The sequence below is a fragment of the Crocodylus siamensis genome, chromosome 12 (genome assembly GCF_052110815.1).
Source record: "Crocodylus siamensis isolate JL-2025a chromosome 12, ASM5211081v1, whole genome shotgun sequence".
NCBI classification, from domain to species: Eukaryota; Metazoa; Chordata; order Crocodylia; family Crocodylidae; genus Crocodylus; species Crocodylus siamensis.
Window position 1 is genome coordinate 35,159,029 of NC_143406.1, and position 535,720 is coordinate 35,694,748.

The 535,720-nt window shown below is 43.4% G+C and overlaps 1 protein-coding gene and 1 long non-coding RNA gene across 3 annotated transcripts; both read left to right on the plus strand.

The window, feature by feature from the left end:
* Window positions 1-43,320: 43,320 nt before the first annotated feature.
* On the plus strand, window positions 43,321-49,382 carry LOC149854893 (uncharacterized). Its single transcript, XR_016438680.1, has 3 exons — window positions 43,321-44,419; window positions 45,650-45,774; window positions 47,387-49,382. It is a non-coding gene; the product is annotated as an uncharacterized LOC149854893 (long non-coding RNA).
* Window positions 49,383-63,157: 13,775 nt separating this feature from the next.
* XYLT1 (xylosyltransferase 1) lies at window positions 63,158-396,931 on the plus strand. 2 transcript variants are annotated; one of them, XM_090023581.1, is made up of 12 exons: window positions 63,158-63,538; window positions 139,620-139,658; window positions 230,044-230,569; window positions 283,633-283,805; window positions 284,614-284,816; window positions 324,732-324,812; window positions 348,537-348,753; window positions 352,611-352,787; window positions 361,352-361,614; window positions 366,062-366,257; window positions 371,619-371,952; window positions 388,168-396,931. In XM_090023581.1, exons 1-12 carry the CDS (start codon window positions 63,287-63,289, stop codon window positions 388,488-388,490), a joined length of 2,784 nt encoding a protein of 927 aa, XP_089879707.1. In that variant the 5' UTR covers window positions 63,158-63,286; the 3' UTR covers window positions 388,491-396,931. The 2 variants fall into 2 exon arrangements, with proteins under 2 accessions (XP_089879707.1, XP_089879708.1); XM_090023582.1 differs by having other exon boundaries at window positions 361,355-361,614.
* Window positions 396,932-535,720: the final 138,789 nt, after the last annotated feature.

Sequence of the window (535,720 nt, forward strand, 5' to 3'; positions counted from 1 at the left end):
AAGCACACATAATTACTCTAAAATAAAAAAGGGGCCACAACTACTGGATTTCTTTTCAGACCCTAACCGCATGGTATGCATTTTGTTATCCATTACTTTTGTTCTTCTGTTTCTTTGTCTTGCATATGTATGGGCAATCTAATCAGATTCTGGAAATCCTACTGTACTTGGGAGCTATCAGTATTCAGCCAGGGGTCATCACCAGATTATCCTACCAGCAATATCCATTACTGACCAAAACATATAGGACAAAAGGGAATCTTGAGTGTACATAAACCCCATCTGGAGGCCAAAGATACATGAAATTGAGGGTCAGGTTCTGCCACATTTACTCAGACTGAAGTCAATGCACTCCTTGTAGAGCCGGCTGCTACTCCTTGTGAATTTGGAAAGTTCTAGCCCTAGGAGAAAATGGCTATAAATATAGCTCCTGTGTTCATTACGTGCATTGGAATGCATTAAGGTAACTACAGAATTAATACAAAACTCTTATTCCTCATCACTCCCAGAAAGTCAGATTTCTATTTTGTCATTAAGCAGGATCTCTAAAGATTTGTTGCACCTTGCACACAGTTGAACGAATGACTGGCTTACATGGAAATGGCTGTGAATTAATGTGTAGCTGTGGCATTAATAGATCTGAAACATAAGCATCAGGATCTTGTAGCCAGTTCAATTCATTCTTTGGTTTTTAGATTAAGATGGTGTAACTGGAAGAACATACTGTAGGCTGGCAATTGTTTGTGTGTGTGTGTGTATTTGTGTTACTTGAGAGAAACGTTGGGCACTTTTACACATGCTCCAAGGAGCTGGGGGCGGGGGTGGCTTTATTTGGAGCTGCTCTAATTAAAACATCACTGCGTCTCCTGTATCATCACCCCGGACTTAAAAATGGCAGCGGGGGCACTTGAACTGAAGTTCATTCAACAAGCTTTAGTTCAAACACCCCTGCTGCCATTTTTAAGTGCAAGGATGCTGATACACAAGATGCAGGAAGCTGCTGGAGCACGGCAATTGCTCTGGCAAATGCACTGAAATTCCAGCTCTTTGGAGCAGCCTCAGTGCTTGTGCATAGGCACTCATTATGATTAAAACCATAGGCTTCATGCCAGAAATCATCTCTAACGTTTTAAAGGTTGATCACCTAGGAATCGTATATATCTGTATGAGCGGTACTCTACATGAGCATAAGATACAACTACAATGAATAAATCTAAAATTATGTATTTGGCTATCCCTGTATACTGAATAATGCCTGGTAAAATAAAATAGCACAACAGAAATCTTTGGATAATTTTCTAAATCTGTGTTATTAAATTATGATGATCTAAAATCACCTCTCCACCAAAGAAATGACCAGCAATTACCAGTAAGCCTGTGTTCTTAATCACTGTTACATTGAAATATAGTCTAATATTCAAGCAAGCTTTTGCATATTGTTTAGTAATCATTCCCTTCTTCCATGCTCTAGATCCAGCTTTTCCAATGCTGAAAAAAGGTTTTAATTCATGTGGGTTACAGAGGTTCTTCAGTTTTCTGGCAATTTAATTATCTAGGGAAGCCATATTTATCTCTTTTCTAACTCTACTAAAGGTACTTTAGCAACATCATGAATGAATGTGGCCATAATATCTAACTGCTCTCTTGATTACTGAATTATATGCTCATGAACACCATGGATGAGATTATACCAAATAGAACAGGCCATAAGTAAGTGAGTAGGCCCACCCACAAAGCTATTAGCATGCCTGGAGACATCAGTGGCTAGAAAACCACAACAGTGTTGGACCCAGGATCTCTAATAAGTCTGGTCCATGGAAAATGTCATGTGCTGAAGGAAATTCATATGTGTACATCAGGAATTAAATTGTTGACTGTGAATCATGTGCCATCTCAGACAATGGGAGAAGTAAAACCTCAGACTGAACTTGGGGTCTCTGAATACTAAATGGACTTTTGGTTTGGTGATCGGTATTTCTAGTGCTGTTGTATTGGGACTGGATTTTATCTGAGGATAATGCAGGAATTCCTAGGGTGTTATTTAAAAAAGGAGGCATCCTCCTCCTCCTCCTCCTCTATGTCCTGTTCCATCCTAGGGAAAAATTCTATTGGATCCTTTGACACCTGGTCATTGATTTTTTGATCTCAGTACATCTTTCAGTTATTCCTTAAAGGTATTAGGTTAGAGTTCCCTCTTTGGTCATGAGTTAGCATGTGGCAGTGGCCAGTTATGGTGAAAGAAGAGTAATTGCAATATGGCTGTGGGGTGAACCAGACCACCACTCAGGTACCATAATGCTTCTAATGTTTGTTTTCACCCTTGCCTGTTAAAAAGTTAATATGAGCCAAACTTGGGAGCCTTCCAGTGTCAGCAAATAGAAGCTATTGACAGAGATAGACAAAGGGAAACAACAGATATTCAGTCTTGGGCCCAGGGTAGGGTGTCTAGCATTGCATTGTATCCAAATCCAAACTGATCTTTAAATACTGCCACTAACGCGGTGTCATTATGACAACGCTTGACTCCCTGGTATGGAGCAGCAAGCGAAGGAGGTGGATAGGTGGGTCTATGGAAAAGTGGTGATCCTCTGTCTCCATCTCTGGCCTTTTCTGGATAGATACTTTCCCCTACAGATCCAGCTCTCCATTGCCTCCTGTGCTCCATGGATATGTGCCTGGAGTGGAAAGTGTGACATGGCCAACTCTAGTAACTTCTAGCCGAGACCTTCAAAGTGCTTTTCAGCACAAATGGCTTAGCCTCATTGGCACTCCTGTGAGGCAGAAAGCAAATTGTTCTTCCTGTTTTATAGATGGAGAAGCCAAGATATTGGGAAGTCACTTTAATCTGTGTGAAGCCTACTGGGAAGACAATGACGATACTCAAAATAAACTTCCATTTGCATTACACTAAGAATCTATTCTGTCCTAACTGGCAGCCCCTTTAAAATCATTAACCTTCCCTTGGATTTTGTCAGTACATTTAATTTATATACACAAGTTTCATGAAGTTTTGTAAGATTTAATGGTGGTAACACATCTGTTCTAATCATTACAGTTGACTAACTAAAGAAAAGCTTGTGACTTTGTCTTATACCAAAATAAAATCCTTCAAGCATTTAGAGTTCTTTATACAGTATGTGTATATGTATGTCTAATGAATGAGTTTTGATGTGTTTCTAATTAAAAGTTCTACATACAGAAACAGTTTTGATGGTCAGTGGTTGAGGATTCTATTTCTGGGTTTAACATAAATCATCCTTCTTGTCAGATTTAAAACTTGAATATTTTCCTGCAAACACTTTGTGTCATTTCTTCCACAGTTACAGGGATGAAATAAAATAATTTCATGCATGGGAAAGAAATCACTGGTAAGTTCTGTTCTGTGAGAGACCATTGTAGAGAAGCTTACGAATGAGATGCGTAGCACGAAGGCATGTACTTTTCACCACTTATTTCAAAGGCTTTTTCTTCTGCTAATCTTCAAAAGATTTTTTCCCTTGTTACAGTTGACATAGTTGCAATCAGTAAATTCACTCATAATGTTTTATATTTATATGCACATTATATGCATTATACCCATATATATATATATATGGATTTATGTACAGTGGTATCTGGTTTTTATGATCGTGCTTGGATGGGCCACTCATCAATAGGGATAATTATGTATGTTCCAAAGATTGCAGTAGGTCTCCCTCATCCCTACTGAGCAAATCCCAGACAGCCAAAATCAATCGGAGTTCTGATGTTAAATTAAACAGCATCAGGATGGCATCCTGATTAAACAATCGAGCATTGACTTGCATGGATCAGTTAGTGAGTTGATTTCTATGATGCTTTTAAAAGCTGAAAAGAATTTCACACTTTTGAGTGTTACTTGGATACAGATGAAAAATACTGTGATCAATGTGGATACTTGTTAGATCCAATTTTAACCTGACAAACGTGCCTTAGCGGTCAGCCCTCTCCATGGAATTGGCTTTGTTCTTGCAAGATGGACTTTTTTTGCTCTGCATGCATCCAATCTAGGAGAGTCACTGCTCAAAGGATGTTGGTGGAATCATATTTGAACAGAATGATCTAACCGCAGGGTGCTAGAATTCATCTGTAACAGAGAACCCAAGCCCTGTTACTCAGGCACAATGGCAGGGGAGGAGATGGGACTCTAACAGGGAGCCAGGGGACTCCTGTTATTTTAAGAGGACACAGAAGGCTAAGCTGGCTGTATGGGGCCACAGCAGCAGGAGGGCAGGCTGGTCTTTAATTAAGAGGATACAACTGCTGAGTATGGCTGGGAATGGCACATGACAAAAAAGGGGTGCAGCTTCCAGGTGTATAAACCCAGAGCCTGAGCCTGTGCCTGAGCAGGCAGTCAGACCCTGCAGGTTGCAGGGAGAGGAGCTCCCCCAGGGAAGCTGACTGTGGGAAGCAGTGCCCAGGGATATCCAAGCTACCCACAAGGGTGAGAGCAGGCCTAGCCCTGAGAATCATAGTTTGTGGCAGGATGTTGACAAACAGTGGGGATGAATGTCGTGTAAGCAATTTGCTTACATTTTAGTTGTGCTGATGTATGTTTGTTAATGCTTGATGAATAACCAGAGGACTGGGAGTGGCTGTAGGGGTGGACAGGGCTATGAGCAGGGCACCTGGCAGACACCCTCCAGTGTGAGGATAAGGTAGCAATCTTGCACTGGGTGAGCAAAGATTAATCCAAGTGTACAACCTGTCAAAAGCAAAGTCAGAATCAATGCCATGGTAGAACGTAGGGTAGAGTAGCTCCTTAAAGACTATTTCAGAGCAGCATGAGCTTTTGTAGGCAACAACCTATTCTGTCAGCAACGGGTGCAATGTTGGAAACACTGTTGAAGTGCTCCATTTGAAACTAGCACTCATTCACCCACCATGTAGAAAAGATACTTTTTAATGAAACGATTAAAGAAAAAAGAGTAGGAAACAAGAAAGTGCTGTATTGTAAAAAACAGGAACAGACAAAATATTACACTGGGCAGGTCTACATGTGCACTGATGTGCTTTAGATAATGTGTATAAAATCTAGGACATCCATTGTGAGGTACTAGGAAAATATTCATTAGCCTGTCTTAATGCACATTAACTAAAGAGCATGGGGTGCCTATAGACATGCAGCAAGGCTGCTCCAACATGCTGTAATTACAGCATGTTGGAGCAGACTTGATTAATTGAGTCTGCTCAAGCGTGGTAATTACTGTGCTCCACCAGATTCCAGTGTCATGTGTATCAGCATCCCCATGCTAAAAAATAGCAGCAGGGGTGCTTTAATTAAAGCTCCCCCCTGCCCTCGATTTCCAGAGCCCATGGTTCTTAAGTGATGCTTAACGTGTGTTAGCCTATTTTAATGTGCATTAACCAAACAGCATGGGCTTTTTAGTGACAGTTTAATGCACATTAAAATAGGCTAATACGCATCTACATGTGTACTTTAATGTGTATTGTTTCTAATGGGAAGAGCAGGAAGAGATTTAGCAGGGTTCTGCTGAATCCCTTGTAACTGTTTCACCTGTCTGTTCCTATCTTGTGGTAAACAGAAGTTAAACCAGGGTGAGCTGTGCTTGAATAACAAAGGTCTACGTTAACGTATTTTAGCTTCACTTACTGTGGGACAGGAGTGGACACATGAAAAAAATTAAAACAGATTAGCAGACAAGCCCATACAAGCAGTAACACCCCCCCCCCTTTTAATTCAATAATATAATTATTCAGTTGCCCAAAAGGTATCTTTTTCTGATGAGTGGGTACTCAGTCTGACATCGGATCATCTTGCTCGCTTCCTGTTGGAAGCACTGAGGCTGTGGTTCCTTGTCATAGAGACCAAGGACAGAACCCCCTGTTCCCCCCCACACTGAAAACCAGTATTGTCTTGATTTAGAAAAATGTTATTTAGCATCTGTGCATCACTCTTCTAGATCAACTGCTGCACTGAAGGTGTAAGTGCCCTTCAAACTAAATATTCCCTACAGCAACTACACATCCTTCAATTAATACATGTCTGCTTGTTTCCAAATCAATACCTTACATAGCCACATTACTCTGCATATGTACTGCTTCAATCAACATGCCACATGTTCCCTTGGCAAGAAATAATTTGTAGATCATTCACACTTGATTCAAAAACAGGGTGCTAATCAACTCTTCCCAGCCCATCTTCTATTATTTGAGACAAAAGATGGTCCTTCCCCACAGGGCTGTGTCTGAAATGCATCAGACATGAGCTGCATCATATGCCATCAGACATAAGCATTAGAGAGCATTTTCATCCTTTCATCTGGACATCATTAGTTTTAGATTATGTATACGCCCTAGAAGGCATATATTTCTGCACATGATATTTTTCAAATGAAAGTAGACTAGCCAGATGTGTGTGATTAATGCACAACATATATTAAGAAATGTGCATTTGGGGGAAGGGAATCAGAATTACTCATAGATCTAGGATAGTGATTTTCAACCAAGATGCTGCAGCATCCTGGGGTGCTGTGAAATACATTGAAGGGTGTCATGGGTGCCACACAATATTAGCGCTGTTAGGGATGCAAATGCCTACATGTGATTCACAAGATAAACACAGAGACTTGAAATAGGAACCTATAGGGTCAGAAACATTTTGACCTGCTGTGGACTTTCTGAGGTCTTTGCAACAGAAGAAGTGCTCTGTTACTTTTCTGCAGTCACAAAACAAGTGAAAGCTATGAGCTGGCTTTCTGTGAGTGGTGCCTTGAGACTACCAAGGGATACCTCAAGTCTAAAAAGGTTGAGAACCACAATCTAGGACAATGGTTGTGACTACCCTTGCATCCCTGGCCTCTCATGGAAGATCTTCACTTCCCACACCCTGGAATCCTATCAGCTGTAATGTAGAGACTAACAACTTGATTTAGATCTCCTATCAGCTTTATGCACGTGGAACTGTATTGATTCCACAATGAAGTAAGACCAGAGCTGTGATCACAAAAAAAAATAAGCATTAGTCATCAATTATTAGGGATTTGAGAAATAAAGAGGAAAGGATTGAGGCGGAGGGGCAAGTTCCTTAACCAGTAAAACATCACAGTGACTTAATGTCACACTACGATTGCTGTCAAATCAAGAACCATTTAATAATGGATCAAGTCAACAAAGACATACCACCTTGTTTTCAAAATTGTTCTGTGATGTTAAAGGTTCATCACACAATAGTTCTTTTCATACTATCCCAAAACCTTCATCGTGTTTTGTTGTCAGCTTTGTGCCATTCCATTAGAGGTTGACAGAAAAATTTCAACGTGATCAATTCTCTTTTAGAAAGTTTCCTGTCCTGTGTTTATTACTGTAGTAATAGTATTCTAATCTTCAGTATTGACAGGAGGGTTTGAAATCATGCACTGTGCATGAAACTCTCTAAGTAAGTCTACAGCTGACAAATGGACCTTGTGCTGGCCCTCCAAGAGAGGCAATTTCACCCTTAGTATTGTTCTGTTATCTGCAGCTCTACCCACCTTCCTGTAGTACAGAAATAGGCTCAGTACACTTTAAATTCCATTGTACTTTGAAAAAGCAATCAGAGCTCATGGTAGAGGTGGTATCTTTTATTAGACCAGCAAGATTTTTGCAAAAACAAAAAGGTTTAATTGCAAGCTTTTGGACATAAACACCCTTCTGACTTTTTTAGCAAAAATGTTGTTGGCCTAATAAAAGATATCACTACCATGAGCCCTAATTGCTTTTTCCTCTAGACCAGTAGGGCTACAACCTGGATACCTGACACCATTGTACTTGGAACACATTAACAAGTTGTATATAGCTCAAATCAATGAATGGCACAATTTGTAATTTATCCTGTCAATAAGTGGGTGTGTTAATCAAGGGGAAAATCTGTGCAATTGACTGATCTTGATTCCAATTAATTTCCCATTAGAAGATTTACAAAATCATTAACAGAATGCCTAGTTACAGATTATGTCAATAAGTCTTTGGCATGCATCGTCATCTGGCAATATTAGAGGGGGTGTGTGTCTACACCACCTCAGAAAAGATGTTTGAGAGACATGCACAGCCCTCTTCAAAGTAAGAAGGAAATTCTGAAAAGGATTCTACCCGTGCATTCTACGCTGAGGAAGCCATATGTTTGCAAAGGCATCTTATTAATTAAGACTGATTCCTTTTGAGTGTTTTGTGTGTCAGAACTGTGAAGCTGATCACCCTTGGCATTGACAATGGAAACTAAGAAAGCAGAAGTGTTTTGCAACCCTACCTCTGAAGTTGCTGCAGTCCTTTGTATGGCAGGGACATGTCACGTTCCTTCTTCATCCTTTCTTTGTTTTCTGTCTTTTCAAGTGATTAAGATTTTCTCCCTCCCTTTATGTTCCAGTGCCAGATATACAAACCTGGGAGCCAGAATTGCCCACTTCCAAACAATCTTTGGAGTGAGGTGAATGAGGCTTCTTTACACAGGTAGTGGAAGTTTCCTAGTCACAGGCCCTGGTTCTCATGGGGGACTTAAATCACCCTGATATCTCCTGGGAGAGCAATACAGCAGTTAACAGGCAATCCAGTCATTTTCCCTGTGCTCTCCATAATTCAGAATGCTTAAAACAAGCTCCTGCTTTCATACATTAAATATGTTTTATTAAAAATAATGAAAGATCATGGCGTTTGTGATTTGCACAAAACTAGGGCATTGTTAACATTCCTGAGCTATATTGAAGGGCCTAATGTAAGGTAATCTTGGCCTGTAGCATTGTCCTGGAAAACTGAATAACAGTGCTAGAACTGAAAATTACCTAACAATGACCACAGGAGAGCAATGGTATGTCCTTATTGTGGATATTAATTTAAAGTGTCTGTATCAAAGGGGCCTGACCTCATTCCCATCTCTGTGGGTTTTCCTGATTTCCAGTGAAGGCAAGAGACTGTCTCTAGTTCAGAATTGGTTCTGATTCTGTATACAGCATATCCAATATCAATATCAAATATCAAATAAAAGTATTGTTTTATATATTGCTGCATTTTGGACTTCTAACACAGTATCTCAGTGAAGAAAAAAATGGAGCAAACATTCTCACTGACGACAGAAAAGGGAATTTAATTCTATAATTAAGCTATGCAGAAGGATAACAAACTTTGTAAAATGAGTCCTAGCCCCCACGGCAAGGCAGTTAATGTGTGTGGCTTGGAATGATATGTGTTTTAACAAGCAGCACAAAAAATAATTCATTTCAAGAGGAAAGTCTCATTTAAAGGCTTTCAACATGCATAGTCAGCTAGACACAAAACAAAAACAAATCTATCCTAACATGCTTTTAAAATACATTGGAAGCAATGAGGGCAATGTATAGGGGTGCTTATGAACACACAGGGAAGTCATTTCAGCAGTTATGTATTGCATAGTATAGTGAAAGCATTTTATTTATGAAATAGCAGCAATGCAGGTTACATAATTATATGTAATTTTATTGCACAATGTTTTAGATGTTGCTTTTTGGCAAACTGATCCAGTGATTTTTGGAGTCACTTGGAAGACTCCCATTCATCCCACTGAGTTGAGCCCTTCAGCATTTAGGGGCACATCTTCACATGCAGGGATATGCATTTGCCACAGCATAAATAGTAGTGGCACAAATTTGTGCCACTGCTTTTTGACACTGCACATACCTCTCTGCACATGGGGTTTGCAGTGGGACAAAATGCCCCACTTCAGGGAAACTGCCATTTCCCCGCTCCTCCCAGCTCCCAGCCTGCTGGAGTAGCCAGGGGACATCTAAAACAGTGAAGATGCTCTGGCAAGCAGCCAAAGCATCTTCTGGGAGGACCCAGCCTCTAGTTGTTCCTGGAGTGTGAACTGTGCCCCTTTTTTTGCTGAGGTTTTTTTTATAATGGGAGTTCCCAGTATCACATTTGCAGCACAGCAAACAGTTACATATGCAACGTCTGCAATTTGCAGCACCTCAGTTTTGAGGTGCCGCAAACTTCATGTGCGTACTTAGCTGAATGCACTCTAGGGGTGTGTCCAGACAAGCGCAATCCCGTGGTATGCGGCGCCACAAACATGTTTGCAGTGCCACGTACTGCACAGTCTGGTGTTCTCCGCACTGCAAGGGTGTGCTGCCCAATCTTGTGCTGCTCAAATAAAACTGCAGAAAAAAACCGAGAAGCACACACTTGGGCAGCGTGCGCTGCTGAAAAGTGGAGCCAGGCTGCCTGGAGCCACACTGCGGCTGTTGACCACGTGCACCACCACTACTTGTCCCTGGAGAACCAAACATTCACGCACATCTGGATGTGCCCTAGGAGTGTATTTTAACAACCCTTAGAGTGGGGGGACATTGGCTATGCCCTTGCCTCTCTGCTTTACTTGTAACAGGTTGGGGTATTCTTGGTGTTTCCAGGCAACATACCTTGTGGTTGTGCAACACGGTTGTTTGAGTAGTTTTAGAAATTGGTTAGTTAAGCACTAGGATGGGATGGATTGGTTAGGGATGTACCTACGCTGAGCAGGGGGCTAGACTGGATGGCCTCCTGAGGCCCCCTTCCAGCCCAACTTCGCTTTGATTCTATACGAAGAAATTTTTGATTCTATAAGAAATTTTGTTTTGTCCAGATGGGAGTATCAAAACTATTTATCAAAACTCTGTGGGGCAGAGATGGTGGCTTTCTGTAGAGCTGTGTAGGGAGGCACCGGGTGATAAAGTTAGCTGAACCTCAGCTCACATAAGGCATCTAGATGGAAAGTATATTCATTCCATTCATTGAATAACCTCTACCAGAGAGCCACCGCCGTGTCCCCTGAGATGGGGAATGCTGGGTTCTGTCCCTGACATTGGAAGGGAAGTATCGTTGGTAAGAGCAGTGGTTAGAGCTGAGGCTCCCAAACTTTTATTCTTGTGACCTCACTTTCAGGCTTACAACTCACTTCCAATTGTATATTTGGGCCTGTGGCCCTATTTCCAGTTGCATGTCCCATTTTTGCAGTTCAATTTCTGTTAGGCTCATGAATGCATATGTACTATGACCCCACTTGAGGATGCAACCCTGGTCTGGGAACTGCTGGGAGAGGAGAAAGAATGAGCTCAACTGGGCTGAAAAATTATATGGAAAAGTAGATGAGATTTAGGTCTGCCATTAATTTATTGGTAAAATGGCAGACGAAACGTAATACTTGCTTGTCTTCTAGGATTTGCACAAGGCATGGCTTAGTAATAAGGGCTGTGAAGGACGTAGAAATATAAGTGGATAATCAGTACATGTGAGACTAAAATTGTGATCTGTTACCTCAGAGCTCAGTCCTCCTTCCTTTGGGGAAATGGTATTTGGATGGTATATTTTCTTTCCCCCGAAAAATCATCATTTTGATGATGCAGGGGACCTGGCAGCCTGATATTCAAGGTATGATGTTCAAGCACAATGTTCTGCAGAATTCACTACCCGTGGGAACTGTGTGTGCTCTGTATAACACAATATTAATTAAAAGAAATAAAGACTTAAAATCAAATATTTAAAATAACAGAATATTTACTCCTTCAGCCCTGATGCAATGGGAAATGGAGTTGTTAAGTGTTTTTGCTGAGACTAGAGGACGTGCTGTGATGCCAGTCTCATTCTGCCACTCATTAGGAATTTCAATGCTGCATATAGCTCTGCTGTGGTTTAATAAAAACCCATTAGAGCTTCAGCTGGTGGCTGAGTTTCCTTCCTTTGGCTTCATGCAGGATCCTGTGAATCAGTGGTGCTTTGGGTTAGTTCCATCCTTTTCTGCTTGCCAGATGGAAGTGGAGGAGCACCACCCTTTTTTAGGAATAAGCCTTTACCCACAGATTCTTGGTATATGGAAGTGACTGACTGCCCCTCCCTGACTGCATAAATAAAGCCAGTTTCCAAAGACCAAGTATCCAAGTTGGATGGTACATCTGGTTTTTTTATTATATACAGCTGATGGCTTTATTTTTCCATATCTGTTATATATACTAATGCAACACAGCTGGATTATAAAACGTTACAAAAAGTTCTTGAAAAAAGTGAGAGACTGGGGAAAAAATCATATATTTTAATATTTGCTATTTCACACCAAAACAAGTGGTGCTGGCTTTCATCTTGCTGTTGCACTAGAACGATTAAGCTTCTGCTGTAGCTGTAAAATTGCCAAGTATCCTTCAAGATACACTTTGCAGTGCTAGTTGTTGCCTAGGACCAACCACTGTTTTGGATGGGCCAGAAGAGGGCCTTGGGGGAAAAACGATCTAGTAAGAAAGAAATTAGTCTGTCTACTCAGGCTCAGCCGGGTGTCTATGCCCTCAGTGTACCCTGCAGTGCCATGTACTCTCACAGAAATACAGGAGCCAGCTGCAGAGATTGAGAAGAAGAATTCAGGCAAGTTACACCGCAGCAGTACTGTGCTTATTGTGTGTGCTATTTCTCATTAAATATCTTCACTCTTTCTCCTGGGTACAAAACAAGTTCTTCATCCAAATTCCTTTGCTCTCACTCTCTCTTAGGTTTTGACCCAGCAAACAACTTAGATATGCATATAACTTTAATATGCAGCAGTAAAAATTATTTTCAATTCATAGGGCACGGTATGCTCAACAGTATAACAGATTATTGTAACAGGGCCCCTACCCCATCACTGAAGGAGAGAGGCAGCCAGGGATCAGCTGACTGGAGAAACTGATAGTTGCAGAAGGCCCTTGAAAAAATAGCTGTGCGCCGAAAGTGCGGCCAGCACAGTACAACTGGGTGATTGACGAGCCTGAGGAGGAAGTAGTGGGTCAGGTGACCCAGAAAGAGGCATGTAAGCCCAGGGCCTGATGCAGGAAGAGTGGTCTGGCCCTGCAGGCTGCAGAGCTCTGGAGAGGAGCAAGGCCTGACTGGACAAGGAGGAAGGACTCCAGGCTGCAGGAAGTCCCTGCACCACCAGGCTGCCAATGAATAAGTATTTTGGGGGCTTGCATGGTAGTTTTGCCATGGTGTGCTATTAACCCAGGATGTGGAGCCTTTTGTTTGGGAGCAGATGCTCATATCTTTTCATTTGTGTTTAAATACTGGAAGACCAAGTTGTGACTATATGGGAGGAAGAGGCCATCAAGAAGGATGCTCAGAACACCCCAGGTTCTAGGCCCTTCAGGGGGTTTAGTGCTGCTATTACTGGAAGGACTGTGGTGTTAGACAGCAAAAATTTGAGAGCAAGCACTAAGCCTGTGAGGACAGGATTGGGGCCAAGGGACCCAGAGCCCGCATGGGTGAGACCAGCGGCCAAGGGACCCAGAGCTCATCAGGGTGGGGATGGAGCTGAGGCCCAGGTATCTACAGTCCTGAGACAGTAGACCTCAGGTAGAGCAGCAGTCAGGGTAAAGTGGGCCAAGGTTAAGGGGCCTCAGCCCACACAAGAGCCTAACACCCCAAACCCCTTTGCCCTCTAGGCACAGGGAGCGGAAGGTTGGGGCTAATGGGAACTTATCTCCCCCCAAACATGGCTCCAGTCATGCCACGCCCTGCCACCACAGTACAGCACCCAGTGCCCCATACCACACGCTTCTCCGCTGTGTACAGCAGCAATGCAGACTAGCCCCACTACAGCTGTGGAGGAGGAAGGGCTGGAGGTCAGGTGGTACACTCTGCACTGCGCCCTACACTGCCCCTAGACCCCCCCCACCCTGCAAATGATATTTTCTCTTGATGCATATACCGCTAGGGGTAGCCTCCTTGTCCAATCATAATCTCAAGGCATGGCAGGATAGACGCCAAGGTGGGATGCTTAGAGACAAGAGGGGACAAGCAAGACAGAGTCTAAGGGATGCCAGGGGTGCCGGGGGGTGACTTTGCCAACCCAGTGTCAGACCCACTACAATTTTATAATTATAATAATAATATAATCAGGACCTCAATGTAGATCCTAATTTAGGAAAGATTTAGGAATGTGCTTAAGTCATTTCGTAATTAAGTTCAGGCTTACTTTCCTTTGGCTTCACATGCCTTCAGGCTTTACTGAATTGAAATGGACCTAAGAATGTGCTTGTACTGCTAAGGGTAAGAGAGAGATGATCCACAGGGTGAACAAGTCAGAGAACCTCCTAAATTACTAACAGAGATTTAAATATAACCTGAAATAAATTAGATAACATACCTCCTTACAGGCTGTGTGGAGGGTTCAGCTTTACTGTTTCACTTATTGCTGTATTCAAAACCTCTTCTTGCAGATTCTCAAGGACTTTATTTGATTCTGCTTAAGTAATTGGCAGTCATATGTGCTAGATTAGTGATCTACTATATTTATATTATTGGCCCCAGTTTGGCACTTAGTACTAACTATTTTTCCCAGGTGAATGCAACAGCATAATTAATTATCAAACAGTGATTTTCTTTTCATTCTAAACACCATAACAAACACATGCTTAAATCTTCACAAAGTCCTGAATACATATGTCAAAATGTTCTGTTCTTTTTGCTTATAATCCATGGGATCTTTGGTAGAATAACAGACACAAGTAGTTGATACATAATGTATTTAAAGACCTACAAGTTTTGTCCTCCAGGATCTATTGGGAATAAGGCCAAAAAATGAAATATAGATAAAGGAATGGTTACCATGTCTGGTTTCATATCAAACGAAATTCTGGATCCAAAATCATGAACAGTGCTGTGTTCCTGGGAAGTCTAAATATAGGATTAATTGGATTCAGTGGGACTGTGAATTTGAGACTAGTTATTTGTACATATGCGTATCTGTGGGTTTAGGCCATTTTGTGTGCTTTTGTGGTCAAACAGAGAGGGACAAATTCACCGCACCATAAGTGGGGCAACTCACTGGACTTCAGTGGTTGTGCTGGGGGTTAGTTAAGGTCCTGGTGCTCTATTCCAGTCTGTATCGGTATCCACATTCCAGTTATGTTAGAAGTTGCATGTGCATGTCCTGGGGACAGGAAATATGTGGCACCACTGTCAGCCTTCCCCCTTGAACGACTTATGACTCTCTACCTAAGCTCACTAACAACCGGTATGCTATGGTCATCAACAGGGATCCTGGTTTTCTCTGATGAAAAAATCCCCAAGTTTCAGATTTAAAAATGTAACCCAAAATCCACATTTTTCTGTGATCAGAATTAAGTATAGATATAGTGGTGTTTCATTTTGAAACACCACTATATCCATAACTATTTCTATACATAATTCTGGGTTACTTTTTTTAATTAAAAAAAATGAGGATATTTTTTATCAAAGTAAACCAGGATCTCTGGTCATCAGTGTGTATGCCCCCACACTTGACAATGAAGAAGTCAACAAGGAACAGTCCTACTGCACTCTTGACACAAGCCTGACTGTCACTGCCAAGGAAGACAAACTCATCCTCATGGATGACTTCAGTGCTAGAATTGGGTGACACTATGAGCTCTGCAGTGGCACCATTGGGAAAGAGGGTGGGAAAAATCAATTCTAATGGTATCCTCCTCCTCAGCAAGTGTGCTGACCATGACTTGCTCATCACAAATACTGTCTTCAGACCGCGTGACAAATATAAGACCACTTGGAAACACCCACACTCCAATCACTGACACCTTCTTGACTATATGATTGTCAGAACCCGTGATTGTATTGATGTCCATTTCACCCAAGTTCTGAGATGTGCAAATGACTGTTGGACAGACCACCATTTAATCAGGTCAATCATGAACCCTCAAGTCTTACCACAACACCATAAACAACTGAAAGGAATGCAGAAGAGATTTAACATCAAAGTACTCTGAGGCAAAGCTAGATATGAGGCTCTACAGCAATGCCTTACTGAGAGGCTCTCTGACCTACCTGATGACATCAAGGACATCCAAGCACATTGGGAAGAAGTTAAGAACGTTATTCACAAGGCATGCACTAAATCAACTGGATGCTTCATCTTACCACGGTCATAAACTACTGCAAGACTGTTTCAGGCTGGACATAACGAAGACTTTCTTTACTGTCTGAGCCCCCAAGGTCTGGAACAGCCTGCCATTGGAGGTGGTTCAAGCACCTACATTGAACACCTTCAAGAGCAAATTGGATGCTTAACTTAATGGGATCCTATGACCCCAGCTGACCTCCTGCCCTTTGGGTGGGGGACTGGACTCGATGATCTTCCGAGCTCCCTTCCAGCCCTAATGTCTATGAAATCTATGAAATCTACCATCACCAAGATTGGTTTGACAAGAATAATGATGAAACCCTAGCACTTATCCATTGGAAGAGGGCCACACTCTACAATTGGCCAAATGAACCCTCCAACCAGAACAAATGAGAGGCTCACCACCAGCTTAAAGCTGTAGCTCAGAGGAGGCCACAGGGCATCAAGAACCAGTAGTGGCAATTGAAGGCCATAGAGATCCAGGGTTTCATTGATCATGACATGAAAAACTTCTTTCAAGCAATGAAAGCCATACACGGGCCACATTCCAATGGCCCAACCCTCTTGCGATCCTAGGATGGCTCCACCCTTCTCATTCATTCTCATTCATAATGAATGTATCTATCAAAGAATGCCAGAAGGAGCACTTCATAATTCTACTCAAGTGTGAATCTGAGGTTTCAGCTGCCACTGTTGAGTCCATCCCTCAACACCCAGTAATAGAATCTCTTGCTGATCCCACATCCTTTAAAGAAGTCTGGTGTACCATCACTCAGACCAAGAACAATAAGGCATCAGGACCATATGGCATTCCCACAGAAGTTTTCAAAGCTGGGGGAACAGCACTAGTGCAAAAAGTTCACCAACTTCTAATCAAAATATGGGTTAATGAGGAAGCTCCACCTAACTCAAAGAATGACAACATTATGACCATCTTTAAGAAATGGGACAATTCAGTATTTGGGGACTACTGAGGCATTGCCTTCCTCTGTTGCTGGAAAGATTCTTACTCACATCCTTCTGAATCACCTCCCCACATTGCTGAAGATGTCCTTCCAGAATCCCGATGTGGCCTTAGACCATCATGGAGTACCACTGACATGATTTTTGTTGCATGACAGATCCAGGAGAAGTGTAGAAAGCAACACCAGGAGCTGTTAATGGAATTCATTGACCTAAACAGGGCCTTGGATTCCATCAATTGTGAAGCAAATTAACACTGGTGAAGAAACCCTGGAAAACTTCAAGCATTTCCCATACCTTGGTAGCCACCTCTCCCAGTCAGTCAGTCTTGATGTAGAAATCGAACATAGGATTTCCTATGCCAGTGCATTCTTTTGAAAGCTACTTCTCTGTGTCTTTGCCAACTGAGATCTGCAGATGGAGACTCACATCCTGGTCTACAATGCAGCGGTTATCCCCATGCTTCTTCCTGGGTATAAGATGTAGGTGACATTTCAAAGCCATCATAAGCACCTGGAATGGTTCCATCGGCGTTGCCTCGGGAATATCCTTCACATTAGATAGGAAGACCACTACACCATCCTCTCTGCAGCTAACAAAACCAGCATTGAGGCAAAGATCATGAAATATCAACTCCATTGGGCTGTCCACTGTGTGCTAATGGCTGGTACTCATCTCCCAAAGCAAGTTCTCTTCTCTCAACTCAGTCACGTTAAGAGGACTCACAGAGAGCAGAAGAAGCATTACAAAGACACCCTGCAAGCATACCTTAAGAAGGGTAGCATCAACCTTACAAACTGGGAAGTGCCAGCTGGTAACAGGTCTCAATGGTGCTGCACCATACATCAAGCTATAGTCCACTTTGAAGACAACCACCTTGCTCAGGAAACTGAGACATGGCAGGGGAGGAAGGAAAGTGCATAACATCCTGGTCAACAGCAGTGCCTCCTCTCCTCCCCGCCCTCCCCACCCCCCGCCGAGGCACCACCTCTCATATCTATGAAAAACTTGCAGAGCATGGATTGAACTCGTCAGCCATCTTAAAACTCACCAGTAATCCTGCCCCCTCCAACAGACATCATCCTTGTATCGAGGGATAGCTGAAGACTCAGCCAATAAGAACAAGTGGATCTTGCTCTTTAAGGGAGGCATGTAGAAGGTAGCTTCTTCAGTTGCACTAAAATAAGTACGGATGGATTGCTCCAGGTGAGCCTGAAAAATATATATTAAGTAAAGTTATTGGCTCACCTCACAAGAGCCTCATTGAGCAAGGGAGCCCTCATGTCCTCCATCAACTCCAGATTGCTCTGCCACCACTCAAAACCTGGCTCCATCCAATTCCTTTATTTTCTGAGGTGACTCATTCTGCCCCCACCCTGATATTGTAGAGAGATCCCACACTGAGGTTGCAAAGCTGCAGTCCTTTTCAAAGAGAAAGTGAAGCTCTGCCCTCCTCAGACTCCTGCATGGGATTGGCACTCCCTATCTTACTGTTTATTAAAATGTTTGGAATTAATGCAACATGGGATAAAAGTAAGATCACAGAGGGATACCTTTGTCACACCTTGAAGCCCCTTGCAAATAATGGAACTGAAAATTAGACTCAAGCCTCACAGGTTTCTGAGTTTGTGTTCTTCTCAGGAAAAACAATCAAAGAGAAGGGAGGGACCAGACAGATAAGCCACAGGAAAAAATAGATTCAGAAACAGATTGGCAGAGGCACAAGGAAATGTTAGATGTCTGAGTTCTATGATCTAATCACCTCGATTCACTTAGGCACCTGTGAAGATTTAATCGTAGAGGCCTAGAAGCCAAACTCACCCAATGAATTTGTGTATTTGAAACATCCCTTACTTCCAAAGAATCACTAAGGCCTACTGGATAGAGACCACTAGACTGGCATTTAGAAGCTTCTCGGTCACCTTGGGTGAAATCTTGACTTCTCAAGGCCCCAGTTTCTCTGTCTGTAAAATGGAGCCAGTGGTGCTGACTTACTTTATAAAATACTTTGAGATCCATTGATGGAAAATGTATTATTATCATGAGAGCCTGAGATCTAAATGCAAAAGTGTTCTTATACAGAGCACAATCTTGCCTTAATTTAATATTACTTTACTTTTCCAAAGCCTTGGACTTAAATTGCAAAAAGTGTTTTATGATCCTGGACTTTTTGCAAACCAAAAAATTAGAGAGGTTTACAAAGCCTTAAACTCCATGATGCATATGCACCACCATCTAGCTGAAAAACCAAACCACCCCAAAAGCCAAATCAGACTGAAAAAAAGCCATTTTGGTGGTCAAGAACTGTTGGCATTTTTCTTCCATTCTTTTTCATTTTTGCTAGCCTTGTTCTTTTGGGTTGTGCCAAGGATTAGAAGCAAAAGTGGCCAAACATCATAGTAGAGGGTATTCTACTAGGAATTTGGTTTAGAAAGACCCCTGATAGCTTGTAGGTCTACAGAGTTGTTCTAGTACTAACTGCTAAACAGTTTGCATTTTGCTGCACAGATCAGTTACTAAGCAATCGTTTTCAAGTCCTCTTTCTCACTTCATATTGTTCTTTTCATCCTCAATCTAGAGAAGATTTTGACTATAACAGAGTCACATTTACAGCGTTGGGAAATATTCAACAAACATAGAAATAAAAAATGCCCGAACTTATAGCACTTTACTTTGCTATAATCCTATTAAACAGTTATACTGTAATTTTAAAATCTTTGTCAAGGCAAAACTTTTCTTGTTCTCCACTAGCCCATTTGGAAAACTAGGTTCCAACGCCATCTAGTGATGTGGAGACATTGAGTACAACCTTTTGCGCTCTGCTTAGGTTCTTGTAGTTCACTCCTCCTCCTCATCATCATCCTGTCTGAACACCCAAGGTTCTAGTGCATCAAAGTAATTCTATCACATCCTTGCAGTTTCAAAGTTCAGAGTTAGAGGATACATATCATGTCTTGCCAGATTCATGGAAAACCTAGCTGCCTGCCAGAAACATCCTCATTTATAAGGTCCAAGGTAGAAAACTGATGGAGGCAGGTTATGGAATGGTCAGAGACGAAGAAGTCCATGGTTTCTGGTCTCAGAACTACAGGCTGTTCTCCAGAGGGTACCTCTCTGTTGATCCATGGGGGTACCCCCTTATGATCCATGAGCGATCCCAAAAAAATACAATAAAGAGAGCAATAGATGTGGAGATTCCATCCAAATTTTGAAGTGTTTCCAGGGCGGGGTGATTTTAGTTTCTTGTTTTTAAAATACCTTTTTTACTAATCACTGGGCATGTCTACACGTGTGCTTTAAATGCACACTAAGCTATTTTAATGCACATTAAAGATCACTAAAAAACCGTGGGCATTTGTATACATGCTTGTGCCACAGCAGTAGGCACTTTTAGAAGTGCCTGGACCTGTGGCACATGTAGTTGTATAAATGGCGAATTGCGTGTTAGCGCTATGAAAATGGTGGTGGCGTGCTTTTAAACTAAAACATAGGAGGTGTTTTAGTTCAAAAGTGCACCACCGCCGTTTGTTGTGCGCTGACATGTATTTCGCCGCTTATGCAACTGCATGCAGTGCAGCGCAGTGTGCATCAGCTCATGTGCGGGGCAGATTCAGTTAACCAAGTCAGCTCTGACCCGCCAGATCTCCAGTGTGTCATGGAACAAAAAAGTATGCTTATAAAAACCCTGTGCTTTTTAGTTAATGTGCATTAAAATAGGCCAATGAGCATTAAGCATCACTTAAACCATGCTCTTTAGTTAATGCACATTAAGATAGCTAATGCGAATTTTGCTAGTATCTCACAATGGAGAGCATTTGTACACATGCATGTGACGCAGCACTGGGCGCTTTTAAAAGTGCCTGGCACTGCATCACATTCATTTGGATAAATGGTGAAATGCACGTCAGCGCTGAGAAAATGATACCTTTGATCCACATCGAAGGTGTTTTAGTTCAAACTTTGGCTCCTACCTTGGGGGTCTTTAAGACAAGGCTAGACAAACACCTTGCTGGGGTTGTTTGACCCCAGTACTCTTTCCTGCCATGGCAGGGGGTCGGACTTGATGATCTGCTCTGGTCCCTTCCGACCCTACTAACTATGAAACTATGAAAAGCACACCACCACCATTTTTTTAACCGTGACGCGCACTTTGCCATTTATACAAATGCATGCAATGCAGCAGAAGGAACATCAGTTTGTGTGCTCCACAGACTTGATTAAGTAACCTGTTCCAACACGCTGGATTTCTGGTGCATCGGAGCAGACAAAGGTATGTGTATAAATGCCCAGAGGTATTAGATTTAATGCATACTAACTGAAGCACGTTAATGTACATGTAAGTGTGCCCACTGAAAACAAGTCTCTCTACTGGATAATTATAAATTAAGGCTGGTAGTTAGTGATTACAAAAAGCTATTGCAGTTTGATGCATACGAGAAATGTCAAGATTAGCTTAATACTTTTAAAGATAACCCATATTAATGGAAAAATAAAGTGTATTAGGCTTCTTACCTTTAGTAAGTATATCTCTCAGCCTTGTTATATGTTAATTGTAGGTGGTTCCTGGAGCTTTTAATCCCAGGGTAGTCCACACATTAATATGTGAAACTAGTTTTAAGTACTTCAGGCAACTTAAATATATGCCACTCTGGCCTAGGTTTATATCTGATCTGTATTTCCCAGCTCATGTTACACTAATATGTAGCCACTCCAGGCTACACATTAGCATAAATGCCAGCTCCCCCCAACCCTGCTTCCCCTGCTTTTTCCATCTGCCCTCCCCAGCTTACTTTCAGTTGCCAGTGCTGCCTTGGGGAGCAGGCAGGGAAAGAAAACCTGTCTGCCAGGCCTCCACCACTGTCATGCTCCGGGATGGGCTCAGCCCAGAGAAGAGTGGTAGCCCAGTGGTAGCAGCAGCACCAGCAGGGGCTGGGCAGGGGGGCTCCCTTCCCTGCCTGCTTCCCAGGGACAGCGTCAGCAAACAAATATAAGCTGGAGGTGGGCACAAGGGGAAGTGGGGGAAACCCTGAGGGGCAGTCAGGGAGCTACTAGCCCAAATCAGCCCACTGCCTTCCCCCACTCCACCCCTCCCCCAAGGTTGGGCCCACCACCCCTGCTCCCCCAGCACCTCAGGTCCCCACTCACCAACCCTCTGTCCCAGCTTATTTGGAGCTGTCTCAGAGGAGCAGGCAGGGAAGGGAAACCTGCCTCCCTGGCTGCTGCTGCTGCTGTCATTCTCTGAGTTGGACAGGTGGCCACGAGTAAGTTGGGAGATTGGGGGCACGGGTGAGCCATGAGGTCCAGTGGGCAGGGCGGAGCCACAAGGGGCAGGGACATGAGGTAGGGATGACGCCCAAATGGGAATTATCTTTTAGTTTTCCAGACCCCTGCTGGCCTGAATGTGTGATTACTCCAAACTTGAACTAGCTCTAATACCAATCAACATCTGAGCAGCTCACTGTGCAAAGTGCTCCCTGCCTTCTAATTGTCAGACATCCTTTACTGCCCTGTGACTTTATACCTTTGCTGTGCATATGAAATTTGGGAATCAACATTAAAAAAGAATGCTTCCGTTAGCTGTTTTAATAGTTTTTCAGGAAACTTTCCAAGTCTAGTACAGCTGAGTTCAACCTTACCTAGTACATATTACTGGCCTGAAATGAAACAGTAACTCTGCCATACTAAAAATTCCATCACTGACAGGTTAGAATAGGTTTAGCAGAACTCCACCTCGCTGGAAACTCCTGTCATCAACATGCAAATGCTTCAGAAATATTGGAGGTTAGAGATTTTTAATATGGTATAGCAGGAAATGAAAAAAATGTATTCCACTTTGCCAGTAAGTTTTAAGTTGGTATGGATGAGAATGCAAAGTTCTTTTTAGTGGCTGAAACATATGCTGGGGAGAATTCTTATAGTTCTGTCTTGTCTCATGGAAATACTTTAATAATTTCTTTTTATTTTCTAGCATAAACATTCTTTTACTATGTACTACATAGGACTAAAATATCTCCATATATTTGTGATGACTGTCTGACACAAATTAGGTCAAGGCAAGTGGGATTTCAAGAGTTTCAAGAGCTTTCATTAAGTCACTCCTGTTCTTGCCAGTTTAAACTGCCAAATGAACATGATCTGTAAACTACAACTTTCTGCTACCCATTAACGTGTCCCAGAATGGAGAGAATGATTGTTTCTAAATCTGTACACCGCACATGTCTTCTCAGTCGTTCCACCTGCAGTTTCCCGTGTCAGAATCTGAACCAAGCCGAGGAATGATCTAACATGTCTTCACATTCCTCCATCTCCTTATTAAAACTTTCAATGTATAAAAATAAATCTTCTCTGAAATCATGAGGATCTGCTGTCTGGCTGTCCTGGAAAAATAACCCATATTTGTCTGCATATGTTAGAAGATCTTCTAATTTGCTTAGTTAATCTAAAAATGATAATCTGCTTTATCTGAGACATCTAAACTAAAGTTTGATCCGAAGCCCAGTTGATTTCCGTGGGATTTAGTTAGAGGCAGAAGAGAGAGCAGAGGAAGGAAAGGGAGAGGAATCCCAGCTTAAAGCTAACTGTCTCCTGCAGAAAGGCCTGCAACTTCTGCAGATGGACCTGTGACTCAAGGATCAGGCTCTTAGGTCACCTCAAGACCCATCTATGAGCCATGGCAGAGACCTTCCTCAAATCAAGAATGGACAACAAGTCCATTAGTCTCCACACTTATCTCCATCTGCCACTAATTTATTCAGCGTTTTACCTTACTTTCATTCATTAACAGTCATGCAATGTTTTGGCTGAAGCTACTTTCCCTGATAGCTGGCAAGGCACGAATAAACTCTAGCCCAACAAAGGTAACCACAGTAAATAACTTTGTTGCTCTGGGCTGCTGCACCTCTCAATGCAGGATAGATATTTGTCAGAAGTATTAAAAAAGATATTAATTATAAGCATTAATTAATTAAATATCTTATTAATTGGAAACTGCAATTCACATTTGACACGCAACAGTCCCACCCCCAGCAGTGGTGCACAGGGCACCGTGTCTGCAAGGCATCTGTGGACCACCTCATCCCCCACCCCCCACAGTAGGGTGCCTGGGCTGCTGCCCACAGACCCCAGGCCAATAGTGCTTCTCCAAGACTACGCTCACTCCAGTGTCCAATCAAGAATTTGTATTTCCCTCCAGCAAAGCACACTCCCTCCCACCCCCACTCCCCACCAATACACTCCCTCTCCCCCCCAGCAACACCCCCTGAGCCCCAATGCCCACCACAAGTAAAACACCCTCTTCCCCATATGACTATTTACAAGTGTGGCTGGCATAGTGTTAGGGCGGAACAGTAGGCTGGTGGCACCCATGGCATGAAGCCTGGGGAGAAGTGCATGGCACCCTGGCCTCTGGTGGCACTACCACAGATGCAAACACCACAGTGTGTCTAGTGGCCTGGGGGCTCGGCCAGGGGTGAAAGTGAGTGCTGTCCAGCCTGCTCCCCCTCCCTCTCCATGGGGCCAGACCCAACAGGGACCATCTCCCTCTCAGAGGCCACGGGGGGCGGGGGGTGTAGCAGCTCCACTGGTACACAAGGCACAGGAAGCTGCTGGAATGCAGTAATTACCATGCTCCAGCAGACTCGATTAAAAATGTTTCTTCCCATTTTAGTCTGCTTGTAACTTAGAACAACAATAACTTCTCTGCATAATTGCAAGAATATTTATGGACAAGAATCTCAGCTGGTAGAAATTGGGGGTGATAAGCTGAAATCAAATCCGTTTTGCCAATGTAAATGAACTGAGGATCTGGTCTCTAAAGTACATTGGACTTCTGTCAGCTTGCTTGGTCAAGATCCAAACCACTCAATTTCTGCCATCAGGTTTTTCCCCTTCGAGGAGCATTAGTAGGACCTGTGAAAGAGATTTCAGGAATAAGGAGAGACAGGGGAGGAAATAAGGGAGCACTGAAGGGATTAGTGGAAGAGAGATTAACACTGGTAACAGAGCTGTAGCGATATTAAGAGAGATTCGGAAGTTGGGGCACAGACAAATCAAGATGCAGAAGTTGGGGCAGTGATTAATCGAGTCTGCTCTGACGTGCTGTAATTACAGCACGTCAGAGCAGCTTCCACACTCATGTACAGGTACCCTGTATTTCCAAGTATTAAAAATACGTGCATTAGCCTGTTTTTATGTACATTAGCCTAGTGCAGAGTTATGCTGTGACACTTTACTGCACATTAGATTAGACATAGTAAAGCATCTTGTGTACACATGCCCATTTCCCTGCAGCTCAGATTTAAGGTCAGAAGGAATGAAGGGCTTAGTGGGAAAAGGTAGAAGAAAATTCAAACTCTGAATTGCATAGGATATAAATCAGGATTGAATATGGTTCTATGGTTAAATTATGAATCGCAGCTCTGTGAGTGGAGGTGTCCAAGTCAGGTTTGTCGCCTGGGTTGTGCACCCCAACCTTTTGAGCGCCAGCTCTTGGGGCTGGACAGCTTGGCCATTAGCGCTTACCAATTACAGGGCCTGCTCTCCAATTTTCCCACCATGCCCTGATTTTGTAATAAAGAGGGAGGATCTGTGGTCATTCAGGTCTACCTCAGAAGTGGCTCATGCTGGTGGTCCTCAGGGCTCCTCCTCCCCTTAACACCCCACCCACATGCCAACCAGATTTTATAAGGGTCCAAAACTATTGGTCCTGTGTACGGATAGGACACCAGGGGTGTGATACACTGGGCAACCAAGTTGGTCAACTATGGTTTAGCCCCACAGGGCCAAATCAGCAGGCTGCAGGATTCCCCTGGGATCTCTCTGGTCAACAGGGAAGGTTATTCCTTGTGTCCAAAATCAGCGTATACATCAGTTCCAGTTTTAACACAACTCAAAGTCTCATTCAACATAAATCCATAAGGTGCCCTTTTAGCATAAAGCAACTCAGAGCACCAGCCAATCCGCAGCCGGCACAAACTTACAAACCGGGACTGTGGCTGCAGCCGCAGTGCCGCTGAAAGCCCTGCCAATAAGTATTTGTTCCTGGTTGTTTCTGCTGGACATGCACCATGCACCTGGCCCCTGCCTGCGACCGGGGCTACCTCTCCGGCACCCACACTCTTGCTGTGTTCCCCGAGATGCTCCTTATTGCAACAAACTCCAATAGACAAGATTGATTTTTATGCCTGAAAAGTGAAGTACAAAGGACTTGTTTCTTTCTGTTCTTATGTAGAAATGGATGATAAACTGGTTTCTATAGAATGAGACTTGGCACCAAGCTCCAGCCATCCAGATTTTTTTGGTTTTTTCTTTCCAAAGAGGAGGAATGAGGATAGATGAGACCTGAAATGTGCAATTATCCATCTTGCATTTTCAGACACTCTTCCATTTCCTGTTTCCAGTCTGCACTGGGAATCGATGCAAAATATTATGCACTACTGTCCACCGTGAATGAAACAGGGAAATCCCATGAGCAAGTCTGTTGCCATGAGATTTTCAGCTCACTTTCTAAATTAGAGGTGATAAGCTTTGGATAAACATAAAACATTTGGTCACTTAACCAAACTGCCCTGAAACTCTGAATCTCTTTTAATATCTCTACTGTTCTGTTACCAGTATTAATCTCTCTTCCACTAATCCCTTCACCGCTTTATTTCCTCTACCCCATCTGTCTCTCCTTATTCCTGAAATCCCTTTCATGGGTCCCACTAATGCTCCTCCAAGTGGGCAAAAACCTGATAGCAGAAATTGGGTGGTTTGGATCTTGACCAAGCAAGCTGACAGAAGTCCTATGTACTTTAGTGACCAGCTCCTCTGCTCATTTAATTGGCAAAGCAGGTTTGATTTCAGCTTAACACCATCAGTTTCTACCAGCTGAGATTCTTGTCCATAAATATTCTTGCAATTATCCAGAGAAGTTATTGTTGTTCTAAGTTACAAGCAGACTAAAATGGGAAGAAACATTTTTAAACCTCCTTTAAATCTTTGGGATTTCATATTTCTTCAATCCCCAGTTAAACTAATCACTGACAGAGCTAAGTGAATACAAAAAAAACCAAATCTTTAAATAAAGCCATTAATAAGCCTTAGTGGTGAGTTTGTTTTCCGTTTGTCTGCTCGTATCTCTGCAAGAAAATTCAGGTTCATAATCAAAATGCCTTGATTACTTGTGCAAATATATATTCAGATCTGTTTTCACACTGGGAGCTTTCACACAGCCATCTTGACAGTTTTGGTGGCAGTTGTTCTGAGATCTTCAGTTCAGGAGCAGAAACACAACCACATGAGTTGCATAACAAAGTACATGGAGCGAACTGGAAATGTTAAAAATGCTGTGAGCAATAATGGCAGAGAATGATTTGTGAGCAATTCAAAGAATGAAACAACTTTATATAATCCATTTGTTAAATAATTTTAAAATGATTTCTGCTCAAAGAAAACACAGGAGCAGAGTGAGTGACTACATTTGTTGAATTAAGTGTTTCCTGCAAATAATTCACCAGCTTTAATCTGTTAGGGTTCTTACTCCCACAGAGACAATCACCTTTGATCCTGGTGGGACAGATTAAGGCTTTTACTTTCCATACTAGTTAAGTGCAGAATAATTCTACTGCCTTCAGGGGAACGAGGCCCTATATAGATTTGGGTAGCTAGCAGTGGAATTGAGGGGAAATGATTTTATCAAACTGAATGTTATTTTTTCTAAATCTGCTTTTTCTTTTTAACACATCGTATTTTAGATCCACTTTGTTGTTTGTCTTTTTGATCAGTTATGAAAATGCTTATTCTGTAATCAGTGTAGAGATCGAAGAGGAAAGTTTAAAGATGTATGTAAGAAGGCATACCGTGTCCTTGTCTAGAAAGACATCTCAGTAATCAATTCTTTTGCTCCTGAGCTGTCAAACTGATAGTCTGCGGATTGGGCCAATATTAAAACTTCAAGGCCGTGTGATGTCAACAACATTGTTGGAAATTGGCTAATTAGCCCATGGGAGTATTCTTCCCTGAAAAGCATTTGTTATTACTTTTGGATGGTATTTTATGAGCTGCAACTAAAGATGGACGGGGAAAAAACAGAGTTAAAAAATATTTATTTGAAGCTAATAAATGTGAATGCGCCACGAGTATCTACTTTCTATACATACTTGTGCAGTTGGTTTTAATGGCACAAATGATCGGGCAAAGTATATTTCCAAGTTCCGTTCAAAGCTAATTCTGCATAGGATAAGAAAACCACCCTTGCGTTTACACCGATCTGACTTTAGGTATCAAATCTGCCTGAGTTAGAATCAACCATTGGGGTTTATGAGAAGTTTATGTATGAGAAGTTCTTGTCCCAGACCAGAACCTATAATCTGGACCTTCTAATCATGATGTGTTAATGTGTCAGTGTAACTCAAAACAGCAAAGAATTGAAAAACAATATACTTTCATTTCCTAATTCCTATCAACTGACAAGCTTATAAAAATAACTTGCTTTTCATTATGTAAAAATGCTATATTTATGCACTATATTGATAATATAAACATAATGTGAAATATTTCTTCCTTTTATGCTTACTTTCTATGCCTTTCAATTAGGTCCATATTTTTTTATAAATCCTTGCAATACAGATGATTTCTTTTGTACCATTCACAGCCAGCATTTTCAAAAACAGGAAGCCTAAACTTTACCTAAAACTTAACCTAAAATAAGTAACACAATTGTCAAAAATCGCTGAGCATCTAACAGCTTCTACTGAGGTCAGTGAGAGCTGTTTTGTGTTCAGCACCTTTCACAATCATGGCATTCGCCCTAGCGCCCAACATGGAATACACCGAGCGGCCTAAATGTAGGACTCTGTTTTTAAAAATCTCAAAGGGTTTTCAGAATCTCTCAAAGGGTTTTCAGAATCTTTTAGGAAACAAATACTTATGGAAAAATCACTTGTTACTGCCGAAATATCAGGCAACAACAATTGTGGTGGAACTTTTACTATGGGACTTCACTACTAGAAGGAAAACTAATCCCTCTTAGTAGAAAACGGGGAATCCGCAGTGTTCTGAAAATGCTGGGACTGATTAGTTACTGGACTCATTTTACACACATGAGGAATTCTGTTGAGTTTAGTGGGACTCATCACACACGTAAAGTAACTCATGTGCAAAACGAGTACGCTAGCAAATACTAAATACTGATTGGCAGATGAGAACATATAATTTACAATGTTATGTATTGATTTCTTTTTAAATGAAGACATCAATATCTGATTCGGCTAGACTCTACAGATAGCTACCACTTTACTGAGCATTAGTTCCAGTAATTCCCACTCTGTCTGTGTGACAGTCACTTTATTACAACATGCAGAAGCCCAGAAGATATTATTCTGTTAGAAAAAAAGATCCCAAAAGACTATAGTTACTCAATGTTCATAACATCTCTAAACTACGTCAGTACCAGTATTCAAAAGTGTCATGCATTTTAGCAAGTCAAGATGTGCTGTCAAGCTTGATCCCTAGAGAGATGGCATCCCTTAAATGATTTTTTTCCCCCTGAAAACCACACGGCAGCAAGATTCTGGAACCGAGTCCAGTGTCCTGCAGTAACTGGGACAAAATGTCATGTGTTCTCATAGACCTTTGTGTGAACATAGTTCATTTCAACGATCTACAGTCCCAAAGAGTCAATCTCAGTTTTTCATTAACGAGCTAATCTCTATTTTTATTGGGCAATAAAAAAGGAAATTTTGCTCTGTGGTATTGTAATAACAGTACAAGCTCTTATCTTTACCTGGGAGAAATCTGTTACCATCAACTGGTACCATCAACTGGATGATCCTATTCAGTGCAGAGGACAACATGCTGTAAGGACAACCTTCGTTTAAGTAATGTTCTCTTCTTTCCGTATCCCATGTTTTCTGGTACGTTTTTGTTTTGCTTTGTTTTTCTTAACAAGTATCTGCCTTAGCTGATCTAGTCTCAGCAATTCTTTATTAGTTACTTAAAATAATCTCACATTATTTAAAAGTTATTTCCCATGAATGAGTTTCAGAGAGCTGGGTTTAACTCATTTGAAAATACCAATAGTATAGAGTTTTCATATAATTCCTGGAGATTCCAGCAATAGTATTCTCATTTTACTGAGATCATAACCTGGTCGGCTTATGACTTTTGACATTTGAATGTTAAGAGGACTGAAGTAACTTAGTTGCTTTTATCTCCTTTATGGTCTCCTCTGATGGACTATGTTGATTTTTACTGGGTAAAATAAAAGTTTCAGCATTTGCCATGATTCACATGTATCAGTTAAAATGTTGCTGATGTTAATGTTAAGAATTCCTGTAATAATGTAAGAACAATTTCAAGGTTAGGGGCTGCTCAGAATCTGGGCTCTTAAGTCTATGGTTCATTTCCTCCAGACAATATTATTGTAACACATTGCTGACTGCCTTTTTCCCCTGTTAGCTCACTAAATTGCCCCCAGCTTCTGCAGATAGGACTATAACAAGGATACATTGTCTCATCACAATCCACTAGCCTCAATAGATTGATTCCCAGTTCAAACACATATTGATTTTGTAGTGCACTCTATAGTGCAGAGTTCTGTTCTCAGTGTCTCATATCCTTGACTGATCAATGTTAGGCTTCAACTGGAACTCGGACCACACTTTTGGTATGCAGCTCATTTTTGTGTTCATTTACTTCTTGTAAGCCTGAAAAAAATTGACTTGAAAGATGACAAATTCAGGATCTTGTTAGACCAGAAGGGAGGTTTATCATGGCTATATGTAGGGAATGTTAACAATTGGTGAATCGGTGGGATCTATGAGGTTCCCATCCATACTACTGTACCTCTTACCCATGCTGCCCCACCAGGCCACTTGTGCGTTAGGAGTTCTGATGATTTGGATATAAATGACCACTGTGTCTTAACCTCTTACATGTGACATCACACCTGCAAAGCAGGAAAAGAAAATGTTAACTTACTGTATTGCTGTACTTTTGTTATATGTTAACTTAGCGGTCATTAAAATGCTGGTTTGTTTAACCTCTGGCCTCACTGATATTATCCATGAAGGATATCCCACCTAAGAACACAGTGGCCCACCTCCTAGTCAGAAGCAAGAGGCCAAGAAAGAAACAGAGTCAAGGAAAAGGGTAGGGCAGGGTGAGACCAGAGGAATAATACCGTGAACGGAGAACTCAGGATAATGCTCGTTATTCCAAAAAGATATCGGAACACAGTGGACACCAGAGGCATAGTGAGAACATTCAGCACCTGGGGTGAACAGAGTGATGTTGTATGACTAGAGCAGGGCAGGGGGAGGAGGAGGAATTGGGAAATCTTACCTGCCAGGATCTCTGCATAGGGAATCGGCTGCTACTGCAACTGCTGCCCCTGCTGCTGTAACGGATGCCTCCTTCCCTGCCAGAGAGTCTGGGCAGCAATGCCAGAGAGAGAGAGAGAGTCCAGCACAGCAGCCCCATGATGCAGGCTCCCTGAGAGCTGTTTCTGGGGCCCTGTTTGCTCCCCCTCTCCTCAGATATACTGCTGGACACAGGTCTGCACCTGCTGTGAGAAGCATTCCTGGAGGAAATTTTCCACCCGCCCTCCAGAAGCACTGCTGGGTGTGTGCCTGCTCCTATGGCTGCCGCAGCAATGGTAAAGACCCTTAGGAGGAAGGGGATTCTAGAAGCACCTCACAGGCCATGCCCAAGGCTGTTGCCCGCTCACCCTAGATACATTGCTGGTGGACCCTGCCTGTCAATCTCTACCATGTTGTGCAAAACAAGCCCTTGAGACAAAGGGCAATTGTTTATCTATTGAGCAGGAGGTTATGATCACTGTGATAATCTGTCCTGGCCTCTTGTGCAATACAGGCCATAAGACCTCCCTGTGTGAATTCTTCCTTGAATTAGTTCAGGAAAATTATTTAAACTTGATTTAAAACTTGCCCTGGTTTGGAGAGTCTACAGTAGCCCTCAGCAAGTTGTTCCAGGAGTAATTACTCTTGTTGGTAAAAATGTGTACCTTACTTCTAGTCTGAATGAGCTCATCTACACATGAACTTTAATGCACATTATCTTATTTTAATATGCATTAAAGTGTCACATAAAAATGCTTCTTAGTTAATGCACATTAAAATAAGCTAATGCACATTTTCCTAGTACCTCACAATGGAGGTAGTAGATTTAATGCATATTAACTGAAGTGTGTTAATGCATGTGTAGACACGTCTATTGTGTCTGGCTTCAACTTCCAACACTTGTATCTTCTGATATACCTTTGTCTGCTACATGGAAGAACCTCTTACCAGAGTTCTGTTCCCTGTGTAGCTAATTACAGACTGACCAGGTCATCCTTTAGCTAAACAGAGTTTGCTCTAGGAACTGAATTTCAATCTTTTAATAATTCTTGCAGCTTTGGAAGTGTCTCCAATGTATTAACATCTTTGAATTTTGGGATCAGAACTGGACAATGCCTTCCAGCAGTGGTTGAACCAGAAATAATCCCTTCCTACCCCTATTCTCAAATGCTCTCACAATTTTATAAAATTGTCTTTATTTAAGAGAGTAAAGGGTGGGTATGACTATTTCCCATTCCTGTGCATCCCCTGCAGTTTCTGTACACAGTGGGTGCATCTACACATGCATTTGATCTGAGATCAGTTTACTAGCGAGTAAATGCTCCCAGGCAGACATCTACACATGCAGCAAACTGCTCCCATTTCCTGTGGCCCCACTCGAGGCTCCCCATGAGTGCTAGCCCAGGGGCTGGCAGAGAGCACCAGGCCAAGAGACAGCTGTCTCCTGGCCAGGGCTGGGATATTGCTCCTTGCCTTTGGTGGGGGGATGACTGCTGCCTGAGGGGGGAGATATTGTCCCCCTGCTTCAGCAACAGGGAGCTTCCAGCCACAGCTCCCTGATCAGGGCAGACTTGGAAAGAGCTGCAGGGGAGGGGCACCTCTTTCCCAGCCCCCTACCCCAATCCAACAGCGGGGCAGCTAGCAGCAAGCCCCTAGCTGGGTGGGGATTCCCTACCCGGCTGGGTGCTCACTACTAGCTGCCCCACAGGTGGGTGGGGCAGGGGCCTGGGACCTGCCCCACTCCTGAAGCTCTTTCTAAGCCCCACGTCTTGACTGCCCAGCTAGGGTGTGGGGTTGGGATCTGCCCCTGATGGGACTGGAGATCCTGTTCCCCACTGAACCCCAGAGTGTGGAGCTGGGCAGGGGACAGGCTGGGAAGCTTGTTTCCCACTCAGCTTTGTGAGCTCAGAGCTGGGCGGGGAACAGGCTCCGGAGCCCCCACCAGCAGGGAGCTCCCAGTGCCAGCTCTGCAACTGCAAGGCTATTGCTGGGAAATCCTTATCTCCCAGTGCCAGCTCCACAGTCATGGGGCTGGTGCTGGGAGATCCTTATCAGCAGAGATAAGGATCTCCCAGCCTGAGCCCTATGACTGTGGAGCTGGCACTGGGAGATAAGACTCTCCCAGCCCCTACTCCCTGATTGCAATCTCAGTGCAAGGGGCTTAGAGCCCCTGCTGCTGGGATAGGGGGATGTAGTCGCCACCCAGGCTCCAGTGGCAAAGCCCACCCCAGCAGCAGGCAGCTTCAGGGGGCAGGGAGCAGTCTCCTACCCCCTGGTGGCAGACTAACAGATCTACTCCCAGTCAGGCATCTACACAAGCAATACTGTGCAGCAACTACGCATGAGTAAATATGCTACTCGCATTTGCAGGTCACAAATTTACTCATGATTAGTGAGATTTACTGTGCAGCAAGCACATGCACCTGTAGGTACACATGCTCACTGTACAGTAAACTACACTGCTTCATAGTAAAGCATCTCGTGTAGATGAATCTAGTGTGTTTTACATACTTACGTGGTAGCTCTAGTGCTCTGAATACATCTTCCTACGCAGAAAGGATATATTACTTTACTTTACCTTTTCTGTGTTTGGGCTGGCTCTCAAGGGAAGTGTGCCCTTTTTAGTATGCAGTTCAGCCACTGTCTGAAAAGGTGTCATGGTTTGGATAATAATTTTTCAAACAAATTTAATACACTAATTTCCTTGGGATGAAGATCAAGTAGTGTTCTATTCAGGATGCACCTAGAGGGCAACTTGTTTGAGTTAAGTTTATTGAAACAGAAACGACAGAATGTCAATTTGCTTTCTAACTGCATGTCATATCTGAGAATCAAAAAAGCAATTACATGAGACTAAATTGAATTTATTTCAATATCAGATTTGCAGCCCACTTGTTGTTAGATTTGATTGAGATAAAATGGCCTTTCATTTTATGGTAAACATGCTCAAATACTATATTTCTTGCTTAGCTTCTTTAGATTTTGCAACTTCTTAGCATTAAGTTTGAAAATAGTAAGTACTATGTGACCTCTCACCAACCTATTTAAACCTAGAAGCTTTCACTGGATTAAAACGATAAACAGCTACAAAGTACTTCTATACCATAACTGACTTGCAAACTGGCATCAGATTTGCACCAGCATTTTTAAAACAATTATTTGTTTGCATGTAACAAAAGCCCAAACTTGAAAGTGAAAACAAACCATCAGGAAGTGAGACACTCAGATACTCAGTTTGCATACGCAACTGCTCTTTGCACATGCAAATCCCAGGCAATGGTCTGTCCCAAAATGTGTGGGTGAATTTGGCTTCCATCAGAAAAAAAAAAGATCTAATAGATTCTTCCATACACTTTAAACTGTAGGTCACTATGCGTCTGCCCTGAAATTGTCACAGTTGTAGGAGTCAGTCAATGGCTGCCCAGTCTTTTGTGTTATTCATTAAAGGTGCTTTATTGTATTTTGGTCTCCTATCAGACCTGTGACTTAATACAAATGTTTCTGCCTCAGTAGCACACTATATGGAAAATAAAAGGCTCTAGGGATTATAAAGGGATAGAATGGTTTTCATCTCCAGGACTGCAGTCCAAATGTGGTCAAGATTAACAGTGACAGAGTGGCTAATAGAGATGAGCCAAATCTCGTTCTTCCGTATTTTGTTGGGACTGGATTCAGGAATGTGAACGAGTTCCCGGGGTGGGAGGAACAAACACCACTTTGTTTTTGGCTTCATTTTACCTTTATACTTCAGGACAACAAAATTCCTGTTCAAATTATTTCTGCATAAAAAAATAAAAATTTGTATGTAGGATTATAATAGCTACTGAATCCCTAAGCCACACTGATTCATTCCATTCCATCCAGATGAAATCTCTGCCTTTAGGATAAACAGGAAAATGAAGCCCCAAACATGACAGCTGAGGTTTTCCAAATTATAGCTCCAAACATGGCAATTGATGTTTTGACAGCATGGCAATTAAAAATTGGCTGCTAGAGGCCATAGTTAGCTGTTCTGATAGCTGTATTCACTAGATATTGTAAAAAGAATTAGTGGTCTCAGCTCTGAAGTAGTCACTGTCCACAACATGTTTAGTGGTCAAATAGTCGTGTGTAAAAGAAGAATTGTCATCTAAGTGAGCCACCTTAGACAACTGAAAACTAGATTAGTACAGTGACTGAACAGTGCTGTGTAAGTCAAAGTTGAAATTCGTTAGGAATGAAGTATCTTATATTGTATGTTGCATCTCCTCTAATGATAAATACAGCCCTTCTTCATTTTGTGCTGTCACCCTGACACCTCTCAGGAGTATTACATTCATGTAACCTGTTAGATGCATAAATAATGCACACTGAAAACATTTCTTCAGTAATGGTTTTGTCTTTTTTTTTTCCTGCAGTGACTATTACTTTGTGTCCTTCCAGCACTATCATGCCTTTTGCTAATAAATATATATTTTCCCTTGTGGAAATAAAAGCTCAGCCCTGAGCCAGAGCAGTCAGATAGGCCTTGCAGAGGAGCTAGTGGCAGCATAGCCAGGAGTGCTCAGCACATCGGGACTCAAGGTGAGGGTACATTAGGGATTGAAAGGGTTATGTTGGTATTATGTGTTTGAGTAACCAGAGGGCCAGATTGTGGCAGTAGGCATGGCATGGAGTCCACAGGAGGGAGCCTGAGGAGCCCTGCAAGGGCCAGGGGCCCACAGGGTATAGCCAGGTGGGGTCTGAGGCCACATGGGCCAATGCCCAAACAGGTAAATTAGAAGTAGACCCATAAGGCATGACTGTGGCTACAGGGCAGGCTGGAGGCCACAATTAAAGCTGCCACAAGGCAATCTGACCTGGAGGGCCAGGATCAGTGCCATGAGGGCAGGTTTGGTATCAGCAGGGCATGTGTAGGGTGAGCCAGCCAGTGAGGAACTTTGTCAGCAGATGGAAGGTCCAGTGGCAAAGAGGACCACGGGTCCAGGAAGGGAAGGTGTGACTGGCCATGCCCTGAGGGCTGCTGTGATGCCCCCTGTGGACCACCCTAGTCCTGCCCCTGTTCCAGGTCCCCTGTACAATCCAGGTTAGAGGCTTACTCTGGCGGGTTAACCTGGGCCCACTTGCTCTGGCTCAACTTTTTGGCCTCTGCCTTTATCTTTCTCGGGGCTCAGACTATAGCCTCCATTTTTGCCACCTGTCCCGGTTTCTCTGTTTTCCCCTCTCCCTCTGTCTATAGCACCAGCAACAAATCTGAAGTGCCTACCTGGCACTCCTGCATGGCTTCATAGCCACCCCTACAGCTACTACCTGGTCCTACAGGTGATACAATTCTGCTCACAGTGAAGAGAGGAGAGGAGAGGAGAGGAGTGGAAAATACAGCCCATCCAGATCCTCACAGTACAAAGAATAACCTGAACTAAAGTCCTGATCACCTTGGGTGAAATGAGAACACAAAAAGAGGCTTCTTTGCCTTTGCATGCCCAGGGCTCCCCTTACTATGATTCCTGGCTTTGTATCAGCCTGCCTGGGAGACCCTCATCCTTCCCCAGGAAGGGCTAGGGTGACCCCACTGGCCTAAGCGTGAGTCTCTTATAACTGTAAGTCTCTCCCCTTCTGGGCAGCCGGTCCTATTGCTTGGTGCAAGGACAGTGGTCCCTTATTAGCCCTCTCACCCCAGCTGGGATTCACTATACCTGTGACAGGGCTATTGGTGACTGCAGAGAATCTGTCTCCTTTTTCATAGTTAGTAGGGTCGGAAGGGACCTGAACAGATCATCAAGTCCGACCCCCTGCATGGCAAGAAAAAGTACTGGGGTCAAATGGCTGCTTACCTCCAAGGACTTTTCCCTACTGCCATTATTACCTGTATTCTTATAATTTCTGACCCTACTCTTAAAAGGCTCTAACAGGTTTTATTTGTCCTCCAGCCTTCTCCCAGTAATAGGGCAAGGGTTTCCTGTTAAAGAATACAGATAGCACCACCAGAATCATTCAAGGCTCTGGGACAGCCTGCCTATATGCCAGAAAAAGCTACAAGGCATGGCAGGAGAGACACTGAACAGGAGTATGCTAAAGAGCTGGAGTGAGGGGAAGGATTAGTTTGGCTGGTACGGTTTGCCTTGGCTGGACCCATTGCACACTCCATAAATACGCAAGGGAAAAAGTTGTTCTGCTTGCCCTATCTTTTAAAAATGCACTTGTGGATCTCTTCTTGCTTCATTGGGAAAGTAATCTGCCACTAGTTTATATCATTTTAGAAAACTACTTCCCCTCTCTGCCACATGGTATGTTGAGACACAGAGGTGACTACAACCTATTCCCTCTTTCTGCATGTCCACTCCACCTTTGTGGAGGAGTTAAGAGGGGAGAACAGCTGAAGTTCCTTGCCTCACAAGTCCTGTGATCTGCAAAGTAGCCGCTCTCACAGGTAAGTATGAAGAACGTTCTTGTACTGAATGAATAAGTTTTGCAAGTGATAAGTCTTGTCTTGAACTTTATTTTCAATACAGATTTTTTCATTTGAACTCATCTCCACTGATATCATAGCTGACCTTGCAAGCTCTTTTTCTTTTCTTTTTTTTCTCTAATGCCATCACATCACTCCTAGATGGATGCAGAGAATATATTAAATGGGCAAATGCTTTTATCTGGGCACAGGTTTCTAGCTTTGATTCATAGCTGTCCAAAGAACTTCTGTACAGGCAGCAATTACTGAGTTTAGTTTCTGGTTCTACAATCCAGTTCTGGTGGTGTTATTGCCTTGGTTGTCTGATCCCTCCTGCTTTTCTTTTCTAACTTCTTGCTTCCTTGTGTCTTCAACACTACATTAAAATTCAATCAGTTGGAAAATTCATCTTAAGAAAAAGGAAAGTCATTTTGAAATGTTCAGACTTATTATGTCCAATTAAAATATTTTGAGATGCATTCTTGAATACATACTTATGTGCTGTAAGCTTGAATTTATCATGTTAGCCTGTGTTCTAATTATTTATGACCCTTTCTTGATATTGTATGTCAGTTTAAATTTTCACTGCTGTTAAAAGCATCAGCACTGGAGTTATCTGACAGTAAGTCATAATTCTGATGTGTAGTTACAAAAGTTGGTCTTACTAGTGAAACAGACCAGATTCATGGGTTCCCATAACTGAACAAGCCTTTTACAGTAGATGGAAATAGTTCCTGCTACTGAGCAACAACTGCCAGGATTTGCCTAAATCATAGGCAATGCATAGGGAGGGCATGGAGGGGCACATGCCCCCTGATGCCGCCAGCACCACCTGTGGGAGCTCACCAGGTCCGCTCCCACTGATGACTTGGGAGGTGTCCCCCATGGCCAAGTGGTTTTAGAGCAGTGGGACTCAACCTCCAGCTTGCACTGCCATGTCATCCGGCCTGTGGGATCCTCTGTCCAGAAATGTGGTGGTGGGGAAGTGCTGGCAATGTTAATTTCTGCTCCCCTGCTGCTACCGAATTTCCAGGCCCATGGGGAGCCCTGTTGGCTCGTTAGCAGGGCCCTGCTAAACCAAGCTGTGCATGGCCAAATCTAGATGTGTGGGATCAAGCCAGTGCATGGCATTGGTCCAACATGGTGGGTCACACTCATGGACTGACCCCATGAGCTAAACCTATGCAGAATCTGGCCTGTGGACCAACTCCACACCACTCATCTGACCCATGGGCACTGTTTTAGAGGGTCTCTTCAAAACTATGTGTATATTGGATGTATTAAGCTATTTGACTGAATATGTATTGCACACCTTAATGAGAAAGAGAAGGAAATGGACTGTGCATTTCTACAGGAACTTTACATGGCCACCAAGAATCGACAGCAACTAGGGAAAGACACACAACAGCCTTCTTGTAGAGCAAGTTCCATGAAAAAATGGTACTAGGAATCAGCATATTTTGTTTTTTAGGCAACCATTTGCTCATATTTTTTTTTTCAGATCTCTGGGATTCTTTTTTATCTTTACAGGCATTCCAGGTCTTGTCCTTGTGACCTCAGATTTCAGCATGATGTGTTTTGCCATCCCCCAGTCATGTTTATCCCCCTTCCGGCTCTTTCAATCAGTCGCCCCCGGATATTGAGATCAGGTTTGAGAACCTAAAGGTTCCTCTGACATTTAGAGCAATTAGTATTGTTTCATAAGATGATGAGAAATGGATTTTCATTACTTATGAATCAGCCTAACTTTGCTCTTTAAAACAGCTTTGGCTATACCTGATTGACAACTGCCTATGTTTCTGCTCCATATGTTCTACTGGCATTGCACACATAGCAAAGTTTATGCTGGATTTTCCAAAGGCACCTAAAGGAAATAGGTACCCAACATCCATTAAAATTCAAAGGTATTTGGGCATCTGATTCTTCTATGCATCTTTGAAAACCTTACCCTTATTTTGCTGAAGCTTTGCAATACCATTCGATCATCCAGTGATTCCTCAGCTAGCTTTAATTTTCCTCTCTTCCTTTATTCCATGGTGTGAAATAAATTGTACCAATATCAAGCAGAACTCTAAATCCATTAATCTAGCTAGCTTGTGTCATGAATATGAGCCCTGCTTTCAAGGAATGATTTCTTTATATTTTGCTTATGTTCCTGATATTTGCATGTGAAGTGTTTGATGGATTAGTGAATATAACCAAGCCTGTTGTAATGTGCCCCTGCATCTGTGCCTATTACAATTTTTCCTTGTGGCACAGACTATTCATAGGGCTTTAGAGACACAGAGGGCAATGAACTTATTTAATAAGTACTCTGCTAGAATCTCTGTTTTTTTAGAGGACAAACTGGCCTTTTTTTCCATTGTGTTAATAAATTTATCAGTTTGTTGTTCTTCTTTAACAACTAAATGAAGAGATGAAAGATGTGAATGAGAAACAAGACCTTGAAATATTGATGGTTCAGAGCTGGCTGCAATAATGTTTGAGCAGACTGATCAAACCAAAAAATGCCATGGATAAGCTTTTCTGCATTTGTGAAGGAGTGAAGGTAGACATGCCATGCTTTGTATGGAGTTACAAACCCAGACCCTAGAGTCAAACACAAGGGCAAGCATAGCCTTCATAGAAGCTTGTTCCTGCGCTCATTGGAACTGGTATACATCAGAAGTAATTACTGTGGAGTCATAGATTTTCACTGGTATAAGCAAAGATGAGGATCAGAAGCTGTCTCTACCTGCTATCGGATTTATTTGCGGTTCAGGATTTACAATCAGGACTGAAAATCTCTTCTTGCAGCCACAAAACCAAGTACATCCTATACTGGTACACAGCGGTAACAAGATTTGAATGTCATTAGGGGCTGCTCCTACACATCTTGTATTAAAGCAGCTAAGTGTTTAACCCATGAATAGAACTCTTATTATCTTTGCTTTTGAAACCTCAATATAGATCACTTAACCACTCTTTGCAAGAAATCCCATGACAGCAGGGAACAAAGTAAAGCAAAGAGGATTGTATCTGATAGAGCTCTTTAAACACATTTTTCATTTGAGCGTGGAGAGAGCCAACCAGCATACCACTCCTAATATAGATTAACCTAAGTCAGATGGCTGCACAGCACAATGCTGTAAGAGAATTTGGCCAGATAGTTTTGTTACTGAGAAGCTCTTCCAATTATGTATGGCGCAGTGGAAAAACTAGTGCACAAAATGGGGAACATCTGTCACCTCTTTCATAACAGGGGAGTAACAAATTAGGTTACAGATCCTCTTTATGTTTGTCAGCTGTGCTCAGGTGAAGTGTGGAACAGGAGTCTGTTCCTATATGCAAACATCTAACAAAATGCTGTTGTCAATTCTTATTGAAATGTTCTGCATTTGAGGCAAGAATGAGCATTATCTAGTTACACACACACACTTGATTTAACCAATTCAAAGGAATTTGGAAGAGGTGAAACTGGTGTGAGATCAGAAAGCATTGCATGAGTGAACAGGACCACCTTTCATGTATACTCACAAGCAGGAAGGGGTAGCTGGGGGCTCCACAAAAATCTGTTAGCAAAATCCATCTTGGGTTAAGTAGGATAAGCGTGTAGGGAACTTTGATAAGGGAATCAGGATACACCCTCCTCGGTGAATTTAACTTAAGTCAGTAGAGTTCTACCTGAGCAAAATTGATAATGCACCCACTAAATTCTTTTCACTTCCTGAATCAATATGAATAATGCATAATGTATTGTCTTTTTTATTCTTTTTGATGAAAGGTACCAGGTGGATAACCCTATAGATTAATTCTTCCTTTTATTCATCCAAAAGATATATAGCAAAAGGAAAAGTTTCCCTGCATCATCCCAATAACCAAGAAAGACCATCTAGAAGGGTAATTTCAAATCTGGGTGAGTCTGTCTGCTGATTTAATTTTCAGCATTTGTGCTGTTATTTCAAACAAGTGGGAAGTTGTGCCCTGTAGTGTGAGGTGAACAGATAAAGACCATGAAATTCAATTAGCATTGAATTAATATTGGCCACCAAACAGTCATAACCCAATGTTGTTATAAGTACATTTGTAACAAATTTTTTAGCAATAGGTTTACAAAACTGAATGGGGGGTAATGTGTTCAACCTACCCTCTACCTGGCCTCCACTAAGGCACATAAAAATTGCAGGGGTCCAAGACCTCCATTCAGACACACAAAGCAGGTGCCAAATTTTAGGATTACTTAAGTGCATGTACAAGTTTTTATACATGCAAATTTAGGCATGAATATGTGTGCAGTAGTTGATCATCAGGACCTTAAGTACTGACAGTAACATATTACAAGTTAGGATTTGGCATTTAAAACATACTGTTTTCCTCACAGAAGCAGCATTTATAAAAAGTGTTAATTTCTTTTGTATAAACAGGAAAAATTTAGAAAAGTAGTAAAATGTAGAATAAATAAGTAGGGTCTATGGTGATTACATTCTGCTCATAAAACAACTCTGACACATTCCTGTTGTCTGTAAACTTCTGACACTGAACCACAAAGTAAAGCACATTCTTCAAGAAAAACATATTGTGAGGACCTCCTATGTAACACAAACAGTTTGTCAGGTCACAAAAAATTTTGGTTTTTCACAAGTTTTTCTTAAGCTCTTGTGAAGGTACTGGGCTCCATCACACACACACAGAATCCCTGCCTTCACAATAAACATGAAAAAATGAAAACATTGTGCGCGCAGATTTTTACACATCAACCTTTTGGTTCTCCCTCCCCAAATCCAAACAATAAAATTGCTCAAGGCTGGATATTATAGAAATTCTGTGCTTGCAGATTTATTTTGACTCTTATCTCAAAGTTATGGCAACGCATACATGGGCGCTGGTGCCACCTTAGTAAGGGGGGGCATGTGCCCCCCCCAGCAACCAGTCAGCAACCAAGGGGGGGAGTCCCCCTACAGCCAGTCTCACCCAGTGATTGCACTGACCAGGAAGTGGCCACAGTGCTTCATCTGGCGCTTCCACTCCCCAACCGGCACTTGCAGTGTGGGCATTGGCATTCCCACCTGCCCCACCTGCCTGTTGCCTAAGTAGGGAGCACGGCCTGTCAGGGGGTACACTAGCACACTCAGGGGGTTTGTGTGCACCCCTGTGCACTGCCTACACATCGCCACTGAACGCATATGTAGTCTGACTCAATACAGTCTAAATATCTAAATATCACTTCAAGTGAGGGTTAACTCTAAGCTGTGCTACCTAGCTCATGTTAGAGTAAGGTTAGTCTGCTTTACAGGGATAAAATAAGCAATTTGCAGTCTTCCAGCATCCCATGATACATTGGTCCCTCCCCCCTCCCCCCCAACTCACCAACCGGCTACAGTATTAGTATTAATGTGCAACTGTTCATAGCACATTTTAAGTTTAACATTGCTTAACATTTCACAGATTTAGTATGGTCTAAATTTAACATGCAACTTCACCCTTAATATCCATTCATTCATTGGGAAAGAGCACACAAAAATGCCATTTCTATGGTGATACAAATTATGTCACATGTAGTTTGCATCTGCTGGGAGTAAATTAGCTGGGGTGTTGATATGGAACAGCTGGTTTTCGCTATTAAATTGTAACACCTTCAGTGCAATTATCCTTCCTCCTATAATGAACAACTACTGACCTTAGGCAGCATCATGTTGTTCAGGGTGTGGTTGGAAGGAGCCTGCATTTTTAGAGTCACTTTTGTAAGGGCAAAGACCTGCTCCAAAGGCAGTTGTGCAGCTGCAGAAGCATCTCTAGCATGTCAGTTATGTCCAGATAGAACAAGGGTTGAAGTGTTGTTGCAGCTCTGATGTAGCTTCTTTAGGCAAATTCATCTCTCACAGCTATAAACAGTTGGCCCAATAAAAGGTATGAGCCACTAATTCTGCCAGCTCAGAGGGAGAACAGAGGGAAGCGTTAAGTACCATGAGATTTACCCCCAGGAACTCTTGAGTTAAAATGCCCCAGTTATGAAACACATTTTTCTCCTGGGGCTTTTCAGAACAGTATAGGCTGTAATGTGGCATAAATTGGTCAGCTGTGAGGTCACATGGTTCATGAAGCCGCAGACATGTCAAAAAACAAACCACCGATTGAACGTGTACAAGTGGTCACTGCTTCATTATGGCCAGCAGCCATATACAAAAACATAGCGTACTGTGCATGCATGGTTTTGAAAATCACAACCAACCTACAGCCTTTTGATAAAGCTGGAGGGTTGTGGTGGTAGCAGACTGGTTAACCAAGTATTCTGCCCTCCAAATTCCTGGCATTGTGGTGCCCTGAAGTTGAAGTCTGCACTTTGTGCAGTTTTTTTCTCCTCCTGAGAGAAAGTCTGGGGCATAAATTAAAGTAGCTGCTAGGACCATAGCAATGTTAAAGTAATTTTCTGAAATGAGGCAGGAAGTATTCTTCATAAACCTTTCAATGCTGTCCAATGGACACTGAATCATATAACTTTACATTATACTCTCACAACTAAAATGAATAACCACTAACATCAGAAGTCCTATTAGGCCAGATTGGACCATCAGTAGTTTGCATGGACTAGTACCTACCTCCAACAAGGAGCTCCAGAAAGCAGGATCTTCAGGCACTGCACTGGGCCAAGGTATTTGTGTCACCTGAGCAAGATTTTCAGGGATCAAGCATCAGAATCATAATTTCTTCTCTGCTTTCCCCCTACAGGAGTTGAGGGTGAGCACATGACTGACCTACACCAGAGGTGAATTGTATTAGTTTCTGTGCTGGATAAATGCTGTGCTAGCTTGTAGCCTATTTTCTCAGGTAAGCATAATAACTTTTTGTTGCGCTCACTGACAACTTCCCGACCCTCCAATAAAATATTAATAAAATTAGATTACTCGGTCTTGCTTAATGATGATAGTGCAAATATGAAATAAAGTGCAGACCTTGAATATCAAACTCGCAAGTCACAAGTCTTTTAAAGCCTTTCTTGACAATTTTCTCACAAGGAGAGTAGTGGAGCACTGGAACAGGATACCAGAGAGGTGGTGGAATCTCGATCCTTGGAGATTTTTAAGACCCAACTAGATAGAGTCTTGGCTGGGATGATCTAGTTGGGGATGGTCCTGCTTTGAGCAGGGGGTTGGACTAGATGACCTCCTGAGATCCCTTCAAGCCCTAATTTTTCTATGATGCTCTGATTCTATCTTCAGTTAATTTCATTTTTCTGCTTTAGTAATTTCAGTTCAGTACTACTTGGTACTGCTTTTTGGTTTACAGATTGAAGTAAACCAATACCGACCAAGAGAGACTAAACTATCATAGGATGCAAATGCATCTTTATTAGCTTAAGTTTTTTAAAAATGTGTTCCCCAAGTAAAAAAGATACAGGCAAGACTAGTAGGGTGCATCCACACGAGTGTGCACGTGCCTCTTGCCCCGCCTCAAACCCCTTTGAGGTGGGGCAAAAGGCACGTGCTGGAACAAAAAAATGTTCCTCGTTCTGCAAGTTTGCAGCACTGGAAGAAAATTAGACCCCTGGATATCCAGGGGTCTAAAAAAAGCAAAGCATAAAAAAGTGGAGCAGGCCACGGTCCCTGTCTGTGTCCTGAGGCAACCAGAGGCTGGGTCCTCCATAGAGATGCTCTGGCTGCCAGAGCGTCTCTATGGTTGCCCCTCGCCCTGGTGCTGAAACACGCAGTCGGCCAGGCCACGTGTTTCAGCACCTAGGCTCCGGTCTCGGTGAGTAAGGGGTCAGGGAGGCTGGAGGAGGGGGGAAGGGACTGTGGGGAGAACCCCTGACAGCCCTGCCCACTGCTCCAGTCCCTCCTCCCCCCGCCAGTCCCCCCGAGCTCCCGACCCCTGCCAGGACTGGCTGCTCCCCCCACCAGCTCCCCCAAGGTCCCTGACCCCTGCCGTGGCTGGCCCCTCCCCCCACCAGCCCCCCTGAGCCCCCAATCCCTGCCCTGGCCAGGCCTATCCCCCCAAGTCCCCTTATCTCTGCCCCCCCCATACTTAAAAAAACCCAAAAAACCCTGCACTTACTTGCAGTTGAAGCTGCCTTCCAGCTGCCTGGGGCCCTGCACTGGTGACAGCCCCAGTGGCCCCAGCCCAGGCCCTCCTCCCCCTCCACTGTCCTGTGTGGCCCGGGGAGCTCCCCCACCCCTGCTTCTCAGGTAAGCAGAGTTTTTTTCCCTATTTTTTCCTGTTCTTTTTCTGGGGTTTTGTTTTAAGTGATGGTGCCTGGGGTTGTGGGGGTATCCTTGGGGGACTGGGGGTGCAAGTTGGGGGGTGAAGCTGGGTGGGGAAGCCATTGCAGGTATCTGGGGGATTGGGGGGGTGGGGCTGAGTGGGACAGCCATTGTGGGGGCTGCAGCAGCTGGTGGGGGATGGGGCCAGTGGGGCAGCAATCAGGGGGCTGGGGTGGGGCATGTGGGCCTTGCAGGGAGGGTGGTATCCCCTGTGCGGGCCATTTGGCTCCCGTTGGGGGGGCTGTACCCCTTGTGTTATCACCCCTTGTGAGAGTGCTGATTCCCCTGTTGGGGGTCTGAATCCCTTTTGGGGGCTGAACACTTTGTGTGGGGGATGACCCCACTGTTGGAAAGCGTAACCCTTGTGTGGGGGCTGAATCCTCTGTTGGGGGGCTGAACCCCTTGTGTAGGAGCTGAGCCCCATGTTGGGGGGCCGTAGACCTTGTGTAGGGGACCAACCCCTTGTGTGGGGGCCATCGCCCTGTGGGAGGGCAGCAAAATATGTATTCATGAATTCATGAAACTTATATTTAGAGTTCACTTTATTATTATGATAAGAGACTTGCTTTAACACTGTAGATGTATCAATTAAACATTGTCCAACTGATCACTGTCTCTGTCTCTTTATAGTGGTCTTTGTTTTACTTGTGGAGAAACATGGATTTGGGGGTATTTTAGAGGGAATTTGGGGATTTTTTTTTTATCAGGGATTTTTCAGTTTTCCAATAGGGAACACCAGAATTCCTGCTAGGGAGGCCAGTGGCAGGACCCTGCCTGCTCAGAGCTGGCACCTTGGACCCAGCTGGCTGTGGCTGACCTCCTGGTCAAATGGGGCCAGGAGGACATGCTTTGACAATTCAAAGCAGGCCACCACACCTGGAACGTCTTCTGGGTGATAGCTGCCCAGATGGCTGGGCAGGGGGCACAAATGGTAGTAGTGCCACACAAAGGCCAATCCTGCAACCGCAATCCACTGGCAGCTGGCCCAGAGGGGCAGATGCCTCTACTGGCTTTGCAGTCCCCATCCAAGTCTGCCAGGTGCACAGCAGGTCACAGCCAGGCAGCAGCACCCACTGCCAGACTGCTGCAGTGGGTAAAGGGTGCAGGGAACTCTCAGGGCTGGTTCAGCAGTCCAGCTGGCACAAGGGGTAGTGTCCCCAGGTACCAATTGGCCAGGCCCCAGGAGCTCCTGAGAGCTAGTAGCCCTGAGCTACTTGCCAGGGCGGCTTTTTATACTGCCGGGGACAGCACAGGTGCTGGCCCTGGGCTTTAGCTCCCCCTGGCTGAAGATCCAGGAGGAGCCAGGCAGGGTTATTTTACCCCTAGTGGCACAATTTTCTCCACAACAAAGTGCATGTGCGCTAAGGCAAAAAGCCCCGGCTCAAATTTGCACCACTTCTATTTGAGCTTCTGCAAGCACATGTACTTGCATGTGTGGATGCATCCAGAGAGTCCTGAGTACAATGGTCACACCTGGAGACATATAAATGCTTATTTTTCCACAGAAATTTCAAAATGTCTTTTTGATGTCCTCCAGGTTTCAGCTGCCTGCCAAGAGTTTGAAGATCATTGCAAATATCCAGGGTGTTTATATCAGAGCATGTATCTACACCAGGACATCCATCTCCAAATTCTTTGCTTAAAACAAAGCAAAACAAAAGGTTGTAAATATCTGCAGGGCATCTTTGATGCTTCGGAAATATACAAAAACTCCTCCAGACAGCTGATGATGTTCCTCAAGTTATAAAAAATCTTTCTGTAAATGACTGCAGCAGTTTCCAAAAAAGCATAAAAATGACAGCTTTATAGTTCTTTTCTAGATGTGTTAACAGTTTATCTCTGGCTTCATAATCAAACATTTCTTTGGGTTCATATTCTGAGTTGTTTTTTCTTGTTGGAAATAAAATGTGTTCCGTGTCCCTTTCAACTTCTGGAAGCATTTCACCTACAATGTTAACTTCATAAAATATATTAAGTGAAAGGACCACACTGAAAAAGAAGTTAGAGTTGCAGATGTAGTGGTCTGACAGTTCATCATCATTTCAAGTGTTGGTTCATTCATGTCCTTGTATATTGGAATGTGTCAACTGAAACTAAAGAATCATACTTTTGAAACTTAGTACCAAACTAGGTAGATAACATCAATTTGGCCTTCTCACCTCATTTCACTTGAAGATTTTGAAAACAGGTTGTCACGTGTTGGCACATTACATCCCCACTTTACAGCAAGGCTGCAAAAAAAAATGTAAGGTCATTCTGCACCACATCAAAAAATACCACCACTTCAGTGCAACAACACCTGATAAAACCATTGAGTTCGATATTAAAAAATGCTTTCTTGCTACAGCCTTGAAATCTTTTCTGAACTCTGGTGTGTTTGCTTTTCATATTTGTCTAATTGTCTTAGCCTTGACCTCACAATCACTGAATTCCCATTTCTATTACTTTTCAAGAAGAGTTTCTGTCATTCCAGCACCATAAGAATCTATCATTCAAAAATCAAAATAAATGTTCTTTGATCATAACACTTCCACCTCTGTTGCTTCTTCTGAAGAAACAAATTCAACAAAATCATTGCCATCTGCTGTTATCTATTAGTGTCTTGGGCTCAGTCAAGTAAATAGAAAAATACTTAGCAGAAGTATTTTAAGGCCAGAAATAATTCCTTTCTTGATCATGTTCCCAAGAATTTGAATAGTTTTATTTTGAATATTTTTGTCCAGGTAATGGTCATGAATTTTCTTCAAGAGAATTCATCAGAGATGTTGCTTCATCACAAGGTAATATGTCCCCAAACACTCCAAAAATAAATAAAAAATAACCCTTATTATGAGGTGGATAGAGCTTGCCCACTGAATCTTGCAAGGGAACGTGTTCGATTCCACGTAGCCTGATCCAATCAAAGGGCCTTTCCAAAACGGCTTGTCAATGGCCTACAAGAGAATTACTTCGGAACTGATTTGGACTGCAGCAAACAGGATCTGCTAAAGCGAAATAGAGAAGCCAGTCTTGTTTTCCACATTCTCCATTTGGAAACTGGTTTGAAAAATGAAAATTTACTATCCAAAAGAAAATCTTTGGAATGTATTTGTTCTGGCCCCCGTATTCATAAGCAGGTGAACTCCGTTGATTGATAGCCATTTGGCAGGAACTGTCAGAGCATTAGTACTGAAAGTTTCCTTTTCTGTAGATTTCTTCAGATTCCTTGTACAACTGCATTGTTATTCTTACTGAAAGACATGTCCACATCTACAGGTTGAGCTATGTCATTCTTCTTTTCTCCCAGCTTTTCTTTTGTGATAGACATTTCCACGTTTCCATTTGTATAAAAGACTGTTCATACCATGTTCATTTTTGGTCGCAACAACTTATATTATTAGTGAAGGCCACAGGCAGACTACCTGTGTGTGCAAATGTTCTCTGTGTTGCAACATTACTAATTTGCTAACTGGTGAATAATAAATATTTCATGGTTATCATTTGTTGACTTCTAGGGTAAATGGTTGCCTACTTCACCTGCCCTTACAAGTGGGCCAAGAGAAATAGTGAAAACAGGGCCCAGATTCTGTTTTACCTCCTGGGTGCCTGCGTAGATATGGGGTGCTTAAATGTGAACCTGTTCCATCCTGCTCAAGTTCCTAGAAAACAGCTAAGTTACCTACTTTTGGAACATACTATCACATCAGTCTTCAGACTGTTGCACCTTGTGGGTTAGTAGCTTTTCAGGGAGTTGTGCAGGGTAGAATTGCATTTGGCACCTAAATCCACCTAATATGTGGGAGAGGATCTGGCCCCAAGTGCCTGTCCAACCCCATCAACCTACATTAGAAAGGGAGTTAGGAAGTACATAGACCTAGACATTTCTGTGCTTCTTGACCCAAGATCTGGATAGATTATGCAGATGCTTAATGGGATTTCTTACTTCTGGGTATGAACATAGAATTTAAGATTCATTATACCACATTTGTGTTCATGGGGCTACTCAAGGACATACATTGCCTTCCCAGTTATTACTTTTTCAGCAAATTAAGGATTATGTACACTCATCAAGGACTATACACAAACAAGAAGGTTCAGGTAAGTAATAAACGATCTTTTGTTCACACATATATCACATGCTGATGAAAAGTTATTGGTTTTTGGCGTATAATGAGAATTCATGTTAGTCCATATATCTTGTTTTCCCCCAAGATATATCTTGTTTTTTTAAGATGCTACCTGCCATTTTCCAATTGGGAGGATTAAAAAACTCATTTCTTTCTGTATCTAACTAGAGTGCTATTTGCTACAATGGATGACTGGTTCTAACTTAGATATTCCAAAGTAGGTCACCTTCATGAGTCTTCTAGGCTTCTCAACTTAGGAACTGAGAAGGATAATAATATGACTCAAGTTAATGAGAGAACATCAAAAACAAGAATTGCAGGAAGCTATGCTCTATAATATCTCCTTACTTAAGATATACTGCCACATGGCAAAAGCAGATGGGTAATCCTTCAGTGAATATCCTGGGCCACTAGCTGGGGGTGGGGAAAAAGCTGTCACAACCCTTATATATAAGTTGTGTTGTGACACTTTGTGTGTGAGAGTATGCGTGTGTGTGTGTTATATACATATATATGTATATATAAAATGTGTATACCATTTCCCATCATTTGGCAATAAAAGGTTATATATGATAAAAGGTTTTATAAAAGGAAGTGGTAATTTAATGTGGTGGTAAAATCTTCATTTTTTTCTCATGGTTTTCTATAAAGACACATATGCCAAAGTTCCAAATTAAAATGATCTTTTGGAAAAGAAATATTAAATGGAAAGTTTTGTTTTTTCTATAAATTGAATAGAGAAAAGGCTCTTTTTAATTAGATCAAATTATCCCAAAGTGGAATATGGAAATATTTATGTTGCTACTTTATAGCTATTACTAGAATAAGAAATTGTTCCCGAAAGCTTGCAGAAAAAGACAAATTTTCTTGCGATTTCCCAGTTGGTCTAATAAAAGGTATCATTTTGGAACCAAGAGTTTTTTGTATGCCTGAGAGAAAACAACTTCAATAACTAAAATTTAGCTATCTGATATGGAGTTCATGCAAATCCTTGAGTAACCAAACTGACAGAGATCAACGATTATCCAAAACAGGGTTTTCTGAGATCATTAGTGTTACACAAATGTAAAATCAGCCATGCCACATCCACATTAGAGCCACCTTTGTAGTGCTGTTAACTAGCATGTTTCAGTGTAGTCCTTTTTTATGGTAGCAGAGAATTTGGACCCATAACTCTGGGCTGGATGTAAGATGTTTAGAAAGTTTGTTGTTGTTTTGTTTTGCTTATGAGAAGAAAATGAGAAGAAGTGGAAATCTTTGGTTCTCTGTCTGAGAAGTGTGGTTATAGTCAGAGCACTCAGGACTATAGACATAAATTGTAAAATGATTGAATTGGAGAATGTGGTTTAAGTTAATGTTACTGTTATGTTTCTTTTCCCAATACAATCAAGATAAATTTCCTTTACTTTTTTTGCGTACTGCAACCTGCTGGTAAAGAAAAAAAGTTTCCTCCTGGAAATGTCAAGGAACAAATACATATATCATACTTTTATCTTGCATGCATTGAAAGCATACTGCAATATTGTACTAGTCCTGCAAACGCTTACAAACTTGCTTAGCTTTACCTATATGATTATAGTGCTGTGGCTTCTACATAGCTTGTGATATAAAGGGGAATGTTTTGAAGTTAATGGGTATAGTTTCATGAGTAAAACTGAACATGTGAATAAGTACATGCAGGGCCAGGGCCAGAGAAATCAACCTGTCTCCTGCTTCAATCAACAGAAAACTCCCATTGACTTCAGTGGGAGGTGGATGAAACATGAAGAGTCTAGCCAAAGTCTGTTGTTATCGATGGGGAAGCTTTACGCTGAGTTCAGTAGGCTTCAGATCAAGCCTGAAACACACACAGTGCCTCTACAATTTGACATGCTGTGAGATAGGAGAGAAGCAGCCAGAGGGACGAAGAACTCAAGGTCTGAAGAGGAGAAATTTTGGCCAAGTTTACCAAGGATAAAACCCTACTCATGCAAAAAGTGCTGTGATACTTTGAATGGCCAAATAATGTTTCCTAAGAGATAATTAAATTACTATATTTGAGATATTGGCTAATATTTACACTATGGGCATGCAGCATCTACCACCAGTCGAAGTGCTGGCCTCATTCAGCGTCCCGAAGCACTTCGGAGACTCCTCGACACTGCCTTGGAGATCCAGCCATAGGGTATAATGGGAAAACAATAAAGTATCTATAACTTTGTTGGTTTTTGACTGCTTTAGAAGCAATTTTCAGGGTTGGTAGACTCTGCAGAGAGCATGAAGCTTGCCAAGTCTCAAGAAGATCAGTGCAGTGGTTTTGGGGTAACTGTACCTCAAATTCTTGAAAGCAAAACTCCTGTTACATCTAGGTGTTACAACACAGTGGGGTAAAAAGTGCAGGAGTGGTAGCTCTTACTGAGACCACAAAGCCTGCCAAGTTTCAAGGAGATCAGTGCAGGAGTTTGGGGGGAACTGCCCATCAAGCTGTGGACAAGCAAAACTCGTGCCATGGGTGCTGTGAGACTGATTGTGTCTGTCTTGGGGCGCAGAGGGGAGACAGGGCTGCAGGCCTGGCTGCTAAGCTGCTGTGTGCCCAGTTACCAATCAATCAATCATGATTCACTCAGGGACCAGCTCAATACACAGGACCTAGCTAAATGTAGCCAGTTAATTGCCATCAATTAGCACCTACAAAACCAGGCTAAGGAGGGGAAAGAATCAATACAGACAATGAACTGCCCCAGGACAGACACAGTCAGTCCCACAAGCACCCATGGTACGAGTTTTGCCTGTCAGCAGCCAGAGGTGCAGGACCCCAGATCCCAGAAGCCCTGCACCAATCTCCTCCACAGCTGGCAGGCGTTGTGGCCTGAGCAGGGGCCACCATCCCTGCAGCTGTCACCCCGCTGCGCCTTAACACACACAGTCACCCATGTCACGAGTTTTGCTTGTCTGCAGCTTGAGGGGCAGTTCCTCCTGAACCCCTGCACCGATTTTCTTGAACCTTGGCCGGCTTTGTGGCCTCAGCAAAAGCTACCAGCCCTGCAGTTTTGACCTCCCTGTGGTGTAACACATAGACATGACAGGGGTTTTGCTTTCAAGAATTTGGGGTACACTTCCCCCAAAACCCCTGCACCGATCTTCTTATAGTTTCATAGTTTGTAGGGTCGGAAGGGACCTGAGCAGATCATCAAGTCCGACCCCTGCCATGGCAGGAAAGAGTACTGGGGTCAAACAACCCCGGCAAGGTGTTCGTCCAGCCTCCTTTTAAAGACCCCCAGGGTAGGGGCCAGCACCACTTCTCTTGGAAGTTGGTTCCAGACCCTAGCTGCCCTGACCGTGAAGTAGCGCCTCCTGATATCCAGCCTAAATCTACCCTCTGCCAGCTTGTGACCGTTATTCCTAGTCACTCCTGGTGGTGCTCAGGGGAACAGAGACCCTCCCAATGCCTGCTGGTCCCTTCTGACTAGTTTGTAACAGGCCACAAGATCCCCCCTCAGCCTTCTCTTGTGGAGGCTGAACAGGTTCAGGTCCCATCGCCTCTCCTCATAGGGCCTGCCCTGCTGCCCCCTGATCATGAGAGTGGCCTCCTCTGGACCCTCTCCATGTTGTCCACATCCCCCTGAAGTGTGGTGCCCAGAACTGGATGCAGTACTCCAGCTGCAGCCTGACCAGTGCCGCATAGAGGGGGAGGATCACCTCCTTGGACCTGCTCGAGATGCATCTGTGGGTGCATGCCAAGGTGCGGTTGGCCTTCCTGACTGCCTCTCCACACTGCCGGCCCATGTTCATCTTGGAGTCAGTGATGATTCCAAGATCCTTTCCTGCCAAGTTCTTGAAACTTGGCAGGCTCTGTGACCTCACCAGGGGCCACAACCCCTGTGGTTTTCACTGCCCTGTGATGTAACAGACAGCCATGACATGAGTTTGGCTTTCAAGAATTTGGGGAACAGTTTCCCCCAACCCCTCCACTAATCTTCTTGAAACTTGGCAGGTTTCATGCTCTCAACAGAGGCTACCATTCCTGCAACTTTCATCCAAATCAGACAAAAACCAACAAAGTTATAGATATTTCATTGATTCCCCATTATACCCTATGGCCGAATCGCCAAGGTGGAAACACAGTCTGGAGCTCCGGATTGGATCACAGCCATCCGGCCTGCACCAAATTGGCCGGATCCAAAGACGGATCGGATCGCTGCTGACTCGCACAGGCCTAATAAACCAGCCACGTAAGAACACAAAACGAGCCAGACGCTAGTTAGTGACAACCTTTGGTTACTGTATGTTAGTCGTCATCATGAAGCACTGTTTTAGAAAACCCTTGAGCAGCTTACAACATGGCATGTAAGCTATCTAACTACCACTTTGTGTACATAGGTGAAAGTCCATATTACCCTCCTCCACAAGGCAGCAAAAGCTTTGTGCACAGAACCACATGGTTGTGGGATATAATGATCTACAAACATCCAACATTTCTTAGCCTCTAATCAACAAGCTGTTAGGGTACCCCTTCAGCTCTTTGAGCTTGTAAGATATTTCTTAGCCTAGAAGCTGGGAACAGAATTAAGCAGGGGGAAAGACTTAGATGCTCTAATGTATATTTCTTCTGCTAAGACAATATTTCTTTTGCAGAGTTGTTCTAATGAAATCACACAGAGCATTTACACATGCAATTAATGCTCATGAATAAACTCTGGAGCTTATTGCCCCAGAGTGTTTTGCTCCTGAGTGTGCCGTTTGCATGTTCACCCAGGAGCAAAAACTCTGGAGCAATTAACTCTGGAGTTTATGGGTATGTCCAGACAAGCGCGGTTGTGCAGTATGTGGTGCTGCAAGCATGTTTGCAGCACCACATACTGCACAGTCTGGAGTTTTCTGCACTACAAGGGCATGCTGCCCAAGCATACCCTGCTCCATTTTTTGGTCTTTTTAAAAAAACACAGAAAAAAACCCTGAAGCAGTGCACACTCAGGCAGCCTGTGCTGTTAAAAAGCAGAGCCGGGCTGCAGCTGCTGGCCAGGCTCCACCCAGCAGGATCACCATGGCTGCAGCTCCGGGAGGCCCCCAGGAAAGGCTGCTGGGACCAGACCAGCTCAGTGCTGGCTCCAGCCTCCCCTATGCCACTTGGGGCAACTTGCCACGTGCCAAAGTGCACATGGCACAAGCGTTCCCCAGGGACAAGAAGCAGTAGTGCAAGGTGTGAGGAACCTCTGAGGAACCAAATGTACATCCATGTCTGGATGAGCCCTATTTGCGCATAGCACATGGAGCCTGGTGGGAACAGCCTGGGGTGGCAAGGAACCCAAGGACTCAGCTTGCCAGCCCAGAGCTGCTCCATGTGCAACAAGGGGGCTGGCTGAGGCATGAGGATGCTTCAGCATGGGGGCTGGTTGCATCTCAGCCAGCCACTCCACAGCACATGGAGCCTCGTCGGAGCAGCCCTGGGATGGCTGCTCTGCCGGGGCTCCATGTGCTGTGGAGCAGCTGGCTCAGGCATGAGGCTGCTTCAGCGTGGGGGCTGCCTGCCACACTAAAGCACCCTGATGCCCCAGCCAGCCCCATCACCACCTACATGTTCGTTTAAATGCAGTAATTTACTGTGCCATCAGGTAATACATGTGTCTGACAGAACTATCTAACAGCGCAGTAAATTAGTCTGCACCTGCCTAATTGCTGTGCACATGTAGACAGTGACACTTTACTGCTCAGTAAATTAGTCTACTGCTCAGTAAAGCACACGTGTAGATGAGCCCACTAAGATTTATTGCTGTTATTTATTGCTGTTATTTTGTGCTATGGTAGCACCTGGAGACCCCAACAGTGATCAGGGCCATTGGTGACAGGTGTTATTATACAGGTTTTCTTCACTTTATGGTGTACATGTGTTTCTGGAAAAGGGTGCATAATTTGAATTCACATAAAGGGAACCCACTTTACAATGTAAGAAATTGGGATATGGTTCAAGACCTTGACTGTACTGACCCCCAGACCCATTTCTACCACTTCTACAAGACAATTTTGGTACTCAACAACAGCAGACAGTACACACAAGCTCAGGGTGGTGGTGAATGTTACCATAATGGGGATGGCAACTACAGAAACACGTCGCAGGCAATGAGTGAGAAGCACAGATCCACATAGGAAACTATTTTTTGGTGTGTTTCGCTCCCATGATCATGAATACCGCATGGCCCCAGAGGCTGGGGGGGCACAGTGACCTCCCGCGGGTGGCTGCAGCACTGTTGGTGGTGGGAGTGTGGGGGTAGCAAGTGGTGAGCTCCCGCAGGCAGCCACGGCGCAGTCAGCAGCTGGGTGGTGAGCACCGACTGGTGGTCAGCAACCACCCGCAGATACCACTGGCGATGTCGTTGTGGCGGGGAGGTGGTGGCGAGCAGCGACTGCCCACAGGCACCGCTGGCAGTGTTGGTGGTGCCTTTTTACGGGGGTGCACCACCACGCTCAGAGGGTGCCAATGCCCACAAGGCACCGCACAAAGCAGCTGACTGGGCTTCCACCATACTGATCACGTAAGAGTGAATTTACCTCACATATAACAGTTTTTTGGTGTAAAAAGGGTTGTCACATACAAGCAGATTAGCGCATACAGAACCCACATAAAGTGCGGGAAACCTGTACATTTGTACAAAAGACAAGAAAATCACTATCTCAAAATCTATACCCGCACACACAGAAAGACTGTATGGGCCAGAGTTTACTCCCTTTATTAGACAGGTAAGTAGAATCTTATTCCACCTTGCTCCCTGAAAAACTACAGGAGGTGGGTGGGTGCAGCTCCTCTTCACTGTATTTTTGTGACCTACTCTAGAGGCTGGCATGGCTGCATGTTACAAAAGTTGACACATAAAGTGGTTTCTCAGGGACTTGAGCAGGATCACACTCAGGCACCTAAGTGATTTGCCCAAGGTGAAACAGGAAGTCTGTGGCAGAGCCAGGAATGGGACCCAGATTTCCTGAGTCCCAGGAAGTGCCTTAGCAGGACCTTTTGCCTTTGCAGACAGGAAAAGGTCCCTTGTTTTAGATGGTGGTGGGATAAATATATACTTTTTCCCCTTTTGTTTTTTCCACCAACTGAAAACCTTGGAAACTGGGCTTCCAAGACAGGTAGTACTATCACTGAACTTGGAGGTCTTCAAGAGGAGGCTTGACAGTCACCTGGCTGGGGTCATCTGACCTTGGTCCTCTTTCCTGCCAGGGGGAGGGGGTCAAACACGATGATCCATTGTGGTCCCTTCTGACTTGACAATCTATGAATCCTGATTGTGTAGCTAATGGAAAAACTAAAGAAGAAAAAATAGAGTTTTCTTTGGCTATATATACCACAATCACTCCAAATTGTAGCTTACCAGTTAAAGCAGAATTTCTGAGTGGGAGCCGGTCTTTTTCAAGTTATAATTGTTTCTCTGTTATCAGCAGTACTAAGACTTGCTAGGATTTCAACCTTGCTAAGTGCCATAGATCCTTTATTCTCTTTTAGAAATGAGTATGTTGGAGATACCTATCCACAGCAAATTAATTCAGCTTTCGATACAACTCTTTATTCAGATTTATCACAATAAAATATATCTGAAGTTTAAATCATTTTATGCACTGTGAAGGAGATGGTTCCTATGATAAATGCAAATCTTTATTCTGAAATAATAACAGTCTTTTACTATGAATGTACTTCAAAATCATCCATGAGTCAGTCAGTCTGTGAGTTGGAGTTCAGATAGGCTTGTGGTTGTTCACCAGATGGATTGTGACTGAGCTCTTCAAAGCAGAGGAAAGGACATTATTTATTTCTGCTGCTCTGGGGTTTTTTTATATTTCCTGGTACTGAGACTGATTACTAGATTCAATTTTAGGCTATGTCTAAGAGTTATGAGAAAGATGTATTATACCTATGTCTGCACTGCCAAAAATCATTTTTTAACCATGACTTAGATACTTTAACTATCCTACTGTAAAATCCTAGGTGAGATGAGGCACACATAGTTTTTAATGCAGGGTAGGTAGATAAGGTCAGTTCGGGTTTGTGGTTAACCCTGACTAGGTACACAGAGGTCAAAACTACGAAAATTGTCCTGGTGGTGACACGCCTCTCCCAAACATCAGCAGCATAGCTAGATTCAAACTCTTTGATGCTACAAAGCTCAGTTTAAAAAAGCTTCATAGCTCACCTGTGTGTTACTGAAAAACTTCACTATACCTTTGTAACTCCTGTGAAATAGTTTGCAAATCATTTTGTTCCTCTGTAGGATTTGTAATTACACTTCGGCCTATAGCTTTTGGAGAGAGAGCTATTTTTCATTCTTGTCTCTCATGTAACACACCCCTGTGCATGGTGCAGTACTTAGTTTCATGCATAAGAATTACAATTAGCTAAGCTATATATGCTATGGTTGCCAGTTAGGTGTCTGTATAGGAATAGACCAAAAATATAACTAGCTCTCAGTAGTTCAAACAGTTGTTATTGCTGACAGTGTGATGGGTTTAAAAAATGAGTGTTGAACTCAGGTAGATCTAAAGGTAATCTCTGCATGGTTCTCTTCACAGAGTTTTCATTGAAATTTGTTTCATTGGATGGAGTGCAGTTACCTTTGGGTAAAACAGGTTATAGGGCCATCTATGAAGCTTGTGGATCCCTTGGGATCTATGTAGATCAACATGAATGTACAGGAGGCCTCATTACAGCTAGGACCTTCTGCCCTGAGGTCCTATGGCTCCATGGGAGTTGTAACCTCACTCTAGTGGAGTGGCTCTAATAGGAGCCCCAGTACCCTGGACTGCCCCCAAAAAATCACTCTTAAATTAAGAGAAGGCTTCCCACCATGGTGAATGTAGTAATGTAGTCCCAGACTTCAGTCGTTGCCTCAAGCTACCAAACTTTGATGGGGGAAGGTATGTATCCTGTTATTGGCACAACTATACCTGCTGCCCTTCCTGGCATACAACAGAGCCCTCCGTAGAAGCACAGTACAGGGAGGAGGTTGTGGGAAAGGCAGCTGTCTCTACCCACTCGCTAGCATACCTAAGGCTCAGCAGTTCTGGGCACCCCTCCTTGGTGGGACACAAAAAGCTGCAGCAGTGGCTGATTGGCACCATGGCAGGGTGCTGCTCCAGGTGTCCTGTGGCTATCTAAGGCATAGAGTTGCCTGTCAAAGCCTCTGTACCTGGTTTGCCCCCTTCCATGCAGAAGGGTAGAAGTCCAGATGCATGGGGCAGACCTGTAACTATTTGTGGCCTATGCTGTACATTCAATCACAGTACATTTACATGCAAATCTTTTATCAATGCAAACAAATGACCAGCTGGATGCACAGATGACCTTTTGTGCACTCACCTTATTTGCTCACGCAATCAGAATAATTTATGCACAAATTAGGCACGAAAATGCATTTCCCTGTGTCATTTAGAAACTCAGCTCCTAAAATCAGGACAACATTCTCTATAAAGTCATATAAACGTTGAAGTATCATGGGTCAAATTTTGGGCATAACTGCTTTGCAGCAGCCCACTTACAAAAAGCAGCATCATGCTGTGGTAAAATGTTGTTTGGCTTTCTGTGGTTTTATCTTTGCCTATCGTGACCTTCACTGGTGAGCTTGTCAGCCAGAGATTAACAAGGAAAGATCTCCTTCTATGTACTTGTATAGGAGAGCTAAGGCAGGGACGTGGATAAAAAAATAAGTAAAAAAATAAGTAGCATGAAATAGGTAGCTGAGACCAAGGTGGGGGAAGGGGGGGGACCCCTCTTGGCAGAAGCTATGCAAGACTTCTTGGGGGCAGGGAAGCAGCTGAGTCACATTTAATCTGAAGGGATTTATAAACTGAGAGCAAAGGAGTTTGTGTTAAAAATCCCATTGGTAATGTGGAGCTTCTGAGGAGGATCTTGAAGCAAGCAGGGAAGGCACAAAACCCCCCGCTGCTGCTAAATGAAGAGTCACCAAAGATTAACCCCATCACATGCACACGTGGCATCACACCCAAACACGGTAAGCACCCCGTTTTTAATTGTGTTGTGGTTCTTGAAAGGGAAATTGCATAAATGCAGCATGCATTTTAGCACAGAATGCCTGCAGGCAATGCATATCAGGATTTTTTCTTCTTCATCGCATCAACTTTAATGTTATCATTTCTGTTTCATAAGGGTAAAGAGAAATTATAGTCCAGCCCCTGCATTTGTGTCTTTTTGAAAGTGGTTGGTGATTCCGGGTGCCTAATATATTAATTTGGGTGCATTAAAGGATAGTCTGCTTTCCAGGAAGGATTGAACACCCTTGAAAACTAGGCCCCTTTAAAGGAATGCTGAAGGGGCACTCTAAAGTTGAGAACCTCAGAAAGCTAATTCCTTTAGAAGATTTAACTCTTCTTAGTTTATTGCACAACAAGGGGCTTTCTTCAGTGTTACAGCTCATCTAATTATCAAAGAATTTGTTAATATGTATCTTTAAAGTCATTAAATGATTTGCCACTTATGAATAACAATTTCGAACGCAGAAAGATACGTAAATATGGAATATATTAATAAGATATGAATACCTGAAATATTCAAACTATTTGCATTTTGAAATATTTTTTCAGAAAACTTTGAATATTTGTTCAAACTCTTCACCCACGTTCTTCTGGATTGCCAACATGTCATGCATGTGCAACTGCTATAAAAAGTCTGGCACTGTCAACATTTTTTTTCTTATCATAGACACTTTTCTCATTAAGAACAATTGACTTAGTCTTTGCCCGGTATAAATAGGTATGTCTCAGCTATACCAGCTGTGGGTCTGGCCACATAACTGTTTATCCTTCAAACAAAAAAGCATGGAGAAAGCTATGAGAGAGCTCTTGCCTGGGAATGACTTGCTGCCCATATTTGGGGTCAGGGTGGCATTTTGCCCCATAGTCATATTGGTACAGACTATAGGTGCATCTACATGTGCACTTTACTGCAGAATTGACCAGCTCCACCATAAAGCATCAATGTCTAGCTCTGCACAGGTATTACGATGCAGTAAATTAATTATATCTGCTGTCAAATAGTACTGTCGGGGACAGTACTATCCCACGGTGGAGTAATTGTGACAAAATGCATGTGTAGATGGTGACAGGGGCTGGCTGGGGCATCAGGGTGCTAAAGTGTGGGGGTGCCTGCCACTGGGCTTTGCACGTTAGCTCAGACTGTTGCGGTCCCACGCACACGTGCAAACGCTGCGCCCAGGAGCAGCTGACTCCAGTGCAAACTACACCAGAGTTTATCCCATCACATTAACTGCGCTTGTAGATGCATCCTGTGAGTGTTGCCGTCCTTTGTTGTAGAGGGTGTGGCCCTCTTCCTTGACTTTTAACTTCTGCAGCAGCCAAACATTGGTCACCACAGTCCCTCTGCTTTACCTGTGGCAGATGAGGGTGTTATGTTCCTTGGCTGTGTCAGGGTTGCCTGTGTCGGTTTGCCAGTAGGTTAGGCAATGGATTTATACAGGGTGGTTTGCATAGGGATGATCCTGCATCTGGCAGGGGGCTGGACTAGATGGAGGTCCCTCCTAGATCTACTTCTCTATGATTCATGATCTCTGTATTCCAAGTCCCGTGTAAGGCTGTATGCCACTTTACACAATATCTGGTCTGAAAAAGTGTGCGCCTGTTTTGGACCTGATTCAGATTTCACTTCACTGTAAATTAGTCCCATTACTTCAGTCAACAGATTTTAATCAGCATAAAAAAACCCGTTTGAAATTAGAGCCAGGGAGAGGCCATGAGCCCTCTCTTTATTGAATCATTCCTTGATTCTTTCTCTCAAAGCTATCACTTGCCATAGGAGATGCAAAATTGTGATCTGTGAAAAATAACGGATTACTCATCCTAGGACCTGTATTACTTCAATTCTTCTGCCAGATGTTCTGTACTTGGAGCTGTATCAGATCATAAGGATGCTGAGATTGGAAGTATAAAGAACAATAATTGAACATTTACACGTCTACTTACCTAATTATATACATCTTCTGGAGAAACAATTAATGGCTGTAGTAATATTTCATCGTGTTTATCCCTCACTTGTCTCGCTTCTTGACAGCCTCCACAGAGAATACTGTTTGTGAAAACAAGTGTTTCCTGGTATCACAAGGCTATTTATTGCGGTCTCTAAACACAAAATACCTTTGGAATCTTGCTACGTATTTTGTTAAGGTTAAGGTATGAAATTAAACAAAGCCAAGAAAAAGCTGCAAGCTCTGTTTAGCAGTTCACTTCCTCATTTAAGTTCAAATTATGTTTTGTATTTAAAACTCCTACTCCAACTGGAAAAGGCCCTCGGATTTGATTGATCTTTTAACATGCACATTGGGCTCCTAAAGGCGGGGACTGAAGAAGGAATGCAATTTAGTACAGATAGATACATTTCTATTATTGTCTGAAAAGTTACTGTTCGGGACTTCAGGTTAGGAGACCGGTGCCCCCCTACCCGCTCCAAGGGAAAAGGAGCTAAAACAATCCATTAGTTAAACTGACCTGGAAACATCTGCAGTTCTTGAGAAAGTGGGAGGATGGGGGCAGTCACCTCGGACCCAAACATACAGTGATGCGTCACTGGCTCCAGGAAATTGCAGAGGTTCTGCAACTAATAGTATTTAGGCTCTTTAACAGCCTGTTCTGTGTCTGGCACTGCTTTTGCTCTTTAATCTCCCTCCTAATGTGTTGTGTGTGTGTGTGTGTGTGTGTGTCTGAAGGGATGGTGCTCCAGCCCCAGCGCCGGCTTGCTTTAGAAAACCCGAAAACGTGTTTGTTTCCGAGAGCTAAGTCTGCACGCTCCTGTGGGCACGAGGAGAGCGGGTGCCCGGCAAGTGTCTCGACATGGCTTGGGGGGCACCGGGCAGAGGTGCAAAACCCAGCTGCTGCGGGCTGCCTGGAGCCACGCTCATCTTGAAAGGCCCCTCCGAAGCCAAGCTGAGATCCTGAAGAAGAGAAAAAGCCCGGGCAGAGAAGGGGAGTTGAGGGGAGCGGCTGATTTGCTTTGGAAATGTGCCTGCGTGGGGCCCCCCCGGGGGTTTCACCCCTGCTCTGGGGCATCCGCTGGCTCGGACAGCACCCAGGGGAGCTGGAAGCCCCGCCCGGCGGCTCCTCCCGCACCTGTCCCCACGCGCGCCGCGGGGTGCAGCGCCGAGCCCCCGCCCCGCCCCGCCCCGCCCCCTCCTCCCGCGCTGCTGACGTCTGGCTCAGCCCGTCTGAAAACTCCGTGCGCGGCGGATGCGGCGGCTCTGGGCTCGCGGCAGCTCGGCGGCGGCGGCGGCGGCGGCGCGGGGGAAGGCGAAGGCGGCGGCGGCGGCGGCGGCGGCGGCGGCGGCGCTGCCCCGGCGAAGATGGTGGCGGGTCCGTGCGGCCGGCGGCTGGCGCGGCGCTCGCACTCGGCGCTCATCGCGGCGCTCACGGTGCTGCTGCTGCAGACGCTGGTCGTGTGGAATTTCACCAGCCTGGACCCGGGCGACGAGCGGCGCGGCGGCGGCGGCGGCGGCCGCGACAAGCGGGACCGGGGCGCCGGCGGCGGCGGCAGCAGCGACCACCGGGCGCACCAGCACCGCAGGGGGCCGGCGGCGCTGCACGGCCGCGCGCTGGTAGGTGCGGCACGGCGCCGGGGGCGAGGGCGGCGCGGGGAACTTCGCCGAGCGCCCGGCCCGGCCCCAGGGCCGCCATCCCTGCGACCCCGCCGGCGGGTCGCCGTCCTCCGGGCCCGGGCCGGCGGCCGGCGGAGGCGGGGGAGGCTCCGGGCCCTGAGGCCGGCCGAGACTTTCCCCCGGGTGATAGCGCTGCCGCGGAGGGCAGGGCTGGCGGGGCGCCTCGTCCTGGGAGTCCTCTCCGGAGCCTCCGTTGGGGATCCCCAACCTGGGGGGGAGGGCACTTCTGGGGGAGCCCGCTGGCTTGTGTTGTCCTGTCTCGGACGGGATGGCGCCCTGCGAAACCCGCCCAGGTGCCGGCGGTCCTGCCCGGCTGGCTCTGGAGCGGCAGAGACCCAGGGATGCCGCGCGGCGCCAGCGCACCAGCCGCCGCGAGCTGGAGGACCTTGTGGCTGTTCCCCCTTTTCTCCCTTCCCCTCCCCTCCTTTGCCTCCCCCAACTGTGTATTTATATCCCCGGGAGCCGCTGGGTTTTCAGAAATGTGTGTGTGTGTGTGTGTGTGGGGGGGGGGGGGAATGTATTTCTGATTACACTTCTGAATGGCAAGTGGGTGTGTGATGTTTGTAGGTTTGCTGGTTTTCATGTAAAGCGCCTTTCAGTAGCTATAACAGGTACTTGACTTCCTCAGCTACAGAGAGGCTCCCTTTGTCCATGAGCTTCGGTTTAATGCACTTCCACGTCGGTGGCATTTGGGGAAGTTTTGCACTTTCCCCTTCCAGCTGTGCACGTCCCTGGGTTTGGTTGCGTTCACAGCCTAAGATGGAAAGGGGGAGTCTCCGCAGGTTTAGATACGACTTCTCTTCATAGATGACTGAATGTGTCTGAGCCACAAATGCGTTGCGTGAAATTATTCCCCACTATCAGAGGAGATTTAACGTTTTATTGCCAAATTTCAGGGACAGTTCTCTGGAAAATAATGCACGGGTACAGTGCATGCACAACTGCAGTTGGCTTCTAGATGTAAACTCTAAAATTCATGCTTCTTTCTCTTTTTTCCCCACAGTCTTCCACTTTAATGTCTCAATATGTTTTGGGGTTTTACCCCTCGAACCTTACTCTTTTTTTCCTGGTACTCTTTCTCTGTCTCCCTCTCTCTCCCCACCCCCACCCCCACCCCCCTCCCCCTCCCCCTTTTTTTTCCTCCCCTTTGTAGATCTACTCTTTTTTTTTCTCCACCCCCTCTTCATTTTTTGTCAAGTCCTTGTGTTTAGTTTTTGCCACTTGCGGGTTTATTAATTGAAATATCTTTAGAGTCTAGGATTAGACCCAAAGTAAGTTCTTCTCATCTGCCCCTAATACAATCAAAGGAAGCCAGCCAGAAGGGGGCAGGCTCAGCCTGAGGTCCTGAACAGCAGTGCCTCTGAGCTGTTGGCTGCAGGAGGCCATCAAATTATCATATTCTGGAATATAAAATAATAAGTCTGCAAAGCCTATGTTAAAACTCTCAGCACTTCCTAGAAAATACAGTATTGCATGGGCTGCGTAGCCAGCATTACTACTAAAAGTGAAGGCCGTAAGCTTCTGTCATACAGAGGCCTGAAATAATGGCTGTGTGAGGCTCAAAGTACAGAAGGAAATGCTTGTTTTTGGTGCTTTTTACACTGTGCACTACTTATTCTAACACCAGGGACATGTGTACTTAGAATACTGTGATTTTTTTTTTTTAATTTTTTTTTTTTTAATGCTAGAAATTACTAGTTGCTTAAGGACTTAACTCTTGAGTGATCAAGTTCCTGATGAAGAAGTGATTTAGATCGTGGCTACGCAACTTCTAAAGCTGTGGGGGCCGCACCAGGCAAGCCATGGGCCACCAGGCCATCCAGAGCACAGTTAACCCCCTCTTCCACTGCGGCACCAAGTGCTGTCCCCTGCCCCCCTGCCCTGCTGCATCGTGCAGGTGTGATTCCCGTTCCTCCTGGTGCAACATGTGTCCTCATGGGCGCCCTCCCTGCTGCTGCACCTGCTGCCCCACACAGGCACGATCCCTGCCCTACCCACCCCTGCATGGCTCAGACTCATCCTGAGCTCCTTGCCCTGCACCACACTGCCCTGTTCTCTGAAACGGGGTTAGCAAATGGCAGCCAGAGGAAGGAGGGGAAGCTGTTGCACCAGAATAATGTGGGGAGCAGTGCCTGGGCAGCAGTTTGGGGGCTGCAGCTTGTGGGATGCACATGGTCCGTGAGCCACCGGTTATACCACCCTGATTTAGAAGATGTGTCCTGTGTATCTGTTATCTTCAATTTAGCTACATAGTAACTGTATGTCAGACCGCAGTGGAACCTTAACAAAAATAATATAGAAACAATATTCAAATGCTATGTGGAGAGGTGATTTAGCCACGGGTCTTAAGAATAACTTCACAGCGTTTGAGGTTTTGCTTAAACTGCATCATGGGAGTATCAATTGTCTTTAAAATTACTTCAAAACATTGTCCGTATATTGATTAAAATATGCACAATGGAATGCAGTTGAGTAAATTTGATCTGTTGCAATTTTTGCTTTAGCACCCTGACCCTGAAGTTGGTAGGCAGAATTAACAATGCTCATAGCCTATGAGTGTTTGACCTTCTTCCCCTAAATGCAACGCATATTTTGGTGACAAGAAGACGAGAAAAACTATATTTGGATAAAAGAGATTAGTTCAAAAAATAAGGAGTATGGGTCCTGATTTTGACTTCAGATATGATGTATTTGGATTACTCCTGTTGAAGTCGGTAGACTTGCACCTGTTTGAAATCAATGTGAGAGAAGACACCTCTTGATTTCTTGTGCCTGTTTTTCATGCCAGAACACAAATTAGGTACAGAGTTGATATGAGCTTTCCTTTTCAACCTAAGCTTTCAACAGTTTGCTTATATCAGGTTGTTTTAGGATGTCTGAAGAAGTTGGCTGGTCTGAATATAATAGTCCTATTTTACAGTCAAACAATACATCAAGTTTAACCTTTTCAATCAGTTCCATCAGTATCTCTGATGTGCTATGTATTACTCTGCTCCTTTAAAAAAAAGTTAGTCATAAGATCACAGAATACAGTCCTTTTTTCTCCCCCAGAGCATATTTATCATTCAGTCTGTTAGTTGGGAGTTTGCGTTAAAATACTTGTTGGTGTGCCCAGAGGGAACTTCTCAGTGTTTCAGTCTGTTTGAAATAGTTGATAGCTTGATCACTTTCCATTTCTCCAACAGAATCATAACCATATTAAAAATGCCCTTAAATGTTTCTACTGAGGGCTACTACGTTAGACCTATCACCTACAAACCATTTATTTTAACTATAGTTTGATTTTTGTGTCCTTCAAGAAGATTATCTTTTCGTGTTCACGTAGACCGTATAAAGTCCCACCTTCTGTCTATTAAAAACCATGTCTGAATATTGACGCGGATGACCAACATCTACTTTCATTATTATTTTTCACTCCCTTTTTTGCTCCTGCTCTGTGTATGGGAATAAAAAGGTGGTATGTATCAAACATGAAGAGGCAGATTTAGAATTTTGAATTGAGCTTTTCCACAACCGGAAAAAATTTACTACGGCAGGTCCCCTGGCTAGTTACAGCTGGAGCTTTCATTTCTCACAAGCCAGTTTCCTGCAGTTGTTCCACATTTAATTAAACCACATTATAGATGTCTTTAAGGAAATATGCATTGTATTAGCAGTATTGACTCAAGTGGGTACTTGTAACGATGCATATGTTTTGCTGCTTTTGAGGAATACTTGCAGAAGCATTATACATTCAGCAAAACTAAGTATTGATAGTACATAGCAATTAACCAATGTTCTGAGAATCGCTTCTTTTTTTTTAAAGGTTTTTATCTTTGAAAAGCACTGAAACAGCTTTTTGCAAGAATGGAGTAAGTGTAATGTTAGTTCTGATTTTTAAACACAGCTTGTTAGGGGTGGTGGATGTTTTGGGTTATGAGCCTAATGAAAGAAAAGAGGAATTCAGATCTCTGCTTCAGGGTTGCTGCTGATGAGGGGAATGTGACAGCATAACCTCTGCTGTGATCTTAGCTCAGACTCAATGTTGCAGTGACATACAGTTATGCACTGCAGTGGATGCACTTGCATTACCCAGCTGTGGCTTCTTCCTGGATTCAGTTGCTGAGTGTGACTGTTGTAGGCTGCAAGACTTTTCCTTAATGTCATGTGTCATGCAGCACCATTAGGTTTTATGTATAATATGGCGGAGTAACTTTGTTAATACATTAGTGCAGTGAAATCTAACTGTTGCCTGATAATGTAGGATTCAAGCTCTTCTTGAGTTTTGAAATGTTGTATGTTAATATTTAAGAAATTATACGTTTCTTTCAGCATGTAGCAGAGCACTTAAATGAGAGGATCGGGATCTTACATATTTGGGGAGAATGAGGAGTCCCTTTCTGTTTAATTCCAAGCAAAGATTAGCGCATGAAAAATTGGTTTTGAGGATTTGCAAATCCCAGGGATTTTTAGGAACACCAGTCTGTTTCCCACCCTCCCTCCACCCCCTTGACTTGAGCTTCTTACCCTCTTTTTTTTTGTACGGGAGAGAATCTGATATTTAATCTCTTGCTGGAAAGATGGTTTAAGTGAGGCTGTTTCCAGTGCTACTTCATGGGCTGGCCAGTAGAGTGTGTTCAGTCAGCAAAAGAAATAGACCTTCTTCTTCCCCCAGAGCTCAGCTATACATGTGCAGGATAAACTCTATGAGGTTGAAAAAGCGAGAAGCCAAGAGGTTATTGCCAGAGTTGGGTTTTCTGTGTTTCATTTGTTTAACATCTTTGAATTGATGAGGATAAAAAGGCCATCTGCCCTAAGCTCTAACCAGCATTGGTTAGTTTAAAATGCTGTCAGCTAGCAGCAGCTCTAAAATATCTGGTGGCAGCTAGCTGAAATGCACAGCAAAGGGAAAGCAAGGAGCAGTCCGGCACTCTTCCAAATCCCACCTGCCAAACAGCTGTTCCTTCTCCCAAAAGCTTTCAGAAAGCAGGGCCTTTCACAGCGTGCCTTGCCCATCGCCTTACCCCATGTTGCTGGGTGTTGGAACGGAGTTGACACCAATAGTATGCTGTGGGGTGGGAAGCTGGATGGTTCCCGTCCATCCCCTCAGCCCTCAGGGCTTCCCCCTCGCTGTGTCTGGTCTGGATGGGGGGAAGCATGGTCCTGCGAATTCCAGTTCTCAGTAGATGGAACTGGGAGCAAAGGGACAAACTGCAAAAGCAGTTGTAGTTGGGGCTTGTTTTTTGTGTGTTTGTTTGTAATTGTTCTAGGCCAAACTGATTTAAATAAGTGTACATGTGAGGTGACTTTTTCATGCCATGTTCAACCTTGTGTGAACTATGCATCAGAACCGTCAATCCCTCACTCATCTGAGCACGGTATCCGATTGCACTGGGAGCATAAGAGGGGTGTACTGAGAGAGGCTCTCGGTAGGATCAGGCTCTGACAAAGCAGAAAAAAGATGGGTCTATAATCTTGATTTGACCGTTCACTACGGCTCTGCTAGTTATCACGAGCATAATTGCACTGCAGTACAACTTTAATAACAATTGAAAAGGACAGTGGAGACGACTAATCATTTTATAATGAGGGGGGGAGAATAATACATCTGGAGCTAGAGAACTGCATAATAATTTTACAAAGACTTAGTACTTAAGGCGGCACATGTTAATAAAACAAACAAATCTTTTCAGCAACAGAGAACTAATGTATGCATTATTTAAGAACAGCTTTAGAGCCAGATTAGATTCATGGACTCCTGTAGCAGTTATCTCATTAAGCATCTTTTCTGTGAGGCTATGGGAAAATTTTTCATGAAATGGATTTTTATTAATTGGGGATGCCATGGGAAGTCTCTCTCTTTTTCAGGCCATTGTTTCTTTTCTGTTTTTTTTAAAATATATGCTAGGTCTTTGCAGATGTTCCCTTTGAAATAAAAGTCTATTCGGTGTTCTTGTTTTAGCAAAGGAGGACCAGCTGTTGTACAGGAGACGTTTACAAATCCCATTTACTTGTCATCAAGTATTGCAAATGGTTCTTTACAGTATAAAACACCCTCATTACCTGTCATTTCTTTGAGCTATAGTGAGAAATATTTTCCAAAATGTTTTTCCCCCTTCTGTTTTGAAAGTGAAGTATATAAAGCAGAACATTTTATTAGTGCTAGATGAGGAAACGGGAGTAGGATAAAAGCAAGAATTGTGTACAATTTGCAGATATTGTTACATGCCGTGACTTTTTTTTTTTTTTTTTTTTTGAAGGTGGATTTGAATCAGAATTCCTTCTGATTTTCTTTGTGTAGCTAGGGCTAGATCTGGCACACATTAGATTCAATGGGTATTTCGTTGTTAACTTCAGTCATAGAAAAAAGGTTGAACTTGGTGTGTGTGTGTTTATGATTATTGAAGGTTTGTGGACATAGCTCAGTAGCAGCTGTTCATAGGAAATGGAAATGTGATGCTGAAAGGTTATTCATTAGATAAGTTAATGGGTCCAAACTTAACAATGTAAAAAGTTCTTTCAGAGCTGGAACTCAGTTTTGTTCCTGTTTGGAACTGGGCAGTCGTGGAAGTCCTTCAGATATAAAACTCACTGCTTAAATTGATAAGATACTGTGACTTGGAGAGAGACCCAATTTTTGTCCAGACAGAACTTAAAATGGTTAACATTTACAGGTACTTAAGTTTCATATTCAGACTAACAGGGGCTCCAGTTCCATCTTTCTCTTTTTTTTTTCTTTTTTTTTAATTTCATGCCGTATGACACTACCAAAGAGAACTGTGTTTAAAAAAAAAAGAGTGTTGCATTAGAAACCTGGGCTGTCTTCTCAGCACTACCAGGGAGTTTTGTCATTGTCAACAACGTACTTGCAATTGCACTTTCAAAAGCCGCTTCTAGTTTTTGGAGGTTTCAGCCGTCGGGTACCCAGGTTGAGTGCCTGCCACTCCTTTGATCTCAATTGGAGTTTTTGGTGCTGAGTACCTCTGAAAACCAGTGTCTCAGACTGGGCACACAGACATGGAGGCACCTGAAACCAGTGCTTAGATGTGAAAATTTTAGCCTTAAGGCTGCCTGTGACTCAGTGTTCCCATTTGCAGAATTTGTTAATGAAGCTTGCTTGTTTCACATGGTTAGGGGTCTTAAATAACTGCTGCTTGTAAAATGCTTTGAGATCTTTAGATGAGATGATGGCCAGATCTTCAGTGGAGCTCTGCCAGTCTCCACCAGCTGAAGTCAGTAGAACTATGCCAGTTTATGCCAGCTGAGGATTCTGGCCTTGCAAATGTGATTATTGTTATAGTAATAGCAGCAAAGAAGTAATGATTATTTTTCTTCATTCTTTTAATTTCCAAATGACAACATTTCCTCTTGGATCAGTGCAAGTCATTTACATTATGCACAATAATGACCCACGCGGATATATAATTATTATTCATTTGCATGGTGCCGTCTATGTTCTGGATGCTTTACCGATATGAAGGAGAACAGATCCCTGCCTTAAAGAGCTTACAGTCTAAATCGCAAATGTAATAAATATAATATTCACTATCATTATGGCTCTGAGAGATTATACTTGCTGACTCAACAAAGGACTTAAGATATCTGTATTGTTGTAGTACCTGTCATCTCTCATCGTGGATCAGGACCTCTCTTTGCTAGGTGCTGTGTCAACACTGACCTAGAAATGTTCTTGACCCAAAGAAGTTACAGTCTTAAGTATAAGATAAGGACAGTGGTTAGATACAGAAGTACAAGAAAACAGTGAGGGAAGATGGGTCAGTATGATGGACAGCTCTCTCAGCAAACCAGAGCCTTATTTATCATCAGAGATTGTGTAGGGTCATTATAAAGGAGGGTTGTCTAACTTTAAGACAAAAAGTAGTTTGCTGACTTCTGTGGGATGACGTCTTCTGTGGCACAAGTCATATGCTCAGAATCAGGCACATAGGTAAGTGCCTTGCCAAACTGATGACCTTAGTCTCTGAGTGAGTAGACTGACCCCTTCAGCCCAGGAGCCAGAAATACTGAAGGTCACATTGTCTAGGGACAGACATTCAAAAAGCCAGAGCCTGCGATTGATTCAATTTTTGCAGGTCAGTCTAACCTGCAGAGCTTGAACCAATTTGCAAGTGGATAGACATTCCCTTTTCACTCAGGAAATGCAGGGAAGCATTTGGGGTTAGCCAAGCTGAGGGTGGATGCGGAGGGGCCATAGGGGCTGGGCCACAGGGGCTGGGGCCTTCCCAGCGGATTGGGCTGAGGCCATGGGTGTTGTGTGGCTAGATTGTTCCCCGCACCCAGGCCGGGTGGGGCTGTCATGTCCCAGTGGCTGTGGCTCTGTGACAGCCTGGCCCAGCAGCACGGGTGGGGGCTGGCTGGGTAGGGCTGCCTGGGCCAGCTCGGAGGCAGCTCGGTGGGCTCTGCGGTTGCCTGCTGCAGCTGCCGATGCTCGCCCTGCCCTGCCCTGCGCAGCACCTGGTGGCTGCAGCTACATCACAAGCTGCAGGCTGCAGGGCCAGGGGTGCTGTTCTGCCCCCCTGGCCTCCAGCTGCTGCTGCCATGCCACTCTGCTCATCACACCGGGCAGGCAGAACCAGTTTTGGCCATTTTGAAACTGGTTTATGTGCCCTTAATGTCTGTTCTGCTACAGGTTTAAACCAGTTTCTGGTTACACAAACTGGTTTGTGTGTAACTTCTGTCCCTAGACATTATGGGTATTTATACACATACTTTTTGGCCCCGCAACGCACTGGAGATCCACCTGTTTGGAGCAGACTCGATTAATTGAGCCTGCTCTGCACGCAAGCTGACATGCACTGCTCTGCATCGCGTGCGGTTGTATAAGCAGTAAAACATGCGTCAGCATGCAGACAGTGTCAGCGGTGCGTTTTTTAACTAAAGTACCTTCTATGTATTTTAGTTCAAAAGCATACCACTGCCATTTGCTGAGTGCTCACACTCATTTCACCGCTTGTACAACTGTAAGCATCGCACCGCTGGGTGCTTTGAAAACCACCCTGCACTGCGGTGCTTACATGTGTAAAAACGCCCTATGGTGCTGCTATTGCACATGATGTGACCTTGTCGAGTTCATCTTTTTATGTCAAATATTGCAGGGGTCACTACAGGCCACTTACCATGTGACCTTCTTATTTTCAGAGATGATCAGTGGATCCCTTAAGGGGCAAACTATTTATACCGTGTCTGCAATTGGCTCTTTTTTGGTAACAGAATTAAACTTTAGAATAGACAAGTGTCATTTCAATAAAGTAGCTTGCCTGAGGAACAGAAGGCTTTACACAAGAGTGTGGTTGGCACTGAGGTCAAATCCTTATTGCCTCCTGCATTATGGTCTATTTTCACATCACTGCTGTTTCTGTACTCTGTAATGTTAGAGAGCACTGATGAATGGGACCTTTCTTTTTTAAAAATGAGTTCTAAGGAAAAAGATGACACTGCAAAGTTGGGTATAACCACGACTTGGATCCAAGCAACATGGGTAGTTATTAACTTCAGACTGCAGCCCCTATATGTCCTGAGGCTGTATATTTTGGGTTTTGACATGTTGCAGCTGGAGGTTTTTTCTGTATGCTTCAGGTTTTTAATCTTACCTTTCTTAATGCTGTATTTTGTGCTTTCTCAATTTTTGCAATGTCCTCACTTTTTCCTCTTAAATCAACTCATCTGGGGTCAGCTTTGTTTTTTACAATGGCATCCTTTGAGGAGAACATGCTTCAGTGAAAATGTATTTTTGAAGGGAAAACAGTAGAAGGCAATACATTTATTAACTGCTCCAAAGTGAGTTGGCTTAAATAGTGCCAGACTAGCCCAACTCCATATGCTTTCCAGAAACCAATAGATAACCTTCAGAGATTAAGGGATCCTTTTGTAAATTTACACTATTCGTGAGTGGTTCACCCAGCTGTCTGGCTACTGGGCATGGAGCTCTCTCACGTGATGTGGGATGTCAACAGAACAGCATGCCAAGCTCGTACCTGGCCCTATCATGGAGGGGAACGTCATGCTTTTTCCCCCGTGTCCTTAATCCTTTCTGAGTCCTCTTGAAATAAATATTCCCCCTTCGCCTGCTGTTCTTTTTGGAGCAGAAAGCAGCTAAGTGACCATTCATTCAGTTGTGGACACTTAAATTGAATCTCTCTGCATGCACGTGCTGCCTGCTGCTGGGAGCCTCTTAATGTTGGGAAGAAAAACCTGTTTTTAAAAGTAGCAAACACCTGATAAAAATGTCCAGTGTTAGCTGATGAAAAGCAGCACATTTTTTTTTACACTCTAAGGTCTGAATTTTGAAATATAGCTAGAGCTGTAGATGCAAATCTATACTGAGTCACCTAGCTACACTGATTTAGATGCCTAAAAGCTGCTCTTCCCACTTAAACCTCTGTACAGCTATCTGTACATGCACTTAAATATAGATCAGGTGCCTTGTTTTAGGCATTCAAGTTTGACAGTTTGGTCGGAAAGGAGAGAACGCAAACAAAGAAGCAGAAGTGTAAATGGAGTAAACAAAGCTGTTAGCTTGGACACCAGAAGAATAATAATATTTTTCACTGCTATAATGCCTCGGCTTGCTTACATTTTGGCATGCACTGAAATTGAGTCTCATCACAGCGCTGCATAAGTAGAATCTCGGAGATGCTGGCTATCGGGAGCACATGCTGTAGTAGCAGCAGTACATCTGCAGGGAGGAATCCGCTCCCTTTTTGGCAGTCTTACAACACAAGTACAAATCTTGAGTGCAATATTTTGATAAGTTGCTAGTTTTTATTAAAATAATAATTACGATAATAACTGTAGTTTGATCTCAGCCTAAGCTGCAAACTCTAGAAGGAGAAAACCCTCCTGCATGTTCCCTAAAATTACTCTTAGCTCTGGTCTTGCCTGTTTAGTTTTGTAAGTGCATATCTGGGCATATTCAGCTATTTTTCTGGTAGTATGCTGCTGCTTTGGTTGGTAGAGCAGCAACCGTAAGTGGGAGCTTACAGTTTCTGGGCAGATCACATGGACTGACCCTGCTGCAAACAGTGATATTTCTATTGACTGTAATATGATCAGCATCAGGCCTGGCATTTATTAGAATTTCTGTGACAAAATACTGTAACAAGCCTCTGGCCACCTGACTATCCATGGTGATTGCTATGCTGTGCACTCTGTCTGTTGGGAACTTCACAGAAAACTGAAGATAGAAATCAAATCTCCTCTTGCTTTGAAAGCACAGGGTAATACAATGTGAACTAAAGGGAACTCAGGATAGGGTCTGTGATACTCAGCTGAGCAATTATAATCCTGTCCAGGCAGGACAATTGTTCTTAACATTTTGTACTTGAGGCACCCCTCATAGGACTCAAGGCGCCCCTCCGTAACTTTTGTGAATTGAGTGGTACCCAGTTTCAGAAACTAATTTATATATTACAGTGCTTATCTCTGTATGCAAGGGCTGCACAGTGGGGTGGGGGGAATTGTCCAGGCAGGCACAGGCTTGAGCCTAGTTTATCTGCTTATCTCCTCACACCTTGCAGCACCCTTCTAAGGACCCGGCAGCACCCCGGGTAGCCCAGCACCTGGTGCAGAATCACTGAGGTAGGGCAGTGCTGTAGGTGAATTCTGTTGGGTTCCTTTTAATGAAACATGAGACTGATTGATTGAAGGCTATTTTATTTACTAGATGAAAAAGGGCTTGAAATATGTTTATGCTATTAAAAAAAAAAAGCTTTGCTGGTCTGCTGCTTCCTCCCAGTTACAGGGTATGGTGGTATCCCATCTTATTTCCTTTGACCCTATCCCTGAGAGAGCTTATCTGAAGCTGAGGCAGAGTGGAAGGTATTGCTCATCTGGCTGCCGGCTTGTGGAGTTGTTGCTCTAGTCCTGGGGGGACTGAAGATGTGTCCCTCCCTTAGACCTGCAGCAGACTAGCTGAAGCCCTAAGCTGCAGGGCAAGACTTCTTTCCCATGGGAAGAGTAAGAAATAATGAGGCAGCTATCAAATTGTATGGGCCCTGCTCCAGCAATGTAGAGCCTGGGTAAAAACTGTCCCTTTTGCTGTTTGACCATCATGTCCATTGGAAATCTCAAGATACACATCTCATAGTCTATTGAACATGCCTTGGTAGTCATATTTTTAAGGGGGGATTTGACCAGACGCAGGACAAAAAAAGTCTCATTTGATTGTAGGACAGCTTTACTGCAAGCAGAGTTCAGGATCTGGGTTTAAGCATGTTTCTCAGCAACAGAACTTTTCTGAAAGAGTTTTTATATGAAAGGGCTGGCTTGAGCGTATTTTTTCTTCATATAATTTGGTTCTATAAGAACAGACATGAAAAGGTCCCATCCAGGACGCTGAAGTGATTATTTAAAAAATGCAGCCCTACAGTCGTGCACCTTAATCCCATGATACATGCTGGAGAGTAGGGTTGGGCTCTTTAGTTCAACCCGTGATCTCCTGTGCTAACTTATTTGATGTGAAAGTCTAAAGCAAGGGGGCAGCAACCTATGGCCCACAGCCCAAATCTGGCATACAGAACCATTTGATCTGGCCTGTGGACATGGGGCTTGGGTGGCATTTAACAGTGGAGGGGTGGGAGGGGAGCTTTGGCAGCAGCTGCTTTTCCCATGCCTTTGTGGAGAAAAGTGGTGTGTGAAGTTTTGGTCCCCGATTAGATTTGTCAGAGATTCGGCTCAGTTCAGCGGCCACGTCTGAATCCGAATCGAATCAGAGGAGGCTTCAATCTCTCCAAATCGAATCAGAACACTCCAATTCGATTGGGAAAGATTCGGACATAGACATGGCTTTAAATTTTTTTTTTTTTTTTTTTTACATACCTCTAGTTAGCAGGGGCTTGTGAATGCTGCAGTGGTGGGGCGCATGGTGTGTCCCACTGGAGCGCGGGGGACTCTCCAGTGCACTCAGCAGCAGACCCAGAAGTGGACCAGAAGCACTTTCAGTCCACTTCTGGGTCCTCCGGGGAGAGTGTGGAGGCCGCCTCCGGCTCGGCAACTGGTGCCTCCTGGGTCTGATTGCTGAGCTGGGAGGTCGTGGGGAGCCCCCCCAGCATGCTCCCTAGCGGACCCAGAAGTGGACTGGAAGTGCTTCTGGTCCACTTCTGGGTTTGCTGCTAAGCGTGCTGAGGGCCCTCCCCCCGCGCTCCTGTGACACGGTCCATCTGCCCCAGCATCGCAGCATTCACAAGCCCCTGCTACCTAGAGGTATGTAGAAAAAACATTTAAAGCCATGTCTGTCTGAATTGCTGATTTGCTGAATCAGCATCGAATCTTCAGATTGGGATTTGGCCAAATAGAATCGGGGCAGTGATCCGAATCAACGAATAGAATCGCTGTCCCTGATTCGGGCCGAATCCGAATTGAATAGGGCCCACTTTGCACAACCCTTGCCTCAGGCCTGAACTGGATCAGTCTGGCTCAGCACTTTAAAAGGTGGCCAGCTGCTGGTCTAAAGTAATAGAATAGTAATTATTCCATTAGCCCATTCTGGTGCCATTGCTGGTGTGTTAGATCGAACAACTGTCTTGCATTGTCAAATTGTTAACATTAGGATATTTGATTTTGTGGTTTGACCTTCAGGGTAGTTTTTCGTAGTTATGCTGATAGAAATCTAGAGTATTTCTGAAATTAGTGGCAACACCTCGTCAGTGAGATACACTTACACCAGTATAAACGAGGGAAGAATGTGGTTCTTAGAATCAGAGATGTAGGTTTTCCAGAAAATTTTGAATTGGAAAATTTTCCAATGCCCTAAATAGAGCTTGATCTGATTTAGCATGTTTATTTGACTTATATTTAGTAAGCAAAACTAAAAAAGTACCCCCATGTTAATTTTATATCCCAATAGCCACAAGTATTTGAAGTGAAATATTTGATTAGGAGAAAAATTAAACAGAGCACACTTAATGTGGTTTAAATGTTATATTTGAACAAATGTAAAGCTCTATGTGGAAAGAAGTTATTTTTATTGCAATACTTGCAAAAATGTAAAGACAGTGCACAATAGCATGTACTTCCCTTACACTGATTGTTTAAATTTTAAGGAAAAAAACAAAGGCACTGAAAACTGTTGACACTAATTTTAGCACACCCAAAGAACTGTGCATGATATGCCACGGCTGTCCACTCATCTACTTCCACAGAGTTTAACTCTCTTCCTCCGAAGTCATTGCGGCACCTCCAGTTTCACTGTCACTATCTGTAGAAGCACTTGCACCACTTATTAGGTCCATTTCAGAATCAGACTGAGACCAGTCTGATTCAGAACTACTTGAACCATATTCTCTTTTGCTAAATGAGTCTATGGGCAAGGGCAGCTTATCATCACGCTGCATTTTCTTCACTAATTGTGCTTCTGACGGATTCTCCAGAAGCAAGAGATGTTGAGAAATAGGAACAAGCTTAGCGGTGTGTTCATTTGTTAGTCTGTTCCTCTTTTTTGTCTTGTTTGAGATGAAAGCCTTCCCCTTCTGTTCACCAGAAGCTGCTGTTGGTGGGATGCTTGGGATCTTTAGAGCAATCCTGGACAACAGTCGAGTGTTACCCCTGCCACCACAAGAGGAAACACGTCTCTGCTGCCTGCCAAATGATGTCTTTGCTCCAGAGTTTTTCTTTTGCGCAGTACTCAGCAACGTTTGTCATCGCGGCTATCGGCATCCAGTTTTAGACATGGAAAATTTCCCACAGAAAAATAAAGCACTGGCAAATTTTCCACCCCACATCTCTGCTTAGAATTAAAATGGTCTTTGAGGAACTCTGTGCTCAAATACTGTGGGCAGAGCCACCACAGATAAAGCATTTGGTTGCTTTTGAAGTGTCACTGCAATTTCATATCCTATAGATACTTTCTGTTTGTTCTTTTTCTAGACTATGCAGCACTTGTGGGTGGGAGAGAAGAGTTGGGGGATGGAGCAGGGGGAATATAAGGGTGCTCTGGTGTTGTGCTATGTATTTATTAATTGAATCTCTGGATTCTGTTTGCAGTTCAGCCAGGCACAACCGGGCTTTAAACTCAGGTCTATGAACCTCATCCATGGCTCTTTCAAAGTCAATGGAAGATGCTCTCTTGATTTGGGCATTGGATTGAGTCACACAAGGTCTTTTCTGTTTAGCTGAGTAGGAAACATTTGCCATCAATTATTAATTTTAAAAAATCTGGTTGTATTTTTTTGTTTTCTTCATCTTTTTCACTTTTTTATTTTCTGGTGTTTAGTTATACCCGGTAGTCCTTGAACTCAATCCTGTTCTGGCTGAAGGGATTGGGAGTTGTGCCATTGATTTTAGGGCAAAGTTTGGCTACACATTAGTAAGAGATTACCCTGTAAATTAGGTGCAGCAAGTGCTAATAGAATAATTGAAAAGCAGCCCGTCTTGATTCTCTAGCAGATACCTCAGGAAATATTAATGACCCTTTCTGGATCAGTGTTTCTCTTTAGTTGGATGAATGATCACTAAACACACTTGTGCAGTTTTATTTTCCTTCCTTTTCATTATTGCTTATTAACTTGCTGCAATACGTAATGAGGCACAAAAGATTGGACATTGCTGTTGGGTGTAGGGTTCTTTGCTACCAGGTATGTATTGCCTGGTTTGCAAGCATATTTCCTGTTTGTAAGAGGTGTTTTTTCTACAGCTGCTGTGATGCTTTATGCTCTTGCAGTAAGTTAGGTTACAGTCGCACAATCACATAGAGGTGCAATGGATTTTTTTGCGTTTTCTCTCTGGTAATGCATTGTTGGTGCATATTTTTCTCTTTACAAAGTTAAAAAAACATTTCAGGGCCTAACTTTACCACTCGGTTAAACCGATGAGCAGTTACACTTATGCCCTCTGTCTCGGGTCAATGGGTTAAATACTCCTATGAGTAAGCATTTGTACTTTCAAGACTTGACTTGTAAATTCGAATATCCTGTTTAAAGGGCCCTGTCATCTGTAGCGTGTCAACACTTCCTGGAATTTGTGCTCCTTCAGATTGAGGATCCTAAATTACCAGCCACTTCTGCAAATCTTGGCCATGTTTTTTACTATCAATCCAGTCTTGATCAGTGGGAGTGCAAAGTGCTCTTAGTGACATTTTTAAAACTAAGGCTCCAGTCTTGCAGTCAGATGTGTATGTATGGGGCTCGTTGCCAAATGGGGACTAAGGTAGATGCTGAGCACGTACGGTGCAGGTGAGTCAGCAGAGGGGAATTGGGGAGCTCAGTCTCTTTCAGGATCAGATACAAATCTGGACGAGAAGAAGCTTAAAGGGATCGTGACAGACTAAAAAGCTAGATATTAAAAACCAAATGGCCTTATCTTTTGGGTTGTTTTAACTGAAATTACTTGCAAAAAATCTAGGTCCTTTTCGTTGTCCTCACTCAACATTACATTTTGCTTTAACCAGCTAAAATTTGTATGTACATCTTTATCTTGTATTGTTAGTTTCTACTCCATTTCGTGTTTTGGAGCTCCTGAAAAAGCGCAACAAAGGACCAAAACCATTCCTCGCAAGTGTTGGAAAGGAACATATCTTTTAAGGATCCCATGATTTAAAAAAAAACAAACTATTGGCAGCATATGAGCCGTGTCTAATCTTATTATTTCTTTTGAGGCTAGAATGTGGGTCAGTATGATTTGATCGTTTCCCCCCAAAATTAACTTTTACTATGTATAAAGTATGTCAGAATCCAGGGGTGCTCTACTTTTCGTTTGCTTAGCTGCTCTGTCTTCTTGTCTATGGAGGATATCCATAAAAGTGCGCAAACAAAAAACTGTGTAGTGATTGAAAGAAAAACACTGACTTATCATCCTTCTTGGTTGAATGTGATTGAGATTCTTCAGCAATAACACCAGATTTTTATGATTTTGGAAAAACTGCTGCAGCTCTTTAATACAAGATATTTTTCTTGGGCAAGTGAGCATGTTCCTTATTCTATTGACCTTATCAAACCTCTTTCTAAATTACACTGTGTTAATGGTTTCATCATACATGGGATTACTGAAGATGGGCATGCATAAGAAGATAATATACATTGAATTTTGCACTGTGATTAATTTCATGGAAGTTTTAATTTCAGTTTAAAGGTATGTTAAATGCCTTAGATATATTCTGTGGTTTTTTTCTTTTTCATGGTAGCAATGGCTAATTTTAATTCAGCCAGCATTTATAAGATGACTTTTTTACAGCTCTAATCATAGGGCAGTGGGGGGGACCGAGGTTTCAGACAGTCAGTGGAATTAGGCACCCGTGTCCCTTGCAGGGGATTGCCTATACTAGGCTTAACTCACATTTATTGACTGCCAGTCAACTTGGGATAGCTGACACGTACATGATAGCATGCCCTGAGTTTAGTCGTGATCAAGGTAAGCCACACACTTTTTCCTTTTGGAACTGTGGTGGCTAGGGCAGCACGTGTCGTATGTATGGTTAAGTTGAGTCGAAACATAACCAAACACCAAAGACAAACAAAACGTCTAGCAGGAACAAGGCCGAAAAGAAATGCTAGTCTTGTGATCAAGACACCAGGCTAAGAGCTGACCCCAAACTTTTCCTCAGCATGACCCCATTTCCTTAGTGTGACCCCTTGCTCCCAACCCACAGCCCTCTACACCCACGACTGCATCTGCTGATGTACTGACCCCATTTGGGGTCACCACCCACAGTTTAGGAACTGCTGATCTAAGACATTTGGGTTCAGTTCCCAGTTTTGCTACTGGTTTCTTGTGAGATCTTGAATGAGTCATGTGCTTGCTGCCTCCTGCCTCAGCTCTCCATCAGGAAAATGGGGATGACAATCCTTTCTTTCACCGAATTTACTATCATTAGATTGTCATTTGTATTACAGTAGGGCCATGTGGTTGTATACTGCAACCAGCCTGGTCTTTGAAGATGTTCCTATTCCAGTTTCTGTGAGATCTACAGTTCTCTGTGTCCATAAAGCAGTGAGAGCTTGTTTTCAGTATTGCTAAGGAAGAGTTTCCCAGCATCCTGTATGTAGGGTCATTGACTTGGTGATGAGCTACTGGAGAGGCAGCACACAACTGCTCTCAGACAGCCTGCTCAGAGAGAGCTGGTCTAGCAAAACTCCCTGTCTATGCAAGTAGAAAAAGCTCAGTTTGTTTCAATGCACTGCAATAGGAAAATTATACTTTGGATTTATGGCAGGCCTTGTTGCCCTGTGGGGTCAGGCCAGTGCTCAGGATCTCAATATTGTGCTGTGAATCAGGAGGGTGTGGTGTACAATTGCACGTATACAGACACACAAATCAGTTAGGTGCATACACACACACTACCAACTCAGGCACATACACATCCAAGATTACCAGCCTAGGCACATGCATACCTATCGCCAATTCAAGCAGATACACGCTCTAATGATAATGACTTGAAATAATACACAATACACATATATACACACAGATTAAACACTGACTCAGGTGACTGTGTGTGTGTGTTGCTTGCCTGTGGTACCTATGCTTGGGGTACTTGGTAACTAAAGAGCAAGTGGCAGAGATCAGGGGAAAAGGCAGTGGAGATGAAGCAATAGCAGTAGCAGAGATTGGGGGGAAGGCAGTAGGGATGGGGCAATAGCAAAGAAACAGCGGTCTGCAGGCAGAGAGGAGCTCAGGACGGCTGGAGCCACAGGAGCATGGGACAGGTGTTGGAAGTGGTGGTGAGCCAGAATCAGGAGAGGGAGAAATGAGTCAGAAGTTAGAGGGGCGAGGAGCAGAGATTGGAGCAGGGCTGGAGCCGTAGTAAAGCAAAACCCAACTCAGGGGTCCAGATAGCAGTTTTACTAAATGAATGCTGTACTGTACAGCTTGGTTCCCACACACTCACACAAGCACTCTCACACAATGGCAGCAGGAGAAAGAGACTCAGTGGAAGGATTGAAGTCCAGGTAGGGAAGAGAAACGGAGTCCAAGTCCTTGGTTGTAGAGAGGATGGGGGTGATAGCTACGTATCCAGGCTGGGAGGGGGTCCTTGATGGCCAGTCAGGGTCTTTCTCCAGCAGGTGTTGTCCAGAGGGCATCGCTGGCAGGGCCTCTGTGTTGATAGGCAGCGTGACGTGGAGCAGGTCTGGTCCACGTGAAGATGATGCCACAAAGAGTCAGTCTTCACCGCTCCTTTTTATGGGGCAGACTACCTGTGATCTCCTGTGGGGAGGGCCTGTCCAGGTAATGTCAGCCCTGTTCCAGAGGGCTCCAGATGTTCATACTGAGCAAGGGCAGCCTTGGCACAGTGGTGGGTCGCCTCATCTCTTGTTTCTTGAATGCTGAGGGTGGCTCCAAGGGCTGGGTCGTTGGTCCAGGTATTGGTTCTGATGGTGGGGTGATTTAGTAGGGGGTCCTGCTATCATTGTGTTTCACTCATCCATTCACTCTTTTGTTTCAGGCATTCAAGGAAAAACAATTCACATGGAAGAGGTTACAGAATTGCAACATACTTACACAACAGGGCATGGGGACAAGATGGGAATAGATACTTGATATAACTTTACAGACACAGGCCTAAACTGTACAATATTAACATGAAACAATAAAAATCAATGCACAAATGATAGGAATACAATATAAAGCAGTAAAAATCAACACAAACAGAACAGAACACTATTTACAATATATAAAAAGGGGCTTATTACAATAATAGCATACAAGAACTTAGCATACCTAGTACTACTTGAAATCACTTGTAAGGGATAGAGAGGGCAGAGACAAAGTCAGAAATGGTTGGGGAAGGGGAGGGAATGCATTTTAAAAATTAAAAAAAAAAGAAACCGGGGGTTTTGCGACAGTCTGGGTTTGTAGATGATAGTGGCAAATCAAGTCCATCCCATTTCGGGGCAGAAAGGATCCTGACCTGGCAGTGGACCCAGGCATGTTTTGCATTTATTTCCCAAGGAGCTCAAAAATACATGTATTTGAAAGTTACTATGTTAGGGTGCCACTCTTGTAAAACATCTTTCTGGATTTTAGAGGACAGAATTTATATGGTTATAACAGCTTGACAGAGTTGGGGAGAGCAGAAAGAGCAGTAATTGGCTGACGTTCACTCAGCTAGGGTTACTTAAAGGAGGATGCCAGTGCAGAGACTTCATGAGAGGCTGACCAATTGAGCTAAAGTAGGAAGGATTGTAGATGGGGTTGTGCAGCGGTATGACTAGTTACACTGGGGCAAACCTCTAGTGCAGATGCACAGCATTGGTGCAGAATCCTAGTTTGTACTGGTTCACATCAGTTTTGCATCATAGTTAAAATATTGCCAGAGTGATGCTGGTGTCCATCTCTCCAGCTTGCATATGATCTTATTTTTGGTACTTGAGAGGCACCCTGCAGGAAAGGGAGAAAATAGTAAGAAAAAGGCTGATGAAAAGAGACCATTGCTTGCACTTTTGCTACTCATGGCTATACCAGCATGTAGTCTGGAATGACAAGTAGTGAATGTGTACAGAGCAGGGTTCAAATGCAGATTAGTTCAGCTTTCATGTGGAAGAGTATATACATGTTTGACTTTTATATTTGTGCACCAGATGGTCCAAATCTGGAGAACAATTACATTTACTAGCCAGTTATTTTTGTGGGCCAGATTGTCCAAATCTGGACCAACTAGCCAGTTAATTACCAGTGCCACTGGCAATAATTGTGCTCGGTGAGCTCAGCAGCAGCTGTTTCCATTTCCCTTCTGTTTCAGAGCAGTAGGTGGGAGGGAACCCATTTTATCATCTTTCTGCTATTTCTGTAATAAGGATAATTTTTCAGTGGACTGCACACATCTGTGGCCTAAAACCTGTGCTCAGCCTTGATGTAGCCAATGGAAATTAATGTTTCTCACATTCAAGAGTTATTGTGTTGCTAGTGACAGGCTCACATTGCACTTCTCCCTTTTTCCTTTTATTTTCATGGATTTAATGTTTTATTTCTCACATCCCCCTTTTTCCACAGGCCAATGTGAATGTCAGAACTGCAAAAATACCTCTAACGTATGAAAGCGTGTTTCCTATTGGGCTCTAGATATCTTTAGGTCTCCATTTTTTATTATGTAAAATAAATTGCAAATGTTTGGTCATTTCAGCTGCTGAAGTGTGATCACTAAGTTTGAAAGGTGGCATTTATATTTTCCCTAATGATCTAAAGTGAGCTGAATAAACAAAATGTGCACAGATACTTTCTTTCTGGCAACAACATTCAGAAAAATATACCTTCTAAATGCAGTAGTCGGCTACTGTGCATATGAAGAAAACTGTTGAGCCAACAATTCAGTATTTGCCCAAGCAAAGTTCCTATTGTGCTACTGTTTATACAGCAACTACAGTACTTCCTGACAAATGCTGGAGACTACACCAAGATCAAAATATTACAGTAGCTAAAAAAGTGATTTATTTTTAAAAAAAATCTTTTACCACTCTTAATTGTGTAACTTTTGTGAACAGGCCAGGCCTGATTTTGCTGTGAACAACTGCTGAACACTACGATGCTAGTGACTCATATGGTGAAGTTACTTCTGTTTCTCCCTGGTGAGCAAGGGCAGTATCATACCTACTATCTCACAATTGCAGGTGATTTTACAGTGGCTTTTCTTCTTGGTGCTAGATTGGTAAATCTGCATCCCTGTCTGCCATCTGTAGGACTTCTTATTCTCCTAGTACAAACAACTGTTGCGTTTTCATCATTGAGATTTCATCATTTATTGGAAATTATTTTCTGTAACAGGAGGTCTGATCATCCCACATACATCTTCAGAAGGAGAATACGGTCTCACCTCATTATAAATTAACATGGGATCCTGTTATGGCCATGCAACTTGTGTTTCCCCAGTCTTCAGTAGCTGTCTTGGTTAATGTAAGATGGAGAAATGATTTGTAAGGTACAGCTGTGCAAAAAGGTTTGCAAGACTAGGATAAGAAATGAGAATGGAATAATTTTGGAGGATATTGTATGTAGTCATGTACACTGTGCCCTTGCGATCTAAATGTGTACTTTTATGTAGGGGGATGATTTTACTAGATTTGCACACTGGGGGTGGGGCATACTAAAAGGCTTCATGCTTAAGCAGTGATTATTTCAGACTGCTTATTTCCTTACTTTTAGAGACCGAAGCTTCAATTGCAGGGAGGACTTAAGTAATGAAACCCACAAAGATGTTACAAATTAGACTTGGGGGTGGCTGATACTTTCTGTTGATGCTCAACTTTGTACTTGTGCTTTGCTAACTGCCCATTTAGTTCTTAGCCCCATTTCCCATTTGGTGCAAAGCTTTCCTGCATTTCCACTTTGTGCTGAGCTCAGCTCGCTGCTGCCCCTGCTTCTGTTAATGGGACACAATGACACATGGAAGCATTTGACTGCATGCTCAGCTGATATGTTGTGGGTTGGCCGTTGTCAGAGGTCCACATATGTGAATAATTGTATTGTGGTGTCGAGCGCTTTGCCAGGCTTGCATCAGGAGTGCTGGAGGGCTGGATTTTGGCCACCCATGGATATGGACATATCCTATTTGCCTGAATAGGACTGATTGCGCATGGAACGATTAACTTTTTGCATGGTTACCCCTTCAGTAATTTTGCCTTGCTTTCACGCATTTAAAAACAGTCATGGGGCCACAAAAGACAACTGCTGTTAACTGGTGCAAGACAACAGGCACCTTTTTGCTACTTCTCTCCAGTTTCTCATTTACCATGGGTCATATTTGCGAGCAGTTCTGTTTTAATTAATTTTAGTTCTCTAAGTGATGCATCCCTCTTTTTCTCCCCCCACAATTTTCTGAACTTTTGGAAAGTTTCTTATTTAGTCTTAAGTAATGTGAATAATACCTAACCTTGCATTCTATGTATAATTGTAAGGAATACATTTGATCAAAAGGAAAAGCAGGTGATTTAAAAAAATACTTGATGCACCACATGCTTTTTTACAAGCTATATGAAATGTGTATGTAAATGCATATTCCAGCTGAAAATGCACTTTTTATTTGTCCAGTGAGAGGCCTTGGCAATTGATATACACTTTTTAATATTAAATAATGTGCATAAGATATTAAATAATGTGAGAGAGGATTTTGCAGTTTAGGGATATTATTGCAAAATAAATGAGGAGTTGAATATGGAACTCAGTATTTGTTGTGCGTTGGCTTCGTGGATGGGCACCCTTATTCTGCATGAAGAGAGTGCCCCCTGTAGAGGACTAACAGGAAGATTATTATTTATTTTATTTGTTTGAACCATAGTACTTAGTTCTTTGAAAATATTCAGCGTATAGTCCTTTTTAATAGTCTTCTAGAACTATTATTTGTATTAGTTTACATTGTGGCATGAAACCAATTGGAAAACTTGGATCATAATCCCATTGTCTGACTTAGTTCCTTGTTATCATTAACTTCTTCAGATGACAGCCTAGGGAAACAAAAGTTGAAAATAGCCTGCCTGACAAGAACTAGTATCTGGTTGAACTTTGGGGCTGACATTGCATTACCATAGGTTATTTTTACTGGCCTTTTGTCTTTAATAGGGCACTTTCTTACTGTGTCTGATCTGTAATCTCTGACATCCCTTGAATGTCATTTTGGTTATCTCATCTTATGTTGGTAGTAGGAGTGAATTTCACCCACAAGTGCTGTGCACTGCTTACTGTACATCCCACGAAAGCCCTCAAACGGTTTTAAATAAGAAGCGAGTTGTGCATAGTGGCCCTGTTGTGCATACGCTGGCCCCGTATAAACAGAAGTGAAATTCACCCTGCCATGAAACTCTATTATACCATCTTTATAAAACCAGATATTTCGTGAATAATATCTTCATTTCTCTATTTATCAGAAATTTGAAATGCCAGTGCTTAGACGGACACGAGAGAGAGCTTATGGAAACAAGATAACAGCTATTAAACTGTATAGATAGTCTCGTGAAAGACTGAACTCCTGTTTTTTTGTATCTGTGTGCTTTCATATGGAATATAGTGAATTGTTTCTTAAAAATCTGTTTAACACAGTTGAACAAAACACTGCGTGTAGAAGAAGTTGCAATGGGATCCGCAACTCCAAACTGGGATAGAAATCGTGTAGATGTTTTTAATAGCAAGGGCAATTAAGAGGCAGTTTGCCTAGGATGTTGGAGAATTCTTTCTTACTTGAAGTCCTTAAATTTGAGACTGGAAATAATGGGCTTGATGCAGAAGTTGCAGAGTGAAATTCAGTTGCTTCTGTCATGGAGAAAGTTGAACTAGTTTATCACAGTGGCCACTTATTTGTTTTTAAAGTCAGTGAACATGATGCAGTAGAAAATTGAAGATGAGATTGAGCTAGTGTAGTCTGGGCTTCAGGTGAGCTGCTTCCCGCTGGCATTTGTGTAGCATTGGGTAAAATCACTCTGCAGGACCCAGACCTTTATCCATTACTATCACTTCTGTTAGCTGGAGCCAGGGACACTTTACCATTCGGTAAAGCTAATTATGAATTATTAACATTTTCAACAAGGTTGGCAGAGTTGAATTGTTAGCATTGAGAATTTCTCCATTGTGTGGTGCTCCCATGTAAATTCCTGACCCCACTTAAGTCAATGGCAAGCCTTTGATTGATGGGGCAAGGCTTTTACCTCCTACCTTGAAAAAATTGCCCCATTTGTAATCTTCTGAGTCACAAACTATAAGCTCTGGGATACCCAGCCAATACCATACTGAATGCTAGCTGACTGCCCTGAGTCAGAGGCATCATTTTGCCACTCTCCCTTTTTTTTAAGCACAGGACAGTGGTTCTTCTAATATTCCATATTCTAAAATGTTGTAAGTTGGTTTTATATCACATTACCAAGAAGGTGTTGCATTCTGCTCTTACCGGAAGCTTTTTGCCACGACATGACATTTCCGCAGTGGTAGACTACAAAGAAAGCATTGTGCTCTAATATTTGGCATTTTCCGTGGGAAGCATTTCTATATTATTTTTCCTACTTATACACTTCCCTTAGCTCCCAGAATATATATAATAGAAAAATAAATCTAGGATCAGCATATAAATCCCCCCCATAGCTTGTCTGGGAAAGAGTTCCATACCTACTTTGTCCATTGCATGTCCCTTAGCCCCTCAGTTTTTCAGAAGTCTGGGAGAAGAGAGTTCTTCAAATATGATTTGTGTTGGTTATATGGACCAAAGGAGAAAGTCCCTAAAGTTAAGGTCCCCTCTAAAATGTACCCCTCCCATGGGTTAGTAGGCTGAGTAGCACAGTGGATCTCAGCAGCCTGGGTATCATCAAATGAAGAGAGAATGGTTGTGGCCTTTAGTGCCATGTAAACCAGCCTTACTGAATCCCAACACCTATGGTTTCCTGGTATCGTGGAGCATAGGGATTCTCTTTGCGAGTTGTTTATTGCAGTTGAAGCAAAGGCCAACTTGCATATGACCGTAGGGTTGAATTAAGATGGAAGTTCATAGATGCATTTGGAAAGTACGTGCTAGTACAATGTAGATGGAAAAGTACTACTCACTGTTACAGTCAACTGTGATTTCTCAATACATAAAATCACTTAATTCTTTTTGGTACATTCAGAGACTCATGTCACATCCCATTTGGACTAAAGTTGTGCACAGAATTCACTTTAAAAAAGAACAGGAAAAGAAAGGAACAAACTCTAATCCATTTTATTTTGGAAAAGCATCTGAAAGATCCCATTTTGGTTTTCTTATTTAGTTTTTTTGCTCAGATGTTTGTAACTTAAAATTTGCTAAACATTTTTGGCCAGTATCGATGAAATGGCAAAGCACCTGCTTGTCATAATTTTTATGAGTGCGCCAGGAAACTTAATAAAAGGGAGATTTAGAGGGAAAGTAACTAATCTATATTTGAAAAGACATTAACTTCAGTAGCTGGGAAGTGTGGCGGCTTGCTGCTTATTTACTGAAAGGTGTTGTCAGGGCCTCCTCGGTTCCCACACCTGCTGTCATTACCCTGCTCCTCTGGTCTCTCTTTCTGTATATTTTTTATAACTATCTAAACCACCTACCTTTACGTACTCCTTCAGATGGTTGCTATAAGGAGTTCTGGATCTAACAAGTATATTTTCTACCAAAGAAATCAGTCTTGCTGATTAGTGTGATTTCTCTGAACGTGTCACCGAGTAGATGGACAATGGGTTACAGTTTTTTGTTCTTGGGAAAGGTCTTTTACTCGGGCCCACACATGGGACTACTGAGGAAACTAAGTAGCCATGGCAGAAGAGGTAATGTTATTATCGTGATCAAATTGGACTATGAGGCAGGAAACGAAGAATAAGATTAAATGATCAGTTTTCATAATGGCAGAAGGTCAACAGCAAGATGCCTCCAGGTTCTTTCCAGGAGGGTCAGTATTGTTTAATATACATAGCAGCAAGCCAGAACATGGGTCTGAGCATGAGTTTGCGTCTATAGGGTTGGGTCAAAGGCCAGCAGAGGAAGGACACTGCATGACTTGAATAACCCTTAATCCCACACTTGGAGGAATGCAGGCCATTCCCTGCATGGGCTCGGAGGTAGTAGGCAGTTTTTGTTTGCCTCGCATATAAGCATCTTTGATTCCTGCCGCTGCCATGTGAGTCCCTCTGCAGACAGAGGAGCGATGGGGGAAGTGGTGGCTGGGCAAGAGCCCGCAGGCTGCGCTTTAACCCCTTGTGGGCCATTGTAGCCTGTGGGTTGCCAGTTGCACAGCCCTGCCCTAAATGACGGAAGACGAGTACCTAATGCCACGTCAGAAAGGAGGAAATATTTAGAATTAAGTGCTTAAAAGGAAGTAAGTGGTTGTTGTTTAGCAGCTATAAAGAAGGTTGCACCTGGAGTCGTCATTAAATCCTAGTCACCTGTTGTCAGCCAAGATTTCTTCACTCTGTCTTATGGTGTTGGGTAAAGCGTGGTTTTGTGCCGTTAAAGAATTGCCACGTCTTTGCAGAGGTGGCCACATTTTAGTAGTTGATGAAGTAATTAATACTCCACCATGCCAGGTTAAGACCGTCTGTGCCAGCAAATAACTGAGCCTTCATATAACTTTGCTGTCTTTGAAGTGGTTGCACACAAGGATGAGTGCAACAGGACTCGCAGTTCATTGGATAAATATGAAGCTTCAGTGCTTTGTTCTGCAGGTAGATTTCAAGTACCAAACAGATCAAAACAGGATCACAGCTCAGCTTTTGTAGTTAGCTGGTTCCTGGTAGTTTTATTCATATATGCCAATATGGAAAATTTCTGAATGTTACGATTTGCCTTTCTTCTTTAAAACCCAAGCTTTCATTTCAGAGAGAGGAAAAATGGGAAAAAACAAACAAACTGTCAGTCCTTTAGGCTGTGCTGTTGAAATCCATGCATTGGTGTGTCGTCACTGTCCTCTGCCTCATCCAGCATGCCTTCAGAAATTGAAACTGTTATTTGTTCAGACACCCAGCTTGGACCTTTGACACATACAGAAGTGAGGAAAATGGGCCTTGTTTTCATCTGGAACTCATGTCGTTGTGCAGAGATTTTTCTCCTAAACCCAAACAGGACCCAATCAGTCTCATTTTCAATTAGTAAATTGCTGTTTCCATTTTTTCTTTAAATCTTCACTTAAAAGCATGTTACATCAGTTAGCCAGCATCTAAGGATAATTTTTACAAATGACTTGTTTTATTCTTTTGCGGCTTATTTTTTGGTGTTATCATAGGAATCTGAAAGATTTCGGCAGACTTTTTGCGCTGCATATATGCACCAGTCCTTGCTAATGGATAGCAAGTATCTTCTTCAAGGAGTGATTCCTGGGTGACATCAGTGTAGGAATATCCAATTTTTTTTATAGACCTGCTGATTGAATATGCAAGATGGTAGAACAGATTTTTCTGCCTTTATTAAGGGAGCAAAATTTTGACTTCAGCTAAAGCAATGCTGAAAACAGTGCTACCTCAGATGTAAGGATAAAAAGGCTGGTTTCAGTCCAAAGTATGCACAGGAAATGATGCACAGAATAAGTAGTTTTGTGCCCTACTTCTGTTTGTCTACTGTATTGTAACAGGGGGGCATTCACAGGGCCGGTCTACTAATGGCCCACCCACCTCTTTCTGGGCCAACCACCTGCCTTCTCACCTGCCATGCCTTGATGATATATAATTATGATATGAATTAGGTGGGATGCTGCCCATTTCTTGCCCTGATGCCAGGGGCCGCTGTCTGCGGCTCTGTTCCTTCCGTACACCGCAGCCCAAGTCTCGCAGATGGCATCCACTGTTCTTATCATCACTGGCCCCACACTGGGCCCCAGAATCCTCCAATCCAGTCCCCAGCCAGATCCCTCCAATCAGGCAGCCTACTTCACCCTCATTCTGGGCTGCTTAGCTCCCTGAACTCTTTCCCGTCTTGGGTGTGTTCCCCCCAGGACCTTTGGCTACACAGGCCCTGGCCTCACCTCCAAGGCCAGTTAGAAACCCCAGGTCTCAGCTCTGGGCATCCCTTGGGTGAGCCCCTGGCCCTTTTGACCCTTCTGGTCCTGGCCCTAGCATTGACCAGATGAGGGTGTTTTGAGTTAGGCCTCTGAGCCTCTAGCCCACTCTCTACTGTGGGTCCACCTTCTTGGCTCTTCTATGGGATAACCCACCCAGTTGTGGGAGCTGGGGTTATTCAGACGCCCTAACCCACCTTTCACAGGGGTGGTAACTGGCCTGATATATCCTGGGGGGTCCTGCACCACTGGAAGCCCTACCAGGCCACCCAACCCCAGCAGGGTGCAGTTTTAAGTCATGCCCGGGACCAGGAACCTCCAAACCATCCCCTATAGTTCCTGCCCTTACCTCCAGGATGTTGCATGCAGCCTTGCAGCCTGGCAATGTTTCTGCTTTTATGCCAGCAGTGAACTGCTATATTTATATAGGTGGCCAGAGATCTAAAATGGCCACCACAATCAGGCAGCTGCTGGCTGTTTGGCTCAGCCCCTAAAGTGGCAGGCACCAACAGTGCCCTGCCACATGTATCTTTCATGTTTTAAAGAACTGAAAGTTTCACATGGTAGCGTGTGGTATAGGCCTAAAAATCTTTCAGTAAAAAATATTGGCTTGTAATAATATTAATAAATAGTATTAGCAGGTAAACAAGCACATTATATACCTTATCTCATGCAGGTCCTACAGTAATTTTAAAGCATAAGAAAATGTTGCATAAAATTGATCGATATCTAAGTAACTGACACTTTTTTTAAGAGCAACCACAGTGTGAGAAATGCAATGTTTTTATTCTTCTTGCTGCCACTTGGCAAGAGCAGCAACTTTTTTTTTTTAACTATTTTTAAAGCAAGGCTATATAGTGAATTTTTGATAAGCAGAGCAGATGTAAGACTTGGATAGATTAGTGCAATCTGTAGTGTATGTTTGGAATATTAATACAATATTGTCTTTAAAATTATGGGTAAGGATACTGGGTGAAATGCAGTGGGTTGGCACTAGGTTCTGCCCATGCCTTGACTTGGCAAATAAAATGGTAAAGTAGTCATTGTAGTTGGTACAATTGAGAGAGGGCATTTTCTTCTCTGTATTTGGGGATGGGGAGGAGAAACCAATAGCAGGAGGTATTTTTGCACATCTCAGATGCAGGTTCCACCGCTCTCTCGGCAGTAAGTCTCAACACTGGACATTCAACATCAGGGCTGGGCAAAATATGGCTTACTGGGGCTGCCCCAGTTCTGTGGGCAGGGACATGCTGGGATTTTATTGTGGCTCTGCTCCAACCCTGCACTGTCACTGCCCTGCAATCCCAGGGTCTCCAGGGACACTGTCTGGCAGCCACACTGGTAGGTGGATTGGATGGGTCTGTGTCTGGGCAGGGAGCTGGATTTGGGGTAAGGGCCAGGATCTTGGGGTGGTGCTGGTGCAGGGTTGGGGGCCCAGGGCAGAGCCATGATCAGCTCCCTGCACACCCCTGCCCACCAAACCGGTGCTTGTTGAAGATTTGTGTGGGTGGCAGATCGTGGCTCTGCCCCAGGCTCCAGCCTCATGCCCATGATCCCAGCCCTGCCCATCCATCCTGCTCCTGAATGACACTCCCTGCCCACCCACCCACAGGCTGTGGGCCCAAATAATTGCCCATCCGTGTTCTACATATTACGTATAGATTGAGGAGGTAGTTTAGACCGGTGGGTGGCCTAGTGTAGTGGTTCTCAACCTTTTTTGTACCAGGACTGATTTGTAAACATCAACAGCCAGTCCTGACCCAGTGCCCCTCACTCCCAACCTGCTGCACCCTACCCCCAGGCCCCAGCTCCCCAGTGTGTGGGGCAGGGGGTGGGTGTAAGGGGCAGGGGAGCCCCAAGCAGCTCCTCGTGGTCTGGAACTCTGACAGCTTACAAGGGAAAAGCCACAGTTTCCCACATATTCCTCCTTTAAAGGAGAATCCATTTTTAAAGTTTCTTTGCGACCCTTTCATATATTCTTGTGACCCACTTTTTTTGGGTTGCGATCCATGGGTTGAGAAACGCTGGCCTAGTGAACAGGGCACAGAGTTCAAGAGACTTGGGGTCTTTCTTTGTGGCCCTGCTGCTGACTTACTGTTTGGCTCTGGCTGGGGTACTTCAGCTCTCTCCACCTTTTCTCTGTCTTCTCTACATCAGGAAATGCAAATGATCAAGTCAGAGTTAGGAGGGGGTATACATTTACTGTAGAACAGCTGATTCATCTAACTGTTTGTATTCCTGCAAATACCCCTATGGTAAAAGAAAGCTAAACAGAGGCAGCTTATCAAAGTGAAACAAGCCTAAATTACCCCAGTTTAGCTTTCACTTACCACAGAGTAATTAAGAGGAAACAGATCATTACTGCTTGTCAGCTGTTCCATGATAAGCCTTGGCCCTATTAACTCACATGCCGTTGGATTTCAAGCCTTTTGGTGCGAGGACTGTTTGTGACTGCCTAGTGTGGAGAGGCCCCAGCCTCATTCAGGGTCTTCAGAGCCTGAGTGCTATAAGCAAGTACTATAGGGACCAAATAATGTATTAAACTGTTCCCCCCCTCCCCCCGGATGCGGAGAGGACTAAATTTGTGGAGCCCGTGAAGTTTTACATCTGTGTCGTAGTTAATCACCAAAGAATTGAACTATATTGGACAGGAATGCTTAACAGATCTAACTTTTGTCTACTTAATGTGTTTTCCAGTGTTTGAATGGTCCTATAAATGCTCTTCCCAGATGCTTCTTTTGCAATATATTAAGTTTCTCTGCAACATTTATGAGGCTATATATTCAGAAGTAAACTAGTTGCTTACATTTTATTTTAATATTGCTTTATTTTTGTGTATGCAATGGCTGGCAATGGGATTCTCATCCTAAAACTCGCCATCAGGGGCTCAAATAGTGAGATTCATATTTTGTCTTAATAACCTTTCATCAGATTCTTTTCAGAGTACCATTTCATCCTGCTTGGATGCATTTTTATAGTACTATTTTACAGTATACTGTTGCTAATTTCCTGACTTTATTGGGCAATATGATTTATCCAACACTACTTGTCTTCAAATGGATTCATTTACAAAAATTGATTGGTATGTGTTACTGTTCACTGCTGTCAGAAATGCACAGTGGTGTTTAAAACTGCATAGTATTTTGCTGCCTAACTATGATAGTTAAATCAAGCCCTGAACCTCAATGACACACTGAACCTTTTAAAGTTGGAAGCATATCTCATAGGTCTATTACTCTGTGATGAGAAAATAAATTACTTTTCTATAATATTTTCCACTAAGATGTTTTTAAATTGTGGCCTTTTGCTCGTTGATTAAGCATCAGATTGTCAAAGTTTTCACATTACCATTTATCCTTCTCATAAACTTGGATCAGTTTGCTTATAATCGTCTTAGTTCAGAGAAGAACAAGGTTTAAGCTCCTTTTTACCTGTTGTTAAAATACATGTTCCCAAGAGCTGGAATTCAAGGAAAATGTAGCCAGGATTGTGTCTTTTTATGTGAGAATATTAGACTTATGTCTTGCACAAACATTTAGAATTTCTATCCGGTTACAAAGGACTTGGCAAATGGACAAATAAAAAAAATAAGTGTTTTGAAAGTGGATAAAGATTCAGTGTTGCTTTTTGGAATAAAATTGTGGGGCTTTGGAGAGTCAGTCTACCAATGGGTATAAGTTTAGACCAGGTATAAATCTGTCCTTGCGCACAGAGAAATACTTGCTGTGATTTCAAACTCTAAGATCACAAAGGAAGGAAATGGATCCAAACAATCACCTATTTTATTTTTGTGGACAATATAAACCTTGAGAAAAGCTCTCCCAAAGAAACCTTTCTTGTTTTTCAGAAGTGTGTTGAATGATTTCCTAGGCTAGATAGACGTGGGGAAGGTTTGCTAGGACAGACCGGAACGTGGCGTCTGCCTTTGACAGGTGCACAGTGTTTCTTCTTTGGACAACGCTGGTGCTTTGGACTGTTCTGCATCCTGCTCGCTTTGCATTTGTCACTTGTATGAGCGCACGTTGTTAAGGAATTCTGAGCGGCTTTGTCTGAATGCCACACTATACCTTTAGTCATCTTGTAAAGTAACAATAATAAATATTGACTCATTCACAATGGCTCAAAAAACAACACTGTCAAAACTGTGTCATTACAAAGCCCAGCGGTTAAGAAGAATGACGGCAAACAGACACCTTCATTGTGTTGAAGTGCCCATTAGTATTCCATCCACATGGACTTGCCTTGGAAAAATCATCTTAATGGGCTCTGAATGAGCCCAACTGCCAGCCATTGTTGGATGACGAGAGGCTGCAAACTCTGCTACTTGTGAGTTATAGCAATGACTGGCTAATACCAAGCTGGATCAGGGTCAGGAGGCAGCTTAACATGACATCAATCAACAGCAGCTACACAGAGGAGACCTGCTGCGGCAGGATAGGATTCCCAGAGCACACGCAACAGGGGAAGAGGGGCGCTAAGCAGTGTCCGCAGTGTTTGTGTTGGACCTGGGTTAACAGATCTTTTAAAAAAAAAAACACCCAAAAACTGGACTTAGTTTGACAAAATATTATATAAATAGCTGCAAAATCTGGTTAACTCTGTTTTTCTAAGTGCACGTGCACCTTCTCTCTGCATATGTGTATCTATAGAGCAATTTCCCAGTTTCATGCCGACTTCATATCTGCAGTCTTCTCTTGTCCTCTGCATTTACTGTAGGAAATACTTTGAACACCGCAAATAATAAACACCACTCGGATGTTGTGTCTGCTTGATGACTGCAGTGTCTAACACCACTAAATAACTTCTGAGATTAGGTGTCTAAAAAGGCTTCCTAAGGATCTTCTAATTTTTTTTTTTTCTGGCTATGGTAGTTGGAAAACTTTGCCAAACTTTGTGACTTGTAGAGTCCTTGCCAATGTGTTATTTCGAATAATACAGACAAATGAGCAGCCTAAAAGAGATCTCTCACTTTGTTAGCAAATATTTATGTAGCAAAAGAGTTTAAACAGTTATATAAAAGTAGGTGAGAAGCCAAGAGCTTTCCTAGAAGGCAGCCTGAAACAGCACAGGCTTGGAGTCTTGCATTTTACCTCTGGTAAGAAAAGAGCATCTTTCTTCTACAACAGAGGTGTCAAACTTAAATCAGGTGGCCAGCTGTATTCCCTGCCAGGGATGACCACTGCAGACACTTTCCCCAATGCTTATCAGCACTGGTGAAATGGAAATAATACATTTGGTGATGGAAAATGGGTGGGGATCAGTGATGCTGGGGGTGGCAGCATTAACGCCTTTGTTGTCTGCAGTGAACATGGCCCACCAACTGATTTGAGTTCCTGAGAACTAGAAATGCTCACACAGAGGTGCTGGACAGACATGCCTGTCCTGCTACTTTCTAGTGGAGGGTACATAGTCTTCCACATCCAGCCCAGTCCCCGTTGCAGTATGAAGCCCTGTGGACAAGCTGCAAGTAGTATGCTTGTCACTCCTGTTTTAGAGGGATTTAGTGAGTGGGTTTAACCCTGCAAAGCAGACAATCCCATGTAAGGGAGCTATAAATGGAAGGTTTCGAGACTGTACTATAGAGGATAGGCTTAAAAGTTTTCTGCAGTTAAAAGCATAAATAAAAATTGTCATGGAATTTGCTCTCTGGCCATGTCCACATGTGAAGGCACGTGTGGTTTGTGGAATCACAAACCACATGTGCTGAACATTAAAATGTGTACCGCACTGCTAATTTGTAGCTATCATGATTTACTGGTAGCAAAAGAAAAAGTGGCACAAAGCACGCAGAAGAAGCATGTGCTGGGAGAAACAGAGGTCTGGAGTCATTTCCGAGTAAGTAGCTAAAGAGTCAGTGGTATTCTGTGTTGTTTTTTTTACCATGTTTTGTGCTGCTGATACCTAACCTAGTGGGAGATCCTCCAGGGTTTTGTAAGACTGAAACCATCTCTCTTAACTTCAAGGAGGCCATACTTTCCTGGAAAGAAAATTTGGAGTCTGTGCCTGGCTCACCCACTAGGATAAAGAGGCTGTTACTCTTTGCAGCAGTCAAAGCTGAAGAGAGCCCAAGAATTGTAGCTTAAAGAACTGACATGACTTAAAACATACTTTTTTGGAAGATGTGATGCAGTGGTAGGCAAAGCTAACCAAACCCTGGCGTGCATCCACTGATGCATCTCGAGCAAAACCAGGGAAGTCATCCTTCCACTTTACTTGGCCCTGGTGAGACCTCAGCTGGAGTACTGCATCCAATATTGGACCCCCCCGCTTAAGGAGGAATGTGGAAAAGCTTGAGAGAGTCCAAAGGAGAGCCACTTGTATGATTCAAGGCCTGGAGGGCAGGCCATAGGAGGAGAGGCTGAGGGACTTGGGGCTCTTCAGTCTGAAGAAGAGAAGGCTCAGAGGGGACTTGGTGGCAGCCTGCAACTTCATAAGAGGGGTACAGCAGGACCTGGGAGAACATCTGTTCACCAGAGCTCCCCGAGGGATAACAAGGTCTAACAGTTGTAAACTCCAAGAAGGCCGATTTTTAGACTGGATATAATAAGAAAGTTCTTTACAGTTTGTGTGTCCAGGGTCTGGAACAAACTCCCCCCAGAGGGAGGACTCTGGACTCCTTCAGAAAACTGCTGGATTTATTTCTTCCTGGGGTCACTTGATCCCAGCTGACTTCCTGCCTATGATGGCAATGCTGGACCTGATAATCTCACGAGGTCCCTTCCAGCCCCTAATCTCTATGAAATCTGTTCCTCATTGTGCACTTGTTTGAACCACAAGATCCTGAGCTCTGATGGGGCAGCAGCGTGCCAGCCCCAGCCTCCAGCCCCCCTGGCTGAGGAACTGGGCAAGAGCAGTTTGCCTGAAGTGGCACAATTTGTCCCGTGACAAACTGTATGTTCAGGCACATGTGCTGAGGCACACATTACCAGCACAAATTTGTGCTGCTACAAGCACGTGCCCCTGCATGTGTGAATGCGGCCTGTGTGTTTCATAGCTTTGTTTCTGTTAAGCAGGAATTTCAGAAAGATACAGTGAAACTACAAATTTCTAATTTCATATAGCCTGAAGCAACTGACAGTTTATGTAGAAATTCCTATAATGAACAATATTTTGGGCCGTTTACTATAGAATCCCGTGTCTGTCACTGGCCAGGGGGCTCACTGGATAGTACCGTAGTACCTCTAGCCAATTTAGAAATGTAATGCACTGATAGAAAGCAAAATTCTTTCCTGTCCAGTACTCTGATTCAGGAAACTTTAGTAGGACTTGAAAAAAACAAACATACTGAACTTCTGTTAGAGCTGCACCTATTGCCCCATTTCCGATCTAAATCCTAGAGCACAGTGGGCCAGTCAAATGGTGGGTTATGTCCTGGTTTGGAGCCTCACCTGCTAGAAGAAAGGTATTGGAATTCCTACTAGAATGCCATTTTTGGAGGTAGTTGGGATGCTTCATGGTTTTTGCTGGTGTCTGAAGAGTAAGTGGGTGTTAAATCTACCGTGTCAATCTCTGACTCCTCCTGGCTGTTGTAAGAGCCTCTCATTTTCTCACCCCTGCCTTGTGCAATATTTCGACTACTCTGCCGCCTCCTCCAGTTTCTCAGTCATTGCTGAAGTGTTGTCTTTGTTACTTACCCTCTCCCACCTATGCAGTTATGCTAAACGTGTTAGCTTCTCTACTCTTTATACAACCTCCACTTACAGGGTACCTATAAATAGCTTCAAACCCTGCCTCTGCTGTTGTTCCCAGCTTTCAAAATTGGAAGCAGCGTACCACTGATACAATTCATATTTGAGGGCACCTTTATAGATTAACCAAAATGTGTGTGTGTGTGTGTGTGTGTGTGTGTGTACACATACATAGCACAAGCTTTTGTGAGCTGAAGCTCATTTCATCAGAGGATGCTGCGTAGCAGCCTTAGAACTGCAAGGATTTGAGCCAGCAGAGCACCGGAGTTTCACTGCGCTGTGGCCTGGGGAAATGGAGCAACAGCATCAAAGAGACTGTCAATCTCAGCACTAAGGTGTTTCACATCAGAAACGTTCCTCTTTGAAACATAAGGGCTAGAAAACTGATGCTTCCAAAATCTTTGGGCTGGGTCTCTGTGGTTTCTTACAGCAATTGCTTGCCTGCCTCAGGCAGATGGAAGAATGCATTTTAAGGCTTATACCAGTAGTTCCCAAGCTTTTTAAGACTCCCAGCTCATTAGACTTGAGGTACCCCTCCACCACTTCGTAAAATTGAGCAGCACCCCATTTCAAAAACCAATTTATTTGTTACAGTGCTTACCTCCTTTGCAGAGGGGCCAGGGAAAGCAGACCGGAGAGCATGAGAGCAGGGAAAACCTTAGTTTGTCCTGATCTGCCTGTCTTCTCACCCCTGGAGCCTTTGTCTGTCCCTGTCTGCTTATCTCCTCACTCCTCCTAGGACACCCTGCAAAGGATCTCAGGGTGCAGAGCACCCTGGATGAGAACCAGCAGCCAGGATTCTTCTATCCTGAAATCAGCCTGCATGCAACAGGAGGCTGTGTTTGTTAAAGGCAAAGTTACCAGCCACAGAGTGTCTTGACTACCTTCTGTTGTATTAGATTTCACAAGGTGACTATATACAGGAATGGTGACAGATTTCTTGGCAAAAGTTTTACACGGGAAAAGATTGGTTCTCTGACATCAAAATTTGTTACAGGAATATGGCGAGTGAAAATTTGTATGCAGGTATTTCAAAATGATTTTAATTGAAAGGAAACAGTTCACTTTCATTTTCTTACATTGTAACTTATTCTAATTCTGTTTTGTTTTGAATTATTTTTACTGTTAATCAGTTTAAATGGTTTATATGTGCAAATAAAGTGTGTATGTGTGAGCACGCACATACATCAAAATGTAGACTAGATATAAAATGTTTTGACATGAAAATGTAAAATGTGGATAAAGTAATCTTGATGCTGCTGTGTTTTGGGATTTTCATTGTACCATAACAACAAATTTTGACATTTTGAAATTTATGATCATGACGACGGTTCCATTTTCCGATCATCAATACAAGCAAATAGCGGGACAAACATATTCTCTTAAGTTCTGTCAGTGATATCTGAAGCCTTGTTTTATTTTGTTTTGGAGGAAGATGTAAGGCAATGTCTGCATGTGAGCAAATAGGAAAAAAATCATAAGGAAATGTCTCCACTGCAAATATGTTCAGGTCTTTTTTACTGCAATCAATACAGTTATTCATGGATTTCTGCTCTCAGTTCACTCATGGCTATATTTAACATATGTCATTGTACTCTGCTACATCGTTTTAAGGATGCCTTTTATTGTTGTACAGATGTGTGTTGCCATGAGATCAGTGTTGTATACAGCCACTGAATGCTATATTAATCTGTCTCCTAGTCTTGCAAACGTGAGCAGAACTGCTGTGCAGAGCCCGGCTTAGTTTATGTCTGATGTCTGTTTTAAATTCCTGTAGTGGCTGAGGCCAATTCAGCATTTCATCCTCTGTGTATGTTCGGCCTTGCAGCTTTGCATAAATAATTGCTCAGATCATCTTCATAGTTTGAGTGGAGCTAAAAAGTAATTTGCATTAGCTGATGATGGGGCCTACAGCATTATGTGGCAGCTTGTTGTAAGGACGTGTCCTCTGTTGACTGAACAGATTTTTTTTTTTCAGGAACTTTGATTCTTATAAAATGAACTAATAATTTAATTTTCAATAGCTAGTTTCCTGTAAAGGTCACTGGTTATATAAGCCAAATTAGGAGCATCTGTTACTATTTTAATTGACAGGAAGGAGCTATTATGATACAGTATTCGCTTGTCTCTCTATTCTTACAGTCTTTTCTCTGCTGCCCTTTGATGCCTTTCTGTTGAAGTAAGGTACCAAGGTCAGGTTAATGAAATTCAAAATAAAGGCTGATCTTAGGCACTGCCAGTTTGCAGTAGATACGTGGAACCCAGCTCTACAAGGTGCTGAGACCCCTCAAGGTCCATGCAAGGCCGTGGGACTTGAGGGCACCTGGCACCATTCAAACAATGTCCCTCTTCTTTTGGATCACCGATGGAAATAGGATGGCATTTTCAAAAGAGCCTAGGGATTTTGGCACCGAATCTCATTTACTTTCAGTACAACTGTGCACCTAACTCAGTTGTAGATCCTTGTGGAAGTCCCAGCCATAATTCCTTGGCTCGGGCCTTTGGTAGTAGAAGCAAAAGCATATTCTGCTTTCCTAAATTGCCCCAGAGGTTCCCATTGTGTGCCTGCATACAGTTCTTCCCTCTGCTTAGCTGCTGGTAATATCTATCAGTTGTGCTATTCCATGTCTTCATCACAGTACATCTGATGTGGCATACAACCCAGGACTGTGCATTTATTCAAAATGCTATAAGGCGTGGGTCCAGAAGCAAATATAGAAGTCTTTAATGTCGACCTTAAGTAATAGGCCATTAGGATTGTTGTGCAGCATGCCATATATTTAAAGTGACAGAATCCTTGATAAGTCATTGGTTGTAAAAAGTAACCTGCAACATTTTAGTTACTGTGAATTGTTCTTGACATGCCTTAGAAGTGTGGTTTGATGTAACAAGCACATTTGTGGTTTTTCAGACAGGCTTGCACCATCTCATGGTTTTATCTGTGGAATGAAGGAAGATGACAGGAAGACTGTTGATAAGCCTATGTCACATGGCAATGATAAAGCTTCACTTGTCTCATAGATTGTTCTAATCTGATGGGCAGCTTATCAAGGTAAAGAGCATGGGCTGGCTACAAGCCAGCCCTGCTGAATGCCGTACTGTTCCACCCAATTGTAACTGAATAGTGAAGGGGGGTTTTTTATTCCCTTTAAAAGTATATTTTGGAAACTCTGTTCATATCCGTTTTAGACTGTGCTCTGAGATGGCAAAGCCATGTCGTGTTTTAGAAAAAAAAGATAAATTCACACTTCTGAGATCGTTATTGCACCAATTGCTTTCATTGGCTCATTTGCTCTGTCATGTCTACTAACTACACGCAGTTGACTACAGCTCAGGAAAAAGATGACCCAAGTTGTGTGGAGTCACTAGTTAAGCTCTACGGTTGCACGTTTAGTTTTACTTCTGCTGTGGATCTAACAGCAAGTTTTAAACACTCCAGAGGACTGCTAGAGCTGAAGATCACATTGCAGATCTTATTTAGAGGAGACATTGTGCTGCATACCTTTCATTTTCTGTGAGCTGCAGCTTTTTTAAAAGAAAATGTTTACGAGAACGTACATTTAGAATCTATACATGCAACTGAGGTGACTGTAAATACATATATATGCACGTGTTTATGAATGTGTGGGGAGCTGGTATTAACTTCCCCATTTAGGTTGCTTAACACTTTCCATTCTGAGAGTTTCTTGCAAGTTTTTTGAGAAGTTTTGTTTGCAGCAGGCCTCTGAAAGGGAAGGAAAAGAGCCCACCGGTTATTGTGTGCCGTGTCTTTGTCCCATTAAATTCCATTCAGGTTTGGCTGGTACGAAACCCTCTGAAGAATCACTGTTTCTCTGCTGTTTGCATTTCTCAGAAAAATGATGGCAGTTTGGTAAAGTAACTAGTTGTGCTCTAAAGTTGAGTCCCCGCCCCTGCCAAATAGCAACAGCGATAGCACAAGCTGCGGGGAGCCTGGGGACACGCAACCACTTCCTCACTGCACTTGCTTCAACGTCCGCAGCAAATACAATGTTATTCATTATTCAAGATCTTTTCTGAGGCAACTCTGCAGACATTAACGAGTCTGTCACCACATCAAGAAGATCCAGCATTTATCTGTTTTGCAATTAGAGATACAGAAACAGAGATTTGCCTGAGGCCTCTTAGAGAATCAGTGGCAGAGTCAGGAGTGGGCATCGACCTCCAGTACTGGTCTCGTCCACTGTACCTTTCACGCCTTGCTAATAGAGGAACTGTGCATCTACAGCCCTCCGTGGCTTTAGTAATAACAGCGCTTGGCACTTCTGCAAATTAGTCCCCAGATGTTCAGGTTGGACACCGGTAGCATAAACAGTTTCTGGCCGCTTGCCAAAATTATGGGTTAAATGGCTTGCTCAGTGTTACGTAGGGACACTGTGGTGGAGGCAGGGATAGAACTGAGCTTTCCTGTATGTCATTTACCGGCCTTAATCACAAAAGCCTCCTTTCACTTTCCATGGTCTGCTTCCTTGTTCCCTTTACACATTCCTTAGAGCAAGCGAGGTAGGGATCCTATGAACAGCTTCATTCATTCCCCAGCCCCAGTTCATTGTGTGCACACCCTCCTTCCTGTTTGCTGGAAGAGGCAGGCATCTATTGGAATATAGGACGTGATCTTGTCATTAAAGCCTCTGTTGTAACTCATATGCAGAAGGAAGCAAAAGTTAAGATTGCAGGATCAGTTTAACTTTTTGTATTTTGTAACCTAAATAATGTTCTCATGCTAGTTTTCCTTTTGCAACCACTGAAATGAAGCCACTTGAATAGCCATCAGAGGGGTACAACTGGCCTTGGATTTCAAAATGGGGCCAAATCTACATCCTTGAATAACAATGAGGTACCTTCCAGCTAATGGTAGCACACTCTTGTTAGGAAAGATGCTGCTGGTCAGTCCCAGTGATTTAAAAATTTTTTTTTCAGAGGTGCCACAGTGCCACCTATTTAAAAAAAAAAAAAAAAGAAGTGGCATCAGCCAAAATGGATCTTTTATCTGCTCACCTTACACGGTAGAGAAGTCCCATCTCTGTCACCTGCTGCCAGGAAAGATTGCCTTTAAGTATTACCAAGTTGAACAGGTTATTCATCAGGTTGCCTTTACTAGCTTCTACTTCTTGTATATTTAGGAGGTTGTTTTTGTTTATAGGGTTGTGGTGCTCAGAGTTGTCATGGCCGCAGTTTCTACTTGTACTCTCAAAGCTTAGTGACAAAGGAAGTGGTAAGAATACAAAAAAAAAAAAAATCTGTATGACCCTGGACCTTGGATCAATGGTTATCAGTGCCAGACTGGATGGTTTTAGCTTTTACATGGATGTAGGTTGTAGCTGTGTTGGTCCAAGGCAGGGGCTTTCAACCTTTCTGGATCAGAGTACGCCAGGCAGCTGGACGCATGGGAGGGGAGCGTGGTCGAACACAGAGCGGCGGCAGCTGCTGCGTGCGCGCTTGCCCCACGTCCAGCCAGGTGGGTGGTGCCTGCGCGGCACCGCGGGATGGTCCTCATCTGCCCACGGGTATCCCCGAGAGCCTTGTCAAGTACTCCCTGTTGACAACCCCAGTCTGAGGACATAGGGATACAATCAAATTCAAGCCATTGGGTTTGAATGGGAAGAAGTGAATGAGAATAAGTAGCGTCAGTTTACATATCTGAATAATCAGCTGCAACCCCGTGGGTTCTTCGGGGTGCTGCTTCGGTAAATCCTAGTTTTTCCTTTTTAAACTGGAGGTGGGTTACTTGTTCTTCAGTGGAAAACCTTTTGCCAGTTTGTGTTTTCAGAAAGCATTCCTGTGGTGTGCCATACAACTCAGAGCACTTCGAGTACATTTATGTCTGACAATTAAAAAGACTTGTAAATGCTTTGACATGGGACGTTAAAACTAGTATTGTTTCTCTTTTGCCACGTGATCAAAGCTCTTAACCAGCAGCCCTGAGGAATGGAGAAACTGCTTCTAAATCGACTGTACTACGTTAACCATATGTCTCCTTAGGTGTGATACCACGCTCATCATTGATCCCAGCGCGACTATATCTTTCTTCAGTCTGGACACCCGGCTTGCGCTCAGATTCAGCACGATCGCTCCTTCTCCCGAGTGGGCTCATGAGGCTTCTTGTCGCTAGACAGTCCAGCTCGGACCTACTTGCTTTCAGCAGCCAGCCTGCTCTCCAGCATTAAGAAATGATGCTAATTATGTTGCAGGGATACTTTCTGTTCCTGGTTTGATACAGAACCCAGTGTCAAGGCGGGCAGCTTTCAGAGAAACCAGCTCTGAAAATAAGGCTGAATCATAGGAAAAGGAAAAAATCAAATGTGTGTGGGGAATAAGGTAATAATGAGTCAAACCATGTCGCTATTCTTACCACTTTGACAAAGCAAAGCAGACTATAGTGGTGTTAAATGAATGGCAAATGATGAATTTGAGCCAGTCAGCAGTTTGCAGGCACCTATGTGGACTTATTTTCCAGGAATTTAAACAGAACAGTGTGTTTTGTAGAAAACTTGTTACAAGAGCTCCTAAAAGCTCCTGTCAAGCAAACGGTTTTACCACTTTCAGTTCTGTCCTTCTTTGGGATATGCATGTACAGAAAAAAATATTTCATTCTTATCTTGACTGATCATCTTAGCGATCTTACAGAAAAAACCCAACCAATCTAACAGTACATGTAGGTTGGAAAACATACCTGATATGTGCTAATATCAATCAAGTATCGGCATGAGATTATAGCTAGCTTAGCACTATCTGAGCCCAGTTCAGAAACATTTACACAGACATGTTAATGTACCAAGTTAGAGGGTTCGAGAGGCACATCAAACTTCTCTCAAATTTATATCCATATTGCACCACTAAATGCCATTCAGCATTTGTCTGTGTTTTCATTTTTCCTCTAATTGTTACAGAGCCCTTGAAAAATATTGGATAAATATTAGGATTCAGATTAAAGTTACATCTAATGAATGTGTTAAGAGTATATATGACAGGAAAAGAAAAACCTGAGTGAACGTGTTGTATAAAGCAGATGTTTAAATTTTTGTCACATTCTTTCTTAGATAACCCGAGCCATATTTTTGGAGGACTTTCAGAAATTCTGGCTCCGATCTGCAGCTAGTGTTAAACATACAGCTTCATGGCAGCCAGCAGAGTTCTGCTGATTTTACATCACCCAATGATTTAACCTGTATAGGTCCATTAATTTGAAGAGCAAGTCCTGATTTTCTTTTCTCTAAACCAGTGTTCCTTTGCTGATTTCAATGACATGATTTATAGTAATCTGTGTGAAAGAACCAGACCCTATACTTTTCTTAGTTCTATTTAAAGCTTCACAACCATTATTCATTTTTTTTTATTTAAGGAAAAAAAACCCAGCCTTTTTATAATCTCCAAGTGCTAATGTGTCTCACTGGGCTCTCCCAGGTGAATGAAGTTTTGCAAGAGCCCCCTCTCTGTTTGCATCATGTCTCCCTGAGAGACTGGATGAGTGTAGTCTGCAGTGGGTTGGCAGGCAGTCTAAATGGGTTCCTTTCATCAGAAGTGTAAAACTTGGCTGTAAGGTAGATTTGGAAAGACACATTGCCTTGCTGTTGCACAAAGCAAACTGTTGCTCCCCAGGGGAACGACAAAATTATAGCCGTGGTGGCAAATGTTATAGGATGTCAACCTGGTGAATGCTAGCGTTCTGAGAGATCTCTGCCCTGCCATTAACAAGGACTAATTGTACAGCTGGGGATCCTTCACAACACCCTGAAGACCGGGACATTAATGTGTAGAACTGTCACTAAAGTTTATTCATGGTCTGATTTTTCTTTAAAGCCAGTCGGCAAGTGTGCTTCATTTTGTTGTCCAACCTAGATGGAAACAGTTTGTAACAGACTGCTGTAGAGTGCCAGGATTATGTAGCATTTATTCATTCCCAAAAGCCAGAGATGACAGGAGAGAGCGCATTAAAGGTATGGACAGGCATTCATTTCTAGCAGGGCAGATCCTGGGAGGTGATGAGCAGGGAAGAAGTATATAGGCATTCATTCCTGTGCAAGAAACCCTCATGCAGGACATCTTCCTTATTGGGGGAGGAAGATCTTTCTCTGGGAGCTGGCATGTTTCCTGCAGGAGAAACTGCACAAATACCTGTATGCTTCCAGTTTCGAGAGAGAGAGAGAGCACCTTTTTTCTGCTAGAAATGTAATGCCAGTCTATAGCCTTAATTTTCCTAGATCCCAAGTAGTGAAGAAATATGAGAGGAGCTCAGGCCAAAAAGGGAAAAATGCTGTATTGCTTAATTAAGGGATTTATATGGTGCTTATCTTACAAATTATTCTTTTGTAATCCCTGGGTAATTGCTGAAGTTGTGTGGGTGTGGGTGCGTGTGTATGCACGTATGTGTACACACACACACATGTGCACACACTTTCTTCATGGAATATCCCTCTCATGTGTCCCATACATAAGTCATACGAATTATTTCAGTAACAAGGAACTGTTCTGTTTACCCCAAATATTCCCATAAACCCCAATGAGAAAAGTACCATAGTAGGCTATAGATTTGAAGAGAGATTGGGAAGCTAGTGAATTGTCTCATACTATCCTATAGCTCTATGAAACTGTGTAAAATTGGTTGTAGCTGCAGGTGTGGCTGAGGCAAAAAATTTAGAAATGTCGAGCAATAGAGAGGCATTTGGGATTAGAGGAAATAGTGGTTGTTTTTGTTTTTTTTCTTTCAGAGGCATGTTGGAAAACAGTCAGCAAAAGCAATGCTGCCTTTCCCATGCTATATCTTGCTGTCTGATAAAGCATTGTCCCCTGGACCATTTGGGAAGTGTGAGTTAGAGAGAAACTGTGATACAGTCTTTTCCTTTTGTTTTGCATCAGCTCTTTGGCTGATCTTGACCCCTTTTTTGGGAATTTTTTGTCCTCTAATTTTCAAGTAAAACTTTACCTTGTATATTTTTATTACCATTGTGCACAAATGCCCTGGAGGCAAACTAATTTCAGGTATTCTGTTGGAAAGACCTCAGGGATTAATATGGATCCTTAATTTATCAGGTTTTAGAATCTCAGTATCTGAGTTCTTGAATAATATTAAAATTGTGGAGAATATTTGATGTCTGGTTTCTGGAAAAAAACAATTAGGAAAGAGCCAGTCTTTTATGGTGTAAGTTGATGCAACTCAGTTGTCTGCAGCCTTGGACAGATCCAGGATTTTGTGAAGGGCAGCGTGGGAACAGTGACCAGTGTTGCAGAGGTGGCTGTACCCCAGCTCCTGGCTTCTTCCCCTACCCCCAAGTGAGGAGACTGCCACAGGAGTAACAACAAGAGGGACTATAAAAATAGAAGTGCCCAAATCAAGTAAGAACCCCATCCCATCCCATCCCCAGCACCAGTGGGTAGTTCCTCCTCTCTGCCTGGTCCCCCTAGGATTTTCCTGCCAGCCTGGAAGCAAGCTCAGGGTTGGGGAATCCACCTGCTGCTGCTGTCTCCTGCTGAGCCTGGGAACAGCAGCTCTGAAGCCCTTCTCCAACCACAATCCTCCCAACTCATTTTATGGGAGGGAGGGGCTCTGGAAGGAGCTGCCACAGCCAGGCTCAGAAAGAAACAGAAGAGGCGGCAGGAGTGGGTGGATTTGCCTGCCCCATGCTTGCTCCAAGGCTGGCAGGGAACACTTGGAGGGACTGAGCCTAGAGGAGGAGCCTATCTGCTGCCACCATTGGGGGCTCTGGAGCCCCTTCTGGGGACAGTGGCAGTGGTGGGCAGGAGGGTGGTTTGTATGGGGGTATGTACTGCTGATGGTGGATGGGAGGGGATGTTAAGAGCTGGGGGGTGCAGGGCAGATGGGATGGGGATGGCACTTTTACCTAACTTGGGGTCTTTAAAAAAAAAAAAAAAGTCTGTACTGCTGGTCCTGCAGCATGGAGGGAAACAGTGGTGTGTCTGTACCAGTGCACCCCCTCAGATCTGCTGTCTGCAGCAGATTTACTTCTTTTTACACCAGGTATGAATTTTATAAAAATACTTGACAACAAATCAGTGTTGGAAAGCACTGTGCAGAGTCCACAGATTGTGATACTCAAAACTCTGCTTGAATGATCCGCATTGTATTTATTCACTCAGTGTGACTCTCCTACAGATGACATTTTTACATTAGCATCCCAGTAGGATTTTTCTGTGCAGTAAATTCACTATGAATACTCAAAGGGCCATAGAAACTGTTCTAGATGAGAATTTCCTGGGACATAATGAGAGTTGTTTCTTTTCTGTGCTTCTCCTTTCTTATGAGGTTTCTGGAAATTACATTCATGTATTATTTTTTTTCTACCCTATTCTGGAATTAGAACAGCTTCTTTGAATTCAGGGGGGCACTGAACTCCCCTTCTGACTTCAAAGAGTTCTCTGTCCACTGCGCCAAGTGAAGCATAGGAAATGGACTCGAGTTGACTTCTGATTTGACACAGTTGTGACATCATTTTCCTGCTTGCGTAATGGTACTGACAAGCAGCCTCATCATGACTCTTCAGCCAGATAATAAAGGAGCTTAAATCCCATGCGAGAACTCCCTTCTCTTCTCTTCTGGTTCTCTGGCCCAGATCAACAAAATACTTAAGCATGTGCATAAATTATCACATATATTTAATTCTGTTGACTGTAACCGACTTGCAGGGAACATTGTGTAGGTAAGCACACATCTAGGTGGTTTGTTGAATTGGGGTCAACACTAGGCAAGACTGGGACTATCTGTGCTAGACTCCATCTCCTAGAACCTGGTTGGATATGTTTGATGTATGCTAGGTTGACTTTGAGTTCCTTTTACTTATAGGTTCTATCTGCCTTTAAGGGAGGACATGGGTAAGTCTTCCATTTGGGTGCTTTACATATTGTTGGCAAGATTCTTCACAAAAATATATGTGATACATTTTTATTAGACCAACTGAATAGTTGGGGAAAAGTTCTTTGCAAGGTTTTGGGTGCAAACACCCTTCTTCAGGCAATGGGAGATTAGTAAAAGATATCACATCTACCCAAAGAATCTTGTCTGCCTATGTCCTTAGACCAGCACACTATAACCAACAATCCAGTTACATGTTGCTGTTCTTTTATTAGCAGCCTAAAAATCAATTCTCCTGTCTTCATACTTCTACTTAGATACTCAAGTCCTTGTTTCATATTCAGGAAATGATCTTTTCTTCCTTGTAGTTGAACATAAGTAACTATTTAAAGAAAATACTTCCTAAATATTAAAAAAGAATATTGTGGTTCTTGATCTTTAGCCCATTCAAACTGTCTACAAGGGACTCTAGATTAATTATACTTTCTCTACTGAGTTAAGTACAATGGCATTTTTTGCTTAATAGCAAAGCCCTGACTTTAAATACTGTGGGCCCCAGTTCTGATGCCAGAGGCAACTTCTCTCTGTCATTAATGAATTAATACTATTGTGAGTAGGTATTTTATACCCCTCAAAAGCATCTGATTTGAGGACTTGATGGTTTCTATATATAGGATACTGATCTCTCAAAAGCATAAGAGTTATTTTAAAATACGGCTGGATACAAAGAAATGGACAATCGCACATCTCCCTATTCCAGCCACTCTAATTATTGGCTGATTTGGCATAACATATGGAATAAGCTGTATGGCAGATGCCTTTGAAATTGAATCTTCTCTTGTTTCAAATGCTTGGCTTATTTTCAAACAAAGTAGTAGGAAGGATAAGAGAAATAAAGTTTGAAAATCCCATTAAAAATGTTGTTCAAGAATGTCTATGTTAATGGTCTTTAAAAAATTCCCCTCAAGAAAGAACTGGACAGAGTTGATTAGTATGCCCTGAGTTTGGTCAGGGAATGATATTTTATATTCAAAGTAGCTCATCGGAAAGAAAAGCTGAATTGACATATCTATAAACAAATTATTACTTTAGCTGTAAAAGAATCAGTTAAGCAAACAGCATTCCTTTTTCAAATATAGGGCTATTGGCATTTTTAGTTTTAAACAGGGCTGATATGCTGTCTTTACATATAAGAACTGTTGCATATGGAAACTTCTCATAGAATGAACTTCAAGTTGAGGTCTGTTTGCTTTTAGATCAAACTGAATTTCGTATTTCAAGTCAGTCCTGGAACTGCTGCAACCGTTGGGGTACTTTAGATGCTCATCCGTCCTTTGACAGGTCTTGTTTCTGGTCCTGCTGGGTGTCCACACACCATCCTCACCCAGGCTAGTCCAGGTGGGGGTGCCAGTTTAGTTGCTGGCACCCTGACCATGGAGCAGGCTGTACTAGTTAACATGCAGATATCAAGCCAGGCCTCTCTTGGTCTGCTAGGGGAATTTCTGATTTGCAACTATGCAATTACCTTTCAGCCGTAATATATTTAGCATCTGAACCACCTTCCTGTATATTCAATTGTTTTGACCAATTTCTGCTTGGCAGAAATTTGCTGTTAGTGAGAAGACTCAGAAAATTGTCTGTTTTAGTCACAAGTCATAGATATTTACCATGTACAGAGTATGTTTAGATCTGTTGTACCACTGTGTAAGTAAGATGAATTTTCATATTTGGAGGTGGGAAGAAATTTTAGTCTATTTGTCTTCTCACTAGGTTCGAATGAGTGGAAGGTATGAGTTTCCAAAAGTGCCTTCTTTCAACTCCAGCTAGGAAACTGGATGAGAACCTGGATGCAGAAACCTATACATTTATTGTGTCAAGAATGGATATCATTGTAACTCATGGTATGTTAAGCCTCCTGTCAAAACAGGCTCTCTAGTACTGTCTTTTCCATAGCTCAGGTTGTCAGACCTGTGCTGAATCCCTTCTTCCAATTGTAGGGTGAGGCCTTGGTTCAAATTTTCAAAGCAGTTAATGGATCAAGCTTCAGCTGCATTAAAAATTATATTTTGATCTATGAACTAGCCAGCAGCAGTACTCCTCTGGGATGGTGCAGATTCCCAAACATGTGAGAGCTGAGAACAAAGTATTCTGTGTACTCCACATTTGTCGATGAAATGATCTTTCAGAGGAGATTGTACAAATCCAGTCTTGCCCCCCTTAGGAAATCCTGCAAAAACATTGCTTTTTAGAAAGCCTTTCTACCCGTCAGTGCCGCTCACTATCTAAGTGGACCTTTTAATCCCAAATGCCTACAAGCACCTGTCCCCAAAAGAAAGAGACTACTTAAAGCGGAGTTTTGACATTAAATAAGAGAGGGTCCAGAGGTCTTCCAGAAAGTCCACCAGAGACTTTGCTATTGATTTTATGTAGCAGTCATTCAAATAGGGTGATAAATTGCATTGCCAAATTCTCTGACAGGTATTCTCCTTCCAAGAATGGTGACATCTGGCTTCAAAAATTATTTATGACGTGTATAATTTTATTTGCAGCACTATTTTTACCAGTGACTTGTTAGCTAAAATTACTTCCCAGGGAGCATTCCTGGCATTTCACTTCTGAATAAGGGATCTTCTGTAATTCTGTGATACTTTGCTTAATACACAATAATCTAGTCATTTGGGGGAGACAAAATAGTTAGTTTCATTAGCCTAGTGATTGGAAGCATCTACACATTTGCACTTGAATTTTACTTTTTTTTCCCTTTATGGTTGAAGATGCCTGCTAAGAATCATACTAAGGTGAGTTTATGAAATTCTGACCTTGCTGTCCATGTCCATGGACACTACTTTCAAATCCATGACACCTAAATCAGTTACACACTTCATTTTGTATTCTTGACCTGTGGGTTTACATTCATTCATTGAACTATTGAAACGAGTGTTGCTACATCATTGTAGCTGAATTATGTATAATCATTCTATTGCTCTGGGCCATTGTACTAACTCATCAGCCCTGAAAGAAGCATGCGTTGCAAACAGAATGCTAATACTGACCCCCTCCCCCCCGGCTTTTATTTTTCTTTGCCTCAAATGTGTCTTGAGGACAGCAGAACTGGGGCTATTTGATATAAAGACAAGAGGATCAGCTGTAGAGTTTAGTAATGCCAGTTCCTGCATCTCAGCAGATTTCTTGCTTACAAAAGAGTTCCATTGTAAATCAGGAGTGTATCATTTGTATTTCCTAAGCCTTATGTGCTTCTGTACACACCATGCATTTTCTTGTTTAGGATTAGTTGCAGGAAGCATTGGTTATTCTCACTTATGCTATTACCATTAATATATAAAGGAGGAGGGATTGGCATCTTGCTGCTGTTCTCTTTTTGGGTCAAAAATTCAGATCCCAGAGGAATATGACCATGTCCTGTTTAGATCTAGACCTAGATTTAGATCTACCAACTAGAAGAGAGATAAGACGGATATATTAGCACATTGATACAACCAGTGTTAAAGTGGTTTTAGCTTGATGGCTTGACATATGTCCATATGCTGCCATCTGAAGTGTGACTTGAAGACTAAGCTCTACTAGGCGGAAGTCTAGGTGAAGGAGGGGAGTCTACAACAAAGTTTAGGCACTCATCCTCCTTTCAAAGGCTTATGTTGAAAATGGACTGCGTGGGCAAATGTACATGTAGACATGCGCCGGTATAATCTTCATGGCTTAAATTTATGGTGTGGCTACTGGGGTACTTTCAAAGGAAACTTCATTAGTGACCACCATTATAGTGGGTGCGTGTACAAATGTACATTTCCTCGGGTCAGCCATTAGACATTAATTTCAAAATTTGTCACATGGTGTCTCATCCCAAGAGTAGGCATAGAGTGTGCTCTAGGCCCCTGGTTGTTTTTTTGTTATATTGATGAGAAAAATGTAGAGAGAATAAAAAAATCTAAAGTCAGTGTTTAAAGTCTGTCCTTCATGTTGGTTTCTTGTGTTGTTTCATGTCGCCATGCATATATGTAACCCTGCCACCGTGAACTGTGTGCTTGGTTTGTCATGGGGTATGACTTGATTAAAACAGATTAACCCATAAGAGCTATCCAAGCTGTCTTGTCTTACTTTGTATCATGTAGATATAACTGAGTTGGCATTTGTCGCCTTATCAAAATATAGTATCATCCTAGAGGTAGATGCCATGTTTTTGGTATGTTTAGACAGTACTGTAATTCTGATTTGTTTGCAGAAGTCCCTGATAATTATTTATTTACAATCCATATATAATGCCACAGACTTTGCATAGTCCTTCATAGTGTCAGCATGCAGTAGTTCCCCAGCAGGACACTGGGTAAGCTAGTGGTTGTAAAGGGATTTCACAACTGTGCTCTGGAAACAGCTGCAACACACTTCTTTGATTGTACTGGTTTTCACTCAGCATTCAAGGATGCTAAGACTGTAGACAGATTTGCAATGATGATTTAATTGTTTACAAATGAGTGTTTTCTACGGCATACAAAAGAGATGAACAAATCCCGCAAGGCCATTTGCTACAACTTTAACAGATGATTTCCTGACATTTGTTATATTTCCTGGTTTAAGGCTATGAATAATTAGCTATTTAAGTAAAAAAAAAAAAATACCTTGAGAACTAGATGTCAACTGAAAAGCTGTCGGTAAATTTGGAACAGCTTTGCATGTCAAGATGATTATAGCAATGAATAAAAGGAATTATCAGGAAAATGAGCCATGCAGCATGTACTTTTTAACTTCAGTTTCCCCATGGTTTCTCCTGTCTCATTCCCCTAGATTCCTAGGGTGTGCATGATGTTACCAAGCTGTGAAATTCTTCTTTACAGATTCCCTTACTGTGGACACTTTTTAAAAAATGTTTTTTATTCCAGCACTTACTGCAGTTCATCAATGCTCAGTCACCTGAAACTTTACCTTTGGGGATCCCGCTCATTAGGCAAGTGCTCTTAATAGCAGCCCTTCTGTCTAACTTCCTGAAATATGGAAATCCACTTACTCCCCAGTTTAAATTTCAAACTAGTGCCAGGAACCAAGCTGGCCTGCGGAGGACAGCAGGTTCTCTGCGCTCCATCCATCTAGCTCACTGAGAGCGAAGCCACTGGTTAATAATACAAGTTATATATTTTTCCTCCTTGGAGAGGCTCAGGTGGTCAAACCGAAAGTGCAAGCATAGTAACAAACCAGCTGCTGGTTGTATGAAATGAACAGTTGCTGGCCTGGCAGGGTGATATCAAGTGAATTACAGAGAAGATAATTGGGGCCACTTTAACCAAAGGTTTAAATTGTTTTAACAATCCAGGCTCAGCATGTGACTGTACATACAAGTGTATTGGGCTCTGTGGAAGTACGAGTTAATTAGGATCTTAATGTCGGTTTCATTGACGTTAGGTTTAACAGAACAAATATTACTCCAAATAGTCAATGTTAAAATAAAAGTGTGTACCTGTTTCAGCTTGCTTGTAAAAATGGATTGGTCCCAATTCTTTTGTCACCTCTGCTGGTATAAACGACGAATGACTTGTGATGGAGTGCCACTTCTGTGAAACTAGTCTAAGCATCTTTCTGTAGATGCACAGCTATCGCATCTGTACAAAACGGGGATCCTTTATATTAAGATGTGCTCACATATCCCTCCTATTGTAAATGGTGACTGCTAATGTTTGGGGAGGTGTCAACGCAGCATAACCATCCTGGGATGCTGAAAGTGCAGGTTGCAAATTTCCACTGGCATGGCTGCTGTCATAGTTGGCCAAGCAGCTTTGTGGCAGCAGGGAGAGGCCATCCTGTCCGAGACAACTGTACAGGAGAGTTTTAGTGGATGGAATAACAGGTGGCTCACCAGCAGTGGCATGGGAAGATGGAAGTTGAAATAACTGGAGGTGGAGGGGTTGGAGATGTCTCTGGATACTTCAGCATCCAAACGCTCAGCAGCACCTGGAATAGACATTTTGTCTAGGCTGTTACTTGGGGCCTGTTTTAATTTTTCTGTAGTTTTCTGTCTCCTTTGCCTCACTGGTAAAATGTGTGCAGTGCAGTAAGAGCATGACCCAAAGCTTTGAAGTCGATGGGATGAGGCCAGGCTTAACTATACTAATATAGCATCACTGGTGCAAAGGGCTAGTGTGAATATGCTGAATGTGTGTGGGTTGGGAAAAGTCCTTGCTTGATTCAAGTAATTTGCACTGATGTTGCTTACATGCACTTCAGGTATATAGTGGTGCAGCTATGTTAGTCAGGACCCCCCTGCCCCAACAAATGCACTGTGTAGACAAGTCCTAAACATCTGGCTGCCCATGGGGAGCTTAATGGCATCACATGAATGGACTGCTAAGAAAATGAAGGCTTGGCTTTGCTAATCATTGTGACAGTCCTCTTTAACAAGTTGTTCTTAAGGGGTCCTACATGCGGTTTGTAATGAGAATTTATTTTAAATCGTCAGATGGCAAAACTTGAATCGGCAGTCAGCCTCTGAAGGTTCTGGTTCCTCCACAGAAAGTGATTTTCTTTTGGGGTTATAAAGACATTTGGGAGACAAAAATATTCTGCTGTTTGTTTCATTCATCTTGTCTTTTAGTATATCAATAGGGTCTAAAATCAAAGCTGTGGATGCATTGCAGATATTTGGGCTGTTGAAGATTGTCAGAGTCTGGATATGAATATTGCAGCTTTCATATTCATTTCTGCTAAATACAGCAGATAAATATTTTGGGTTAACTTTATAAATCATTCATTCTGGCTAGAAACACTGCAAGAAAAAAACCCAGTAAACACACCATAGGCAAGTTCAGATTTATTAACAGATTTGTCTTCCGTTTATCAGGGAGCAGACCAAAGGGACTGCTAATTTATGCTTAAACAGCATAATGTATTCATTTTGTTCATTGAAGATTGGTATTATCAAGTCCATGCTGATTCTAAAGCAGACCGGGCAAAAATGAAGTAAACTGCTTGAATTTTCTTAAGGCTTGTGCTTAACAGTAAGTTAACATTGAGCGAAGGACTTTATTGTTAAGTTATTTATCAAGAACCTCATTCAAGATGAAAAAATAGTAGGTAGAAATGTTGAAAAAACATGCCTGGCAGGAGTTTGAGGACAGAAGGATGTTAGACTGTTTTGTTGTTTGCCAGACTGCGCTATTTTTCCATCTGTTTCTGGGTATGAAGTTGTAACCTTTTCCTTATGGATGCAAACCTTTTTTCTCATGGATCTGTTGGCTGCAGATTGGATTTCTGCAATGCTTTCTTTTGAAGACCCTGACTGGGCTTCAACAGAAAGCATTGCAGAAAAATATTCTCTCAGGCTGTACACCTCCCCCACAAAAACCTGCCCTTTACCAGAAGAGGAAGCACATTAGTTTGACCAGGCGCCCCAGTGTCTGTAGAGGTACGGCACTTCAGTAGGGCTTTTTGGTGCTTTTGTCTAATAGCTGATTCAGTTAGCTATTAGATAAAAGTGCCAACAAGCCCTACTAAAGCGTCCAGTTTATACAGACATTGGGTGACCTGGGTCAAACTAACGCAGTGCCTCTTCCGGTCTTGTGCTGCGCTCAGCACAGAGGTACACCAAGCTTAAAGTACTGTTTTCTTTCCCTTTTTCCACCCCCATGTCTGTAAGCAGCCTCAGTCGTATAGTGGCACTTCTTTTATTGGAGAGCGTAACTGTAGTTCAATAAGTGCGACCCTTTCTTATTGCCAGTGAAGTATAAAGTGCTGATTCGCATCATAAAGCCCTGTACTATCTTACCTTCACTTGACATTATCTAGGGCCCTCTTATTAACAGTCCTCACATCTGAAATAGAGGCGTTCTCAGTTGGGCTATCACCTCTTGAATTCAGTCTCTAGTTAGGGAATTAGCTTGCTGACTTTCAGGGCATTGTCCAAGGTAATTTTCATCCTTTCTTTCCCAAATATTTCAGCTGCTTCCTAAGTGTGGTGGGCAATTTGGATTTTTTTTTTTATAAAAGCCAAGAAAGTCCAGCATCTCCTAATTCGGGAGTACTTAGTCCACACCATCAGATTTTGTTGAGCAAAACTTTGTGTGCATCCACACGCACTGCTTCGCTGCAGCAGTAAAACCAACCTTTTGGCTGCCAGCATTACTCCACCTCTTCTGAGTGGATGGGGTTTTTGCCATCTTCCAATGACTTGGTAGCCGATCCCAGTAGACATTATCGGCTGGCCCACGGGCCCTTTGGCCCTGTATATTCTGGAGGGAGCACAGCTGCTGTAATGGAGCTGCCGATGCATGTTCTGGTCGCAGAGGCAACTGGAACAATACCGTGGTTCTTCTCTCTTCACACCCCCAGGGGTGTGTATTGCCCCACTGAGGTTTGGGGTGGTGACATCCACCCGCAGGGACCTGAGTGAGGACTTGTGATGCCTAAAGTTCCCCACTTGCCTCTAGGCAAATTGTCCATCGGACACAATTTAACTTGAATGTGATCTGCAGATTTCATTAGTGTACTGTTTATTCCCTGTTCCAGATCATTAATGGAAGTGATCAATAAGACCTCCCCTCGGCTCGATACAGTGCCATTTATCACTATCCTTTGTTTACAGTCTTGGAACCAATTTTCAATTTACAGGACTACTCTGGTGCTTTCCAAATCTTTCTGAATTAATTTTTCAATTAAGATTTCATGAGACCACAGTATCAGATGCTGTCCCCAAATCTAAAAATGTGACCTCTGCTTCTTTCCTTTCATCCGCTTCTGTAAGTCTATCAAAGAAAAAATAAAGCAATTTAATTTGTCTGGCAGGCATCAGTTCTATAAAGCTGTACTTTCTCTCTCTCTCTCTCTGCTACCCTCAAGATACTAAGTTGTTTGTTCTTTCTTTTAATAAAACTGACTGTTGCCTTGCTCCTTTTTTTCCTACCTCAATAGAGTGATGCATATTTATACCAGTTGAAGAGCTGTGTTTCTGTCTGCACTGTAACTAATTTGGTATCCAGCTCTATGTCTATATTTGTTTAAAAAATGGTCCCAAAGAAACACAGTGTACACCCTTTGCCAGTTGGCTGCTGTTTGTACACACTGTAGCGGTTTGTGACTCAGTCTATAAGCGTGTTGTGGCTGAAGCCTGCATCTGCTTTGGTTGCTCAGTTATGTGTGGTTTATTCCTCCCTCCCCATTAAACATTTTCCCTATTGTGCGGTTTGTTTATTTGTTGATTTAGGTTGTTTTTTAAAGAAGTAGCCTGTCCAGAAACTTGAGATCAGTAGGGATCAACCTTTTTGATGGGTGTGCTGCAAGTTAGCCTGGCCTCTGCCCTGAGTGTCACTGTGATCTTCTCCTGCCTAATCTGTTTCTCTGCTTTCTGCTTTCTATCCAGTGCTCCCTGCCTGATCTGCTGCTCTGTTTTATGCTCCCTTTCCCTATCTTCCGCTATGCTGCCTTCCCAGGTCTGCTATATGTCACTCACAGCCTGTCCATGCAACTTGTAGCATGCTTTCCACAGGGTTGGTCACCCCCATTTTAGACGGTTCTGATGGTCCTGTGCTGTGATGATGTTCCAACGCAGTGTCCTGTTTCAGAAGTTAATAGAATAATAGTTTAGGATTGTTTTCATAAGAGACCGAGGCAGGTAGCTATGCAATTCTGCAGTGATGTTTTTAATTGTCATGGCTATATGTTGACCCGAATTAGTGAGATTTTTGAATATTTTATATTGTTTCATCAGCTGTTTGTACAAGTTCAAAAAAAAAAAAAAAAATGTTGACTTAATGGCCAGTTGCTACTCTGTATAAATACCTATATAAATCCAGAGTTGCTTATCAAATTTACAGCCATGTAACTGAATGTAAAATTGTCCTGAGTTCACTGATCTCATAGCAGGAAGAACAGCTAAGATTTAGTGAGGGTATATTTTCTTAAGAAATGGAAATGAAACTGCATTTGTACAACTAGTTGAGAGTGGTGGGGCTTTTCAGAGAAGTTGGGGGATGAGAAGAAAAAAATTTTTCCTACTGTCATATAGTGTTTTATTGTATTGGTATTCGATTCTATAATGTTTGATCATTCCATTATAAGTGGATAGTATGATTCTTGCATACCCAAGTCATGTTCAAGCTGAAAACTATTTAATTCTTAATAACAGATTATCAAAGGATGCAAAATAACTCTGACCCTTGTTTTGACTCAATCAGATATTGTAGTGTTACTCTTAAGACTGGCTTTGGCAAATGCAGTGTCAGGGTAATTATAGGATATTGTGTGTCAGTGGTGAAAGAAAAGCCTGTCCTTAGTTAATAAATTAAAACATTAACTGTCTTTCTGCCCTTACTAGTGAGATACCATGGCTGATACGTGTGTAGCTAGCAAGTTCAAAATGTCACATGAACACTAGTGAAACACCTTCTGTGTGGGCAGACAGATTTTATAAACTTCTGGAAAAGCCTGTCTTTAACATTATCTCCACTGCTGTAACTGATGGTGATTGATTCTGGTAATCCACCTTGACCTGTTGGTTGTGGGTAGAGCACAGGGAGGTAGGACAGTCCAGACTAATAGTTAGCAGGATGGATGCTGAGGCCCTCTTCCTAGGGCTGGGAGTGGGAGGGCTCCCACTGGTCGGTCAGCTTCACGGTGGGGTGTTGTGGCAGCTAAGGATCTAAGGTTGGGGTCTGGGGGCTCTCCCAGCTAGTTCCTGTGGGTTTAGCTGTTAAGGGTCAGGGCTGCTGGAGCAGTGTGAGCTTAGGGTTAAGATTAGTGTTTTGGGGTGGGCAAGCTTTGGAGAGATCTTGCTGGAGGTGGTGGGATCCTCAGCACTGCATGGGGAGCTGGATTCAGCTAGGAGCAGCAGTGACAGTGGTGGTTTCTTCCTCCCTGAGCCTGGTCCGGGAGCACTGGGGAGGACCAGGCGGGGAGGAGGAACCCACCCGCTGCCAATGCCCCTGGCTGATTCCAGCTCCCTGTACAGCCGGGCTGGAGCAAAGCAGGAGTGGCTCTGGGGCTTCCCCCACCACCAGGGACAGTGGCAGCAGTGGGCAAGGATGGGAGGGAAATGGGAGGGGAGGGGACATACCAGTGAGCACAGGAGGGAAGGGTGGGGACTTCAGAGTCCTCGTCTGCTGCTCCCATGGTGTGGTCTGATGGGGGAGTGCGACTGCACTGCTAACTGTGTTTGTGCCGCACCATTTCAGGGAGTGTATGCGACTCGAAGCCATGAAGGAAAAGAGCTTTGTCATTGATGACTGAGAAAGGCTGAACTGGTGATGGAACCAGGAGCTTTTGAATATGAAGTAGGGGAAATGTTAGATTTTTTTGAATACTTGTGTTTGTGGGTTCCTAACTCATTTTGGGGGGGGGGGGGAGGAGTTGCTTAATTTGTTTAATTTAGGAAACAATATAGGCTTCCTCTGGTGTGTAAAATAACAGCAAGAATTTGTATTGTGTATGGTGGGCCACTTTGCATAATTCTCTTTGTGTGGTTTTGCAGTACCACAGGGACCAGAGGGAGGCTTTTTTTTATGTAGGCAGCTCTGTAGGCCTGTGCTGATCCTGACTTCAGTTAAGCAGCTCCCAGACAAACCTCTACTTCAGTGGACCCTGTGTGGATTTGCAGGAACTCAGTACCTGGTCTGCAGAAAGCCCTGATCACGTCCTGTATTACCATAACCTACCCCCTCCTTTCTCTGCTTTGCATTATCTTCAACTTGTGTCTGGATGCTGTGAAGGTCACTCAAATTAAATGGAGATGATCCTTGCGCTGGGCACATTCCCTTGGATGATGGAGAGAGAGGGAGCTTCCCAGCTGGAATAAAGGGGCTTTTAAAGAGTTTGTTGATGGACATACTCGTATACAGCATCAGAGAGTTGACTCTGTGTCTCTACTCCCTAGAGAATTTACTGTCTGCCTAATTTGGCTGCATTGCTACCAATGATAAGATGAAAGGCAGAAGGCTGGGTAGGGCATTTAATGGACCTATAACAGAAATCTGACCTTTACGCCTGTACAGCTGTCTAGGTAGTCCTAAGTCTGTACAATGCCCTGCACATTGTGTCTTTTATTAGGAGTCAAGTTCCCTTTGTAGAGCTTGTCCCTTCTCGCTGACGTCATTGTGTCTGTAGATTTAGGAACACCATTAGTAGAGGGGAGAGGGCATCCTACTGGTCACTGCTTAACCTGGATGTTTAGGATGGTATTTTTGAAGGCGTTGGGAGCACTAGTCTGACTTCACTCCTTTCACTTAGATGCTTTTGAAAGTCCACCCTTCCCTGTGCTGTATGTGGCAATCCTCAGGACAGCTGCACCTTGACAGTACATGGCCCAAATTCTTGTTTTATGTATTTAATTTTATTTCTTTTCTATTATTTTTTTTCTCAGACTTTTATATACTACAGTAAACTAGCACTTACCACTCACCATCTGCTACATGGCCTGAATGATTTGTCAGGCTTTTAGTGAACAGGCCACTTGGATGATCTTTGCTGTGTGGGATGGTTTTATGAGCCTAGCAAGTGAAAGTATAAAGACTTGCAACTTATTTTATTTCCTTAATTTAAATTTGCTTTCAGAAGTGCATTCAAATTTGATGACACAATAAAGCATTGTAAATATCTCCTGTTATATCAAGCAGGGTCTCTTAGTTCGTAGACAATTATCATATACCTGGGAATATAAAACACTCTGGCATTTAAGATGCATCTAATTAAAGAGGTTGTTAGTTGTAGCCGTGTTGGTCTAAGGACATAGGCAGGCAAGGTTTTTCGGGTAGATGTGATATCTTTTATTAGACCAACTAAGTAGGTGGAAAAAAGTTCTTTGCAAGCTTTTGGGCACAAACACCCTTCTTCAGGCAGTGGCAGAGTCTGAAAGGTGTACACTGTTTATGCTCGAAAGCTTGCAAAGAACTTTTTTCCAACTATTTCGTTGGTCTAATAAAAGATATCGCATCTACCTAAAGAACCTTGCCTGCCCAATTAAAGACACATTTTACAAGGATTCACCCTCTATGCTGTGCATGAATGAAAAAAATAAAAATAAAATGCTCATATAAGTTGAAGACGCGCAGTTTTTTGGGTCGCGGTGTTAGTTTAAAAGTGCATCTTCCATTCAAAGGAATATGGCATTCTCTCTGCTGTACTTGCCTATTTATGTACTGTGCTGGACTTTAGGGAAACTGTACTGAGGACCCAGCTATTGTTACTGAAAGCAGCAGCTGGAGATGAGGTCTTGTTTTGTTTCTGGAGGTGAAAGAGCAGTTAAGTGTTAAAACATCTGTTTCATTACTAGTCCACTTTTCTCCTGGGAGTCAGTTGTTTCTCAAAATGCTACGCTGTGCCAGTTACCTGCTCTGCGGTGTTTCTCAGTACATGTCTGAGCAGCTGTTGCCTGGCGTCAGGTACATTTCCTACTGGCTCTTTGGATAGGTGGAAAAGCTTGGCCAAACTGTGTAAAAACCACTGAAGTTTGAGCGGCTATGAATTGCTTTCTTGATCATGTCTTAAACTTTACTGTCGTGTTTCAAGTTAAGAGAATACAGCGGTCCTGACCTTTGCTATAACTGATGTGTAGTTAAATAAAAATAACCTGACAGCCCAGGCCTATTCACCTTTCTAATGCCATTACCAAAGGCTTAATACCTGAATCTTTTTTTCCATGTAGAAGAACCTTGCCTGAGTGCATGTTTGAGAGTGGCAAAGCCACTCTCAAATGTCAGTGTTGATGAAATGATTCATCCCAAACATTTTTCCTTTTTTTTCTTTGCTCCCTAAAAGGGAGTCATTTTATTCCAAAAATAAAAGCTTCAAAATTTCCATAATTTTCACAAACATATATTATTTTCTGAATGTCTGAAGCCTTGTTTATCAAGGTTTTAGCATTTAATTTAGACAGTTTTGCACACCTCAGATTTCCTCTGGTTGTTTTTAAAATTACCTAGAGGCTTTTGCACTTGCTGAATACTAGTGTCTTCAGTAAGCATTAATTTTCAAATACTGCAAGTTGTAATCAGTATTGGGAAGATTAATGCACTAGTAACATGATAATTTCCCCTGAGAAATGCTGTTAGCATGTAAACAAAGTTGGAGAGTGAAATTGGGAGAAGTGTACCATTTTCTGGTCTTGGGATGTAAAGATAATCATTCATTGAGCAATTGCACTAATGCATAATAAGGCAATCTTTCTGCCATCTCTACCCTTTTTTCTCAGGCACTTCCTGGAGAAGAAGAAAATGTTAGATAATAGCTTTTACGCTTGTATACCAAAGCTTTCTGGAGGATTGTTAAGATGTCCAGTAGAAATAATACAATTATATTTGACATGGCCTGTGATAACAAGTGGAGGAACCCCGCTGTGTTGTTCTTTTTTATGGAATGAGCGTCTTTGCTTGAATGCATCCTTTTCAGACCACTTATTCTGAACCCCTGCATAGATTAACAATGTTTTTATTGCTTTTATCCTTTATATGAAAACTTACAGAGCCTATGAAATGAAACTAAGACAAAAGAAATGAGACCTGGTCCGCTGTAAGCCAAACTGATAATGGCTAATCTTCCTGTGTCATTTACTGCCCTATTGCAGTGGTGCCTAAACTTTTGACCCTGCAGACCAGGTGAACAGTGTGGGGAGGGTTCACTTGCCAGAGCTACTCCGTGGGCCTGATTCGGCACACATGAGGCTGGGGCCTGATCCGCTGGATTGTGGCTGCAGACCCAGCCCTGGCCCCATGCCAGATTTGTGTGCTATACGCCACCCCGGCCCTGTGTACACTGCATTGGACCTCATCACCCCAGCCCTTTGCATGCCAGATCGGGCCCCCCCAACCCCAGTCCTATGTGCACCAGGTTGGGCCCCAGCTCTGGCCCTTCACATACTGGACTGGGCCCATTATACTGGCAGGATCTCATGTGCAAAGCCATGTCTTCTGGCCTCTGTGGTTTGAAAACGTGGCGGTTGGGTAGCAGTGTTACTCCCTGCCAAATTTCCAGACCTTTGGGGAGCCCCTTGAGCTGGGTTACATGGTTCTGTGGACCAAGGGCCACCCCTATCCTATTGTATTGACTCAAGTCTTGGTACTAATGGTCAAGATGACAAAAAGCAAAACCATAATGCATGGTTTTCAATTTATAGTCCTCTTACAATGGTTAGTAAAATTTTTTCTAGGCCAGGAGTGGACAAAATATGGCCTGTGGGCTCAATCTGGCCCACGAAGGGCCTTTGTCTGGCCCACAGCGGGTCCCTCAGTGGTGCCTGGGCCCAGGTGCCGTCCAGCCCATGGTGTGTCCCGCTGCCCCGTGGGCACTCAGCAAGGCTGTGGTTGGACTGCCTTTCTAGTAGCACACATGGGAGTGGCTCCTTCCAGCTGCTGCTGACCCCAGGCCCATGGCACTTGTGCTGATCCATGTGCACAACCCTGACCCTGGTCTACCCTGCACCTGCTCCAAACTTGCCCACCAACGCTGAGTAGTGGCAGCAATAGTGGTGGCTGGGCAGTGCTGCTGATCAGCACCGGCGGGTGGAAATGGCTCCTCCCTTTCACTGCTGCTGGACACTTCTTGCTGCAGCTGCCCAGACCTGGTGCCCAGGCTGCCCTGTGACTCCTCTGCACTATCACCGCTGCCCCACTGGTAGCCCAGAGGCAGAGGTGGCAGTGATGGCGGCAGTGATCAGCCTCATGGCAGCCTGGGCACAGGCTCTGGAGGCTGCAGCAAGAATTGCTCAGCAGCAGTGAGAAGGAGGGGCTGCTTTTCCCCCATGCCCAGCAGCAGCTTCTGCCTGGTTGCTGCCGCTGCTCAGCGTGGGCAGGCAGTCTGGAGCAGGCACAGGGTGGGCCAGGTTTGGGGCTGTGTGCGCGGGTTCCAGCTGGGGGAGTCCGCAGCGGGGCGGGCTGGGGTCTGGGCTGGGGTTGTGCTGCTGGAAGTGGTGGGGAGGAGCTGTGGGGCATGCAGGCTTTGGCTTGTTGGGGGCGGGGGCACTGACTGGCCCACAGCAGCTCCCCAGAACTGCCTATGTGACCTGTGGGCCCAAATAATTGCCCACCCCTGTTCTAGGCTGTCACCTCTAGGAACCTAGGGGAATGAGACCCCTGTTCTAGGCTGTCACCTGTAGTCTCTGGGCTGCAACATGGTTAACCACGTTGGGGATAGGGACTGCTACATAGATAACCATGCCTGATTTTCAAAGGGTAGCTCCTTTTCATCCCTCTGACAGGTCAACTCCAGTGGCTGGCGTAGAAAAGGAGCTGGCTTATGGTATTTCCTCTCTGTACCCCAGCTCAGGAGGCTAGCACCAGTGTTGATGTTAATCAGATTTGCCTCTCTTTCTAAGGGCAATTGTGCAAATTTCTACATTAAGAGAGAATTCTTCATCCTATGCCCTGCATGAAGCAGGAGGCTTGTGGAAAAAAATCAGTGTGTGATCAGGTAATTAAAACCACATATAACACATACACATAAGATGGGGAAAATTAATATTGAAAAGATATCTTGATTCTGGCTACAGCAATGGGAATAAAATGTAACAAGAGGATTGGTAATTGATAAAGATGAAGATACCAACTGGTAGCACCTGAAATTCATTATCCTTGATATCTGCTTGCTGTATGGTTGACTTCATTGAAAACAGGTTGAAATACAGCTAGTGTGGCTCCTTGTGAAGAGGAGTCCCCTGCATACCAGCCTCTCAATATTAAAGGTAGCAACGGAAACTATATTTCTTCCTTGGAAGAGTTTACAATGCCATGGTCAGTTCAGAAGTTAGGCCAATTTCTGCAATGTAGCTGTGCCACAAATATACACCTGGACAGGTAACAACACAAGTTAGCCATGTTCATTTCCTGAGAACAAAAATTCATCTGGAGAGTAAATGGGCATTAAAAATAATTTGAAAAGAAGAGAATGAGAATAAGGAATTAGGGCTAGAGGAAAACTCTAGATTGATATTGTATAGAAGTGCTAGAAGACTGATTTTTTTTTTCCCCCCCCGGATCAAAGGCCTTGATCCATGATTTTTAAAAGAAACTTTTCTGAAAGTAGTAACTTTGGACCCTTAGGTTGAAGCCACCCGAGTTTCAGCATGCTTGGTATACATCTGGCACAGCATGTAGTCCTTCTGTAAGCCCGTTTCCCTTTGTGGCTATCTGTATCCCACTGTGGAGGAGCTGAGTGTAAGATTAGGGACTTTTTTCCTCTGGTGATTTGAAACCATGACAGAGCAACTCAGTGATACAGAAGGTCACTTCTGGCTCTATATTTTTGTAGCTATCAGAAGGTTTGACATCAAAATAGAACATGAACTAGAAAGCACACGTGGGCACGTTTGGCTCTCAAAATGCGTTTGTTAGAAAGAGAGAACCGTAGTGCCTTGGGATAGTTGAAACCCCAAAGGTTGGCTTCAGTGTGTACAGACAGCCCCCACCCACATGGCCAGATGGTTTTTGCAGCAAACAGCTGTCAGGGGTGATGTAAATGTTACCTTCCAGTGAGTGCTCACTGGTTTTTTTTGAGGCACCCATCATAAAGTGCCAAAAGCAAGCTGAAGCCTGTTTACAGTCTGAGACTGGGAGAAGCAATAAAATAGATGTAATTTAGGTAAGAACGGCCATATCACGGTGAGAATTTCCTGTTGGCTACTTCATGTTTATCAAGGTGTAGCTGAGCTGCCCATAATCAAAGGGTTTGACACTGAGGATGGGCCGATGGCAGGGTCGTGCGTAGGCAGGCTGTCTGCTGCCCGAGGAATGCCCAGGTACAGAAAGGGATGTCTGGGCTTGGCACCAGAAACGCATGACCAGATTGAAAGACCAGTTACTGATTTAACGTCTGCTGCTTCTTGAACAAAGCAGTGCTACAAAGACATGTTTTGTGCAAAGAAAGGCTGTTTCTGTGGTTAAGGCACTAGAAGGGTGCTTGGAGGTTTGGGTTCAATACTTGGTTTTCTCTCAGACTACCTGTGAGATCTTGAAGAAGTTCATCTTTCTTTACCTCCGTTTCTCTCTCTTTCCCTCCACCCTTTGTCTTTTTTTTGTTTCAAGTGAGAGTCCTTGGGGGAAAAGGCTATCTCGTTCCTGGGTGTTTACATGGTGCCAGTCACAGGTGACCCCTGATTTCAGCTGTCATATAATAAAAGTAAAGAATACTCTTGGGGAACTTGGAATCCCAGCATTTCAGTAGCAAAAAACCATTGGTTCCTTGATCTCTCCTCAAATGTCAGACAGAAAAATCATGTCAGTTCAATGATTTGTTTATTTTGCATTCAAATTCCAACGTGGTTTTTAGTGGCACCTGACTTCAGAAATAGCTGGAGATGAATGACTTGTACCATTTGAAAACTGACTGTGTGGAATTTCAGATGAGATGATTTCTTCGGTCCCTCTTTCTAATTCTGAAGCAGGTTTCTGAAACTAGGGTGGCGTTCAAAAGGAACATGTACAAACGGAGCAAGATTGAACGTCAGTTATTTTATGACCTGCAACTACATTGCTCAAGTATTGGTCCTGGACCACTGATCAGAAAGAAAAATGATGCTCCCTGACACCAGTAGTATTTTTTAATAACCAGTAATAATCCAAGAAAATAGGGAAACTTTTTAACAGAAGTCTGCCGGTGACGTTAAGCAACCTGACACCGCCGGAGGACCCAGCCCAAGAAGTAAAAGCAGTTGTAGTGGGTGACAGGATGATGGTTCATGAGACTTCGTTGGAGTCTTAGTTGATTGGTGGTAATGCTTCTAACCTAATGTTAAAGTTGCATTTTTGAGGCAGTTTATAGACAAACAAGGACTTTCCACTGGAGCAGCTTGTAATTGCAGTAGTACCAGTGTATTTGTATTTGCCATAACCCATAGCTTATCCCGCTTTTGTCTCTGCTATGCTCTTATTTTTATAACTGATGGCCTTTCTGTCACTATTTTTGTATGAAAATAATTAGTGCTGTCAACAGTTCTTTGACCTTTAATAAAAGTAATAATGAGGTGCTGCAGCTGTAGCACCATTCTTTCCTGGGCCTTTGTGGATGAAACACGTTCTACCTTTATAATATGGGTAGTAACATCAGGAGTTTGCACTGTGTATGGCAGGGGGAGGGCAGAGATTGCATCTCTGTGAGGGGAAAAATGCCTTTAGCCTTTATAGAGCAGGCTGTTGGACTGGGGGATTCTGGAATCATATGCATTGTATAGCACAGTGATTTTGGCTAAGTGCAGAGGAATCATATCTCATTGAAGTTACTGGTGCCCAGTGCCTCTAAAAACAGAACAAAATAAAACAAAGCAAAAGAAAAATGTAGATTCAAGTTTGGCACCAAAAGTGAGGAACCTGGAATAATAGGAAACTTAATAAGGTCTGAAGCAGGGTAGTTGTGGCCCGATTTACAGAGCTGGTTAGCAACTGCAGCTGCTTTTGACATCAGATGAACTTCTGGGTGCTCTTACTTAGTATAAATAGGTATTATCTTAATTGTAACAAGGATTTCATAGATTTCATAGACATTAGGGCTGGAAGGGACCTCGGGAGATCATCGAGTCCAGCCCCCTGCCCAAAGGGCAGGAAGTCAGCTGGGGTCATAAGATCCCAGCAAGATAAGCATCCAATTTGCTCTTGAAGGTGTTCAATGTAGGTGCTTGAACCACCTCCGCTGGCAGACTGTTCCAGACCTTGGGGGCTCAGACAGTAAAGAAATTCTTCCTTATGTCCAGCCTGAAACGGTCTTGCAGGAGTTTGTGACCGTTCGACCTCGTCATCCCTTGGGGCGCTCTGGTGAACAGACATTCCCCCAGGTCCTGGTGGTCACCCCTTATAAACTTATAGGTGGCCATCAGATCACCCCTGGAAAACAAAGCCATGTCTGTTCTTGTGCCTTCCAAATATTGTCCCCACCATTTAGGGTGAATGATGGAGCAGTCAAAGGGTGGTGGCTCCAGAAAAGTTAGTTTAACTGTTGCTGTGGACTCTGCTCTAATCACTTCCCCCAGTTAACTTAGCTGTAGGTATGATCCTGCTCATTTGGGCTTGGGAGTCGAAGGTGGTCAGACATGATGCCAGCTGTGGTACTCCCTCATAGGCAAATGGGTAAAGACATTGGACTTAATCATGTCAGTGGAATGGGCTGCTAGGCTTGAGCGAGTTAACTTTCTTGATACCTCAGTTTATTCATCTGTAAATGAGTTATAGTACACTTGCTCTAGAAAAGCTCCCAGAAAGCCAGTAGTTCCTCTGCATAGGGTTACCATATTTCCAGTTTTAAAAAAGAGGACACCAGTGGGGGTTATATGACTGTGGAGGAGCAGTGATATGCCAGTGCCTTGCCCCTGCCCACGCCAATGCCTCTCACTCCCAAACCACAGCAACCCCTCCCCCCCAGCCCTGCTGCTGCCTCTCACACCCAACCCGCAGACCCCTGACTCTTCTGGTACCCCTCAATCCCAACCCACAGTACCCCACCCCCATGGGCCATGCTGGTGCCCCTCACTCCCTGCCTGCAGCTTCCTGCTCCCCATAGCTCTGTAGCATCTCCTGGCTACCCCAGCCCTGTGAGCAAGAGCACTGGCCCCTGTGCCACTGGCCTGGCCATGCTGCCCACAAAGGGGCTCCCCCTTCCCCTTCTTTCACTAGAGGGGCAGGTGCCTCTTCCCCACCTCCCTGGCTTGCTGCAGCCCCAGCACCCGGACAGGCTTCCCCCAGTGCCGGCAGGCCCCCTTCCTCCCCAGTCCCTAAGCTCTGGCCCCCCAACCTGCACCCCCCCATAGGCTTACCTGCATCCAACTTCTGGGGCTGCTCCCACCACCCTGCCTAGCTGCATGGCAGCCATGTGCATGTGCATGGCACCCCCTGCTTCTAATGCCCCTCTCCCCTCCCCTCAGCCCCAGGCAGCTCCTTGCCTGGGCAAGCCAGGAAGTGCTGGGAAAAACTTTAATGTTGAACAGAACAAAATCCTAGACATTTGTTCATCTTTTCAAAAACTGCCTGGATGGAGACTGGAGGATCTAAAAAGGGAGCATGTCCAGAAAAACCCGGATGTATGATAACCCTAGCTCTGCACCTTGAAATGTACATTGGGAAAGTGATAGCACGATGCAAAACTATAATCAGTTTCCTTGAAATACACTTAATGAAAATGGCTAGAGTCTCCATGATCACTTTTTGCTTTGTTTCCCCCCTAGCAAGCAGCAGATGTGATTGTACATTTAAGCTAGCCAAACAGCTCAAATGGAAGTGATTATTTTGCACACACTCTGCTATTATCAGTATGACAGTTGCATTAAGAATTTCTCATGACATTGGCCTAAGACTGGGTGGACATGGCCCTTTTGACATTGAATTGTTGCTTCTTGGGAGCAAAATGTTTGAAGGACTGTAAGGGCTAACTTTTTATCCTTTAATGAATGGAGATCATTGTTCTGTCATAACTAGGTTTTTCCAGCTTCTGCTGTGCAATACCATTACAGGATGCTATATCTGAAATGGTATTATTTTAGCCTTCCTGTCTGCAGCACGAATGAGATCTCTTTTTGTTTAGCTTAAATGGTATACTCTTAGCAGCAGTGAATTCTTTTGAATTCTTTTTTGTTTTATTTGGCCCAGATGATGTGATAACTTCCTGTGTGACAGTCACACAAATGACCCTAACAGTAAGGCTGGCAGCATGCTTGCTTTATGCACTAGACAGGAAGTGAGCTATTGGTATCACAAGTATTTGTAATACCATCACTAAATAGCAGCTTCAAGCAGGAATATTTTGGTCCATGCTGTAAGAGAAACTTCCCTCTTCTTGTTCTGCTTAACTTTTTTTCTCTCTGGCTGAAAGTGAATTTAGTACCCTGCTGGCAAGTGTTGATGTAAAAAGTTAGATTTACAGGCCTGTGTGGTGAATCTAACTTACTATTTATGCAAGAAACCCAAATAATTGTCATGCAGACTTGTTCATTCTGCCATTATTTGTAAACTCTGCTTTGAATGATCACTGGAGGGAATTAGAAGGCAAAACGACATTTTAAAAGCACTTTGTGAAGCGTGTGTGTGTGTGTGTGTGTGTGTGTGTGTATAATTAAGGAGAAGGAAAAGGTAGTGATAAAAATATATATAACTTGAGTGAAAACTGTTTATTTGCATTTTTAAGTAACAGTTAAGGGCATGTGGTCAACTTAAATTATGGACCTGATTTTTTTTTTTTTCATTTGCCTTGCATTTTGTGCAGCTGTTAGTACAACAGTGTCAAGTCGGTATAGAGGCAGACTGTGCAGGGGTGCAAGGAAGCTAAGAATCAGGTTTTATGTCTTGTAAAAATAGAGCTAGCTGGAATATTTTACTGCAAAATATTTTGTAGTATTTCTTTCATGTGTTTGTTTTTCCTCCTCCTCCTCAAAGGAAAAAAAAGGCAGACATTTTCCAAGCAGTACTAATAAACCCACATATTTGCTTATTGTTGTCACTAATAGCTCCTTTAAAGGGGGAAATGCCTTTAAAAACCATATATACTTTTCACTTCCATGCTGGTTCATGTTTACTTTGTGCTGCTTTTCTCAAATTGGAGTGTGAAAAATACGGAGATCAGTCTATTTATTTATAGTAAATTTCTCATATTAGAGTCTTACTGCTGTGTTACATGACTTGAAGATGCAAAATACATGATAGTTTAAAAGCAGCAATTTACATTAGGACATATCTTTTTTTATAAGCTAATTGTCTTTGGATTTGTAATTGTAGAACTTTATTTGCAAAACAGTGTAAACTTGGGGACACATTGGAGAATTATCCACTTATTGTCATGTCTGTGTACCTGTTTTACCTACCTAATTACTGTGAAACAGACATCAGCAGGTTGAAATTAGTGAGACTATGCAAATTTCTAACAGCTAAAGATGCAGCCACCTATCCTGCCTTTACTGAACTGTGCCTTCTTGGCATCAGTGAGTTTTGTCATTGACTTCTGTGGGAACTGGAGCAGGTTCAGGACATTTCTTGAGCAAAGAGGTCTTCCTTATGGATTATTCTCTCTTGGAGGCTTCCACTTTGTTGTTCTCTATGCAGAAGCCATGCAGCCTTTATCCCATCACTGGCTGAGTCAGAAAACCTGTGGAAAGCTAGACAGACCCCAAGTCACACCAAGGCTTTCCATCTTCTGGCAGCAAATTCACACTACTTTTACCTACATATGCTTCTTCTACCAGGCATCCAATTATCCTACGGCCTGTTCAGATGATTCTTTTATTGTCTGAAGGTCATAACTGTGAGACCCTAGGAAGGAGAGAAGAACATGAGCAAAACTGTAACAATGACCCTAGGAAGGAGAGAAGAACATGAGCAAAACTGTAACAATGTTATATATACATGCATGAAAACATTATATTTTATGTGCTCATTCTGGATTTGTGTGGTGTGGGTTGGAGGAGTTCAGTTAGGTCTAAGAACATTTAAAAGGTAGAGTAGAAGAACCAAGGCAGAGATTCAAGTATCAAAGGAAACCAGTAGCTTCTGCCTTTTGGACAGAGGGGTGTTGCCATGTGACAGTGTTCATGCATAGAACAACTTTGTGCAGCTCATCAGCCTTTTTTCCTGCAGTGAGTGGCACTATAATGGTGGGACAGTGATGCTGTTGGTGAAGCAACCAAGAAGAATCAAGGATCTGAACTAGGAGGCCTTTAGGAAATGAAATATTCAGTTTGTGGGCCAGACATTGTAGCAGTTATCAAGATCACAAAACAATACACAGACCTGACCTGGGAGTATTGTGTATCATTCTTGGATGGTACTTCTAGCTAAGAACAACTGTATTTGTCTTTAGGATGAATCATCTGTCTTTATCTTTGGCATCATTCTTTATTTGCTTAAAAGCAAAAGAATAATTTTATTTCTCAATGCATGCAGTTACTTCAGAAAACATAGCATCACCCTTGGAACAGTGCACATACAAGCCTGTTCAGTGTTCATGAAGTACTCCTGTCATCCACTTTTATAAGCATTGAATGGTTTTTTGCTTTCACTCCCTCCACTCTTCTCAGATTGTCTTTAAAAAAAAAAAAAAATGAAAAAAATGAAAATATATGGATTGGTGTTGTCCTGCTTTAAATGAAGCTCACAAAAAGAGAAAGAGCAACATTGTGTTCTTACAATAGTACAAGAAAAGGATAATGTTTGTTCATAAATGTTTGTTGAAGTAGATGGCTATCTGGATATTACAACATAAGTTTTACCTGAGAAGACATGAACTGCTGCGGCCCTTATTGAATAGAACTCTCTCTTTCTCTCTCTTTTTTTGTGATTTCCTTTGTTTGTTGTGAATAAAGTGGTTTGGATAATGGAGGTTCATTTAAATAAAGAAATAACCAAAGGCTGAGGACAAAATGCTGTTCCACATGGATGCTAGTGTAAATCTGAAATAATTCTCCCAATGTCAGGTTTATGCTAGGAAGCTGGCTGTGGCTGTGGCAGACACATTCCTCTTACAAGCCTCATTATTCATAGATTGATTTTTTTTTTTTCAACCTGGGTATGAGCCCCCCTAAAGGGTAATAGAGGATTCCAGTGAGGTGGCTGATTTAGTCTAGAGAAGAGAAGACTGAGCAGGGATTTAATAGCAGCCTTCAACTACCTGGAGAGGGTGCAAAAGGGGATGGAGATAAACTGTTCTCAGTGGCGGCAGGTGACAGAACAAGGAGCAATGGTCTCACGTTGTAGCAAGGGAAGTTTAGGTTGGATATTAAGGAAGACTTTTCTCACTAGGAGGGTGGTAAAACACTGGAACAGGTTATCCAGAGAAGTGGTGCAATCTCCATCCGTAAAGATTTTGAACGCCTGGCTAGACAAAGCTTTGGCCAGGTTGATCTAGTTGGGGATGGTCCTGTCTTGAGCAGGTGGTTGGACTAGATCTCCTGAGGTCCCTTCCAGCCCTCATTTTCTATGATTCTGTGAGTTTGTCAGTGGGCTCTGGATCAACACCTTCCAAGAGGATTACTGTGAGGGCCTTTCTGGCAGATTGAATGTAGCTGTCTAGCTGAGTGCTAATGGTGTGCTTGGCTGCTAGCTAGATTGGGATCAAGAGAACCTGTGCAATTTGCTTTTAGCTCCTACTGAGAACTAGATGCTAAGATAATGGGCCCATACTGTATCTTAAAATAGATGTTACAAACAGCACTGAAATATGTGTCAGTGAAATAGATATTCTGTGACTTAGCAGAAAGAATTCAGGTCTGTAGGGCAGGATTTCACATCCCAGGAATATCCTCCTAATTCAAAAAAGTACTTCCTAGAAATGACCTGCTGTGTTACAGGCAGTGCCAATGTGACTGGCTAGGTTGATGCAGTGGGGGCATGTGGCAGTTTTATACCCAAGCTTGTAATTTTATTTTTTTGTTGCAATTTCTCAGCACTTATTCAAATGGTTATGGTTTTTGCTTCTAGGATTACTCAGTACTGTTTGTCTTTATTCAGCAAAGCTGGTGGTGTTTGCCCTTTTTAATCAATAGGTAAAGAGAGAAAAATAAGCTAGCATGTCCTCAAGGTGGTTATGCACTGTGTGCCTTTAAGCTCGATGGTAATGAGATCTGTGTAAAATTTGTTTTATCTGAAGAAATATTTATTTAAAATACCTTGAATCCTGGCAGCTAGACGCTATGCATTCATAAACAGATTTTAAAACACTCCCTAGATAAGTTCTGTGACTGCTGGCAACTTAAACTCCCAGTACCCTTTAGGATGCCCTGCTTACCTATATACACCATATTTTAATCTCAGACAACCCATATCACTGGACCGTGGCATTTCTGAACCAGCTTATGAACTAGTTCCTCCCTGCCTCTCTCCCCCACCACTAAAATGTAACCTATTCTTGTCCAAAATATTCCCACTACCCTGCACCAGATCTGTTTGAGAATCCTGGAGAAGGTGTCTTTGGGAAATCCCTCCACTTAATGTATTAATTTTGCACATGTAAAACTGTGTTGGGGGTATGAACTTAAGAACCATTTTCCTCTTCCTGTGGAAATAGAGCCTGGCTGCTTCTTCCTTTTAAACGGTGGGTGGCCAGTTCATATTTTTAAAGATACCTTTTGCAAGAAAAGGGACAAGAATCTGCATTTTCTTTTGTTTCCCTTCTCCCAATTACAGATTTGCCCTTTTATTTCTTAAATCAGAGTGTGCATGTGGTGACGGTCTGTTTGGTATCCAAAGGCAATGACTAGCAGAACAACAAACAAAACCCCAAGTAAGGAAATGGCCAAAGACTAAATACAACAAATGGGCCTTTTGTATAAAGCAGAGTTTATGTTCAAAACCAAACTGGCAAATTCTGCTCTGCTCTGCTCTGCTCTGCTCTGTTATGCTGTCAGTTGATTTCATGAGGCAGGGATGACCTACCATATGACTTTTTCTTTCAAACAACTCCAAGCCCTTGGCCTCTTAAGATGTATTTAATTCAGCAAGAGATTTTGCTACGAGGCTCGCAAGACACTGAACAGGGTAAACATGGGCAAACATCCTGCGGGTTGCATATCAAAGGAAAACACCTTCATGGTTTTCTTTCAGAAAGTAATCTTAAACAAATTACATGAATATTAACTCCTAATTATGGGTGTCATAATCTGACCCCTAGTGGTTGTGTGTAATGTCTATAATATATATTTCCCAATACGGTAGGTAATAATTGCAAGTAGCAATAAGAGAGAAAATGTATTGTCATATTTTCCTGTCTGGAAGCTGATATAAATCACATAAAAATAATCCAGGATCCAATTCATGTGCTTAGAAGTGTCTTGAATTAAGAAGGCTATATATTCATTTTTATTTATAATTTTCAACTAAGACACATACCGAATAAGGCCTGATAACTGTTGAGAAGTATCTTGCTTCTTACATATTCCCTGGACCTCCATGACTATTGTGATCCTCTTACAGAAGAAATTGAACTCAGGAGCCAACAATTCATGTTGGAAAAGTTATTACGAAGTCAAGACTAAGAAACTTCAGATGATCTCCCACAGGGAAATCTGTATACATCTGCTTGCCTATTGGAAAAGTAGTACCTTGGTCTTACAAAAATAACTTTGTAAGTAGTATACAGTCTCGTGCACACTAGTCGTCTTGATCTTGGTATAGATTTAATAGGGGAGTAAAAATCTGTAACGACTGAAACTTGTTCTGACCAAGTTCTCTCTTCATTTAAGAGATGGGAGAATCATTTTTGGGCTCTCTTTATTAGAATCCAGAGTTTAAAAAGGAATACATTTACCCTTCTGAGTTCATAATTGATTAATAGGATAAATGTATCTGTTTAAGATTTTTTTTTTTTGTGGTTTCCTAGTTGGCCTAATAAAAGGTATCATCTCTGAACCGAGAGTTCTAGACTTTTGCATTTCTTTTTTGTCTCAGATCAACACAGCTACCAAATCCATCCCTGGATTACAGGGATAATTTGTCTGTAGAAAATACAGAACCAGTTTTACCAGGAGATATTTTTAAATAAGGTTTTTCTCCAGTTTAGCTTGACTGAATTCATTCTTGGATTCTGTCCATGTTTCTGTACATCCAGCAAGTCTTGGTATCGTCCTGTTTGTGGTCAGATAACATCCACATGTGTGCAGTAACTGTACTTCAGTGTCTGAGCCAGTTGATAAGATCACTTAGTGTTGAGTTAGAGGTAAGACTGTGAAACTTCTTAACTGTGCACAAACTGCTCTCTGATCACATAACTTATTTATTGCTTGGGGAAAGAGAGACAGATGGTTACAAGGCTTTCCTGTTCTTCACTGATAGCCTCCCATTTCAGATGATTAAAAGGGCTCCTTCATTACCATACTTAAAAATATTTCTACCAAACCAAGAACTGGCCTATGGACACGAGTACCACGTGTGGTTTTGGTATAGGTTTAAAAGTGGGAAAGGGAGACAGGCAGTTCCTTGTCTCAGTCTGTGCTGTGGCGTAGCAGAGAGAGAATCACAACTAGCTAAGGTATCCTGGGATATTAAAATGTGTGGTCTCAGGAGTCCTATAATCTGACAGACATGAATTTACTTTACAGTAAACTGAAGTCTTATTATTTCGACAGACATGATGGATTAAAGAGAAAGCATCATTGACCTGGTTCCACTTCGTTAGGCTTTTCAATTAAACACGATGCTATAGAAAGTGAGACCTTGCAGTAATACATTGGGCAAGCAGCACTGAGGCTTTAGTAGTGTGCCTTATACTTTAAAAGATGTTTCTTAACAGATTTTGTTTGAGAGCTAATCCCTGAACACTAATGATGTAGCTTCTTTTTATTCTAGCCTCTTAATTAACAAAGTAGACAATTTTTTGTGTGTGTGTGCTTTAGTGTTGTAACCTTTTTTTTTTAAATGAGTCTCAGATCCCTTGGCAGGTCAAGAAAAGGGCCCTGATTTCTGCACAAATGAAGGCATTGCAGAACCCTGCACTTAAATATATTGACACATTGCTGAAGTGGGTTGGATGGGTCATCAGAATGAAGCTTTGATTTAAAAAAACAAAAACAAAAGAAGAATTGCAAATACTTTTGAGAATGTGTTTTTGGGGGTTTTTTTTCCATCTGTCCTACCAGCCGTACACATTGGCAAATTTCTGATGAACATTTCTAAAAGTTTTAAAGGAGGCACAGCTCCATTGTATTGTGTCAGGGGGTGGAGAATAGGAAAAATGTTAAGAGACAAAATAATAAGTAAAAAATGTTAATGTCCCATTATGTCTATAGTGAAGGGTTTTTGATGATAACTTGTATTGGACCAGCTGTGTAGCTGAGAGAGATATTAAATAAGCTTTCTTTAAGACCCAAGGTGCCCTTCCTCAGGTCTTCCAGCTATAACAGCACTCCAATGCTACTCCACATCTTGTGTGAGAGAGATTACTATCCCTTGAGTTTCTTCCATAGTTACGTGGTCCGTAATATTGTTATGACAGTGCTCCCCTGGCCCCTCACCCCATGCAGTCAAGTATGGTAGGTTGTGTAGGGTTTGGGTGGGATAGGAGAAGAGGTTCTTATGAAAGGAACGTGATCTTTAAAAGAAAGTACATCAGAGTCCTGTGCTAAAATCGGTGTATTTTTCTTTGGTGTTGGTTTGGCTAATCAGCAGGGGCCTAGACATGCCCCCTCTTACGTGTGCTCTACAGAGTAGTGACGATTCATTTTTGCTTTTTTACAGGACCAGCCTCCCAGTCCCTACACTGGCCTGGAGACCCAGGTTAGTATGATCTTTTCTCGTGTATTTGTTTGATTTAAAGGGATAGCCTCACTTTCTGGATGATAGGGGTTTCTCAATAACCTTATCACTCCAGGTCTTAGCTGAACTTAATTGAAATCTGTATCTTTTACTTGTCACCGTTCCTATGGAATTTGGACTGAAGGCTGACCTGAGCGGAACGTGGAAAGAGAATACCGAGCTAGGTCTAAGAACCCTTAATGTGAATTATCAGCAATGAAAACAATATACCCTTGACAGAAAGAGGTAGGGACATATTGTGAGAGCAGCCAAGGACCTGTAGGATCCATTGAAGCAGGGAATAGGAGGAAGATTACCACACTGTCAGAACAGAGCATTTATTTCAACCCTGAAAGTGAAGTAGCCATCAGTATGTGAGACGCTCTACTCTTCCCTTTTGCACAACTCGACTTCCCAGACAGTGCATTGTATGTAAAGATCTTGGCTATTCCTAAGGGTATTGCAGATTGTATTACAGACCTGCTCCTGCAAAATAACAATGAACTATAATGAATCCGTCAAGATGCTCGGCATCAAAAGGTCAAAGTGACAGAGAGGATTTTACAAAGTCACAAACTCTTTGATTTGTGTTTCCTAACAAGGCAGCAGCATTGATTTCCATTCTCGTTGATCTTTGGGAGACAGCAAAGGCAATGGCATTGGCATACTGAAGAGGAGTCAAATTAATCTGTTCAGCTCTTACATTTCCAGTTGCCTTAAATGGAGATAAAGGCCTCTCTACCTCAGGCTTAAATTGGACTTTCCTTATGGAAAGCTGGAATGAATATCCTCATCCCTTTCGTGGGGGAACCGAGGCTTTGGGGTGGGTCTGCGTAAGCATTATTGTACAGGCAGCATTTAGAGCAGGGTATCAAAGTACAAAATACATATAAGTTTCTGGATATCGATGAACCTTCAGAACAGGAAATAGACTAAGAAGGTCAGTGTAATAACGAGGTGAAAATGGTTTCTAAGGCTTAAGATTCTACTGTAGTGAGGGTTTGCTACCTGCTATAAACTAGGCTTAAACATCACTCCCAGCACAATAAGCAATGCAGAAATGACCTGTACAATATCATTTAATGGATTTTTATTCGGGGTGTTTGTATGTACATAGCATGCGTGTGAGACAGTGTCATGCTCGGGGGGAAAAAGTCAGAGTGGAGGATTGCCAGCACTGGAGGCTGAGATCCCCCATTTATCCACAGAATGCATGCACGTTTCTGCAGGCTGGCCAATTTTGCATCCTTTCTGGCCAGAGCATAGTTCATTCTTCATGCCTATTAATTCTTTCGTATGATTGCCAGTGAGAGTGCCAGTTGGCTCCGAGAGTTGCTGTGGTTTTGGTGGCCTTTAATATTTCAGGATAGGAAAGAAACCACTTTTGTTTAATCAATAATTAAAACAAATTAAGTAGATTGTTTCACATACTGATATTTCTACCAGTCTCACCAGGAGACGCATCTATTCTTGAATCCAGATCATTTTATGTATAAAGCTCCTGACTTTTGAACTTGGATATAAATTATGCAGGCAGAGAATAACTGTTTTGTGTGCGATGCTTTTATTTTCACTACCGTTCTGCCCAAGTGGGGCAGAGTAGGGAGAGGAATTCAAGTGATCATCCCTTTCACAGCAAGATGGGACTAAGCCTGTGCATCATCACTGTAATAAGCAAAAGTCAAAGGACATTTTATGTTTGCCCCAGCGTATTTCTTTTTGCCCATTTAGCAAAATGATGTAAAGTGTTCACATGAGTATTAAGAAGAGCGAGGCTGGTCTTTAGGCAAAAGTCTCACTCATTTTGGTGGCAGTTGCATATATGCAGCAGTTGCAAGACCTGACCCCAATTAGTGGAAGAAGGATCTTTGGTTCATTTGCTGTGAAAAACAACGTATTAAAAATTAAACAGCAACTTTGACACCTTGTTAATTCAGATAAAATGTTAGCTCATTGAGTAGGAGCTGTTTCAGAATTTTCCCCCTCTCCTACCACTCTTTTTTTTTTTTCTGAAGAACTGGAAAAAGGCAGTTGCTGACTAGTTGTTCAGTAGCATGGCATTTTGTGTTGTGTGATGGTGAGTTTGTCCTGTCAGATGTACTTTGGTTGACAAGCAAGTCTTTGGGGTGCTTTCCAGTAAATCCCTTTGAATATGTACAGACCTGTACTTTGCAGATAAGGGGCCAGAACAGTTCTGCCAAAGGCAATAGGAAGTGTTTTAGCATGGTAGTGTAAGGAGACTTGCAAGTCTGACCCTTGTGTTTTTGCAGCTTTAATGCAGAATGCATAGGTTTCTAAAGTCCGTAAAGTGGTTGGCTAGTCCCTTGTTTATCGACGCAATGAAGATTTCAGTCGATTTAAAATAATCTTCATGTTCAACTGCTGCTTTTGTACATAGTTTTGTAAATTTTTTTTGACAGTGAATTTGAAGTTGGGAAAAAAAATTCTTGGCTAGTAAACTGGTGGTAGAAATGAATAAGTATGCAGCTGTTGATGTGTCCTTTGGGAGAGGACAAATAAAGCCCCATGTTTCATCCTCAGTCACAGATCTTTAGAACTGAGGAAAATCACCCATGGTTGCAAAGGGAAAAAAAAGTTTACTTTAGACCTAGTCAGGCATTTGCTGGTAATATTTTTTTTTATGCAGTTTCCACAAACTCAAAACCTCAATATGGTAATAGATAAAAAAAATTCTCAACATTTCTCAGATAAATCAAAATAAGTGTTTTGTTTTGGTTTGGGATGGCACGAATTAAAACATTCCAAGTTGTTGAAGGGAATAAGAAATGTTAGGCCTAGGGTCATTTTAATGTCAGGTGGCCTCACTGGTGGTGTAGTTCAGGTGCCTCCAGCAGCCAGGGGCCCCTACAGGCTAGACAACATGGCTTATGAATAAAGATGCCTTATCTCCCAAGTGTTTCTCACTGATAAATGGTGCATAACAAGCACAACTTGTCAAGTGTATTGATTTGGTGTGGAAGATTAATAAGTTACTATTAATCAGCTGTTTCCAAGAGGAGCCGGGAGTGGCAGATTTACCTATGCGATGTTTCATATTGACATTCCCGTTAGGTGAAATCCAGACAAGATGTAAACACTGAAGTTTCTGTGGATGCTACGGGGCTACAGCCTACGATGGCATGAATGATGGCATATGTTACATTAATTTTCAGTACTCACTGGGTGTGTCTACACAAGACGCTAAATGCGCAGCAGATTAATTCTACTGCGCAGACAATTCAACTATGCATTCGCATAGTTTTTAATCTACTGTGCATTAGCATCACAAACAAGTGTGTGCCGGTGCTACTGCGCAGTAGCACCAATTATGGAACATTAAGTTAGTACTTGTTATTACAGCTACTAAACTTAATGCGCTGTAATTATGGTTTATTAATGAACATGTAGACATGCCCACTAATTACCAGTTTTGTGCAGTTTATGCTGTTTTGCTCTGAGTCTGCATTTTCTACCTGGTGATCATATGCTGTGTAAATTCCACTGATGTTCACAACATTGTCGTCATATAGCCCAGATTACATACAAATATTTAAAAAAAAGCCTAATGTATTTGGGTATTTTAAAAAGAATGGACTAATCCATCTGGGATGTTAACTCAGTTAAGTCTGGGATTAATTTGATTTACTGCGGTAACTTACATAATAGCAAAAATAATTCCTATCGCTAAATCTCACTGTCAGTTTAAAAGCAAACTAAATTAGTTTGCATTAACCATTCTTTAGGTGTTAGGATAACCAGGGTAGGTACAATTCTTCCAATGAGAGTTTCAGATAGCATTATTTTTCACGTCCTGTGAGAACACATTTGTGTAGGGAAGATCTGGAGTGGGGGTGTCAAACATGCCCTTTGCCTCAGGATACTTCTGGATCACGGGCTTCTTTGTGGGCAGATCCAGCAGGGGGCACGTGGTGGTGGCGGTGGAGCTGGTGGCGCACACACCCACATCCCATAGCCCACTAGTAGCGCAGAATGAAACAACTCCACACCCTTGATTTAGAGTACCGAGATAACGCCAAGGAATGGACATTGCCATGTCTTACATTTGAAACAGGAGTGTCCATTATTTGGGGTGTTTTTCTCCTGCGCTTCTTATCCTGTTTACCCCATTCGAGAGGCTGTTTCCTTTAGTCCCTCCCCATTTTTCCTGTCCACAAAAATACACAGAGCTAACCAAATCCAGCGTCTTCAGTAAAATTATCTCAGAGATAAATTTGGTCCCAAATGCTTTATTCTCCTGAAGAATTTAAGATGACGCAAAAGCATTAGGCAAGAAGAATTAGAGATTTAATCTTCTTTTGGTGACAGAGGTCTTTATCAGTCATCTTCTGTATTTGTAATTTTGCAGCTGTTCAAAGTTGTGCTATGGATGGATTGATCAGCCGCTAAAGGATTCCTCTAAAGCTCAGTACCGTTAGGACTGGGGAGTACTTCAGCTGGACTCTGTTTAACGGATTAATGAAATGAGTAAGCAGCAAGCATTACATGAGGCTCCTGGATGTCCTACCTTTGCCTGTAATCTTAGTTCCACAAGCACTTTTTTTGCTTTACCACTCATTTCAAAGTGCTAGGGAGTACAGCCCATGCCTGTATTCTGGAGGCCAAAGTTTAAGTTGGTCTTTAGGTTAGCCAGAATCTTGGGTTAAAAGGCACATTGGGTTTAATTAGCATGATTTACCTTTGGTAAAGCCTGGTTCATTTATCCCCATGTCTTAAACTGTCCTTTCCTTCCAGATCTATTTTAGTGCCTTTCATGAGGTCAGACTAGGAAGTTCCTTATTGTCCAGATTATTCCCCCACCTCCCCCATACACACATCTCAGATATAGGCACTATGGGTGTTTTTATACATGTTCCAGGAGGGGGGGGCGCTTTAATTAGAGTGGCTCTCAGAGCATGTCTTGTGTATCAGCATCCCTGCGCTTCAAAACGGTGATTGGGGCGCTTTAACTAAAACTCATCAAATGAGTTTTAAAGCGCCCCCACCACCATTTTGAAATGCAGGGCTGCTGATACACAAGATGTGGAGGCTGACTGGAGCATACTAATTGGGACACTGCAGCATACCTGATTAATCAAATTTGCTTCAATGCACTGTAATTACAGTGTGTTGGAGCACCCTCCCAGCATGTCTACAGGTACCCTATGTTTCCTATTTTCCAGTCGTGTAGTACTACTCTTGCTTTGATAGATCTGACTTGTTAAAAATGCTTGTTATTGGGCCTGGATGGAGATTATCAGGTCCCCCAGACTGACTTCTCTATATTATGGCTAGTGAGTTTTGCTTCCATCTCATTTGTGCTGTGTGTGGGAGGGAAAAAGATGTATGCTGCGTGTTTTCTGACCCAAATTCTGGTACTATAACCCATGCAGCAATATCCTTGACACCGTACAGCAAAGACACAGTGCCTTTGTACAACCTTTGGGAGCAGCAGTACAATTCTGCTTGCAACTCAGCAGTTCAACTTTTTTTCTCGGTTTTTGAAATATGGAAAGCAGTTCAGACAGTGATCATTTCCTGACCAATTTATAGCTTCTAATAGCAGTGCAAACCTGCAGTATTGGAAACAGCTGTGGAAGCTTTACTGCTGGGAGGAGGCCAGGGAAAGTCTTTTGGACTAACAGGATTTTAATAGGCTGGCACCATTAATAGCCTGATTTACGTTCCAGCTCTCAGAGCAGCAGGCTTCTATCAGCGCTTACTGTTTCTTTAAGTGCCGCTGGCATTTTGAAACAGTTCTTTTGAGGAGGAAGTTCTGTAAGCAAGTGGTTGCCACCAGTAGTAGCTCTGTAGCCTGGCAGGGTAGGGGTTAGTGCTGATCTCAGTAGGGCCCAAATGAGGGTAATGCTCAGACCAATTCTTATATGAAAATCCAGCCACTTTACCGTTGTGGATCATCTCATTTCTTTTAAAGAAGAGACAATGGAGGAAAATTGCTCATTACAATCCTGTCTGCTACCTTTTTAAAGAGGAAGCTGGTTTTAGAACTAAGTTGTGCTACGCTGTAGGAAAACAGACATCAAAGTTTCTTTGTTTTTTTCTGTAAGCCCCTTCTCTGGCATTGAGGGTGTTTTTTTTGGGGGGGGAGGGAGGTGGCTTAATGCAATAAGAACCCAAAGGTGAAATGTCACACTGTGTTATTGTGGTGAAGTTTTCTGTGATGGTGAATGTGGTACTTCAACTTTAAGCGGGTACTTGGAACCACAGAAATATCCTTGTCTAGCATGTCTTACAGGAACACAGTGTCATCATTTATGAGCCAATTATTTTTATAATTTATGTTCTCTAAATAACTTTGTTACTTGCCTAGAGTTTAACCATTTTTTATGACCTTCAGAATCAGAACGTCTACCCCACAGCTTTGGTGAAAGAACGTCTTTGGCCTCTTTCTTGCAGTGGCCACCATGCAGGCAGACTATACTGTTGTAGTGTACATGTGCTTTCCACATAGGCCTCATTGCAGAACTGGGACCCTTTTGGGGGTTGCTTACTTAGCCAAAAGATGGGCATACCAGCAGGATGTATACCTATCAGAAATTCCTTGAAGGGAGTATATTTGCTTTGATTGAGAATCTCTTTCTGCCATCCAAGTGAAGAGGAAAAGGCATGTGATACCAGCTGAGAAACATGCCGTTCCTAGTAGATTTACATTGACTCACAACTGAACTCTGAGTAATGCAGTCCTCTTAAAAGCATTCAGTATAATCAGCTTGCTGTGATGTTACTGTCTCATAATCAAGTTCACCACTCGAGTAAAGCAAAACTTAGGGATGCAGCAGCCAGAGGCTCTCTGTTGTTAAATTGCACAGTAAGGTTGCAAAACCCCAGTTTAGATCTGGATTTAGTTCTTGTAGGATATGCATGTGGCTTCCTCTCCAAAGGGAAGATATGGTTCCTATGATGCTGAAGCCTTTTTTCATGTGCCAAAAGCGGGTAATCAACAGTGTTCAAAAGCAAAGTCAAGATTAGTTTTGGAATGGCTTGGTGCAAGTCTGAGATTGCCAGCAAATGATTGAAGTGCTTTTACAGCATGGTCAGTGACTGGTGTCCACACTCATACTGGCTTTCATCTTCAGATATGTATGCACTGTTCTGACAAACACCATCTTAACAGATACAGACACAGAAGATGCAACAGGAGCATCCCTCTTCACCAAAAAATTCTGCTTGACTTAGATATCTTACATTTCTGGAGAAGTTTAGTTATTTAAAAAGAAAAGAGGAGGGGCATATCATTTCATTTATAAAGTGGTAGGAAAAGTCCTTCCTATCTGTGTATGTGAGAGGCATAACGGTTTGTTGAAGAAAGTGAATGGATGATCTGACAATGCTGGTGAATAATGGGAGGGAGTTGCAGTAGAGTGATACCTGTTTCCACTGGGTCGAATTAAGGTACTGTTTTCCTTCTCCTCCCAGAAATTGAACATTTTTGTGTAGGGCTTGTGCTCGTGAAGACCATAGGTGCTTGGAAATGAGTCTCCTTGGCACAGCAACCTGTGGAAAAGCTGGACTTTGTTCTATTTGATTTATCTTTTTATTTATTTAAAAAATGTTTATATTATTTTTGCATCTTCTCTACAAACTGCTGTTTACTAGAGTCACAAGACTTTTCAGAAACAGATTGCAAACTGATTCAGTTGACTATGCCCATCCTAAGGAGCTGCTAGAGTATAAACAAAACCACTTTCATAATCTTAATTTGATTTCTATATTTCCCTCCAATGCCCCCTAATCTTAAAAATAGCCTGGTTCTTTTTATCCTCACTTTGCTGTGCAAAATAGGTTTGTTTTTTTTCTTTGAAGGTAAATGTTCAGTTTGGTTGCAGAGGTGGAGGATGTTCTACAGCAGAAATCACACATGAAGCCTAGTATTTTTCACGTTAAAGGTCTCTGCAGCAGTGTGCTTTGTCATCATTACCTTTTCCCCACCCCCAGTTTTTATGATGTCACCTTGAAGCTATACCATATCAATATTATAATCCACTGTCAGAGTGCATTAGATTTTCTTGAGATCACTTTGGGTCTGTAGTCTTGCTTTCTGTGTTCTTCCTATGAACAAGCAATAGTACATTTAACTCTTCTGGTACTTAATATATTCCAAGACCAAGGGCATCTGTTCCTATGGATATTTTTCCTGGTCCAATAAAGATGTGGGAAATAAATCCTCTAGAAATGCTTCCTGAAAAGTCAGTTTTACATTTTAGCTGGAGCTCTTTTTAAAGACCGAAGGCTGATATAAGGCTTGCTGATCTTTGTGGAAAGATGCACAGTGATTCAGTAGGCACTGGATTGAACCTGTTGTGCAAATAGAGAATATCATCCTTCCCTTCCCTTTCCTCTTCAGAAGGCATTTTATATTTCTACTATATTCTAAATTCTTCTAGGGGAGTAAAAAGCATCATAATCATAGCACTGAAGAATAAAATGCTTCTTTACAGGTATAGGCTGGAAAATGTCCAGGGACCTAACACTTATTCCTGAACTGGAGAGACCGCCTCTTTATGAAGCAGGGGGTACTTCTGGCTCGGTGCACATTAAAGTCCTGATCCATATATGTCAGTGGAAATCTTTCCTCCCATTTCAGTGGGATTTGCATCAGACTGCCAACGAGATGATAAGATGTCAACTGTGGGGTTTTTAGTTCTCAGTTGTATCTCATGTTTTATCCCAGTTGACCTAGCTGTGAATAGATTCCTAGTCATTTGGGCTGGAGGGGTGAAGGGCAAAAGACAGGAGGCTGTCCGCATCACCCTCTCATGTACTGATGGCTGCAGAAGTTTTTAATCCGGTCAGCCTGTTGGGCCTGGACTGTCCTTTCACCTTGATGTTCTTGGAAAATTAATCTTGTTCTACTGACAGATCTGTGTATTTTATCAGAAAAAGTTAACTGAAGTTCTGATTCATCAAGACTTTTAGACATGACGACTTCGAGAGCGTGAGCAATCCTTACTCATATACCTTACTCACATGCCTGAAGTTTTAGGTGTTTGAGTACTTTGCTGAACTGAAGCATATACTAGTTCTGGATGTGGCCCCAGTTTCTCAAGCTTTTGTTTGTTTTGTACAGGAAAGAGAATTATGGCCTTTCTCTTCTAAAAGTAGTGACTCTTTCACTGCTCTTTTAATTCTTGCAGCAAGAGTTAATTTTTACAGATGAAGTGTGAAGCGGTAGTACTCCAGAATTTACAGGTTTGGTTCCTGTGCTTGCCCTGTTTTAATTATATTGGTCATATTAACAGAAAGGAAGATATATAAATAATGCTATTTGCAATTACCTCCAGAACCAACATATTCACTATAACTCTTTCCCTGATGTATAAGAGCTTTTTTTAAGATGATTTTGAGCACAGGGTTAGAAACTAGCCAGATTCTTGGTAATTGAGGTAATTTGGTTTAAATATGAAAGATTAAACATTTGTATTAGTGTTGGATTTGACTGATTTGTTAAAATAAAACCTTGCCCTGGAACAGTTCTGAGAACAGATTCAGAGTTATGCCAAAGAAATTAAACAAAATGTACTGAGGCCAACGAGATATTTTGGGCACATTAAGAAGATCTCTAGTGAATTGCACTCCAGACTTTAAATATGTATTTTTCTGAAAATAAATAGTTTTCTATCCAACCCACAGATTTCATTTTTTTTGTTGAGAAAAATACCTGTTGCCATTTCAATACATGTATAGGAGCCAGTGAATCTATATAAGTAGATGTTTGTAGTTTGTTCCTTTTTGTTCTTCTCCCGGTCCCCACTTGTCAAAATGGCAACCTCTAAGTTTTTCACTAAGTTTAAAATGATTTCTTAGTTAAATAATATGCCTCCATTAAGGATAGCAGCCAGGCATGTGTTTGAAGCCCATCCTCCTAGTCAGGATAGCCACTGAGTTAATAAATAATCATTGCTCGAGTCCTGTTGACTCTGCTGACACTAAAGTGCAGGGGTAAATGGGGAGGAGGCAGGGGCATTTTCACTCCAGCCCCTTTGATTCTTGCTCCACCCAGCACTGAGAGAGTCGACTGACTTCTTGGCTCATTATAATCTACATGAGTCCTCCTCCTTTCTCTTCACTTCAGAGGTGTTAATAATCCTCTCTCTCTCTCTTTTTTTTTTTTTTTAAATGGTTTTGATGCTCCACTGTTCTGACTACCCTTTCTTCCACAATTTCACTCTTTTTAAACCATTCCTGATAATGTGTCTCTTCTGTTTTACAGCCCTGCAGGCTATTTTTAACTCTAGCTAAAAACCTTAACTCACGTGTGGTAACATTAACCTGGGTGTAGAAATGACTGAACAACAAAGCATTGGAGGCTTTGTCAAGATGCCTAAGAAGGCCAGATTTTGTTTTATGAATCTGAATGAGAGTTATATATTTAACTATAATGACAAATAGTATTAATGAAACAATTTCTTTGACTACTTATTGCCTAGTTTGTTGTGTTCTTTTGAAAACTGAATACATCATCCAGCAAATTACTGCACATTCCAACAAAGTTATGTTTGTGTTTGCTTTGGTCTTAAGCTGAATAATATAGTTCTAGGCCCTTGGCATATTAATAAAGCATCTAGTTTCTCTTTAACTGGAGAAATTTGTGTTGTATTATATGTGATGTGCTACACCATCTGGACCCCCCTTTTCAAAACGTAGATCCACCTGTGCTTAAGTACAAACACATCTTTAAATACTGTCTTAAATCAGAGCTCTTGTGATTTAGATAATGCTGAATTCAGGTTAGAAAATTTCTTAAAATACTTTTTTGCCTTTGTTACCTAGATTGGGCCTCATCCTGGATGGGTGGTAACTCAGCCTAGTGCTGTTGATTTTGGGATGTTATACCAGCTGAGGATATGCTCTTCTGCATTCTGTCACAGAGTGTGAATAAAATAAAGAGAGACGTGCCAGCTTGGCAACCTGCCAGGGTGAATTTTGCACAGCGGCAGAGGGAGGTACAGCACTTAAAAGAAAAACTACATGAATTGCTTGTGTCTGATTTTACAACTTGGGCTACATATTGTATGCAACATTTTGAGTGCAAAACATCTGGAAGGTGCTTTTGTTTGGGGAATTTCTTTAATATGATACCAGGATAATGGGTCTATTTCTCTTATTTTATTTTCTGCATCAGTTACGGATACTCAGGATGTTGACGCACTTCTGCAAAGGCATTCTGTTCTGTGGATTTGCATGGGATTAAACCACTGGATTGGGACCCCCAATTGCATATACTTTCACTGTGCAGCTCAGTTGATCTAGTTTATTCTTACTTGTGCTTCCAGTATTTTTAGTGAAAGATACCACTGAATATCTGAATGCACAATATTTAATCACATTTGGGTAAAATTAGCTTGGCCACTTTTATTTATAGGAGGAAAATATAGGACAGCAAAAAAGGAAGTAACGGAATCTATAGTATGGATGGACGTTTGTTTGAAGATCGGTGTCTCAAGCCACTGGTTGATCACAAAGATTTTGTATGTTGGCTCACATTAACGTATAATTAAAACATATGTAAATAAAGCTAAAATATAGGATTTAAAGTATACAAGATAAATATATATAAAAGAGTATGAGCACTGACATCTATTGTAACAGCCTTTGACAGGCACAGAATATTATCTGGTTTAAAGGTCCCTGACAGATATTTAAAACGAAAGCTGGGTAGGTCCTTTTCCTTCTTCCTTCGACATAATGTTTAGGTTAAGATGAAGACACATAGCAAAGGTAGACATGTTAATGGCATATCAAGCACTTGTACAAGCTGGACTAGGATAGTTCTTAGGTGCCTAAGTTCCCTATTGTCTCATAAGTGGAATAGGATCTGGCCTGTCCTTTGGGCTAGGGACAGAAGTCTCACATAAACCAGTTTAAGTGATCAGAAAGTGGTTTAAACCTGTAACAGAACAGAAGTTTGGTGCAAATAAACCAGTTTCAAAATGGCCAAAACCAGTTTGAGATAAACCGGGTTGAATGTAGTATCAGCCTTAACTGTTTGAGTTCAAACCAGTTTATGGAACTTGTGTTCGAGAACCCCTTCTGGTTTAGGTTGGATCAGAATCCCGCAGCATGCCCTGCGGCCCTGGGCTGGGCTGTGCTATCTGTTCCAGCCAAGCGGGGCTCGCCCTGCCCCTCTCCTCCGTAGCCAGAGCGCTATCACTGCTCTGGCTGGCTGAGAAGGGGGTGGGGGTGTGAAACCCTGCAATGGTGTGCAGCCAGATCTACCTGGCAGCTGGACAGCAGCCCTTACCAGGCATCCCCAGCTCCCCACCCCGCTTGGTGCTCTGGAGGTAGGAGGGGGGCATGGCTAGACCCTGGTAACTTGAGGAGAAGGGGGGTGTTTAATCCCCCCATTGCAGGGGGTGGGGGAGGGTGGTGCAAGTACCAGTGGGGCAGTAGGCTCCACTTGTGCACCCAGGGCCATGGTGGCCATTCACCAGGCATGTACCTGAATTTCCGGAGTCAAAATTTAATGTCTATTCACTTGCAAATTGGTTCAATCTATGCAGGTTAGACTAACCTGCAAAGATTGAATGAGTTTAGGCTCAGGATTTTTGAATGTCTGTACCTAGGCCTGAAGCTCCTCCATGTGTGAACGTGCTCAGTTTCTTCAGAGCAAATATTACCTAAATCTGGTCAGCAATGAAATTTAAAACAAGATAACGCTCCCTCCTATAAAATGTATGTTAAATATTTTGAAAAGACAGACTTGAGTGATCACAGCTATTAAACCACAAGTAAAATGAAGGTAATGGGTCAGATTCTTAGCCAGTACTGGGTCATTGATTTCAGTGATGCTATGCGTATTAACAGTGGTTAAAGATCTAGCCAAACATCTGCATAAATGGTAAGACCAATTTTCCATTGGAAATCAGCAGGAAAGCCAATGTTGCTTGATTGGATGAAGAGCTGTTTTTCTTTTTGTGGAAAGAGAAGAGGAGAAAATATGAACACACTTCTGAGTGTGGGCTCCTGTTAACATCATGGGAATTATGTGGTTAAATTACTGCATACCATGCTTCTTCTATGCTGTGCTTTTATTTTGGTTTGAAGAAAGTATATCATTTTGGCAGTAAGTCTGATTCAAAGCAGCTGTAGTGCTGGCTTTGGCAATGGAATATTTGTGCAAAGAACATTTTAAAGCTAAGTATGATTCATTGTTAGAAGAGCACTAAGACCAAAGAGAGAGTGTGGCTTTTGGCTAATGACACAACAATAACAGCAGTTCCCACACCCACCAGCAGCCCGTTTTTTTTCTGTTTAGAAATATTTCCTTGGATCACAAACCTGCTGATAGGGTACAAGACAAGTCTTGCAAGGCAGAGGAAATATGTGAGAGAGAAGAATTTTTGTGGGTCACCTTTTATTTGACCAACTGCATGGTTGGGGCAGACTTAGACAAGCTTTCAGGTTCAGTTTTTGTGGCCTTTAGAGCAGAAGTAAGATGTTTAGGAAGGATTTGTTTAAGGGACATGATTATTTGTTTGACAAATAAATCAAGTCTTTAGAGTTGGTCCTGTTTTACTGTGGCACATTTTGACCGTATTTATCCACTTTTCCGTTCTGTTGTTAAAAGTAACATCTAAAATTAGAGAAACCAACAGTGATTAGAATGTGACAGATACTGTTCTTTATTTTAAGCTTTGTACATTTTGTTTATATGTTCGCTTTATTGTTTCCTCTGCAGAGTAAGCCTGTTTGATTTACTGTTGTTTTACAGTAAACTTCTTGTTTTACAGTAAAGCTTCTAGCTTTACAATTGGAAAAAGAAGAATATTTTTAATTAGGAAATTGATTGCAAAACCAAGGTATTGACTGAAGCACATGGACAATTGTAGTACCTGTAACTACTTGAAATTAATTTTGATGGTCAATTGCATGTTGTCCCTTAGACAATACCTGACTTCTCAAGGACCAGGCAGCATTTGATTTCTGTCACAAAAAATTTCCTTTATTGGCAACTAATATTGAGCATTATGTTATTTACTACGTTCTTGCATTTCATCATAGCTAGGTGCAAAGTGCCTTTGTAGCAGGTTCAAGCTCCAGGGGTGGCCGTGATGCCCCCTGTGGCTGCGCAGCTCATGGCCTGCTCTGGCTCTCTGGATACCCTCCCTTTTTTTGCCCTCTCACCTGCCACACCTTGTTGGTATTATTTAATTGGAGAAAGGGAGGCCGCCTAGGGTCTCAGAGTTAGCCCCTGGCTTCTATCAATCAGTGAATCCTTCCTGACCCCACTGATCCTCATCTTGCCTTCAGATGTGCCCCTATGCCTTCAGATGTGCCCACAGGCATCTGTGTCCCTAGGGCACTAATCACCTAAAGGGCTAATTTTGTAGCTTCTGACCTTCCTTGTTGCCACAACTATGCCTCTCAGGTGTTGCCAGTCTTCACTTGGGTGAGGAACTTTGTCCCCAAACCAATGCTAAGCCTCATGCCTCTGCATCCTTGGTGAGGTCTGAGCCTTCCCAGCCTCTGCCCCTTTCCTCTGGCTGGGCCCTTTTGTCTAGACCCACTGTGTTGGACCTGGCTTCTGGGACCCAGTCCTAGGCTTCAGCTCTTTCCAGTGTTTTGTTCTGGCCCTCTTGGCCTCAGGCCTGCTACCACCCTCTCAGGCTTGTGCTCTGGCCTTCTTGACCTCAGGCCCACTATTAAACTTCATGGTGCTGTGCCCCAAGTCCCTGCCCCAATGGGCTGTCTGACATCTCTCTGGCACCACTGGGCTTTCCTCCTACCCTTTCAGTCCCAGTCCAGTACAGCACTATGAAGCAAAACATAAAAGCAAGCAAATGCTTTCATGTAAACCTGCTGGTCTGGGCAAACAAAACATTAGGGAAAGAAAAGGTACGCTGCTACTTTTAAAGGAAACCTCTCCCACCCATCAGAGCAGTTCTCACCCTGTTATTCTGCTCTGGTCCCGGGTCGCTCAGAGAGTTCTTCCCCTCCTGGGAGCTCTTTTCCCTGCCCCAACATGGCCAGACTAACCTCCCTGGCTTTGGCCCTGAGCTTTTAAAAGCCTCCCAAGTCCTGCCCCTTCCAGTCAGCTGGCTTCCCAGCCACCCACAGGGATGTCTCTCTCTCATAGCAGGTTGCAACCGCTACTCTGGCTGCCTTAGCAGTGCTCCCCTCCTGGTTGTCCGAACAGGGCTCTGCCTTGCTGTTTTACTGCAGAGCAGGTAGCACTGCAGTAGGCACTCATAGTGTAGTGAATCCATCCACCTGGGAGAACTCTGCTGCTGTTTTTCCCCTCAAAGCAATGGGGAGCCCCTGGCTCCCTGTTATAGCCTTAAAAACGTGGAAAAGGTTTAGAGTAACTAACAGGGAAAAAAAAGGAAAAAATCAATTAAAACAACAAATCAATGAAGTTTTATCAGTAAGTACCAGATCAGATTCCTGGTAACCTTTTTAAGGGTGCTACCTAGTTTTTTGACTTTGAAATCCCAGAAATGTGGCGTTTCAGAGATGGAATAAATGGAGGTCACTGCCTTTTATTTTAGGCATCAATCTCATGACTGACATAGTTTCCTGAATTCTTTTATCTTAACCAAATAACTTCAGTACATATTATATTCTTCATACCTTGACCTTTAAAAATGGCATCAAGATATTAAACTGTTAACATTCTTATCTTAGAAATTAAAATAAGATGAAATACACAGACCCATCTTTGCCACAGGCTTGTTGTGTGATCAAGGGCAAGTCACTTAACTCTACCTCTCCTGTGCCTCGTGTGTGTGAGGTAGGAATAATGGCACTCCTCCGTTTCAGTTGTAGGACTGTTTTTAAAATGCCATGTTGGAGGTATTGGAAATGTGCAAAGTATTCTTAATACCTGTCCCTTCGTTTAACCTGGCAGCTGCATTTATAATGAGGCATTTATAACCTAGTTGTTCATCAAAAGAAATTCAAAAAGCATGAATATGGTGCATTTTAAAAGGGCTCAGACAGAGCTTTGTACATCACAAACTGTCACTGAGGAAGATAAGGAGAGATAAAACAGATAATGCTCTTAAAACCTTGGCAGTTTTGCTGGAGATTAATTATTAGATAAAGCTCCCTAGATATTCCTTTTAGTTGGTGTTTGTAGTACTGCAAATGCTGAAGCGACTTCATTGATCTAAGGGAAGCTGAGAGGTTCTTTTAGGGGTGACCTTTACAGCTGTGAAAGTTCGAAAACTTCTGAGCTAGACGCTCCTATTTAGCATTCACATCTGAACCCCGCAGCTAAGTACAGACAGTCAGAAAGCCCAAGCTTGAATCGATTCAGTCTTCCCAGGTTAGTCTAAGTGCATAGATTGAACTGATAAGCAGTTGCCGGGGATGTGCAAAGTATTTTGGGATGCTGAAAGACGGTGAGTTAACTTGAATCCGGAGGGAATCTGGCACATAAATTCAATAAATCGATTTATCTAAATCAGTTAAGTTGGATGCTACATCCATCCAGGTTTATCTTAAACTGGTTTGGGCCACTTCAGAAGTGTTTTACGTGCACTGAACTTCTGGGCTAAGTACAGACGGTCAGAAAGCCTGAGGCTGAATCGATTCAATCTTCGTAGGTTAATCTGAGCTGCATAAATTGAACCAATAAATAAGTGAACAGACATTCATTTTTGATTTGGGAAATGCAGCCACATGCCTGCAATGGCCCAGGCCAAAAGCCGGGGGGCGGTGCTAGAGCACACCTCCCTGCTCTGTTGGAGCAGACAGCTTGGGCCGAGGCTAGCCCACCCACCCTGTAAAGGGAGTTTTGCAGGGGAGATGCAAAGCGTCCTGGGATGGTAGAGGACTGTGAGTTAACTTGAATCTGCAGAGACTCTGGTACAGAAGGTCAATAAACCTATTTGACTTAAATCAGTTAAGTCTGATACTACATCCATCCAGGTTTATCTTAAACCAGAGTCAGCCATTTTGAAAACAGTTTATGTGCACTGAACTTCTGTTGCGTTACAGATTTGAACCAGTTTCTGATCACTTATACCAGTTTATGAGTAACTTCTGTCCCTAGCCTTTGTTTAATGTAATGTTCTGCAATTGAACGTCACGGCTCTGTTCTGCTCTTAATTTAAACTAGTACCATATCCTTAAGAAGGAGGAAGGCCCAGGCTGTATTATGTAACGTGGAAATGAAGCAGTTAAATGAGCATTCATTATCATTGTTACACCAAGATAACACATTCAAAATAATTTCAGCTGCCTGACAGGAGAGGAGACTTCCTGGTTCATTTACATTTGACTGACCAGTGGTTTCCCTATTTTCTCCCTTTATTCCCCACCCCCCCATGCGCATTCTCTTGTACAAATCACTTTCTGTGCATTGTGTGCCACTGCAAAGGAGGCTACTGAATATGTGCTCCCTTAGTTCATCCCTTTTTTGCTTTCTGGAAACATGTAGCTAAGGACTGGTTGACAGGAGAAGTTAAATCTTTATTAACCACTTGTGCAGACACTTTTACTCTAGAATCAGACTGCCTTGGTTCAAAGAGGCCATATTCCTGACAAGCTCGATCCACACTAATTTGGGATAATGAACTCTTCTTCTGGAGTACTTTTGGAGTAGCTACCCCACTTCAAATTCCTTTGTAGACAATCTCTAATCCTTCCTTCCATTTACTGTGTCAGCCCTAGGGTATGCTTGTGTATTTTCTAGAGCAAGATTCTTGCAAATACATTTCCAAAATAACTGACTGAGCCTTTTATGCCCTTGCTCTCAGCTATATCACTGGGTGTAGCCTGAGTGCTGAGATGCCTAATTTCTCCTGCATTCAAGAATATTATCTGTCTACTGTGCTAATGTTGTTTTACATTTAGGCAATGGAAGCAGCTTGGGAGCAGGGATTCAAGGATAAACTTGGTATTGCAAAAAATCAATCAAGAAGTTGGCATGCCCCATCTGCCAATTTTCAGCTGTATAGGGAATCATCAAAAGGGTTGCTGCCAGTCAGACAGAGATGGTCTGGATGCTCCAGAGATAGCTGGAGGTCATTCTGGGGAATTCAGGTTATGGCAGGTCAGCAAGGATTGCAATCTGGCTGAGTCCTAGCCAGCTTGCTGGCTGATGGTACCTTGCTCCTTAAAGAGTATGCTAGCAGAACTCAGAAGTTTTAATTTTTAATTTATCCTTTTTTTCCCCTTTTAGTTTAACCGATGTTGCCTTGGCAACCTGTGATGTTTTCCCAGTATTAACCAACTGACTTCACTTTCCTAATTTGTTTTTAACTTTTAGTTTAATGTTTTCCATTATTTTTATTAGCTTTTCAAACTCTTAATTTCCTTTTGGTGAATGACCGGGGTCTTCCTGCTGCATAAATATATGATGATTCATTTTGGTTTCTAATGATAAACATGCTGGCTGAACGGGACATTTTCTCATTTTTATTTTCATTACACTTTTTTTCTTTGCGATACCAGAATGGTCCGAATTACTCTTGTGTGTATACAACACTCCTTTGGACCAATTCTGTCTGTGCTGCTTTGCTGCAGGATCACTGAATCTTTCTATGCAGACTCAAAGTCACAAACCTGATACTGAATCTGTACTTTGCCTTCTTATATGAAAGGATTTTTTTTTTTGGTCATTCACTGCTTAAAAAAATTGTGCTCCTGATGAGGCACAGAAATTTCTAACATTAAACTATAGCTTCCCACCCAGCAAAGCTCTAATCTATATGAGCTGTATCTTTGCATTAATGTGATTATGAATATGCTTAAACTCTATATATATGAGCATAAGTGCCTTGGTGGCTCAGGGCTTTAACGCACAGGTATTTCACACAAATATTTGTTCACATTTTAAATGAATTTGCTTCCATTATGTTAGGAGCCTTTGCGCTGGTTTGTTTATTGGCAATACAGCTGAAGTAAATGTCACAGTTGTTTGAATTTTAAATTTGCCCACAAAAATAATTGCTTGTGACATGCTTACTTCATCACACAAACAGGGAAGAAGACTAGTAACAACTAATAAATAAATATTTAACTCCCATTTTCCTTCATGATGAGGCTGCCCAGATTTCATTGTCATTGAGTGAAACTTGGGCTTGTAGGCTGATATAAAAATGAATTTTTATATCACTAATAATGTGTGGAGATTTTACTTTTTGGTTCACTATTCTACAGTAGGATGAAACCAAGATGCTTTGATTGTTGTATTTATATTGCCAAAAAAAAGAGAAACTAGCCCATGCCCATGCTCTGCTGATTTGGAGCAAGGACTTGAACCCAAGTCTCCCACATCCCCAGTGAGTCTGTTACACAGGGGTGGATATTCAGTGTTTATATTTCTCTTTGGTCCAGTGAAGGTACAATGATTTGCATGGAATATAAGTTTGAACAGGCGCCCTGAGAATTGCCCACTTTGGAAGCAGCAGTAGCCGTATGGTTAAGGCACTCCCCTGAGACGTGGGAGATTTAAAGATTAAAGAGGGCGGGGGGGCACTCTAAGCAGTGCAGCTTCGAGAGCCATGCTAATCAAAAGTGCCCGGAGCATCCTATATGTCAGCATCCCAGAGCTGAAAAATGGCAGTGGGGTGCTTTGAATGAAAGCTCATTGAACTGGCTAAGCTTAAAGCCCCACCTGTTTTCCAGCATGGGGACGCTGATGCACGCGACGCTACAGGCTGCTGGAGCATGGCAATTACCACACTCAGACTCGATTACTCGAGTCTGCTCTGACGTGCTGGAATTGCAGCATGTATATAGGAGCCCTGAATTTCATTTAACTGTGGCGTGGGTCACAGCCAAAGGTTGCAAGTTGGAGGCCACAGCAAGAAGCGCTCGTGGCATGGCTCTTTCAGATTCCAGTGAATCATCTGTGAATTCTGCTAAATACCTTCCCATAAGGACATGGGAAAGGAAGCAGGAAAGCTCTCCTATTGTAAATATGTTAGTTTCTCATACCATCTCCGTTACCAGGGGTACATATTTAAGGCTACAAATATAAACAAAAGTGGTTTGGAAACGCAAAATGGAGAGGTCCACATTGCACTCTCAGTCTGACATGAGACATTTACCAGTCTGACTAGGAATGGGAAACGCTACGTTTGTGCAGCTTTGCTCAGTAGATGTCATGGAAACCACCCTCAGAATTGGCATCCTCATTGACATTCTCAGCCAAGATTGAAAGGAGCTCTGAGACCAATTCCTCTTCTCATCTCAAATATTCAGATGCCACGGGGACGGGCATTAAGTGAACATCTAGACTCAAACAGATCACTTTTCTGTCATCAGATCTTTCTGTTTTGATAGTGCAAAAGCATTTAATAGTAGTGAAAGATCATTACTACCAAACTGAGAATCTGCTCTGATGAGGTCTCCTGCTGGTGGTGGCACTGTGTGGGAATATCTGTGCTGCAGGTGAACACAGGGATTCCATGGCCACTATTTGCAGTGCAGCATTTTTCTGTAGTACCAAATTTAACTTGTAGAGTCTATGCAACGCAACATCTTTTAGTGGAAAAACGAGGCATGGCCATCTTCGAAACAAAGTGTTAATTTCCCAGATGTGCTAGAAATTTGTTCATCAACAGAAGGCCTTGAAGTCTCTTGTGACATCATGTCTTTGACACTGACCTCAACAAAGTCAATAGCAAAGATTTAAGGTCTAGCCAAAGAAAGTCTGCATTAGCATCCAAAATATCAATAGCATGTATTTTCATTGCAAGTGAAAGCTCCATTTCAGAGGCTGGGCAACAGATCAAAAGTGGTAGGTGGTATCTCTGTAAATGCAAGTGCCAGGTACTGAGACCAATAGCCACGGGCAAAATTGTTACATTACAAGTTTAATTAAAGGTTCTCAGGAAACATGCATCATCTGAGCACTATAGCACTCAGCAGAAACTTTGACTCAATGCCAAGGGATAATAAGAATTAAACTGCATTTTTAAGCCATGTATAAGTATTGCTATTCTTTCCCTGAGCTGAATAATATATTCCTTTAGTGCTACAGCTGGTGTTATATATGACCTTATAAAATGCTGTGCTGCCTATAAACATTTATTGTACAGTAAATATAAGTCTTTCTCTCCCATCTATCCAACTTACCTTTTTTTTCTGGCTTTAAATTCCTTACTGGCACACGTTCAGGGGGATACAGGAGTTGACCCTCACATCATTTTATGTTTCTAAAGTAATTTTCTTAAAGGAAATTCTGAAGAATTTTGCCTTTTTGCAGATATTGAAGAATGCAATACCAGTTATAGCATCACATAGCTGCATAGTTGGCAGAAATTTTATCTACTTTTACATGTTCTTTGGGAGCAAACTTCAGTAATTCCAAGGTATCAAAAACACTTCTTTAGCGTACAGTTTTCTACAACACCGGTGACAGCAAAACAAACCCCAGACAATAAATAGATTCTTTCAGAAACTGAGAATGTCCTGTCTTTGCATAGCAAGAAGAATCTGAATATATAGAGATATAGATAGGTAGATATCCATATATCTAAAGTTGTAGATAGATAGATATCTAAATTGAGAATATCCTGTCTTTGCATAGCAAGAAGAATCTGAATAGAGAGGTCTGTCTGTCTATATATGGATATCTATCTATCTATATCTATATATATTCAGATTCTTCTTGCTACGCAAAGACAGGACATTCTCAGTTTCTGAGAAAAAATATTTCTTAAAGAAACTGAGACAGTGTGTATATGTGTATATATGTGTGTGTGTATGTGTGTGGAAGAGAGTTATACACACGTACATATACGTATGTGTTATATGTGCACACGTGCACACAAAAGTGTTTATGTGTGTATTATATATTTGTATGTGCACGTATGTGTGTGTATATCTCTCTCCCACACACATGCACACACATGTTGTGGGAGCTCGATGCCGAATTATATAGGACTGAATTAAGCACAGGCTCAGACCTGTTCAATTTAAAACTTTTATTGTTTCACAAAGTCATAAACTAAAGGAGGTCTGTTGGTTCACAAGGTTCCCAAATCAAGCCCTTGCTCTCTAACCCGGAGGCTAGGTGCGGCTGCCTGATTCAGTAGTCTCAGAACTGGTCAACAGCTCATTTAAAAGGAGTCCCTTATCTTTTTTTAGGCAAAAGATACAAAACTGTCCCCATGGTGGAAGTGAGGCATCTAACATAACTTTACTATTAGTTATACATGATAACACTTATACATATGCATTTTCTAATTTTTACTTCTATTTGTTATTTAGTTAACTTATCTATATTATAATATCAGGTTATTTGTATTATAATCATTACGCTTCTTATGTTAATTCTTAATGACCTTTATATTTCTTATGCTAATTTTCTATAACCTACATACATTATTCATCTATATGTTTTGCTGGTTTTTGCAGGGTTAAAATGTCAAAACTGACATAATATGCGGTTGTTTTTTCGTCATTGCGGTTTAGCCATGCAGTTTCCTATTCTTAACAATGTAAGCGGCATGTCTGCTATTTTTATCATTGTTCAAAGGTCAGAAGTTCAGTATTTTCATCTAAGGGTCAGAAAGTGATTACCAGAATGTCAATCGCTGACTCCTCAACCTCCTTGAAGCATTCTGGGAGTTTTAGTGCATTTTTTTTAACGCTAGGCCTTGCTTAGCATAAGCACTCTCTCACACATGCCTTGTGTTTCCTTTTATATTCTAGAATGTTATAACGGCTCTCAGGTAACTGTGAAGATGTACACTGGACAAAGAGCTAAGCAAAAAAAAAAAAAAATCATTGTATTCCCAAATGAAGAAACTGAGTCACAGAGCTTAAATGGTTTGTCCATATAGTAAGTCAGTAGCAGAGTTACTAACTGAGGTTTTCTGCTTCTTAGCACCTGATCTACTGACTAAGACAGTGACTTCTCCCTAAGGTTGAAAGGTTAAAGCAAAACTCTTTCCAGGAGATTTAAGAATTGGAGACAGATTTTTTTTCTCTGTGAGTCTTGACATCTGGAATATCTTTGGGCATGTATTGTATAGGGATAAAACCAGATTTGGAAGAACATATGTAATATTTTTGCTTTAACAATATCAAAGCTCAAAGTATCACTACACAGTGGAAGGGATTTTTGCTAGCCTTACCTTACTGATTTATACACTGACCTTTTGAGTATATTTTACTCTTTTTTTGCTTATGTGCTGCATTTGAACGGTAACCCAGCTCCTGTGTCCTGTACCATTTTAATCATATTGAGTTACGTCTTTTATAATGCAAAATATTAACATTGTTCAAAAAAGTCAGTGAAATCAAAGTTCATGACTAAAAAGGTTCTTCTCCCTTCTTCCCCCCACCCCCAACATACATGCACAATGCTAAGTTGTTCATCAAATTGCACAATTGGCTGGTGGCAATTTAAAAAAAATGTGTAAGAATTTATGACGACTAAGGAGGCAATCTACAGAGACAGTGGGTAAACTCTTCAGAGCTGATGGGGAGTTCAGCTATAAATAAAACCCCCTATCAGCTTTGAAAGCCTCACTCAGAGTTCAGTCAGCTAAACTGAGGTGTCCTGTGTATACAAATCAAGCCCAAGCTTTTGATAAACCATAAATGAATGGTTCAATAAAGACACTGCTGTATTCGCCTTACAGGTTTGATGCTGAAGCACCAAGGATGACATATCTTTCGTTTGTGTCTGTTCCCTAATAAGAGTGTTAAATAGCATTTGTCATTTGACTGTCTGTTTAGAATAATATTTTCATAGTGAAATATGAGTGGATCCAGTGTTCCTAAGGTCCGCACACCTGGGCTCCAAGCAGCCAGTTGTCTCCCAAACATGGCTAGTGCAAATGTGAGTTTAATCATCATGAAGGCCATAATTTGTATCCTTCGCTTCCTCTAATTGGCTTGAAGAGTCAACTATTCAGGTGTCACCCTGACATACAGCCAGAATTGTTTAAACAGGTCAGGTTTGTGGGCATAGCGGAAGCTGTTTATTTCCACTTTCTTTGGTCTCTGTACTATTTTTCTTGACAGGTCTGCTGCAACTTATACTTCCCTTTCCAATACGCTTTCTGCAAAAAAAAGCTGAAAAACCCAGCCTCAGAAAACTAGCTCGATCACATGCCTGCTATATCCCTAACACCTTTTCCTTCCATTTATTTTCTTAATGAAAGCACTTGCCTTACGGAGGGCACATTCTTGTTTATAAAGACATCCTCTGCCAGCTATTTTCCTTTCCATCTGGGGAATTAAATAATTTCATTCTGGGAAAAGTTGCGATGAGAAAATCTTGTTATTTCAGTAGCATCCTGGTACTATGGAAGCGCAATTACTGGAATCTTATAAAGAAGAATTAATGCATCCCCTTATAACTAAATAAAGCGTAAAATTCTCCACTATGAGCTTGAAGATTCTAACGAGATGTCCTTGTTGTTTAACCAAGCATTAAACCCTGGACCCTAGGGAGCACATATAGTAACAACCTTCAGGCAGATTGCCAAACACGAAAGTGAAGCACCACACAAGAGATTGGATATTTTAGCATAACCCTTCATGCCTCACGCTTCACGTGTGTGCACGCTACTATTGTGTTTTGATCTAAACACTAGCAAACCTCCACTTAGTCTAAATCGTGCACCCTGGACGACATCTGCATTTGGATAATAGAAACGTTTAGACTTCAAGAAGCGCTCAACTTCTGTGACCGAAGCAGAATTGAAATGGTATTATTCAGAGATGATCAGTTTGGTATCAGCCTAAAATTTGTGGTAATGTCAGTGTAAATATTGAGGCTCTGTTGAATAGGGTTTATATACTAGAGTATTATCAGTTTCTTTCACAATGTAATAAAACATGGCGTGGATGACCTGGCCCTCTCCACCATTTTCCCCATCTTTGTCTGTATAATCAATGACCTCAATTCTCTTCTGTTACAGCCACTTTGTGGCATCCAGGTCAAAATGATGTGGAGAGTTAGGCCATAACTAGCCTGTTGAGAATTTTTCTGACATGAAAGACCTCTTAGGTTTTAGGATTATAGTAGTTCATCTGCTGCCTGTGTCAATTAGTCACTATTTCTCCACACTAGATTAGAAAGGCTAAGAGGCTGGAGTGCAGCAACTTTGTTGCTGTACCTCTCAAGGTCCTACACATGAGTATCTAATTTGAGATGCTCTTATGAGCTGAAAACCCTTGTTTCTGCTGATAATTAATTTGGGGTACAAATTGATCAATCTACACAAATGCTCATAGTATGGGCAACAAGCTGGAGGAACTCACCCTCCTGCTGGCTGACACCAGCCCGGACATAGTGGGGATTACGGAAACGTGGTGGGATGAAACGCATGATTGGGCGGTGAATGTCAAGGGCTATAGGCTGTACAGGAGGGACAGGATAGGAAAGAGGGGTGGGGGCGTGGCGCTCTATATTAAGGAGGAATACACATCCTTGTTAATTAGCAAGGAGCCAGGGGAGGGGCACTCTGAAGTGCTTTGGGTTAGAGTACAAGGCAGTCGAGGGGAAAGGGACTTAACGGTGGGAGTCTACTACAGACCTCCCAACCAGGGAGAGGAGCTTGACCAGGATTTCTTGGGTCAGCTCACAGAGGTAGTGAAGGCTAAGGATGTGGTAGTCATGGGGGACCTGAACTTCCTGGACATCTACTGGGAAGAACAGTCAGCCAGGTCAGATCGTTCATGTAGGTTCTTAGTGTGAAGGACCTCCATCTAACCCAGGAGGTGCACAGCCCCACCAGGAGGGATGCCTTGTTGGACCTAGTGCTGGCCACGGGTGATGACCTGGTGAGAAGGCTGCGGGTGCTCGACCACCTGGGCGACAGCAATCATCGCCTGCTGGAATTCACCATCCAGCGCAAGGTGGCAAAGGCAAGCAGTAAGGCAGTGGCCCTAGATTTTAAGAGGGCAAACTTCAACGAGCTAAGGAGGATTGTTGGAGAAGCGCTGAGATCCTAGAGGGGAGGGGAGCCAGGTGTCCAAGGTGAGTGGTCACTCCTTAAGGAGACAATCCTCCAAGCCCAAAGGAAGGTAATCCCAACGAGGATGAAAGGGAGCAGGAGAGCACACAAGCCTCCGTGGCTCACCAAAAGCATCTGGGAATGTCTCCTTGCTAAAAAGAAGGGGTCATCACCAGGGAGGACTATTCTGCAGTTGCTCGGGGATGTAGGGGGGTAGTTAGGAAGGCCGAGGCAGAGATGGAACTGGGACTAGCTTCCCAGATTAAGGACAATAAGAAGTCTTTTTTTAAATACGTAGGAGGTAAAAAGAAGGTCCCGGGTAATGTGAGGCCCTTGCAGGACGCCATGGGAAACTTGGTCGTCACATCAGACGGCAAAGCTAACATGTTTAACGGTTTCTTTGCCTCCGTCTTCCTAAGTAGGGACCAGAACAGCCACCTCCCTGCTGGGCCCCTCTCGGGCCCTGGGGGAGGCACACCTGGGCCACGGGTTAGTGAGGATTTAGTTAGGGAGCTTCTGGAAGGGTTGGACGTATTCAAGTCAGCCGGTCCAGACGATCTCCACCCTAGAGTTCTAAAGGAACTGGCCGAGGTCATTGCAAGTCCCCTGGCACAACTTTATGAGCACTCGTGGTGCTCTGGTGAAGTACTGGAGGACTGGAAGAGGGCCAACATGGTCTCCATCTTCAAAAAAGGCAGGAAGGAGGACCCGGGAAACTATAGGCCGGTTAGTCTTACCTCGATCCTAGGCAAGCTGTTCGAGAAAATTATGCTGGCACACATCCAGGAGGGGCCAGCAGGAGACTGCATGCTTAGGGGCAACCAGCACGGGTTCATCAGTGGCAGGTCCTGTCAGACCAACCTGGTGGCCTTTTACAATCAGATCACCAGATCGTTAGACGCAGGGGTAGCAGTGGATATAATCTTCCTGGACTTCCGGAAGGCTTTTGACACTGTCTCTCACCCCGTTCTCATTAAGAAACTGGGGGGCTGTGGTGTAGACACCCACACAGTCAAATGGGTCGCCAACTGGCTGGTGGGCTGCACCCAGAGGGTGGTGGTGGATGGGTCCTTCTCAACCTGGAAGGACGTGGGCAGTGGGGTTCTGCAGGGCTCGGTCCTCGGGCCCGCGCTGTTCAACATCTTCATCAGCGATTTGGACGAGGGGGTAAAAAGCACCCTGTTCAAATTTGCTGATGACACTAAGATGTGGGGGGGACGTGGGTACATTGCAGGGATGCAACAGGCTACAATCAGACCTAGACAGGTTACAAGGGTGAGCGGACGAGAATAGGATGGGTTTCAACACAGACAAGTGCAAGGTGATGCACCTCGGAAGGAACAACCAGCACCATACCTACAGGTTGGGGAACTCCCCTCTTGTCAGCACTGGGGCGGAAAGGGATCTGGGGGTATCACTGACTCCAAGATGAACATGGGCCGGCAGTGTGGAGAGGCAGTCAGGAAGGCCAACCGCACCTTGGCATGCATCCACAGATGCATCTCGAGCAGGTCCAAGGAGGTGATCCTCCCCCTCGATGCGGCACTGGTCAAGCCGCAGCTGGAGTACTGCGTCCAATTCTGGGTGCTGCGCTTCAAGAGGGATGTGGACAGCATGGAGAGGGTCCAGAGGAGGCCACTTGTATGATCAGGGGACAGCAGGTCAGGTCCTATGAGGACAGGCTGCGGGACCTGAACCTGTTCAGCCTCCAAAAGAGAAGGCTGAGGGGGGATCTTGTGGCCTATTATGAACTAGTCAGGGGGGACCAGCAGGCATTGGGGGAGTCACTGTTCCCCCGAGCACCGCCAGGAGTGACCAGGAATAACGGTCACAAGCTGGCAGAGGGGAGGTTTAGGGTTAGATATCAGGAGGCGCTACTTCACGGTCAGGGCGGCGAGGGTCTGGAACAAGCTTCCAAGAGAAGTGGTGCAGGCTCCTACCCTGGGGGTGTTTAAGAGGAGGCTAGATGAACACCTTGCCGGGGTCATTTGACCCCAGTACTCTTTCCTGCCATGGCAGGGGGTTGGACTAGATGATCTGCTCAGGTCCCTTCCGACCCTACAAACTATGAAGGGAGAAGCTGGACGTGTTCAAGTCCGCTGGTCCGGACGATCTTCACCCTAGGGTTCTACAGGAACTGGCTGAGGTCATTGCGGGACCCCTGGCACGGCTCTATGAGCACTCGTGGTGCTCTGGCGAGGTGCCGGAGGACTGGAAGAGGGCCAATGTGGTCCCTATCTTCAAAAAGGGAAAAAAAGAGGACCCGGGAAATTACAGGCCAGTTAGTCTGACCTCAATCCCGGGGAAGCTCTTTGAAAAAATTATCCTGGCACACGTCCAGGAGGGCCTTGCGGGGGAATGCATGCTCAGGGGCAACCAACATGGGTTTATCAGTGGCAGGTCTTGTCAGACCAACCTGGTGGCCTTTTACGATCAGGTCACCAAATCATTAGACGCAGGGGTTGCTGTGGATGTAGTCTTTTTGGACTTCCGGAAGGCTTTCGACACTGTCTCTCACCCTGTCCTCATCAAAAAGCTGAGAGACTGTGGTGTCGATGCCCACACGGTCAAATGGGTCGCCAGCTGGTTGGAGGGCCGCACCCAGAGGGTGGTAGTGGATGGGTTCTTCTCGACCTGGAAGGATGTGGGCAGTGGGGTTCCGCAGGGCTCGGTCCTCGGGCCTGCACTGTTCAACATCTTCATCAGTGACTTGGATGAGGGGGTAGAAAGCACCCTGTTCAAGTTTGCTGATGACACTAAGATGTGGGGGGATGTGGGTGCACTAGAAGGGTGCAATAGGCTACAAGCTGACCTTGACAGGTTGCAACGGTGGGCGGATGAGAATAGGATGGGGTTTAACACTGACAAGTGCAAGGTGTTGCACATGGGGAGGAAGAACCGGCACCACACTTACAGGTTGGGGAACTCTCCTCTTGCCAGCACGGAGACGGAAAAGGATCTTGGAGTCGTCATTGACTCCACGATGAACATGGGCCGGCAGTGTGGGGAGGCAGTCAAGAAGGCCAATCGTACCCTATCATGCATCCACAGATGCATCTCGAGCAGGTCCAGGGAGGTGATCCTCCCCCTCTATGCGGCACTGGTCAGGCCGCAGCTGGAGTACTGCGTCCAGTTCTGGGCGCCACACTTCAAGAGGGACGTGGACAATATGGAAAGAGTTCAGAGGAGGGCCACTCGTATGATCAGGGGTCAGCAGGGCAGGCCTTATGAGGATAGGCTACGGGACCTGAACCTGTTTAGCCTCCACAAGAGAAGGCTAAGGGGGGACCTTGTGGCCTGCTACAAACTGGTCAGGGGGGATCAGCAGGTATTGGGGGAGTCCCTGTTCCCCCGTGCGCTGCCAGGAGTGACCAGGAATAACGGTCACAAACTGGCGGAGGGTAAGTTTAGATTAGATATTAGGAGGCGCTACTTCACAGTCAGGGCGGCTAGGGCCTGGAACCAGCTTCCAGGGGAAGTGGTGCAGGCTCCTAGCCTGGGGATTTTTAAAAGGAAGTTAGATGAGCACCTTGCCGGGGTCATCTGACCCCGGTGCTCTTTCCTGCTAAGGCAGGGGGTCGGACTAGATGATCTACCTAGGTCCCTTCCGACTCTAGCTACTATGAAACTATGAAACTATGAAACTATTTTGAATATGCATTCCTATAGTAAGTAAACATAAGCTTTTTCATGGTGTATTTACTAGATCTTTTGTGAGCAGAGCATCTTTAGATAGCTATTCAGTCTGTCAAACTTTACACTGGAGTAGGTTTAACATTAGACACCTATTCAGAACAAACGAATGCAAGCATGTTTCATACTAAATTATTTGCGTCAAATCAGTTTTGTTGCTTTGATTTTGAAAGTTGCTACATTTGGAATTCTGCTTTAACTTCTTTTTTATCAAAAGCTTACCTTGTTCTTCAGTAATAGCCTACAACCACGTAGTAGCTCTATTGTCATTTCTAGCATTGATTGTTGTTTTTACAGAACACTATGTCTTCTGCAAGGGCAATTCCAATTTTTATGCCTGTATGCTTATGGATAATCTCAGCCAAATTGCTGTTAGTTTTTACAAGACTTACCCTGATTGAACAATGAAGCTTTGTGAAGGAACTTCGTGATACAAGTGGTTCACCATGGCCTACAGTCCTTAATTTCCTACATGCTGCACAAAAGATAGTGCTGGTAAGCTACGAAGCCAACGCAGTGAAGACTGTATACCCAGCTTTAGTTAAATAATTTGCTGTTTACTGTTTCCCTGTTTATGAATCAGTTAAAAGTCCTTTTAAGTGAAATTGGATAGACTACAAAGTGTTGGTTTCATGTGTTTTATTTGCAGTTTAATCAGCGTGATCCAGCTGCCAGTGCAGGGGAAACCAGAGCTCGATTTTTAATTATCCCTGCTTTGCCTGAGTTAGGAATTCCCAATAGTGCTGTCTGAGAAAAGATGCCAAAAACCGCATTGTTCTTTAATTAGCTGTTGTAATTGTTTCAGTCTAATCTCCATGATTAGCAGCAGCATTAAATACAGCAGTAAGAATAGGCCTGCCCTCTTTGTGCTGCCCTAGTAAACACAATATTCTTACTTCTGGTAAGGGACATAATATAAAATCAATTAGAACCCAACCAATGTTGATTGGAAAATGATAAAGATCAGCTACCATGAAGTGCAGATTGCTTTGTAAAGTTGGTTCATAACCATGCTACTGAGATGGCTTTATTTCCCCAGTTCTGGGAGAGAACGTTAGAATAATGACCTGGTACATAAAAGTATCAGAAGATCTTATCAATACTCCCTCCCTTGTGATGGCTAAAGAGATAGCAGAAAAGCAGGTTTTTGTTGTTACTGGCACTCGGGTAAATCCAGGGCTTTTTTTAAAGGTCCATTGCTACTATTCCAACAGCTCTTGGATCTTCCAGAAACAATCGGTGTCAACAGTTGTATATATTGATGTTATTGAAATATGGGCTATTTGGGTTACTCGGATTGGATTTATACAGGTGTTTAGGCACTTAAACATGCAGGAGGGTGTCTAGAGATGTAAGCGCATAACTCCTTTTGACTTTCGTGGGTGTTAAGTATCCAGCTTCCTTAGGCATTGTTGAAAATCCCATTAGTACCTGTTAGCATCTTTAGATACTGGAGTAACCATAAAATGGGGTCTCAGTGTATAGTATATGGGAAAAGTGAGAATTAACTGTGCTGGGGGTATATGGAATGAAAGAAGGGCATGCAGTTTAAAGGGAGCCTTTAGGTAATCGTGATAGTAATGTCAGAGCCTGTTCGTGTAAATATGGATATTTTTTGTTTACATTATATTACAGGTATTACCTATTATTAGGTTACAATTTTTTTATCATGCCTGAAAGAATCAGTCTTTAAGTGGGTCAACTTCTAGGCCTTGTTTGCCTTGAAAAGCCATTAGGTTAATGGTAGTGTTCAAGCCAGGCTGGGTTTAGAGCTCTGAAATGGAATCGGAAAGTATTTCCAAAGCATGCATCAAAGGACATTTCAGAGGTCTGTGCCCTTGAGTTAAAAGCTCGGAAAAATGATGTAACACTATTCCATGAGAGAGATGACTCCAATTCTGAGAATCGGATCACTTCTTCTGAATAGCCTTGTGATCGCAGCCATGGCTTTGGCTCAAAAGCTATAGTTTCATGTTGTGCTTCAACCACACTCGGGGACTGAATTAGAATTCTGGCATCATTGCCGAGGCTGAAATTTTATAACAACTTCAAGAACAGCAGCTGAAAGGTTCAAAGTCTTTCTTGCAAGAGGCTGGAGTGCTGGGTGCACTTATAATGGCTTTGCCCATATGCACTTCCCCAGTTTGTAATAGAAAAGCTAAGCTGAGAATTGAAACTGGATTTCTTTCAGATGATCGTGCCAAAACCAGTATAGTTATTATGCCTTGCATTGGCAGCCGATAGCTCTGAGGAAGCAAAGATGTTCTCTCACGGTACTAGTATAGCATCCTTAGGAAAAGAGGATCAAGGAAAATAATAAATTGGAGTGATTAATAGGATGGATGAATGCATTAACTGATATCTGTGCATAACGTGTGACCGTACAACTTCACTTTGTTAGCAGTAGCAGGGCCAAATACTGCTCTCACTTACTCCAGTGCACAGCTGGAGCAGCTACACTGAGTTGAACAGATTCTAAATAGGTATAATGGGAAACAATTCAATTGTCAGTTACTGCACAGTGATTGGTTCTGAATTGTCAGCAGCTGTGCACATGCTTTAGCTGATAATTTTTACCTAGTTACTACAGCAGAGATCAAATAGATATCTATTTATATGGCCTTCATCAGTGTAGGTCTTGCAGGCTTTAATGAATGTATCCTCAAGTAAGTAGGTGAAATAGGAAAGTATTATCTCCATTACAAAAGTGGGGAACCAAGGGAGAGGGATGTAAGCAACTTGTCCAAGGTCACCTAGTGGCAGAAACTAAACAGTGATCTCCTGAGACCCAGTCCAGTGCTGTAATCTAAAACTAGATTTACTGACACTGACTTTTGAAAGAGTAGACATGCTTTTGTGCAAACTAAAGTTAGAATGGAAATAAAGTTATATCTGTTTAATGCGTGGTTTTGTTCATTTGGCTAGCAGACAGATTTCACTAGTAACTAGCTTCATACTTGTAGTATTTTGTACAGTGCATTCAGTAGTCTGAAGGCATGTCTAACTCTCCGAAGGGTCTTTATATTTTATGGCCAGATTCTGAAACCATTGTTCACCTGGCATAGCACTTACTCCCTGGGACTAAGTCCATTGACATCAGAATCTGGCTTTTATAGTTCACAGAAATGCATTTACCAGTATAAACCAGCATTCTAGCTGTAAGCTGCTGTAACAATAGAAACCCAAGTGCTTTGTTTTATGCAACTAAAACCCCCAGATGTCTGTAATATGTCATATAAGGACCATTTTAATGTATTTAAATGAAATGGCTTTACTTGAAAACATTTCTAGAAAGCATAACGTATTAAGACTATCCATAATTTTAAATAAATCCTTTAAGATTACTGAAATCTTTGGCTGCCCAAATGAAATAAAGCACTGATTAAATGGGTCTGGGATTCTAACTGCTGGTGTTATCCTTTGTAGGAGCTATGAGGAAGTAAGGGAGAAAGATGCCATTTTTAATCTTGTGTTAATGTATAAGGCTAAAGCTTTTAGACATCGTTTTAAATAGACAATTAATGCAAAGGAAGTTACTATTTTGTAATCCCAGTGGTGACAAAAATGCATGTAAATACATTTGCTCTACCAAAAGGCTGTACTGAATGGATCTAATTTACTACAATTTTTATCAGTCAATTTGCAGTAACTGTGTACACATTGATCTGCTAAAGTATGTCTACCCCTGAAGAGAACTGGGAACTAAATACTGGGTTGTAGTATAAACTGTACTGATGCACATGTATCACACAATGTTTCATCTTCTCAAATTTCCTTTTCACAGTGGTACAGAGGAAGTCTATTACTTGTGTCTCAGTGGGCGTGTCTACACAAGATGCTAAATGTGCATTAGAGTAATTCCATTGTGCATTAGCACATCACGCAAAAAGCATACTAATGCACAGTGGACTTAGTTTAATGTGTATTAATTTCACAAAAAAGTTACAGCTCATTTAGTACCTATTATTACAGGTACTAAACTTAAAGCACCATAATTACAGCATATTAATAAATGTGTATGTGCCCAGTTCTGCCTTTTGTAGGCTCATGTGTGTGTGTGTGTGTGTGTGTGTGTGTGTCTGCCTGCATGTGCACGCTCGCTTGGCTCACAGTATTCATGTTAAAGGAAGTCCTGCAACTTTATCCATATCGTATTACTTAGGACAGGGGGATACACATCATCTCATGCAGGTCGTCCTGTATGTTAAGTCAGTTGTCACTACAAATAGTCCTGAAACTTTGTATGGCTGGTCATGGACCGGGACCTCTTGTTTTTCACTCCAAACACAGAACAAAAGGATAGTCCCTACCCTACAGAGGTTACCCTCTAAATAGGGTCACTTAAAATATTTTTGCTGGTTATATGGTCAAGTAAATCCACATCCATCAGTAGAGTTGCACCAGTGCAAGGGGAGTAAGAGTGCAAAATCAGATCTATTTTCTTTATAAGAATTGTTGCCTTCTTATAACCCGCAAAATGATACTGAAATGAGCATTAACCTCTTGAAGTAAGATATAGCTAGAATTTCCTGAAGGTTTGAGAATGAGAGCTGAAACCAAGTTGAACTGGGCTAGCTGTTATAAATTCATAGTTAAACCCAATAAAATTGGAAATTAGATGGAAGAGCTCTTACAATATATAGCAGATCAAAGTTTTATGCTATGTATGTTCTCTTGCCTCATTTTACCAGCATTTCTTATTTTATTCTTATTATAATCTAATGAGATGTTTGTTTTTACCAATTTTAACTCTACAGTAACTGGGACCAGCCCACCCTCATGTATTGCTCATGACAAATTATATTAGCATTGTTTTGTTATAAAAAAAATAAATTAATGTCTTTCTAACAGATTTTATGTAAAATAAAGATCAGTGAAGGGTACATTTTGATCCTGAATCTAATCTGATCATTTTATCTTCTTGTATACCCTGAAACAACCACCTTTTAATCTGTCAATTTGTGCTTAAAGGTACGGCAGTAATTTGCAGCTGTACTTTAATATCTCCATTTTAAACTATAGATATGTAGGAGAGTTATTTAGAGAACTACAGCATTTCCCAAGGCAACTGGCATATTTGGCATAATTCATGCCAACTAGTATGTTTGCGGTCAGTATCTGGACAAGTGACAAAGAATTTCAAGGCACAGAAAATTCAGTGCCCTCTCATCCACATCACGGTTGGGGAAACTCTATTGCTACTATTGCAACCAATGTTCCCTCTAAGGGTTAGCGGTCTGTGAGTGCGCAGCTTCGGTCTGTGAATGCACTGCTTTGGTCCAGCCTCCCCCTTTCTGCATGGTCCACCGGTAAGTGTCCCACTGTAAGCGCACAGGTGGGAACAGGCAGGGTTCCCCCTGCATGGAGCACTGTGGGTCCCACCCACCACCCTCCTCCATGCTAACTGCTGCCACTTCAGTAAGTGTCCCACGCTGGCCCAGGTGCCTCCACTACACTCTGTGCCCAGCTCCTCTCTGGGCAGGTGCGCGGCATTTAAAAAGTTACTGCATGGCAAGATTTTTAATTGTGTGTGGCCGCACGTGTGCGTGCGGCTTACAGGAAACCTTGATTGCAACTATTCCTGTTACCAGTATATTGAAAAGGCTTTATAATTTCCAGTGCTTTCAGTCTGGCACTACCTTTATCAAATAGGCATTTTTGGGGAAAAAAAAAAATCAAACTACTGGCTGGAAAAATGATTACACTGTAATTCAATGTCATATTAAGGCCTCATGTAGGGCTGCTTCTGTGAATCTTAAATGTGTATCATCTTGGAAGATATATTTATTCTTAGACTTAAAAGCTTATATTCTGGTCTAATTAAGTGATGATTTAGATTCAAGAGAGAGAGGCAGCAAATTCTAGAAGTTGGATGCCGAAGGTACTAGGAAAGGCTGAAATCAAGAACTTTTGTTAGCTGAATTTCCTTTGAGGAATCCTATATTTTGAATGATCAAGAGCTGTTACACATATATGACCATTGCAGCTAACAGAGTGGGAGAGAGGTTTTGTCTGGCATGTATCAGATAGGGCTGTGTGAAGCTTCAGTCGCTGATTTGTTTTGGCGGAGATTTGGTCTGATTCAGTGGCTGAATCTCCAAATCTGAATTGAATCAGGAGACCCTTTAATCTCTCCGAATCCATTCAGAGACATTTGGAAAGATTTGGCGATTCGGACTTTGACACAGCTTTAAATGTTTTTTTTACATGCCTCAAGGTACCAGGCGGCTCGTGAATGCTGAGATGGTGGGGTGGATGGAGCATCTCACGAGAGTATTGGGGGGGTCCCCAGCGTGCTCGGCAGTGGACCTGGAAGTGGACCAGAAGCACTTCTGGTCTACTTCTGGGTCTGCTGGGGAGCATGCTGGGGGGCCCCCCTGGCTTGGCAACTAGTGTCTTCTGGGTCTGAAGGGGCCCCCGGGGTTCCCCCATGGCTGATCACTGAGCTGATGGGGCACGGGTGGGCCCCCGATGCGCTCAGTGGCAGACCTGGAAGTGGACTAGAAGTACTTCCAGTCCATTTCCAGATTTGCCTCTGAACACGCGGGGAGACCCCCTCACCCCCTTGCACTCCTGTGGGACACTTCATCCACCCCAGCATTGCAATGTTCACAAGCTGTGCCTGGTACATCGAGGTAGGTAGAAAAAATATTTAAAGCTGTGTCTGTGGCTGAATCGCTGATTCTCCAAATCAGCATTGACTCTTCAGATTCGGATTCGGCCGAATCAAATTGGGACAGTGATGCAAATCAAGGAATCAAATCACTGTCCCCAATTCAGGCTGAATCCGAATCGACTATGGCTCATTTCACAGACTCCTAGTAACAAAGCATTCTTAATGGAGTACTTGACCATGGAACCGGTGAACTTTAAGGCAGGCATGGGCTGCCTTCTCTTATAAGCAGGGTCTTTAAGTTCATGTTTTTTAAGGCCAGGATTTTTGCAAGTGACTAGCAATTGTTGGATTCAAAATTTTAGCCTTTTAAGAGCCTGATTTGCAAAAATAACTGAGCATCATCTCTCCAAGTAGCAAAGCTGTGTAATATCTTTGTGTCTTAAAATTAGTATTCTAATAAAGTCTGTTTTGAAAAAAAATTGGCTGTCTGCTCTGTGCTTTGGTGAGACCAGCCTCTTTGACACAGCTTTCCATCCCCAGCAGCATCTCTTCTCATGACCAGTTTTTAGTGGAGGTCAGTGCAAGTGAAAGAAAGGCAAAAGAAAAGAATGAAAGAGAAGGAAAACATTTTAAAAAAAAAGGGATAAAATCAAGATTATAGAAATGCCAGTGGCCAGATCCTCAGCTGATATAAGTTACTAAAGCTTCATTTTATCTAATGGAGCAAGACAAATTCACACTAGCTAAATATTTGGCTTTGAAAATAACTAAATGTTCAGCTTTGAACACGCATTCTCACATCTACCCTTGAGATCTTGTTTATCGTGCTGCGCAGTCCCTCTTGGATAGATGGGCCAATATTTTTTAGTGTGAACTTAAATATTTCCAACTTCTACCACACAGGAATATTACCATGGGTATTGATGTGTTAAACAGCATAGAGTTTAAAATACTATTTTATTCTCAGCACAAGATTACTTGCAACTTTAAGGTAGTGTTAGAGCAATGTTTTTAGCTGTGGTGATCTAGGAATTATGCAAGAGAAAAGGAAGAAAAAATCCTTGCCTCTCACTTATAAGTACACTGTACTTGTAGAGCAGGGGATTGGATTGTGTTTAGAAAACAAGTTTCTTTCTGGTGTCTATGCAAATAATTTGAAACAAACATTTAAAGATTATCCTCCTAAGATCCCTAAAGGTGGCATTGTGTTAGGGGTCAGGAATCTCTTCTAATAAAAGAATCCCAAATCTGGAAAGCAATGTAAAGGAATTCTTGTGGCCAAATCACTCCTCCAGAAACAGGTAATATGCATTAATAAGCCATCCAAACTTTTTGCAGCAAGGTTATTTGAAGATTTTGAGTCAGCAAAAAAAACACGTGAAGTTTTCTTTTCTATTCTTTGCTTCCTTGGCTATACTGCAGTTATAGTGCTGATGTGCTCGTTATAATTTGTCTTGGGTAATCCTGGGGGAGTCCAGAGAGTTGGTTCCATTAGGCTCTTAAATTCAGGCTGATCTGACTCTTATCAGTCAACAGAGTTTCTGCCCAGAGATAAAATTACATTACAATCAAAGTAAGTTTCTTTCGAGACGCACACACTTTGCAATGTGACTTTCTGTGAAACCGGTTGGGAAAGGAACATTTTGCTTTCCTCCTCGAATTAATTTCCCTCTGTTCCTTTTTTTTTTTTTTTCTTGTGGAAAACTGTAATGAACCACATGAACATAATGATACAGATCTGAAAGGAGTCCCCTAGATCTTATAGCTCTTCCAGGCAACCACATCATGTAACTCTATTCATAAATGTATTGAGCTCCAGGAGCATTCAGAGAGTAGTGATCATCTTAACTACATACCATCAGGCCTACCATTGCTCTAATGTCAGCAGGGGCCTTCCAGTAAAGTCCTACATAGCAGCCATATTTAGTGAGGCATCCCAAACTATTTAGCATATCAGTGGGGAGAGCAGTTAACCTCAAGAGGGTTAAAAACCTATAGTGTGAAATAGCAGATGTTTAGGAAGCTTCCAAATAATTTCCAGTTCCAGGCTGAACTGATACAGGAGCCCACACTGCTGGTGATTGTAAAAGGAAAATAACGTCTAATCCTCCTTTTCCTTCCATAAATGGCTGCCAAATAACAAAGCAGTCATATATGGAGTGAACCTACCGGGAATCAAGGGAGCTCAGCACTAGTGTTTAGCTAGTATAAACTGGCAGTGCTTCACTTGGCAGAGCTACGGTGATTTACCCCAGCCAAGGACCTGCTCATATCTTTTTTTAAACATATTAACTCAATCTTGTGTGAGTTTCCTTAAATTGTTGCAGGAATAACTAATGGTACCCAGGCATTCAATAGAAAGCAGTTAACAAATCACATTTCTGGAGAGAAATTGCGATCCTACATTGAAATGGTTGATATTTTGATCGCTTTCCTGCAATTTGATGGGGATAGTAAAAGTTCTGTGACTGTACTTCATTTTACACAGCGGGTTTGGTTCTTTTTTCCCCTTCCCATGTCAACAATGGAAGATTTGTCCAACGGAGATTTGGCAGTAAACTAGGTTTGGGGAGCTAAAAATCTAAGCTTCCTGTTGATCACAAGCCCAGCTCTGTCCTGCTGCTAACCACACGCAGGGTGCTGAAAGCTGTAGTGTGCTGTTTTACAGGGTCTTTTTGTCTGTATTTTGTCCTGAAGCTTCCATGGCTTGTTCAGTATTACCTTTGCAAAGATACATGAGGAGACTGAATATGGTAACGCATAATTACTTTTGAGCAAGCTGCAGCTACATACAGGGAAGTCTTTCACTGTGGAGTTTGCAAATGATGTTATCCATTCAGCAAAGGAAAATTCAGAGTAAAATCTCCGTCCTGTTTATAACAAATGGTATTTCTGCGTTAATAAATTTATCAGCAAGCATCATTTCCTTCATCAGACCAGAAATGTATTGAAGAGAAGGAACCCTTCCCCTACCCCCTCTTTTTGATCTCTGGTTCAGCACTGTTAGAAAGATTTTTTTAAACCCTGAAAATATTTCCACCAATTTGCTAAAATGTTTCTAGTTTTGGCAATTTGTGATGTATTGGACCTTAAAGTTGCATTTCTCTGATTACCCTTCTGCTACTCCTGGGTGTGATTTTTAGTGGCTGATATCTCATAAACCATTTGGATTAGAGATTGTTGTTCTACCTGTTTGGGAAGCTGTGATTCTAAGCTGCATTCAGATGCTAGACGGCCTAGGTTTCTGTTTCTAAGGTAGCAACTGCTGAAATCATGTTGGAAATGGAAGAGAGTTCAGGGGACAGAGGATAAGTAAGACAGTTAATTGAATGATAAGCTTAGAAGTTTCTAATTGAATATCATTTTGCATTTGTTAGAATTAATTCTTTTTCTTCTTTATTTGTTGATTGCAGCAGGCACCAAATGACTTGCCAAAAAGCAAAACCCTAGACCAGAGATGTCCAAAGGAGGTCAAGGGAACTGGGGTGGAAGCAGACATTGCCTTGGTGCCATCATAAACATCTTTACTGCAGTGCAAAAGCCAAGCAAATCGATGTCCATGTCCCTTGTTGCACCACAAATGCCCAGAATTTGTGGCCACAACAAAGGAAAACTCCAAGGAGCATCTTTAATCAGGGCAAGCCATGGGTCCCCACTTAAAGATGCACTTCAGAGCTTCCCCAGGGTGCCTCTCTAAGTCAGGGGCAGGCAAAGTCCAGCCCATGGGCCAAATCAGACCTGTGATGGACTCCATGTCCTAGCAGCCCCTGACCAGGTTGCTGCGGCCAGTTTCCACGGAGAGCCCGGTAGCGGCAGCGCCGTGACAGCTTGCCAACATCAGGGTGCGTGGCTGGGCAGGGAGCTGCTCCAGGGCCAGGGCTGGGATCTTGCAGTGATGACACTGTGATCCAAAGCCAGGACAAAGCTGTGATCTGCTACGTGTACACGCCTGCCCAGCCGCAGCAACGCAAGCGGAGATGTTGGGAAATGGAGTCAGACTGCCGGCCAGATCTGCCATTTTGCCTATCTCTGCTTTAAGTGCTGAACCCCAGCTTTGTCTGCTTACAGAGACGCACCCCAGGGATTCTCCGGGGCACCCCCGGGAATCTCCCTGTAACCAGGGGACATGTCCCCTCTTGTCCCAGAGGATCAGGCCCCTGCTCAGCGCGGGACAGCGGGTGATGCGTTTCACCCAATGAAACGGATCAGCTGTGGTGGGACACAGCTGATCTGCTCATATGGTGACAGCTGTTTATACCCTTAGAAACTTAAATGCTATTGAGATCTACTCAGAGACAAACTCCCCCTAAAATCCCAGTCTCTACCCACAGCAGGTTCATGCGTGGCCAGCACCTATGAGAGCGTCCCATGGGATGCTGTGGACAGGCCTTAACCGCGTTGCAAAGGGAGCATCATCATAGGAATTTCTTTCTTGCCTATTGAGGCTGGCAAGAAAAATGAAAACTGTGGCACATTATTTTTATTTGTAAAATGCACATCTCTTAGACATTCCTCTCTTTCCCCCTTCCCCTTGCTCCTATACATATACAGCATTAAAAGCAGCTCCTCCAGTGCTTCCCATCTATCTCCTACCTTCCTACCTATCTTCCCACCTATCTCCTACCTGAAGAAACACTTTCCAGTCCTTTCAGGTCTCAGGTATCTCCGTAGCCTCATAAATTTATTTACAGCTGACTATAGCTGAAATGCCGTGTGGATAAATCTGCAACTGGGGATCTCAGCAAGTTGCCAGTCCAGTTGTGAGTGCTGCAGGCACAGCGCCAGTATCACAGCTGCCCTCTCCCTACCTGCTCTATCTGAAAGTCAGGGGCACAGTGATGTAGTTTTTGTGAGGTTCAGATACTTCTGGATGATGTCAAAAGTGTCTAAACTGGAGAAAATACAGTTTTGTTTTGTAATGAATCATATCAGCGTGATTTGTAGTTATTAGGGGAGGAGGATTTGTAAGACGGCTGACCTGTAGACTATGTGGTGTAAAGCAGTTCTGTTTAGAGATACCCACACTAACTCCAAATGAGCTGGTAGTCTCTCCCCATATGCTGTGCAGATAAATTGGGCCCTGGAAGCAGTTTAATCAGGTTAGCACAGCTCTCCACCTGGGCTTTGCCATGCTCCATGGTTACGCTGCCTCTGTTTCCCAAGTTAACTGAGGAATTTATTTCTATCTATGACTACGTTGTGTTGTACAGGCATAATAATTATCTGGGACTGCAGTACATGCCAAGATGCATTGAGAGAATGTCTGGACCTATTAGATTAATTTTCTTAATTTACACGAGGGAACCTGTTACTCAAAAGGACAGAAAAATTCTGTAAGTAAAGTTTGACCTGATGAAATTTTATTTTGTTCTGTATATCGGCTTGTACATTGGGCTGCATATTTAGAATGTTTTCCATGCCCATCATTAAAGAAATAATAATTTTGTATAAAGAAGCTTGCCAACTGAATGAAGTTGAACAAGTGTGGCTGCACTCTTTCCCATTATGTGCTAATCAATTAATCATGTACTATATGATTGAAAGGCTCTGTATGTTGAGGTGGAAGTCCTAAAACCCTTATTGAAAATCCATGTAGAAAAATCCAAAATCCTTTACCAACTGAGGTTTGTATAATTAAAAAAAAAATTAGATTACATGCCTAGAAATTAGTAGCCACAGTCCAGTAATTATCAGATGCCTCAGATCAGGATCCCATTGTACTACATGCTCTTCACATATTGAGAGAGAGAGACACTATCTGCCCCAAATTGCTCATGTGCTAAATACACAATACTAGGAAAAAAAGAGGTACTACCCTCTTCATTTTCCAAATAGGTGAGGCAGGAACAGATGAAGTGACTTGCCCAAGAGTCAGAGTAGGTTATTAAAACCAGCTCTTTTGAAACTTTTTCTAGCGCCACATGTACACATAATCCTAACCTAATTTCTTTTTGTTAGAGGAAAAGCTTAATTTGAGGAAGCTTGGCATCTGTTGGACCCTGTGATCTCCAGCTTACCTTGTGGAGTTCCCTGTTTAGGTAGGAAGTGAGAAATAGTATATTAGTGCACAGATGATTGATCGCATGATGACTTAATGGATTTAGTTGTGCTTAGACTACCATCTAATACTTGGATTTTGTTGCTGTTGTCTGTTAAGAACCTTCTTTCAGATGTAATTCAGTCGGCCTTAACTTCCCGGGGAGAATAAATTAAAGTTAGTGCCTTAGATATACATCCTAACCTCTCTGTGTAAGGGTTTCCAAATCAGGGTCTTGTTCAGAGAGTTCTCAACCTATGAACAGGCATTGCATTTGTCCTAGGAGAAACCCATTTTCTTGTGGGACAAAGTGTGATTGTTCAGACATCCCTGTCTGTTGTCCTGGGACAAACTTTAAAAGATTTGCAGGATAAAAAGTGCGAGCTATTTGTCCGGAGACATCATGAAGTGTGCCTGAATGGTTGCCCAGGCTCACATAATTGGATCGACGGCAGAAAAGCAGCAGCATCTTCAGCTGCTTGCTTAACCCTGATTGGAGGGGAGACTATGTACCTGCCAGTCCCGGGACTTTTCTGTTCTGGGACAAATACAGACACAACTCATCCTAGGACAAATGCAGAATCTCATCTTAGTTTTATTGCTATCCTTAGCTTTTATTTCTCTTTGTTAAAGAATTAACACCCCCCCTCCCCCCGAGCCTCATTCTCTCTTTCTGTCTCACTTTCTTTGAAAACGAAGCCAAGGACAGGTTTCATTTAACAATACTCTGATAACTGATTCTTCAAGAGGGCACTGAAACACCTTAGGATCTGGACAGATGGAAGAATTATACCAAGTTAAAAACTTAGGCACAAAATAAATGTAACATTTTGCCTGTATCTGTTATGTGGTAAGTAGAAGCTAAACTGGGCTAGGTTCACTGAGTTATATAACTGCTAATTATCATGGTTTACCTTTACTTATCATGGGATAGAGCAGACACAAAAGAGTTCAAGCAGACCAACTTAAAGAGTACTAAATGCACTCTCAATGAAGTACAATTGTCTTACTTCTTTGCACTTGGATAAAAAAAAATGTATGGACCCACATGTGATAAACAATGGCATTGCATCTTGTCCACTGTTACAGGTGGACAGTTTATGTGCAGGCAGGTAATTAGGAGACCTTTGGCTTTTAGCCAGTAACAGCAGGTAGCTAGAAGTCTCAGGGGGGCAAGGAAATGAACAGAGAGTGTTTATAGAGGCCAGCATGACTCTTCAGGGGCTCCTGGGGTAGGCATATGGATCACTGGAGCTCCAGGGCGCTGGACGAGAGGTGAATGAACTTGCAGGTGGGAGTGATCGACAACAAAAATCATGAGATGAGATCAGTTGTGTGAAGAGCATACAGACAGTAACAATGGCTGAGCACAGGTATTTGGATATGGTGCCATGCAGTATGTAATGGCTAGCATGGTACTTGAAACGCTTAAAGTAAATTTGGCTTCTTTTCTTGCAAAAGTATTTCATACCTGCTTCTTATCAAGGGCAGAACATTTAAAACAGCATGCCAGCGAGCCCCCTTATTTAGCCCCAACCCCCGTTAGAGGTGCAATGGCAGTTTTCTGAAGCAATGATGCTCTTTTCCACAGCTCTAATAATAAGCAATGCTGAGTCACCTCATGGCACACCAGCGTTTTTTATGGAACTTGGGAATGTTTTTGGGGGACTCTGAAAATTACAACTTTTTTTGGACTTTGTGACCAAGTGAGGATCGGGGCTGAAGAGCTGAATACACTACCTGTAAAATAAGTCAAGTATAATGCAGCTGTGGCCAATGACATGCCATTGGAGTTCATATTCTGTTTCATCACTGATTTGAAAGATGTACAAAAGTGCACACGTTCCCTGCTTATCTTTTTGTCAATCCAGAGGTTATTTTTTCTGTGTGTGTCTGTCTTGTCTGTGACTTTCCAGTTTTTCTAAATGGGCAAAGCAACAATGCAGACCACGCTATTGTAGTGATAGGACTAAGCTGTTCAAAAGTTTCTGTGTACTGATTTATATGTCACCAAATAACCAGTGAGGTTCACTTGACAAATCATTCCTTGTTGTATGTAGATGAACAATCAGGGGAGCAGGGACTAGCAGGTTCTGTTCAGTAGATGCTAAATTAATAGTGTCGTCTCAGTATGCTCTGTGTGTCTTACCATACCAATACACATTTACTTTACTGCTGGATAAAACCAGCTGTACACCATATGGGAGCTTGCTAAGCTCTTTTGGCTTTGCTAAAGTACGATTTAATGTTCATGCACTCAAATGCCTGGCATCATCATGCCTATGAATTGACCTATAAAAATGAGGGAAATGCAAGCAATCAGCTGCCAGCTTTCTATCTGAAAGTCTTTATGACCTTATCTAAATTTCATCGTGGTACAGATTCTCACTGTTCTTTCTGCACACTGTCATGAGTGGCTTATGGAACTTCTCTTATGGAGGACAGAGAGCAAGATCAAATCCACTTTGCCTTTATTTAGAATATGCACAAATTCTAAACTCTTTGGTTAGGAGTCTCTTGCTAATGCTTAACTAAATAGATTTCTATTTTGCGGACTGCAGCGGTACAGCAGTGTTTGCCTCGGGCCAAATTCCAAGTACCTTACTCCATGAATGGTCCCAGTACTCCAATAATTCTGCTGGTGGAATAAAATGCTACCCTCTGTGAGCAAGAGTACTTGAATCTGGTCCGGTATCTGTTTCTCTCTATCCATGTTCCTTTACACCTTCTGATTCAGTAACACTCAGTTCTAATACTTGTTTTTGTTGGCACAAAATACATCTTTGCAATGGGTGAGGAATATTTTTTTAATGGCATTAAGTAATTGAATAGGAGGTCAATACTAGTTTCTTAGTCTACATAAAAAGAGGGGAGGGGAGGGGAGAGGAGGTAGAGCAGTTTATAATATAAAAGCTTTCTGAGAATCCAAACATATGCTACCAGAGGTGTTTTGTAATTAATGGCTGGTATTTTGTATTAAATGCTGGTATTTAATTTCTGGTGTATCAGTGGTGATGTGTCTTTGTGAATGTTATATAAACATTAAACAATTATTGTGTGTTTAATCTTATTGAGTGACTGGAAAAAAAACCCACTTAACTAAATCTGGCCCTTAAATTGTGGAAAGAATCCCAAGAGAATTATGTCTCCTGTCATCCCAACTTCCTTGTTTTGACTTCTTGATGATAGAAATCCTTGTGCTGCTTTTTTTTTTTTTGTGTTCAGTTTTTGATGCACACAGTTGTACTAATGGGATGTGGGTGGCTTCAGTAGGGTGATAACAACTCTCTTCACTTCAACAAGAAGAGGCAGCTGGTTGGCTCTGAAAAATCTTTACTAGGATAGTTTTCACTGTCAGTCTCTGCAAATTTCAGCTGCTGGAGAAATACATTATTGCCATTACAGAGCATGGAATTAAGTTTGTACTTCTTGATGTATTAGAAGATCCTGCTCTTTTTTGAACTGAGTTTGGAAAGCAGATACTTAAGAAAGATGGGGATTGAGGCAGAGGTAGGGGGAGTCTCTCTACTTGCAGTTGCTCCCTTGTTTATTTTAAGAAATAATAACTTGAGAGACAACAGTGAAGGCAAACAAGCTTTTTCTTTACACTGTTAAAAACCTATTGAATACTTAAATTCATTGATATTTGAGAGAACTTATGAGGAAATACCATAATTCTTTTATGTTTTGCAAAATGTGTTTAAACATCTTTTTCATTTGCTAAAAAAATCTCTGAATTGTATAAAAGAATTGTATTTCAAAGTCTGAAAAGTATTTCCATTTGATGGTTGCTGTCATAATGGGATGCGCTTATACCTTACAGCTAGGAACGGCAGGAAGATAAGTATTCCTAGCCATCACTGTTTTATTTGAGGAATTTCTGCAAGAAGACAGGAACTGTCGATCCTGTGGAAGAGGAAGTCTCAGGAAGGCAACTGAGCTTGGGGAGAAACCTCAGGGTCTCTTTACACGTGCTTGGCAGGGAGCGCTTTAATTAGAGCAGCTCTGAGCTTTTTGGATGAGCTGTAGTTAAAGCGGCCCACTACCATTTTGAAGTGCATGAATTCACACAATGTGGAGGCAGCTGGACTGCGCACCACAGACTCAATTGAGTCTGTTCCAACGCACTGTAATTATAGCGTGTTGGAGCAGCATCCTTGCATGTGTGCAGGCACCCTCAGTCTGATCTCTGTTCAGAGACCTCAGTTACTAGGTGTAAGATGGGCTGAAACTTCCCTCTGTCTATTGTACCCAAAAATTGAGCTAATGTTGAACACTGAATTATACTCCTCACCAGGCTAGGAGAGTAGGACAGGCTGTTGCAGTTCCCAAGCAGGTCACTAGAGTTCTAGCAAGGCATGGTGGGAAGGAGGCTGAATAGCTATGAAGAATTGCCTTCCCTTGGAACAAAGATGGGAGTCAGACCGAGCGAGAAGCCTAAGAAGGGGCAAATAGCCTATTGTTTTTGTTTGGCTGTGCTTTTTACATTTGCCAGCCTTTTGATTCAGGGCTTTTAGACTAGAATAGATTCTAGCAGGTATCCCATGCAAGAAGCTGTGCTAAGTTCACAATTTAATTTGAAGAGGTCATTTTGGGCAGCGAGCACTAGGAAAGAGCTACGCTAACTGCAAAAAGACTGGGGAAAGTGCAAGTTATTTTGAGAAACTCAACATGAGTGGCATTTTTGTTTAGTTGGCTTTCTTTAGCATTTGCCTGTTTGTATGAATGTGACTCAACACTAAGTTGCATCAAGAAAGGGTTATAATTTTTCACAATGAATTATCTTTTAAAAAAATCCATAATTTTCAGATGTAGACAAACTCTGTACCACATTTCATACTACATAGCTAAAATTTCCTCCTCCACCTTGACGCTTTTATAGTAGCACTTGAGATTAAATTTTATCTGCCAAACCAGCATTTCATGGTCTTCATTTTTTCCCCCTTCATTCCTTTATATACCTGACTGTTAATAGCGTTAACTGCTCTTTCACAAGCACCAATAGCAATTGTCTTATCCATGCATAGCTCTGGAAAATACAATATGTTCACCCCCACGTATGGTTTCTAATCCTCCACATTTTCAACATGTAGCATTCCTGCTGCTCACACCTGGTAAAAGCACACTGCATCATTCCATGGGAAAAATATTGGGACTACAATGAGATTATTAATGTGACTCGCATTTGATCTGCAGGAGGACATGATCTCAGATCGTCTTTGATCTATGGTGCTAAATACTGCACCATGTTACTCCTGCAAACTTGTTAAATGCCCATGAGCCTGGAACAGTTTTCTAAGTTATGCCTGCTTTGTAGTGCCTAGATACCTCTCTCTTGCACTCCTGTTTTACACATGTGAAAGGTTTCACTCTGTTAAATAATATATGCCGTTTACATCTACTTTTGAAGGTAGCTGCATCAAATGCATTTCTCATCTTTCCAAGGCAGATATATGTGTGAAAGGAGACTGATCAATACAACTTTAATAAGGATCCTCTTTGTAAACGTCCAGTAAGATGGATAGTGTTACCATGGCAGAAATGTAACCGTAGAGTGTTTTACTTCTTAGGGGGGTGGAAAAAAGATCACTGAGAACTCTGCAGACTCCCATGTTTTTATGAATGCCGTCTGCTAGAGAGATGATAAATGCCTCTCAGATCCACTGAGTCCTTTATCACCTTAGTTCTCTGACTTCATAGCATCAGATCATACCAGCTTTATTGATTTGAATTTGGTTTAGGACATTTTGTTTGATTTGAATTTGGTTTAGGACATTTTTGTTAGCCTTGCCGTTGCCTTCAATAGACTTTAGATCAGGCTCTTAGGAACTATGTATCCATATATTAGGTGCACTGTAAATATCTATACAGACAGAAACACTTAAAATGTTTTCTTGAGACTTTGGATAGTATAGACCTGGAGTCTGATCCAGTACATGTGAGAAATAGTGGGAAGATGTGATATAAATGGGTGTTAATTATTGTAACGTATCATAGTTGTCACACAGTTCACTCTCAACCTGTTTTTCTAAGTCTGACAGTATGAATTACTGAACACTTTCTGAAAAAACCCAGTATCTAAACTTTCCTGAAAATCATTTTGTTCTGACACAAGAGAAGTGAAGGAGGAGAACAAGCAAACCAAAAGTCCTGCTGGGGTGGGAGTTGGCTGGTTGTTTGCCTGAGGGAGGAGGCTAGATACTGGGCTTTGCAAATAAAGTTTGCAGAGTTTGTCTAGAGACGAGGCTAGACATTTATCACGGAGCATAGAGCAATTAACATGGGGCCTTCATTGTTGGCAGGGAACTGGAAAATACTTTGGGTTGCTTTCAAATCTCAAAATGTTTCTTTTAAATAACCCTGCTTAAGGCTGCCTTGTGATCTCAGTAGCTTGTCCACTGAAGTTAAGGACAGATCCTGACAACCACTTAGACCTTTTATATCACACTGTGATATAATCATGGCCTATCCAGAATAACCACAGGCCAGTGGTGCAAGAAGCTGTTCTTTGCCGGCAGCCCGTTGGAAGAAGCTTTGTCACAGACACTTCGCTGGGTTGGGAAGTGATTAAGGCGCTGTGTGCTTTGCTGTCTATGTTTATGGGAGCAGCATATTCCCAGTTCGATGAAGCGGCTGGTTGTCTGATTTGCTCCTGAGGTCACTCCAGCTCGCAACAGGAACACCCAGGATTTTGGAAGCGTGCTGCATGTGACCCTTAGGTGTGGATTTTGTTGCGTTTGTTTTGTACCCTTCCTTTGTCTGGTTAGAAGAAAAGATTTTTGTTCCTAGCTTGACAAGTCTTCATATCCTCAAGGGTTGCTACTGGAGTAGGAGCAGGGGTCAGCCAATAGGTGAACTCTCTGACACCAAAGCAAAAACTGAGAGATTTAACTAGATTAAAGGAAAAATACACAGGAGCTGCTGTACTAGCCATGGCAGGCAGCTGCCTGTGAGGGCTCTGAGCAGTGGTGGGTTCACGATTAGGTCAGAATTTAGAGCCTGGATGAAAGAAGCTTCAAGGTGGGTAGGAGTGAGAGGCAAACAAAATAATGGACTCCTTCCTTTAAGTTGCATTCACCCATTTTGCCCCGAAAGAGATGTGAATAGTTATCCCATGAGCTTCTAGTCTTTTGTCACTGTTTATGCCAGCCCTGGCGTACCCGGGGCACGGGAAGTCTCAGTGTGTGGCATGGGGCAGACAGCACGGTTGCAGAGAGCAGAGAAGCAGGTTGGCCAAGGAGCACAGGACAGGGCAAGAAGCAGAGCAGCAGGTTGGGCAGAGGAGGAAGATCAGCATGGCAGTTGGGGATGGTGCTGGGCTAATTTGTGGCATGCCTGCCAGAAAAGTTGGCCCCCACTGGTGTATGCTGTATGTCCTCTGCTGAATGCATTTGTTTATTAGGCACGAGTTCATTTTCCATTTCCTTTCATTCTTGGCTGATCATCTATCAGTGCTCAGCATTCCCACCGTCATTTGCAGTTAAGTTTACTCAGGCTCTCACAGGCCTTGGCCTTTAATAGGTCGGGAGGAAGGAGGATGTGGGAAACTATAGGGCAATTAGTCTTACCTTGATCCTGGGTAATCTTTTTGAGAGAATTATCCTGGCACATGCCCGTGAGGGGCCAGCAGGGGAGGTTATGCTTAGGGGCAACCAACACGGGTTCATTAGAGGCAGGTCCTGTCAGACCAACCTGGTGCCTTCTACGACCAGGACACCAAATCCTTAGATGCAGGGGTAGCAGTGGACATAATCTTTCTGGACTTTGGGAAGGCCTTTGACACTGTCTCTCACCCCGTTCTCATTAAGAAACTGGGGGGGCTGTGGTGTCGACACCCACACAGTCAAATGGGTCGCCAACTGGCTGGTGGGCCGCACTCAGAGAGTGGTGGTGGATGGATCATTTTTGACCTGGAGGGATGTGGGCAGTGGGTTCCCCCAGGGCTTGGTCAACATCTTCATCAGTGACTTGGAGGAGGGGGCAAAAAGCACCCTGTTCAGATTTGCTGATGACATGAAGATGTGGGGGGATGTGGGCATGCTAGAAGGGAGGAATAGGCTACAATCAGACCTAGACAGGTTACAGGGGTGGGCGGATGAGAACAGGATGGGATTCCACAGATGCATCTCGAGCAGGGCCAAGGGGGTGATCCTCCCCCTCTGTGGCACTGGTCAGGCCGCAGCTGGATACTGCATCCAGTTTTGGGTGCCACACTTCAGGGGGGGATGTGGACAGCATGGAGAGGGCCCAGAGGAGGCCACTCTCATGATCAGGGGACAGCAGGGCAGGCCCTATGAGGAGAGGCGACGGGACCTGAACCTGTTCAGCCTCCACAAGAGAAGGCTGAGGGGGGATCTTGTGGCTGTTTACAAACTAGTCAGAGGGGACCAGCAGGCACTGGGGGAGTCCCTGTTCCCCCGAGCACTACCAGGAATGACTAGAAATAACGGTCACAAGCTGGCAGAGGGTAGATTCAGGTTAGACATCAGGAGGCGCTACTTCACGGTCAGGGCGGCTAGGAGCTAGAACTAACTTCCAAGGGAAGTGGTGCTGGCTCCTACCCTGGGGGTCTTTAAGAGGAGGCTAGATGAACACCTCACCGGGGTCATTTGACCCCAGTACTTTTTCCTACCATGGAAGGGGTTGGACTTGATGATCTGCTCAGGTCCCTTCTGACCCTACCAACTTTGAAACTATGATACTTTTCTTCCATCCTTCCAAGCTGGTTGTCTCTCTTCACATCCCCTTATAAATCCTGATACTGTTGTCAAACTCCCATTTGCTTCACTGGCGGCAAGACTTTTGTACAATTACTTGTTCAGAGCTATCATTTTCACTGGACTTCCTTTTAGAAATAAGCATTGTTTTTGTATTTGTGTATTTTTGTTGTTAAATTTGCCTGAAATTTTCTTCATTGTCCAGAATGAGAAACTTTAGCTTCTGGCAGCTGCACTGATCCTCGATTTTTCTATTAAAAAACAAAGAAGAATATCTCTGTGATTGTTGTATCCTGTGCACTAGGGCTAGATCAGATAATCTAATATTGATTTACACTGAGTTCAAGTGGTTAGAATAACTAGCCTTAGAAAAGAAGTGCTTGTAACCAAAGTCAGACAGGGAATTTTCTAAATTTAGTCCAGTCCTGCTGTTTCAGACTTCCTTTTGTTTCATCTTCTTTATAATGAAAAGTGACAGTTCTTTAACACACTGGAAAATCTTGCATGATTGGTCCTAGTTCAATATCTGCAGGGGGAAATTAAGATTACACTACCCACACATTAATGATGAAGTTCCCATGGCTTTTTAATGACATAATTCTACTCTAAATGCAGAAGCTCTGTGTTGGTGAACTTCAGAATGGGAGCCTTACAGTAAAATTCCTAAGTTTTTAGCAGGCTAATTTGTAATTAAGAGCACTGCTCTGTAATACCAATTAAAACAATCTGTGACCGCTTCTCTCTTAAGACTTTTTACTTTTGTATTTAAGGAGTGTCACATTTTTATAAACACGTGAGCAGGTTTGAAACCAGTGCAGTTTTGTGCAGTACTTATCAGCCAGTTTCATCTCATTAAATCATAGCCTCCTGAGGATTTATTCTTCCCCTTTCTCTGCCCCATGTTCAGCACATTTTGGCTTCTGCAGTAAACGGGATGGGTAGGCCACTTCCTTTTTCACATTGGTTTGGTTGTTTAGTTTCATCAGACCTTGATGCTTGACTTCTATCTTCCATAAAAATGTAATTAGGCTGATGTCACTTTGTGGTTTCAGATGCATCTGATAAACCTCCTTGAAATCTGTTTCTCTCTGACCTGACTCCACTTTGGGGTGAGCATGTACTTCATGCTTCACCTCAGGTTTCAGACTAGCGGGACAGGTAATGCACGTGTCCTGGCTGTCCTTAATTGCCTTCCTGTTGGCAATTGCCTTGCTGTTGCCTTTCTCTCTTGGCCATCTGTTAGACCACAGGCCTAACAGATCTATAGCATATTTCCTTACTGTTTTTTCAGTTAGTTATCTTGTGTTTCCTTTGATGCCTGCCAGTGGCTTTTTTGTTCATTTGTTCAAGAAGAAAAGAGGTCCAGCAAATTATAATTTCCGTTGGAGAGTGTGAGAGAATAAGCTTTCCCTCCTTCTCAAGATTACCCAGCATTAAAACACTTCCTCTCCTGTGGCGGGTGCATTTCTGCTGTTGGTGGGCAGGCACTCAAAGGGCCTGATCTGCCTGGGTGATTCATATAGTCCACGTAGCTCTGTTGCTAAATCTTTCACTTTTTGGACCTTCAAGGACAGGGAAGCGGGACTGCAAGTTTATCTCTCGATTGCATATATAGGTGTGGCAAATACTCTCTGGGGCACGCTGCCAGAGAAACGGAAGGGTGTCTTCTCTTCTGTGAAGGTCGTCATTGTCAGCTGCAGTAGACAGGAAAGCACTCTGCAGTAAAGACTAAGAGGAATTTGAATGGTAGATACTTGCTTAATGTCTTTCTTAAGAGGATCCCAACCCCAAACCAGTCTCCCACTAAGAGTTTGGCTCCTTGTGGTTTGGTACCTCTGAGAGATCATCTTCCCCAGTGATCAGAGCCTTCAGAACTCCTTCTTTATGGTCCCCATGCAGACTGTAGGATTGGGGGTTTTGCTTTTCCTCTCTACTAAGCCTTTGGGTATATTTATTGGCACTTCATTCATCTATGGTGCAAACGGACATCGCCTCTGTGTTGCCATAAAAACGATATAGTGGCAAGCAAATGTCCGCGCCCCTTGTTGCTCTGCAGATGCCCAACGTTTGGGCTGTGACCTGGCCCGCCCTGGGCAGGCACTCCCGTGGCTTCAGGGGCCTGATCCTATGCACCAGGGAACTCCCGTTCCCAGAGCATGCAGGGTCAGGCTCCTGAAGCCCTGAATTCCTCCATTTGGGATTCCCCTGATGTGTGGCTGTACTCTACAGAGGGTGCCTACAGACGTTTAGGGCTGTGCTCTAACTCCATGGCACTTAAACTCACGACACTTTGTACAAGACTCCTCTCTCCCCAGCTCAACACACAGGTTGAACCTCCAAGGAGGCTGCCAAACCACCCCTCTCCCCTGCCCCACACCTCCTCCCCCTTCCCCTCCCCGCACTCTGGGGCTGTCAGTGGGGGAAGGAGGGGAAACGGGAGGGAGCAGCACCCAGCTGGGCTTTGCTGTAGCAGGAGCTGGGGTGGGGAAGGGGGGAATGGAACAAACCCCTCACCTCACAGGCCCAGCCTGGCTCCCCCCAGTATCCCAGCTGGGGTAGATGGAGGTGGGAGGGGTGAGGCAAGGGGGGGGGTCCATTGCAGCACCCCCCTTCCCAGGTCCAGCCAGGCAAAGCCCAGCTGGCAGCTGCCTGCTGCTCCCTCCCCTGCTGACAGCCCCAGGGGCAGGGTGCGCTAAAAATTAAGCCTTGAGGAAACACAAGTTCCCTAACACAAAAGTGCTCTACAGCTATGACATAACATGCGTGCATGGCTGCAGAGTGCTTTTAAAACGGCCCATCACACCAAAAATTAACCCATGTCAAATCAGCTGTTAGCTGAAGGTGCTCTAGAGCAGAACAGTTTCAGCTAATAGCTGATTTGACAAGTGTTGATTTTTTGCATGATCAGCCATGTTAAAGGCAGTCTGCAGCCATGCATGTGTTATATCGTGGCTGTAGAGAGCCTTCAGGGGTCCCCTTATGCAAAAAAAAGTAATTTGTGTAAGCGCACAGGGGTCCTGGGGCTGAGACCCCCAAATCAGCTGACTGGCTATCTGAGCCCCAGGACTGCATCAGAGCCAACTTTCCCTGAATACAGAGATGTCCCAAGAAATCTCCGGGGCACGTGTCTCTAGGCAGGGAACCCCAGCTTTCCCTGTTAACAGAGCCATTCCTCAGACATGCCCTGAGATGTCTCTGTAAGCAGAGAACATGTAGCCTGTTGTCCTGCCCAATGATCACTCAGTGTGTTTCATCCCAGGAAGCAGATCCTGGGCACAGCTGATCCACCCTGTTATCAGTGTCTACTTATACCCTTAGCTGCCTTTTTGTTAAATGCAGTCTGCCCTATCAAATCTTTTTTGAGGCACCCAATGTAGTGTAGTACACATTGAAGCAAGAGTGACTCAGGGAGCTAGGAGAAGGGGCAGAGACCCAGAACAGAGGAATAAGGCCTTTTCCATGAATTTGCAAGTGCCACTTGTTCTCATGGGACCGCTAGCCCAGATTTTCAAAAAAAGAAAAAAAAATGGTGTTCATGTCCAGTGATTCCTAATTTTGATACAGGGGATAATTTGGCATTAGGTACTGAAATCACTGGAATATAAATTGTAAAATACCTAAGTTTTTCCTTTATTCTATGTTGAGCAATACCTCCTCTCGGAGACAGAGTGCCAGGAAAGCTGCATGAAGGGAAACTCACCAAGCCCCTGGTCTCCTGTGCATATTATTCACGTGTGGGGAACCATCTGACCCCTGGAATTTATCTACTTGCAAATTAGCAAGAAGATAAAGTGAAGCAGACGAAGATTAGAAACCCTGGAGAACAATCAGCTTTTTTTGCTCGCTGCTTCATAATGTAATGTGTTACCTGGATATTAAAGAAGTAAGCATTTGACCTACTGGGCTCCCCAGTGACAGTTATAGGTATCAGAGGAGCTCAGCTAATCTTTGTAAGAGACCTTGGACTATATTAGAAAATGTGCCCCTTGCTGGACTATACAACACAAAGCAAGGCTGTTGTTTCAAAGGATATGCTCCAGCAACAAAAGTAATGAATGAGGGGTTGAGTCATTGGCTTTTCACCTCAGAAAAGGAGGCTGGCTCAGGCATGGAGAACATGCCTACTTGCCTGCATTAAGGTTGAAAGGGCACTTGCAATTGCCAGTATGCTATGGGCTTTTTTGTGCCCCATTGAAGTCATTAGTCACTTTGTCCCTCTGCATCTGAAACAGATGATGCCTGCTAGCATTAAGTGCTTACATATTTAATCACAGAGAAAAAGCGTCACAAGCACATAGATACCTTTGCCTGAACACTGACAGCACTGATGCATAATTCTTCAGCGTTCTGACATTTTGGAGCGAGAGTACAAATTTTGGCTCAGCTTCCTCTGCCATAAATGTCCTTTTACTTGCTCTAATACCCTTATGAATATGGGGAAACAATCCAGGAAAGGTCCCATTTCTTTTTCCCCACGCTTCTGATGTTCACACTTTTTTTCCATTCCCTAGAACTAGCTAGGTCTTGGACCTTCATCAACCACCTGTGTATTGTAAACAACTGCAAAAAAGCAGGTGAGGCAGAGCAGGGGGAGGATTAGCAACCACATCTTAATGCAAAAGAAAGGCCAGGTTTTTGGGAGAAAAGAAACTCCTGTACAAAAATCTCAGGAAATTGGAGGTGAAATGCAACCCTAAGGACAAAAAGGAGTTTTGATAAGTTCAGAATCCCTGCTGTCCATCCCAGTAGCATGCATTTGATCCTCTAGGCTGGCATGTGGGTTAAGTCCAATAAAACCAGCATGTGGTCTGGTGTAATCGGAGAGGAGAATTGATCCTACCTACTGATGCAAATACAGGTTGAAGAATTGGTAAGGAAAAGAAGAACTCCAGAGCTAGCACTTCGGTAAGATCTTAATCTAATAGTTTAAGACAGGGGTCAGCAACCTATGATCCACAGACCAGATCTGGCCCATAGAGCCATTTGATCTGGCCCAAGAAATGGGAGCTTTGTCAGCATTTGGGGGGGAGGGCTTTGCCTGTGCCATGCCGTGCTATGCCAGACCCTGGCATTTCACTGAGGCTATGCCATGCTGCAGCTGGGAGTGGGGGAGAAGCAGTGGCTAGGTCCTAGCGCTAGCCCATCTTGAACCCAACTGGATCATCTTGGTCTGCTGCTGAAAAACATTGCTGACCCCTGATTTAAGCTATTGCTATCTGATGTTGTTCCATCTGGATCTTGTTTTGAAATCTCAGTAGCATGTTTGAAAAAACATTAGACAAAAGCATTGGTTCCTTATGGTAGATTGAAATGAAGTAGGGACATTGAGCAGTATAATGAGTGTTAGAAGCAATCAAACATCACAATAGCACCAAAACTATGCATTTAGATTTTGTTTTTCTTTTTTCTTGTCTTCTGCACAATGGAGCATTGTTTTGTTCTAAAATGTTCTCACTAACAAGAAGGAAAAAGAACTGAAATGTTGTACCACAGCACTTGCCACCCCAATTCATTAAGATTATCCCTAATGTTGGGTGGCTTTGGAGAGGCCAAGGATTGATTACTATTATATTGCTTGATCAGTCCCAGAAGGGTGGTACATCCAGGTCACTACTGAAGGGCAATCAGCAGACATTATGCAGATAGTTAAGTAGGTTCTCTTTCCTTCTATTCTGCATCAAGTATAAGAGCCTGCTATTAGAATTGACAGTTGTAGGGGCTGTTCCCTGACCTCTGGTGGATGAGCAATTGTGCCTGAGTTACCAATATTTAGAGGTACACTGATACATCGGTCCATATTTTATCAGCGCTGATAAAAGAAAAATTGGCCTAATCGGCAGTGTGTGGGTTTTTGGCTGATGTGGACAGTAATCTTGCTGATTTAAATACTGCATGCATGCAAGCAGCCACGGCATCCACGTGGCCAGCCCAGCAGCTTGGAGACCAGTGTCTGGCTGGTAAGTCTGTGCAGGGGTTGGGGAGGGAGATTGAGGCCCCCACTGTGAGGGAGTGAGTGGGGCTGTGCCAGGGGCAGGGGCAGGTGCTGCCCAGCTGGGGTAGGGCACAGGACTTGTCCGGGGGGCGGGGGGGAGGCTCCCACCACTACATGCACCCTTGGGGAAGGCATGGGGGGGGTGCCCACTAGATAAGTGTGTGGAGTGAGGGCAGGCTGCTGCTGCGGGCTGGGGCTGGGGACAGTGTAGGCCTCTTCCTGGCAGGGGGGCTATGCTGGGGCTGCACTCAGGGCAGGCAGCAGTGGCTCTGGGAGGGGGGTGGGCTACAGCCACCCCAGGATTTTCCATATCTCCCCCTCCAGCACTGCCACTGCCCTCCCTGAGCACAACCCGCACCCTCCCTGCCAGGAAGAGGCCAGTGCCAGTCCCAGCCCACAGGGGCAGCCCATTCTCACCCCACACATAATCTGGGGGGCACATGCCCCCCGTGCCTTCCCTGGTGGTGCACGCAGCAGCAGGAACCACACCTCCCCTCCCCCACGGCCCCTGGATGAGCTGCTTGTTCCATCCCGTGCCTGCACTGGCCTAGCTGGGCATCACCTGCCCCAGCCCCACTCCCTCCCCTACTTAGGGGGCCTGGATCTGCCCCCCCAATGCCCCTTCTCTCCCCCAGCCCTTTCCCCCCAACAGACTTACCAGCCAGACACTGTTCTCCAAGCTGCAGGGTTGCGTATCAGCAGTCGGATAGGTATCAGCTGATATGGCTTGTTAATATTTGGCCCAGAAAATCTTTATCAGTATACACCTACCATTATTGCTAGGTTTAATCTCTCAACTAGCAGTTAAGGTACATTCGCCTTGAACTGACTGTCTCAGATTTAGATTTCCAGGGGTGTGATTCAGATGCTCTGAAGTCAAAGGCAGAACTCGTGTTGACTTCAGTGAAGCTAGAATGTCCCCCTAATTCTGCCAGTCTGCCACTAAACAAATGCAATACATCTAAATATTAGTGGAATCATGTTAACAGGACTGCCAGACTTATAAGTGGAGGAAACGTCTGTACTAATAGCTGCTTTGTAGTGTTGTAATTGTCACCTCCAGTCTTTGGATAGTTCAAGGCAGATAAGGTGAATACATAGTTTTATTCTCAGCCTGAACTTCTTGAGTGTGCTGTGCCCAACTTTGTTTCCACAAGGATTTTGTGCTAATTAGCACAACATTATTCATAACGAGGGAGGCGAATACATTCAAGTCGCTCTTTACTTGTTTAATCACTTGTATACGATTAATGTAAAAACCATTTGTTTACTGGAAACAGCCCCATGTAGTGCGTTACGTCAAAGAATTAAGAACAATAGTAATCTTGCCCTTTTAGAGCATGTCCATCGTCTCAGAACTTCCACATTTAGGAAAAGATACTGGCACCTGAGTGTTGCCCCCTGAGTTCCTATGGTGACACTTGAGTGGGGGGGTTTTGAAGCAGCCAAAGGAGTCAGTTCAAGCCTATGTGTAGATTAACAGAGTCTCTCAAGCAGCGTTACACTATTATAAAAATTATTTTAGAGTATAAATGTGAATCTAGGTAATCACTAGATCTTAACATCATTTCTGCTTACTGCAGGCTGTAACCTAATTGCTACAATAAAGGACAATGTGCGAGTTTAAATAAATAAATAAGGCATCAGGCTTTCAGCTTTCATTATGTGTGTTTTAACATATCTTTTTTTTCTCCCCAACAATATTTACTGTGGGGGTGTTGCTAGGTTCAGATTTGTTCAAATCTGCCTGGGAAATATTATAATTTGATGCTAATAAAGAATAATAAAGACCAGCAATTTCAGATCCACTGACAATAATAAGCGACGCTTGACTTTATAAATGATAGGAACCTACGGCTTGTTTTCTGAGAGGAAGCTTTATTATCACAAGTGCCGATCACAGAGATTGCCATGCTCAGAATTGCAATGTGGTACCTGCCGGGAAAGCTGATCTCTAGCTGTTTGTTTCCTTCATGGCAGAGGTTTTTTTCCCCGTCCTGCATGCTGTTAAGCATCACTGCTTGACTACATTGGTATTCCAGCCAACGCACTCTTGAGTAAACATTTCTCTGCCATCATTCTCACGCAGCAGCTCTAGCCCATGGCATCCAGACAGGCGTGTGTGAGGGGGAGAGAATAGCAGAATTATAATAAAAAGAGCATTTAGTGAGACACTTTCTTGCTCACACTCTTGTGTTCTCTCTCTCTTGTTATTACTACTCTGGCATCAATAATAGGCATTTTGTAGACTCATGAATAAAGACTTCATGGGCGCAGTGGGCAGAAAGCAGGTAACTGTGGCCAGGGGGATACAGAAAGGGGGTACCACCACCTTTGGAGCTTCATCCCCTCTGTTTCTTTGACAGTGAGGATATTGGGGATGAGTCCATCTGGGCTCAGCGCTGTGGGAGGGAATGGGATTGCGGCAGCCACTTCTTTGTTTCTTCTCTCTCCCTCTCCGAACTAGATATTGGAAGGTGAATCAATGTAGGACCTAGCAGCATTAATTTGCCTTTATTTTCTTTTCCATTCAGCAGTCCCTGAGGGGAGTCATCGGTAGGGACCTACTTAAATCGCGCTTTCATGATTTTTATGGAAACCGTGAAAACGTCAGTTTCTGCGATCGCTGTGAAAAATGGCATATGCTGCAATTTCCTACAGAACCAGTCCCAACAAATTAAAAACTTAATAAAAAATAAAATGCTGGCTCCCCACTGGGAGCCAGCAGTCCTCACGGCCACTGCTGCCCCACCTCGCAGCCTGCCAAGGGACGGGGAAGGTGCCAGCTGGTAGAATGGCATAAAGGGGAGCATCCACCCCGTCATTGCTCTCCCCTGCCAGGGCTTCTGTGCCAAATCAGTGGCAAGGGAGGGGCTGCATGAAAGGTAGTTCTCTCTGCCAATCAGCAGTGAGGGGCAGGGCCACAGGGCAGCCCTCTCTGCCAATCAGCACTAAAGGGCGGAGCCACCACAAAATGCACATGAAAGTGGCTCTGCTTGCTGTGACCAGGCTGCAAAAAAACCCCCTTCATCTTGCCCTGATTGAGGTAGAGCCCTAGTCATATGTTAGGAAGCAGTTATATGGGGAGAATGTAGTCATCTGCCTCTTGGAGGAGTTGGGCTAGAAATGAGTCAGAGGATCTGTAAGAAGCTGGTAATACAGAAGGCTTCTAAGCGGATGGACATTATCCTCTGAAAATCATGGGGTTAGTTACATCTGGTTGATCTGGTTCCCTTGTCTCTGGGATCTATCTACTCCCTGATAGCAGAAGTGCCACCAGCAAAAACTCATTGTATTTTCAAGATGGGAGTAGCCAGCATGAAACATGACATTGCCCCACCTTCCTGCCAGATTTCAGACATGGTGGAGAGGTTTATCAGGTGTTAACTCATCTGACTGGCTTCAAAGCACTTTATTGTTGGGATTCCTTAAAATCATCACCCCAAAAAAACTTTTAACTAGCTGACTGGCTGAAGTCAGGGAGCTAAGATGGGAATTATTGTATGATAAATCTTTACAGTGCTCTTGCCTTTATAGTTCACATGTCTACAATAAGCTTTCAAAAAGAGATTTTCTTCATTTCAAGTCTTTAAACAAATTATTATCCTGGAGTATTATTACTATGTTGGTAAATATATATCATTATATACTTACCAGCTGTCAGTCTCTTTCTGATGGAGGCATTGGTTCTTTTGTGAAAATGCTGGTGGAAAATGCAGTACTTTTTTTTTGGAAAACAGAATGTATGCCATATTATGCATATGACTGTATCCTGACTGTGAAGGAAAATTGGATTCTTCCCATCAAAAGTCTTTCAGTGAGCATTTATTTTTAAGAAAAGATGTGCGTAACAGATACACCAAGGGCTACTGACTTTCAAAGCAGATTTTAATAAAAGTGAGTCTATCTTGCATGTAAAATGCCAACTCCTGGCTACATACCAAACTTGAATTTAGAGAGACAGACGAATTAATGCATGGGGCCAGGTAGGAAGGAAAGCCCCCTTCCAGTTACGCCATTGCCCAGGTAGGAAATGATGCTGAATCCAGGGAGGCACTGTCAACACTTTACCACTACCACCCTTTCAGGGTGTAAGAATTATTTGTGTGTGAATTAGTAATGATGACTGCTGGGAGTTGATGCATGGCTGTGACATACTCAGAAAGGTCCCTTTGGCCAAAAAGAGTGACTTACTAGAAAATCAAGACTTAATTTTCCATTGAGTAGCACTGTGTAAGTAAGTAAGTGCATTCTTTAATACTGAGTGGTAGAAAAGATTCCCATTCTGATTTGGTATCATGCTATACCCTCTATGCCCCAGCTTTGGACTGGTAGCAAGAGCTATACACAGATTGTGATCTAAATCCTACTGTAATGAATAGGATCTTTTTCCATGCACTGGTTTCAACAGACTTTAACTTTTGGCCCATGGTTGGCAGCATAGAGCTTATTGAACCTAGTGTCCATAGTCATCCTGTACTGACACTTAGTACAACTTCCGTAGCTATCAGAGAACAGTCTCACTGTTCACTGTCTCTTAACTTTGTTGTGCGAGCAGGGCAGTAATTAAATAAAAATAATTGTCCATTAAATGGTAAAATAAATAAAGTAAATGTGTGCTCCAGGTTCACATCAAATTCATGCCAAAATCTGTTCACAAAACAAATGTTATGATCAGTATTAAAGTACTTGGTTTTATTGGTCCAGATCTGTGAGACAATAATGAAGATGCGGAACAAGGATTTCCCTGTAGATAAGGCTTCATTTCCCCATGGCCCTTCACATTGTTAAAGCGCAGTAGTGAAATGAGGATGAAGAAATGAAAATGAGGATCAGACTCATAGGGCCTTATTACATGGTAATAATGGGCAGCTCCTGGAGGTCTTAACCCCTGGATTGTCTGTACATTTGTTTTAAGCACTCATTAAGAAGCTCAAAGTTGCATTTCTCTAGAGTAGGATTATGTCTGATCTGTGTTACCCGTTCGTTTTACGCTAATGTGTACCACTCTAGGCAACACCTTAGTGTAAACACCACGCCCACCCCCACTTTCCCATTGGCCTGATTGGACCCACTGCCCTCCTTCTCCCTCTCCCTTTGGGCTGCCGTTCCTGACTGAAGTTCAGCTGCTCCAAACCTGAGCTAGCACTAATACCCATCAACATGTGTGTGGTTTACAGTATAAGCCTCTTAGTCGGTAAAGACTCAAGCCAAGAAAGCCTTATGTATATAAGTCAACTGACTTGCGTGGTTTTACAAGTGGGAGTTATGGACCAAGACTGGTCCAACTGCTGATATTTTAACACTCTACCTTCTCAATGGGAAGCTCTCTTAAATGACTGTCAGTCTGTGATGTTTGATTTAGTAGGCTGGGGGAAAACAGTTATATATCAAATCTGATTAACGGGCAGAGAAGTGAGTGAATGGATGTATATTACAATCAATGGAGATGCACTGACACTTGTGCTACTCTACACCTTTCTTTAGTTACATGCGTCTGAGATGCATGCCTTTGAACAGGCCTTATGAGGAGAGACTGAGAGGCATGGGACTTTTCAGCCTGGACAACAAAGGCTCAGGGGTGCCTTGGTGGCCGCCTATAAGTATATCAGGAGTGTGTATCAAGAACTGGGAGAACGTCTGTTCACCAGGGCACCCCAAGGGAAGACAAGGTCTAATGGTCATGAACTGCTGGAAGACTGTTTTAGATTGGAAAGAAGGAAATACTTCTTTACTGTCCAAGTCTCTAGAGTGTGGAATAGACTCCTCCCAGAAGTGGTGCAAACACCTACTCTGGATACCTTTAAGAAATGCTTGGATGCTTATCTTGCTGGGGTGATCTGACTCCAGCTGACTTCCTGCCCCTTGGGCACGGGGCTGGACCCAATGATCTCACGAGGTCCCTTCCAGCCCTAATGTCTATGAAATCTGGGTACTACATGACAATAGGAGATTGTGGGCAGGTCAGAATTTTTTTCAGTAGATTCTAGGGCAGACTTCAATGGAGCCGTGATTGCTCACACCAGCTGAAGACTTGTTGGGCATATTGCCCCCCAGAAGCAGAGTTTTCAGCAAGAGTTTGGGATAGTTTTGGTCTTGGGTTATGGTTGTAGGTAAAGACTTTCTTTGCATGAATCCCCAGACCAGCAGGGAGAGACTAACTGTGTATGAATGGAAAAGCCCCAAGGGAGGGGATTACATTTGTGTTTGTTTATTTTTTTTAAAGAAAAGGCTACATTACAAGAGCTCAGTAAAAGGAGCAGTATTCTACTATTCTGGGTCAAATACATCTCTACCGTAAGTCATTAGATTTCACTGGGATCATACCATAAATGAATTTGGTCCCATAAGGCAGAATAAAGTAATAAAATGTCTGAATGAACAGTAACTGCTGATTGTAAATAATGAAAGCTCCTTCAGCAGGCAGTTTCCTGAATGTTCCTAGGAGATAGGGAACTGTAAGCTATTCTGGAGTCATGAGTAGTGACAGGTTATTATTTATGCTAATATGTTCTGCCTTTGTGAGATGTTCTATACCTGTGTCCCTGTCTCTGCAAAGACATCAAACAGCACAGCTGAAGTGTGAATAGCTGGAATACAAATCAAGACACACCAGTGAATGCTTCTGATGTGAGAAGTCATTGGACAATACAGTAATCGTTAATGCCCTAACATTTTTATGAGTTTAATTTCCACCATTCTTTTAGGAGCAGTTGATAGACGTTATCCCATAGGTGTTGAGGAGGCATATTTTAGATAACTTGCAATACTGTTGATTTCAAATAAACCTTCTGAGATATGCACCTGACAAGTGATTGCCCTTGCCAATGAAGTAAATTTATTACATGTTAACATAATGACATTGCTTAAGACAACAGGGTTTTTCCTTTGGGTTTTCTAATAGCTTCCTAAATGACATGATAAACAGAGCTTCTGAGTTAATATGATACTATTTCCTTAATTTATTTCTGCAAGTTACATTGGGTATGTCTACATGAACACTTTACTGCATAGTAGACTGCATAGGTAAGCATCATTCTGTAACTGTGCGCAGCAGCTATTGTGTAGTAGATTAGTCTGTGGTGCATGGTTACATAACTGACTGGGAGCAAATTGCTCCTGGTCAGCCCAAGCAGCAAGGGGTAGGCTCCAATCTCAAAGCCAGGCCAGGGACAGCAGCAGGCAGCTCCCAGCCCTGGTTCTGAGATCAGACCTAGGGCAAAGACAATGTCCCCACCTCTCGCAGCAGGCAGTTCCTGGGCCCCACCATTGTCCCTGATCAGAGCTGGCCCCAGCAGAAAGGAGCTACTGGGGGGAGGGGATAGTGTCTCGGCCCCAGCTCCAATCCCAAAGCCAAACCTGGGAGCTGCCTGCTGCAGCGGCAGGGAACATTGTCCCTACCCCATGTCTGAAATCGGAGCTGGCCCCAGCAGCAGGCAGCTTCCTGGGGTAGGGGTGTGGGGTGGGAAGCAGCTGCCCCAGAGGCGTGACATTTCCCTGTGCCTCCTGGAGCCCAGGCCTGGGGAAGCTGTCCCTGGCTAGAGCTCTCCCTGGCTGCCATATGGTAGCAGAGCAGGCCAGGGTTATCTTTGCCCTGAGCTCCCATCAAGAGCAGATTTGCTTCCGACGGGCTCATATGTAGACCTGCACTCAGGGATTTTACTGCATAGTATGCTTTCTGTGCATTAGTTGCACGTATAGATGCACCCAGTGTTTGTGTGCTGTATTGTAGCATGGCTGTTGAGTGTTCCCCCCCCCCACTTTAACCTGACTAGTATGTAACACTGAAGCCATAGAGATGTGATCATAGTTACAATCCAGTGTAATTACAGCTGCCTCTTCTAACTACAGTGCTGTGAGAGCATGAGTGTGAAGTGATGTGTGGTTGAAGAAAGCAGAGCACAAGACAGTAAATATCACTTTACTAACTATAACCAGAATGTGTAGGATTATATGGGTGCATCTACACATGCAGTTAATGGAATGCAATAAACTCTGGAGCCATTTGAGCCGGAGGAAACTGCTCCCAGGTGCAGTGTCTACATGTGCACCTGGGACAGCAGCAATTTGAGCTGTGGTGGAATGGCCCCGGGTTGGCGGGCAGTACGGGGAGTCAGCCCCAGGCTCCGGGTGGCGGGGTCAGGTGGCAGAGGGGCTGGCTGGTAGACAAAGGTGCTGACAGTGGAGAGCCATGTTGTTAGGTAGCAGACAGCCCCTGCACTTTAGCACCCTTATTCCCCAGTCAGCCCCTGTCACCATCTACTTGTGTGTTTCAGCGTAGTTACTTACTCTGCCTTAAGATAGTACAGTCCCCAACAGTACTATCTTACAACAGAGTTGATCAGTTTACCGTGTCCTAATACTGGCCCACGTGTAGATGGCGATGCTTTACTGTGGAGCTAATTAATCTACACTGCAGTAAAGTTCAGGTAAAGATGCACACTGTAAAACTTAAAGTTTGATCCTGCTGTATCTTCCTTGGGTGAATAGTTCCACTGGAGTCACAAAAGAAAGAGGATAGTTTTCTGGTAAAGTATTCAGTGTTTTTACTTTGCTTGCTTACTTTGCTTTATAATAAATTGAAGACCAAAAATCGGAATTTCTCAAATGTACTTGGCCTTGGTGAGGCCGCAGCTGGAGCACTGCATCCAGTTCTGGGCTCCACACTTTAGAAAAGACATGGAGAAGCAGAGGAGAGTCATGCGCATGATCAGAGGTCATGAGAGCAGGCCTTAGGAGAAGAGGCTGAGAGGCATGGGACTTTTCAGCCTGGACAAGCAAAGGCTCAGGGGTGCCTTGGTGGCAGCCTATAAGTATATCAGGAGTATGTATCAAGAACTGGGAGAACGTCTGTTCACTAGGGCACCCCAAGGGAAGACAAGGTCTAATGGTCATGAACTGCTGGAAGACTGTTTTAGATTGGAAAGAAGGAAATACTTCTTTACTGTCCAAGTCTCCAGAGTGTGGAATAGACTCCCCCCAGAAGTGGTGCAAGCACCTATGCTACATATTTTTAAGAAACGTTTGGATGCCTATCTTGCTGGGGTGATCTGACCCCAGCTGACTTTCTGCCCCTTGGGCAGGGGGCTAGACCCGATGATCTCACAAGGTCCCTTCCAGCCTTAACTTTTATGAAATCTATGAATCAACACATCCTCCCTCACTTCCAGATGTGTATTCTATGAATTTCTTTAACCTTTAAGTTAAAAATTGTCCTTGTGTTCTATCAAACAATTGCTATGAACATTATAGTCTGTTTATACTGCTGTTAATGAAGAGAGACACAAGAAAAATGCTAAGAATTCAGAGCAGAAACACGCCGGCAACTCTTACTCAGGAAGAGCCTCAAGCTTAGTTAGTGAAGACCGAATTGCTGCTTGACAATTCTGATTGGAAAAAAGGTCAATGTAAAGTGACTGCCTGAGCAGGTGGAAAAACTAAAAATCCAGGTGGGACTAGATGGAAACTACTGTGACTGCCCACAAAGCACAGCTGAGGAAGAGGCAAGCAGAAATACTTACGATGAGAACATGTAGAATCTGCGCTGTTGTGAGAGTAATTATGGTAAAGTTCTGTGCTCCAGTTCAACCAGAAGCTGCTGTGAGCTTGATAGAGAAATTAATAGGTGAAATGCTCTGACATCTGTTATGCAAACTAGATGATCATACAGGTCCCTTCTGGCTTATTAATATAATTTACTGAGCAATACATGTGGATTTATATATAGTTGTAAAAAGCTGCTCGAGAATCCTATCTTCACATGATGCTGTTTCACTGAGTCAGGAAATTCCTTTTTCTAGTGGTCAGTAAGAAACCCTGTCCCCCATAGCCTTGGCCCACAGATATGAAAGAGTTCTCGTGATGCAAGCAAGGAGTGGCTTCATACTCAACAAACTAGAGATTGCCAAGCAAATGGTATTGATGTAGGGGTAGTCCTCCAGCCCTCAATGAAGCCTGCCTTTAGTGGTTTCTCATTGGCTGTGTCTAACGCATAGGCACTAGACTGTCAATCTTCTGGATCATGGCGTACACATAAGAGATCTAGTCAGGTGCCTAATTAATACATTTGTGGCTGACGAGCCCGGTTTGAGAGTGACACAGCTTGTTACAAGTTTCACAGATCCACGTGTTGTCTGAGTTGGAGTCCCAAGTTTACAGCATGCTGCTTGCTTCTTTCTCGTTTTGCTTCCATCCTCTGGATCAAACCAGCTTCACGTTGTGCTGCATCCAGTGCTGTTGTTCCCTCCAGATTGAACAGGATTCTGCACACTCCTCCCCACTTTCTACACTGATGTTGAATGATTCCATATTGTTGTTACACACATTGTGGTACTGCCATAAAGGATGACCCCACTTTTTAGAGCGATATTGAATCTCACTGCATAAAATATACTTGGGGATACAATCGCCTCCTGTTCTCCTGACGTGACTGATCCATCACAGCTTTTTCTTCTTGATAGTGGTTTCTAAGGCTAGATACAGATAGTCAAAAAGCCTGAGGCTGAATCAGTTCAGTCTTTGCAGGCTAGTCTCAAATGCACAGATTAAATTGAAACAGAAATGAACAGACATTTACCTTTTGATTCAGGAAATGCAGCCACATGACTGGGGTGGGGCACTAGGGCTAACCCACTGTGTGCTCACCTCCTCTTCCTGCCGCCCCTGAGGTCTCTGGGATTTGCAGTCCGGATTTATAGCATCAGCACTCTGCAGGGTTGCTCATCACTGCCTTTTTCTGCTTCCAGGTAGCTCTGGGATTTGTAGTCCACAGTTGTAGCCAGCAGTAAGTTTGAGCAGGGAAAGAGGTTTTTAACCCCCTTCCCTGGCCCCAGACCCTATCTGGGTTTTTCCTCCCCTGCAGACTGAGCTGCATCCCCAGCTGGGCTTGCCCCCCACCCCGCACTCCTTGTCAGCCAGCCCTCACTGCTCCAGCTCGGAAGCAGAGGGGTAGGGCCAACCCTGCTCTTTGAAGCAGACAGCACAGGACAGCCCAGGGTGGAGAGCATGCTGGGATGCTGGGGGACTGATTTAACTTGAACAAGGAAAGGGCCTGGGATAGAAATTTCATAAACCAGTTTGGCTCAAATCAGTTAAGTCTGATGCTACATTCAACCAGGTTTATCTTAAACCAGTTTCAGCTATTTTGAAACTGGTATATGTGCACTGAACTTCTATCTGTTACAGGTTTAAACCAGTTTCTGCTCACTTAAACTGGTTTATGTGTAACTTCTGTCCCTAGCCTAAGATTGTCAGTCCTGCGTGCTCCAGCACCTCAGATTTTGATATTTTGTTTTTCCACTTTATTTTAAGACTCTTATGCAGGCATCTCATGTGGAAGCTATTCAATCTCTTGATGTGCCTAGCATATGTAGTCCATGTTTCTGAACCATAAAGCAGGGATGACAGTACACAAGTCTGGTAGATTTGCATCTGTACCTTAGTTGATAACTTGCTGTTATTCCAAGCATGTTTCTGTAATGGCCCAAAATTCTTAGCTGCTTTTACAATTCTGTTAGTTCAGTCTCAAGGTCAGGATTCTTGCTGATCGTAGAGCCCAAGTAACAAAAGCTAGATATAGGGAAAAATAATCATGGCTTCTGATATTATCCTTTGTGCTAGATGGATGCAGCTGCAGCCACCTTTGCTTATCTGGAGGCACCCAACACGAAAGTGTTTGTACTCCAGTCTTGTTTGAAATGAGAGGAAATGTGGAGGTCCTTAATTCCTGAATGGTTCATTTAAAAAGGATTGAATTAGCTTGTATGGGGTAGGTGACGAGAGTATTTCAGTAACTGTGAACTTATCTACTTCCTTGCTGTTCATATTAATGGGCTTTGCTTTTCATGCTTCTAGCTTATTATAATTTTGATTTAACAGCATTTATCAGTAAAAGATCACTGCAGGGCCCTTAATGATTATAGTTACCGAAGCTGATAGTATGAGACTATTAAATAAACTCCAATTACTTCCTATTTATTTGCGTTGTTTTCCCCCTTCAAGTAATAAAATGTAATCCTGAGATTGGTTATTATTCATTGCATTGTATTTTGTCCAAGTAGATTTTCTACTTAATTATGGCTGGATATGCTAATATTAAACCAGCCCTATTTTATGAAGGATTTTTCCTCTTGTGTGGGCAAGTCTCTGGTTTCTCCTATCCACATCTTCATTATGTTTAATTTCCAAGGCTGCTGTAGACCATATAGCAATTCACACTGGGTTTCTCAAGATTGTTTAGATACAAGTTGAAATGATCTCCCAGGTGAGAAAAGTTGGAATCAAATGACTAACTGATTATGAGAACTTACATTCAAACATTTATTATTAATCTGAAAAAAAAAGCCAAAAAATTTGTAGTTGCAAAAAAGAAAAGAAAAGAAAAACAGCTTGAGGCAGATGGATGCAGATATCTGGTGATATTAGACCTGTATGGTGATAGTAGACCTGTAATTATTAGATTAAATAACCTTAATAAACTTTATAACCCCTGCACCCATCTCCTTGAAAGTTGGCAGGCTTTGTTGCCTCAGCAGGGGCTAGCAAGCCAGCAAGTTTCATCCAGATCACTTATAGGCTGTTTTGAGCGTCCCTATTATAGCCTATGGGTGAAACTTTGAAACAGCGTCGAAACAGCAAAGCCGTTTCGACTAAACAAAATGGAACAGCAGTTTTGAATCAAAATGAAATTTGAAACAAAACGCTGTTCCATCGAAACGCAAGTTGAAATGGAACAGTGTTGCTTTGCACAGCCCTACAATATATCCCATTCCCGACATCCCTCTCCCACCGTACGCTCCACACTCAACAACCTCAGCACTTCTCAAATGAAATGCGTGGGTTTTAACTTGGAAGTCAACACAATCCAGACTAATTCAGGCGAAACGGAGAAGTGAATTCCAAAGCCAGGAGCCCTGCTGATTGATCTCTCCTAGCTCTGGTTTGAGTCATACCAGGAGGACATGAGGAAACAAGTGGTTTGTCAGAGAAGCAAGTATAAGGCTGGTTAGTGTTCAAGGGGTTCTTTATTTTAAGCCCATTGCATTGCATTGAATGGTGTCCATGCAAGGAACAGAATCAAGATGCTGGCTTTCCAAGCTCAGCCACAACTAGTCAAATGCAGCTTGCGTTCCAAATATCAGTCATCGAACACCAGCCTGTTCTGGTTCATGTCATGGAGTGGAAAAGAAATCTGGGGGTAGGGTGTATTATGGTAATTGGGATAGTTACCACATTTGAGAAAATATGGATCTGCTCATGGGAGCAAGAAAAAAAGTATTCAATTCATCAAGTGAACTATTGAGTGTGAATTACATGCTGGGACTTGAGTATTAAAATTATATACTCAGAACCAATTAGAGTACAGTTAACTGCATACCCAGGAGAGGAAACTAAAGTGTCATGGGTCAGTAACTGTAGAGCATCTCTGCATGGTTATTGGCTGAGGCAGTCCCATGACAGTATGAGATCCTTTGTGCATAGAGTGGAGGCATCTCAAGTTAAATGAAAGCATACAACTATCTAGATGCTTTTAAAAAAATTACAAGGTATTATTAACTAATGTTTTTATAATATGCAAAGTTATAAATTGCTTATGGGAATTGATTAATTGGTGAAGTCTTCAGTCCAATCACAAGAGCTATTCTTAAAAGCAACCACAAAGCAATAGATGCTCCTATAATGTAACAAAGAGTAAATTATATTTTCCCGTAGTGAAATGCTGACTTCCTTCTTGGAGGGGCAGGGATGGTCTTTCATGTTTCTACTTTTAACTCTCTTCTGCTGAGTGATACAATAAACCTTCCTCTAACTGAGGTGGGAGGGACATTTAAGAGCCTGGCTTTCCTTGCTTAAAGCAGGAGATGTTTTGTGCCACAGAGCTGCTATTCCTCCCCACGCATCTCAGACTTTACAGTGGAATCAATTTACAGACCTAAGTTGAAATAACTGAGTGGAGGAGGATTTTAAAAGCTGGTAAATGCTCCGGGGCACTTCTTCAAAGAGAGTGATAGTTTGAAGGATTGTCTTTCTGGAAATAGAGTGATGTGTCTGGACTCACAAAGATAAATCCTGCAGTTTGTACTGAGGCAATATTCTGATTGACTTCATGTCAGAGATGGGAATCAGTGAGAGAGCTCATGGGCCTAATAGTGCTCTCAGTTTATGCCAGTGAAGCCAAAGGCATGTACAGATGTTGCTGTTGGAGAGCTTGACCAGTGGAACTTTCACCCAAGCAAAGGCAGCAGAACTTGGCCTGCATTGTTAATAAGATTTTAATGACAGCTAGTAAAGGGTAATATTAGTAATTTTCTATCCAGCTATTGAATGCTGTGCTATTCTAATCATATGACATGAAGTAGACTTAATAAGCCTATGGTGTCTTTCAACCCTTACATCAGGGTATAAAGAGCACTGTCCTTTAAATTTCCCTAAAAAGTCAGAATTAGCAGAACACAAAAGTGATGTTTTTTTCAAAAGCGCTGGATGCTGTTACTGTTACTCCCAGTCTCAGTATTCTGTCTCTTTAATATGTAGCCCAGGTGTACATGGGTTTGTACTCCCCTTTCCAACTGAGGGAATTATTGGCAGGGCAGTGTGCTGCGGAGGGACACAACAGCCCAGCGGCCACCTCCATGCCCTATAGAGTCAGGCCCAGTCTAACAATTACTTAACTACATACAAATTTATTATTATAACAAAACAATTAAAGGGTAAGGACATAAACTTTATGAATTTATATGTATAAAAAATTTATGTCCTTACCCTTTAATGGTCTTGTTGTAATATTAAATTTGCATGTAGTTAAGTAATTGATTGACTATTGTTCATCTGCATTTTTAAATAATAGTTGGTTGTGTGTATCTAGATATAGATATATCTATCTAGATATAGATATATAGACACCCCCCCCCAATTATTATTTACAAATACAGATGAACAATAAAACAACCCAGAACAAAGGATATTGATCGGGCAACCTTATAACTCTATTAATATACAAACTGTTGCTTCAACTTATTTGCATAAACTATAAGCCACAGTCTACAAATATGACCAGCAATCCTTAGACTACCTGTGTTCCCTCCAGGGCAGGGGCTCCACTCCCAAGGTGCTACTACAGGAAAGGAGGTGGGGGGTGAAGAAAAAGAGAGGGAGACCCCAAAGACTCCTTAGCTCCCCCGCTCTCACCCAGGAGCAGCCCATGTGGTGCCCCTTCGCAACTCTGAGGGGTCAGTCCCCTATGGGGACCCTCTCTCCAGGGTAACTTACTACTGCACAGTCCCAGAAGGTTGCCTCCCATTCTCCAGGTTGAGCTCTGTTCCCTGCCGGGCTTTCCTGCCACCCGACTCTGCTGCCGCCAGCCTGGCCGCATACATGCACCGCTGCATATAGTGGGTGCTTCGCCTTCTGCTAGGGGTTGGAGGCCCGAACAGCCTTGTGCAGCACTGGGGCTTGGTCTGTTCCCGGACCGTCTGGGCAGTGTTGTCTGCACTGAGCTGCTATCCTGAGCCACCTTGAATGGCTGTCAGGGTCTCTCACCCTCTGTGCAGCGCCTCCTGCACTGAGCTCCCAGCCTCATGCTGGGGGTTGCAGACCTGAGTCGCCCAAGGCACTCCAAAGATCTGGGTCAGCGGACCAGCCTATGCACCGTGCCTATGGCTGCACGCCACAGGTTACAGACCCAAGCCGCCTCACGCAGCTCCCAGGGTCTGGATGCCATGTGCTGTGTTGTGCACCGAGAGCTTAACCACTGGAGCCATCCACCACACCCCGCTGATAGAAGTCTTCAGGGACTTTTCCTGAGCTACTGCTTTGCCCTGCTGAGCAGCTCTCTGCAGCTCTTCTAAGCCCTGCTCTTCTCTGTCCCTAATGCATGTCCCTCATGCTGGACATGCAGCTCCTTTTATACGCTCCAGGGCTCCACCCCTGAAGTCTTCCAGACCTGACAGTTTGAAGTCTTCAGTCAGGTCCGGGGGAGCTCTTCTCCCTCTCCCCTCGGGAAAGGGGTGTGACTTTATTTCTCTTGCTGCCTCCTGATTGGCGGATGGGCTCCACCAATCAAAACAGAGGGATCTCAAGCCTGGGACTCAACCCAAGCTCTGAAAGGTAACCCTGCTACAAATGTGAGTGCAAATTTTCTTTTAATAGAAAAACAGCCCCACAGTTGGACTGCATAGGTGTTCCTTCAGCCCCACTGGATGGAGAGCTTACCTGCGAACTCTCCAGCCAGGGGGCACTAGAAGGCTGTTCCCTGGGACAACTCCTCTCTCAGGGGACCCCATAAATTGGCCATCTGTCCTCTCCCCTCCTGGGAGAATGCTGCCCCCCCCCCCACCAATTAGCTAATTGGCAGGAGGGGAGACTTTCTCCTGGGGTGGGGACCCTTCCAGTTCTCTTTCACAGGAAAACAGCCCTATTTCTCCCACTTCTCCTTGCTGGAGGTGGGGTGGGGACGCTCAGTCACTGAGACCAGGCTCCAGGAGCCCTGAAACAAGGACATGGCAGTCTGCCTCACCCCACACTGTTCTGGGCCAATCCAGAGCAGTGTGAGGTGAGGTGGGGCATTTCACTGAGGTAGTGAGGTTCCCAAGCCTTGCTGCCATGAAGAGTAGGCTGCCTTGGCCCACCCTGCTCCGGGTCAGTGGGGCAGTGCGGGTAACAAGGGGAAGCTGCTGGGGCCAGAAACTAGGGGTGCAAAGGCTTTCCCTACACTCACTCCAGCTCCTTTCCCTACACTCAATCTCATCACCCAGGTTTAAAACCTTGGTTATGCCAGGGTTATTTGTCTCCTGAAGTGGCCATTTTTGCTCTGAGAGAAAAAGCCTGAATATCTGTACACCTTTGGTTTCTACCAGGAGAACAGCATTTCTTCTAGTAGAAACCGAAGCTGCTTATAGACATGCTTGTTTGCTTTATTAGAATTCATAGGAGCAGACTCGAATAATCGAATCTGCTCCATGTTCTAATCAGAAGGCTCGTGTTGCCTCACCGTCATGTGTATTAAGTCCCCATGAATTTCAACATGGCCACAGGAGTGCTTTAACTGAACCTTGTCAAGTGGGCTTTAGTTAAAATGCACCCATTCATCTTGAAACTTGAGGGGAGAGAGAGGGGTTTAATACATGTGAAGGTGAGCCATTTTAATTGGAGTGGCTGTCCTGGAACCGCTCTAATTAAAACACCCCCTCCTCCACCTCTGAGCACTGGCTGTATAGGCAGCTTGAATGTCTGTACCTTGCCTCGCAAAGAACAGACTGTATTTGATACAGTGACTTCCTACCTCTTCCATCCTTATCAACTTCCAAGTTCAAATTCATATATTTTCCATTTTTTGCCTTTTTATATTTTTTTCCTTTGTGAGACAAAATATTTTTTGTGCATTTTTCAGTGGCTGACACAATTCTTAGAGGTTTAAACTACTGACAGTTATTAAAGTACAATTTACTTATTACAGCTAAACAGAAAAGCATATGGAAAAGGCAAACTGCATTAACAGCTGCTGTCTTTTCTCCATCTGCTCCCTTTGGCTATGCTCTTGTCCAAACCTGCCAAAATTGCTAGTTTTCCAGAGGTCTCACGGCACATGAACCATTTCTTCTACTAAAGTTCATAATTTCTTGTTCACTTTGATTGAACCACAGAATGTCTGCATTCTTTCCAATACCCACCAGCCCTCTACAAAGGATGTTTTTGTAGTTGAGACTGCGTGGATAGGATACGTCAGGCAAAAATGTGAAAGATGCCATATCAAGAGTTGATTTTTTTTTAATGGCAGTCTCACCCTGAATGGTGAGAGACCCTCCTTGATCCGATGCCCTTTTCTTTGTTTCTTTCTGAGCCTTTGAAATGATTTTTTGAAGGATGTCAAAGATAGTTACAACTGACACCGGAGATTAGAAATGGCATTACACTCGGCTCCCAGCGATTCCAGGAGGGCTCTCGCACACAGGTGTGATGCCTGAAGCTTCCAAAGAGCTAGCAAAGTATGTCAGCCCTCCGAGCCCCGGCTGACGGTCCCGATCACCGAGGACAATGGAGTCACTTATTCTGACAAGAGGGAAGGGAAGGGGATGTGCAGCTCTCTCACACTCACTAAATTCCTGCTGTGACTTAATTCTTGTAACTTTGTTTCTCATTTATTAGTGTTGCCATTTCCATTATCATGATAATGACCATCCTTCTCTACCTGTCGAAAAATAAATAAAAAAAATTCAAAGAGCATCTGGACAGCTCTAGGCAAATACCTTTTTGTGTTTTATTTCATGCTGAAGCAGAAGATGCCTTTCTTCTTCTTGGCCATTCATATAAAGGAGAAGGCAACAAAGCTGTACCTGTAGGGATGATCCTACTAAGGAACAGCTACCAGATTTTCTCTGTGCTCATGGTGTTCCTTGCTTGGCAGTCACACTGATCGGATGTGCAGTCCGAAGTTTGTTGGGGCAAGATCTTTAGCTCTCACATGCCATTAGCAGACTCGCAGATGTATTTCTTATGCTGTATTTCTCCAGTGTGGAGGAGGTTATGAGGGCTGCTGTGACAATATATAGTATTTATAGAACCAGCAGGTTTGTTTTTCTGAGAAAACCAGCAGTAATAGTCAGAAGCTCTTGTGGAGACTTCTACAAGTAGCTGAGACAGAAAATGAAGCTGTTTACAGCCATCGTGTAAATCGGTGACACTGATCAAATCATGGCAGGTTCTTCTTCTGGTGTCATATGAAGAAATCCAGAAAAAAAAAAAAGGGAAGAGTGATGATAAATATCTATTGCTTTGGCTAAAACAGTGGACTCGTCTCCACCAAGCTACGGAGCATTGTGCCATAGCACATAAATTCAAACCAATTCCCTCAATCTTTGACATTTTAATGTGCACAATGCGTTAACGAGACCTAAAAAAACCACTGCACTGGGACAACGTTGGACACCAGGAAATGGGCATTCACAATAATATTAGCTCTCCTCATGTTCAGCATTTTCAAGGTTCAGGGGATCCGATGTGAAATGTGGCACTGTCCGTAATTCCAGCACCAACACTACATGTTCCCAAAGGGGAAGAAACAGGATTTTTTCAAATGTAGAGCCTTGTTAGAGCCATTGTAGTTTGAAGGATACTAATATGTTTTGCTCTGGTGTAAAGAGCAGTATAGATATCTGTAGTTCAGTGCCTGTGAGAGATTTTGATCTAAACAAAGAAATAGCCTTCACAGTCAAAGGTCAGAGTACAAAAGTATGGATTTAATGCAGTAACAGCTTTTGCTTGTAGAGGTTCCATCCTTTGACTTTTCTGGCAGCTGGAAGGTATTATTATTATTGAATAATTGCTGACATTACCAAATAATGTCACAGAACTATAATTAATATTGAGTGGAGGGGGAGCTGTTTTTAGTTAATCTTTTTGTAGTGCAGTTTAAATGCTTCTTGGACAGAATAAAAGATAAAATAAAAGGTACAGTAGAAACTGGACAATTTTGCATGGGGTGTTTGATGTATTGGGAATGTTTTAAAGCCGTGTACCTATTTCTGGACTAGGCAACAGTATTTGGCTATACAGCTGGAGACAGAAGTGGCAAGCATCCATACTGACAGTCCGGATTCCATTTTATCTCATAAACATGTACTGTCCTGCATGACTGAGCAATGACTGCGTAGGCTGATGTATGTGATCAACAACTGCGGGTATATGTTTTAGTTTGGCAGAAAAATGGCAATTCTTCCTAGAATCAAGTTTCTGTTTACTTCCAGCTCTGAGGTCCAGTGCTACAATACCATATTTTCATGCATACCACACATACACTGGAATATAATACACTTCTTGTTTTTGAAAGGCAGAATGAAGAAGAAAAGAGTTTTCCAGAGTTACGGCTTGCATAAAACGAGGATAAAGCCTAATCATCGGGGTGTTTATAGATGTATTCCAAGAGGCAGGGGGAGGGGAGGCACTTTAGAGTGGTCCAAGAGCTGCTCTAATTAAAGCGTCTAGAGCATCACATATATCAGCATTCCCACACTGAAAAATGGTGGTGGGGCTGTTTTACCTAAGCATCCCCACTGCCATTTTTCAGTACAGGGATACTGATACACATGATGCTGGAATCTGCTGGAGCACGGTAATTACCACACTCCAGCAGACTTGATTAATTGAGTCTGCTCCAATGTGCTGTAATTACAGTACGCCAAAGCAGCCTCAATGTATGTGTATAGGTGCTGCAGATGACTTGCCCTGCTTAGGCTGTGCAATAGGAGGAGAGAAACCAGGAGTAACTAGCAGACAGAAAAAATTGCTCTAAGAAAGGCTAGCTTGATTAGTAGAACACCAAGACCATTAAAAAAGAGAGTGTGGGTTGGAGAATAATGAACCATTCAGTCAACTAATTCCCTCTGGTGCCTGAATAGTAATACCACAGCTGCTGCACTGGGGAGCAGGAATCAAAGCGGGGTGCTTCAACCCCAGGCAGAAAATCAGCTTCCCCACTTAATACACACACCCCAAGTTGGGGAGGGGGTTTGATTTTTGCTGGAAAGGTATGTGTTATCCAAGATAAAACATGGTATGTTTTATGTTTTTGGGGGGTTGAATGGTGGTTGATGTGTGTGAGCTTTGTCTCTTGTTTCTTTTCCGTGAGGGAGTACCATGCTTTACTGGGGGGAAAAAAAAATCACAAGGATGCATTCTGAATGTAAAATGAGCGCAAACTGGTGCGCGTGCTGCATGGAAAATCAGTTCAGTCACATAAACAGAAACAAGCCATGAATGTTTGCCATTCGGAGCTTGATTGCATATGTGTGTGCTTTCAGGATTTACAGCACTCTCCTGATATGGGCAGCAGCAGCAAATAGATATTTCTTCTCTGATATGGTAACACTGTCTTATTGTTTGAAAGAAAAATCACTGCATGAGGAAATGTGCCTATTAACAGGATAAAGCAGCTCTGATTTGTACTTTTGTGAAGTAATTACAGTGTTCTTTACCCTACTTCCCAAAGCCTATAGAAGGAGCTAGTGGTCCTGTGTTTTGGCAAAATTGTTACAGATAATCCTGGAACATTTTTAACAGTACAGTGTATGTACATCTTCAGTTTTGAAAAAGGTTGAAATAAAAGGTCAGTTTCTCAGCTAGATTTCAATTTGCATAGCTCCACTGGCATAACTCCAGGGCTGATTTATACTAGCTGAAGTTGTGACATATGGAATTCATCTCTCTTTCGGTATAAAACCAGGTTAGAGTACCTCTCCTATGGCAGATTGCTTTGCAGTATTTTATAACATCACATTATGGTAAAGTACTGGTTTTTGCACACCAGAAGAATTAATATGTTCCCTACCTGATTCTCACAGTTGGTTATTTCAACATGGAGCTTTCATAACGTGCTATAACCATGCTGCTAAAAAAAAAGAAAGCAAACAGAAAAAACCGTGGCTAATTCTTAAGAACTGTAAATTATGGGTTTTTTTACAAGAGCTGGGCACATTGTCAGAACACAACTGCTTTTTTTGAAGCTTTATTTAGGAATTGTTGCCTTTCATAGTCTCCCTTATTCTGTCTATTGTCAGGACGCAGGAGCATCATTGAAAGAGGAGATCTTGATTTTTTATGAGCTGGATTTTGAACTGAACATGTCCACTTGAGCATATTTAAACTGGCTATGAGGAAACGATAGATTCAAACAAGGGAACATAAGAATGTATGCATGGTCAGTTAGCTACCAAGTTGGTCATGCACATGAACATGTGATTTAAATGTATGTGTATTGTATTCATAAAGCCTATTTTTTCAGGGTCCCAGCTCAGGGGTGGCTGTGATGCCTCTGGAGCCCCCTCTCAGCCCTTGCCACCTCTTCTTTCTTTAGGCAGTCTGTCCATCAGCTTTCCTGCCACGCTGTGATATAGTTATGCTTTCAGAAAAAGGGAGGCTGCCCCAGGGCTCCCCAAGTGAGATCGTATACTCATGGACGCAAGTGTCACTGCTCATTTACTTAAGGGCTAATGATGTGGCCTCCTCCTCTCCCCTTTTAGTCCCACTAAACCTTGCAGATGTTACTAATCACTCACTTGTCAGTAGATGAGCCCCATTGTCTGATCTAATCAGTCTCTCCTCCATGGGCCCTCACCCCAGTGTCAACTCCAATCCATGCAGGTCTCTAAACCTGAAACAGTCTCTGCCACTGAGGCCACCAGCCCTGGTGTCTCTAACTATCCCAGCCCCTCCTGGGCTTGGGTCTCTGTACTTCAAACAGTCTCAACTTCTCTTGGACTTAGGCCTGTATTTGCTGCCCCTCTTGGGCTCAAGCCTCTGTCTCCTTAAGTATACCTCCACATCATTCCCAGCCCCTCCAGGGCATAGGTCTCTGTCCTGTGCCTCTCTTGGGCTCAGGCTTATTACCTCCAATGGACTTTACCCCTCCTGGACTACAGGCCCCCTCACCCTGCTTATTCTTGCCCCTCCTAGGCTACCAGGTCCCTGACCCTGGTTCTTGCCCCTCCTGGGCTACCAGGTCCCTAACTCTGCTTGTTTCCATCACTGTGCAGGTATAGGCCCTGGTCTTGGCCCCTATCCCTCGGGCCCTATCCCTACTCTTGGGCCAGCTGAGACTTCCACAGCCACTACAGTTTCAATCCCTAAATTACTGGTCATGCCTACCCCAGCTCAGGTGTTAGGAAGGAGCCTTGTTGCAGCTCTTCTGCTCAGAGGCTCTTCTCTTCATGGTTTCCAGGTCAGACTGCCTGCCCAGCTTTGGCCCTGGGCTTATATCTTGCAAGGCCAGCCCCATTTGAATCAAGTGGCTCCTTTGATTGCCCTCTGCCTCACCTGCAGCCTGCTTCTTCTGCAGCCTCCCTTCCCTTAAAGTAGCAGAAACGCCAAAGTCCCTGGTACACCTACAATATCAACAGGTTGCCATTTAAAAAGTTAGTGCTTGACATTAAAGACTAAAGTTATTTCCTGTTCTAGGCAAAAGGAAAGACTTGTTTCGTAGTTGCTGTTGTGTGTTACAGTTGGCAGCAGCTGACTCTTTGTGCTATTAATTTCATCATGGAGTATGAAAAAAAATTCTTCAGCAATCTCTTTATAGATTATGAACGTTTTACATTGCTACTAATATTCTCATGAATAAACCCAGAGATTTAAGTAATCTTACTGTATGTTTCTATATACTCAAAATTTAAATCACCAAAGGTGTAGAGAATAATATAGATATCTAGTAAGAGTTTACATTTTATTAAGTAGCTATTTTAACAAGGCACATTGACGATGAAGGAAGATTTTAACATTGTAGGCCATGTATATTCTCACACTTAACATAGTATGCTAAAAAGTCCAGGTAAGAATGAATGTGTATTTGCAGCAGAATTCAAGCTGTCTAGTTGTACAACGTGCTTCTAGGCACAAAATGTTAATTTTGTTTTAATTTTATATTAATGTTAGCAGTAATGCAAATCTGTATTCTAATCAGCAGTAATCTCATGCATGTTCTTGTGAACAGAACGTTCCTTCCTGCAGCAGAAATAATTTGCATGAAAGGGTAAAGCACGGTGCACACCCTGAAATAGCGAGACATCCCTGGCTGTTAACCCCTATGCCGCCTTCCATTGGGGTTTATAAAAAAAACCTCTAAAAGATTCTTTATAAAAACACACTGTTGACAGTTTGCTTCCAATGCCTTTAAGGTACAAAGGGAGACTTGACCTGATCTTGCCTTTTTTTTTTTGGAAATTCGTAGCAGAGGTCTTGTAGACTTCAGCGAGAGAAGGAACCGGCCTTTTATGTGCACTGCTAAAGAAGTTATCACTTGCTTTGCCTCTGCAAATTTGTGGGTGTTATTAGTTACAACAATGTTCTATGATCACATTAGAGTTATACTGGGGAGCACAAAGAAATGAATGTTTTTCAAAGGCTGTAATGGAACTGTGTTTAAATCTTTTGGTTTCCATTTGGATGCAAAGTTTAATTTTCTGTGAGTAAGTGTGTGGGTATGGTCTCTTCAACCAGCAGTAGCTAGAACTTAGCAGGTGACTGCATGGGGTGAAAGAGCAGCAGTCTGTAGACAGTAACCCCATAAAATAACTGGATTTGGATACAGCTTCCCAAAAAAATTGCTACAACACAAAATTCTTGTATTGCCAAAGCCAGAAATGGAGCCTATATTATAACAAAATGTTGTATGTTATGTAATTGAGATTAGAACTGTGCAGTAAGAAAGTTCAGTTCCTTTTGGTGCTGGTAGGAGAATATTCCACTTCCTGTACCAAGTCTTGTACAGTTAGCATGAGTTGCACTTGCTCTGTGTATGGTTTTGGCTTCAAGCCCCTGGCATGACCTGCCATCTAGTCTGTGTTTCACATGGTTTGAAAGTGCAAAGGGAGACTCAAAAAGTGCCGCCAACAAACTGATAGACACAAGCAAGAGATGAGAAAGATTTAATTTGAAAAATCTACCTATTGAAACATGCACCTTGGTTTCAAGATAATAGGAGTTGTCAGTGATGCCTTTATTTTGTTGACTTAAAAAATTTCATCACAGGCCCCTGGCAAAAAAAAAAAAAAAAAAAGAAGCCTTCAGTTAGTCCAGCTTTATAGGCCAAGTAAAACTCTTTTTCCTTCGGCCAGTTTAAGAACAGGCTGTGCTGCTTTCACTTGTACTTCAGCATATTACTAATGAATAGAGTTAATTGTCAGCAGCTGTTGAAGTGCTAGTCTACAGTACTGGGTGTGATTTTTTTTTTTCCATGTCTGCCAAGTTGTGTAAAGGGCAGACATCATGCATGGGGCTGATCTTCCAGTTCTTAGGAGCAGAAATTACTCTTGGCTTTATCGGGAGGCGTGCCTGAGGAGGAACTGAAGGATTGAACCTGGTGATGTGGAGAATCCAAAGTTGGTAGCAATATTGAAGCATGAGCTGACCATCCAGTTTTGAGATTAGAGACGTTGTCTGGAATTTGTTAAATCTTTCATGTTTCAACATATCAAGCTTTCAGTTAGTTTTACTTGCTTCTTTCATTGCCAGAATTCTTGGGTTGGTCACAGGTTTTGGATCTCAAGAATTTGAATCTCTGCAGTTGCTCAAGGTTCTGTGTTTTAACGAGCTCCTACTAGAGCACTCATTCCCTCCATTTAGGAAAGTTAATGCAAAGCCTAGTTTTATGTAGTATTTGCACATGAAGCAAATCTGTGTTTTCCAGTTCCAGAATGTAAGTTCAGAGCGCCACTTCCTGGGGAAGAAAACACTTCGGATGAAGAGTTGAGGGAAACGGTACAAGAGTTTATCATCTGTTTGCTTTCCTGTTTCTTGCTAGATTTCAGCACAGCTTCCTATCAGGATCTGTGTGCAAATGTGTGCCAGCCACGAAAGAACATTACACTTCTACACTCTGGGCTGGAATCTCAGCTCATGTCAATCAGCTTAGCGCCACCGAGCTCAGTGGAGTTGTGGTGATGTACAGCCAGCTGAATCCATGGTTCTCACTTTCCTTCATGCTGACAACATATGGAGCTTGCACGCTGGTCAGATAGTTTGAAACAGAGGTGGGCACAAGTTGCAGTGTTCAGATGTCAACTGAAATATTATCCAAGCTGAGAGGTATCTGGGTCTTATGCTTTGGCCTGACGTAAATCCAGGAACTTGCAAATTTCCAGAAATGTGTTTCCTGAATTCTCGAGATGGGTAAGATGTTGTCATACAGGGGGTTTATTTTGCCCTGTATTTATGCACAAGAACAGGAATCCCCGCAGAAAAATCCCCAAATATACATGCCTTTGGAGATTCCCCTCACTTCCTTCCTCTCTTCTTTCTTCCTTGTCAACTTGTTACTTACTGTATGGATTAGGTTTTATAAAGTAGAGTGTTTTTAAAAACTTGGAGACAAAATCATTTAACCACACTCAAACTGTGAGATGGGATATTGCCAAGATATACAGAAATATCCTATCATGCACTTGCCTTTGGAGACCTTAGGAAGACTTTAATGAAAAAGACAGATCTTTTCCCGTCGCTTCAGCTAGGTATTTTGGCCCTAAGTGTTGAATGATGGAATGTTCCAATTACAGGCAAAGAGTGCTTTAAAGTGTATTTAAAATGAAAACTAACCTTGGGGATACTTCTGATTGCTGTAAAGTGGCTTCCCTGTAGGTTTACCTTCTGCACACTGGTATTGTTGAAACTCAGCAAATAAAGTTCTTGTTTGCTCTTTCATGTCTTCCCTCTATATTTCACGTTTCAAACTTCTTAAAGTGTAATAGGTCCAAATAGAGAATACATTTGGGTATGTGGGGGAAGGGACAGTGAGGTTTCATTTTGCTAATTAGTGTTTCAGATATACTGCCTTGCACTGAAAGCTGTCATATAATCAAGAAATGAAACTGGCAGAATCGAGCAATGAAGATCCCACTGTTTGCTTTTGCAATTTGTGCAGCCTGTCTTGTGAGCTGAGTTATCCTGCAGGGCCAGCTTATAAATAAGGGGATTTTCAAAGAGTTTGAACTAGCAGTTGAAGTAGCCGGTCTTGCATAACATGAATAGGAATAGGGGTCAGGAGGTCTGCAACAGATTTGCTTTGCAGTCATGGAAAAGTTCCTTAACTTGCTTTACCCAAAAGGGATTGTCCATTTGTAAAATCAGACTAAGAGCCTTAGATCCTCAGCTCTACCAGGGCTGTGGGAGCTGAGGAGCTCTGGCATATTTAGAGCTGAAGAGTTTCACCAGGGTGGCTTTGACGTACCTTTTGCATTTTTTTTATTGCTTCATCCTTCTTGGGGCTGTGCTGGCTTTCGGCATAATTCTGAAGACTGCTCTAAAGGAAACCTGGATGCAGCCAAGGGGTTGATACCCATCCTGGAATTATAGGTGTTTGACATACTCTGGCTATACTTCTTTCTTTCCATGGCTAGGGACAGAAGTTACACGTAAACCAGTTTAAATGACCAGAAACTGGTTGAAACCTGCAACAGAACAGAAGTTCAGTGCACATAAATCAGTTTCAAAATGACTGAAACTGGTTTAAGATAAACGTGGTTGAATTTAGCATCAGACTTAACTGATTTGCATCAAGCCTGTTTATGACACTTCCGTTCCAAGCCCCTTCCAGGTTCAGGTTAAATCACAGTCGCCCCAGCATCCCAACGTGCTTTCCAGCCCTGGGCTGGGCTGTGCCACCTGCTCCATCAGAGAAGAGTTGGGGGTGGGGGAGGAGAAGGGGACTGGCCACCTCCAGTCAAACCCTGACTGGTGTCTGGAATCAGGGAAGGGGGTTAAACTTCCCTTCCCCCGAGTACAGAACTACCCTGTCCTGCCAAAACCTTACTGCTGGCTGTGACTGGACTACAAATCCCAGAGGCACTCGGAAGCAGGAAGAGGAAATGATGAGCAACCCTGGGGAGTCCTGTTGTTGTGATTCTGGACTGCAAATCCCAGAGACCTCAGGGACAGCAGGAAGAGAAAGCAAACACACAGCCCATGCTGGCTGTGTGCCAGAGACCCATGCTCTAGCATCTTTTGGCTCATGGCCTGAGCCACTGCAGGCATGTGGCTGCATTTCCTGAGTCAAAGTTGTTTCTCAGCTTAATCTCTGCAGTTTACACTAACCTACAAAGACCGTATCAATTCAGCCTTGGGCTTTTTGACTATCTTTTCTTAGCCCATATGTCCTTCTGCTAAGGTTGGGAAGAATGAGTGATTGAGATGCGCTGGCTAGCATTGGAGAAAATGATTAGCTACTTAGCTAGGCCACCTCTAAGATTGCTGTGCTGAAGAAGGGACCTTTAAGATTATAGGCCTTGCCTACACTGAAGGATAGTACTGGCTTTCTCTTTGTCACGTCTAGTTTATTAAAAGGTTTACGTATGTTACAGTCGCAAGTGTGTGTCTGTTCTTGTATGCATTAGAACATGCCAGTTGGCAATATTTGCCTTATTCGAGGCATGCAACAAGTACACAGTATTTGGAATATATAAACTTTAAAATGCACCCACTGGACATTCCTTCTCCAGATCTTTATAACCTGGATAATTTAAACTGAATTTGAGGGGGGTGTAAAAATCATCTACCAATTAAAATGAGCTTTTAAATTTATATGCAACCATCCTTCTGCTGTGGCTTGGTAACAGTCTGCCCTTGTTGTCTGTGTGGCAAAGTAGGCTAGACATTCCTGGCTCTGCATCTGCAGTCTGAATCCCAGACTGTAGTCAATGGAAAATCCTCTGATGGTCTGGAAATAGTGAATGACATTTCCTGAAATGGATTTGGGGTTCTTAATTCACCTTTCACTGCAGGACAATCCATGTCACTGAGCCATTATGGTAGTTAGCATATTTTGGCATTTTGACTAACCATGACTAAGCTTGGAAAAAAATGGAAGACTTTTTATATTTAAATATTTCATGAGAATAAAAATGGATTCCAGTAACAGCTTAGAGGAACATAGCAGCAGAACAATTAGAATTTCTGAACTATTGTACAAACATACAAATGCAAAGTCATTACAATAAGTACATTAAAATAAAATAGATCAAAATGTACAATTAGCATAACTAACCTAAGGTTATAGAGATTGGTTAAGAATAAAGGAAACATGACAACTATCAAACATATGAAATAATAGCCAATTAGTCACAGCAGCAGCTGTTCAATAGAGATGCTTTGGGTATAATGTTAATAAGCTTTACATTTTTTACATTTGTCTGGGTCTGTTTGCAGCTTGCCTCTTTTGTTTTGAATCATATATTCACAATATGGGCTGAGTACAGGGCAGAACTAGGAACTGCTGAGTTGGACTGTGAAAATAAGAGGTGGGGTTTTTTTATTTGTTATTTTTATTTTGCTTTATGGGTGGAATGAAAAATTGGAGGGAAAAGTTGTTTCTGGTTGATAAGCCTTTCCCCCCCCCCCCTCATTTACATGGAACAAACTCCTTAAAAAACAAAAGATTGAATCATGAATAGGGATAGACCCATAGTTAAAACATTGTGGTTTGCACTCAGATGTTCTTTTTCTGGTAAAAAAAAAAAAAAAAAGAAGGTTTTTTAAACAAGTCAAAATATTTAGTTTTAGAATATCAAAATGAATTTTGGCTTTTCAGAAACTTTTTCTTCAATTTGTTTTTCAGCCAAATGATCAGCTCATGTTCAGTGAATAGCTTCTATTGCACTAATGCTGCATTGTCAAAATAATAATAATAATAATATTGCTGGTAATAATAAATTCACTCATGTAAACTGCTCAGGTGAAATCTGGCTGTGGTTTTGACTCTGTCTCTGACCTTGGGAATATCATTTTCTCACTTCCATCAGTCTGTAAAATATGAATAATAAATAGATCCTCACAGCAGAGGTGTGAAAAACAATTAGCTAATATTTACAAAGTGCTTTGAATATGAAATGTGATTCTTGGGTACTAAGAACTGTTACTGTCACTCTTTATAGTGGATGCTGTCATTTGACAAGCCCTGGCTTTGTTTTATTAGACCTGCCGTGAGTAGAAAGAAAACAGGAAAAGCCTGGACAAAAGTTCATAAATATTTACAGCCCCCCTTGAAGGAAGTTTTATACCAAATTTCCCATAGCTACTCCCCAGTGTTGAAAAAATGGAAATGTCCATTCCTTGGACCTAAAATTTTAAGGCGTTGTGGCAGAGCACTCAGATGCCCTGCCCCTGAGAGCAGAAAACGGCTCGGGAGAGACCCCTAGTGGCAAGAAGAGGGAGGCCCAGCTGCCAGTTACCAGGGCAGCCGGAGTAACAGGTGCTGGTTGCCAGGACAGCCACGAGGGAGCCAGCTGACAGGAAGGGGCAGGGCCTGGCCCATATAAGCCCAGGCAGGCGGCCAGGAGGGTAGTTCCCTTCTGGTGGCCAAGGGAGGAGGAGCTTGGCTAGTGCAGACAGAGGGGAAAACCCTGATTGCATGAGCAGCCTCTGGTTGCTGCTGGGGGTTGGAGTGTTTTCCCAGTAGGGAGTGAATGTTGCTTGGCCAGACGGTCTAGCTTTTTATGTCATAGCCCAGGGTCTTTGTGTTTTTGTGTTTGCTGTTTTGACCAGAGGACCAGGTGAGGCTATTAGGAGTTGGAGGAAGCCTCATAGGGCCTCCATGGTAGCGTGGGGACCCTGGCACCAGAGAGAGCGCAGCATTTGGGGTACATTGACCCCAGCCCAAGAGCAAGGGGGAGAGTGAGGAGCCCCAAGGAGGTAAAGGAGAGGGCCAAGTCACAACAGGGCCCAGGTCAAAACCATGTCAGTACCATCTGTGAGGCTTGGGCTGTGGTGTAGGGGAGGAAACGGAGCCGGAGATAGCGACCCCTGGCACCAGGGAGCATAGAGTGGGGCAGCCTCCCGCTAATTACATCAACCATTAATCAATTAAGATCAAGGTGTGGCAGGTGACTGAGCAGGTGGTTGGCCCATAACAGGAGGGCGGAGTCGCCACTAGGAAGGCTCCAGTAGCGATACTCCTGTCACAGTCATCTTCTAGTCTAAGTCCGTCTAATTAGAGTGCAAAAGACAAGCTCTACCACGCCCACTGCGCTCTGATGGACTACAGCACTCATGCTTCCTGTGTAATTATACAGTATTGTCAGTCAATTTCCCACCAAATAGTGTATTAAGCAAGTAACTACTGCATTTGCTTTTGTTCAGGCTTTTCTCCATCACGTCTGCCTCCTAAAAATAGATCTTTTTCTCGGGTTTTTCCAGAGTCTGTGTTTTCTCATCCGTTTCTCTTTCCTTCCTATACCCTTGCTCTTACATGCACACTCTTCTTCTCCTTTTCATTAGTATCTTCCCTACTTCTTAATTAATGCATCCTACTTCCTGGGAAACATGCCACTGAGTTTTGGTGGGAGCACGGTGCCTATCTCTCCTTTGTTCTTTTGAACGTCGGCCCCTGCACCTTCATTACAGAGTTTCTCTGTGCAGCTGCTTACCAACTCACGCACCCTTGCCCTCATCCTGTGGAGGTTCAAGCCTGAAACAAGGCTTGAAAAGACTCCTAGTAGGCCAAGAAATAAACTGAAACAAGACTCCAGGGAAGCAGGCAACCTACTGCATTCCCTTTCACCACTCCCTGTTGCAGATACTAGCCAGAAGGGAGCAGCATGGAGGAGGCCACAAGTAGTTGCTGAGGCGAATGTGGCAGCACAAGGAAAAATGAGGATGGTTACTGTGTCCAGGCTCTTTCACTTCTTCCTCTCTTCCCCCTTCCTTCTGCAAACTTCTCTCATATATCCCACCAGCATCTGGCACCCATCCACCTGTCTATTCTTCAAGTTCTCTTACAAGTGCACTGCTTCCTCCTCCACCTCTTCTTCCATCCTTGAAGGCTGTTAGCCTCCAGACAGTTTCCTACACGAACCTCCAGGAAGCAGCAGTCTGACAACCACCTGCATGGATGAGTTCTCAAATCCCTTCCAGCACCCTTGCTTCCTCCTGCCTATATTAGTCATCTCACCTCTTGCTTACAGCTCCCAAGTTGTGTGCAGCTACCTAACCTCCCTTTGTAGCTGATTATAGCCTGGTATGCTTGGCCATAAGCTGAAGGTTCTTGTTATACACATATTGTTTATAGATAGGCACACAGGCCGTTTAATTAATTTGCATCAGTGTCACACATGAGGCTGCACAGAACTTGGCAATTCTGTTCTACCAAGGAATCTTATGAGAAGGGACAGAGATGCATAAAAATGCAAATTACTTTGTGCCTGCCTGATTATACCCCTTAACTGTTTAGAGAAAATTTGAATGACTGCAGCAGTAGGTCATTAGGAAGCAAAAGAGAAGCTGGCTTTGTCCTGACAGGTGTGAAGGGGAAGCATCATCTGTTATGTAACTGTACTGAATTTCTGTAATGTACAAGTTGACTCTGAGGGACTGATAATTTTATCACCAACAATTGAAGTCAGTAGAGATTGATGTGCATGTGAACTGCAGGATGTGGCTATGGGCAGGTAAGCATTTGAATGTGGAGCCCAATACTTGGGTTGTAAGCTGATTTCTGAAAGGCTCATGATAGATGTGGTATTGCATTGCATAGTTTTCCAAATGGATGGGATTGTCTTATCTCCCCTTCTTTGAATCGCATGGTATTCGCCAGAACTGGAAGCAAAAGGCTGGACTTGTCTGACAGTCATGTTTTTCAGGTGTGACACACCTCTTGTTCCTCTGTCTAGAGAAATTTGCCATACAGAAAAGCAGAATGTGACAGTCCTGGGGTGAAGTGCATCACCACAGCTTTTGCAGGCACACCAGTTATTGAGTTCATTTGTGTTTGGGAAATTTAGGCCTCAGAGGAAGGTAGTGGAACAACAACATGCCAGCGCCATTGTTCAGTAACATGCTTTTCATTTTGGTTTTTCTGTATTTTTGGTGGTCCTTATGCATGTCCAGTGCTGACGTGAGACCGGCTCCTGCACTTTTAGTGTCAGCACTAGCCACAAGTGACTTGACTTTGTCCTGGGAACCAGGCATTAGAGTTTATAAAAATAAAAGTTTACAAGAAGGGTGTACTCTGCTGTCCAACGCCTCCTGCTGACCTATGTTGTCTTCACAGAGAACTGTCATGAACATGGCATGGCCTCTGATGACAAAAGAAAACGTAACATAGAAATCTTCACTGGCAATCACTGCTACACTAGAATAAGTTTCTATAGCAGCAGGGTAAAATTATGAAGCAAGTAGTTATTCTGTGTCCGATAACTGTTTTTCTGGCTGTATTGCCTTTCCTGGATAATTTCTTTTTTTTTTACGTTATATCTGTGATCATATTCCCTATTTGGAGTGGAGGACCATGGTCGAGACAGTTGCTACTTAACTGAGTTTGCTTTTGAGCTATGTAGTTCTCCCGGCTGTAGTGGAGACCTGCTGGATTTCTTTAGGGAATTTCAGAATCTGTCACTGCCATTTACCCTTGTTCAGTTGTTCTCACTGAGTAAAACAATAGTTCAGTCAGTGGACTTTTCCTGGAGGAAAGCACTGCTCCACAGGGCAGATTCTGGAGCTCTCACTCTTGAGCAGCAAACATTTATTCATGCAGACAACCCCTTAAAGCGGCCACAGGTATAGGAGGATTTGACCCTGCTCCATTGACATCAGTGAGTGTGTGGCAGGTGATTTGAATGGGAGCAGGATCAAGCCCCAAATGAGTAAGTGCTCATGAACCTAACTAAAGCCTCCCCTTTCCAGCCTGTTACTAACACAGGATGTGAATCTGGGTATCACAGCCTGGTATTAATTAATTACAGGGGTTATATGACTTTGTGCTTGCAATAGCAAGGGACTAGATTTGATGATCCAAGAGGTCTCTTTCTGTCCTGTATTTCCAATGTTTATTTCTTTTTTTTCCCTTATCTCTTAATTGACTTCCCTTTTCAATGTAAAAGTTGCACATGATACATATAATACAGTTAGATGGGTGTAGTATGATGTGTGTAATGGTTTTCTTTTTGATTATTGCAGGATGGCTATTTTTCCCACCGTCCAAAAGAGAAAACGCGAACAGACAGCAATAATGAAAACTCTGTACCCAAGGACTTTGAAAATATTGATAACAGTAACTTTGCTCCCAGGACTCAGAGGCAAAAGCACCAGCCTGAGCTGGTGAAGAAGCCCCTTAGCAAGCAGAAGGAGCACTTGAAAAGAAAACTAGAGCAAGAAGAAAAGGTAAAGGAGAATTCATTGCTGGGAAAGAGCTCCAATGAAGTAGTGCACTTCAGTGACCATGCTGTAAAGAACAGTAGTAGCAGCAACTTGAAGGAAATTCACAGGTCTCCCAGACAGCACCATATGAAAAAGAATGGGAACAGCTCACCTGAAATAAAGTACGACCAAGAGCCAAGATGTGAGATCTCGGGCAAGGAGGCAATCTCAGCTCTGTCCCGATCCAAGTCTAAGCAGTGTCGGCAGGAGATTGCAGAGATATACTGTCAACACAAGCAAGGGAAGCTGATGCCAGAGATGGTTACACGGCTCTGTCCCCTGGAGGGTAAGTTGGTGGATGCTGAAGTGGGATGAACTACACTACATTAGGAGAGGAATTGTACAGGAGAGGAATTGTACACAGGAGTAGAGTCTTGACTCTGATCCAGTACAATAAAAAGCAACACTGCAGTAAGGTAAAGTGTTATTTTTCTCGTTTGTGTTAAAACAGCGAGTACCTCAGGATGACTTATGCAGAGAATTATGCAGAGAACACAGGATTCTTGTTAAACATAAATTGAATGTTCTGGTTCAGTTTCCTTCCAATAGATTTTTCACATGTTATTTTAACCAAGTTTTGAACGAGTTCTATCAGACATTAGCAGTAACTTTTCCTTCATTCTCGCATACAGAGAAGCCTAGACAAGGGTAGGAATTCATTCATGCATTGTTCTACAGAGGAAATAAGCAATGTGAAGAAACAGGGAAACCGCCACTCCAAACGCTCACCTTCTACCAGCCAGCCCAGGGTCTGTGGTGCAGATCACTGGCAGTTAAAAGAGCTGCTTGGATGGAAGCTGCTAATTCAGAAGCAGGCACCATCTTCTTTCTTCATTTCTTTGTACGGCGTGTAGCACAGTGACTAGGCATGATCGTACTAGGGGTGCACCGATAGAGATGTTTGGGGCTGATACCAGTAGCCAATTTTTAAGGCGGTATATCGACCGATACCAATCTGATTTCCAATACGCAGCTCTTCAACTTGAAGGGGTGCATCCAGCTGGTAAGTTTGGTGTAGTGGAAGGGGAGGGAAAGGATGTTTGGGAGGGCAGATAAGGGCTTCTGTGGTGAGGGAGGGAATGGTGCTGGGGCAGGCGCTGACCAGCCGGGATGGTGAGAGGCCTGGGACAGAGCTGCAAGTGGCTCATCTGTGGGCTGGGGGAGGTGTGCCCCCTGGATCTGCACAGCACAGGGCAGGATGCAGCTGCGAGCTGGGGATGGGGACAGAGACACGGCTCACTGGGAGGGGAGGCATAGGAAGGGTGGGCAGCTCCCACCGCTGCACGCAGCTCATCCAGTGCTCATCTGGCAGCTCCCACTGCTGCTCCTGCCACTTGTCTGGGGGACATGGGGGGACCCCGGACCTGCCAGGCCGGGAAGAGCCCAGCCCACCCAAATCTGGGGACACTCCCTTCCCCTCTGTGCCCGGGTGAGTGGTGGGAGCCACCAGACAAGCACCAGATGAATTGTACCCCCTCCCATGTCCCGCACCTGCCTGGCCTCGGGTGCGTACCCACTGCCCTAGCCCCAGTCCCAACCCCACACTCTCCCTCACCACATGGGCCTTGATCTGCCCCTCCATGCCCCTTCCCCCTCCCCTTCCCCTTCTTCCTCCCCTTCCACTTCCATCACACCAGATTTACCAGCTGCACGCACCTCCCCATATTGCCAGCTCTGCTCCTCACTGCCTACATGCTGCACTGTCGCTGCACACACTCATGGGCATTTATCAGAAATTATCGGCCGCATCGAGCTGATTTCCAATGTAGAACATTTTATTTATATCAGTGCTGATCTGATATTGGACCGCTGTATCGGTGCACCTCTAGATAGTACCATAAATGATACTAGCAGAACTGTATCAGACATGCATAAACTTTCATGAGCAAGGGCTCAATAAGACTACAGGCAAAACATTCTGTTTTTAATGAAGTCTTCAATCAGAAAGATGTTTTCAGAGCTCATTAGCTTAGAGCTTCCAGTCCACACCATAGTATAAGACAGCTTTGTCTGGTGATTTTACTTTTTGTGTGTCAGATTTATGGCTTGTCTCGCAACTCGCATGCATGCGTGTGTGTGTGTGTGCATGTGCATGTGTGCTGACCTATTTTCACCTTTCAAAAAGTTTCTTATACTTCACCATTTATTTAATTGTAAAATAGCCTCCCCTTTTAAAATGCTTCTTACCACTGACCATAGATAATGAGCCCCGAACTGTATTGTCAGCAACAGTAGTGGGTATACAGAAGTCTAAAACCCCAGTCCTACAATCGATACTTCAGTACTTGCAGAGCACTGGGGGTTGAGAGAGGCTACTAATCCAGTGCTACAGAGTGGGATCATTCCCTTCTGAATATATGGCTCCCTTTTTTGAGAGTCTCTTTTGGCTTTTTTCACCATTGCTTCACTGAGTAGTAGAAAATAGGAAAGTGGGCAATGGCTTCAGGCTTTGCAAAAGATTCAGGGTCTGACGGGATATTTGCAGGATAAGTGGGTTGCGAGGCTTGACAGACCAGGACAGAAGAGAAGAAAAAGCCAAAAGCTAAAGAGAACCTGACCTTGGTAAAAGGCTGAGCTCTACCATACACTCAGAGGAGTCCCAGCAAGGTTTGATATTGCAAATGTCTCTTGGTGTCATTTTCTTTTCTTTCCTAAAGATACAAAATTCAGATTTTGCCTGGTGAGAGAATTGAGTGGATTCTGCACCTTATGGGTCTGTTCTACACTTTCTAGGATCTGGACAAGTCTTAAATTGTGGGGGAAGCGGGGAGAGTTGGTGTATATACCACAAACACCCACCTACCCACATACCCATCCTTGTATCAAGTGGCAGCAGTCCCTCAACATAAGGATGACAGTCTTCCAGTAGATAGGGAGGTTATCAGTGGGTCTAGAGAGGAAGTGCACTCACACAATGTGAAAGTGCAGCAAGGGATATATTCCGCAAGCATGCATTAAAAGTGTGTACCATTTAATGCCTGCAGTCGCATCACCTGGCTGCTAATCCATCTCCCTGGGACATATTGTAACATTCCAAGCCACTTAACCAGCTTCCAGCCTTAGCCCAAAATATTTCCTCGTTCTGTCATGTATACATGTGCCCAGGGGTCAAAAGAGGTATGTTCTGTCATGTGTATATATATCCAAAGCCAGGAGAAGTATGTTGCAATCCTGGCTTTGTAAGACATTTTCCAACAAGGGACTCAGTTCAAATGTCTGAAATGTTCCAGTGCACAGCTATGCATTACATGGTGTGAAGTATTTTTGTTCGTTAGGCAGCAGAGTACATGGTCGAGAAAAGCTGACTGGATAGCAGGGAAACTTGTCAAAAATTATTAACAATAAATTGATAGACCTCTGTTCTGTTCGCAATTTAACAATGTGCATGTAGGCAGAAACAGGTGATGAATTTTCCTGGCAGTCACCTGAACAAAAAATAGTTCTTTCAGTAAGGTGTGCATCATGTATAATAAAATAGAAGGTGTAGACAGGCCATTGCTAGGCGTTTTCAAACTAGCAGGGATATCCCTGGAGCTCCATTAGATTTTTATTATACGCAGTGAGGCCTTTTTCTGAAAATGTCTTTACCCAGCCAGATGGATCCTTGTAGAAAGTGTTGACTTTTCTTTGCCTCAAGGTTATTCCCTCCTGCCACACCAACAACTGAAGTTAAGCATTTTCACTGCCAAATTCTCCTCCGTGTGGTGTTCTGTGTATCCTACATTAGACACAGGGATGATAGGAGCAGGCTCAACAGCTTTGCAATAGGGAAGTGATAGAGCAGCATCCTAATCCAGGGAATGCAGGATGCAAATGTAGGCAGTGCCGCTGCACAGATGTACTATTGCCCAGGAGAGATGCTAGATCTCTGAGGCAGCTTTTCCAAGGGGCTGAAAGTCATGTTCAGCATAAAACATATTACGGGCAATTTGGAAAATATTCAGCTACTACCAGACAGACGCTACGTAACTAGCACAGGACAACCAGGGCAGTTGCCCTACGTGCCAACTTGGAGATGACAGGGGAGAGCAAAAACACTGTTGCATTGTTACACTGCTGCTACCAGAGGGGAAGGCGTTGAATGCCTGTCAGGAGGCCCTCAGTACTCAACATAGCCTGGAGGTTAGAGCCCCTTTCTCATTAAAACCTGAGCTTGTAAATACTGCACCCAAATGTAACCAGGCTGTGATCAGGGAGGCCAGTAGGATGGATTGTTTCCCCCTCTTTATCTGAACTTTTGTAAGCTGGTGTCTGGTGGCAAGCAGCTGCTCCATCCCTTCTCAGAGGCAGCATTATAACCCTGCTACAGCCGTTAGAGGGGTGCAAGACTTAATTAGCTTTAACTTTTGTAAAGTACAATCCCCAAGCTTTTGGGATGAAAGGCACTATAATAGTGGGATTACTTGAGGTTGTACTTTTTTGAGCATCAAAGAAGCCTTGTGCTCTGTGTCAGCACAAGTCAGATATTCCGGGAATCAATCTAAGTTTAGATGTTTAGCATGCCATGTGATATCCCCTTATGCTTGCATATGAAAAAGATCTCCTGTCTGTTTACAACGAGGCTGTGAACCTTCAGTAGCTATGCATTGGACTAACACATTCATTCATTATTCCAGTGTATAAGCTTGTTCCAAGCCATGGTTTCCATTGAGGTGTCACCCACTGTTCAGTCCCCTCAGATCTGTTCTTAAATGCATAACTGTTAAGAGCCACAGAATAGCTAAGTATGGCCATCGATCATGGTATACGATTTCATCGAGCCAGCCTGTCATAAATTCTAAGTGATACATTCACACTGGTAGTTATCAAAAGGAGCAGTAGTTTACAAGCTTTTCCCCTCCCCCTTTAAAGTATTTTATTATTTCCAATGACAAAAACCTAAAGAAAGTCAAACGCAACTATCTTCATTGTACTAAGGAAAGGGTCATTTAAAACTGACAGTATTGTCCTTTCTTGCCTGTATGGAATGAATGCACTGTCTCCATGAGAACAGGAACAGGCAGGTCCCCATTCCACCTGTGTGCACCATGTACGGCGCATGACTGAATTGGATGTGAACCTTTGCATGCCACCTGAATTACATAGCACTGTGAGCGTGTGAGGTTCTGTACTGTGTCCTTAAATGCATGCCTCCAAAGGACGTGATGAACACTGGGAGGCCGAGGAAATGGATGTTAAGGCTTTTAACATAATATTATGCTGTTGTGGTCAAGGTCACAACATCAGGCAGTGGAGAGTCCCACTGTTTGTTTTTTGTGTGCTCTTTACTTTGAAGAGAAGGTTCAGAGTTAAGAGGGTTTTTGAGGAACTTGAAGGGAGGGAGAGAGGATGGAAATGAAGAGCAAGAAGTCAGGAAAAATAGCATCAGGTACAACCCCAGGCTGAACAGGCAAATCCAGTGCTGTGTAGATTACAGAAAGGAACCAGGAAAACATCTTTCCTGTGTGGCCAGCATGACAGCTGAGGTTACTCTTTGGTAGAAGCAACATGCGGTGCTGCAACTTGTGACGAATGTAATAACCTGACTCCTTGCTGGGGCCAGCCACAACTTTATGCTGTATCTCACTGCAGGCTTCCACTCCACTTCTGTTAGCTGTTCCAGGTCTTATTTCTGATTGCTGCAGTCGTTGCTGGATAAGGGCTCAACTATATCAATGAGTATTCTCCTGTACAGAGTCCCCCAGATAGTTGCACTCCTCTAGGGAAAGCTAAGAAAATATTTCTAGCCAGAGAAAGCTAGAAATAGAAAATTCTTGGTTGTGGATTTTGGACTCTGGAGCAAGCTTCCAGAGGAAGATTGGCTTCATGCCACACTTATCATGTGACAAAGCTAGTATGATTTAATCTGTGCTTTATGATCCCTTAGCAGCACCCTTTATAGCCAGGAAAAGCAGAGGACTTTGTGGCTGCTACTACTCACCTAATTATGCAGTGAAATTTGAGTGGCACATCAAATGCTGAAGTTTTGGGCACAAGAGCTAGAGACACATTCAAAAAGCCTGTGCCTGAATTGATTCAATCTTTGCAGGTTAGTCCATACTGCCTAGGTTGAATCAGCTTGTAACCACACACACATCCCTTCTGGACTGAAGAAATGCAGGCACATGCCTGCTGTGGCTCAGGCTAGAAGCTGGGGGTGCTAGAACAGCCTTGCCTCCCCTTCCAAAGTGCTGAACTGAGGGGGTGTGGCCAGACCCTGGCAGGACTGATTAGGGAGGGGTTCTTCTCCTCCCCACCTTGCTGTTCCTCTGACCAGCAAGGGAGTCAGCAGGGAGTTGCACAGCATTGACTTACACAGCAAGGGGTAGTTATACAGCATTTATCAGCTCATCAGCAAAACAAGAGCCTCTCTCATTAGTTCAAGCTCTTCTTAAACAACTTTTTCCAGGGAAGGAATGGAGGGACATTACCAGCTACCTGTTGTTTAGCTCCAAAAAGCCTTAGCTGACACTGTCCTGTCTGCCTTTTTCCTGTTGCCCACAGCACAGATGGTTGCCATCATGTGGTCTGCTAGCTAATGCTGAGAGGCATCTGTGTAAGGCAGATGGGAGGGGGGAATCCCTGCTTGAGGACAGAGTGGTAAAGTTGCGGGGAGGAGGAACAGGAGGAAGCCAGACAGATGCTGTTGTACCTGCAGTCTCTGCTGGAGCTCCAGCTAGGGAGCAGAGGGGAGGAGCCAGCCCTGCTGGGCTGGAGCAGAGCAGAGCCCTGCCCAGAGCTGCGAAGCATCTGGGATGCTGGAGGACTCTGATTTAACTTAAACAAGAAAGGGGTCTGGGACAGACATTGCATAAACCAGTTTGACCTAAATCAGTTACGTCTGATACTACATTCAACCAGGTTTATCTCAAACCGGTTTCAGCCATTATCAAACTAATTTATGTGCACTGAACATCTGTTCTATTACAGGTTTAAACCAGTTTCTGATCACTTATACAAGTTTATGTGTAATGTCTGTCCCAAGCCAATATGAAAATCTAGCTGTGTAGCTATTAAAATTGGTTTTTTTCCCTTTGATGTTGTCTCCATATTTGTTGGAGCCTCCTCAGTGTCTAACTATACAGCAGAAGTGTCATATTTGAGGATTCTGATTCCTAGTGACCTGAGGGATCAGTGTGAAAGCTTGCAGAATACATGATACTTCTACCTTGGTCACTGGCACTAACTACATGAATCTACAGCAAAGGAACGTTATCAAGTGGTATCTAAATATTTTCTTCTCCAGTCCAGGTTATCTTTGGCATCAGACTCACAGGTGGGACTTGAATCTGCCCCCTCATTATGGGTGACTGAACTTGGAATCTTGTTTGACCCAGGGCTTTGGTCACAGATGGGCATTCAGCATGCCTCCAGTACCCTTTTGATTGTTTTTTAACATTCACTTGTGTTTAAAGAAAAGTCCCTAGGTAAAGGGAGAGGCTGTGATGACCCTGATCTATTTCCTTTTGGCTCCTACATTCTTTCCTCTCTTTATAAGTCAGAACAGTTTTTCTGCTACCTTCAACCCTGCAGCATAACCCTGATTATAAGTAAAACAGGAAAAAATGCAAATGACCTCTTTCTGTGTCATGTGCCGCGAGTGGGGCTCAAGGTATTTGCCTATCTGCTTCCTGACTGATAATGCTGCTGTGCACACAGAAAGGAGAGATTTCACTGTTGAGGAATACAGTTCTCTGATGCCCTAGAATAACACAAACTGCTTCAGGCTCTCAAACTAAAAGAAAAAGTAGTCTAGATTCACATAGCTGTCTGTGTTGAGTAGTGCACACATAATAAGGGGGTAGACCTCTATAATAGCTTTCATCTGAGGATGTTGAAGCACTTTATGGAAAGACGAGCATGCCACTCACTTCACTTGCCACTTCTGGAGTGGAATGCAGTAGAATTTTCTGTTCAGAAAAATACGAACAGTTTAGCGACCAGAAGTGAAAGGGAATCCATATAAACTGCAAACTAAAAAGGGTAATATAGGTAAGAACCATATGGAATTTTGGCCCGTTGAATGTAAAAGAGAACGTTCAAATGCTAAATAGTAAAGCAGGCCACATAGGAACATCTGGATCACTGGGTTCAGCTTCCTTCAGTCACAGGCATCCTTTTGATAGACAAGTGGTTTTCAATCTTTTTAGATTTGAGGCACCCCTCATTAGACTCGCAGCCCTCCTTGGAAAACGCTAGCTGTTAGTTTGCACTCTTTTTATGACAACAAAAAACAATAGAGCAGTTTTTCTATTGCAAAGAACTCAAAAAGACCACCACAGGTCAGAATGTTTTAAACACCTTTCCTATTGGAAAACTTTGGGTTTGTCTTGTGAATCGCGTTTGCACGCCTAACAGTGCTAATATTATGTAGCACTCTATAGCACCCTTGAAAAGATCTTGGGGTGCTCTGCCGCCCTGGTTAAGAATCACTGCAATAGATTAAAAGCAAAGAACAGGCGCTGCAACCCCCACCCCCCCCGATGCACACAAACCACAGGCTATAGTATCTTAAGAACTATTAGCATTTTACACATGCTCCAGGAGTGGGGGGAGGGGGCTCTTTAGTTAAAGTGGCTCCAAAACCCACTCTAATTAAAGCGCCCACAGCGTCTCATGTATCAGCATCTCAGGGCTTCAAAAGGGCTGTGGTGGCACTTTAAGCCATTTTAAAGTGCAGGGTTGCTGATCCACAAGACACAGAGTGTGTCATCCCTGCATGTGTAGAGGCACCCCATAGCACTAAAACAACCCTAAAGCCTCAAAAGGTGCATTGTCACACAGGAAGAGGGTGGAAGAAACTTCAGGTGTCACTAAGGCCTTGAATTTCTGCAGTAGTAGGGAATATATTACATTAAGATATGCTCGGGTTGTACTTAAAGAAGTCATTGAGTTGCATGTGTTTACTGACTGCTGGACACATGGCTTGGTTTACTTTTCAGGATTTTGGTCATGTGATTATTGTATAATTTTAAAAACAATTGGTTTTGTCCCTGTTTCTTTTGGTTAGGTATTTGAAAGTCATGTTCATGCCTCTTCACAGCTTTTATCTATTGGCCAACATGGCAGAAAAACCATGATGAGTTTTAGGCTGTTTAAGAGTGGCATTTAAGAGCCAATGCAGATGCAGACCCAACAACATTTTAATTTGCTGCACCACAGATGACTCCTGTTGCAATAAATTTACTGTGAATAGACTAATTGCAAAATAACCCTAATTGGATAGTTATCAATGAACAGCATCCTGCGGAACAAAAGCTGCTTACAATTAATAGCATTTAAGCTATAAACTATTCTTCTGCAGAAAGCTAAGATGTAATTACACCACATACAGAGATTGTGTTCAGTTCTGGAAACCATAATACCAGCATTTCCTTCATTATAAAGGGTAGTTTCAGCTTCAGCACACAGCACTTGCATTCTGTACTAAATGAATTTGTGAAATGATGGAGAGTCTGACACTCCTCTTCTTACGTTAGTGTGAATCAGAACTGTCTCAAGAGAAGTGTGTGGAATTATACCAGTGTAAGAATAGGGTCAGTAGAGAAGAATAAGGCCGTAGAGAACATATATTAGATGACTGTATATTGTAAAAATAGTCCCTTGAAGCCATCTATTTATTTGCATTACAGCATCTAAATCTTACCAAGATAATGCTTTTTCTGGGATCAGAATATGAGTGTTTCTGGGAGAAGGAGGGGACATAAAATTGGTGGACCTGGCCCTGGAGCTTCCTAGATTGTCCAGTAGTGTTTTCCTCCCAGCTGTCCCCAGAGATCTCAGGAGCTTCTCTGCAGATCAAGGACTTTGGCATTCCTATCCAGAGTTGGTGAGATTATGGTAAAATAAAATGGGTTTTTTTCTGTAGGGATCTTTTCATTTCTACCATAGAGTAAAAAAAAACTATAAAGGGAATGCTTAAGGCCACTGTAACTGGCCAAGCAAGGGATTCTGATAGCACCGGGAGCTGGGTTAGAGATACGGAGCCTTTTTCCTAGATTGTTGACTCCTCTGAAATGTGTGATGCTTACAGGACATCTGTAGGTTTGAGAGTCTGCTGCCATCCCACTGAATGCCAACTTTAAGGCTTTACGTGGCATGGAGGTTTTAGCTCTGAGGCACTAAAACAGCAAACACAAAGAAATACAGTTTGAAAATTTGGCATTTTTAAGGCAATTCTGGGAAGCAGGGGCAGCAAAAACAGAAAGTGTAGAGAGGCTGGAAAATTTTATGATCAGTCTCTTGCAAAACTGTTACTATAATAAAATGTCAATGTTGCAGAGATCATTGAAGTAGGAGAGGTGCTAGTCAGGATGGAGGAGAGTAATTACTAAATCTGTCCCAGAAATAAATCTGGGAAGAGAGCACAGGAAATGGTGTTTAGTGGAGGCTTCGATAAGAATCGCTACATATGGAAGATACAGAGAGGAAAGAAGAAATGTTTGAATGATTAATAATGCCTCCCTGTGCTCCTGGAACACGTTGGTAGATGGAGAAAAATCAGTCCAATGAGTTGTCAGTGATGTGAAAGCAAGAGCTGGAAGAATTAGGGGAAAAGACCACCAAGTAGAAGGACAGAAAGAAGGGCATAAAGACATATACACACACATACACATAAAATAGGTTTTCAGCCTTTTGATTCAATATGTTACAGTGATATCAGTAGAGATACTGTGAAGGAAAAATAAAAGGACATGTTTCTTTTTCCACCCTCCAGCATGAGCTATGTTTCTCTCTGCCTCCCAAATGACTTCTTCAATGACACAAAGAAGTTGAATTAACAGTTATTAGAGTTGGGGGTAGTAGGACTGTCTATTATAGTTACTGGATGCTTCCCATTATAAGACCCGATTTCCAGTTGCTTATAGATTTACCAGCTGAAACTTGAACTATTTGATCAGAAAATTAGATGCCAGCTTTGAGCTGCCTAGGTCTGAAGTTTTTTAGAAAATTTTAGCAAAAATGGTTGAGCTATTTGAAAGCATGAGGCTGAGATGAAACGATACATTTTCCTTCCACGTTACAAATGTCATGTGGTGGGTTTTTTCCTCTTTCCTGTAGGCTCCACTCCACGTGAAAGAAAGAGACTTGATATTTGATAAAGTAAGTGGCTTTTGTGTCAGGGATGTGCCCTTAGCCATTCTCATGGAAAAACTGTCTGAATTCAGTCAACTTATAAAGCTTTAAGTTGCTCAGTAAATAGTTGTTCAGTTTTAGTTGCTCAAGTACGATCAAACCTCTCAAGGGCTGACCATGCCCCACAGCAGCTGCACACGCTCTGCCCCAGCAGCTGAACTTTCCCAGTAATGTCTCTTCATGTCTACAGCCAATACCGCTGTACATCATAACCTCTGCTGTATGTACATTATGGTAAAACTTTCAGTGACTTGATTACATACAGTGACATGCCTTCCTCTGGTTCAGTGCACAGAAGTGTCAGGGGTGCATCAGGGATGTGTAGTAAGGAAGGTTGTTGCTTGCAGAAATGAATTTATTGGGAAGCGTGTGATAAAGGATAATCCTCTGCTGAATGCAGGTGAACGCTGCCCTGTAAGATTTAATTCTTCCCATGCCTTTGCCAGAATAACCACGTGACGTTAGGCAAATCACTTAAACCAACCTTTTCACAGGTGGTGACTAACCGTCTGTGTTCCTCATTTTCTTAATACCCAAGGGACTGATTTATGGAAATACTGAACACTCTTAGCAGCAACTGAAGTCAGTGGGAGCTGTGCTTTGAACAGAGGAAGTGCTCTTTAGTACTAAATACTGTGAAAAATCAGGCGCTCATCCTCAGACTGAGCACCCAAAGTTAATGTGCAAGTTCCCCTGTGTGAAATGGGGATAACAATAGGCTCCTCATCTCACTGCTGTGGTATGAAGAGAAATTGCTATATGTATAAAGCCCCTGGATATTATGGTGATGTTCACCATAGAAAAGTCCATGAAGAAACCATTTCATCTTCCCAGCAGGGTGCAAATGGTATGCAATAAATAAGGTGCATGCATATGCATGTGTGCATGCACACACACTCTTTCTCTCCCCTTCCTTTCCTCCTTTCCTCTGAACAATGAGGATTAAATATAATTCATTAAATGAATGTTGTTTACTATATATTCTGATGGGTTTCCTTCAAGGGTTTCTTGAAGGAAAATAGTTTGTCATCACATAATTAAAGATAGCACTATAATACATATATGCAAGCCAGCCGAGTTAAGATTGCTGCACCACCTGCATGTCTGGAATTTTCCAGACTTCTGCATTTACTTAACTCCAAAATGAGGTCCCCTCCCCACTTAACAGAGTGGGGGAGCCCCTTGTCTTGGATTTGACAGGGCGGTGGGAGGGGTGGGGCAAGGGTCAGCAGGGACCCCCCACCATAGAAAGGATGTGGACAAGTTGGAAAGAGTCCAGTGGAGGGCAACAAAAATGGTTAGGGGACTGGGGCACATGACTTCTGATGAGAATCTGAGGGAAGTGGTCTTATTTAATCTGCAGAAGAGAAGACTGAGGGTGGATTTGATAGCAGCTTTCAACTACCTGAAGGATGGTTTCAAAGAGAATGGAGCTGGACTGTTCTCAGTGGTGGTAGATGACAGAACAAGGAGCAATGGTCTCAAGTTGTAGCAATAGGTTAGATATTAGGAAAAACTTTTTCACTAGGAGGGTGGTGAAGCATGTGAACAGGTTACTCAGAGCTGGTGGATGTTCCATCCTTAGAAGTTTTTAAGACCCAGCTAGATAAAGCCCTGGCTGAAATGATCTAGTTGGTGATGGTTCTGCTTTGAGCAGGGGGTTGGACTCAATAACCTCCTGAGGTCCCTTCCAACCCTCATTTTCTATGATTCTGAGATCGTAAAACAAACTGTAACCACTCTGGCTTTATTTCTTTCTGGGTTTTTTTTGCAAGTTGATGGAAAAATAAAGCCTTTAAATTCTAGCCAGAGAAACTGACATTTTTCATAAAAGGAGAATAACTTTTTGAATTCCACAAATATCTTTCTCTTGCTGTGTTCCTGAAGCCTCTTCAGGAAGACTGTCCAAGCCCAAGCTAATGTGCTGTAGAAGGAAAGAGCCATGTATGGCACAGCTACAGAGAATGTACACAATTTACACCCTCCTCCTCAGAATTTTGGCAAGCGTAGTTTATTATATTTACGTTAGGACGTGGTGCATTTTATAGGGGTTGGTGTTTGTTTTTTAATTGCTTTCCTTAGAAGTGAGGGGAAAAAAGGTTTAGAGAACTGCTCTCAAGTTACAACACCAGGCATGATGCCAATCTTAAGAAAGATTAATGCTATTTTAAGACTTCAGGCCATAATTTTGGCTGTTTCCATTGTAAGTGTATATTTCTTAAATAGAATATACTTTTAATACAGCAGTCTTTTGCGTCTCTGCCAAGTAATCATGACTTCTATAGAAAGAGAGAGTGACAAAAGTTTGCAGCTCAGCAGAAATAATTTTGAAAGTAAATATATATTTAGTCTGTGAAAGAACTGCTTATCATTTGATGGCTTAAAGACTTGTTAGAAGTGAATAGGCCTGATTCTTGTCTTGCACTATTGTAATAGTCATGAAATGTCCTTGATGAATAGAGGTGTACCAGTACATTGGTCACATGTCAGATTGGCACCAATAACAAGAAAATTAACATTATCTGAAATCGGCTTTTTTGGCTGATAATGTCACCAATAAGTTTCACGTGCATGTGCACAACTGCAGCATGCACGTGGCCAGGAATGCAGCTTGGCAGCTTGGAGAGCAGCATCCTGCCAGTAAGTCTGTGGTGGGGGAAGGCAGATCAAGGCCCTCACAGTGAGGGAGGGAGAGGGGCAGGGGAAGGTGCTGCCCAGCTGGGGTGGGGTTTAGGATGGAGCCACAGGTGGCTCTTCAGGGGAGGTAGGAGGGGGGCGGCCCCCCAGAGGAGGCATAGGGGGCATGTGCCCCCCAGATCTGTGCACAGGTTGAGGGCTCACTACCCACTGTGGGCTCAGGGCCAGGGGCTGCACTAGCCTCATCCTAGTGGCGGGGCTGGGCCAGGGCTGCACTCGGGGTGGTGGGGGCAAGGTGGGCTCAGCTGCATGGGGCAGGACATGGTGCTGGGAGGGGTGGCTATGGGGGGGTTACAGGGAATTTTGGGGTGACTAGTCCCCCAAAGCTCCACTAGCACCACTCCTACATGGGGCACTGTACTCTGCTGCAGCTGAGCCCAGCCCCCCACCGAGAAGAGGGTGGCACAGCTCTTGGCCCCAAGCCCACAGCAGAAAGCCCACCCATGCCCTGCACACAAATCTGGAGGGCCGCGTGCCCCCATACCTCCCTTGGGGGTGGGTGCAGCAGCAGGGAGCCCCCTACCCCCTGCACCCCACAGACAACCCACTTGTGGCTCTGTCCCATGTCCAGCCTCAGTGTCGTATTCATCACCCCAGCCGGGCAGCCCCTGCCTCAGCCCCACTCCTCCCTTACTGTGGGTTCCTCAATCTGCCCCTCCCCCCACAAATTTACTGTCAGGACACTGCTTTCCACATTGCCTGGCTGCATCTGGCAAATCGGCTATAGGATCATCAGTATCAGCTGATATGGCTGGTTAATAATCAGCCATTGGTATTAACCAAGAAAATTTTTATTGTTGCACACTATTAATGAACCATCCAGTGATGTTTAAAGGAGTTGCACCTTAGTTATAGCAGTATAAGCAAGAGCAGAATAAGCCCAACATCATCTTCCTTTTGTACAAGGAGCCTTTGTGGGTAAATGGACATATGCATTAACTCCAGAGTGTTCTGCAAACTGTTTTACACACCCATAGCAAGAGCATAGAAAGTGCCATACTGAGTCAGACCACCAATGTATCTAATCTGATATCCTGTCTTAGACAGGAGCAGAAGTAGGGAGAGTGTATGAACAAGGCATGTATAGAATGATCCGTCCCGTCATGTCATCCCTGGCATTCACTATCATTGGTTCAGGGATGTCAGATGATACATCCCTGACTGTTCTATTTAGGGCTGTCAATTAAGCATTGTTAATGTGCACGATTAACACACAAACCAATTAACGCATTCATTTTTTTAACATGTAAATTGTGCACATGGTTTTAAAGCCTGTACCCAGGCTCCTCTCTGCTGCCATCACCGCCACTTCTGGGCCGTCCAGCAGGGCAGCGGTGGCAGTGTAGAGGAGCCACAGGGAAGCCCGTGTGCGGGCTCCAGGTTGCTGCAGCAGGAAGGGTGGGGGGGGTGTGCTCAGAGACACACAGACAAACACACACACACATGCTGTAGAGGTGCACTGATTGATATATTGGTGCCATATTGGGACACTGCATGCAGGTGTGCAGCCACAGCCTACACACATCCAGGGATGCAGCCTGGTGGCATGTAGAGCAGTGCCCAGAAGGTAAGTTTATGGAGGGGGAGGGGAAGGGGCAGGGGGGAGAGGAAAGAGGTCAGGGGGGCAGATTAAGGCCCCCACAGTGAGGGAGGAATTGTGGCAGCAGCTGGGGTGAATGGAACCCTGGGACTGGGGTGGCTCCTGGGATGGAGCCGTGGCAGGCTTGTCCAGGGCTATGTGGGGAGGGTGGTACTCCATTGCTGAGTGCATCCCCAGGGGAGGCATGGGGGGCATGTCCGCCCACATTTGTATGCAGGATGGAGGCAGGCTGGGCACTGCGGGTTGGGGCTCTGTGCCCTGCTGCCTTTGCCCTGGGAGCTGTTTGACACCATGTTGTGCCTCCTGCCACCAGGCAGGCAGGCGCATGTTGCAGCCACCATAAGGCTCCTGGGGCAAAGGCAGCAGGGGTGCTGAGCCCCAGTCCACAACAGGCAGCCTGCCTGTGCCCAGCACACAAGCCCTCCATGCTTCCCCTAAGAGTGTGCAGTGGTAGGGCGTTGCACCCCCACCACACCTCTGTATGAGCCTCCCACAGCTCTGTCCCATGACCTGCCCCAGCCCCAGGGTCCCATTCACCCCTGCCCCACTCCCTCCCTCACCATGGGGGCCTCTATCTGCCCTCCCCACCCCTTCCCCTCCACTCCACAGAATTACGTGTTGGGTGCTGCTCTACACACTGCCAGTCTGTACTCCTGTAGGGTTACTGTATTTCCAGTTTCAAAAAAGAGGATGCCTGTGTGTGTGTGTGTGGGGGGGGGGCATTAATATGATTGTGGGAGTGGGGCAATGATAAACCTGTGCCCTGCCCCTCACTCCCAAGCCACAGTCCCCCAGCCCCGCCAGCCCTGCTGCTGCCCCTTGTTCCTGGCCCACAGTACCCTGCATCCTGCCAGTGCATGCAGGGTCCTCCCTGGCAGGCTCCAGACTCCCCTGCAGGGACCCCACTGCCTGGGCTCCAAACTACCACACACAGCCACAGCACCTCACACCTTCACAAATTCCCCCATGCACACACACACCCCACAACCACCCCCATCCATACAAAATACCTGCATCATTTTGCATTATTTTAATTTTTAAAATTTTTTTAGCTGTGCTATTGAAATCACAATAAATTGCAACAATTTTTTAATTGCACAACTAGTTGTGATAAAAAATTTCCATCATTTGATGGCCTCCACAAATTTGTCTAATCCCTTTTTGAACCTGGTTATGCTTCTGCCTCTAATTTCTGGCAAGATTTTTGGACAAGAGTCTGGTCCTGTGGAAGTCTGGCAAAATTCTAATGACTTCAGTAGGGATGCAATTTCATTTTTCTGTCATCAACCACCTTGGCAGGCAGTTGCTTCTCTTCCTCAGTACTTACCGTGCTTGCTAAAGTCAAATCATAATTCATTTAACTTATTGGGTGCTTATCTGTTGCCTTGAGGGGTCAGGCCAATGCTCAGGATCTCAGTATTGTGCAGTTAGACAGGAGGGTGTGACACAATTGCACATATACAAACACACAAATCAATTAGGTGCATACACACACATATGACCACCTCAGGCACATACACATTCAAACCAACCTAGGCACATGCATACCTATTACCAATTCAAGCACATACTGTGCACCCCAAATGTTAGACACAGATCACTAATTCATATATCATGTACACAATGCCATATGTATATATATATGTATATACACATACATACACACACACTCACACTAGCAACTCAGATACACACATGTTCAAAATAACTAGTCTAGGTTCATGCACACCGATCACCAGTTTAAGCCCATACATGCTACACACACCAAATTTAGACAGAATCAGTTACCAGTTACCAACACCTGCACATCCAGTACACATACGTGGATTACTAATGTATATACCACACACACACAATGATATCTATATATGTATGTATATATGTATTCACTAATTTACACACATACCACCCACCTACACATGCACACAGGTGAGTTCCTAAGTTGGGTGTTGTGATGTGTATGTATGTATGCGCTTGGTGTACTTGGCATACCTGGAGAAAGGTTGAGGTAAGAAAGTAGAACTGTAAGGAGTTAAAGTTAGCAGGACAAGGATTAGAACCAGTAGACTACAGGTGCCTGGGCTGAAGAACTGAGGCTCGGGGGGTAACTTTAGGTTAATTGATCTTAATTGATTAAAAGATAACGCCCAAAGCCTGCAGAACAGGAAAGCAATGCCAGCACAGAGGCTGGGACTGGAGCCAGAGCTACGGGGGAGCTGAAAAGGTAGATGGGGAGAGGGAAAATGGGACTAAGGGAAAGTGTAGGTGTTAAAGAGGGGCTCTGGGTGTGGGGAGCCAGAGGATGGCTCCGGGGCAGCTAGAGAAGTTGCAGGGAGTGACAGTAGGTGCTGGAAGCTGGAGAAAGGCTCCAGCTGCTGGAGAAAACTGCAGGACAGGTAAGAGGAGCTGGGAAGCTGCAGGAGGGCTGGGGGAGGGATTACAGAAGGTGCGGGGGAAGCCTGAAAACAGAGAGATGGACAGCAGAAAATCACAGGAAAAGCAGGAGACAGCAGGGCAGCAGGAAAGCAGAGAAGGGCAGCAGAAAGTCACAGGGAAAAGGCAGTAGGAGCAGGGGAGGCTGAGAGGCAGCAGAGACAGCAGGAAGGCAAGGATAGGCTGAGAGGTGGCAGAAAAGGGGAGATGGAACTGGGAGGAGATCAGGAAACTAGCGGGGGTGGGGACTGGGGCTGAGAGAGAGAATGAGGCTGGAATCTAAGATAGGGAAGGGACTGGGATTCAGTAAAACATGACCCAACTCAGGGTTGCAAATGACAGTGGTTTTATTTACAGGGGAGATGGCGACACAATGTCAAATTGGTTCCCTTGCACCCACACACACGCACACGCACATGCACACACAATGGCAGCAGGGGTTAAAGGGGCTTGGTGCAGAGGCTGAAGTCCACTGAAGTCCAAGAGGAGAGAGAGAGTCCAAATTGTAGGAGGAGGTATGCAAGTAATATCTACCTATCCAGGCTGGAAAGGGGTCCTTATCCAGTAGATGTTGTCCAGAGCAGGGGCGCCAGCAGGGCCTCTGGGTGGATAGGTGGTGTGGCATGGTGCTGGTCCAGATGGAAAGGGCATCCCACTGGATCTGTCTTCACTGCCCCTTTTTATAGGGGCAGACCGTGTGTGACCCTAGTGACAGGAGGCATGCTCAGGCAAGGGGCAGCCCCTGGCATACTGAGCATGAGTGCTCCATGCAGGGATGTGCAGTTTCAGGTGTCTGCAATGGTGAGAGTTGCTGGTTCTGCAGGGTCTTTTGTCTTTCAAATGGTGGTCTTGTCTCTGTTCCTGGGTGAGGTCTGTGGTTCCTGGATGAATCAATGCGAGGTGTTGGCCCAGTTGTTACAGGCCATTCAGTAGAGGCCTGCTACCATTGTATTCCAATCATTCCCAATCATTCTCATTCATTGGGGAACCAGTTTACATGGGAGGGGTACATGACTCATATAGTTGCAACATAGGATGCCCAGGCAGGGGACAGAAGATGAAGGCTTGATATATTAAATGGAAAGTTGACATGACCTTGGTTCACTTGCAAACACAGGTCTAAACCATACAATATTCATTTGAAAAAATAAAAACTAATACAAAAATGATAATAACACAATATACAACAGTAAGAATCAATACAAACCTAATTATTATGCACTATAAAACAGTGTATATCCAAAACCAAAAACTTGCTACCAAAATAAAAATGTTGAAAGCTTATCCAACATCTTAGCTTACTTATACTTATCTATAGGGAATAGAGAGGGAGAGAATAAGTCAGAAATGGTTGGGGAAGGGAAGTGAATGCAATAAAAAAGAAAAACAAGAAAAACTGGGGGTTTTGCTACATATCCATCACTGCTGTTGTTTTGTATGGTGACATTGCAATTAGTATTGAAGTCTATCCTTTTTGTAGAATTTCAAGTCAATTGATGGAATCAAAATGCAGGAAGATCATTTTCTATTTAGACCAAATCCTCTGACATCTTTAGAGTGATTTCTACACTTTTGATTCATCTCTTTCAGATTTGGTTGGATATATTTTCATTGGGATAAAGCACCTGAATCTTTTGAAATAAAAAGTTCTCCAAATGACAGACCCGCTGAGTACCCACACGAGTTGAGCTCTGTGCACATAAACATATAGTCCCTTCTGCCTTCTTGAGATTTGCACTATATAGTCTAAAAACATGAGAGTAGGCACATGGCAGACTCAAGAGCTCAGTGTTGAGTTTGTTACTCCAAATGTTAAAATCTTTAAATGCTAGCACAAAAGTCTAGATCTCATTCTGCTCACTCATAATTATCCACTTTATTTAAAGAAAAAAAGAAAGAAAGAAAGAAACATCTGGCAGGAAGAATCCCCTCTTCCCATCTCTAATTCATTATGCATCCACATTCTCCACTAGTGTTTGACAGCTTAAAAAAATTTCACCCTGCAATACACGTAGACAGTAGGGCTGTGCAAAGCTTCAGGTGGTGTTTCGATTTGGAGTAGATTCTGCCTGATTTGGTGGCTGAATCTCTGAATCTGAAACAAATCAGGGAACCAATCTAAGGGTCCAAATTGATTCCAAAGGTTCAGAGAGCTTTGAAAAGATTCGGAGAGCTTGGATGATTTGGGCAGTCCCCAGTGGCTGCAGCAGGGAGCTGCAGCTGACTCTGAGCTAGTAAGTACTAGGGGTGGGAGGAGGGGAGCCTCAGGGAGGAGGGGGACCATGGGGGGACCCCTGCCAGCCCCCCTCCAGCCCCCACCTGCTCCCTTAGTCTCCCCCCATGGCTGCCCCTGCCCGCCCCAGCTCGGTACATTAAAAAAAAAAAAGCCCTGGTGCTTATTGGCTGCTGCTAGACAGGGGGGCAATCCCTGCTGCCCCCCACTGCATGGGGGGCTCTGCCATGAGCCCCCCGGCCCCATCCATGTGTGCCCTACGCTGGCCAGCTCTGGCCCTTTAAGAAAAAAAAAACCTGAGTAAAGCCCCAGGACTCACCGCTTCTGCAGTGGCCTCAGGGCTTTGGGGGCTCATGCAGAGCCCCACATGTGGCATGGGGTGGGGTGGGCAGTGGGGATCGCCCCCACTGGCAGAAACAGTGAGTCCAGGAGTTTTCTTGTTTGTTTGTTTATTAAAGGGCCAGAGCTGGCCTGAGTGGGACACCCATGGGGGGCTGGGGGAGTGAGGGAGGGGGTCAGTAGGCTTGTGCAGAGCCCCGTATGCAGGGTGGGGTAGTGGGGGGCAGCAGGGATCACCCCCCGCCCAGTAGCACCAGGCAAGTCGGGGCTTTTTCTTTCCCCCCAGGTACCAGGAGCTAGGGCAGGTGGGGCAGCCACTGCTGGGCTGGAAGAGTGTGGGGGGGGTGGGCCTGGGTGATTCGGAGATTCGAAGAATCGATTCGGAACAGTGATTCGAATCACCAAATTGAATCACTGTCCCCCGAATTGGCTGAATCCAAATCCAAAGCGAATACTAGCCGCTTTGCACAGGCCTAGTGGACAGTAGATCAGCAATAGGGTTACGCTGACACACAAAGAAATTAATGTCGTTCCTTTCTGGTACATTACTCTGGTTTAATTATTTGTTCACATGATCAGTTGGCCTTTAAAACATTGTTCTTAACATATCTTGGCTCATCACACTGCAACATCAAAGAACCGAAGCCTACTCTTTTCTACAATTGTTCCTCACTGAGAATTGTATTATTGAACTGCAATTTAAGGTTAATTATAATATACAGTAACTAGAAGAAAAATCGCTTGTGTAATTGTTCAATTTATGATTAATCCTTCCCCACCCCCACTTGTAGCCTTCTGTGCCCCAAATAACCTTTGAAGTGTTTTGCTTTTTTCCTGGTTAATTTGTGTAACTGGTTAAAACTAAACAAGAGTTATTTGTTCTCCCACAAGATTCCACCTTTGTTTGATTAGCTGTAACTTTGGGTTTAGGCAGTCTCTGCCCTTATCTGTGTTTTTTAATTGGAAATAAAATTTGTGATCCAGGCAACAGATATTATAGAGCTCTAGAGGATTTTAATACATGCTACTTTTAGACCACAAATTCTGTATCTGTATGCACGTGTCACTGAACTGCATAATACTGAGCTTGACATTAGTCTGACTAAATAGAACCATATACATTTCCACATCCACCATCTGTTTGTAATCTGTGATTCATTCTGGATTTTAATTTACCAAATTATACAGAAGGGAAGGAAGATTTACAGGTTATGTTTGCAGAGATCTTGTTTTATTCTTTTTACATAATACTGTATATACATGCATGCACATGCATATATGTATGTACTATATATAAATACATATTATATGTGTATTATGTGCATGCACAGGTTTTTTTATAAATGATTTCAATTGTTTTTGAGTGACAAACCTATTTAGGTGCTTTTGAAAATGTCTCTAGGTACATACCTGTGTCTTTAACTTTCAAATTCCTTCGATAATCTGGTTTAATGTCCTTTTATATCCCTAGGAAAAATAAATTTATTCTTCAATTAGTTATCCAAGATCTTTGCAAGGAATTCTTCATTATAAAGGGAAAAATAGGTATGGAAAAGTTGTCTTGGCTCAGTTGTCCACATGGCAGAAATAAATTCATGGTTGAATTACTAGAGTGGTACTAGTTAATACTAGTGATATTAAGTCTGAGGAAGAATTACGCAAAGCCAGTAATGCACAGGTTGTTTGCCATATCACAGCAGAGAATGGAAAGGAGATTATATGGAGTTAATTAGCATTATACATTTTTACTCTTCTCTGCCAGTAACTGAAGTGAAATGGAGACCTGTTTGAAGTATACAGTTGGAATGCTTGATGTAAATTGGCATTGCTCTTATTTACTTCTATAATGTTACATCACTTCTCGCTTACCTGGTCACAGAGAAAACATGTTTGTGTTACTTTTTCCAAAAAAAGTTACTTTCAGTTGAGCTACAAGCCTTGGTATGGAGCAACCAACCTTTATACAAGAGTGCAGAATGAACAGTAAACAATAGTGCAGATGCTTTGGTTCTGTTTACTTGGCTGTTGGAGAGTACTTCTGATGTAATGCTTGCCTGCTCCAAAGGCCAGAGTGTAATAAAGGAGTACTTCCAGTACTGTGCCTTTTTATTTAGTGGTTAATCCTTGAGCCAGAGTCCATTGTGAGAAGTTTACAATATAACATAGACTTCATTTCATGGGCCAGCTTGAAGAGGACAGCTAGAGAGGACTCTGGGCAATACTTGTCCCATCACCTGGTGGTCGGGACACTTTTCAGGGAAGCCGGAGGTACAGGATACACCTCTTTAGATGAGGAAGGCCTAGAGCAGTGATTCTTACACAGGGTGCTATGCTGCTACTGTTAGGTATGCAAACATAATTCACAAGGTAAACCCAGAGATTGAAAATAGGAATCCATAATGTTAAAAACGTTCTGTCCTGTTGTGGATTGAGTTCTTTGTAACAGAAAAAATGCTCTATTACTTTTCCATAATCATAAAATGTAGGAAAGCTAAGAGCTGGCATTTTCCAAGAGGTGCTTTGAGTCTTAAAAGGTTGAGAACCACTGGTCTACAGACTCAGGACATCTTTACATGTGCCCTGGGGTGGAGGTGGAGGGTGCTCTAATTAGAGTTCCTCCAAGAGCCACTCTAAAGCACCAGCAGTGTCATGTGCATTCAGCACCCCAGTGCTTCAAAATGGCAGCAGGGGCACTTTAAAGCTCATTCAATGAGCTTTAGTTAAATCACCCCAGTGCCATTTTGAAGCTCTGGGACACTAAATACACATGATGCAGAGGCTGCTGGGGTATGCTAATTAGCATGCTCCAGCAGACTCGATTAGACTAATTAACATGTATCTGAGTAGATGTCTCGCACGTGTATAGATGCCCAGAAGTGTCTGACAGCTGAAGCAAATGACCTAACCATTGGACTGTTGGACTCAGAGGTCACTCGCCTCTGTTACTTCCAACTGGTACATCCCCAGGGCAGTTCTGTTTCACTGCAAGGGGAGATAATCACACCATGAGATTTTAAGTGCCAAAAGTTGAAGTTATATGACTGTATATATGGCAGTTAGGCACATAATGGGTGTATCTACATGTGTAATTAATGCAAAGCAATAACCTCTGGAGTTTATTGCTCCCAGCTGTGCCATTTGAATGTGTACCTGGAACCATAGCACATTGAACTGGGTCAGAGCTGCCCCAGCTGGCAGAGGGTCCAGGAGGCCAGCCTGCCAGACTGGAGTTGCTCCCCCCTCAGCTCAGCATGCTGCAAAGTGGCTAGCTGGGGCACAAGGGTGCTCCAGTGTGGAGCTAGACGTCAGGCAGCCACCATACTGAAGCACCCTCATGCCCCAGCCAGCCACGTTAGCGTTTACACATGTGCTGCAGAGTAAAAAAACTCCACAAATATAGTACTTGTATTTACAAGTGCTATCCTATTTTGTAGTTAATTAGTTTACTCCAGCCTAATTGCCTTGCATGTGTATATGCCAAGATGTTCGCTGCAGAGCTAATTAGTCAACTCAGTAAACATCTTGTGCAGACGCTCCCAAGCTGAAATAAAATTTAGCCCTTTGTTTCTCTGTCTCAGTTTCCTTAGCTACAAAGCAGGAATAATGTTACTTATCTTCCTAAAAGTGCTATATAAGAGATGGCAACTGTGGTTGTTTTAATCTTTAAAAAATATTTTACAACCCGCTTAATTCTGAGAATTTTTGTTTTTACTGACAGAATGTCTTTCTGAATCTCTAACAGAGGTTGAAAGTTCATCATGAGAGGAAAAATACATTAAAAAGAACTGATAATTCTGTTTCTCCCTGAAGAATCTTAACATGGACTCAAAAGGAGAACATATAGAATTCTGCCACTGTAAAACCTTTGTTTAGTGCGGGGAATGATAGGAAGCAAGAGACCAGTAGCTTTGTTAAATGAGATTGACTTATTGGATCGTCTGCCATAAATTTATTAGCAGATCATTGTTGTGGATCTTTTATGCTGTGGCAGGGTGTAAATGAGTAACTTAGCATGCAAGTCTTCTATATCATCATCATTGTTAATAATAATAATAAATAGAAATTGGCATTTTCTATCTATAACAGGAACTGACTCGCTAGCCATAGTTTTCCATTGTGTACAAACTTATATGTCCAGTGTGTTACTGAATTAATTTTGCATAGTCATGACTCTCCCTCTTGGTTCTCTAGCTGTTAGCTTGTTTGGTACATGCGCACCAAAGCCAATCAATTTCCTTTGTCTCAGAATAACAACAAGGGGTTTCATTTCAGTTTACAATGCATTTCTAAGACTGCTGCGTACTTTAGTTTGTTTCCGTAGAAAATTCCTTTTAGGTAAAATGACAAAGCAATCATTTTTCATTATCCATCAACTACCCATGAGAGATTGGATTTCGGTCACAATTTATTACCCTATGGAATTGAATCCAATATTTAACATATTGTCAGCCATTCCGATATTAAAGTATTTTAATGGCTGTGAAATCTCATACAATGATAAAGTAATTTGAATCATGTCTTGGATGCATTTGAGGCAATTTGATGTGTGCAAAGCCTCGAGTTAAAAATTGGATAAACATGGGGAATGGTGATTGATTAGTGCAAAGTTGGAATGATGTCTGCCTTGATATACCCTTTCATGTTAAATTATTAATCTAATACATTCTTCCAAATTTTAGAAGCCTTTAAGTTGGCATTAAATCAATGTTAAATCTTCAAACTCAAAATGGCCTCATAACTCAAACTGATAAATATATTTCTAGCATGTTAGGGAAATAATGATTCATCTTAATGTTTTAAAGTGGAAGAGATATTCTGTATTTACAATGTGACTACTCAGAGTTCTGATAAAAGGACTGACACACAAACAAACCAGAGAGATTAAGATCAGGAGACAGGGATAAGTACTGGAAAGAAAAGACAGCACTACATTATTTGGAAACTTGAGGCAATTCTGGTTGTCTTCATGCTTAACTTGTAGGTGGGTAAAAATGATCATCATGACTGAATCAAAAGGGACTCTACGGAGCTCATATCTAAGCAGCCCAAGCAGGTCTAACAATTCCTATAGCACTTTCGGCATAATTTTCTTCCTTTGTTCTTCCTCCTCCTTGTGAGTTTTCAATCTGCTTAGAGTATTGTTCCATTATATTGACTGTCTTGTTCTAATAAGCCTTCCAGAGGTGCACTGATACATCAGTCCATATTGTATTGGCACCAATAAAAGAAAAATTGACACTATTGGCAATCGGCCTTTTTTTGGCTGATGTCGCTGATGAATGCCACATGCATGCTGCACAGCTGCAGCATGCACACAGCCAATAGTGCAGCCCAGCAGCTTGGAGAGCATCTTCTGGATGGTAAGTCTGTTCAGGGGAAGGAGCATGGGGGAGGGAATGGGTGTGGGGGCGCAGATTGAGGTCCCTGCAGTGAGGGAGGGAGTGGAGCTGAGGCTGGGGCAGGGTATGGAATGAAGCCATAGGTGGCTCATCCGGGGGGCAGGGAGTGGGGGCAGCTCCCTGCCACTGTGCATACCCCCAGGGGAGGCATGTGGGTTATGTGCTCCTGGATCTGTGTGAGGAGCAAGGGCAGGCTGCCTGCTGCATGCTCAGGGCCAGGGCTGTGCCAGGCTCTTCCCAGTAGGGGGGCTGGGCTGGAGCTGTGCTCAGGGTGGATAGGGCGGGCAGGCAGTGATTCTGGAAGGAGGATACAGGGTGGCTATGGCAAATTTTGGGAAGGGTTAACCCTGCCACCCATAGCCCCACCTCCCAACGCCACTGGCCCCCACCCAGCCCATCCTGAGCACAGCCCCAGTGCAGGCCCCCTCCCCCCACACTGGAAAGAGCCCAGCACAGCCCCAGCCTGCAGTGGGCAGCCCACCCTCGCCCCATGCACCGATCCAGGGAGCACATGCCTCCCATGTCTCCCCCGGGGAGCGCACAGTGGCAGGAGCTTCCCCACCTCCCCGCATCTCTCGGACGAGCTGCCCGCGGCGCTGTCCCACTCCCCTCCCCACCTCATCTGGGAAGCTCATGCCCTAGTCCCAGCCTCACGCCTTCCCTCACTGTGGGGCCTCGATCTGCTCCCCAATGCCCCTTCCCTCCCCTGTGCTTCTTCTCCCAACAGACTTACCAGCTGGACACTGCTCTCCAAGCTGCCAGGTTGCATATCAACAGTTGGATCGGTATCAGCCAATATGGCTGGTCAATAGTCGGTCTATGGCTGGTCAATAGTCGGTCTATGGCTGGTCAATAATCAGTCAGCAGTATCTGCCCAAAAAATCTTTATCCGTGCATCCCTAAAATCTGCCTTTTTTTCCCCTTAAAAAAATCCATGGACACCATACTTTGCTTTTATATGGGGTCAGCCTATAATCTGGTCTTCAGCAGTCCTGATTTCTGCATTTTTAGTACTTTTGTGCATGCAGTAAAAATACCAAGTCAGAGAAGGGTTTTTCAGTATATATTTTACTTTCATATTTTTATTGCATTTAACCTGTTGTGTTATTTTCCTGGTTATTTGACTCTCCTGTGGGATTTTGTAATGCCAATAGCAGTTCAAGATCTTTACGTGTAGTTATTGACTTGTATTCACGTTAAAAAAAAAAAAAGCTTTGTTTCCTAAAAATTGAACCTGTGTTTGTGCAGTTGACTTATATGCAGGGTCAATCTAGAATTTCATCAATATGGTATTTTATATTTAATCAGTCAGTCCCTTGCTGAGAGGCATCTGTTCCTTGCCTTTAGGAACCAGGTAGATTTCCATGCTCCCTTCTCATGTAACTTGGCTAGATCTCTCCTGCCCAGGGTTAAACTGATCAGTAGATCTGAGGTGAAGAAAGAATTTTTTGCAGATCAGATTGGCAGAGACTGTTTTTGTTTTTTGCCTTTCTCCATTTTATGGATCCTGGTCCTCTTTTATGGGATCACCTGATCATATTTTCTATACCAGTGCAGGACCACAAGGCTTTGGTAGCTCTCCTTGATCTATTGTCCTCTTTCTGGAGCACATTATTGCTTGTAAGCCTAAAAGTCCTCAGTTTGTTAACATGTTAGGCAGCACCTTGTGGTTCTTGGGAAGGATAAGGTCAACAGTGGGGGAACTGGTCTTTGACTTAATTGATCCCTTCTAGTCTGGTGTTCCTTTCTTTAAACTACTGATCCCAGGAGGAGAAGAGATGGGCAAGTGGGGGAGGGGGAAGGCAGTACTCTTACATGACAAAAATACATGAAACATGTGCCCTCTAATACTTGAGACCCCCTGTGAATGTCCTCTCTGGAACAGGAAATGAAAATAAATGGAAGGTCCTTAAAATACGAACTCCATAGATTGAGCAGAGCCAGGATCAAAGTGCAACATTTGCATCTTGTACTTTATTTTAAAAAAATGTCCCTATATGGGTAAAATTATTTCCTGTGAAAAGGCCAGCACAAAGCTTATATGCCACCTAAACCCAGAAGATAGACCCATTCTTCCCTTCATTGAAAACCTCCCCTTATCCAGCAACTCCTTGTGTAGCAAAAGCAGGGCTTGGTTCTATCAGGACATAGGGCAAAATCAGCAAGCCTGGCTAACTCTACTGGTGTCTAATTTAACTCTAACTGTGGCTGACTCTGTGGTGTGCTAATTTAATCACTACAAAGAAAAATCCAGCACACTTAATCAGGGAAAAATAAAACCCTGCTTCAGGCAGTAACTAAACCTACTGAAGCTTCTGGGCCAGGTTACAATACAGTATCTGGTAGTAACCAGGTATTAAAAGAAAGTGAAATGCAATGCTTTGTCAAGTGACCCATGAGAAAATGTAGGAAATACATTCTGAATGTACTAAGCACAAACTTAGTAAGACAATCTGATAAGTGGGAAGAGCTCTTTCCCTTCTGATTTACTGTCAGTGAAAGATTTAGATGCTGCAGCCATAGATCTTAAATAAGAAAATTTATGGGGTGAAGCAAGCCTGTTAAACATTAACGTGGAATTTTCCTTGAGTACTGCAAGGCTTATTTTTTTAGGTGACAATGGAATGAAGACTAGGAAGGAGTAGCAGCATGTCCAAACATATTTTTATCCTCCAAAATAAAAATGCTTCCTACATCTGAAGGCAAAGTTGTTTGAATAGATGTGATATCTTTTATTAGACCAAGAAAAAAGTTCTTAGCAACCTTTTGGGTGCAGTCATCATTCTTCAGACGTAGGGAGTCTCTGCTGGTCTGAAACTCCAAGGAATGACAGAAGTTAAATGTGTGGCAGGATGTCAGAGAATGTAAATGGGTAGAGATCAGGAAGACGAAAGGTAAAGCAAGGAAGGTAGGGGGAAGAAAGCAGGGGAAGAAAAGGCCAAAGGGAGAAGGACAATACAGTGATAGAGAATACAAGGTAGAAAAGAGGCTGTCTGTGAAAAAGGAAATAGATGGAGATCAGGAAAACAGGAATGAGAGAAGCTAAAAATGTGACAGGATGTCAGTGAAAATATAAATGGGTAGAACTTAGAGAAACAAAAAGTAAAGCAGAGAAGGGAGCCTACGAACTTCACTTCATCAGCCTACTGGATAGTAAAAAATGTGGACTCAGTATAGACATTGGATTTATGACACATTACAGCCTGCCTGACATCTGATTGACCAGGTACCTGCCAGCCCTGACCTAACCTATTACATTCTTCTTTTTCCCCCACCTTTTCTCCCTTCCCTTCCCCTATTTTTCTGCCCTTTTTCTTCCTGATTTCCTACCATTTCCCTTTTTTGATAGCCTCTTTTTGACCTTGTATTATTACTGCTGTTATGTTTCCCTTTGGCTTTTTCCCCCCTCCTTTCTTCCTCCTCCCTTCCTTGCTTTACCTTTTGTCTTTCTGATCTCTGCCCATTTACATTCTCATTGACATCCTGCCACACTTCTAACTTCTGTCATTCCTTGGAGTCGCAGACCAGCAGAGACTCCCTATGCCTGAGGAAGGATGACTGCATCTGAAAGCTTGCTAAAAAGCTTTTCCAGCTGCTCAGTTGGTCTAATAAAAGATATCCCATCTACTCAAAGAACTTGCCTGCCTCTGTCTTTAAACCAACCTGGCTACAGCCAAAAACCCATCCTACAGCTGAAATAATCCCGTAAGTGTCTCAGCACATCATTTTCACAAACCTGGCACAAGTTGCTGGTGCTTTAGGTTACACTGTGGGTGCGTCTACACAAAATGCTTACTACGGAGTTGCCTAATTAGCTCCACAGTAAAGCATCACCATCTCCAGGAGCAGTGCTATTAAGCTGGAGTAAACTAATTAACTCTGCCATAGGATAGCACTGCCTGACACAAGTGCTGTTTTACAACAAAGTTATTTACTCTGCTGCAACACACGTGTAGATGGTGACCAGGGCTGCTTGGGACACGAGGGTGCTGCAGTGCATGACCTGCCTGTCAGCTAGCCCCACACTGTACAGTGTCCTAGCCAGCCCCTCAGCAGCACACTGGGCTAGGCAGGGGCAGCCCGGGCTAGCAAGCTGACCCCCTGGTCCCCTGCCAGCTGGGGCTGTGCTGCCAGGGCCCAATGTGCTACAGTTTCAGGTGCACGTATAAGCACTGCACCCAGGCCCTATAAACTTTGGTACGAACAGCACGGGAGTTTATTGCATCAAATTAATTTCACATGTAGATGTGCCCTTTAAGTCCAAAACTGAGGCAGAGTGTGAGAAGCTGCCATCAAATGGGGATAAGTGTTGGATGTTACAGCTGTTCACCTAGACCCCAAGCAGAAATAACTGAGGTTTGATGAATCTCTATTTGTTTCCTTGGCTAGGGAAATTTACATGCCAGATTCTCAGATGGTGTAAATCAGCATGGCTGCACTGGGTGAAACCAGTGGACCTGAATGCTGCTGCTTTCCTGCAACCTCATCAGATTTTCTCTTAACTCCACAAAGGCAAAATGTAGATGGTCTTGCTTTCCTTCAGCTTAATTGGATTAAGCTAGAATGAAGATTGTATAATACTACACAGTTGGCAGTTTAATATTCCCTAAAACTGTAGGCTTCAAAGAACAGTTACCTCAGCAGTTCAGACTCCCTACCTGGACTTGTTTATTGCTTTGAACATGAAAATGCACTTTTATAATTCATACTCATCTATAAAGAAATTTAACTGTTATTCAGAATGCTCTGTTGGGAAGGCTTGGTGGTTTTTAATTAATAATGCAACAATGCAGTAACAAAAAAGCAGATAAATATGCAGCTTGAGGTATTGGCAAGGCCTCTGCTTGCCTCAAGACTTCATTTACGTCTCTGGATATCCCAAGAGTGAACTAATCAGCGGGAATTTACCAGAATGTTCTCCTGACCATTCATACAGTGTCTTTATAAAATGCTGGACCATGCTTGCATCTGTTTATTAATTAATAAGTAAGTCTAATTGTGTACTGTAAAAACCATGTTAGCATGTTGATAGGCTAAAGGCCCCATATATATTGGAGTCAATGTTAAAAAACTTACTGTGGATTTGTGGAGAGAGGACACAAACAGAGAACTCAGTAACATCCTTGAGACGTAGAGGATTTAAAATTAAGAAGCATAAAAGAAACATTTTAAAAAATGAAAAAAGCTTTGAGCTTTTAAATGTTTGCCAAAGTGAATTAGGAATTTACTGAATATTGCATATCCGTAATATGTGTTCTTGCAAATTCATGAGGCTTCTGGACAGTGAAATTCTGTATGTTACAGTAGTGAAAATGAGGATTGACTCCCCATAAGATGGTGTAGACATGGTATAAATTGAAACCAGAGTTAGGTCAATTGAGTGGGTTTTTTATTCAGGTAAAATTGCTAGGAACTGTTTGGAAATTTCATGCCCACGGCTGGCTGTCAAACCCACACCTGTGTCCTGCTGGTGCAATGGAATAACGTTGACTGAGCCATGAGCTTGCTCTCTGTTCCTCAGAGATGAACTGTACTTAGTATTATTTGTTACCATTTTGCTTTCATGCTAAATGATTACTTCATTCCCAATTTGTCCTGTTTTTGCAAGGTAATTGGCAGTCTAGAGGACTGACTTGTGGTACAAGATTTAATATTAGTTCCTGCTGTCATGCTGATAGTGAATTAGCTTTTCTGGGCTTCATCATATGTGCTCAGCAGGCACATATGTAATTAAAATGAGCACACATTGGGTTTCATATTAATAGTTAAGTCTGCTTATGGCAAAAGGTCCGTAGGTTTCTTTGGGATTGCATACTGGGGCAGTGTAATTATAGTATCAAGTATAATTTTTAGAGTATTTTACCAGGTTTTTTAATCCAAATGAAATGTTAACCCTCTGTAAACCATTTGGCTTTCAGATTCACCCTTTACTCTTGACTCTGTGTTTATAGGATTTCTGGCATAACAAAGAGCTGATTACAGTGGAGCCATTAAGTGGCTCATTTACTCTGTAAAAGTTCCTCTGTATAATATTAAACATCTGGTTTCATAATAGACTGAATCAGTGTATATGAACCAGTTACTTTAAATTAAACCATTTTTAGATTAACATTGTATTTACCTGCCCTGTGAAATGACAGTTGGAGGCCACTTTCTCTTGTATGTTTGTTGTCTCTCACACACACTGTTCTTAGACACTTGCTTTTCTAGTTTCTTGGACTCAGTCCCATAAAGATATTTTAATTCCTTTAAGTTAATTTAATTTGCTAATATTTCAGATTGAAACACCTTTCATCTATTTTGGAATTTTAATAACATGAAAAAGTTCAATTGTCTGATTGCAGGGTTTCCAACTCATTTGTTCAAATCAGGTTACAGCAAAAACAGCTGAATTTTAAAACCTGGCACAGACAGGTTCTTGACTGAGGAGTAGCGAATTTCCCTGGGGAAAAATAAAATTAAGAAAGCTATATACTGTGGAAAACTCCTGAGCATGCTCAGTAGGTCACAATCATTATAATTCTGAACTTAGCTTAATTACAACCTAGTATTTTTTTGCTATACCATTGTACTGTCTCCTTCTTTTGCTTCATCTTGGGGATTTTGATTGGGCTGAAGTTCTTGCTTTTCTGAAGGAACAGTTTTCATGAAAGAAATTGTGTGTTACCGAAACACAAGCAACATACTTCCTAAAATAAGTTACTTTTTTATATTGATTCATCTCACTGTTGTGTGACTTGTCAATCTTAGCTGTCTCTTGAAGAAAGGAAGAGGTGTATTAAATACAGGCACATTTCAATATTTCACTTGTCAGCAACAGTGTGGAATTAAGTTAGAGATATTGTTTCCAATCTTAAAATAAAGGTATCAGCAAAGGGATGATGTAAAACTTCAGTTCAGTTGCTTTTGCTTCGGCTGAGTTGCTTGGTTTTTTAGGCATCATCGGGAAACTGATTTTAACTGTATCCCCATGGAGCCAAAATCAATTGGAGCTATACATGAGCTAAATGAGCAGAATTTGGCTTGGACATGTGGATTCACATTTCATAGTGGTTTTCCAATGGTGTTTTTTCCTTACTTTAGTCAAATTACTCCTGACTTACAACAGAGATACAAATTAACAGAAAATCAGGCCTACCCTAGTCATGAATATATTCCTTATGTAGGGATAGGGTTTCTGTTCAAGAAGTATCTCAGACCTCCTATATAGTTACTTCCCCTTTAGTCAGAATTGTGGAGTACTTATTTTTTAGATGGAAATCTTGCCTAGATTCTTGGCCATGCGAAAATGGTACGCTCCCCTTTGGGCCAGGATCTCCTTGATCCCTGTCACTACTACACAAAGAGGATGAGTCGACCATCAGAGCTAAACTTGCCATTTCTTCAGTGACCTATTAATGATATCGTAAGCTTGAGGCTGTCCATAGTATCATCTCCCAAAGGACCTGGCTTTACTTATGTTCATGTGCAGTCATATTCTCATGCTTTTGGGACCGAGCAGCTCTTATTCCTCACAACTCTACTCTCTTGATATTATCCAGCTTTAACCTGCAGTCACTCCGATTCTCTCACTTGCCACTTACACTTTGCCAATATTTCTTAGTTTCTCTCGTTTCTTTTTTAAATAAGCAAGTCATTTTACAGCCTATGAGTTATTGGTGGTATTTCACACCACCTCATCTCCTAAATACATTTTGCTTAGCATGAGGCGCTGCCCGTCAATGATTTTTTTAGTCAAGCCTGTTAATAAAAATCATTCAGCGCACAGAGTGTTTATTTGATTTGATGGACTCCATCCTTCGAAGGGAGAAGAAAGTGTTACTACCGCAGGCAGAGTTTTTTTCAAATGTTTCCTCTCAGGTGGGGTTAGCAGGTTAACGCATTCGTGGGAACACAGCAAGGGCAGAAATAAACCGGCAGCTGCCATTGAGAAATTAGTATGTGACCCTCTATGAATTTTTGAGAATCCTGTTGTTTAATTTACATAAGTAGCTACTGGAAGATATGCCCCACTTCAAACTTGTGGGCTGCTTGGGACATCTTATTCATGCAGGATTCTCAGTTGTCCACAGCACCCTGCTGAACGGCTGAAAAGTCCGGGCCTACCTATACACACATACAACACAGAATAGATGTTGCCAGAATTTTCCTTCCCCATCTACCTTCCCTGCCCCTGCCGACGAGTGCAGGATTGGCTGCCCTTAATCCATAAAAGTTAAAGTGTCTGTGTGTCACATGAGCCTGGGCCTATGTCTTTGTTTATTAAAATTGATGGAGAGATGACGAGGGGAGAAGACGCCGTGTAGCATGTGTTGCAGTCCATAATTGAAAGCGTGTTAGAGCTAACATGGACTTATTTTTAGAGATAGGAAAGGTCCCTATTTTGCTTGTCATGTGAATTTTGTCAAACCCAGAAAAATCTTGACCCTGTTGAAGTCTGTGGGAGAACTCCTCTTCCTAGAATTAGGAATGTTTAGCCCCCAATTTATAAAATAAGAAATGATCATCATAATTGCCATTATCTGCCTGCATTTTGCATGTACTTGCCCCCAAAATACTTGAAACAGTAGGTTGTGGCTAATACAATACAGAGTGACACTTCACATGATCTTTTTCAATAAAACTCAAAATATGTGTAGCGAAACATGAATGATTTTTATTTTTTCTTTGCTGAACATTTTCTTGTATTGGTAATTGTTTCCCATTGCTGTGCTACTGTGACCTGATCTCTGAGATACGGTTTTACAATATAACGGAGAAGTAGAGTAAAAATTGTCTCTAGCATCACTGTACAGTGTGCCTGTCACCTCTCTTCCTTCCCTGTGAACATACGTGTGACTGTATTTCCTTATGGCAAAACGGTCCATTTACAGTTTTCAAGGGAACAGTCAAACTAAGGTAAAATAAAGCATGTGCCAAAGTTAAGACCTATGATTTTCCTTGCATTTATATAACTTGTTATACTACAAAGAAGGTTGGTAAATTGAACGTCGTTCGTGAACCACTGAAATGAATAGACCTGCATCCATATAGGCCTGCTAGAAAATGGGCCTTGATTTCTTTTAACTGATTTTTTTTTTTTCTGAGTTAGGTATAAAATGCACTGCTAAAGCATTACCTTTCTTCCAGTCGGTGTGTTTGTTAAATAATGTATAAAGAACTGAAGTAAACTTGAAAATATAAAAAACCTTCTTTTGTCTCGTGATCTTTTGAAATTGCCATGAATCCTCATCATGAGTAATGTATTATTGCACACACATGATTACTGGTAACTTGAACTTAATTTGTATAATTTGAGTTGACTGATTCTACAGGGAGCTTTTTGTTTGCTTCCAGTGGGGGGTGGAGAACAGTCAATTCACACAACACAACCTACTAGAAACTTTAGGACCATTTTATTACTGAATGTTTAGCTAATACAGAACAAGTCACAATGAAGCATGGAATTTAAGATATGATTTCCAGTGCACCCTAATTGGATTAGAGGGATTGTATTAAAGATAGGTTGACTATGAAATGTTTAGAGGATTATTTAGCAATGCTTTTTCCCTTATGCCATCTTCACTAATCCTCTTGATCAGTAGCAGCTTTAGAAAAAAATTTCCAGTCAAGAGGCAGGAGCAAAATCGCCATTCTGGTCTCTCACAAGAGTGTCTCAGTTTGCAGTACAGGGGGTAGTGGGAATTCCCTACCCTCATATTTGTTGATGACTTTAAAGGTTTCTTTAAGTATCTGTGGATTGCTTGCTGTTGCTATTATTGGGAGATCAAATTGAGGCCTTTGCTTTATAAAGATAATTTATTTCCTGTAGATGTGCACAAGTTCCACTTTGAACTTTCAAAAGAACACCCAACTTTACAGTGTTGAGACAACCAGTGATGGGTTAATGTCAACCAAATGCATTTTTATCATGGAACTTGAGCTGAGAGGATATGACACAATCCAACTAACGTAGCATAGCGCTATTTATTATTCATACACTATTGTAACTTAGCATACCATATGAGTAATCTTTTAAAACCTGCCAAAAGAACCAGTGTTAATTGCTTACACTAGAATGTATTTGCTGTTGGAAATGTCAGACCATAATTATATTCCATTTCCCTGTCTGACAAGTAATATACTAAAAGAAAATTGGTCTTGGTTTTTTGGTTTGTTTTTTCCCCCAGTGAGTAAAATTATTTGGCATACCCTTCAAGTAGTATACAAGATGGCATGTTGTCTGAACAACAAGAACTAATCAGTGATAAAGTACTTTGTATGTTATTAATAAACGGATGGGAAAAGAGTACTAAATGTGGGTAACAAACAAAATAGACAGCATAAGGTTATGTACATTGTTAGGAATTTATATCACATGGAACAAGTTGATTTAACATACAATCCAATCCATACAGTAGAGGGCTAGAGCTGAGCCCAGTCCCCAACGTTGTATAGGAATCTAACTTCCGTTGAAATAATAAATCCCATTTATTATTGCAATTAAGTGCCTAAGTACCTTTTGAGGATCTAGTTTTAAGTTTTTGCTTCCATAAGCAATGGGAATTTTGCCTGGGTAAGTGCTGCAAGATTAAGCAGAAAGAGTGGCAGTGAAAGTAATGTAATGGCCCTTCTTAGGACAGCTGAACTGGGTACTGGGACAAAGTCAAAAGCAGAACTCCCACCCAATGGACTAGAAGTAACACAACTAATTGGTAGCTATAGGAGAGACTTCTCTTCCTATGTGGTAAACCTGCAAAAAGAACAGGTCAAAAATTCCTTCTGCCTTTGTGGGAATTAGAATCGTCTCTAATAAGAAATCAAAAATATTGGAAACAAGGTATCTACAGAAATGTAATGGTTAAGCTTTAATCTTCTTTTGTAGGTAATATATTTTTTCAGTTACTCGAGGACACGGACACCAATATTGGAGTCTAGCATATGCCAGCATCTTTTGGGATAAGAATAGATGTTCAAAAATAGTTATTTAAATGTGTCTGTGTTTGAGAAGAAAAGAAATAGTACACTCTGCATGCAGCAAGCCAAAATGTATTTGTTTATTTAATTTTAAAAAATCTTTCAAACCAGAGCCCATGGCAGTATGCATATTCAGAGGAATTTGATGATGTCTCAAGCATATCAGTTAAATTCATTGTAAGAATTAAGGGTACAGGAGAGCTACACCAACTTTGCTTGTATGCACACTAGTGCTCTCTTTCTCTCATTTTTATTTTCATTATAGCTTAGTACTCTTTGTTTTTAGAAACTGTAATTGGCCCCGCTCCTTCTTTTTTCCCAGCAGCATGCCTACTGCTCTACAGGATATAGAATAATGACAATGAGTCTCCTTAGACTTTATGGATTCCCAGCAGAAAGATTAACACTGAGTTGTAAGACCAAGTCCCCATATAAATATGGAGCTATTGATACCAGTGAAGCTCCACTCACCTACGGCAACTTAGGGTCTGGCCTATAGTGAATGACTATTCACTAACAGACATGAGGGAGAAAAAGTAAGACTTTAGAGGGACTTAAAAGCAGAGAGACTGGTAAAAAAGGGGTGGGAGGACATTGATTGCACAGGTAAGAAACTACTTAATTTTGTCTACATATTTTTTTTTACTGAGGAACCTTAGTAGAACACATTTTTCCTGGGAGGTGATGTAAAAGAGACAGTATTTTAACAAGGTAATTGCTTGTTTTTCCACTCCTTGTTGGTTATGCATGCTGTGAGCATGACAGTAAGAGATGGAGTGAAGGTTATGGATGTATCCAGCACTAAACACACTGACATAGAACAAAACAAGAGTTGGAATCAATAAAGATTATTTTCAGACACTAATTTGAGGCTTGAGGCTTGATAAATCTCTGTTTGTAACATGTCTGGAGTTTGTTATATTGACATTGTTGCCTTCCTATTTAATGTGTTAGTTCTGATGCTATACAGCAACTAGTTGGCTTCCAATAGTTTCATTTACTTGAAGGATTAAACTTGCACGTGCATTTAAGATGTAGGAGAGAAGAGAACATCTGAAACAGAATTGCTGTTCTTCCACAGATGTTTCTATTGCCACATAAGACATCAAAGCAATTGTAGAGATTAGAAAAATGGAATGCGTTTATTCAAGGTAGAACTGAGCTGTTTCTGAAAGTCTTATTTGGTTGTACCTTGAGAAGTCTACATTGGTATCAAAGCTATATGGGCATTTCTCAGAAAGGGCACATCATACCTCAGGGAGGCAGAGAGAGACCATACCAGTGCTTCTTGAGACAGAGCCTACATCCCTGACATGCTAAGTAGAATCATAGAAAATTATGGAAGGGACCTCAGGATGTCATCTAGTCCAACCCCTGCCCAAAGCAGGACCATCCCAACTAGATCATCCTAACCAAAGCTTTGTCTACCCAGGTCTTAAAAACCTCCAAGGTTGGAGATTCCACCCCCTCTCTGGGTAGGGTGTTCTGGATTGCTGCTGGCCAGCCAGTCAGCCCCCAGCCTGTACCAGTTCATGGGATTGTGCTGTCCTAAATGCAGGACTTTGCACTTGTCCTTGTTGAAGCTCATTAGATTTCTTTTGGCGCAATCTTCCAACTTGTCTATGTCACTCTGAATCCTAGCTTCCACTATATCTACTACTCCCCCCAGCTTGGTGTCATCTGCAGACTTGCTGAGGGGGCACTCTATGCCATCTTCCAGGTCGTTGATGAAGATATTGAACAAAACTGGCCCCAGGACCGACCCCTGGAGCACTCCACTTTATACCAGCTGCCAACTAGATATTGAGCCACTCTGAGCCTGATGCTCCAGCCAGTTTTCTATCCACCTGACGGTCAGTTCATCCAGCCCATACTTCCTTAGCTTGCCTGCGAGAGTGTTGTGGAAGACTGTATCAAAAGCAGTAGCGATGTGTAAGAGGTGTGCAGGGGTGCGCATGCACTCACTGAGAGCTGTGGCATGTGACAGCCAGTGTTCCCCATGTAGGTGACAGGTGGAAGGGACGTGCCCAAGTCTCTAGTGCTCCAGATAGCAGTTCCTTTATCATTTCGCATCATCTCCCAGGTGCCTGCTCAAACAAGACTTCATTAACAGGGTCTAGGGCCCTAGAGCCTAAACACATATCTCAGATTTCTCAGATGTAAGTGGAGTTTATACAGCATTTTAATTTCCATCAGTAACTTTATTTTCAAGGTATTTACCTCTTCTTCTGAAAACTCTTGTATTAGTTGTGAATGTCAGTAGAGGCACCTTTTGCAACAGTGTCAGGTAGCTAAGGTATCTTACCTATTACCAGATCTCAGCCCAAACCATAGTAGCTGACTTTTCTCACTTTCTTTCTTCCTTTCCCTAGTGGCTAATGACATAATGAGCTTTCTTTTGGGCGACCCCCTGACCCAGGGATTAGGAACGTTTTGTCATCAGGGGCTGGAGCTTTCAACCCAATCCCCTGCTGCAGGCCTACAAATCCTTGCCTCCCAGGAAGCTCTAGCTACCTATTTACCCTTGTTGGAGATGCCCAGCCTCCCAGCACTGAGGGAAAGCACAGGCATGAGAGAGCAGCAGGGAGGGCTGCAAAGATGAAGGGCAGCTTGGCACAGCTGTGTGCGGAGCATTCCTCTGTGCCATGCCTGACCTTTTTGGGCCAGATCCAGGCCATGGGCTGTAGATTGCCAACCTTTACCCTAGCCATACTGATGTCAGTTGTTGACCTTCGGTATGTTTGGTAGGGGTGTGCGAAGTGGGCCCTATTTGATTCAGATTCGGCCCAAATCAGGGACAGAGATTCGATTCGTTGATTCAGATCACTGTCTCTGATTCTGTTAGGCCAAATCCGAATCTGAAGATTCAGTGCTGATTCATAGAATCAGCAATTTGGACATAGACACAGCTTAAAATGTTTTTTCTACATACCTCGAGGTACCAATGCGGCTCATGAACACTGCGATGCTGGGGCAGATGGAGCATCCCACAGGAGTGCCGGGGACCCTCCATGTGGTCGGCAGCAAACCTGGAAGTGGACCAGAAGTATTTCTGGCCGACTTCAGGTCCACTGGGGAATGCACTGGGGTCAATCAGCCGTGGCACCCTGGGTGCTCCCCCAGACGCAGGAGGCACCAGTCATCAAGCTGGAGGGGCGTGGGGGGGGCCCCAGCATGCTCCCCTGCAGACCTGGAAGTGGACTGGAAGTGCTTCTGGTCCAGTTCTGGGTCTGCTGCCAAGTGCGCTGGGGAGCCCCCTGTGCTTCTGTGGGACACTGCACGCGCCCCAGCATCACAGCATTCACGAGCTGTGCCGGTACCTTGAGGTATGTAGAAAAAACATTTAAAGTTGTGTCTGTGTCCAGATCACTGAATCGATTCGCAAGGTGCCAGTTCAGTTCAGAAAGGTTAAAGGGTCCTCTGATTCAGTTCGGATTTGGAGATTTAGCCACTGAATCAGGCCAAATCTCCGCTGAATAGAATCAGGGACCAAAGCTTCACACAGCCCTAATGTTTGGGACTAACTATAGACAAAGTGCTGTGCAGGTGTGACTCAGCTGGTATTGTAGTCAGTGGGCATTGACTGATCAGCATATTCCAGGATCAGGCTGTAAGAGGAAAACATTTTTTCCTCTATGTTGAGTTAAATTGTGGGTATGTCTGTGCTGCACAATTACAACAGTAGGTGTTAGGCCCCATCCAAAGTAGTGTGACTCCTTTGGTATGGGGCTGGGCAGGTACCAGCTGAAGAGCTTATTAGCACACAACAACACCACAATAAGGCAGCTCCTTGCAATTTGGGAGCTAGTACTCATGGAGCAAGCAGTGTGTCATGTCTTCATAACTGAATGGAATAGGAATATCCTTAACTGCATACTTGCGTTGCTACCTTGGAAGTCCAGGTAACTAGGTAAACTGCTCTACTATCTATCTCTCTGTCTACATTTTTAGAATTAACAAAATTACAGATGCCCACTTTAGAGCAAGGTAAGAGAAGAGAAGTTTGGGGTTACAAGGCTGAGTGTGTGCAGTAGTTTAAAGTGATGGGATGAGATTTGAACAGGAAGGGTGTTGCCTTCCAAATATTCAGTGTTAGAACACAGGACTAAGATAGGAGTTTAATTAAACAGTATTCGTCCACAAGGATTCCCCTCTGGCACTTTGTGTCCATTGCTTGATCTGCTTTATATAATCTCTCTGGAGTCCAGTAATGTGACTGGATAGTGTTAAAATAGATGGCTAATCATTTTAAAATCATTTGGTATTCATTGTAGTAATGTTGATTGCAATGCACTAATTGGCTGTTAATTGGTACAATAGGTATTATTAATAGGCAGTTCATTCCAATTCAGCATTAATTAATGTACTGTTACTTTCAACTGTTACTCATTTATTCATGAGTCGGTATAAAGGGGTGGAGGGGAATGCTTGAATAACATGCTCCAGCAAAACAAGCAAATAATTGAGATTCATCTCCTAGGAATGGTACAATTTTCATAATTGGAATTGTCAGAAAAGCAAGTTCATTATTAAGATTATTGGCCTGGTTAGATATTTATCATAGTAAATTAGATTTAGTATCTGTGTCTATCTATATGTGCAGCATACCAGTGTCCTGATAATTAGCCAGTGATTTGTAAAACACGAAAATGTTTTCAATAATTACTTGAGGTTAGACTATAAGACTCCAAATAAGAAGGTTGTTTTGGGGGTTTTTTGTTTTGTTTTGGTTTTTTTTGCAAAACTCTACAACCTGCTCCCTTGCCAAATGCTACATGGTCTCATGCACATTGTAATTAAACTATAAATAGAAGCACATCAGCATAGTCTGCATATGTATGTGCAGTCATAATATAGGATCTCAGGGCCCCTGAAGAGACCTTATTAGGTCATCTAGTCCAGTGTGCTCCTCCACCTCTGCTCAAGGCAGGATAATCCTCAGTTAAACCATCCCAGCCAAGTGTCTGTCCAACCTGTTCTTGAAAATTTCCAGGGATGCAGATTCCACAACTTCCCTGGGTAGCCCCTTCCAAAGCTTGACCACCTTCATGGTCAAAGTCCTTCCTAATCTCCAACCTAATTTTCTTCTTTTGCAGCGCAAGTCCAATGTTCTTAGTCCTGTCTCCTGTGACCACAGAATAGTCTATCTCCATCCTCTCTATAATCTGCATATTTGAAGTCTGCTGTCAGATCCCTCACTCAGTCTTCTCTTCTCCAAACTAAATAACCTGAGCCTTTCCTCCCAAGTCATGCTTCCCAGGCCTCTAACCATTTTTATATACAGGCATACCTCATTTTATTGCGCTTCACTTTATTGCGCTTCGCAGATATTGCGTTTTTTACAAATTGAAGGTTTGTGGCAACCCTGAATCTAGCAAGTCTATCGGTGCCATTTTTCCAACAGCATTTGCTCACTTTGCATTTTTTAGCCATAAAGTATTTTTTAATTAAGGTATGTACATTGGTTTTTTAGACATAATGCTACTGCACACTTAAAAGACTACAGTATAGTGTAAACATAACTTTTATATGCACTGGGAAACCAAAAAATTCATGTGACTCACTTTATTGCGATATTCGCTTTATTGCAGTGGTCTGGAACTGAATCCGCAATATCTCCAAGGTATGCCTGTATATAGTCATAGTGGGAGGTGGCCATATTTAAAGACATTCCCCGGGGCCAAGTGAATCTGGACTGTTTCCACAATTTTCTCTTTTTAGTTCCAAAATAGAAAGTTGATTTTTTTTTCTGGAGATAAAGCCTGTTCCTTTTTGGAGATCTTATGTTTCCCCCCTCTTTCCCTTTTACTGATAGGACTGAAATCCTCTGAAATCTGGTTTACAGGGAACTGCTGCCAAATCCATAATTACGACAGTTTTATCTGGGGGCATTTTAATGTACTGGGAATTCAAGATTGCCTTTTAATTCATAAATTTACAGTAATAGGAACTTTTAAGTAATGTCATAAAGTAGATTTTCCAGCCAGAAGGCAGTGACTCTCACACCCGTGCTGCTGTAATTTTATCCCATCACCTGCTAAAGTGATTAAAGGAGACTCAAAAATTGCCAACATCAGCAGCACCTTTGTTCCATGTCAGGGCTTCTGCTCAGCATGGAGGAATGTTCCCTAGATCTGTCTCTTTAATGTTAAATTGACTAGTCGTTGAGTGTCTTATAAATTATATCCTGCTACTCCCCACCTACCTGGCATTGATTTTTGCTTATGGGTTACTTGATCATATGAAGTTGCAGAAAATCATAAATTGCTTTTTTGTTATTCATGGAAAGGGCTGAGAATAAAGTATATTAGAGCAGAGTTATTTAGGTAATAATTTACTGCAAAAATGGAATTTCCACTTCTGGATAACAGTAGAATTTCTGAAACTTTTTTCCCCAGCTGCTCACGACAACACAAAGATGAAAAGTAGAGGTGGCAACTGTTTTAAGGCAGAAACTGCTGAGAGTAATCGGTGAAATTGCCCTTGCAAAAAAAAAAAAAAAAAAAAACCAACAAAAAAGGAAGCGTCCCTCTCAAATCCACTTGCCTGTTAGAAACCTGAGATCTCAGGGGTTTTCCGGCCTTGCTGATTTCTCAGAACGAAACCAGGCACAATAAAAAACAAACAAACCACATGCCAGCATTTATATTTGGGAACCAGACTTGTCTCCCAGGGGGTCCAGTTTGACCCCTCGCTGAGCCGTCAGGTTGAGGGATTGATTCTCTAAGTGCTGAGTGCCCTCAAGACTTGTCTTCTCAAGAGTCATTTAGCAGGACTAAGATGAGCACCAGAATGAGCACAATATGATCGGAAGCCACTGGCAGAGGATGTTGACATCTAATAACAGTGTTAAAGCAGTACCTGGCACCATAATTCCCCTGTCCCCTGGGAGTCGTGCAGACAGCTAACGTGGCTCCAGAGTAAGTGATCTTGGCTGGGCCACAACGATTCCCTGGATTCCCGTTCTCAGGAGTCTTGTCAGGTTTTGCCATGTGCACGTGCACATGCACGTGTGCAGTCTTACTTAGAACGTCGGTGAAACGTGCTTAAAATATTGATTCCAATGGATACTTCCACCTGCTTGTAGCTGTCAGTTCCTGGCAGCTGGGCAAAGTCCTGTTCCCTAACGTGCTCTCCCTGTTTTTCCACTTTCACCGTGACTGGAAGTTGGGCGAGCCAGATCTCTGGTGCAGCCTCTCAGCTCTTCTTCTGAGCTGGTGCCCCTGCTGCCATCAGGGAGCGAGTTGATCCAAATCAAGCCAGAAACTAAATGAAGGATGTGGGGTTTTTTTTTCCCCTCCTCCTTCCACTTATTCAGTGTCATATTTAGTTCAGCTCCATAATCAGTGTGTATGCAGCCTATTGCAAATGGGGCCACCTTGGCTCTCTTGCCTTGGACAGGAAAGAAGCCAGGCAGGTTCAGTGGGATCAGAGAAAATGGATGCTTGGAAGAAGTGATCAGCACTGCCATGGACACTAAGTCACCAAATGGAACCATTTCTAATGGCTGGTGCCACGTCCTCAGCTGAACTCTCAAATTAAACAACTGAAGCATTACTTCAATATAGGCCAAAAATGAACTTTTGTACATATGAAACAATAAATGCTTCTGTAGGGCAACAACTCCTATTAAGGCCCAGGGTAACACAGTATGTTTCATGCCATTGGGATCAGATTAAACATCAGCTGAATGTATTGGTCTATTTCCTATCTACTAAGGTAGGTCTCCCGACAACAATTGTTTTCAAACAAGTACGGCTATGAATATAGGCGCTTTCTCTAGCAAGCCCACTACTGGAGTATAAGTTACACTCATGTCCCAGTACCTTCAAGGAATATATTACTTTTGTTCCTGTTATCACCCAAGTCCAGTCCTCAGGAGTGCCAGTGATTTCAGGGAGATCTATTACATGGCTGTGTGGCTATTGGTACACAAATATATCACATTCTACATGGTGGCCATACTATGATTTTACCAACCATTTTTTTACCATTTTTGTCATATTTTGTACCAAAGTGTATATAGAAGGTATAATGTTCATTGTATGTAATACTCCATATTTAAAGAATCATCCTGCCTTCCATGCTAGATAGATAATGCTTTGATAATCCTATTGGAAAGGATCCTTCGAAATGATGGCCATAGGGGTATGTCCCCACAAGTGGGAACATGCATTTCCCAGGGGACAAACATTAGCGGCACATATATGTGCTGCTGTTTGTGCCCAGGCAGGCCCCTGCTTATGTCTCTGGTGTGTGGCAAATTCCCCCAGGGAAATAGCCCCAGCAGCCTTAACTAGGGGCCTCCTAGCACTGCAGTGGTGGCAATCCAGGTGTTCAGACCCTGGTCAGCAGCCAGAGTATGGCTCTAGCAAGCCAGTTTCCCTTTGTGGCCGCTCGTGCTGCTGCCATGCGTGCTTTTTTTGGTGGCAGTTTTTTTTTTAAGAATAGGATCAAAAAAAACCCAAACCCCACCTCATGGTAAAATAGTAGCATAGTGAATGCATGCATGCATGCGCTCGTGGGGATGTACCATAGAAGGTTATCCAAGCTGGCCCACCCTGTAGGAAAGCAGATTATCCAAAATAGGGATGAAAATTATTATCCCAAGGCTTGGAATTGTTTTGTTAGGGAGATTTTCTCAGGATTTGCACTATAAGTAACTGTGATTTTTCTTCCAGCTATGGTTAACACAGTCTGTATTTTAGGAATTATCTTGGCTGTGGAAGTTGTCCTAACTGGAGAACACTACAGGAGACACAGGGCATTTCCCTGCAGTTAGTAACTGATAAATCTGGTTGTGTTGCCAAAGTGCAAGCAGCCTGAAGTACCCATTGTAATGGATCTCGAGAGCTTATTCCTGAAAAAGGAAATGTTCAGATAAGCTCTGATAACTTTTCATACCAGAAAAACCTCATAATTCTGTCACCTGTCACCAGAACACTCCAACACACTTCTCAGGGAGGGCTATTTCTCTGCCAACAGTATTTACCTTCATCCATTTGTTTCCTTGAACTGTTCAAACAGTCCATTTTTTAATGAAGAAATGCACTTAAAACAACACCACTCATCTCCCTTGGAAAAAAATAGTTTTGTTCTACTCCATCTAAACGTCTACAAGCAAATTCCAGCCTTGGAAAATTTCAGCCCTCTGGATTAATCTAGTGTAAGCTATAAGCAATTGGAAATGTGGGAGTTATTGGAAAGCTAACTCTACAACCATTGTTTACACTGAATAGCATTGAAGGAGTCCCATTGTAGTCAACAGGAATATTCACATGAGATTCAGTAAGGGTTGCAGATTTCTCTCCCTTTGGTATAGTTATAGCCAGCAGTCCAGCTATAATAGCTGGATTTTTAATTTCATTTACTGGTGTAATAACTGTAAATAGCCTGCAGATCTACACAGCAGTAATTCTTAACTTCCTCTATCAATTGATCTGTGGTATCGATACCCACAGTCTGGCTGAGTACAGAATTAGGCAGTGGCAGCAAATATATTTACACGGACACACTGTACTGAATTCATATAAAATGCCAATGCACGCATATAAATTGAGTGTTTGATTTACAAAATTGGTTCCCCAAAATAGTCTGGATTATAAAAGAACAACAGATTGTTCTCCATCATTACCGAAGACTGAATTATCATTAATTAGGACTTGAGCTAAAAGATTAGAAGAAAAGGATATGAGTTATAATGTGCTGCACACAAGAAATTATAGCCCTGTTTTCTTGGCACATGTTAGAGCTGCTGTAGTTAATAGTCAAACTTTCTATTAGAAGTACTCGTTTTTCTGGGGTTTATAAAGGCCATTTGAAATTTCAGCAGGGTTGATGTTTTGTGTGAAGCCTGCAAAACCTTGTATTCTCCTAAAAGTAAGTGTTGTAGATGGAGCCCGTGGTCTGAAATAAATCAGATGAAATTCAATAAGGACAAGTACAAAGCACTGCACTTAAAATGGAAAAATTAAGTGCACAAATAAAAAGTGGGGAATGACTGACTGGCTAGCCAGCAGTACTGAAGAAAAAGGCCTGGGGGTTTATAGTGAATCACAAAATGAATATGATTCAACTGTGCACTACTGTTGCAAAAAGTCAGTGGTACATGAGGATATATTAGCAAGAGTGTCACATGCATGTCATGAGAAATGATTCTACCACCGTGAAGCAATGGTGAAGCCTAATCTAGAGTACTGTGTCTTGTTTTGGGCACCACCATTTGAGAAAGATGTGGATCATTTGGAAAGAGTCCAGAGAGCAATAGAAATTATTAGACATCTAGAAACCATGGCACTTGAGGAAAGATTGGAAATGGGACCATTTAGCTTGGAAAAGAGAAGACTGAAGATAAGTCTTCAAATACATAAAGGGTTGTTAAAGAAAGGATAGTGATACACTATGTTCTGTGTTCACAGGGGACTGGATAAGAAAAATGGTCTTAAATTGCAGCAAGGGAAATTTAGGTTGGATATTTGAAATAAATGTCTAACTGTGAGGCTGGTTAGGTACTGAAACAGATTAATTAAAGAGGGGGTCAGATCTCTCTGACTGCATGTTTTTAAGAGCAAGCTAGGCAAATGCTTGGCTGAGATAATTTATATAGGGCATGATTCTGCCTTGAGTGGGGGGGACTTGAACCAACCAGGAGTTAGTCATGTTAGTCTAAAATCAAGTAGAAGAGAGGGCAGATCTGTACCTTATAGACTAACAAGCTTTTGTGGGCTGAGATAAGTTTGTGCTAGGTCCATCTACTTTGGTTAGTCTGTAAGGTGCAAATCTACCCTGTCTTGTACTAGATTTTAGGCTAACAGACCTAACAACATCTTACAGTTAGCAACTTCATTGTAAAAAGTTGTGTTGTGTTAGGGACTTGGTTTAAGTACAAAGTATAGCTTTTTGTTTTAAGTATCAAATGCTAAAGAAAATGTATTTTGCTACAGCAGCTAGTGGGGGGAGTGAGGATGGTTTTAAATAAGAGTGATTGGCAATAACACTTCTGGTAAAATCTTTGCCCTGCTGAATCCGTGTGGAAATGCCCCTGGAGAGAAGGGCCAGTAGGAACTTTGTGCTCAGCATGGTGTGAAAGACTTCAAAAGCAAGAGCCACTGCTTTGAGCATCGAAAGAACTAGGGCCTTGACTGAGTTAGTGCTCCCACCTCGCTTTCCAGGAGTGCTGCAGTTTCATGGACAAGATGCACCCAGAACCTCTGAGACTGCAGCGTTGCCCCCGCTGCACATCTTGTTGCTCTTGATGCTTCTGAGCCATGCCTGGTAACATTTACACTGCGGGATCCACTGTTACTGCATATAGTAGTAGTAGGCACCTGCCTGTCTCGTGAGACAATAGAATTGCATCGAGTGAGATATATGTGACACTGTGCAATAGAGGAAATGGCAGGAACCTCTGGAGTGCATGCACTGCACAGACAGTATGGACATAAACCAGGAGAAGACAGCAGAAGACTGACACAAAGCTTGTTTTGCTCGTAGTCCTTTCTTCTAGCTGTGAGTCAGTAGATCATTAACTGAGAGGCTGTTTGAAGCAACCAGTTGTGACACAAAAGAAGATGGAAAATCTTTTGTTTCATAGTTTCATAGTAGCTAGAGTCGGAAGGGACCTAGGTAGATCATCTAGTCCGACCCCCTGCCTTGGCAGGAAAGAGCACCAGGGTCAGATGACCCCGGCAAGGTGCTCATCTAACTTCCTTTTAAAAATCCCCAGGCTAGGAGCCTGCACCACTTCCCCTGGAAGCCGGTTCCAGGACCTAGCCGCCCTGACTGTGAAGTAGCGCCTCCTAATATCTAATCTAAACCTACCCTCCGCCAGCTTGTGACCATTATTCCTGGTCACTCCTGGCAGCACACGGGGGAACAGGGACTCCCCCAATGCCTGCTGGTCCCCCCTGACCAGTTTGTAGCAGGCCACAAGGTCCCCCCTCAGCCTTCTCTTGTGGAGGCTAAACAGGTTCAGGTCCCGTAGCCTCTCCTCATAAGGCCTGCCCTGCTGACCCCTGATCATACGAGTGGCCCTCCTCTGGACTCTTTCCATATCGTCCACGTCCCTCTTGAAGTGCGGCGCCCAGAACTGGTTGCAGTACTCTAGCTGCGGCCTGACCAGTGCCGCATAGAGAGAGAGGATCACCTCCCTGGACCTGCTCGAGATGCATCTGTGGATGCATGACAGGGTACGGTTGGCCTTCTTGACTGCCTCCCCACACTGCCGGCCCATGTTCATCGTGGAGTCAATGACGACTCCAAGATCCTTTTCCGTCTCCATGCTGGCAAGAGGGGAGTTCCCCAACCTGTAAGTGTCAGCCTTGCCCAGTGTACTCAGACGTGACGAGGGAGAAGATCATAGAATCAGAGAAGTCGGGTCGGAGGGACCTTGTAGATCTTCAAGTCCGACCCCCCGCCTGGGCAGGAGAAAAAACTGGGCTCAAATTACTCCAGCCAGGTAGGCATCAAGCCTCCTCTTAAAGACCCCCAGGGTAGGAGCCAGCACCACTTCCCTTGGAAGTTGGTTCCAGATCCTAGCCGCCCTGACCGTGAAGTAGTTCTTACGGATGTCTAATCTAAACCTCCTCTCCAACAACTTATAGCCATTATTCCTTGTTATGCCAGGGGCACTAGGGGAAACAAGGTCCCCCCCAAACCCTTCTGGTCCCCCCTAGTGAGTTTATAGACTGTCACCAGGTCCCCCCTCAGCCTTCTCTTGTGAAGGCTGAACAGGTTCAGGTCCCGCAGTCTCTCATTGTAGGGTCTGCCCTGTTGTCCCCGGATCATTTGGGTGGCCCTCCCCTGGACCCTCTCCATGTTGTCCACATCCGTCCCGAAGTGCAGCGCCCAGAACTGGACACTGTACTCCAGCTGCGGCCTGACCGGTGTTGCATAGAGGGGAGGATCACCTCCTTGGCCCTGCTGGAGATGCACCTGTGGATGCATGACAAGGTCTGGTTAGCCTTGCCAACTGTGACCTCGCATTGTCGGCCCATGTTCATCTTGGAGTCAATAATGACTCCAGAATCCCTTCCTGCCTCCGTGCTCTCAAGAAGGGAGTTTCCCATCTTATAAGCTGGCAAGCAGAAAAATGAAAAGTGCCGATGGCTTGTAGGGATAGTAGGGAATGGAAGCACAGTAAATGGCACGAAGTTACTGCATCCCAGGTGAAGGAGGCCATTGAACTGCAAGATCAATAATAGAGCTGAGAAAAAGGGGAAGATATGGTCAGGACAGAAAGGAAAGCTGATGCTGACAACTGCTTTTAGTTCAACTGAAGCATGGAGGCCAGGAGCCTTGATATCCTCTGTAATGTCTAATAGATGTGCCATACAATATGCAGTTATAGAATCATAGTGTTGAAGGACCTAAAAAATGTGAGTGCCGCTTTAAAATCCTTTCAGATTTTTATTGCTGCCGTATGGTACGCAGGTAACTGAAAAGCAGCCGATGTTTCTCTTGCATCCTAACGCCGAAAAGGGGCCGCGCTTCTACGTGATAGGCAAAGTGATTCAGACAGAGACGGCATGTTGTGCAAATTAACGTGATGTGCCTTCAGATGAAGGGTTTTATGTAAATACAGTAGTGATGAGGTAACGGGCCCATTTTAATACTGGTATCGTTTATACAGTGTTGCCATTTAACACCTAATCTGCAAGTCCTACTGACTGTATCTTTAGAGTTTTATAAACAGACAAAAATATTCAGTTGCGTGTTTCCTGCCAATTTTATCTTATTTGCAAACCAAACCGGTTTTGTATCAGTGGGCAGACTGCTAAATAGAAGGTGCTAATCAACCACAGGCTAAAAATAGACAGATAATAGAATACAACAGAAGTAGCTGGTATTTTGACATATGGAAAAAAACATAACATACTTAGTCTTCTGATATTTAAGGCAGTCAACAGAAGGATTAGAATAAAGAAGGCATAATCGTCTGCAGGTGGAAAATGGGACTATGAAATTTTGTACCTAAAGGTTAGGAGAAAAGAACAGAAGGGAGGGGAGGAATAAAAAAATACAAACAATTACATAGATTGAAAATAAGACATGAGAAGACTTCTTTGGGAGAAACCGGAAAAGAAGGATGTAAATTCACATTAATAGACTGGGGGATTTTGTGTTTGATAAGTGCCAGAGAGCAAAGTGGGTTTTTAAAGAGTGGGGAGAGGGTTTGCTTGCTTGCTTGTTTTTAAGTCTCTAACATAGCTAATAAGCAAACTTGAGGAGGAGGGGGAGAGGAAACCAAAGTTTCTGCTGTGTCTCTCCTATTCAGTACTTCAGTTAGTCTTTTAGGTTTGTCTTCCTCTATTATCATCAGACCAAAGTGCAACTTTTGTGTTGATGAAGTTCCTTTTAAATTAAGGTTGACACCTGTGCTCAGGATTTTGGTACTGGCCTTCTTTAATGGGTGTACTTTTAGACCTATGTATAATTGCACCCACATTTTTGTGCCTTCAGCAAATTGTGAACACTGATAGTACCAGGTGGACAGCCTCTCAGGAAGCCACTGAGGTTAGCCTGAAAACATGACCGTGCCGTAAAAGTGAAACAAGAGCCTGGGGATGTAGTGTACTTAGGCCAAAACATCATCCCCTTGTCTGGGAACATTTTGTGACAATCAGTGATGCAGCGCAGGTTATCTTTCCACCCTTCATCAATTCCTAATTATTTGGGTGGTGACCGGGACCCCCATCACGTCTCCTTCAAAGGAGGGCTAAGAGGTACTACTTTCTGTTGTAGAGAGGCTAAAGTGGTGCTGACAGAGGGGGGATTTCTCCAGCTGTGTTAGATGGTAAGAGTCACAACACTCCCTTTTCCTCCAGGTTGCTTCCCTGAAGTCCATCTTCAGTACTGGGTTGAGGGAAGACCTGATTGCCTTATGTTATTTGCCCTGGACACCTGCTTCTAATTTGCAACCATTTGTATATACCCCCTTACCTGCCTCCCTGGGCCCTGAAGTTCTGTGGGAGAGGCCAGAAACAACTCTCCTACCCCAGGCAGTTAGGTGGTAAGGGAAAACATCCTTCCTAACTCCACATAAAAGACCATGGCTATCACTATTCATATCATAAAATCCATTTCTACACTAATCCTGCAGGTGTGGTGATGGCAGTAGTTGGTCTTCAGAGAGGGAGAGAAAGGACAACCAGAGCACAACTAGTTATGAATACCTCCCCACCCCTAGTGCCAAGAGTTGAGTTGGCTGCCCTGCACCAGTTCATTCGGCTCCTGGCTGGGGATGCCCTTTCACCCACTGCCATAACCAGAAGGAGTTAGAGGGCAGATCTTAAAATGAGCCATAACCCATGTTCCTTTTGGTAGTTACAAAAAGTCCCTGCCTGGCAGCTGTTCCAGTCTGGATTGTATAGAGTTGGTGTGCATGCTCTGAACATCAAGCGCTTTCAAGTCTTTGGAGGAAAGATTCTGAGTAAATACAAAGTCTCTGTACTGTATTAGCATCATCATTCAAAATCAGTCAAAATGGCAGTTAGGGACCTAGAAAAGCTGGACATTTTTGTTTGTGGGGCCACAGCACTTCGAAGTCATGATAGTGCTTTGTCATAAAAGGCAAACTGTGCCAGACAAAAGGGGAAAGTTTGCATATGTACATTTTTATTGAAGCCTCCAAGTCTTCGATTCCTGACTGCTCTTGCCAGAATTCTACTAGTAGTTCATAGAGCTTTCCTGACGAAAACAGGGGTGACAAGACTGCGAATTCTAGTGTAAAAAGGAGAGGGGAGGAAAAAAAATTGTGAAATTAAGAAACTTGTCAGGATCCTTTGCATTGAAAACAAGGTCAATGCAAGTGCCCCTCACCACTTGTTTTTAATTTTTGCACATCACCCTTTCAACTTTGTAAGTAAACCTGCCATTAGAGAAGACAGCATCACTCTGCACATGCCACAGTTATTTGAGATTTCAGATATTTTAGGGACATAATAAAGGCAAAACCTCATTTAGTGCAGACTCGCAGGAACTCCGCTGACATCCATGGAACAATGCTGATTTACACAAAATAAGGCTCTGACCCATTAGTTTAGGAGATCATCTTAACTTATTCGCACTTGTGCTCAACTTCGATTTCTAGGATCAGAGAATAAACAGTATTTCAGATATAACCAATACCCCTAGAGCTTTTCCCTCTTACCGCTGTGGGATTTTTTTCCCCCTAAGTACCCAGCAAAAGAGAAACGATATCCCAGCTGAGATGAATTCATGCCACTTGGCTGAAGTTAGCAGAGCTTCATTCAGTGCAATTAAGGGTCAGAAAGTTTGAGTTCTTCTCCATGGTATTCTTCGTCCTGGTCTGGGTTGAGGCACCTCAGCAGGGCAGTATGGGGGAGCTTGTGCTGCTGCTTGTGCTCTGTCATTGGGTAGCTAAAGAGTAGAATTCAGTCTCTGAGACACTCAGACTGGCACCTCTTATGAGTTCTCAGTTCCCATTACAAATGTTTAAAAGAAGTTGTAAAAAAAAAAGAAAAAGAAAGAGCTTACATTTAATACACACTGCTCTTCATATCCCCACTCTGCAGATATACTCAGAGATGTCCTTACTATGTTTTGTTTTCAAACAGGAAAAGTCAACAACAATGTACAATGGGATGAGGACTCCATAGAATACATGCCAGCCAACCCAGTCAGGATCGCATTTGTCTTGGTTGTTCATGGCAGAGCTTCCCGGCAGCTCCAACGCATGTTTAAGGCTATTTACCATAAAGACCATTTTTATTACATTCATGTTGACAAGGTAATATATCACTGGTTATAAATTGCCTGTCTTTCCATCTGTCAATCTACCCATCCTCGTCACCTTCTCCATCATCTCTCTTTATCTCTGCTGCATGCTGTAGTTTGTGCCGCGTTTTGTTTTTTTGACCTGTGATGTTTTGAGCCTGACTATTTTGTTATCATCCCTTCTGTGACTGCCTTCATTTTTTGTTGTGTGTCTGTGGTGTCGGTCCATGTGTGTCTGTGTCTCTGTTTTGTAGCAATAACTGATAAGCTGTGATAGGCTCTGATGTACATGTAAGGTGGCATCAGCGATCCTCAGACAGCATCACTGTGAGCTAGTAGATAAAGCACTGAAGCGGGAGACTTGGTTAAAGTTACTTTACCTCCCTGTATCTCACTTCCCATCTGTTAAATGGAGGTAAGGAAATAAGGAAAGCCTTCTGATGAAAAGCAATAGACAAGAGCTAGGTGGCATTAGTAAAACTTGTAATAAAAAAAGTAAAGAAAAAAGGACTCTTGACACTCTCAACGTAGCTTGCAGTGAATGAAGGGACAAGCTCATTAGCAAGGCTTGAGAGAAAGGTGCTAACAACTACTTCATTTAGCTGGGAATGCATTTGCTAGATCAGTTACTAAATCCCGGATCCTATTTAGAGTTACTTGTGTATTTAAAATAGTTTTACTTATCCTTACACTGACTTCAGTCTGCCTTCAGTTGGTTGGAACGGAGTTGATGTTCAGGAAGTTGAGCTGCTTAGTGAACATAAGGGAGGGACAGTTTGTCTTATAGACTGTTGAATGTGTTACTTTCTTCTCCTGTAAAGCGATCCAATTACTTATACCGACAAGTGCTCCAGTTTGCTAGCCAGTACCCGAATGTGAGAGTCACTTCTTGGCGAATGGCAACTATCTGGGGAGGAGCAAGTCTTCTGTCCACCTACCTACAGAGTATGAGGGATTTAATGGAGATGAATGACTGGCCATGGGATTTCTTCATTAACCTTAGTGCTGCCGACTACCCAATCAGGTATGGTGACTGCTTTTGAAATGTATATTTTTCCATTGCAGAGGAATTGGTTTTAAATGATACACAGGCCAAAGTTCCTGTAACTGTGATGGCGGAGCAGAGTAATGTTGAACTGGGGAAACCAGTTTCTTCCAGTCCACAACAAGAAGCTTCTTCTAGCGAGTTGTTTGCACTGTAATAATTCCCCATTTCGTAAGGAAAACATCCAGAATTGTCCTAGGGAGGCAAAAGCAGGTGAATCCACACTGTCTGCCCACTGAGGGCTTCCTGCAGCTAGGTAGATCAGATCCCTCTTGATCCCTCTCCTGAAGAAGCTGGGGCAACTGTGTTGAATTGTATCATTTCCAGAACAATGTCTGGAATGGCCCCAGAGTGGGATGAGTAATGTAGCAGTGAGTATTACAGCCCAGCGGGAAACCTCAGGCTTGACAGAACTCTGATGAACAGTTTTGCTACAGCTTGACTTCAAGTTTGGAGAAATATTGAAGATGCAAATATAGATTCCATGAAAGAAATGTTCTCAGACTTCTTTTTTGGTGTTTTTTTCTGCAGAGAATAATGATAGCAGAAGTGACAAATAAGTTGCTAGGAGTCAATTATATCTTCAGCACCAGCCGCTGCCTGAATAACTTTATTCAGATGGCATCAGGCATAGAACTTCACGCATCACCACATGACAGGGCTTGTGATTTTAAGTGAAACTATATTCTCTCTGGATTTACATAACTTTTGCCCTACAGCTGCATTCAGAGAGGTTTACTACATTGTGCAAAAGCAGATATGCCGTAGAAAACCCAAATGTCCTTAAATGGTTATTTTTAGCCTGAAAAATTGTCAAGAGGAGGAAGAGAGGAAATTCTCCTTTCAACTTTTACTCCATTTTGTGTTGAGAAGAAATAAGAAAGGGGATGTGGCTTTCTTGGGAAATGCTTCAGATGAATAATTATGACATGATGTGCTCTAAATGATAATGGAACAATTGGAATTGAAATTGGATTGGAGATACTATCACAGCCTTTCATCACCAGCATTTATATCACGCTTTTCAGATTATAGGCCTGAAGTTTTTAGTCAATCAACAACTCTCACATATGTCAATAGAAGCTTTAATCTGGGGGGAAAAAACCCTGAAACTTGACTTCAGGATGTGGCCCTAAAGGCATTTCTTACCTCTGAAATTCAGGCATGTTAGGAGACATGAGTACCGACCAAAAAGATTACTGGAAAGTATATAAACTTTGGAGATGACATCATGGTCTGAATGCAGGAAGTTGAATTAGGGACTCCTGGTTTTTAATGTTGAATAGGATTTAGCCTCAGCCTTTGGTCTTAGGGAAGTCGCTTAACAGTTTTCTCTCTCCCTCCTCAGCTGTAAATTGGAGATAATCATTTATTCTCTTCCCTTATTTGCTTGCATGTAAAGATTTATTGTTAATTCTTAGTAAAAAACCCCATTGGTACGGCAAAGAATACCATGCTGATGCTAAGAGTTATTTAATGGAAGACATGGTATACCAAAGGGGAGGATCAATGGTGAGAATTGTGGGCCAAAGATGCTTAAGCAAGTTGTTGGTTTCTAGGAACTTGCAAAGAAATGGGTGAAGAGAATTTAAATACTGAAGGCAGAGTATAACTAACCGGATCTTTTGAGCATAACCAGGCTACCTGTAGGATTGGAACCAAAGACTGTAAAATTTTCAGGTGCCCTTAATGCCCAGTAGGTGATTTTAAACCAAAAGGCCAGATCTGATGATAGTTTATAAGCATGACCCTCTTTTTTTCCCCATTATACACCGAAGAGACTGGGGTCAACTCTGTATTTATAGATGTGTAATAATGCAACATAGTGCCCTTTTTTTCAATAACAAAAGCCCTAAGTAGCTGCCATTTGACTGAAGAAATTACAACTTTTTTTTTTTCTTCATAGCAGTCACAGGTCTCTGAAATCACACTCCTCCTTTGCTGTACATTTCAAAACCACAAGCTGACACTGTATTGTAGGACACTGGTGTAAAGATCATACTTCTGCTCTCTTGCAACGTACTCTCCTCTCAGAAGTGTATGCACAAATTTCTCTCATCTAAGTGACTGCACTTCAAAAAAAACCCCCAAAATCAAAAAAACCCACAACACTTTAATGCTGTTACTTCGATAACAGTGAGATATAGGTACAATTAAAAATATTTAAATACATAATGTTACTACTATCAGTCTCATAAAATGGTATCCCATAAAAATATATATGCAAGTCAAATTCATTTTCACAGCAGCATTGCTATAAATTAATGTGCTTTGTGAGGTTTAGGATGACATTCCCTTTCTGTGGATAACAGAAAGCTGAGTGTTACATCAGGAAACAGCAAGAATGGGGACTCATTTTCCCCCCTCTTACATTTTTCTGTGATTTGCCAGATAACGTGCAAAAAGCAGTTTACGCTTCTTATGCTGCTTAGACTTTAGCATAGGGTTTTTGTTAGGTTTCCGTGCATAAGAACATATGAATGTTGTAGATTAATAGTTTTTATCTAGAGTAGCTCCACATCAAGCTTTCACTTACCATCTGCCATCCCATCTGTGACACTGAAACCTCTACTTCTCTTCTGGTAGATACAGGCTAACACAACCTTGTGAGACAGAAAAACACGCTCCATGGAGCAGGGTCAGCACTTTTCTACACTTTCCTATGTACTAAAGCTCAAATCTATCTACAGGGTATTCTGGTATGTTCACAGGTTATATTTTGGTTGCGAATCATCTGGAAAGGGGTAACAAAAATGATGTAGTAGTCTTGGAGGTTGTGGTAGCTGTGATTGTCCAGGAAATGTGCAAGAGACCAGGATTTTTTTTTTATTGTTTCTTTTTGTGAAATCTTTTATTACACCAGCTGTACAATTGGGAGAGCTTCTGGACAAGCTTTTGGGGATCAAATACCCATTCTTAGGAATTGTCCTTCCACTTGACCTGAGGAAGGGGACTTGATAACTAAAAGCTTGTCAAACAGCTTTCCCAACTATACAGATATCCAGTATAAGGTATCAATCACAAAAATCCTCACCAAATACAATTGAGAAGCTTAAGAAGATGCCATATCAATGTAGAATGTAAGGGGGATGTTCAAGGAATATTATGGAGGTACATAAAATAGTGCCTGAGGTAGAGAAGGTGAGTCAAATGCTCCTATTAACCTTTTCTCAGACAGTGATGCTTATGTTGTACACAAATAGGTACAGTGCCTAGCATGATGGAGTCCATGATGTGTTCCTCGATGCTACTGCATACAAATAAACAATAATAAGTACAGCTCGGCACTAGGAGCATTCAATCAAATTGAAAAGCAGCATGCATTCCTTAGTTACTAGGTAATGGGCTCTTTGAGGCCTATGAGGAATTAAAATGGTAGGCTGTCCAGCTCTTGTCTGCACTGTCCAATGGCACATCTGGAATCCTAGTTAACAACCCTAAGACAAGTTTCAGGGATTACCTGACCTTAGCTTATTCCTGGAAGTGGTCCTTTCAGGTAAGGGTGCACAAGCGAGGGGAATCTGTTACTTCCTCTCATCCTGATAGTGATTTTGTGTGAGTAGAGAGGATGCGAGTCCTTATGGATATCAAGATGGCTCCTTTCACAAGCACTGCATTCGCTAAAAAGAAAAATAAGTCAACATCCATATTCCAATATCTACTGCTAGCATCTTAACATGACTTTCTCTTTTGACAGAATCCCATGGGAAAACTCTTGATGCCTTTAACCTCTTATTTTACATGGATACTTATTTCCATTATTTATTGTCTCTGACAGTGTCAGGCAGTCAACCTTATGTTTAGGGACTGAAATTTCACTCCCAACAAGATGAACTACAGTTGAGTACCTAATGGTGTTGAATGTTTAATGTACATTGCAGGAGTCTTTGGATAAAGTGACAGGTGAAGTGTTATAACCAGTTAAGTTAAGAAGTTTAGTGAGATTATTTAACAGTGAATGCTGTGTCTGTGCTTATCTGGGCACAATGCTGGTGTAAAGCATAAAAGTCATGTAACAGATAAATATTAATAATTCACAGTAAAATATAGTCTTAACCACCAAAGGAATTAGCTAAATCTAATTGCTTGATCTTGGTCATGAAGAAAGGTCAACTAATTATTCCTAGAAGGTTTTAGAGTGGTTAGAAGATAGAATTGCTTACTGGCAGTTGTCTGGAGTGCAGGTTTCACTATTTTAAATTGTGAGCAGTCAAGGCCCCGTAAAAAATCTTTTAAAAAATTAGGTGTGTATGCTGCTGGTTGCATTTGGAGCTAGTAGACTCTGTTAATAATAAAGAAACTAAGCATCAGTCTGTTCTTCAGTGTAGGAATATGTTGCTGTACCTTAAACATCAAAACCAGATCTCCATTTCTGTAGGTAATTAGGATATAGATAGATTCTGTTCTGGGATTTGGTTCAGTCTGGTGCAGTAATTTCTGGAGGGGGCAAAAGGATGGAACCTTGCTCTGAATATTCGACAATGGATGGTCTGCTTTATGTGCTCTTTCATATACGGCTCTTGTTTCCATGTACAGTTCTGCTCACTTTCTTGTCAGTGGGTGAGGCCTGGCGTTATCAAGCAGTTCTGTTGAATAGAGAAATTTGAGAAGGTTGTTTAAATTACTAAGTATATTGGTATATAGCAAATTTCATCCAAGGGTCAAACAGCACTTATAATAAATCTTCACAACATACTTTAAACTAATGCCCTGCTATACTTTATGTAGTCTATGCAGTTAATTGGTTAATTGCACAATAAATTTAGACCAGTCACACATGCAAAATAAGACCAGCCCCACACGCAAAGTAATTATCACAGAATTAGCTGGTAAATTGTTCAATACATTTGGATGAGTTACACATGTAAAGTAATTATGACACCATAAATACGACTATTCAGTTATAAAAAGCCAACCAGATAGAAGGTTAGTGCTTGAAAATGTGTAACAACTCTCCAACTGGTTTCTATCCAGCTTTAATTTCAATGTGTGTCAGGCTTGATAAGTCTGCTTCACAAATCTGTAAACAAGCCCAGGAATTAAATGCTTCTCCCATGTACAAGTAAACAGTCATCATGTGTTCAAATTCCCAGTCCCTTGCTCGCTTCACTATACTAGACTCCCAGCTGATTGTTAACAGTTTTAATTACCCACAATAAAGCAGAAAGTGGTTTAAACTAGCTTCAGATCTTGCTGTGGTGGAGTAGCATAGCAGTATTTCTAACAAAGCTGTATTCACTCACCTGCCTCCAGGAAGTCTTTCACATCTAATCATTTATATGACTATGCTTTATATGCTTGGTGTACCAAGCCCCAGGAATGACTCTGTAGTACTCCCCTGGGGGATCAGAAAATGAAACTCAAAACAAAATGGCTTTGAGGAAAAGTCATTATTTAGAATCCTTCTCATCTGTGAACAACAAGATGAAGCAGCATGTTGGGAACTCTATACAAAACATACTGACCTATAAATAAGGCCCCTGGCAACTGAGCAGAAATGTGTTTGTCAGGGTCAGAGATCAAGGTGGAAGGGAAGGGAGAGGCCTTCAGTTTTCAGTTTTGTTTTTGGCAGATGGAAATAATTATAACCTAAGGAAAGTCAGGATGAAATTTAGCCATTAGGGAAGCAGTGCATCATCCTTTTGAGTCATATTTCAGGTAACAGAACAGTCAAAGTGAATAACAGTTTCTTAATTTCCGCCATTGGGCCATATTCATGCCTTGCTGCACAGCAATGACCCTCCTCTCTTGTAAACTACATCTAAAATGATTTTTGCTTATGTATTAGGCCAACCTCAATATGCTTAGATTTCACCTGGGCCTTTTACAAACTGATAGGACCTTTCCAAATGAGTGAAAGTGAGTCGTAGGTTTTAAGCAAGCAAATTAAATCAATAAATAAACACAAGCTCTACATCTTGCTTTCCTGAAGGCTCTTAGGTCTTCAGGATGTTCTGAATGCAGCACTTAAAGCACAAAAAATAACAGGTCCTAGTTAAAAAGGAAATTAAAAAACAAATCAGGCCTATCATAAGAGTGTGAATCCTTTTAATGTTTGAGGCCCCATTCTTTGGTCTAGAAACAAGAAATTCTGACACCAGTAGTTGCTTCTTATTGCTAATGAGTCATAGTTTTCACAGCAAGGAAAGTTGGAAAACTGGCTATAAATGACCTTTCATGCTATGTGGAGAGAGACTTGAGAGGAATAGGACCAGTTTTGGGGTTTCTCCATTCTAAGGTCCATAGGGGATCTTGTAAGAGACTGATGAGCAGTCTGGAAAACCAGCCAAAGAGCTGGATGAAGTACCACAAAGAAGGTGAGGTATGTGGCTGGGAAGGCAGAATATCACTGGGAACAGAACATAAGATCACGGGAAGTAGCCATGCAGGGTAATGAGGTAGGGATGACTAGAGGTCAGTGTGTGTAAGCTTCCCCAGTGCCATTATACACCCATAGTGTACATTATATACCCATAGTGAAAGATCTTTCAGAACTGTTGCCTGCAAAGAGTGTTTGGAGTTTTGCTGTGCACTTTCATTACCCTGGTAGGAGATGGAGGAGGACATTAGACATTTTTTATTAAGAAATCTAAACTACTTGACTGAAGAGAGAAAAGAATGAAATAAGCATGCTCTTGAAGGCCATTATTGCTGCAGTCAATAGATGTGAAGCTCTCATTCCAGTCCAGGCTCCTCTTGTCTGCAAGAGTCTGCTTAGAGCCTCCACTGAAGACCTGCAGTCTCCCACTATGCCTCATTATCTTTACCCAAGCAGTTATACTGGGGAACAGGATGCAAATAACCACTTATTTGCCAGTCACAGCTGTGCCCTTTGTGAATGGCCTAAAGTTGCTCACAGTGTTGAATGAGGAATACTAAGGAATACATGTATTATGTTTTAGCGGTCTGTAATCACTTGGGGATTGCAGAAGCTTTATATATCTGTAGTATTGAAGAACAACTTAATGGTGTAACTGAGGCATGAGTGCCATTGGATATTATTTCAGCACCAGACGTCAGCAAGCACCATTTGGAAGCATTTACATCTCTTGCTTTTGAATCTCTGGCTCACAGCATTAGGGAAAGGGTTGTCAGTGGTAAGGGTACTAGCCTGGGACTCAAATGGCTAAGTTCAGTTCTGCACTCTACCACCAACTTCCTGAGTCACCTGATGGGGCATCAGCAATCAATTTAGCATGGGGGAAAGGAGGAGAGACTGTATTGCCCGTCAGCTGTCCCTGTGCCTTCTCTTATCACTGGGTAAAAATGTACACACAAGCAGTTGATGCAGAGCAGTTGACAAGCAGTAAAACCCAGCCTCTTTTTCTTGACCCTGTGGTAAATTAACTGTATGTCTGTTCTCTTCGTTTCTGTATGCCTCGGTTTCTCATCTGTAAAATGTAAAGCTACCCTATCACACAGGGGACTTGCAAGGTGCTTTGTTACTATGGCAAGGGGTGGCAAGCCATATAACTATTTTCGATATACAATTAAATGTAATGTTCCCTTGTACAAGAGGAATAATCTCATTGGACAATACATAGCTTTCCTCCTCACCCTCTGTTACTTTCAGCCATTTTCCCCCTCTCTTTTCCTATCATGACTTAGCTCTTTCTGTTGCTATTGGTTCTGGTACACCCAACTCCATGCAAACACTTAAACCACTGCTAGAAACTAGGCCTAATATAAATGTATATTAATATAGCAGAGCTGCATTTGGCCTCCTGACTTGAACATTGCCATCAAACGGGATGTTTCTCTAAGAATCGCACCCTGCCACTGGAGTAAGGGATCAAATGCAAGGCAATGATTTGGTTTCTTCAGAGCAGACTTTAGAACATCCTCCTTTAAATGACTAAGTAATAAGTAATCTCACTGAATCTGGATGGGAGTGCAGAGCTGGTAGTCAGTCCATTCCAGTACAACATCTGTTTAGATGCCAGTGTCTCAGGTTTTTTTAATCTCAGTATTGTAGCTGACATTGTCTGCAGTTTATTCGCTCAGACTGTCTTTATCAGGCAAGCCAGACGTCAGTCCATTTCTAATGCTTCACAGGAAAGCTATTTTTTATGTCCAAAAAGAACTATATCTCTGTATTTTTGTCTGAAATCTGCATTCTCTTATAATTTCAAATATGCTTCTTTCTTAAACCTCTGTGCAGCCTGCTTCCTTCTCCCCTTTCTGCCCTCCCCTTCCCTTCAACAACCAGGCACATTAGTTGTTGTTTTTTTTAAGATTCTCTACTGGGCCGATATCTCCTAATCTGCTGAGGCAAACAAAGAAGTATTTGACAGCTTGAAATTCTTATTTTCCCACATGCTATTCATAAGGGGTTGGGGAAAGCATTAAAATGATTGTGGCTTTACCAGTTTGTGTTTGCATCAGGTGTTGAAATAATAATTCTCCAACTTCATAAATTTTCAAAGGTGAAAGGTACATCCCTTCCAGATACAGCCAAGGTTTGATTTCCTTCTCTTTTTCTCTGTCTACATCCCTGGCTGTAAAGCAAAGCGTGGCAACCTATGGTCTGTGAGCTGCATCCCACCCACAGAGCCATTGAATCTGGCCCAGGGAGCAGGGGTTTTAGCAGCCAGGGTCTTTGTCACCCTGTGCCACACTGAATGACAGTGGGGTGCTTCACAGCAGTGGAGAGAAGCAGCAGTGGTTGGCTCCTAGTGCCAGGCCTCCTTTGACTGGAAAACATTGCAAACACCTACTCTAAGACATTCTTTTATCTTCCAAAGAGCCTGGCATCCACATCACCCTCTGACTTTGACTAGGGACAAACATTCAAAAAGCACAAGCCTGAATTGATTCACTTTTTGCAGATGCAACTTAAATTGAGTAACTTAAACTGATTAATAACTGGACAGACATTCTTTGTTAAACCAGGAGGTGCAGCCATATGTCTGCAGCCAGCTAGAGAACGCCTGTCAGCCACTGCCAAAGGGGACCGAAGAGAGACACCCTCCAAGGCTCTCGCCTCTCCCTGCTGGAGCAGAGGGGGCATGGCCAGGCAACAGCCTGAGCTAGCACAACACACGGGATGCCAGCCACCAGCTGGGGGGGAAGGGGGGAAGGAGGAGGGCAGCTGCTGCAAGACTGAGGTGTGGTGAAGGGGAAAAAGTCCTTTCTCAAAAGCAAGCATGTATTGAACACAGCAATGTGCAAAGCATACAGTAGGGAATTACCAAAAATCTTCTCCTAACCTAAGATGCAGCCCAGTAAAACACAGCATACATAACTTAGTCTAACTTAAAATGTAAACCAGAAAGATATGATTTAATGTTACTAATCCTTACACCCAGGCATTCTGAAAGGCTTTGTTTAGGTGTATAGCTCTTTGAATTCTTTGGTGAACCTGTCTGCAGCTTCCCTTAACTACATCTCCAGCATGTGTGATGGTTGTCAGGTCTTTGCCAACACTTCTCTCTTCTCAGTCTGGTCCTGCCGATCTTTGCTTTGGGCTCACAAGTGCAGGGCTTGGATCTGCACACAGGGAACTAGCTAGCCTCTTCCCCACACCCTCCCCTCTTTCCTCCCCCATCCAGGAATTAATCCCCTCCCAAGCTGCAGAGGCTGCAGCCAAACCCCTACAGGTTTTGGGGGTGATAGGGGACAGAGGGAGGAATTAACTTTGTCCCTGCCTAGCTGTAGACAAACCATAGAGGTGTGGATGGGGCTGGTAAACAGCAGCTGCAGTCCTCAGGGCTTGCCAGTGGAGAGGGGCAAGAGGTGAGGGAGGGAGAAATTTGCCTCAGGCCATGGGTGTGTCCAGGCGCTGGCTTGCCTGCTCCTGCCCTAGCTAGAAAGCAGAGCAGAGGGGCCAGCCCACCTCACTGGAGCAGAGAGCAGAGCTCCTCCTAGCCCAGAGAGCATGCCAGGATGCTGGAAGAGTCTGATTTGAACCAGCAAGGGATCTGGGACAGACATTGCATAAACCGGTTTGAGCCAGATCAGTTAAGTCTGATACTACATTCAACGCAGGTTTAAATCAAACCAGTTTTGGCCATTTTCAGACTGGTTTATGTGCCCTGAATGTCTGTTCTGTTACAGGTTTAAACCAGTTTATGTGTAGTGTGTGTCACTAGCCTTTGTGGGTGTTTGGTCCCTCTGGGAAACTAAGCCTCGGCACCAGAAGTTTGATGAACCCCAAGTCAGATGCCATTTGGAAATTTGGGTCTCTTTTATGGCACATACAGATAAAAGATTAATTGATAAAGCACACTGTGAAAATAGCAGCAGCATGCAAAGCACTCATGTCCTTGGCAGTACATCCTCTTGTTGACTGCAGTGCTAAACATTCAACCCCTCATCTTCTTCCTCTGTAAATTTCTATGTCTGAGCCAATGTCTGAGACCACTTATAGGGCACATTTGGCAAATGAAGGCCCCAGATGCCAAGCTTTACAGTTTAATGGGCACTGCAGTATCTGAGTGCTAGGTTGGCATCCTGTGACTGGCTGGTTTCTCTTCCCTCTTTGAACTTGGCTCTCTTCCTGCTTATTGGGAGGGGTTCTCCACTGAAGTGCCAAAGGGTTGTTACCTGGATACTCTTTGCCTTTTGGATGTCATTAATTTTTTGACTTACTGAAGACTGAGGAAAAAATCAGTCTTATTAAAGAGTAATTTTTATTATATATATAATTAACATATATAGATTACTTTATTTTATATATATATAAAATAAATATTATTATATTATATATATATAATATGATGGGGGTGTGTGTGTATATATATATAAAAATAACACTTTTAGGCATTAGTAGTATTTTGGACCACTTGATAAAAGACTCTCCTATTTTATACAGTAACCCATGCCTCCAGACTAAGAGGAGTTTGGGTTATATAAGGGATAGGTTTATATGGGGAATACTGTAAGTTCACATGTTTCCTTCGTGCCTTTAGGGGGGGTGTATTAACCCCACACTTCACTTACAACTCATTGTCATAGGGAAATAACCCACAAATTAGGCTTTCTTAGTGGTGATTACATGTGTCCAAACTGGGCGCATCTACATGTGCATTAATGCACCATTGCTACTGTGCATTAAGTTTAGTACCTATAATATGAGGTACTACATAAATGCATAGTAGCTGGTGCTAATGTGCAGTAGTAACAGAGCATAGTGTTTTCGTGACACTTAATGCACAGTAGACTAATTCTACTGTGCATTAGCACAGGTTTTGCTATGACGTGCTAACGCTCAGTACAATTAGTGTACTGCACATTAAGTGGCTCATGTAGGTGAACCTACTTATTGTGGAATAGCTGTTGCTTTTCAAATTCCCATACCAGCATATTTTGCAATTGCTTCCCAGTATGTGTCCTTAGTATTAAAATCAGATTCTCCTCTCCTTTGGCTGCAGGTGACTTAAAGAGATTTCTCGGGGTGTAACTGGGAATGGGACTTGATTATCACTGTTTGCACTCACTTGTTGTGCAGGGAGATCCATGAGTGCAACATACTCGCATGTAGTCTCCTATTGAATCCTTAGTTATAAAATTGCTCTTAAAGGGAGAGATTGAGAAAGACCACAGACAGACTCCTGGATGCAGAGTTTATTGTATTTTTGTGAAAAGAGCTTCTTATTTTAGTCTTGCCTTCAAATTACTCTTTAACAAGTTCAATAAAAGCATTTTCAAATTTGAAAAGATAAAACTACACAGAAGAAAAAAAATGGTCTTATTATAGAATCACATTTTAAACATTCTCCCCCATGTTGCCCTGCAGAATTCACTTAGGAAATTAAAAATCTGTTGAAATTGCCATGAGGACATTTTTGTTTAGACTTCAGAATGCCACTTACAATAAAGCAGCTGCAAAATAATATCTGGTGGTAGATCAAAGGGAAGATGAAATAGCAACCTGCAGTTACTATACCTTTCTAGAGTCCTTTTTAAATACTTGCCAACTGAAATGTTATTAATCATTAAGCAGAATTTTGTTCCAGTTCAGTATTTTCAGGCATGATTTTTAAATAGGAAATTCACACAGAACATTCAAGCACAGATTAGATTGAACTAGCTTTGGCAAAATAAATTGGGTTAAAAACATTAAAGAGCTGAATGGCATTCAGATTGTAAAGATTTATCAGCCAGTTTATAGACAAATTCTGATCTTGTTTTAAATGGGCTGCAAATTAAATTATGCACTCTGACATTTTTTAATACCAGCTCACTGTATATGAATGAGCTGAAAGGCTGAATCTAATTAAGTGCCTTGTAAAGGAAACTAGACCTCACTGGAACACAAAACATCTTTTAAAAAAGAAAAAAATCACTTTTTGAATAAAAAGGAAAATTAGTAATAATGCATTGTGAGCAAGGAACAAGAGGCAACCTATACACACACCTATAGGCCCACTGCTTCTGCCGTATGCTCACGGCTCCCCAGATCTGATCAAAACCCCTACATGGGCTCCCAAGGAAAAGGTGAGAGCAGCCAGCCTGATTCTCCTCTCCTCTCTTCTTCCTTGCCCAAATGATGACTTTTCCTGTTCAAGAAACACAGAAAGATTGCAGTTGATCTGTGTGCTTGGAAACTTCACTTGAGGGGGCATGTTTGAGACAACTGGTTTTGAGGGAACCGTGTATGCAGGACCCTGTTATCCAGATACTCCAGTGAGCAGGGAAGGGTAGACAGTAGAATAGTAGTAAAAACCATGTAAAAGCATCTTGCTTCCTGTCAATCCCTCATAGAAATGCTATTTTCAGAGATTCAGCCAAATTCAGTCTCTTCCAAAGGAAAAAATCCATATCCTCTGTAGGCGAATGTCACTCAGTGGACTTGATTCAATTCTCATGTACAGTGGTTTTCATCAAGAGTACTATTAGTGAAGGTTTGGGGTAAGTAGGGAAATAGGAACATCTACAGGATTAGAACATGTGGAGTTTCCACTGACTTTATGTGTATTATTCCAATCTGGGGGAAAATGAGAACAAAAGATTTGATGACCTTTTTAATTTTTTTTATTTTTGTCAAATAACTACAGCAGCAGCCTGAATTCTATCCTAGCATCCTAAAAGAAAATTTAGAAAAATCTGTCTGTGATTTGGTGCCAAATTCTGAGATTACCAGATAGGCCAACAGGTAGAGCCATGCAGCCTGGCTGCATGCCAACTGAGGTTTTTGTTTTCAGGACGAGGGAGGAAAAGCCATTTTTTATGGTATTGGCAGAACAGGAAAAACATCAGGGACTGGTTATTCACAGTCCTCCTTTCTGAGTAGGTTTTATCACCAGGTGAACATCGCTTCCGAACAACTTCAGAAGGATGTTGAATTTATAAACACAAACTGCAAAAAAGCAATGTTGTTTTAGTATCTGGTTTGCTATTGATAAGATGAACAGAAAATGCATTAGGAGCAAGGAAGACATCCAGTCTGGAACTTCTTATGCTTTCATGGGAAGCTGTACAGAAAGGACCACACATATACCACCAGCTTGCTTGGCCAGGCAGCGATGCATTCAGACATGCTGTTCAGCTCCAGATTTGTTACGCCCAAACTGCAAGCAATTTATCTGCCTACCTGTGTTGCTGTAGGTGGGCTAGTTAGCACTGACTTTCATCACTGTTACTTAATTCTCCTGCAGCATTTCACAAATGCAGCTACATCACTTCCAGTCTGAGTGGAAATATGCACAGAGCAATGCAGCATATTTGAGCAAGCCACTGCCTGCCACTGTAAACTCTCTGTGTATGCAGATAAATATCACTAAGAAAATAGACCTCGTTTTCTAACCATAAAAACACCATTGCAAATGGATTGAGCACACATGCAGCATTCAGACTGATCATAGAAAATTAAGGTTGGTAGGGATCTCAGGAGATCAACTAGACCAACCCCCTGCTCCAAGCAAGACAGTCCTCAACTAGATCATCCCAACCAAGGCTTTGTCTAGCTGGGCGTTAAAAACTTCCAAGGATGGAGAGTCCACCACCTCCCTGGGTAACCTGTTCCAGTGCTTTACTACCCTCCTTGTGAGAGAGTTTCTCCTAATATGTAAGCTAAATTTCTTGTGCTGCATTTTGAGCCCATTGCTCCTTGGTCTGTCATCTGCCACCACTGAGAACAGTCCAGCTCCATCCTCTTTGGAACTGGTAGTTGAAGGCCCCCCTCTCAGTCTTCTCTTCTCCAGACTAAACAAGACCAGTTCCTCAGCCTGTCCTCACAAGTCATGTGCCCCAGCCCCCTAACCATTTTTGTTGCTATCCTTTGGACTCTGTCCAATTTGTGCACATCCTTTCTGTAGTGGGGTCCCCAAAACTGCACACAGTACTCCAGATGTGGCCTCATCAGTGCCAAATAGAGCGACGTTATTACTTCCCTCAGTCTGTTGGCAACCGTCCTACTAATGCAGCACAGTATACCATTGACATCTCTGAATTTTATCCCTACCCTCCAATATATCTACTGCTCCCTGCAGCTTGGTGTCATCTGCACTCCTTCCCATCTTCCAGGTCGTTGATATAGACATTGAACAAAACCAGCCCCAGAACTGACCCCTGGTGCACTTGATACCGGCTGCCAGCCAGACATTGAGCCATTGATTACTAGCCTTTAAGCCTGATAATCCAGCTAGTTTTCTATCCACCTTACAGAGCAATCATCCAGCCCATACTTCCTTAGCTTGCTGTGAGAATGTTGTGGGAGACCGTATCAAAAGCCTTGCTAAAGTCTAGGTATGTCATGTAGGGATGTAAATATTGTTTTTAAAGAATCTGTTTAACCACCTCCAGTTATATTGGTTAAACAGTTAACTGATAGCTCATGCCTAGTTTAGTGACCTGGCAGGAACAGCCCTGGCCCTTATGTCTTGCTGCTGGCACTGTTCAAGCTGGCGGGGAGCTGCAGGCAGGGGATGGTCAGCATAACCAAGCCACTATGGAGCACTGCCCAGCTACAAAACTGTGGCTTCACCTCACCCTCACAGGCAGGGGCAGGGGCTGCAGATCTCCTGTGCCAGGATCCTGCCGCCACGGGGAGGAACAGAGGTGCCAGGCCCTCCACAGGAATCGGGGCCTTCCCACCACAGCGGCGAGACTCCCAGCCCCACGGTGGGTCTGTCCAGGCAGAGCAACAGGCTTCCTGTGCCTCCCACTTGTGCCAAGGAGACATGGATCTGGAAGGCTTCCCCGTGCCACGAGGCTGGGCCCAGCTCACCCTGGGGGAAGAAGGGCTCCAGTCCCAGTGGGGTGGCCTCCACCAGGCACGCTGCATCCTTTCACATCCTGCCCATGCCACTGGGGCCACGTGAGGCCTGGCCCAGCCCTGAGACAGGGCTGAGCATGCGGTTGGTTCAGTCCAAGGAGGCGCTGCAACAGCTGGACCAGGCAGCCCCGGGTCTGAGGCCTCCTGCACAGCCCCAGGGCATCCCGGAGAAGTGGCAGTGCAGCAGGGATCCCGGGGGAGCATTAGGGCTGGAACAGCAGCCTCCCAGCACTTCTCCACTGCTCTCTCTCTCTCACTCCTAAGGAAATTAGGCAAGACAAAACAGGATTTTGCTCGTGTTTTCTTGGTACTGGATGCATAGTTACTACCATATTAAAAGAGAAGTGAGATACAGAGCTCTTTCAAGCTACACAGGACACCATATTTAACATGGAGGGAATAAACCAATCTATTGCTATTATCCCATTAAAATCTAGTGACTCCACTCTAGTGACTCGTGACTTACATCAGGGATACAGCCTGTAGAGCCATTTGATCTGGCCTGGGGACGTGGGGCAGGGGGTATTGCAGGGGGCTTTGGCAGCAGGAGCTTTCCCCTACTGTCACAAGGAAAAGCATTGATTGTGGGTACTCGCTCTGGGAAACTGCAGGGAACAGCTGAGTCCTAATGTCCTCCCATCCTGCCTCTGACCTGAACAGGTTGCTCTCAACCTAAAAGGTTGCTGAATGTTGACTTAGGATGATGTGTATGGTTTTTTTCCACCAAAGGGACTATTGCCGACAGATTCACTGCTAAATGTACACTTATCATAGCTTCTTCCTGAGTTTGGCTTGACGTGAACAGGGAAAGTGTATTGTACAGCACGGTGCATGCCTGTTAAAAACTGAGGAATATTTTGAAATGAAAAGGAAGAGTAGTAGAATGATTCCTGACTTTGCAGACGATGATGGTGTCTCTCCAGCAATCGTTACACAGTGTAGTGATGGATAGGCACTTACCTTAAAATAGCTAGCTCTATTAACTTTCCTGTTGATGTAGGGAACAGAACTGGAGACAGAGTAATGGAAAAATAGGGCTGGTATCAGGAGAATAGTAAATTTTGCTTGCCTAAGTATCTGAACTGTTGGTAAAAGTCAAATGACATGAATTAAATGCAAGGATTAGGAAAGAAAGTAGGGCATCCAACCAGTTGTCAAAGATCTAATGCAGCCAAGAGTAATCTAGGAGCCTTTAAACCATATGACAGCTTCCACTGTGTTTGGAGCAGAGACGTGGCACTTGGAGGAAATGAGGCCAGATGCTTTAAGAAGCTGTCTGGGTGTGTAGGGGGAAAGATTCGTAATTAAATACTGTAGGAGTGATGAACAATTCCTCAGGCGGTTTGCCAGTCATGTGTTGGTACTGAAAACTGTGATGAAGAAGGTGTACGCGTTCATGGACTTGGTATATTGACAAGACAAGGAGGTTAATGAGGGACCAGAGGGAAAATAAAGTCAGAACAGAGAGTGAGTTGTTATGTGGCAGAGGCTGAGTCATGAACACAGATTAGCATTTAGGCTGAAAAATGAGGTTTGAACAAAGCCATCCAGAAGAGCAGGGGTCCCTCATGTGTCTTCTGTTATGAGACTACAACAATCCAGTGAATACTCTCATTTGTATTCACTCAGTTAAAAGGAGAAAAAAAGTTGTTCTGGGAATCCTTCCATCTTCCCAACCTAGGACCAGCATCTTCCTGTGAGGTTAAACTTGTATTTGAGTGATTACTTTGCCTTTTGGGTCAAAACACAAAAACTTGGCTACTACAGCAGGAAGACCAGGAACGGACGTTGTTGCATTAGCTTCTCTCTCTAAGAAACTGTCTTCTCACTCAGTTATGCAGGTATTGGAACTAAATATGAAATGCACCATGTTGTAGAGCTGGACAGCTTATCTTTAATATTTCTTCTCTTTAATATTTTTCTTCTCTTTAATATTTCACTTTTCCCAATCACAATATAGTGATATTGTAAAGGATCACAATATCATGATATTTCTTAGTACTGTTGCTTTCATATTATCCAGATCCAGATCATCTAGATCCTTGTTCCATGAGAGGAATTGGATGGATGGACCCTAAAATCTATATAGGGTTCCATCAAGTTAGTGGGACTCCACTTGGATGCAGGATGCACGTATGTAGAGGTCTTCCAATGCTGATTAAACTCCGGAGTTTTAGGCCTTAGCCAGCTCAGAGCACAGTGCCAGGAAGCTTCAGTATATATAGCTGGGAAATCAAAATGGGTAATGTTATTAATGCTCCTGGAGACTAGCAATTTATTTTACACAAAAATACTCTCAAAGCATTTTTATCACTTTCTTCTCTTTGCCTTTGAAGAAAGTGGGCGCTTTTTAATGTACTCAACCAGATGAGAAGTGTGTCGTCTTTGCTCTCTTGTATAAAAGTCTCAGATATACGTGAGAAAGGTATAAATCAGATGGGAATAAAAAAATGTGAGTAGTGACTTTAGTCTGTGCTTGCATTTAATTTTAGTCTCTGCTTCTTCTTTCCAAACACCAGTGAATTTAATTTGGAAGACAGTGACAAGAAATTTGCTAAAACTCACACAATTAAAAAAACAAAACAAAACAACCTCCTCCCTCCGCAAAAAACCCCATAAACTCAGAATTGAGATTATTTCTTTTAACCAAAGTCCCGCTAATTTGAGTAATGGGCTTGTTGATCGTTTCCACAGCTTTTTGCACTTGCTTGCTTAATCAGTGATTATTGTTTTCATCAAAAATGGGCTGCAACATGTGCAAAGAAAAGGTTCAGCATGAATATGCAAAAGCTGACAAACATGGATAAACACAAAGTAGACAGCATCTTTTTCTACTGTACAAAATCCCAGTGCTTTGATAAACTTACAAATCTATCATGTCTAGTTTTAATAATTAAATATCCTTGGGTATTCACAGCTAGTTAGATCAAATATTTAGTATCTTTCAAATCTTTGAATTGGATTTTAATAGTGATTATATTAAGTGGGAGTAGACCCCTTTTTGTGAGTTAAGCATAAAATTCCTCTTACCTCTTCAGGCTGTCTCATTCTGCTTACCAAACATATCTTTGCATCCTTGAATCATGTTGTAGATGAGGCTTTTGGTTGAAGTTCACTGTGTAGCCAATTAAATGTGATGGTCCAATTGTGTGTTAATGGAACCCCAAAACTGATGATGGTAAAAGGGGTTGTTCCAATCTTGGAGGGATTACAAGCAAAAGAGGCTTGCTGCACTTTATGCATTTTAACAAGTGTTAGAATATGCATATTTAACAGATTAGAGCCCTTCTGTCAAGAATCTTTCTTCTATCATTTGGACACATTAATAAATTGGACTCGTAGGAAATACAGGCCCTTCAAGTCTCTTTCTGAGAGAGTGGCTTGTTGTCTAACGTTTAAGCAGAAAAAATACAGAAATGCCCCAGAGATGACATGGAAGAGAATGGTAAATTTACATTGACAGTGTACATTAATTAATATGTTAACAGCTGACCTTCACAGTCTAATCCAGAAATTCCTAGGCCTATACCAGGAGTGGAGGTCCAAACTCGACTTACATGTATACTGGAGCAGATGGAGAGAAACTTTGGTGCGGTCAATGGAAAGGCATCCGAGTGGACAAAGCTAGGATTGCAATCTTCTGCTGCTAAGGTTATGATTTCTGGAATGATACTGTTGTGCTGGAGAACAAAAGAAGTTTTCTATGCAGAAGAAATTGGAAAGGGGAATGAATCCCATTCTATTGTTTATAGAAGGTGAGGGTATAAATAAATTAAAAGCCAAGATGGTGTACAAGATGATGTGTAGCTAAATTCTGCAGCATCTTCAGATATGCCTATTACAAGGCTGGGGAGAAACTGTATCCACGTCTCGTCTTTTGTCTCCACAAATGTTCTATTTCTGCAGATAAAAATCTTTAAGTCAAAAACAGCTAGTAAAGGGAATAAAATACACATGTTTTAAAACAGCAACATGATTAACTTGAACAGCCCTGAGCAGTGATTCCCTTTTCACAATAAACTCTTTGTAAACAGAAATAGGATGGTTTTGATAACTTACATATCTCCAAGCACAAGGTTATTTTTGCTTTAGTAGGTCTCCTCCATAAGTCAAACGGATCCTAGTTTTGTACGTTACACACAAAAGATGGTATCATATTCAAATATTATTTCTGTGTTGAAATTTCCATGAACAGCTTGTCCTCATTAGCTGTAGGCTCTGCATTAACTTACTTTGTACAGTCTTAATACAGAAGGTTAATAACTTTCATACCTGGACTCATTGATTTCATCAACCTGATGAGCACAGTTTTATCATGAAAAGCACAACTCTTTTCATTTATCTTCACCATGACTACCTTAGGAAGTTGCTGACTAAAGCTTTCATGTCAGCTAATGCTTAATAGTTAGCTAAAGTGATCTGAAATGTAGGACCCGTTGTGCTTCTAATATATCTGCTTGACTACAAGGCTAGTTTTCCATTATGTTCTTCACAGATATGCGTGAGCTTGCCTGCTATCAATTGCATTGCCATTTTGTCTCAGGATGTGACATTAATTTGGACTGAAGTATTGATTTTTTTTTTTTTACCAGCTCTGTGGCCATTATTAGCTTGGTCTCTGACTCTCTGCTGATGACATGTAGGGCAAATATGGAAAAGAATAATTGATCTCTTTTATGCTTTGTGCAGGGAAAAATGAGAGTGGGTGAGAGCGAGCTAAATTTAAAAATAGTATCACTTCCCTTGCCAATACGTACCCTGTGTTAGACCCCGACTCCATGCTGCGCCCAATGACTAGGGAGATGACTGTTCAGTTGCCCATGGATCCTGGCACTAATTAGCCAGAGCAGGGAGCAAACACCAGCACACATTGCTTGCAACAGCTTTATTCAGAATGGAAACAGCTTCGGGCAAGCTCCCTCACAGACACCCAGTCTATGAAGATGGGGAACAGCAACTAACAATAGTTTTTTCCCATATTTATTCACTTTGGTTTATACTCATTAACATTCGCTCTACCCTCGCCCCTCCCTTCTTCTGCCCATATTTCCTCCCATGTCAAGCTCCACCTCGGCTTACTGTTTGCTTCATTAGCATGGAATTGCCTATGCATGTCATTCATTTACATGTCTTTTTGCTGTGAGCACAAGTCTAAGACCTTGACTCCTGCTCTTTGGTCAATGGGCAGACTTTGACCAAAACCTGGAAGCTTCTGGAGGCTCTTCACCAATCACTATTCACCTTTTTGCATATGTTCATCTCAGATTCTGTTACTAATTACATGTCGTTTTTCACATTCCAGTCTGTTTTTCTGTCTCGGGTTGTACCATCTTCCACATTCCTAAAACGTCACCTCGTTCACAGCACACAGACTCACACAGACTCACTTGCTGCTTTTTCCTCAGAAAATGGTTGACACTTTTCAGATGGTTACTTAGCATAAGAAAATGGCTGTCTTAAATATCATTCTGCCTTGTGGTCAGCAGCCAGGCCACAGGTCATGCCTTTATTCAGCTGCAGATTCAATGCTCCCTGAAAATCCACATGTTGTCACCCGAACACCCTGAGCCAGATCTTCAACTTTAGTAAAAGAGTATAGCATCTCCACTGGATGTGGGGTACCTGAACTCTAACTTACACCCAAAAAGAATATGGCAACCTGTTTGCAAAGTGTAATGGCCATGGTTATGTGCTTGTCCTTTACACATTTTTAACCTCAGAAGTAGTAACTATATATAATTGATTTGCTGTGTTAGTTTCAAGTCAGGTAGAAGCTAGAGTATGGTGGCACTTTAGGGCACCTGTATACAAGCAGTGAGGCTGCTCCAATGCGCTGTAATTACAGCACGTTGGAGCAGACTCGGTTAATTGAGTTTGCTGGAGCGTGGTAATTACTGTGCTTCTGCAGACTCCAGCATCTCATGCATCAGTGTCCCCATGCTGAAAAATGGCTGTGGGGGCACTTTAACTAAAGTTTGTCAAACGAGCTTTGGTTAAAACAACCCCACCCCCATTTTTTCAAGGTAGGGACTCTGATGCACAACATGTTCTGAGCACTTTAATTAGAGCTTCTCTCAGAGTCTCTGTAGTTAAAGTGCCCCTTCCGCCTCCACTCCTGGAGCATAGAGATAATACAACCTTAGGGACTAACTGGTTTAGAGGGGCATGAGCTTTTGTAGGCGGCAGCCTACTTCCTCAAATATTCATTAGCATCTGACAAAGTAGATTGCTGATATGTAAGTTCATGCCTCTCAGGTGCCACCCTGCCCCTACCTTCAATATGTAACCAGTAATTTATTAAAGAATAAATGTAAAAACAGAATGTTTTGTATTAGTTTTCTTTCCAGATGTGAAAATATTAGTTTTATGAGATAAAAGAAATTGGAGGCAATTCATGGGTTATTCACAGCCATGACAAATCATTTGAAATAACAGCCTTCAGCTGGAGCTAGACCAGCTGTGAGCGCTCCAAGGCTCTCTGGGCAGCCCCCTCCCTCTTCCCCATCTTGAGGCTATTCAGTTCTCTGCTACAGGTACTGCTGTATTTCTCTCTTGCTAGGAGAGCTTGTTCTGCCTGGGGATATACTATTGGGGTTCTCGTGGCGCCCGGACTCCCTGGTTTGTTTCTCAAGCTATTACTCTTCTGCCAGTCAAAGAGGGGCCATGGAGCTGGCACTAGGTAATGGCACAGAGAGAACTTCTCTCACACCAGGCAGAGTGTAAACTCAGATGCAAGTGACTCATGTGTTGTTCTGATGATTGAGTTATTTATTTAGTTATTTATTTATCTTTATTCATAACAAAAATTCACTAAATTTTATTGAAGCCAAAAGACTTCAAATCAGGAAACAAGATTAAAAATTAAAAAATACATATATAGTGGTAAAAATGCCATCAATAAGATGAGAAGCAAGGAGGCAGAAGGGTTGGTGATATTTTTTTATTAAACCAATGATATAGTTGGGGGCAGAGGGAGGAATAAACAACCCTGCCTTGGGGCCATGCTGGTTGGCATCTGGCCATGCCCCTGCCCCCTCTGCGGTGAGGGGGCAGTGCCCCGGCTCGGGTCCATGCCAGTGGGACAGGGAGGAGGGAATTAAACCCTCTCCCTGGCCAGTTCATTTGAAGCTACTGCTGGGGCTAGTAAGTGGAGAAATGCCTGGCAGGGGATGCTGCACCCCTGCCTGCCAGATCCTGCTGGTGCCCATGTTGGTGGGACAAGGGAGGGAGCAAGGAATAAACCTCTTCCCTGCCCCCTTCACTTTAAAGGGGTTGGCATCTGGCCATGCCCCTGCTTCTGCCCACCCCAGCTCTGCTAGGGAGCCGAGGGTTGGGGCCAGCCCTGCTACACTGAAGCAGAGGTCACAGCCCCACCCAGGGCTGCGGAGCATTTTGGGATGCTGGGGACCTCTGGTTTAAGTCTGGGTCTGAGACAGAAGTTGCACAAACTGGTTTGAGCTCAGTCAGTTAAGTCTGATACTACATTCAACCAGGTTTATCTCAAACTGGTTTTGGTCATTTTGAAACTAGTTTTATGTGCACTGAATAGCTGTTCTGTTACAGGTTTGAACCAGTTTCTGATCACTTAAACTGGTTTATGTGCAACTTTTTTCCCTAGCCAAGAGGATCTTATCACCAGTCTCTTAAACCAAGCAGCTTCATGATTTGAAAATTTTTAATGAGCTTTCTATGCCTCTTTGCTTCTTACAATGATGGTCCCCCCTGCATCTGTAAGCAGAAGTGTCTCATCAAAACCAGGGAGTATACAAATGGCATAGGGAAGTCTGTACTTTTGAGAGATCCAGGTCATACTGGTAACTCAGGTGATGTTAAATAAGAATTGAAACTTTGTGCCGATTTTTTTCAGATTTGGCTCTTATTAGTAGCAAATGAGACCCACATTTGTTATCATGCATCACACACATGCACATTATCAAGTTCACTTCCTAAATATGAATATTAGCATGTTACTGTGGATGGATCAACAGTCTTCACCAGCAGTGATGAGAAAGTGTTTGAGTATCCCAGTGCACATGGGAGTTCGTCAAAGGAACAACTCTTGTAAATGAGATAGGAAGCAAATCTTGTTTAAATTAACATGTCCTTTGAACAGATTAGAGAGGATTCCCCTGTCTTATCTAAGCTAGGGATGTTTGTATTCATGTATTCCTATTACCAATATGCAGTTATGGGTATTTTTTGTTTGCGTGGGTTATATGGAACACATCCAACCTGGTATGGTTGGAGAAGAAGTATTGGTCATTTATAAAAGAATACTTCTTTTTAGGGTCAGGGAAAAAAGGCAATGAGTGAAGTTGTCCTCTGAATCACTGGTGAAACTTGATTGAACATAATGGTCCAGCACCAAGTAACTCAGAAGAGAGTGTAGTGCTTCGTGTAGTTTGTGTTCCCATCAGCTAATACGAACATTAGAGGCTTTCAAACTTTTTAACAGCCCCATTCTTTTTGATAAACAAACATACACAGAGCCTAACCTTTGGGATCCTGCCATGCATATTAGGAAGGAAAGGAACTACTTTTAAGTATTATATTTCTCAGTTCTACTTTGAACATGAGTTGCTTTAAAATTGAAAGAAAAATACTAATACTTTTCACAGCAGTAAAGCATGGCACTTAAGAAGAAATTGCTTCCTTTAGTTGAGATCAGCAAAGGGCTTTAGAGAGGACCACTGTTTCAAAGGGTTGGCATTCTAAGCTCAATTCATTTTTAAAGGCTCATCATATTGAATTGAATTTGACAGATGTTTTGTAAACATTAATGAATTAAGTATCACAACAGGGATGAGTGAGGTAACACTCTTCTATACATTTTACAGGTGGTTAAACTGAGGTACAAACAGATTAAGAGACTTCACCAGCCATGGTGAAGTCCATCAAACTAAACTTTAGCCATATGAATAAGCTTCCGTAGAGCTACTCATGCACTTAAATGTAAGTACATGCTTAAGCTCTCTGCTGGATTGGGGTCACAGTCATTATGCTACAGAGTGGTACGTTAAATAACATACGATATATTATAAACACTTACATGAAATTCCACTGCAAAATAATCAGAAACTACATATTCTGTTTTTACCTAATGGATAGCTGCAGAAAGTTAAAAGCAGCAAGTTAGAAAGTTTTAATGAGTATGTGCAATGAGGTTTTTGTTTACTATTATAAAAGCACCAGGGCTTATTAGGTGATACAGAGATGGTGTTTTTATTAGCCAACGGCACTTCAAGGTTTTATGGGATACAACTGGAAAACATTCCAAACAAATGAATATTCTATTTTAAAAGAATAATGAGACGTTGAGGGTTATTATAAACTCCAAAGTTTGCTAAACCAATATCTCTAATTAGATGAAGAAACCCTCTGTAGAGGATTTGCATCAGTGACTGTGCAACATGGCAAATTTTTTGAAGCATTTACATATCAAATACTGCTGGCAGCATTTTGGCTGCAGTCCAGAGCTGTAGATAGTTTTAATCACATTTGTTCACTTACCCTTGGTGGAATTCTCTTATGTGGTCTCTTTAGGATTGTCTCTGAAACCTGTGCTGTTCCTTGTCAGCAGTAGGTTTGTTTATTTACTTTATATTTGACACATGAAGCTTTGAAATCTTAGGAAATAAGATGGTAGTCTTTTTTTCCCCTTCTAAACAGCTTACGCGGGCACCTAAGCACTTATGCACATTAACTAGAAGGAGAGATTTATTCAGCAATGTAACATAAAAAAAATAGCTAACCTTCACTCTGCTGTGACTATAGTAGGACTTTGGGGGGGAGTTGTCATGGGATACAGACAATGGTTGAATGAGAAGCAGTAATTGAAAGTACAGCCAGATTGATTGTATTGCTGATAAAACATCTTGAGAGTCATACAACATGGGTAGAGCTGCTCTGAGAGTTAGTTGCATCTCTTATGATGACAGATCACTGTCTGGAGCACCAAAATGTAGAAAGCTTGTGCTTTGAAATAAGTGTGTATGACTTCCCAACCCAGATGGCAGCACAGTTCCAAGAAAAGCGCACTAATCTCTCAAGAACCCGAGTGAGCTGAGCTGCTAAGGAAGTAGTTTTCTCCCATTGTCTTGTCCCTGCATTAAGCCTGGCTTGAAAGATGAAAAGCATGCAATTTAAGACAGGAGTGTTGCAGAGGCAGAGATGCCTACTGACACCTGGGGTCTTCAGCATAAAGCTTGCATCTGAAAAATAATTTGTTGTCTTAGTTTTTATACTGTGTCACTTTTATTAATGCGTGCTTTTATGTGAGCCATCAGCTCTTCAAAATGCTGGCCCTTCTCGTGTGTGTTCTTCTATAGATGGTGAGGGCTCCAAGTAAATATGGTCTTTCCCTTTCCCTACAATTCTGGACTTGCTGTGACCTGGGCCCTCAGCTGAACTTCCCCATGCACAAGCAAAGCACCCAGGGTCAGAAGGCAGCTGCTTAAATTACCTCGTTGTACTCTCATGTTATAGGAAAAGACCTTATTGTCTCTGCATTCATTCTGCTGAATTGCTCCATCAGCTGGCATTGAGGTAATTCTGCCCTGTCTCTAGATGGGGTGACAGCTATAGCCTCCTGCTCTGCTGGAGAGAAGTTACCCGTTTTCTCCCTTCTGTATGAAGCAGTCCCACCAAACATCTCTTTTACAATGTTGCGCAGCTCCAAGCTAAGGCTGTAGGGAAACATCCACGATGCCAGTTGGGAGACTGTTCAGGATTTGGGGGAAATTTCCCGCAACTGGTTTCTCTCCCTCCCCCCATTCATCATTCCTTCTGATCCTAGGGGTGGCATGAGGATGCTGACTCCTGCAGAAACCCGAACAAACATCCGTGCTCCTTGCATATGAGGCATACGGACAAGGGGCTGACCCCATGGCCAGCTCGCATGCTAAATGAAGCACAGAAGGGTCCCATTCCCCAACACTTCACTCACCACTCAGGCCATGGGTTATGGAAAAGAGAAAGGGAGTAGAATACAGTTGCAAAGGCAGGTCTAAGCAAGAACTGGGATCACCCTGCTCTGGAGGAAGGTCAGAAGAACCACACTGCTTCCCTCACTGGTGCCTTGGCAGCCTGGCCACCAATTTTATGCATAAAACATTCTAATAATGAATTTAAATGAATGAGTTTCAATAGATTCTAGTCATTTTAATTAAAGGGAGGAAGCAAAATCAAGTACATACAGACACCTCTTCAGTCTTTACAGCTCCCAGACTCTCTAGATGCACTTGGGCATATATGCGTGCATGCAGGGATTTATCCTTCTCAGCGACAGAAGAACTAGTGTCCCCTTATCAGATAGACTCTGTCCTCCATAGCTTTTCCTTACTTTCCCCTGCAGAGAGGATAGGGCAATTCTGAATTAAATTTTAAGGTTGCTTCTGAATCCAGAGCTGTGTAGATGAGATCCTCTTTAGGGGATACTAGGACCCCGACCTTCAACCTGAGAGCATAGACCCTCAGAAAGGGGCCTGCCAGCATCTCCACTGGCGGGAGCAGAAGCAGCCAAAACAGGGACCTTCAGATCTTGTGTGATCTCGCTCTGTATGGTTTTGACTACATGTCTTCTGGTGTGTACCAGCTGGCTGTTTGCTCCAGTTCTCCCTCACAGTCTTGTAACCTCAGATTCACTCTGGACCATACTCCTTTCTCCCCTTTCCTATCTCACACTTTCCCCTTTTTCCCCCATTTTGCTGATCCCCTTCAAACTATCCCTGTCTGTTCTCCAACTCCTCTGCCCCCCTTCCCACACACACACACACGCCAAAAAAAAAATCAGTAGTGGAACGACTATGCTGTTTGCTGCCCTCCTGTTATTCACTCTGCTCATCTCCACTCTGTATCTGTCTTCTTTGTTTAGATTATAAGCTCTTCAGGACAAGCACCGATTACAGCTCTCTTTGTAGTGCCTAGCACAGTGGGGGTCCTGCTTTTGGTTGGCCGGTAGGCACTACTGTAATACGCACGACAAATTGTTTGATAATTATGATTTTATCCATTGCAAGCGTTCTGCTGCCCTGTTCTTGCTAACATCCCTGTAATGCTCACATCTCTTGTCTCCAGTCCTGCATGGAGGGTACATAGTCCTGTACAAGTTACTAGAAGGTTATTTGATTTTTGCCAAACACACGCCTACTCTGACCTCTGAAATTTGGAGCACTACATCTGATGTTCCTGACACCCGCTGGTTCAATTTCAGAGTCCCGGTTGTTAGCCTCCAACCCAGGAATCGAGCACATCAGCACAGTGTGTTATCTACAGAGTCATTGCTTCGTGGTGGTTTCAGCTCAGCGCTTTGCTGTAGCTTTTTTACAGACGGCTCTCTTTGTCTTTACAAAGTATGATAAATGCGTGAAAGAAAACTCAGAGCCACAGCTACAGGAACATTATCAGCAAACCCAGGGATTTCGGTGTGCAAAAATATTAGTTTTGCTTTGGAGAATTCACTTGCAGCACCTATGAAAACGACTTTCAAATGCCATGATTGCTATTCACTTCAGCTAAGGACCATTAGGCAGACAGCTAAATGCTACAATATAGTACACAGAGGAAGAATTGGGTAGTAATAAAAGCTGCAGGCCCTACAGTTACCTCCCCTCGTTGTGACGAGTAAACTTGGTGCAGGGATTATTTTACAGTGGCCAATAACATTCCTCCTGTAAAATCTGGGTGTTAGCTTTCGAAGTAGGCACAACTTTGACACTGACCTTGTAAACAAAATAATATTCCATACATTCTCTGTTGCCCTGGATCTTTTTTCAGTAAATGGCACCAGGCTGCAAGTGGTATAAATTGTTACCACTCTGATCTAGTCACATTTGATACTCGGTTTTTGCTAGTACGTATGACTGGGAAACAACAGGGCAATAACCTGCTGCATGTCTATAGCATTAAGAGGTGTGCATGAATATAGATTAGAAGGTCAGATTAGGCAGTCTCTAATATAAAGGCTACAAAAATGTTCTGCATTTAAGCATTCGCCATTGGCTTTCCAAAGTTAGGGAAAAAATAAATATATCTGACATATGCAAATACGATTATTAGTCAGACACTGAGCTGCCAAGAAACTTTTAGCTGCTGCAGGTATAGTTCATCATAACAATGTGGTCTGAGGAAGATGAACCAGAAAATGGTGTTTCATTATATTTATTTATTTTACACCCTTAAATGCAGATCCTGATTTACTCTAGTTCAGTAGGACCTTGCCCTCTAACTAGTCATGTTACTCTTGGAAAAAGGTTACACCTGGGTGTAAGGATATCAGAATCTGGGTCCTAATGTCAAGGATTGTGTATATGAGTGGGCGGAGAGGAATGAAAAATATAGATGTAAGTATTAAAGACGGAATTAAAGTTGGGTTCTGCTTGGCAGCTTTCCTCAGTTGTTGCTTGTAAACCTAACACAAGATTATTTTGCAGTATGAAAATCTGAGCATTTCTGGTGGGGAACAAGCTTAGGCCTACAGTGTGAAAGATGCAGTGCAGTGTTCAGTTCTCATAACTACCACTGCCACTATATGTGGAATATGAGTACTGATAGTCAAGTCCTGAGAGAGATCTGGGCTATGAACAGATGTTGCCTTTGTCCCTGGATGAATTGTGCCTGTATTTGTCCCTGAACAGAAATATCCCAGGATTGGCATGTATACACTAGGCCTGTGTGAAGTGGCAAGTATTCGCTTTGGATTTGGCTGAATCAGAGGACAGTGATTCGATTCAGAGAGTCAAATCCCTGTCCCGATTCAACTCAGCTAAATCAGATCCAAAAGATGTGGTGCCGCTTCAGAGATCTGGCCATAGACTAAGCAGGTAGCTGAGACGGCTGCCTCCAGGTGGTAAGTCTGTTGGGGTTGGGGGAGGGATTGGGGCTGGGGCTGGGACAAACTGCCCATCTGGGGCAGGGGGGAATGTTACTCGGGGAGGGGGGCTGGGGGTGCAGGATGCAGGCGTGGCAGCGCTGGGAGTGGGGGCTCTGCCCTGCTGCCACTTGCCCAGCTGGGGGGTGGGGGGACAGGATGTGGGCGTGGCTCACTCCAGGTGGAAGGGAGCAAGCAACAGCAAGGCAGAGCCGCCGCTCTCAGCACTGCTGCGCCTGCATCCCACACCTCTCTGCACTGGCTGGCAAGAGGCAGCCCTGGGAGCGGGGACTATGCCCTGCTGCCACTTGTCCCCTTCCGCTCAGAGCAAGCCATGCCTGCATCATGCCCTGCCCCCCTGCACTGGCTGGGCAAGCAGCAGCAGGGCAGAGCTGTCACTCCCAGCACTGCCGCACCTGCATCAGCACTGGGAGTGGGGACTCTGCCCTGCTTGCCAGCCAGCTTGGGAGGGGGAAGGCAGTGCTGCCACTTGCCCAGCCAGTGCAGGCACTGCCGCTGCTTGCCAGCCAGCATGGAGGGACGCGTGATGCAGGCGCAGCAGCACTGGGAGTGAGGGCTATGCCCTGCTGCCACTTGCCCCCTTCCACCCGGAGTGAGCCGCACCCGCATCCTGCACCCTCCTGCCCTGGCTGGGCATGTGGCAGCAGGGCAGAGCTCCCAGCGCTGCCATGCCCGCATCCCATGCCCCCTGCCCCAGCTGGGCAGCTTGTCCCAGCGCCAATCCCTCCATCCCCTATACCCCTTCCCTCCCCCCTCTCCCAGCCTCAGCAGATTTACCAGCTGGAGGCAGCTGTGTCAGCTGCCTGTTTAGTCTATGGCCAAATCGTGTCTGAATCTTTTCCGAATCAATTCGAAATACCTGAATCGATTCAGAGCTTTTAATTGGTCTCCCGATTTGATTTGGATTCAGAAATTCAGTTCCCGAATTGGGCCGAATCTCCTCCAGATCGAATCAGCTACCAAAGCTTCACACAACCCCAGTACGCACATTGCCCTTCTGATCAGGGTTTAGTGAGCAGCTGAATGCATAGCCACTTTTCTACCATTGATTCAGTGGCGCAATCCTGGGATAACTGTTCAGATGCACTTTACATGTCCTGGGATAAACTGTTAGTACGTCTTATCCTGTGAATCTTTTTAGGATATATCCCAGTACAATGGATATGGAGATCTGAATGACTGCACTTTGTCCCAGGATAAAATGGTTTATCCCAAGACAAATGTAACATCTGTTTTGTATCCTTGAAGACAAAAAACCGACTCCCATTGACTTTATCGTGCTTCAGCCTCTTGTTTCCCTAAGGAATACATGGGATGGGCTGAAATAAGAAATCCCATTTTTAGAAGCCTATTAGCTACTTTTTCTTCTACGTTTATTTCAACTGTTTGGTATATCTGCAGTGGAAAGATTGTGAGCAAAGGGCCAAACTTTCATGTCTTTACCCCTCTGAGCAGATCCTTGTTCCACGTGCAGTTTAATACAAATCCGTGGCACTGTTCACAGAGTACGGTGTAACCACACATGGCGGCATCTAGCCCTTAAATGAATTTTTGAACCAAATAGGCAATGTAACTAGAAAAGAGGAAGCTCTCTCAGTACAACACACTGTGGAGTCTTGCCCTGATTCATTCATTTTGAGTGAATGTACTTGTGCTGAATTGCACTTCAGGAGAGGAATTTTGAACAGTGCTCAGCATTGACCCAATTCTTCTCCCACAGAAACAAACGGTAAAACTCCCACTGATTTAAATGGGAGCAGTGAGGCCAGTGCTTAATGCTTTTGAAAATCCCGCCCTAAAAGCACAATCAGAGCACTCTCAAGCAGATTTGTTATATACAAGATGGCTGAATGTACATCTTGTTATGTACAAGATGGCCCTTTTGGTTGGTGCTTTATAATCGTAGAATCATAGAAATTAGGGTTGGAAGGGACCTCAGGAGGTCATCTAGTCCAACCGCCTGTTGAAAGCAGGAACATCCCCAACTAGATCATCCCAGCCAAGGCTTTGTCTAGCTGGGTCTTAAAAACCTCCAAGGACAGAGATTGCACCACCTCTCTGGGTAACCTGTTCCTGTGCTTTACTACCCTCCTAGTGAGAAAGTTTCTCCTAATATCTAACCTAAACTTCCCTTGCCGCAACTTGAGACCGTTGCTCCTTGTTGTTTTGTTTGCTACCTCTGAGAACAGTCTAGCTCCATCCTCTTTCGAACCCTTCCTTAATGATTGTGATGTTCCTAGTAACTTCATCTTCCTGGGTAAGATGTTGTTAGAGTAATTCCAAGCGCTCAAAGTAAGACACTTCCTCCAACATCATCAGCATGTATGTATGTGTGAGAAGAAAGAAACTAGGATAAAAACTGTTGTTGGTCTCCTTGCTTATATTTGCATATCCTCTCTTCCTCTCCTTGACCCCTACTTCACAATATAAATCAAAGGTTTAACTTGTTTTAACTGTATTGGGCTTTTTTTACATCTTCCTTAGCTGGCAAAAGTAATTAAATAAGACCACGCTGTAGTAGCAAAAGGAGGAAAAAAGGGAAAACCTTATACAAATGAACTGAAAAATGAATAACTCAATTGAAAAAATAGTCAATACCCACAGTTATAAACCCCAGAATCCCATCCCAGATTTACATGAACTAGAAAATAGGTGCTTTGACTCGGGGGTTTTTAAACATATTCAGTAGTTTTGCTACAGAAACTGTATGCAAAGCAAATGTACAAATTGGACAATAACAAACTAGAACACTTTTCCCCAGGAGATTTTGGTTTCAGTCATGGATAATAAAACTGTGCTTATTTCTCCCTCTACCTTGGTAGGAAGAAGGTGGTATTCATGTTCACAAAACAGCTGCTTTTTGTAGGACTGGTTAATGACTTATTTGAAAACATTTCTGTGCTGCTAAGCACCATGGAAGCTGTGCACCTTGCATATATTAATGAGTCACAACAGGCCTTCTGACATGAGGAATTAGTTGCTAGCATGTCAGTTCCTAAATCTGCATTTAGATACCTGAAAAAGTGGTGTGATTTTTCACACACTAAGTATCTGCAACTCCCAGTTGTTTCAAGGGGAGCTGGGGTGCTCAGCACCTAAAAATCAGATAACCTTTTTTTCAAGGCTGACTTCAAGTATCACAGTTTGAAATTTTGCAATGCCTAAATTCACCACAGTATGGCAAAGCCACCAGAACCCAGAATTCCTAGCACCAGTCACATGCCTTGGCCATAAGGCACTCCCTCCTAAATGTGCCAGTGTAGATGAGCAAGAGGGAAGATCCTGTGTGCTGCTCCTCCTCCTCATTGGGTGTGTCTACAAAAGATGCTACAGTGCCACAGCATCCATGGGCAAAAACCATGATGCTGCTGCTATGTCACCATCACGACGCACTCCCTTATTATAATGTGTTGCAATGGCAAGGTAGCAGCCAAAAACAACCATGTGCTGCCGGCATGGTGTAGTTCAGGCGCTTCATATACAACAAAGGCTCTGTATGGCCATGTGTAGACGTGTCTATTAGCAGATAATTTTTCCAGGATGGTGAATCAGATGATTAGTAGTGAACAGGAGTTAGTATATCCATTTTAGAAAGATCATCTTCAAAAGACCTGCTGGTAGTCAGGTCACCTGTCCTTCATGTAGAGCAAAATATTCCTTTAATGAAACTCCACCCTGAAATGTCAAGGGTTCAGCTCCAGATCTTCCCAAGCCACAGCTCTAAAGGAATATGTGCCCCCTCCTGTAAGTCTCTAAGGCTGCCTATAGACGTGCTGGTTCATGCTCTAATTTATCGAGTCTGCTCCACAGTCTAATTAGAACGCGCCATCATTTCTTCACCGCCATTTGTATTAAGCTCATCAAATGAGCTTTAGTCAAAGTGTTCCTGCGGCCATTTTAAAACACACAGGGCTTAATACACATGATGGTGAACCATTTTAATTTGAAAGCAATTGTTGGGTAACCAGTCGAAATTAAAATAGCCCCTCTCTACCCCTGAACACGTGTATCCTAAGAAGCCATCTGGTGTTGCGCATATAACCCACGTTCCTCCTTAGCCCCTCCACTCCCTTTCATTTTTCCTTCCATCTGTTACATCATAGCATTATCTGGATTGCAAGCTCGTTGGGGCAGGGGTTAAATCACTGGTATGTTCTGTGACTCAAGGTAGCCCTATAGTAATTATCTCAGGGATCAAGTTATATGCAAAAATTACTACAGATCTGCACCTTGTCCTTCATGCTTGCTGGCAGGAGAACACAACTAATTGATTATCAGGTTGATGCCAATGACCTTTAAACTGTGGTTGTGTGTGGTGCTCCTCCCTGACTAACTATGTGCTGCTGCTGTAATGTACACTGGCAACAACAGCCTGATTTTTCTGCACCCCTCCTCAAGTCAGTACCCAAGGCAGCTAACCCTAGGCACCCTGTCCCAGTCACACCACTGCATATACAGCAAACTATGGAGCACTATAAGTTGTGATGCGGTGCAGTAATAATCCTTAAAGTAGCTGTTCTATAATTCTGAAGAGGCCTTGGCATGGTCAGTAGCCTGGCACAATCATGTCTCCTGCTTCATCTCCCTCCTCTTAATGCAAAATGTCTATCTATGTACTCTGCCAGTCCAAGTTGAAAATGCTAGGTCCTATGGATGCAGTCTGGACAGAATTGTCTTAAGACCCTGGATCACAAGTAATATTCACTTCCTGACTGCCTACTCCCCTCCATTAGCTTCACTGAGTTAGTATACATGAGATTCTTGTTAGCTGCTGACTGCCACTTGGCCCTGGCTTTGTGTGCCTGCTTCTCAGCTAGGGTAAAAAAGGTACGTCTGCAGAGCATGGGCCTTATTCATAAAGAGATTAAGTTGCAGTTCTCCAGTTCAGCCCAGGAGGATGTGCTACAAATCTAGAGAGAAGTTTTAAGCTTTCAGCCTGAGGCTGTCTAACTATCAAGGCAGTCACCTGTAGAAATTAGGGCAGCATTTACTATGCATCAGCTGTTCACAGCCCTGAGGGGTTATTAGAGCAGCCGAGGATCAGCCAAGCATAAGAGGACCCTGGTCATGTCTTATTTTCTAGTCACTTTGCCTGCAGCACTGGCTGGAGGAGGGGGGTGCCTAGAGGGTGACAGCTCTCAGCCACTCAACCCAGAGAAAAGACCCTAGTAGCCAGGTAAAGGTAGGCTTAGAGTTTTTGTGCTCTCTGAGTAGTGCAAAATGTCTCTGACATGCCAATGAATCAAATGTTAAATCCTTCTTCACATGAATTCCAAGCGTGGCTTTTCCAGTCCGTGTCTGCTGTAATGATATCTCAGTCTAGCAGTCCCTATGAGAAGCAAGTATATGACTGTAACCCTGGTGAAGTCAATGGGCCTATTTCTATCCTTAAAGTTACACTGGCACTCAAGCACCCTGCCAGATAAGGGCCTTCACATACTACAACCCCCTGCCTCTTGTGAAATAATATTTCCTTTCATTCCTTCAATCTAATGCTCTTCACAGGGAGCTTGCTTCTATTATGTGCTTTTTACTGTTAGAACCTAACAGCACCTTTGACCCGTCTGGTCTCTCAGGCTAGCCGTCCCCCAGGGAGTGGGAGATTCATTTAAAAGTGGAAAACACTGCTCTGTCTCTGACTCCTTGAAGCGATAACCAGATGTGCATATCAGAACCTAATCCCTTCTTCCTAGGCACACCTCCATACAAAAACTACCAGTGCATTAACGCAGTGGATGTAAACTTTCTAGTAACTCAAGGTAGCCCTATAGTAACTGTCTCAGGAATCAAGTTACATGTAGAATGCAGAAATTACTACAGACCTGCACCTTGTCCTTCATGCTTGCTGGCAGGAGAACACAACTTATTGATTATCAGGTTGAGGCCAATAACCTTAAAACTGTGGTTGTCTGTGGTGCTCCTGCCTGACTAATGCAGCACTTAAGCCTTTAGAAATGTTCTCCTCCCACCAGTTTAAATAATATACCTGGCTGGGAGGTAACAGTGGCTTCACCAAATCTAAATGAACACATATTGTGCACCTGGATGAAACCTTTCTGTTTTAATGGCCAAAATTGAAACTCATATCACTGAAGCATTGCAGAGCACTGGGATGAAAGTGAATTTAAACAAGGTGATCTCAAAATGTACTTTACACAGATTGCCTAGCGTTCCTTATCTGCAGGATGGTAGAACTTTTATTAATCAGGAAGATCAGATGCCAGAGATAAAGCATTCATAGCATGAGCAGTTGGAGCTGGCTCTTTTATTATTGGGTCTTGGTATCAGTGAGGTCAGAAACACAGTAATTCATCCACAGACATCTTCATGTGTTGTCCTTCCCTTCAGCCTGTCTTAGACCATGTCCTGTAGTCACTGGAACATGGCCTTCTCTGTGCTGATTGACAGGGCCTGATTGAGAGATACTGTGGCACCGGCAAATCAGCCCACTTTTCTTAGCATTTTATATCCCAATGACCACTGCACAAGTAGCCAGTTGATTAAATTACGAATGGGTTAAACAATAGGTTAAAGTGAAGTATTTTATACCCCCAATAACCAGGGCACAAGTAGCCAGTTGATTAAATTACAAATGGGTTAAACAATGGGTTAAAGTGAAGTATCAGCTATGTTAATGTATTTATTGTCTCCCCACCTCACCAGTCAGACATGGAAGGGCCTTTCCCTATCTCTGTCTTCATGCACTGTTGCAAGCAAAAAAACCCTCACAGATGTGTATTATTTGACTGAATAGTTCTCAGAATTTGTCATCACAGGTTTCTGATTTTCCCCCTTATAGTTCACACTAGTACTAATGCATTGCTTTCTGTTACAGCATGATGACTATTAAGAAATACTGTACCACATTTATCACTGGTGAAACAGGTTATGGTAGGTATGAATTTGCCACAATGGGGCTGATACTGCTCCCACTGATATTTCTGGCAAAAGTCTGATGACTTTCACTGAGAGCAGAATTGGACCCAATATTTAGCAACAATTGCCAGAAGTGCAGAGAAGACTACTGCTAGAGGCTTTGCAATAGTAGTAGAGGCACTACTGCTAGAACACACCAGGAAATACTGTAGTGATTTAAAATATTCCCCTAAAGGCAAGGTTTTCTAAATGTTGTTCAGGATTTTAGCCAAGGAACTTTGAAAATACTAGAAACTCTGCCATGCTGAGCACCCTGCGCTCACTCAAAAATATTACAGAATGCAATAATGAGAACATGGTGCTGAGTACCTTTGCAACATCAGGCCCAGAGCAAAGGATAGGTTAGGATCAGGGAAAGGATAATAACAGCTCTGTAATGCTATGCTGCTAGGGCAAGCTTCAGCTTCACTTGGTTGAGCACATAAATTTAAATGTCAAATATCCAGAGTGTTTTCCAAATGAAAATGTGAGGTTTTATTCCCCTGATGTCAAAACCTGAAAAGAGGTGTACTTCATTAACTGAAGGCAAACAAAAAGCTCTTTGTAGGTTAATTTTTAAAAATATTTGATGAGAAAGAGAACCAAGATGCCACTAACTTGTTCAAGAGATGGAGAAAATGTCAACAGAACTCAGGCTGTTAATTATCTTGAGAGCTAAAAATTATGCAGGCAATTACAGATAGGAATTTTTGTGACAGTCCCAGCTTCATATATGTTTGGTAAAGTGTTCTTGCAAATTAAAGCATAGATTGCTGGGCAGTTTTTCAACTTTGGTGTGATACTGGCTGGTGTGGGTTGTTAACTTGTTGATTTGATTTTATCCTTCAAGCAAATGAAAGCCCAGCATCCCTAAACTTTTTTTCTAATACTTTTAAAGATCATCTTTGCATGCCAGCTTTTGCTTAGAAACTCACCCGAAGATGTCAGCCATTGAAATGATTTCATGTGGAAACATTGCTAAGTAAATTCACTAAATGCCTATTCATCCCAGTAAGATGGAGAATCACTGAAGCAGCAAATGTGAAAATCTGCACAGCTTACTATAGAGAAAGCAGTTTTCTGAGGATGCCAAATTGAGAAGCAGAGACTGACCCTGGGAGGCATTAAAGCTCACATGAATGAACATAGAAGGAGGGTCTCAGGCTTCTTCAGTCTAGTCATGGAGATTGATTGATAGACATGTATTCCAATTGGTCTCGATTGGATCAATGGTTAACTTGTTCTTTATTCATCAGTTCAATAAAGAAAGGTTACCTGTGATGACAGAAAAGTTTGTAAATATGAGATACTCTGATGGTGTGCTAGTTTGATGAAGTCCTCAGTTATTCTGGCTGACCTCTTAACTTTAAAGCATTTTCTACCGGGATCTTATTTAACCTGGCTTGATGGGAATCTTTCTAAGCTGCAGTACTGTCTAGAGTTGGCTTTTTGTATTTTCAGTTGCATCAGAGGAGAAAAGGTCCTTGTGTCTTTTACTTAAAAGTGGTCTTCATGGAATGCAAGTCAGCAGATGAAGATTTGTTCATTATGATTTTCTCAGTTTTCCTAAATATGTTGACCTGCATAAATGAAGAGCAAAATGATTCTTGTATTAGTGTTAAAGTTAATACGAAACCACCATGAATTTTCTTGGAAATGTTAGCTGAAATTCTGAAAACTATTGAAGGAATTCCCCGTTCTGTTGCATGGAATTAGCCATAACATTGTACAATTCTCCTGAATTTTAGTGGGCATTTGGTATTTAAATTCCTCATGTGGTTTTGAAAATGTTAACCTTATCATTTCACCCTTTTGCCTCTAACTCAGGTAAAGAAAGAATACTGCAATAAGAACTTACCTGAATTGCCCAAGTAATACCTAAGCTAATCATGTAAGATGGACCTAATTTGTCAATCCATAATCTAGCGCATGACAAATATGAGCAAGCAACAGCATAACTTAAACTGTACTTAAACTGTCTCAAGCCTAAGTGCCAATTTTGATACCGGTCCATCTCCAAATTACCTACTGTGCCTTACAGTGCAATTCCTCTATTAAAATGATTATATAAAAGTGGTGCATTTTGAATACACATCTGATCTGCATCCAGTCATGTGCATTTTTGGTCAGATCTACTGACAAAAATATCTTTTTAATATTTTGACTCCCATAAGCACCAGTGAGGCAAAGGCAGCTGCGAGTGTGAGCTAAACTCCATTCCTCGGTGCATTGTGAACTCAGTGCTTTGCTGAGTTCCTGCTGGTTACACCTATGGAAACAGCTGAACGCAGTATTGGCGTTAAGTGTTACTGAGGGCATAATTTGAATAAAACAGAGTTGCAGAGAGGTAACTGAAGATGTAATTTGACCCTTGTTAACAATTGGTCATGCAGAAGAAGTAAAGACTCGATGATCCTCTGGGGTCCCTTCCAGCCCAAATGTCACTTTTGACTCTCAAATCCCAGATTAACTTTTCTGGGCAAGTTGTAGAGGGTATATGCATTTGTGGGGTGTTTCCTTGTTTTTTGTTTTTATTTGGGGGGGGGATTAAGCATCTGCAACTCATAGGCCTTGTTGCACATTAATTTTGGGCAACTCCTGGAGGACTTAACCCCTGGATTGTGCACAATTAACATGTGAAGCTAGTTTTAAGTACACTTTAGGCAGCTTGAAATTACAGGGTAGGTTTGTCTCTGATCTGTGTCACTCAACTCATGTTCCATTAATATTTGGCCACTCCCCACAGATGAGCCACCCAAGTTGCAGTCTTCCAGCATCCCAGGATGCTTCCCCACCCTCATATTCTGTATGGACAAACTGTCCACCCCCTTGAACTATACTTCTAACACAAAGCCAACTCCCGCTCCTGCCCCTGGGTGCACGACCTCCCCACCCCAAGGGGTGCAACCCTGTGCAAACAGCCTGCGGAGCACATGCCAGCTAGCCAGGTTGCAGTGCATGGAAAGTTTCAGAAGTGGGGTCTAGAGGGTGTGAAGGGGAACAAGGTAGGGGGCCAGATCAGATCCCAGGGCTTCCTTCCCAGGACAGGGACAGCAGCTCCCCCAAAACCACCTTCTCTCACCTCTCCCACCTCCTCGCCAACCCAGGAAGCACAGCAAGCACCACCAATATCCCAGTCCCAAATTCCAATTCAGTAAAATATGAGGCCTTCTTTAATTTGCTTCCTCTTAAATTCTTGTATTTGTTTTCTTTTTACTACTTTTTATTTTATCCTTCATTTCACCCTTCCCCCATCCCCACTTTCTTTCTACCGCCCATTGCATTACTCAACCCCATCCCATTAACTCTCCGCTTCCCAGCTTCAGGTTCCCATACTTCCCTGAGCCCTCTCTCACCCCGCCCCCGCCCCACCCCACTACACCCCAACCTAGAGCAGTGCTAGAAGCCTGTCTGAGCTCACCAGCCCTGTAGGGGCAAACTACAGCTGTGTCAAACCCCTGTTCGTCAGCCCTCTAGTGCTGCATCACGGTTGTGCAGGTGGGGACAATCAGAGAAGGTGTTTAGCTTTAAGGTGTAACTGCTCCAAACTCAAGGTAGCACTAGCACCAATCAACATTTGAGCTGCTCAAAGTACAGCATGTAATAAGGCCCATAGATAAACCCATTTCATCTGGAAATCATTGAGAGATGCTAAACTTGCCTTTCTCACAACATACTTTTCTGAAACGAAGCTACTGCAAGGAACAAAATATTTACAGCAACAGCTTTCCTTGTAGTGGAAAAATTTGCATTTAATGTTACAATAGTAGTCTCTTATTGCACTGTAGAGACCAAATGGTTTCAAAGTAAGGGACAGTAAATGTAAGTGTTTTCACTCTCTGATTTCAATACTTTCTGTTATTTTTTTCCACAGGACAAATGACCAGCTGGTAGCATTCCTATCCAGATATCGAGATATGAACTTCTTGAAGTCACATGGGAGGGATAATGCAAGGTAACACAATTTCTCATAAGCTTGTTTGAAATGTGACGGTGAAGTTATATTATGGCAGCCTCTCAGTTTTGTCTGGGTGCGGGAGTCCCAAGTTCAGGAGACTAGTGACTGGTGGGTGTGTGAAAATGAAACTCTCGGTCTTAAATAACTATTACCACTCATGAATGCCTCCTTCTTCATCTCAATCCAAAGAGGAGAGTTAGCCGGGAGGGAGGTTTAGAGCAGACTGCCACTTGTTCTGTACTCGCAGCTCGTGGTAGCTTGCTGCAACATGAAGATGTACTTAAGGGGGAGGTAAACACGAGGTTTTCTTTTGTTCTCATCTCATTTGTTTCTCAAACACCCTAAGCAGTTTTACATGTGAAAATGATCATTTTCTAACTCATTTCTCAAAAATTGGTAGTTTCACAAACGTTGCCCAAACAGGCATGTTGAATCATTCTTAAGTGCCAGAAACCCTATCATTTTTCCAGGACTGGGAAAAACAGCAAAGAAAGAATTAGTCCTAAATATCAGCTTGGGGTTAGCACAGCATCGGGCTGACATGCGTTTCTGAGATGTCTGTAAAATCTTTTTTAAAACAATAATCTCTAATGTCCTAGTTTGGAGCTCCCCATCCTCAGACACTATTAGGGTGCTGTTAATAGTGGCCTGTTTGGCACAGGAGAAGCTTACTGCTGTGGAGTTCAAGGCCATATTGGAGGCAACCCCAGCACCAAAGCCAGCCAGGGTTCTGCTGCACAGCTGTATAAAGATAACTTTCACTCCATTTGGAGAAGAAAGTCTTTGGCCTGTGTGTGCAGGTGGTGGAGGGACCCTGGGTGGTTTTGGTGGTCTGTTTTGACTTTGGAATCCACACATCTGAGTCGCTCATTTATCCCCTTCCTTTTAGGTTCCTGGGGGATCATACCCATAATACAGGCAGCTCTGCATTAGGCCAGAAATGATCATTAAATGCTATGCTTCAGTGCTGTAGCCAGTTGTCTCTAGTGGGCAGGAACAATGTTTTTCCTATAATTCAAAGTGGCAGGATTCTTATTTTGATAATGTATTTGTTTGGCTGGTTGGATGTTTTTTCCCACATTCCTTCAAAGCATCAGAGATTTCCACAGCTCGAGGTGGGATCGTGAATAGTGTGGAACAGTGCTCCGAAGTGCTCCAGACCGTCCTTTTGAGTGTTTGGATCGTGTGTGGCTGGTTATCTCCCTCATCAGGTTAGCAGGACCTTGGGTGATGGGGCTTGCTTTCCATCACAACTTGGGGCCTGGTGTGTCTGATGGGATCACCTGGACACAACTTGCCTAATCACTTTCCTACAGTTGCAGGGGCATGAGCAGTAGGAGCACTTTGGTCTCTCTCTTTCTCTGCCTACAGTTCATGTTAGGATTTCTTGAGGAAGTATTTAATCTAATTAGCATTTAGGCTATGAAAGCAAAACTTAGTGGCCTATAACATACAGGAGGTCTGACAGGTCCCTTCTGGCCCTAATTTCTGTGATGCTATGAAAATTTTTGAAGTGGTATAGGGAAATCTCCTCCTTTATGTTTGTAATTGCCCCTCTTATGTGCCCCAACCTTAAAACCAGTTCCACTGCCGCAGGCTCCAGAAACCATTGCAATCCCACTGACTTCACACCTGCCACTTTGATTGCGGGCTTAGCAAGCTAGTTCTTAAGCTAACCATTTCATGGCCTGTGCTGAGTTCTGCAAGTGTCTGGCAAACTGGACACAGTTCAGATGGCAAATCATAACAAGACAGAAAATGGCACATCCAGTCACATATCCAGGCAGTGGATGTGCCAAGAACAGAGAGCCTCGGGGGTTGATTTTCGGTCTGCTCCTGCTCTAGCCAGTAGCCTCGTTGCCTCTATTTTGTCCTTGTTTAGATTAATTGTGTATCATCCTGATCATTCTGGGTCTTGTGCATGCAGCAGTTGTGCTGCCTGTCGTGCCAGAATATCGTTGTGAGTAAATTACATGAAAACAAGAGCCAAAAACATAAACAATTTTCACAGCGGATCTTCAGGTTTGGAAAAGCAAACCTTCACTATGATTGACAGGCAAAGCTCCGGCTGGCAGGCCTGACAGACAGCAGAGTTAAATTGGAACAGGAACAGGAAAAGGTCAGGGAAATGCATTCAGTCTCTTCAGCCTTTCTGCTATTCCGATGCACCTGACTATCCTCAAACACTGCAGCTGGCTACCTAAAAATAACTAATGAATTATGACATTCATGCATAAAACTTGTTCTAAGGTGCCAGCCTCAGCTGAGGCTAGAACAATTTAGATCAATTAAATACACTAATTTGGTATTAATTTAATAATAAAATGTGCTAATGTGCCACTCATCCTCTCCTTGGAGAAAGAATATCCCATTTTATTATTTCCGCTGCTGCTTTTGAATGTATAAACAATTAAATGCTGTTTAGCCTAATGTTACATGCATACATTTTATTTTTACTCCTGACATATAAATGTGAATCCTGCCCTGCACCATGAGATGTCATTTAGGGCAAGAACAAGGCTCCATCACCCTTGTCTGTCCAGTCTATGCATCTCTTCTGTGTTGTTAGCTACCAAAAGTTTTCCTTTTGGAACATCCTCAAGGAGTGCTGACTCAGCTTATTCCACAAGTTCCTACAGTTGCCTGATCCTCTAACTTCACTCTAACCACATCCCCAAATATTTCCATCTTTTTTACTGGACAACAAGGTTATTGAACTCTGATGAATCTTGATATTTTTATGCATCATTCTATTCACTGCCCAGTGTTTTTCAGAAACATTTGGCCATCTTCTCTTACACCAGGCTGATTTCACATTGTTATATTCATATGGAAATAATATTTAAAGTCAAGATTTTCAGCTTGGACTTCTAGTTTGCAATGGCCTCTTCTTGCTTAAGCTAATAAACTCAGCTGACATCTTGCAGTTTGACACACAGGTTCCTTCCAGACAACCTCTTTCATTTGCCAGGGTGTGTAAATTGACCAATTGGCCTAGTAGTATTAACCTTCCGATTAATTATTAGCCATGTAATGTCTTTGACTTAGTGATCTCACCTTGGTTAAGAAATAAGGAAGGGCACATCCTGCATGCTACCTGAACGGTGGTTACAAAGAGAATTAAACTAAACTGTTCTCAGTGGTGACAGATATCAGAACAAGGAGCAATGGATTCAAGTTGCAGCAAGGGAAGTTTAGGTTAGATATTAGAAAAAACTCTCTCATTAGGAGGGTAGTGAAGCGCTAGAGGTTGTAGAATCTCTATCCTTGGAGGTTTTTAAGACCCAACTAGATACAGCCTTTACTGGATGATCTAGTTGGGGATGGTCCTTCTTTGAGCAGGGGGTTAGACTAGATGACCCCCTGAGGTCCCGTCCAACCCCAATTTTCTACCTTCTGATAGAACAGCAGAAAACAGTGTGTTACAGAGCAGATGTTGGTTTTGCATCTAGGCTTTGTCTCAGGGGCTATAGCCAGGCTCAGATGGCTTGTCAAAAGAAAATATGATATAGAGTCTATCTCCACTTCCTCTGAACAAAATGTTTGCATCAAAGGAGTTGGCTGGGCACTGGGCAGATGCCTAGTCAAAGGAATCTGTCCTTCACAGGCATCAGAGTATACAGAATAAAAGATGTTGGCATCAATAAAGTACTGGTCCTTCCTTGGCCCTTCCCATCTTGAGAAAGGCCAAGGGCTGAGTTGGGAATCCTATCTACACAATCCAGATTCGACCCCCAGAATCCTATTTAAATTATGAAATTCGGTGTCCTTGGGTCCTGAGCCCATCCACTGATGTTGCAGCCCCATTTGAGATCGCAACCCACAGTTTGGGAACCACCGCTCTAAGATGCAGCCACTCTAGGCTACACCTTAATGTAAACACCCTACCCGCCACCTGTGCCCAGCCGGCCCAGATCAGACCCACTCCCCCTCCTTCCCTCTCCAGCAATGTTCCCTCCAAGGAGCAGCAGTCCGTGAGTGCACTGCCTTGGTCCATGAGCGCGCCGCCTTGATCTGGTGTGGGACACTTACCGAAGGGGACCAGGAGCCAGAGGCTGCAGCCAGAAGCTGGGAGCTGGGAGCCAGCGGCTGGGACCAGGGGCTAGGGGCTGGAGGCTGGGACTGGGGGCCAGAGGCTGGGGCTGGGGCCAGGGGCTGGAGCCGGGAGCTGGGGGCCAGGGGCTAGAGCCTGGGACCAGGGGCTGGAGCTGGAGCCTGGCACAGGCTCCCCAGATCCAGGGAAGTGCTCCGCTCCCCCGCATCAGGGCTGGGGAGTAGGGCACTTCCCTGGAGCTGGCAGAGCCCACACCAGCTGCCTGTACCAGCCTCCATCCCTTCCTTGGCTCACCTTGGGGAGGAGCTGCTGCCTACCCCAAGTGAGGCTCTGCCGGCTCCAGGACACTGCTCCACTCCCCGGCTCTGATGCCATGTGCCTCCTTGCTCCCCGAGGCGATGTGGGGGAGCAGAGCAGTGTCCCGAAGCCAGCAGAGCCTCACTCGGGGCAGGCAGCAGCTACTCCGTGAGGTGAGGTGAGGCAAGGCAGGGATGAAGGCTGGGGTGGCGGGCTGGCGTGGGCTCTGCCAGCTCCAGGGAAGTGCTCCACTCCCTGGCCCTGATGCAAGGGAGCACTCCCTGGCCCCAGCCTCTCCTGGTGTGTGGCCGTGAAAAGGCTGTGCGCGACCACACTTTTAGTTGTGCGCAACCGTGCACACGCGCACCTTAGAGGGAACCTTGCTCTCCAGCACCCCAGATCCCTGCTCACCTCTTTCCCCTTCTTCACCCCTCGCCTTCCCCCTCCTTTACTTGTGTCTGCCTGTGCTGTCTGTCTGGAGAGCAGTCGGGGAAGGGTTAACCTGTCTGCCCAGCCACCACTGCTCTCTGGGCCAGGCTCAGCCTAGAAAAGAGCAGCACCCCAGCAGTTAACCCTTCCCTGCCTGCTCCGCAGACAAACGCAACAGGCAGCCACAAGTAAGCAGGGGGGAGCCCGGGGGGCAGGAAGGAATCAGGGGAGCACAGAAGGGGGGTGGGGAATTCTTACCTTTCAGTCCTCCAGCTCCTGCTTTCCTGAACATGCGACTGCTCCAAACTTGAGCAAAGCACTGATCGACATTTATAACAAGGCCCTAGAGACAAGGGATTGAACTAGTTGGAGCACTCATGATTTCCAATAGTAATTCCTGTATTTCCAGGTATTTCCTTAAAGTAGAAGCTGGTAATACAGTAATGGAATATTTAAAAAACATTTAGAGCAAATTATAAACCCTCAAGCTACTTTTTTTAAATTCCTGGGTGAATAATGGTTTCTACACCATAAACTTTTAAACCACTTAATCTACTTTGTAAACAGCTACATACTCTCTGAATCTTAAGTCATCATGGTCTTTGGGCTGTACAGTGGAAAGAGAGGGGGAGAGAGATTAAAAAGTGCCATCTTAAAACCAAAGTGCTTATATTGCTCAATTACAATGTAATTTGTATTCAAGTCATGTAGACAATCAGTACATGTTTTACTGCCAAGTAAGGATAGAAATGAGGCTTCCTTTTCTCGAATGAAGTTTTTTTTAGTTATGCCAAAGTCATTAAAAAGTGCATCACTCTGATTTTTCCTTTAGTGGCTTCAGAAAAGGAATGGAGGTGAAAATGGCTTCTTAACTCAGCAGGAGAAGCATTATTTCCTTAGAGAACTGGCTATATGAAATGAAATTGCATACAGTGGCTAGAGTCGTTACAATGCACTTAGTAGGCAGCGCTTACATTTTCTCCTCTTTTCAGCATCTTAGACTATTAAAAGCAGAAGAATAACCACATAGTTTTATAAGCTGTTACAATTTGGAACACCCAAAAAAGATTGTTTTTACTTTCTTTCTTTTTCCTCCTTTTTTTCTCCTTTTTTTTTTTTTTTTTTTTTTTTTTGGCAGGGGCAGCACCTAGCTGATGTATTATAAAACACAAAGACAGTGAAATGTGACATCTTTGCTGACAGGAAAAGGCATTTTTTTAGAAACCCTGGTACAGTAGTCATTTGGGGAGCAGTATAAACACACTGTGATTGTTGGAGGTGGGAAATCTGAAAGGAGTCAAAAGTTTATGGGGAGAATGCAAGGAGTTCACCAAAAGCACCTTGATATTCTGCTATATTATTTTATAGCTTTCTTTTTGTCTTGTGTGCCCATACTCCTGTCACGCATCCCGGTCTGTCAGCTGAGTTCTGGATAGCACAGAGGACTCCATTAGAGCTGTTTAGCGTAAATGTGCTAAGTTAAAGATCATGAGGTGCCCATTCTTGTCCTCATTGGCCACAAAGGTCTTCACTGTAACTCACTGAGGTTCAGGGAAGAATTCCCCAGATGTTCAGCTATTTTGGCCCAGTCCCACAGCCATTACTCCCATCAGGCTCTTTTACTAGTAAATGCACCCTTTTCCAGTATGGCACATGCTACTTAGATACTGTATTAACCAGCATAACCTGGTCTGTAGACCCAGGTCTGTCTGAGCAGTTAACCTGCAGACCACAGAATGGAACACCCAATAAATGCTGCCATATCAGCGTGCTTCTGAATCACTCATTTAATACCCAACACTAAGCACAGCACATAAAATGCAATTTATTATCCCTGCTGCCAAAATATTTTTAACCACTTAGCTGCTTGAGGCAGTTACATCCCTTCTAGTGCAGAGGATCCACTGTGTTTGTTTAATGGCTCACTTAGTTCATTTCAGTTAATTTACTACAGTATCATTCTGAAATACATCATCTAGAAGGGCCTGTTTATGGCCATAGGAAGTATAGTCCAACAGTTGCAGACATAATATATCAACTGAAATAGGAACACACTTCTTTTTATGCAAAGCAAGTGCATTTCAGATTTTTATACCTTACAACCAACTTTCAGATACTCCTTATTGCTTTGTGCTAAGTGCTGGGGGGGGGGGGAGGGGGTAATAAAACCTTTACTGCTTCTGCTTGGCAATTTGCCTCCTTGTAGCTTTTCATTCCACTCTGTTGAAAAGACTGTTCAGAAATGGACAGCACAAAGGAAAATAGGCTGCAAACAGGGGCAAGAGATATACAGTAGTTGCTGTAGTATCTTTCTGATATAGTAGTAATGCAGCTCTTTTTCTAGGGAAAAAGCCAGGGATTGTTTTTAGCTGGATGGTGAATGCATTTGGTTTAGGAGAAGGCAGAAACAATATATAGGTCACCAACTCAGGAAGATGACCTGATCTGAAGAAGTTGCCATAGCAAATAGTTCACTGTAGTAGAGACAAAGTAAAAAGGTTACACAAAATCGTGTGTGCAGACTACTAAAGAGCTCTTTGTAGAATTCAATTCAATATTTTCCATGTTTCATAGGGGTTTTTAAAATTCAGGACCCCAGTGCAAAACATCATAAAACAGCTGAGTCCAGCAACTTAAGAAAGACAAATGGTATCATTCCCATGTTATCAATAAGTAAACTGAGTCTCATGAAGGTTAATATCTGATTTGACAGCTTTGGAAGTCAGTATGGTGGTGAGTTGCCTCATATCTGACCTGATGGAGAGGTAAATATATCCCATAGATCCAGGGTGTCTTTCCTTGGCCTAATCACTATGCAAGGAGGTTCCAAGACAACGAGCACAACATAAGCCCCGAGATCAGAGGTGCTCACACTGTGGTCTGCGGAGCAGCCGCGGGTCTGCGAGCTCCGTTGAGGTGGTCCGCAGGAAGGTTGCGGAACAGTCGAGAATATCTGTACTTGTAAGGTAAGACTGCTGATAATAAAATCTGATTTGTGTGCTTTGATCTGTAGAACAAAAAAAAGTTTATTAAGTGTTCTGCCGAGACCCTCAGCAATTTTCAAGTGGTCCGTGAAAAAAAAAAAGGTCGAGGACCACTGATGTAGATAAATAATAAAAATGATCTGTCACTGCAATAGCCATGTAGGCATTTTCTGTACAACACACTTCCCTGGAAATTTCCTAATAGAGCTGGTAGTCATTGTGGTTCACCCGTGGCAGCTGCAACAGGAGGGCTAGAGAGGACTGGGCTGTTGGTGCTATGTCATTTACATGACATTGTGCTTAAAGCTCTCTATGTCCTATGTCCTAGAGCTGCGCTGCTCTGAGATGTGAAAGGAGAAGGCTAATATAGGTAAATCCATGTAGTGGAAATTAGGTGCATGGCAAAGATTGGGATTTCTTTAAGACTGGGATTTCTTTAGAACTGAACCAGTCTCTGTGATACATTGCAGCATTAATAATTGATTTTTGTCATTGCCATTTTCTTCTGGCTGCTGCAACCTCAAGGTTGGACTCGTGAGCTACTTCAGCATGAGAGGAAGTTCGTACTTTTTTGTTCTTGTAACATCTGCTTCTGTGTTCTTGAAAACACCTCTTAAGGGAAGAACGGTGGAGAAAAATCTACAAGAAAGACTTGGAAGGGGCCCCTAAAGCCATGCATACACCAGGGAATTTAAGAAATCATTGCTACCAATTAAGCTGCACCAGCATAAACTCTAGTAGGAGGCCCAGTGCCAATACAAAAAGCTCTGGCAGATTCCAGTGTTTTTTAAAAAAATGCTATTGAGGATTGGTGGTGGGGAGGGTTTCCCCGTTAATGAGAGAACATTTGCTCCCTGACTGTCATCATTAAAACCCTGAAGGGCTGTTAGGCTGTCCAAGACCTTCTCACCTTTGACAAAGAGATTCCCAGATGACAAAAAATAAAATAATTAGAAAATAGCATGGCAGAGGAAGAGCAAAACCCTTCTCAAAGCTTATTCCTAATCAAAATTAAATGAATATACTGAATAAATTCCAGTGAAAAAGCAGGAACATATCAATGTTGTATAGGAGGAAGAGTGAACAAAACTTCTATTGTACAGCTGGAAACATCCAAATAGATCTTCACAACTTTTTTTTATAACAAACAGACTAAAGATGAGTATTGATCAGTCCTCAATAACATTCATAATAGGATATCCTAACCTTTGTGGATATTTTATTACAGTAAAGATGTCAGTGATTGAGAAGAGCTATGTGTCTCTACTGTTTGCACAAGGAAATAAATTTGCAGCTTTGAAGAAACCAAGCAAGCACTATACATTACCAACCAGTTTTGCTTTTAATTAATGAAAACGAGCCAAACCTTTCATGTCCTAACTTTTGTGGCAATGGCCCAAATGTCTGTTTAAAACCCATTTCCTCAATAAACATGCAACTGTTTCCATATGTTAGGAACAACCATGGCAATATGGGTGGTTAAAAATTGCACCCAACAAACCTGTTCTTTAATTTATCGTTGCCAACCTGCTTAACTTGAGGAATGCTTTGTATCTGGATGCATTATTATGATTGATGCTGAAAGATTATTAATAGTAAATATCTAATGGTTCAAGCACATTTCACTTTCTGTCTTACATTTTTTAAACTTGAGCATTTATTGGTGTTCGAGTTTTCACTTAATCCAATTATATCAACTGTGTCAAGATGATGATGATTAACCTCATGGTGGATTTTACTCTATCAAGTCTGAATAGTATGTTTTTAGAAAGCTATCTTTGCTTTCTATTTTTATTTTTGTTTTGTATTTTTCTCCAGCTTCATGTACTTAGTCTCATCAAAATTGGCTGGCAAAGCAATATTATGTTTTCTAAGTATAGGTGACTTGTAAAAATTAATTTCCTGCCACTGCACCCATCTGCCTCAAAAGAAGTATCAGTCATTTTTTTAAAAAGCTATATCAGTTATTCTAAAGAACTTCCTTAGTAGAAACTTTCAAACTTAACCCCTATAACTGCATGCTGATTTATTTTCTAGAAATAGTTTTTTTGTTGTTTTCTTAAATCTTATTAAACTTAGCTTGATATGCTCCCTTCCTTGCCTTCTACTTGAGCAGCTTTGCTCAATGTGCATTGCTGCTTCACTTAATCCAGATCCTGTGTGTCTGTCCTCTTTGCTCAGACAAAAAAAAAATCCTCTTACTATTATTAGTATTAGCCACAGCTTTGGATATCAAGTGATCACTTAGAAACTCAGGTTTAATTTAAAATAAAAAGTAAGTTTCTAGCCATTGCTTCTGCAGTGAAAAAATCTTGAAATGAGACACTGTATGCTTAAGTACATCCCTAAACCCAACTACACTCCTAAACCAATCAAGGTTGATGGCAGGGACTGGATCTATCTAAACATACCCCATTCATATGCTCTCTACTACTTCCCACTATTGGAGATAGAGGGTTGGGCTAGGTAGACCATTAGTCTGACCCAGTAATGCAGTTCTTATGTAAGAAACAGAAAGTGAGTAAAATAAATTCAGAATTGATTATTGTAAGTCTTGTTATTTTTTAAGCTGCTCTCATGACTTTTCCCAGCCTGCTTCATAATTTTTTAAACCCTTGGAGTTGACTGTGCAGTATCAGAAGTACAGTATTTCTTTTTAACCAAGAAATACCTGTCTCTTCCCATGTCATTTTCTATCCCTGCTTTACTCTGCCATGAAGTTTTCAATGCTGTATTTGTGACATCATGTTAACTTTTTGATAGTTAATGTCTAAATCTGTATAAGCCAAGGTGACCCCAAACCACACAGCTCAGATCCAAGTGTCTCCAGAGTTCTGGTATCTTTTATATCTGGAAGTTTGGTTCAATCCTCCCATATATTTGTAAGTTATAGTGTGTGAACAATGCCTACTGTAAACCAATGGTGAGTGTGTACTGCAAGTGTCCCTCTGTGTCACTCCATGGAAGTCATGATTGTCACAGCCACAGTGCCTTAGTTCTTGGGTTCACTTTGTGGCACTGGAGAGCCACAGTTAGCCTATTATGCGTTAGTCAAGAGGTCAGCTGTCACACTAGCACATTGTGCAATCTACTGAACCATGACCAGTAATAATGTCAAAAAAAATATATTTTTTTTCTTAAGGTCATGTTTGACTTTTATGCATTAGCACTGAAATGATTGTCTGTTTACTTTCAGTTTTGGCTTTGCATGTGAAATCCCTTATCTCAGTATAGAAAATCTATGGGAAAAATACACTCCATACCACCTATATAATTTTGTTGATGTTTGTGCTACTGGTGTTAAACCTTAAGGGACTATGATTGCTAGGATAGTGTTCTATTTGTAATATTGCCTTCTGAGCACAGGAATTAAAGTGAGATAAAAAAATCCATTTTTAACCTTGTAAAGACTACATTCAGGATGCCACAGTTCAGACATATGATAAAGTGGATAACATTCCTTCCTCGTTCTTCCACCTTTTTTTGTTCTGTCTTTTTTATCTGTACTGCAAGTTTTTTCATAGTCTTTTGAAACAGCAGGAAATCTGAATTCTGCAATTTTTTCATACCCAATTGCCTATCGTACCAGGAGGAACTCTTCCTAATCTTGACAGGCTAAGTAGGTACTATTTCTTTCTGACATTGTTCCCCTTCTCAAACTTGTACTGCATTTATAGAGGAAAAAAAAAAGGGAAAAAGGTTAACTCTGAATGCTTTCATAAGAAGAAAAACAGCCTTGAGAAACACATTACCAAACTGTATGCATGTGAAAGCAAATCGGACTTGGCACAAAGTTGAAACTAAAATTGAATTAGTTATTGATAATTTATTTCAGATTTGTAAAATCCATGTAACCCTTCTTAAAACTGAGCCAACTATAGGGACCAATGAGTAATATCATGGTCTCATTGCAGTCAAGAGGAGTTTGTTATTGATTTTAACAGGGCCAGTGTTTCTTCCCTTATGCAGTGATGGTGATTTCTTAAGCTGTAGAGATTTACATTTTTATGAATTTGTTTATTATACAAAATTATTCAGTGAATGTTTTATGGAGATCTGCTGCAGCCTAGAGACTGCTTCCAAACTATTGGCCGTGACTACTGTTTTGAACATTTACAGTTTATTATTTTTTCTCCTTGCTTGGTCACCTAAACCACAAGGCATTATTTACTTCTTTCTAACTGGTTGATTCCCACTTAATGGTTTCAAGATGAATGTGTAAACATTTCTGGCAGGCAGACTCAGGTGAATGTGTCCACACCCGTATTAGCCACACTTTCTCACTAAAATAAGCTGGCTTCTATGTGTATTCCTCAAGAGTAAATTAAAGGAGCTGCCTGCAGATACAATCAAAGCAGACATGTGGGTTTTGTTTAATCACTGACAAATATTTCATTGTGCTATTAGCCTGGCTCCTAGTGTTCTAGTTTTTGACACTGGCTTTTTGGCTTGTGATGAATTGTTTCTCCAGTGTATCTTTTTAACTTTTTGTTCCTAGTTGTCACTGTTGTGTAGTGAATAATGATAATGAGGTCTTGGTAGATACGCACATCTGGATAACAATGAAATCTGAGCAGTAAGCTTTCTAGGCAAGAGGCCAGAGACAGGAAACATTTCAGAAAAGGAAACTCTCTTTGCTGTTTAAAAAATATACCCTTTCAAGCCAAGGACATTTTTGTGATAAACTTACTGGTAAAGCTTTGCTCTCTGATAACTGTGTTACATTTGTGGGAAAGTTTATTGGTACGCTTTGAAAACATGTAAATTAGAAACTGTCTATATCTGATGTACTATAAAAACTTTCAGGAATCCACATCTTTCTTGTTTTGAATTAAGGATAAAAAATTAAGTGAAAAGTTAGACACACTGGTAAATTACAAATGCGTGACATTCACTACCTGTGGCAGCTATCCTCATATGAAAAACAGTATGTAGACGTATAATAATACTCATATATAATTATTCACATGCTAATTTATTAATAAAACTTTAAAAGAACCTTAAAGAAGAACAATAACTGCCTAGTGCAGAAAAGCAGTGCAGCAAACTATACAAAAAGCACTGTTAAACACTCAAAGGAAAAAGACAGGAAATATTTTGTTTTAATTCTATTTCAGTTGTAGTTGTCACTTGTATCAATTTTAGATAAAAGCATTTAAGATAGAAATACTTTTTTTTTTTATAAAAGCCTACTATGTCTCTTTAATGTCCCAACTATACATTTAGTAGGAGAGTTACCGGGTTAAATACATGAGAACTAGATTTTCTTGAGTGGTGTTGGATATTAAGGACTGCATGGGCTTTTTCTCTGAAGAAGAGGTTGTTGTGGTCCAGGCTTTTGTTGAGAGTTTTGCTGTTAGCTTTCTTCATTTAAATGTGTTAATTTCAATGTTTACATTTAAAATGTAGGCCTGGGTACAGACATTCAGGGAGCTTAGGGAGACATTAGATTGAGTTAAAAATGGCGACCCAATCTAAAGTGAGCTGAGATGGAAGGGGTAGAGGGATTGCATGGAGGGATCGGGGGACAGGTGGGTTCTGTGGGGAGGATTGGGGAGCAGGAGGGATCCATGAGAGGGATCAGGAGGGCAGGCAGGGTCTGCAGGGGGGGAATCAGGGGACAGGTGAGGTCTGTGGGGGGATTGGGGCAGGTGGCATCTGTGGGGGAGATTGAAGGAACCAAGCAGGGTCTGCAGGCCACTGAGGAGCAAGGTGGGGTTTGTAGTGAATTGCTGGGGTCTGGGGGGGATTTGTGGGATCGGGGGGGCTCTCAAGCTCTGCAGGGGGCCTTTGAGGAATAAGGAGCTCCCTCCCAGGAGCAGGAGCTATTTTTAGCCTTCCCCCCACTCCCCACTGCCAGCTAACCTACCCCCCATCCCTGCTGCCCCTTCCCCACTGGCACTTACTTCCTCAGCTCCTAGAATTGGCAAATGCTTATAAAACTAGCACGGTTTTTGTTGGTGGGGTGGGGGAAAGGGGGATTGTTCATCCGGGGGTGAAACAAGGGGCTGAGAGGCTAAAAATAACCTTGCGCCAGGGGGGCAGGTGGGAAAAGCATAGCCCCGGTGCTGGGGCCAGTGGCTGTACTGTACTGAACTGTACAGAAGCTCAAGACAGATTGGGATCTAAAAATGGCTAACTTGTGCCCCTGCCCCACTCCCTTCCTCCCCTTGGGAGTCTTGAACTGCCCCCTATGCTCCTTCCCTCTTTGTGCCCCTGCCTCCCTGACAGACTTACCAGCAAGACACTGCTCTCCAAATTGCCAGACTGCATTCCTGTAAATCAGCTATCAGATTGGTATCGCCAGATACAGCTGGTTCATAATCAGCTATTGGTATTGTACAAGAAAATCTTTATCTGTGCACCCCTAGTTTTTAGTGCTTTCTGACATTAGTGTGTCATTTGGCTCAGTAATGATTGTTCTGTGCCATTAGCATTTGGGAATGAGTTAGGATCTGCGCTACAAACCCATCAATCTACTAATGAGGTTTCAAGTTGCGGTATGGCGGTTTAAGTGGCTTTGCATCTCTTAGTGATTGACCATATGGGGGTTTTTTGTCTTCCGATGGTCAAGTGCTTTATTAAACTGTTGAGGTCAGGAGAGCAACTCAGACTTAGTAGTTTGGGATGAATCATCCAAAAATAATAATGGGGTAAAGGATTTACAGTGATCTTAAAGGTTTGTTTTGTAATGCAATAAACCCATCTGAAATATATTTGTTAATATCTACAAATGCGGCAAAGTGAGAGCAAGGTCTCCAAAACACACTGTAATCTTGATTTCTCTAGATCTGAGCACAAATAACATGTAGTCAGTCTCCCAAAATAGAAGGTATGGATGTAATGAGTTGGGATTTGGGATATTTTAACAAAGTGTAAATGTAGTAGGTCAAGTTTATGAAAATCTCAATCCAGCCTTCAGTTTGACAAATTCTGAGGTTGCAGCTGCAGTTAATTGTAGGTGTAAATGGCAGCATTAATACATCCACCTGCTTGACTTGTAGGTGCAACCATTAGATATGCAGATGCCCATGTGTGCCCACACCAAAAAGTTACACCACAGAATTGGAGACTTCTGAAAATAAGGCTCAACATATCTTTAATTGGATCAGATTTTTAAAACGCAAATCCATGCATTTTTAGGGAAAACGGAAGCTCATTTGTTAATTTATAGAGAGTTAAAATTAATGTTGAACTGAGACCAATCATTCTAGGTGGAAAAATCTGCACAATAAGGTAAAACCCCATTTTATTTCTCAAATCTTATTTGCACCTTTACTTTCTCCTGGCTGACTCTATACCGGGGTGGGTGATTATTCTGGATGGAGGGACGCTTACTGAGTTTTAGCAAGCCATCAAGGGCCACATGACAGACAGCCCAGGGCAGATCAATATTAATTTTCTTAATTTTTTAGGGGCCCACCAGCCGAATAGAATGGCCTGGCAGGCCGCATTTTGCCCACCCCTGCTCTATACCCTGCCACACTAACTTTCCTGAATGCTGAGCATCTTCATTTCCATCGCTTTTTAACTTTTAGACCACATTATAATGCCACACCCAGGATACACACACTCTTGAAGAAAATAGCATGTTATGTTATCTGATAAGTGCATCAGTGCCATGGCACGTCTGTTTGTGAATATCTGGAGTCTGGATTGCTGCAGTCATAGGTGTCTGAGCATTCATGTTCAGTATGCTGGAGAGTAGGGCTGTGTGAGGCTTCAGACTGTGCTTCAGATCCAGAGAAGCTTCAGATGCTTCAGCATCCAAAGCAGCATGTCTGGATTGAAGCACTGGCTTCATTAGGCTTTCCGAAGCAGTTCGGAGACACTTCGGAGATCCGGCCATAAGGTATAATGGGGAATCAATGAAATATCTATAACTGGGGTTTTTTTGCCTGATTTGGATAAAACATGCAGGGGTGGTAGCCTCTGCTGAGAGCTTGCCAAGTTTCAAGATGATCGGTGCAGGGGTTCAGGAGGAACTGCACCCCAAATTCTTGAAAGCAAAATTCATGTCGTGTATGTGTTACACCACGGGGGGTGAAAACTGTGGGGGTGGTAGCTCCTGGTGAGGCCACAAAGCCTACGAAGTTTCAAGAAGATAGGTGTAGGGGTTTGTGGGGAACTGCACCTCAAGCTGCTGACAGGCTTGTGGCCACTGCAGGGGCTACCGGGATATCCCTGCAGCTTTAACCCTGCTGTGCCTTAACACACACAGTCACCCATGTCATGAGTTTTGGTTGTCCGCAGCTTGAGATGCAGTTTCCCCAAACCCTTGCACTTATCTCCTTGAAACTTGGCAGGCTTTGTGGCCTCAGCAGGGCCCACTACCCCTGCAGTTTTCATCCCGCTGCACCTTAGCACCCATTGGGTCGTCTGTGTCACGAGTTTTCCCTGTCAGCAGCTTGAGGTGCAGTTCCTCTCAAACACCTACACCTATCATCTTGAAACTTGGCAGACTTTGTGGCCTCACCAGGGGCTACTACCCCTGCAGTTTTCACCCCACTGTAGCTTAACACGTACACATGACATGAATTTTGCTTTCAAGAATTCAGGGTACAGTTCCCCCCAAACCCCTGCATCATTCTTCTTGAAACTTGGTAGGCTTCATGCTCTCAGAAGAGGCTACCATCCCACAAGTTTCATCCAAATGAGACAAAAAAAACAACAAAGTTACAGATATTTCATTGACTTCCCCATTATACCCTAAGGCCAGATCTCTCCGAAGCTTTGGAGCTGCTTTGGCTGGATCAAGGCGTAAACCTGGTCCAGAGCTCCAGATCGAATCACTGGCATCCAAAGCAGCCAGATCTGAAGCCAGATCAAATGGCTGCCTACTCGCACAGGCCTACTGCAGAGCAACTGAAGCTGTCTGCTTTGGCTAAAACTGGAGAAGTCTTGTGGCTAAACCAATTTTTCACCTTCAATCTGGGAATTGTTCTCTAGATCGTGTAAAACCGCAGGAGAGGCAAAGAATGGGAGAAGTTGCTGTTACCTTTGTATTAACTGCCCATATTCTGGAGCTAGCATGTGCTTAGTACATTATAGTATTTCAAAAGAGTACCATTTAGTCCAGAGTGGTGCCTTCCCCATCCCACACACCATCACACACACTATTCAAGCAAATGCATGGCCCCCAGTGCTCCCCAGAGACCAACACTGCTCCTGCCTAGAGCTGTCAGTGACACTAGTCTTCCCCAGCAAAGGACCAGGAAAAGACAAAGCCATGATCCACCTCTTTCTTATGCCCCAGCCAGCTCTGCTGCCTCAACTTACCAACAGTGTGCACTGCACCATCTAAAAAGGTAGCATTTACTTCCAGGACTTCTGGAACATACTGCGCCTTCTAGGACCCAACAGGTCCCAGAGCATTTACAGACATAGTGGGCCACTGATATTCTCCCTGTACAGAGCTGGCCCCAAGTAAGTAAGGCCACTATGGCAAGCTGTAAATTTAGTGCAGTTAGGGTGACCGCCTTTTCAAATCGGAAAGATTGGATACATATTCGCCTCTTTTGCACACCCCTCCCCTCCCCACTGGCAGCACAGTCGCAACAAAGCCAAGTGGAGCAGGGATAGATGCAGTCTGCCCACTGCAGGCTCAGGACTCCCTGACTTGCTGCCTTTCCCCTGGGAACCCTGCACCAGCTCCATGCCCCCTGCCTGCCTGGTAGCAGCAAGGGGCACAACTCTACACTTCTGCCACCCTGCACAGTCATCTTAGGGCTCCCAGGAGGAGGGCAGCAGGGTGGAGAGCTCCAAGCCCACAGCCAGCAGCCTGCATCCTCCCCCATCATGTTCACAAATCTGGGGGGTACATGCCCCCCGCTCCCAGAGTACGTGCAGTGGAGGGGAGATGCCCTCCCCTCTCCCTGCCCCCATGAGCTGCTTGCGGCTCTTTCACACTTCTTGTCCCAGGCCCCATGCACCACCTTAGCTGGGCAGTGCCCCCAGCCCCACTCCCTCAGCATGGGGGCCTCAATCTCCCCCCCAGCCCTTAACTTACCTGCAAGGAGCTGCTGTCCACATTGCCTGGCTGTATTCCCAGCCACATGCATGTGTGCATGTGCACATGCACATGGCGCACCCTTCATCCTGCTCCTGGCAGCCCCGAGCAGGCCCTTGTAGTTTGCAATGTTGTGGTCCTGCAAGGGGAAACCCAGATCCCTGCACAATACTGCAAATTCTGGACGAATGCTGTCCTGGAGGCAGGCAGCCCAGGACTAGGATGTTCCCACTCTGGGACTGTCCCACCCAATTAGGGGTGGTGACCTGAACTGCAGTACAGGTAAGCGACCACGAGCTGATCACCTTCACCATCCGCCGTAAAGCTGGCAAGTCAGTCAGCAACACAGAAGTCCTTGACTTCAGAAAAGCCGACTTTGATAAGCTCAAGAGGCTAGTCAGTCAGGCCCTTAGGGACCATGACCCCAGGGAGATGGGAGTTCAAGAAGAGTGGTTGCTTCTCAAGGAAGCGATCCTCAGTGCACAAGCTAAATCTATTCCAACACGGAGGAAAGGCAGCAAGAAGGCACAGCAGCCCCCCTGGCTCTCCAGGGACCTAGCGGACCTCCTGCGACTAAAAAGGAAAGCCTACAAAGGATGGAGGACAGGATTCACCTCCAAGGAGGATTATTCTGCGCTGGTCCGGTCCTGCAAGGAGCAAACCAGGAAAGCCAAGGCTGCAACTGAACTCCAACTAGCTTCAGGCATCAAGGACAAGAAAAAGTCCTTTTTCAGATATGTGGGGAGCCAGAGGAAAAGCAAGGGCAACGTTGGACCCCTGCTAAACCAGATGGGGCAACTGACAACTGACGCCCAGGAAAAAGCCAACCTATTAAATAGGTACTTTGCGCCAGTCTTTCATCAGTCCCACAGGACGCCCATGCCTGCTATGGGACAGGGAGATGCGGGTGATGGGGATCCCCTACCCTCCATAAATGCTGACCTCGTGAAGGAACACCTTGAGAAGCTGGATACCTTCAAGTCAGCCGGCCCTGACAACCTGCACCCCAGGGTACTCAAGGAGCTGGCAAGCATCATAGCCCAGCCCCTGGCACAGATCTTTGAAAACTCCTGGCGCTCTGGTGTAGTGCCCGAAGACTGGAAGAAGGCCAATGTGGTGCCATAGATTCTTCTCGAGCAAATCCCGGGACATCATTCTCCCCTTGTACTCGGCCTTGGTGAGGCCGCAGCTGGAGTACTGAGTCCAGTTTTGGGCTCCACAATTCAAAAAGGATGTGGAGAAGTTTGAGAGAGTCCAGAGGAGAGCCACACGCATGATCAGAGGTCAGGAAAACAGATCTTACGATGATAGGCTGAGAGCCATGGGACTCTTTAGCCTGGAAAAGCGTAGGCTCAGGGGTGATCTGATGGCCACCTATAAGTTTATCAGGGGTGACCACCAGGATCTGGGGGAACGTCTGTTCACCAGAGCGCCCCAAGGGATGACGAGGTCGAACGGTCACAAACTCCTGCAAGACCGTTTCAGGCTTGACATAAGGAAGAATTTCTTTACTGTCCGAGCCCCCAAGGTCTGGAACAGTCTGCCGGCGGAGGTGGTTCAAGCACCTACACTGAACACCTTCAGGAGTAGATTGGATGCTTATCTTGCTGGGATCCTATGACCCCAGCTGACTTCCTGCCCTTTGGGCAGGGGGCTGGACTCGATGATCTCTCGAGGTCCCTTCCAGCCCTGACGTCTATGAAAGAAATCTGCGAAACTGCAGTAAAATTTGCCCTTGAAGCTGATAAATAGATTGTTCTACATAGATGCAGCAGACATTAAGTAAAGAGGTAGAGCACAAATTTATATCAACCAAACAGGCAACGAGCCTGCTGAAAAATATTTTATTCCTTTTTGGATTAATAAAGCAGCCAGTGCACTTTTGGAACTGACATCATATTTCTGGAAAGGTTTAAACAAACACTAGTTAGCAAAACAATTATCCTATTGCCAGTGATTCCCCTAATAGAATAAGGAATGAGTTCTCTTGTAATAATCTTATCTGAACATTTTGGATTTGGGGTTTACTGTGAACATACCTTATGCTCTGTAGAGCAAATTATGTCTTTCCATTACTCTGCATGTGCTGAGACTTCCCTTGTTCTGGCCATTAACTCAAATTATCACAATATTACACATGCATAAAAGAAAACTGTTGACTAATTGGGAAAACACTTGTATTATAAACAAAACTGTAAAGCTCAATTCCCTAGGACATTCTGGCAATTAATCTGGCAGGGCAAGCTTTACATGTTAGTAGAACAGCCTAGAACAGTGGTTTTTAACCTGTGGTGCGTGGACCCCGGGGGGTCTACAACCTATGTCTACGAAGTCTGTGAAAGATGACTATCATCAATTAAAAAGTACATGACTACTCACACTTACAATTCAAAGCAGTCCACACCTCCATTCAAAATTTTTTAGGGGTCTGGAAATGAAAAAATTAAAACTAGTGCCCTAGATGATCATTTAGATCGCTTTGGCCCCTTACAAAGAAGATAGTTTGTTTAATTTTAGAGCTTGCAAGTGTCTTGGATTTGGAGACACTGCTTTAATTTTTTGCTTTCTAGGGGATTGTTTGTTTTGTATTTAGAGGGTCTGGGGGTACTTTTTTTTTCTTACAGTCAAGCATCTTTTTTTTAATACTAAGATGACAAAGGTCAGTAATCTAATACAGATAGCAGTTGAGAAAAACAGTTTCATGGAGCAAGACTGTAAATCCCTATTAAGCCTGTTCAGTGATATCCCACTCTTTCCCTAAAATAATTAAATGAGTACTTCCAGTTTATTATTTCTGAAAGAAGTAAATAAGTGACAAAATTGTAAAGCACATTAATATTTGATTTGTAGATAACTACATAAATATTGCATTTGGAGATTACATTCCAGAGCACTGCATTAAAATTGCAAGACTTTTCCATTATACTTCATAATGGAACATGAAATTAGAAACTTCTTCATGGAAAGAAAAAGTCCAACCCTTCTCTGCAAATTTTCCTCAGCATTATTTAGAGTGGGCAAACTTTTCTTTTCCCTTTTAATATTGGGTCCAAAAATGTACACATTGGGCTTGAATGTCAATGAGACTTGATCCCCAATTCCATTTTAATGCTTTTGAAAATTTCAGGCTGCATTTCATAATTCTGTTTGTTGCTTCATTAAAATGTTCTTTATGGTGTTTGGACTAGGAAAGGGAATGCTGTTAAACAGGGAGTTAGCCTGTTAACTGGTAAAACATCAAGTTTTCCAGAAGGTTTGGTAGTTCATAATGTTTTGGTTTGTATTTTTTCTGTTGGTTTCCTTCATAATATATATGTGCAAGAGAAACAATGCAAAAAGGTTCTCTCTGGCAAAAAGAAATACTGCATTTTTTGAGGGATAAACCATTTTATCCCAAGACAAAGTGTAGTAATTCAGATGTCATATCCGTAGCCCTAGAATAAACCCTAAAAAGGTTTTCAGGATAAGAAGTACTAACAATTTATCCTGGTACAGCACAATGTGCATCTGAATGTTTATCCTGGGGCTGCATAAATGAATCAATGGAAGAAAAGTGGGCCTGCATTCATCTGCTCACTAAACCGTGACTAGAAAGGTGATGTCTGTATATACCAATCCTAGGATATTTCTGTTCCAGGATAGACATGCAACTTGTTCAGGGACAAATGGAACATCTGTTCCTAGCCTTTATTTCCTATAGGAAAAAAAGTCAGGATAAAAAATGTTTATAAAAGTACCAGTGTAATGGCACAGCCTTACCTCACATCGGTCTGGTTGTGATCCTCACTACAACCCTGATCCAACCCCAGTTGCATTTCTTGAAAAGACATTTCAAACATGTTGACTTGAATTACCAATACTATAGTGGGGACTGGCACCACTCAGCTAATTTTTTTAAGACAAAGCCAATGTCATATTTTATCTGTCTGTCTCTCTGTTTAACCAACCCTCTCTTGTTTTTGAAAGTTGTTGCAAGTGCAGTACATTTAAATGTTTCCTTTTGTAAGAAGTCTTTAGGGGTGTGCAAACTGGGCCCTATTCAATTCGGATTTGGCCCAAATCAGGGACAGTGATTCGATTAGTTGATTTGGATCACTGTCCTTGATTCGATTCAGCCAAATCTGAATCTGAAGATTTGATACTGATTCGGAGAATTAGCAATTCGGACACAGACACAGCTTTAAATGTTTTTTCTACATACCTCAAGGTACCAGGCATGGCTTGTGAACACTGCGATGCTGGGGCAGATGGAGCATCCCACAGGAGCATGGTGAGGGGGCCACATGCTCTGTGGAGAACTCAGAAGTGGATTGGAAGTACTTCTGGTCCACTTCCAGGTCCCCCAGGGAGCATGCTGGGCCCTCCCATGCCCCCCAGTTTCGGCAGTCTGCTGTTGGAGGACCCCGGGTGCCCCCCCCAGACCCAGGAGGTACCAGTTGCTAAGCTGAGGGGGCATGGGGAGGAGGGCCCAGCATGCTCTCTGGCGGACCTGGAAGTGAACATCTGGTCCACTTCCAGGTCTGCTGCTGAGCACACTGGGGAGTCTCTGGCACTTCTGTGGGACAATCCATGCACCCCGGCATCGTAGCATTCACGAACCGCCTGGCACCTTGAAGTATATAGAAAAAACATTTAAAACTGTCTCTATGTCCAAATTGCTGAATCTTTCCAAATCAATTTAGAGGATTCCAACTCAATTCAGAGAAATTAAAGGGTCCTTTGATTCGGTTCCATTTTGGAGATTTGGCCACCGAATCGGGCCAAATCTCCGTCGAATCGAATTGGGGACCAAAGCTTCACACAGCCCTAGATGTCATCCATCAGTAAAGGTTCTTTTTTTTTTTTTTTTTTTTTAATTGCTACTTGAAGCACAACTCAGGCAGCTTGCTGTACTTAAACCTAGTGGTCTTGATGGCCTCAGCCTGATACCTTATAGTAGTTAGTATAGATGAGCCAGATGACTCACATTTGCTACTCATGAAAGTAGGCAGGCATTCCAAAATACTGAAAATAGAGATCTGCCTTTCAGTAACAATGGCAGTGCTTCTTCTGAAACTACATTACTGCATCTGCTAATTCATGTTTCTCATGCTTCACTTTCTAGATAGTATCTATCACTTTCTGGGAAGCAATTCTGAAAATGGGAAGACAAATAGAAACCTACATCAGGCAGTCCCTGTGGGCACCTGTGGGCATCCAATCCACCCTGTTTTCAAATGTAGATTGATTTTTCCAAGTCTATTTTTCTTGTTGCATTGGTCTCTAATAATCAGTTTCCATAACATTTCAGTTCTACCGTTGCTTTCATTATCTATGATTCAGCAACAAACAAAGAAAAGAACACGTGGTATTTTGCACTGTAGACTTGAAAAGGGAACGGATTATACTCAAGCTGTAACAAAGAGCTATTAAATACTACTTTTCTTTTTTATAATTGGATGCACCTGATAAAAATCATTCTTCAGTAGGAAAATGATTATTTTGATAGTCTCAGAAGGTTGTTTTTTAAAATGTTTGATTGCTTTCAAAGATATACAGTGGATATCAGTTAAATTTTAAAATCAGAATAGTTTTTTTTGTATTTAGTTCCACTTTATATTAAACACTTCATAAGGCGTTTACAAGGAATTAGTGAACAGTGTGAGCATGTTTTATAAATGAGTAACTCATGCTTCAGATGCTTATAAGGACACTGTCAGGAGGTGTTCCAGCTGTTTGTAAGCTATATATTGACATTTGCAATCTATAGCTATATATAATTGATTCATTGTTTATTTAAATAGCTATTAGTTATTTAGTAACTCTTTATATACTATTTATAAATGGAAAGTTAGTCTGAATACTGACCATTTCCCTATATGCTGGTAAAATGATCTTCTTTATTTTTAGGGCTAGTTATAAGACAGCAGCATCAATTAACTTTTAATGCTTCCCTTTCTTCTCCCTAGGTTTATTAGAAAACAGGGTCTGGATAGGCTTTTCCTGGAATGTGATACTCACATGTGGCGCCTTGGAGACCGGAAAATCCCAGAAGGAATCACTGTAGATGGAGGATCAGACTGGTTCCTACTGAACAGGAAGTTTGTAGAGTATGTCATTTTCTCCGATGACGATCTGGTGACAAAGATGAAGAGGTTCTACTCTTACACATTGCTTCCTGCTGAGGTGCGTCAGTCCACAAGAAGTCCCTGTCTTCAAAAGTTGTTCCTTGTAGGCCCCACCCAAAGATCACTGAAGTCATCAAGTCTTTGCATTGATGCCAGTGAACATTATACCAGGCCCAGTATGCACAGGAGAAAATAATTTTATTGCGATTCTAATTAAGGTTTTTTATGTTCTAACTCTTTGTTTTATTTTTTAAGAGTGTAAGCCACTTCAAGATTATTACAGATTAATCAAATTTCAAGATTATTGTATTTTTACATGTTTTTCTATTTTCCAAAATTATTAGGGACAGAGACTTGTTTTCCTAAGGAGCTTTCCTCACATCATCCAACACTTTTTACTAAAACAAAATATATAAATCGGCCAAAAAAGGTTTATTGTTCTATTCAAAACTCAGCTGGAAGGCACAGTCACAAATAATTTAGATCATTCAGAAATCATTCTAGCTTTAACTGATGCAAGAATGGAGTGGAGACTACAATTTGTTTAAGTCTAATGTACAGCATTTTGTCAGGAGAAGGTACATTATCTTCAAGTAGAGCCATAGTCTTGTAGACCTGTGGGGTCAGGCCAACTCTCAGGATCTCAAAATTGCGCTGTTAGACAGGAGGGTGTGACACAATTGCACGTATACAAACACACATATCAATTAGGTGTATACACACACTACCACCTCAGGCACATACACATCCAAGCCAGCCTAGCCACATGCATACCTATCACCAATTCAAGCACATATACCATACACCCCAAAAGTTAGACACAGATCACTAATTTGTATATCATGCACACAATGACGTGTATATATATATGCGCACACACACACAGAACCCACCTACACATACACACAGGTAAGTTCCTATCTTTGATGGTACAGTGTATATGTGTGTGCTTGGGGTACCTCAGGTACCTAGGAGAAGGTTCAGGTGAGAGAGAGTTAAGGTGTAAGGAGTGAAAGTTGCCAGAACTTGGATTAGAACTGGTGGACTACAAAGAAACTGGCTGGGGAACTGAGGCTTGGGTTTACTTAGGGTAGACTGGGGCTGGAAACTGAGGCAGACAGCTAAAATATGGGGGGTGGGGGGCAGATAAGTGGTGGAAAGAAGGAGACAGCCAGGAAAGAAACTGAGGCAGAAACCTGGTTGCTCAGGGGAAAAGGAAAAGGCAGTGGGGATAAGACAGTGGCAAAGAAACAAGGGGTTTGGAGGCAGAGAGGAGCTCAGGACAGGTGTTGGAGGTGGCAGTGAGCCAGAAGCAGGAGAGGGAGAAATGAGACAGAAGTTAGAGGGGCAAGGAGCAGAGACTGGAGCAGGGCCAAACCATAGTAAAGTAAAACCCAACTTAGGGGTCCAAATAACAGTTTTATTAAACAGACAACATACTACACAGCCCCATGAAGTCATTGGTTCATACACACACACACACGCACTCACAATGGCAGCAGGAGAAAGAGACTCAGTAGAAAGGTTGGAGTCCAGATAGGGAAGAGAAGCAGAGTCCAAGTCCTTGGTTGAAGACGGGGTGGGGGTGATAGCTACCTATTCAGGCTGGAAAGGGGTCTTTGTCCAGTAGGTGTTGTCCAGAGGGGGGTCACTGGCAGGGCCTCTGGGTGGATAGGTGGTGTGGCATGGTGCTAGTCCAGATGGAGAGAGCATCCCAAGGAGTCAGTCTTCACTACCCGTTTTATAGGGCAGACTACCTCTAATCTCCAGTGGGGAGGGCCTGTCCAGACAATGTCAGTCCTGTTCCAAAGGGCTCCAGGTATTCTTACTGAGCTTGTGCAGCCTTGGCACAATAGTGGGTTGCCTCATCTTTTGTTTCTCGAATGCTGAGGGTAGTTCCAAGGGCTGGGTCGTTAGTCCAGGTAATGGTGTTGATGGTTCAGTCATTCAGAGGGAGCTATTTTTAGACCTACTGCCATTGTCTCTCAAGCACCCTCATTCATCCCCATTCAATCAGGAACCAAGTTACATAGGTGGGGTAGGTGCGAGTCATGGGTTACACAACCAGGCCTGGGGACAGGATGAAGACTTGACAAAATGGAAACGACATGACTTATGCTAACTTACATATATAGGCCTAAATCATATAGTACCAGTAAAACAGTAATATAGAACAGTAAAAATCAATATAAACATAATAATTATACAATATAAAGAAGGAGGAAAAAACCAAAACAAATACAACTAGCTACCAAAATAAAATGCTGAAGGTTATCCTATGTCTTAACTCACTTATTCTTATCTATAGGGAATAGAGAGAGAAAGAAAAAGTCAGAAATGGTTGGGGAAGGGGAGGGAATTCATTTTAAAAGGGGAAAAAAAGAAAAACTGGGGGTTTTGCTACAGTCTGACATGTTCACTGACTGTTCTACACCTGTGCTGGCAGGTGTATTGTTACCCTGGGTGTCGGGCCCTTTTCCCGAAGTATGAACATTGTGTGAGGAATATTGACCTGATGACTGTCTTCTAATGATACCTCCCTCTTCAGTGGCAGTCTCTGTGTGTTTGATAGATGGACTGACCACTCTTTAAAATTTAGGATAATAATCATTCAATGGAGCACAGTGATTGCCATAGTTTGATAGGGTTTCTTATTCTACACACATGTTAAATAAGATCTCTTTAATCCTATTCCTGCTAAAAATCACCCTTCCGCTCCACTCTGATAACCTTTTCATCCATTATCTTGCAGAGAATTTCTGTATCATTATGAAAGGACACAGGGCAATGGGTAATTGGGTAGCTTTTTTATTCTCGCTTGAATGAAAATGTATGCCTTTATGGGTTTAACCAGACAATTCAAGCATAAAATCCATATTCACTGAGCTGTCATTTAACATTAAAAAAGGGTAGGGGGATTATTTGGGGGCCAGCCATGTTAATGCTGTGCCATTTATTTATAGACTATTCTATAGTTGGTTTTAAACAGAAGTCACTGCTCCTGAAATCATCTTTTGCAGAGCTAAATTTGATCCTGTTCTGCTGCTTCCCTCCATGAGGTTTTCTCTGCTTGGTACAGGTCTAAGCTTCTAAAATCATTCTGCCTTGGCTGACCTGGTAACCTGCTACATTTGTCCCCATTACACATGATTAATGTAATAGCTGAAATTATGGTGATATAATTGGGGTGGCCCAATAGGAATTCCTTGCTGCCTTGAGTCAGCAAATAAAAACTTCTGATTTCAGACATAATTGCAGGAGACATAATGTCTTCCTGGTGCCTGGGGTGAATTGTATATTTCAGTGTGAGGTCATTCAACTAGCGGCTCATTACAAGTAATCTTTGGTACTCAGGGTAGGCAGACTAACAGAAGAATTGACTATGAGCCTGTTTATTTTTTCATCAATCACCATTGTGAGAGAGGCAGTTTGAAAATCTTCCTAGAAAATTCATTGAAATTTACCATCCCCATGTCTCTAAAGTTAACAATCTTGAGCATAGTAAACCAGAGAGTAACTTACAGAAGACAAAATGTTTTGCTTTTTTGCACTGGGATGGCTCATACAGTTGAAATAAATGCAGCATCACAATGACAGTGCCTTTCAGCTTCAGGATCACGAAGCTAGTTGTCTCAGAAATCTTAATTACAGTCATTCTGATGCCCAATAAGTCTTTTGTACCCTGCTTCTCCTCATACTCTGTTACTGTTTGACAGCAGGTATGCAATGCTATCGTGTTCATGCTGTACAGAAGGAATCGTGACAAAGCTACAGGAGAAATTACCTCCTCCATGTAAAGAAGCTGAGCCAAATGTGGTTAAAGTTCAGGCTAGCGGGCTGGTTTTCTGAGCTAAGATGATGAGAATGCAAGTCTGAGGAGCTAAACATTATCAAACTTTGTTACCTGTTTTGCAGTCTTTCTTTCATACTGTCCTGGAAAATAGCCCTTACTGTGATTCCATGGTGGACAACAACTTGCGGATCACTAACTGGAACCGTAAACTGGGCTGCAAATGTCAGTACAAGCACATTGTGGACTGGTGTGGCTGTTCACCTAACGATTTCAAACCTGCAGACTTCCACAGATTCCAGGTAAGTTTGCAAACTGCTCTGTAGTTGTCAGTGGGCCTGGTTTTCCACCCCTCATCTCTCTGATGTAGGGAAGCAATTTAATTGCAAGGCTGTGCTGTTGAAGAGATGAAAGACCTACTGTTGAAAATAATAGGAAGTCTTGGGCAAGATCTAAAGCCCAGTGAAGTTAATGGCAATTCTCCGTATTGACTTGGGATTTAAATTAGGTCCATAGTGAAGAATCAGCAGTAATATCCAGAAGATGCGCAAATGGCTCAGCTTTGCAAAGTGAAATACACGGGGGCTTTTGTTTCAATTTGATTGAAACAGAATCAGTGGCTCCTGCCACACCAGCCAGAGAGGGGAAGTGAGAAAACTATGTTCAGGGTAGGCCCAGGAGAGAGCAGTTGCATGGACTCTCACGAGATGCTGCACCACTTCAGATCTGTATATCCGCTATGCCAGAAAGTGAGGAAACCTGCTCCATTTCACACTAACAGTATCGGTGTAGCCAGGTCTTGCAATTTTATTGCAAAATTCACAGCATTTCTTCTTTGTCCTTCCAACCTTCCCCCACCCCCACTGGAGTCTGGACACTTGTGGATTATGAGCATTTCAGGTCTTCTTTATTTAAAAAGGAAGTTACAAGTCCTTATCAGAAGGAGCTTCATTGTGTTTTCAAACTGCACCTTAAAACCTAAAGAACCAAAAGGCAAATTAACAAGCTTCAAAATTGTTATTACTGTCCTTTAAACCTCAGGATTTTTAGTCGTATCTCATGATTTTTGGACATTAGGGCATGAAAACACAACCTCAAGGACTTTGATTGTTTTCCTTGAGGTATGGTTTCCTTGAGGGAAATGTAAGAGGGCACCGCTAGATGTATTCTGGGCGTGGTTGATCTCCAGGGTATGGTCGGGCAAAGTACCTTTAGCAGCTTGTTTCAAGGTCACTAAGTCTGCAGTTCCATTCCCCAAGCTCTGTGGGGTTCCCTGCACAAAGCTTGTTTTGCAGAAATGACAACCACTCCAAACCAGAGACCTTTTTACTGTCATGATACGCTCTACACCAAGCATCACTGAAGTCAGTGACATGCACTCACAAAAAACGCTAACCAAGCCTGCTTAAACGTCTCAACTCTGATCCTGGTAAATGCTCCAACAAAGAATAGATGGAAAGCTTTTATAAACCAATGAGGATATACAGAGACTGCAGCAGGTCCAAACCAGGAAAATATGCCATTTAGAGAATAATCGGGGAAAACTGAGCACCAAAGGAAATCACCAGTTGGAATAAGTGGTAACACCAACTATTGACAAGGGCTTGATAAGAAAGCCCCTGAGGTTAAACATGTTTCACCAGAAGGATGGCCCCCAGCTCAGAAAATTGTAAAACAGACCACAGAAGGAAAGTATGAGAGAGGGCACGTAAGCTCACCAGTCTGAAAGCAAAAAAACTGAACATGCTTAAAAGCACTTCTTTTAATAAGATCTGTAGCACCTTTGCACTCTTTAACACCCTAACCCTGAACATGGTAAAATAAAGAAATTTTAAAAGCTAATAAAGGAGAGTTGTGTGTGAACTACAATACTTCCAAGGTTCTGCAAAGTACAAAGCAGGAAATATAAAAGGGGCTGATCAAAACTCAAAAGCGTTGTCACAGATGGCACCTCTCCCAGAAACCTGTTAACACTTCATAACAGCAAATCCATACATACAAAGTACAATGCAAAATGACTGGATATCAAAGAGCTGGGAAACAATCCCCCCTCCTCCTCTGAGCCCTACCAAGAATTGCAAAATGTATCACTAAACAAAGGCTGTTTAACATTCTTGTCTAGCTCTTGGTCTGGACTTCTAGCCTTCTGTATCTACATACTCTTGTCTTACTGCTTGACCTCTTACAGATTGAGGTCTTTAGGTCTCCATATCTCATGCTTATCATGCTCATCATGAAAATATGCTCCTTGTCTACGGTACAGTCATTGAAGGCAGGAGAGATGAAATTGGCTTTCAGCGTGGGCACTAGTTCAGGGAGCTAGGTTTTGGACTCTGCCCCCCCATGCTCCTTATAAATTCTTGTGCACAGGTTTCCTGCACAATGTTGTGCTCAGCTGCTCTCTAGGTAAACAGATATGGCAAAATCACCCCGTGCCCATCCTTCTCAATCTTGTCTAATTAGATGTAACCACACAGATTCTCTTCATCCACACTGCCTTTCCATGTAGGGAGCCCCAGGACTTGAATGAAATTAATCTTGACTGAGGTCCTTTCTCCACTGCAGACTTTTGCTGTCATAGCCAGTTTGTTAGGGGCGTGAAGAGACATTGTCCCTGCTTGACACAGCAGAGGTCTGTGTAGATAGATGCTGGCTCTTCTGAGGAAAAAGGCGGTGGAATAAGCTATAGCAGCAGATGTATGGTCTTTCCAGTATGAGCTGCATCTATCCTTGCAGACCTTTGCTGCTAAAGTATCCCATTTCTCTCATACTCTTGTATATATGGCCATATAGAAAGGATTAAACCATCTATTATACAATGTGTACAAGACCATGTGTATGCAAGGAGCCTTTTATCTCTATATAGGTATATCATGTTCCTCACTATTTGATTTTTACGCATGCATATATAGATATTGATATAGATATAGATATATCTCAAATCAAATACGCATAAAAATCAAATTGGGTCACATACATAATATATCATACTTCACACAATGAAAAAATGAGTTTGTAAAAGCCCTGAAACAATTTATTATTGGAACGATTTCACTGAAGAAAAGGATTAGAGAGACCGATTTAAGGAAAAAAAGAAATGCAGAAGTGCAAAAGAGAGACTTGCCAGATTTCATTGTTCTGTGTTCTTCTGAGCTTCCCTCTACATCCCTCTATGGCTGGATCAGGAATGTGACACTTAGGGAAGGATAGATTTCATTGCCCTAATATTTTCCTTGTTCCCTGCCAACTGGCTATTTGTGTACAAAAGAGATTGATGTTCCCTGCATCCAAGTGTTTTCCTTCCCTCACTGCTGTACTCAGATGACTGGGTTCTCTGGCGGAAAGAGGAAGGAGATGTAGGGAAGGTCTCCCTTAGCTGGTGAGCAGTGTCACTCTTCTGTAGAGCTTTCCCACATCCCATTCCGTTACGTCCAGTGCAGCAAGGTAGTATTCCTACTCTGATAATGAAGAAACACCTCAGTTTGCCTATTTAGAAGACTACAGACTTCAGGAAAGAAAGTGAAAATCAAAATGTGTAGCATGCCTTGTATAGGTGTCCCTAATTCTTATCTTCTCTTAACCAATGAGGATAAATGAGCCTGAAACTAGCCCTGGAGGAAACCAGTGCATATTATCTCTCTTTCCTCTCTTTTTGTGTAGACCTGTACGTCTAGATCCTTTATAGTGCTTCACATGAAAATTAAGAGACTTTTAGGCATTTATGTACCTCCTTGGGGCTGTTAGGACATCTGGAGTTCAGTGACTCCCAAAACCTTATTCTAACACACTTTGTTTTCTCCGCATCTGCCTCAAGATGATGTGCAGCTTACAGCAGATAAGACATGTAGCCCTGGTTGCTGCCCCTCCCATCCCTGGCACTTTCCACCATGCCCTTATGTCATGATTAGAGACATTAGGCTGAATATTTAAAACCTGTTTGGTTTTGGAGAAGGCCAGAATACAGCCCTGCCTCTGGCCAGTATTAGTGGAGTACCAAAGTCTTGCCCTATTTGCAGAAGAAGTTATCAGGAATGGAATGCAAATAGCTCTTTACCTGCCATTCACTTGCCTTGCTCTCTTCTGCACACCCATCTGTCCTGCAGGCTTCATCTTCAGACCACCAATTACCATTTGCCACCACCTACACTATGGCACCACGCTGTCTTACATTGCCTATTGCTGGCTATCGTTTCCTTTCCGTGTTTGAGTTTGCCCATACTTAAAGCTATTCAGTATTAAACTCACATGCTGCCTTACTCCAGAGTAAAGTATCACCTTAGTGCTAATCGGGAATAGTAACTGAGCTTTAAATTCATACCTCGCCTTCATCCAAATTACCTTTTATCTGTAGATAAGCCATATTATTCCTAACCTGCTTAAAAAATGTAATTGACTGAGGCATGACATTGAATAGTATGAATTATGACCAGAGATCCTCATTTGCTGTTAAAAAATCCAAAATTCTCTGATTTTAAAAAAATCCACAATTCTCTGGTTAAAAACCCCCGAGTCCACATTGTTCCATAATTAAAATGGAATGGCACCATATATAGAGGTGCTAGACAGTCACATTGCTGGGGTCACCTGACCCCAGTTATCTTTCCTGCCTGGTGCAGGGGGCTGGACTCAATGATCTTCCAAGGTCCCCTCCAGCCTTACAATCTATGAATCAGTTGAACACAATGTTTTATTAAGATTTTTACAATTTTAACGCAATTTGGAAGTCTATCGGTGCCTCAATCGTTATAATAAAATACATTGTAAATACCTATATACTTTGGCATTTGATTTTGGTTTGTTTAACATGGAAAACCAGAGCTCCTGCTGCCCCCTTTGCTCACCACGACTGAGGTCCAGCTGCAGCTGGTCCTTTGATATAAATGCCTGAGGTCACTGTTAAAGTTTTGCATTAGGGAGCAAAAATGCCATAAAGCTGAGGGTTATGTACCTTTCTTGGCACTTTTTGGAAACTTTGGCAGAAAAAGCCTCATGGAGCACTGGAGTGCCTCATCCCCAGTGTTGCAGGCAACATGAATGTGCACAGGAGCATACAAGCTCTTCCCTTCAGCCTCTTACTTCCATGCTGTTGGGGCAGATTGAGTGCACCCTGCAACCACACACGCTACCAATCAACGCAGATGTTGGGGGCTCGGGTGCTAGGACAGTGGTGGCAGGGGAGCTCAGGGCTGGGGCTGGTGCGTGAGGCTCACAGGATATCAGATGTGAGCTGTGTGTGTTTGGGGGCGGGGAACAAACTCCTTTGGTGTGTGTTTTGGGGTCTGTGTGAGCGTGTGTGAGGCAGGGGGCCATGACAGCGATGTGGGGTGGGACAGGGGCCCCTGAAGGCAGGTATAGGGGGCTCTGAGGGGGGTGGGGGAGCCGGGTTCCCTGAAGGGGGGGAGTTGGAGGGGGAGGGGACCATGAGGTGTGTATAGGAAAGTCCTAAGAGGGGGTGTAAAAGGTGTATGTATAGGGGAGGAAGGGCAGAGGGCCATGGGTGGGAGGCAAGGATCCCTGAGAGAGTTATATAGGGGAGGCAAGGGCTTCTGATAGGGACAATGGCCCTACAGGTGGGTGTGTAGGGGGGTGAGGAGGGCAGGAGCCTCTCCCCCCCCACAGGGGGGGTCAGGCTACTCAGCCTCCCACATGGAGGTCAGGGCAGGGCCTGTCCCTGCCAGCAGCTGCTGTCTGCACCACAGGTTCGGGCCCTGGCCAGGCCAGGGAGGGCCTCCATGTGTTAAGACCTGGACCAAGGTGATCTCCCGGTGCCAGAGCACCTGGGGCATGGCAGGGCTGGGTCCCGGCGTGGGGGTGCTGCCCAGGTTCCCCAACGCCAGCCTGAGAATACCCGCCAACCCCTCCCCCACTCCTCCAGCCTGCCCCCCTACACCCTTGCCCTGCCCCCTGCCAGCCCTGGTGGCTCCCACTATAAGCCCCCCAGCCCTGGCAGTGACACCTGCACCCCCCTGCCCTGCCAGCTCTCCCCACAGCCCCCTTCCCCAGTTCTGGCAGCACAGCTCACACTTAATCCACAAGCATCCTCCCCCCAACCTACCCCAGTTCTGCTAGTACCCCTTATTCCCAACCCATAGTCCCCTGCTCCCTCCCAGCCATGTTGGAGAGGGCCCCTAGCTGCCCCCAAGCCCCAGCCCCTTAGTCCCCCTGAGCACTACTCACCCCGAAGTCTGCAGGAGGGAAAGTGAGTCTGAGCCGGCCCTGGCTGACAGATTCTCAGACCCCTTCCCCTCCTCCTCGCCCTCTGGACAGGCCTAAGAGTTTCCTGCCCTTTTGCAAGCACCTCGTTGCAGGCTGCAACTCTGTCGGCTGGCGGACAGCTGTCTGCAAAAGAGAAACCAACTGTTTCCTGCTTCCAAGGGGAAACTCCACATTTTTTTCCTTTAAAGGGGAAAATCCGTGTTTTTCCACAGGAGCAGGAAACTCAGATCCCTGATGATATATTATAATGTCTTCTCCTCAACCAGCTGCAAAAGGACAGGATTAAACTGAATTAGAATTTAAAAAGTCTGTTAAGAAATATTGGCTTTGTAATTTATAGAGGGCATGGACATTTTCAAACTAAATTCTTCCATTTCCCACAAAAATTATTTGAGACCACTAGACTAGCTTCCCATGTACAGTACTGTAGAACCCAAGTAGGTACAAGGAGGATCCTCTTCTGTCACTAATGTGATTACAGTTCAATCCATGTTTTTCCCTTAAACCGTCTATTTTTCCTGTAATTTGATTAGCTTTTATAGACCATAAATTAATAACAAGCATAGACTCTCTAATTTACTTTAATTTAATCCCCTAAAAAGATTTAGCATCTTTTTCTCATTTGAAAGTAATGTCGTTTGAAACTTCAGGGAAGGGAAGTTGTTTATAATAAGCTGAAAGCAAAAGATGCATGTCAACTGTGCAGGCTGTAACAGCCCTGTTGATTTAGGGGTTCATACAATGGCAACATGTTCCCTAAACTTTTGGTATGTACTCTTTTCTACATAACTGTCATGCTGATAGAAAGCCTTTCAATAAATGCGCTTGAAAGCTATTATCTGTTCTAGAAATCTCTGTGGCACTTCTTCCTTTGTCTAATACCATATTGCTTCCTAGATGATGATTGTCAGCTTATTTCTGATGGCAAAGAGTCTCATTCTGAAAGAGTGAAATTTGCTCCTCTGCAGACCACTGACATAGGTCTCTTCATCAGAGGAGGGACTTTGTACTCTGCAGAAGAGTGAGTCTCACCAAAAAGGGAGGAAAGTTCATGGACAGTTTCTGTATCTTTGTGTTAGTGTATGTAATACAGGGCCTGCTGAATGAAATAGCCCTTCCTATGCCCTCTAGAGTGCAAAGCTTCATAGTGTTAATTGTGTCTTGCCAGCAATTCATAACAAATTGGTCTTTATCATTGTCATTACCATAAGATATACATTAATCCTGGCTGCTCATGGAGTTACGTCTGGGATGAATATGGCCCAGTGAATTTTACAGTCTTCTTGACAGGCTTTCTACAGGCTCTGATCAGATGAAGAAGAGACGCTAGGGTGTGACATTTTTGAACAAAGCAGCTTGCTGTTCTAAATGGACTACAAAGCAAGACTAATCAACAGTAGGCTGTTCATCCTCACTCCGCTTCTCTTTATCTGGCTCATACCCAAATACCCCTCGAGGAAGAAGAATACTTTGTTCTTAGGGTAAGGGTCACTAGCTTTGACCTTCCTGTGAATGTTGTATGTAAAACTTTCCCCAAAGATATCCAGATAACCCCTATAAAACCCTCAGTGCTCATCACTGATTGCCAGTCTGATAGACACTGCACTCAGCATGGGATTATCCCATGCACATTGTGCCTGGAGCGACCATTCTAATTTAGCACTGTAAATTAAAAAAAAAAATCTTCTTTTCCCATTTGTCTGTAGCATTATTGCTGTAAATATAATGCCTATAGGCTCCAGCCATAATCAGAGTCTTGTGCACACAATAGGAAATAGCCTCTTTCCCAAAGGATGTAAACTCTAAATTGACAAGTCAAATGAAGGATCAGAGAAGGAACAGTCTCACCGGGAGGTGAAGTGACTTACCCAGAGGATAAAGGATTTCACTGGCGGATCAATGACACCATCTCATTGACATCATGACTCTTTGTCCAGTGCCCTGCTCACTGGTTCACATCACAGCCCTTCCTGAAACCCACTAATATGGACATACATTTGAAAGGAAACACTGTGGTTCATTTAACTAAATTATGTACCAGGTCCTAAGTGAGTGGTACTTGAATATGTTCAACAATCTCTATATAAAAGAGTTAACAATGTATTTCTCAGTATTGTTGGCAAATTTCTGCTTGACTGCATCATCTGTATATATTGTATTCAGAGTTTCTCTGTCTGCTATTACTTGGCTCTACAGAAAACAAAATTAAATAGTTGTTGCTGAAGTTTTAGCCTTTTTGCCATACCCTTCCCCCATTTACTTCAAATCCTTGTCTGTCATGTCCTGCTTTTACTTAGATTATAAACTCTTCCGAGCTGGCATTGCATCTTCTCTAAGATCTACCAAGGGCACTTCTTTGAGCAGTAAAACCAAAGAATAATTAAATTCCAGCCCCTAACAGTTGCACAAAAGTCACAAGCAAGGAATCAGAGGGGTTTTCCTTTTGTTCTCAGGGACCTACCAATCTGGACAGAGAAAAAAACATATGCTTTGATATGAGCATTAGTCCAGCATCACTGTTTAATTTGTTGTAGTCCATAGGGAAATGCTCATGTCCTAAACTCCACCCTGTTGCTTAGGACAACAGTGCTGTGACTAGAAATGGAAACTTACTGATAAATCTTTTTTTTTTTTTTTATTGTCAACACAGCAGACTGCCAGGCCAACGTTCTTTGCCCGCAAATTTGAAGCTGTGGTGAATCAAGAAATAATTGGCCAACTGGATTATTATTTGTATGGCAACTATCCATCTGGCACACCAGGCCTCAGGTCGTACTGGGAGAATGTGTATGATGAGCCTGATGGTATTCACAGCATCAGTGACATTACGCTGACCATGTACCACTCATTTTCCCGCTTGGGCCTAAGGAGAGCTGAGACTTCATTTCACACTGATGGAGACAACAGCTGTCGGTTAGTTTGAATGTTTTTTTTCTGTTTTATAAATAAATGGAAGAAGGATTCTTAGGATTCTCAGTTGGGCCTGATACCCATTGATTTCAGTGAACTTGGGGTCAGATCCTCATATTGCAAACTGCTGGCATGTATGGTGTGAGTGGTTGTGCTGCTTTACAATAGTGTAAAATAGTGCCTTCACCGCAGGTATTTCACTCGTTTTGTCATATAGGGTGACGTGCATATTCATAACACAGGGCCAGTCAACTGTGATAAGTCGTACGTATTTCCAAGAATGTTAGTGGCCGTCTTTGTCCCTCTGGAAAACCACAACCATGAAGTCAGGTCAGGTCACCCAAGTCTCCTGGACAGGTCACTAAAGCTTTCTAGGCCAAAAATGCGGTCAATGATGTAAAATGTAGTAACAAATGATGATACCCTTTCTATTCCACAAACCTAGTAAATAAAATCCCTTTCACTGAATATTTTAAGGGTTGGGGGTTTTTTGCGATTACACAGAAATGTTGCTTTCATTCATTTCAAAGCAAAGTTAACATAGTTGTTTGTCTTCCCTGCATACATAATGTGAAAGGGTTTATTTTCAGAACAGGCCTTCAATGCTTTCCCTGATAGACAACGATTCTCCCTCTACTTTAAAAAATACCTACTCCTGCATTTTTACCTGTCTGTCTTTTAATGCTAACAGATGAATGCTTACAACCTAACTTTGTGACTGCTAAATATATTCCTTGCAGTTTGATGTGTCCTGTGTTCTTGAGTAGGAACCCAGGTTTTTGTGACTTTCCCAGCACAAAATGTCTGAGTATAGTCCCATTTGGAAAACTTTGATAATTTGTAAGCCAGATTTCCATTACACCACTCCAATAAAGGTTACTGCAAAACAGTAAAAGATCAATAACACTTTGATATAAATAATCACTAGAAGAACATCATCTCTTATTTGAAGTAAAGACAAATCTAAAAAAAAAATTCCATGGTTATTTGGCGTGTAGCAACAAAACCAGAAGAGGAGATGGGAGCAACATGTTGCTAGTAATAAAACAATGTAACAATTACTTTTCCTCTCCCTTTTGCTAGCATTTTAGCAATGATTTATATGAATGGTGGATTACATTTATATAGAGCCTTTCATTGAAAAGGAGCTGAAGGTGATTTGCAGGCTTAAACACACACCACGCACAGGGGAATCATTTTATTCACCACTGAAACACTGCTCCTTTGGGATGAAACACAGCTGTTTTACAACACACAGAGAGTCTATGAAGCAAGTTAAGGCAGAAAGTCTATGATGTCCAAAGGAAACTGCACTTGGCTACTTTGCCTAACCCCCTCGTGGCTAGGAGTATCTGGTCACAGCCGCAAGTCCTGTCCAATTTTAATTTTACAAGGCATATCCCATCCCATTCTTTGCAGTTGCTTTCCTTCTTTGACTTCCTCTCCCTCTTCCTCTCCCTCTCCCTCCCCCTCATAATTTTGAGAGTCTCCAAGGCAGCAGCAGAGGTAATAGGCCTGGGTTTGTGTTCCTCTGCAGAATCACTTTTGCTCTAGGGCTTGCAGCTGCATGAAGTCAGCAGATACTGCAGTCACCACCCTAGTTCATTTGACACTGCTTCAGGCAGCAGAAGGAAAGCTTTGCAGCACAAGAGCTCACTCCGTCAATCCCGTACCGCCACGAGTTGATGCACAGGAAATTTCTGTAAGGGAAGTTGCTTTGGAGACTACTAACGAGTTGTAGCCCGCTGCTTCAAAGGCATGCCTCTTTTGACTGTTGTTGAATTTAGGTTATATCATGCATCAACATCTTAAGAGAGTTGGGATTTAATTTATCTCTCTCCACCCCGTGATATTTTTACCAGTTGCTGCCAAGAGACAATTTAGTCAGAGTGTTTCATGGATAGTATAAATATTTGCTTGGACACGCACAAAATGGAAGGTCGTTGGAATTCAGAACAGAAGCTGGCTTGTCACTTCCGTTGGCTCCTGTGCTTTGTTTGTTGTCTCGTAGCAGACTCCGCCGGAGTCGGCCTGTTTGTATTCTGTCTTCCTATGCTTACTTCTCAAGCTCTAGAAATTTCAACCCTTGCTTCTATAGGTTTCATATAATGCAACATTGTTCTTAGTCAGCTGTCTTCAGCCCTAGCTCCCTGCCATACATCATCATCACAGGGAGTCGGGTTTTAGCAGACAAGTTTTCATAGGCAGATATAATACTAGGGCGTTTAGAACGTGTCTGTCACTTACTTCCTTCACAATGAATTACAGCACTGCAAAAATGTCCAGTTATCCTGATTAGAGCCATAGTTGTACCCTTTATAGTATTGCTAAGAAAACCATTCGGAGGATAAAATATTCAGTTAGCCATATGTTACATTGTTTTTTTACTAGCCATATGTTTAAACCAGGGACAGGCAATTATGTCAGGTGGAGGGCCTCTTACTGAGTTTTGGCAAGTCATTGAGGGCAAATAAATACTAATTTTCTAAATGTTTTAGGGGCCCCATGGACCAGATACAATGGCTGCATTTTGCCCACCCCTGGTTTAAACATATGACTATGAACATTATTTGACAAGTTTAACTAAACTCTACAAATCCTTCTTGTTAATGTTTTCTAAATAAATGGAAAGATGGACAGTATCTGGCAAAAGCAAACCAAGCCCTTCTGTAAGGAGAAAGGCATTTTGTTCAACTATGCATCAACAACTTGTTTCCAGTATCCCCTGACAAAACCAATGCATAAAACATGGCCTTTTCTGAATTGTGTTCAGTGCAGCACCTCTACTCTGATTTGCAACACCCTTTTATGTTCCCACTCTGTGGATGTCTTGATAAAAACATACCAATTGCTGCATGCTACAAGGCGGTTTTATGACAAGGCCCTTGACATTGGTTTGATCACTGAATAATTTGAGAGCGAGGCTGGAGATGGCAGCAGGAAAAATCTCTGAGAAGCACAAGATCCTTGTCAGTTGACAAACAGGGATTTGCATCGAATTTGTATTCTTAATTTGTGCTACGTAAAAATAAGGCTAAGGACTGGTTCCACATGACCCATATAAAGTCTTGGTAAATGGAACTATCGTACTGTTATCGTAGCAACGAGAGGCACTCGGTTAAGATGGTGCTAAAGGCATAAAACACAGACAGCAGATATGAATGGGACACAGAGACTGCAAACCTATCTTATGCTTTACTGTCTAGTCCTACATTTCAGTGTTCACAGGTAGGTAGGACAAGGGTAGTCTGTTTGACATTATTGCTTACAGTAACAATTGTTATACTTGGACATCGGTAACAAACCCCGACTGAAGTATCAAGGGTTAGAAATTTTCTGAAAGTAATTGAGTTACCAGTGAACGTTTATGCTGCCAAACTGTTGCTAGAATAACTGTAAACTGGCAAAACTGCCTAACTGCCATTTGTCTCTGATGGACTGGAAAACTTTCCTCCCTGGCACTATATTGCACAAAGCTTTTCCTTCACACTTCTCAGTTCTCCACGAGGCAAAAAAAGGCCCCAGTCCTGCAAAGTCTTATTTGAGCGTTTAACTGGAGCCAGTGTGAGTACTGCCAAGGAAATCAACAGAATTGCTCCGACCGCATGAGATTAAGCACATGCAAGTAACTTTACAGGATCAGGGACAGGAAGGGGCAGATTCTCTCTGCAACTCAATCCAGTTGTGTCTTTAACGAGAAAGGCTTCCTATTCAGAACAGAGCGGTGATTAGAAATAAACAGCTAGGCTGTAACTCTGTCGAGAACACTACTTTTGTGGCATCTTATTTAAAGCAAAATAGTGTTCACAGAATTCAGAGTTTTCTCAGGAGAGGTAAGTTTCTGGAATAGAAAGGTTTTGGGGAGCTCTGACAGCTGTGTGCTAAAGCACGGGGGTGAGAGGCTGCAGTACCCCACTCTAATTAGGGCAGTTAGCCTGATGGTTTCAAGACGTGGGGCATGGTAACTGGGTCACATTTATGCACTTCCCTATTTTAATTCATTTTCAATGGAGCTTTAGGCATGGCCTTCATTTGAATTGGGACCTCAAAACTAAGTACTTCTTAATACAGAAGTGTCTGGATGTAGATCTGAACTCTGCAGTTTGGACTCCTTACCTTCATGTAAAATATGTCTCCGTGTAGGATTTCTTAGGCAGAAAAAGGTTAATAGGAGATTTCTGGGATGTAGAGACACTCTAGAGGTTTAATTGTGAATGTCTTTCAAATTAGCATATTCTTAGTAAGAATTTTAATGTTTCGGAACGATAAGAACAACCTGAGAATAATTGATAATGAGGAAGGAACATATTTAAAGTTTCTTAATGAAGTAATACTATATTTCTTAACTGAATCAAATATATTTTAAGCCACTAGCTTCACATGAATGGTGATTCCATGTCTCTCTCTTTCCTAAGTGTGATACCACCTGTGTATACTACATGTTTTACAGGTATTATCCTATGGGCCATCCAGTTTCTGTCCATCTCTACTTCCTTGCTGACCGTTTTCAGGGCTTCCTAATCAAACATCATGCAACCAATCTGGCTGTCAGTAAACTAGAAACTTTGGAAACTTGGGTGATGCCGAAGAAAGTGTTTAAAATTGCCAGTCCACCAAGTGATTTTGGAAGGCTGCAGTTCTCAGAGGTAAGCATTCCTCATAACCTCATTCTCAGCAGGGTTTATAGGTGACTGATAAATTAGCATGCCAGCTCAACAGTATATTGGAAGACGTGAGGACAAATCTGAGGGCAGAGTGACTCAGAAGTTGACTGAACAAATACTTTTCTGTAGGAGGTACCAATGGGAATTCTAATTTATTGGCCAAGTCTCTATCATGTTGATGACTTCCTGCGTGATATCCTTTATGCAATGTGTTCCTCTTGTTTTAAGTGGGAGCTGAAGGCCATCTTTTCTCAGGAATGGTAACTGTTGCTTATTTCCCCCTTTAAGAAGGACTTTGGGCTAAAAAAAACCCTAAAGATACTGCAGCTCTAGACTGGGGTAGACTTTATGGTGGAATCTCTGTGCACTATTAGATTCTCCTTCTCCCAAATACACTGATAAAAAATTAACATTAATAAAAGTCAGGGACTGATGCTATGCGTGACTAGAATATTGATGTAGGAACATCAAAGAGAAAATTATCACAGCAGCAGTTGAGATTTACCCACAAATCCTGTTATTTCTTCATAGGATTTGCCTCAGTATCTAACACACACAGTGTGAAAAATGAACCCCTAAAAGACATCTGGAAAGTAGACTGGTAATAGAACCTGACATCTATGTTCTGTTTTAAAGATATAACTGTCTGAACATTTAATTTCATGATTTTTCTTGTTAAGCTACAAATTTCAATTAAAGCATAACATTGATTGAACAAATTTGTTCCCAGTCATTATGGCCAAGTCCATAAATTAACATCTTCTTGGGCAATTAAGAAGGGCCGAGGTAGGATTCAGTGTTTTGGTGTGCGTGGCAAATCCAAGACATTAATGTCCCATTAAGGAGATGAATACAGGGTACATTCCGTTTATCAATGTGTCTGGTGGTTGACTTGCCATTTTGTGTTGTGATAAATTGACACACAAGCTGTATTTCTTGTGATTTGTAGTAGCACTTCTCTTGTTTATTTGGGGTTTTTTTTTAATCCTACTTTAGCACAATTCCTGATCAAAGTGTTTCTAAGTTTGAAAACACAGGTGCTAGAAGCAGAAACAGATTGCCTAATTATATTAAAATTAAAGTATTCCAGACTTTCTCAAACACAGTGTTGAATAAGAAAAAGAACAAATCTGGACTTCTATCAATCCTTCAAAAAGTTTTGGCTCACAAATCTGCCCACAGGTCCTTAGATAAGGGACCCATATAAGTGTGATCAAGGAAGAATTTGGCTTTTGGTGCTCTCGCTTCACTTTAGAAGGAAAATTTTCATTTGTCACAAAGAGAAGCATGGATAGGTGCATGAAAAGCTGTTTGTTTCAATTCTTGTTTCTCCCTTGTATTCTCAAATTGTTCTGTCTCTTTGAGTTGATTCATGTTAAGAAAATCAGGAAGTAAAAATTACTTATTTTCATCGCCTTTTAATTACTGATTTGACTTTAGCTTGGACAGTGGACATGTATTTTTGGACCAGTTTCCCCAGTATAAATCCAAAATAACTTGTCTGGCTTCAGTCAAGACTGACAGACCCCAGAATTGATCTTTCTTTATTACAAATGGCATTTATCACTTCTAAGAGGCCCCACGATTGTGAAATACACTTGGCGGTTCCCCTATGATTAGAGCTACAATGGTCTTAAGAGCAAAAGTCATAGGCTAAGTGGCTGCACACTGTATTCAGAGTACTGTGCTTGTATGCATCATGACACACCTCTGCTGCTTTTCTAACAACTTTCTTCTTGTGATTAGACAGTGGATTAGAGTTGGCAAGGTGGCTGTTGGCTGAGTGCTTCAGTCCTTCTCCTGGCTTACACAAATGAAACCAGCAGGAAAGGCTGCTTCAGAAAGTGCCCCTGATAAGGCGTAATGTTTTCCATGGGCTTTTTGGGCCCTGCACACAATGAGCGTTACAGCAGGAATCATAGGATGTCTACGGTTACGATTAGACCCCTGCTGCTTTTACGATCCTAATGGCTGCCACTATCCCTCTTTGCTCTTCCTGTTCCACTTCCTGAACAGCAGGTTTTCAGCAACAGTCTAAGACCACATTTCAGCAGTCCAAAGGAGGGACCAAAAGGTGATCCTGTGAACAATACAAAAATGCTACTGCTTTGAGTCACACAAGTTTGGGAAAAGTAATGGCAGAATTACAGTTGCACACTGCATTCTGAGCACTTTTTCTTCTATGAAGTATGAAAGAGAATAATTCCTAGGATACACTCTAGCCTCAGCCTACTCCCTCCCAAAAAAGTGCCTTACATAAGATGTCCTTATTATCGACTAGTAACTTGGATTCATGCTATCTCTTCGGAAACCTGAAATAATACCACTGGAAAGGGAAAAAGTTGATTAAATTAAAAGTACCAGAAGGCTTAAACTCTGGCTATATCACTGGAAAACTAAGTTCATTTCTGGCCTTGTTAAGAATCGTGATTCATCACCGAGAATAAAATAAACTAGGTGGCAGGCAATTAGTGTGCTTTGTGTGAACCTAATGGTCCTGTTTGCAGTGAGCGATGAGACACAAACCCATAATCAAGGCATAATTTATCTTAAGAAAATTTTATCTTGGAACTAAACAAGGATTAAAACAGTAGTTTTATGCCAAGGAGATGGCTGAGTCCTGGCTTTACAAGTGTACCCAGCACCCACTGCCTTTTCTTGAAGTTAAAAATAATGGATGTTAAAATAATGGCATATCAAATATACATCCCTACAGAATGATAAAATACAAAATGATGAGGTATGAATTTGTACCTGTATGAGTGTGTGGGCTGCTTACGCATGAGCATCAAAACTGCAAGCGACTTGTGGAGCTCCTCCCAAATGTCTACTACCATGACTTTGATTCCACCCACCTCGTCTGGCCATAAATATTAGCCAAAAGCTATTTTAAAACTGTTTTAGGGATCCATGACAAAATTAGTTCTCTGACCCCCAGTAGAGCAGTGCTTAGAAGAAGGTATAAAAATTGTTCTAAAAATTGCTAGAAACAGTATTACTTATAAAAGGTGGTAGTTTTAAAGACTTAAATTTTCCACTGAAATCCACCAAGCCTGAAGGGGATGTGTTATGTTTTTCTGATTCTTGTAGACAAGTGGAGGCCAACCTTTTTGGCAGGCATACCGCAAATTAGCCCCATACCCTCTCCAAGTGGCACTCTGATCCTTTTCCCTTATCTGATCTGCTGCTCTGCTTTCTGCTTCCTGCCCTTTCTAACACTGTGCACCCTGTTTCCTCCCTTGTCTGTTATGTGTTACACACGCACACTGCCTGCGCCACTTGTGGCACTGATGCTACAGGTTGGCCACCCCTGCTTTAGACTGACTGCTCAGTTCAGGCTGAGGCAATCCCTGCGTTGCTCTAATATATGCTATGGAGGTATAGTTTCCCAGTTGTATACATTAGCTGGACATCACTAGAGCACACTGCACTCTTCCTGTAATTTTTCCAGTGTCCCCTTCATGCCAGCCTATAATTTCTAAGCATTTTCATAGTAACAGTATAGAAGTCTCTACTGGATTTCATAGAGTTGCTAGCACTTCTCCCTTTTCCAGGGTAAAATCTCTACTTGAGGTAGTCTTTTGATTGGTTGGGGTTGTTTTGCCCTTGGTTGGATTTTCTGGGGTAGAGTGTCATTCCCATGATAAAGCTTTTTCAGAGAGGAAGCTTTTGCAGCTTTCCTACAGACTATCAGACTTAAGTGTCCTGCCATTCTGGAAGGCTGTTAGATCCCCCTGACCAAGATCCCTTTATCATGAGTTCAGGGCTGGCATCCACTGTTACTGAGGAGTCAAATAGCATCCTGATGCTTCATACCATGCTGACAAATGAGGACTTTCTTCAGTGGAGAGTGGAAACAATCGCTTTACTAATTCTTCAGAGCACTTTCTGTTTCTTAACATCATCACTTCAGTCTTGTCTGGGTCTAGTTTGAGCTGGCTCTTCTTTATCCAGGAGTTGATTTCTTGTAGGCATTCTGATTTGTAGATATTGTCTACAACATCATGGAGACAGTAGTCCTCATAACCATAATGTCAGAACACTGCATAATCTTTCAAATATTTGTTCTCACAGTGCCCTACAGAAGTGCTATTATCCCATTTTAAAGGTGGGGTAAGAGTGATGTATCCCCATTTTACAGAGTGATGTTCCCACAGAAAGTTCCCACAGAAAGTCTATAGCAGTATAAAGAACGAAACCTGGTTCTCCCGTGTCCCAGATGAACACTAGGCCATTCTTCCTCTCAACTGAGATGCAGCACATCTCATCTTAGACATGTGGTGTGTATGTCTGTGTATACCTACCTTGGTTACAGATAAGCTCATGCTATATACAGTGTTTGGATGAAAATATATCACAGAAGCTAACTATTATATATGCCTTCATGCTCCCTGTTTACAAATGTTTCTCTCTAATGTACAGTGTTTAATTGCAAAGGCTTATAAGTTCATATTATCCCATGGGTTACAGGCGAGCCATTAAAACCCATATAAAGAGCACTGAAATTTGAAAGCTGCTAGGAAAATGAAAGGTCTATTAAATATTTATGGTAGGTTGTGAATCAGCTGCTTTACTGTTACTTAGTAAATAATAATAATTAAAAAAACTTCAGTATGATGACACTAATCGCAGGGCTTACCAGAAATAGCTTGCTGCATCCATGAGGAAGGTGATTGGGATTTGTTGGGTGGGCAGCATCTCACTGTAGGATGGGTATAACTCAATTTCTGTTCAAGTCAGTGAAAGTCTTTTTCTATTTTGGACAGTAGCTGCCTCATGCTTACACTGCATGATTCCGGGAGTGGTAGTCAATGTTCAGCTTTTTAAGCTTGATTAAAATGGGTGCTAGGCAAAATGGCATGAGAATCCAGTCTGAGTCAGGGGTTTCTTTCCTTTGAGTGTAGAGTTTTCCAAATTAATTTATTTTTTAAGCGTAAAAACAAATGACAAAAAGAGAGAGCTTCTTCCATTCAAACAGCATGGGGTCAAACGTTTACTCAAACATCCATAATCAGATCAAAACAATCACTACCATTCCTGACTTTAATTTCTGAAACAGGGTATCTTAATGCACAATTAAGCTTTTAGTTACAGGTAGAGATCCATAACAGGCCTTTACATGTCACTATTTGTTGATAATAACACTGGCTGCAGGTACTATACATGTATATCTTTATGTTTTATAACATCAATTTAAGCCTTAACCTACAAGAACCTTTACATGTGCTTGACTGTAAACCCATGAATAGTCCTGTTGACAGGTGTGGGATACAATTTGGAGCAAGAAGGGCCGATGCTATTTTTCAGAGACTACAGTAGTAACAAGCATGTCCTTAATTTCAGATTGGCACTGAGTGGGATGCCAAGGAAAGAGTATTTCGGAACTTTGGAGGACTTATTGGGCCAATGGATGAGCCCATTGGCATGCAGAAGTGGGGGAAAGGCCCAAATGTCACAGTTACTGTGATCTGGGTGGATCCAGTCAATGTCATCGCAGCTACGTATGATATTCTTATAGAATCTAGCGCAGAATTTACTCACTACAAACCACCATTGAATTTACCACTACGGCCTGGAGTCTGGACAATTAAAATTCTGCACCACTGGGTTCCTGTAGCTGAAACCAAATTCCTTGTTTCTCCTCTGACATTCTCCAACAGGCAGCCTATCAAGCAAGGTAAGTGTTTTTGCAGGTCTGGTAGGTATTACAGTTCTCAGAAGAGATGTAAAGTACAAAGATGAAGCAATACTTTACCCATTGCAATTGCTGTTGTTAAAAACATAGTGACACCATACTGCAAACGTATAAAAGAAAGTAATACTTTGTGTGCTAAATCTGAAGAAACTAGTGTTTGAAGACAACTGGAAGTAGCTATATTCAGTCTGTAAAATGTGGGAGTTTATTAGGTTCTGGATTATATGTTTAAAAATTTTAGACATGAAAATCTTAAGAACAGACAAACAAGCGATTTTGTAGGAATGCAAGTAGAGAGGAAGAGGCTGTTTGCATTCATTGCTACTTGTACACATTTTCACAAAGAGATACATAGCTTTTTATGCCATTTGCTAGTCAAAGACTTTATGTATAATAATGACCTCAGGTTATGAAATACTGCATTCATCAGCATTTCCTGAGCCAGATGTGATATATGCCTCAACTCAAATCACTGCCTTTCCCAACTTTCTCCATAGATGCCAAAGCCTTTCCCTGTAATCTCTACAGAAGTGGGTTATACACATATAGGGTTCTGTATACATGAATTTACTGGTGACTCCAAAAAGGTTAAGACAAAGCCTAGGCTTTCATAGATTCATAGATTGTAAGGCCAGAAGGGACCTTGGAAGATCATTGGATCCAGCCCCCTGCACCAAGCAGGAAAGATAACTGGTGATTAGGTGACCCAGCAAGGTGTCTGTCTAGTCTTCTCTTAAAGGTTTCCAGGGTAGGTGATTGCACCACCTCTGGAGGGAGCTTATTCCACAGTCTGGACACCCTGACTGCGAAGAAGTTTTTCCTAATGTTGAGCCTGAATCGGTCTTCCAGGAGTTTATAGCCCCCTAGTTTTCCCCTCGGGTGCCCTGGTGAACAGTCGCTCACCGAGCCCTTGATGCTTGATGCACTCCCCTAGTGTAGCAGTAAGCTGCTACCAGGCCCCCTCTCAGCCTTCTTTTCTTCAGGCTGAAGAGTCCCAGATCCCTCAGCCTTTCCTCAGATGGCTTGCCTTTTAAGACTCTGATCATACAGATGTCTCTTCTCTGGACTCTCTCAAGCTTGTCCATGTCCTTGTTAAAGTGTGGTGCCCAGAATTGGACATAGTACTCAAGCTGAGGTCTCACCAGTGCTGAGTAGAGCAGAAGAATCACCTCTTTGGTTTTGCTGAAGATACATCAATTACTTACTCTAGGGGTGGGCAATTATATCAGCTGGAGGGCCAATTAATGAGTTCTGGTGAGCTGTCAAGGGTTGCAACGGTAGCCCTGTCCCTTGACAGGTACTCTGCCCCTGCCCCAGATGCTGTCTTGGGACCAGAAGTAAACCTTTTGGGAAGGGGGTTTCCTATCTTGGAACCAGAAAAAAACAAACGAATTATAGACTAAAAATCAAACATCTACAATAACATTTTTTTTTTCAAAAAATATTTTTGGCCTGATTTGTACATGTTTGTATCGTGTGTATAGAGGTGATTGCATAATAGCTCAAAATGAGGTCTTATTCTTGTATATTGCGGGCATGAGGGTGTATGGGTGGGTATGGAGTTTGTGGGGGGCTCTGGGTGTATAAATGTGGATGTGTGTGTAGGGGAGGGTGTGTGTGTGGATGTATTTGTATGGGAATGTAGGCAGGTGTGGGCAGTGTGGGTAGATGGGCATAGGGTTTGTGGGGGGCTGTGGGTGTGTGTGGGGTGGGGATGTGGGTTGATATAGGGGACTTTGTGGGGGGCTGTTTGTGGGGAGATGTGTGGGTGGGTATGGGGTTTGTAGGGAGCCGTGTGTGGGGTGTGGGTCGGGTGTGTGGAAGAACAGTATGGGGGAGTGTATGTGTGGTGGTGGGGTGGGTGTGTGTGTGGGCCCCCCTAAAAACACGCCTCCCCCATTGCACACAGCCCCTGAAGCCAGTGGCAGCAGCAGGTGGAACCCCTGACAGTGATGCAGTGACTGCACGTGGCAAGATGAAGCCAGCGGTGCAGATCATGGGGTTCAGCCAGGGTGGCAGCAAGAGGGGTAGAGCCAGTCTTGTCCATAACACAGAGCTCCCCGTCATTCCCCATGATCTGCATTTAGCAGTGAGTGGGGCCAGAGCCCTGGCTCCATTGCGTGGGACCAGGAGGCATGCAGCTTGGGTAGAGAACCTGGAAACTGCATGCAAGCCCCGTGCAATGGAGCCAGGCAGACTCTGCTGGCCCAGGCTCCACACTCCTGCTGCCCTGCCTTGGATCCCTGCTGGCCTTGGCCCTGGACCCAGCCCCAGCCCTGGGGCATCAGCGTGGGCCCCATGCTCCTGTTCAGCTGCCACTTTGCTCCTACCTGCCACTGCCATCATTCTTCCATGCCCACCCACTCTCCTGCCACTGCCACCACCACTCCACTCCACTGCTGCCCTTCCCCTGCCACTTCCCCCCCTGCCCACCTGGGAAATTCCCTCAATCTTAAGTGAAATGATAAAGGCATGACCTGGTTAGTTGTCTCAAGTGCTATTAGAATATTCATATGTCCAAGCAGCGATTGCCAATAAGAACCCATATTTATTTGAATGTCCTTTACATTTGTTAAGCATGTATAAAGAGCCGTAAGTGGGGGACAGCATTTTTCAGTCTTACCCGGTTCTCATTCAAAACAAGTTTGTTGCTATGAATATCTTTGCCATTCTTACCTGTTGGAGTTTGTCTATTTAATATTAATATTCATAATATCGGTTATTTTTAAGTTGCTAGATACATGAGCTGTCCTATTAAGTGTTCAGAAGTAGTTCTTCATTCTGACAGTGTAGCAAATAATCTGAATTGAGTATTTACCTTATAGAGGAACGTGCTGCTTCTGTAATGCAAACATCACCAGGCAACTGCTGAGAGCTAATGTAATCCTAATCTTCCTCAACAGGAGCTTGATTCCACACATTTCTCACCAGAACAACAAACTTGCTGGTTTTTTCTTTTAACATTTGTTGGCAACATTTTGCAGCAGATACTATCCCAGCAACATGCTGCTACCATTATTAACTAATAGACAAAGATAAGTAGGAAAATGCACCATATGAACAGAATAGACATTTTAGAGTTTGAGGCAACCAAGCTTACATCTTGATATTGACTTACTTCGTGTGAATTAATTTATTGTATGCCCTTTGCTAATTCAATCGTTACCGAAGAAGTTGAATGGAAAATATAGTACATAGGCAGTGGAAACAGTTACAGCCTTGGTTGTTTTCTGTGCACAGCTGTAGGGCCTAATGGACAGTTCAGCATTTCTCAGACCTAAGTAAGATTGTACTACTTATGACTAAAAGCCAAAATTCCTGTTGATCCAAATTCAAATCTGTAATGACACCATTGAAAAAATGTTTCCTGTTCATTCAGTGGGAGAAAATCAGGTTCATATTTGTTCAGCCAAATTGGCTGTGGTAATTGTAGGTTACTACAAGCATGGAATATAGAGCTTGGGAACAATATTATTTGGAGGAGAAAAAAAAACAGTAATGATTTGCTACTGCTACAGTGACGTGTAATCTCCAGATGTCCGATGACATGAAAATAAAAGAAAAATTTATTCCAGGGGCAGATAGTGACACACCATTGTAGTTAAAGTTATACTGACATTTACCGTGCACATTTAGACTCTTTATTTTTTTTCAAAGCTTTTTGATCCAGCCACAATATTGTACTCTATACAGAAATATCATATAGCTTTGATTTCCCAGTTCTTGTCACCACTTCATTATTTAAACATATTTTTCTGTGCCAAATAAGGGCATTGTGAACCCATGATGTAAAAACTGAAAACAATACACAGGCTAACAAAAAACATCTAAAATCAAGAAATAGTGCTATTAGTAGTGTATTCAAATTGAAATAAAATATACACCAAATTTTATTCAGGAGTTGTTGACAGACGGGAGCAAAGTATTTTTATTAGAGAATTTCTATTTTTCTAAATATCAGAGATTGTTGCATATACCATCTTAGACAATGAATTAGTAAACTGAAAGATGCTTCCAGAATGTATTGCAGCACTTTGCATGTTTGGTTTAATGCTTTAATCATTAAACTGTATGTATTACAGATATAAGAACTTGCATAAAAATACCGCCCATACAATTTGCATGCAAGTGTGGGTATTCATTTACCTGCATAATTTGCATCTGTAACTATGGGACTGCACATACACATTAGCTGCATACACATTTATGCTTCAGCTATAGCGATGGTAAAGCACAGATGCCTGGATAACCTGACTGGCAAACAGGCAAGCAAGGATTAAATCAGAAAAAAACAACTAACCAGGTCATGCTTTTATCATTTCACTCAAGATTTAGGGAATTTTTCCTGAAAAGGCAGAACAGCTTTTCATTTACCATCCCCATGGAAGTAATAAGAACATTCACTTTTCCGTTGGATATAGTCATTCCTATATCGTGATTCAGAATGGTCAAGCCATGTGGAATAAGTAATACTGGCAAAGCTGCCCACAAGGATGTTTCCCTTAACATTTTATATTACCAGGAGATGTGGCTAGTGCATACATTCACCATGCCTTTTTATGGCTAAAAGGCTGTTCATGCAAACCTAAAACACACAACAGGATAAAGAGCTTTGTTGTTATATTATATCCAGATGGGCTTGTCTGACCAAATGTAGAAACAATAGGCTCATTGCCCATTATGAAAAGTAGAACCATAAGAGTAAAACCAAAAGTTTTTTCAATCAAGTTAATAAACACATGGAGATGGTCAGTCCATTTCCACTGCAGATAAAGACTCCCTAGGCCCATTTAATAGAGTTCCCAACCTTACTTTTTCTTCTTGGTCTTATCCCCTTGGTCTGAGCTCTGTGCCACTCTCATCACCGCTCAAATATTTCTGAAGGAAGGTCACTCGGGGGACCCAGAGCCACCAGAATACTGCAGAAATTAAATTCCTGTGTAGAGAAGGGGAAGGAACAAAATGTGTAGAGAGAGGAAAGCAGGAAGGAAAAGATTTTAGAGGACCATTAAAGACTATAAGAAGACACAGAGGACACAAAGATCTGGTATCTGGAAAACATACCACTCCCTCTTCAACTGTATGCACAAATAAAACAGGCATTAATTTTCCTTTCATGTCTTCACCCGAGTCAGTAACCCCCAAGGCTAGGGAAAGATATTCAAAAAGCTAGAGCCTGAATTGATTCAATCTTTGTAGGTTAGTCTAAACTGCCTAGATTGAACAGTTTTGCAGGTGAATAGACATTCAGGACATGGAGGTACATGCCTACAGTAACTCAGGCCAGAAGCTTGGGGGGGGGGGGGCGGGGGCGGAGTGCTAGAGCACTCCATTGGCTGCAGTCCAGTCCCAGCAGTAGCCTCAAGTGAACTGGCCAGGGAGGGGGTTTAATTCCCCACTCCCTGTTCCTCTGGCGCAGACCCAAGCCAGGGTCTACATGGCGCTCCCCACCTGCCGTTGCAGAGGTGGGAGCAGGGGCACATCCAGATGCTGGCCAGCATGACCCTTAAGGTAGAGGGGGTTTATTTCCCCTCCACCACATCTGCCCCAGGGAACCGGGGGCTGCCAGCCTCAACCGCTGCCATCACCTCTGATCACTCCCTGCACAGGGTAAGCAGTGGAATAAGTTTCCTCCCTGCCCCTTCCACCAGATACCAGAGAGAGGGGGGAAATAATCCCCCTCCCTGCCCCCTTGCCTAAGGGGGCCATGCCAGCTGCCTTCTGGCTGTGCCTCTGCCCCTGCCACTGGAACGGGAAAGGGGCAGGAACTGTGATGGGGGCAGCAGCTCCTCCCTTGGTTTCCTGGGGATTGCAAGCCTCGTCCCAGCACTTCCCATAGTGCAGCCTTGTGCTGGGAAGAGGTTTGAACTAAAATAACCTCCCCCCCGTCCCATCTGCCTCAGGAGGCTATGCTGGTTGGCATCTGGCTGCGCCCCTGTCCCTGTCACTGGAGTGGCAAGTGGGGATTGCCAAGCAGACCCCAGCTTGGGTCCATACCAGCGGGACAGGGAGGGGGAATTAAAGCCCATCCCTGACCAGTTTACTTAAGGCTGCTGCTAGGGTTGGCCACACCACCACTGCTGGAGCATCAAGCAGAGAAATGTCTGGCAGGGGTCCATGCTGGTGGGACAGGGGAGGGAGGGAGGAATAAACCTCTTCCCTGCCCCCCTCACTTTAGGAGGGCTGGCATGTAGTCACGCCCCTGCCCCTGCTCAGCTAGGGAGCAGAGGGTTGGGGCCAGCCCTGCACAACTGGAGCAGAGAGCATAGCCCCGCCCAGGGCTGCAGAGCATGCTGGGATGCTTGTGGACTCTTGTTTAAGTTAAAGCAGGAAGGGGCCTGGGACACAAGTTGCATAAACTGGTTTGAGCTCGGTCCATTAAGTCCAATACTACATTCAGCCAGGTTTATCTTAAACTGATTTCAGTCATTTTGAAACTGGTTTATGTGCACTGAACTTCTGTTCTATTATAGGTTGAAACCAGTTTCTGATCGCTTAAACCAGTTTATGTGTAACTTCTGTCCCTCGCCCAAGTCTCCCAGATCCTGCCATGTACATGAAGGTGTGGAAAAGACCACACTCTTCTCCTCTTCTTCCTCATACCTTGGCACATTTGGGAGGAAGAATGTGGGGCTGATGGGCCCTCAAATTCCCTCACAGAGAATATCTCTTCTTCTATTCCTTTTAATACTCACTTTCCCTCTGGCTTCACCCTTTCTGGCTTCACCCTTTCTCTGCTCCCCCACAAACCATCCTATTATCTCCATCAACTTCCTATGGTCCCAGTCCTCTCCATGTATTTCCCTGCCTCCTTACCTTCTAATCCCCTTCCCTGCCTCTTCCTAACCCCAGTGCTCATGCAAAATCACTATTCATGGAATCATATAAAATTAGGGTTGAAGGGATGTTCAGGAGTTCTTCTAGTCTAAACCCCTGCTCAAAGCAGGACCATCCCCAACTATATCATCCCAGCCAAGGATTTGTCAAACTGGGTCTTAAAAACTTCCAAGGATGGAGATTCCACAGTCTTTCTGAGTAGCCTGTCCCCATGCTTTACTACCCTCCTACTTTCAGAGTTTTATTCCCCCCTACTTCTCTAGCCTTCCCCATTTTCCCTAACTGTGGAACAGAAACATTAGAAGAATCTAAATGTATTATGAATACCTCATGCCTGGGATTCATGTATTGGAGCCCCCAGACCATAAGCAGACTCAGGTCCATCATTATGTGATTATCTTAATGGCCATTCATTCTCCCTCTAGTCAATCGATGCTTATTCATTAATCAGTTCTGCACTCTGCTATAATAATTCCCTTGCTGGACAGCAGGTAGAACATACCAAGCAATCCCTCTCCCATAGCTCTGCAGAACATGTGTAATTTATTCTCTCTTAGAATATAGGGCCTTTTCTAAATTAGTTGTGCAGATTAATAGGGGACATTTCTCAAAGGGAAAAAAAACCAGAAGTAGATGGTTGCCATAGGCCTGCAGATCATTCCATGAACACTCCTGAAACCAGGGTTTGGACTTCCAGTGCAAGAGTGCAGCATAGTTTCATTCTTGTGAACCGCCATTACCCCAGCAACAGTCTGGCTACAAATGCTCGCTCATACCTAATCTTACTGCATGTAAACATTTAAGTTTCTTAGCACCTGGGAGTTTAGCATGTATCTTTCTAGGGTTGGGGAGTCAAACTCACTCCACACCCAAGGCAAGATGCAGACCAAATAGACTCCTTGAAAATTTGAGTCCAAAAATTTGGTGGTGGGAGAGCAGTAGCAGCAATTGCTGCTGTTGCTGGTCCCCCACTGCCAAATATCTGGACCTATGGGGAGCCCCACAGGGAAGTACAGGTCCTAATGAAGGCAGTAAAGGGTGTGATCCTAAGACATGGGCCAGCTAGAGGCAGCACAGGACTGATCAGTAAACATGGGGCCCAATCCAGGTGTGCAGGGGCTGGGGATACAGTGCGGGAACAGGCAGAGGTAGTTCAAGGTCTGATCCTGGTGGTACAGCACAGGACCTAATCCTAGTTCCTGGGATCCTGTCCAGCCCAGGAGCTGGACTGGCCCCACACCATTCATCCAGCTCACAGGGCCAAAAGGTAGAACACCACTGCCTTAGAGAACAAGAGTACATACAGCAGTGGCTGGGGTGCAGACAAAGGAGCTTCACTTCTCAGTTTGAGTTTATACTTATGACAGAGTTTTCAGTGTTCTCCCACTGGAGTGATGATAATCAGTATTAATGTGTTTAATATTTATACAGTACTTATTTCATTAAAGGTAAATGGATTTCTGTGAGCCAATAAGCTGATTCATGACTGGGGCAGTCCAAAAAAGCTCATGCACTCCATTTTTCCATCTCTTTTTCCTCAGGGCAGTTCTAGTAACAAATAGAAGATAAGGTGTTCAAGCAAATACAGAACACTTAGTAAAAGAGACCCTTCCTACAGCTCTTAGCTAGGATGGGGGAAGACATCTTCCCTAAATCTGAGTCTCCTGGGCTAGGGACAGACATTCAAAAACCCTGAGCATGAGATGATTCTATCTTTGCAGGTTAGTCAAACCTGGCTAGGCTGAATTGGTTTGTAACTGAACAGACATCCTCTCTGGACTGAGGAAATGCAGACACATGCCTGCAGTGGCTCAGACTAGAAGTCAGGGGGAGCTAGAGCAGCCCTCCCTTCCCTGCTACAATGCTGAGCAGAGTGGGGCATGTCCAAGCCCCAGCAGGATGCTCTGATTAGGGAGGTGTCCCCCCTGCCCTCACTGCTGTTGACCAGCCCAGCAGGGAGTTGATAACAGAGTGTTTATCAGACCATCAGAAAACAAAAGCCTCTCATTAGTTCAAGCTCTTCTTAAACAGCTTTTTCCAAGGAAGGAATGGAAGAACATTGCCAGATACCCGTCGATTAGCTCCCAAAAGCTCATAGCAGACACTGTCTTGTCTGTTTTTGTCCCTTTGTCCTGTCTGCCTTACACAGACACCTCTCAGCATTAGCTGGGGAATCAGAGCTTGAACAGGGATTGTTAGGGGCTAGAAGGGACCTTGCAGATCATTGGGACAAGCCCCCCCACTCCAGGCAGGAAGACAACTGGGGTCAAATGACCCCAGTGAGGTGGCTGTCCAGTCTCCTCTTGAGAATCTCCAGAATATATGACTGCACTACCTGTGGTGGGAATTTATTCCACAGTCTGGTCACCTGGACTCTGAAGAAGTTTTTCCTGGTATTAAGCCTGAAGCAGCCTTCCAGGAGTTTATTGGTCCTCATCTTCCCCGGGGTGCCCTAGTGAGCAGTTATTCACCGAGCTCCCAATGCACTCCTCTGACATAGCAGTAAGCTGCTATCGAGTCCCCTCTCAACCTTCTTTTCTTTAGGCTTAAGAGGCCCAGGTCCCTCAGCCTTTCCTCGCATGGCTTGCCTTGCAAGTCCCTAATCATATGGGTGGCTCTTCTCTGGAACCTCTCAAGCTTTTTCACATCCTTACTGAAGTGCAGCATCCAGAACTGGACGCAGTACTCCAACAGCGGTCTCACCAGTGCTGAGTACAGTGGGAGTATCACTTCCTTAATATTACGTGAGATGCATTGGTTGATGCATGCCAGCATACTGTTTGTCCTGCTGACCGCCGCGTCGCACCGATGACTCATGCTCATGTGGTGGCCAGTCATTACCCCTAGGTCCCTTTCAGCCATGCTGCAGGTCAGGCTGTCACCTCCAAGCCTGTATGTATGTTGAGGGTTATTTGCCCCCAGATAGAGCACCTTACATTTTGGAAGTGTTAAACTTCATCTGGTTCCGGTCTTCATATGAAATCAATTAAGTCTGATACTACATTCAACCAGGTTTCAGCCACTTTCAAACTGGTTTATGTGCACTGAACATCTATTTTGTTACAGGTTTAAACCAGTTTCTAATCACTTCAGCCAGTTTCTGTGTAATGTCGTTCCCTAGCCCGGGTTGTTGCCCCTGTGTAAGAAGCAGAAACTTGACACGTAGCTTCTTGTAGGTCACAATCTTGCTTCTAACAACCTCAATTCTTTTTTGTAAAGGCGAAAAGGATCTAACAGCCTTACATGGATGTACATGTAACCCAGTGCCCTACTTCAGTCAGTGTTACTATAGAATACACCATATTTATCAATCATCTTCATTGAAGGTGTAGTGGGAAAGTTTTGTTCTACCAGTATTTATTTGCAGTTAGTTATTCAATTCCAACTCCAACAATAAGATTCTAATGGTTGGCATTCCACAAATGCTGCAAATCCCTTAAATTAACGAGGCAACATGACATGCTCTTGACTAAACATAATAATAGCAGTGGGTAAAGACTCTGCTTCAGAAAAACAAAATTACTGGATTCACCATCCTGAGAAAAACCCTAAAGACAAGGATTTGCTTAGAAATTTAGTTCAGATCCATTTGACAGGGAGTCGATTAGCTTTGCAATGAGCAAATGCAGAACTGTCTTGTTTGCTACAAGAGAAACAAACAAACCAAAGGTCAATAAAAATTACCTTCTTGCCTAAGGGTTTCAGTGGAATTCAAGCAAAGAAATAAAGCTCCACACTCCATGTCCCTTAAAAATTACAGACACAGAGTGTTAATATGCACCAAGGTAACTGGATTTGCCATTCCTAAATCCAACCATCTGTCTCGCATTACTTGCTTTTTTCTACAAAATGAAAAACCAAAAAAGTAAGTGGGTATTGGAGCCTTAGTCTTTGCAGCAGACTGTAGGACTTTAGCCGTTAGACAGAAGTTACAGTAAGTGGAATGAAGTCAGTTGTGCATGTAGCAAAGAGAATGAACAAAATGATTAGGCAAAAAACCCTGTTTCTTTCTTCAAGGGAGGGTCACTGAAAATGGATGGGCCACAATTTGCACTGTTGTACAGCTCACATCCTTCACTGAAATCAAAGGGGTTTCTCAGAGCTGGCCTTGGGAAAATGGTGCCCTGAATGAACTTGTATTTTGCCCCTCTCCTTCCCCACTAACTCCCCAAGTCAGCGGTGCTGCTGCAAACAGAGGCAGGTGGGCAGGGGCATGGGGTGCCATCTGGCTGGGAGGCAAAGCAGCTTGGTGCGCCAGGCAGGTGGGTGGGCAGGCACTGCTGCTGTCACACATGCTGACCAGCCTGGCTTCTTTGAAGCAACGGCTGGAGATGTGGGGTAGGCTGCACTGAGCACCACTCCTCCTGCCTAGGGCAGGGTGGAAAGAAGGGAGGGCTGCTAATACGGGCTGCTTGAACAGCTGTGTGGTGCGTGGTGTCCCCCTGACCATGGTGTCCTTGGCAGTCACCCACCACTAAGGCTGGCTCTGGGTTTCATGAGTATATTGGCCAGCAAAGAATTTGCTTCAGTGACTGCAGGACACTTAATTCTGGATTGTATGGGAGAATAGTATACTGTTCTAACAGAAGTATAGCTAGCTTATACTCCTTTGCTTTTTTCCCCAAGAGAGGAGTGAAAGACCAGAATGCTTTAAATACTAATTTTATAGGAAACTAAGGGCTGATTACGTGCACACACATGCATAAACATGTACATGCATATATAATATGAATGTAATAAGTAAGGCTAACAGCACTCTTTCTTGCATTGGTAGGTGCATCCTGAGCAGGTCTAGGGAGGTGATAATTACCCTCTATGCAGCATTGGTCAGGCCACAGTTGGAGTACTGTGTCCAGTTTTGGGCGCTGCACTTCAAGAGGGATGTGGATAACCTTGTGAGGGTTCAAAGAAGGGCCACTCATATGGTTGAGGGCCTGCGGGTAAGATCCTCTGAAGACAGACTGAGGGACCTGAATCTCTTCAGCCTCCACAGGAGAAGGCTGAGAGATGATCTTGTGGATGTCTACAAACTCATCATGGGGGTTCAGCAGAGAATAGGGGATACTCTGTTTACCAGGTTACCCCTCAGGGTTACTATGAATAATGGCCATAAATTAAAGGAGAGTAGATTTAGATTGGATATCAGAAAGAAATTCTTTACAGTGAGGGTTGCCAAAATATGGAATGGGCTTCCAAGGGAGGTGGTGCTTTCCCCTACCTTGGAGGTGTTCAAGAAAAGCTTAGACAGGCACCTAGGCTTAGCATGCTGTTTCTGTGGATCTTATTCTGAGGGTGCTGTCTTTCCCCATGTCCTGTATAGAAAAGCCAGGCACCTTCCTCAGGGTTATGATCTAATAAATGATATCACCTCTCCCAAGAGTTCTGCACATGTTTTGCTTGTAGAGCAACACAGCTAAAACCTGTATTCCTGAAACTAGAGCAGGAGTGGGCAAAATACAGCCCATGGGTCACATCCGGCCCACCAAGCACTTCCCTCTGGCCTGCATAATGGTGGCTGCCTCTCTAAAAGCCTCCGGCGGAAACAGCCGCAGTACCTCAGGCTGTTTCCTTGGGTTCTGGTTGCGAGGCATGCAGCTGAAGTCAGCTCCTCTCATGCTGCTCGGGACGGGACGGGACAAGCCTGGCCAGAGCAGCAGGGCTCAGCTGCACTTTCCCCCTGCCTACACCAGTCAGTCCCAAGCAGCACATGGCTCCACTGCTGCTTCTGCTGACCAGTGCAGACCCTGCTGGGCCTGTCCTGTTCGGAGCAGCATGCAGCTGAAGCTGGCTTCCCACGTGCTGCTGGGGACAGGAAGAGCCCAGGCAGGTCAGCACAGGCCAGCAGAAACAGCGGTGGAGCCATGCGTGGCTCCGGACTGACTGGTGCAGGCAGGGGGAAAGTGCAGCTGAGCCCCTGCTGCTCCGGCTGGCCTTGTCCCATCCTGAGCGGCACACGGCTCCACTGCCACTTCTGCTGGCCAGTGCAGACCCGGCCAGGCTTCTCCTGTCCCCAGCACCACGTGAGGAGCCGGCATCAGCTGCATGCCGCTTTTCCTGGCCAGATCTGTCCCATCTGGAGCAGCACGCGGCTGAAGCCGGCTTCCCCGGTGCTGCTGGGGATGGGGCGAGCCTGACTAGGTTGGCACTGGCCAGCAGAAGCGTTGGCAGAGCCTCCTCCTTTTGGGACCAGCTGGCACAGGTAGGGGGAAAGTTCTGGGAGAGGTCTGATGCCCCTGAAACCCCACTGCTGGGGCAGGATGTTAGAGGGGTCACAACCCCTTGCTACCTGGTCAGTTGCACAAGGGGAGGGACTTCCAGTGGCAAAGGTCAGGGGATGGGGCTTCCAGTAGCAAAGGTCAGGGGTCAGGGGGCAGGACGTCCGGTCCCAAGAAGGCAACCAGGGGGTGGAGCAACTGAAGGGGCGGCGCTACCCATGCAGCCCTCAACAGCTCGCCAAAACTCATCAAGTGGCCCTCTGCCCGAAATAATTGCCCGCCCGTGAGCTAGAGGAAGGAGGCACCTAAGTCCCTTTCAAGATCTAGACCTTTGCCTCTCTGTACTTCAGTTTCTTCATTTGAGTCTGGGATCAGTGGATGAAAAGTACAAGAGCTAATTTGCAGGAGTATTAATTACACAGTTAATTTTCACTTTGTACTACAACCTGGCATTCATCAAACTGAAAATATTACTTCTCTTTATTTTTAAGCAAGGTATTCCATGGGGTGAAGTTTTCCTCATATGTAACCATCCTACCACCAATAATATTTGTGTAATACCTTTCACACAAGGGATTCTTAAAGTACTGCATAATCGCTTACAAATTAAATATGTTAGCATTTTACTGCCTACCTTTGAAATGCAACCGAGTCTGAGGCTGAACACAGCAATCACTCACCAGAGCAGCACAACACAACACAACCATTTGGTGCTGGTGCTGAGTATCATGTACAACTCCTGGGAGTAGTTACGAAGTCTGAATGTAGTTGCTCAAGTTTGAATTTGTCAGGGGCCCTGAAAATTAACACCCTTATTCCAGCAAAAAGCAGTAAAGAAGCTTAATGTCAAGAGTTCAGTTTCATGTCAGTGTAGAGCCAGCAGACAGATTCAAGAGGAAAGATGCAACCTACTGAATCACATTCACTGTTTCTCAGGGTTTCGCTGCACCCCTTATTCCTTCAGATTCGTTACTCTTTAGGCTGGGAGGTCTGGCATGAATCATTGCTCGAGGTGATAAGGAGGTAGGCTCTGTTCCACCCCATCATCATTCTTGAGAATGACTCTCATTCTCTCTAGTAAGCAGTATACACAGCAGCCTCTAATTATATGAATTCTTGAAATTGCCTGTTTCAATCAGATGATCCTGCTAGAAATGCCAACTCTGTTTGTTTTGTTTCTTACTTAGAATATTTCCTTTTAATTAATATGTTTACAAACAATCTTGCTTATTTAATTGCTTCCAAAACAGGAAATTTAATCATGTGTACTTGTTTTATTCTTGAAGTACAGTCCTCTGGCAGCACATCTGACACACATCCCTGGCCCAAGCCCATTTTGTCTAAAAGATTTTGGAATTATCCAGAAGTGTAGATAAAACCACATTTTCAAATGAATGAGGATCTTTGAGTAGTGTGTCCTAATGGGGGTTTGGGGGGGAGAGGGGAGATCTCCTTAGGTTTAATTTAATCAGAGCGTTAGACTTGTGCAGCATTTGACATGGTTATATAAAGGACTTGAAAAATGCAAAGGAAAGTTCTAAGTAAATGTCCTTTTTTTCCCTAAAGTAAATATATAGATTTATTACCAGCACCTGAAAAACTGGCTTTTGCATGGAAGACAGGGCTCTGTGTCAGTCTGTACTGCAAACCCCATGAACATGTGGCAGGAATTGTAGACACAAATATGTAATTCCTGGCCTGTAAATGATATCTGAACACAGTGTGGCTTTCCCATCCTGGAGGGACTTGAATAAGCCCATTTTATGTTCTAGACTTTGTGTATCTTGGCAAGTTATGCATGTCCTCTGTACCGAGCTGAGTGCTGATGGTACAAGAAGTGAACTGAGGAGAAAGAGATATGTGTATAAACTGAGAATCCTCATCCATAGGATTTGCATTTTAGCAAAAAGGTGCACTGTGAATGTTTTTATAGGGCTGGACTCTTATCCAAGGAGTAGCACCTCAGTCTCCAAACTTTCTCGCTGAATTCTCTGCTGTAATTTGTGCAGTAACTAGTGCTGTTTAATGATAACAGACTATAAGAATATGACCCATTGTATTTGGCCTCAGTACCTTCAAATCAATATGACCAGTGATATTTCCTGGAATATTAAAGTTTTGGGCAATGTGCCATGTTTTGGCAAGGTGGAAGAATTCCTGTAAGAAAAGAACCACAATGCACAGAAAAGTGTCATTAGAAAATGTTTTCAATGCATTACTCACACCAGAACTTGAACTGTGATTACAGTTAAAAAATATGTTTCCAATAAAAATGGGCTGACCTGAAGTGCTTCCAGAAACCACATTGGGGTCACGCATTACATCAACTCAGTCTGCACTGTCCAACCTAGTGATGTGATCCTCCCAGTCTTTTGGAACGATACCACCCAGTGTTTGAACCACAACTGAGCCAATATACATATGTGGCTTATCCAGGGCCATAGGGAGGGGTGAATCTGTTCAAAGAAAAAAAGAGGCCCAAATCTCAGCATGTTCCCCAAAAGAAATAAAAGGTAACACATGAAAGTCTGGGAACATATGGCAGCATTTTTGTACCAAATATTATTCCATTGTTTTCCCTGTTCAAATTGTTCCCTTTCTCTTTTCAATTAAGCCCCAGTACAAGGATGATAGCTGTTTTCTGTGCCTCCTATTCATTTCCTTGTTCCACATGTCTTCACTGTTAACTCAGACAACCACATCCATATTTGCTGATGGAACAAGAAAATCAAATTTGCCAAATTTATAACCCAGTTAGGAATGATGGAAAAAATAAAGAATCTTTGAGATTTCAAGTCTGGACTCCATTTTAGTTCGTTCCCCAGGGAGTCCTGGTATCAGGGCCAGTATTTAGATTGTAAACTCTGTAGGGCAGAGATCATTTTGTTGTTCTTTGTTTGTACCATGCCTAAAGCAATGAGGCTTTGCTCCGTGGCTAGGGATTCAAGGTGCCGTGGCAATACAAATAATAGTAAGGCTCTTATTTTGAGGGCTGGGAAATCCTGGAGCATGTGATGTTCATGTGTAGCAGGTTACATAGGTTTGCAGCCTTATGGGAACAGGAAGCTTTGCATTTTGGGGAACTGTAACCTTGAAAGTAATATTTATTGTGTATTGATTTGGGCTTTTATTTTTGCATTTTCAGAGGAAACCATGAAGTTGCACAGTGGACCTCCTAAGAATGCGTATATGGAACAGAGTTTCCAAGGCTTGAATCCAGTTTTAAATATCCCTATCAGTGCAGGTCAAGTGGACCAGGCCAAAAAGAACGCAGCACTCTTAGGCACCAAGCTGGAGAACTGGGTTGACACCTTGGCCAGCAGCATGTGGTCAGCAGTGGATATTTGTAGCACAGGCCCAACTTCCTGTCCTGTTATGCAGGCTTGCAGTCAGACAGCCTGGAGCTCGCTTAGCCCAGACCCCAAGTCTGAGCTTGGCCCCATGAAACCTGATGGGCGTCTGAGGTAGCACCTTTCTTTGGCACGGATTTTAAAAGGGAATTTAACCTGGCTTACCTACACCTCTGACTACAGGTTGTAAAACCTCGCTGAAACGTTTTGTCTATTTGTTATCCCAATATAATTCTTAAACATCTGGCACAGTCTTTGGCATCCTTTCTCCTTCAGACCTGTCAGACTAAGCTTCAGTAATGCTGTAGCCTCTCCCCTGTATCTGTCCAGAGTCACAGCCTTACTTCGTTCAATTTGTACCCAAAAGGGCTCCAACTCCTCTACTGATTATGAATAGGAACCTACTTAAATCGCGGTTTTGCAATTTTCATGGAAAGCACAAAAAACTATAATCTCCACAGTTGCTGTGAAAAATGTCATTGGCTGTGATTTCCCAGGAAGTCAACTGAAAAAAAAAAAAAACCCTTAATGAAAAGAGAATGCTATCTCCCCAGTGGGAGCCAGCGGCCCTCAGTGGCACTGCAGTCTGCCCTCGCAGCCTGCCCGGGAGGGTTAGGCACCAGCTGGCGGGGTGGCACAAAGGGCAGCAACCACGATGGCAGATGCCTCTTTGTGTCTCTGGCAATCAGTGTCAAGGAGCGGGGCCGCATGAAGGGCAGTCAGCAGTCAAGATGGCAGCTCTCTCTTTGCTCCTCCTCCCCCTGGGGCCTCTCCACCAATCAGCGCCAAGGGGCGAGGCCACCACAAAACAACTGCGCAATTGGCTCTTCAGGCCAAGCCGCAAAAGTTGCTTTCTCTCACCGCGAGTTAGGTAGGTCCCTAGTTATGAAATGGTAACATAGCACCTCTGGGATCAGGGGAGGCCAAAAGGAGGCACTGCAGAAAAACGTTCCTAGAGCAAAATAAATATGTATATTTTGACTTTTTAATAGATGTTAATTATTTGGCTAGCATCAAAAACTCTGCACACTAAGAACTGTGTGTATGTGTGTATGTACACACACACACACACACACACACACACACAGATATGCATACGTGTGTGTATGTGTATAAGTTTATGTATAAAAATATATACATACACACACATATTACAAGATAATTATAGATATATGTATAATACATAATATATATAATATATGTATACAGCATATATTTATTTCCTCCAAAAACTGCTCTGCCTTCCAAAATGTAGAAAACTAGAGGTACACCCCGACGAGAGTTTTTATCATTGTAAAAAATAGCCTTGATTCACTACTCTGTATTCCACTTTTTTGCCAGCATGAGTGACATCATCCTGAGACCCAGTCTAGCAGTGGTGAATCGGGCTCCTTCTCTCCTCACAGTGGGGCAAAAATTCTCAAGCCAGAACAAAGCGAACATCATGGCTGCTTGCAGACACGGAAAAAGAAAAACGGTGCTTTACTTTAAACTTGACACACTCCTGCGCCAAGCCAGCGCATGCCCGGTAGAGGCAGTGCATTAGTTGCACCCCGCTTTCCCAACGTCTGTGTAGATTGGTTGCTTTAGTGGGTCTTTTTTGGTGCTTTTATCTAATAGCTGATTGAATCAGCTTGAGCTAAAAGTGCCAAAAAGCCCCACTAAAGTACCCGATCTATACAGACGCTGCAGGGCCAAGTCAAGCTAATGGGCTGCTGCTTCTGGTAAAACGTGATGGTTTTTTTCCCCACACACACATCTTTCACCTTTTATTCCTAATGTGATCAGACTTCACAATATCTGGGCGCCACTTGCATTATTTATAACAAATATTCCCATACCCAAGCGTGGGTTTCTGCCACTTCAGAAGTTTGCATTTTAAAAAGCCTACATTCAAAGTATTTGCATGTGCAAATTCCTTGAATATCAGGTGGTTTATGCAAGAGGGTAGTCTGTGAGAAATTAGGGTTCAAACTGTAATACCCCTACTCACACTGAGTGGCACCATTTTTTTTTCCTATTAATAGGCCTTGCTGTGTTCAGTGGAGCTATTCAATCTGTAAACAAGGCAGAATCTGGCCTTTCTTTAATAATTTAGGTTTGGAAACTTTTCCATTGATTTCAGTGGAAGAAGGATTGGAGCCTAACTAGGTGGCGAGCTGATTCTGATCTAAATTAAGTAATGCCTAACAAGTCTAACACTAACTGCCTCCCTTGGTTCCAGACCTGCCAGGGTTCGTGAAGGATAGTTCTAAGATTGCAGAGTTCAGCTGGAAGGTTGTGGTGAATGAGACATGGAGAGTCCTGCTGAAGCCCTGAATTGAATGTGGAGAGCAATGCTGTGCCTCAGTTTTCCTTTTATATTACTGATAAGCATTAGCCTTGTTTGTGTTCCATTATCTACTTTCCAGCAGGCTCCAGGTGTTTTAAAACATGGATGTGATACATCGTTTGAACCTGAGTTTTCAACAGTGGTGGTGGGAGATACCCATTTAATTTCTAAGGACTTTAAAAAATACTTTATATGCAAATTCACTCTGACAAACTTTACATAAAACATGCACTTTTTTGTAGTCTTTGGAGTGCACCATACTGAGAAACTTCAAGGAGCCTTTTAATTATAAATTGCCCTATTAATATAATAAAGGAAGGTGTCTGTTTACCCTTCTGTGTGCACATATAACTTTCATTACTGCTAATGAGAGTTAAGCTTCCACATCGGGGGGCGGGAATAGACCCTCAAATCTTTTCATAACCACATGTCACAAAAAAGGTTGAACTCCCTTTTAAGTAAGGATGGCAAAATGACCATAAAACAGACTTCCCAGTAGCTTGTGATATTTCTCATAGTAGTATTGGTTTAAAGCTACTGCAGTTTGCTTTGGACTTGAAATTGCAGTGTCAGCTGTGCTGGCTTTAAGGTGGAACATTTACATGTTTATCTGGCACGAGGATGGCTGCATGGAAGGAACGTTTTAGGTATTTATTATTTATGTTTTAGTCAATGACTAATTAGTAGGTGCTGCTTTTGCAGCTTGAAGATTATGTTATCTTACTAACTAAAGCTGCCTTTATTAAGAAAAGGCCTTCCCCCCCATGCCTCTCATCTCTCTTTCTTCCTTCCTGATTTTGACAGTCATGAAGCTGTAGTTTTAGGAAAGCTTGTAGCCATTATAGCTGGTTGGAAAGTTTCTGTCGAAGCAATGTCCCTGCTTTTCAGCTGGCTCTAGTGGTGAGTTTGTTTTTAAACCAGTGTTGCCAGCAGGTTTATATCATAGAAAGACAAGGTTATTTCTCATTCAGTATTTTTTCTAATACTCATTTTTATCAAACATGCCATCATGAAGGTCAGACTTGCTGGAGGCATCCAGTCCTCTCTGTGAGCTCTTGGGGCTTAGCTACACTGACCAGATAGGGCTAGTGTGGTTAAAGCCCTGTAGATTGAATGAAAAAATATCACATTTGCTCATGTGTTAGGCTATAACTAAAAAGATTTCATTCATTTTCCTAGTCTTTGGATCATTCCAGTTAAATCTGCTATTGAATTCATTAAATCCAGTCTGTCATGTGTGGGGAGGGGTGTGTGTGTGTGTGGGGTGGGTGTACATGTACATGCACACACACAAATAACCTGGTTTATAAATTTGATACCTTTTTAAATATTAGGAAAGAACGTTTTTAAGCGTTTTGTTGGGAAGTTCACTATTAAATTTGTCAGGCCAAAGTTGGCAACAGTCCAGTCTCTCTCTTACAGTTAGAATGGTAGCCACCATTTTTATCACTTAAAATGTAAGGTTCAAATGACTTAGTTTTAGTTCCTGTTTTGGAGTTCAAAAAAGTCAAACTATTGCTGATATAGCTATATACATTTCTATGCTTTATCTATATAGATTCTATGCTATGTTGTAAACATCGCAAAAGAAATATTTTATACTATTTTATTTTCTAAATGGCAAAAAGAGCCTATAAATATAAATACCACAGCCAGCTAGTACCACCAGTGCTGCTATTAAAATACTAGATGGTAACATGAATAGGTCAAATCCTGCAGTCCTTTCTCAGGAAAAACTTGTATGATTCTGAGTAAGGATTTCAGTATGAAACCCAGCATAAGTAAAAAGCAGCATATGTTTAAAAGTATCAGAGAATGAACTTCTTTGTTTTCAGCATCCTTGGAGATGGGCATCAAGTTTGGATCCAGGGGACCATTTCCTACATGAAATAAACAAGTCATATATGTTTCCATTTGAGCATGCCAGTATTATTTTCAGAGCATGCTGGCTAGTGGGATTTTATGACCAAGACTCCATTTGAAAGCCAGCTGTGACCAAATGCCTTCTGTGGGAAAAGAGTATATTTCCATTTGCACATATTTGCCCTCTATGTGTAATGCTGTACTCATTTAAACTCCATGCCCATGCTGCTAGATAGCCATGTGAAACTTCTAAGATCAACTGGCCTTATTCGGGCAGAAAAGAAATGTGGCAGAACATAGGGTGTCTGCATACATTTTTTTAAAAGGAATTAAATCCAAAGTCAGTGATATGCAAACCTGTTTATATGGTAATATTAAGCCCTGGAGCTAATAGAAATTAGCTGAAATGACAGCTTATTTTGTAGATGTGAACAAAATCTTTCTCTATGTAGTCTGACTGGACATGGAGTAAAGATATTTATATTTTAGGTTTCTGATATTTGAAGTTTTTTAGAATTAAAATTGTGTCTTCATAGTTGTGCTGTGAAGGGCAAAGGGAATGGAGTATATTAACAGTTCTTTCATAGTGGCAAGTACTTCAACAAGAACTATACATCTGTATCGCTATTGCTAAGCCTAAAAATACAGGAGTGCCAATTAGTATGTTCCAGATTGACTTTCCTAAATACAGGCTTTAATGCAGAATGTCTGGCAAATGCGACTCCTTAATGGCATGTTAATGGTGAACTTGCAGCACCTTCAAAAGGATAAGCTCATGAGTATTCAACTTCCATCCATCTCTCATAATGCTTGTGGTTGGTACCAAAAAAGTCAAAATCCCTCTTATTTATTATTATAGGAAGCAGGACACTGAGTCAGACAAAGAACTGAGAAAATCCCAAGCTGGTGTAAAGCGGTAGTAAAGGATAAAAGAAAGACTGAGTCCTTAGCCTAAGCTTGAGACAAAAGTGTATTTCTTTATTGGAGCAAAGGGGGTGGTAGCTTCATGTTCTCACACACCCAAGCTCAGGAGCCTGAGGACATCAAATCTCAGTTTTGACCTCCCAACTTTTTATTCTGATTGGAAAGTATTGACTAACTTCCTGTTGATTTCAGAGGCACCAAAGCTAAATCACGCTCTGTCATTTAGAGGGGAAATAGAGAACTGCCAGCTTGGCTCCCTGACTTCCCTAATGCTCCCTAATTCCCTCTGCTTAGAAGCAACAGTGTGAGTAAATTCTGTCTTTCCCAGAATGCCCAAACTGCAAATAATTGATCAAACTAAGCGGTGGCCTAATGCCCCTGTTTTCTGTTGAGAAAGGAAGTGATGTGCCCACCTCATAAGACCAGAGTCCATAACGCTCTTTGAAAAACTTGACTGTAAGTGAGAAGGGTTGCTTTTGAAGGTCTACTCAGTGCTAAAGGATATAAAAAAGGACCTTCTGAAGGTGCTGGCAATTGGACTACCTTCTCCCAGGCTCAAATATGTGGGTGTTCAGCATGTTCAGTAATAGATTAGTTTATCAACAAAAAAGGCAACCTATCCGAAAATGGTTTGCAGTGGCTCCTTGTTCTTATTTGGCACTGGAAAGCCAACATTGGACAGAATACTTCTATCTCAGCCATGCTACACAATGATCCCTCCACAGTGGGGGAGAGTGGGTCTCGTGCCTGCTTCTAGCCACAAAGGAGCTACATTGCAGTGATGGGGTGAGGGGGCAATGTGTTATTTCCACACTGGAAGGAAGGCCTGTGGGCCATCACAGTGGATGGAGAAAACAATGGGTGGAGAGAACAATGTAGGAGAAACTCTGCAAAGGGTCTTCTCCCCTTTAGGTCACACTTGCAGGTTTCGTTAAAACACGGCCCTTTTTACTTTGTATAGTAGAGCAGTCCCAAACATCTCTTTGCTGTACCATATTCAGAGTAAATAATAATTAGGTTGCATAACAGTCTTTTGGAAGGTGCAGAGTACAAAGGCTATGTGATTAGGGAGTCTTGAATGGTTAATTGCACACTTACACCCCGTTGCAGACATTCAGCACAATAGGTCTGAGTTTCCTCTCACATCGCTTTCCGCTGGTTCAGCTCCCTTGATGTCAGCAGACTCCTGTTTCAGAACTGGAGCAAATGAGAGGGTCATCAGGCCCATTGTAGTGAAGGCAAAAAGCAGTGATATGGCATGTTATCTGACCCAAGGGCCAGGGTAGCAGTTAGGCTGTTTTCAGTTACCTATGGTGGGTTTTTTCTAGTGATGAATTATGATTCTCTAATTCTGCAGGGTGCCCCCTTTCTTTTGCTCTTTTATGCTAATAGTAGTGTATGGATCACTCTTTGCTGTTTGCTTCTGCCTCAGTTACCTTCTTTTGCCCATGGGTGCTACCACAGCTGCTACCTCACTTTATCTGCAAACACGTTTACCTGCCAACAACAACAACGACAAAGGTACCAGAAATCTCCTTGAGCTGAATGTACAGTCTATGCAAATTCTCTCTGTTTTGTTAAAACTCATAAGTATTACTTGTTACCTTGCCAAATAAACAGCAAGATACTGTACAGGTGCCTCTGATAACAGAGTAACATTTTTAGGCGCGGTTCATCGCGCTGCAGTTGTATATTGTAATGACTGACTTGTCTTTGGATCTGTTGTAATTAATACTCTTGAATGAGAAGATAGTAATCTCTCGTGTTCAAGGAGCACCTTCAGTTTGCTGGGAATGTTCTGGAGGAAGATGGCGACTGCGTTTTACTCTATTTTTCATGTTTGTTTTAAGAAGAAGACACAGGCCTAGCGATCAAAAAAGGTATTGTTTCAGATTTTTCCAGTGTGTTACCCCATAAAAAAGCCTTACTTTCATCCTTTCTTTCAATGTGGCCTTAAACAGCATTAGAAAGTTAGATGCTACGTGTGCGTGCGTCTCTCTCTCTGTTTGCTGTAAGTGGAATAAAAGGCACCTTGAAATTTCTGTTACAACTCTGAGCTGTGTAGCTGTCAGCTTATGCTTCACAAATATAATTGAAATTGCTTACAAATGCAGTCTTTAAGGGGAAAAGATGACCTTGCCTTTGGGGAGAAGGAAGGCTTGAGCTCTCTTCTAACCTGAGCAAATAATGCGAGTTCTCTTCTGCAACTTACTTCTGGTGAAGACAGTTGACTTAATTACTTACAGGTACGACTTCCCTGTGTAATGATTTTCTGTTTGTCTGCAAGGATAGATTCTGGCCTTGGTTATGCCAATCTGGAGTCACTCCTCTTATTCCAGTGGGACTTCAGAAGAGTTCCTCCCAGATTTACATTGCTGTAGCAGAGATGAGAATCTGCTCTGGAATCTTTCTGTACTTCACTAGAAGTTAAATAAGAACTTTTGAGATTCAGGCCAGATTTTAAAAGGTATTTAAGCACCAGATTATTAGGAGCTTAAATGCCTTTAAAAACCTGCCCCTTAGAGCTTGATCCAAAGCCCACTGAAGTGCATAAAAACTGTCTTCAGTGGACTTCTGATCTGTGCTATGCACATTTTTCTTTGCTCTTCTTGCATCTTTGGCAATGGGAACTATAGCAATTCAACAGAGCCAATATTCCCGGCAGGCTGGCAGTGCTTTTGAGGAACCTATGTTCTATCTTGTTTCTCTGTCCTGAGGCTGATACAACCCAAAGACAATTGAAAAGGGTTTACATAGAAAAAATGGTTTGTGACACAAAAATATTTTAATTTGAGTTAATGAAATTATCTCTCTAACCTTGTTTTTATGTTTGTGTTGAGTTGATTGGATTTTTGTATTAGTTAACCCACTCCATAATAAGTTATTCCTGTTCCCTCATTTTCAGAGACTGGCGGTAATATAGTTTTAAGAAATAACTATTTTGTTATAGATCATAATATGCATAAAACTGTACAGAAATATTTTGTAAGCTATTGATTAAGGAATAAAAACATGTATATACAGTAAAGTTTTAAAAAATTGGGAATTCAAATGGCACACACTGAAAGATGTAGATATTTTGCTATTTATTTAAAGGAGTATTTTATGAGGTATTAAAATGTCTTAAATTGACTGGTAATCACAGTTCAAAAGTCAGAATGCTTTTCTTGTAGTAGAATGTGATTTTCAGCAATTATTGCACTACCCATTTTTGCACCCTTTTTGTCTTTCATTTAGCAGAAAAACAATGTGCCTTAGCTGTATTCCTTGTCTATGGGAGTTTGGGTTTTTGTCTGAAAACGCAAATTTTTTTGCAGAACAAGAAATGGATGTATTCAATACTGTATTATACCAAAAACGCTGCGGTTGTATATACATGCTTTCTGTCCTACTGTGTTTTCAGATGCAGAATTTTAAAATTAAAAAAAAAAGTCTGTCTTTAGTAATGGCTGTGTGACTGATTCTTACTTTTCATCTTAATCTAATTGATGACTTTTTCAAAAAGGAAGATATGAGCTGGTGGCATTTAGCAAAAGAGTAGGAAGCGGGACCCCAAGTTCTAATCTCGCTGCTAAAGATAATTCTCTTGCTGACAAATAGCAGGTTTTGTGCTCAGTTTCCAAGCCTCACCAACTATGGATAATGCAGCTAAGTTCACAGGTGTGCTTTTGAGCTCACTTCATATTTATAAAGGACTGAAGATGTAAAAAGCTATGACCGATTTACTGGCATGTGGCCCTTACTCAAGTTATAGGGAGTAAGGATCACTCACAAAAGGATTTTCAAAATCCAGTTAAACATAACGTAGAATGTTAATTCCAACCCATCATGAAAATCCACCAGGCAACATCAGTGTTTAGAGAAAGGTGAAAAGGACTCTTCTGAATACAAAACATTATTTTTAGTTCTGTTTCTATGATTTCCACAAAATATGCATGATAGCTCCAGAGACCGAAGCTTCCCTGCTTTCACTTTCAGAGAACTCCCAGAACAAGATCTCTTGTGTAAGGCTATTTTTTTTCTCTCGATTATGCACAGATGTTTGAGGATGGGAGTGCAGGAACAAAGAATATTTAGACCCACCATGCAGGCCCTTTCCAAGGTGCATACTCAACTCCAGTGTCTTCCACTAAGTTGTCACCATAATGAGTGTTTTGCTTTGTTTCTTGATGCAGTCTCCTGCTACGTAGTTTCCTGTACAGGGTATCCCTGTAGGCCATGCAGTCTTTTGGTGCCATCAGTAACCAGAGCAAGTTCTCTCAGCAGTCAGAAGTGCCTTTGATCTTGTGATTACTTTCCACCTGCTCTGCAGGAATTCCACTTGTTGGCACTTGTGTGTGACAATGTCTATTTTTAAAAACAGGAGGAAATATAGTCCTGGCACAGAAAACAGACTTGTTACAAAAAAAGATCATCCTTGCAGCTTTATTTAGACTTTCTCCAAACATATCATTGTCCTCCTCTTAGAACGAGGACCTTGATCAACCAGGTCCTTAAGTACTTTGTTTAATTGCACCCAACAGCAAGAGTGAATAACTTTTGAGGAGGTGCACAAAGCCCGTTGTTATCAAATGATCAAATGATCCATCTGAGCTGTCTACAAAGCCGTGCCAACAGAGAGCTATGTTTACAGCTATGCATATGCTGTACTTCTGGTAGAGATCTTACCGTTAAAATGTGCATCTACCATGCCTAATCTGTCTTAATCCAAATACATATTTAAATAGAACAAAACCTGGCTAATTCTTACTAATGACTAGGGGACTTGTTGCAAATCATTAAATTTTGTCAAGCAGAGTTTACAAGAAGCAAACATCTACAACAGAAAAAAGGGTTTTTTGTTCTTCTCTTTTGTCAATGGTAGCTTAATTTTAATGCTCTCTGTGTGACACTTCATCTATTAATAAAGTACCATAGCATATTTTCTAAAAAAAAAATGAATCGTGACTAATCTCAGGTCTCCATACCATGTGGTGTTCCTACTCTTTGGTGGGAAGACTTCATGTATGCAAATATATTAGATTTGTACGGCACTACTGTATTAAGAACACAATAGCAATTTTTCAGCCATTCTGCAGGAGACAGAATTCTGGGCTGCGGTACAGAATCGAAACCAGCTTTTCAAGGCCTTCTGCTGCCTCTATGGGAGGCTTTTGGGAACAAGCCCAAACTGACTTCAGTGACCCTGACACATGGCTGTCAGAAGAGATGGAACTGAGATATAAAATCTGGACTCGATTGTCTCAAAGTTCAGGAGTGTTCAAATCCGGAGGTCAGGGTCAGCTTGGATAGATCAGACTTCAAATACCAATCCGCATCTGCCATCAGTATCCAAACAGGCGTACACTATGTTCTGCATAGTTAAAGTCCAACAGGGTGGTTCTACTTGTGGTCCCTAACTTCATTCAAGACCAGGGTACGAATTCCTCAGCTGTGGAACTTGGATCCTAATTTTGTTTACAGACAGCATTAGTATGACTCAGTAAGAGAGATCTTCCTTTTTCCCTCTTCTTGGCTTGTCAATTAAACCGTGTCTGGTTTAAATGTAAATTTTAGTTGTGCCCCAATGACCATCTAATCTTGGGGAAGCATTTGGAGTCAGCACAGTTCATATGAAATTGGAAAGAGAAATATCTGCAAAGGCCTTCAGAATGATCTGACAGTGTGGTCTGTGCTGCACATTTATTCAGTTTGTCAGGATCAAATGTTAAGATATTTGAAATGCAGCAGGACACAGTTTCAGGACTCAATTTCCTAAAAGTTTGTGCTGACCTGGTAAAAAAAAATTATGGGTAACTTTGGTTCCCCTAGGATCTTAAGACATTGAAGCAGGCATCCGGGCCTAATGTTTCAGCAGCCCCCGAGGTTGTAGTACTACCATATGCAACAAAGGAATATGTGGCCTATCTATGTAACTGTGGCCTTCTCAGCCTTGTGTTTTATAGTATGATATAAATACGTAGGATTGAGTTAAAAGCATAGAGGATCAATATAGCAGTTACCATCAAGATGTTCAAGATATAACAGGCCATTTGTTTGCTTCTACGTGATTATGTTGGTCTGGGCACATTACAGAAACCATTGCAAAAAGTTCAGTTACGTCATTATGGAAGATGTCAGCCGTAGGACTTTGGAAAGAATCGTAGAACTCTGCTGGGGATCAGTAATGCTGGTTGCTTCAGTAAGAGTGTCATAGTATGACCAAAGCAGTAGAAATGAGGATTGTTGAGTCATCCATACAGTGGAGAACAGAGAGAAACAAGGACTCCATGCTGAAGCTTGGGAAACTGAGTCACAGCAAGGAAAAGTGATGTATTCAAGGTCATACACTAGTCAAGGGATAGAACTTAAATCTATTGTTTCTACTGTTAATACCTTAAACAGTGCCAATTCTGCCTCCCATGATTCAGGAAAGTAAGGTTTGATTCCTGACCTTTGCTTCGACTGCCTGTTCATCTTGCCCTGTAAGAATAAGAGCTTCTCCTCACATTTGTTTCAAGGTCAGGACCAATTTGGTCACTAAAACTGTTCATTTCCTCTGTCTTTAGATGTGTGTCTCACTACAACTGAAAGAGCCAGATGGAGGTTCTCATCTCCCAGCTTTAATTTGTCTTTCCTTAGAAATATTATATGATGACAGCAGGGTGTTAGCACCTGAAATGGCTGACAACCAATGGCTGCCTGAAAGAAATCAAACTATCTAAATAATAGCAAAAAGTAAAAGCAAAACAGTTGGTACCATACACAGATTTCCATGATAAAGTTATGCAGTGATCTGTGATTTATCCTAGAGCAGGTAATATAATGCATGGGGGTGGAGCATAGCAGATATCTCCCCCTCAGACCTTTTGTGGAAGGAAGCTAGGGTTGTTATAAGACAAGAATAGTCTCCCAGGTCACACATCGTCTGAAAGGGGCCAGGGATAAGCCAATGCCATTATTTCCCTTATCGTCTCCACACAGCACACTTTGCACTAATCAGAGAAGTTGGGAGGTACCATTCAAAGAGGCAGACCCCATTCCTACACTCTGAAGAGCTCTGTCAGGGATTGTTGCTACGAAAGCAATGTGTCATTTGCAGTTTTGCCCAGTCTTTGTAACAGGTAGTTCTCATCATGTCATCAACTTTCCTCGTGCAGTTTAATGTTCAGGATTTTCAAAATTCAACTGCCACAGCTTAATGGGGGAGAAATTCTCATTGCAAGCAGTAATCCTATTAGTTTGTATGCACTACTGAATAGCAGACCAATCCTGCAAACCTATATTCATGAGTAATCTTTATTCACCTGAACAGTTCCATTAAAGTCAACGGCATGATTTGAGAGAGTAAGAATTACTTGCCTAAGTAAAGTTTGCTGTGCCAGGACCTATGATTGTACAAATTTAATAATAAAAGCAGCAATCCCAACTATTTCAACGCACATGGGAACTGATTAATTAACAAGGAATAAAGTGACTCTTACAGCCCTGCACACAGCAACACAGGGCTATTCAATACCCTGCAAAATTGATTTCTCAGGCCTTGCCTGGCCTGACACAATAGCCTTAAAGCAGTTTCAAAGTAAGTCACCAGGCTGAATAGTAATAGTTACCATAGTATAACTATACTTCCTGGGACTGGAGCGCATGGCAGTACTTAAGAAGATAGATTGGCTAGGACCACACAGACCCAGCCTATTAAAAGAGTTTTCCCAAGGCTGTAATTATATTCAACAATTCCAAATCCACAAGCTTTGCAGAAAGATAATGCATCCAAAAACTAGCTTTATCACTGCAACGGAATTATGCCTCTCTTCATTTTTTCCCCCTTAATTAAAGCCATTTTATTGACATACTGTATTTACAATGTCTGGTTCATATTTTTTGGCAAATACTGGGTTATAATATGCAAACCCATACTTTTGCAAAGAAAGATCACTTCCCTTTGTGATGTGTTCAGTCTGTAGGTTGGGCTTTCATTTTGTTTTACGTTAAAGGAAGTCTGAATGAACATACCTCCACTAGAATGCTTCTATAAGCGACTCCCCTCAAGGAAGCAATGAGATGTCCATCAGAAGAATGAAGCTTTCTGATTTTGCAAATGCCTGATTACATAAGTACTGCTTATTCAAATAATTCCACTGAAGTCAGTAGACGTGGGCATCGTACTGAGATGGCAATATGAAGTGTCATTAATTTTCACATACAAGGAAGAGCAGAAACAAGTCAGGAACCCTATATAATTATTAAGATTAAGGGCTGAAGAAGATCCCATTAAGAAATATGATTTTTTTGTTTGTTTGCTAAGTTCCAACAGCAAATAAATATTATTTCATAAAATCCACCCCTAAGAGCAAGGAAGCAAAAATCCTATACAAGATCTGGACCTGGGCTGAGATGTTAAACTCAAGCACACCAAGACATAGCTGAGCTGGCAAACTGCTTCTAGACTGACTGATATCTTCCAAGATGGAGTAAGTTGCCTTGGCTGGTGACAGTGATCTAAGCCCTTAGCTCCACCCCTTTTTTGTCTTAGCCAATCAGCCCCCTTGGCCTCCATAAAGCTTCAGAGTGGGGCAGGCAAGCCCACACTCTAGCACTACTTCCTTACTAACAGTAGGTGGTGCTACATTAAGTTATAAATAGCAGCTCTTTCAAATGTTTCCCTATCTTTCAGAACAAGCTCCAACAGTCTGTAACAACTAGCTGCAGAGACACCTGTAAATTGTCCCAGGTCTACTGGTTTAAGGTAAGTACAGTTGGAGAAAGGCCAGGACAAGCCATCTTCCCTGGAGACATTACGTGTAACTCAGTAACTGACCTACTAAATTAGCCCTGTCATGGGATCCACCCTTGGGTTTCTATATTCTCTGCAAGGGCTTCCTCCCTGGGAAAGCATAGCCCAAGCCATTGCTCTTCAACACAAGCAACTTTTAGGCTCAACCCCAGAAGGTGCCAAGGGGTGAAAGCTCTTGTGTTCAGTCATCATTCAGAGCACACATGGCAAGCAGCAGACTTTTGTTAAGCATCTTCACTTCGGGTTCCTGAGCAGCATGGCTTAATGGCCAGAATGGGGGATCTCCATGCTTCCCAGGTGCCACTCAAAACTTTGCCTGGGAGCTTGTGAGCAAAGGATTGCAGGATGTGTCATCTTTGTATGCCTGATCTGAGGCAAACAAAATTGTATTTGCATATTGGCTATGTTTATTGTTGGGGGTCAGGGGTTCCCCCCAAAAGCAGTTCTGGAAATGTTCTTCTGGTAACATTTGAACTGTTTGCTTTCACTGTCTATTAATGGATGAGATTGTGTTCCTATATCAGCATTTTTGTGATGTTGTGTGGCTATTTATAATAGCGTATACTCCGGCAGGGGTGGGAGGCAAAGTCAAGCCCGTGGGCCAGATCTGGCCCACAGCAGACTCCATTTCTCAGCAGCCCCTTTCCCATGGGCAGAGGCATGCAGTCAGTGGATCACAGCTCTGCCCTGGCTCTGAACCATGCTGTCACTGCCACACAATCCCAACCCTGGCCCTGGAGCAGCTCCCTGCCCAGCCATGCGCTCTGCCAGCACTGCTTGGGCTGATCTTCCTGGAAACCTCGGCCCTGCTGCTCCTGGGGTCTCCTTGGGAACTGGCTGCAGTGATGTGGGAAGGGGCTATTGGGAAATGGAGTCCAGCTGCCAGCCAGATTCACCATTTTGCCCACCCCTAGTATACTCCCTGTCCACTCAAGGATTGAGGTATGGCATTGGAGCCTGAAAAGCAATCCTGTTTGATTCATTACAGCATTGGCTCTATTTCAAAGCGCTCTTGCAGCTAGTCCATCGTGTCACAGGAATGGTAGCTTAGCAGCTAGTTTGGAAGGCCATGTTCTGCCACTGATGCATGGTGAGATTATGGAGAAGTCGCTTAATGTGTTTGTAGCAGGACACTAAGGTGCCTGCTACCTGGAAGGCAACAGTAGGGGCTCAGGTGCTGGTTGCTCGGGGCAACCAGGAGGAGCTAAGGGCCCACACCTGGTGTGTCAGCTGACCGGAAGGGGCCGGGCTGACTACTGTAAGACCCAGACTGGAGGCGGTGGGTGCTTTCTCTCGACTAGCAGCCAAGGGAGATGGAGCTGTGCCGGAGCAAGCAGAGTAGAGAAGCCTGATGGCACGAGCAGCTTCTGTTTGCGGATACAAGGTGGAGAATTCCCTGGTAGGGATTTGAATGATGGTTAGCCAGGTGGCTTAGATTTTATGTTATAGCCCAGGGGCTTGAGTGTTCTGTTTGTAGTTTTATAACACCAGAGGACCGGGTGAGGCTATTAGGGGTTGGAGGAGGCCTCATAGGGGCTCCACGGTAGCGTGGGGACCCTGGTGCCAGAGAGGGCACAACATTCAGGGGTGCACTGACCCCAGCCCTGAGAAGGGGAGCAGAGGATTGGGAAGGGGCCAGGCAAGGCCGAGGCTGCCTGAGCCCTAAGGCGAGAAGCCCCAGAGCAGGGACAAGCCAGAGCACGCCTGGGGGGGCCGCAGGCTGTGAGACAAGCCAGAGAGCGTCCGTGGGGCGTGGAAAGGGAAATCAACCAAACAACGTGCGGTACACCTGTGATGCTTGGGGTGTGGTACAGGGTGGCTGGAGCCATAAGGCTGGGGTGCACCGAGTCACCCAAGATGGAACAAAGACAGATATATCAGGGAACCGTGTCAGAGAGGACTAAGGGCAGCCTCCCTTATACATTGTCGACATCAAAGACGTGGCAGGCGAGATGTGAGGGTGCTTTTATTATCACATTGGCATGGTAGGGGGCGCTAGGGGAGTTCACGGCCACCCCTAGGACCCTGTGCTGTTACACTGTTCATGCTTCATTTTACTCACTTGTAAAATGGTTGCTTAAATACCCAACCAGGAGAGTGTGGGGTAAGGGGTGATAAGCTTTGTTACTATTGGTTCAGCAGTTGGAGACCCTCTGATGTAAGGTTCTATGGATATGCAAAATATCATACTGAATGCATTCATTACCTTAAAAATTGTATAAAAAATTCCCCTTTAACAAACTCTTATGTTTTAAACATACTTCCTCTCTAAACTTCTCTGTTGGGATTTCCAGTGCAGTCTCTGGATTTTAGACACATCTTGGTTTTGGACACTTACCAATTTTATTATAATCTATGTGTTGTGTATCTAAATCCCCTAGACAGCTTTGAGAAACAAAACTGCTTATAATTATGAATAAAGAAAATAAATACATTTTCAGCTCATTTCTCCATAGTTCTTGGGAGTCTCAGAACTCAAGGCTTTGGATCCATATAGGCCTATTCAGATCCTATTTAAGTTTCCACTGCAATGATTTAATCAAGTACTAGAAACATAGCAGCTACGCAGCAGCATGTTTCGGAGGCATTTTACTATTATACAAAGCACACACTTCAAGTATAGGGACTAACGATATTACTCCTATATATAAATGAATTAAGTAATTTACTGTTATTAATCCGATAACATAATTGTTTTTCCCCCAAATAAAACTTGCATAATATAAAAAGATTTGACTTAAAATTCAAAGTACATTTTAATGTGATCTCATTTACAAAAGCATATCACCCTGTTACATATGGCAAGGAAATGAAATCATTCTTACAGCAGATTAGTATTCAAGATTATATACATATTTCACTTTCAAACATATTCTGCCTATATATGTTTTTAATCCCCCACTAAATTTAAATTCAGGGGTTTTTTTACATTGAGAACAAACTACCACCTATCTTGTCGCTCCTGATTTTTCATTACTGCTCACTGATGGCCTGCATTCATTAGCATACAGGGACACTGGTCATGTTCTTCAAGGGAGAGAATCTGACTTGTTTCTTGTTCCCTCTAGGAACAGTTTAAAGTTAGATTGTGTTAGGGAGGCAGACTTCAGACAGATGCACCTACAAAGTCCACAGTTATACCTACATGCAGGGCACTGGACTAGATTAATTTATTAGAATAAGAGATAGGCCAGAAAAAGGTCTAGTTGGCAGGTAATATCAAGTGGAGTGCCCCAGGGGTTGGTCCTGGGATCAGTTTTGTTCAATATCTTCATTATCGATCTGGAAGATGGCATACAGTGCACCTTCAACAAGTTTGTGGATGGTGCCAAGCTGGGAGGAGCAGTAGATACATTGGAGGGTAGAGCTAGGATTCAGGGTGACCTAGACAAATTGGAGGATTGGGCCAGAAGAAATCTCATGAGGTTCAGTAAAGACAAGTGCAAAGTCCTGCACTTAGGACAGAATGATCCCATGCACCAGTACAGGCTGGGGGTTGACTGGCTGGGCAGCAGCTCTGCAGAAGGAGACCTAGGGGTTACAGTGGACAGTAAGATTGATATGAGTCAGCAGTGTGCCCTTGTTGCCAAGAAGGCTAACAGCATACTGGGCTGCATTAGTAGGAGCACTGCCAGCAGATTGAGGGAAATAATTATTCTGCTCTATTCTGCACTGGTTAGGCCACATCTGGAGTACTGTGTCCAGTTTTGGGCCTCCCACTAAACAAGTTGGAGAGAATCCAGCAGAGGGCAATGAAAATGGTTCAGGGGCTGGGGCACATGACTTCTGAGGAGAGGTGAGGGAACTGGGTTTATTTAGTCTGCAGAAGAGAAGACTGAGAGGAGATTTGATAGCAGCCTTTATGTGAACTGGGGCTCCAAAGAGGATGGAGCTGGACTGTTCTCAGTGGTGACAGGTGACAGAATAAGGAGCAATGGTCTCAAGTTGCAGCAAAGGGAAGCTTAGATTGGATATTAGGAAAAACTTTCTCACTAGGAGGGTGGTGAAGCACTGGAACAGGTCACGTAGAGAGGAGGTGGAATCTCCATCCTTGGAGGTTTTTAAGGACTGGCTTGACAAAGCACTGGCTGGAATGATCTAGTTGGAGGTGGTCCTGCTTTGAGCAGGGGCTTGGACTAGATGACTCCTGAGGTCCTTTCAATCCTCTTTTTCTGTTTTAAAAAAGACACTAGGTGTTGACAATAAAGCAAAACTCTGGGGATGGTACAAAAACAGCTATGATTCAGCTCTGCACTTCAGGGACTGCCCTGTGTTAGTCCTCCTTCCTTCTCATGTCCCTGTGACAAGGTATTTAACAAAATTCACAGATTTGTTGGAATACGATAGGGCCGCACCGTGAGTTTTTGCTACGCCCTGAAACTTGCTACCTCTGGGCTATCAACTGTACACCTTAGAATCTGCACCGCACCAGTCCCTGCCGTGCATTACTGAGGCAAAGCTAGCTCCCTGGCTGCAGACCATGATGGGGATTAGTGACTCAGCACACTGCTCATATCAGCTTTGAACTCTCAGGCAAGTGAGTCTGTCTAGACTTAGCTGAGCAGAGTGCCAACAATTTTTTTACCATTCATCAGCTCTCAGATCCACAATAAGAGACATGTCCCAGTCCGCTCAATAAAGGTCCTAACACCTTCAAATGTAAAAATACCTGGTTCTGAATCATCTGAGCTCGCTGCTCCTTCTAATCTCTTACTTTGTGTGCGTTGTTATGGAAAATCAGGTTTTTGGCTTTGTTTGGTGATAACTTTGGGACAACAAAGAATCTAGCCTGTACAGATCAGAGCAGAATCCATGTGGGGTGATGCAGCTAAGTAATATAAACAGGAAGTCGTACTGGGATATCGCCAGTCTGCTTTTTACACTAATACTGTAGTACGAAAGGAAGTTGATGTTTGGTGTGGTAAGTATAAAAATAGTAGCACGCCAACAAAAAAGTGGACTATAATATGCACCATCCAGTGAGATAGATGGGTCTCATTACTCGAAAAGTTTGCCTTGGCAATGTCATTGTTCCCTCAAAGGCCAGATAATTACATGTTGGCACATGAGTTTGAGTGTAAGTCAGTGCAGGTTGTTCGCTCTTTTTGTACATTGGACATGTCTACACATGCTATTAATGCTCCTGAATAAACTCCAGTGCAGTTTGCGCCTGAGTCAGTGGCTTCCCAGGTGCAGCTGTGGTGGAGCAGCCCTAGCTGCCAGGGGCCTGGAGACTCAGCCTGCCAATCCAGGGCTGCTCCCCCTCGGCTTAATGTGCTTGTGGAGGGGTTGGCTGGGGCATGAGGGTGTAGGGCTGCACAAGGGTGCAGCGTAGGGCTAGCTGGCAGGATAAGTACTATTCTGTAGCCCCAGCCAGCCCTGGTCACAGTTTACACGTGTGTTTGAGCACATGTAATTACTCTGCTGTAGGATAGTACTTGTCCTGGACAGTATTATCCTACAGCAGAGTTAATTAGTTTACTGCCCCTTATTGGAGTGCACATGTAGACTGTGACACTTTACTACAGTGCTAATTAGTCAACTCTGCAGTAAAGAGCACTGGTAGATGGACCCCTTGTGACTAGTAAGTCTGCTAAGGCTCATCTGTCCTTGAACGTGCCCTGGAATCGTTCATTTTCTCCTGTTTCATTTGTCTTCTGTGGCTGTGTTTTTAAAGCAGGGTTCTCTTTTGTGAGGCACAGTATTGTGACACACACTTTGGGCACATCTGCATGTGCCACTATGATGCCATTGTTACTGTGCTGCCCTTTAGTGCTCCTTTTGGAAGTACTAAAAGATGGTGCAGTAACAGCCAGTACAGATGCCATGTGTCCCCTGCCCGCCTGGCGCACAGAGGCACATAGTCTTGTGCAGCTCTCAAGGCAGTGACATGCAGAGCCCCAGGGCACAGTGGCAGCCTGCCTCCACCCTGCATACAAATCTGGGGGGCACATGCTCGATCTACCCCTCTCCCTCCACCCCTTCCCCCCACACACTTACCTGCTGGGCAGTGTGTATCTGTGTGTGTCTACATGTCTGTGCCTCACTCCCAAGCCACAGCCTCCCTAGCCCTGCTGCTGCCCCTCTCTCCTGACCCATAGTACCCCACATCCTGCCAGGGTAGGCAGGAACCCCCGCTTCCCAGGCTCCAAACCCCCCACACACACCCACAGCCCCCTACACCTTCACAACCCCTCCCCCATGCACACAACCCCACGCACCTGCCAACCATACAAAGTACCTGCATAATTTTGCATAACTGTAATTTTACATAACTGAGTTTTCCTGCGCATAATGTTGAGTTTTTAACTGTGCGATTAAAATCATGGTTAATTGTGACTTTTTTTTTAATTGCTCACCTAATCGTGATCAAATTATTTAATCATTTGACAGCCCTACTGTGATAAATGCACTGCGTGAGCAAATTGAAGTAGATGCATATAATGTGGATCGGCAAAAGCAGCACAGTAGGAGTGTCTTTTAAGTTTAAGTTTTACGCAGCCCCCCCACAAATAATATTTTTTCCCTCTGCCTATGGTCACATGTAGATGCGCCCTTTGAGTAGAGAACTGAAATATTGTCACCCAAGACCAGGGACTGGAACTGATGCAGTGCCATTAACACCAAGGGAAACATGCTGATTTATGCCTAGTGAGGAGCTGACCCTAAATATCCAAAGATACTTAAACCTGATAGCTAATTTTGAATCCTTGTTGAACAGCCCTGGTTTATAGGTGCCAGGGTCTGAGAAAGGTGCTGTGACCTCTCACAGCCAGGAGGTAGCAAGAACACAGTGAAGTATAATTTGCAGTGTCTGTCACCAGCCAGTGTTATTGACTCCTCGCCCCCATGCAAATATAAAAGAAGCTTGGAAATTAGACCAAAACCATGAGAAAAGAAAACCGAAGGGGGAAAAAACCTAATTAAAAACCGTGAACAAGAAAAAGAGAGAATGTCTGGCAGGATTTCCAGGTATCTGAGAAGAGGCAAAGTATCAGGGGATTGTATTCATTTAACCGTGCTTCCCTGCCACCTGTCTGTTGAAATGTTTTCACTCTTCATAAAGAATGCAAGACACGGCCTTGCAAATGCTCCTTGGGATCCAATTCAGTTTTTCAGCTCAGCAGCTAAATTTCCTGCTTGTTGGCCCCTGATTGCTAACTGGTTCTTTTTCGCCTCCTCACTTTTCTTTTACAGAGGCAACATCTTCACCCATCACCAACTAACATTACTCAAGCCAGTTTCAATATAATAGATCAGAACTGGGCAATTCACGTAGCAAAACAGATCAACAAAAAATACGATGTTTTCGTTCCTTTGTGCCACGTCACACTGTTACCTAATAACTGTAGAAAAATGTTTCCTACTGAGAAGATCTCTTCATTATCATTTATAACACCAAGGTACAACACTATATTTTTCTGGTTGTGACTTTAAGATCCTGACTTTTCTGGGCCAGAGCCTCAACTGATGTCAAGCAGGATGGCTGAACTACTGTGAACAGAGTGGTGCTGATTTACATCAGATCAATATATATGACTGGGCTGGGGGTGTCTAAGTTTCACTGGCTTTGCTTTTATTTGTGCATAACATTTCAAGAGTCAGTGATACCGAAGCCACGTGCATAGAAACTAGCAAGAGAAAAACCTGTGGCTCTCACACTCCGTTGCACTGTTAGAATCCACCTGAGCAATTCGCAGTTCTCATTTTCCCTTAAGCATCTTACATTTCACTCTAGTTCTTCCTGGAGATTTTGTTGTTACTTGTTTCAGTGCTCTCTGTTGGCCATATGCCAACCCTTCAGTCCTGCTCACTGCCTGTTCACAACTAATACTGACAAAGGAACTCAAGAAAGAAAGGAAAGGCATGAACAAAATATGGTAGCTTTCTTTGTCCTTCTTCATAGGGTCTCACTTCAACAGCTATGAAGATTCACCTTTCCCTCCAGCAGTGCATCACTTGTAGGGTGTGACATGCACTGTTACATGTGGCCAAGAAGAGTTTGTCAGAACACTTTGGACAAGACCACAGTTACCTTTTAAAGTATAAGTATGGGTTTTGCTGAAGACCCAGGCCTAATCTATCATTAGAAACATAGATTTGGATTTGACATATATTCATCTTATTTTGAAATGTCCTGAAAAATTGTCTCCCTAGGAGGTCCTCAGGTCCTCTTGGTTGGACCTGCGGAATTGTTTGGGCCAGATCCACAACTGGTTTGAATTACTATAGGTCCACTGACCTATGCATATATTTACATCAGGTATATGGTCCTCAAAGAACACAAACCAAAGGCAGGTTTGGGTTAGCTGTATGATGCTGAGGAAGTACAGAAGTTACAATAGCATGAGCTTGTTTGATCCCAAACTAAAACATTTTGCATGGTAGAGGTATTTAATGCAACTGCTTCACTAGCAAACCTGTGTTTAAATTAGTGCAAATGGCATCCAGAAGACGGAGACTTTATCACACAGCATGATCTTTTTAGGAATAAGTAGTAGTAAGTCTATCAAACAACAGTGCTTTGACAACATGATACTGAAAAAAACAAAGTATGTCATGTCACTACATTCTTTCTAAAATATCAGAAAAAGTGTGCTTATAAATAATATAATATCAGTAATTTAAATTTGTTCTGGTACTAATTGTGTAAGAACCAGTTGTGAAGCAGCAATTGAATTACTTGTAAATTATTATTAAAATAATTTGGAAATGGAACGGGGAGAAGAACTAAATCAATTCAGTGTCTCCATTTCGTACCCCCTCTGGGAGACCAGGCTACTTTTGGTTGCAACAGAAATCCCCTTATCACATTCAGCACATACCGCAGGCATATTTAGCACATGCCTAATTTGCATTTCTATAAAAGGACTTGGTATTATATAACCACATGTGGATTCTGATGTATTTTAATGGCATCACTTTATATAGTCTCTTAGCAACAAATTGCAGTTTGTAAGCTGAAACAAAGAGCCTTAAGTCTTCCACTCTACTTTCAAGCATGGATTCATCACACCTTTACTTTCCAGAATAATAAAGCATGCCCATGAGGTGGCCTTTTCCCATAGCAGTAAAATACTCATTCAAATGGTTTATTAATTCTCAACCAAGTATTAGGGAATACTTACTCAAATGGTTTATTAATTCTTGACAGATCTTAGGAAACCAGAGGAACCGGTTCAAATACATTGATATGGAAAATGCAGTGACCATAATGTGTATGTGTGTGTGTGTGTTTGTATGCATGTGTACATATAGATATATAAATATATAGAGAGATATATAATTATAATACAATGATATTAGTTTTCACTCTACTCCCTCCTCACCTGACAATACAATATTAACACTTGAATAAGAGCAAAACAGCATCAGTGCCACCATTTAGCACTTATGAGCTAGAACATGGATAATACAGGCAGTGTCTTGATTTTTTTTTTAACGGGGCATGCTAGATCAGTGGTTCTCAACCTTTTGTAGACTTAAGGCATCCCTCAGAACATGCCAGTTATTAGCTTTCAAGTGTTTCTTGACCATGGAAAAATAAAAGAGCAAATCTTCCTGTTGCAAAGAGCTCAGAAAGTCTACCAAAATGAGATCTCCAACACAGGTATGTGCAGGACAACCCAAAGGCTGCCTTCCAAGGTCCCTTTTCAAGGTCCTGGTATAAGAGGGTAGAACAGTACATACTGGAATTGGGGTCACAACACACAGCACTGTGACCCATGGGGCAGTCCTGTGGGGGTGCTATACTTTAGACAGAGCCGCCTAAGTCAGGAGTTGGCAACCTAGGGGTTTGGGTTAGCGGTACAATGCTGAGGCAGTGGCATGAGCTTGCACTATGGCATGAGATTGTTTAAGCCCAAACTAAGATACTTCTTTGCATGACAGAGCTATTTCATGCAATTTAATGCCATCTACAGTTGGCAACATGTAGATGGATACAGCTTGTGGATCCACTGGATCTGGTTTATGGAGTCGGGGGGCCTTGGCTCTATTTGGCAGTGAGGGACCTTGAAGCACAGCACAGCACAGCACAGCATTTGACTGTGGGTCTCCAAACTGCCACCTCAACCATGGTGTATGCTTTCAGAACAACCCCACAACATACATGGTTTTTGTTTTTTTTTAAAAGAGCATCCAAAGAAGTGAGAGATGTAAAGAGAGTCTGACAAGAGCACATGCTTCAAATATTGGCAAAGGAACCTTGAAGTGTTCTCTCAAAGAAACAAGGAAGAGCCAGAAAGAAGGAAAGCCTGTAAAAAAACTTCTACATGAGTTGTTAGGAAATATCTCAGAAAGAAAAAAGAACATCAGGCTAAGTACAGACATTCAAAAGTACAGACAGCCTTGGGCTGAACTTCTGGTGTGTTACAGATTTGAACCACTTATACTGGTTTATGTGTAATTTCTGTCCCCAGCCCAGAAGTTAAGTGCACTTAAACCACTTTCAAAATGGCCAAAACCAGTTCAAGATAAACCTGGATGGATGTAGTATCAAACTTAACTGATTTAGTTTAAATGGGTTTCTTGAACTTCTGTCCCAGATCCCCTTCAGATTCAAGTTAATTTACAGCCCCCAACATCCCAGGATGTCTTGCATTTCTCCCTTCACAGGGTGGGTGGACTAGCCTTGGCCCAAGCTGTCTGCTCCAGCGGAGCAGAAGTCATGCTCTAGTGCCCCCGCTCCCCTGGTTTCTGGCCTGGGCCACTGCAGGCATGTGGCTGCATTTCCTGTATCAAAAGTGAATGTCTGTTCACTTGCTCATTGTAGGGTTACCATATGTCCGGGTTTTTAGATCCTCCAATCTTGGTCTGGGTGTTTAAATATGATCAAATATTTAGGATTTTGATTTGTTTAACTTCAAAGCTTTTTCCAGCACTTCCTGGCTTGCCCTAGCAAGGAGCTACTTGGGGCTGAGGGCAGGGACATTGGAGGCAGGGCACACACACACATGTGGTCAGCATGTAGCCAGGCAGGGGGTAGGAACAGCCTGGCAGCAGTATACAGGTAAGTCTGTGCTGGGTGGGGGTGGAAGGCAAGGGCTTGGGGACTGCCAGTGTGCGTGTGTGTGCACGCATGTGCGTGTGGACATGTATGTGGTGCGGGGGGTGAGTCTGAAGCTGCAGCAGGGCAGGGGAGGTGCTTGCCCCTCCAGCTGGGAAGGGGGTAGGGGGCCCTTGACGGGCAAAGGGAGCTGTGTGGCTGGCCCAGCAGCACTGGTCCAGTGCCTATGATCACAGGGACGGCTGGGGGGAGCAAGGGCTGCAGGTCGGAAGTGAGGGGCACTGGGGGGACTGAGAGGGCTATGGCTTGGGAGTGAGGGGCACCAGGGGGGTCAAGGAGAGTACATCAGAAGGGCAGGGCAGGTCAGGAGGGGCACCAGCAGGGATGGGGGGGGCTGCAGTTTGGGAGTGAGGGGCACTGGCAGGGATGGGATTTGGGGGCCAGGAGTGAGGGGCAGCAGCAGGGCTGAGGGGGGCAGGGGGCTGTGGCTTGGGAGTGAAGGGCAGCAGAATGGGCAGGGCCAGGCCACCGGCTTATCACTGCCCCCTCCTCCCCTCCCTGCACAACAGGTGTCCTTTCTTTTGGAACTGGAAATATGGTAACCCTAGCTTATCAGTTCAATCCATGCAGTTTAGACTAATCTGCAAAGACTGAATCAATTCAGCCATGGGCTTTTTTTTGACTGTCTGTACTTAGCTTGGTAGATTTTTTGGTTTGTTTTATAACATCTTCAAGGCATCTTCAAGAGAGCATATATATATATATATATATATATATATATATATATGACTGGGCTGGGGGTGTCTAAGTTTCACTGGCTTTGCTTTTATTTGTGCATACCATTTCAAGAGTCAGTGATACCGAAGCCACGTGCATAGAAATTAGCAAGAGAAAAAATTGCCTCCCTAGGAGGTGCTCAGGTCCTGTAAGATGCTGAGGAAGTTCAGAAGTTACAATGGCATGCGCTTGTTTGATCCCAAACTAAGATACTTCTTTGCACGGTAGAGGTATTTAATGCAATTGCCTAACTAACAAACCTCTGTTTAAATTAGTGCAAATTATTTATTTTTAAATAAAGGGGGAAAGCATTTCTCTTGAAATGGGAAGACTCCACTCCATTGTATGCAAACAATGCATGGCTAAACTCCATCCCAGAAGAAATCATGAGATGAAGCACAGTAACTGTATACACCATTAGGAAAGAATGACAGAACTAGTCAGGCATTTTCTCAGTGTAACCTCATTCACAAAGATGCCAACTGGATGAAACTAAACCTTTTTTTCCTTTTGTGAGAAAGGGTCATTTTTGATAAATTTCATATTTCAAAGAAAAGTTGATGATGAATTTGCAGTTCCTGAAACATCCTGTTTCACTATTTTTAAACAAAAAAGTTCAGTTTGAAATTGTGTTTGTTTTAAAATTTAATTTAATTTTGAGTAAAATATAATACAACAATGAAGGTTAGAAAGGAAATGTTTTGACTGACCCAAACCAACATTTTTCTTGAGTTCACAAATACATTTGAGATTTGGACCTTTTGCCCTTACTCAGGATGGAGTCTTTCTCCTCGAAAATCCACCCCCCACCCTGCCCTTGGGGCAGGGAAACCATTTCCCGTCCAGCTCTAACAGAACGCACCAGGTTTTGGAGCTTCCCAGTTTCCACTTTCTCCTCATCCAGATAGTGCCATTGACTTTAATGGGAGGCTTATTTGAGTACAGGGCACGATGCAAATTGAGCCACAGATCTGTAGCCAAATCAATCTACAGAGAGTCGTGTCCCCACCGAGACTACTCCATTGGTCTAGGCTCTGCACTGTAGGTTGTAGTGAAGGCAGAGGTAGGACTGATACAGCATTGGGATACATTTCCTCTTTGGAGTCCCAGGAGTAGCTACAGTGAAAATCCTCCGTAGTCTAATTCCATGTTACAGGGGATGGGGGGAGACTCGCCCTTCATTTTCTGCCCTTCACTTCACAAAGTTCCCCGAGGCCCTCAAAATTTGGGAACAGACCTGGCACCCTCTTTCTCATTCTCTGTCTCATGTAAAGTCCATAGCAAAGGGGCTGTATCTTTGTCTGGTCTAGTCCTAAGGCCGTCAGCCATTTCTGTATGATAAGTACAAGTCTAGCACTCATGCCAAATATGCCACTGGTGTCATGATGCCTTTTTAAAGGTCAAGTAGAAAATGTCCCCGGTGTTCCTGAACTGCAGAAAATTCCTCAAGTTATATTTCTGATCCATCTCTGAATTAGAAACATTCACATATTGCACTATTGCAGAGGTTATAGAAAGCACATAGTAGCAGAATATTGTGAATGAATCGAATTAAAGGAAAGAAAAACCCATCTCCTTGCAGATTCACTGCTCCAAGTGAGCTGTAGTTTCTTGTTTTAATGCGTGACTTCAAAAAATACCAGTTAGTTTCACAATTCAAAAACTTTTTCCGAGACATTTTCTAATTGGAAGTTTAGGCAGAAATATTGTTTGTAAGTTAAGTAATGTCTAGAAACATTGAGCCAAACCAAATATTATGTGCTCTCATTTTCAACTATAAATTGGACATTATCAGAAAGAGAGGATAATGTGCTGAGGAATATTTTGCAGTGGAGAAAGTTTACTTTACCAGGCCAGGATTTTCAAAAGGAGGTGCTGAAAGTTAAGATTTCTAAAAAAAGCTGAACACTCCTCCATGTCTTTTTTGCTTTGCTAGGGGCTTCTGCATTTTCAGTACTTTTGAGAAATCAAGCCAATGGTTTTAGATGCCAAAATGAATTTAACTTTGGTTGCCCTTGACAGAGTCATTTCTCTCTGAGAGTTTCGTCAAAAATATCTTAACACTAATGGGTTGCATAAGTGAATTTAGCAATGTGAAAAGCATAGATGCTGATGTGTTGAGCCATACAACACGCCGCCTGAAATGCTCGCAAGACCTGCTCTTTGCAGCTGGCTAGGAAGAGCCCGTACCTAAGGATTCTGACAGATTTCTTTCTCCAGACCTCTCTTCCAACTGCAATTTTTCAGAAAGGAGGAAAAAAACTGTACCTCATCAAGAAATAAGAAATTATTTAATGCTGAGAAAGTGAAGTCTAAGAAACCTAATGCCTTGCACTTGGTAATTATGCTGTCTTCTTTGCTGCTGGCATTATTCACAGGCACATCTGGAGAACAGGCATGCTTCCTTAGAGCAGTAGTGCAAAAACCCTCTGAGGAAGAGGCAGGCAGCAGCAACACTTCATGGAGAGTGAAGTCATCAGTTGAGCAGTGTACCCAGCCTTCACCCACCTGAGCAGTCAAATCCTTGTAGGCAGATCTGTGACGGCCCCTTCCCACCTGAAACACAAAGGTACGCAGCACTGATAGCAGCCAGAATTCAGTGACAGGTCTAAATAAAATCACTTCTGCTTTCATCTCTTCTTCCCAGGTGCACAATGTTGTCCCAATCCCTGATTAATGAGCTGATTTAAATAATTAAAATCCAGCCTCCTCTCTCCCAGCTGCTGAATCCCAGCCTGAGTTTTATTTAATGCACACCTTATTTTTAAAATTTATTCTAGGCCAAGACTTCACTCTGTTTCCTGCTTCCCACTTATTTCTGGAGCAGTTTTGCCTGAGTAAGGAATAAAAGCTGAGGACCAGGCTGTTTTGGGGGCAATGCAAAGCTCCAGGAGGGCATGTGGGATTTGAGGATATATCCAGGCTCCTCCAGGAATGGCAGCTACCATGCTGGAAAGCTGGGCGACCTTCCCCCTTGGCATGGCTTGTGCCTACTTCACCCCGAAACAGTCAGTCTGTCATAAGCATATTGGTGGGCATCTACCTCTGTGTCTTCGAACATAGCAAGTCCCCAGCTTCAATCTTCAAGGGGTCATCATAAGTGTTAGCACCCACTCCCTTTCTTCTTCCTTGCAATATCAGGCCTCAGAAACAGGTCTCTGCTGTTCTCACTGCTGTGTCTGGCTAATGAAGCCTGAAGCCTGACACTTCCCTGCTACCCTGCATCACAGGTTTAGACACTCCTGATACCAAAAGGTAAGCACAACTTGTTGAGCAGCATGTAGCTGGAATCGACACAGAGCCCTGAATACCTGCACAGCCTCAGAATGGATGTACCACGAATGTCTTAGGAATCAGAAAAGCACTTAGAAGTGCTTAACTTTAAACACGTGCTTAAATAACCCTTCCAAGAGACATAAGTAGGTACTTACTGAGTAAGTGCTTAGTAGTATTTGGAGCTAGTCATTAGGGCTGTGCAAAGTTTCAGTCCCTGGTTCGATTTGGTGGAGATTCGGCTCAATTCAGCGGCCTAATCTCCAAATCCAAATCAAATCAGGAGACCCTTTAATCTCTCTGAACTGAATCAAAATGCTCCGAATGGATTCAGACAGATTTGGAAAGATTCAGTGATTTGGACATAGACACAGGTTTAAATGTTTTTTCTACATACCTTGAAGTACCAGCACAACTCGTGAATGCTGCAATGGTGGGGCGGATGGAGCGTCCCACAGGCTCATGGGGGCTCCCCAGTGCACTCGTCAGTAGACCTGGAAGTGGACCAGAAGCACTTCTGGGTCCACTGAGCAGTGCACAGGGGGGCCTCCCCACACCTGCCCCAGCACAGCGACTGGTGCCTACTGGGTCGGGGGGGCACCCAGGGTCCCTCTGCAGCTGCTCGCCGAGCCAGGGGGCATGGGGTGGGGGCCCCTGCACGCTCCCCAGTGGATCTGGAAGTGGATCAGAAGTACTCCCGGTCCACTTCCAGGTTCACCACTGAGCATGTGGGGGCCCCCTGCACTCCTGTGGGATGCTGCATCTGCCCCAGCATCACAGCGATCATGAGCCGCACCTTGTACCTCGAGGTATGTAGAAAAAACATTTAAAGCTGTGTCTATGGCTGAATCACTGATTCTCTGAATGGGCATCAAATCTTCAGAATTCAAATCGGGGACAGTGATCCAAATCAACGAACTGAATGACTGTCCCCGATTCAAGCCAAATCCGAATCTGAATCGAATAGGGCCCATTTTGCACACCCCTATTCGTCATGCTAAAGTCCCCAGCACACCTTCAATACTGAGCAGTCACTATCAACCATGAGTTTTATGTCCATAGCAATATATTTGTTTTTCTGCACACGTCTAGCCATTTACCAAGCTCTTGGCTTCCTCCTTTACACAAAGAAGTCATTTTAAAATAAAATATTGTTTTAGTTTTGCTTCAAATTTAAAGAGCCTTTTTTGTTATAACTTTTCCTTCTTCTTTTTTGAGGTGTTTTGTCATTCATCCATCAGAAACTGGCAAGGATGATTAAATATATCAGCCCACACAAAATTTCTGTCCACACACAAATTTCAGAGAGCTTTTCTGAGAAAAAAGCAATCTTTCCACCCCTTACCCACTTCCCTCCCTCCCTGCCCTTGGTTTTGGTAGCGAGACAACACTATTTGTGAGTTCATTCTCAATCTGCAGTGAGATTCAGGTTTTCTAATAGCTTCTGTGTCTTATACATGACTAAGTGAGGCTCATTAAGCAGTTCACAATCACTGCTAGTATGGGGCTGCTACCATCTTTTCCCTCTGCCCAAGCTGCTGCTCTGCTTTCTGCTCTTAGCCCCATGCACCCTGACCAATGCATGGTAAGTGGGGGCATGAATTCACAGTGCTGGAACTGCTTTGTATCAGAGCCTCACCTAGACCTTAGTGTTCACTGAATACTATAGTGAACACTATATAGCTTCTAAAAACCTTAAGCCCAACACCACTAATTTATTAAATACTGCAAAGGGGTGATGGGTGTTTCAGTGACCAATAGCTGAATCGTGTTTCATCCTAGAGCAGGAGTAGGCAATGTTTTTGGCCAGTCTGCTGAAAAAACTGCAAAGTCTGCCAGAGTGCCGGCGTGCCAGAAAAACAAAACCAGTGCAGGGAGTACACGGCAGAATGCACTGTGGATTAATATAGTTGATAATCAAAAATGTTGCTTTATCTTTTTTTCTTGTGATTCTTTTTTGTTAAGCATGTTGTGATGAGAGAGAGACAGAGAGAAAGATGAAAAAAAGAAGAGAGAGAGCAAAAGAGAGAGAGGGAAAGAGAAAGGAAAAAGAGAAGAGAAAGGAAAAAGAGAGAGAAAAAAGAAAAGAGAAAAATGGGAGATAAAAAGGAAAAATAAAAAAGAGAAAGAGAGAAGAAAGAAGGAGAAATGAGAGAAAAAGAGAAAGGGGAAAAAGTAGAAAAGAGAAGAGAAAATGAGGGAGAAAGAAAGAAGGAGAGAAAAAGAGAGGGAAGAGAAAAGAAAAGAAAAAAGAGAGGGAGAAAGAAAAAGAACAGAGAAAAAAGGAAAAGAGAGGGTATGTTCCTTACTGCCAACATCTCCCACCGCTACTAGATGTGGCTCGGGCCTGCTGGTCCAGGGCAGTGTTCGGTGTAGGGAGGCAGTGACAGCCCATTAGCAGCAGCAAGGACCGGGGCACTCAGGCCTCCCTGATGGCCCTGGGGTGCTGGGAGGGAGGGCCCTATGGAGCTCGGGCAGACAGATGCCTCATCCCACCCAGGCAGAAGCAGCACTGGGGCTCCTGAGTACTGGGGCCAGGTGCTCAGGGCAGGGTCTGGGTAGCACAGGGGGCAGCAGGAGTGGGGGGAGGTGCTGTAGGTACACCAGCCCAGCCGGACCCTTGGCAAGGCCGCAGCCAGTGGGGACTGGAACACGAACAGGTGGGATTAGCGGCGATGGAGTCTGAGTGGCACGGACGCGTGTTTGTTTCTTAAACAAGGTGGAATTTATTTAACTTACGCTTGGTGGAGCACAGGTACGATGCTTCTCCAGCTACAGTCGGTGGAACGAATAAACGACGACGACGGGGGCCTGTTGGCCCACGGGGTCCCGGGGTGAGCCCTTGCGTTCTGCCGCGCAGGAATGGGGCGGCTGCCCACTCCTTAAGTCCCAGGGCTGGTCAACAGCTCACGAAAGGAACCACGAACAGAACAAGAACTGTAACTCGCCGAGACGCTGGAGTCGTGATGCCAGTCCAACACGGACAAAAGGGGTCGAGCGCGATGCCGAAGTCAATGGAGAGCGATGCCAAAGGTCGGAGCCAGAGGGTGTAATAAAGTCGCAGCCAGCGGACGAGAGGTGAGTGGGGTTAATCAGGATCATGGTCAAGACCAGTGCCAAATGCCAGTCCCGTAGCCAGACAATCAATACGAAAACAAAATCGAATGAATTGCAAAAACCGCAGCTGTGAGGAGACCAGTGGGCCGATAAGCCCTCCTGAGGAGCAGTCCCTGTTAGAACTGCCTCTGCTCTCAGGCTGGATCTCTCCCTGCAAGACAGTCCCTGCCATGGCAGCCTCTGTTCGCACGTCCAGCGGGTCTCTCTCTTCTCTCTCGTCTCTCTCTTCCTCAGGCAGGGGCTCATCAAACTTTTATACCAATTTAGTGGCCAATCGAAATGCTCCCCTTAGAGAAATTTCTAGTTCAAATATGTCAAGCTGCAGATGAACTGAGCATGTGTAGGGGCAGGCTCTATGAGTAACTGAGCATGCGTCAGCGGAGAAACTATGTCAGCGCTGACTGACAGGTCCTAAGGTCACCCGGGGGCACACGCTGGGCACGCTGTGGAATTTTCCATTCGAAGGGCCTGTCTGCACAGGTCAGATTCAACTCCCTGTGTTGTCAGCATTTAATCAGAAATTTTGCTCTGACACCGAGGTGGGACCTGGCCCAGCCCAGCCCGGCCAAAGTAGCTCTGTGCGGATGGGCTGCAGCCACCCTGCCCATGATGGGAGGCTGCCTAGTCAGGGCAGGACACCAGGCTTGGGGGGCTGCAGGCTTGGCCTCCCTACTGTGTGATGACTATTCCTGGGGCTCAAGGGGCTGCCACAGCTGGGCCCCTGCACCAGGGGCAGCTCCTTCCCCCTCGCACTGTGCCCGGCACACAGGGAGGCCAAACCCAGAGCTGGGAGCCCCCTCAACCCAGCATTTTGCCCCAGCCAAGTGGCATCCTCTCACGGGCAGGTCAGCTGCACCTCACCCCTGTGAAGCTGTGCAGGCCAGGCTGGGCCCCACCTTGGGTGCTGCTTGGTGCCCCCCACCCACCCGCCTGCTTGCCAGCTATGGCATGAACCCATATGGAGCCTGCTTCCCACCTGCCTCTGCCTTCCCAAGGGGCCAGCTGGGCCAACATGTCTGCAGCACCTACCCCATGCCTGTTTCTCCCTGCATAGCACAGATCATGCCCTGGGCACCTAGCCCAAGCACTTGGTGCCCCGGTGCTGCCCCCACCCAGGTGGGACAGAGTGTTCATCTGCCCAAGCCCCAGCCAGGCCCAGGGCTCTCCCATCCACTAGGAGCCTCCACCACAGTGGCCTTGCACAGCACCTGCCTGTGCCCCAGCCCCAGCCACCTGCAGCTCCTCTCCAGGGCCAGGCTGGGCTCACGGGTGCAGTCCAGGAACAGGGGGTGGGGTCAGCAGAATGCAGACTGAGACCCTGCCTGTGTTCTCCTGACTCTGCCCCAGTGCCTGCTGCGGTGCTGGGACCTGTGGCTGCTCTAGAGAGTCCAGAGCAGTGACTTTAAAAAGTTATTTTAAACAAGTTCCTCACACACCTCCTGAGGTGCCAGGGAAAACATTTCCGCATGCCACTAATTGGCACGCATGTCAAGGGTTGCCATCCCTGTCCTAGAGGGCACTTTTTTGAGGCTTGCCCCTCCCCAGTGGTAGGGGGTGGTGATTTGCCTCTGTCCTATACATGATACCCTGCATAACCGCTTAATTATCTGACTAGTGTGTGGGCCATGGTTCTCTCACCTGTCACCAGCCATCTGCTCCAGTAAGGGATTGGAGTAGGCAGGTATTCAGTGCCTTGCATGCTAAAATGTTCAAACACATCTAATCTTGCATGCTAAAATGTTATGGTACAAGTAGTCTACATTGAGACAAGGTGTGCTTTTATGTCCCTCATGGTCCTGATTTCCATTCTTACCCCTTTACTTCTATTTTGATAACAAAGCAAGGTGCTATGCAAATCAAAGTAATAGGCGAATTAGCCTTATGGAATCCGAACAGACATGACTGTGGAAAAGACTGTCCCTAGTTATTAAAGCCTTATATAAGGTAGTTGCTCTGGTATTAGTGGCCATTGCTACTTGAAAAGACCCATTCTCCATGTACAAAAGGACTTATCGCGAATGCATAGTATGTTGCTTTGAATTGTGGATTTCTGTGTCTCTGAACAGCCAAGACAGCCATGCTTGGCTTTTGTTATGGGCCAATGGAGAATATGCATCAGCACGCTCTTCCTGCTAAGGATTCTCTCTAAGGTTTCTCTGTGGCCCCCTCATATCTTTAATTCCCCCTCCTCCTTGAAAAAGGAGAAGAACGTGTTTCCCAGGCATAATGCAGATAGTACCTAATGCACTGACCCCCCAACTACAGGCAATAATACCCATGTATCCAGGTTGTAGCCGTATTGGTCTAGAGGAAAAGGCAATCAGGACTCATAGTAGAGATAACATCTTTTACTAGACCAACATGATTTTTGCAAAAAAAAAATTCTTGAATTTAATTAAAAACACAGGTGTTTGTGCCCAAAAGCTTGTAATCAAAAAAAATGTTTTTGCAAAAATCTTGTTGGTTTAATAAAAGATATCATCTCTACTATGAGTCATGATAGCCATAATACCCAAGCACTTATGAGGATATTTCATATTGGGTCCATCTACACATGCGGCAGATCGCTCAGTAACAACTGCGCAGTAAGCAGCATTACTGAGCATTCCCGTCACTGCATAGTTATTTTAGTTGCTACTGTGCATTAGCAATGAGCAATGAGCTACTGTGCAGTAGCTACTGTGCAGTAGCTCATTGCTAATGTACAGTAACGTCAGCATCACAATTCATGCCCAGCAAAGCTACGTTGCCATAGCAACGAGCTACAGCACAGTAGCTTGTTGCTATGACACCATAGCGTCTCATGTAGATGTGCCCACTGTGTATGAGCCAACCAAGTAAGCAAAGCAGTCTTTATTAATATAAGCGTGTCCCCCTGAGGGTATCCCAACCACATTAGCCCTGCGGGTGAAGTTGCACGTTGCACTTGGGCCATACTAAATCTGTAGCATGTTAAACAGTATTAAAGTTAGCATGTGCTGAGAGAAGTTGCACATTAAGGGTTAATACTTTGTCTTGCCTGCACAGCTCTGACTTCCCACTAGAAGGGGACGGGGTGGTCATTGTGGGTAAGGTGTAGTGCATTGTGGGTGCATCTACCCAAGATGCTTTACTGTGCAGTAGAGCTAATTACTGACAGTAAGCATCTGCATCTTCATGTGCAGATGCTTACTGTGAAGTAAGTAGCTCTAATCAGAAGTAAATTTACTACCTGTAAATGCAAGTAGCAAATTTACTCAAGATTACTAACTGTGCAGTAGTGCACATGTAGACCCCTGACTGGGAGCAAATGTGCACTACTAGCAGAGGGCAGGAGATTGCTCGCTGCCTCTGGGAGCTGCAATGTCCCCCTGTCCCAGCAGCAGGGAACTCCCAGCTCCCACTCCACAATCATGGAGCTGGCACTGGGAAAGAAGGATCTCCCAGCACTGGTTCCAAAATCACAGAGCTCAAGCTGGGAGATGAGGATCTCCTAGACCCTGCTCCCCAATCAGGGAACGGGGGCTGGGAGCTCCCTGCTGGCTGGGCCTGGGGAGGCTCCATGATTGTGGTGGTGGGGAGGAAACAGGCTCTCCATCCCCTGGGGGCTGGGAACTGTCCTGGTCAGGGATAGGTCCCAGCTCTGTGTCCTGATTGGGGGATCAAGGCACAGTGCTTGGAAACAGCTGCAGGAGTGAGGCAGATCCCAGCCCCCTGCCCCATCCACTAATGGGGCAACTAGCAGCAAGCCCCTAGCAGGGACTCCCAGCCCAGCTGGGCGCTTGTTACTAGCTGCCCCACCAGCAGATAGGAGAAAGGGGCTAAGACCTGCCCCTCCCCTGCAGCTCTTTCCAAGTCCCCTTCCCCTAATCAGGGAGCTGGGGTTGGGAGCTCCCTGCTGCTGGGACAGGGGGACATTGTCCCCACCCAGGCAGCCCCCTGGGGGACTGAGAGCAATGTCCCTGGCCCAGTGCTCCCTGTCAGCCCCTGGGTTAGCACCCAGAGGGAGCCTAGAGCTCCCCCTGGCTGCCGCAAGGGCCATGGAGGGCCAGTAGGGGCAGGAGCAGACTGCTGCCATGAGCAACAAATCCTTTCCTGGGACCCAGCATGTACAGATGCCTATCCAGGATCATTTATTCCCAGATCAAATTCACATGTAGACACCCCGGGTTGCTGGAGGACTGCTAATTGCTCATTTTAACCCTGTGGAGAAGAAAGAAGTTTCCCTTACACAAGCTAGGTAGCATAGCCCAGAAGTGCCTGGAGTGGCATGACATGAGATGCTCAGAGGACACTTAATATGAGGTAGCAAGGTGTAAGCCATGGACACTTGTATTTTAAGTGCTCTTAGTATAGTCTACATAGAATGTGTAACTTCATTTTGATTCTCAGCCCATGGGCAATTCAGCAGAGCATAGGTATGGGAACAACTTGTCCTCGTATCCCATAGTGCTGGTTCTTCACATGCCACCTGAAGCACCCGGGCAGCCCCTCCAGAGGCTGTGCTTGTTCTTCATCTGCTGATCCTCAGTGAAGGTCTGGTCACAGTTTTGATTTTGTCAGCCCCTTTCACACCCACTGCATGCACTTGCCAATCACAATAAGGCTTTTCTTTTTTAATAGCCCGCCTTAACATGACTAGCATATTCTTCCTCAGATGCAGTCTCTCTCTTGGCAAGCTTGCACTCTCTTAAATTTGCACTGCTGGCTCCACGCTGGGACAGCTAGAGATTTGCAAGCCTGTTGCACTGTTAAAATAGACTTATTACCAGCAGGTTTGTTCCACATACCAGTGTCTATTTGGATAATAATTACCTTCTATTGAAGACAGCTGAGCTCCTGTAAGAATGCAACCAAGTCAATATGCTAAGCATCACTGCTGTGATAACAGGAGCTCTGGTTCTGTTCAGGAGGGACCTGCCAGCGGAAGGTTTTGGCCAGAGCAACTGCTTCTCAGTGTGATGATGAATAAACTTACTTAGTGCCTGTCAGGTAACCTCTAGAGATACAGACTCATCTGCCAGCCTTTTCTGTTGTAAATTGTGGCTGCACTGCGGATATTGTTCTTAATTGTTGAGTTATAAACACCAATGAGCAATTTAGACAGAAGCCTGGGGGTGGGAGGAGACAAGCCTGCCAGGAGGCATTTAGTGAAAATCCTCTCACCACAGAAGTCTCAATCAGCAGCAGTTAGCCTCCCATGGATTATCCCTGGCTAGGATTAGTTTAGAGCCACATAATTCCTATAGTGCTTGGTGCTGTACAAAGACAATCATAAGATCCTTGGGCCAGGAACTGATTTTGTTGTTGATGTTGCTCTGAAAAAGGGATAAACTGGGCACAGGCCAGTGGGACCCTGGTCAGCTTGGTGGGCAGTAGCCCCAGCAAAGTAGTGGCTCACCCAAGCTATTGGATCCAGCTTCAGTGGTCTAAGGACCAGTTCAACGGTACTGTTTCCACAGGTAGCATCTCTCCTTAACTTCTGTAGAAGTTTTCGTGTGGAGCAAGGATGGGAGAGGTAGGTGTGTGGCATGGTATAGCTAGGAGCAGTTCATGCTTGAACTCATGTAATTCCCAACTGAGTGCCCCCGTGGCCTCTCCTATGCAGCTGGCAGCTAAGCTGCTTCCAAATGAAGGTCAACAGGGCCCTCCATGCTGTGGGCTATAGAGCCAGCCTGCTGGACAGGGACAAATAACCTTGAGCTTTCTCCCCTACCTACAGCGAAACGATTCTGGAGCAGCTCTTGGCTGAGGGGTTTGTGGGATTTCTTGTCACCTGTCATAGGCTCCATTCTGTCTATGAAGATCAGGCCTGCGGATTACATGCGGGGCATCTATCTTGTGGCTCGGGGTTGTTCAACTTCGAAGCAGGCAGGTGCCACATGCCGTATGGATGCCCCCCCTTTCCCCACTGCTCCATCATGTTTCTTGCTGTCCCCTGCTACACTGCACAGCTGAAGGCTCGTTCTCAGCTCCGCAGCCTCATCCTCTGGGCTGGTGGCAGGCAGAAAAAGGCAGAGGAGGGAGGGAGAGCCCAGAGCAGTGAGGGGCTGCTACTTAACCCTTCATGGGCCACATGCAGCCTGTAGATTGCTAGCTGGCCAGCCCTGCTGCAGATCACAAGATACCTGCTTGAAGGGAAAAGGAATGACGATATAAACTAAAGCTTAAAACATCGCACTTTATTTTCCTTAGGAGGTAACAGGATACCATAAATGCCTTTCTTGTCGCCCAGACTTCCATTTCTTAAAAGCTGCATGGACACTCAGCGTGGCATGGACCTAGGCATTGATCTGACAGGCATACTTACCGTCTCTGCTGTCTGCTAGTCCCATGTGTCATGGGTGAGGGATCTCCTAGTCAGTGGCCAACATTTTCAAAAGTTTAAAATTAGGTACTTAAATCCATGTTTAAGTAATTAAAGAGGCAGCCTATTTTTTTTTTCAGCACTCTCAGTTCCCTTTGATTTTTGACCTAAATCTTTAGGCTCTGTCAAGTGGATAAATACAAGAGGTATTGCATGCTCTAAGCCAATTATAGGTATTCCTTCAGAGTTCACAGCATTTATTTCAGTACAGACATTTTTCTGATTTTGATTTGCGCCGCAGCCAATATGCATTTTGAAAGCAAATTTGTAAATGCAAGTTTGTGTGCAGTCTCCTGCGTGTACTCTTGTCATACAGTAGTACATCTTTGCAGCTGTCACCTACCCTTCAACACTGATGCATTGAGAAAGAAATGAAACAGTTCATGGCATTGCTTGTGAACATGCTTAAAGATGATGTGCACACTTATATAACGCCACTCCTTAGCTGTAGACTTTCCTTTCCTTTGTCCTATTAATTCACTTTAGGTCTCTTCCTGTAGCCAAACTCCTGTTAACTTCACCAGAAGTGTCCCTTTCTCCAGGAACCGCAGGGCTAGGCATTGGTCCAGACACGAAGGTTACCCACCACGTCAGTTCATAGAGCTTCCAACTGTAGCTGCCTGACCTGAACCCAGAAAAAAAAGCAACAACTCGTTTATTCTAATATGTTTAGGGTTTTCTGCCTCTCCCCTTTTATCCCTCTCCTTGTTGTAGCTTGTTGAACAAATATTGAATATCCAATTAATCCACCTGAACACATTGGATTTTTTTCTTTTCCATGTTGAGTAAATTGGCTATTGCAAGCATAGTCCAACTAGAAAATTAATGGGAAACTTCAGTCCTTTTCTTCAGTTCCTTGTATATGGGGAAAGGTTTGCCCTTGTTTTCACCTCAAATGATGTAGATGGAGCTGAGAGTGATTGAAGGTTCTGGCATCAAAATCACCTGTGACAAGAAAAAAAACCCTTATTTCCCAGGGAATTCTTGCATCAAACTAAAAATAAAGGAACGGATCCTCAGGCTGATACCTGCCAGCTCTGCTCAAGTTCTTATTTCTATCAGCAGAAGGTTCAACTCAAAAAGTTTATGTGAAAAATTCAGTGGTACTGAGTGTAAGTGGTAGTTAAAAAACACCAAAAGAACAAGAAAAGCTCTTGTTCCCTCTCCCTCATGCCGTGGTGCCCAGGACCACTATAGCAGCACTGTAGCATACTGGGATTATTTCACAAATTCAAACTGCTTTGGTTTTATTAGAGGCAGAAATGAAATCCAGAACACTTTGGTCAGGGTGCAAATTTTCATTTCATAGACCTTACGGCTGGAAGGGACCTCAGAAGGTCGAGTCCATCCCCCAACTATCTTCGATGCTAAACCTCCCCTCTTTTGGGCTCAGTTGTAACAAAGTAGAAAAGCAAAAAATGCTAATTGTAAGAACAAAAAGAAAAGAAAAATGTTCTCTCCTGTTACTGGCTAGATATGAAAACTCATGCAGGAAACACTTAGGCGAGTAGTTTTATCTGGGCTAGTCTGATGCCAGCCAGTTTTGTTAGAGTATAAGGACACACGGGGTACCAAGCTGGTGCAGACCACAGGTCCATCTAATCCAGGGGCAGGCAAAATATGGCCCGCAGACTGGATGTGGCCTACCAGGCGATCCCATCTGGCCCATGGGGCCTCTTTGTAAGATGTAAGAATAATCACAGGCCCTGGTCCTAGGCTGTCCCTCTGAAAGCTGGCACCTCTGTGCTGGAGGTACAGCTCTGGCTCCCAAGAAACTAGCCCCACACCCTGGCCTGGCCCCAACAGAGGGGGCCTAGAGACAAGAAGCTTCTGCTTAGGAGACATTTTTGCTGGGCAACGCTGTGGCTGTTTCCAGCCTCCCTCCCCGCGAGAGTGGAAATTCAGGTGAGGGCCCCAGTGGCCTGGGGGCCAGGGACTTCTGTTGTGGGGAAGGGGACCAGGATCACGGGGAGCCACAGACTATGGGGCCAGGCCAAGCTGGCCCGACACCCTGCCGCCACGTGAAGCCGTGGACTTGGGTGGGAGCATGAGAGCTGCGTGTTACGAGGCTGGGCAGGACTGGTCCCACATACTGCTGCCACGTGCAGCTGCGGACTTGGGTGGGAATGTGGGAGCTGTGTGTTATGGGGCAGGGTGGGACCGGCCCCACTCATTGCTACCACATGCAGCTTTGGGGACTCACTCAGGGGACTCCAAGGACCCACCCTCCTATACACATACCCTACACACACACACACCCATACCTTCTCACCCCCCCACCATATACTCACATACCCCCACACCCTCCCACACTCCCCCATATATTCCCACACTCCCATATACACACCCAAACCCCCGCTGTACCCATACACACTCCCCCCCACACACACTCCCACCCCCAACATACCTGCACATACATCCACACCCTCCCCCACACACTCCTACATATAAACCCACATCCAACAACACCCCCCACATACACCCCTTATTCCCCCAATATACAGAGTAAGACTGTATTTTGAGCTACTATGCAATCATCTCTATATACACCATGCAATCACACATAAATCAGGACTAAAATATTTTTTAAAATAAAATAAGTTATAGTAGATGTTTGATTTTTTAGTGTATGATTAGTTGTTTTTTTCTGGTTCCAAGATGCCACCCCCCTCCCAAAAAGGAGTCCTTCCAGGGGAGGGACTTCAGGTGGCAAAGTTCAGGGTTAGGGATGGGACGTCTGGTCCCAAGATGGCAACCAGGGGGCAGAGCTACCCTTGATAGCTCATCAAAACTCGATAAGTAGCCCTCCAGCTGAAATAACTGCCCACCCCTTATCTAGCCCATTATCCTGTATCTCATAGTAGCAAAGAGTGGTTGCTAATGCACAGAATATTTATGCAGGGCCTATCCAGGATCTGCCTCTTCCCTTATAGCTTCCAACTTCTAACTTTTAGGATGTCCTAACTTAGTGGTTGCAGCCATGCTGTCATGTTTAATATTTACTAATGCACCTATCCTGCATGAATGTGTCTAAGCTTCTTTTGAACCTGGTTAAATTGCCAGCCTCTACAACATCTTGTAGCAAGAATTCCACAAATAAATTGCACCCCATGTAAAGAAGAACTTCCTTTCTGTTTTAAATTGGATTGCTAATAATTTCCTTGGCCACTGGGTCTTGTATTGTGAGATGATAAATAGTCAATCTCTGTTCATTTTCTCCATGGCATACATTACGTTATCGCCCCTTGATTGTTTTTTTTTTCTCTAAGGTGACAGTTCCAACCCTGCTTAGTTTCTCCTCAAAGAGGAGCTTCTCCATGACCTGGTCATCCATGTTGCTTTTCTCTGTACTTTTTCTAGCTCAGCTATCACCTTTTGGAGGTTCAGCTATGACCTTATGGGGACTAAAACTGCACACAATATTCAAAGTGTGGGCGTACCATCAATTTATAGTGGCATAATTATATTTTCTGGCTTGTTTTCAATCCTGTTCCTAATAATTCCTAAGATACGGTCCACAGGCTGGAGTCTAGCAGAGTGGTGGGGTATGACCTCCCTTTACAAAAGCCATGTTGACTCTCTCCCAGCAAGTCCTGTCAGAGGATTTAATTCAACAGGATATAAAACAGTGGAGAAGCACCAGAAATGATGTCACTCCTGATGAGTGCTTTTCTGCCTCTCAATATTTCAGTGTTTGAATTGTTACGGAAATGGTTGTTTCTTTCACCAAAACTTTGAGATTAATGCAGATTAACAGAATTGGGAACATGATTTAAAAACAAAGCAAAAAAGAATAGTAGATGATGAAGAAGGGACTTGGTTCCTCTCTAGAATGAAGCAAATGAGAGGAAAACCTTGCCCCAGTAATTAAAGAACTGTCTTGGGACTTGGGAGACTCGGTCTCAGTTTCTTGCTCTGCTCTCGGTATCCTGTATGACCTTCAGCAAGTCATTTTAGTCTCTATATCAGCTCTTTTCAATAAGGATCACAGCAATTTGTGGAGGTGTTATGATGGGATTTGGGTACTTGCTCAGCATCTATGGTTGTGAGTGTCCCATAGAAAACCATTTTCTTTCTTTTCTCTTTGTGTTCACTTGAAGGTTTGGGGTGAATTTCTCCATTTGCAGAGCCCAGTTCTGCTAGATGATGTACCAAAAGTGAACAGGTGCAGCCAGACTAGGGTAAGGCGCTCCAAAATATCCCAGGTAACCTTTAGCCTCTGGCTTTTTACTGCTACCTCTTCCTTGGAGTGACCCCAGAGTGCTTCGTACAACATGCCTAAAACAGGTTCAATGACCACTGAAGAGTTGGGATTTATTCTGGACACTCCAGAGCAGACGAGTATCTTCAGAGAACAGGGGGTTGCAGATCCTTCATAGTCTGATTATTGCGGATGCTTTATTCTACTAAGTCAAATTACACTAAAAAATTCTAACTCCACATCCTAAATCTATTGGTATTCCCTGGCCCATGGTAGTTTCAATGCAAATAGATACTGACTTTCAATAATACAGGCACCTGTCCAAGGAATTTTCTCATTAGAAAGGCAGGATCATTTTTTGGCCAAAAACTGGTATGTCATTTTATTTTGTTATTGTTTTCCAGAAGATACTATGAAATAATTGTTTAAAGAAATACTTGTGCTAATGCTTTCCTGTCAATAGAAGTGAAACATTTTTTTAGTTCTGTGAAAATGACTTGCAAGGAATGAACCAACCCTTATAGACCCATAGTTTGGAAAAAAATAAAACCCCAAAACAGCACATTTTTGGTAGCTCATTTTCCTAAGCACTACTTAACTGCATATTCTTTAGCAACCAGGTCCAACCTCAATATACATTATGTGATGCCACAAGTAGCTGTGGCTTTCCAGAACTAGGCTTTTGAGGAGAAAATAAAGAAACCCTTCTTGTAAACTTTCACTATGCAGCAACGGTTTGTGTTTTCTTCATGCAAAAAATAACATTTTATACATTATTGGTCACAGCTAATGTACCTTCTTGTAAAGTCATTGCCAACCTACATTTGTGTTTTTGGATAAATGAGATCTGTTTAAAGCACTGGTTTCTTGGCATTTACAGCAGAGTTGTATGGTGCTTTTGATATATTATTTTTCATCTTCTTGATATCTTTGATGTATAGTCTTCAAATTCAGGATGACTGTCATGTAAACCTCACCAGAAAATACATTTAATTTACAGCACCTATTGCAATACCCAAGGAACCTTATACTTGAGTCACTCTTTCACATGGAAAAAGTAAGGACTAGGTGTCGAAAACATTTTCTGGCTTTATTTCCAAGATGTGCACATTTGCACGTTTGAGACTCACCAATAAGGGGGGTGGGGGGGGAGGGTCAGTTTTTCCTCAAATAATTAATTTTTGAAAAGTTTAGTTTCATTTTAACCAAAAAGTTTTTGCAGATTGGGGTCAAATTCAGTTAATAATTTGGTCAATGAGTAATTGAGAAGCAAGGTATCCCCAAAGTTGAAATATTTTTTTGGACACTTTCAAAAACAAAATGTGTTTCAGTTTTCTGTTCTGAAATGACTATTCAGAATTGTGCTAGTTTTCATTTTTATAAAAAAAATAGCAAAAACCACCTGAAAAGAATTAAGAGTTTCACTTCAGGATGAATACATTATTTTGTTTAATCTGAAATGAATGTGCATTTTTTTCAGTTCTTCTTTTTATTCTAATGAGAAAAAATCTATCTCAGGTCAAAGTATTTTCACAGTCCTATCGCAAATTATGGAAAAAATACCAAAAGATTGAATATAATACACCATTAGATTTCTCACACCTTGTTACACAAGTTACTTTTAATCCAGTATCCTGCTGTTGCTAGTGCCTGATACACAGCACTTCACAGAAAAAATCCCGCATCGAGTGTTCAGTGTAATTCATTTGTGTGTGGTGTAGGAAGAAACTGTAATTTCTCTTTCACTCCTGTTACAGATAACTTGTACCTTGAGGCTAAAGATGTGACTACTCAGCCCCTTATCTTTGTTTTTCTTAATATAGCCCTAATATTACTAGTCCAAAATGATCTGACCTTGAACTGATAATGAAGGGAAGCTGTTTCCATTCCAGAATCCATTTTGTCTGAGAACTTTTTAAAGTGAAGATAAGCTCTAAAAATATGATAAAACACTGAACAACCCAGCACTATCCCCTATACTGGTGGGCAGGACAATCTCAGCTGATATAGTTATTTGGGTATATTTCCAGAATATCCCCAATTATTATGATTGAAATACTGGCCTCACAGCTTTAGACAGTATTGACTATGGACGTCTGTACACGTGGTCTGGAGTAGTGCATGGGGTGTTTTAATTAAAGCAGCTCCCGGACAGTCACTCTAATGTCATGTGCATTAAAATTCATGTGTTTAAAAATGGTCATGAGATGCTTTTTCTAAAGCTTGTTCAGTGAGGTTTAGATAAAGCATCCCCACGGACATGTTAAAATGTGTGGGAGCTTAATACGCTGCAGCATTTTAATTAGAATGCCGAGGAGCTCGTATATAGGCGGTAGGACTGAGCAAAATTTCAACGGCTGTTTCATTTCAAAGGTGTTTCAATGCGTTTGAAACACCGAAACCAAAACAAAATGAAAGCTTTGAAACAGCTTTGAAGCAAAACAAGGGCGCTTGAAATTTTTGAAAATTTTGAAGAGTTTAGAGTTTTGAGTTTTGAAGCTGGGCTTGCAGGGAAATATAAACTAAGGACAGGGAGGGGGAAGCGGGGGGGAACTGCTTTGATCTTGACATGTGTAGCTGGCCAGTGACTGTGATCCCTCCCTGAGGTCCCTTCCAATCCCAGTGCTCTGGGGGAGTGATGGAGAAGGAGCATAAAAGCATTGTTTGATATCAGCTTTGTCACTTTACTGAGTTGTGACCTCCAGCAGCATCAGGAGCATCAGGAAGGCTCTCACTTCCAACTTGCTAGTCTGTTCCTAGCAAGAAGGATCCAGTCCTTTCTGAAATACCCTAATACCCTTCCTAATCCATTCCTTTCAATTTATCTCTCCCTCCCCCACCCCAATCCTCTTTTTGTTTTTGTTAATCTCTGTTATTCTTTCTCCACATAAAAGCAATCTGTGTTTTCCCCGACAGTCTGCATTGACTATGCAGGAAAGCGCAACATATATTACAGAACATGTATTTATATATTACATAAATACATACATTACATTGCAGAAACACACACACATTTTCCAGCACACCAAACATGGTGCGTGCTGTAAAGGCAGGTGGCCACTTTCTAGCCAGGCCAGCAGAGGGGGCAGAGGGAGAGCTCTAAGTTCTCCCCTTCCCCCACCAAAACCTCCCAAACTTATCTTTTCTAACAAGATGTGGCGGCAGGCGAGAAGAGAAGGCACCCGAAGGGCAGAGCTGGCACGGTCATGGGGTCCTAGGGGTAGCACCACCATCTCTAGGGACCTTACCCTGTGACAAAGTGCAGTTTCCCAGAAATACCTGCACTTATCTCCTTGAAAGCTGGCAGGCTTCATGGCCTCTGCAGGGGCTAGCATCCCTGCTTTTTTTAATCCCACTGTGCCTTCACATTCACAAGTGACTCGAGTTTTGCTTTCAAGGCTTTGAGGTGCTGTTTCCATGAAACGCTTGCATGTATCTCCTTGAAACTTGACAGGGTTCATGGCCTCAGAAGGGGCTACCTTTCCTGCTGTTTTTGTCAGAATCAGGCAAGAAATGACAAAGTTATAGCCATTTTTGTGATTCCCCATTGTGATTGGGCAAAACGCTGAAACTCATTGAAATAGCGAAACAGTTTTGGTGAAACAAAATGGAACAGTGCTTCAAAACTAAACACTTTCCCTTCAAAATGGCAAATCTGAAATCGAAATGAAATGTTGCTGTTTTGCACAGCCCTAGTAGGCAGCCCATGACACCTGGCCTGACTGCAATGCCCAAGGTAAATTAAAATGTGGGTTGGTCACTCCAGTTTGTTCCATAAATTTCTTTGTGCTAGGACAGACAGACAATTTATTATAATGTCTTTAGTGCCCCTCATTAGTATTGATCCTACTGCTGAAAACAATATATTAGAGGCCATCTTATTCTTGCTCAGATTATGATGCCAGTTCTCTTTGTACCAAGAGAATCACATAGGCTGCCTATACACGTGCTCATTGCCGTTCTAATTAGAACGGTGCAGTGTCACTGCATCACATGTATAAAGTTCCCGTGCATTTTAAAAAGGCTGTGGGGGTCCTTTAACTAAACCTTGTCAAATGAGATTTAGGACAAAACATCCCGCAACATTTTTAAATGTGCATGGGCTTAATACACGTGACGACGAGGTGTTTTCATTACTGCAGCTGCACAGGAACTGCTCTAATTAAAATGTACTCCCACACCTCTGAGCATATTTATAGGCAAGCTTAAAGTATGTTTTCTTCTCCTAGGCACTCCAAAAAAACATCAGCAAAACTCTTCTCATACTAAAATCTTTTTTTTCTTGGATACCAGTCGACTTTGGATCAGGCTTTCCTTGTGAGGAATGTATACCCAAATTTCACAGCATTGCATGGTTCTTCCTTCCGCAAGGAAGTATTAAAATATTAGGCATGGACAAACTCATTCGAGATCTGCCTGAGCCTTCTGAACTCATGCTAGGTTTTGTGGAGGGCAAGAGTGACATTTGGCCACCTCTGACTCCACAACTCAGATGACCAAGTACCCATTTATACCTGGGCTTAGTGTGCCGGCTCTGTATCTAGATAAATTTGGTTCTCATTATAAAGATTTTGCAATCTAAATAGACATCACAAGCAAAGGGTGAGAAGGGAAAAGGGGATGAAATAATGACACAGAGTAGGTTAGTCGCAGAACAGTATGTACTTCTACTCCTGAATCCCACTTCCCTCTCAACAAGAGCATGAAGTCTCTGTCATGGCATTTATCCTCTGTGACAAAAAGCAGCGGCCAGTGAAAAGGAATAAAAAATCCCAAACAATTTGGTCACAGCCCTTGCTATAACAAAGCTGTTTCCAGCCTTTGGGAATGGCTAGCTCCAGAAATGAAGGCTGATACATTTCTCCTGGAGCGCTTGGAGTGCTTGCTCTGTCTGGGGATGAGGTTTGCTAAAGGGAACATTACACTGTTTTCCAGTTAATTGGGAGGGCTGGTATTTGACAGGTTTATAAACACATGTGGCGAGGCAGGGAGAGACAGTGAGGGTCCAAACTCCTATAGTTGTTTAGCTAACCCCATAAAAAATATTGAAAGACCACAACACATGATATGCGAAAACCAACATCTTCCCAGTCAAACCCTCAGGTTCTAACATGCTAAGGTAAGTCCAATAAGGATTTGGTTTTCCAGACAAAAAAACCTCACATCTTAGTGAAATGAACAGGAGTCCTTTCGTAGACATCAGTGAGAAGTGGCTTGAGTCTCTTAAGCCCAGAAAATTTGAACAAAATTTATGTGCAACTGCATTCCGAATAGAGCACAGTGGTGCATGAAATTCAAGTGATTTGTAGGTGAAAATAGGCATCTGTTATCCACTGGGCATTTTGTATATGTAAATACCTGATTTGAATACATAACTCTATGGGCACATAAAGCACGTAATTTCACATATATTTTTCTTTATAACAAGGCTTCTACTCTTCAGAAAATCAGGCCTCCTAGGTTTTTATCTAGTCAAGCACGTTAGGACACGTGCATATAATTAAGCACATTAATAGTTTCAGTGAGTTTAAGTTATAGACGTGCTCATGTTCTTCAGTGGATAAAGCCTATAGTTTCTCAACAGCATGACATGAGCTACACAGTAAATAGACCAAAGTCATTTTAAGGCCTAACACTGTATGTATACATACAGTATAAGTGTTTTCTTTGACCTAGGTAAACCATCAAAGACAGACAAAAAAGAAAAAGTGAGTTTTCATTTATCTGATATATCATGTCATAACTGTAGCAGCCTATTAAGAAGTTAGCTGGAGGAGTCACATGCTGCCAGCTCATAAAATCTTTGCGCTTCAATACACAAAGGAGTGCTTTTACTATGACCAGACTGCATGTATTTGATTTTTATTGATTTACAAATATGCATTTCCCCAATAATTCAATTGCAATCTCCTGACAATTGAAGGCTGGTGATTTGTGGGCTTGTTTTCAAGTGATGAGCCCTGATTCTTGGGCTTGCACTTGGACAGGAAGCACAGCATTATGTCCGCCACGGATTTTATTGATTTCAGATTTGAGACATTTTATGTCCTCGGAACAGGAGAACTATGTTAATGTCAACAGGAATTTTCAGAGGAGAAATGTTTTTCTAGTGTGTTTATGTTACAGCATGTCCCAGATAACTGCATATACATCCCACCCTCTGCATAATAAAAGTAATTAACAGCAGCAGGATTCCTTTGATTTGCAAAGAAGAGTGTTGCTGCCATTCAAAGGAAATGTGCTCATACTAATTCAGTGCTGTGCTTGTTCAAATGGAGTTGTTACGGTACATATTTGACTGCATGGTGTCCAACTGAAGAATGCTTTACAGGAAAGTCAGTAGGCCTACCCCTGCCTTTTTTTTTAGCTATCATGAATCTTAAAGTTGTTCCTTATCTCAGCAACCCAGTTCTGTATGGGAGTGTCCCCAGATTTAGGGGACAGAAGCATCCTGGCAACCAACCTGGTTACCACTGGATAGGGTTACCATATTTCCAGTATCAAAAAAGAGGACACCTGTTGAGGGGGAGGTGGGGGGAGGAAAGGGATATATGATTTGGGGAGCAGTGATATGCCCATGCCCTGCCTCTGCCCCTCACTCCTAAGCCACAGCCCCTCTAGACCTGCTGCTGCCGCTCACTCCTGACTGTACCTCATCCCCTCGCCCTGCTGGTGCATCAGGAGCTCGGTGAACAACAGTTCACTAGGGCACCCCTGGGGCAGACCAGGACCAATGGATACAAACTCCTGGAAGCCGCTTCAGGCTTAATACCAGGAGAAACTCCTTCACAGTCAGGGTGTCCACACTGTGGAATAAACTCCCTCCAGAGGTGGTGCAGTCACCTACCCTGGTGGTATTCAAGAGGAGACTGGACAGTCACCTCACTGGGGTCACTTGACCCCAGTTGTCCTCCTGCCTAGAGCGGTGGAGGCTGGACCCAATGATCTACGAGGTCCCTTCCAGCCCCGTACAATCTATGAATCTATGAAAAGGCAATTGACTGCTTTTGAAAGAGGGTCACATGATAACATGTACTTCTTTGCATCAGGGTAACACCGCCAGGCCCCACCTGAGACCAAGGCCCCAGAAAACTAGCTCCAGGCCAGGTGCATTATAAAAGAATGCCCAGTCCTTCAAAGAACATCCAGGCTGAAGAGACAAGACAAGAAGGTGGGGATGTTTTAAGTTTATTATGTTCATTTTACAGATGTGCCTCAGTTTTCCAGGTGGAATAAATGACTTGCCCACGGGCACACCAGGAATCGTTGCCAGTGAAAATGAGTGAACATGAGTCAACGTGGGTCTACCATGTTCTAGTTGGGGGCCCTAACTATGACATGATTTGATATAAGAGGTAGTTCCTCCAACTTTTTGTGAAAAAGGAATCTCCAGAACAGAAAGGGGCTTTGTGGCTGTGCATACCAAGTGGACAGTCTTCTTTCTAGATGGCAGTTGGGTGCCATCTAGAGAGGGGCCGCATCTAGACTTGATGCAGCCCCTCTCAAGTCCCTTTCTGACTTGGCTGGCTCAACCAGTTTCCACTCAGTGTGTTGGTCCTTATGCATCTCACTCTTGCTTGACACTCTCCAGGTACTGTATGAGAGCTTGGGCACCTACCTTTTGGATCCCAGTAGTTGGTAGGGTGCAGAAGAGTTGGATGTTGCAATGCTGAGGTCCTTGTTACACATTACACTGTGAGCTGTTCAAATGTTGATTGGTGCCAGTGCTAGCTCACGTCTGGAGCAGTCACACATTCAGGTCAGCAGGGGCCTGGAGCGTTGAAAGGTAAGAATCCCCTTCCCTCCCATTCCAGGTTTCTCCTCTGCGCCCCCTCCCAGGGTTCCCCCGGTTTTCCCTGGGCCCCGGGCTCTCCCCGAGCCATGCCAGTGGTGGGGGAGGGGATTACATTAACATGTAGCCTACAGTTGCCGCACCTTAGCATGACACAAGTTGGGTAAGATGGATCAGAGACACCTAGGCGGGAGGGGTCTAACTTTAAGCCAGCTACAGAGTTCTTAACACTAGTTTCAGGTGTTAATGTGTGGACAATCCAGGGGTTAAGAGCTGAGGGAGCTGCTTAAAATTAACATGGAACAAGGCTTTGAGTTAAGTTCCCATTGGATTTAGCCCTGTGTGCCAGAACTCTGAGCTCAACTCCCCCATCTTTTGTGAGGAACAAGGGTCAGATTTTTTTCTGACTTAACACCTGCAGAAAGCTATGGAAGTCCTGTGCTATTACTCTGGATCAATGTTAGTGTTACTGACAGCATCTGTCTGCACTGTCTGTAGTTAAGAGCAGTACATGCATTCACACATGCATTCAAGTACACACAAGCATGCTCTTCTTTGCCTATTGATTGGCTTCTGTCACCACTAATTTTACCGAGGTAAGTGGAACATCACTGTATTCTGGTGTTGCCCTCAAAAGTATATGGATACTTCACTTCTTTGCCAAAAACCTTAATCATCTAGTTCTGCTGTAGCAGCAGACAAGAGAGCATTTCTAACTCCACAAATAATAGAGAGCTAGTTGTGAGAACAGCATGTTAAAAAAACAGCTGAGAAAAAACAACATTTTCTGTCTGACCTCTACCCAGCAAAATCACATTGTTGCTATAGTTGCTGTTCTAGAACAAGTGTTAGCAGTAAACAGTGAGGCCATTGGTTTTGATAGGGAAGCAAAACAGTCCCTGTTCTTGTATCTTGATGTGGTCCCATGCAGTAATATTTTTTTCAGCTGGCCTGATTGCTAATTTATAATACTGCAAAACCCTGTAGAGCTGTAAAGTGGCTGTCTCCCAAATTTTCCATTCACTTCTATGAAAACATGGCAGAAGGTAGAGCAGGATGGGAACTTAGAAACTAATTGAGATAACATGGAGAGATAGTAAGTGGAGAGATAATAAGCTTTTATGCCAGTGGTCCTCAGCTTTTGCTGGCCCACGGACAGCAGAGCCGAACAAATAACAAGTTGAAGGCAACCTCATACTCTGCTCTCCCTTTCAAACTCAGTTGTAACTTTTTAACTTCCTGTGCTGATGAGCAATGTTAGAAGGTTTCACAGGTAATGAGCTGGCCCCTGCCTATGAATCAGGATCCACAGTTCTAAGCAGACTTCGTGAACATTATATTGAAATAAAGATCATTTCAAACGAAAACAGCCTAGAATGGCTTGTGTGGATAACAGCTTTTATTCTTTGCAAATGAACTGTGCCATTTTTACAGTTCACTGTTTTAATTGAACTTTTGTTCTATTGTAATATTTGTGAATGAAACTCAAATGGAAAAGTGTCATTTACTCCATTTATCTGGAATTATATTTAGTTACTCCTTTGATTATACTAAAATAATGTGGGGGAAAGCGAGTGTGTTTTAACTTGGGAATGTTTTAGAATTTTGCTTTCCACAACCTTGCCGTGTGCCTACTTGTAATCACCTTGGAAATGCTAGTTGTCACCACTAGAGCTGAGTTGTAATGTAGAGCTGAGCATCACTGCTCTCTGTTTTGTCTTGTCAACAAAGTTTGTTCCCTTTGGAGAGGCCATTGCACTACTGCTGAATGCAAATAAGCAGTAACGTGCTTTTTCTGGTTGTTACTAAAAATCAATTCAGAAAATCAAAGGGCCAGTTTTTGCAACACTCTGTACCACTTCAGTGTCATGAACAAACCATTGAGGGTCTGAAATTTCCCCAGTGCGGGGCGCTGTACAGACCCTACATTGTCCTTTTTGGCAGCCCTGTCATAGGTGCATGCCAGAGTAGGAACAGGGCCAGATATGAGTGTTGAATTCCCAGTGATTTCACTGATTTCAATGGGAGTTAGTTGTTTCTGAAAAACTAGTAGGCACCTCTCTGATCTTTAGGTGCCCAGAGGCACCTTCCAACATCTTTTTCTCAGTCTTTCTTTCAGTATCCCACACGTAAATGGAGATTCTAGCACTTTGCTGTCTCATGGGGGTTTTGTAAGAATAAATCTAATGCACTGTGAGGTGCTCAGAGGCTTGAATAGGTAATTCTGAGAGAGTTAGGGTATCTCCTAAGACTCAATAGCCACTCTGGTACTCAGAGCAACTGGAAATCAGGGGGAGTAGGCAGCATGAGTTGTAGGGCTGTGCAAGGCTTCAGACAGAGCTTCAGATGCTTCGGAGTCCAAAGCAGCGCATCCAGGTCAAAGTGCTGGCCTCGTTAGGCTTCCCTAAGCAGTTCAGAGCTCCTGAAGAGCTTCGGAGCCGACTTGGAGCTGCCTCAGGGAGCCGGCCATAGGGTATAATGGGGAAACAATAAAATATCTATACCTTTGTTGTTTTTTGTCCGATTTGGATGAAATTTTCAGAGATGGTAGACTCTGCAGAGATCATGAAGCGTGCCAAGTTTCAAGAAGATCAGTTTAGGGGTTTTGGGGGAACTCACGTCTAGGCGTTATAACAGAGGGGGTTGAAAACTGCAGGAGTGGTGGCCCCTGCTCAGGCCACAAAGCCTGCCAAGTTTCAAGAAGATCAGTGTGGGGGTTTGGGGGAACGGTACCCCAAATTCTTGAAAGCAAAACTCCTGTCACATGTATGTGTTATACCACAGGGGGCTCAAAACTGCAGGGGTGGACTGAGGCCACAAAGTCTGCCAGGTTTCAAAAAGATCAGTGCAGGGGTTTCGGGGCAACTACCCCTCAAGCTGTGGACAAGCAAAACTTGTGGCATGGGTGACACTGTGTGTGTTAAGGCACAGAGGGGTGACAGCTGCAGGGATGGTGGCCCCTGCTGAGGCCACGATGCCTGCCAGCTGTCGAGGAGATTGGTGAAGCGGGGTTCTGGGGCCCTGCACCTCTGGCTGCTGACAGACAAAACTTGTGACATGGGTGCTTGTGCAACTGTGTCTGTGTCTGTCTTGGGGCATGGGAGACACTACTGCAGGCCTGGCTGCTAAGCTACTGTGTTACCAGTTACCAATCAATCATGATTCACTCAGGGACCAGCTCAATCCTAGGACTTAGCTAATATAGCCAATTAATTGCCATCAATTAGCACCTACAAAACCAGAAAGAATCAATACAGACAATCAACTGCCCCAAGACAGACACGGACACAGTTGTATAAGCATCCATGGCATGAGTTTTGTCTGTCAGCAGCTAGAGGTTCGGGGCCCCAGAACCCAGAAGCCCTGCACTGATCTCCTTGACAGCTGGCAGGCATCGTGGTCGCAGCAGGGGCCACCATCCCTGCAGCTGTCACCCCGCTGTGCCTTAACACACACACAGGGTCACCCATGGCATGAATTTTGCTTGTCCGCAGCTTGAGAGGCAGTTCCCCCCAAACCCCTGCACTGATCTTCTTGAAACTTGGCAGGCTTTGTGGCCTGAAATAACTTTTGTTTTGGTACAGAGGTGGGAGAGCTTGAAAATGTTCCCCTCCATCCTGTACCTGATGCTGATGCCATGCAGCAGATGGTCACAGATGAGCACCTTGATGACCGCAAGAAAGATGGAAAACAAAATGAGTGCGATCACACAGCCCTGCTTGACACCAGTTTGAATGGCAAAGGGTTCCATAGCAGAAGCGCTGCTTAGGATGGAGGCAATCATCTGGTCATGAAGGAGTCTTAGAATGGTGATAAACTTACCTGGGCAGCCAAACTTCAATAAGATCTTCCATAGAGCCTCATGGTTAACAAAGTCAAAGACTTGGGTCAAATTAGTAAAGGCAATAGAGGGTTCCTGGTGTTGTTCTCAGCATTTTTCCTGGATTTCCCAGGCCACAAAAAATTATGTCCGTCATGCCTCTCCATGGTTTGAAGCCACCTTGAGACTCAGGAAGGATTTCCTCAGCAAGATGGAGCAGTTGGTTCAGAAGAATTCAAGCAAGGATTTTCCCAGCCATGCAGAGGAGGGCAATACCTTGATAGTTTCCATAGTCAGCCTTATTTACTTTTTTAAAAAAGGTGACAATATTGACATTCATTAGGTCAGCAGGAATTTCCTCAGCATTCCAGATTTTGAGAAACTGTGTGGAACTTTTTGGTTATCATTTCCCCACCAACTTTGAAGACCTCAGCTGGTATGCCATCAGAACTAGATGCATTGTTGTTCTTCATCTGTCTTATCACCTGGGGTACTTCTTCAGAGGTTGGTGGACTGGCAAACCTCTTACTGGATGCTGAGGGATGGATTTGATGGTTTCATCAGTCACCATTGATTCTCAGTTCAGGAGCTTTTGGTAGTGCTCCTTCCAGTGGTTTTTGATGGACTTGTCTTTGAGAAATGTACTACCATCTTTAGATCTAAGTAGGGTGAGTCCACAAGACCCTGGTCCATACACAGCCTTGTTTGCACTAAAGAAACTCTGCATGTCATGATTATCAATAAATTGTTGGATTTATTTTGCCTTTTTTTCTCAACATTTGTTTTTAATTTCTTGAATCTTCCTCTGGGCTTTAGCTTTAAGGCATTGTGGCGGAGCACCTTTGGGGTGCTCACCACGTGGCAGAGGCTTCTGTAGGCTGGGGCAGAGCCCAGCAGAGAAGGCAGCTGAGTGAAGCCCCCCGAAAAATCTCATTCTAAGGGGGGAAGTAGGTATCGGAGTGCCTTTGAGGGTGCTTGCCACCTTAGGGCTCTCACAGGCTCCAAGGGGAGCCTGTTTTGGAGAAGCAGCAGGAGAAACCTTCCCCTGGTACCATGTGTGGCAGGGGGCACTGTGGGTGCCTACAACTTTAAGACCAGAGCCAAGCAGCCAGCAGGTGCTTGACTGAGGCAGTCATTTTAGATCCCTGGCGGCATATATAAACAGCTCAGTTCCTTGCTGACTGGGAAGGCAGTAACATTGCCTGGCTGTATCATCCTGGAGGCAAGGGAGGAACTGTGGGGGATGGATTGGAGGCTCCTGGTCCTGGGCATGACCTAAAACTGCACCCTGCTGGGAGTGGGTGGTCAGGTGGGGCTCTCAGTGGTGCGAGAGCCCCCAGGAAATGCCAGGCCAGTTATCACCCCGGTGAAAGGCAGGTGGGGCACCTTACCCTAGCCCTCACCTTCAGGTGGGTTTACGTAATACCAGAGGCAGTTGGGGTCAGGCATGATCACCTCTTTATCCCACGATCACCTCTTGGCCAAACTGCCCAGTTGTGGCCTTGGCTCCACCATGATCCGCTGGCTGGGAAATTGGCTTCGTGGTCGGACCCAGAGGGTAGTGATTGATGGCAGTCACTCATCGTGGTGCCCTGTGACCAGTGGGGTCCCTCAAGGCTCCGTCCTGGGACCCATACTGTTCAACATCTTCATTAACAATGTGGACATTGGAGTCAGGAGTGGACTGGCCAAGTTCGCCGATGACACCAAACTTTGGGGCAAAGCATCCATGCCAGAAGACAGGCGGGTGATCCAGGCTGACCTGGACAAGCTCAGCAAATGGGCAGATGAGAACCTGATGGTGTTTAACACCGTTAAATGCAAGGTTCTCCACCTTGGGAGGAAAAACCTGCAGCACCCTTATAGGCTCGGCAGTGCTACGTTGGCTAGCACTACAGAAGAAAGAGACTTGGGGGTCATCATTGACCACAAGATGAACATGAGCCTGCAATGCGATGCTGCGGCTAGTAAAGCGACCAAAATGCTGGCGTGCATCCATAGATGCTTCTCGAGCAAATCCTGGGACGTCATTCTCCCCTTGTACTCGGCCTTGGTGAGGCCGCAGCTGGAGTACTGTGTCCAGTTTTGGGCTCCACAATTCAAAAAGGATGTGGAGAAGCTTGAGAGAGTCCAGAGGAGAGCCACGCACATGATCAGAGGTCAGGAAAACAGATCTTACGATGACAGGCTGAGAGCCATGGGGCTCTTTAGCCTGGAAAAGCGCAGGCTCAGGGGTGATGTGATGGCCACCTATAAGCTTATCAGGGGTGACCACCAGGATCTGGGGGAACGTCTGTTCACCAGAGCGCCCCAAGGGATGACGAAGTCGAACGGTCACAAACTCCTGCAAGACCGTTTCAGGCTGGACATAAGGAAGAATTTCTTTACTGTCCGAGCCCCCAAGGTCTGGAACAGTCTGCCAGCGGAGGTGGTTCAACCACCTACATTGAACACCTTCAAGAGTAAATAGGATGTTTATCTTGCTGGGATCCTATGACTCCAGCTGACTTCCTGCCCTTTGGGCAGGGGGCTGGCCTCGATGATCTCCCGAGGTCCCTTCCAGCCCTAATGTCTATGAAATCTATGAAATCTATGGCTGCAGCCACCTGAGCTCTGTGGGGTGCAAAATGCCGAGGAGGGAGAGTGGGGACCAGGCACAGCTGCGGTCACCTGAGCTCTGTGGGGGTAAGACCTCGAGGAAGATGCTGAGGAGGGAGATTGGGGACCAAGCACAGCTGCAGCCACCTGAATCCACCAGGGAAAGAAGCTCTACGGCCCTGGGTGAAGGGGTGATGTGGAACCCCGAGTGAGGGGGTGGAGTGGAGCCCTAAGTGAGGGGGGCAGAGAGGAGTAGCCCCGAGTGATGGGGGCAGTGTGGAACCCCAGAGAGGGGTTGGAGTTGGGGAGCCCCAGTGAAAGGGGAGAAGAACCAGAGGGCTGAGGGCCCAGTACATTTTTATACACATAACGTTGCCCCTGGAGGGGCCAGAGTAAACTTAGACCTGGTCAGATAATTGGCTGGCCACTACCCCGGTGAAGGAAATGGGAAAGGCCCAAAAGATGGTACGTCTGCCACCCAAGGGATGGACTAGCTAAGCCTATGGCCTAAGGGGCCTGCTCCAAGAGGGAGCAAGGCAGAATAAATTGTTGACAGATGAAAGAGACCCTGTGAGAGAGGGTGGAGTGTGTGAGGCCCAAGTGAGAAGCAGGAGGTATGAATGTGCATGTGACTGAGGCCTAACAGCGTGGCCTAAGCTTGCTCTGACAGTAGGCTGGGAGCACAGTAATATCTGGTTGCCATCTGCGAGGCAAGGGCTGCGGTATAGGGGTGGTATGGAGCTGTAGATAGTGCCCCCTGGCATCGGGGCATAAAATAGGCAGCCTCCCACTTAATTAACATGCTCATTAATTAAGAACAAGGCATAGCAGGCGAGTCAAGTGAGGGGGGTGCCCAAAGGCAAGGGGGAACCTAGCACTGTGGCTAGGCAGGGAGCCCCACATTGCCACAGGCATCAAAAAGTTCCTTGCTTCTGACTGGACATAGGATGGTTTTGCCTGTCACAGAAATCTTTTCTCTTCTGTTCGAGAAGGGCTTTGATCTCAATATTGTTTTCATTGAATCAGGGCTGATGGCATTGGGTGATAAAGCCAACTGAGTCTGTGCAAGCCTCATGCATGGTCTCTGTAACAGGCTGAAAACTTGCAGCCTGGCGCAATTAGCCAGCTATCAACAGGCTTCCTGCCTAAGGGGCCACAGCTGGCTCAGTCAATTAGCAAATGGGGGGAAGTTGACTGGCTGACCTAGAAATAAAAGTGGATGGGAAGAGGAAGTGAGAGAGAACCTGGAGTGGGACTTGTTCACATGGAGAGGCAGGACTCTCCAAGGAAGAAAAGACAGTAACTAATTCTTGTTGGTTCATTATGGACTGGTTATATTTCCTTTTACACTCTGTGGTGCGGATGAACCCAGGGCATTATCGCCTGTGTTGTGAAACCCAGAGAATGACTCTGGTTGGTACCAGATTATGGGAGTTAGGTCAACTACTAATTTGATCTTGATGGTGCCAGGTTAGCCAGGTGACCCGCTACAGTCTCCTTTAGAGCTCGCCAGTCTTCCTCAACACAAGTGTTATAATTTTCAATCCAAAGATTGGTGAGTTTCTTGCTGAGATGTGTTTGGAGGGCTTCATGGTGTCTGAAGGCATTTGATGTTGTACTGTCTTGAGACTGATTTGGGTTGCCTTTGATGCATCAGTGCAGCCCTAATGGACATGATGGATACTGCTAATCAATGATAGGTCCGACAGTCATTGGCTCTTCTCATAACACACATGATATGAGCGTCTTTTAGAACACGTGCTCTTATGATTATCTAGTTGAGGAGCTGCCATTGTTTTGAGCGAGGTTGTTGCCACGTTGCTTTGTACCTATCATATTATTTGAAGACAGTGTTAGTAATGACAAGGTCATGCCCTCCACATTTACTGAGTAAGAGGATGCCCTTGGAATTGGCCTTGCCCACTCCTTTCTTTCCAACCCTAACCCTAACCCCTCCAAAAGGGTAAAGTCACAGCCGACTCCCACATTGAAAGTCCAAGGATGATGATATTATTTTCTTTTGGGATGATCGTCAGGATTTCATCAAAGTCAGCATAAAATTGTTCTTTCTGTTCTTCCTCAGCATCAAGTGTTGTCATGTATGCACTTATAATGGTAGCAAGCAAATTGTTGGTCAGTTGGAGGTGGAGAGTCATGAGGCAGTCGTTAATGCCCTAGGGAATTCAGTCATTCGGCTGACAATCTGGTTCTTAATGGCAAAACCAGCACTGTGTATGCAAACCTGTAGTTTGCAGGTTTTCCCTTCCAGAAGAACATATATCCACCCCCATCCTCCCTCAGGTGGCCTTCATCTACCTGCCTGGTCTCATTAAGAAAAGCAATATTGATGATGTATCACAAGAGTTCTTGGGTGACAATAGATGTTCTACGTTCAGGTCTGTCACTGTTCGAGTCATCAGGTAGGGTTCATACATTCCAAGATGCAAAGAACATTTTTGTGTTTTGACTGCAATTTGAGTGATCCCCCTGGAAGCAGCTGTCTAGTTGGGTAACATAAGGTGGGTCAGCCTTTTGGGGGTACCTTTTCTAGCCCCCTCCTCACGTGGAATGAGCAGAGGGCATCCTAAAAAGGACTGCTCAGTTATGATTGCAAGACTTTGAATCGCCCTCCTACCCCATTCCAAGGTTGAAGTGACTAAAATGTGACTGCCACCTGTATGTAGATCCATGTGTAGGGACTCCTGGTGACCACTTCCTCTGTCCCCGTCATCACTCATCCATCACTGCAGGACTCTGTAGAGGTTATGTGTATTGGTGATTGGTTATCAGATGTTGAACCCAGTAGGAAAAGCCTACATATGACTTGTTTTATAAGAGGAGGCCATTGTGCAACAGCAACTGCACAGATCTTGGTAGAGGAAAAACCTGTGCTGGGGCTGGAGATCCAAGATGACTGGGGTTAGTCTTTCATGGCATCCTTCATTTGCCTTCCCAGCAGTTGAGAAATATGCCTTCTTCATCTGCCTGCTCCACCACTGAGGTCTTTATGTTATGTTGGATTGGTCTTTGTCTGATACCTCACCTTTAACCGTACTGCCAGGGGCGACCCTACCCGGAGTACAAAACTCCTGATGGTGTAGCTCTTAGGGTCATCTGTACACACAAACCCATCCACACCATCAAGGTGGCAGCCCATGAAATGAAAGTCTCTGAATATACAGTGCCCCAAAAGGATTTTAAAAAGCCCCATCATGATCTGATGACATGTAACAATGCAACAAAAATGGGTCTGTCCAGTTATGTGTCTTCTGTCATGTGGCTTCTGAAAATTTCACTCTTAAAAGCATCATCTCTCCACTGATTATTTCTCCATTGTCCATAGTCTGTTTTCCCCCCTCTCTTTTAGTGTCTCTTTCTTGTGAGAGCCCATACTTCTTGTCATAGGGGTAAATTGTCACAAAGGTCCTCAGTGATGCTGTTTTTGATAGGAAAAACTGGATAAGGAGCAAGGGAGCCTTTCCCTGAGATCCAATTTGAAAAGTATCACGCTGCATAGTATTTACTTCTCTGAGTAGTGCCACTGAGGACATGTGAATGAGAGCAGAGGTATGCAGTGCGTAAGTGATTTTACAAGCACCTGTCACATGCTTTATCCAGCACAAACTAATCCTCATTACATCCAGAGCCCAATTCGACTTTTATTTTTCACAGAATAAAGGGAGAGCAGAAGAGTTGCTCTACATTTACAGCAACATCCTTGAGAGCAGGCTGCGGTCTGTTTAGCTGCTGAGAACAGCAGCAGAAGTACATGAAAACACTGCTTGGTAAAAGATCTTGCAAACTAGCTTGACTCTTCTAACTGCTTTGTGCCACAATGCACCCACTTCTTCTCCTTGTTGGAAGCTACTTTTCACATCTGCTGCCACAACAGTTTTACAATGGGTGGCAGCCATTGACTTTTTCCTTCTCGCTTATTGGAAAGTATGAAAAGTCAAAATTCCACAATTTTTGCTGTTGGGATAAAGTTTTTCCTATAACCCCAGGCTGCCTAAAATATATAGAGTTTCCCTTTAGATATAGATGTTATAAGGAAGAAATTTTTGGTACTGAGGTTTTAGACATTCCACCTAGAAGTAAAATAGAATCTGCTGCAAATGACCCAAAAGTAAGGAATGACCCAGCGCAACGGAAGCACATCAAAGCCAAAAAAATGTGAGCAGGGAAAATGTTGCTAAGTGCTTCTAAAAGCTTTCTTAAATTGAAAAAGACAGAACATGTGAAAGGACCTTTGTCCACAACCGAGTGAATGTAATCAGTAAGTTCAAGGAGTGGTAAACTGCTTGAAAGAGAAAGGGCATAACCTTGATTGATAGCAATTCAGTAGCTTATTACATTTGAGCCATTCCTTAGTTTGTTCATAAATATTTTAAAGTGATTTTTCAGTAGCTTAGAAGGCCATGTTGGAAAATAATTAAAATCTGGGAGGAAATGGAAAAAAGAGAAAAAAATTGGGAGGAATGAGGTCTTGCCAACACCATTGTTAGAACTGCTCAATCTGGTTCCTAACTAACCAGTTAAAAAATAACTTTGAAAGCCAATATAAATAAATCACCAGGGAAGAGTAAATGCAGATAGTTAACACCCATAAGGTACATCCACACATGCAGGCACATGCGCTTGAAGCAGCTCAAATCGGAATGGCACAAATTTGCGCCAGGGATTTTTGCCTCAGTGCACGTGCCTGGACATGCACTTTGGTGTGGAGCAAGTTGTGCTACTTGTGGCAAAATGGCTGGCCCCAGCAATATAAAACCCTGCCCTGTGCTGGCCCCAACAATATAAAAAGCTGCCCTGGCAAGCAGCTCAGGGCTACTTGCTCTCACGACCTTCTGGGGGGAAGTTAGCCACACCCCTTCCTGCCCTAGGCTGCTGCTCCTGCTGTTGCTAACCCCCCCACAGGGGGGTTCTCTGCCGCACACTGCTGCCCCCCCCCCGCCGCAAGGGGGCACCACATCCCTACTGCACTGCACCACACCCCAGTTTTCGCACTCCTGTTCCAGCCTGCTGCCCAGCCTGCTACCAAACTGCAGCCAGGGACAGCCCCGGGGGGGGGGGGAGGGGGCGGGGAGAAGCAGCCTCTGCTGCCTGCAGGCCTCTCCCCCCTCACCACCACTGCTAGTGCCTAAAGGCTCCTCACCTGCCCCAGCTGCCTTGGCGTGCCACCTGCCATCTTCACCAGAAACACACCTTGGGTGGCTGACCTGGGTGGCTGCTACCATGCTACCATTGCTGCTGCTGCTGCTGCTGCTGCCTGTGCTGCCACTGGCCCCGCTCAAGGTGACTGTCTAGTCTGCTCTTGAAAACCTCCAGGGTAGGTGACTGCACCACCTCTGTGATGTAAAAATCGCGGTTCGTTTCTCGGGAGGCGGAAAAAAACCTTCAGCTACAGACACACTCTATTAGCAACACAAAAGGTATATATTTGCAAATAGGGTCAGAGAGAGAGACAAAAGATCAAACACTCTGCCCCCGGGCACAATCATTAGCAGGCTTTTATCCCCTCTCTCCTGACCACGTGTGCAGAAGGAGGAACTTTTACAACTCATTTCCGGTTCATACAAACATATATGTAAACATGTCGCTTCATACGTCCCATGTGCATTATAATTAACTACTTAAGTATGCGGGGCGGATAGGCTTAATATGCATTAGGTTATCACGCGTGCGTAGAAGGGATCCAAGGTTACTCAAGGTTCAACCTGAAGGCTAAAATGGCAATTGCTCTTATCTTAGCCTAAGAATGTGGGGGTCATGAAAGAAAGTGTGATTTAGTGTAACAAAGAGATAGTAAATTTGCAGAACAAAGAGAGAGTGATACCTTAGTACAAAGGGCCTTTGGTGGTTTTCCCTTCAATTTCCAACCCCCCCCTTCCCTCTCCCATTAAGGAGACAAGGAGGGCTAGCAGCTGTGTTTTTTTTCTAAATCTGCTATTGATAATGCATTTTTTATAATATTTCTAACATCTGGAGGGAGTTTATTCCACAGTCTGGACACCCTGACTGTGAAGGCCTCGTCTGCCTGGCCATTGTTAGGTGTTTTTTTCATAGAACAATGGCCAAGAAGTGCATGTACACACGCGCGCACACAGGTGTTTTGTGCTATGTGTTATCTTTAGGTCAGTGTTCTATTCCTCAGCTTTTTTTGATTATTTTTTAAGCAACACAGTTTTCACTTTCCATGATGACAAAGGTCATGTCTGACAAAAAGCAGCAGCAAAAGAAAGAATTCAAAAGAGCAATTTCTTTGTGTTACAGTTTGAAAATCTCTCTTTTACCATCCTGCTTCTTTCTTTGTGATCACAAAGGAAACTAGTTCTAGCAAAGCAAAAAATATTATCAAAGTTAAAATGAGATCCATTGAATTTTATTAGCAATTTTCTAATTTGTTAGCAATTTCACACTGCCTGTTAGCATTTGTTTTTGTATATTAGCATTCATCACAAAAAGCTAATCCTATTAGCGTTTTCCATATTGAATTATTGAAAACAAACAACAATGCTGCAGCAAATCTTTACTATGCCATTCTCATTTATCTATAGTATTTCTGTTCATGCCAGTTCATATCCAATGCTGCCAATTAGGACAGAATCATAGCATACTTGCTTACTAGATATCATATATAATATACTTAAATATTTGAAAATGACAGGAGGTGTCCTGTTCTTACACATATATATCTCATTTTTTTCCACCCAACTGGAAATGTTCCAGAGAACTTGATTGAAAGTGTTGACCTTTGTATAGGACCTTTCCCCCCAATTCTTCTATGGAATTCAATAGAAAATTATATCCTTTTACTAGAATTTTTTTCGACCATCCTTTAAGATTTTCCAGTAGACCACAACCTCTGGTACATGATAGATTAATTTCTAAATCACTTATACTCTACAATAATTTCAACTGTTCAAAACAATTTGCATAAACCCTGATTTACAATGTCTAGAATGCTAATGGGTTCATCCTAAATAAGATGTTTTGGAAATATGGGCACATATATAGGAAGTGTGTGATGTATTGTATTTAGTATTAAAATATATTGCACTTGTTTGCTGTGCACAAGGGGACATGTCAGGAATGTGCGTGTGTGCATGCACACATTCATGAGCACATGTGTGTGTATATAATATGTATACATTTAATAGGGCTGTGCAAAACAGTACCATGTCATTTTGACTTCCATTGCACCTCTTCAAAGAGGCAGTATTTCGTTTCAACATTTCATTTTGGTTCAAAGCACTGTTCCGTTTCGTTTCCTTAAAACTGTTTTGCTGTTTCGACAAATTTTGACATTTCTCCCATAGGCTATAATGGGGAATCATGAGAATGCCTTTAACTTTGTAATTTCTTTCCTTATTAAAGTGAATACAGCAGGGAGGGTAGTCCCTGCTGAGACAACAAAGCCTGCCAAGTTTCAAGGAAATAAGTGCAGGGGTTTCTGGGACACTGCACCTCAGACTGTTCAGAGCAAAACTTGTGTCACTTGTAAGTGTGAAGGCACAGAGAAAGCTCAGTTCAAACAATGCTTTTTATGCTGTTTTTCTGTCCCTTCCCCAGAGCACCAGGATTGGAAGGGACCTCAAGGAAGGATCACAGTCACTGGCCAGCTACACATGTCAAGATCAAAGCAGTCCTTCCCCCTCCCTCTTCTTAGTTTCTCTTTAGCTGCAAGGAAGCCCAGCTTCAAAACTCGAAACGTTCCAAAACTTTCAAAACATTTCAACTGCCCTCGTTTCTCTTCAAGGCTGTTTTGAAGCCTTTCATTTCATTTTGATTTCACTGTTTCAAGCTTGAAACTAGTCGAAACAGCTTCGAAATGAAACACCCGGTGAAATTTCACACAGACCTAATATTTAACCATGCAACCTCAAAACTTAGGGGTTTCTCTTTTATTTTTCTCCTGGGAATCATTCTAGGGAATACAACAGTGACATCCAAAGATGCCAGTTAGCTGTGTATCCTTCAGTCTTTTTTGGGACTGCTCAAGACAAGCAATGGTACCTTCTTATGCTACCTATGCAATTCTGAGTGCAATATTAACAAATAAGTAAATAATAATAGAAAAACCCACAAGTCATAAATGTGCCAGGTTTCTGTGCGCGGAACTAGTATAGTCTACTTCTCAATATATACCGATGTGTGTGCACTTGTATAGTAATGTGAGTCTTTGAACACAACCATCACCTTTGTGGTGCAGTTGCATGCATACCATTCTTCAGTTCCATAATTGTGTTTTTGCTTTCACATCTGGGACCAGATCAGAGTGCCTTCTTGAGTACCTGTGGACTCTATTAAAAAAAAAAAGTAGGGGGAAGGGAATCTCCTATGTACCAGCTGTGAAATTATCCTTATCCTTTGATATATTAAAATTGAAGTGCTGTAAATTTCTGTTGCCATGGTAATACTTTCCATGCCACTTTCTGATTGGCCATCTGAGTTCACTTTCCTTTGGGTGTTCTAGCCTAATTAACTGTTATTTTTTGCGTTTGTAGAGGAAAAACCCACACAAGCCATTTTGGGCTGTGATTTGTCTCCCTTATGATGAATATTCATTTTCACATACTATTCAGGCAAAAATGAATAGGCCTGACTTGTACTTAGAGAAAACAAATCTGTGAAAAAAGCAGTTATGCTCAGGCATTGAGTCAAATGTTATCTAGCTTGAACATGTTGTTATTTGTATCACCATGGCACCAGTCACGAACCAAGGTCCCAATGTGCATGGCACTGTACAAACATAGAACAAGCAGATGGTTTTGGCCAGAAGGAACTTACAGTCTCCATGTAAGACTATAAATAATACATGGATACAGGGAGGTCAAGGAGACAATGAGACAGTGCTAGTCATTGTTATAGGACTGGTCTCAGTACACCTGCTGGAAAGACTTGGAAGAATAAATGTTATGATTTTATCCACCAATTTCCAGTAAGCCAGTTTAGGTGCCTTTATTTTTAACTTTTGTAAGTCATAAACAAGTTCATTAATGGGTTGAGTTAGATTCTTGTTACCTTCAGCAACATGCTACCCAGCATTACAGGCATGAGACAATCACTAACTGGGCCTCAGGAATGCTCAAGGGCCTGGTTTCCATGCTATTCACAATATAAAACTTGTACAGTGACTCCCTACAGTATAAGAAAATATGGAATAGGGCTTATGTTTCCCTGACAGTTACCTTCCAAAGAGTTAAACCTACTCATCTAAGTACAAAAAATACATATGCAACCCAGGTGTAGTCGGGTATGTACTCCCACTCTCCAACTGAAGGAAATTGTTAGCTGGCAGGTATACTGGGGCAGGAACTGCAAACCGCTCACAGTTTCCCTCCGTCCCTATAGAACCAGGCCAGGACAGTCAGGGGACTTAACTATATACAACTTTATTTACATTAACTTATCACAAGGAAAAGAAACATGGGTGTGTGTGTGTGTGTGTGTGTATACATATATATGATATACAAACAAATAACATAAACAATAACCTTTGGGTAAATGTTATATAACCTTATACCAGGGCTCCAGATACAGGTAAGTAGTAGCAGAAGGTTCCAACCAGGGTCTCAGTAATGGGATCATATAATAACACTATAGCAATGAACCAACTCACAAATGAAGGCACTCAAAAGAACACAATATGAGGTGCTGTTTACACAATATAGGGCACATAGACATCATTTAGTACCTCATGCTTATGGGGCGGGGCACCCCAGAATGCCCTAGGTATTTGGACCCCAACAACACTTCCAAGGGGAGAATGGATCCCCAATGGTCCCGGCCCTTGGGGGGCCCTAGCATGGATGGTTCCCTAACTAGCCCACTAAGAAGGCCTGACCAGGGTGTTCCCTTCCCTATGGGAACCCCTTTCCCCGGTAACTCATGACTCCAGGGCCATGTGGGTGGTCAGCATCCCCTCAGACAAGCTGTTCCTTGCTGCAGGGGCTTTTTGGGTCTCTAGCTCCATCTGGGCCACCTGAATGCTAGTAGCCCCGAGCACCATTGCATGCTTCTGGAGGCTATGCCTTCTGCTCAGGGTTGGGGGCCTGGGCCACCTTGTGCAGTCCCAGGGACTCAGTCTGGCTTCGACCCACCATGCAGTGAAGCCTGCATTGAGCCCTGGCCGCGTGCCAGCGGTTGGAGACTGAACCACCTCAGGCAGCTCCCAGGGTCTTGGTCCATCGAGGACCTGCCATGCAGCACCTCCTGCACTGAGTTCCCAGCCTCGTGCTGGGGTTAGGGACGCAAGCTGCCTCGAGCAGCTCCCAGGGTCTTGGTCCCACTGGGGTCCTCAGATTCCCTCCGTGCAGTGCTGTCTGCACCAAACTGGAGACCTGAGCTGCCACATGCAGCTCCCAGGGTCTTGCCACCATGCACTGAATGGAGGTTGCAGTCATCTGCCACTCTGATCCCAACCGAGGGGATCTTCGGGCTCTTCCAGGCAACGGCATCTGCCCAGCTGGCCAGCTCTTCCTCAGCATTTCTTAGCCCCTGTCTTTCTCTTCTCCATCCCCCCAATGCATCTGCCGGTTGCTGGGCATGCACCGCCTTTTATTCTCTTTGGGGGCTCTGCCCCAGAAGTTCTGCCAGACTGAGAGAGCACAGTCTTGAACCAGGTCCAAGGTTTCTTTTTTTTTCTTTGCAGGGAGCAGGGGTGGGACAACGGTTACTTGATTGGTGGACAGGCTCCACCAATCACAAAGAGGATTCTCCGAGCCCAGACATGCCGGGCTGTATCAGTAAGTTCACTACACACACACATACACACACACACATATTTATATATGCTGAGCAAATAAAACTGAGCATATTGAATTGCCATTGGCATATCTTCCTCACATGAAGCATCACATCTGCCCCTCCAAAAAATCAATTCCGCTCTGATGAATTCCCTTTCACCCCAGGAAATCAATTCCGCCATTGATATCTTCTACCTCCTCTCAATCCAGTTTCATCTATCTTGCTCTAATATATTACATTTTGTCACCAAAACAACTCTCTCCATTGGAATATGTTAATTTCATGTCCCCAATCCTTTATCAAGTAATTGACACACAGCCAGCGACAACTCCAACAATCAATCTATCAATTTGCCTCTCTTTACTTTTTCTTTTTCTGTTGCTACCTGACACCACTCTCCCCCAGGCTCCTCAGCCCTTTGATCTTTCCTACTTTATGCTACCTGCCCCCTTCCATCTTCAAAGGGAACAAAGCTCAGCAGGGACTTCTCTGTTTCTTTCTTTCCCTTTCTCCTCTGTAAAAAGTGCTATTGATGTCTAGACTTTTTCGATTCTTGCTCCTTCCTTGTGCCAGTAGCATGAACTGCTTACTCATTTGGGCCAGATTTCTCCTAGTGAGACTTGGCTGTCTTCTCAGAAACCTTCCCACCTTGTGCTCCCTGCCAGGGCCCACTATTCAATCGGCATGAACCAACAGCTCTGCTTCTACATTCTAAATTTCCTCATGTCATGATTCCCTGCACAGTGGGCATGTCTATACATGTGCTTAAATGCACATTAGCTTAGTTTAATGAGCATTAAGCTGTCACTTTAAAAAACTGTGGTATTAGTTAATGTGGATTAAAATAAGCTAATGTGCATTAAGCATTACTTAAAAACCATGGGTGCTTTAACACATGTTCCAGGAGTGGGTGCGGTGGTGCTTTAATTAAAGCGGCTCCAAGAGTCTGACTTAAAAAACCGTGGTGTCTCCTGTATCAGCGTACCTGTGCTTAAAGATGGTGATCAGGGTGCTCATCTGATAAACTTTAGTTGAAGCACTCCAGCTGCCATTTTTAAATGCAGGGACACTGGTACACAAGATGTAGGAGGCTGGTGGAATACAGCAATTGCCATGTTTCCGTAGACTTGTTTAATCAAGTCTGATCCAATGCTCCCAGCACCTTAAAGCAGCCTCCACATTTATGTATAGGCAGCCCATGAACTTCAGTTAATGCACATTAAGACAGGCTAATGTGCATTTTCTTAGTAGCTCACCAGTAGGATGCCTGTACATGAGCACAGAGGCTGCTCCAATGTGCTATAAGTACAGCGTATAAGAGTGGTAATTGCCATGCTCCTGCCACCTCCTGCAAGACCGTTTCAGGCTGGACATAAGGAAGAATTTCTTTACTGTCCAAGCCTCCAAGGTCTGGAAGAGTCTGCCAGCGGAGGTGGTTCAAGCACCTATATTGAACACCCTCAAGAATAAATTGGATGCTTATCTTGCTGGGATCCTATGACCCCAGCTGACTTCCTGCCCCTTGGGCAGGGGGCTGGACTTGATGATCTCCCGAGGTCCCTTCCAGCCCTGATGTCTATGAAATCTATGAAATCTATGAAATCTTGTGTATCAGCATCCCTGCACTTCAAAATAACAGCAGGGGTGCTTTAACTAAAGCTTGTTGAACGAGCTTTAGGTCAAACCCCCCTGCCGCCGTTTGGACACTGATACACAAGACACTGTGGCACTTAAATTAAAGCACTGCTCTAATTAATGTTTTCAGAGCCACTATAATTAAAGCAGTGCCTCCCCCACCCACAGACCACATGTAAAAGTACCTGGAGGTATACATTTAATGTGCATTAACTAAAACACACTTTCCTTCTGTACCCTTCTTGCCTTTCTGATATGTGTGGGGAGATTTATTTGAATTAAAAGCAACTAAAAGGCCTTTTGCCAAAAACTCAAACCAAATCTGGTCTGAGATTTGAAAAGCTTCACTTAACTTGGCTTGCCTGGGTGCTATTGAGTTTATGGACTATTTTAAGATCCTCAGATTCCACAATGACGATTATGTCATAGTCTGAGTGTGGCCAAAGATAGGTAGAGCTGGACATCTCAGCTATTTAAGCCATGTCCTTGTGAAATTTTTAGTCTGATTATGTTGAGCCTTGATCTGCTGATAGGTAAGTTGTTTGAGGAGCCATATATCTGAACGGACCCTGTGATATTTACCAGATTCATCCATAATTGCTTCCTGTTGCTAGGATCTCCAAGAAACACAAAGCTGGTTTGTCAGTTCCTGTAAGATGTAAAGAGAAACCAAGTCTTGAGATCAGCTTCCCTTATTCTTTTTACTGAAAGCATCTTTAATGTATTTTTCTACATTCATTTGAACATTTAGAGTCCATTGGTAACAAACTGCATGATTTGGTACTAAATAGCCTCCCTTCCTCCAAAGAGAATTAGTGTCAGATCTTAATTTACTACTGGGATATAGACATCCCTTAATGAGGTAATTAATTCAGTGCTAAAGTGCCTGTGAAGGACCCACACTGAGTGGACAGGAAAAAAATTAAAAGTGACATCTCACCGGTGGGCATCAGAAACAAAGGGGATTATTTTTGTAAAAAAGTTAATTTACCAAAGAAATAATGATGGGCCTTATTCCTTGTCCATGGCTCTCTTCCTAATTACAGTATTTGACAATAATTCTATGCTGGAGTTTTTTATTTATTGGGCACTGCTCCACCTTCCCAAACTAAGCATGGAACAAATGCATATCAGTGTAAACAACTGCAGTTTGCTTGGAGACTTCCTTAAGTGATAGCGTTGCCAGCTGTGGCACAGCTATATAGAAATGTGATGGCTGTTCTCCTTGTTCAGCACCTTTAGGGTTGAAATAAAACGGGTCATTTGTGCTGGGTTGTGTCCTAGCATAGCTGATCTGTTTTATTGGGCAGCATGGGTGGCCCATGGTTTCGCCCACTGATGCTGCAGAACAGGCAACATTTTCTCCATTGCCTTACCCATTGATGCATAAATAGAGGCAAAAATTGATACCACCTTCATTGTAGCCACCTTCTGTGGTGTGACAAGGAGTATGGACACCTGTCTGCTTGTGCAGAGCTAAAAGCGCACACTGCTGCAATATGAGCTACATCTATAATATTAGCCAGAGCAGCGGGGAATGATAGGGAAGTGCTGAGCCCCTCAAGGCCTGGGCTCTCCGCTGCAGGTGGTCAGTGAATAATAATCAGTCTGACTGGGAGGCTTGGGACCAGCTGGGAGGGATGATGTGCTAATGAGGGTGGAGCCACAAAGGGAAGTTAAGAACTATAGGGGACAAGGTTGGGGTCAGCTGCTGTATTGGGGGTTGGGAGGAGCTTGGAGCTAAAATTGTCCCTTTCAGAAGATCCTGAAAGGGCAAGGGGGTTGGGGTTGGGTTGGTTTGGTTTGTTGTGGATTCAAGGCTGTTTTGTGAAGAACGAAACTGGTCTGACAAATGGGGAGTGGAGCTGACACCTATCTAAAGCAGCAGGGTAAGTGACCTGCTTCCAGGGACACGCAACACATTCATCAGTGGGGTCCATTCGAAACTTCCAGAAGCAGTTGGTAATGCAACTACAGCACTAAACATAAAGTTCAGCAGTAGTGGTTCACAATAGACCTGGGTTTGGGCTTCTTGATGAATGAGTTAAATTTCCAGGGCTTTAGAGCACACCCTAAACTTTTCAAAATCAATTGCCAAAAAAAAAGCAAGAGAGAAACTTGGTGATTCTTTTATGTGACCTAAAATATTTAAAGCTCTGGAAGTTTTTCCATGTAGACCTACAACTGAATTTGTTGGAGTTTCTAAATAGGATCCTGCCTACATTTGCTACTCCTTCCTATGTGCCTTTCTGTCTACAAGGAACAGCATATGCTCTGGGGAACAAGCACGTTAGATGGCAATTAAAATGGTGGTGGTTGGCACTTTTGTAACATCTGGACTAAACTGTGCATCTCTGTGTCATGGATGAACTTGATTGGAGCTCAATTAGTAATATGTCTTGGTTCACAAATTAAACACCTTTTTTCAACTAGGTTATTTATAACTTATCCATTCCAGGAAAAAACAAGAGCTGTGAGTGAAAGAGAGAGGTCTTCAAATAGAGCCGTCCAAATCACTATGAAGCTAATAGAGATGCTATTTTTAGTGGAGCTAGATTACCTGTTTTAGGAACATGTATGTCAATTTAAATAAACTAGCTTAAAAATTAATGAGACCTAACAGTTACATTTATTACAGCACATTGAGAGCCATCTACCTACAAAGTACTATTTTTTTGTCTGTCTGTATGGTGATCATTAATGTTTCATGACACTTAGGTCATAGTTTAACACTTAAATCTTAATGCAAATCTAGGGGAAAAAATTATTAAGGGTACATGTATAAAAAGGGGATAGATATCTTCAGAATTAACCATTTATGTGTTGTTACAGAGTACAACAGCTCAATGGTTTGCTTAGTTATGACATCACTTATTGTTGTACTTACAGTCCTTTATAAAAACAAAACAAAACAACATTATTCATGCATGCAATAGACTTATAACATTTATTAACTCTTTATAAAATATTTATAAATGTACCTTTAAAATAAAATGCGGTGGAAAACTATATTTTCATTTGTATTTGACCTTCAATTTCTGGTTGTCCATGAAGGATTCCCAACAATTCTTCATGTGCTTATTCAAACACTGGGACTTCTCAGACCTTATCGTGTCCTAGCCTAACTGTGCGAAGACGACTCTATCTGCAGCTTTCTCCAACTTCCCCAGCAATGTCCGACTTCAATCTCCTACCTGTCTGCTAGTTTCCTCTGCCCACATATTTCTGCCCCAAGTGCTCTGTTCTGCTCTGTCTATGGGTTCCCCTCTGTCTCTCATCCCTAGAACGTGTGGCTCCAGTGTGGAAGTGAGTGCTGTCTCTTAATGAGGAAACACACGACTGGTGCTTGGAACTGTTCCTGATAATATGAAGGTACCCAGAGCAAAAACCAGCTCATCAGTTCTAAATCTGTCCTGAAGTGGTTTTTGGCTCTTTCTATGGTAGAGGCACTAAATCCATTGTCCAGTCCATGCATTAGTATTAGCAGCCTACTGAAATATACGGGGGACTGAAATTGAGTCCCCTGTTATATTTCCATTGCCAAAGCACAGAAATGCAAAATCACACCACAGAGGTAGACATTAGATTTCCAGTAGTTTTTATGCCATGTTTTAAATTGAATGAAGATTCTTGAATGTGGAGGATACCACCCCACTGCAATAAACTGCCATGAGTTACTGTTGCTGGTTACATACGTACTGTTGATTATATACATGATTTTTTTATTGCCACTATTTCCCCTCATAATAGCAAAAATATGTTCTTGTAATGAATAGGATTGCAGCAAAGATGATTGTCCCCAACTTAAAATGTTGCAGACAGCATCAGTGTAACATGTTTTGATTGCTGAGTGTTGATAGGACAATGATTTCATAAAGGATTCTCATGCATTATTTTTTTATGTGAAAGAGATGATGCGGGTACTTAAGTCTTAGTGATATTTGTGAGTCTCATTAGTGACTATTCAAGCAGGATTAAGGAACTGTATAGAGACAGAGAGGAAACAAATATATGTTGTTCACTGTGTGCATAGAGTAACATCCCTTGCATTACAGCACGTTCAGTCCCCGGTTGCATTACAGCCTGCTCAGTTTCATTTATTGATCATGAAATGGCTTGTTTCCCTTAGCACTCCAGATGCATGAACAGTTCAATCTACAGCAAAGGGAATGTTCCATGAGCAAACGAGGAATTTGAATAGGAAAAAGAAAATCCCCATTAAAAGAAGGCAGTGGCAGTGTAAGTGGTGTCAGTGTACCTATGATATGTGAATGTGCGCACATCATTAAGCTGTAGGTAGGAAGTCATGCTATGCTGGGCCCTAAGATAATGAGCAGCAGTCTCATTAAAAAAGTTGTAGCTATAGCATTGCACAGAGACTACGGGCTGGCGTGGATCCAAAGAGGAGCAGTGGAATTCTTTTCTCAGAATTACCCCATGAATCTTGACCTCCAGCACTTTGCTCTTTCTACAGAAAGGTAATGGGATCCTTCTCCTTGGACTGCAGTTTCTTAATGCTACTGCAATACAAATAGCTAAGAAGGATGCTGGTAGAATTGCTGGGTGTACTTCCTGAGGATAATAATATCAATAAGATCCCAGGACTGTAGTATGAGTGAGCCTAAGTCTGGAAGTAATTAGATGCCAGGTCACCAAAACAGGAGATCTGTCCTTTTGATCTTGGGTCTAGGACCCTTCCTCCAATACACAGAGAGGGAAGGATTTGGCCTCTGGACACAACATATATGTGGAAATCTAGGCAATATTGTGAAGATCTGCTCTTTGTTGGTTTTCTGGAGATGAGAAGCTGCCCTTTTGCTTTGTTCTCATCGCTTGTTCAGTAGTAGTTTGTGTGACTGGTAGTGAACATGCGACCGTGCTTACATCCTTATTGGATACCTGAGAGAGTGCCCATCATTTTCAAGGTTTTTGGTATTTGGAAATGAAATGTACCCTCATCAAAGATAAGCTGTGGGAAGCAAACCAGTGAAGAACTGTGGGAGGTGGGAGCAGGGTTAGTGGAAAGATATGGTTGTTTAACAGGCAAACTTCAAAATACTCAATACGGTATCTACTCAGCTGCTCACCTAGGAGAAGGTGGGGGGGGGGCAAAGAAGGTACTGTGCACAGGCGACCTGGCTCTGTCATGCCAGATCAGGTGTGTAGGCTGCTGCAGAGATAGATGGAGACATGATTCCCCTAACTGGGTACCTGTATGTATGTTGCACAAAGAAGGCAGGTACATTTTGCTCTCTGTGCAAAGGTAGAAGGATCCTTGTTCCTTCTTTAATCGCCCTTTTCGTGCCTAAATCAAGCACGCTTGCTTATGGATACTTTAGTCACAGACGCTTGTTCATATTTGTTTCAATGTATAGTTATCATCACCTGCTAAGTGGCACCCAATAGCAGAGGACCTGGCACATCTCTTCTTTGTCACCCTCCAACCACATTTTAGCTTCATTTTCAAAAATGCATTTGATATCAAAGCTCTTGTGCTCTGTTTGAGACATGTAAGTTAGATTAGAAATCCACCTGTCAGTCAGAGCTAATAATGGCACTCTCTGCATAAAGTATTATCTTTGTCAGGAGCTGTTATATCATGAATATGCATTTGGGAGAGAGTGAGCATGTTTTGTAGAGAGTATTTACGTTAGAAGGGCTCAGCCAAGGACTTAGTGTCCTAGATTGGAATATGCATGTTCAATGCAAAGCTGCACTTCAGCACAAGCACCTTGCTCATAAATGTGGGGGCTTCTCCTCGGCTGGCGTAAATTGGTGCAGCTGCTTTCTATGATTGTTTACATTAGCAGAGAACCTGTCCCAAGATCCTTTTTTAATTAAGATAAACATGAAGGCATCTGAATACAGGTAGCTTTGAAATTTGGCATTCTTTAAATCCTAGAATAAAAATGAAAGAGGTGGGTGTGTTATTTGCAAGATCCATTGTGAGCAAGTAGAAAGTGTTTCTTTGACTAGAAAGAAGGGATCAAAGATGACATGGAGATAACCCATGACTTTATGATATTTTCTTCAATCTCCTGCAAACAAAAAGAACACAGCCTACAGGTGCCTGTGTTTCTATTGCCCACTCACACATAGAGAAGAGCACCAGTCTCTGGAGAACTTTCCTCCCGTTTGCATGAGCAAGTATCTTACGTTTTACTGGCTCTTTAATAAGTAACTTCTAACCAGATCACATTTTAATTCTGATCCCATCCTTCAGGGAGCTTGCCATGTTCCTACTTTGATGCTCTCCACAAATGTTTTAAGTATACTCTGGAAAAGAAGGCACTTTGGGTAGATGTAATCTCTTTTATTCGACCAACTGAGTAGTTGGAAAAAAGCCTTTTGCAAGCTTTTGGGTCCAAGCGCCATTCTTCAGGCATAGGGAGTCTCTGCTGTTCTGAGATCTCCAAGGAATAAAAGAAGCTGAAAGTGTGACAGGACCTCAGTGAGAATGTTTTCCTAATTTCCACCTATTTACAATGAGTAGAGAAGGGAGAGGAGGGGGAACAAGGGAGAAATAATGCCAAAGGTAAGCAAGGGAGGCTGTTGTAGTTGAGTTTTCCAAGGTAGAAGAGAGGCAGTTTGTGAAAAAGTAAATAACTGGAAATTAGGAAGACATTCTAATGTCTTCCTAAGGTAGAGAGGAAGAGTGGGGGAGGAAAGGGGGCGGGGGGGAATGTAAATGGTGAGGTCAGGAAGGTACCTGGTGAATCAGATGCCATGCAGTTTGTAATGTGTCATAAATCCAATGTCTATATTGAGTCCATGATTTATTTTTATTTTTTTTTGTATCCGGTAGGTTTATGATGTGAAGTTCATAGGCTCATCTATGAAAAGTGTTTTGTAAATTCCCTTTAAGGATTAGAACTGAGAGATCAAAGAGGAACTGCTTGTCTTGTGATAAGTGTGTTCTCTGGCCAGTTTGTTGGTAAGGTTACAACCAATCTTAGGGCAGGTCCTTGTGGGAACCCACTTGAAAGTTCGTTCCCATCTGATAGTGAAACACTGATATCTGTTCTTCAGGTGCAATGTTTCAACCAGTTGTGAATCCCACTAAGCCAGGGGTTTTCAACTTTTTCTCATTTGCAGTCCCCTAAAAAATTTCTAATGGAGTTGTGGGTGACTTTAATTGTAAGTGTGAATATTTGCATACTTTTGATTGATAATAGTCATCTTTTGTGGACCCTCTTAGACATAATCTACAGACCTGCCCTCCCCCAGGGCTCTGCAGACCACAGGTTGAAAACCACCGCCCAAGGCTACATTTCGCTCAATGGCATGTGAGATGGTATCAAAATCTTTAATAAAGTTATCTCTTTATCATACTAAAACAAGTCTCTCATTGACTGTTCCTCCTTTATTGACCGAGTCAGTTATTCTGGCAAAGAAAGTAATGTAAATTGGTCTTGACATGATTTGTTCTTTACAATGCCATGTTTGCTCTTTTTAATCACTTTATTATTCTCCATCTGCTTATAAACTGTTTAATAGTTTATTCTAATATTCTGTGTGGTATGGAGGCTGATATACCTGTAATCTCCGTGGATTCTTTTTCTCTCTGTTTAACAACAGGTCCTAAGTTTTTTCCTTCTCCAGTCTGCTGGGATCCTCTACCTCCTCCAAGTGTTCTCAGAGATGAAAGGTAAAGTTTTAGAGATTGCTACGGCAGATAAGTTTACTTTGGAATTTCCAATATCCCCTCTCTCTTCTGTAGTGTTGTTCATACTCGGCGTTTTCTTTATTTGTATGGCTGATACGTACATTTCAAATAAACCCTTTGATCTCCAAGAGCTGCTTGACTGTTCTTAAATACAGTCCAGAAAGGACACATGTATAAGTTTGGTTCAACACTTTAAGCAGCTGCAACATGCATGAAAAATCTTTGAAATTCCTCCCCCCCCCACCCCCAACAGAAGCTCTTCTACTTATTCACAGTTGCATTTAAAAAATAGGCCTTGAAACATAGTATTGAGGACAGGAGGGTAGATGGGGAAGAGGGTGGGGTGGGGGAATGTCTTCCTAATTAAAGTAAAATCCGTAAACTGTAGGATTTTTGTAAAACAAATTTTACCTTTATTTTATTTATTTACCCTTATTTTATTTTGTAATTGTGATCTTAACTTTTTTTTTGCCTTGAGATAAGTGCAATGGTAACTCCAGTTACTCAGTGCAGCTGCCCTCAGAGCTAATCAATGAATACTAAATTGGAGATTGTCTCTCGCTTTCAGCTCAGATTGGAGTTTTCTCCAAGAGATTGCAATTTTATTCTCTTCAGTCCTTTTTGGCTGTCTGTCAGCCACCTGGTTTATAAAGTCCACATCCATGCCTATCCCTCCCATCTTCTTCACAGCAACTAATAAATTTCCATTAATTCTCACAATACCGTTTTACAAATAGAAGGTGGAATCCTGTCATGGCTCAGTGTAGCAGAAGTCATCCCAGACTGAAATCAGAATTCAGGATGTACCTGCACAACATCCCAGGCGGAGACTGGGATCATACCTGGGCTAGCTTTAGCTGCCATACCTCTTACCAACAGCACTGGGTGGGTTTGGTAGGACCCTGGTAAATACTTGAGCAGTTAATGCAAGCTGTGGTCACAGTATCTTGTCTATGCTGCTGTCAGTACCTGAACTAACTAGTTTATGGCTACGTCTCCACAAACTGCAGTTGCACTCCTACATTGCAGTGTAAATAGTCCTCCAGTTCTGTGCTCAAATTACCTCCTTCTTGCCAGGTTTTTAGATCACTGCAAAGCATTCAGGGATTTTTGCCATGAACAAAGACTTACAAATGCATTCCCATATTCCATATTTGGACCGATGCTTGTTATACTAACCAACAGCATCTCATCCATTCCTTGGGCCACCTGTCTATACCTGCTTGCTGCTTCTTAAACTTGGATTTCAATCATTTTATGGCAAGAGAATACCTTTATACATATATGTCTGCATAATGCCTAGCAGCGTAACGGGGTCCTGGTCTGACTCAGGCTTCTATGTGCTACCACAATGTAGACAAAGTGCATTGCAAACACAGTAGAAGAAACTGTCACATCACAGTCATGGGTAACAAAAGGCACACTTGAGGAATGTAGGACATGTTCCACCAGGCAAAATAGCAGAGACAAGGCTTAGACCTCAACACTCCTGTATTTCTGTCCTATGCCGACTCTGCTACACAACAGTTGTTCATGGAGCCTGAAGAAGTTGGACAGTTCATCCAAAAGGTTATCTGTGTCGACATCAGAATAAAAGCTCACATAACAGAACTTACATAAAAATATTCAGGAAGCAATTAAACAGTCCTAGATTTTTTCTAGTTATTTTTAGCATTGCAATTGAGTTTGAGGGAAAGCTCAGAGGTTCTCCCCCTCCCCTATTCCTTTTTCTATTATGCGTCTTTCCAGTTTTCATGTGATCGTGTCTGTGAGAAATTCATCCCTCCAGCAAGTAATAGGAAACTCTGAGATAATGAAGACTGCAGCTCCAGATAAAGCATCTCCAGGAATGAATTAGCCCTAAATGGTATTGTTCTTTTCTTCTAACTTCATGTTGATATGCAAGTAAAAACCAAAGAACCAAACACCCTGCAGGTTCACAAATCCACTGCACGCTAAAAATTTCCAAGCCATAAAATATTGTATCCCTCAGGTAGAAAACTAAGGAGCCACTTTTTTTTTATTTTCCCTGCCCAGATTTGTTCTTGTAATGGGGAAACCTGCTGTGATGACATTCTCATTTCAGCAGTCTGTTTGTCATGGTGAATCTTCATTCTCTTGCAGCCTTAATGGCAACGGAAAAAAGAAAGCAATAATGGTCAGTTTCAAGCCTACACTTTTGTTCCTGCCTTTGCTGCATCTTTATTTTCTCATGTTCCCTAGCATTGCCACAGCCAGGAATAAAAAAAAAATCTGCCTCTTAGTATGAATGGTCTGCATCATCTCTCCTTATTAACTGGCAGTTGAGACTGGCCTCCACTGTACCCAGTGTATGTCTAGGAGCTGCTGCTTTATCTTTAAGAGAATGTGCTAAGCACGGCTGCATTGTCTGTCTTAAAATGGCACACAGGGATTTGGCTACAGAAATGCCATTGATTTAATGGGAAGAATGATGTTAAATCCTTTCACTGTGAAAAGACTTAGAAGACATCTGTGAGAACACAGCAGAGAATGGGTTTATCTGTATGCTGCTTATGCTCCATAGCATATCATCTCCTCCACAGGCTGGAGTCACGGACTAGAATCTCCTCTATTGCCCGCAGACTTCGATATGTATGTTGTAGATCACCTGAAGAGATGTCGCATGCACAGAGGGCCTTTGTCTGAATGCAGCCATCCTCCCTAGTGCATCCACATGAGCCTGCACATGCCTCTTGAAAAGCATCTCAAAATCCTTTGAGATGCTACAAGATACATGCCAGGAACAAAAAACCATTCCCTGTGCTGCATATTTGCAACAGAGGGAGGGAGGGGGTGCAAAATTTGAGTCCTGGAGATGCAGGTATCAAAAAATACCCCAGGGGAAGGCAGGACAGGGCATGGTCCTTGGCCATGCCGTGAGGCAACCAGAAGCTTGGGTCCTCCACAGAGCCAATCTGATCTCTATGGCTGGCCCTTGCCCTGGTGCTGAAGCACGCTGCCTGCCTGTGCAGGGCGAGCAGCAGTTCAGAGCAAGCAGCAGTTCAGGCTGCGGAGATCTAGACCCAGGCTCTGTGATAGGTAAGTAGGGGGTGGGGGGGAGCCATGGGGGGACCCCACCCAGCCCAGCTCCCCGATTGCCCCCCCACACCTGGCCCCAGCATCCCTGCATGGCCTCATGGCACTGCCCCCCTGTCCAGCACGGGACAGTGGGGATTGGCCCTGGCCGCCTGGCACCCATGCTGCTTCTGCCACATCATGGGGGTGCCACCTGGTTTCACGGGGCGCCGCTCACTGTTGGGCACCTTGGGGCCGCTGAGACTGAGCAGCGTTGAGCCCCGGGTGACAGCCACAGTGGCCCCGAGCTTCCTGACAGTGTCTTGCTGATCTGGGCTGCACCCCCGCAATGTGGCAGTGGCAGCGCGGGTACCAGGCAGTTGGGGCCTCACACCGCGTGGGGGCGGGGGCTGTGCCATGAGGTCCCGAGTGGCCCCAACAGCCACTGCTGCAATCCGTGAGTGCGGGAACGCTGGGGCAGGCGAAGGGATGCGTGAGGGCTGGGGCCAGGTGGGGGAGCAATCAGGGAGGCTGGAGGGGTGACCAGGAAGCTGGGACTGGGGGGGTGGCCCACTCAGAGCTGACTCCTGAGACCCAGCTGGAGGTGGCTGACCTGGTCCCAAGTGGCCAGGAGAACATGATTTGACAGTTCAAAGCATGCCACCACACTAAGAACATCTTCCGGGCGATAGCTACCCAGATGGCTGGGCGGTGGCACACATGGCAGTAGTGCCACACAAAGGCCAAATGTGCAGCCACAGCCCGCTGGCAGCTGGCCCAGAGGTGCAGATGCCTCTAATGGCCGTACTGCCATCTGGATTTGGCAGTCATGCAGCCTTGGGGCCACGTGGTGTTGCAGGTGGCAGCCGGTCACAGCCAGGCAGCAGCCCCCACTGCCAGACTGCTGCAGTAGGTAGAGGGTGCAGGGAACTCTCAGGGCTGCTTCAGCAGTCTAGCTGGCACAAGGGGTAGTGTCCCCAGGTACCATTTGGCTAGGCCTCAGAAGCTCCTATCTATTTGTACACCCTATTAGAGTGGGCCTTAAGGCCCACCTGGCTAACTAGTAGCCCCTTGTGGGGCTAGTGAATGAGTGGTACACCCCAGAAGCTCCTGAAAGTGAGTAGTCCTGAGCTACTTGCCAGGGCAGCTTTTTATACTGCTGAGGCCAGCACAAGGCAGGTTTTTATACGGCTGGGGACAGCACAGGTGCTGGCTGCAGCCTCTAGCTCCCCCTGGCTGCAGATCAAGGAGAAGCCAGGCAGGATTATTTTGCCCTAAGTGGTACAATTTGCCCTAAAGCAAAATGCATGTCCAGGCATGTGTGCTGAGGCAAAAAGCCTCAGCTCAAATTTGTGCCGCTTCTATTTGAGCTGCTGCAATTGCATGTACCTGCATGTGTGGACGTGCCCCTACAGTACACCAGTATTTGCCTGCAGTAGTTATTGTAGTGTCTCACCACTATGATGGGAGAGCAAGAACTAGCCTGTTTAACTTGAGCAAACAGCTTCCACACAACATGCTGCTGGCTGACATGTTCCTTGGTGTAACTTACCCTGGAATAGTTTTACCCCTGCTTTTGTGCAACACTAATTCCAATAGATCTGATGAAGTTACATCAGTGTCAGAGTTTGTCATGTGTCTCCTTGCTGTTTACACCTGTATAAATGCTGATTAGTCCAGTGCATACATGTCTTTCCAGGCCCTGAGCTGTTATGATGTTTTCCCCTCTTCTTCCCCTCCCCGAGCACTAAAATAAGCTTTGCTGCTCTTACAATGTGCAAATATCCCATTTCTTCTAGAGACCCCCCAATACAACCTCCAAGGCAAAGCTAGCTATCTGCTCAACAGAGGAATTTTTGGAGTTGATTTATTCAAGCTCCTGGTAACATGTGGTCACATTATTATAGTCCTGCACCATTCCTGTACAGCTTTCCTTGTGCAGAAGCCGCAGCTGGCAGATACTGGATAGCTGAAGGCAGTTTGAACAGAAGCAGGATATTGTAAATAGTTGGCACTACAAAGCCAGACCCAGTTAGTGGATTGTTAAGTGTTTCAAAATTTCATCCTGGGCTTTTTGCTCCAGTTTGTTCTTCATTTACATTAGTAAGTAGCTTTCACTTTCACCCAAAAGCTGTGCTACTTTTCTTCTTTCTTCAGGATGCCAGATAATAGCTTCCTTTTTTCTTCCATCCAGCAGCTTGATTTGCATTGGATACAACAGTTCAATGAATATATGGGACAGTAATCCATGACTGCATCCCTGAAATCAACTGTATGCAGCGCGGGGATTCACACTCAGGATCTTTGCCAAGCACAAAGAACAAGAGCCTGTGAGCCTGTGGTACTGTTTGTTTCACGTGTGTGTGTGTGTGCACACGTTTACACATGCAGACGCGTACACATATATCCCAGGTTGGAAACTCCTAGTCTGGGGTGATCTATAATGGTCACTGTGCCTTTTTCCATGTGACCGAGTCTAGGTTGGATAAAGGAGGAGCTTGTTTCCTAATACAGGCTAAATGACTACCTCAGAGTGGCAAAAAGCAGCAGTGAGGCACACATTTAGGTCCCATTAAAACTCTCTGTTCTGCCTAATTGCCAGAGCTGGTTACAAGCTGAGTGGATGGGGTTTGAGTCTTGGGATGTTCTGAGGTTCAACAGGGTCATGGGCTGGCTGCATCCAAAGAGACTGAAATAAAAGACTTCCCAGCTTAGGCTTTCTGTGCAAACAGAATGCAAGAAAGATGCATTCACCTGGCAGGGCTGTAAGAGTCTTTGAAGGTGGGGAAGGTGGGATGGCTGCTTGTCAGATGGGAAGCAAAAGGGAAATCAGATTTAAGGTAGGTGCCATGTCAGTGGGTAGAGCCAGAGTTGTTACTAGTGTTGTTGAGAAGTTATGTCATAAGCAACAAAAAATAAAATAAAAAAGGGACAGGAAGAATTTAGCAGTGGTTAGTTGCTATGCAGGGGTTAAAAGAAAAGAACTAGTCAAATAATGGCGAACAGAAAAGCCCTAGTATTGCCACCAAAGTCATCAACATCCCATTGAAACCTCCTGTGATACAGACACTTGGCTAGGACACTTGACTAAAATGGTATAGTCGGGGATGATCCTTCCGTGAGCAGAGGGTTGGACTTGATAACTATTAGGGCCCTTCTCACTCTCCTGTTCTATGATTTGATGAATGCAATGGCTTAGTATTGGGCCAACTGTGCATTCATTCTATCCCTTTATATGATATACTGTCTCGATTTCAACACATCAGGCACGGAGTTATCTACCAACTGCAATCATATGGCTGGGTCACAGTATCCTGGCATGATTTCCTACATTCAGCTAAGCACTCTTCCATTATGTGCTCAGATGCCATATAGTATAGCTACCCAAACACCTCTTCAGGGGAAGCCTTTCCAGGACTGCTAGATATCCTGCTGCAGTAAGAACTACCCAAATTTTAAGATCAGAAAAATATTTATGGCACGTGGGGAGGAGGTTTGAGGGGAGGTTGTTGTTTGTTTGGTTTTTTCATTTTGTTTTTTGCTAAAGTGCAGCACTGAAATCGCTTTATGGGTTTCTTAGACACTTGACTACTCCCTTGGAGAGTAACCCCCCAGTTGCTGTGACACATAAAACCAGCATCTGCTCCTGACACTTAAAACCAGTATCCGTTCCCCATTTGACTGCTAAAACCAGGATTTCCAAAGGGGATTTAAGCGTTAGCTGTCCAAATCCCTTTGACTTTAAAAAGCATATGAGTGCCTAACTCCCTTACACTCCTTTGAAAAACCCCAGGCCTGGGTCGCATCATTTCCTGTGCATGCTTTACCAGACTCAGTCATGAAATTGCTCAAGTGAGCAACTTGGAAATCCTGCTGCTCAGTGAACAGGAATCAGCTTGACTGCTCTTTTCATTCTTCTTAGTGCTAAAAATGTGTTGTTAATTGCAAAAGCGATACAACTAAAAGTGCTAATGGGAGATTATTCTAGCTTTAAAATGTCAATGTACTTGATGGAGTTTTATTCAGGAGCAAATGCCTCAATTAATTTTTTCTAACATCTGTTTACAGTAAAGTATAAGAAGAATTGAACCTTGTATCAGCAGTCTAGAATGACTGGAAAACTTGGAGCTTTTTTCTCCCAAAGGCAGCTCTTTTACGGCTGCCTGTAACCTATTAACCACATCAGTGGGCTCACAGAAGGCTTATAGAAGAGCAGGAGCCAGAGGACAACACTGACTGGCTCTAGTCATAAAGAAAGTCAGCTTCCTATCTTAGGCTCAGCTGTCACTTCTGAAGGTGCAACATATGGGAAGCTAAAGCTCATGCTGAACAACTAGGAAGGTGGAAGACTGAGCAACTAAAGAGCTTAACAAGACCATCTCCCCCCACAATGGAAACAAGATTGTTCAGGCATTTATTATACTGTTAAGGTGGGTAATGTAGCTTCTTAAGTAAATCCATCTATTTTGTGGATCAAGTCATGTTACATGAACCAGAAACCAGAGCGCAGTGACACTATTCTGCTGGAGTTGCTGGGGATTTGTTTAATTTGCAGTGGAGAATGTAAGCTGCCGCTACCGTGCTTGGGATATAGATACAGCAAGCTGTGCAATGCAAGGGTCATATTCTGCCACCCATCCTTACACTGAGTGATGTGTTATTCTGCATCCAATCACACTGATATCAGATGGTCATTCTGGGACTTCTTGCAAAGCTAGCAGTCTTCCACAACCCAGGGAGCAACACTGTAGTCTAACAGTGTTCAGCATCAAATTTCCTCTCATCTGTTCACTCCTTAACACGAGCGAGGCTAAACTGTGCAGGTAGTAAGTATAAGGGCTAAAAGAGGCAATGAATGCTATGAAAGTGCATATGCTATGAAGCAACCTTGGTTTCTGTTCTCAGGGTCAGATGGCTAAAGCACCAAAGAGTTGTACAAAAGGGGTGGGCAGGTATCCTCCCTGACACGCACGCACCCTCAGGTGGTGAAGACAGTTGTTCACCATCTGCTGTACCTGCCACCACCTCCTCCCACACTGGAGTTAGGAGGACTAAGGAAAGAGGGCTGAACAGTGCACAGTTCCCATCACTGAAACTCCTGTCGCTGGCATAACTTAGAGCAGCTGATAACAGTTTTCTGGCCAATCCAGGATCAAGGGGCACAAAGTTGGCTTAAAGAGACATTTCTTCCCAGCCCTATTCTTTTCAGTTCTTCTAGGTGCACTAGAGAATGTAATCATCATTGGAGGGAGTGATTCGGAGATGAGGAGCACTGACTTGATAGGCTAGAACAGGTCAGCAACCCCTGGCAAGCAAAGCCATTTTGCTTGGCACACCACCACCAGCCTGGGCTCTAGTCAGCTGCTGCCAGCCATGGAGCCCAGGCTGCTCCCAGCAGGCAGCTGGGAGGCTGCAAGCCCTGAGGCAAGCAGACCAGGCTCCGTGGGCTGGCTGCAGCTGGGAGACTGCAAACAGCTGCTCAGGGCTCTGACATGTCGGCACTCTGGCACCTTCCAGGGTAGACGCTGTGGGGGGTTTTCGGCACTCCGGCCAAAAAAGGTTGCCTACCCCGGGCTAGAACCACCCGCTATGCTGAGTGTTGACATTGCAGTCCAAGGCTGTGTCTGCAGTTTATGTAGACACACCTGAGCTAGCTTTAAACTAGCTAGTGCCGGTACTGATGACCATGTTCAGCACAGCATTTGGATGCAAAACAAGCCCATGAACCTGAGTGAATTGCTAGGCTGGAAACAGTGCTGCCACAGTCACATGCTTTTCAGTCCGTGAGTTTAAAGCTAACTTGGCTTTGCCTGTGTGGGCTGCAGTAATGGCTCTGGGCTGCATGAAGACAGGCCCTTTGTCAAGCAAGCCTGGAGAAGTCACAACCTCTATGTTCCTCTCTCTAATCATCTCCTTTAATCCTCATCCTTAAATGAGGAGAATTGTACTTAAGGCATGGACGGCTTTGGATTGATTGATGCCAGAAGTGCAAAGTATTACTGTTATTATATCAATGTGGTCAAAGCAATGCTGTGCTTGGGCCTGAAAGCTCATGAGCCTGGAGCCAGCATATTGCATCAATCAGAGAGAGAGATGTGGGGCAGCCAGAAGGTTGAGAACCAGATAGAACAAGTCCAGGCACATTTGCATCTTGGGATTTGTATCCATCTGTCTCCGGTCTGGATGTGAACAGAGAACTACTGATTTTTTTTTTCCATATCCCCTCAGCACTTATAAGGCTTATGGGGCCTAGTTTTGACACGTGTAGGCACATTTAGTAGCACCTCATTGAATGCCTAGGTGCGAGTAGGGTCTTACATGGTGGGATGCTAGAATCTGCTTCTACAATGAGCTAGTGGCAAGACCAATGGGGATATTTATTGGGAAGATTAGGATGGTCATTGGCAGCCACACAATTCATCAGAGGAGACTGCTGATCTAACGACAAAAAGAAATACTTTCCTCTTTATTCATTTTGCCCTTGAGACACTATGGAGCTCTAATGAACCGCGTGCTGTAGAACATGGCATTATCTTTGATAGCGCTCAGTCAGGGTTATAATAATAAGTAATATAGGAACCTGGAATGGAAATGATGTTCCTATAATGGAGAAAAGGGCCATTATAGCAAATTTTTTTTAATCTTCACTTTCTGCTGGGAAAATAATTTACAAACCTTGATCTTTTCCCTTTGCCAAGTGTTTTTGCTCATAACAACATTCACAAAATAAAAACCCCCCACAGGGATGTGGCTTGCATATTACATGTTTTGGGCATACGTTTCACTTGAGAACTCCAGGATGTTACACTACAATTGCCTCGTGAATGCTTTGTATTTGCCTGTTTTGTATTTGTGTTGGGGCTACATTTTTAAAGAAGGCTTTTAGTTGTAGCATAATAGGAATAAATATTAAGCTCATAGTTACTACCTTCTGTGACTGAAGAATGTACACCGGTTGTTGTTGTTACCACATGCTTTAAAATAGGTGTTGATGTTTAAAATTCACTTAAAAGCCAACTGTTACTGACACAGCCAGACTCAAGGTAGCATTCAAGTGTAGAGCTGACTAAAAATACGGGAATCTGGATTGAAGCTGGTGACGTTAGCACAGATGTCTATATGTCTGCAGCAATGATAATTAGACAACAGTAGTATATTTTCAAAGTGATGCTCTTTCTTGCTGCACCTCTGGAGGTGAATGTATAATATATAATAGCATTGGTCTAACTTATTGCAAGCAACATAGTCAAGCAATTTGCCCTGATGCATCGTCTTTATGCCCTGTTCAGGTGAAATGCTTAAATGCCTGTCCTTAAGCACTGGAGTCTTTCCCCTGAAGTCAGGAAAGGGGCGGGGGCACAGTCTGGTGATTTAAAGCACTCGTTTGAGGCTTAGAAGGTCTTGGTTTGGTGTGTGGCCCTGCCACAGATTTCCTTTGCGACTGTGAACAAGTCATTACACTTCTTCAGTTTGATAGAGGTGTAAAATAGGGATGTGCAAAATGGTCCCTATTCAATTCGGATTTGGTTTTGGCCCAAATCAGGGACAGTGATTCGATCTGTTGATTCGGATCGCTGTCCCCAATTCAATTCAGCCAAATCCGAATCTGATGATTCAATGCTGATTCAGTGAATCAGCAATTTGGACATAGACACAGCTTTAAAAGTTTTTTTTTTCTACATACCTCGAGGTACCAGGTGTGACTTGTGATCACTGAGATGTTGGGGCAGACGGAGCATACCACAGCAGTGCGGGGGGCTTTCCAGCATACTCGGCAGCAGACCCATAAGTGGACCGGAAGTACTTCTGGTCCCCTTCTGGGTCTGCCGGGCCCAACCACCCCGACTGGCCTCAGGGGGACCCTGGGTGCCCACCCCAACCAGTCCCAGGACCAGTCACTAAGCCAGGGGTCCAGGGGGCCCTCCCAGCATGCTCCCTGGTGGACCTGGAAAAGCTTCTTGTCCACTTCCGGGTCTGCTGCCGAACACACTGGAGACCCCCCCGTGCTTCTGTGGGACACTCCATGCGCCCCAGCATCGCAGCATTCACAAGCCCCTGCTACGTAGAGGTATGTAGAAAAAACACTTAAAGCTGTCTCTGTCCGAATCACCGAATCTGTCCAAATCTCTCCGAATCAATTCAAAGAGATTAAAGGATCCTCAGATTCCATTCAAATTGAGATATTAGGGCACCGAACTGAGCCAAATCTCCGCCAAATTGAATCGGGGACCAAATCTTCACACAGCCTTACTGTCAAACTACTTTAGATCCAAGGCCAGATCGAGACCAGGAAGAGCATCCTAGTCCAGATCTCAACCCACTTCCAGCAGCAGGGAGAGAGGCAGCATTAATCACCACAGTTCCCTGAGCTACAGGGATTATATATCCATTCCTTGCCTGGCACCTAACATGGGAGCTCCTTGTCTCTCGACTCTTTGTCTTCAAAATGAGTTAAAGATACCAGCTGTTAAAGGAGGGGCTCAGTTGCTGGCAGAAATAAAAGTTCCTGCTGCTGCTTCTGTGTAATAAGGGAAAAGCTGGCTTGGCTAGATGCAAAATGGTAAGAAAATTTTCCATGTACTCACCAGAACTGTGTATTGAACTACGAAGCTCAATGAGAAATTACGATCCTCTGCTGTTTCTCATCTCATCAGAAGCATTTATGTTTGGTATTGAGTATTATGAGCATGGAGCTGTGTATTGAGAGTCTGTAGACTGCTGTATAAATGCAGAAGTAAGCATACCCTGGGGATGGATTTGACTTGAACTGTCTTTTGAGTACCATCTATAAGGAATTCTATAGTAAGCTACTGGTTTTTCCTAATCCTAAATCATTCCTTCCACTGGGCATTTCAAGAGGCAAAGCTAGTTGTCAGTGATAAAGGGCCCTCGTACCCTTTGAAACGTTTGTAGCATTTCTGCTTCAAATTGGTAGATGAATCAGTTGGGATGAAATAAGAATTGACTCAAACCTTTCTCCGTCCCTAGAACTAAAGTTGATTCCAACCTTTTTCTGATGTTTATTTAACTTGTTTCGTGTTCCTCTTTGTTCTCATCAGAAATGGGCCAGCCCTCCCCAAAGCTTGTGAATGTTTTGATGCAGTGTTTTGTTTGGCTTGCATCAAATTGCAGGACCAGAAACAGATGTTGTAAATTCCTAGGGGAGAGACTCTTCTTGTGGGATTTCCAACCTGCCTGGAAGCACAAAGTGTTGGAAAGAACACAAGAAACCCTGTTCCTCATTCAATTTCCAAGTTTGTTTTTGAAAACCAAATGGATTCAAGTAACTTGGATCAAGGTTATAAGTAGCATCCAAAAGCAAAGGGAGAGACTTAATCAGTCACACATGAGGAAAAGCATGTGACACAGCCTCACCCACTCTCAGATGAACCTTTGGGCTCCTTAGCTATTTACAAAATCAATTCAAGGCCCCTCTTGTCCCAGCCTAGCTTAGAAACATGGTCTCACCTGGCTTCCCTGACTCCTACTCCAAGCTCTCTCAGCCCCTTCGTTCTGAGCAAAGTGAATGCATATAGTGCCTTCTCCTGTGCCGCATGATGCATTTCCAACACCCCTTCCTTTATCACTGTCCTCTTGTTTTTAGCTGGAAGCATATTTTCCTTCTTTGTCTGGGATTTTTGACTTCTCCCTCTGTTTTCCATTTAATTCTATAAAGTACATTGTGGTATGGTTTGCATGAACGGCTTCAGAGAAGCTGCTGTGCTGCCTCCTGTAAGCTACAGACTCCTCCATCTCAGTATGCCGTTCCTCAGCAGACCAGTTTGGAGATGGAGCTCAGCTGGTACAGTTGTTCTGTATAGGTTTACAACACTGCTAAGGCTGCCTGATGTATTGGCCGTTTTTATCCCTCACTTTTCCACAAGTTGGTGCCAACAATGATTCTAGTGATTGACTGGCTCAGCTTGTTCCATGGTAATTTCAATCCATTTGGAGAGCTGAAAATTGTCAGTTGCTACCATTGTAGCTTTCCTCCGTCTGCAAGTCATTATCAATTTATATTAATTAAGATAACGTATAACAAATTGCTGTTTTCTCATATTTTGCAGATCACAAACAGCTTCTCAAAAGCTAATGACAGATACTACACAGCAACGAATAGGAAGGGAAAACACTTTGCTCATGGAATTAGTGTTAGAGAGTTCACAAGAGGACACATGGAAGAAAGACCACAGGGGAAAGAAAGAAACAAGGAAAAAAGAAAGAGTAAGCCTCATCTAATACCGCTGCTTCAATTTAAAATAGCTAAGTAAGGCTAGGAACAGATGCTGTAATGGTTCCTGTACAAAGTGTGCCTGCGTTTGTCCTGAGACAGAAATATCTTGGGATTGGCATGAATTTTACATATCACCCTTCTAATCAGCGTTTACTGATTGGCTGAATGCATCACGGCTTTCCTGCCATTGAGTCAATGATGAGTTGCAATAATGCAATCCCAAGATAACCGTTCAGGCTCACCACTTTACAATGTCCTGGGAAAGTATTAGTACTACTTATCCCATGAACCTTTGTAGGATTTATACTGACACAATGGACACAAACATCTGAATGATTGCACTTTGTCCCAGAATAAAATGGCTTATCCCAGGACAAATGTGACTTCTGTTTGTAGCCTAAAACACTTCAGTGATATCCAAAGGAGCTTTGAAAGGAGGGTTCATTTCTGACTGTATCTTCTGCAAGGTATTATTGCTATCTTCCTTGTTCACTGGGAAGCAATTTCCAAAGCAAGAGAAAACCACACATGCCAAAATGCTATTCTTCATTAGCTTTCACACAGACAGTTAGTGTGAAGAGGAATGTAACACATGTTCTGGTAATAATTTAATTAGTATTGAGTCCCTGCCTATTAGCAAACAGAATCCACACTGAGTTTACTTACCCTTCTGACAACTGCACATAAAATTAACAGCTCCCATAATAAGACTATTTGGGTTTGGGGGAAGACTTTGCACCACCACAGCACCTTACCACTAGCAAATCATTCTTTCACTATCTTTCCTGGAAACAAGACTCCGTGTTCCTTTCCATCAGATGAGATGTTAGTATAGGCAAAGGCCAAAGCTTACTAATGCAGCTCATAAGTCAGCCCACGGTTACTGACAAGACCAGAAATAATGCCCCTTTGCATATTAGCCGGTAGAACTGACTATTGGTGGACTCAGCACCTTTCCATCAATGGTAGCCACCATTCCACTGTCATGATGGGTTTCTTCGTCCTGAGGATCTCCTGAGTCACTGGAATCTCTGTTATGTAACATGTATAGCTGGGAGCATGGTGTAGGCTGAGTTGCATATTTAATCTTCAGTGCAGGGATTACAATGGACAGTTAATGTTTCTGATCAAAAATAAAATTTTAAAATACCGCCCCCCCAAGAATCTCTCAAAAAATTATGTAATGATCATACTCGTACATCTTTGTGCAAAGCCATAATTCCATTTCTCTGTGGTTTTTTCCCTGAAGAGGTAAGGGAACACAAACCAGCTGCCAATAAACAAATGAAAATATATTTTTAAAAGATCTGCCTAATTAGATCTGATTGACAGCGTCTGCTTAAGAGAGTAAGCGGGCTGCAACGTTAGCACTGAGCTCCACTGGCAGCAAGGCATGGAAGGAATTATGGAAAGCAGAGACTGGCAGCCTGCACGGTGTGCCCCTGGTCTCATAGCTAGAAGCAGTGAAACTGCACTAAATCAACAAAAACATTGGAGAGGCGAGACAGAGGAAAGTCTGTCACTGAAAATGAGGGGAAAATGACATTTAAAATGATATTAGTTTAACATCCCAATTAGTTCAGACATGTAATTTAGACCAACTGGAACAAATGTACACTGAAATTAGTGACATTACAGCATGTAATTATGAATAGGAACCATCACACCTGAAATCCAACTGTCCCTTCACCAATATTAGAGACGCTGCAAGAGTTATTTATCAGGGTGATGTAATGTCCTGCAAAGATTCCCTCCCCTTTCCTGATTTACAGTAGAGGAATATTTGAGAGAGCGAGTTTTGCATAGGGAACTTCTTGGGTTGTGCTTGAAAAGCTGCATGTAAAGCAGGATCTATATTAAGCCTCACTTTGCAGTGGAAAGCATATGAACAGACTGATGCCACATTGATTCTGGGGCTCTGCATGGACACAGCGGCTGGCATGTGTATACAAGGTGTAGGATTAATTAGCATTAACCAGTTCTAGGTAGCCCTCCAGCAGCACATTGTGTAGTTGATAAAGATATTCTCAAACTCTAGTCTTCAGAGAATTCACTGGCAGTTTCAATAAAGGTGGTTGGGCATGTGGTATTGCCTGGATCCTGTTTTTTACGCTTATCTGATAAATAATATTGGCAGCGCAGACATGTCCTCTGAAGGCCACAGGATGGAGTGCCTGAGTGAAGCTACATGTGGGCTACACCCCAGCATGGATGGAATATAGCTCTGCTGGTGGTACTGGATGCATGCCGATAAACACTCCTAAGAGAGCAAGCTTATTACCACTTCCCTAGTGCTGCCCTCACCCTGTTTAGGGGTACAGCACATGTGGAGTAGGCATGGCTGCTTCACTGTGGTTCTCCCTAGCATGGTTCTTTGACAGGCCCTAATTGCAATATCTATCTAATAGTTGAAAATGTCTGCTCCAGGGAATTCAGAACCTGGACTAGTGAGCGTGGGAGAGAGACACCTTTCTTAATATTACTTTTCTGTGAAGGTATTTGATGCATTTTCTACAGGGTAGTATGGGTAGGAGAGATGATGATCTGTCTAATCATGAAAGTGAGGGTTCATCAATAGAATGGCTTATTCATTATTTGCTTTACTGTAGTGCTTAAAAGTCCTGTTCATGGAGCAATCCCCGCCCCCCCCTAAAAAAATGGTCCCTGATGTAAAGAACATGCACTGTAGGTGTAAGGCAATAAACAACAAGCAAATAAATGGAGTCCAGTGTTAACCCTCTCATGGTCAACATGGGAGCAAGTGGCTGCAGCAGGCAAACAGGCTAGCTGTTGTAGGGATTGTGAATGCTGCGTGTCCCTGGAGGCTGGGGACGGTGGAGGCGGACGTGGGAGCATGGCGGCAGTAAGTGAGGAGCTGCCACAGGCGGCTGCAATGCTGTCGGCATCAGGGCAGAGGGGGTGGTGAGTGCTGGCAGGCGGTTGGCAACCACGCGCAGATGCTGCTGGCAGTATCAGTGGCAGCCAGCGGCAATCGCAGATGCTGCCAGTGGTGTCAGGGGCAAGGGTGGGGCAGCAATGAGCGGCGACCACCTGCAGGCGCCGTCAGCAGTGTCTTTTCACAGGGGGTGCACCGCCATGCTCAGGGGGTACCCGAGTACAGCATGTGCACCCCCGTATCCTTCGCCAGCATAGCAGAGGGAGAATCTGAAGTAACTTGCTATTGTCCACAAATTACTTTTGAGAGGGAGTGTATGTTTCACTGGAGGTGAAGGCACCCAGTCCCCGCTTTGTAACAAAGATATCATTAAATATGAAAGTTCAACATGATGAAAAAGTTTGAGACTAAAAAAAACACAGCATCTCAATAAGCTAATAGGGATGCAATAGCATGGGAGGGAATGAAAACTAAATGGTGTATGTGACTGAGTCAGAGTGGGCTGTCCTCCTCCTCCCTAACACACACATATGCCAGTACTTGCTATGCAGAGTGTCCATCTTCTGTGGGATGGGAGTTGTGGCACCAGTCTCCATGGGGTAGAATGGCTCACAGCAGACCTTACAAAGTCTGCAAGCCACTGTCACTTGAAAGATTTATGTTGCCATGACTACATGGTGAAATGTCAACCTGTTCCTCTGTCAGAGAAGTCAAAAGAGCTATTTTAAAAGAAGGGGGAGGAGGGGAGAGAGAGCCAAAGAAAGAAATGGAGCACAAGTCAAAGATAAATCAAAGAATGCAATGGCAAAGGGTCCAGACACTTTTGCAGTGCTTGGAAAGCAAAGAAAATCAAAATTGGTTGAGGTATGGAAAATAACTCAGCTGTGGTGCCCCACCAGAGAAAATAGTCTGGTGCTGACCAGTGAGCACAGCCATTAGTATGGAGATGGTATTGTTTCAGCATGATGCAGGTAAAGCCAGAAGCCAGCTCAGCTACAGGCACATCACCAGGGTCATCGGAGCATTCAAGGCTGCCGTTAGTGTCAGACGGTCAAAGCTCCGCCCGATTTTTCCAAGCTAAAAACTACAAACTTCATGGCAAAGTCTCTTCCTAGGGTTTCTAGTGAGGGAAGTACAGGATTGCCTGATGTGGCAGTCACTGGGGCTGTGCGAAGCAGGCCCTATTCGATTTGGATTCAGCCCAAATTAGGGACAGTGATTCGATTAGTTGATTCAGATCACTGCCCCTGATTCAATTTGGCCTAATCCAAATCTGAAGATTCAATGCTGATTCAGAATCATCGATTCGGACACAGATATTGCTTTAAAAGTTTTTTCAACTTACCTTGAGGTAGCAGGCACGGCTCATGATTGCTGCTATGCTGGGGCGCATGGAGTGTCCAACAGGAGTGCGGGGGCCCTCCACATGCTCGGTCCACTTCTGGGTCTGCTGCTGAGCGTGCTGGGGAGCCCCCCATGCTTCTGTGGGACACTCCATGCACCCCAGCATCGTGGCACTCACGAGCCACCTGGTACCTAGAGGTATGTAAAACAAACGTTTAAAGCCATGTCTATGGCTGAATCTCCAAATCTTTCCGAATCTCTCAGAATCAGTTCGGAGGGTTCCAGTTCCATTTGGAGAGATTAACGGGTCCTCTGATTCAATCTGGATTCAGAGATTCAGCCACCGTATCGGGCCAAATCTCCATTGAATCGAAAAAGGGATTGAAGCTTTGCACAGCCCTAGCAGTTACACCTATCCTGGAAGCAGAATTTGGTGTTGTAGCTGTGGATTATGTCAAAGAAAAAAAAGATTGGTAATAAGATGATTGCTGCTACTGCATGACACTTAGATTTTTGCAAAGACTTTAAAATACTGTAATGTAAAAGCAGTTGCAAGTCTAGCAACATGTTATAAAATTATAAGCTTGCAGTAGGAGTATAGTGAAAGATACAGGAAAAGGCTTAGGCCTGGGGAAAAATATACCATATTTACTTGCATATATACTTTCCCCCCAAAATTAGCCCTTCAAAATTTGGGTGCATATCTTAGGTGGGGAAGCTGATTTTTCTTTACTGGAGTAGAGGCAGGATAGAGTAGAGCATGCGATATGCTTCATGACTGCCAAGGTAACTGCCGTTTCTCTATGGAGCTGCAGAGATCAGGGATGGAGTCCAGTATTAACCCTCTCAGTGACTGATGAGGCAGTGGCTTTTGGCTGAATAGCCAATGAGCCAGCTGAGTGAGCTGCTGCATGCAGTCTGTAGTATGTTGATGACGGTTGTGGTATGTAAACAACACTATTGTTTTCAGGAACTTATATAAAGAACTATTTACAGTAAAGCAGTAACAGTCTTGCTACTGCCCTGGCAAGGGGCAGGGCCCTGACTTGCTGTGGTCCTACCACACCTAGAAGTTCCTGCTGCCTCAGCCAGACTGTCTCCTGGGACTCCACACATCCTGGACACTGTTTCCAAGTAGACTATGTCCCATATGTAGACTCTGTGTCGCACAGTTGGCCATTACTTTGGACAATTCTTTCTTATATTCTTCCGTCTAAAAACAAGATGCCCATCTTATTTTGGGGCTTGTGGTATATGAGCAAATGTAATATTTCCTGTGATGAGGGTACAGTGGGAAAGCTGAGGCAAGCCAGGGCCATATCCATGGGGATTAAAGGGTTGTTGGTAAATTCAGTTGTTCGTTTTTAACCTGCACTTTGTTATGGGGAGCAGAGAGCTAATAGGTAGGCTTCTGAGAAGCCAACAAAAGGTAGGCTACCAATAAATGGGCAGATAGTGAGCCAGAAAGTTTGCTTATTTTCCCTATTGCTAACAATTTTCCTTTCTGCTTCAGTTAGACCCTTCACGTGGGGACTTTAAGACACAATGCCAAAGAAAAGAAAAAGGTGGCTTAAATGTACATTAAATTGAGGTCCTGTGCTGAACAAAAGCCTTGCTACTAAACCTGTCTCAATAGGCTAATATTCCCAATGCTTTATTTATCCAGGTTTTCTTCTTCAAGTTCTAATGAGCCACCTGTCTTCTGCTACCAGAACCAACAGCAGGAAGGGAAGAGATGACAGATGCATTGTTTTGATAATTCTTCAACTGGCATTTTTAGGTTGTATGCCATCCACAGTATCCCAGCGCCACTGGCCAAAGCAATATGATTGAGTTTGGTTTGTGAGTCAAAAGTTGTAGAAGACAGGACTGTGAAGAAAAATTCAGGGTAGGAGCTATGGTGTTGCCATTTTACTTTTTGGCAGTAGTCTTTCTGTATTTCTTAGGTGCCTGTTTGCATAGATTCTTGCTATCTGTGGATAAATTAAAATAAGAAGGTAATGAAACAACTTATTTGTATTTGTCATCTAGAGTTCTCTTACCTTGACATAGGATTTCTATTAAAGGACTAAATATGCATTTAAGATTTGAACCAGGGCCAGAGGGCTACCAAATTTGGGCTCTAATTATACATGCAAGAGTCCACAACTAAGAATTCTCCTTTGTCAGTCATCAGAGTTCGAGAACAAAAGCATCCATTAAATCATTTATTCTGACCTTCTTGTATATTATAAGGAGGAGTTTCACATAGTTGCTCTTGCTCTTCCCCAGAGACATGAAGAAATAGACACTCCACCTCTTCCCTTGAAAATATTCATTGCCTCTGTGATGGTAGAACATGTGTCCATATGGAAAAGTTGCAAACAACCTGAAAAATGCTACCTCAAGAACTGACCTGAAAACTTGAGGACAGAAGATTGCTAAGAGAAGTTCATAGAATCATAGAAAATGAGGGTTGGAAAGGACCTCAGGAGGTCATCTAGTACAAAGCAGGACCATCCCAAATAGATCATCCCAGCCAGGGATTTGTCAACCTGGGATTTAAAAACCTCCAAGAATAGAGATTCCTCTCTAGGTAACTTTCCATCAGCGCTTCACCACCCTTCTAGTGAGAGAGTTTTTCCTAATATCCAATCTAAACATGCCTTGCTGCAACTTGAGACCATTGCTCCTTGTTCTGTCACCTGTCACCACCGTGAACAGTCCAGCTCCATCCTCTTTGGAACCACCCTTGGTGTAGGTACCCTTCAGGTAGTTTAAGGCAGCTATCAAATCCCCTCTATCTTCTCTTTTCCAAACTAAATAACCCCAGTTCACCCAGCCTTTCCTTGTAAGTCATGTGCCCCAGCCCCTGAACCAGTTTTCGTTGTCCTCCACTGGACTGTCTCCAAGTTGGCCACATCCTTTCTATAGTGGAGGGTCCAAAATTGGGCACAGTACTGCAGATGTGGCCTCACCAGTGCAGAATAGAATAAACTAATTACTTCCCTCCATCTCCTGGAACACTGTTAGCCTTCATGGATTGGAAAAGGATTCTTTGAGGACCTGCTCCATGATTTTTTGGGGAACTGAGGTAAGGCTGACTGGTCTGTAGTTCCCTGGCTCCTCTTTCTTCTTTTTCTTAAAGATGGGCACCATATTTACTGTTTTCCAATCATCCAGGACCTCCCTCGATTGCCTTGAGTTTTCAAAGATAATGGCCAGTGGCTCTGCAATCACATCAGCCAACTCCTTCCGTACTCTCAGATACACTGCATCTGGTCCCACAGACTTGTACACTTCCAGCTTTTCTAAATAGTCCCTACCCTGTTCTTTCACCACTGAGGGCTGCTCACCTTCTTCTCCAAACTGTACTGCCCAGGGCAGTAGTCTGGGAGCTGACCTTGCCTGTGAAGACCAAGGTGAAAAAAGAATTGAGTACTTCAGCCTTTTCCATATAATCTGTCACTAGGTAGCCTCCACCAATCAGTAAGGGACCCACACTTTCCCTGACCTTCCTGTTGTTGCTAACATACTTGCAGAAGCCCTTCTTCTTACTTTCACATCTCCTGCTAGCTGCAACTCCAGTTGTGCTTTGGCCTTCCTGACTTCATCCCTGCATTCCCAAGCAATACTCTTTACTCCTCCCCTGTCATCTGTCCAAGCTTCCACTTCTTGTAAGCTTCCTTTTCGTGTTTAAGCTCACCAAAGAGTTCTCTGCTAAGCCAAGCTGGTTGCTTGCCACATTTGCTATTCTTCCTGTACATCAGGATGGTTTATTCCTGTGAGTATAGCCTCCAGTGAGGCTTCTTTAAAATACAACCAGCCCTCCTGGATTCCTCTCCTTCTCAGACTGGCCTCCCAGGGGATCCTGCTCATCCATTCCCTCCAGGAGTCAAAGTCTGCTTTTCTGAAGTCCAGGGTTCATGCTCTGCTGCTCTCCATCCTTCCTTTTGTCAGGATCCTGAACTCAGTCATCTCGTGGTCACTGCTGCCCAACTTGCCATCCACTTGTACACCCCCCACCAATTCTTCCCTGTTTGGGAGCACCAAGAACAGCACCACCCCTAGTTGGTCTCTCCAGCGCTTGCACCAAGAAGTTGTCTCCAACACTCTACAAAAACTTAGTGGATTGCCTGCACACTGCTATATTGTCCTCCCAGCAGATGTCAGGGTGATTGAAGTCCCCCAGGAGAACTAGGGCCTGTGATCAGGAAACTTCCGCTTTTTGTCTGAAGAAGGCCTCATGTACCTCATCTGCCTGGTCTGATGGTCTATAACAGACACCCACCACAACATCACCTTTGTTACTCTCTCTTCTAACCTTAACCCGGAGACTTTCAATAGGCCTACCTCCAGTTTCATACTGGAACTGTGAGCAATCATACAGCTCTCTTACGTACAGCAGAATTCCTCCTCCTCTTCTCCCCTATCCGTCCTCCCTGAACAGTTTGTACCCATCCATGACAATGTTCCAGTCGTGCAAGCTATCCCACAAGTCTCTGTTATTCCAATCACATCATAGTTTCTTGACTGTGCGAGGACTTCCAGTTCTTCCTGCTTGTTTCTCAGGCTCCATGCATTCATGTACAGACACCTGAGGTTACTAGCTGATTGCTCTACTTTCTCAGGAAGAATAAAGAGGTTTCCCCTGTTGTCCCCTCTTCCTTATGCTTCCTCCAGGTCCCGTGCTTCCCCGCTTACCTCAGGGCTTGTTCTTCAAGCCTAGTTTAAAGCTCTCCTAAGTATGTTAGTGAGCCTGTTTGTGAAAAGGACCTTCCTTCTCTTTGTCAGGTGGATGCTATCTCTTCCTAGAAATCCCTCTTCTTGGAACAACATTCCATGGTGAAGAAGTTCAATCCCTGCTGGTGGCACCACCTGCGCAGCCATGCATTGATCTGTCAGATGCATCCTCTCCTGCCAGGGCCCTTCCCCTGGACCAGAAGGATTTAAGGGAAGAAGACCTGTGCCCCCATCCACTTCACCCTTGCACCCAGAGCCCTGAAGGCACTCTTGATCGGATTAGGCTCACCCTGGCAGTATCATTGCTGCCCACATGGATGAGCAGCATGGGGTAGTAATCTAGTCAGTTACTTTTGGTAACCCTTTCATGACATCTCAGATCTGGGCTCCAAGCAAGCAGCAGACCTCCCCGGACAACAGTTCAGGCAGGTAGATGGATCCATCCGTCCCCTACAGAAGGGAGTCTCCAACCACCATTATCCATCACTTCCTCTTCATGGCAGTGGTCTCAATCCTCCCCACCTTGGGGATTCCTGGCCTGGCCTCTTCCACCAGCAGAATGCACTCCTCCACCTCCTCTGTTGCTAGCACCCCATAACTGTTCTCCAGGCAAATCACTGCACATGGGGATGATGACTTCTTGCTACCAGAAGATATAAGCTTCCACTTTCCTGAGAGTCCATGCCCTCTCCTTTTTCTTGAACCACCCCTAGTCTTTCCTTCACAGCTCTAGAAGTTCCCTCCAGCATGGAATTGATAACGTCCTTACGGTGGAGGATGCTTCAGAGTCTTGCTACCACCTCTTGTAGCTCTCTTGCTTTCTTTCTGGGGGACACCACCACAAGGCAACACTCATATTGTAGGCAGTCCCCCATATGGCTGATACTGGAAGGAATCTGCATGCCGCAGCGTGCGCAGTACCAAACCGGGACCTGGTTGGAAGCCTCAGTGGTGTGTGGTCCTGCCTGGACACACACCTTACAGATGGAAGCAGTTAATTACCCAAGCTCAAAGTACTACATAAGATCCTGGAGGTAAGTTTTCCTGAAGTATGTTTACTTCCAGTTGCAGTTACTTTCAGGTTGATAATTAGCCACCCCCTTGTAAATTTGGCTCCCCAGCCTGGTGATGGTTCAAAGGACAGCATGAGCTTTGTCGGCTGAACAATTCACCTGGCTTGAAAGGCCAAGATAAGAATCTTCCAAGGTTCCTTCTCTGTGCATTTTAATTTACCATATTGCAAAGTAGTTGTGTAGCCTTCTAGATGTTCAGCATATATTCTGTGATGTCAGACTGCTGTCAGAAGAGTTAGACCTTGCATACTAGTATGCTGTAAGTCTTAAAAACAATTAAAAACATACAGAAAATCCAGATGGCAAGGAGTCAAAATCTGTCTTCAGTGATGCATGCACAGCTTCCATTTTCAGGAAAGATCAATGTTGAATGGAAGAACCTTGACAGAGAGCCTTTAATAAGGACACAAAAGGCAAGGAAAGAAAATCTCTGAAATAGCAAGGCCACATGGTGTAGCTTGTTGTTCAGGTAACTGAGGTAGCTTGCTGCCACTTTATGCCAAGTGTCTTTAAAATGCAAGAGTTAGGGCCAAATCCTAAGTTTCGTTCTTCGGTGACTTTTTCTTTGACTCTTATGGGAGTTTTGGCTGAGGGAGTAAGCTGTGAGCCTTAAGGACACTCAGTGCACCTTCTCGCACCCCTCTGCAGCAGTGAGTGGAGAGGAGACACTATGGAGTCATCAGTTGTCTTCATGTGGCTGGGTGCATGGGCGACCTGCTTGTTTTTGTTCATCTTTATAGGTAGGACCCTAGTGAATTCATGGTGGAAATAGGCTGCACTGTAGCACCTTTAATCTTGCATGTTCTCCCATGCACCCTCCCCTTCCCCCCCCCCCACATTAGTGGAGGGGCCTCACTTGCAGCTCACTCCTGATTGGCAGGGAAGTGAAAACTGTGGTTTTAGACATGGCACCATTTTTGCCTCCCTGCCAGTCATCAGCAAGCAGTGGGGCCACTGGGGCCCTCAGCCAATCAGTGGTGGGAGGCAGAAAAGGCATCATGTTTAAACCCATGGTTTTCACTTCCCCCCCCCCGATTGGGAGCAAGCCGCAAGCAGGGCCCTTTCACTGATCAGTGGCAGGGGGGCACACAGCAGGCAGGGACCTGAAAGATTAAAGGAGCCACAGCACAGCCCACTTCTGCTGTGAATTCAGCAGGGACCTAGTTGTAGACCGCAGAGTAAAGCAGTGCCACGTATATGTGGATGTCAGTAGCACTTTGCATAGACTGAACTTACACTGCCTAATAATCAGTAGATCCAGGGTGAAATCAACACTGACTTCAGAGTTGTTGAGATACAGCCATGGGGAGTCTCTTCTCCTTACACCGCCCCCCCCCAAGCTCTGATGCTTCACTGGGAGCTGGGTGTCTGAAATCCTTGCACCTTCCCCCAGACAAAGCCTGCAGTACAGCCAGTGACCTTTTTGTTCAGGCAGATATTTGTCAAATGGTCCCTTGGCCTGTTTTAGGGAGAAAAGCATGATGGATGATAGGAGCAACACAGTTAAATTTTAGGTGGAGGGCTCTTTTTTCCTAAGCCATGGTCTCTGCTTTTGGAAATGAAGGTCTGAAGTGCCATACAGAAAATATAGTCTGGCTGGATGCCTGTCTCAGAGGAAAATAAGGACAAAGTCTCATCAGGCACTGTGGCAGCATGCCCACACTGAAATATTCAGGGATTGGACCATTTGGTTCTTCACTGAAATTTTCTGCAGAAAGCCAATGATCCCTGCAAAAAAAAATATTCACTTAGTTAACCCCTCCCCCCTTTTTTTATCAGTAAGCAGTTTTCAGAATAAATTTTTGACCAGCTCTAGCTCCTCAGCAGTTTCCCCAGGGCGCACCGTTTTAGAGGTCCCTTTCTTAGTGTTCTAACTCTTCTCAGGGCTCCTAAATCTTTTTCTCTTCCTCCTTCTTATGTCAGCCTCTCACTTTCATGCTATTCTTGAAGCTTCACATCCCTCGCCAAGCTCATTCTTGCCCCTGCTTCACATCTCTACATAAGACTCACTTCTTCCACGAATTTTTACTGTGCTAATCTCCTCAACAATGATATTTGCAGTTAAATCCCCTAACTGAATCACCTGAACTGTTGTCCAACACAGACAGGCCAAAATATAGAACCATAAGCTCATCAAAACCAGGGAACATCTAATTCCATATTTTCTAAACACCACGCATATTAGGGCGTATTAATAACAAACTCTAATGTTTCAGTCTCTCTATTAGGGATAAATGAACCTCTCAAGTTTTTCAATTCAGAGAAGTAACCAGAAATCCAAATGCTTATTTGAAGCTCATCCAGATTCCCTTGGCCTACCTATTATGCTGGAAATCAGGAGATTTCCACCAGGTTATTGGTTTTGCTCCAGTTGGAAGTGCTGCAAAAATAATTTTTCCTCCAAGTGTTCCAGTATTTCTAGTTCTTTTCCAGACTGAAGTCAGCATATGCAGAGAGACACAAAAAGTTTTGGTTGAACAAAGCTGAGTCCATTTTTTTGAACTTCCAAGGTTTCTACTCAGCTGTAGTGTGGGGTGCTGGTTCTAGTGGATTTTTAATTAATCTGGCCCGGTGAAGCCCAAGCCTAGGTTTTGTGATTGTGTTTGGGGGGTTATCAGGGTTCATTTTGATGGCTAAATGGATCTGAATTCTGATAGAGAAAGACAAAGGCCCTTCTCAGACTCTCATATTTTTATATCATGCTCCTGGATACAGGGCATCTCAATCACCCTAACTCAGCAGGGTTAGAGATGAGCCACTATATCAGTTCAGTGCAGTGCCAGAACCTCTGAAAAGGGTGCTTCATGTGACTTTCAGTGCCACTCAGATTGAAATGCAGATGAAGGAAGGACTATTTCAAGGTTTTTTTCTTTTTCTGTCCTCCGAGAAAATTGAGGGGGGAAGTGTGCACAGTAGCTAAGCTGGAGAAAACCTTGAGAAAGAGAGAGAGGGATTGTAAACTGGAGATTAAAATGGGGGGAAAAGTGAGAATGTGTTGGCAGAAGGGGGAAGAGAATAGAGAGAAAAGCTTGGCTGACAGGAGAAAAAAATAAGAATAACAAGAATTATAAAAGAAAAAAATTACACAGAGAAGAAAAAAGCCCAACAGGGGAAAAGAAGACAGGGAAACAAAGCAGGGAAGGAATAGACCCTGGGCAAGTGAGATGAAGTAACTAGTGTAGCAGCAGATGGTGACTATTGCTCACCAGTGGAGTAGACCAGTACTAATTGGCTGGATGTTTCTGTCATCCTCAATCATAGGTAGTTATTTTAGAAATAATTATGGGTACCTCGATACATTGCTTTTATCAATACTGACTGCCCACAAATAGAAACTACAATACTTTTAGCAGGCAGCATCACCTGAACACGGCCATGTTCCAAGACCCTTGCCCAGGGACAGAAAATGAAACAGCCCTCCTGAAGTTGCTACTAAAATAGTCAGGTTACTACCAGGAGGTCTGCTTCCAGGGAGCTGATAAAAACCAAATTCTCAGAAAATGGATTTCATGCACTAGGAAGAATCATGCTTTATATTTTGTCTATTGAGTATGCGATGAACCAACAGTGGTTTTCAACAGATGTGGCTTCAAAAGCTGTCAACACACTTATCAGTAAATTGCAGAACATAGAGCATCTAACACACATTCAAGGTCACTGACAGGTGACATGGCAAACAAAAGCAGATTAAACATTGTGCCATTGTCTGACTCCGTTCCAGTTGATATTTACCAATGGCAGGTTATGGAACATTGCCTTTTGTTGATTGGAGTCACTGAATGTAGTGTAATTTCTTTGAAAGTAACGCCTGTCAATTTTATCTAGGCAAAATACAGGCACTTATCCACTAAGGGACAAATTTTCCTCCTGGTGCCTGGGGAGTTACGGGCAGGCTGATCCCCTATTATTGCTGATGGGTATTCTTAGGCATACTGTGACTCCTTGTGCACTAAAGAGAAAACATGGGCTTTAAGTGACTTTACTGTTTAACATAAAAACTCTCTGGAAGTTTTGCTGATGTTCCTCTAGAAAATCATTTGCAACATGTTTTCAGTCTCCTAGAGACATAAGAAAAAGCTAGAAATCATTAAGAAGAGGGGGAAAGTTGTAATTAATGAACTTATTCAACTTATGGATCTGGAACTACACTGGACAGTCTATGAATCACATTGCAAGATATTCAGTGAACCAAATAAGTAGGCAACAATATTAATCCCAGTGTGCATTAATAATTGCACTGGAAGGCACTTTCTATTGTTGGTAATAAATAAAGAGTGTTACTTCTACGAAGTGTTTCTTATTTCCAGCCAGATTCACATGTAAGAAATGTCCCTGCTGTAAATAATCAGGGAAGTCTTGACACCCTGTAGGTAGCAATTAGAAAAAAAAGCTGATGGGGTTTTTTAAAGCATTCCAGTTGCAAGCAGCAGTCTTGAACGAGCTTTTTCCCCCTTCCCCCTCTCATCCTGCAGGAGATTCCAGGCACATAGTGTTAGCAGCATCTCCTGCTAAGAAGAGGTATTTGGGTCAAGATTAAAGACTCCAAGGGCATGTCTACATGTGCATTAATGCACCTTTTCTAATGCGCATTAAAGATAGTGCCTCCCGGCACCTATACATGAGCACAGAGGCTGCTCTGACACACTGGAATTGCAGTGTGTCAAAGCAGACTTGATTAATCAAGTCTTCAGACGCGTGGCAATTACTGTGCTCCAGCAGCCCCCTTCATCTCATGTATCAGCATTCCCATGCTGTCATTTTTAAGCATGGGGACACTGATACACGAGGCACAGCGGCACGTTAATTAAAGTGGCTCTCGGAGCTCCTCTAATTAAAGCACCACCCCCTCCATTCCTGAAGCATGTGCAAAAGTGTCCTCCAATGTGAGGTACTAAATAAATGCACACTAGGCTGCCCTGATATGCAGTATTGAAAGCACACATTATTTTTTAAGTGACAGTTAATGCACATTAGCCTATTTTACTGCACATTAGCGTAATTGCGTGGCTTTTTATGTGACACTTTAATGCCTAACAAAATAGGCTACTGCATACTCAAGCACATGTGTAGACATGCCCCAGAGGTCACAAGTCAGTCCATTGCTTTCCCTATCCTTAGGAGCATGTCTGGAGGATGGAGTGTCACCATGGTTATGCTTTTCATTGGATGAGATTTCTTGGGAAGGTGTTTTTGTTACTTGTGAGGGCCATTGTCCTGAGAGTTTCCAGCCAGTAGAAGACATCAAGTTTTTCTTTACTGAGTCAAGGCCTATGGTTACAGCATCCTTCCTCTCCTCGTGTTCATCACCACCATAAATCCCACTGGTGCAGTGAGACTGCTCAGGGTATAAGTACTCTTCCCATTTGTAGCCATTGTCTCCATCATAAAGATTCTCTTAACCCACTGTCACCTTTACATTGAGGAACATTTTTCCCCCAGCTACATCATTGAAATAGAGTTGCATTTGCTGGTGCTAGCCAGCTGTGGAGCAAGGGAATGCAAAGGTGTCAGAACTTGGCCTAATATATAAGTCAAGTTTGCATGATGATATTTGGGGGCACGGGGAGGAGGAGGCACCTGGGTCTAGACATGGAGAAACACAGCCTTCCTTACCCATTCAGTACAAATCAAAGTTCTGCAGTTTTGCCAAAAACATTATACTTCTGTTTTCTTGGGGTTTAAATGTATTATTGGTCCATGCATGTTTCTCAGCATCTTCTGCTTTTCGAACTGGGATAGCAGTTTCATCTTGCCCCTTTTATGCACAAAGTCAAAGTCACACCAAGTTGTCAGTCTATCAGACCATCTCACGTTAGCTTCATTTAATTCATGCATTTGATACAAATGCAAAGGTTATTAATATGCCCTGTACAGTGGCTCATTTCATCAACTTTTTCCTGCGTTCAGATGTACTTCAAGCAATAGAATCTGTACGGTTTTGTTTGGCTATGCCATTATGCAATTTTTGCCCTTTTGTCTTTCTCTCTCTTTTTTCCCCCCTATAGATCTATTTGCTAAAATAAATTGAAAATGGGGAAAAGAATATAAGGCACAATTTATACTAGATATATCTGCAATTACTAACTCTGAATTAAACATATCCCTTCATGAATAATGAAGCAGAAATAGGCCAGAGGAAAAATGAGATAAGATCATCAATCCATGTATTTTTAATTGCTTCATTATCTAAAATTTGGTATGAATAGCTGTGGATACAGTTTGCTGTTAATGCACAAAAAGAAATGAGAATTTTCAACCAAATCACAAAAGGCTATCAAAAATTAATTTTGTGTGCTGTGATCATTGAAAAAGTAAGTGATTTTGTGGCAGAGTGACATACAAAATACCATTTATATGCTAATAATGAACAAGTCATATTTTTTCATTTTGATGCAAAATAAATTTTATTTTCATTTTAATGAACTGTAATGAATTATAAGCTGTTTCTTTTTATCTTTAGGTAAAAGCTGAGGGAAAGATAATAGAAGGTTGACAAAAAGACTGTCCCTGAATGAAAATAGGATGGAACAGAGCGTGACCCTTGTTTCGACCTGTTAAACTTTGTTGTTAACTTCACAGTTCATGGTTGAACTGTGCCTTTCAGCGCCTTAGGATGTTAACCAGAACTCAGAGCTGAGGTTTGTTCTACAATGGTAATGTTCCGGGGAGGATCGCTGTCACTGATGCTGGAGAGCTGAGAGAAAATCAGTTTAGCTTCATGCAAAACTCTGATGGTTATTTCCAGTTAGAATATCCCAAGTTAGAAAATGAGGTCAAAGAAAAACAAGCCACATGCGAATACCCACCTGGTATATTTAAGACAATTACACACTTCCTTTAGAATTGCTGTTGACATGTAGATACAAATGGGGAAAAAATACAAGCCACAATTTATACTAGATCGGTCTGCAATCTCTAATTCTGAATGAAATGTATCCTTCCATGAATAACGAAGCAGACGTGTTCCCAAACCCATGAAAGCAAATGGAAAGTTTCACATTTTATAGGCACCGTATTATTAACAATTATGTATTGTTTCTACTGTGGTATCACCAAGGTGTCCCAGCCATTGACACATGGGTGCCGTACAAACCCAAAGCAAAGAGACTGTCCCGGCCGCAAAGATATTACAGCCCAAGCCAGTGGTTCTCAATCATTTTAGCTTTGAGGCACCTCTCCATAACTTCTGTGAATAAATACAAAACATTGTATTTATTATAGTGCTTCCCTGCTTGAAGGGGGCCTTGAAGAAGGAGAAGCAGCCAGAAAGGAAGAGCCCATGCTGAAGAGTGGCAGGAGGAGCAGCTGGAAAGAAAAGTCTGCACTTAGCTCCTTGGGGAAGCCTGCACTTATTTTGCTCATCTCCTCTCTCCTGGCCAGCACCCTTCAAAGGCTGCAAGGCACCCTAGTTAGACTCACTGACCTAAGCATAAGGCAAGAGAGATACTATGTGGCTAGGGGCAGGCCAGCCAAGGCACGCAAAGAAACAGTGGGATCTGTGGGGCAGCAGCCTTGGCGCACTAGCCGTTTAAAGCTAGTAAAGTTTTTTTAAGTATCATGAGAGAGGCGAGGCTTAAGAAAGGATATCAAAGAGGACACTGGGGAAGCCTTGCAAGCATATACTGCCCTGCCTGCATGAAGGGCAGCAGAGGAGAAAACATGAAGGTGCTTGTTGGAAAATGTAACGATGGTTTCAATGGGCTCTGGATCAGCTCCAGTGAAAGCATCTGCCTAAAATTTCAATCTGCCAAGATAAAACAGCTTGTTCTCCACTTTTACACACAGGAAGCAATAAAACTGATAAAGCTGACATTCTAACTACTATTGCTAAATCTGCCTAAATTCAAGCTAAAAAGCTTGATCCATTGTTCCACATTTTTAATCTGTCTTTTGTGAGTTTACCAGGACCTAGGTCACATGCAAAGCACTGGATGTTTCTGTAAGAGCTCTCATTTCCTGGGCACAATTAAGAAAATAGCAAGTCGTGCAACATGCAGCACAACAGACCCTAGTAAAAAAAGATGCAAAGAAGCCAGAGTGGTTAGAAAAGAAGCCTCAAAGCAAAAGAGACCAGGTTTGTAAGGGAATTTAGATGCCTAAGGATGTAGCTAGGTACTTTTCAGAAGGCAAAGTAGCGACCTCAATCCTAGCAGGCAACCAGATTCCTCTTTAGAAGCTTCAATGCCTTTCTCAAGATGAATACTAACAAGAAAGCAACAGCAATTCCTGCCATGTTTTTGAAGGTGGCATCTAATTTTGAGTACTTGATTGTCCCCAGAGAGTGAAGCTGTGGCTATTGGAAGGGATAAACACACCCACTTCCATCAACATCAACAGAAACTGCAAACGCTAAACACCTATGAAAATCAGACATCAATATAAGGCCGCTTTTTTAAAATGATTGTCTTGCATTGACTGCTCTTCCTGTAATGGCAGGTTTCAGCGCAGTGTACCCAGAGATGTGAAGACTCAGATTAGAATTATACAGCATCTCAAGTACAAATGCCATCAGCTTCAACACAGGCACTACCTAGGCTTTCTTTCACTGGCTAGGACACAAAGCTTTTCAGATGTGATCATTCATTTTAGTTGCCCCTGGTTTTTGGGAGCCTGGCTTGTGACGCCAGAATAATGACTTGATGATTTGCAGAAAATAAGTGCTTGATCAAAGGAAAAAAGAGCAAGTACAGACCACTTGTTCCAAAAGTGAGTGTGAAGGAATAGAGGAAGTCCAAAAAGACAGCAGTCTTGTGCCAAGTGCAAAGTATTCCCTGATCCACAGCAGCTGCTTTTGGTGTTGTTTTTAAACTTGAAGGTAGTGATTTTTCTGGATATGTTCCCTGCAGCATGTTTAGTTTTATAAACTTCCTTACCTTGCCTTTTGATTAATGACAAATCTAGTCTTGGTATTGAACGGCTTATAAAGAAATAAATGTTGGCCCTGAAGAGTAGCCAACTCAAGTGCTGCAGCAGAAATTTGTGATTGAAAACAGTTTGTGATGCTGCAGGTTTCCTCTGTTTCTCCCCTCCCTCTCTCCTCCTTCCCTTCCCACCTCCCGTGCTTTTTCTTCCTTTTTTAAGATGAATTGCTTTCCAATGCAGATAAAGCAAGGCCGAAACAGACCTTGATATGCCACACTTTCCCCACTTGATTTTTGTTTCAGTTTCTTTTATGTGTTCTAACAGCATCACAACAAGCACTATGTAACCCTTTCACAACCTGGTTTCTCTGGCCTATGTGTATGAGTTAGCAAAGGGATAGTTTTTCTACAGAGGAGTCTTGTGAGATTTTTTTTCCCCAAAAGTGCCTACGGGAAGATATCTAACAGGCCTATGTGCTTCTGAAAAACCCCACTGAACATGGATCTGTATCTCTAGGTATCTAAGTACCTTTGAAAATCTGCCCTTAAATAACCCTATCACAACCTAGTAGGGTGGAAGTGCTCGACTTTAGGAAGGCTAACTTCAGTGTGCTCAGGAGTGTAGTCAATGACGCACTGCAGGATAGGAGTATTGATGAGACACGAGTCCAGGAAGGGTGGTCGTTCCTAAAGGAAGTGATCCTTCAGGCACAGAGGGAGACGATCCCAGTGCAAGGGAAAGGGGGGAAAGGGGCCAAAAAATCATCCTTGGCTAAACAGAGAAATCCAGGGGAGCCTAAGGGCAAAAAAGGAGGCATATAGGCAGTGGAAGCAGGGGGAAGCTACCAAGAAGGAGTATACCTACTTGTCCCACACTTGCAGGGAGGCAGTCAGAAAGGCCAAAGCAACTACAGAGCTAAGGCTGGCAGCACAAATTAAAGACAACAAAAAGTTTTCTTTTAGGTATGTAGGGAGTAAAAGGAAGGCACAGAGCAGCATAGGACCCCTACTGAACAAGCAGGAGCAATTAGTGACAGACAGGGAGGACAAGGCTGAGCTCTTCAGTGAGTTTTTTACCTCAGTGTTCTTGAACAAGGGTCAAGATAAATCTCCTAATGGGTTCTTAGATGGGCATCAGAGGGACACAAGCCCACCAGCTGTTGATGCTGACTTGGTGCAGCGTTACTCAGATGGACTGCATGTGTTTAAGTTGGCAGGCCCAGATGGGCTGCATCTGAGAGTACTGAAGGAATTGGCCAGTGTCATAGGAGAACCATTGGCACGGCTGTTTGAGCGCTCGTGGTGCTTGGGTCAGGTCCTGGAGGACTGGAAACGGGCCAATGTGGCCCCCATTTTCAAGAAGGAGAGGAAGGATTTGAGTAATTATAGGTCAGTCAGTCTCATCTCCATCCTCGGAAAAGTCTTGGAAAAGATTATTAAGGATCATATTTGTGGGAGTCCAGCAGGAAAAATTAATGCAGCAGGGCAACCAGCATGGATTCCTAGCAGGTAGATCATGCCTGACTAATCTGGTTTCATTTTATGACCAGGTCCCAAAACACTTAGATGCAGGAGTAGAGGTGGATATCATTTTCCTGGATTTTAGGAAGGCCTTCAATATATTATCTCATCCCATTCTAATAAATAAAGAGGCTGTGACTCAGATGTTTACATGGTCCAGTGGGTGGCAAACTGGCTTGGGGGTCGCACCCAGAGTGTGGTAGTGGATGGGGCGGTATGGACCTGGAAGGATGTGGGTAGCGGGGTCCCCCAGGGCTTGGGCCCTGGACCTATACTCTTCAATGTCTTCACTGACTTGGATGTGGGTATGAAGTGCACTCTGTCCAAGTTTTCAGATGATACTAAATTGTGGGGTGAAGTGCACACTCCGGAGAATAGGCAATGATCGCAGGTGACCTGGACAGCTTGGAGAAGTGGGCAGAACACAATAGGATGCAGCACAACAAGGACAAATGCAGAGTGCTGCACCTAGGGCACAAAAATATCCAGCACATCTACTGGCTAGGAAATGACCCTCTCAGCAGCACAGAAGCAGAAAGGGATCTTGGAGTCATAGTGGACTCCAAGATGAACATGAGTCATCAGTGAGATGAAATTATCAGCAAAGCTAACTGCACTTTATCATGCATCAGCAGATACATGGCAAATAGATCCAGGGAGGTGATACTTCCCCTCTATGCGGCATTGGTCAGACCGCAGTTGGAGTACTGTGTCCAGTTTTGGGCACCATAGTTTAAGAAAGATGTGGGTAGCCTCAAGAGGGTCCAGAGGAGGACCACTCATTTGGTTAAGGTTTTACAGGCCAAGTCCTATGAGGAGAGACTAAGGGCCCTGAATCTTTTCAGCCTCTGCAAGAGAAGGTTGAGAGGTGATCTTGTGGTTGCCTACAAATTCATTAGGGGGATGCAGCAAGGGATCAGAGATGCTCTGTTCACCAGGGCGCCTCTTGGGGTAACAACAAACAGTGGTCACAAACTGAAAGAGAATAGATTTAAGCTAGACATCAAGAAAAACTTCTTCACAGTGAGAGTGGCCAAATCTTGGAATGGGCTTCCAAGGGAGGCTGTCTTTAAGAGAAGGCTGGATAGGCACCTGGCTGGGGTCATCTGACCCTAGCACGCTTTCCTGCCCAGGCAGGGGTCAGACTCAATGATCTACTGTGGTCCCTTCCAACCCTAGCATCTATGAACCAGAACCCAGTTGCATTGTACTTGTATTCACACATTCAATTTTTGCTATGAAGGATCATATATATGCAACATCTTAGCATGACAGAAAGATGAAGAAGTGGTTATACTTCAAGATTCATTAACGTTGATACAAAATATAAAATGTAACTTTGGTTAAATTCGCAAGCATTGACTATATTTTAAGATTAAAAATGCTAATTAACATTTATTTTCAAAAGTATTTCATAGGGTAAATCCAGGAACCTGATACAATTTTGCTTATTCCCCTTTCTTAATCATAAAAAACTGAATACCGGCTTCTGCAAACATCTCTGCTTGTGGTTAAATTCAAGTGTGCAAATAGTCCTGCTGAAATTAAGGGTACTACTCATGTGGAAGTGCTCTGAGAACAGAACAGGTTGGAACATTTCTGGCAGCAAAATTTAATGTCCTCAAAGCTAGAAAATGTCATGAAGATGTGTCTGTTTCAATGATTTTCTTGTTTCTTGGTTTGCTGGAGGGAAAGAAAGACTGATTTTCTCACATTCTGCAGTTCAAAGGTTAAAGGACTGAGCTTGGTTTGGGAGACCAGCTCCAGCTGCCTGATTGAGAGTGAGCTGTGACAAAAATCTTTGCCATGAACCTGACAAGGCAGTAACTTGATCCTGAATCTTCCAAATCCAAAGCTAGTGTCCTGACTGCTAGGTTGCTAAACATCCCTTCTCATATCAAAGCACTCCAGTGTCCATCCAAGACCAGACATTTTAGCATAATTCTCTTTACATGACCATAGTCAAAGGGTTTGGGCTTTGTTTGAGAAAGGAACAAAAACAAATTTCAAAATCCTTCAGAGCTGCCATTAAACCAAAGTATTGTCTTCTGGGCAGCTTTAAATGGGTGACCAAGTAAGAAGCAAATTCCAGAGAGAAGGATCCTTTCAGTGCCTTGGATGGCAGGGTCCATTCATTCCTCATAAAATCAGAGCACTATCAATTTGTGTCATGGAAATTTGCAGCCACTGTAGCATCATGTGAGTATAAAGGTGGGCTTTGTAGCTCACCACTGACTTCTTAAACATCACCCAGCCACCCTTCAGCATAAGCATCACTTAACCAGTGACCTTCTGCATTAGAAATTTTAGTCAAAGGCTTTTCAGGAGCAACATTGTGTGAGTCCTAGTGTGGTAATTTAACCTCTAGGAGGCAATGGCCCAGACTGTTATGATGACAACCACAGCCAGGGTATGAGAAGAACAGAGCTTGACAGCCCAGGCCCTGCACTGAACAAATAGCCTCCCAAGGCACTGCTGGAATTTCTGGATCTCTTTGATGGATCAGCTTGCTCCTAAGCATCGCTATTACCTAGCTTGTCTCATTCATCCATGTGGCTTATTGCTCTTTTATGCAGTTTTTTACAGCTCTTCTACCTCTTGTGAGCCACTCTGAACACTGTCCTTATTAAAAAAAGACATGACAGGGTGTGAGTTGTATGGTGCAGTAACTCACTCCTGGTGTGTGGCTGTGCACAAGGCAGAGGCCAAGTGCTGTTAAGGGCAGGAGGTGTGAATTATTATGCTATAACTCACTCTAACTTGTCTTGGTGGGATATTAAAGAAGGCAAAAACAAAAACCCTGAGTAAATATTTAGAAACTAGGAGAAAGTTAAAGAAATACATTAGCAAACCAAGAGAAGAAAGGGCTGGTGAAGAAGAGCCCAGTTCCACACCGAAAGGCAACGTTTGCATTTCCTCAAAAAAATAGATATTGTGGGCACAACCTTTTTTGAGATTTAGCAGAGCAATTGAGGAAAATATTGGGGGTGAGGAGAAAGGTTACCAAAATTTCAAAGGTCTCACGATTTTTTTTCCTGACTAGCTTGATCTCTATGTGGAAAGGAGATCCGGTACCTCATTTATAAACCAAGGAAGGAATTGTTAAAATGCAGTTCATATCTTTCGTTGTTAAAGACAGTCTAGAGAAATGAGAAAGCGACACAACTTACTACAGTATATCACGGAAAATATGCAGGCTAAGAAGATAAAACTGTGAATTTCTAAAAGATACAAGAAACCAGACTGCATAATTATTAGGAAAAAGGAATAAGACAAAAAGTCACAAAAACCATTGGATACAAGTTTAAAACAGACAATGATGAAATGAGAGAAAAACTGTACATGGTATATACTTTGGTGGTAATCTAACTTTAACAAGAGATACCTTTTAAATGTGTGATATAAAAGCTACTTAATACTGGTTGTCTGGTCAATGACTCATCAGAAATACTAACACAGCAAAAATTCACATCCAGAATAAACAGTCACGTGAGCTCTTTTGGCTACTTATAGCAAACAGTGTTGTTCCTAGATTTAACCTGTCTATGGGATTGAGCCTGCCAGGCTGCATCCAGATGAGCACGGCTGTGCAGTACGTCATGCCACAGATGTACTGTACGTTCAGTTGTTCTCTATGCTACAAGGGAGCAGCACGGAGGGTTTTTCTGACCCCTGGAAATCCCGGATATCCAGGGGTCAAAAAAACCCATGGAGAAAAAAAGTGGAGAGACACATGCGGGGGCAGCATGCACTGCTCTAAACTGGAGCTGAGCCAGCCAGAGCCTTGCTGTGGTTGCCAGCCAGAATTGCTACTGATCCCAGGTAAGGCTGCTTGGGCCAGTCCAGTGCCTCCTCTACTGCCTCTGGGGTAGCTTGCCACATGCTCTCCATGTGTGGCACAAGCATTTCCCAGGAACAGCTAGCAACGGCGCAAGGTGTGTCCCCACTAGTTGTCCCCAAGGAACCAAATGTCCATACCACGTGTGGATGCAGCCTTGGAGACCAAACACTAGTTTTTGTTTAAATGAAATGTCCTGACAAAACCTTTATGTAGATAAATTGCAGCCTTTATTTGTAGGTTAGCTACTGCCAAGAAAATTAAAGGCTTTAGCTCTCTCCTAGCCAATTGAATGTGCCCCACTTTGGAGCTAAGTAGTATTTCATTGCCTGCCCTCACTTGTGCAACCCTGACTCTCACCTATTTGCTGCTCTCCCCATTGTTTCAGCTGCAATAGCAGCCAGGGTCCCCAGGCTCCCCCTTCTCCTGCCCCTGCACTGGGCATCCTCTGCTAGTGTTGCCCCCAAATTCCCAGGCTGCGTAGATGTCAGACAGGCCTACTTTAGTTTAATCACAAGTTATGGGGTCCATGGAAGATTCACCAGGTAAAATTATTGGTTTTTTTATTAGTGTTCAATTGCTCCACTTGAGGTTGGTATGATTTTCAAGTGAACCCCTCTTTCTGCCTAGGAGCACCAGTATTGTATCTCCTTGCCATTATGGGAGGGCCAAAGTAAGGTATTCTGTCAAGAGTTTGGAGATACTTGGCCAAATAGCAAATTGTTTCTGTAGTAAGATGCCTTGAGACTTTTTTATTACATTATTCCCCTATTTTTTATAATTGTCTAGGCTGATAATGTACTATTGAAGGTTTATTGAATCTGGACTGTTTCCAGTTCTTATTATTCCAGATAGCTACTGCTGACAAGGCTATACTCTGTAGTTGGTTGTCAAGTTCAAAGCCTGTATCCTACAAAATGATCTAATACATGGTTGGCTTTTCATCCCCAGATAGACTCAAATGAGGTTCAGGGGAAGGAATTTGTCTACACAGAGCTATTGACAGGACAGTGGCTTGTCAGAGGTATAGAGTTCAAGGGCTCAGGGATTTTTGTAAGCTGTTCCTTTGAACTGATTCTCAAGCCAAAGAAAATTATTAAGGAAGTGCCTGAGATGTTGGGTCACCAGGTTATATAATACCATGTTACTGACATTTCCTACTACTGTCTATTTCCGTCCCCTGGGCCATGCATATGGAGTGTGCTATTGATCTTTTAAAATTATTTACATTTTGCTTCATCTTACTATCTGATCTGATGTTCCTGGGCCTAAGTTGTAAATTCTGTTTGCTTCAGCAAGGAGTAGATTAAGGCCTCATCTTGCAGAACCCCATCCTAGTTTTTTGTCTTGTTTTCAACTATGAGATACATAGGGATTGGTACAAGGTCTGATAAGATGTTTAATGTACATTTTTATCAGAGATAGGTAAAGATACAGTTCATCCTAATAACTGTCAGTTTTTATCATGACTTCATGTGAAAATGAATAAAGAAGAAAAGTGTTGGGGGGCGGGGAAAGGAGACTAGATAAATGATGCTTGAAAAGGAATGCACTGTTTTCACTTCTGAATGTGCATAAAAGACTAAGTAAGCAATAAGGAAAAATAACAGATGTCTACAAGGAAAAAAAAAATGAAGACCAGTAAAAGACAAGATAGGGATATGAATAAACACAATTCAACTAAGTCAATTAGAGACATTTGTTTGGTGCAACAATGAGGCTTTGAAACGCCTAAGATTTCTGTTTTAGTTACTGTCTTAACATAGTTACAGAAAATTGCCTGGATTTTAGGGGCGGTTGTCTTAATCACATAAAATTGCACCATCATTTTGTTTGGCCATTAACATGTTCAATAGCAAATCTAGCCGACAAGAGCCATTCAAGGCTTAATCAGGCTTGTACAAGGAAGAGTTACAATGCCTTCCTCAATGAGCAGTGATGAAAGAGACAGCAAAAAGGTATAACATCCCTTCTTCCAGTCTAATGAAATAAGACTCATTTGTATTTGCCAACAGTGCTGGATAAATTTCATCATCGTTGGGATCAGCAAAACAAATTTTGTTACATTTGGCAACTTTAATATAATTCTTATGTATTGCTGCAGATGGCATGACATGGTGAGTTGTGAAGGGAACCTCATGCACTGAAAGGCATGAACCAGCAGGAAACAACTGGTATCTGTCAGCTCATTACATTTCTACTGATGACCTATTAGAATTCATCCGTCCAAGGCCAGGCCTGTTGAACGACATGGCGGCCAACTACCAGAACTGGTCCAAAGGACACTGAAAAAACTTTGTTGCCCAATGTATGGTTGGGCAAAATTGTGGGGAGGTTGCTTAGGCCTCAGCTAGCTGATGATCAAACAGTGGATAAGGCTGGTGACCTCCATGAAGACCTACATTGCCTCTATGCAGCAGACCCTACACAGCAGATTTCCCCTCTGTCTTGGGCATAGGAAGACATTTGGGATTACTTTACCTTCATTGTGCAGACTTGTACACTAGAAAGCTTATAAACTTGGAGGATTGCCTTGGAGGGATGACTTGTGATGCCCAGAACAGAGTTGTGACATCTAAAGTTGTGACTTCATGTAATAGTTTATCATGGACCCACCCTGCTTCATATCATCAGAAAGACAGAGTGTTCCTCAAAAATTTCCTCTAGCTTAGCCACTAGGTTCTCAGGGAAACCCATCGCAAATCCCCAAACCCAGCTCATGCTACCTCTGTACATTTCTAAGCAGTTGGCATGAGGTTGACTATGTCCTTCACAAAGGATGCATCTACATTAGATGCTTAATTGCACAGCCATGTACTTTACTGCATGTGCAGTAAGTATGTGCATCTGCATGTTAACATGCTTACTACGCAGTAAACCTTGTTAATCACAAATAAATTTGCTACCAGGAAATGCAAGTAGTAAATTTACATTCACAGAGTCATAGAAAGTGAAGGTGGGAAGGAACCTCAGGAGGTCATCTAGTCCAACCCCCTGCTCAAAGCAGGACCATCCCCAACTAGATCATCACAGCCAAAGCCTTGTCTACCCAGGTTTTGAAAAACCACCAAGGATGGAGCTTCCACCACCTCTCTGGGTAACCTGTCCCAGCATTTTACTACCCTGCTAGTGAGAAAATTCATCCTAATATCTAACCTAAAGTTCTCTTGCTGCTACTTAAGACCATTGCTCCTTGTTTTGTCATCTGCCACCACTGAGATCAGTCTAGCTCCATCCTCTTTCAAACCCAGCTTCAGATAGTTGAAGGCTGCTATTAAGCCTCCTCTCAGTCTTCTGTTCTCTAGACTAAATAAGCCCAGTTCTTTCAATGTTTCCTCATAAGTCATGTCCCCCAACCCCCTCACCATTTTTCTCACCCTCCACTGGACTGTCTCCAATTTGTCCACATCCTTTCTGTAGTGGAGGAACCAAAACTGAACACAGTACTACAGATGTGACCTCACCAGTGCTGAATAGAGGGGAATAATCACTTCTCTTGACACACTTCCCTTATTCCCTTGAGGGGAATAATCACTTCCCTTGACACACCTACTAATGCAGCCAAGTATGCCATTAGCCTTCTTGCCAACAAGGGCACACTGCTGGCTCATATTCATCTTATTGTCCACTGTAACTCCCATTTCCTTTTTTGCAGAGCTGCCGTCCAGCCAGTTAGCCCCCAGCCTGTACTGGTGCATGGGATTGTTCCATCCTAAGTGCAGCACTTTCCACTAATCCTTCTTGAACCTCATGATATTCCTTTTGGCCCAATCCTCCAATTTGTGTAAGTCACCTGGAATCCTAGCCCTACCCTCCAGCATATTTGCTACTCCCCCCAGCTTGGTGTCATCTGCAGACTTGCTGAGGGTGCACTCTATGCCATCTTCCAGGTCGCTGATGAAGACGTCGAACAAAACTGGCCCCAGAACCAACCCCTGGGGCACTCCACTTGATACCAGCTGCCAACTAGACATAGAGACATTGATTACTACTCTCTAAGCCCAATGCTCCAGCCAGTTTTCTATCCACTTTACAGTCCATTCATCCAGCCCATCCAGCCCTTAGCTTTTCTACAAGAATGCTGTGAGAGGCCGCATCAAAAACCTTGCTAAAATCAAGGTACATCACATCCCCTGTCTGCCCACACCCACAGAACCAGTCACCTTGTCATAGAGGGCAATCAGGTTGGTCAGGCATGACTTGCCCCTGGTGAATGCATGCTGACTGTTCCTAATTACCTGTTTAGAGATGGATTCCTTGAGGATCTGCACTACGACTTTTCCAGGGACTGAGGTGAGGCTGACTGTAGGCCTCTGCGAGTCAGCAGTGATCCGATCCAGCCACTTCAGATGGCCGCAATCCAATCTGGATCTCTGGGTTTCCACCTCAATCCGGCTGAAGCAGCTCCGAAGCTTCAGAGCCGCCTCAGAGATCCAGCCATAGGGTATAATGGGGGAATCAATTAAATATCTATAACTTTGTTTTTTGTCCAATTTGGATGAAACTTTCAGGGATGGTAGCCTCTGCTAAGAGCATGAAATCTGCCAAGTTTCAAGAAGATCAGTGCAGGGATTTGGGGGGAACTGTACCCCAAATTTTTGAAAGCCAAACTCATGTCACAACACAGGGGGTCAAAACTGCAGGGCTGGTAGCTCTTACTGAGGCCACAAAGCCTGCCAAGTTTCAAGATCGGTGCAGGGGTTTGGGGGGAGCTGCCCTCAAGCTGCAGACAAGCAGAACTCGTGCCATGGGTGACCCTGCGTGTGTTAAGGCCTAGCGGGGTGACAGCTGCAGGGATGGTGGCCCCCGCTGTGACGCCTGCCAGCTGTCGAGGAGATGGGTGCAGGGGGTCCTGGGGCCCTGCACCCTTAGCTGCTGATGGACAAAACTGGTGCCAAGACTGTGTCTGTCCTGGGGCAGTTCATTGTCTGTATTGAGTCTTTCCCCTCCTTGGCCTGGTTTTGTAGGTGCTGACTGATGCTCGTTAAGTCATTATGTAGTAGCTAGATCCTGTGTATTGAGATGGTCCCAAGTCCCTGGTCCCTGAGTGAATCATGATGGATTGGTAACTGGGAACACAGCAGCTTTGTAGCCAGGCCTGCAGCCCTGTCTCCCCTCTATGCCCCAAGACAGACACAGTCAGTCCCACAGCACCCATGGCACGAGTTCTGCTTATCCCCAGCTTCTGGGGCAGTTCCCCCCAAACCCCTGCACCAATCTTCTTGAAACTTGGCAGACCTTGTGCCTCAGTAAGAGCTACCACTCCTGCACTTTTTACCCCACTATGTTGTAACACCTAGACGTGACAGGAGTTTTGCTTTCAAGAATTTGGGGTGCTGCTCCCCCTAAACCTCTGCACCAATCATCTTAAAACTTGGCAACCTTTATGCTCTCTGCAGATTCTATCATACCTGAAAATTTCATCCTAATCAGACAAAAAACAACAAAGGTATAGATATTTTATTGTTTCCCCATCATATCCTATGGCTGGATCTCCAAGGTGGCGCCAAAGTGGCTCCAAAGCACTTTGGGAAGGTGAACGAGGCCAGCGCTTGGATCCAGATGTGCTGCTTCAGACCCCAAAGCATCCAAAGCTTCTCTGAATCTGAAGCTGTGTCCGAAGCCTTGCACAGCCCTAGCTGACTGGTTTGTAGTTCCCTGGATCCTCCTTCCCTTTCTTTAATATGAGCACTATATTTGCCCTTCTCCAGTCATCCAGGACCTCTCCTGATTGCCATGAGTTTTCAAAGATAATGGCTTTACAATCAGATCAGCCAACTCCCTTAGCACCCTTGAGTGCATCCCACCCATGGACTTGTACGTGTCCAGCTTTTCTATGTAGTCCCTAACCTATTCTTTCACCACTGTTGGCTGCTCACCTCCTCCCCAAACTGTGCTGTTTGGTGCAGCAGTCTGGGAGTTGACCTTGCCTATGAAGACTGAGGCAAAAAAGTAATTGAATACTTCAGCCTTTTTGCATCCTCTACCACAATCCCTTCAATTAGTAATGGCACAGTAGCGCTTGTTTAGACCAAGAGCTTGTGTAGACCAGGAGCTTGTGTAGACCAGGAGCAAATCTACTCCCATTCAGCTGTCCACCATGGGCTGGGAGATTGCTCCCTGTCCCTGGGACCTGCCTGCTGCCAGGGCAGGCTCTGCCACCAGACCCTGGGCAGGGACTATGTCCCCTTGCCCCAGCAGTAGGGAGCTTCAAGTCCGCCAGTCCAAGATTATGATCAGAGAGTTGGGGGCTGGGAGACCCTTATCTTCCAGCTCCAGCTCCGTGGTCATGGGGCTGATGGTGGGAGATCCTTATCTCCCAGCCCGAGCTCCATAGGCATGGGGGTCAGGCTGGGAAATCCTTATCTCCCAATGCCAGCTCTACAGTCATGGAGCTCGGGCTGGGAGACCTTTATCTTCCAGCACTGGCCCTGCAACTGCAGAGCTGGAGTTGGGAGATAAGGATTTCCCATCACCAGTCCTGCAACTGCGGAGTTGGTACTGTGGGAGATAAGGTCACCTAGCTGGCACTGGGAGATAAGGGTCTTCCACCACTGGTCACATAGTGCAGAGCTAGTACTGGGAGCTCCCTTCTGGTGGGGCTGGGGGGTCTGTTCCCTATCCAGCTCTATACTTGTGGAGATGGGGAACAGGCTCCCCAGCTTCTGCCCCACAATCGCAGAACTAGGCTGGGAACTGTCCCAATCAGGGGCAGGTCCCAGCCCTGTGTCCCAATCGGGTGAACAAGGCATGGGCTTGGAAAGAGCTGCAGGGGTGGAACAGGTTCCAGCCTCTTGTGCCATCCACCGGTGGGGCAGCTAGCAGCATGGCAAGTCAGGGCAGGATGCTGGGACCTACCTCACTCTTACAGCTCTTTCCAAATGCCCTTCCCCTGATCAAGGAGCTGGGGCCAGGAGCTCCCTGCAAATCTGCTCCTGCTTCCCTCCACGTATGGATGCCTGCCTGGGAGTGTTTACTCATGAGTAAACTGATCCTGGATCAAATGCATGTGTAGACATGCTCAGAGGGTACTAGTATGCATGATCAGATCCTGTCTTCACTTGCAATAATGTTCAGCCAATCCTATTATGTGTGTAATTATATCTTTGAAAAGTGTGCGTGTGTGTTGTATCCACTCAAAACAAGTGTCTGTGAGCTCCACTCTTTGAAATCGTTTTTCATTTGTCTGGCATGAAGAGAATTGGAAGGGTGTTTTAATGGCCCTGAGCATTTAATTTATTTGTTATTTTACCAGATAAATACTTCTAGTGAATTACAGTGCTTATGAAAGCTGCTGGCTTGATAGATCTACTAAAGGCATCCTTTTTTCATTCACATCAGCGAATGCCCATACATAGCATCCTGTCAGTGTGCCTCAAGCTGGAACTGGTCTTTAATGGGAAAAGCTCTATTTATTGGCTCAATCAGTCTTTGCCCTTCTATTAGACATGCCAGGAAAGGTGCCAGGCAGCTAATGGTGTCTGTGATACAGACCACCTCTATCTACCAGGAACTGGACTTAGCCCACTAATTCTTTTTTTTTTAAAAGGAAAGCTTTCTAGGAGCCATGAGAGCACAATAAATAATGAGTCTTGGATTTGAACCTTAAAGTGGACCATTAAAAATCCCCCAAGCCATTTATTACTATGTAATGTTAAGATGAGATGTGGATGCTTGGTATAATTCTAATGCTTCTGACTTAGTACCAGCTACATGACTTGAACTTTGACACTATCGGAAAAGCTTGCTCCTGTAATTTTTTTAATAAAAATTTCCAAGTACAAATAGCTATAGGTGGGTTAATAACAAAACACAAGAAAAAAAGAAACAGAAAATTGGAACAGAAACCAAAAAAACAACCCCATGAAATCAGTTAAGTAAGAAAGTAAATCTGGAGATGCACTAATAGGCAAGCACTGAATGTATTTTACGTAATTGAAGTCCGCTCACTTTCAGAGGGCACTATCCCCAGATTTATTATTCACCAGATACCACTAAGAATGTCTACATAGTTTGGCAGCAGCCGGTTAGATCATTATAAGAGAGAATGGAAACCGAAAAGGAGGCAGTAAAGTACCTTGATTATTAACTGCTTCAATTCTGAATGACATGCCAGGTGCCTCTAGAAAATGTTCCTGCGTAATATTTTTAGATGCATTGTACCAGATACGTCCAAGATATTCCACTGACTGCTCCCTGCAGAGAAGGGCTGCTTCATATCCATGCAGTAGGCGCAGAGTTGTGGCTATCTGTAAAAATCAAGCTCCTTCCTCACTACTTCTGATTAAAGGTTTCATAACAGGTCTCATAAAGGCATTTTGCATACGTGTGTGTGTATAACATGCCACATATGTGAAGGGCTTTGGGATCTTTCCAAGACCTTTATCGTCTTTGTTGCCTGCCTCTGAACCGTTTCTGACTTTTCCACCTCTTTTCTAAAAGGTGAAACCCAGTACTACACACAACACTCCAAAGGAGGCTTGACCAGGGCCAAGTAGAGAGACACTAGCAGATTCTGAGCCTTGCACCTAATACTTCTGTTAACACATCCCAAAACCGCATTGGCCTTTTATGCAGCTTAATCACACTGTAGACTCATATTGAGTCTGAAAGCTACCAAGACTCAGATTCTTTTCCATAGTGCTGGCATCCAGCTATGTGTCACCTATTTTATATTTGTTTTTGATTATTCTTGCTGGGGTGTAGCACTTTGCATTTGTCTGAATTGAACTTCATCCTGTTAGCTGTTGCCCAGCTTTCCAATCCTTCTGAACTGCACTCACATCTTCCAGCATGTTTGCAATCCTTCCCAGTTTTCTGTCATCCATACATTTGCTCAAGAAGCTTTCTATGCCAGCATCTAAATCATTAATAAGCACACTGAACAGCACTGGGCCTAGGACAGAGACTCCACTGGAAGCCTGCTGCTATGCTGACATGGACCCATTCGTTACTTATGTCTACTGAGCCCATTGTCTATCATATCTTATAGTATTTTTATCCAATCAACATTTCTCCAGTCTGCTTATGAGAAGGTTGTGTGGGACCTTGTCAAAAGCCTTGCTGAAGTCCAAATACACTATATCCACTGCAGTCCCTTCATCCCTTTGTCAAAGAAGGAGAGCAAGGTGGAGTCACATGTTCTCCCCCACCTCCCACCCACCTCTGCCCTACCGTTGCTCTGCGTGATGGTGCCAAATCACCTGGGCACTAGGGACCAAAGTAAGGAAAGAATAGCTTTTCCCCACCTACCCCCAATCATTGTTGGCCAGGGACAACTTGAGCATGCATGCAAGTGTACACACACAGACATATACACAGTTGCATATGTGCTCAGTCATATGTACCTGCTCAATGAACTGCATATGTGCTCAGCTGTAATGCACCTGCTCAGTGAACGACTGCAGATTGATGAAGCAACTGGCCAAAAACCGGCCGGGGCATAGCTACAAACTGCCACGTAGATGCACAAAGGGAAAGTGACTTCTGCCTTCCATTTCAGCAAATTTTGCTTTACATGTGGTCCTAATTATGCTCCACACATGCTGCAGCCCACTGCATTGGATCAAGTAAGTCTGGTCTTTCTCATTAATCCATGCTGACTGCTTGTGATAAGCCTTTTCTCCTCCAGATGCTTGCAAATGGCTTTCCTAAGGATATGCTCCAGTAACTTCCTAGGTACTGAGGTGAGGCTAAACTGTCTGTAGGTCTCTGGGCCCTCCTTTTTGCCTTTTGTAAAAAGGGGCACTACACTGGCCCTTTTCCAGTCCTCTGGGACCTGGCACATCTCCCATAACTTCGTAAAAATTTTTGCCAAGGGCTCCACTGCCAGTTCCTTCAGTACCATGAGCTGAAGTTTATCTGGTCCTGCTGACTTGAAGTCATTCAGACCCACCAAAAGCTCTCTGATCATCTCTTTTGTTATCTCCTCTCTCAGCTTTCCCCCTTCCTTATCCAGATAATCCTTATTAGGTGTCTGGCTGCAGCTTTGCCTTAGTCTTCACCAAAAAGGTAAGCAGCTGTTGAGTAGCTCCACCTTCTTCACATCCTCTGTTAGGAGATCCCCTTGGCTTTTTAACAGTGGCCTCACAGCTTCCTTGGGCCTTTTCTGGCTGATATATTTATAGAGCTTCTTCTTGCTGTCTTTAACCTCCTTTGCCAGGTGTGGCTCATACCAACATGATTTTGTCCCCGTGGGTTCTTGCTATCTCCTGATATGCTTCCTTGGTGACCTGCCTATTCTTCTATTGCCTGCATGCTTTTCTTTTGCTTTCGAGGCATTTTAGAAGCCCTTTGTGCAGCCACATTGGTGTCCTGCCATTCTTCTTGTGTTTCCATCATGTTGGGGCAGTTTCTTGTTGGATTTCCGATAATCTGCTTTACTAGCTCCTAGCCCTCTTGGGTGCCGTTATCCTTCAGTCTGCATTCGCAAGACACCATCCCTATTAATTCCTTGAGTTGGATGAAATCCACCTTTTTGAAATCTAGCGTCCTAATTTTGCTGACCTCATGCTTTCCCAGGCTGAGCATCTGGAATTCTGTCCATATCCCTACATAGTCCTAAGCAAGGCTATGCCCCAATATCTCTTTGTTAGGAAACAGTGGTGAATCCCAAAGAGAGTGACTCTGAATGAGCTGAATTAGATTAAAATGAACAGGAAGAAGCACCACCAGGCTGATACTTTCAGTAACACCATATGACCACAACAGTAGAAACAATTATATTAAAGGGTACCAAGATTAAAACATTAAAACTAGAATGTTCCTTACCCCATTGCAGGTACACAAGAGAAAAAGGGGAAAAAAGATGCTGATCCTATTTATGCCAATCACAGGTACCTCTAGATGGGGAAATGCAGCAGTCCTTGTCCATGCACCAAAAATGATGCCTATATCTCCTGTTTCCCCTCCTCTACATTGCCCTAAGAATCTGTCCAGCAATAGTCATGGGGGGCACACTGCACTGCCCTTGTGGGATGCTGTGAGCTCCCTGACACTTGAGGGTGCAAGAAGGGAGCTATGACTCATGTCCACTATCCCTGCCACTGCTGCTTCTGTGGGTGTGCAGCTCCACCCCGCCCACAGCTTCTGACCTCAAACGGAGAGATCTGGATAGCTCTACTTGTGCTAAAGTACCAAGAGTCAACTATGCATAGTCATCCTTAGAGGCCGCATCCACATGAGCATGGATGTTTGTTTTTCCAGGAACAAGAAGCAGGGGCACACTTTGTCCCTGGAGAACACCTGTGCCATGCACCTTCTGGTGCACGGCAGCTTACCCCAAGTGGGGTAGAGGAGGCTGGAGTCAGCATTGGACTGGCCTCAGAAACCTTATCTGGGTCACTGAGGGGCCTCCTGGGGCTGCAGCAGTGGTGCTCCTGTTGCTCAGAGCCTGGCCAGCAGCTGGACTTTGAACGAGCTTTAGTTAAAGCACTCCCACTGCCATTTTTCAGCATAGGGACACTGATACACGTGATGCTCTGGGCACTTTAATTAGAGCAGCTCTCAGAGCCACTCTAATTAAAATGCCCTCCCCCGACCTCCCAGAGCATCTCTATAAATGCCCTATGTCTATGAGAAGCACGAGTTATTACTTCCATTCTGTTTAGATTTCTATAATTTTTTAAGACTGATTTTTTTACTCAGTGGTTGTATCGTGCAGCCATATCCATCTTTCAGCGCTGGACCTTAAGAAAGTCAAGTTGTTAGCTATGCATATGCATTCAAGTAAGTCCAGCTGGGCACAAGGACCAGAGGGTAAGGCCAGAAGAGACTAGAGGAAATGTTGTAGAATAAGCAGATTGATTTTCTGTTTGCTTTCTAAAGCACTATCTTTATTCATGTTTCCCCAGCAAGTGACTCTTTAAAACACTGGGTAAGCTATATTGTAGACTAGAGCTGGGAATAAAACTACCTGTTTTATCTGGCAATCCGCCTTTGATTTTAATTGTTCTATGATGTATGCTCAAAGTAGGTTAAAACTGAAACAGCAGAGCATGAGCCAATACAGCTAAGAAGAGTCACACTCCTAGTGACTTTAATAGTCCCTTCCTTTTAAATCAGACGAAAGCGCCCACAAGTTAATGTAATTATTTGCCATGATATTAATGTTCGTGGTTGACTTCTTGTTTAAAAATGGGACTGATTTTTTTAAAGTATGTTACAGACATGACTTTGTCTCTTCAGTAAAAGACAAGAGCAGAAAAATGTAACTGTACTGTGGTGGGGGGAGGGAGACTTTTGAAAGGAGGTGAACTGAAATGTATGTACTTTACTTATGCTGTTAAATGGGATAATGTCACCCACAGTTACTCTTTTTAGCCAAGCCAGAGACGCAAATGGAAATAAAAGACAAACAAATGCTGAGGTGTCTCACAAAGGATATTGCATTTGTGGAACAGCTTAACAGGCGAGTTTCAAAAGCAAAGAGGTTATGATAATTTATCAAAGAAAAAAAAGGATGCTACCTTGAAAGAAATGCGGAGGTTAAAAAAGCAATGTATTTTAGACACATCACTTTTACACACAGCAGCTTTCAAATTTGTTGTTATTATTTTAAAGAAAATAAGCCTTAGGGGGCTCATAATGTCTTGAGTAATGTCAGAAGGAATGTGAACAAATCAGACAAGGGGATCTTTGTGTATGTGCCAACGTATTCTGTTTGGAAAAGACATTTTCAAAGCGTTGCCAAGCCCTGATCTGTTTATGGATTTAAGACCCTGGTTGTATAAGTCCCTGTTTACAAAGCAATGCATCATGTCAGTGCAAAGCAGTGAAGCTGTGGATGTCTCCTGCATTTTGAAAAAAGGGCCCATGCTTGGGCAGAATGCAGATGACATTGGGACACAACCAGAGGCTGCAGCAGAAAATATGTTTTATTACAAAACCAGCAGGCCAGATCTTTGGTGGGTTTAAGTCAGCATGACCTTCAGTCAGATTAATGGAACCATGCTCGTTTATACCAACTCACACGTTGTATCTCTCCAATTTGCATAACAGCCCATGGGGCATATCCCTAAAGGGAATTAGGAGCCTGATTTCCATTTACTTTAAGGGTCCCTAAATCCCTTTGAGGGCCTAGTAGACTTGGTAACACCAATCTCATTATCAGGAATGGCAAAAGGGCTACGATTGTGGCAGCTGCAGGCACCTAAATACTTTTACAAATCTGGCTCTGTGTCATTCAGAAGCCCCATGAAAATGTCATACCTCCTGACAAGTCTACAGGCTTTGTTCAAGAATGGAAGGGCTTGCTTAAACACCTCCCCATCAAAGGCAATTGATGCTACAGCATGCAGTCTATGAGCCACATCAAGCACCATGAGACCACCTAGGAAGAGTTGTCATCAAAGGCACTAAAGCAATTGTCTGAGTAGTAGAAGGAAGCACAATATGAAGTGGGCTTTAAGTGGCACCTGTCTTTGTATGCAGATTGGAGCATAACTGGAGGACAGAAGTCCTAAAGCGTTATTATGGCTTTAAAGTTACTTGCCCTACAGTTTTACTGTATTTTTCATGAGCTGAGCATGAAAGTGCCTGTTCAAGAAAAGAGCTCAGGTGAAACAGAGAAACATGCACAGCTTGCTGCCTCATTGCATTGATGGAACAAGATAATTATTTCAGCCTTGCTTTATTTTGTGGGACTCGTTCCAAAGAGTTTTAATAGTTAGCATTGTTAGCGTTAGCTCTCGCATGGTGATTTTCATCCACTGTATTCAAAGTACTTTACAAAGGATGGCAGGTTCACATGGTACAGACAGAAAAGGGAAGCATGGAGTAATTTATGTAAGAAAACACACCATATAACCAGCCCGGCCCAGCTCAGACCAGAACTTGGGCATGTGCTAGAACTCTACAGCTGCAACATCTAATTTTAAAGAAGAAAAAAAAACATACGTAAAATTATTAACAGATGTTTCAAAAGCTATGTCTAAGTTACAGCAACTTCCAGGACTACACTACCAGCATCCCTTACATTGCCTGAGTTACTCTTCCCATGCCAACACCAAGCTTTGCAAGGAGGTGTTTACGGGAAAACTTCAAAACTACCTTCCTGATGTCCTGCCCGAAGAGGACTCTACCCTTGGCTGGAAATGCGGCTTTTAGAGGGACTGGCAAAAGGGTTGGGAATCCTCCCACTGTGTTTTGCCCATGATAAAGCAAACTGATTGCCCAGGACAGAATGAGCCATCCGCGGGGAAAGAGGGAAAGCCTTGTAGAACCTTTTGAGTTTTGCAGTTTTGAAGGGAGATTTGTAATTTGATGGTAGAAAATAAAATGTGTAACTTATACAAAGAACTGTGACTATGAAGTGACACCATTGTGAGCTGGAGATGGCAAAGTAGTATGACAGATAGCATGGTAACTTTGAGAGCCAGTTCAAGGGTCTCTGGCAGTTTGCATGCCTGAAGTACCAGAGAGAGATGACTACCTTAGACCACTATGATTTAGTTCAGGTGAACAGGACTCTGGGTTGCCTATTATGATAGATTTTTGACTGTATATGGGCTGAAGAGGTGAACTGAGACCTAGTGATGTTTTTATGAAAAATCTGTAGGGATTTCAGGGCTGGACTTCAAATCTCATGAACAGTTCACTAAGTCTCTCATGCCAAACACCTCAGCATCCTTATTGGCTTTTAGCAAACATCTATTAGTTGCAGAGTTGCATAAGATCCTGAACACATCCTCAGATGCTGTGAATGGGTGAAACCACCACTGTGCTGCAGAGATGTTTTCCCAGGGTTCAGCTATTCCTTTGGCACATTTTAAATCCTATCTGAATGACTGAATCATGGAGATGAAGATGCCTGGTAGGTGATCAAATCCCATAGCTCCGCTTCCAAGAGAAGTTTAGCCCTTATAAATAGCACTAACACCTCAATTGTCTCTAGCTCAGGCTGGTTGAACTAAGGAGTAGGGCTGTGCGAGGCTTTGGACCATGCTTTGGATCTGGAGAAGAGTCCGATGCTTCAGATGCCAAAGCAGCACATCCGGATTGAAGCGCTGGCTTCTTTAGGCTTTCCAAAGCAGCTTTGCACCCCAAATTCTTGAAACCAAAACTCATGTCATGTGTATGTGTTACACCACAGGGGGTGAAAACTGCAGGGGTGGTAGCCCCTGCTACAGCCACGATGTCTGCCAGCTGTCAAGGAGATCGGTGCAGGGGCTTCTGGGAAACTGCACCTCAAGCTGCAGACAAGCAAAACTCATGACATGGGTGACACTGTGTGTGTGAAGGCGCAGCGGGGTGAAAGCTGCAGGCCTGCTAGCCCCTGCTGAGGCCACGAAGCCTGCCAGCTGCCAAGGAGATCAGTGCAGGGGGGTTCTGGGGCCCTGCACCCCTAACTGCTGACAGGCAAAACTCGTGTCATGGATGCTTGTGCAACTGACTGTCTCTGTCTTGGGGCAGTTGAATGTCTGTATTGATTATTTCCTCTCCTTAGTCTGTGGTTGTGTAGGTGCTAATCCCTGCTAATTAACTCGTTTACTAGTAGCTAGCTACTGTGTATTGAGCTGGTCCCCCAGCGAATCACAATTGATTGGCAACACAATAGCTTAGCAGCCAGGCCCGCAGAAGTCATCGCCCCCCCCCACCCCAAGAGAGACACAGTTGCACAAGCACCCGTGACACGAGTTTTGCCTGTCAGCAGTTAGGGGTGCAGGGCCCCAGAACCCAGAAGCCCCTGCACCAATCTCCTTGACAGCTGGCAGACATCGTGGCTGTAGCAGGGGCTACCACCCCTGCAGCTGTCACCCCGCTGCTTCTTAGCGCACAGGGTCACCCATGTCACGAGTTTTGCTTGTCTGCATATTGAGGGGCAGTTTCCCCCAAACTCCTGCACCGATCTCTTTGAAACTTGGCAGGCTTTGTAGTCTCACCAGGGGCCACCACCTCTGCAGTTCTCACCCCCCTGTGGTGTAACACATACATGTGACATGAGTTTGGCTTTCAAGAACTTGGGATGTAGTTCCCCCCAAACCCCTTCACTGAGCTTCTTGAAATTTGGCAGGCTTCATGATCTCAGTGGAAGCTACCATCCCTGCAAGTCTCATCTAAATCATACAAAAAACAACAAAGTTATAGATATTTCATTGATTCCCCATTATACCCTATGGCCGGATCTCCGAAGCTTCAGAGCTGCTTCGGCCAAATCGAAACAGAAAACTGATCTAGAGCTCCAGATCGGATCCCTGGCATCACAAGTGGCTGGATCCAAAGCCGAATTGAATACCTGCCTATTTGCACAGGCTCACTAAGGAGTAACTTCACTGCAATGAAGAGAGTTACGCTTCTGGAAAATTAGCATAAATGAGAAGCAAAATAGGCCCTTAGGGTTGGATTCATTTCCTGTCACACATCTAAAGTGAAGCTTTTTAGCCATGTTTGCATTTTGCATTTTTGTTGGCAATTCTGGCATCTCTGCACATAAGAGTGCTCATGGGCGCAGATGGCTGCTCCTTGGTCAGGCACATATGCTGCCCTTTCCACGTGCATACCTGCATCTAAGTCACAAAAGTGTAAGCATCCAGAAATGAGTGCCTAGCAGGCGCCCAGCACTAGAGGGAGAGTGACGGGGAAGCTGCCCACCTCTCAGCCCCAGTCAATGAGCGGTTAAGCTTGGATGCAGAAAACCTGGGCTCTAGGCCTATCCCCAAGTGAAAAAGGGGTTCAAACCTTCCACACTGTGCTGTAATCTTCACAGCACAGCATACTTTCAGTCTCCAGCACACCTTTTGATGCTGACCACCTGAACAGCCAAGAGAATGAGGAAGGGAGAGCTAGACGAAAGGTAGCAGGTAAAGAGTGTATGGCTCAATCAAAGCACTGGTGTCCTGAAAAAAAGCAGGCCCTGGGTTGTAGGTTGGAAGTTTGCTTTTAGTGGGGGCAAAAAAACAGCTTCCCCGTCCATTTTTTCAGTGGCTAAGCTTCAAAATAAGCACAGAGAACTGACTTGTATAATGCTAGACCTGTGCCTTGTCATTACACCGCTGTGCTAGGAAGTTACAGAGGTGGAGTCATGTGCCCTCCACCACCCCCCCCTCGCTGCTCTGGGTGATGGTGTCAAATCATCTGGGCACTGGGGACTGAAGTAAGGGAAGAATATCCTTTTCCCACCTACCCCCAATCATTTTTGGTGCCATTTTAGGTCATGCCCAGGACCAGGAGCCTCCTACCATCCCCTACAGTGTCCAGACTTTCAAGGTGTTCTTCACAAGGAACCATTGATGGAGGGTAAGGAATTGTCCCCACCTGTAGCAAACCCCCAGTTTTTCTCTTTTTTTTTTACTTTAAAATGCATTCCCTTCCCTTCCCCAACCATTTCTGACTTTTTCTCTCCCTCTCTATTCCCTATAGATAAGTATAAGTGAGCTAAGACATAGAATAAGCTTCACCATTTTATTTTGGTAGCTAGTTGTATTTGTTTTGGGTTTTTTTCCTCCTTTATATTGTATAATTATTATGTTTACATTGATTATTACTGATACTATATGATTGAGGCCTACATATATAAGTAAGCATAAGTCATGTCAAATTTCCATTTTATTTGTCAAGTTTCCAGTGCCGCAGTCTTTCGTTTACTACCTCAATCCTCCTCTCCCTCCTCAGCCCGTAGCCCAAGACTGGGAGGATCAAAGAAAACACCACCTGCACCCCCAATCCCTGTATCCCTGCTCCCAAATCCCTGTAGTGCTTCATGACCCGACTGGGAGTGCTCTGAGCCATGTCATTCATGCCCACATGCATAAGGAGCATAAGGTAGTCAGTGGGCTGGCAGTGGGCCGGAGGATTACCAAAGAAATGGTAATCATAATTTATTTACTTTTCAGATGTGTATCCTCCCCTTCCCCTCAAAAAAGACTCAAAACAACTTACAGAGGGGGAAAAAAAACATAACTTATAAAAATAGATACAAAATTCAATGAGAGTTCCCCAAACAATACCCCAACATTACTTTGCTTGCTAAATGCCTGCCCAGATAAAAAAAAGTCTTGCAGCACTTCTGGAAGACGTCCAGGCTCAAGCTCTGGCAGACCACAAGAGGGAGGGAGTTCCTGAGCAAAGGAGCGACTACTCAGAAGGACCTCCCACATGCTTTCACCAGGTGAGCTTGGTACATTCATGATACTTGGAGGAGGTGGTTCTCAGCTGACTTTAGGGATCATGATGGGGCATAAGGGAGAAGTTGGTCCCTTAGGTCTGTAGGTCCCAGACCATTTAGAACCTTATAAACCAAAACCAGCACCTTAAGCTGCAATGCACCATCATCCCACTGTGCAGTGTACACGCATTATGATTAAAGGACGAGAGACAGGCAGAGAAGACAAGTAATAGAAGTGGCCTTAACAACCGGGAAATGAAAGAGGACAAGTTAACAGCAAAGTGTGGTATAAAAAGCATCAGTCACCACAAGTCATTACCCAGTCATCACAGAGTTCCTGAAATATTCTACAATAAGATATTTGCCCTTCATATTTACTATAAATTTATTGTACATAAATTAAAGTAACTTCTCCAGAATAGAGGATGAACAATAAAGATATCTTTACAGTGAAGCCCAGGATAACAGGACAGTTGAACTCTTCATAAACCTAGGACACTGTTCTCTTTAAATGGCAGAAATATGTGCTTCTCCTGCATATTTGTAATAGCACCGTCTCATTTACTTTCAGCTTAAATTCTAATTAGGCCAAATCCTGAAGACAGGGCTCTTGTGCCCAGTGCAGCTTACTAACCATTGGGGGGAGCAGGTTGCAAAGGTGTTTGTAAATGAGGGGAGTCCACAGCTGGACAGTTAGGTTTGTTTTCCATCTCCCCACTGCTGTCTTCAAGGCAAATAACAGGAGAGGTTGAGGATTATGTTCAGCCAACAATTAGGCATAATTTACTTCTGTAAGTTTACAGAAATCCAGTCAATGCCACCTAATTAGTTTTTGCATTTATTATTTTTCCCACTACTTACACATTATAACCTGCTGTTGTGGTTCAGTAGTAGAATTTTTGTCTGCTATGCAGGAGATCTGGGTTCAATTCCCAGACCTACATATAACTACAGACTTGGTCTGGCCTTTGAATTCTGTCTGAACTGGAGGGGATGGAAGATCTGGGCAGCCTCCATGCTCCTGCCCAGATGTACACGTCAACGGTTCTGGTGGCCTCCAATGCATGCACTGTGACCCAAAAAGACTGATGACTGGCAACTACACACATCAGTCTCCCTTGCCAGTTTTCTGTATTCCAGGTTTAATTTTTGGCTCTGTCTTGCAGGGTTTTCACACCTGAGCCATTAAGTTGCATTCTTTCTGTTCCTGTTTTGCTGTTACTGGGAGACCTAAGAATACTGCCATGGAGAAGGGCATGCTACTTTGCAATTCTTTCAAAGGCTCCTCATGAGACAGCACAGCCACATTTTGCAGGATTTTAGAGTTATGTCTCAGTTCAACTGAGAGGGGAAGTCGCCTTCTTTCACTCAGTAGTGCCTCTCCCTTGAAAAAGTGTCTGTAGAGCTGTGTGGGAGCTCATAGTCCCTACTCCCAATCCTGTTCCATGGATGCCTCAATACAGGCCAAGACAAAGTTAGAGTTTAAGTCCACTGTCAACAGGATCATCTATTTGCTGTGTGTTTGTTTGGAACCTAGCACATGGCAGTCCTGCTCCAGGGGGGCTCCTTGACTCTCACACAATGCAAACTAGGAGAACAACACCAACCACTCAACAGGGAATGCTTTCTCCATGCACATCCTCCTTCACTGTCTCCAGTGCAAGCCTATCCCCATCAGGCACATCAGAACAGGATGTCTTCCTGAATAGCCTGCACAGTCCCAAGTTTGAGAGAGCTGGGATCCAAATCTCGAGGCCAGGGCAGTTAAGCATGTTTTTGGTTTTATGTCCTGCCACCTTTTTCCATTCACTTGATTTTTCTTCTTGCCATGTTTTGAATGTTTCACAGATCTGCTGTGGCATGAACTCTTCCCTAGTCTCCTAGATACCCTGCTACATATCATCCAGTAGTTTGCAGACAGGACTCTCAAATGAACCTGAAAAGATGAACTTCTTTTTCTTTTTTTTTTGGGGGGGGGGAGGGTTTACATCTTGCTCTTAGTTGAGACAAATTCACACAAATTTTGGATTACAAATTATCACAGAGCTCGCTACTGCTGGAAATAGATGCTTCCAAGTTTCCCTCAGTACAGAAAACACATTTCATTGGTACAGAATATCTCATACCCTAGGACCAAGGCTGAGTCCCCAAATTCCTTAGAAGCTGAAGTATACCATTGATTTCACAGATTTCATAGACATTAGAGCTGGAAGGGACCTTACAAGATCATTGGGTCCAGCCACCTACCCAAGTGGCAGGAAGTCAGCTGAGGTCAGATCACCCCAGCAAGATAATCATCCAAATGCTTCTTGGATGTGTCCAGAGTAGATGCTTGCACCACTTCTGGGGGGCGGAGGATATTCTAGACTCTGGAGGCTGAGCTGGTAAAGAAGTTTTTTCTTATGTCCAGTCTAAAATAGTCTTCCAGCAGTTTGTGACCATTAGACCTTGTCTTCCCTTGGGGTGCCCTGATGGACAGACATTCTCCCAGTTGCTGGTGTATACCTCTTACATACTTACAGGCTGCCACCAAGGCCCCCCCAAGCCTTCGCTTTTCCAGGCTGAAGAGTCCCATGCCTCTCAGCCTCTCCTCATAAGGCCTGCTCTCTTGACCTTTGATTATGTGCATCGCTTTCCTCTGGACTCTCTCAAGCTTATCCACATCCTTTTTAAAGTGTGGAGCCCAGAACTGGATGCAGTACTCTAGCTGCAGCCTTAGCAAGGCCAAGTAAAGTGGGAGGATGACATCTTGGCTTTTGTTTGAGATGCACTGGTTCGAAAACTGAGCCCTGGGGGATGCAGCTGGTCACCATGCACCATGTTGACTCGGTTCCATCAACAATCACTGTCTGGGTCTGGCCACAGAGCCAGTTCCCTAGTCAGACTGTAAGGTTGTCAAAGCCGCAGCTCCCCAATTTTACCATGAGAACATCATGGGAGACCAAGTCAAAGGTTTTTTTGAAATCCAAGTAAATGACATCAGCCTCTCCCCCCCGTCCAGGTGATGCATCACCTGGTCATAGAAGAAAATGAGGTTGGGCAGGCATGACCTACCCATAACAAAGCCATGTTGGCTCTCAGAGTGATGCCTTCCATTAGCCTGTTGTTGATGGATACCATTTCCCAGAGCCTCAGCCTTGTGGAGATCTATGGGGATATTTGAAAACAGGCAGGCAGAGACACAAATCTAGATAAAATAATAAATCCTGACTTCCCTGCCTTCCTGCCTCACTACTCATGAACAGTTTTCAGGCTTAGACTACAGTTCTCAAAAGAGTCCAGGATCCTCCTTTCCTTCCCAGGGGCCCAGCACATGGCTTTTTCTTTGGTATATGAAGTCTATCTTCTCTGCAGCCAGTTGCCTTGTGCTTGCTGACTCTCAAGCACCTAGTATGAGCCTCTTTATAACTACTAGTTGACCTTTGAGAAGCATCATCAGATTATCAAAGTCCCCCATATTCCTCCCTAAGCCCTCTAACCATTATGATTCAGGCTTGAAATAACGTGCTTATGCTGGCTGATAGTCATTGCTTTGTCCAAGATTGTTCCATTTAAATACATGGTCATAAAAGTTTAACAACCCTCCACTGCTGTCCCTGTGTAAGAATTTCTCCAGTCACCTTCCAAGAGGCTCATTACAGCACATACATGAAAGGGAACAAGGGTAACAGACAATCTCCACATACCGAATGGAGCTTGCAGTTGAACACAGATACACAGAGTGAGTGCTCATCATCAACCAGGATTCACATGCTGCCCCAAGACCACTTCTGCAAGCCATCATACAAATCTATGAGACTTGTTATGGAAAAGCATATCTATATACACATGCTCAGAATCTACAGCCCTGAATTCAGTAGCAAAAAAATTCATGATTGACATTCAAGTGCCATAAACAAAATTAGTGGTCATTATTCAAGCAGAAAGTTATTATCAGATGGTGCTAAACAAACGCCGGCTCAAAGTGGAATAAAGTCTTTTTAAATAATGGATGTATGAGTAATTTAACTAATCGCTATAGTCAGTCTAGCAGAGCAATTTTTCTCATACATAAGCAAATAGAAATCTGGAAAGTTATGAACACTGTGCTAGCAGATTAATCTTAGAATATAAATGTCACTTGTGGAAGTTTCCTAAATCCTTTCATTTTCTGCTTAAATTATAGGTTCATGTCAGTTGTTTTAAATGTTTAATATAAATTTTCATTCCAGAACTTCACATTCTAATGAAGGGGAAGGTTGTGGTGGGGGAAATGACTCCAAGGGACATCCTTAGTGCATTCCTGGCTAGGACTTTGGAACCAGCAAAAAAAGAAACCAGCCTCAGAAAATTGTTTCCTGGTTTTACACTGAACTTGTTGCTGCAGAAGTAGAACTCTACATGGTGGAAATCAATGAGTTTCCTAGTGAGAGATTTTCCTATGAAGTCTAAGATTTGATCATGGAGGGAACAAATCCATTATTTCATTATTCCAGCACACCCTCACACCATTTCTGCTTAGATTCCTCAGACAAGTATCGGCGGTTTTAGACAGGAGCCATAGCCTAAGACCTCCACAAAACATATAAGCAAATGACCCAACATCTCAGAGGTCTATCATGAGGATTATTATTTGGAGACTGTTTCAGTATGAACTGTGTTAAGCAGCAGCAGTGGCAGGAGAAAGGAGAACAAAGTGGTTGCAGATGATGCCCAGGGAAGGGCACCAGGTGCTGTCCAAGGTACTCCGTGGGACTGATATGATATTGGGCATGTAACTTTCCAGTTCAGCAGATGTCCGCAAAGGGCTGGAGCTTCTCAGCTATTTATTTATGACAGGCAGCCATGTGTATCCCACTTCCATAACTTGCTCCTCACCCTAAAGTAGGGGTGCTCAACCCCTGGCCCATGTCCAGATCTAGCCTGCAGTGCCATGTCACTTGGCCCATAGGACTCCCCCAAGGGTCTGGAAATTTGGCAGCAGGAGAGCAGGAGCAGCATTAATTGCTGCTTTCCTGATGCCAAATTTTCAGAACTGTGGGAAGCCCTGAGGGCCAGAAAACATGGTCCTGTGTGCCAAATTGCACCAGCATGTGGCAGGATCCAGACACATGGGCAGGCCCATGCACAGCTGGGACTGGGTACACAGGGTTGGGCTGGCCCATAGAGTCAGCAATTTGGGTGTCTCTGTCCTAAAGCATACTTCACCCTTTCTATCGAGTCCTCCTCCTACACAAGTACCACTGACATTTCACATTTGTGTTTTTCCCACTGACCTTAAAACTCAAGGGCCCTGACCCTGCTTTTACTGGCCAAACACCATGAGAACATGATTCGGTCCCAAGAGCTGATTACTACTTAAAATTCAAGGAGACAGTTTCTTGTGGGAGGTTCCCTCAGGTCAAACTGAAGCTTTGTTCCTTCCTCAGGTAAACAGCCTCATTGGGACAGATTCTGGGCTTAGTTACCCATGTTTAAACCTAGAATAACTTCACTAAAGCCAGTCGAGTTACTACCAACCTAACCAGTGTAACTGAGTTCAGCATCTCATCCAATACCTTTCATGGGGACTACATCCATAAGGAAGGGCAGCAGTATCAGGTCCTCAGGGATATAGCCATTGCAGGCTCCTGGTAAGCAGAGATAGTTTGCATTCACAGACAGCATTTTGTGATATTTTGTAATATATGCTATAATTATGCAGCTGATGGAGCCGTACGTAAGTGCTATTTTCTTTCTATACGTAAATTAACAGAAGATTCTGTATAATGACAGGATAATGAAGGCCTAGGTCATTGTCATTCATTTGTTGATGGCCTTTAGAAGCTAGGTTAAGGAAGGAAATTGTATTTAGCTAGCATAAATATAGACCACTGTTAAATGATTCTTAAATCTCACTATTACAGGTCTCATATTAACTCTCATTTGTGATTGATAGTGATCTTTTTTGACTCAAGAGTAGGGTACAGGGTGGGCCTGCCTTGCCTGGCCCCACAGCCTCCATCTTGCAGGCAGACAGGTGAGGCTCCATGCTACTGCTGCTCAGGTGAATGGGGCCCTGGGGCTCCCCACCAATGAACCCTGCCTGGTGCACCTGGGGCCATGTGGTGATCTGTCTCTCCTTGCCCTTGAACAGTAGGAACTGTTGGTCCCTCTTCACCAACATTTTCAAGGTTCTTCTCCTTGTCTTTAAGTTCTCTCTCAACTTCTTCCTTTCATAACTGTCTGTAGCAGGGCACTGAGGTGCCTGCTACTGGTGAATCAGTAGGTAGGGAGCCCAGCTGCTGGTTGCCAGGGTAACCAGGGGAAGTCAGCTGACTGGAAGGGGCAGGGCCTGGCTCCTATATAACTCCCAGGCTGAGGCCAGGCAGGTAGTTTCCCTGCTGGCAGCTGAAGGGGCAGGAGCTCTGCCTGAGTGAGGAGAAGGAAGAGGCTGGAATGCCTGAACAACGTGATACGGGTGAGAGATGGAGAAGCCTTGGAGTGGTTCAGGTGTTGTTATAGCCAGAGGGCTTAGATTTATGTTATAGCTGAGGGGCTCGTGTGTTGTTTACTGAGTTTCTACCGGTGGTTTGGGTGAGGCTATTAGGGGTTGGAGAGGCCTCATAGGGGACTCACAGTGGTGTGGGGACCTGGACACCAGAGAGGGTGCAGTTTTGGGGTGCATTGACCCCAGCCCCAGAGCAAAGGGAGAAGCGTGAGAAGCCCCAGAGCAAGGGGGCAGTGAGAGACAAGGCAACAGAAAAGATGGGTGCCAGAAGGCACGGAGCGTGACAGGGGCTGCAGAGAGCCCGAGCACCAGAGGGCACCGAGAGTGACAAGGGCTGCGGCTAAGACCAAATAATGTCTGGTAGATTTGCGAGTCTTGGGGCATGGTGCAGGGGTGGCTGCAGCCATGCATAGACCATAAGGCTGGGGTGTTCAGAACCCCGTTAGATAAACAAGGATCGGGGTAGCAGGAACCATAACGAGGAGGATGAGAGGCAACCTCCCTTTAACTTTTATAAGATCAAGACATGGTGGACGAGAAAGAGGGTGCGTTAACATGAACTTGGCATGGTAGGGGGCGCTAGGGGAGAGCACAGCAACCCTAGGACGTTTCCCCCCCATCTGGTACAGTGTCCATCCACTCAAGTCCCCCTCCATCATGTTCAGCCAGCAGAAATAAATCCTTGTAATTAATTATGTAATAAAAGGATGGCAGCATCTTCTCCCGACCTTCAAGAAATTACTAACTAAGATATCTGGGCAAAGATCTGACAGATGTAGCTGATACTTGTCTAAATATTTCTCTTTCCAGACTCTTTCATATATATATTTTAGGGCCAGATTCTGCTATCCTTACACACATTCTGTAGGAATTTATTCCAACTTCCAGAAGCCAATGTGATTACAAGTAAAGTAAAGAGCTTCTCAATACAGGGAAGCTTATCAAGATTTGACCCTTGAACTATACAGTGATTCCCAAACTAAGATTCAACACCCCAACTATGTGGTAGCACTTACAAGAGGAACCACTAGCTCGGTGAACATTTAACTGGATGTGCCAGTCTTAAACCAAAAGTGGTGCACACTCCCAGAAAGATGGAAACCATTGCTGTAGGGTTACAAGTTTGAGAAGAACACTCTAGATGTCACTAGAAGCCAAATAATAAATAACAGGTATTGCCCCAATATAAAAATTTTTTTTAAAAATCGCTTTTTTTCTAAAAATTCTTAGTTCATGCGCACACACACTCTTCTTCATGTACATCATGTAGCATTACTTGAAGATTACCCAGTAACTCCTGGATTCTACTACTCCAACTCAGTGAAGGGAATTTAGACTTATTTTTCATTAGGAGCCTAATGGGTATATTTTAGTGAGCTTGCAGGCTTTTTTTCAAGCTAGCTTAGAAGGACATGTTCACCAGAGAGTGAATCTCTGGAAATAGGCTGATTTTACTTTTAGCTGAGACAGGAAAGAGAAAACCCATCTAACGGATGTGTATTACTCATTGAACTGCTTCTGTATGATATGGAGAGCTATTGGAGCTAGAAATAAGGATTTATAGAATGAAAATAGTGAGAAGGAAAGGTTACAGAATAATGTCCAGGGAGCTGTGAAATACTTGCTACTTCTGTCTACCCCTGAACAGTAATCTATCTGTGCACATTGGCCCTTTCTGCTGAAGCTGCATTGCACGAAGTACTTCATTGTTAATGAAAATGGTGAAGCATGAAGACCATCACAGTACCATCATGTCATTGCCTCCATTTGCTTAGGCAATAGTCATGGCAGAAAATGAGACATCTGACTCCCCTCCACTTCCATTCTCATCAGCCCTTCCTTCTTGCAACTCCAGATCGTGCATTGCTTTAAACATGCAAATCTTTTACAGCTTCTTGAACAGTCCACTGAATGTAATTATGGTTCCCAGCTTGGGTTGCCTCTGTGAAGGGAGGGAATCCAATCAACTGCTTTGAAATCTTCATATGTTTCTGTTATAGTTATGAATAACGTTAACAGGTTGAGGGGGTTGGCTGAAATAATGGTCTGTTCACTGAGTCAGAAATAATTTACTCAGCTTCAGATGGGCATCTGTCTATACACAATCGCCATATGTATGGCAGCAACATACCTGCTATAATGGGAAAAGAGACTTGCAACCCATAGTCCCAATTCTGTAACTTGAACTATATCTGCAGACCTCTACAGACCATGTGGAAACCCACTGATTTCAGCAGGACTCGATAAAGGCACTTAGATCTTAGATCAACTCAAATCAGCTTTTTTATGCCATATCTAGTAGGAAAAGAATGGAATATTAATATTTTATAGCCTCTGCTCTACAAAAAAAATCAACTGTACAATAGTCTCTTAAAATATGTCTAGAGGCCTATAATGAAATAAATTATTCTAATTATTAATAATTAGGTCACAGATGACATAGGTAAAACACTGAAAAATATATTAAAATGTATGATACAATGGACAAATTCTATTTCTGAGGTGCTTGTATAGCCCATACTGTCCTAATGCTTTCATTTGTGAAGTGTCATATTTGGTGTCAGCTTCATGATCAGTTAATCAAATGCTGTAACAGAGCAAATATCTAATGAAATTACATCAAAAGCTACTACTTAACAATCAAATTAAAAAAATATGAAAGGTAAGATGAAGATTAACAAACAAAGAAAGGTCTGACCTAACCAGCAGCTTTCATATGCAATAGGAGACGGTACTAGTTCTGTTCATACACTATCTAAAGAAACATTTATCAGTAACCAGCCATTCTGTGCGATTAGCAGTATCAGCGCACTTCCTGCTAACCAAACCATGAAGCATAAAGGGGTTAGAAAGTATTTAAGCCTTTAAGCCCCTAGATCTCCCTCTGAAGGTGTCTTGCTCTTCTTTTCTAATTCATTAGAGAATAAATCTGTGATAAGCAAAGTAAATTAGATTCAGTGACATTCTGCTAATTGAGTCATCTCCCTCTGCCTGGCTTGGCTGAGTTTTTAATTACCAGCTAATCTCATCAATATGGTGGATGACTGGCAGTGTGCAGATCACTGTATTCCAACCACAGTGAATTAAAAATGGAAGTTTATGACTCATTGCCTGACCCAGGTCTTTCTTGTCACACACCATGGAATAAATTGGGTAAATCAGCTGGTCATCTAGTGACCTGAAACTATGGAAAACATTGAGGCTAACTGCAGGCCTATAAATAAATAAATGAACAAATGAATGAAAGCAGCACAATGGCCAACAGAAGCGCAACAGTTTTGAGAGCAAAGAAATACAATCAAAGGAAGAGCAAAGGTTATGACAATCTCCTCGATAAAAACCTGTCCTGGCTCTTGAGGGAACTGCAATTCACCATAACCAGCAACACTCTAGCTCCTGCCAGCTTCTGTTGTACTGAAAGATTTCAAGGTTTTGCTCTCTCTTGACCTGGCGTAACTCTTAGATGTCATTCTGCAACTCGCTTAGGAGCAGCCTGCAATCAGCAAACCTGGTCAGGCAGAGGCACAGGAGTATCTCCTACAGCCAATCAGGATCAAATTCTCTCTTGGATTCAGTCGTATCCATGTGATATTTACTTGTTACCCAAATGCAGGGGTAAAATGACTTTTAGTGCCTGAGACCCACTGAAGTCAGTAAAGTCCAAACCAAGACTTCGGTATACTACATGGATTGTATTACAGGATGGAGGCCTTCAGCAAAGTCACAGGAGTATATATTCTTTTTGCTATAGGTTTGGAACATAGAGAACCCTCTTGATCCGGGGAGCCCATTGCCTCAACAAGGAGAATATTTTAAAATCAAAGTGGTTTTAAAGATGTTACATCAAATATTTGATGAATAAATTTAATGAATAAACCTGTAATTAAGTGCATTTCATCTTCTTTTATAACAACCGGAATCCTGCACCACTGATGATAGTGGAATTTTGCCATGGTTTTCAAGAGGGGCAAGATCTAGTCTTTAATCTTTGTTAAAGCAGCTCCTGCACTAAAAGACCAATAGCTTGAATTTTATATTTACATTGTACCTAGCAATGTTTAGCCCCTGGGTACTGGCCAGCTGCAGCCTCTCTGAAGCAGAATTTATGGCTCCACTTGCACCAATTACGCAACAGTTATTAGTTCAACTGGTCCCCAGAAGATATCTACATAATGCGGTTGCCCTAAAGAAGAGAGTTCTGATTACATCAAGTAGTTATAAATAATCCATGTCACTTGGGAGTCTGCTCACTTTGACTGTGCTGTTTCAGTGAGTACTCCTGACAGTAAGTGCTAAACTAGCCACAGAAAAGGACTAAGGCTTCCTTTTGTCACAACAGTCATGGAGGTCATTGAAATCATGACACTGAAGAAATTACATCATTCTTGTGATGTGCTCTGCAACTCAGAGGAGAGCACAGAGGAGAGGAGGATCATGGGAGATGCAGTTTAGCTGGGAATATTTGCTTATAAGAAAAAACCAGGGCATTAGCTCTCTAAATTACAATCCCACCATCACATGAAAATGCACTCAAGACAGGTTAGTGTGTAGATATTGCAGGCAAGCAGCAAGGTGTGAAGATCCTTTCCATTAATATTCCTTTCCCCCCCTCCCATGCCCTGAACACAATATGTACTAACTTTACCATCCCAAAAATCATAACCAGAAAATGACAAAAAAAAGGAGAGTGAGCTCAGTCAAAACATAGGTTGTTTAAACCTCTAGATCAAAGCCCATCAGATACACACACACACACACACACACACACACACATGTATAGATATAGATATATATGTGTGTGATCTATATATGTGAGTTTGTGCGTGTGCAGATTTATAAATAAAATAATAATATGGTCACCAGAATTAGGTAGATCGATTTATAGGCCAGTTGATTGAGTGATCTATGGTTCTGGTGACCATGAATTGACACCCCCCCCCATCCCAGCACACATACACCCCTAAGCTCACGTGCACACACACACACACACACACACACACACCCTGAGCCCATGGCTCCCAGGAGCCCTGATGGTAGAGTGGGGTAGGACAACACAGAGGCCTGTGGTCTGGCTTCATCCCCCAAGCCCAGATGCTGGACCTGGCTGGAACGCCCACCCCCACTGCCAACAGCTGCCCAGGGCCACCATGAACAGTCTGGGCCTTGCCAGCACAGCAGCAGGCCATGAGGCTGTGGGTGGCAAATGGCTATCCAGGCTCATCCCATGCAGGTGCCTATGCCACAGCCTCCTGCCCCACCCCTCCCTGCCCGGCCAATCCTTCCCTCCCTCCCCCCCAGGAAGGAGAAGCGGTGCCCAGCCCAGCCTCTCCCTCTCCCCCCATCTCCAGCTGCTGCTCAGCTGGAGCCAGCCAGCAGCCTCTGCCTCTGATTGCAGCAGCCAAATCCAAGACTTTTGCTTCAATTAAACACCAATTGGAACAGCCTGCAAAATCTGGGATTGTCCCAGCCCATCTGGGACATATGGTGACCTTATATATAATAGCATTCATTTAAATTGATTTACAATCTGGCCCTGAAGAAGGTATATTAAGCACTCTGGCATTGCTCACATGCTTAAAGCTTTGCTGGTTCCTCTGTTAAGTAGGTGCTGCAGCCAAGACAACACCCATCACAATAGCACGGGGGGTCAGACTCAGGAGGGACCACTGCAATTACACAGGGAAAGTCGAGTGCATGGGGGGCCATTTGAGCCATGGCCATCACATTCCCTGCTTCAGACCACGTAAAAACCCTCCTGTGAAAACTTGAGAGAATTTAGTCCATACAGAACAAACAGCAACAACCATGTTTCTGTGTTGCCCATTGAGACCTTATAAAACGTTATACTACTATTGGGAAAGACTAATAACAGACTACTCCAATGGTACTAGAGATAGTAAAAACCAATAGCAAAGATCCATACACTCTTGCAAAATTATTTGGCCTGTTATATTTAGCAAGCTCTTACAAGAGTCTCTTCAATGGTTAGGCACAATTTGTTCCTTTGTGTTAGGTTATAGGATATTCTTTAAAAGACCAATATTAAAAAGTTCTTTTGAGCTGTTTCTGAGCATCTCCTTTGCATACTGAAACAATTCCCAAGCTACATTGATTTGTTCCCTCACTGTTGACTGGCCACTCCACTGCATTCACATACTCCTACTAATAAATAAAGCAACTAGGTTTCTTTATCTTTGATAAAGTCAATTTTAATTTTACCAAGGGAAAGTGTTATTAATTCGCTATGACCTGATGGATCCCGTAAGTCAGACCCATAACACTGTCAGGCTTTTATATCATGCTTTAGAACTGATCTATGGCAAAAGTCCCTGTGAAGTAACTCTTTCTCCTTTTTAGGGCAAGAGCTTAAGAACAATAAACTCGACTTATTTTTCTCTGTGTACATACCCAAGGCCTGCAAGCACTGTCTGGACAGAGATGGATTTCTAACAAACAGAGAACTCTGGCTGTATCTACTCCTGTCTGTGATGAATTGATGATTATCATCCCAGGACAGGAAAACCAGCAAACGCTTGATAAGTTCTTCAAGGCAGGTGGAATGAAAATCAGCAGTTAGAAGCCACATTATAATTCTTTCAAAAGAGTATAGGAAGACAGCAAGGCAAATCATTGGTGAAGTAGCCCATAAGTAAAGGAGTCACAGGTGGCACCTAAACAGTGAGAAGGCTATCCCTGCATCCACTGAAGCAGTGAAAGTTTGCCCTGACTTCAACAGGAGAACCTTCACTCCAGGAAATGCAAGGTCAATAACTAAATGTCACAGGAACTGCCAAACCATTACTTAACTTCCATTTTAATTTGTCCAGGTCTTGTTTGTTCCTCTGTCATGCTTTAGCTACATACTACTTTTTGCAATGGTTTGGGAAATCTAAACTGTTTAGGAACAGAGGTTACTATTGCAGAGTCATGAAATGGCTCTATTTTTTCTGAGTCACTTTATGTAAGAAGATATCTAAACTTTGCTGACTAGGTCTATAGCACACCTCTCTCAGACTAGGTGCAGTGAAAAGCAATTAGCCTTAACAACTGTATTACAACTGGGCAAAAAGTATATCAAAAAGTACGCCTGTGCAGGGAAAACCTCAAAAGATCATTGAGTCCAACCCCCCTGCTCTGAGCAGGAATACAATCCCAACAAGGGACTGGGAGGAGACTGTCCAGTCTCCTCTTGAAGACTTCCAAGGTTGGGGACTGTACCACCTCCTTGGGAAGTCTATGCCAGATTCTGGTCACCTTTACAGTAAAGAAGTTCTTCCTTACATCTAACCTGAAACCATAATCTAACAGTTTATGGCCATTGCTCCTTGTCCTCCCATGGGGCGCCTGAGTGAACAGCTTTTCTCCCAGCTCCCGATATTTACCCCATACATACTTATAGATGGCCACCAAGTCTCCCCTCAGTCTTCTCTTCCCCAAGTTGTCTGCCTTGGTTGTCTGGTGAAGGCTGGGGTGGAAATTCTCCAAACAAGAAGAGACAGAGGTAGCCAACAAGGAATTTTAGAAAGAATTTAAAGAAGTAACAAAGCAGGGACACCTCAACATGACACACAGGAAGCAGTGGAAGAGGCCAGCATGTTTTTACAGTGACAGATTGGTCATTTACCTGGGAAGACAAATCATGATCTGCAGGAGGAAGATCCTGGTTATGCCCAGAAGTCCTGATCCAAAGTCAAAAAATGCTCCAGAAGGGTGAACAGGTTAGGGCATAAAAACAGGTGCATCTATAGTCATGTGCTGCTCAGAAACCCTGTGCAAAGCTTACCTCCAGGTGTGACCTAGTGCATACCACTGGCAGTTCAGTCTGTATCTCAGAATGCCTGCACAGCTCGAGCTCTGAGAAAGGCCATGGTTCAATTCTGGGGACCCTTGAGCATCAGCAATAATCCTGGCGACCTTAGATAGTCTGACTATGGGGCATCATCTCTATGATGGCTTACCTTGCTTTTCTCACAGAACATGTCAGGAAAGCCAAGGGAGGAAAAAGTGCTACAACCCACTGGGTGCATCTACACATGCAATTAATATGAAGCAATAAACTCCAGAGCAGTTTGAGCCAGAGTAAGCTACTGCAGAGCAGTGTATCTACATATGCGTCCAGGACAACAGCAATTCAAGCCAGGGTGGAGCTCTCCCAGGCTGGCAGGGAGCATGGAGGACCAGCACTGGGCTCCGGGCGTCATCATCAGCACTGGTTGAGGGTGCTGAAAGTGTGAAGCTGTGTGGGCTAGGCGGCAGGCAGGAATCAGGCCCCTGGCTGGCTGGGCACAATTTATGCCCATGTTCAGTATCTACACGTGAGTTTAATTGCAGTAAATTACTCCAAAGTAAGACAGCAGTATCAGAAATAGTG

What these genes read in the sequence shown, in the direction of transcription:
- XYLT1 (XM_090023581.1), top strand. Translation starts at nt 63,287, where the DNA reads ATGGTGGCGGGTCCGTGCGGCCGGCGGCTGGCGCGGCGCTCGCACTCG. An exon ending in ACGGCTCTGTCCCCTGGAGG is followed by an intron (nt 230,570 to 283,632) that starts GTAAGTTGGTGG and finishes GTTTTCAAACAG; the next exon opens with GAAAAGTCAACAACAATGTA. An exon ending in GCTGCCGACTACCCAATCAG is followed by an intron (nt 284,817 to 324,731) that starts GTATGGTGACTG and finishes TTTTTTCCACAG; the next exon opens with GACAAATGACCAGCTGGTAG.